The 576,716-nt window shown below is 44.8% G+C and overlaps 6 protein-coding genes and 1 long non-coding RNA gene across 17 annotated transcripts; 5 read left to right on the forward strand and 2 right to left on the reverse strand.

Moving 5' to 3' along the window:
* Positions 1–40,304: 40,304 nt before the first annotated feature.
* LOC310749813 lies at positions 40,305–42,019 on the forward strand. The gene is made up of 2 exons (XR_014541813.1): positions 40,305–40,484; positions 41,721–42,019. It is a non-coding gene; the product is annotated as an uncharacterized lncRNA (long non-coding RNA).
* A 49,433-nt stretch (positions 42,020–91,452) lies between these two features.
* On the forward strand, positions 91,453–136,408 carry SH3GL3 (SH3 domain containing GRB2 like 3, endophilin A3). Of its 2 annotated transcripts, XM_083586845.1 has the most exons (10): positions 91,453–91,670; positions 117,294–117,362; positions 117,462–117,527; positions 118,539–118,611; positions 124,882–125,025; positions 126,430–126,563; positions 127,817–127,975; positions 131,043–131,146; positions 132,089–132,216; positions 135,640–136,408. In XM_083586845.1, exons 5-10 carry the CDS (start codon positions 124,902–124,904, stop codon positions 135,846–135,848), a joined length of 858 nt encoding a protein of 285 aa, XP_083442971.1. In that variant the 5' UTR covers positions 91,453–91,670; positions 117,294–117,362; positions 117,462–117,527; positions 118,539–118,611; positions 124,882–124,901; the 3' UTR covers positions 135,849–136,408. The 2 variants fall into 2 exon arrangements, with proteins under 2 accessions (XP_083442971.1, XP_083442970.1); XM_083586844.1 differs by lacking the exon at positions 117,462–117,527.
* A 3,326-nt stretch (positions 136,409–139,734) lies between these two features.
* Positions 139,735–154,213, reverse strand: LOC310749510 (lamin-A-like). Its single transcript, XM_083586583.1, has 10 exons — positions 153,584–154,213; positions 151,883–152,039; positions 149,650–149,775; positions 148,346–148,516; positions 146,688–146,792; positions 146,301–146,542; positions 144,409–144,637; positions 143,091–143,198; positions 140,958–141,074; positions 139,735–140,240 (listed from the first exon to the last, which is right to left on the reverse strand). Exons 1-10 carry the CDS (start codon positions 154,075–154,077, stop codon positions 140,112–140,114), a joined length of 1,878 nt encoding a protein of 625 aa, XP_083442709.1. The 5' UTR covers positions 154,078–154,213; the 3' UTR covers positions 139,735–140,111.
* Positions 154,214–158,376: 4,163 nt separating this feature from the next.
* On the forward strand, positions 158,377–425,752 carry ADAMTSL3 (ADAMTS like 3). Of its 3 annotated transcripts, XM_083586149.1 has the most exons (31): positions 158,377–158,817; positions 164,051–164,163; positions 211,264–211,383; positions 253,247–253,374; positions 254,998–255,043; positions 267,523–267,759; positions 303,674–303,800; positions 322,793–322,867; positions 332,159–332,316; positions 335,448–335,559; positions 337,781–337,919; positions 344,227–344,277; positions 353,954–354,158; positions 355,636–355,783; positions 358,391–358,475; positions 364,819–365,108; positions 372,260–372,389; positions 373,842–374,034; positions 375,677–375,856; positions 377,201–377,354; positions 387,301–388,384; positions 389,811–389,938; positions 391,184–391,312; positions 406,734–406,916; positions 407,738–407,857; positions 408,134–408,346; positions 412,942–413,125; positions 417,079–417,283; positions 421,298–421,407; positions 424,843–425,057; positions 425,489–425,752. In XM_083586149.1, the coding sequence occupies exons 2-31, from the start codon at positions 164,086–164,088 to the stop codon at positions 425,617–425,619; spliced, it is 5,358 nt and encodes a 1,785-aa protein (XP_083442275.1). In that variant the 5' UTR covers positions 158,377–158,817; positions 164,051–164,085; the 3' UTR covers positions 425,620–425,752. The 3 variants fall into 3 exon arrangements, with proteins under 3 accessions (XP_083442275.1, XP_083442277.1, XP_083442276.1); XM_083586151.1 differs by lacking the exons at positions 158,377–158,817; positions 164,051–164,163 and adding an exon at positions 167,986–168,096; XM_083586150.1 differs by lacking the exons at positions 158,377–158,817; positions 164,051–164,163 and adding an exon at positions 168,106–168,202.
* Positions 425,753–428,881: 3,129 nt separating this feature from the next.
* On the reverse strand, positions 428,882–449,316 carry SAXO2 (stabilizer of axonemal microtubules 2). 5 transcript variants are annotated; one of them, XM_083586775.1, is made up of 5 exons: positions 449,213–449,311; positions 441,806–442,002; positions 436,674–436,853; positions 436,035–436,237; positions 428,882–435,150 (listed from the first exon to the last, which is right to left on the reverse strand). In XM_083586775.1, exons 3-5 carry the CDS (start codon positions 436,694–436,696, stop codon positions 434,159–434,161), a joined length of 1,218 nt encoding a protein of 405 aa, XP_083442901.1. In that variant the 5' UTR covers positions 436,697–436,853; positions 441,806–442,002; positions 449,213–449,311; the 3' UTR covers positions 428,882–434,158. The 5 variants fall into 5 exon arrangements, with proteins under 5 accessions (XP_083442901.1, XP_083442902.1, XP_083442899.1 ...); XM_083586776.1 differs by having other exon boundaries at positions 441,806–441,999; positions 449,213–449,254; XM_083586774.1 differs by lacking the exon at positions 441,806–442,002 and having other exon boundaries at positions 432,129–432,269; positions 434,197–435,150; positions 449,213–449,316.
* On the forward strand, positions 447,067–514,024 carry EFL1 (elongation factor like GTPase 1). Of its 2 annotated transcripts, none has more exons than XM_083586283.1 (20): positions 447,067–447,170; positions 451,563–451,667; positions 451,961–452,028; positions 452,157–452,241; positions 452,856–452,989; positions 453,782–453,919; positions 455,133–455,347; positions 459,039–459,162; positions 460,498–460,574; positions 460,852–460,988; positions 461,624–461,746; positions 462,061–462,160; positions 470,085–470,224; positions 470,671–470,849; positions 471,585–471,720; positions 503,297–503,428; positions 504,357–504,504; positions 506,524–507,530; positions 509,646–509,830; positions 513,674–514,024. In XM_083586283.1, the coding sequence occupies exons 1-20, from the start codon at positions 447,131–447,133 to the stop codon at positions 513,860–513,862; spliced, it is 3,462 nt and encodes a 1,153-aa protein (XP_083442409.1). In that variant the 5' UTR covers positions 447,067–447,130; the 3' UTR covers positions 513,863–514,024. The 2 variants fall into 2 exon arrangements, with proteins under 2 accessions (XP_083442409.1, XP_083442410.1); XM_083586284.1 differs by lacking the exon at positions 447,067–447,170 and adding an exon at positions 449,369–449,558.
* A 44,291-nt stretch (positions 514,025–558,315) lies between these two features.
* MEX3B (mex-3 RNA binding family member B) lies at positions 558,316–563,540 on the forward strand. 3 transcript variants are annotated; one of them, XM_083586625.1, is made up of 2 exons: positions 558,316–558,847; positions 560,028–563,540. In XM_083586625.1, the coding sequence occupies exons 1-2, from the start codon at positions 558,592–558,594 to the stop codon at positions 561,614–561,616; spliced, it is 1,845 nt and encodes a 614-aa protein (XP_083442751.1). In that variant the 5' UTR covers positions 558,316–558,591; the 3' UTR covers positions 561,617–563,540. The 3 variants fall into 3 exon arrangements, with proteins under 3 accessions (XP_083442751.1, XP_083442750.1, XP_083442749.1); XM_083586624.1 differs by lacking the exon at positions 558,316–558,847 and adding an exon at positions 558,868–559,265; XM_083586623.1 differs by lacking the exon at positions 558,316–558,847 and adding an exon at positions 559,273–559,898.
* The last annotated feature ends 13,176 nt before the right edge of the window (positions 563,541–576,716 follow it).

Genomic DNA, 576,716 nt, shown 5'->3' on the forward strand with positions numbered 1-576,716 from the left:
TCAAGGAGCTAAGAACTGTTATAATGCCCCAGATCAGAACAGGAGCCAAAAACAGCAGCTCATGTAGCAAGGCTGCAGGCTATTTTGATTTTGAAACATAATCTTTCCTTCCAACAAGGAGTGGAGCCTTTTTAAATTAGTTTGCAAGTTATCACACACTTCCTTTGATACTACGTATATCAAAGTTTCGACCACATGCAGATTTACTGAAACATAACTGATCAATCAAAAGAGATTCACTGGTTAAAAAGACGATCAACCAACTAAATGTTCTGGAATCTGTGGCTGGGTTTAATCATTTTTTTCAGATTCACAGAATTGTAGAGTTGGAAGGGAAACAGAAGATTATCTAACCCAACCCTCTACAATGAAGGAATATGCAGCTGTCCCATATGGGGATCAGCACCATTAATATTATACCCTAACTGAGAGCCAGTGTGGTGTAGTGGTTAAGAGCGGTGGACTCGTAATCTGGTGAACTGGGTTCGATTCCCCGCTCCTCCACATGCAGCTGCTGGGTGACTTTGGGCCAGTCACACTTCTCTGAAGTCTCTCAGCCCCACTCACCTCACAGAGTGTTTGTTGTGGAGGAGGAAGGGAAAGGAGAATGTGAGCCACTTTGAGACTCCTTAGGGTAGTGATAAAGCGGGATATCAAATCCAAGCTCTTCTTCTACTCTTCTTCTAACATTATACAATACCCTTTTCACATATCTAATGGGCAGGACACTGGCTGATTAAATTTCTATCCCATCCTCCCAAAGGAGCCTAGGACAGGAAACATCAAAATGTCAAAATAGCTCAATTTAAACAGTCCACTCCAGTGGGACCTTGGGAAGTGGGTGTGGCCTGGAGGAGTCCTGGGGGCCAGATGAAGAGGTATGGAGGGCCACATTCAGACCCCAGGCATGAGGTCCCCTGCTCCTCATTTACACAAAGTAAGGCAAGCACACCCTGTTGAATTATTTTGATGTCTTAAACCAGGGGTGAGAAGACTGCCGATCAGGAATGTTCTGGTAGATCATTGCGCAAACTCTGAGGAAACACTAGTTGAATAGAGTGGTACCTTGGTTCCCGAAGAGCTTAGTTGCTGAACAAATCAGCTCCCGAATGCCGCAAACCCAGAAATAAGTGTTCTGGTTTGTGAATGTTTTTGGGAAGCCGAATGAGAGCCAGTGTGGTGTAGTGGTTAAGAGCGGTAGACTCATAATCTGGTGAACCGGGTTTGCATCTCTGCTCCTCCACATGCAGCTGCTGGGTGACCTTGGGCCAGTCACACTTCTCTGAAGTCTCTCAGCCCCACTCACCTCACAGAGTGTTTGTTGTGGGGGAGGAAGGGAAAGGAGAATATTAGCCACTTTGAGACTCCTTCGGGTAGTGATAAAGCAGGATATCAAATCCAAACTCTTCAATGCGGCTCCTGCTTGCAGGAAGCTCCTGCAGCCAATCGGAAGCCGTGCCTTGGTTTTCGAATGGTTTTGGGAGTCAAACAGACTCCCGGAATGGATTAAGTTCGAAAACCAAGGTACATTTAAAGCACATGCTGTTCCCAAAGAAATCTGGGAGCTGTCGTATAAACCCCACATAGCTACAATTCCCGGCACCCTTAACAAACTGCAGTTCGTGGGGTTCTTTTCATATGCTTTAAATGTATGGTGAACATACACCCAGAGAGAAATACAGTGTTGATCTCTGTTTGTGCTTAAGGCTTTAAATGTGCTTTAGTTCATGTGACATTCAAAGTGTGTGTGAGTTCTTTAAAACAATTTTTTAAAAAACAAAACCCTTGGTTATATCAATCTGGGTGGGACAGTGGGGCACGTTTGGGCAAGGAGTGTATGTCACACAGTCTTCTCTTCCAGCTCATCACAATGTACCATTAGTCTGCCTGACTGCGCTGTTTAGTCTTGACAAAATGCTAATTGTTGTATGGGACAGCTGGCTGCAACTCTCCCTTCACCTCCTCTATACAAGTCACTGGACCCAATCTTTCCAGGTGGCGGAGCTCTGAGCTGTGGGCTTCACAGCTGTTGGAATGAAAACTCCTATCAGCAACTCTGTAATGAAAGAGGGTTACCGTGAACCAAACTGCTTCAATTTGCATTCCCCACCCTCCTTTCTCTCACACACATGCACACCCTACGTGTTCTTCCAAAAAAGGCTCCAGATATCACCAGGAGAAAGGTAAAAGAAAAGAAAAGAAAAGAAAAGAAAAGAAAAGAAAAGAAAAGAAAAGGTAAAGGACCCCTGGACAGTTAAATCCAGTCAAAGGCAACTATGGGGTTGCGGCGCTCATCTCGCTTTCAGGCCAAGGGAGCCAGCGTTTGTCCACAGACAGCTTTCTGGGTCATGTGGCCAGCAGGACTAAACCACTTCTGGCACAACGGGACACCGTGACGGGAGCCAGAGTGCATGGAAACGCCATTTACCTTTCTGCCACAGTGGTACCTCTTTATCTACTTGCACTGGTGTGCTTTTGAACTACTAGGTTGGCAGGAGCTGGGACAGAGCTACAGGGACTCACTCCGTTACGGGAATTCGAACCACCGACCTTTCGATCAACAAGCCCAAGAGGCTCAGTGGTTTAGACCACAGCGCCACCCGCATCCCACCAAACCAGGAGATAGGAGCATAAGCATTGCCTTCATTGCTCAGACCAAGGGTCCATCAGGATTCCGTCTCTGACAGCAGCCAATCGGATGCTTTTGGTCACTCAGTAGCGAGGCGTAAGCCCCTTGGGAAAGGTGGGTGTAGCTCAGTGGTAGAGTATCTGCTTTGCAAGCGGAAGGTCTAAGGTTCAATCCCTGCCATCTCCAAGTACAGCTAGGAAAGTTCCCTGGACGGTTGCTGCCAGTCAGTGTAGACAATACTGAGTTAGGTGGACCGGTGGTCTGATTCAGTATAGGCAACCTTCTCATCTTTCCCACTATGTAAATAGAGGCACAATTGAGTATTGATAACACCAACGTTCTTAAAAATTAAAATTTGCACACTGAGGAACCACTGTCAACACGTTGATCACTGAAACCTTTTCTGCGATTTCTGTGCATTGTGCTCCTTTATCATACATCACTGCACTGGCTCCTGGAGCAGCTGCAATTGAGAAATGTAAATTATTATTATTATTATTATTTATTTATTTATTTATTTATTTATACCCTGCCCATCTGGCTAGGTTTCTCCAGCCACTCTGGGCAGCTCCAGCCACTCAATCACTCAATCACTCAATCAGTAACAGCAATAATTTCCTTTAATAAAATATAGTGTTATTTAAATCTAATAGATACTTCATCTCATAATGGATCTGATTGTACTTATTACAGAGCAGCTCCAAGTAGGAATGGGAAGATCTGTCAATTTCAATTTCTCACAAGTTTCTGATTTTTCCAATTTCAACTTCAGGCCTCCACATTATTATGCTTTTTTTAAAAAGTCTTCCAGAAAATTCACCAGTATGTTAGAGCAAATTTCTCCTGATACACATATTTTCATATGTCATTTTGTCTAATATGTAAAGCTCCCCCCCGCAATAAAATATAATGTATTTTGAACAAGTCTTCCTCCCAGGTATGCCAGAGAGGAGGGGGGAATGCAGTCCTTTTAAAACACAAATTGCATTATTCATTTAAAAATCACAATACTTTGGGAATTCTTTGAATTTCTAGTCAGCGCTGGGCAATCCCCACTTGTCTATGCAAACATAATTGCTACACATTTGGAAAAAGTGGCTTGCTTTTCTGTTCTCTGTTCATTTGGACACCTCTCAAGATATCACAATGAATTTTTGCATGAGATCAAGAAACAGATTTTTGACTGTGTTTGGATACAACTGGAGGCCATTTTGAATGAAAATGTCAGACCGAGCCTTTCAAAACAGCATCAGTTTCAACCATAGGCTGAGAGGAAGTGGTGTATTGGAAACTCAGAGAATCACAGCTCCTGAGTGTTTGTTTGTTTGTTTGTTTTAAGAGCAGGAGCAATGAAGCCATCTGTCCAGGGCACTAGTGTGACGGACAGACCTTCCCTGCTCTAGCAAGCAGATGAGGTGATAATGAGGCTTTCAAGTGTTTGTAACAGATAAACATAGAGGAAGTTGGATAAAGAAGAACATAATGAAAGCAGAGATGAGAAGCATCTTCCCTTTCCTTTCGGTGGGATTCCTACTGCATGCTGGCAATTGAGATGGTAATGCATCTTAAGGGAATCATTTACATTTCTAACTGAAAGCTTAATGTTGCATCTCGGATGGCTGAAGACTTCTGATTAGGGTTCAGCGCATTTTACAAATTGAATGTAGGCAATCAGAAATCAGCACTGCTGAATTCAGTGGCGCTTACTGCAAAGAAAGCTATGGATCGCACTCATGCTTATCCGAAGACATTGGGAATTATGCTGTATACTGCTGCCGTCTGGTTTGTGTGCAAATTAATGCATCAAATACAGCTGCCCGTGTTTTTGGACTTTCCTGGGGTATGGCTCTGGGGGCAGTTATGATGAGCTCCTGAACTTCAAAATTTGCCACTGCAATACTGATCAAGAGGAGATGAGCATATATTATATTAGGGACTCCCAATTTGTGGTCTGTAGACCAACAGTGGTCCTACAAGCTGCTTTAGGGTGGTCCATAGTCCATCTGTGAAAAGCAGTGACTGTGAACAGCAGTTGCATTGCATTTAAAAATCAGATTGGTTTTTAATTATATTTTTAATGCTTATTTTCTTGCTTCTATTATGTTCTATTATTGTATTTTATATTGTATTCTATGGGATTCAAATTGCAATACAATAAAAGACAGCAGAAGAAATAAAATAAGCAATAAAAACTTTTTTGTGTGTATTTAGGGCTCGTCTACACTTTGCTTTTCTCATGCCTAGAAAGCACAGATCTGGACTGTTTTCTGTTTGCTCCGATTCAGCAGTAAAGAGCAGGTTTTCCCAGGGAAGGGGGCGGGGCAAGTGAAAGTGTGGATGAGCTTTTAGTTTTATTGATTTTAATGTCATAAGTGAACATGTTACAGGTAACACAGGAGCAGCATGTCATAAACAGACACGACACCCCTGTGTTATATGCCCATGCTGAATATAACCAGTCTCTTCTCATGATTGCGAGGAAATTAAAGTATTCTCTCCAGTGCGTAGTCTGGGTCTGAATTATATTTGCTCATGAAGCTTATAAATCTTGTTAAATTCATCACGTTTTGACATGCCTTTAATTACCTGGCAATGGCAAGCAGAGAGGCAATGTGATGTAGTGGTTACTTCAATGGTTCTCAAAGTGTGTGACAAACCACACTCGTGTGGCAGGTGAGAATGGCAAGTGTATCAGGACAATTCAAGGACTATCAAAGAAACATTTGAACATTTCAAGGTAAAGGTAAAAGACCCCTGGACGGTTAAGTCCAGTCAAGGGCGACTATGGAGTAGTGTCGCTCATCTCCCTTTCAGGCCAAGGGAACAGGCATTTGTCCACAGACAGCTTTCTGGGTCATGTGGCCAGCATGACTACATCGCTTCTGGCGCAACGGAACACTGTGACGGAAACCAGAGCACACGGAAACGCCATTTATCTTCCTGCCGCAGTGGTACCTATTTATATACTTGCGCTGGTGTGCTTTCGAACTTCTAGGTTGGCAGGAGCTGAGACAGAACAATGGGAGCTCACCCTGTCACGGGGATTCGAACTGCCTATCTCCTGATCGGCAAGCCCAAGAGGCTGAGTGGTTTAGATCACAGTGCCACCTGCGTCCCATGTACATTTCAGGATAGTATAGCATGGTACAGCATCAATTTTTTAAAAAATAAAATTGTGGAATATGGATAGATATCTTTTCAAAATGAGAGCAAGAGCATCAAGTGATACTGAGGGCAATCCTGGTTGTGTTTTCCAGTGTGTTTTCTTATCAATAATAATAATAAAATGGTAACACATGAGCAAATTTGTATTCTGAAAGCATGGCCCAGGGAAAAATGGTTTGAGACCCACTGGGTTAGAGTGTCAGACTATTACCTAAGAGACCAGAGTTAAAATACCTACTCAGCCAGGAAACTCATTGGGAGACCTTGAACCAGTCACTGCCTGTTAGCTTAGCCTAACACTCTCATTGGGTTATTATGGGCATTAAATGAGGGGGGGGCGGAGAACTATCTATGTCACCTTGCGCTCCTTGGAGAAAAAGGATGGGATATGAATGCAACAAACAAACAAACAAACAAACAAACAAACAAACACAATAATGCCTAATGTTCCGAAAGCACTATATCCCACATTTGAGACTACCATGTGCAATGAAAACAGAATGACAGTATCTAGCACTGTACAGTTGCTACAATGGGGGTATCATGAAGTGGTCTGCCAAGACTCTCAACGGTTTTCAAGAGGACTAATCGGGGCAGTGACAGCAGTCACAAAATTAAAAGACGCCTGCTTCTTGGGAGAAAAGCAATGGCAAACCTAGACAGCATCTTAAAAAGCAGAGACATCACCTTGCCAACAAAGGTTCGTATAGTTAAAGCTATGGTTTTCCCAGTAGTGATGTATGGAAGTGAGAGCTGGACCATAAAGAAGGCTGATCGCCAAAGAATTGATGCTTTTGAATTCTGGTGCTGGAGGAGACTCTTGAGAGTCCCATGGACTGCAAGAAGATCAAACCTAGCCATTCTGAAGGAAATCAGTCCTGAGTGCTCACTGGAAGGACAGATCGTGAAGCTGAGGCTCAAATACTTTGGCCACCTCATGAGAAGAGAAGACTCCCTGGAAAAGACCCTGATGTTGGGAAAGATGGAGGGCACAAGGAGAAGGGGACGACAGAGGACAAGATGGTTGGACAGTGTTCTTGAAGCTACCAGCATGAGTTTGACCAAATTGCAGGAGGCAGTGGAAGACAGGAGGGCCTGGCGTGCTCTGGTCCATAGGGTCACAAAGAGTCCGACACGACTAAACAACTAAACAACAACAATCGGGACGGGGGGGGCAGTTTGGGGACCGTTGAATATTGCATGATATTCTCTTATATAGCATATTAATCACTGCAGAATCTCCCTTTTCCCCTCTGGCAGGTTCCATCCTGTCACTCGGAATGCAGCACGAGGAAATTGGGAAAGCATGCGGAGATAAAAATCGCTCTCTGATGAATCCAGACACTTCCTGCCACTCGGCAGATGCCACAAGGCTGCGAGCCACCCTCCAAGAAGGAGAAGGGGGGGGAGAGAGAGATGATTCACCTGGAAGGAGGGCGGGCAGCTTGTGCCAGATGTGTAGGAGGCTGCCCGAGACCCGCATGCTAACACTGTCTCAATTGTGCCGAGCATATGCTGGCAGTCACGGGTGAAAAATGCAGGCACCAGCACATGCCAGAAGTCTTTCAAGCATGGCCCACCAGTCAGCCTGGAGCTTAATGCGTCGATCCATCCAGTCAGCAGATGTGTGTCACCACCGTGCAAGTTGGGGCTAGTTGGAAAACCATTAAGAGAGAGAGAGAGAGAGAGAGAGAGAGAGAGAGAGAGAGAGAGAGACGGACGAGTGACCTAACCCAGACATCCAGGATCTGCACAGAATGGCACATTATTACCTGTCACTCTGGGGGCTTAAAAATGGTGTGGCTGGAGGTGGAGGCTGGCAGGAGCACATCTGGAGGGATTAGGGAAGGAGTCGGCTTAAAGGGAGCCTTACTGGAAGAGGAGAAGGACTGGAAACCATCACAAAGGGAATGTGGGTGTGCTTGAGGAACGTAAGGAGCTGCCCGAGTCAAGCCCTCTAGTTGTCATGGACAGGCTGGATGTAGAGGAATGGGGGGGGGCACCAGCTGGGGAACACCCAAGGGAAGAAGACTCAGAGCCTGGGGACTGGTGTTTGGATGACGATGAGTGAGAAGAGGGAGAAAGATTGAGAGGAGGTAGTGTTGGAAGCTGAAGAGGCAACAGGGCTTAGTGAGCTGGGAGAGTCTGTGGCAGAGAGCAGTTCAGACTCAGAGGCAGAAGAGAGGCTGGAGAGTAGGGGGGCCAGGGATAAGGCAGCCAAGAGGTCTCTCACTCCTGCAGCAACCAGCTCCCCTCCCACCCTGGTCTCACAACATGCGCTGAGAAATGAAGAGGGCAGTGCAACAAGAGGCAAGTCACCAGAGTCTTAGGTCCAGAATCAGCAGCAGAAGTAGAGGACAATGACCAAGAGGCAGAGAAGAGTTGCCAGGCTGTCTCACCCTCCTGCAGAGACCAGCTTCCCTCCTCTCTGGTCTCCCAGAACCCAAAGAGATATGAAGAGGCCAGAGCAAAGATAGGCTGATGCCAAACATATTTGGCTGATGCCAAACATACACAGCTGTCCATGGAGGCGCAGGTTAATTCTGTGTCCAGGGCGGCTATCTATCAGCTCCACCTGGTACACAGGCTGAGACCCTACCTGCCCGCAGACTGTCTTGCTAGAGTGGTGGATGCTCTAGTTATCTCCCGCTTGGACTACTGCAATGCGCTCTACGTAGGGCTACCTTTGAAGGTGACCCGGAAACTGCAATTAATCCAGAATGCAGCAGCTAGACTGGTGACTGGGAGTGGCTGCCGGGACCACATAACACTGGTCCTGAGAGATCTGCATTGGTTCTCAAGTACGTTTCCGAGCACAATTCAAAGTGTTGGTGCTGACCTTGAAAGCCCTAAACGGCCTCGGTCCTGTATACCTGAAGGAGCGTCTCCACCCCCATTGTTCAGCCCGGACACTGAGATCCAGCACCGAGGGCCTTCTGGCGGTTCCCTCATTACGAGAAGTGAGGTTACAGGGAACCAGACAGAGGGCCTTCTTGGTAGTGGCGCCCGCCCTGTGGAACGCCCTCCCTTCAGATGTGAAGGAAATAAGTAGCTATCTTATCTTTAAAAGACATCTGAAGGCAGCCCTGTTTAGGGAAGTTTTTAATACATTTAATGCTGTATTGTTTTTAACACTCGATTGGGAGCCGCCCAGAGTGGCTGGGGAAACTCAACCAGATGGGCAGGGTATAAATAATAAATTATTATTAATTATTATTATTATTATTATTATTATTATTATTATTATTATTGCTTTGCTTTCCTTTGGACCACATCAGTGAGGCTGAGAGGTGGGTCTTGTCATCTGGGAAGCCCAGGACTTCCATGCTCACTGCCCAGGCTTGCGCCCCGGAGACGTCACTTTGGTGCTGCTAATGCAGCGGTTTGACTTCACCCCCGGAGGCACACTCCATTGTCTCTTCAGACAGACAGACGCAACATTTGTCTTTGACAAGGTAGGTAGAACATAGCCTTATCCTTCATGGATTCATCTAATCCTCCTTTAGCCATCCAAGTTGGATGCCCTCGCTGCCTCTTGTGGAAGCAAATCCCATAGTTCCCCCCTCTTTCATCCCCTCAGCCACCTTGTGAGGTAGGCTTGGCGGAGGGCTTGGAGCTGGCCCAAGGATCAACTCAGCTTCTACAGACCAGGTCCAGCAATCTGGCCACTAATTAGTTCTCCCAAGCTGAGGTCTGTGTGATCTGTCTGATCAAAGCAATTCCAAGCTTTTTGGGTGGGTGGAGAGAGAGAGAGAGAGAGAGAGAGAGAGAGAGAGAGAGAGAGAGAGAGAGAGAGACAGAGAGAGAGAGAGAGCAGGGAATATTTACAGTTTCATAGTGCCAACTCCACAAATGTTCCTTATCCACTTGATTAGGGGCAAAACTCCCCCCCCACAAAAATACTTGCAATGAACATTTATTTTCATTGTACCACTTGGTACTTGGTGGAAGCATGTGCAACAGAAGATATCCTTTCCTCCCATACGGGAGCTGTCAGTGTCAGCTAAAACACCAGAGGTATGAGCCAGCTAGGGATTGCTTGGGAGTTTCACTTAGGTTTTCAGCTTTGTTTAATAATCATTTCATAGACAAAGTGTCTCCCAGCTGCATGGGCCTATGCATATGCGCACATATACAGCCCCCCTTCTGAACCCCTTTTGCAGCTTGAATATATAGTTCCAGTAGCACAAGGAAACTGATATACAGTGGTACCTCTGGTTACGAACTTAATTCATTCCAGAGATCCGTTCTTAACCTGAAACGGTTCTTAACCTGAGGTAGCACTTTAGCTAATGGGGCCTCCCGCTGCCACTGCACGATCTCTGTTCTCATCCTGAGGTAAAGTTCTTAACCCGAGGTACTATTTCTGGGTTAGCGGAGTCTGTAACCTGAAGCATCTGTAACCTGAAGCGTCTGTAACCTGAGGTACAACTGTATTTTAAAATCAAAGCTCCTTAGCCCTCATAAATCAACCCTGTACGATCACGTCATATCTCCTGTTCTTCATTTTAATGACAGTTGTATTATTTATTTATTTTTGAAATTCTATCGAACCTTTCTCTCGCATTTTGAAAATCCAATAAAAGCGGACATCTTTTATGCCCTGCACTATGTTCCTATTGAGATGAAATTTATTCACTGTTCGCCAGTTACTCCCATTTGAAATGGGTTGTTGAGACACAAGTCATAAGACACACAGAAATGCTCTCCGTGGGCAAGTACATATAGGCAGATGTAAAGTGCGCCCCCCCCACGTGTTTGATGTCTGTCTGTGTGTCTTGAATAAACTCCTCCCCTTCTGCCGCCTGGAATCCACTTCAGTGAGAGAGCAGAGTTTTTGTTAAGCATCCTCATCTGTTAAAAAAACACCCAGGTTTTGGGAGGAATATTGAAGGCAGACAATGATATCCATTGTAGAGAGATGGCTTCGTCTGTGGCAAAGGCACACCTGTTCCATTTAGGCCCTAGAGGCTACAAAGGCAAGTTTGCCTCACTCAATGTCTGTGATAAAAGTCCTAACCATTGTCCTAATTAAGGGATTCTTCTGCCTTAAGAAAGGTTTGTCTCAGTCTCAGATCTTAAGTGAGACCTTCCAGTTGTTTTTTTATAAAAAAATCTCTTTCTCCCATAAAATCAAAAGACAATTTGTTTATTCTTCTTTTCTCATTTTTTTTTAAAAAACAAGGTGTATTATTGTTTAGTACCACTTAGTTGTAAGGTCTAAAAGGACTATCATATGCAGCACCATATTCACAGATAAAGTATGCACTATGCATTTTCAGAGGTCAAAATATCCGCAGAATACCGGATACCAAACTCCTGAGTAAACATACATTGGATTGCACTGCAAAGAGCCAGCTATCAAATACTGATGAATGTAAAAATAATAAAAAGGCTTGTGGCATCTTAAAGACTAAGAGAGTTATTTTGACATAAGCTTTCGCAGTTTAGAGCCCACTTGTTTAGATGCATGAACTGTCATCATGGCTATCTCTCTGGAAATTGTTAAATGCAAAATACTATTGCGTGCCTATGGTTAAATACAGTGTCATATTAATTATTTTATTTATTGAATAATAAGGTTTCTGGGTTTCTGGGCTGTTCACAAACAATATTAAATACAATGACAGTCTTATACAAGCAATGACTGATTGATGCAAGACCACACACACATGCATCACAGTGACCAGGAGGTGGCCGGAATAGGGGGCAGAACTGGACATAATAGGGCAGAGTGGGCTTATGCATGCTCCACCAACATGCATGGGGCTCAGGAACGTAACCCCACACAAATGGGTCGTTGCCTGTACCAAATGCCATTGCAGGTCAAGTATCAAATGCGATCAGTTAAAAACTCCTGCATAACAGCTATTAAATATCACCAAATACAAAAAAAGGATGTTGGGGAGAAAAAAACATTCATAAGGATATTGGGGGGGGGGAATCTCAAACTGAGGTGGAAATTGGAGAATTGAACTTAACATTGGAAAAACGAGAAACCAGAATGGAGATATTTGGCCATCCCCAGTTCTGAAATTTAGTAATCCCTGCATCTTTTGTCTCAGACAGCCACTGTTAAGGGGTTAACATACTTTGTGTGTGTACAAGACATTTTCCCTAATTGCTGTCTGCATCTGAACTGAAGTGAAATGCTGACCTTCCAAAATGAAGGGTATACACAAGGTAAAAAACAACAACACAGAACTCACTTGCAATTTTTTAATTTGTGTTTGTGTGTGTTTGTGTGTGTGTGTGTGTGTGTGTGTGATAGATCTCCTATGTGCAAATCTCTAGAGTCCAGAAAGAAAATTAAAGACCTCTCCTTTACATAAGTACAGTCATTTGCGTTTATGAAAAGTGCATGGTTACCTGCAAAATGTCAACGCTAAACATGATACAAGTTCTGTGTATATCATGCGGTACATGCATATTAGTGCTCAGCATAGCTATTCCTCAGGGCTTCTCTACACCTCCTCCTCCAAAAGGAAATCAGAAGAGTAGCGTTCTGAATCAGGGTGCGTACTCTTACATAGGGATGAGCAAACATGGTCCTAGTTGCACTATACGGTGGTACCTCGGGTTAAGAACTTAATTCGTTCTGGAGGTCTGTTCTTAACCTGAGGTACCACTTTAGCTAATGGGGCCTCCCGCTGCTACTGCGCAATTTCTGTTCTCATCCTGAAGCAAAGTTCTTAACCCGAGGTACTATTTCTGGGTTAGCGGAGTCTGTAACCTGAAGCGTATGTAACCCGAGGTACCACTGTATTTTAAATTGGCTTTCCCCCCCATTATGTTTTTATTATGTTTTTATTGTAATTTTACTGGTGTTAGCCACCCTGAGCTTGGCTCTGGCCGAGGAGAATAGGGTATAAATAAATATTTATTATTATTATTATTATTATTATTATTATTATTATTGAATGGGGATTTGAACCCTGGCCTCCCAGATTCTCGTCTGACACCCTACTGTTTATTGTCACAATGGGTATGACGATGGCCATGTAGAGACGCGGCTATGAAGACAGAAGGTTTGTTTCCCTCAAGCAGGAGCTACCGAAGGCAGGCTAGGGGTATCAGAAGAGCATTTAAGATTTCATGTCCTGCTTTTGAACTGCTGGTCCAAAGTGAGCTGCATCTGGCACTCCAGATCAAACACTGCATGCAATCCAGATGGGCGTGCTGTCACTTGGGGAGTAAACATTTGGTGATGGACAATGTGTTAACCACAGCTCTGCACTGCTGAAGGTTACCATGAGCGAGAGGCAAGATAATGCCAAGGATCTGCAACAACTAGAAACAAGCAGAGCAAAATCGGAGGGAACTTGTTGACTTCTGAAGGGGTCTGTATTTCAAAAGGACTTGGCAGAGCCTGTGGTCCTCCAGATGTGTCTAGGCTGCATTCTTCACAATTGCCCATGCTGGCTGAGGCAGATGGGAGTTCAAAAACTTCAGGCAGGCCATTGGTTCCCTTCCACAGCTCCACTTGCTATGTGACTTCCTCACTGCACTTGATTCAGCAGCAAAGGAATAATATTAATTTGGATATTCTGCTGCTCCCCTTCATGGATCACTGCCTTGCCGTGGCGAAGGGGCTTGAATAACTCAGAGAAGCTATGAACTATGCCGTGCAGGGCCACCCAAGATGGACAGGTCATAGTGGAGAGTTTTGACCAAATGTGATCCACCTGGAGCAGGAACCGGCAAGCCACTCCAGTATCCCTGCCAAGAAAACTCCATGGACAAAGACAACAGGGATATAAAAGCTATGACGCTGGAAGATGAGCCCTCAGGTCGGAAGCAGAGACATCACCTTGCCAACAAAGGTCCATATAGTTAAAGCTATGGTTTTCCCAGTAGCGATGTATGGAAGTGAGAGCTGGACCATAAAGAAGGCTGATAGCCGAATAATCAATGCTTTTGAATTATGGTGCTGGAGGAGACTCTTGAGAGTCCCCTGGATTGCAAGAAGATCAAACCTATCCATTCTGAAGGAAATCAGCCCTGAGTGCTCACTGGAAGGACAGATCGTGAAGCTGAGACTCCAATACTTTGGCCCCCTCATGAGAAGAGAAGACTCCCTGGAAAAGACCCTGATGTTGGGAAAGATGGAGGGCACAAGGAGAAGAGGACGACAGAGGACGAGATGGTTGGACAGTGTTCTCGAAGCTATCAGCTGGTCCCTATAGAGGTGCATAGTTACGGTCCAGGAGGTTTCTGCACACAGCACAATTCCGCAGGGACAATGAAAAATGAGCACCAAATGCAGAATGTGGAAGTGGATTCAGGTTCCTGAGAACTGCAGATTTTATCCAAAAACAAGTTTCTAGTCCTTATGCAAAGTCACTTTGGAAAGCATGTCGCCAGCTCCTGCTGAAATATCAAGAAGCTAAGGAATTTGCTGAATGAGCTTTCCAGTGACCAATGCCCTAATGTCTTTGTCCCCACCATGAAAAGCAGCAGGGGAAAAAAATGGGCAAATCAAGGAAATCATCAAATTGTGCTAATTTGCAAAAAAATTGATAAGGTGACAGAGTTAATCTTTGCACAGAATTGGGATGACGGCATAATTTTACACACACACACACACACACACACACACACACACACTTTCTCTACCTGTCTATTTTAAAGAAAACGTCTCTAGTGAAAATTCCAAACCACCCCCACCCCCCACTTTGCTGTATTTTATCATTGCATCACAAAAAGTGCAGTTGCTTTACATGTGCACGATTGCACAAGTTAACGGTGCAGCCTGGGAAGAGCCGAATCTGTTCTGGCAATCAGACCGTTCCGACAACAACACACCTCCCTGCCCATCGCTCAGCAGCTCACCTGAGGCCATCCACAGGCTGTTCCTGGCTCTCCCCTCTCTCTGCCCTTGGACAGTGAAAATATCTACATTCTTGGGAAGAAGGGAGGAAAGAGCACACGGCTGGGCAACAGACCACCCAGCTGGGAGGAAAGCGGATGAGAACGGCCACCATGACCTAATAATAATAATAATAATAATAATTTATTATTTGTACCCCGCCCATCTGGGCGGCTTCCAACAAAGATGTGGGGGTGTTTGTGTGCTACCTCAAAGAAATGCCAAGTGTTACAGGGGAGTAGATGCAACCGCAATGCAATTGTTAATTGCAAGGTGCCTTAAAAGCCCATCTAGTCCATCAGCCAAAAAGCCTATCTAGTCTGGCAGCCTGTCCACACACTGGCCGGATGTGTATGGAAAATCTACATCCGAGGCAAGAACACAACAGCCCTCTCCTCATTGGTGCCTCCCATCAACTAGGATTCAAAGGCTAATGATAATAATAATAATAATAATAATAATAATAATAATAATAATAATTTGATTATTTATACCCCACCCATGGTTCTCACGCACATGGTTCTCACGCACACACACCCCATCTTAAATTCCCAATAACAACCCTGTGAGGTAGGGGTGGTAATAATAATAATAATTAATAATTAATAATTTTTTATTATTTATAACCTGCCCATCTGGCTGGGTTTCCCCAGCCACTCTGGGCAGCTCCCAACAGAATATTAAAAACACGATAAAACATCAAACATTAAAAACTTCCCTAAACAGGGCAACCTTCAGATGTCTTTTAAAAGTAAGATAGTTGTTTATTTCCTTGACATCTGGTGGGAGGACGTTCCACAGGGCAGGCGCCACCACCGAGAAGGCCCTCTGCCTGGTTCCCTGTAACCTCACTTCTCGCAGGGAGGGAACCGCCAGAAGGCCCTCGGAGCTGGACCTCAGTGTCCAGGCTGAACGATGGGGGTGGAGATGTTCCCTCAGGTATACTGGGCTGAGGCCATTTATGGCTTTTCAAGGTCAGCACTAACACTTTGAATTGTGCCGCCCTGGGCAGCAATCGGGAATGCAACACCCCCGTACTCCCTCCAACAAGGGAGGCAGAACATAGTGATTGTGAAGGGAAGAAATCAGGGAAATCAATGGCTGTTCCAAAAAAAAAATGGGGATGGGGAACCACAGAAGGGGGGAAATTTCAGCTTTGTCCTTCCAACTGATTTCTGAAAAGCAAACAAAGGTACACTCCACCATTGCCAATTTCTGCACGGTCTCAATATTGCGTATCCCGTGCAGTTTTGGCCTTAAACACCCGCCAGGGGTCTCCGATGAAATGCTGTCAGGGTTTGCTTGGAAAGCGAGGTCCTGCTCAAATTAAGACGCTGGAGCTGAAGCACAGATCAGAAGGACTTCCGGGTTAGCGCCATCAGCGAAATGGTGGAGTTCCTCCGACCGGAGGAACTGTCTCCGTGGAAACTGGGTCTACCCGCCGCGGCGAAGGTGGGGACCTGCTAGAAATCCCAGGCGGAAGAAGCCTGGTAACATGGGGTTCGGCAGAGCACCAGGAGCGCCTCCCCTATTCGCGGGGAACCCCATTTTGGGGCTCCGGAGCAAAGGAGGGTGCTTGGCGCGGTGCTGCGAACTGACTGCTATTTTCACGGAGGGAAGCCGCATTGCCATTGCTGGAGAGCGCTGACTTTTTCCTGTTGACAATTGGATTCTAAACAAGTACCCGTGAGTAGAAATGGAAAATTGGATTAAGAAATATTTTAATTTGGCACCGAAGCGGGAAGGTTCAAAACAGGAAGTCCGCCTTCCGCTTTCTGTAAATAGACTGAAGCAAAAATCTTGTAAGCTAATAGCCTGGAAAGTCGCTTTACAAAGGTCGAAATTTCCTTCATTTATAACCATTAAAACCCCCTTGGAAGCAGGAGAAAAGGGGGGGGAATTAAACTGTTCAAGCCTGCTGGAGAGGGAGTAAAGGAAAATAAGTTTCCACCGTCTCAAACCTGGGAACAGGGTGCCAGAGACAGAAATTATCGGAGACGTTCATTGACTGTGAATGGAACATTTTGACAGATAGCAAGAAAAAAGAGAAACAAATTGATTCCACTGCTGCCTGTTGCATTCTAAAGAAACAAAATATTTGAAAACAGAAAGTAACTTTCTTTTGTTGGACATGATTTAAAAAGATGGATACAAATAGAAATTGTATCCTCTAGAGGGAGCTTGTCAAATTGTTGCTGCAGTTTACTTGGGGATTTCAGAGCTGCGAGATTAACATCGTGGGACCAGACTGAGACCTTGAATAAAAATGTGTTTGGAAGAAGTCCTGGTGCTTGCTTTTTGCAAGACAAGTGCTTTGCTGGAGCAGTTGCATGAGAAGGTGGATTTGATGAATGAGAAGTTGGATTTGATGACTGTTGCAACTAGTGAATGTGGACAAATAGGGAATATTGACATAGAAATTATACAGGGACCAATCCAGGAAACTGGTTCGACTGGGCAAATGCAAGGGCAGGTAATAATGGAGGAAGCTACGGTGCTACCTCAAGCAACACAAATGGTGAGACCCGAGGCCCTGCAGGAGTATAAGCCGCTGTTTTGGAAGAATGAACTTGAATTAGGCCTGAAGGAATCTGGAGCTGAGGAGGATCTCAACTTTGGAGAGATTTTGAAATATGCTGTTAAAGATCTTTTGGATTATATTGATGACTGTGGGGAGTGGGACTGTGGGGAATGGGCTGGTTTGACGTGGGGAGATGGACATGAGTATGGATGGAAATTCCCCGGAGACCTACTCCCTAAGGAGAAAGGAAAGAAACTAAGAAAAAGACCAACAAAAGATAAGGAAAAGTGCAAGCATAAACAAGAAGAAAAAGATCTGCAGAAGGGGCATGGAAGAGACTTAAGAGCCTCGGATATCAGATTATCAGGTTGATGGACTAGATGGGATTGGATAATAAGGACTGACACAACCCGAGACCAGGAAGAAGGGACGCTGGATGAAAACTGGAAGAGTCTATAAAGAAAATTTTTTATTTTGGGAATTAGTGTAAAATTAATGAATATTAGGGAGAATGTTGGAATGAAATTGTCTGGCTTTAGTTGAAATGATATAAGGATAAATAAGTATTAAGTTTTTTAAGTGTTAAGGTATTTTACGGTATTTTATGCTAAGATAAGGTTAAGGTATTTTATGGTAAGATAAGGTTAAATAAAGTAAGGTAAATTGAACATTAGAATATGGTGAAAGATGGATAGGATGCATAGAGTTAATTAACTGGTTATAAGATAAAATATAGAAAGGATTTGCTGAAACAATGATTGAATCAGGATACAAAAAAAGGGAGGTGTGAGGAAGTCAGGGAAATAGGCAGATGAAAGATAGGATATGGAATGACTGATTTGTTTTTAACTATTTTTATTTTTATTTTTCTGTATTTTGTATCTTTTTGTCTTCTTTTTCTTCTTCCTTTTCCCCCCTCTTTTTTATATATATATTTTTTTGTATTTCCTCTGAAATTTTAATAAATATTATTTTTAAAAAAATAAATAATAAATGAAGCACAGATCAGAAGTACAAAGGGACGCAAAACATCAGAGCATTAAAATTACCAATTATGCAGTAGAACCATTCCAAACTTGCCTCAAGTCCTAAGTGTGTAATTATTGCAGAATCTCGCTTCTTTTTTCCCCTTCAATTTTTTTAATGCTTATGAAGCGAGCAGGCAGCGAGTTTGTCCCTAGAGAAGGCAGAATGCAATACACAATACAATACAAAACTATGCTGGGACAAGGTGTATGTAATGCGATTCAGGCCTGGCGTGTTATATATGTGTGTGTGTGTGTGTGTGTGTATATATATATATATATATATATATATATATATATATATATATATGGGGGGGACGGACGTGGGTGGCGCTGTGGGTTCAACCTAGGGCTTGCCGATCGGAAGGTCGGCGGTTCGAATCCCCGCGACGGGGTGAGCTCCCGTTGCTCGGTCCCTGCTCCTGCCAGCCTAGCAGTTCGAAAGCACGTCAAAGTGCAAGTAGATAAATAGGTACTGCTCCGGCAGGAAGGTAAGCAGCGTTTCCGTGTGCTGCTCTGGTTCGCCAGAAGCGGCTTAGTCATGCTGGCCACATGACCCGGAAAAACTGTCTGCGGACAAATGTCGGCTCCCTCGGCCAGTAAAGCGAGATGAGCGCCACAACCCCAGTCATTTGCAACTGGACTTAACTGTCAGGGGTCCTTTACCTTTACCTTTATAGAAAGCTTGAGAGTCCCGTGGACTGCAAGATCAAACCTATCCATTCTGAAGGAAATCAGCCCTGAAGGACAGATCCTGAAGCTGAGGCTCCAATACTTTAGCCACCTCATGAGAAGAGAAGACTCCCTGGAAAAGATCCTGATGCTGGGAAAGATTGATGTATGGACCTATTGGTATCTAAAGCCTTTGCACATGTTGGCCTGCAACCAGTCCATGCGGAATGTAGGCACCCTATATATAGAAATGAGCAAACCAGTGATATTTTAGGGAGCAGGCTAACAGGCAGAACTATTATTTCCATCACAGGAGCCTACACAACACAAAGCACTGTTGCTGTATGTAGGTTTTATTTTATTTGTTTTTTATCTTATATTTTGGAAATGTACATCCAGGTTTTTTTCCTTTAAATTTTTTTGGGGCCCCGAAGAGAGTGGAGCCCTAAGCTATAGCTTGTTTAGCTCGTACGTAAATCCAGCACTGGCTGGAACGCATTCTCAAACTCTGATAATGTCACTTGCTTGTTTGGATGGAGGATAGAAAGGGAGTGTGTGTAGAAACTAGCCTACTGCACAGAGGTAATATTTGCATTCCTTGCTCTGCCTACTTTCACCTCTGGCCCCTCCCATCACTGTCATGTGACCTTCCTAGTCTTTAGAATAAGTGAGGCAATAACATTCCAAATCACACACTTCCTTACCAAATGCTCCCTTGTGATTTGTTTATTTTCCTTTTTTGAGTCGTGCTAAAGCCGACTTGTGGTTTCCAAGCTGATCTTCTCTGTGGGAAAATTACACAGGGAAAGGTGGTGTATAACCTACCTCGAGTCTTGACATGCTGGGCCAGCATGCATGCAATTAAATGCAGGAAGATCCTAGAGATCAAAATCTGTCCTGTCACTTGATTGCTACAATGTGGGGTTTTTTGGTTTTTGTTTTTTTTAAAAAAATATATGTCTATAAAGTAACTTATGCCCCTTTCCCCTCTCTTTACTCAAGCAATCTATAGCTTTCTATTTATTGTTGTTGTTGTTTAGTCGTTTAGTTGTGTCCAACTCTTCGTGACCCCATGGACCAGAGCATGCCAGGCACTTCTGTCTTCCACTGCCTCCCGCAGTTTGGTCAAACTCATGCTGATAGCTTCAAGAATACTGTCCAACCATCTCACCATCTGTCGTCCCCTTCTCTTTGTGCCCTCCATCTTTCCCAACATCAGGGTCTTTTCCAGGGAGTCTTCTCTTCTCATGAGGTGGCCAAAGTATTGGAGCCTCAGCTTCAGGATCTGTCCTTCCCGTGAGCACTCAGGGCTGATTTCCTTAAGAATGGATAGGTTTGATCTTCTTGCAGCCCATGGGACTCTCAAGAGTCTCCTCCAGCACCATAATTCAAAAGCTTCAATTCTTCGGCGATCAGCCTTCTTTCTGGTCCAGCTCTCACTTCCATACATCACTACTGGGAAAACCATACATTACCATATAGCATATATTCAACACAAAAACCAGCGACAATTTGTTGTTGACAAAGGGCAGCTGGACATATAAAGGGCCCCATTGCCTTCAGTAGCTTAGGGCCTCATCAAACCTAAATCCGGCCCTGGTTCCAGCCAGAAACATTTGGCGGTGGCAGCGCTGCATCAGGGGCATTGAAGGACTTCAGAATGATGGCACTGACTAGAAAGCTATCTTTTAATTTTTAAAAATGTTTAAAGGGGAGCTCAGAGTAGGTATAAGCAGCAGGACCTTCTATGACACTAGGGCTACAGCAGCTGCTACGAGCGCAGATGCCAAGCTAAAGTTTGCGAACCGTTAACTCTAGCTGTTACCCTCCTGCTGTTCTCCTTGCACTTATTAACACATACAAAAGGCAATACTTTAAAAATCCAATGTAGCTTGCTCCTAAATGAATAGTCTCTTGGAAAAACTCCGGTTACAACGCACAGAACCTTCACTCCACAAATATATATTAAATCTATTGTTGATTTTTCTGCAGCCAGTAGCATGGGACTTTAACCACTTTGAGATCCTGATGAAAATGTAAGCATTGTAGTGTTTACCTACTGCAGGCACAATTTTTTATATATATATATATATATATATATATATATATATATATATAATCGATTGTTATTAGAAATTAATGAAGAGGATCAGTGGATGGCTAGACACATCTTACTGAGTCAAACTTATTCTCTAGTGGTTTAAACAATGTAGCTATGTATATGCATCTCTACATTTTGGTCGCTTTATAAAGAAGAGGGCAAGATTATTTCAACCAGTTTTGTAAGCATGTGCCATAGAGAGACTGGCAGTGCACCTGCTTGACATGTAGAAGGTCCTAGTTTCGATCTCCCATATTGCCAGGTAGGGTTGGGAGAGATACCTGCCTGAAATCTAGAAGAGCTGTTGCCTGTCAGTGTAGACAGTACTGAACTAGATGGCCCAACTGTCTGACTCGATACAGTGGTGGACCATATGCACGGACATTCGGCGGTCCACCTGCCCACGACTCCCAAGCCTCCCCCAGCTGTCAAAACGACAGGGGAAGGGGGGAATGCCATCAGCAAAGCAGCACAGCTTCCCCTCCTTCCCCCGACGGCTCAGGGTAGGCTTGGTAGCTGTGGGTGGGCGGTGCGCCAAATGTCACTCCCCAGCAAAGACACCCGGGGCGGTCCACCCCCACCACACACCCCTTCCTCCGCCCCTGACTCAATATAAGGAATGCCTTCTCCTGCACTTCCACATGTAACTGACTTTTCCCACACCACAACTGTTGACAAGCGTCGCTGGCACTTAACTCCGAGTAAAATAGCAAAAATGTATAGGACAATTTCAAATATTTGCTGGAAATGTAAAGAAAAAGAAGGCACCTTTTACCATATGTGGTGGAAGTGTAAGATTGTAAAAAAATTCTGGGAAATGATACATAATGAATTGAAAAAAATGTTTAAAATAACTTTTGTTAAAAAACCAGAAGCTTTTTTATTAGGTGCATAAATGCCAAAGGAGTACATAAGACTGTTTATGTACACAATGACAGCTGCATGGATGCTCTTAGCCCAGTGATGGAAGGAAGACAAAGTTCCCACCAGAGAGGAATGGCAGACCAAACTGATGGACTATGCAGAAATGGCAAAAATGACTGGGAAGAAACCAGGAAAACCAGAATTTTAACAAAGAATGGGGGGAAATTATAATTTACATTGGAGACCACTGTAAACAGTTTAACTCTCTAGCAGGATTTGAATAACACTTGTAGTGTAACAAGAACTAGGGATATATGGGATACTTAAAAATTGGAGTGACTAAAAATATGCAGCAGAAAAGGACTAGAGAAGGAATCCATGGAAGGGGGGGAGCCTAGAGATTCAGGTAAATCTTTGTTTATTTACTTTTTTATTGCTTATGATTTTGAATGTAAATTTTAATTTGTAAAACCAAATAAAAAAATATTATTAATATATATATATATAATAATTGTTGACAAGAAAAAAGCACAAGGAATTGTGTACACCAAAGCTGTCTACAATGAAAAGCACATCAGACATATACACTATTACCAAACCAATTTTAATAATATTTGGTATGATGACAAATTCCTTTCCCAGCTGCAGTCACTGTTGAACCTGTAGTTTGTGTTAGTGGTGAAAAATGTATTGGACTCTGCCTTTGATTCATTACTCAAGCCCATCTTGTGCAGAATGATGTGCCCACCTCACAGGCATATTGTGAAGGCAACAACTATTATAAAGCAATTTGCATATAATCTAGCCCGAGAGAAGGCTGATGACAACCAGACATTTTTAGCATGCAGTCAAATATCTCCCACGGAAAGCAACGTGATTTAAATACACTCCTACCTACATGATTTGTAACCTTCCTAACAACGCGCAAACCGAAACACAGCCATTCTTTGAAATTTGCACTTATCTGAATTCTGCACTGCAGTTGTCTAGCGCCAAGTAATGTGTACAAAAATGCATGTACTGTACTGGACTAATAATGCACTTGTGAGCCAAAAAATAACATTAAAAAATGTCTTCTGTTAGGGGAAATTGCTTTGTAAGCATTTGCATATGATGAGAAATTGCACACAAAAGTATCTCTTTATTAGCAGAAATTTGCACTAAAATGCTGGTGAATTTTCATGAGGATTTTTCTAAAAATAATGATAACCGCAAACTATTGTGGAGAATTGAACTTAAGGTTGGATAAAGAAACTGAGAAGAACCGAAACTGACAGATTCAACCACCCCTAGTCCCAGCTTTCTTATTTCTCCAACTTCTACAGATCTTCTTGGCGAAATGGTTCAAGAGGAGTCAATTGGAAGGCAGACATGCTCATTCACAAACATCTGGAACATGATTACAGAAATGGAAAACCATCTATCTGCAGATCAGGAAATTCCAGAGATGGGAAAAGGGGGATCTAAAAAAGAAAATAAAAAATACTAATGACGCCAGTCTATGCTTTCTGAATGTAGCCGGATATTGTTGGAGGTAGTTACCTAGGAATCTAATATGAGAAAAGGGATGGTGGCTTGCTTTTGGAAAAAAACACAGTATGCCAAGCCAGCAAGGGTACGTGAACATTATTTTCTGGCACACTGCTCTGCAAGCTTCTGCACTTTATCGCTTTATTAATTTCCTGTTTCATGTGTCTATACTAAAACCATGTAACTTTTTTCCTCCTTTTTAACACGCAGAGAGCCAAACCTGTGCCTTGGCCCCAGGCGACTTCCAAGTGTCCCAACTTGTCTGAACTCACACTGGCTTTCATAAGAAAATGCCCACAAGTATCGTTTGGGTGTTGCTATAATGCAAATGCCGTTGGATCCTGCCATTGTTGCTACAAAACACGATGACTGTTCTGCAAATGTCGAGAGATTTAGGGCTGGCAAGGGGAAAGACTTCTTCGCACCGGGCAAAGTTGGGTGGTGGAATTCCCTCCCAGAAGAGGCCGTGATGGTTGCCAACAGAAATGGATTTAAAAGACGACTAGACAAATTCACGGGAGAATAAGGGCATCAGTGGCTAGCAGCAATAGCAGCTAAGTTCTGTGTCTGCTGTCAGAGGCAATATGTCTCTGAATCCCACTTGTTGGGAGCAGAGGCACCAACTTCTCAAAAACACTGTAGGGGGGGGGGCCTGATGTGACGTCCTAATGTCATGTACGCAACATTCCGACCTTATGAAGACCTAGGGGCTGGAGCTGAATGAGTCCGCAGCATGGATTGATGTCTTGCCAGAGTGGTGAATGCTCTAGTTATCTCCCACTTGGACTACTGCAACACGCTCTACGTGGGACTACCTTTGAAGGTGACCCAGAAACTACGACGAATCCAAAATGAGGCAGCTAGACTGGTGACTGGGAGCGGCTGCCGAGACCACATAACACCGGTCCTGAAAGACCTACATTGGCTCCCAGTACGTTTCCGAGCACAATTCAAAGTGTTAGCGCTGACCTTTAAAGTCCTAAACAGCCTCGGCCCAGTATACCTGAAGGAGTGTCTCCACCCCCATCGTTCAGCCCGGACACTGAGGTCCAGCTCCAAGGGCCTTCTGGCGGTTCCCTCCCTTCGAGAAGTGAGGTTACAGGGAATCAGGCAGAGGGCCTTCTTGGTAGTGGCGCCCACCCTGTGGAACGCCCTCCCATCAGGTGCCAAGGAAATAAACAACTATCTGACTTTTAAAAGACATCTGAAGACAGCCCTGTTTAGGGAAGTTTTTAACGTTTGATCTTATATTGGTGTTTTTAATGTTCTGTTGGCAGCCGCCCAGAGTGGCTGGGGAAACCCAGCCAGATGGGCGGGGTATAAATAATAATAATTATTAATCTGACTTTGCAAGGAGTCAGGGGGTGGAGCCGAATGAGGCAGCAGCATAGATTGATGGTTAAACCATTGTGGGACTTGTAGTTCTGTGGGGGGAACAGGGGTCTTGTAACAATTCTCAACCCTCTTAACAAACCACAGTTTCCAGGAATTGGGGGGGGGGGGAGTTATGACAGCTAAAGTGGTACACGAGTGCTTTACATGTATAGTGCAGATGTGACCCAAGGCAGGAGGCAAACCTGCCATTACTTAAGCAGCAGAAGGGGGTGTATTCAGAAATCAGTAATACTGCAGCTCAGTATTATGCAGCAGGAGCAGATAAACATTACGGTTGCTTTTTTTTTTTGCATTAAATTTTCAGCAGTCTTGAGAATTTTCACTCTCCTTTGTTCTAAAGGCAGAGGAGTACTCTGAGAAAGGAATTTATTGGTATACCAAACTATTTTTTCTCCTCCGTTGTTCAACAAACAAACAAACCAAAGCCCCATCATTCTAAGGGCACTTCACAAATTACTTTAAAAAGAAGTGGTATGCACTTAAAAATGCAGTATAAAAGGTAAAGGTAAAGGTAAAGGGACCCCTGACCATTAGGTCCACTCGTGACCAACTCTGGGGTTGTGGTGCTCATCTTGCTTTATTGGCCGATTTCAGGTCATGTGGCCAGCATGACTAAGCCGCTTCTGGTGAACCAGAGCAGCGCACAGAAATGCTGTTTACCTTCCCGCTGAAGCAGTACCTATTTATCTACTTGCACTTTGACATGCTTTCAAACTGCTAGGTTGGCAGGAGCTGGGACTGAGCAATGGGAACTCACCCCATCACGGGGATTTGAACCGCCGACCTTCTGATCGGCAAGTCCTAGGCTCTGTGGTTTAACCCACAGCGCCACCCGCGTCCCTAAAATATCAATGTGATAAACACACACTCTAATATCATGCTGGTATACTCATACGATTTGCTCAGAGAGTTGGAGGAGTCTGACCCAGTAGAAGGTCCCTGTAGGTTGAGAGAGGAAAACTTTGTGTTGGTTCATTTGGTTAAAAGAAGAAAATATATATAGAGAAAATAAAAAGAGAATTCCCTGGATGCTTGGATTCAGGTTTGGGGCAAGTACTCTTTGGTGAGAGAACCTCCGGAAGAGATTTGAAATCACAAAACATGCAGCAAAGTGTGGAAATATAGGCTGTTAAATCTTTAAAATATCTCCTTTCAAGTTGCTTCCAAAGTTCTCCCCTTAGCACAGAAAGAGACCACACGTTTGGTAAGTTAAAAATGGTTTACTTACAAACTCTTCAAATGTCAGATTCATGCGCTTTTCCATACAGCAGCTTGTGCACAATATAATTTAGTCACCATCAAGCCACAGACAAGGAGAATAGTTATGCTTTGGCAAAGACACTCAATACTGAATAAGGCGCACAAACAACACAATTCATAACACTTTTTACTTCCCGAAGCAATATACAAACTGAAACACACACATCCCTTGCAAGTTCATAATCTCCCCATTTTGAAGTGCAGTTCTCCAGTCGTGTACAAAAACCATATATTGGTGAAATTATCATACCAAAAAAAGAGCATTATTTTAGGGTAAGGTGTTTTGCAAAGGGTGTATATTCGGCAAAATTGCATATAAAAATGTATACCTTAGGAGAAATTCACACAAAGTGCTAATTTTTAAAAAATAATAATAATCACAGACTGATTTGGAAATGTGGAGAACTGAACTTACAGGAGTGGAAGTATGGGAAACTGGGAGAAACCAAAATTGACAGATTCTCCCTTCCTTGTTCTTCACTCCCAGATTATCTACAGTCTGCCTGAGCTTCAGCACATGCCTTGATTTAATTATCTGCCACCACACACACACACCCCGTCATGCACAAACATATGCAAAATTCTCAGTGCTGCCAACCCCCCTTCCTTTCCTGTTCTGAATGCCCAAATTATGTTTAAAGTGTTTTTAAAACAGAAAACACGGAGTCACTTCCAGTACATTCGCCAGCTATGAACAGAGGCCAGCAACATGCCTTCCAAGATACTAAATCATAATTGTTGTGTTTTGTTCGTATTTTTCGTTAGAGCCGCAGCCGTTTCAACATCCCATACCCCACGACATTGGGGCGGGCGGGGGGGGGAGAGGGGAGGGAGGATAAATCAAGAGTCATGACAGCTCCCTTGTAGCGACTGGTACAGACCTGGGATCTGCCACAGCCAACACCCACAGCTCTTGCCAGATGTCTCTGGAGAAGGTCTGGAAGATTAACCCTTTCTTGAACAGGGGTGTTCTCCTGAATCTAAGGGTTGTTGTCAGTGCTGGATTTATGTGCAGTGGTACCTCAGGTTAAGTACTAAATTCGTTCTGGAGGTCCGTTCTTAACCTGAAACTGTTCTTAACCTGAAGCACCACTTTAGCTAATGGGGCCTCCTGCTGCTGCCTCGCCTCCGGAGCACGATTTCTGTTCTCATCCTGAAGCAAAGTTCTTAACCTGAAGCACTATTTCTGGTTCAGCGGAGTCTGTAACTTGAAGCGTATGTAACCTGAAGCGTGTGTAACCTGAGGTACCACTGTATAAGCTAAACAAGCTATAGCTTAGGGCCCCACTCTCTTGGGGGCCCCCAAAAAATTTAAAGGGGGGAAAAACTGGATGTACATTTCCAAAACATAAGATAAAAAACAAATAAAATAAAACCTACACACAGCAACAGTGTTTTGTGTTGTGTAGGCTCCTATGATGTAAATTATGCCCCCCCCAATCATTTTAAGTTAGAGCTTAATAGTTATTTCACTATTAATATACCGTACTTTTCCATGTATTTTATTACTTTAAAAATATGTGAAAAACTGTGGGTAGTCTTATACATGGGGTAATCTCCTCCCTATTTTCTTAAATTGGTGTCCCTAAAAACAGGGGGCATCTTATACATGGGGGCGTGTTATACATAGAAAAATACAGTACTACTTCTTAATTGTATTCACTATTAATCTACTTCTTAATTGTATTTCAGTTCAATAATTACTTTGATAAAATACATATTTGGTTCTGAGGAAATGGCTTTAGATAACTATTAGGTCCATAAATTACCATATAGCATATATTCAACACAAAAAACAGCGACAATTTGTTGTTGACAAAGGACAGCTAGAAATATAAAGGGCTGCATTACCTTCAGTAGCTTAGGGCCTCATCAAACCTAAATCCGGCCCCGGTTGTTGTACTTGTATTTGTACTAAAGGAATACTATTGAAGCAGAGGCTAGATTTTTTGGGGGGGGAACTTACACAACTCAAATGCATTTCCTCTAATGCATTTTCATGGATATATTTTACCCTAATACAGTGGTACCTCGGGTTACATACACTTCAGGTTACATACGCTTCAGGTTACAGACTCCACTAACCCAGAAATAGTACCTCGGGTTAAGAACTTTGCTTCAGGATGAGAACAGAAATCGCGCAGCAGCAGCACAGGAGCAGCGGGAGGCCCCATTAGTTAAAGTGGAACTGTTTCAGGTTAAGAACGGACCTCCGGAACGAATTAAGTACTTAACCTGAGGTACCACTGTATGTGCATCTTGGTACGCAATACTTGGCTGGAGAACTGCGCTGCAAAATTTGTAGATGTGTGAATGTCAAAGGATGGTTCTGTTTAATGCTTTTTTTCTAGAAAAATAGGTGCCAGCACTCACCGTGAAATTGTTACATTAAGTGCCACACTTTTAAACAACAACTAAAAGCATGCCCTTGAGTACCCCCTGAAAAAAACACTGGTTGTGTTTCATATTAATGAAAATAAAATAAAATAAAATAAAATAAAATAAAATAAAATAAAATAAAATAAAATAAAATAAAATAAAATAATAAAATAAAATAAAATAAAATAAAATAAAATAAAATAAAATAAAATAATAATAGAACTGCTTGCCTCCTTAGTGGGGGAAGCAGTCGGATGACTACTTTACGAAGCATTCAATTGCACGGCAAAATTCAGAGAACTGGCAGGGATCCGAAGATTATCTAATGCAACTGTCTCTTATGACAAGGCAGAACGTTACATCCACTAACCATCTAAGTGATTAAACCCCACAAAACTGACCACAATAGGCTGCAAGCAGAGAGCTTTTTTGGCACTGTATAGCCCGCATTTCAGAATGATTGATAACCTGGCCTTACATACACTTTTAAGGCCAAAACCCTAGCACCTCTAAGGTTTCAATCTTGTACGCACTTCCCTTTAAGTCCCATCAAAGTCAATAGGGCTAACGTCCGAGTGGACATGTATAAAGCTGCCCTGAGTTGTATTTCTGTGTGAACTGCATACTCTTGTTATTAGAATATTGGACAAATTGTTCTTTGAAGGGTGGGGGGGGGGAAGTTTCTAGTCATCTTGAGGAGGAAAAATGTTTGAAAAACACCGATTGTGCAGAAGCCAACAGAGGAGAATAAAGAAGGAAAGCCAAGGACAAGTTTATTTTTCAAATCTCAGAACAAATGTGGCATGTTTACCCATTGTGGTTTCTTACACCATCACCTGTACCACACACACACAAACACACACACTCCACACCTATGTTTGTTTACCCAAATCTCAACAATGAAATATAATACAACGATGCTTCCTAGTTTATGTCCTTAAGGCATATCATGTAGTTATAGCATTGCATTTAGTAGCACTGAACGTTTTGCCCATTTCCTGTCCTAACATTATTCTTATTGCACTTTGCATGATCCCAGAAGGAAAACATTGTGTCGGTATGCACCATAGCAGCGTAAAATGCATATGAAGCAACACGGGTAAATAAATTACCATTGCCATTTTAAACATGCATACTTTTAAGTAAGAGGGGCGGACTTAGGAACAGACTGTTCATTTTATCCAGAGTACTTAGTCCAATAAATTTTGCCAGGATCAGAATACATAGGACTGTTTCCAATGCTAATCCTACTCAGGGAAGACCTAATTAATAATCCTAAAATAGTCATGCCAATTAATTTAAATGGGTCTACTCTGAGTAGGAGTAGCATTGGCTACAACCCAATATATTTTAGATACTTCTCCCGGGCATATGCAAATTTCCCTTCCTGCTGCATAACCCCTATTCACTTCGCAAGTTTGGCCTTGGGATCAATTTCTGAAATGACATGCAATACAGTTTCTCCTGGGTTTTTTACCAAACAGGTGTTTTCTGAAGTTCCTATGCATCAGGAGCAGGAAACCTGTGCTCATCCAGATGTTTTTGGACTACAACTCCCATCATCCCTGACCCTTGGCTATATTGGCTAGGGCTACTGGGACCTGGAGTCATCCTGTAGTGGTTGGGCCACAGGCTAGTCACCATTGCTATGCATAGAAACCTAGTCCATCAGGGAGAAGGAGCCTAGCTCAGCTTTCGCCCCTGTTTCCTTTGTCATCCAGAAGCATTCAGATGAACAATTCCCCACCTGCATTCTGAAGCAGCACAATCCCAGGCATACCCTCCAACATTTCTCCGATGAAAATAGAGACATCCTATTCCATCATCATTTTCTATTTATACTCCACCCATCTGGGTTGCCCCAGCCACTCCGGGCAGCTTCCAACAAATATGAAAACATAAGAAAACATTAAACATAAAAAACTTCCCTATAAAGTGGTACCTCTGGTTACGAACTTAATTCGTTCCGGAGGTCCACATTTTTAAAAAAATATTTTTTATTAAACAATTTCCACATAATAAATTATCAGACCGTATAATCACATACATTATTTCCCCCTTCCCCCCCACCAGGGACTTCCCTCAGTTCCTGTCTCTGATTTCTCTGTACATATTATTCTCTGCGTGTTATGAAATTATACATATCCTTGCATTATCTATCTATCATGTTATCAACCAATAAATTTGTGTATGTTTATTCAAAACCTGCCAAGGAGTCCAATTCATTTTGTTGTCTTTTTAAGTAATTTCTAAAAAGTTCCCATTCTTCCTTCAAGTCACAGTTGTCCTTGTCCTGCAGTTGGTATGTCAATTTAGCCAGTTCTGCATAACTCATCAGTTTCTCTTGCCACTGTTCTGGAGGTCCATTCTTAACCTGAGGTACCACTTTAGCTAACGGGGCCTCCCGTGCAATTTCTGTTCTCGTCCTGAGGTAAAGTTCTTAACCTGAGGTACTACTTCTGGGTTAGCAGAGTCTGTAACCTGAAGTGTTTGTAACCCGAGGTACCATTGTACAGGGCTGCCTTCAGAAGGCCTGGGGGTCCAACATTTCTCCAATGAAAATGGGGATGTCCTAAGGAAAAGTATGCCAACCTAGCAGTTCGAAAGCACGTCAAAGTCCAAGTAGATACATAGGTACCACTCTGGCGGGAAGGTAAACGACGTTTCTGTGCGCTGCTCTGGTTCGCCAGAAGCGGCTTAGTCATGCTGGCCACATGACCCGGAAGCTGTACGCCGGCTCCCTCGGCCAATAAAGTGAGATGAGCGCCGCAACCCCAGAGTCGGCCACAACTGGAAATAATGGTCAGGGGTCCCTTTACCTTTAAGGAAAAGAGGGACATTCTGGGATCAAATCAGAAACCAGGACAGCTTCTGTAAATGCAGGACTGTCCCTGGAAAGCACGGACATTTGGAGGGTCCGAGAGTGCTATACACAGCATTTCCTAAGCAGAGCCTACATTGTCCATACCGACCACAGACAGGCAACTCCACCAACAAGAGAAGCAACTGGAGTTTCCCTTTTCAAGAATCAGCCACTTTTAATGCTCTACTTCAGAGCTTTCCAAACTTTTCAATGATGGTGACACACTTTTTCAGACATGCATCATTTCGTGACACGGTAAATCAGTTTTCCTAGCAAACCAGAGGTTAAACGAACCCCTTTCCGGCCCTGGAAGGAGCATGGGGAGCATTCACACAACACAGCTGCACGCTGCAGCCGACACACTAATATGTCATGGCATACAGTTTGGAAAGCCGTGCTTTACTTCACTGCAGGATCAGCAAGAACCTGCCTTTGTGAAATGCTGCTAAAGGGTTGATAAGTGAACAGCTGGGCTTAATTTGTTTAGGAAAAGAAAAAAGGACTTTTGGAGAGCAAAGTGGGAATCCCTGTGTTCAGAATGTGGGCTGGGAAATGAGCCCTGACCCCACAGGATGTATAAATAGAACCAGGAGAGGCAGTCCCCCCCCCCCAATGCTATAGCTTTTTGGAACAGACTGACTTGAAGGTGGGAGGAAGTTTTCCTGGCATGGGAAAAGTGCCAGCCTCTTGGTTTCTGCATGTCAGACACCTGTTAAAGTGTATGTTGGGGTGGGGGGAAGGGACAATTTCTGGCCTGCAGGTGTAATCAAGCCCAGCACATGGATTTATGTGGGGGGGGGGCTTCATGTTAGGAGGGGCAGAACCTCAGTTAGTTAAGTATGTTTTTTTGCCACATTTTTCACCCCATAAGATGCACCTGACCATAAGACACACCTAGTTTTTAGAGGGGGGATGCAAGAAAAAAATATTCTTTAAAGGGCGCGTATGTGCGGCGCTTGCAGGCTTTTCCCAGAGGAGGGAGAAGAGCAGCCCGTCACTGATGGGATGCCCTTCTCCCTCCTCGGGGAAAAGCCCCCACCTCCCCACCTTGGGGAAAAGCTGTGTGTTCTGTCCCTTCCCCCACGTCCCACAAAAGCCAGCAAGAGTCGCACGCTCTTTAAAGGGAGTGCGGCTCTTGGGGGCTTTTCTGGGAGGTGGGGGAAGGGACAGAGGGGCTAAGCCAGAAGCTAGAACAGCAAGAGGGAGTGCTGCGCAGCGATCCCTCTTGCTGTTCTGGCTTCTGGGATAGCTCCGCAGCCTGCATTCGCTCCATAAGACACACACACATTTCCCCTTACTTTTTAGGAGGGAAAAAGTGTGTCTTATAGAGCGAAAAATACGGTACTTGATGGGGGGGCTGCCCCCTGCCTGCCCCTGGCTACACCCATGGCCCAGCATAGGACCCAACTGGGCATCTGAGGCCTTCATAGGTAACATCAAGACTCCCAATTGCTTCTTTGCAGATGAGGTTCTCTGACCCTTCTAATCAGCTGAATAAATCGTTTGGAAATACTCAAGCCTATTCACCTATTCGTCCAGCATGACTGCAACACCAGCAGAGTTTCAGAAATATAACGTTTTCCCACTTGCTCCAGGAAGATCTAGCCTGCAAAACTGCAAAGGCCCATGTACACCCACACTTATAAAATATGTATATATATTGCACACACACATAGAGATACACTAAATGTGTCTCTTTAGAAGCTGGGAGTGGAGCAGCTATCTAAAGAAATAGCCAGCCTAAGAAAAATAGCCTCTGCTCTGGCCTTTTGCTGTGATGATCCTATCACTCACCCAGAACAATAAGTTGTGTTGTTTTTAAAGTGCTCCACTTTTAAATCTCCCATTTTGTGCCAAAGGTGGAAGCAGCGAAGTAGGCATTAGATTCTGAAGAGGAAACACTTTGCCTCGAGGCCGTCTCCTCTCACCTTCTGATAAAACTACGTGATGCCTCTGTGCATTGCCTTTGGATCAAGGTCTGGTTCTCTCACCATGGAATTCAGCCCGACTCTGCTGTCAGGGCAGAACGCAGCAGGGAGCCGCGTTATGCCAACTGTGTTGTCTGGCTGTGGATCTAAAAGATTTCAGATTGGAATCTTTTCCAGCCCTACCTGGAACTGAACCATCTTGAACCCGGGACCTTCTGCATACAAAGAATCCCACAGAACTCTAGCGCATTCCCAACATCTTTGTAAAAGGAACCAAAGAAACAATCATTTCCTGTGCATGAGAAAGGAGGACAGTAAGGTAAAGGTAAAGGGACCCCTGACCATTTGGTCCAGTCGTGGCCGACTCTGGGGTTGCAGCGCTCATCTCGCTTTATTGGCTGAGGGAGCCGGCGTACAGCTTCCGGGTCATGTGGCCAGCAGGACTAAGCCACTTCTGGCGAACCAGAGCAGCGCACAGAAACGCCGTTTACCTTCCCACCAGAGCGATACCTATTTATCTACTTGTACTTCGTGCTTTCGAACTGCTAGGTTGACAGGAGCAGGGACCGAGCAACAGAAGCTCACCCCGTGGTGGGGATTCGAACCGCTGACCTTCCAATCGACAAGTCCTAGGCTCTGTGGTTTAACCCACAGCGCCACCCGCGTCCCATAGGTGGGTCTGATAAAGCAGAGGTTTCTTGGGAAGAGGCAATTTGTTTACTCTCCAGCAGCACAATCCTATATGTGTCACAAAAAAGTCTCATTGAGTTTCAGTCCACAGTATCCCCTTTCCCCACAATATGCAAGATTTTCTAAACCTTTGTCACATCCCCGCTTTGCTTATTTGCCTTTCTACTAAACTTAAATGTCCCAAAGATTGTAACCTTTCTTCACAGGGAAGCTGTTCCTTTTGGATCAGGGCCGGCCCACCCATGAGGCAAGTTGAGGTGACGGCCTCAGACAGCTGGATCCACAGGGGCAGCAGAGCCTGATGTAACTCTTTATTCTGCCCTTGTTCCGGATATACATCTTCATTCACCCCTTCTTCCCTGGTGGGGAGGAAGGCGCCATTTTGTGGTTGGCCTCAGGTGCCAAAATGTCTTGGGCCGGCCCCAATTTTGATTGTCCTTTTCTGGTAGTGGCTTTCTAGGGCAGGGGTCAGCAAACTTTTTCAGCAGGGGGCTGGTCCACTGTCCCTCAGACCTTGTGGGGGGCCGGACTATATTTTGAAGGGGGGGGGGGAATGAATGAATTCCTATGCCCCAGAAGAGATGCATTTTAAATAAAAGGACACATTCTACTCATGTAAAAACACCAGGCAGGTTCCACAAATAAGCCAGAGATGCATTTTAAATAAAAGGACACATTCTACTCATGTAAAAACACCAGGCAAGCCCCACAAATAAGCCAGAGATGCATTTTAAATAAAAGGACACATTCTACTCATGTAAAACATGCTGATTCCTGGACCGTCTGTGGGCCAAATTTAGAAGGCGATTGGGCTGGATCCGGCCCCCGGGCCTTAGTTTGCCTACCTATGTTCTAGGGTCTTGGGCTGAGATCCTTCCCATCACCTGCTATTTTAGTTTCCTAGCCCACCCTCCAACCAAGACATCACTAGCTTCTTTTTTGAAAAGAGGGCTGTAAAAGACTGAAGTGGAGGAGGGACCCAGCAAAACAGCAGCTATCTGCCGCGGTGGTTAAGAAAAGAGACCCTCATATTCCCAGGCAATAAATTGTTGCTTTTTAAGAAAAGAAAAGAAAAGAAAGAAAGCCATAGAAAAGAGTATGGGGTTGGGAAAGCCATCTCCCTAAGGTTAACAAAAAAACAACTCTTCTGTTCTAATTGAAGGAAGAACCTTCAAAGAGACCAGGAAAGTTACCAACTGAAGTACATAGCAAATGGAAGGCAGCCATTAGAGGAACCTCTCTTGCTGATAAGTAGTTCCGTCTTTTGAAGTCATGTGCTCAATTGTTTGGCTTTGCGTTTCTACGAAAGGGGTTCAAGTAGAGAAGCAGAGGAAAAGAAAAACAGGATCAAACATTTTGTGCAAGCCAGTGACCACTTGACTTAAATATCACTTTGGCTTTTTATGCGAGTGTACAACCTTTGTACACGGAGCCCTCCATTCCTGGCATCGGCAGATAGATCAATAAAGGCCTCTACACAGAAATACACACAATGGCTGCATTTTGTAGAGCAGGGGCAGCCAATGGGGTGCTTTCAAGATGCTGCTGGGCTATACAGCTGCCATCATCCCTGACCATGTTGGCTGGGAAGGGTGGTTGTAGACCGGCAACAACTGGAGGGCATGAGATTGGCTACCCCTGTTGTAGAGAGATTTCCCTCTTCCCAAGCACAAAGATTGGCCCACTAGAGGCGGCAGCTAACCCAGGGGATACTCAGCCCTCCAGATGCCTTGGGGCTACAACTCCCATCATCCCTGACCACTGGTCCTGTTAGCTAGGGATGGTGGGAGTTGTAGTCCCAAAGCATCTGGAGGGTCAAGTTTGCCTATGCCTGTTGTAATGGGATCTTCTCCTCTACATCTGTGGATGTTTGTTGACTAACATTATAAAGGCTGATTTGTGCCCAGAGACAGCGTTAACATGGCATCTATATAAATCAAGTGCAGAGACCAGTGTACATTCACTGCTAGCCACAGTTTACAGGGTTTGGCCCTACAGTAGCCACATAGACCAAGCAAGCAACATCACTGTTCCAAAGAGAAGGCGCCATTGCTGACCCACAATTTCAGGAGGGCAATTGCCCTCCATGTTCAGGGCCACCTGCAAGTATTCCTCAAAAAAACCTCTCTGTGTTCAACTCATTAACTCCACACGCTAAAGTCCATTTAAATATAACCACGATGTCTCTATCTGCTAGGCCAGCATGTCAATACACAAATTCTTTTGTATCAACATCATATAACTGTTTGATCTGCCTTGGCAACATTGATTTATTTAGTTTTATCCTGTTTTACAAAAGCAGCGCTCAAGGAAGCTAACAACGTTCAAAAATACAATGTAACAACCAAAAATTAAACAATTACAAATATAAGAAGCCAAAAACCAGAAGCATCATAGCAAATAATTAAAACGAGTAAGCCCACCTGGGCAAAAGTTGTATACATTGTAAATCCTAATCAGAGTAGGCCCATTGAAGTTAAGGCACATGAGTAACATGGGTTCACTTATTTCAGTGGGTCTACTCTGAGTAGGAGTTAGTTGGCTACAATATAAAACTGTGTTCACCTGGTGGAGGAAGTTAAAGAGTGAGAAAGCCAATGAACTTTCTGTGAAAGAGAGTTACACTTGGAAAGGCCCTTTCACTCATTCCTAGTAACCTAACCAGAGAGGACACAGACAAGGGTCAGCGTAGCCTTTGTAACATACCATGAAATTGTTATAGTTACTGTAAGGTATCATGGAAGTGCTCATTTTCAGCCAAGTCTCGAACAGAACAGAGGCAACAGCTTTGAACTTTGGTCTCCATTTCCCCCCCAAATCTCCTTGCTCATCTCCCTCCCCCCAAAAACCAAACTTTTAAAAAGAATAATATGTCACCCAGAGTTCTCCAGAATTTAAATCTGAAGCAAAAAGACTCCCGCTTATAACAATATGTCTGAAGGAGGGAGAAGTAAAAAGTTAAGACAAGGTGATAAGATAAGAGAAAAGAGTTTTCACAGCCATTAGTAGCTCTTCTCTCTCCCGTTTGGTGGAAAAGCGAAAGGCTTTAACATTTTTGCTGAGGCGTGCAGACGTACACCCTCCTGAATGCTGCAAACATAGGCATATAGGCAATCTTTTAGTCCTGCAGCTTGAATAAGCTGAGTCAAAAAGTACTCACAATGTCTTTCCCTGGGCAGGCCATTGGGAATGTATGGTGGACGATGGCTCCCTTCAAATTCTGTAAAGATACACTTGGCTCCTTGCATACTCGTGGGAGGGCAGCCATGTAGTTCCCTGAGTTTATAATACTTCTGTTTGGTGCCTCCTCAATGGGGAGTGACACACTGATAGTCACCTGCTCACTTGTCACTGCCCCAGGGCAGGTGTGGGAATAGGTCAGTCAACCTCAGACTAGTTTCACCTGTGACCTCTTGGCATCGTAGTCCCTTCTGGAGAGGGAAAGGAGGGGGTGGAAAGCAACTAACTCAAGCCCCACACTTGGGACTTTTAAACAGGTGTCTATTGGTAAAAGCCAATCTGTTAAATTTGTATCTCACTTTCTTTTTTTTAATCCTCCAGAGAGGATTTTATGAACCCACAGGGCCATATCTCAATAAAAATCGTCACTGAAGCAATGTTTGATGGAGAATTCTGAACTTTGTTTTGAAGAATTGGGGCTTTGTGCAAATGAGTGGTGCTTTGCTCCATGTCGGGTTTCATTTCACTTTTAGTTTGTCTACTTTCTAAATTGCTCTACGCAAGGCAGTTTACAAGCTGAAGAAACAGCAAAATAAGACAGCAAAGATCACACGCAAGGGGACGCATACCCCTAAACATTTTGTGAATCCAATGGGAGAAGAAACTAATTTTTTTAAAAAAAATTAGCATGTGAATCGTCAGTTCCGTTGCTACCCCCAATAGCGACCTCATTTCCTGTCACAGTGTTTCCTGAGTCTCAGACAAAAGCGAGCGTTTAATGTGTGAAGTAGGAGTTGGAATCTAGCACAGTGATTGGTCAATTTTGTTGTTACCACCTCCGATGGCAGCTTCATTTCCTTTCCCGGTGATTTTCTTGAGTCAAAATGAATACAGTGGTACCTCAGGTTGCATATGCTTCAGGTTACATACGCTTCAGGTTACAGACTCTGCTAACCCAGAAATATTACCTCGGGTTAAGAACTTTGCTTCAGGATGAGAACAGAAATCGTGCTCCGGTGGCGCAGCAGCAGCAGGAGGCCCCGTTAGCTAAAGTGGTGCTTCAGGTTAAGAACAGTTACAGGTTAAGAACGGACCTCTGGAATGAATTAAGTACTTAAACTGAGGTACCACTGTACCCCTAAACATTTTTTTAGAAAAAAAGCACTGGTTCTGACATGTCCCTTTCTGAATATTTGGGCAGATGAGAAGAAGATGAAGATGAAGATGAAGATGAAGATGAAGATGAAGATGAAGATGAAGATGAAGATGAAGATGAAGATGAAGATGAAGATGAAGATGAACAACAACAACAACAACAACAACATGACTACCCGCAAGGGTCGGGGACCTGTGGTCCTCTAGATCAGGCATAGGCAAACTCGGCCCTCCAGCTGTTTTGGGACTACAATTCCCATCATCCCTGACCACTGGTCCTGTTGGCTAGGGATGATGGGAGTTGTAGTCCCAAAACAGCTGGAGGGCTGCATTTACCTATGCCTGCTCTAGATGTTGTGGGTGTGGCCCCTACATAGTGAGGAAAAGTGACTTACAGTAGTCACTGACATGGTGATGTCCAATCCTGGCATCCAATGAAACATGGGAGTGTTCAGTGTAGAAGAGGCTGAGACAACAGGAACGGGAACTGAGCAGAAAGATCAGTCTCTCAAGCATCTCATATTTTTGAGGGAATATTTGCTGAGAGCTTGTCATAGGTGCCACAAGAGGCAATGATAGGCACACTGGTGCCCGTGGGCACAGGGTAGACAACCCTAATAATAAAATACAAATAATGAGCCACAATGATGGCTGTGCTTTGCCTGAAATAATAGCCTCGGCCTTTTTTAAAACATCTGACATAGCAGCGTGTTTTCAGAACTTCTCAAATTATACACCCCCCCCCTCCCAATTCTAATGTTCGTTCCTTTTGGGTCTTGCTTTAATAAAGAGCTTAAGCATTGAAAATTGCATGTTGCTGTTAGCTGTAGGGAAGGTATTAGGACGTATTTTAACAGATTAAGGAGTGCAAGTGGAACCCGGCGAAGGCATCACTCAGCCCGATTAGGGAGAGGCTCTGCCATCCAGGACAGGAAAGTCATGCTCCGCTAGCCTTTTGGAACTCTTTGAGGAGAGCGCTTTGAGGAGAGTCAGACGGGTTCAGCAAGCTCTTGACAACGCTTTGCTCAGGAGATTAACTGTGTAAGGTGAAGAGGTGGCAGAGCCAGGGAGAATTTGGCTCATTAAGCCGAAAGGTGGCTATCAGGCCAGGACACTTAATAACCATAAAGTTTTTACAGGCCATCTTTAGGTGGTGGGAAGTAACATGCATGTACTGTCTTCCACTGCCTCCCTCAGTTTGGTCAAACTCATGTTGGTAGCTTCGAGAACACTGTCCAACCATCTCGTCCTCTGTCGTCCCTTTCTCCTTGTGCCCTCCATCTTTCCCAACATCAGGGTCTTTTCCAGGGAGTCTTCTCTTCTCATGAGGTGGCCAAAGTAGTGGAGCCTCAGCTTCAGGATCTGTCCTTCCAGTGAGCACTCAGGGCTGATTTCCTGAAGAATGGATAGGTTTGATCTTCTTGCAGTCCACGGGACTCTCAAGAGTCTCCTCCAGCACCACAATTCAAAAGCATCAATTCTTTGGCGATCAGCCTTCTTTATGGTCCTTCTTTATGACTGTATTATATCCTACTAAACCTCATCTGAATGAATGACTTACAACCTTATTCCATGTTTACTCAGAAGTAAGCCCAATTGATATCAATGGGCTTTACTTCCAAGTAAACAGGGTTGGGATTGCAGCCTTACTCCCTGGCATTTGTTTGTGCTATTTTATGCCATGCTTTTGCCAGCTTTGTGTAATCTCCCTGCAAGCAAATCAGGATGAATACACAACAAAACAAGGTCACATGGAAGCTCCCATATTACTAACCACAGCCTGGGTTGCCATATGTCCTCTTTTTCCAGGACACGTCCTCTTTTTCATGGAGAGCGTTGTCATAGCGACTCATAGTTTAACGTAGAAGTTGGCAAATGTGTCCTGTTTTTTGCTCTTCAAAATATGGCAACCCCACGTCCTGAAATGCAAAAGCATAGGGTGTTCTGAAAGGTTGCAAGATTGCAGATTTTGGCTGAGTGATATGAGAAACATTTTGATGGTAAGAGCAATTCGACTATGGAGGCTGGAGAGCTGTTTGTTGCGAGCTATTCTATCTCTGCACCAATGAAAGGTTTGACTAAGATGACCCTCAAGGGATTCTGGGATGTGTGATTTTTCTTGTGCCCAGTGCTTTTTCTTTGGTAAAAATAATAAAACAATGAGGTTCCAGAACTTGTACCTTGATACAAGTGCTGTGAGTGCCAGCACAAAATGGCTGCCATGGACAAGAAACAAGAGGCGACTGTTTTCTGTACTGGTGAATACTGTCACAAAAAAGCATTGTTTGTGTTATTATGACACAACATCACTCATCTACAAACTAGAATTACACCTGGTCATCTTAAAACAGGGGTCAGCAAACTTTTTCAGCAGGGGGAAGGTTCGTCCACTGTCCCTCAGACTTTGTGGGGGGCCAGACTATTTTTTTTGGGGGGGGGGAAGAATTCCTATGCCCCACAAATAACCAGAGATGTATTTTAAATAAAAGCAGACATTCTACTCATGTAAAAACACCAGACAGGCCCCACAAATAACCCAGAGATGCATTTTAAATAAAAGCACACATTCTATTCATGTAAAAACACACTGATTCCCGGACAATCCACGGGCCAGATTTAGAAGGTGATTGGACCGGATCCGGCCCCCGGGCCTTAGTTTGCCTATCCATGTCTTAGAATAATTGGGGATTGACCTGATAGGAATGTATTTTATAAATTCTCTCATAATATTACACTCCCCTGAATGGCAAACCCATTTACTGGAATGAATCGCTATCAAATTTTGCCTAAACTAAAATTTCAAGTCTTTTTTTTGGGGGGGGTGGAAGCAGAAGCAAAAATAACAATTAATAAATTATCTGCTGTCTGTTTTAACAGCTATTAGTTATGTATAAAATCTTATTTATACTAGGTGATATTAAATAAACAATGGGTGATATGCAGTTTTAGTCATACTCCGAGTAGGTCCATTGAAACCAATGGGCTTCAGTCAATTTCAAGGGCTGTGAGGATGACTCATGTTGCCTATCACCCACTGTTTATTTAATATTGCACTGTTAGGTGATGGTAACATTTATATACTGTATGTTGCCTTTCTATGTGTATGAGAGTATGATCTATCTATCTATCTATCTATCTATAAATAAATAAAATTGGCTGAGGCAAAAATTGGAGTGTCCTGCCGAGGTAAGCTGCCATTGCAATTTTAAAGGAAGCAAGAAGTGTTCCAGATTTTTCCGGAGGGACGGGACATCCTGACCTCCTCTATGTCAAATTGGCAACTTGCCTTAAGCACCACCCTTTAGATTTCTTTCTGTTTGGAGAATCTGCCACACCTTTGGATGACACAGGACATTCTGTTCAGAAGCCTTTGTGGTGTGCTGTTAATGCTTGCATTATATCCTAGAGGAGCATGAGTCAATCAATAATTAAAGCACAGAGTATTAAGTTGTTGACATGGCAACATGCTCATCACACTGTCTTTCTCTTCTCAGGCTTACCTGATGCTTCGTCTATGTCAGGGATGGGGAACTTGTGGCCCACCAGATAATGCTGTCCGGACTACATATCCTATCATCCATGGGCATTGGCCATGCATTGGAGATACAGTCCACAGAGTCTGGTAGAGTCTGGAAGGCCACAGTAGCTTCCTCACCTCCTGATTCCCACTGGAAGAATGCCACAAGCGGAAGCAGGATATCAGATGAGCAGGACTACTGCGAATAGGCCAAGAAATGGTCATGGAGAACCTCAGCAGTTGAGGGTCATGGTCTACATTACAGATTTAAACTGGTTTAACGGCCATTTATTCTCCCCCAGGGAGCTGTGGAGAAAAGGCAGCTTTTAAGTAAGAGCTAAACAAAATAAAGACCTGCCTAAAATTGCCAATCAGGTCTCGGGTGGCAAATTTAATAGAATCATAGAACTGTAGAGTTAGAAGGGACCCCAAGAGGTATCTAGTCCAACCCCCTGCAATGCAGGAATCTCAACTAGATAATACATGACAGATGGCCACCCAACCAGGTCTTAAAAACCTGAATATTGCAAGGCAGTTCTCCAGCCAAATATTGTGTACAAAACGCATATACTGGGGTAAAGTTATTCATAAAATGCATGTATTTGTCAAAATAAGATACAAAAATGCATTACGTTTGGGAAAATCGCTCTGCATATGCATATACAGTGGTACCTCGGGTTACATACGCTTCAGGTTACATACGCTTCAGGTTACACTCTCCGCTAACCCAGAAATAGTGCTTCAGGTTAAGAACTTTGCTTCAGGATACAAACAGAAATCGGGCTCCGGCGGCGTGGCGGCAGCCGGAGGCCCCATTAGCTAAAGTGGTGCTTCAGGTTAAGAACAGTTTCAGGTTAAGAACGGACCTCCGGAACGAATTAAGTACTTAACCCGAGGTACCACTGTATGAAGTAAAATTGCCTACGAACATCTGTATGGTGGGAGAAAAATTGGCAGTAAAGTGCTGTTGAATTTCATGAGTACTTGTTTTTGTATGAAAATTGCAAATGGTTATGGAAATGTGGAGAAGTGATCAATGAGGGAAACCAGAATTGAGATTCACCCTCCCCTGCTTACGTTAAGTAAGCCCAGTGGGTGTTTCTCCCAGGTACTGGATATAGGAATGCAGTCTACAGCCCTGAAAGTTCAGGTCATCCCCAGAGACACCTGGCGATCCTGCACATAAGGCCTCTCTTTGGATTCCAGCTTCCTTCTCCAAATAATAGCAGCCTTGCGATTTTGTGCATCTTGCTCTATGTGCAACAGTGGGAAAGATTCCCCTTGCATGCTGGCGTTCTTGCCACGGTGTTCCAAGTGCTGCAAGCTCCTTCTTAAGATAATTCTGTGGGAGCTTTGGTGGCCTCCAAGCAAGGGACAAGCCCAGTCCAGCAGATGCATTTTTATAAGGTTGCTTCAACTCGCTGTTTGTGCAACCTCTGTGTGCAGCATCTTATTATTCCTGATGGTTATCTCTCTGCCTGATAGGCACAATAGCTTGGAGGTGCCATTGATGATATTTTTTTCCAGGCCTTTGATGTGCCAGCACTCCCTTGGCCACGTTTCTTAGCTAAGGAGGAAGGTAAAAACTCTCCAGACTGGGAAAGTGGAATTGGCGGGTGGTTGGTGCGTTGGTATTATCTAAGAGCTAGTTCCTGCAGATGACAAGGTGAGATTGTTTTGTACTCTTCCAACTATTGCAGGTGGGAGATCACAGGTTTGGCAACATCGTCAAAAACAAACCATCTGCATAGAAAAGTAGCAAATCAAGGAGACAGGCTGGAACCTAACCATTTCCCTGAAGTACTATCTTTCTATATGCAGGGGATATTTTTCTGTGAACCCAAGGTGCTTTTCTGTAGCTTTCATCTAGTCATATTTATTTGTTCTGTTGGGATGTTCTCCCTGGAATGTATTTGTTGTTGTTTAGTCATTTAGTTGTGTCTGACTCTTCGTGACCCCATGGACCAGAGCACGCCAGGCACTCCTGCCTTCCACTGCCTCCCACAGTTTGGTCAAACTCATGCTGGTAGCTTCGAGAACACTGTCCAACCATCTCGTCCTCTGCCGTCCCCTTCTCCTCGTCCCCTCAATCTTTCCCAACATCAGGATCTTTTCCAGGGAGTCTTCTCTTCTCATGAGGTGGCCAAAGTATTGGAGCCTCAGCTTCAGGATCTGTCCTTCCAGTGAGCACTCAAGGCTGATTTCCTTAAGAATGGATAGGTTTGCTCTTCTTGCAGTCCGTGGAATGTATAGCCTGCCTTTCAATGACCAGATTTCTCTGCGAAGAGCTTGTGGTTATGGATGCTACACTCTCATCCCAGTTACATATGTTCCAAAGATGGAGCAGGCTTTGTTGCTCTGGAAGGCAGGGCTAGAACTAATAGGTGGAAATTTTAGGGAAACAGATTTTGGCTGAATATTAGGAGGACCTTCATAATGGTAAGGCAGAGCTGGGCCCAGGAGCCAAATGTAACCCCTTGGATCCAGCCCTTGGGACTCTGTATCTGTGTCAGGAGTGGGTCAGCAATAAATCACATGGAGTAAGGGAAGTTAACTCTTTATTAGAAGAAACAGGGCTGCTCAGTATTGCCAGGTCTAGTGAGCCCAGCAACTCTTCTCATTAGGTCTTGCTCCTATGATAGGGTTGCCATATTCCAAGAAGTAAAATTCCGGACACAAGAGTTGTTAAGCTTTTTGAGGGGAATTACACACACTCCGCCCAAAAAAAGCACTTCCTGCTTCCGGACATAGGGCAACCCTACGAAGTTGCAGAAGATCCCTGCCATCCCGCAGCTCCCTTAGTTTTCTTCTCCACCCTAGAAGAGTTTTGAGTGGCAAAAATGAAGCTTTTCATGACATGGAGTGCAGCGTCACCACCTGGTAACTCCTGAAGCTCAAGCTGCTGATAAAAGGACAGCTCCAGGTTTTAAAAAAAGTAAAGGTCATTGGAAGTGATTTCATAGAATTGTAGAGTTGGAAAGGTCCCAAGGGTCATCTAGTCCAACCCCATGCAACATCGGAATCTTGGCGACAGCAGTCTCTGGGTGGGCTCGAACCACCAACCTTCTGGTTAACAGCCAAACACCCTGACCTATCACACCACTATTTGTCCATCTAGCCCAGCCTTCCTCAACCTGTTTCCCTCCAGATGTAGTTGGACCACCACTCTCATCACCCCAATCACTGGCCATGCTACTTGGGGCTGACAGGACTTTGGAGTCCAACAACATCTAGAGAGCGCAAGGTTGGAGAAGGCTGATCTAGCCCAATCCTGACTCCCCCATCTGGCAGCAGCTCTCTAGAGCCTCACAAAAAGGTCTCCCCACCATCTGCTACCTGAGCCTCTTAGGATCTGGGAACTTCCACGTGGAAAACATGTAAACCCCCCACCCTCCAATTGCTATCAGGTATTGTAATGATCACTGCAGATGGTGACAGCAGCCACGAAATTAAAAGACGCCTGCTTCTTGGGAGAAAAGCAATGACAAACCTAGACAGCATCTTAAAAAGCAGAGACATCACCAACAAAGGTCCGTATAGTTAAAGCTATGGTTTTCCCAGTAGTGATGTATGGAAGTGAGAGCTGGGCCATAAAGAAGGCTGATTGCCGAAGAATTGATGCTTTTGAATTATGGTGCTGGAGGAGACTCTTGAGAGTCCCATGGACTGCAAGAAGATCAAACCTACCCATTCTGAAGGAAATCAGCCCTGAGTGCTCACTGGAAGGACAGATCCTGAAGCTGAGTCTCCAATACTTTGGCCACCTCATGAGAAGAGAAGACTCCCTGGAAAAGACCCTGATGTTGGGAAAGATGGAGGGCACAAGGAGAAGGGGATGACAGAGGACGAGGTGGTTGGGCAGTGTTCTCGAAGCTACCAGCATGAGTTTGACCAAACTGCGGGAGGCAGTGGAAGACAGGCGTGCCTGGCATGCTCTGGTCCATGGGGTCACGAAGAGTCGGACACGACTAAACGACTAAACAGCAACAACAAATTGTAATGATGATTCGAAATGCATGTCATTGCATTTTAACCATTTTTTTTTACTAGTTTGTTTTTATTACTTCGTATTTGACAATGGTGCTTTTAAAAAGCTGCCTTGAATCCCAGCTCGGGAGAGAGGCAGGAAATAAATACATCAAATAAATAAATACACAAATAAATGGCAACCTCTGTTCACTTCCTTCCAGGTAACAGCGGCTCCCCTCTGCTTTCATTCCCTCGCTAGCCTCCTGGGGGGACACCCTCCTACCCCCAACCCAAGACTTGTCCCAAATCCATGCCCTCCTTTCATCATAAAGGCCTCCTCCAAGCCCCGGAACCCCCAACCGCTCCACCGCCAGTTATCCATAAAGTCACAGAGATGGAGAAGGAATTTTGTACATTGTTTGCGCTTCCCAAAACAAAATGCAGGTAGCTTTTGAAAAAGGCACTTCCTCCTCAGTTTTTTGTGCCCTGAAATGCTAGCCATTTTTTCCCTTGAGGTCTGAAAAACAAATAAATCACCAACCGACATGCAAATGCGGCAAACTTACCAGCAATTTAAAAATGGGGGGAAAGAGAAATCGAGAAACCGCCATGTATAGATTTTATTGTCTTATTCGATTTAACAATTTGCGCAACTGCTTAACTACAATAGTCTCTCAGCAGTTTACAAAGATGCAGTAAAAATAAAAATCAGTTGAAACTACAAAATCAAGCTTCTGGAATGCCTTCTGGAATTTTTTTTAAAAAGGTCTTCGGTAGGTGCCGGAAGTTCAGAAGGGAGGGGGGCTGTTTGGCCTCAAGTGGAGGAGAGTTCCACAGACTCAGACCCACAATCCTGAATGCGCACAGGTGATGGTGCATCTAAGCTATGCACCTGTGCCATGGGGGACCACTAACAGTGATCCTCCCCCTCAAGACCTCTGTGACTGGGCAGGGATATAAGGGATCAGGTGATCTTTGAGGTATCCTGAACCCAAACCGTTAAGCGCCATATAGATTAATACACAAACCTTCAACCTGGCTTGGGACCGTATGGGCAGCCAGTGCAAACTTTTAAGCACTGGAATTATGTGCCGGCGATAGTCTGTTCCCATCCACAGTTTAGCTGCTTCATTTTGCACTGGCCTCTGGAGCAGGGCCAAAAGTAAAGTAAAGGGACCCCTGACCATTAGGTCCAGTCGTGGCTGACTCTGGGGTTGCAGCGCTCATCTCGCTTTATTGGCCGAGGGAGCCAGCGTACAGCTTCCGGGTCATGTGGCCAGCATGACTAAGCTGCTTCTGGCGAACCAGAGCAGCGCACGAAACGCCATTTACCTTCCCGCCGGAGCGGTACCTATTTATCTACTTGCACTTTGACATGCTTTCGAACTGCTAGGTTGGCAGGAGCAGGGACCGAGCAATGGGAGCTCACCCCGTCGCAGGGATTTGAACCATCGACCTTCTGATCGGCAAGTCCTAGGCTCTGTGGTTTAACCCACAGCGCCACCCGTGTCCCTCATAAGGCCAAAAGTAGTGCATTGCAATAATCAAGTCTTGAGGCTACCAAAGCAGGTGTCACTGCATATCAGATGCATCTATCGCTAGTCACAGGCTCTTGCCCTCCTCTACCCCACAACAAGAAACAAACCTGAATCCATCATGCTCCTTCCCTTCGCCACTGCTGCCTCTCAAAGATAGATAATTTATTACGGTCAAAGACCAGCTCACCTGCCTCTCATATAAGTGAGCCCATTGCCTCCTCGAACAGCAGGCTTCCGAAATGTATGCCTCCCAGTTTCACTTGGAAGCAGATAATTAACTTATCCTACTTTTGACCTCCCCACTGAAACTTTCCCACCCGGTAATTAAAGCCTTCCCTCCCTCTCCCACATTCAATTTATTAATCGCCAGAAATCAAAGTATTAATCCTTTGAATGGCACTAATCAAATGATGAATGACTTGGAACACAGATTAAATATGCTACACTGATTAATCCAAACCCTGCCTCTGGCTTTTCCATTGCTGCTGCAGGTACTTGAACTGCATTTGCAGGAAAAAGAAACATTAGCAGGAAAGAAGATAGCTGCTTTGTGCAAAGCAAATTCACATTGTGGCACTTAAGATAGCAAGATGCTCCCATAGAGGTCTAGTGGTATGCCTGGCCAAAGAACTTTGAAAAGATTATTATCTTCAAAGCACGCATTTCTTTAACAACCCAAAAAGCACATTTCAAATTCATTACCCCAGTTCATTTGTTTTATCCATCTCATGAAGCTGGCTGTGGAATCTGTCACCCTCTGTATGCTGTTGGATTTCAGCTCTTATCATTCCTAACCACTGAGCATGCTTGCTGTGGTTGGTGGGAAGTGGAGTCCAACAATATCTGGAAGGCCACGACTTCCCTATTATCTATAGCCTGTGAAAGGAGAGGCCATGATCAATATGTCAGAACGTAACCACATCACGGCACCCTTTCCATCTGGCTAGTCTACCCATCCTATTCCATCAGGCTCCTTCCTCACCATCATTCAGCTTTGCTGAAAGACCAGAAACATTTGACTCCTGCTCTCACTGAAATCTTCCAATTCCAGAGAATAATTACAATGACTTGTAACTAAGAAATAGTGCCTGGATTTTCCTTCCTTCTCCTCTCTCATAACCTTTTCCCTTTTGAGGCATGTATTTTAGACTGTACAGTGGTACCTCAGGTTAAGCACTTAATTCGTTCCGGAGGTCCATTCTTAACCTGAAACTGTTCTTAACCTGAGGTACCACTTTAGCTAATGGGGCCGCCTGCTGCCGCTGTGCTGCTGGAGCACAATTTCTGTTCTCATCCTGAAGCAAAGTTCTTAACTTGAGGTAATATTTCTGGGTTAGCGGAGTCTGTAACCTGAAGCGTATGTAACCTGAGGTACCACTGTATACCTTGAAGGAGGAATAACTATTGAAACCATTTGAGTTTGTGTTGTAAGCAAACTTTTGGCTAATTTCAAAAAGTGAAAATCTGGACACAAAAGTTGTTGAGCTTTTAAAAAATAAATTATTATTTTGAGCTATTTTTAATGAAATTCGCCAAATTCTACACTTCCAATTTTGCCAAAATCCACATATGGGCTGCCATATGGATATATGCATAATCCTACATATATGCATTTTAAAGTGCTTTCCTGTATAATCCTATGTCTACTCTGAAGTATGCCCTAATGATGAACATTATAATTTACTCTCTGTTAAGTGTGTATAGTATGACAGCCTTAATTATCATTTTGGAATCATAGGGACATAGGAAGTGGAGGTCAGATTCCCAGCCATACATTTAAAGCACTATGATAGCTCTTGAAAAGTCATGGCTTCCCCAAAAAGGATTCTGGGAGCTGTGGTTTCTGAAGGGTGCTGAGAGTTGTCTGGAGGCCCCTATTCCTCTCCTAGAGCTACAGTTCTAAAATTTGACAATTATTCCCTCTTCATGGGGAACTCAGGGAATCGTTACTGGAATTGCCTGTAAGATGTTTTTGTTTAGTTTTATTTCTACCTTGTTTGCTGCCCTTGGCTCCTTCGGGAGGAAAGGCAGACCATGCATTTAATCAAATGATGAGAGCCAACGTGGTGTGAGAGCCAGGGTGGTGTAGTGGTTAAGAGTGGTGGACTCGTAATCTGGGGAACCGGGTTCGCTTCCTTGCTCCTCCACATGCAGCTGCTGGGTGACCTTGGACCAGTCACACTTCTCTGAAGTCTCTCAGCCCCACTCACCTCACAGAGTGTTTGTTGTGGGGGAGGAAGGGAAAGGAGAATGTGAGCCGCTTTGAGACTCCTTAGGGTAGTAATAAAGCGGGATATCAAATCCAAACTCTTCAAACTCTTCTTAATAAATAAAGTAAATAAATAATACAATAAATGAATGATCAATACAAACTAGATAAAATCTGAGCTCTGTGTAAGCTTTGTGCAAGCAAAACAGGAGGAATGCTCAGTAAACAAGTTGTTTAAAGGAACCTGAAATATACTTAGAGTCGAGTGTGAATTTCATGCTCTTTATTCAGCTCGTAGTAGCAATGAATGGAACTTGCCCCAAAACGTCTAGCTATATATACATTATTTACACAATGGGCCCCGCTTGATTGGCTAATTCTGGGCTGCTCCTGCATTCCAATCAGGTTGCTGATTCACTCCATCCAGGAGCCTGATTGGCTGCTCCTGCAGGCCAATCAGGTCGCTGATTCACTTCCACCTGGAGCTGGATTGGGTGGCTCCTGCGGACCAATCAGACTCGTGCATTCTGGATCCTATTGATCTAGGATTCAGCTCAGTACGTAACAGAACCCTTAGGTATTCCTCATACAAGGAACACAAGTATTTTTCTCATTTTATTATTTTACTCATAATGTAGACTTAAGCTGATACTCATGGCTGGGAAATGGGTGCTAGTGGTACTGAGCATTTTGGTTGAACCCAGCCGGGTACACATGCAGTGATGAGATAAACCACACTCCCAATGAAGAACCCCAAAATGTTACCAAATAACTCTCGTGTTTCCCAGAGCACATTTTCTAAAACTCACTGCTCTGAAGAAGTGGGAAACTTATCTAGAACTTTGGTTTCTCAAGTCTTCTTTGGTATTCCATCTGTTCAGCATTTAAAAACTTGCCTGAAGTTGAAAATGTAATTAAGGACTCTTGATATCGTATTTCTAGTGACATCCTTAGCCATTGATCATTCCAGCCAAGACAAGGGCTGAGAGAGTAAGCATAAAAGCACATCATTCTCTGACTCCAATAATGTGTCACCCAGGGAGATGTTTTACCCAATCATGCAGATGGATAATAATTTCCACAAATTTCTTTAGGCAATTAACCTTTCCCTTTCCTTTTTTAAGGTGGTGGAAAGGTAGAGCTTATGAAATAATGTAGCACTTATTCACAAACTAATGTTTAACTTTCTGGTGTTCTGTTATCAATACCCCACTAATACCCTGCTGTTTGCCCTATAGTCCTCAACTTCGATAATGAAAATTAAAAACAAACACGTTGCGATGTTATGAAAAGTGATACACTTCTCAGCATTTCTGAGAATGCCTCACCGAGGCATATGAGGTGGGCTTCTCCAGTGATAAATTATTTTGGGTCCAAAATTGTCAGCATCAACTTTGCATTAGCAAAACCCTTGATATTTGGAGATGTCCGTGTATTTTTAAATTATATTCCCATAGCATGGGGATTAACAGCAAGACAACAAAATCGGACTTCTATTTTGGTCTTCCTACGGGGATCAGGTTAGCCATGGTGAGATCAGGATGTTGGACAAGAAGGGCCATTTGCCTGATCCAGCTGAACACTTCTTATTTTCCAAATACCAGCTAATGCCCACATGGCACAGTGCCCAGCAGAGATCAAACGTGCAAGATAAAGCTTACAGCTCCAAAATGGGAGCAGAGCACCAGTCCAAGCAGGAAGGAAAACCGCATCAATGTTAACATCTCACTTAGCTGCAGCAGAGACCTAAGTTGTCCCTCAATGAGCCTCTGCAGGACTCATCTTGCGAGTGATTTTCCATGAAGAAGTCTTTAAATTGCTACATCCTCTTCTGCACTGACTCGTTGCCACAGCAGAAAGGACTCTCTCCCTCTCTCCCCCTCTCTCTCAGCTGCCCTCAAATGGAAACAAACACACATGATGCTGAAAGGAAACCTGGGAAATGTATCAGCCAAGCATCACTTTCCTTTCCACTAATCCGGAAAGCTTGTGTTCAGAAGCTCCTTCTCGATGAGTTTAGCACAGCAGCCAGAAGAAGTCCACTCTGAACCTTGGCATGGTCTTGAATTTGCCCAGCTGGGTTAACTATTCCTTCTTCAGGTGTGATCTAACTAAAGCCTTAATAAATAAATAAATGTTAAGGCTCTTTCCTACATCCTTTCTTCATTTTTAGCCCAGGGGGTGAAATTCTCTACGGTGTTATTAACACAAAAGCAGATCCCCACCATAAATTTGGAGCACAGAATTTTCCCCAGAGGACCATGGGAACTGTGGTTTGTTAGAGATCCAGGGATTTGTAGGTCTGAAAACTCAACTTTTCTGGGTTCCTGCCAATGGAGGCATGGCAGTGATTAACATGGCGCATCCCCTCATTCAAATTAGAAATAAACTCTAAAAATATAATGAGTTAAGAAGGGGGGGCAAGCAGGTTGGGTAGAGTTTAGTAATGTCTTGTTTTTACTTCAATATGGTGGATCTTTTACAAAACGAGAGGGAAATTAACATTTTGGATAATTGTGCAAGTCAGAAAGGAATGTTCTTTAGTATACATTGATTAAAGGAAATAAAACACAATTTCCTAATCGGGACCTATTAGGGAACAGCTGGCTAAATCTCAATGCATCGTGGATAAATTATTGCCAAATGTTCCGAAACAAATTCACATCTTACCATTCCAAAGCTTTTCCAGCCTGAAAGTTATATTGGTCGATTACCTGTGATCACCAATTTGTACTTTGATTAGGACACTGCCTAAGACGATCTGTCCTCTTGTAATCAGTAACCGGTTCACCGGACAGTAATTGAGTCTAAACCTTAAGATGTCGTCTGCATGGTTCAAGAGCTGAGCCTCGCTCACAGATACTTTTCCAAATTATATCTCATTACATTAGGCCTGTCTCTTTGTGGAAGTCTGCTTAACTGTGCATGCTCTGATTGTTTTCTTTGTCATCTGACTTTCTGACTGGTTACTGATCTCCTTTGATATACTGTACATGACATCCTAACAAAACCGAGGCTTTAATCAAAATGATGAGGATTTGAAGTGTGTGCCACTGTCAAAAGGCAGGGGAAGGCTAACGCTCAGCAGATGTGTGTTCTTGCAGGTCAGATGGAAGGAATGGATTTAAGACACCCGAGCGGGGCAATCGTGGACGTTGTTAACCCTTATTTTAAAAGTCAGTCTGGATGTTTGCATAATGTAGTTGCATTACCACGAATGTGCTTGTGCATATAAATCTCCCCCCAAGACTTCTAATTGGGACTGCCACATAGCAGAGCGGAAAACATGGTGCCTGGGGACCTGGTCCATATGAAGAACGGTTGAAGGCCTTGAGACAAGAGTAGAGACAGTTAAGAGGTGATATGGTAAGCATCTTACATCCTTTCAAGGGCTAGCACCAGGGATGTTGGAGAATTCTGACGGAAACAGGAGAAGAAATTGCCAGTATTTGCTTCTTCATCTGCATTTCCAGAACGGAAATGAGTTAAACAGCCCATAAATGATGCATAATTAAAGTCATTTCTCTCCCCACCCCCATTTGCATTGTGTTTCCTTTGCATTGAAATGAGTGGTGTGGAATAATAATAATAATCAGTGCACAATGAATTTTAGGACAAAGGCATACAGTTTTTGCCAGAAACTGAACTGCAGCAGAATAAAAACAGTGTTGCATGCAGCAAATACAGTTGGATTGGACAGCACTTCCTTCCTACAACCCTATGTGTGACCAGCTTTGAAGTACAGGTCTCCCTGTTCTCCATTTGCACTGGGTTTCCCTTGCGTTTAAATTAATGGTGTGCAATAACGTAATAACACAATGAATTATGCAAAATTCTTCCTCAGTGGATAGCAAAGCAAATAATCTGATTTTTGTCGGAAGCTGAACTGCAGTGGAATAGAAACAGTGCTGCGTGCAACAAAGATGGAGCAGAACAAGAATCCCTAGCTGTGACAAGTTCATTTTCTGTTTCTCTAGGGTAGGACTGAAATCAATGGGTTGAAATTGCATAGCAGGAGATCCCAATGAAACCTTAAGAAAAATGTCCTGATAGTACGAGTTGCTCAGCAGTGAACAACATGCATTGGACAGTAGCAGACTTTCCTTCATTAGAGGATTTGAGTTGATCAGGGATGCTGACGTGGTAGATTTATTGTATCAGCAAAGGATTGGTCTATCTAATTCAGTATTGTCTACAACATTCTTCTACCTTGGGTTCCCAGATATTGGCAGACTACAAGGTGGAAGAACACTGGTATGCTGAGTGGCAGCAGTTATTCAGGGTGTCAGGCCATAGCCCTTCCCAACCTGCTTGGGAGATGTCGAGGGTAGAATATGGGATCTTCTGTATGCAAACCAGATACTCTACCACTGAGCTACAGCCTTTATTATTGAAGACCTTGATGAGGTCTTGGATGGGAGACCTTTGGGAACAGCTATTAATTTCCCAAAGAAGAGCAAGATACAAATCTAACAAATAATGTGAACCTGTTCCAGAGGTCGCCTGCTACATTGCCGTGTGCCAGAGACAGCATTGTCCCCATGTGACTCAGGAGCACCTGCCTCTCAGACATATCAAATTGCTACGGTTACGAACATAGGCTGATGCATTTCGTACCATCCTGTCAGCCAATGAAATGGGGGCTTGTCTGTGGGAGGGTGGATGGTGGATGAAAGGCTCTCATCCACCCTCTGTTTCTTACCACCAGGTTGGCTGGCATTCCTAACATCCGTTGAGTGCAATGGATTTTGTATGTTGTGATTTTGCTAATTTATATTGTTTAATTTGTTGCACTTATTGTACTTTCGTTGTATATCTCTTTTGGATTAGGACGTGCTGTTTTTATTTGTTAAATTGTTTGTCGTTGCTTTAAACTGCATAGAAGCTCAGCTGGGATGTTGAAAAAGTGGCACACAAATATTTCATTAAATAAAACCAAAGAGCATCCTAGGAAATAATCTAGGGTGCCCACTCAGTGTATGCGGGACACTGGCTAGGTCTATTATTGGGCCTCACAGTTGATCTATGTGTGCTAAGTGCTTGGCCTAAACTATCCTCAGTCGATTGCAGCTAAACATTTTAGCAAAGATAGTTGAAGATGCAGGCTGCTTGCCTAAACACCCCTGAAAATTATCCAGGTACCCCAGAGTTCTCTGGAACACAGTGCGAAAGTGATTACCTTATGGCAATCTTCGGAAGCCAGAGCAAATCTGTATTATGAAAAGACCAGCAGGAGGCACCTATCCTGTGGCCTGGAAAACGGATGAAAAATTAGCAAAATGAGCAGCTTTTCCTTTTTGCATCAAATGCTGGCAAAGGTCCTTCTTCTCGGGGTCTAGTATTGCTACTGTCTAGTATTCCGTTTCCAGATTACAGCTGAGCAGGTTATTCATCAGGTCCACATTCATTCCCTACGTTTTGCTTCCAGGCCTAATCAACACGCCAGCCTTTGCCCTGTAGTTGCTACTACTAGGTATATGGAATAGAACTGGCAGGTGGAATCTGCAGCAAAAAAATTGTTGCAGTGTAGTTTCCGTTCATCCTAGCAGAAGTGCTCCCTTCCAGCCCTTCCCTTCTCTAGATCAATTTTTTTGGGGGGGGAACCCTTTGCCCCGCTGGATGTTGCTGAACGACATCTCCCTTCAGCCCCAGGAAGCATGGCCAATGACCAGGGATGATGGGAGTTGTAGTTCAGCAATAGCTGGAGGGCCACATGTTCCATATGGTTTTGTGTGTCTCTGCCAGTTTTCTCTTCAGCATTCTTTGACTACTGAGTGTGCCCAGCCCTCATTGTGCTTTTGGGTGGGGGGTATATCTGCAAAGCTCTCACTACAGATATCTGTGGTGTTGCAAGGGCAGAGGGAGCAGTGTTGCCTAGGGCTGCCATACGTCTGAATTTTCCCGGACATTTCGAGGATTTCAAAGGTGGAAATGATGTTTGGGGGGAATTTCTGAAAGGTGGTGTTTTGTCCTGGATCTTAGGCAAGTCAATCAAAAAAATCACGGGGGGGTTTTAGGCTCTGGGGTTTTCCTTAAAAAAGGTGTCATGGTTTTTAGTTTTTGAAATATGGCAACCCTAATGTTGCTGCCTTTGCAGTTCCCAGGGCAAAAACAACAACAACAAACAAACAACTTGTTCTACCTTCAGGTAGAAAAGTAGCAACTCATGAACACTGATTAAGAGAGCTAAGGGACCACCTCGCCCCATATATCCCTGCATGCCAACTTTGCTTCTCCGATGCACCAGTGCTAAGAGATGCACTAATCCTGCATTAAATACCAGGACTTTAGCGCTGCAGTCCAAGCCGCCTGGAATCAGTCACCAATGGAAACTATGCAAATGCCTAGCATTTGGACACTGACACAGCTACTGAAGGCATTTTTCTCTTTAATAATGCCTTCCCTGAAACATGACCCCATCATTGTATGGAATAATAATTCTAAAATTGTAGAAATAGATTTGTTTAATTGCTTTGACTTTACTGAGTTTCTAACCTTTTGTATTTTATCTTATTTCATTTATTGCTGCCGAACAGCCCCTTGGGCTGGGGAATTGCTTAGGGTTTTGGTTTTTTTTTGAGGGGGGGAGTTATTGCTGTTATTGATTTTAATTGTTTTTTTATCTTGTTATAATTTATGTGGAAATTGTTCTGTTTCGTTGCATACGTTTTGATTTGTTTATTGATTTGCGCTACTTTTGTTATGTTTGAAATTACGTAAATCTTTTCATGTCGTAAGCTGCCTTGAACACGGTTCTAACTATGGAAAGGCAGCATGCAGATAAGATTATGGTGATGATGATGGCAGCTGCACCGTGAGTGTGGGGGAAGGCCGCTCCCTCCTCAGGCTATTTCCATCTGGCCTAGGGGGCGGGACCCAGGCTCACCTTCGCCACGGCTTTAAGAGGCCTCATTGAGGCACTGGGACATCGCTGCTGCTGCACCGTGAGTGTGGGGGAAGGCCGCTCCCTCCTCAGGCTATTTCCATCTGGCCTAGGGGGCGGGACTCAGGCTCACCTTCGCCACGGCTTTAAGAGGCCTCATTGAGGCACTGGGACATCGCTGCTGCTGCACCGTGAGTGTGGGGGAAGGCCGCTCCCTCCTCAGGCTATTTCCATCTGGCCTAGGGGGCGGGACTCAGGCTCACCTTCGCCACGGCTTTAAGAGGCCTCATTGAGGCACTGGGACATCGCTGCTGCTGCACCGTGAGTGTGGGGGAAGGCCGCTCCCTCCTCAGGCTATTTCCATCTGGCCTAGGGGGCGGGGCCCAGGCTCACCTTCGCCACGGCTTTAAGAGGCCTCATTGAGGCATTGGGACACTGCTGCTGCTGCACCGTGAGTGTGGGGGAAGGCCGCTCCCTCCTCAGGCTAATTCCATCTGGCCTAGGGGGCGGGACTCAGGCTCACCTTCGCCACGGCTTTAAGAGGCCTCATTGAGGCATTGGGACACTGCTGCTGCTGCACCGTGAGTGTGGGGGAAGGCCGCTCCCTCCTCAGGCTAATTCCATCTGGCCTAGGGGTGGGGCCCAGGCTCACCTCTGTGACAGCTTTGAGGACACCGGTGCTGCTGCAGCAAATGTTAAAGATGTTTTTATATATTTTAAGGTGTTTTAAAGGTGTTTTTATTGTTTATTCTGTTGTACCACCGTGAATGGTGGTTTTTATCTATGTATTTTTGTTTTGTTCCGTTTTGTTTTGGTTTGGGGTTCGATGTTGAGTGGGGTGGGGATTGGTTTTGTTTGGGTGTAATTGTTTTGGTTGTTTTGTTTTTCTGTTTTGTAAATGGAGGCAAGTATGAGGCCTGGGATTGCTACCGTGGAGGGGCGAGGGAGGTATGGCGGTGGGGGCAGATGTTATAGGCGAAGGGGATCGAGATACGGATATGCTCGTACCCCTTCCAATCTGCGCCCCATCCCGAGGGACGAGGGTAGGGTGAGCAAGGATTACTCACCTCCGTCACTGGTGTTGTGCAATGCCAGGTCTATAGGCAACAAACCGCCACCCTGCGAGATTTCTTTACCTCGCAGGGGGTCGATCTGGCTTGTGTGACGGAGACCTGGGTGCGCGAAGGGGAAACTGTTACCTTACGAGAGATGGCGCCCCCGGGTTTCTCCGTCCTCCACCAGTCACGGACTGTGGGCCGGGGGGGAGGGGTGGCATTATTAATCCGGGAAGATTGTTCTTTCAGGGCTCTACCATCGCCACTGATCCCCGGCATTGAATGTGTTGGCCTAGTGTGGGGCTCTGAGGTGAGCTTGGCTGTCTGGCTGGTGTACCGGCCACCTAGCGCACCAGCAGCCACCCTGTCAGGCCTGCTGGAGGCGGTGGCTGGCTGGGCCTTGGAGTTCCCTAACCTATTGGTATTGGGGGACTTCAACATCCATGCTGATGCCACTCCCTCCTCACAGGCTCTGGACCTGGTGTCTTCCATGGCAACACTAGGGCTCTCCCAGTTTGTTTCGGGCCCCACACATCAAGCAGGCCACACGCTGGATTTGATCTTTGGCGCCGGTATAGATGTGATCATGTCTCCTTTGATGAAAGTGCCATGGTCTGATCACTACGCTCTGAAAGCCAGGATTGACTTTCCACCCCCACCCTGCTTAGGTGGCGAGCCGATTTGGGCTCGCCCGCAGAGGCTGATGGACCCTGATAGATTCCGTCAAGCCTTGCGGGACCTTGCTCCCCCTGGCGACTCATTGACTGAGCTTGTTGAGGGCTGGAATACCCAGCTCCTGGCAGCCATCGATGAGATCGCACCTAAGCGCCCTCTGCGACCCCACAGAAACCGGGCTCCCTGGTTTACCGAGGAGCTTCGGAAAATGAAGCGGGATCTCAGACGGCTAGAGCGAGTATGGCGGGGTGCTCGTGACGGAGCCTCAAGAACATCTTATAGGGTTTTTATGAAAACCTATGAGATGGCAGTGAAGGCCGCTAAGAAGTCTTACTTCTCGGCCTCCATTGCATCCGCTAGCTCTCGCCCGGCGCAATTATTTAGTATAATTAGGTCTTTAACGTCCCTTGAAGGACAGCCAAATTTAAATAACAATCTGACACATAGCTGTGAGGCATTTGCGAGCTTTTTTGCGGAGAAGGTCCTGTTGCTCCGCCATGACCTTCCTGCCAATTTGGATACAATAAATGAACTGGAGGCCCCTCGACTGTCCTCGGGTCCAGTATTGGACCACTTTGACCGGATATCTCCAGCCGATGTGGACAGACTCCTCCAAGCTGGAAAGCCCACCACCTGTCCTCTTGACCCGTGCCCGTCATGGCTGATTAGAGCGTGTCCAGATGAGGTACGGGCCCCCCTGGGGGATATCATCAATTTGTCCCTTGGCACCGGGATATTCCCAGGGGAACTGAAGGAGGCAGTGGTGTGTCCGCTCTTAAAGAAAACATCATTAGATCCCTTAGATCTGTCCAATTACCGCCCGGTTTCGAATCTTCCATTCCTGGGTAAGGTGATTGAGAGAGCGGTTGCTGAACAGCTTGGTAGGTTTCTGGATGAAACATCGGCTCTCGATCCATTCCAGTCCGGCTTCCGCGCTGGTCATGGGACCGAGACGGCTCTGGTCGCCCTAACAGATGACCTCCGCAGGCAGCTGGATCGAGGCGGGTCAGGGCTGCTGATTCTTCTAGACCTGTCAGCAGCCTTCGACATGGTCGATCACGAACTCCTAGACCACCGCCTTGCCGACGTGGGGATCCAGGGCACAGTCCTCCAATGGCTGCGCTCGTTTCTCTCTGGTCGGGGACAGAGGGTGGCGCTTGGGGGGGAATTGTCATCGCGCCACTCCCTGGTGTGTGGAGTGCCTCAGGGTGCGATTCTCTCCCCGATGCTTTTTAACATCTTTATGCGCCCCCTCGCCCAGCTTGTTCGGAGTTTTGGGCTGGGTTGCCATCAGTATGCCGATGACACCCAACTCTATCTGTTGATGGATGGCCATCCTGACTCGGCCCCAGACACACTGACCAGATGCCTGGAAGCTGTGGCTGGATGGTTACGTGGGAGCCGGTTGAAGTTAAATCCTTCGAAGACAGAGGTCCTCTGGCTGGGACGGGACGATATGGGACTGAGGGGGCAACTCCCATCTCTTGCGGGGGTGCAGTTAGTGCCAGCACCGTCCGTTAAGAGTTTGGGTGTAATCTTCGATACCTCCCTCTCTATGGAGGCGCAGATTACAGCTATAACAAAGGCGGCATTTTTTCATCTCCGCCAAGCTAAGCAGTTGGCCCCTTATCTCTCTCGCCCTGACCTAGCCACTGTGATCCATGCGACGGTCACCTCCAGACTGGATTATTGTAACTCGCTCTACGTGGGGCTGCCCTTGAGACTGACCCAGAAACTCCAGCGGGTGCAGAATGCCGCGGCGAGACTCCTTATGGGGTCTTCGCTGCGAGACCACATTCATCCGGTGCTATATCAGCTGCACTGGCTCCCGGTGGAGTACAGGATCAGGTTTAAGGTACTGGTTTTAACCTTTAAAGCCCTATACGGCCTAGGACCCTCGTACCTACGGGACCGCCTCTCCTGGTATGCCCCACAAAGAAACCTACGGTCTGCAAATAAAAACATCCTGAAGGTCCCAGGCCTCAGAGAGGTTAGGCTGGCCTCAACTAGAGCCAGGGCCTTCTCGGCTGCGGCTCCAATCTGGTGGAACGCTCTGTCACAAGAGACTAGGGCCCTGCGGGACCTGACATCTTTCCGCAGGGCCTGCAAGACAGAGTTGTTCCACCAGGCCTTTGGTCAGGGCACAGCCTGACTCCCTCCTCTGGTAACCTGCACAGAGTTTTGCTTAATGGTTGCCATCAACTTGATTTTAATTAATTTTTATAGTGAAATATTTTTAGAATGTTGTTTTATTTGATTGTTTGATTATTTGAATGTTGTTAGCCGCCCTGAGCCTGGCTTCGGCTGGGGAGGGCGGGATATAAATAAAATTTATTATTATTATTATTATTATTATCACCCATGAAAAGCCTCATACCACTTAAATCTGCTGCACGTGCGAACAGACCTCATGTCAGGTGCTATTGTAGAAAAAGATCAAAAGAATGATCTCCTTCAGCTGATGCGGGAGCGGGCAGCTGAGTACGGTTATTCTTTCACTCTTATGTCTTTCTCCTTTTTGGTATTTTGCAGGTTCTTTGTTGCCTAAATATGCCTTGGTTCCGCTCAGCTTGTCCTGAAAAACAATTCAAGGCCTTGATGAAGTCCTAGGATACTTTTGTTCATCAGTCATTGATTCTGAGAAAGAGAGAGAGAGAGAAGGAGGGAGAATCTGTAGGCAGATAGGAGCGGCAATGCATTCAAGGGATTCGCAAAGCGCCACTAGGATAAAAGCCATCTCTTTTCCCCCTGCTTAGATTATATAAAAGCAAATATGCTTCTAACCAACACTGCTTTTGCTGCTTTCTACAATGGTAAGCATGTCAGGGACTCCTAACTCTGCTTTGTATGCAATGTTAGTCCTGCTCAGAGTAGATCCATTGCAGACCCTCCAAGTGCTCCTATTTTCCAGGGATGTCCCTGATTTGGAGAAGCCGTCCCGGTTTCTGATTTGATCCAGGAATGTCCCACTTTTTCTTAGGACGTCTCTATTTTCATTGGAAAACTGTTGGCAGGTATGGAGTAATGCGACCCCTGAGCCATATGAAGGTAGCCTTGTATAGCCTTCAGGGTTTTCACCAGGCCACACACTCTTAACCAGGCAAATCCCCTACAGCTGTGCTTTGCGCTCACCTTGAGTGTTTTTGCCTGGCTGGACTGTGTCCTTGAACTCTGATCATGCCTCTGACTTCCCAGGATGGAAGTTAGAGAAGGGTATGTGTACAAACTACACTGCAGTAAAATAAAATAACATAAAATAAAATAACATAAAATAAAATACCTTTTCTGCTCCACACACTTTTGCATCTGGTCCCTGGAACGTTGTTAAGAAAAGGACCTGAGGCTGAAAAAGTTTCCCCTACCTGTGACAGCAGAGAATGACAGCAGGCATGGAAAGAAGATAAAGAGGAGAATGGAAGATCAAGCTGATGGATTGTGCTGAAATGGCTAAAATGACCAGAAGAATCAGAAATCAGGAAGACCAAAATTTTAATAAGGAATGGGGAAAATTTAAAACCTCTCTTAAAGACCATTGTAAACGATTAAAATCTGTTAGTAGGATTGGAATATCACTTGTAGTATAATGGTGAATTTTGGATACAATGGAGAGATAAAAGGTTTGGATTATTATAAAAGATGAAGGAGGAAATGATTAACAGTAGGACCCACAAAGGGGAGCCCAAGAGAGCCCGTGGAATCTTGATTTTATGTTATATGTTGGATATGTGACTGTAAAATTTCAATCTGAAAAACCAAATGAATAAATTTCGGGGGGGGGGGGGAAGAGTCAAGGACAGCAGAAACCCCCTATTGCCTAATGCCCTGCTTCTGGGCTACCTGTAAGTATGTGGCTGGCCGTTTAGGGTACAGAACACTCAACTGAATAGGCCTCTGGCCTGACCAGAAGGACAATTCTTGTGTTCTTATGATTTGCTGCCACGGGACCACCATGGGACCGTCTCTCCTGCTATGTCCCAGAGAGGAACTTACGGTCTTCAAACAAAAACATCCTGAAGGTCCCAGGCCACAGAGAGGTTAGGCTGGCCTCAACTAGAGCCAGGGCTTTTTCGGCTGTGGCTCCAATCTGGTGGAATGCTCTGTCACAAGAAACTAGGGCCCTGCGGGACTTCACATCTTTCCGCAGGGCCTGCAAGACGGAGCTGTTCTGCCAGGCCTTTGGTCGGGGTTCAGTCTGACTCCCTCTCCCCTTTCATAAGAACTTGCATGAAAGTGGCCTCCCAATTTTTCTCACAGGCCCATATAAGTTCAGCACAAACAGTTGGGCCTGGTGAGCATTTAAGGTCCCCAACCCTAATCTGCGGGTTGCCATCTGATTGGATTTTATTCTGATCCTGATCTGATTTGAGGATGTATTTTAATTGATTGTCTGATTTTATGTTAATGTATTATACATTTGATGTTAGCCGCTCTGAGCCCAGCTTCGCCTGGGGAGGGTGGGATATAAATTATTATTATTGTTGTTGTTGTTGTTGTTGTTGTTGTTGTTGTTATGTCCCCAAAGATGTGCAGCTGTCATTATGCCTGTCACTGAGATGAGCATGGAGAGATGCTCCCAAATCATTGATTTCTATCCATGGCCCTGATCTGGCAGGGACCCTCTGCTGCAGCAACACCAGTGCAGTGTTAAACGTTGCCATTCAATGTCTGTGGCCTTGCCCGGTTAAATCCCCCGGGGAAGGGCTTAAGGATCAGGACTGGTTTGTCAGGGTTTGATTTATTCGCCCTCCTCCTCCCCTCTCAATGCGGGGCTCGATATCACAGGAATATGTGAAGTGTAAAGTGTTATGGAACTGGCTAGTTTCACATGTCATCCTGATGCCGGCTGCCTCTGCGAGAGAGCTGATGCACTTTGACGCTCGAGGCCTGGAGCAAACGCAAAGCCCAGGACTTCTGTGAGCATGTGAAGAGAGCGTGAAAGAGCCGCAGAAGCCAGCAAGCAGGTAAGGCATTCACTGGCGGCTTTCCATTCCACTGTCACCCTGAGTCTTCCTAATGCGGTGTTTTCACAACAGTGATAGGATCTGACTGCCACCTGCATGCCGTGTGATGTGTGTATCTGGTGGGGTAAGCACATTTAACATCTGCAAGACTGAACTGGTTATACACCTAGAATACCTTAAGTGAGTGCACCTCTTTACTAGATGTTAAAGGGGCTTAATCTGTGTGTCGTCTTACGTTAAATCAGAGTCGCGGGTTATGAATGGGTTTTTATAGCCATTCGATGCGGGGCTTCCTAGATCAGTTCTGGAACCTATTTTTTTTTTAGTTCAATGACCCTATCTTGGAGCACAGGGGCAGAGACACTGAAAAGTGCCTCTGAGCATGTTCAGAGTACAGTGGACGCTTCAGTTGTGAACGTGATCTGTGTGGGATGAATGTTCACAACCTGCAGCGGCGCGTCTGCACACTCGCGGGTTGCAATTCGGCGCTTATGCACAAAGCATGATTTAGCACTTCTTCGCATGCGTGACCACTGAAACCCAGAAGTAACCCATTCCGGTACTTCTGGGTTTTGGCGGTCCATAACCCAAAAAAACGCAACCTGAAGCATCTGTAACCCAAGGTATGACTGTATATCTGAACATGTTTCTGCTTTGCGTGAATTGCCCTGATTAGTGCCAATAAGAGACTAGCACCAGAGCAGCAAGTTTGGATCATTGCCTGGTACAAATGCAAATACCTATGGGCATTTATATCTCCCAATGGAGACTAACCAGTTTCTTTGCTCCAGTATGCTTTGGTTCAACCAGAGATCTTCTGTCAGTGGCATTTACAGTCAAACCTTGGAAGTCGAACGGAATCTATTCCGGAAGTCTGCTCGACTTCCAAAATGTTTGGAAACCAAAGCGCGGCTTCTGATTGGCTGCAGGAAGCTCCTGCAGCCAATCGGAAGCCACGGAAGCCCCGTTGGACATTCAAGTTCCAAAGAACTTTCACAAACCGGAACTCTCACTTCCGGGTTTGTGGCGTTCGGGAGCCAAAACATCCGAGTACCAACGAGTTTGGGGTCCAAGGTATGACTGTATTCATTTAGCCTGCTCTTCGGGGGACGGGGGGGGGGGTTAAAACCACAGAGCCTAGGACTTGCCAATCAGAAGGTCGGCAGTTCGAATCCCCGTGACGGGGTGAGCTTCCGTTGTTCGGTCCCTGCTCCTGCCAACCTAGCAGTTCGGAAGCACGTCAAAGTGCAAATAGATAAATAGGTACTGCTCCGGCGGGAAGGTAAACAGCGTTTCCGTGCACTGCTATTGTTCGCCAGAAGCGGCTTAGTCATGCTGGCCACATAACCCGGAAGCTGTACGCCGGCTCCCTTGGCCAATAAAGCGAGATGAGCGCCGCAACCCCAGAGTCGGTCACGACTGGACCTAATGGTCAGGGGTCCCTTTACCTTTACCTTGGGGGGCGGGGGGAAAGGCTCTCAGAGAAATGTGCTACAGATGAACACAAACAAAGTCCCTGCTCTCAGGTTGACCATCTAAAAACACACAACACAAAAGAAATGTGGATCGAGAGGAAGGAGGCAATAAGCAAACTCGAGTTCTTAGTTACAAGATCTTCTAATGACCAGTTGGGATGGAAACAGTTTAAGGGCAAGGAGGTACTAAAGTGCCAAAGGATTGGTCCTCCAGCTATTGATGACAGTTGATGGTGGGAGGAGCTTGGAATCCTAGTTGGGCATCTGGTGTCCCCACATCCCTTCTTTCCTCTCAACTATTACTGCCTGATGTAATGGCTGCTGCTGGGCTGGAAGTTCTGAATGCTATCTGTTGTTGTTGTTGTTTAGTCGTTTAGTCGTGTCTGACTCTCCGTGACCCCATGGACCAGAGCATGCCAGGCACTCCTGTCTTCCACTGCCTCCCACAGTTTGGTCAAACTCATGCTGGTAGCTTCAAAAACACTATCCAACCATCTCACCCTCTGTCGTTCCCTTCTCCTTGTGCCCTCCATCTTTCCCAACATCAGGGTCTTTTCCAGGGAGTCTTCTCTTCTCATGAGGTGGCCAAAGTATTGGAGTCTCAGCTTCAGGATCTGTCCTTCCAGTGAGCACTCAGGGCTGATTTCCTCCAGAATGGATAGCTTTGATCTTCTTGCAGTCCATGGGACTCTCAAGAGTCTCCTCCAGCCTCCTCCTCCTCCAAATGCTATCTAGGTGCATACAATTGCCGTATTTTTCGCTCTATAACACGCACCAGACCATAACACGCACGTAGTTTTTAGAGGAGGAGAACAAGAAAAAAAATATTCTAAACGAAATAGTGGATATATGATTTTTGTGGTTCATGCTGTGCCCACAGACATGTGATCTGACAGTGAGTTTGGAGTAGCCCAATGCAAAAATCCTGAGGATCCATGTGGATCAATGCTTTGTAACCACGGAGGAGGGAAGGAAGGGGAACCATGGATCCTCTGCTCACGACTGCAGCAGATCCCCCCCCCCGCCACCCGGAGGTATTTGCTCCATAACACGCACAGACATTTCCCCTTACTTTCTAGGAGGAAAAAAGTGAGTGTTATGGTGCAAAAAATACGGTAAATCAGGAAATCATATTCTTTCCCAGCTCTACAATATCCCTTTTGAGGTGAGACAACTAGAATAACGACTTAGAACAGAACCTCACCTACCCACCCCATGTGAGATAGTTGTAGCCACAAGAACAACAAAGCTGTTTGGTTGGCTTCTTCAGCCTTTCATTCCATGCTTGTCACTTCCTCCAAGGCTACCAGGCATTACAACTGCTTATAGGCCCCATCTGCCCTGCACATTTAAAGCAGTATCATACCACTTTAAACCGTCATGGCTTCCCCAACAGACCCTGGGAACCAGTGGCGTAGCGTGGGTTGTCAGCACCGGGGGCAAGGCAAGTAATTTGCGCCCCCTAACCCGTGGATTTGCGCCCCCTAACCCTAACCCCCAGATGTTGCACCCGGTGCGGCCAGCCCCCCCTGCACCCCCCACACTACGCCACTGCTGGAAACAGGAGGCCTTATTCTTCTGATGGACTCTTGTACTTCAACATCTCAGAAATCCAAGGGCCTTTTCATGAGTACGGGAACCGTCTCTATACTTCTGCAATGGATAACCACGGATGTTTCATACGTAGCCATTGATTTTCTATCCAGGGACACACAGGAAACCGTACAAAGAGCATGAGTAGCGAAGCATCTGATAACATGTCAGTCTCTTCCCGCTGCCACAAGGAGAGGCTCAGTCCAGCATACTGATCCAGGCACCAGAGAACCACCACAGTTTACAAAGTCAATCTATACTGTAAGAAGTAGCTGTATAGTTATGATAGCCACCACAGGGAATGAAACCTAGAATTTTAAGATGCAAGCAGAGGGCAGAGACTTTCCTCTGAAGTACGCCCAGCTAGAGGAAAGATATTGATTTTCACCGCAGCCATCTCTCTTTCAAAAGTTATTTCATGTTTGAAAGAAATGCATGAGCTTAGGGCAGGGAGGGAAAGGGAGGGCATTGTATCTTATTTTATTTTTTTTGGACAGAGGACATAACTATTTTATGAACAAAGCCCCATTTGGTAAATCTTGTATGTTTGCAATCCCAGTTAATTGGCTTGGGCACGAATCCGCCCTCAGAGCTTTTCCTCCACAAGCTCTGCAGAAACAAGTGGGAACTAAGCAGGAAAGCTTCCTATCCACTTGTGCCCAATAAATAATTATTGTTTCGCGTGGACAGCTCTTTAAAATGTATTCATAAATTACGTTTCTCCCTACAGGTGGACAAATCTGCCAGTTTCAGCTTCTTCCAGTTTCTCATTTTTCAGTTCTGAAGTTTAGTTCTCCATATTTCCACATCAGCTCGCAGATTAATTCTTGTTTACATCTTCATGAAAGTTCACCAGAATTTTAGTGCAATTTTCTCCTAAAATATATACGTCCAGTTCAATTCTCTCAGTTTCTATCCCCCCCCCCAGTCTTCAGCTTTTCACATATTGGTTTGTGATTTATTTATATTTTATGGGTGAGAATTCATCAGCGTTTTTGTGAAAATCTCTCCCATATACACATTTCCCTTAATATATGAGTCTTTGCAAACATCCTTGTATAATGTTTCCACTATTTCCACATCAATTTGTGGGCATTTTGGTTTTAAGTCCTCACGAAAGTTCACCAGCATTGTAAATTTCGCCTTACATACATATGTTTGTATTAAGGATGGAATGATCTGCCAATTTTGGTTCTCTTAGTTTCTCATGTTCCCTGTCTTTGGTTCTCCACATCCATATATATGCATCAGCATATATATATATATATATATATATATATATATATATATATATATATATTCCTCTTGAAATTTCACTAGCATTTTAGTTTGAATTTCTCCTCGTAAACATGTTTGTATGTACCTTCAGGGAGAGAAATTGTTCTGTGGTGTTCTGCCCCAAGGGCCCAAATAACCTTGAGTAATCCTGACTGGGTGGATCAGGGACCATTAGCTGCCCCACCTCAGGCAGCAAAATAACTTAGCTCTGTGAAGGGAACAGAGGTCTCCTAAGTGCTCTCGGCACTCTTAACAAACTATAGTTCCCAGGATTCTTAGCAGGTAGCCATGGTTGTATGAGTGTACAGTCGTACATACAGGGCATTAAATGTACAGTCATGCTTTGGAAGTCGAACAGCTTAGTTCTCGAACGTTTTGGCCCCTGAACACTGCAAACCCGGAAGTGACTGTTCCGGTTTGCAAACTATTTTTGGAAGCCGAATGTCCGTCGGGGCTTCCGCAGCTTCCTGCAGCCAATCAGAAGCCTTGGTTTTTGAACATTTTGGAAGTCGAACAGACTTCTGGAATGGATTCCATTCGACTTCCAAGGTACAACTGTATTGTGCAAATGGGGTCAATATCTACTCAGAAATAAACCCTGCTGAGGTCAATGGAATTTGCTCTCAGGTATTCTGCATCTCTCTCAAACATATACCCCAGGCCACGCTATTACATCCATTCCATTCACTTTTGCCAAAATACAGGATTAGATATGCTGGGAGGTGGTAATAGATTCAGCAGCCAGAGGGAAGGAAAGCAAGCAGCCAGATAAACTTTGGGGCAAGATAATTAGCATTTTCCATTTATACTTTCCAAGTGGAAATGACCGGAGAGCATCAGGTGCCTATTTGGAGCAGCAGAGACAGGCACAGCTTGAAGGCGAGAGGGTGAAATATGGTGGATTCTGGACAAAAGGCAGAAAGGTTTCAGTTGCCCACCATGATTAAAGAGGTCACTTGCTACGGGAAGAGGGAGGCTTACATTTCCTAGGCATCACAAGCGGAACTTCCTTCCCCTCTCCATAAGTGCTTCGGAAGCCACGGAGGTAGAAGAAATGCCCCACGAAGCATTGGAAGTAATCCACATTTGGGGAATTACAATACAAATGAAATGTGAAATGGAAGCTTTGGGGTGTTTGGTTTAATAAGGCAGATGCTACCCTGGCACCGTGTCTTTCCCTCAAACAGGGAGGCAGGGGTTATGCAGCCATCCTCAGGTTGGAGACAGGCCCAAACTTCATAGGAGAGCTGGTGGTGGCTTGTAAAAAGCATCACTGTCCGTGGTATTTTTATATTGCGGTTTTATGTTGCCCTGAGATCTACAGGTATATGACATTATACAATCTTCACCAGTGGTGGGGAACTTGTAGTGTTCCTGGTGTGGCTAAACTACAACTCCCACCGTCTCTAGCCATTGGCTGCACTGTCTTGGGATGATGGAGTCCTGCAAATTCTGGAGTTCCACAGGTTCCCCACCCCTGGCATTTGCAATCCTTTCTGTTTTCCTGCTGCTATTTCCCTTTACGCAGGGGGCCGAATCCTTACAAAATCCCTGTAAAACGTGTTTGACCAGTCACCCAAATATGTGTGTGTGTGTGTGTGTGCGTGCACCACGGGCAAGGATAATAATAATAATAATAATAATAATAATAATAATAATAATAATAATTTTTATTTATACCCCGCCCTCCCCAGCCAAGGCCGGGCTCAGGGCGGCTAACAAGCAATAATAAAAACAAGTTGAATGAATACAACTTAAAAACAAGATTAAAATACAACATTAAAATATTGAAACATTAAAATATTAAAATGCAGCCTCATCACAGGAGGAGAAAGGAAAAAGGAAAAAGAAATAGGGGGAGGGAATCAAATTGGCTCCAAGCCAAAGGCTAGGTGGAACAACTCTGTCTTACAGGCACTGCGGAAAGAAATCAGATCCTGCAGGGCCCTGGTCTCATGAGGCAGAGCGTTCCACCAGGCCGGAGCCAGAGTTGAAAAGGCCCTGGCTCTGGTTGAAGCTAATCTAACTTCCTTAGGGCCCGGGACCACTAGGGTGTTGCTATTTATGGACCTTGAGGCTCTCCGTGGGGCATATCGGGAGAGGCGGTCCCATAGGTTCGAGGGTCCTAGGCTGTGAAGGGCGTTAAAGGTCAAAACCAACACCTTAAATCTGACCCTATACTCCACTGGGAGCCAGTGCAGCTGAAAAAGCACTGGGTGAATATGCTCCCATGGCAGAGACCCCATGAGGAGCCTTGCTGCAGCATTCTGCACCCGCTGGAGTTTCTGGGACAGCTTCAAGGGCAGCCCCGCGTAGAGCGAATTACAGTAGTCAAGCCTGGAGATGACCGTCGCATGGATCACTGTGGCCAGGTCGGGGCGGGAAAGGTAAGGGAGGATGGGGGAGAAAATGAGTTCTGTTCCCCTCTGAAGGTGGATCAACCCAAATTGCACTTTCCAAAACACTGTGCAACTGAAACAGAGCCATCCTTCGAAATGTTCACTTCCTTGAATTTTGCGATGTGGTTCTCTCTCCAAGTAATGTGTATTAAAAGGAGGAAGAAGAAGATGACAGGCAGCACCATTGCACCCCCTAGAATGGATTTTAAGTAAGGAGACAGCCAGGTGGGGAGCAGGCAACTGTTGGAGGGCGGTGCCCCATTTGCCCTATTGGACTATTCCACCAGAGTGCATGATGCACAGCTCTTCCTCCTTCAATGGGCAAGGGTAGTGAAGGTACTCATCTTATTTTACCAAGGCATATTTCGGTTTCTCTCATGGCACACTACAGTACATCTGTCAGCTTTCGGGAAATTGGATCCCTCCCCCGGTGGCAGTAAATAAGCAGATCAAACAAAAGGAGCATTCTTACCAGTTAGTTTCTTTAATAATCACAGCGAGAGGCAAAGGAATGCATCTCTCTCTAGAAATGGCGTTGCTCCCAGTTAAGGTTTACCCCCTCCGTCCCCATTAGCCACCCCTATGTCGGGTAATCTGAGCTTGTTGCTGCTGAGCTCTGTGGTCTATCACTCTCAAAGCCCATCTCGTCTTAGGCAAAGGGGGGGGGGTCAGGAATGCTGAATCTGCCAACTGTCTCTTCTCCTGGTGTTTCCTCTTCTAGCTGTTCCTCACCCAGTATTTCCCAGCTTTCCCCCTCTGGACGATGCCCCTCTGCAAACCACTGTTCTAAATCAATACTGTCCTCCTGCCCTTGGGAAGGTTCAGAAGAAAGCGGGGCAGCCCCCACCATTCCTCCTCAGTCCAGCCCCTGAAATCACCTGTCACACAGATTAGGAACCACTGGTGTAGATCAAATGGCAGTGTGCACGCATGTATGTGATTCAGCCCTGCCTCGAGTGCTGGCTGGAACCCACAAGTCCCTTGCAAGGCAGAAGAACCAAAGCAAAAGAAAACCCATTTGTAGAAGCAAAGCTGGAGATCCATTTAAAATGAGCATACCACGAGCAGAGCAAACAGGACCAAAATGGGTGGCGCGAAAGTTATCAATTGCACTCTTAACAATGTGCATTAGCCGCCATTCATTTGACTGGTCAATCTTTTCTTCTTCTTCTTCTTTCTTTTTGCCACAAAGTTTCCCTGGAACTCAATGTATCGATTCTGGTCATGCTTCAGTAAATGTTCAACTTGACTTCAATGGATGAGTGAGTTTGCATTTCTGGCTGCTCAGTTTACTAGCAGGCAATGCCTTTAATCCCTACAGAGATGCTATTAGACATTGGTTGACCTGAAATTCACATGAGCTGGCTCAGATTCTAGCCCCGCTCTGCCCGACATGGATTGCCTTCATTTATATTATGCTTTTTAAGTAGTGTCTTGAGTTCACGTAACTTGCACTCCAGAGCAAGTTGTTAAGTCAACTGATCCTTTGGGGGGGGCAGCTTGGCAGAATAGCAAATTGTAAAGGAAGCATCATTAAAATAAACACTGATGGCTGCAGTCTCCCACCCTATTGACAGGAATTGGGGTTTTTAAATGTCTCCCAACACCCAGTCTGAACTGCATCAAGAATCAGTCCCATTTGCTGTTTAGCTGGATGAACAAATCTAACAATTTCAGCTCATCTCAGTTTCTCATTTTTCCTATCTTAGAATTCGGTTCTTCACAATTTTGCAGCAATCTGCCGTTACTCTACCTGAAATGTAAACTGAAGGAGATGAGTTGGAGGTGGAATAATCTTATTCTGGTTTTCTTCCCAACCTTGTCCATTGCAAAGATACAGTGGACACATAAGCAGTTCCCATATATATGCATCGGATATCCAAGGCCCAGCTACTGGGGAGAAAAGTTGGACATCTAGAAATGTGACAACTCTAGGTAAAGGTAAAGGGACCCCTGACCATTAGGTCCAGTCGTGGCTGACTCTGGGGTTGCGGTGCTCATCTCGCTTTACTGGCCGAGGGAGCCAGCGTACAGCTTCCGGGTCATGTGGCCAGCATGACTAAGCCGCTTCTGGGGAACCAGAGCAGCGCACGGAAACGCCATTTACCTTCCCGCTGGAGCGGTACCTATTTATCTGCTTGCATTTTGACGTGCTTTCGAACTGCTAGGTTGGCAGGAGCAGGGACCGAGCAATGGGAGCTCACCCCGTCGCGGGGATTCGAACCGCCGACCTTCTGATCGGCAAGTCCTAGGCTCTGTGGTTTAAACCCTACAACTCTAGGAGTCGGCATCAAATACATAGACCTAACTGTGGTTTTTCAGTTCTGCTTATACCAAGAGAAATTGTTTGATTGTTTATTTGCTTGTTTATTTATTTCTGGGATAGCTCAGTCAGAAGACCATGAGACTCTTAATATCAGGGTCCTGGGTTTGAGCCCCATGTTAGGCAAAGGATTCCTGCATTGCAGAAGGTTGGACTAGATGACTCATGGTCCCAACTCTACAGTTCTATGATTTGATGAAGTGTCATGGCCAAGTGGGGATTTAAATGCAGGTCTCCCAGCTCCTAGTCCAACACTCTATGACACTGGATGGAAAAGACTCCAGGCAGTCTCTGGATGATAGGAAATTAATGGATATGGTTCTGTGGTACGCAAGAATGCTATTTTAGAGTTCAGAAAAATAATAATGGCAGGGCTCTGCCTCATCTTATTATTTTATTTTATTTATTTATTGAATTTATATACAATGGTACCTCAGTTTACGAACTTAATCCGTTCCTGAAGTCCATTCTTAAACCAAATCCATTCTTAAACTGAGGCATGCTTTACCTCATGAGGCCTCCCGCCGCTGGTGCCCTTCCACCGTTCGGCTTCCATTTGTAGGCCAAGGTAAAGTTCACAAACCAGAATGCCATTTCCGGTTTTGCAGAGTTCGTAAACCGAATAGTTCGTAAACAGGACTGTTCGTAAACCGAGGTACCACTGTACCGCCCTATACCCGGAGGTCTCAGGGTGATTCACAGAAAAGATCACAATATATAAAATAAAAATAAAAACAATAACCCAACAACACACACACACACACCCGCAAAAAAGAGACATTTTTTAAAAATGTATGGGATGTGAATCAGGTCAACCAAAGGCCTGGTTAAAAAGGAACTTTTTTGCTTGGCGCCTAAAGGTGTGTAATGAAGGCACCCGGCGAACTTCCCTGGGGAGAGCAGTCCACAGATGGGGAGCCACTGCAGAGAAGGCCCCGTTCTCATGTTGTAACCCTCTGGACCTCTCAAGGAGGAGGCACATGAAGGAGGGCCTTAGAAGGTGATCTCAGGGTCCGTGTAGGTTCATATGGGAAGAGGCGGTCCTTGAGGTCATAGCTGTCAACTTTTCCCTTTTTAAAAGGGAAATTCCCTTATTCTGAATAGAATTCCTCACAAGAAAAGGGAAAGGCTGACAGCTATGCCTGAGGTATTACAGTCCTGAGCCATTTAAGGCTTTATAAGTCAAAACCAGTACTTTGAATTGGGCCTGGAAACAAATTGGTAGCCAGTGCAGTCAGACCAGGATTGGTGTACAGTGGTACCTTGGGTTACAGACGCTTCAGGTTACAGACGCTTCAGGTTATAGACTCTGCTAACCCAGAAATAGTACCTCGGGTTAAGAACTTTGCTTCAGGATGAGAACAGAAATCGCGCGGCGGTGGCAGTGGGAGGTCCCATTAGCTAAAGTGGTACTTCAGGTTAAGAACAGTTTCAGGTTAAGAATGGACCTCCAGAATGAATTAAGTTCTTAACCCAAGGTACCACTGTAATATGCTCAAATCGTCTTGCTCCGGTGAGCAACCTGGCCGCTGAATTCTGCACTAGCTGAAGTTTGTGTACCGTCTTCAGAGGCAGCCCTACGTATAACGCATTGCACTAATTTAACCTTGAAGTTACCAGAGCATAGACAACAGTAGTTAGGCTATCCCTGTCCAGATAGGGGCGTAGCTGCGTCACCGGCCGAAGCTGATAGAAGGCACTCCAGGCCATCTTGCCATAGTGACCAGATTCCCCTGGCACCCATAAGCAAGGTCTCCTCAGTAGGCTTGGGAGGGGCTTGCTGCATGGAACAACTCATGGGTGCACCAGCAGCAGCTTTCCCAACTATAAGGCCAAGTTTGGTACCCAACGGAAGTCCTACTGCCCCAGCAAATGGGAGTATTTGCCATCACACTATGCACCACCCGGCTTTGCCCCGCTGAAGCACACGCACCCTGATAGCAATTCCTGAGGCAGTCACTTCTGACATTTCCGTCTGTGTGTGTGTGCCTTTAAGATCAGCATTCATCTTTAAGAGGCACTCGTCTTTCTAGACAACTGACTGGTGTCTATGGAGTATTGCACTCAGCGATTAAATTGGATGGCTCTCTCTCTCAAAGCCTACCCATCTTTCGCCAAAGGAAACAAACTTAAGAGCACAGAAGCAGGTTTTATTGTTTGCCGCTGTGTCCTCCACCTGGCTGGTTTTTACAGCACTTCTAAAACAGCTCCTTTCGATGCTAAGGCTCCCCCCTCCGTAAAATCTGTCTAGCGCAATAATCATAGGAGGTCACTGCCACCTGTGGCCCAGAGTCAGTATCACAGTCTGCTGCAAATATTCCCTACATGTACAGTGGTGCCCCGCAAGACGAATGCCTCGCTAAACGAAAAACCCGCAAGACGAAAGGGTTTTCCGATTTTTTAGCGGCTTCGCAAGACGAATTTCCCTATGGGCTTGCTTCGCAAGACGAAAGCCCATAGGGAAATCTCCGGGGACAGCGGGGAAGCGCAGCGCGCCTTCTCCTCTGTTCCCGGACCTGTCTTGAAGGCTTGCGGTGGGAGGTCCGGGAACAGAGGAGAAGGAGCGCATCGCTTCTCCTCCGTTCCCGGGGCTTGCGGTGGGAGGAGGGTTTTTCCTCCCCACCGCCAATGTTCAGAACAGCCTTCTGAATGTTGCCGGTGGGGAGGAAAGCCCTCCTCCCACCGCAAGCCTTCAGGACAGGTCCGGGAACAGAGGAGAAGGCGCGCTGCGCTTCTCCTCTGTTCCCGGACCTGTCCTGAAGACTTGCGGTGGGAGGAAGGTTTTCCTCCCCACCGCCAACATTCAGAAGGCTGTTCTGAAGGCTGGCGGTGGGAAGAAAAGCCCTTCTCCCGCCGCCAGCCTTCAGAAGAGTTCACCCAGGGCTGCCTAGGCTGCGGGTAGCAGCCTGCTGCCCCGCGCAAGGAGCGCTCTGCTTCAGAGCGCTCCTCGCGCAGGGCAGACATTCTCAGCTTGGGGAGCCCTGCAGGACTTCCCCGCAGGGCTCTCCAACCTGCGGATAGCAGCCTGCTGCCCCTCGCGAGGGGGCAGCAGGCTGCTTTCCACAGCTTGGAGAGCCCTGCGGGGAACTCCTGCAGGGCTCCCCAAGCTGCGAATGTCTGCCCCGCGCGAGGGGCGCTCTGCTTAAGAGCGCCCCTTGCGCGGGGCAGCAGGCTGCTATCCGCAGCTTGGAGAGCCCTGCGGGGAACTCCTGCAGGGCTCCCCAAGCTGCGAATGTCTGCCCCGCGCGAGGGGCGCTCTGAAGCAGAGCGCCCCTCGCGCGGGGCAGCAGGATGCTATCCGCAGCCTAGGCAGCCCTGGGGGAACTCTTCTGAAGGCTGGCGGCGGGAGAAGGGCTTTTCTTCCCACCGCCAGCCTTCAGAAGGCTGTTCTGAAGGCTGGCGGTGGGGAGAAAAGTCCTTCTCCCCCCGCCAGCCTTCAGAAGAGGTCCGGGGACAGACTGTTCCCGGACCTGGTCTGAGGGCGGTCTCCATAGGAACGCATTAATTGATTTTCAATGCATTCCTATGGGAAACCGTGCTTCACAAAACGAAAAACTCGCAAGAAGAAAAAACTTGCGGAACGAATTAATTTCGTCTTGCGAGGCACCACTGTAATCTATTGGGGCGCTCTGGGATCTGGAGAGTGAGGAGGGAGAGATTCGCTCCAGTTTGCATTTAAAGGGGAACCAACCAAACCTGCGCTTTCCACAACAATTTGTGAATTGAAACACAGACATCCTGCCCGGAAACCTGCAGAGTCGCTGCCAGTCAGTGTAGGCAGATCAAGGGTCTGACTCAGTATAAGACTGGTGTATACTGGATCAGACCACCAGACCACTTAAGCTCATTGGAGTTGCATGGCAAGTTCCCGTCTCCCCCCAATGGAAATAAAGACATGTGACAACATTGTATGAGGTTAATGGGCTAAAATTGGCCACAACTTTATTGGTTACAGGTAAGAGCGGTATTGGCTTAGGCATTGGTCCTATCAGACTATCCGGCTTCAGCCTGTTTGCATGAAGACCGGGAAGGGTTAACACCAGCAGGGGGACCCCTGCTGATGCACATCAACTAGGTACTCCCCCGGGGTCACCGCTCGGGGGCGCGCCTTAGGCCCTGGCCTCCATAGGCTTCGGACGAGGCAACACCCCCCGGAATCCTTTACCGGACTACCCTTCAGTAAATGGGGGAGGTGATGCCGCTCCTCCCCCCCCATATCTGCATAACAATACCCCTACCAATGACTAACCGCCAAAACCAAAGGAGTTGTGACAATTTGCTACAAGGTAGGCGAAAAACCAAATGGCTGGTGCCAATTTGCCAAGTGGAAAAAATTCCTACCAGGCCCCTTAATGGCGACCGACCGAGGTCCATAGCAAGGTCAAAGAGAAACCTTAAAGGGCAGGCAGGTGGGAAACAACAGCAGCTGCGCAAGCAAAAGAGGGAGATCCTGGGGCCGTGCTTGCCTTAAGTGAGGCAAGCCACACACCCCGAGCCAGCCAGTTGGCTGGCTCGGGAGATGACGCAGCCCGAGGATTCCCCTGATCGCGCGGGGGTTGGAAACAGCCTCCGCGCGCGAGATTGGGGGCGTGAAGCCCGCATCCCCACCCCCTCCTTATGTTGGAAGTGGCTTTGTAATCCAACAGCATCTGCAGGGCACTAGATTGGCTACCACTGATTTACAATAGGGAGACAAACGAAAGACTTCATCCATTCCCATTTATCTCTCCCCCCCGCTCCCCCCCCCAAGGCATCTTACGGCAGAATGTGTGGCTGCCTTTCCTTGTCTCCCCACAACAACCCAGCGAGGCAAGTTAGGTTCGAAAGATAGAAACTGATCCAAAGTAAGCTTTGTGGCTGAGCAGACATTTGAACCCGGATCTCCCTGATAAAAGTCGAGCTCTCCGGTCACTATTCCACACTAGATATGGTTACTGCCTTCTCCACTGCAAAGCAGTAAGCCAGGTGTAGCCGCTTGAGCACTACAGTGTGGCACAGTGGTTAGAGCACTGGACTAGGGCCTGAGGGTTCAGGATTCAAATCCCCACTTGGCCCCGACACTTACCAGGTGGTCTTGGGGCACTCACAATCTCTTGGCTTAGACTACATTGCAGGGTTGCTGCTAGGATAACAGAGAGGAGGCAGAAGAAGAGCACCATGTACATCACCTTGAGCTCCTTGGAGGAAAGGGGAGAGATAAATGCAATAAATAAATATAAATAAGGCTGGAGGCAAGGGCAATGTTGCTTGCAACATTCCTGTTATATGTGTGTGTGCTTCTTTCATTTCGTTTCATTTATAAATCACTTCCTATGAAACATCAGGATGAAATGAACAATAAAAACATCAACATTTTTTTTAAAAAAATCACACACAAACACAAATTCAAATCCAATTGCTTCCTAACCATTCATATTATACCATAATATCTTCGTCTAAGATTCTCTGTTCTTTCTATTTATTTTATTTATTTTTCACTTCTTTTTTTTTTGCTAGCGCAGCTTACCCCTTCTGGAAGCACTTTTTAAAGCAGATTGACTTTTTTCAGCAGGTTTGTATGTTTTGCCCTTGTTTTCCTCTAAGATTCAGTAAAAGTGTAATTCAATTGAGTTTGCTTGCATGCTTCCATATATTATGGGGACGCCGACCCCCAGAATACATCTCAATGTTCGTTTTATGGGTGAGATGGGTCCCCTTCCCAATAAATAAATAAATAAATAAGATTTGGCAAAGGACAATTATCGAAACCTGTTTTTGTGAACCTTTGTGAACCAGAGGTTCTGTGGACCATTTCCATATTTAACATCTGTGAGCCATCACACTTTTCCTGTTGTCTCACCAACCAGCGGACCTAACATGTGATGATTCCCAGATGTACAAGCCAGGCAGTTCCCAAAAGGCCTATTGAGTTTCACTGAAAGCAAAACAGCATCCTTGCCATGAAACATTTGTTAAGGCAAGAGACACAGATATTCACTAGTGCTGGGAATGATGCACAAATATTTTTAAAGTATGAGGTGGTGACGCGATCCAATTTATCTTTGGAAGCAAGACGAGCTTTGTGTGGACATGCGCCGGACTGAGATTGCAATTTAGCGTCCCAACCAATAAACGGTCTCTTGCCGCCTGCAGATAAGGAGGCCAAATCCAGGAAACGGAGGGAAATTACTAGAGGAAGAACTGTGAGGGGAAGAGAGGCTTTGTGCTGCAATGGCTTTTTCCACCTGCTTGTCCCACCTTCTAGCCCTAGAAGTCTCTTCTAGACCATGGGTAGGCAACCTAAGGCCCGGGGGCTGGATCCGGCCCACTCACCTTCTAAATCCGATCCACAGACGGTCCGGGAATCAGCGTGTTTTTATATGAGTAGAATGTATCCTTTTATTTAAAATGCATCTCTGTGTTATTTGTGGGGCCTGCCTGGTGTTTTTACATGAGTAGAATGTGTGCTTTTATTTAAAATGCATCTCTAGGTTATTTGTGGGGCACAGGAATTTGTTCATTCCCCCCCCCAAAAAAAAATGGTCTGGCCCCACACAAGGTCTGAGGAACAGTGGACCGACCCCCTTGCTGAAAAAGTTTGCTGACCCCTGTTCTAGACCATTTAAGAAGTGACCTACCTCATCAACCTGCGGGTGAGTAGCCCTTTCAATTTACCACAATGGCCCCCACAGTCATGCTCCAAAGGACTGTGGGAAATAAAAATGGAAGAGGGCAAAATAGAAACCGACAGAGCCCAACTGAGGTTAGCGTGCCAAGGGCCTCCTCAAAGATGGAACCTATCTTGGCATGCAGTTGTCTTTGAAGAAAAAAGAAGAAGAAAGGTAGGATTCCCTCTGGACTCCAGCACTGGATTTAGGGCAGTGTGCAGTAGCACAGGTAGCCCGGTGTGGGGTGAGGGACTGTCCGTACCTGGCAAGGGGGGCAGCAGGGGGGTCTGTACTGCTGCCCAGTGGCTGTGTGTCGGGGTTGGGATTATGGGCAGCAAGGGAGCTTTAGGGTGGCATGGCGGTTGCTGGGTTTTTGGAGTGCTACAGGGGGGGTGGAGCCACTTCCTGTCCCTGCAATCGGTGGCTGCCCTAAAAACAACTCTGATTTTCCCCAAAAGCTTAACAAGTTTAGTCCCCCTCAGATACCAGTGTGGGCAGTTTCCCCATACAGGACACTGAGCTGAGGGGGCACCAAATTTTGGGCTCACACAAGGCACCTGTTAGAATTCCTGCTCCGTGATTGCAGTCATGGGATTGTTGTCTTTCACATGACGGTGTATGTTTTGACTCCACAAAGTGGGAAGTGATGGAGACAGGATGTTTGTGTTACCGTGTTGCGTGAATTGGGACTATTGTCCTTTGTTCATTCTCTTTGCTGTCTGATGCTAGAGAGAGAAGGAGCCATGTTGCAGCGCTCCGTGTGTGTTTATATGTAAATAAAGTGGATTAGCCAAAATGCTGAGTTGCTGAGTTCTGTTGCACAAGCTGCAAAGACTCTGCGGATCCCTAAGTGTGCCGGTGTCTGTTGCCATCGGTCGCTGTGATGTTTGGGCTGAAGAAAGCTAACGAAGCTCCCGAACGATTGACCAGGAGGGAGAGAACATGCCAGTTAGGCATGTGTCTCTGCCAGGGTCCTACTCGAGTGTAGGATGAGATCCTGACAGCACCATATTACTACTACTACTACTAATAATAATAATTTATTATTTATACCCTGCTCATCTGGCTGGGTTTACGCAGCCACTCTGGGCAGCTCCCAACAGAATATTAAAACCATGATAAAACATCAAACATTAAAAACTTCCCTAAACTGGGCTGCCTTCAGATGTCCTCTAAAAGTCAGGTACAGTGGTACCTCGGGTTACATATGCTTCAGGTTACATACGCTTCAGGTTACAGACTCCGCTAACCCAGAAATAGTGCTTCAGGTTAAGAACTTTGCTTCAGGTTGAGAACAGAAATCGTGCTCCAGTGGCACAGCGGCAGCGGGAGGCCCCATTAGCTAAAGTGGTGCTTCAGGTTAAGAACAGTTTCAGGATAAGAACAGACCTCCAGAACGAATTAAGTACTTAACCCAAGGTACCACTGTAGTTGTTTATTTCCTTGACATCTGGTGGGAGGGCGTTCCACAGAGCGGGCGCCACTACCGAGAAGGCCCTCTGCCTTGTTTCCTGTAACCTCACTTCTCACAGTGATGGAACCGCCAGAAGGCCCTCGGAGCTGGACCTCAGTGTCCAGGCTGAACGATGGGGGTGGAGACGCTCCTTCGGGTATACTGAAGATTGCCAAAGTCCTGCTAGACTCTGTCTGTCATCTTGTTTAACTTAGCAAGTAAAACCTTTCTGGTCACCATTCTCTTTTAAAAAGAAAAGCTGGATTATTCTTAGGAACACAGGAAACTGCCTTATTCTGGTCCCCACCCCCTCACTCAGTACCAGCTACAGTGGTTGGCACTGCTACTTGCACTTCTTGCACTTCTCAGCAAGGTTGGGGAATCTCGGGCACACAGCCCAAATGTGGCCCCTCAATCATCTTTATCTGGCCCTCAGAACTATCTCTAGGCCACGCCCCCTCTTCCCAATCTACATGCTTCACTGCTACCCTGAGTGTTTTTGCCTGGCTGGAATGTGTCCTTGACATCAGGCCTCTTCCATCTCCAGAATGAGGACAGAGAGGGCAATGGGAATTTGCCTAAAGCTAAAATTTACATTTGACAACTCTACCCTATTTTGCTTCAAGCCACCATTGGCGTCTGGTAGGTTCGGCAGAAGGGAATTGAAATATACTCAGAGTCGTGAAGTGATTTCATGCTCTTTATTCAGCTCATAGTGGTGAGGAGGAATGAATGAAAGTCCCCTCAAGGTATCTGCTTTATATACATTATTTACACAATGGGCTGCACATGATTGGCTAATTCCGGAATTCTACTGTAAGCCAATCAGGTTGTGGATTCACTTCTATCTGGAGCATGATTGGGTGGTTCCTGCCAACCAATCATATTGCTGCATTGTTCTAGGACCAATCTGACTGCTGCATTCTGAATCCTATTGTTCTAGGACCAATCAGACTGCTGCAGTTTGGATCCTATTCAACTCAGTACATAACACCCCTCCCCTCTAAGTTCCAGTCCTGCCCGGGAGGTCGCATTCATAGTCCTCGAGGTACGCCGGTGGCCTACGTGTGCGTTGCGGCCTGGGGTGTTCCCTGGTCCGGGGTTCAGGTTCTGGCTCATGTTCCAAGGATGCTGGCTGTGATGGGCCTGTCTGGTCTGGTGCAACCGGCTCGCTCAGTCGTGGTTCTGGTTCCGGTGTCCTTTTGGCTTCGCGGGTCCTCTCTGTATTTACTGATTCTGCCTCTCCTGCTGGCCCCTCCTGCTCTATGGGCCTCACTGCCCCTCTGTTCCCTTGGGACTCCTCTGACCTTTCCTCCTCCTGGTTTTCTCCCGGGAATCGTCGCCGTATCTGGTCGCAGTGGCGGCGCCAGCATTGCCCCCCATCCGTTAGTACCTCGTACGACACGGGACCAGTGACCCTGGTGACTGTGGCGGGTACCCATGCTGGGCCTGCCCCAAAATTCTTTGCGTACACTGGGTCCTGGGCCTCGAAGGTCCGGGGGTTCCTGCCTTCCCCCACCACTACCTCATCCTGAGCTCTATCGGGGTGAAGGCGGTCCAATCTGATTGCAAGGCGCCGACCCATTAGTAGTTCAGCGGGGCTCCGGCCAGTCGTTGAGCTGGGGGTGCTGTGTTGTGCTAGGAGGAATGTGGCAAGGCGGTACTCCCAATCCCCTTGCGTCATGCGGCGAAGGGTGTCCTTGGTGGTCCGCACCATGCGTTCTGCTTGGCCATTGGTGGCAGGGTGGAATGGCGCCGAACGGATGTGGCGGATGGCGTTCTGCGCTGTGAAGGTTTGGAATTCTCCTGACGTAAATGCAGTCCCGTTGTCTGAGACGAGAGTGTCAGGGAGCCCGTGGGTTGCAAACAGCCTGCGTAGTACCCGGATGGCTGCGGACGTAGAAGTGGACGGTACCAGTGCGACTTCCAGCCATTTGGTGTAGGAGTCCACCACTATGAAGAATGTTTTCCCCTGAAAGGGGCCAGCGAAGTCCACATGCAGGCGTGACCATGGTGCTCGGGCGGACTCCCAGGACTGGACTGGGGCCCTTGGGGGATCTGGGCGGGATTCTTGGCAGGCCTGGCAGTGTTTGACCCAGGCCTCTATCTCTCCGTCGATCCCCGGCCACCACACATAACTCCTGGCAAGGGCCTTCATTCTTACTACCCCTGGGTGTGTCTCGTGTAGGGCTGTGAGGACCCTTTTGCGGAGGGGCTGGGGAACAACGACCCTGCTTCCCCATAACAGGCACCCCTTGTGGGCCGACAGTTCATGTTTGCGGGTTGTGTAGCCGGCGAATTCTGGCCCGGGGCTGCTGCTGGGCCATCCCCTCCACACCCAGTCCAGGACGCGGGAGATGACCCTATCTTTCTTGGAATGGTGTGCAACTTCTTGTGCCTGAATGGGGCGGTCGGGAAGCAGCTCCAGGCTCATAACCTCTTGTGCAGGTGCTGGGTCGGGGCCTGTTTCCGGTAGTGGTAGCCTGCTGAGGGCGTCCGCATGGCCCATCGCCTTCCCAGGGCGGTGAATCAGTGCATACTGGTAGCTGGCAAGGAAAATTGACCACCTGAGGACACGAGGAGACAGCACTTGGGGGGTCTGCTTTTCGGAGGCAAACAAGCCAAGCAAGGGCTTGTGGTCAGTCACCACGGTGAAGGGCCGCCCGTACAAGAAATCATGGAATTTTTTTACTCCCTTCACGATTGCCAGACCCTCCTTGTCGATTTGCGAGTAGTTCCGCTCGGTTGCGTTGAGTGTCTGGGAAAAGTATGCCACCGGTACCTCTCTTCCATCCGGGAGTTGGTGTCCCAGGACAGCGCCAATGCCATAGGGTGAGGCGTCGCATGCTAGCACCACCGGCAGCCTCTCGTCGAAGTGTGCCAAGACCGAGTTTGAGACAAGCAAGCCCTTGACTGCCTGGAATGCGGCCTCCTGGCGCTGGCCCCACACCCAAGGGGCCCGCTTGTCCAGGAGTCTGTGTAGGGGCTCCGCTACCGCCGCCTTGTGGGGAAGGAAGGAATGGTAAAAGTTCAATAGTCCCAAGAAGGCCTGAAGTTCAGTCTTGTTCTTGGGCGCTGGGGCATCACAAATGGCCCGTACCTTGTCCCCAGTCGGGTGGACCCCTTCTGCGTCCACCATAAATCCCAGAAAGTCCACCTGAGGCACTCCTAGTAGACATTTTTCCCGCTTCACCTTGAGACCCGCCGTCTGGAAACGGTGCAGAACGGTGCGGAGGCGGTCCTCAAACTCCTCTGGTGTGGGCCCGGCAATCAACACATCATCGAAGAAGGGGGTGACGCCAGGAATCCCTTTAAGGAGAGAGTCCATTAGATTCTGGAATATGCCTGGTGCCACGCTGACACTGAATTGCAGCCGCTTTACCCTGAAAGCTCCTCTGTGCGTCACAATCGTCTGTGCCTCTGCTGTGGCCTCATCTACTGGCAGTTGTTGATATGCTTGGGCCAAGTCCAGCTTGCCAAAAATTTTCGACCCAGCCAGGGTGGCAAGGACATGGCTGACCACTGGCACTGGGTATGCATGGGCCGTGAGGGCCTTGTTTATGGTACATTTGTAGTCTGCGCAGATGCGGACCGAACCATTCGGCTTGACGGGTGTGACGATTGGGGTTTCCCAGGGGGCATTAGGCACCGGCTCCAGCACGCCTTGCTCCACGAGTCGGTCCAATTCCTCGTCTATACGGGGTTTCAGGGCGAACGGGACCCGGCGGGCCTTGAGCCTGACTGGTCGTACTGCGGGGTCAAGCTGTAGAGCAATGGGGGGGCCCGTATACTGTCCCAATTTCCCATCAAAAACCCCCGGAAATTCCTTGCATATGGCGTCCACGTCCACTTGTAAGCTCGTGTGGTTCACCCCGGTGACGGCTAGCCCCAGTGGTCCAAACCATGCCAATCCCAGTAAGCTAATGTAGGGGCCCTTGACCACAAGCAAGTCCAGTTGCCGCGTCCGCCCTCGGTATTGCACCCTGAAGGTCCCCACCCCCATTGTGGGGACCTTACGTTTCTGGAAGTCCCGGAGGGTGAATGGGGCCGGCCTGAGTTTGGGACCCCCAGTAGGACACAGTTTCCTTAAGGTCCTTGCCGAGATTATGGATAGAGTTGAACCCGTGTCAAGCTCCATGCGGCATGGGGCCCCCTCTATCTGTACCTCTACATAAATTTTCTCTACGTTGGGGTGGGGCAACTGGTATACCTGGAAGTCCGTGAGCTCCGTCGAGTTGCCTTGGTGTGTTGGGCCCCGGGACCTGGGGCTCTTGGATTGGTCATCTGATGCCTGGCGTCGGGTGGGCCGAGCTCGACACACCCGGGCGATGTGTCCCAATTTTCTGCACTGCCTGCACTCTGCGTTGCGGAAACGGCAGGTCCTCCTCTCGTGACTGTCTCCACAGCTTGCGCAGTTCCCTGCTTCTCGTCGAGGCAGCTGTGGTATGTGGGCTGCTTGAGTGCGCTGCTGTACTTGGTGCACCTCCTCCCTGTTGGATCCTGAGTCGTCGGTGAGGTCTTCGTGGTGGACCCTCGGTTGGGACGGCTGGCTCGGCCGTGCCTCTTGCGTCGACCTCTCGGCAGCTTCCGTTGCCAGGGCCTCCTCCAGAGCGACCTGGAACGTTAGGTCCTTCTTAGCGTAGAGGCGTCGTTGCAGCTTCTCATCCTTCAGGCCACCGACGAGGCGGTCACGAAGCATGTTCTCCAGCTCTGAGAAGTTGCAGAACCGGGCAGCTTGGCGGAGAGAGGTCACAAACCCAGTTATGGTTTCCCCAGGGGCTTGCCGCTTTGCATAGAAGGCATTTCGACGAGCCACCACAGAGGGCTGTGGCGAAAAGTGCCCCTTCAGCTGTTCCATTATTGTTTTGTATGGAACAGTAGCGACGTCTTCGGGTGCAAGGAGAGCCCGGGCGATTTCAAACGTCTCCTCTCCGCAGACGCTGAAGAATATCGCCCTCTTCTTGGCGTCTTCTTCATCGGTGACCCCTTTGGCTTCTAGGAGGAAGGTGAAACGGGAGGCATACGCTTCCCAGTCTCCAGATGCTGGGTTGAACGGCGAGAAGCTGCTGTCGGTTGCCATTCTGAGTTCCTTGTGTCCCGGAGCTGAAGCCTGGATACACGGTGCGAGGCAGCGGTGCGGCAGGTGGCGGTGCTGCGGTGCTGTGTGTGGCAGTCAGCTCAGCGGGATCCCACCTTCGTCGCCAGTGAAATATACTCAGAGTCGTGAAGTGATTTCATGCTCTTTATTCAGCTCATAGTGGTGAGGAGGAATGAATGAAAGTCCCCTCAAGGTATCTGCTTTATATACATTATTTACACAATGGGCTGCACATGATTGGCTAATTCCGGAATTCTACTGTAAGCCAATCAGGTTGTGGATTCACTTCTATCTGGAGCATGATTGGGTGGTTCCTGCCAACCAATCATATTGCTGCATTGTTCTAGGACCAATCTGACTGCTGCATTCTGAATCCTATTGTTCTAGGACCAATCAGACTGCTGCAGTTTGGATCCTATTCAACTCAGTACATAACAGGAATTTTGTCCCTCAGGCTGTAAAACAGTGTTTCTCAAACTTGGGTCTCCTGCTGTTTTTGGACTACAACTCCCATCATCAATGGTCAGGGATGATGGGGGTTGTAGTCCAAAAACAACTGCAGACCCAAATTTGGGAAACAGTACTGTAAAATGTGCCCCAGCCTTGGGCTTCAGGATGAAATGCAACAGGGTTGCTGTTTGCATGCTTGGAGAATAAGCTGTCCTCATAGATTGACTCCCCCCCCAAAAAAAAAAAACCCTGTGCTTTTTGATTCTAAGGCTTTAGCTGACCTGTTTCTATTGGGTTGTTGTAATACTGATTCTTAAGGGACGTGGGTGGTGCTGTGGGTTAAACCACAGAGCCTAGGACTTGCCGATCAGAAGGTCGGCGCTTCGAATCCCCATGACGGGTGAGCTCCCATTGCTTGGTCCCTGCTCCTGCCAACCTAGCAGTTCGAAAGCATGTCAAAGTGCAAGTAGATAAATAGGTACCGCTCCGGCGGGAAGGTAAACGGTGTTTCCGTGCGCTGCTCTGGTTCGCCAGAAGCGGCTTAGTCATGCTGGCCACATGACCCTGAAGCTGTACGCCAGCTCCCTCGGCCAATAAAGCGAGATGAGCACCGCAACCCGAGTCGGCCATGACTGGACCTAATGGTCAGGGGTCCCTTTACCTTTACCACTGATTCTTAGCCACCTCATGTATTTAAAGAGGCTGGCTGTACTTTTAAAAAGAAAAGAAATCCAAGAGGGAAATAAGTGAAGGTTTCTGCGCCATTATAAGCATGACCCTTGCAGTTTTACTAAGCAGTAAGCCCCACTGTGCAATAGGATTACTCCTGGGAAACATGTGTAGCATTGCAGCTTTAATGTTCCTGGAGGAGAGGGAATTTAGACAGGGGCAGCTTGTTCTGCAGGGAAAAATAAAAGTTGCACCTGCTAAAGTTCCCTCCACCCAGCTCTTAAAAGGTCCGTGAAATCTGCCTTCTGTTACATTGTCCCCTTGCTAAAATCTGCTGGGAAAATAAAGGAAGAGGGTGCAAAATAATGGAGCACTGTAATGGCTACAAACCAAAGCTGCTCCAGGGATGCTCAGGGCTTCTCAGAAGCTTCTCAGACACTCTGCAGGGAGCTGGAGGGATGTGGGTGTGTGGAACTCCTACTCTGCATGCAGGAGGACCTCAATTCTTTATTTTATTAACATATAAAACACATACATATACATTTACACAATACACATACACAACACACTACCTTATTTTCATAACATAAAACATACCTACCTATACTATACATACCTACACACCTACCCCCACATGGACACCCACCAAGTGATTTGACTTCCAGCCTTTCTTGTTACGCTACTTTATTTTTCCAAATAGCTTAAACACAATTTATTATTTCTTTAATCTCTTCTTCTATCTTAACTTTACTCTCCTTTCACTCTAAATCATTTTCTGGATTCACTCAGTATCTGTCAGAAATTCTACTTTTTCCACACAAATTTTGATGTATTCCTTAAAGATAGCCCACTCCTTATTCACTTTTTGTACCACATCTCCTCTTATCCTCCCTGTTAGTTCGGCAATATGGAAGTATTCCATCATTTTAGATAATCAGTCTGTTTTAGTTGGGACGCTGCTGCTTTTCCAATTTTTAGCAATCAATAACCTTGCCGCTGTAGTTGCATACATAAATATTGGTCTGACCGTTCTTTTTATTTCCTCTGACATGATACCTAGGACAAAGAATTCTGGTTTTTTTCCCAAATGAAAATCTAAACATCTTTTTCAGTTCGTTATAGATATTTCCCCAGAATCCCACTATCTCTTTGCACTCCCACCACATATGTAGAAAGGTTCCTGCCCCATTGTTGCATCTCCAACAGACATCACTAGAGTTTTTGTACATTTTTGCCAATCTGGCCAGGGTCAGGTACCATCTGTATTGCATTTTCATTACATTCTCTCTTAAATTATAGCATGCCGTAAATTTGATATCTCTTTTCCACAGCCATTCCCATTGGCTCATCATAATATTTTTCCCTAAATCCTGGGCCCACTTTACCACCACTGTCTTCACTTGCTCCTCCTTTACCTCCCATTCTAGGAGCAAATCGGAACTCAGTTCAGTCTCTGGCATCTTCAGGCTGAGCTGGGAAACATCCCTGTCTGAAACCCTGGAGAGATGTTCCTAGTCAGTACATGCAAACAATACCAGTGTGGCCAGATTCTGTATAAGGCCGTTTCCTATGTCTCCTGATGATCAGTAACAATGGTGGACAACCTCATTTGGAAGACAACTTTCCCACAATCACTTGCCCTGCAGTGCTGAGCTTCAGGAGTTTGAATGTGTTTGTTGTGCCCCTTTGTGAAGGGACTAGGGGTCTCCTAACGACTCCCAGCACCCATAACAAACTACAGTTCCCAGGATTTGCAAGGTGGGGGGAAGCGTTGACTGTTTAAAGTGGTATGATAGTGCTTTAAAGGGATAGAGCAGATGTTGTCTGGCTGCGCCTCCACTAGAGCTCCATGGGAAGGATAACTCAGGCAGTAGAGCAGGAGACTCTTAATCTCAGGGTTGGGGGTTTGAGCCCCACATTGCGCAAAAGATTCCTGCATTGCAGGAGGTTGGACTAGATGATACTCGAAGTCCCTTCCAACTCTACAAGTCTGTGATTCTTTGATACATGAGGGTTCCTGGGTGAACATCTAACGCTTCGGGTTTTCAGGGGTGCTTTATTATTATTATTTATTGGACTTACTAGTCATGAGGTTTTCAAAAGCTGAACAAATGGAGGAGGTGCAAAGGTTCTCATGGCTTGGGCAGATGGGTTGCTGTGGAAAGTATTCCCTGAAGGTAGAGAGTGGTTTGGGAGGTGGAGCTGTAATAAATCATAGGGGCAATATTTGAGCTACTCAGCAGATTTGCAAGCTTTGCAGTTCAGTCACTAGATGGGGCCAGAGCGCCACGGTCCTCACTTATCAAAACAGCTTGACATTTGCAGCCTTGCTGATTACTGGCCAGCTATACTGCATGGCCTGTTGTTTTTGTCCATGGCGTTTTCTTGGCAGGGATACTGGAGTGGCTTGCCGGTTCCCTGATCTTGGGAAAGACTGAGGGCACAAGGAGAAGGACGAGATGGTTGGACAGTGTTCTCGAAGAAGAAGAGAAGAAGAAGAAGAGTTTGGATTTGATATCCCGCTTTATCACTACCCGAAGGAGTCTCAAAGCGGCTAACATTCTCCTTTCCCTTCCTCCCCCACAACAAACACTCTGTGAGGTGAGTGGGGCTGAGAGACTTCAGAGGAGCGTGACTAGCCCAAGGTCACCCAGCAGCTGCATGTGGAGGAGCACGGAAGCAAACCCGGTTCCCCAGATTACGAGTCCACCGCTCTTAACCACTACACCACACTGGCTCTCTCTCGAAGCTACCAACGTGAGTTTGACCAAAATGCGGGAGGCAGTGGAAGGCAGGAGTGCCTGGCGTGCTCTGGTCCATGGGGCCACAAAGAGTCGGACGCGGCTAAGCAACAACACCAGTACTGCATGGCAGGTTACTAGGGTGGACAGATGAAAAGAGGACCGGGCTCCTGTACCTATAGCAGATGGAGAGAAGAGGGAATCAGAACTCAATTCTCTTTTGCATCATCAAAAGGTCACTAGGAGTCTTAATCCTGCTGCTTAGTCATCATTTAAGATTGGATTGTAAAAGAATGCACTTATTTGGAAGTATGCGCAATTAAATTACATAAGTGGGACTTTCTTCTGGGTACACATGCATAGAACATTAATGCTGCTGTCCCGTCCCGTCCCCCCCAGGATATGTTGGCAACTAAAGGTGTCTTTGCATTATCTTGATAATAATATCACATTATCGTGGTATTGTAATTGTTATTAATTAAATGTGTGTACCGCTCTATACCCATAGATCTCAGGGCCATAGAAGCCAACTGCTAGGAGTGGAGGGATCTTCTGCTTCCCCCAATAAAATATTTGAGGGGGACCAAGCTCCCCCAAAGCTGATGGGCATTGCGATTCAAATGGTGTGCCTGAACCATGTCATGTGATCAATTATGTGAAGAGGAGCTTACCTGCCCCCCCTATTTTGTTCTAGTTGGCACCCCTGCTCACTGCAGTTCACAACATAAAATGGCTAGTAAAGGGCCCCCTTAATAAAGGACCCCATAATGGTTAAGTCCAGTCAAAGTCAACTATGGGGTTGAGGCGCTCATCTCGCTTTTAAGGCCGAACGACCGACCTTCTGATTCTAAACCACTGAGCCTCTTGGGCTTGCCGATCGGAAGGTCGGCGGATCGAATCCGCACAACAGAGTGAGCTCCTGTTGCTCTGTCCCAGTTCCTGCCATCCTAGCAGTTTGAAAGCACATACACATTGTCATGTGAACATGGATTAAAAACCCACCACTGGAAATGCAGTGAGTGTACAAGAGTGTGACTGCAGTTTGCATTAACACTATCTGTTGTTGTTGTTTAGTCATGTCAAACTCTTTGTGACCCCATGGACCAGAGCATGCCAGGCACTCCTGTCTTCCATTGCAGTTTGGTCAAACTCATGCTGGTAGCTTCGAGAACACTGTCCAACTATCTTGTCCTCTGTCACCCCCTTCTCCTTGTGCCCTCCATCTTTCCCAACATCAGGGTCTTTTCCAGGGAGTCTTCTCTTCTCATGAAGTGGCCAAAGTATTGGAGCCTCAGCTTCACGATCTGTCCTTCCAGTGAGCACTCAGGGCTGATCTCCTTAAGAATGGATAGGTTTGATCTTCTTGCAGTCCATGGGACTCTCAAGAGTCTCCTCCAGCACCATATGCCAACACTATATGCCAGACATTATATAATTTCTTACATATCATAATTGATTTTCATTGCTTCGCATTTTGTCCCTATTTGTTGTTGCTCATGGCTTCTCCTGTGTCATAGTCTCTTAATATTGCTGTGTGCTTTTTAAAAATACATATATGGCTGCTTTAGACAATGAATTAGAACGGTGAAATAGAAATCTATTCGCAAAACTAAGTAAGCAAAGTGAGTAACTGCACGGAACCACCCACGACCGCTCCCAGCAGAAGGTCACATGTGGTCTTTGCAGGATAAAGGCCAGAGTTAAGCGGCTGCAGAAGCCCAGTTCTTGCGCCGCCCTGAACACGCGATAAACGGCGGCTGAGAAACCCTCGCACCGCCCTAGTGCGGTCTCCAAACAGGCAGGCGCAGCTGCTGGGAACACGTGCCAGCAAACCCGGGCTTGCTGCTGCTGCGTTACGTGTGAAACGGCCCTGTGCTTACTTTGCAGTTGCTGCTGATTTGCAAATTTTAGAAATTAGAAATAAAAATCCAGTTGCCTCCTTGACCTCGAATAGCCTTCTTTCTTAAGCCCCTAGAAAGCATCGGGAGGCCCCCTCCGCCGCCCGAGCAGCAAAGGCGCTCTCCGCCTCGCCTTCCTCGCTCGGCCCTCTCGCGCACCCGCGTCTCTGGCTTCCGACGTGGCGCCTCCTGCACGCGGAGCTCCATCTTCCCTCGCCGTCTCTAAGCGATAACGGAGCGTGGGCGTCCCCGCCAAGTTCTCTCGGGGTTTTTTTGCTTAGGTTCCAGAGAACCGACCAATAGCCGGGCGAGCTGCCTTCCGTCTCATTTGCATAGTCGTCGCCGTTGGCCAATGGGCGGGCGTGCAGCGTGTTTGGAATGCTCTGGTCCTCCCCTGCGCGCTCTCCCGGGTGGCGACGGAGCGGGCGGCTGCCTTGGCGGAGCAGCCCGAGGAGGAAAGCTCTTGCCAGCTGCTCGGCCGGGGCATCGGCCCTGGAAACGCCTCTGCTTTCCCTTGGCTGGAGACTCCTCCGCGTGCAGCTCTTGCTGCGCCCGGAGCGGAGGGATCATGTCGGTGGCGGGCCTGAAGAAGCAGTTCCACAAAGCCAGCCAGGTAAGAGAAGCTTTAGGCGCTGAGGAAGATGGTTTGTTTGGTAGAAACCTTGCAACCCTCCGTGCCAAGCTGGGAGGAATTGCATAGCACTTTTTATCACCTGCTCTTTTATGTCGGGTCTTATCTATAGCTCCGTATTGCCTACACGGACTGGCAGCGGCCAATCCGACCTGGAGATGCTGGCTGTGGTTGAACCCGGGACCTTTGATCCGCAGAGTAGGTGCTCTGCGTTTCCCCAGTGAATTGCTCCACCTGAGGATCCACCGTTGGACTTCCCTATCAGATTTTCCTGGGTGCACTAGACCTGGGCTCTTTTCCTGGGCCATTTTGCACATTATGTGGGAGAGAATTTGTGTTTTCTCAGAAAAGAGTTGTAGCCAGTCACCGGTCCCCCATGGACCCCTGTGGCCAGATGTGTATTTTGCAAATGCCAAACTTGTGATGTTTGTATGTATTTAGGGAACACATCATTGTATGCAGAGAGAGAGAGAAAATGTGGGGAGAGTTGAAGAAATGAAGTCCAGATATCGCTTTGGGCAATCCTTTTCTTGCTCTCTCAGGCATAGCAACTCCTTTGCGATATCCAGTTTACCTCTTGGGTAACCCATCTCAGGGAATTCAACTTTCCCCCTTCTCTGGAGGTGATCATGCTTACTCTGGATTAAGCTCTGTTATTGTATGATGGAACTCGCTCTTGAGTAAGCAACCTATATCTGTTTAATTCTTCCCTTCCTTCTTCCGTGCCATAATAGCATTGGAGGGGTGGTTATTATTTCTGATTCTGTATTTCCAGGCCTCACTTGGTCTTGTGCTAGGTGCTGTATTTGTATGCCATTAAGCCCATGTTTCTGTGTTGTCCACCCCTCGCTCCATAGTCCTGCTTAGTCTAACACATGGGAATTAAACAGACCATCTTGGATGGTTGGGCTGGGAGCCCATTATATGCTAATGATGTTGGTCGATAGATCTCCAGATCAACATGCTGGTTAGTTTGTAGAAGGTTCTGTGACGTGTGTTTTCCAGTGCTTCATGCTTTGGAGGGGATATTGTGTTTTTGGTTTAGATTTGCTGTGGATTTGTATTTTTCTGAAAGAGAAGTCCTGTTTGCCTCTCTCAGGCTCCCTCAATCCTGGACGTCAGAGATGGGCAGCCTTGAGCTGTCCTGGCCTCTCTCTGTGGCCCTCACATGACTCACCAGCCCTGCCTCACATGCTCCTTGAGCATTTATGGTTGACTGGAACAAATGTGGGCTTTCAATCCTGGTGTCTTTGGCTTGCTTAAGGGTGCAAGAGGTGGACTAAAAAAGGTTCCCTACCCTTGTCGTACGTTAGTGAATGGACTTCATAATCCTCTACAGACTTTTATATGCCCGTTACCTTTTTTTCCATCTGCTAGGATGCTGTTCTCTTCTTCTTTACAGACATTTGGTTGTATCTCTTCCTCTCTTCTATTTACCCCCTAATCCTTCATGAATAAGTTTTCCCTTCTTTCATCCAAGGCTGGTTTCCTTGTCTTCCATTGCCAAAGAGAAAGGTATCTTCGTATTACCATATTTTTCGCTCTATAGGACGCACCGGACCATAGGACGCACCTTGTTTTAGAGGGGGAGAACAAGGAAAAAAATTATCTCCCTCTCTGCTCAGCTCCCCTTCAGCGAAGTGGCAGGAGAAACGGAGCCCCTTCGGTCGGAGCCAAACAGTACAAATTGAGAGCATTTGCAGATGATTTAGTATTGACATTACAGGAGCCAGAATCTAGTACTAAAAGGGTTTTAGAACTAATTCAAGAATTTGGTCAAGTGGCAGGATTCAAACTGAACAAGTCAAAAACTAAGAGAAAAAGGTTTAGAGAAAAAGGTTTTAGAGAAAAAGGTTTTAGAGAAAAAAAACACCGATTGAGAGAGAGAGGTTTCAGAATGAGACAGGTCTGAATGTGGTCAAGAAAGTGAAATACTTGGGGATTAACATGACAGCAAAAAATGGGAACTTATTTAAAGATAATTATGAAAAATGTTGGACGGAAGTGAAAAAAGACTTAGAAATTTGGTCAAATTTGAAGCTTTCCTTGTTGGGTCGAATTGCAGCTATAATGTATTGCCTAGAATGCTGTTTTTGTTTCAAACACTGCAAATTGTGGACAAGATGGATTGTTTCAAGAAGTGGCAGAAAGATATATCTAGATTTGTCTGGCAGGGCAAGAAGCCCAGAATAAAATTAAAGATATTAACTGATGCAAAGGAAAGGGGTGGATTTGCCCTGCCAGACTTTAAACTTTACTATGAATCAGCAGCATTCTGCTGGTTGAAAGACTGGCTGCTTCTTGAGAACACAGACATTTTGGATTTAGAAGGTTTTAATAATGTCTTCGGGTGGCATGCATATTTGTGGTACGACAAGGTTAAAGCACATAAAGCATATGTGCTTTAAGAACCATATTGTCAGGAAAGCTTTGTTCAATGTTTGGATAAGATATAAGGATTTATTGGAAAATAAAACCCCAAGGTGGCTGTCACCAATGGAAGCAAAAGCCCAGAAAAAGCTCAATATGGAGGCCAAATGGCCGAAATATTGGGAAATTTTGGAACAAGAGGGAGATAGACTAAAACTGCAGAGTTTTGAGAAACTAAAAAACAAAGTGCGAGATTGGCTTCATTATTATCAGATAATGGAGGCATATAATTTGGACAAGAAAATTGGCTTCCAGGTGGAAAAATCAAAATTAGAAACAGAACTGTTGGAACCCAAAACTAAGATTTTGTCAAGGATGTACAACTTACTGTTGAAATGGAATACACAGGAGGAAACGGTGAAATCTGCTATGATTAAATGGGCACAAGATGTTGGACACAACATCATGATGGCTGACTGGGAACAGTTATGGACCACAGGTATGAAGTTCACGGCATGCAATGCCTTAAGAGAGAATATAATGAAAATGATATACAGGTGGTACATGACACCAGTCAAGCTTGCGAAAATTTATCATTTGCCCGATAATAAATGTTGGAAATGTAAAGAGACTGAAGGTACATTCTTTCACCTTTGGTGGACGTGCCCAAGAATCAAGGCTTTCTGGGAGATGATATATAATGAAATGAAAAAGGTATTTAAATATACCTTCCTGAAGAAACCAGAGGCCTTCCTTCTGGGCATTGTCGGCCAATTGGTGCCAAAGAAGGACAGAACTTTTTTATGTACGCTACAACAGCAGCAAGAATACTTATTGCAAAGTATTGGAAGACACAAGATTTACCCACTTTGGAAGAATGGCAGATGAAGGTGATGGACTATATGGGATTGGCAGAAATGACTGGCAGAATCCGAGACCAGGGAGAAGAGTCGGTGGAAGAAGATTGGAAGAAATTTAAAGACTATCTACAGAAATATTGTAAAATTAATGAATGTTAGAATGATGTTGGATAGAAATGAAGTGGTTTCCAGCTGTAATGCTTTAAGAGAATATGAAAAAAGGGTTATAAATAGGTAAAAACATAATGGTAAGGATTTGCTGAACCAACAATTTGAGGTGGAATACAAAAAAGGGAGGTATGAGGAGGTCTGGGAAACAAGCTAAAAGAAAATAAGCAATGGAAAATTTGTGTGTTTTTAATTATTTTTATTTTGAATTTTTGTTATTTTTTTATTTTATTTTATTGTAATACTTTAAAAAATCTTAATAAATATCTTATAAAAAAAAGAGAGAGAAACGGAGCCCCTTCCATTTCTCCTCCCGCTTGGCTGAAGGGGCACTGTGCAGCTCTCCCTCTCTGCTGAAGCCAGGAGAGTCTTGCTCTCCTGGCTTCAGCGAAAGGAACCTGAAGCCTCCGGAGTGCAGCGGGAACTCGTGCTGCTCTCCGAAGGCTTCATGTTGCTTTGCTGAAGCCTGGAGAGTGAGAGGGGTCGGTGTGCACCGACCCCTCTCACTCTCCAGGCTTCAGCAAAAGCAACATGAAGCCTCCGGAGCACGGAGGGAGCTCTCCCTCTGCGCTTCGGAGGCTTTGCGTTGCTATCGCTGAAGCCAAGGAGCCTGCCTTCGCTCCATAGGACGCACACACATTTCCCCTTAAATTCTGGAGGGGAAAAAGTGCGTCCTATAGAGTGAAAAATACGGTAATTCTTTGCAGCATGCTTAGGTGGTGGTTTGTTGTGCTGTGAAGCTTTAAAGTGATTTGAAATGATCCAGTCCATCTTGGTGTTGGAAACTGCCTTATACCGAGTCAGAGCATTGGTCTATATCTCAGTGATGTCTGCACTGATTGGCAGGAGCTCTTCAGGGTCTCATGCAGGTACTCTTTCCTAGTCCTACCTGGAGATGCCAGGAATTGAACCTTCTGCGTGTCAATGTGACCATTTGGCCACAAATGCTCAAAGTGTGATAGTGCCTTTCAAACTTGGGCTTCTAAAACAGACCTCTAACTTGCCAACGGTTTGTTAATTAGATATATATTCCACCTTTCTCCCAAGGATCTCAAGGGCACATACCTGATTCTTCTCCCCCACCCCATGCCAGTTTTTCCCAATTCTGTGATAGTTTAGGCCAAGAAATAGTTGACTGGCCCAAAGTCAACTATTTCCAATCCAATCATTTATTGTGTTTGACTAAAAGCCATTACAAATTCAATTACATATCCAACAAGTCAATTAAAGCCTGCTAAAAGAAATCCAGAGATATACATCCACTTACAATAAGTCAAATTAATGAATTGCCTGCAGAGTCGATGGCATTGTCTTTTATATAGCTAGCGCAAATACTTTTAGCGGCTTTAGCAAATAGGGCTGTTTTGTTTGTGACAAGCGGATCGCAATCAGATAATATATTTTCACGTCAGAGTTCTGTCCCTGTAGCGGTGCCAACATCTGCTCCAAAAATCTCTTTCTGGGGTTTTGATAGAGCTGCCAATGGAGTATATAATAGGGGAGATCTTCTACCTCACCTACCCCACAAATACAAAGTCTTAAATGTCTTGGAACTTTTCCGTATCTTCCACTTAAGACTGATGTAGGCATTGTTTGAAAACGGGGAGCTGTAAATGCAGTTCTCAGGGAGGCAAAAGTAAGTGACTGCAAGAATTGAGCTTTGGTGTGGTTGTTGTTGTTGTTTAGTCGTTTAGTCATGTCCAACTCTTCGTGACCCCCTGGACCAGAGCACGCCAGGCACTCCTGTCTTCCACTGCCTCCCGCAGTTTGGTCAAACTCATGCTGGTAGCTTCGAGAACACCGTCCAGCCATTTCGTCCTCTGTCGTCCCCTTCTCCTTGTGCACTGCATCTTTCCCAACATCAGGGTCTTTTCCAGGGAGTCTTCTCTTCTCATGAGGTGGCCAAAGTATTGGAGCCTCAACTTCAGGATCTGTCCTTCCAGTGAGCACTCAGGGCTGATTTCCTTCAGAATGGATACATTTGATATTCTTGCAGTCCATGGGACTCTCAAGAGTCTCCTCCAGCACCAGAATTCAAAAGCATCAATTCTTCGGCAATCAGCCTTCTTTATGGTCCAGCTCTCACTTCCATACATCACTACTGGGAAAACCATGGCTTTAACTATACGGACCTTTGTTGGCAAGGTTAGATTTCAGCAAATAGTACCAATGAGAGAATTTTGAGATATGGATTAGAGATAAATATTGCTCGTTATCCTGTTTATAAATCCAAATCCAATCCTGAGGAGGCTTTTAATTAAAGTCAACTAGTTTCATGGCTGAGTGGCAATTTGAACCTTAGCCTTCCCCATCTTAGTCCACCCATCTGGACTATAGTGTGTGAAAACAAGATGAACTGGCTTGCAACTCTTTGTATGTTGGTAAAGTGGCATTCCTTCCCCTTCTGGCTGAGAATGTACTGCAAATAAATGACTAACATAGGCATGTGTGGGCAGAGATGCCTGTAAAATGGTTTCAAATGACTTTGGTGATAAGTTTTTTTTCCTGGGCTCTGTTAGCAGGCTGCTCAGACTTGTCTGAGCTCCTTTTGTTCTCTTAAACCTTTGTGCTGCACTGTTTTCTGGCGGGATTCGATCACATATAATTGAAGGGGAAGGCATCCGTCCGGTTGTGGCGATGCAAGTGTACCATGGCCATTTTTTTTTTCTCTCAGCGGTCCTCCCTCCTTTGGTCACTGCTGTGGATACACAACCTGACTGATCCAGGCGTGGCGGTCATCTGCAAGGGATTTCCACATGGGGGGCGGGATTGATGTTGCCACCCTTCTTGCCATGTTTGCAGACATCTTCGTAATGCTGAGTTTGTCTGCCAATGGACCTGGTGCCGGAAACCAGATCCCCATACCGCATGTCCTTGGGGATCCTGTCATCTTCCATTCTGTGGGCATGATCAAGCCAACGTAGACGTCATTGAGGCAGAAGTGTAAATATGCTGGGAATCTGCGCTTGGAGAGCACATATTGGACTCACACTGTCCATGGAGGCGAGATCAATTCTGTGTCCAGGGCAGCTGTTTATCAGCTCCATCTGGTACGCAGGCTGAGACCCTACCTGCCCGCGGACTGTCTTGCCAGAGTGGTGCATGCTCTGGTTGGACTACTGCAATGCGCTCTACGTGGGGCTACCTTTGAACTTGACCGGGAAACTACAACTAATCCAGAATGCGGCAGCTAGACTGGTGACTGGGGGCGTCCGCTGAGACCACATAGCACCGGTATTGAAAGACCTGCATTGGCTCCCAGTACGTTTCCGAGCACAATTCAAGATGTTGGTGCTGACCTTTAAAGCCCTAAACGGCCTCGGCCCAGTATACCTGAAAGAGCGTCTCCACCCCCATCGTTCTGCCCAGACGCTGAGGTCCAGCGCCGAGGGCCTTCTGGCGGTTCCCTCATTGCGAGAAGCAAAGCTACAGGGAACCAGGCAGAGGGCCTTCTCGGTAGTGGCGCCCGCCCTGTGGAATACCCTCCCATCAGATGTCAAAGAGATAAACAACTACCTGACATTCAGAAGACATCTTAAGGCAGCTCTGTTCAGGGAAGTTTTTAATGTGTGCCATATTAGTGTATTTTTGGTATTTGTGGAAGCTGCCCAAAGTGGCTGGGGAAACCCAGCCAGATGGGCGGGATACAAATAATAATAAATAATAATAATAATAATAATAATAATATTATTATTATTATTATTATTATTATTATTATTATTATTATTATTATTATTATTATATTGGTTTGAGACTCTGTCTTGCCAAGTGATGCCCAAAATCTTCCTGATGCAGTGCATATGGAAGGTGTTGAAGTATAACTCCTGGCTGGTATAAGTTGCCCACAACTCACTTCCATAAACCAGCATGCTCAGCGCTCAAGCCTGGTAGATCTTCATCTTGGTATTCAATGTTATTTTCGCATACCCTTCTGGAGGGGCGAGCCATTGCCATAGCTGCCTTGCCAATATGCTTGACCTGCTCAGCTTTGATTGAGCTGGTTATGGTGGAGCCCAGGTCAACGGAATCGTCTACCACCTCAAGCGTGTGGTCACCAGTGCTGATGCGTGCAGACTGGGATAGAGGACTCAGCTACACTGAGTCAATTACAGACGTACCTTGGAAGTTGAATGTTCGACTTCCAAAACGTTCGGGAACTGAGGCATGGCTTCTGATTGGCTGCAGGAAGTTCCTACAGCCAATCGGAAGCTGTGGAAGTCACGTCGGACGTTCGGGTTCCAAAGAGCGTTTGAAAACTGGAACAATCACTTCTGGTTTTCGATCGTTCAGGAGCCACTAGAGAGAATTGTTTGCTGCAGTGCTTTTTATTACACGGCAACCAAGTGTTTTGCTTATGTGAAGGATACCTTTGTCCACTTACTCCCCACTCAGAAGCTTAAAACTAATGAGGAGCTACTTTTTTGGGTGCTGGGCAGGGGGGAATTTGACATTTAATTTAATTACATTCAGGGCTTGTCCACACTTCTGCTTGTCTTGCGCCTAGAAAGCTCGGGTCCAAGAGGTTATCCCATGCTTTCTAGTAGACAGGTCTGAGTGGTTTTTCATTTGTCCTACCACTTTCCCAGGGCAAAACTGATTGATGATTGTTTCCATTCAGAAGTAAACATCAGGTTTTCCCAGGAGAAAGGTGGCAGGAGAAGCCCTAAGGAATTGTGCTTATGATTGAGCCCTAAGAAAAGTTTTAAGCTTGATGGTTACTCACGCAAGGCACAATACTTAGTTTCAGGCAACTGCTCCTAACAGAAAACTTGAAAACTTTAAAACTTTAAAACCTCAGCACTCTTACTAAAACCTAGACTTGGGATAGATGCTCCCTACCTAGAATGGCTAGTACTGTTACTATACCAGAAACACTTCTCCAGCCTCTTCTAGGATTTTTATTTTCCCCTCAGGAAATCGAACCAGGATGCCCTCCCTAGCTAACCCCTATAATCCCTATCAGCACAGGTCTCTTTCTCCCCAGGTCCCTATCTGACTGGCTGACAATCCCCATCTAACAGTGAGGCTACCTTTGAAGGTGACTCGGAAACTGCAATTCATCCAGAATGCGGCAGCTAGACTGGTGGCTGGGAGTGGCCACCGAGACCATATAACACCGGTCCTCAGAGACCTGCATTGGCTCCCAGTACGTTTCCGAGCACAATTCAAAGTGTTGGTGCTGACCTTTAAAGCCCTGAACGACCTTGGCCCAGTATACCTGAAAGAGCATCTCCACCCCCATCGTTCAGCCCAGACACTGAGGTCCAGCGCCGAGGGCCTTCTGGCGGTTGCCTCCCTGCGAGAAGTGAGGTTACAGGGAACCAGGCAGAGGGCCTTCTTGGTAGTGGCGCCTGCCCTGTGGAACGTCCTCCCAGCAGATGTCAAGGAAATAAACAACTATCTGACTTTTAGAAGACATCTGAAGGCAGTCCTGTTTAGGGGAGTTTTTAATGTTTGATCTTTTATCGTGTTTTGAATGTACTGTTGGGAGCTGCCCAGAGTGGCTGGGGAAACCCAGCCAGATGGGTGGGGTATAAATAATAATAATAATAATTATTATTATTATTATTATTTATTATTATTATTATTATTTCAGGGCAGTTCACAAGATAAAAATGCAACATACTTTTAGAATGCTACATGAAGTTTCCCTTTTGATCAATCTTGCATCGTTATAACACCTTTAACACTGCAAGGGTATTACTTGTTTCCTTTCACAGGCTGGCTTTCAGGTTTTGTTTGTTTGTTTGTTAAGGCTTTCGTAATAGAAAAAAAGAAAACATTTCAGAGGTAAGATCAGGTCCTTCCTGATCAACTGCGAGTTCTGTTTGCTTAAAGCAGCCTTTCCCAATCTGGTGCTCTCTGGATGTTGTTAGATTCCAACTCGCAAGGGGCATTTCTGATTCCCTCAGAATCACAGAACTGTAGAGTTGGAAGGGACCCTGAGGATCATCTAGTCCAACCCCCTGCAGTGTAGGAATATGCAGCTTCCCGTGCAGGGATTGAACCTGCAACCTTGGCATTATTAGCACCACACTCTAACCAACTGAGCTATCCACCTATTCTGCAACTCAGGGTCCCCACACCCTCCATAAACTGGCTTGTCTTGGAAAGGAGGATGCAGAAAGTCTAATACAGCTGCAGAAACTTCCCTGCAGTTCTCTGGGCCCCTGGAGAATGGTTGGTGGGCTGGGGTTGGGGCTCTGCAAAGTGATCTGGGTGAGACAGGTACAGGAGCCCTGAGAGAATAAAGCGTTGGCAACGCAAGAAGGGAGTCAACCCGTATTCAACTTCTGCATCTCCAGCTAGCCCTGCCTACCCCAACTTCCCCTGAACCTTCTACTGGGGCTTCTTCCTTCTTCCACCCTCCTCATACTGGTAACTGCCTCTTTCCCCTCAGCCACCACGTGCGTTTGTGACATCACAGGAAGTTTGTAGCCAGCGGCAACTGCTAGGGTTGCATCTGCACAGCCTCCCATCCCGGTACTGGAAAGGGGAGTGTCATGAACGTTACTTAGATGTATTTAGAAATTCATTGATTTAGAAGTAGAAGATGGTTTACTTAAGCTCTGTTGTCGCCTTCATTGCTTTCATGGGTGCTTTCGGGGAAAGCCTCATCAACTTCTGACATCCATGAAAGGCAAACACAGATATGGTGAGAGGAATGGCCCTCATTCAACAGCATCATCCAGGCATCTCCACTGACCAGCCTGCCAACTTCCACCCATGAATATCCAGTGGTTCATTCACTCAGAGGGCAGCCAACACCACTCTCTGAACATGTACCGTATTTTTGTCTCCATAACACTCACATTTTTTCTCCTAAAAAGTAAGGGGAAATGTCTGTGCGTGTTATTGAGCGAACGTGTGGTCCGTGGAGCAGACTGGCCCGAGTGCAGGGGCAAAAATCAGATCCCGCGTCACGGAGGAGGGAAAGCTGTAGAGGAGGCTGCTGCTTTCCTGCATTCTGCCTCAGAGTCACCCCAAATTCACCATCAGATCACATAGCATGTCCATGGCTACAGCCTGCACCAAATAAATCACACACCCACTGTTGCCTGGGGCCACAATGGTGCAAAAACATGGTTACAAAGCACAGATCCACATGGATTCTCAGGATTTTTGCATTGGGCTACCCCAAACTCACCGTCAAATCACATGTCTGTGGCCACAGCATGAAGCACAAAAATGATACATCCACCTCACCTACCCCACAAATAAAGGACCCCTGACCATTAGGTCCAGTCATGACTGACTCTGGGGTTGCGGCGCTCATCTTGCTTTATTGGCTGAGGGAGCCGGCGTACAGCTTCTGGGTCATGTGGCCAGCATGACTAAGCCGCTTCTGGCGAACCAGAGCAGCACACAGAAACGCCGTTTACCTTCCCGCCGGAGCGGTACCTATTTATCTACTTGCACTTTGACGTGCTTTCGAACTGCTAGGTTGGCAGGAGCAAGGACCCACTGCAAAAATCCTGAGAATCCATGTGGATCTGTGCTTTGTAACCACGGTTTTGTGCCATTACAGCCCCACGCAACAGTGGGTGCGTGATTTTTTTGGTGCAGGCTGTAGCCATGGACATGCTATGTGATCTGATGGTGAATTTGGGGTGACCCAGTGCAAAAATCCTGAGGATACATGTGGATCCGTGCTTTGCAACCACGTTACAAGGAAGAAAAAAGTGTGTCTTATGGAGCGAAAAATATGGTATTATTATTATTATTAATAATAATAATAATAAAAATGCACAATGAATACCCATGGGTACGGTGATGGATTGTTCTCCCTTCAGTGCTGTCCCTCCTTAGACATTCAAAAGAATGTGTAAACCCTCAACTGTATCCAGGAATTGCGGGGTGTGGGGGGGCACTTTCCACTGTCAAAGTCTCCATGTGTGCTGGCAACACGCCCTCCACTCCTGACCTTTCAAGTGGTGAGCATAGAGATCTGCAAAGAGAGTCTTAACAGCATTCAGGCAAGCATGGATAGAATCTCCCTGCTGACCCAAGAACTTGATTCATGCAAAGTGGGGTCACCTGGATCATTGATGACAGGCCCAGCACGTGCAGCCCACTTTGTTTGGAGCTCCCCATGTTCTTCTTCTGGGCAGGGGGCTGCAGTTAGATGCCTTATCTGTAAACACGTATCCCAGTACAGAGATGTGTTTCGGGACCTAGTTCCACCAAGACACACTCCTTGCAGCAAAAATTCCTCCCATGTGCGTATCTCCTTTACTGAATTGGGACGAATGAATGCAATTCTTCCCCCAAAAAACAACAGCAGTGAAAACGGCTGCAAAACATTTCTGCTGCGGCATGTCTAGAGAGTTGTCAACAGTGCTTGTGAACGTGTCGCCTGTGGAAATATCTGTTTTCCAAAATAGGAATGGCTCAGCCTCTCTTACATGATAGATTTAATTAGTCCTGGTCTGTATGAACTTTGTGAAACAGGGTGTATCTACATTAAAAAAAACAACCAAAACCATTGCCTTTGCGGTGATTAAATCTGACCTCTTTCCAACAGGGTGTCTATAAAATTAGGGATGTGAAACAATGGGGGTTTGAGCCTCCTGCTGCGCAGGCCCACGCACTGGGGCAGCATCTTCTGCTAAAACAATTTAAAGATTTTGACCCCCTGCTGGTTTGCAAGCTAGCAGAGCATTGATGCTGCGTAAACATTTGCCATCTGGGAGCTCTAGAGGAGCAGCTGTTGGGGCTGGTGGTAGGTGGATTGCAGAAGGATTCATCTATGTAAAGGTCCTCCGTTGCAAAAATGGGCCCACGGTTGCTCCTAACTGTGGTGAACAACTGTTTAACAGAAGAAGATGTTATTTCAGCAGTAGCGAGTTTTCAAGTTCCCCCAGAACTCTGCATCAGGCGAAAGGTTACACAAACTAGGAAGTGGATGGGGGATGAGGACAAAATTGAAATAAAAAAGTACAAAAACATAGACTAGATGTTTCACCGTTCGGTCAGGTTTTAGTCTCAGCTACAGGATGGATATTGCTACATTCACACTATACAGTGGTACCTCGGGTTAAGTACTTCGTTCCGGAGGTCTGTACTTAACCTGAAACTGTTCTTAACCTGAAGCACCACTTTAGCTAATGGAGCCTCCCGCTGCTGCCGCACCGCCGGAGCACAATTTCTGTTCTCATCCTGAAGCAAAGTTCTTAACCTGAAGCACTATTTCTGGGTTAGCGGAGTCTGTAACCTGAAGCGTATGTAACCCGAGGTACCACTGTATATTTAAAGCACTACAAAGGAACCTTAAACAGTTGTGATTTCCCCCAGAGAATTCTGGGTCACTATATTTACTGGTGTCTGAAGTTTATACCCTGCTTTTTGATGGTTGATCATTCCAATTCTTGAGTTTCTCCACATTCATACTATGATACCACATAGCACTTTAAACAGTCATGGCTTCCCCCAAAGAATTCTGCGAACTGTGATTAGTTAAAGGAGGCACCTACAGTGGTACCTCGGGTTAAGTACTTAATTCGTTCCGGAGGTCCATTCTTAACCTGAAACTGTTCTTAACCTGAAGCACCACTTTAGCTAATGGGGTCTCCCGCTGCCGCCGCGCCGCCGGAGCCCGATTTCTGTTCTTATCCTGAAGCAAAGTTCTTAACCTGAGGTACTATTAGCGGAGTCTATAACCTGAAGCGTATGTAACCTGAAGTGTATGTAACCCGAGGTACCACTGTATACACCTCCAGAGCTACATTTCCAAGAGTGTTTAACAATGAACTACTCTTCCCATGGAACTCTGGGAATTGTAGTTCTGTTAGGGGAATTGGGTTCTTCTAACAGCTCTCAGCATCCTTAACAAACTACAGCTTCCAGGATTCTTTAAACGTTATTCTTTTGAGGAAGCAATGTGCATTGCTTGTGCTTCAAATATATCGTGTTCACGGTGGTGCTTGTTGATAGCAAACACCAATTTTTGTGCCAATGAATTCTGTAAATTAATGATGTGCTGTGTGGCGGAGTTTATTTCTTGTCCTATATCTCCTGCCAGCTCCATTAGATGACCCCCAGCTTCTGGTTACTCTTGAGGGGAGCAAAAGTACTCTTTCCTTCTCTGCACCAGCATCATTTATAAACCTCTGTCATACTGCAAATTAAAGAGATTCGAAGACTTTCTACAAATCAGATTTCTCTGTGGCTGCTTGGAAGCTATTCAGAACATGCCCAGTTATCCCAAGCAAATGTATGGTGTCGGTTTAAGTTAGGTTGGCAAAATAGAAGTGACTTCCGAAAGGGGAGATGAGAATGCACAAAAGGAACATTCGGAAGAATGAAAGGTGAGCTTGCCTCGGGAAGCATATGATTCCTGCTGAGCTTTCTTTTAAAACCCTCAGAACAAAGACTCTGGATTGATCAAAGGCTTCACAAAAGAAGAAGCTAAGAAAAAGTGTCACACTTGGAATGCTATGCACAATTCTGGTTGAAAGGACATTGAAGAGCTGGAAAGCGACAAATCCGCTCCACTTCCCCAGTGGGGAGGAGCTGCGGTGGACCGCGTGGCCACCCACTCCCCACCAGGGGGCAGGGGATTTTGTCCCCCGTTGCCTGGGGGATCCCGGCCACGTCAGAGCCCGGCCAGCCAATCCGCTGGCCGGGGGGGGCATGGCTGGGGCCGTTTAAACGGAGGAGCCAGCCAGAGGACTTCCTCTTTGGCTTGCTTCCTCAATCACCCGCCCTCCCTCCTTATTTTGCAGGTTAGGCAATGGCCTTGCTATGGACTTCGGTTGGTCGCCTTGGTTGTCCGAGGGGCCTGGTAGGAATTTTTCCATTGGCAAATTGGCACTCGCCACTTGGTTTTCGCCTACCTCGTAGCAATCGTCACAACTTTGTTAGGGTTGCGGTTAGGCATTGTTTGACTTTGTGTGGGGGAGGTGAGGTGTGGCCATCACCTGCCCCTCCATGCTTGAGGGTATTCCGTTAAAGGAATCCGGGGGTGTTGATCTAGTCTGAAGCCCGGCTGGGGGGCTAAGGCCTTGACACGACCCCAACGGGAACACCAGGAGGAGCTTGAGTTGGTTCGCATCGACAGGGCTCCCCCTACCGGTGGCTTACCCTTACTGGACTTCCTGCACAATGGGCAGGAGTCAGATATAGTCAGGTCCAATCAATGCCTAAGCCAATACCGCTCACATTCTGCAATTTCAATAAAGTTGTGGCCAAAATTTGCCCAATAACATAAACCTAATATCCGTGTCCTTGTGTGAGTTATTTCCAACGAGGGGGTTGGCTGACACGCAACTGAGATGGCCAAGGGTTCAGAGCCTTTTAAGTTTTGGTCTTCTTAGCACAATGTTTAGATCCATCAGTTGGCTTTAGGTTATAATTTAAAATACACAATTTTTTGCTTCTTACTGTTCCTCACAACAACCTTGTAAGGTGGGCCAGTTTGGGTATTTACATACTACGGATGGAATCTGAATCAGAGTTGTATTGGCTTGCCTAAGGCAATCATCCTGAGCTAGCAGCTAGGGTGAACTGGGGGATTTCCTGGGTCATGGCTTGAACTCCAGTCATTAAGCCAACAGCTGATCTTTACATAGGTCTCTTCTAGATGACCTGTTAACACTGATTTGTTTGCAGGGAGGTAAGCCGATGCTGACTATTTATTGAACACCTATTGTTTACAAGGAGGTGAGATTATGTTGTGCTGTCTTAGTGTTCCCAGTGCATTTTCCTGGCCCTTTCTGTGTTGCTAAAAGTGTGGGTTTGGGGCTGGTGGACGTGGGTGTGCTGTGGAAGAGCACCAAACCAACTAACTGTGCAGCCTGAATTTGGCAGTTCATTGTTGAGTCTCAGTAAGTAAATAGCAACAGCCTGGAAGTGCCCAAACTCGAAATCCTGGTGTAGGTGTGTGTTTGTTTGTTTCCTTGTTTTTTGAAAATGGAAATCTGCTGATAGCTATTCACTTGTTATTGGAGCTTCTATCAGGGATCATGACTTCAAATAGCACATTTTAGAGTCATAGAATTGCAGAGCTGGAAGGGACCCCGAGAATCATCTCGTCCAACTTCTGGAATATGCAGTTGTCCTATATGGGGATCGAACCTGCAACCTTAGCGTTATCAGCACCAGGCTCCAACCAACTGAGCTATCCAGCAGGATCATTCGACACTTAAATTTCACCCGTGGCTTAAATGGCTTCTCCCTTTCATCTTGCTGCAACTGATTTTCCTTTCTGGCTAGTCAGATTTTTAGATCGACAACTACTGTATTTTTTGCTCTATAAAACGCACCAGACCACAAGACGCACCTAGTTTTGGAGGAGGAAAACAAGGGAAAAAATATTCTGAATCTCAGAAAACAGAACAGCAAGAGGGATCGCTGCGCAGTTAAAGCAGCAATCCCTCTTGCTGTTCTGGCTTCTGTGATACCTGCACAGCCTGCATTCGCTCCATAAGATGCACACACAATTCCCCTTACTTTTTAGGAGGGAAAAGGTGAGTTTTATAGAGCAAAAAATACGGTATGTCTTGGTTTGGTTAAAATACTAATAGACATAGGCTGGGTTTACAGAGGTCTGTTTCTATACCCCTTTTATTTATGGATCTGTCAAGTTGCAAGTTAAGGGTAGAGCTTGTTTTTTAAACTCCGCTTCCAATTACCTGTCAAAGTTCCTTAATCAACATGAATCTTTGGGCCAGAGAATGCCCTGTGGACTAACTGGGCCTTTCATGAATAACGCAACACAGTTGCAGAGATGTTAGGGAGCCAATGATCTTTCAAGTTCCCAAGTATTTTAAGAATCGCCATATTGCTTGCACCTGGCTCTTTCCAATGCTGTCCAGCATTCTTTGATTCCATAAACTCGTGAAGAATTAGATGTACGATCTGCCATACATTACATTACTGGATCCAAAAATCTATGTCTTTCAGCAGTTCTGGGTCTCTTTAATAAGGTCCACATTGGAAAGAGTCACTCTTTCTGTAAATCATCAATGCGCAGAGAGCATAGCAGGAAAATTGCAGGGAGGGAATTGAATGTGTATACTATTTATTTAAAGTATTTCTTAGCCAACCTTGATCAAAAAGATTCCTAAGTGGTGTACAAAGCTGTGAACAAAACTATCTACCCAACACAGAAATACAACATATAAGCATAGGCAAAAATAAGAGGCAAAGTAAACATGTAAAATTAAAGAGCAGGGTAAGGCAAGGTACTGATTAAAATGTCATCTGAACTTCCTAGGTAAAGAAGAGGGTTTCAACTTGGCACTGAAAATATTGTAATATCAGCATGCCATATTAAGAGCACAAGTCCCCAAAATAGCATTTTTGGTTAAAGGTTTCTTCTGCAATACTGCCTCTAACTCTGTTTGCCTCCAGACGGTCAGTATTTTGCAAGATGGATTTAAGGGCATACAGGAAATTTAGGCTTCTGCACAATTAAAGGGGATTAAAGCACTTTAAGGGACGCGGGTGGTGCTGTGGGTTAAACCACAGAGCCTAGGACTTGCCGATCAGAAGGTCGGCGGTTCAAATCCCTGTGACGGGGTGAGCTCCCATTGCCCGGACCCAGCACCTGCCAACCTAGCAGTTCGAAAGCATGTCAAAGTGCAAGTAGATAAATAGGTACCACTCCGGGGGGAAGGTAAACGGCGTTTCCGTGCGCTGCTCTGGTTCGCCAGAAGCGGCTTAGTCATTCTGGCCACATGATCCGGAAGCTGTACGCCGGCTCCCTCAGCCAGTAAAGCAAGATGAGCGCCGCAACCCCAGAGTCGGTCACGACTGGACCTAATGGTCAGGGGTCCCTTTACCTTTAAAGCACTTTAGCGCAGCACATCCACATTCTGACTAAACATCAGGAAGAACTTTCTGATAGTAAAAGCTGATTGACAGTGGAACAGACTCCCTGGGAAGGTAGTAGACTGCCCTTCCTTGGAGGTTTTCAAGCAGAGGTTGGAAGGCCATCTGTCATGGATGCTTTAGCTGAGATTCCTGCATTGCAGGGGGTTCGACTAGAATGATCATTGGAATCATAATTCCATGATTCTAAGCAGGTTGGTCTGGAGGAGCCCTTAATCTGTACACAAAACCGTATTCCTAAAGAAATGAATTTGCTGGCTCCAGACACTAATTCTATAACACAGGCTTGAAAGACAGTCGCCTCCATCTTTGCCCCATCTTTTTGTGCCTGCCAAACAGACGTGTCATGCTTATGATAATATTTTATTCTCTTGTTAATTATGCTGTTTTAAATGTGCATTTTATATTTGACTTCACTTAGCAATGGTGTGGTTTTTTTTGAAATGTTTAAGATTTTTTTTTGTTAACTTTGTGTTAAATATGTATTCTGTAGTTGACCTTTGCAATGTTTTATTTTGAAACCTTTAAGATAATATTTTAGTTTTCTGTGAATTATGTTGCTTTGACTATATACTCTATATTTGACTTGCTTCAGAAATGTTTGATTCTGGATTGTTTTATTGATGCTTTAATATGCTGTATTTTTCTTAAAAATATAAAGCGGTATAGAAATGAACTAAATAATAAAATCATCATCATCATCATCATCATCATCATCATCATCATCTCCATTCAACCAAACTCCAAATGACTCTTCACCAAGCCAATGTCTTATTGTGTTGTATCAGGTTGCACCATCATATAGATTCATATGGTTCCTTTAGTTAAATTAACAGTGGCAACTCTCTGTTCCTCTCTTTAAGTTCCCCTGTTCTCATATGTGTTTATCTGCTGTCATTTGGAACTGAAAGTGACCTACATGAGGTTCCTGTCCGGGCACTGAGCAGACCTGGGCCTGCTTAGATTCAGAAAGGTAGTTCTTGTGTGTTTCTACAGACTATGCCAGAGTGTAAATTTCTGGTTTCCTCCATCAATTCTGTTTGCTAGAAATGACTAACCAATGACTTCCTGAAATGTTAGGCATCTCTTCTCCCCACCCCCGTTTTGCGATTTGCCATTTCACATATCACTGAATAGTAAATCATCCAGGCAAGACAGTAGGGATTTGTCAAGGAAGTCTTGAAGATTTCAGAGTACAAAGTACTTTTTTGTTGTGTGAGAAGAATAAGCATCAGCAGTCAAGTTATTCCAAAAGATCCATGTGGCACAGCCTGGTGGAAACTGACTCCTTCCCTGGAAAGTGCAAAATTGTGTTATCATCACAGAACCTTGCTTGATTCGCGTGTTGACAAAAATGCTCTTTGTCTGCCTGTGCTTTATCTGAAATATTGCTGCGTAACTGTCCCAGAAGCTAACTGCATTTAACACAAGAGAGAACCAGGCACCATACTGGTTTCAGGAGTGTAAGAAAGGCCCTTTTGACGCATGGTCCTAAATGCATGGAAACCCCTTTTCTGAATGTGGCTTGCTCTCGGTCACATGGAATTGACGCTCTTCTCCTGATGGGGTGTGCAGATTTTGTTGTTTCGAATCATGCCATTGAATTATGGGAGTTGTGATCTGGCAACATCTAGATCAGCCTTTCTCAACCTTTGGTCCCCAGATGCAGCTGGACTCTAACTCCTATCATCCCAACTAGCAGGACCAGTGGTCAGGGATGATGGGAGTTGTAGTCCAGTAACACCCGGGGGGTGTCCCAAGGTTTAGAAAGGTTCCTCTAGATACTACCAGATCACAGCTTTCACTCCTTTATAATAATATTAATAATAATAATAATAATAATAATAATAATAATAATAATAATAATAATTTATTTATACCCCGCCCATCTGGCTGAGTTTCCCCAGCCACTCTGGGCAGTTCCCAGTCAAATGTTAAAAACAGTACAGCACTAAATATTAAAAACTTCCCTAAACAGGGCTGCCTTCAGATGTCTTTTAAAGATAGGACAGCTGCTTATTTCCTTCACATCTGAAGGGAGGGTGTTCCACAGGGTGGGGGCCACTACCGAGAAAACCCTTTGTCTGGTTACCTTTAACGATCCTGGCTAGTGGTGATAGGAATTGGAGCCCCACAACATTTGGGGGGGCCCCATAAGCTCTGATTTTTATCTAGGCCTGTAGTAAACTTGCTTACTGCTGGCAAGCAAAAGATGGGGTTAGTCTATTGAGGCCTCTGGACCATGTATCCGTGGTGCTGTGGGAAAATATATCAACAACCCAAAGGCAGCAAGGTCACAGAGACACAAAACAAATCACTTGCTACAACAGAAGGGAGAGCGCCTGGTGCATCAAATAAGATTTCTTGCCAGCTTTTTGCCTTGAAAGCAAGAGAGTAACAACACATCATTCTGCATCTGTCTCCTCCCCCCTTTATTATCTAATTCCCAGACAAATGCTGGGCATCTTTTTTCTCCCTTGTGATGTTCTGCTAGAGTTCCTTGTGTGGTGGCGTCATTTTCTATTTTCCATTTTCAAGGTAGAGGAATTTCTAAACAAATATAACCCAGGCTCCTTGTTTGGTAGAATGCCACAATGGCAGGTCAATAAACACCCTCTTGCAAGCAGACTTAACAGGAGCAAGGCTCTTTTTATAGCTTGGCAGTGAAGTAGGGAAGCGTTGTAAAAGAGACAAGGCAAAGCAAACCCAAAAAAAGGAGAAGTGTTGGAGGTTGCAAGCATTTGGTTATAATGAGCTGCAGGGCCAGGCCGAGATATTTTGGCACCTGAGGTGAACCACAAAATGGCTCTTTCCTCCTGTCAGGGAACAAGGGCTGAGCAAAGATTTGCATCAGGAACAAGGGTGGGAGGAGACCAGCAGTGGCTCCTATTTGCCAAGAGGCCACTGTGGAGGTGGCATGGGGGCTGCCAAGGAGGCAACAGATCCAGCCTCCAAGCAGCTGATGATGCCACATGCGGCAGCAGGAACAGGCGATGCATTCCTTGGAACATGGGTAGGCAAACTAAGGCCCGGGGGCTGGATCCGGCCCAATTGCCTTCTAAATCTGGCCCGCGGACGGTCTGGGAATTAGTGTGATTTTACATGAGTAGAATGTGTGCTTTTATTTAAAATGCATCTCTGGGTTATTTGTGGGGCATAGGAATTCGTTCACCCCCCCAAAAAAATAGTCTGGCCCCCCACAAGGTCTGAGGGACAGTGGACTGGCCCCCTTCTGAAAAAGTTTGCTGATTCCTGCTTGGAGGCTTGAACTGCTGCCCCATGGATCCTGCTGCCTGAGGCGCATAATAAATAATAATAATAATAATAATAATAATAATAATAATAATAATAATAATAATAATTTTATTGTTTATACCTTGCCTACGTGTCTGGGTTTCCCCAACTACTCTGGGCAGCTTCCAGCAAAATATATGTATATAAAAATGTCAGACATTAAAAACTTCCCTAAATAGGGCTGCCGTCAGGTGTTTTCTAGAAGTTGTGTAATTCTTTATCTCCCTGACATGTAATGGGAGGGCGGTCCACAAGGAGGGTGCCACTGCAGAGAAGGCCCTCTGCCTGGTTTCCTGTAACTTTATGTCTCTCAGTGAGGGTGAAGTGTAGGCGGGTTCCCATGAGGCAAGACGCGGTGATAGCAGCAAGAACCTTTATTGAACCACATAACTGGGAAATGGGGGCAAAGCAACTGCTTATATACATTCCTGAAAGCCGGGGCCACTCCCACTCCTAACGTGATTGGCTGTCTAAACTTCCAAGCTGCGAATCACAACTCAGAGTTCAAGGGCCAATGGCAGAGGCCTAAATCCTGAAATGTTCTGTAACTGGACATCTTGTATTGAATCATAACACAGGAGCTCAGAATCCTTAGTCTAGACTGAAGCTCAGGCAAACACAGACCACTGAATACATAACAGAGGGAACCGCCAGAAGATCTTGGAAGTGGACCTCAGTGTCCAGGCTGAATGATGGAGGTGGAGACACTCCTTCAGGTATACTGGGCCAAGGCTGTTTAGGGCTTTAAAGGTGAATTGTGCTCGGAAACATACTGGGAGCCAGTGAAAATCCTTTAGGACTGGTGCTATGTTGTCTCAGTGGCCACTTCCACTCACCAGTCTAGCTGCTGCATTTTGGATTAATTGTAGTTTCTGAGTCACCTTCAAAGGTTGTCCCACGGAGAGAGCATTGCAGTAATCAAAGCGGGAGATAACCAGAGCATGCACCACTCTGGCAAGACAGTCCATGGGCAGGTAGGGTCTCAGCCTGCGTACCAGGTGGAGCTGGTAGACAGCTGCTCTGGACACAGAATTGACCTGCGCCTTCATGGACAGCTGGGAGTCCAAAATGACTCCCAAAATAAATACAGAAATGATAAAGAAGATGTTAAAATCATAAGAGAATAACAACGTTGGATATAAAGAACCTAATATAAAGATATAATAAAACAAGCAGGGGAAATTATTATGTAAAAAACCAGAAGAGGAAGTTGAGGGAAGTCGGGGGAGGGGGAGGGGGGAAGTTGGGGAAATTGTAATATTTTTATGTTATATGAAATGTTAATACTATGTTAAAAATGTGAAACTTAATAAAAAGTATTTAAAACACACACACAAAATGACTCCCAGGCTCCGCATCTGGTCCTTCAGGGGCACAGTTACCCTGTTCAGGACCAGGGTGTCCTCCACACCTACCTGCCTCCTATCCCCCCAAAACAGTACTTCTGTCTTGTCAGGATTCTTATTTTATATAAATTTTTATTAGTTTTTTAACATACCATTTTCAACAATAATTAAACATACTTTTACATCTTACTCAATTTTTTTTTTACTTCCATCAGTCCTGTCTGAAAATTTTCCAATCTAATCTCTTAGTATGCATTTTTTATTTTCCCTATTACATTTCAAACTTATAACCAATATCTCTATCTTTTTCTACTTTGTAACACCGTATATTTCTCCTTACAAAACTTCTTGTAGTCCTACTAGCATAATTTGTTGATTACAGTTGCTCTTCAAATAATTCGTATACCTCTTCCAATCTTCTCTAAATCTCTGGTCCCACAGGTTTCGAATCCTTCCTGTCATTTTGTCCAATTCTGCATTGTCCATTAATTTCGCTGTCTTGTCAGGATTCAACCTCAAACTGTTAGGCACCATCCATCCTCCAACCGCCTCCAGACACTCCCACAGGACCTTCACCGCCTTCACTGGTTCTGATTTGAAAGAGAGGTAGAGCTGGGTATCATCCGCATACTGATGAACACCCAGCCCAAACCCCCTGATGATCTCTCCCAGTGGCTTCATGTAGGTGTTACAAAGCATGGGGGAGAGGATGGAGCCTGGAGGCATTTGCAGCCAAAGAAACACCAAGCAACTCCTGGCATGAGCTGAACAACTTCCGGTTGTGCATGTTAACGGAAAAATCTGAGGGCTCCCTTGGACAAAAACAAAGACACCAACCAGGATAACTTGGAGCAAAACAGCAGCCTGTAGGCTTGGCCTTTATTGAATACTGTCGCGACAGCACTCCCGCCCGCAACAAGATGAAGCAAAATGGAAGCCCAGAACAAAAGAAGACCCCAACTTTTATTAGTTACCAATTCCCCAAACTACACCCCTAAGACTACATCACAACTACATCACAAAAAGGAGGGGTTGAGGGAGGAGTTGTGGTGGTAACCTGAGTGTCCTGTCACCTGGCTGGTTCCTCCTTTCCCCCCTCCCCATGAGTACTTTCCAGGTGACAAAGGGGAGCTTGCAGTTTCCTGCCCCCAGAGGGAAGAGCTGATCATTGTCCTTTGTTCCAGTCCGTGCTGAATCCACTCCCATATGCAAGTTCTTTGTGATCTTGATGGTCTTCTGTCTAGGACCATCAGGGTTGGCATAGCAACTGGGCAGGGCTCGTGTGTATGTGCTGATATGCTCAAGGGATTATGGCTGGCCTGTATCAAACCTGCCCCATTTTGTAGTCCTTCCTTCATGGAGTAAAATAAAAGTGGAACAGTGCAGATCCGATGTATGGTTGAATCTATGAATTTATAACAGAAGCGTAGTGTATGTAGTGCGTGTGTGTGTGTGTGAAGTTTGTACAAACTGAATGATTGAGGGGGGGGTTTTCCTGCGACATGCAATAGGACTTTCTTGCCTTCTTTGCAGAAGTATAATTTAGCAGTAAAGTGCTCCTTGTCTGCTGTGGCCAGCAGTCTTGAGACATTGAGCAGGACCATAATATCACTTTCTGCCGGATCCTTTTCAGCTGGAGACTCCAGAATTTGAACATGGAATACCCTATGTGGAAAAGTAAATGCTCTACCAAGCGAGCAACAGATCTTCTTTTCTTTTGCACAGATTGCCTCTTGGAGCTTTAACCAACCTGCGGCCCGCTAGATGCTTTTGAACTACAATTCCCACCAGCCCTGGCCTGGCTGGGACTGATAGGAATTACATCCCCAAGCATGTGGACAGTACCAGGGTGGTGCAGGCTGTGCTCTTGGATGGACAAACCACAGAACACGTTCCTGCGGACGGCTAATGTCAATGGTTCTTTTGTTACCCATATCACATGCTTTATAACACACACACAAACAGTTCGAAACTGTATCTTTTGAAAAAGAAGCTTGCCTATTTTTTGAGAATCTCAACAGTGTAGCAGATGAAGTGCTCAGGAATGCCTTTGTTTTGCTTAGATTGTGAGCTGTTGGTCCCCTTATCGCTTGGCCTGCACAGTGGAAGTGATCAGCCAGAAACGGAGGTTTCTCGCCTTGAAGTATATCTTTAAGACGCCCTTTTGGCTTCTGGGTGGAGCACAGCTGCCACCCGGAGGCAGTAAAATGGGAGAAGAATGTCATGTTACTGCAGCTGTGAGCGCTTGTTCTAATTGATGCCTTTGGCTCTGTAATCAGACTGTGTTGTGAAGCTCCTTCCAGTAATTTCTGTATGGTGTGCCTGGATAGACTAGAATCACGAGTGTGGTGTGGGGGGGGGGGAAATAAATCAGATAATTAAGGGCATGTGTTAGCCCTAAGCACCTCCCTCCACTTGATCTAGTCTCCTATGCCAGGGGGTGAGGAATTCCACTTTAACTCCACATTGGGTGTAAATGGATCATCCAGTCACACCAATGCTGTGATACAGCCAAATTACTGTATTTTTCCATTTATAAGACGCCCCCGTGTATAAGGACCCCCCCTATTTTGGGGGACTCAGATTCAAGAAAATGGGGAGAGATGGCCCAGAGTATAAGACACCTAATTTTTGACATTATTTTTTAGGGGGAAAACCTAGTCTTGTACATGGAAAAATATGGTACATGAATCAAAGCACATCCTTTGAAATGTGCACTTATCTGTATTTCCCAATGCTGTTCTCCAGCCAAGTAATACGTATATAAATGCATATACTACTAAGGTATAGTGTGCATTAAAATGCATACATTAGTGAAAATAATTTACAGAAATGCAGTCAGCTCAGTTGGTTAGAGCATGGTGGGGATAGCGCCAAGGTCACGGGTTTGCTATACATGCTAGAGCATGAGATTCTTAATCCTGGGGACGTGGTTCGCACCCCACATTGGGCAAAAGATTCCTGCATTGCAGGGGGTTAGACTAGATGACCCATGGGGTCCCTTTTTTCTAAAAATTTTTATTCATTTTATAACACAAATACAAACAGAAATACAAACATTCCAAACGAATTCTTGTCTTATCCTTATTTTTTCTAAACGTTGTTAAGTGAGCTTCCCCAAGCCCCCCCTATCTGATTTTCATTTTACCTCATCTTTAGCAGTTTCATATATCATAATTTTAAACCATTTTTTATCACATTTACATGGGGTCCCTTCTAACACCGTGATTGCATCATTCTACCACTCTATCATTATATTAGGGGGAATTGCTCTGGAATGATGTGTATATTAAACAAGGTTGCGTGCAATCAAGAGAAGTAAGCACTAAAAAGGTAATTGATTTTCAAGACAGGTTTAAAATAACAACGTTGGAAACTGAAAATGTGGAGAATTGGAGAGAGGGGGAAATGGGAAAATGAAACTGATAGGTTTTCCCATTCCTAATGGTTACCAGCCATGATGGCTTTCTCCATTATGAGAGGTGGCATACCTGTGGGTACCAGTCATTTGGGAACAGCAGCAGACAGAGCAGTTGCCCTCCTGCCCTTCTTGTGGACTTTGCATAGGCAAAAATGACTGACAGATGGGCCTCTGCTCTGACCCACTGCACTCTCCAATATCTAAAGGGGACTCCTGATTTTGACAGGATTTGTGTGGCGTCTCCTACATTTTTTCTAGCCTTATGTGCAGCTTTTGTTTCATGCTATATAAGTGCTTTTCTTTTTTCCTGCAGCTATTCAGTGAAAAAATCAGCGGAGTGGAAGGAACAAAACTCGATGAAGATTTCCATGAGATGGAACGGGTAAGACAAGCCTAACCAAATGCTTAAAGATTGTTGCTAATCACATGCCCTTGGTTCCAGATGATAAAGTAAGGTTTCTCTACCTTCCTTCCCTTCCAGTCTAAAGTCTACACTCCCAACATGGCTGTACCGCATGAGTATTCAGATCACGTGAACCTGTTCTAGGTCCAATTTATATTTTTATGTATGAGTTAGATGTGTATGTTGTTGTTTTTTCCTTCAGGTTGCTCAGGGGGACAAAAGTGGATCTTTATAATTTTTCCCTCACAACAAGGTAGGATGAAATAGATAATTGACTCGAGTGCGGATCCTCGCTTGTGAATTAGTGCTATTCACTTCCATTGCACCATATCAGTATAGTAACATAAACTAGCCATGTTATAAGGAAAATAACTACGGAGTGTGGGGTGAGATTATAGAAAGAAGCAAATATTGTTTACCTGAAACGAAAGCCTACCATTCGAACAACTAGGCATTCTTACCAGTTCTACTATTGGATGCAGGGGGCGCTAAACCACTCAGCCTCTTGGGCTTGCTGATTGGAAGGTTGGTGGTTCGAATCCCCACAACAGAGTGAGTCCCTGTCGCTCTGTCCCAGCTCCTGCTAACCTAGCTGTTCAAAAACACGCCAGTGCAAGTAGATAAATAGGTACTGCTGTGGCAGGAAGGTAAACAGCATTTCTGTGCGCTATGGCTTCCGTCACGGTGCCCTGTTGCACCAGAAGTGGTTTAGTCCTGCAGGCCACATGAACCAGAAAGCTGTCTGTGGACAAACGCCAGCTCCCTCAGCCTGAAAGCGAGATGTGCGCCGCAACCCCATAGTTGCCTTTGACTGGACTTAAATGTCCAGGAGTCCTTTACTTTTTATCTTTACTACTGTCACCCACTTGTCCCAGTTTTACTTTGTTCTGAGATGTGGAACCTGTGACCCTCCTACATTGCTGAACTACAACTCCCATCTTCCTAAACGATTGGCCTTGATGGTTGGGACTGATGGGAGTTGTCTTCCAACAACATCTGGAAGGCCAGAGATTCTCCATCTCTGACTTAGTTGACCGGGTGCCTTCTCTGGTTATTTCCACAGAACGCGTAGGCTTTTATGGTGCATCTAAAAAGAGTGATAACAGGCATTTTGATGAAATTTTCCTTAAAAGCCTTGATATGTTTGTCTTGCAGAAGATTGACATCACCAACAAAGCTGTGGCAGAACTCCTGTCAAAGTCCACTGAATATCTGCAACCTAATCCAGGTAAATGGAGATGATTCCAATAGCCTCTTCCAGGTGTTTCACTGCAAACCCAGGTCATCAGATCTGCTCCAAGCAGGCCTAGCTTGGCTTCTGGGCACAACGACCAATTATGGCTGGATGCTTTTGCACCATGAAATTTCTGATCCACCTACCTGCCAGTAGCTCCTCTAAAAGGGAAATCCTGTTCAGTTCCGTTTTGTTCTGTCACTTCTGTGCAGACACACCGTGCAATTTTTCTTTCTCTGGTGCCGTCCATGGGATGGGGATGGTGCTAGTCCATCTTACCTCCATGGCTGCTCTTTCGTACTCCCAGCATCCAAACACTGGATGTCATGCTTCTATCAGGAGTTATACAGGTCATAATCAACACACTCTGGTCTGCTATGGCGAGAGCCTGTATGCAAGCGGATGGCAGAGTTTGAAGGTTCTACAACAAAAGAATCCAATGCAACAGCTGATTCTTGTAGTGCAGTCTATTGCATAACAATCTTTAGCGATGTACTGCCATAACTCAGAAGTTGAACAGAATCCGTTCCGGAAGTCCGTTCGACTTCCGAAACATTTGACTTTCAAAGCGTGGCTTCTGATTGGCTGCAGGAAGCTCCTGCAGCCAATTGGAAGCCCTGTCAGACGTTCGGCTTCCAAAAGAACGTTCGAGAAACGGATCACTCCCTTCCGGTTTTCACTCGTTCGGGAACTGAAACGTTTGACTCCCAAGGCATTCGGGAGCCTTGTACTTGTGTTTTCCCTTATGAAACAGTGTTCTACCAGTGCAGCAAATATATTACTAAATGACTTTTTAACTTAATAATTCAGGTAGGTAGCCGTGTCAGTCTGACGTAGTCGAAATAAAAATAATAAAAATAGAAATTTGTCCAGTAGCATCTTATACACCAACTAAGTTTGTTCTGGTATAAGCTATCTGAAGAAGTGTGCATGCATATGAAAGCTTATACCAGAACAAACGTAGTTGGTCTATAAGGTGCTACTGGACAATTATTTATTATTTTTATTTTAACTTAACATTATTATTATTATTATTATTATTATTATTATTATTATTATTAGAATTTATATACCGCCCTATACCTGGAGGTCTGAGGGTGGTTCACAGAACAAAATAAAAATAAAAAACTGCAAAATATATAATCAAAATAAAAACAGCAACCCAATAGCACCCCCCCCCCAAAAAAGAAAGAACCATATTTTATAAGGGCATAGGATGTCAATCAAATCAACCCAAGGCCTGGTTAAAAGGGAAAGTTTTTGCCTGGTGCCTAAAATTGTATAATGAAGGTGCCAGGTGAACTTCCCTGGGGAGAGCATTCCACAGATGGGGAGCCACTGCAGAGAAGGCCCCGTTCTTGTGTTGCCACCCTCCGGACCTCACATGGAGGAGGCACAATACAATGAATATAGTGCTTAGAGTCCAGTACATGTAGGTCTGGGTCAATATAATCAACTGAAATCCGGGGGGGGGGGCTGCCAGGGCCCCTGTCACCCCAGCAGAACCCATAGCGCTTAGTCTGCATTTGGCTAATGTTATGAATCCCCACATTTTAGCAAATGTGTAGCTGCTGCTGTAATGTTAGTGTTAACATTCAAATGCTGGTGTTCTGTGCTGGGGTGGGGGAGCTGTGGCCCTCCAAATGTCGATGGACTACAACTCCCATCGTCCATTCCCATTGGTCAAGCTGGTTGGGGTTGATGGGACTTGGAGTCCAGCAACACCCCCATCCCTATTCTATGCTGTTTTAATCATTTGGGATTTTGTGTTTGTAGATTGCCTTGTGACAGAAAACGCCCTGAAAGATAGGATAAACATCTATAAAATGCCAGGCAAAGTAATTGTCATGTAGAGAGTCTGAGAAATTACATGGTGTTGAAGTAGACTCAACAGCTTTATTTGTGAAGACTTTTTTCCATTGACACTTCTCTTTAAAATAGTTTGGGGGTGAATTTATTTATTTATTGTCTGCACAGTCGGAACTGGTGCAGTTTTGCACTCTGGCCTTTTTTGTGAATTAAAGATACAGTCATGTGAAAGTCAAGGTTATGTTCGCAAGAACCGTGCTTCCGTTTTGTCGTTTTCCACACGAAATTGCTGTTTTCAGAATGAACAGCCACGGAATCGTTATAAACATTGCCTGTTTGTGACATTACCCTGTAAAAACCGATCTAGAAACTCCCCTCTAGATCGGAAATCTGTACCATTCTTGACATATACCAATATATTTGTGAATATGTAATATCTCTGTGAAATGAGACATAGTATGCACTGAGAAATGAAGGATTTCTTTCTCATTGGTTCCAGCACACACTGCTTATCTGTCCACCCAGATACTTTTCTTTTCTTTTCTTTTCTTTTCTTTTCTTTTCTTTTCTTTTCTTTTCTTTTCTTTTCTTTTCCATAACTGACCAAGTGCATTTTCAGAGGAAGCTGGGGGTGGGGGGGGGCAGGATTACTCATCAGCTGAACTTTTACTATCGCAGTTTGAGAACAAATAACATTCATAGCAGGGTCTGTTAAAACCTCTTTTTGCTACAGATGGTTTGCTGGGAAAGGTCTGCTTTGGTGAACAGAGCTTTATCCTACATATTTGGCCCACACGAAAACACCCACTGACCTCAATGAAATTTGGAACAATAAGAATACTTAGCATTGGAGTGGGGCTGTAACTATCCCCGGGATGTATAGTCAGGGCCGTCTTAAGCATATCTGGCGCCGTGGTGCAAAGATCCTTCTGGCGGCGGCGCCACCCGTTTCCCAGAATTGTTGACCTTTTCCCAAGCCTCTGTGGGGATCGCTCTCCTCCCGCGGGAGCTTGGGACGCAAGCTGCATGTCTGCCAGCCATATGGTTGATGGGGCATAGCTGGTGGGCGTGCAGGGAAAGGGGAGGCCACTGGCAAAGCCGCGCAGCTCCCTCACTCGCTGGGGCGCCCCTGAGAGGCCAGCGCCCTGGCGCAACACGCCAGTAAGCCCAATAGGAAAGATGGCTCTGTGTATAGTTAAAAGGTTTGGGTAGCAGATGGTGGGAGCGAGATCTCCCGAGAACCACAGCCTGTTAACCAATACTAGAATGATACAAGCCAGCCACCTCTGCTCCTTGTGTTGCACTTCCCCTAGGTAATTCTTAGAGAAGAAAATTTCCACGTAATTCTCAGTCTTTAGAACCATGGTTTTGCACTCTCCTGCTCTTGATCCCCAGAACCTGGCATTAAGAGGCATCATGTTCCTATAAAAGAAGACAGCATTGTTGCCCTAGTAAAATATTCTTATAATGTAAGGCAGTATTATTTGAAGAGGTATAGTGGTCCAGGACTAAAGACTCAGTACTATTTCTGCAGCAGGGTCCCAGCTTTCAGCTGGGGGGTAGGGTGTTATTGGGTTATTGTTTATATTTTCATTACATACTTGGTTTTATTTTCTGATTTTATCCTGTGAACCGCCCTGAGACCTGCGCGTATAGGGCAGTATATAAGTTCAAATGTTAATAATGAAATAATAATAATAATAATTTAATAATAATAAACCTAGAGCCACCCAATCAACATGAAAGGAGAGGGTTGTTGTTGTTGTTTCTTCTACCAAGAAGTCATTTCATCCTTTGATTGAATCCAATCAGAGTGAAAAGAGGGTGAGTCAGCCAATATCAGGGACTGGTCAGAGCAGGAATGGTGGAGGGTGTCTCCCCAGCCTGACCCTTCCAGTTCAGTATTACAACAGGGGTTTGAGGGAGGTCACAGCTCAGAGGAAGATGAGGGGGACAGTTGGGAAATAATGGGAGAGGAGGAGGAGGCAGGGCCAGAGCAGCAGCTGGCTGACACGTTATCGCTGGAAAGCATTCCAGACCCACCATCTCCCAGAACCTGGCGAGCCTTAAAAGTAGGAGAGCAAAGAGCTCAGAAGCAAAGGGCCCTCAGTGCCACCCGTAGAAGAGATGACGAATGAGGAAGTGGGAGAGAAAGGGAGTGGAGATTGACTCGGGACAACGCCATTATTCCAAGAGCCTGCATTCCCAAGCCTCTCTCTGTAAATATTGAATAAAAAGCAGATGGTAAGGACTTTTCCTTCTCTTATCCGTTCCTGGCAACTTGCCGTGGGGGTTGGTTCCTCTGCCGCCTGACAGCCACTGAGGATTGGCTCCTAGGGTCAGCTTGGAGGAGGGCAAATGTTGTCCCTATTTTCAAAAAGGGGAAAAGAGAGGACCCAAATAATTACCGCCCAGTCAGTCTGACATCAATACCAGGGAAGATTCTGGAGCAGATCATTAAGCAAACAGTCTGTGAGCACCTAGAAAGGAATGCTGTGATCACCAATAGTCAGCATGGATTTCTGAAAAATAAGTCATGTCAGACTAACCTGATCTCGTTTTTTGACAGAATTACAAGCCTGGTAGATGAAGGGAAGGCAGTGGATGTAGCCTACCTTGATTTCAGCAAGGCATTTGACAAGGTGCCCCATGATATTCTTGTAAAGAAGCTGGTAAAATGCGGTCTTGACTATGCTACCACTCAGTGGATTTGTAACTGGCTGACTGACCGAACCCAAAGGGTGCTCATCAATGGTTCCTCTTCATCCTGGAGAAGAGTGACTAGTGGGGTGCCACAGGGTTCTGTCTTGGGCCCGGTCTTATTCAACATCTTTATCAACGACTTGGATGATGGACTCAAGGGCATCCTGATCAAATTTGCAGATGACACCAAACTGGGAGGGGTGGCTAACACCCCAGAGGACAGGATCACACTTCAAAATGACCTTGACAGATTAGAGAACTGGGCCAAAACAAACAAGATGAATTTTAACAGGGAGAAATGTAAAGTATTGCACTTGGGCAAAAAAAATGAGAGGCACAAATACAAGATGGGTGACACCTGGCTTGAGAGCAGTACATGTGAAAAGGATCTAGGAGTCTTGGTGGACCACAAACTTGACATGAGCCAACAGTGTGACGCGGCAGCTAAAAAAGCCAATGCAATTCTGGGCTGCATCAATAGGAGTATAGCATCTAGATCAAGGGAAGTAACAGTGCCACTGTATTCTGCTCTGGTCAGACCTCACCTGGAGTACTGTGTCCAGTTCTGGGCACCACAGTTCAAGAAGGACACTGACAAACTGGAACGTGTCCAGAGGAGGGCAACCAAAATGGTCAAAGGCCTGGAAACGATGCCTTATGAGGAACGGCTAAGGGAGCTGGGCATGTTTAGCCTGGAGAAGAGGAGGTTAAGGGGTGATATGATAGCCATGTTCAAATATATAAAAGGATGTCACATAGAGGAGGGAGAAAGGTTGTTTTCTGCTGCTCCAGAGAAGCGGACACGGAGCAGTGGATCCAAACTACAAGAAAGAAGATTCCACCTAAACATTAGGAAGAACTTCCTGACAGTAAGAGCTGTTCGACAGTGGAATTTGCTGCCAAGGAGTGTGGTGGAGTCTCCTTCTTTGGAGGTATTTAAGCAGAGGCTTGACAACCATATGTCAGGAGTGCTCTGATGGTGTTTCCTGCTTGGCAGGGGGTTGGACTCGATGGCCCTTGTGGTCTCTTCCAACTCTATGATTCTATGATTCTATGGATAAGGTGCATGGGAAGAGCACTGAAGAGTTGTTCTGCATGTTCCAAAGCTAAACGTTTTGGAACACTGGAAACACAAGGTGCTCCCGTTTCAAGAGAATGGTGTGCAAGTTCTGTTATGTCCAGTGGAATGTCAAGGAAAACACACCTTAATCACTCCAAATCATTTGCTTCTGTACATGCGCATAAAATAGTCGATCTAGCTGGAAAGCAACACGTGGCAATTGGCATTAGTCATTGCAATGCACATCTCATTACAGTCATACCTCATGTTACGTTTGCTTCATGTTATGTCTTTTCAAGTTGCGTCCTGCGGCGACCCGGAAGTACCGGAAAGGGTTACTTCCAGGTTTTGCCGCTTGTGCAAGCGCTAAATCGCACTGCGCACCTGTGCAGATACAGTGCTTCAGGTTGCGGGCTTTTCAGGTTGCGAACAGGCCTCCGGAACGGATCCCGTTCACAACCAGAGGTACCACTGTATTACGGTGATGGTATAAGATGGCTGTACAATCTTAGAAGGTGGTGTGGCTGTGGCTATCATGAAGGAACCCTGCACTTCTGAATTTGCCACGACACTTCCGATTGTTTACCCCAGTACGTGGGGATAATAAGCACATATGTCTTTCTTCAAACGGATATTTAGGTATTCCTTTTATGCCTCACCAATGTCTCTGAGGTGGTTATTGTTGTTTTAAGCCTACAGAGCTAAGCTGGGAATGCTGAATACCGTGTCCAAGATACGAGGGCAAGTGAAAGCCACAGGGTACCCTCAGACAGAAGGGCTGCTTGGAGAGTGTATGCTTCGATATGGGAGAGAACTCGGAGAGGACTCCGCATTTGGTGAGCTTCTGCAGCTATGTGGCTTCTGTGGCCTGTGCATGTGGCATGTGGTTGTGGTGGGGAAGACAGGCCCTGCCCCATGGAGCTTACAGTGGAGGAGGTAATAGAGGGAGGAGAGGCAAGGCTGAGACAGAATGAACGTGAGAGAGTACAGTTCACAGAGGTAGATACATTTCATGTATTTGCCATACTAAAGACGGTCCTCTAAAAGTGCAAAATCTCTGACTGGCAGAAGATGTAATTTGGCCTGTGAGGTGGTTTTCTCCAAACCACACCCACCTATTTTTCTAGAGAAAGAGGTGCCAGAACTCACCATGTTCAGTGGCGGAGGAACCCTCTCCGGCACCTGGGGCAGCGCAGCCCGTATGGACTGTGCATGTGCGGCTTCCCTCGTGTGCGCACTTTGTACGGAATGCCACACATGTGCAGTCTGTACGGGCTGCCGCTTGCACAGCGACACTTGTGCGCATGTGTGGCAACCCGTACAAGCAGCATTCCATACGGACTGCTCATGTGCAGCAGCCCATACGGACGCTGTGTGAGTGGGAGCCTGTACGGACAGTGCGTGAGAGCGGCAGCCATACAGACTGCGGGCACCCTCGGCCGCTCTACAGCTGGGGGGAGGCAGGGGCCATCTTGTCACCCCTCCCAGAGTGGCACCCGAGGCGTACTGCCCCCTCCACCCCCTTCCTCCGCCCCTGACCATGTTCTCTTATAATGGCAATGGTGCCCACCTGAGAGGTGCCAGAACTGAGCTCTGCTGAGGGCTGAAAAAAAGCCCTGCCTATGGCTTTCTATGGGATGCAGGTGGCGCTGTGGGTTAAACCACAGAGCCTAGGACTTGCCGATCAGAAGGTCGGTGGTTCGAATCCCTGCGACGGGGTGAGCTCCCGTTGCTCGGTCCCTGCTCCTGCCAACCTAGCAGTTCGAAAGCACATGAAGTTCAAGTAGATAAATAGGTACCGCTCTGGCGGGAAGGTAAACGCCGTTTCCGTGTGCTGCTCTGGTTCACCAGAAGCAGCTTAGTCATGCTGGCCACATGACCCGGAAGCTGTACACCGGCTCCCTCGGCCAGTAAAGCGAGATGAGCGCCGCAACCCCAGAGTCAGTCACGACTGGACCTAATGGTCAGGGGTCCCTTTACCTTTACCTATGGCTTTCTAAAAAACACAAGGTGGCCCCACCCCCAAAAAGGTAAGTGGGGGGCTTGGATTGTGAGCTGTTCCTGCCTACAACACGAGGACAGTGGAAAATACAGAGGATTGGAAAGCTGTTCATATTTCTGAGAACGGACGGCGACAATGGAGCATATGGTTTTAATACCTAGGTTGTTGGGTTTTTGCCCTCTTCTACAGCACATATGGCACTAATTTGATTTACTGAGTGTTGCTTCTTCCCTACAAGGCACTGCCCTAATCGATTCGGGGGAGAGCATGAAGCTGATGGGTGAAGTGAAAGACTCTCTGGACATCAACGTCAAGCAAAACTTCATCGATCCTCTTCAGCTGTTGCAAGACAAGGATTTAAAAGAGATTGGGGTGAGTTTATTTCTGGCTTGCACATTTTGCCTTTTCAAATGTGCCAGGAGGTGTGGCTCGTTAATCCCTTGAGAAATTTCACAAAGTGTCTCCGAATTTTATCGTGAGCATCTCAAATTCTGCTGTAGCACTTTTTGGTTTGGAGCAATGGGAACATCTTCCCTCTCTGAGCCTTATCAGGGCTTCTCTGTCCACAGCAGCTAATCATCCCTGTTCTCCCCCTCCCAACCATTGTAAAATATTAGCAATCCCTTCACCTCTCTCTTCGCACAAGCAAGTAAACAAACCAGGAAGTCTTCCGATAGCTATCGTTTCCTGGTTTGGGTGAAATGAGAAACCATGGTTAGCAGCTTTGGGGAAAGCTAGGTTATTAGCAGCTAATTTCCCTTACAGGCTTATTTACACTTCCGCTTTCCTTGCTGCTTTCCCCCAGGAAAACCCACTGTTTACTGCTGAATGGGAGCAAATGTCAATCGGGTTTTCTCCGGGTTCAAGTTTTCTCTGATTCAGCACTAAAGAGCAAGTTTTCCAGGGGAAAGGCAAAACTGATTGGATGCATGCTTTCTAGACACAGGATAAGGAAAAGTGTGAATGAGGCCTGTTTCTCCCCCTCCCACCCATTGAGAAAATTAGCTGCTGAAGGAGAGATAAAATAGCTGTAGAGAAACCTGATAGAACCAGGGTTTGCTTTTCTCCCTGCTAAGCCTCTCTAGTTTCCTCTGTTCCTCTTTGTAACTGATGGCGGTTGGCATCCAACACGGCCTGGAGGACCACGGTTCCCCCCCCACACCTTTTCATATTCAAATGCAACCATGGTTTAGCATTATGTCTCTCGTGTTAACCATGGTTTGTCATTATCTCTCTTGTGTTAACTACCACACTGCAGTCAGAATAATAATAAAAAATTCAGAACTTGACTGAAAGCCAGGATGCAAAGTGAAACCATATTTTGGCAGTCTCTTGCTTCTCATTCGGGGAGTCTAAAGGTCCCCCCCTCCACATTGAGTGAAGTGTCCTGCATGAAAGGATTTATTGCTGTGTAGTATTTGGAGTGTTCACAGATGCTGGGTTTCTTTGGTTGAGGGGTGTTTGTTTTTTTGGCTGACATCCCACGTGACTTTCCCTAAGTGCATAAATCAACATAATATCGTCTTTAACCGAAACATGCTTGCAAAACGTCATTTGGGGCTCCTTGCCATTTGGATTCTTAGCAATTGGATATCTTTTTGTTTGGATTTTTGTTTTGAACACAGCACCACCTGAAGAAACTAGAAGGCCGGCGTTTAGATTACGATTACAAAAAGAAGCGTCTAGGGAAGATACCAGATGAGGAGGTTAAGCAAGCTGTGGAAAAGTTCGAAGAATCCAAAGAACTGGCAGAGAGGAGCATGTTCAACTTTTTAGAAAATGATGTAAGACCCTCTTGCTGATTTTAAGGTCTTTGAGAGTGCAAGGACTAATTTGGTGTGTTTGTGTGCATTCCATGTGGTTGCAGTGTCCTAACTACTAATGTGTGTGTGTGTACAATCAAAGTAGGGTGCGGGTGGAACTGTGGTTTAACCACTGAGCCTCTTGGGCTTGCTGACAGGAAGGTTGATGGTTCGAATCCCCACAACGGGGTGAGCTCCCATTGCTCTGTCCCAGCTCCTGCCAACCTAGCAGTTCAAAAGCACACCAGTGCGAGTAGATAAATAGGTACCACTGCAACGGGAAGGTAAACAGTGTTTCCGTGTGCTCTGGCTTCCATCACTGTGTCCCATTGCGCCAGAAGCAGTTTAGTCCTGCTGGCCACATGACCCGGAAAGCTGTCTGTGGACAAATGCCAGCTCCCTTGGCCTGAAAGCAAGATGAGCGCCACAACCCCATTGTCACCTTTGACTGTACTTAACCATCCAGGGATCATTTAGCTTTACCTTTACCTTTTACAATCAAGGTTTTTTACCCATACAGTCACAAACTCTATACAAAAGAGATGTGTAAACAGTGGCGCAAAAGCGGGCGCATATTATCTTGATCTTGATGTTTACAATCCCAGAGCACATAATGAAGAACAACTATAGTACCAGACTCATTCAGTGCTCTGCTATAATACATTCTCCTGATGCTTAATTGTTATAGAGAAGGTTTCGTTTATAGTTTGTTTGTTTGTTTGTTTGTTTGTTTGTTGTTTGGTATATTTGTATCTTGCCTTTACTCCTAGAGGAGCCCAAGGGCTGCAAATGTCAAAATAGTAAACCAACAGCTAATAACATTTTATCAAACCATTTGGTTGCCATTAGATACAGTGGTACCTCAGGTTACATACGCTTCAGGTTACATACGCTTCAGGTTACACAATCCGCTATCCCAGAAATAGTGCTTCAGGTTAAGAACTTTGCTTCAGGATGTGAACAGAAATTGTGCTCTGGTGGCGCGGCAGCAGCAGGAGGCCCCATTAGCTAAAGTAGTGCTTCAGGTTAAGAACAGTTTCAGGTTAAGAACGGACCTCCGGGACGAATTAAGTACTTAACCCGAGGTACCACTGTATGAGGTTTAGTGTGATAATTTTCCTGGTTATAATGCTAGCTAGCACTTCTGTCCTGATTTCTGGCATTCCTTTTACACTGCATTACCTGTTGTGTTATGGCACCGCGGCACGGCACATTTAAATCGGCGCCATACCGCTTTAACACTCATGGCTTTGCGCAAAGAATTCTGGGAATTGTAGTCTGCTGAGAGTTGTTAGGAGACTCCTGTTTCTCCCTCACATAGCTATAATTTTCTGAGTGATTAAAGAGCCAGCGCCTCTTCCCAAGGGACTCTGGGAACTGTAGTTCTCTGAGGGGAATAGGAGGTCTCCTAACAACTCCCAGCCCCTGTTTACAGTGGTATGGTACCACTTTTAATATATTGTGCAGATGGGGCCTAAATGGTGTGGATGTGACCATTCTTTCAAAATTCCAAATGCACCCAAGAATCCAAAAAAGTCTGGCAATCCCTGTCCTATATTGTAGTAGAGAGGAAACGGTAGGCCTTTGCCTGGCCCTGTCTGTTTCTTTAAAATCATCTATGCTTTATGGCAGCTTTAAAACAGAGAGACAAACGGCTGTGTTTTTGTTCTTTGTATTGCTTTAGAAAGGCTGCCACCTGGTGAGAGAAGTGAGGATTATCACAGAGTTCCCCATGTGTTGTTTACTAAGAAACAATTTCTGGGTTTCTCTGGTAAGACACACCACATCCTGAGAGCTCCATCCTTTCCACTGACAGGAGCACTGATAAGATGCTTTATGCTGAATCTGACTATTGGTTCCCTGAGTTCAGGTTTCTCTACACCTGGGATGGTGAACCTCAGGCCTCGGGACCAAATGTGGCCCCCAGGTCCCTCATTCTGGCCCGTGGAACTCTCCCCAGGCCACACCCCCTTTCAGCTCTGCTTTGCATCCGCCTTGAGTGTTATGACCTGTCTGGAGTGGGTCCTTGGACTCTGATGATGCTTCTGGCTTGCCTTGATGGAATTGGTTTCATGTATGCGATGTTTTCAACTGCTTTTATTTATTTATAATGGTTTTTAATTATGCAACTGTTTAAACTTTTTACATGTGACTGCTTTGTGTATGTTGCTTCATTGCAAATCACTTCGGGATGTCTCGTGGGAAGAGGTTCATAAATGCAGTAAATATTATTAATATGCAGTAAATAATATTAATTAGTGATGTATGGAAGTGAGAGCTGGACCATAAAGAAGGCTGATCGCCGAAGAATGGATGCTTTTGAATTCTGGTGCTGGAGGAGACTCTTGAGAGTCCCATGGACTGCAAGAAGATCAAACCTAGCCATTCTGAAGGAAATCAGCCCTGAGTGCTCACTCAAAGGACAGATCCTGAAGCTGAGGCTCCAATACTTTGAGAAGAGAAGACTCCCTAGAAAAGACCCTGATGTTGGGAAAGATGGAGGCCACAAGGAGAAGGGAACGACAGAGGACAAGATGGTTGGACAGTGTTCTCAAAGCTACCAGCATGAGTTTGACCAAACTGCGGGAGGCAGTGGAAGACAGGAGTGCCTGGCGTGCTCTGGTCCATGGGATCACGAAGAGTCGGACACGACTAAACAACAACAACAAATAATATTAATATTAATGCTTCCAAAGAAAAGAACCAGTGTGGAGGCACATTGTGGCAACCTTTTTTTACCATCAATCTCACTCTCTTTCCTACTTTCAGCAGTTCTTACTCCTTGCGCCCTCCCTTTCTCTAGGCCAGCTTGGCACCCTCCAGATTTTTTTGTACAATAACTGTGCTGGCTAAGCCTGATGGGAGTTGTCCCAAGCATCTGGAGGGCACCGGGTTGGCAAAGGCTGCTCTAGGGTCTTCTACAACAATAATGGCTGCTGGATGCCCCTTTTTCCTGGTCATGCAATGCAAGCCCCTGTTTGTTATTCAGATTTGGGAACATCGTGCAAAGCCCCTTATATAAATTCCCTTTCCATTGCCTCCTTTTCAGATAGAGCAAGTGAGCCAGTTGCTAGTTTTTGTAGAAGCTGCAGTAGAGTATCATAAGCAGTCTACAGAGATTCTAGAGGATCTGCAGAGCAAGCTACAAAACAGGTAAGAATTACTCTAGGTTACCTCTGGTTCATCTTAAAACCAGGAATGGGGAGCCTTTCGTCCTCTGTAGGTTGTTGGACTACACGCCCATCAGTCTTGACAGGGATGGAAGGGACGGTCCATTTCAGTTCTCTTGATTCCTCCTTTTCCCCATCTTCAATCCAGTTCTTCACATTTCTGCGGCAATTTGAGATCTTTAATCCTTCAAGAAAATTCTTTCCTTGCCACTTCCTCCTAATCAACACATTTATGTATGCCGCATTGCCTAATGTACACATTTTCCCAAGCCATTTCTCCTAAATGCATTTTTGTATATTAGATTTACTAATATATTCATTTTTATGCACACTTTCCCTAATACAGTCATACCTTGGTTGTCAAACACCTTGGTACTCAGATGTTTTGGCTCCTGAACGCCGCAAATCGGGAAGTGAGTATTCTGGTTTGCGAATGTTTTTTGGAAGCCAAACGTCTGACACGACTTCCACGGCTTCCGATTGAGTACAGGAAGCTCCTGCAGCCAATCGGAAGCCGCGCCTTGGTTTTTGAACCATTCTAGGAGATGAACAGACTCCCAGAATGGATTAAGTTTGACAACCAAGGTACCACTGTATATGCATTCTTGTGAGCGTTTTGGTAGGTGAACTGCATCTTAAAATTCAAATAATTGAGATTTTCAAAGGGTGGCGGTGCTTCAGTTCCCATATTGTTTCAGAAAGTACAAATCTGATAAATTTGGCTTTGGATGCGAACTAAATTGAATCCACACCCCATCCCTAGTCTTGACTACTAGACCTGCTTACTATTGGGGCTGATGGGATGCATATTCATCAACATCTGGCAAGCCAAAGATCCCCCACCCCTACTTCAAACACTTCCAGCTGTGGCTCTCTGCATCTTCCAGGGTCATAGAGTTTTGACCCTTGACTTCTCTGTTTGCAGGATAAACATAGCGTCAAGTCGTCCAAGACGTGAATTCAAGCCAAAGCCGGTGATAAGGACACCTCTTGAAATAAGCAACGGTCAGCAGCACAATGGGATTTCATTCAGTCCATCGATAAAATCCACAGGTGAGCATGCATTTGTGAAACTGACAACCCTCAAAACTAAGTTTGGAGCTCCTCATGTGTAGCAGATGAAAACTTGCTAAATGACTTCATTCTGGGCTAAGGTATAAATTGCCTTCATTCCCGTTTCTAATGACCTACATAGACAGTCCGACTGCAGTAACATCTACCGTATTTTTCGCTCTATAGGACGCACTGGACCATAGGAGGGGGAGAACAGGGGGGAAAAAATCTCCCTCTCTCTGCTCAGTGCCCCTTCAGCGAAGCGGCAGGAGAAATGGATCCCCTTGCATTTCTCCTCCCGCTTCGCTGAAGGGGCGCTGCGCAGAGAGGGAAAACTGTGCAGCACCTCTCCAGTGAAGCAAAGCCTGGAGAGCAAGAGGGATCGGTGTGCACCGACCCCTCTCACTCTCCAGGCTTCAGGCGGCTATCCTCAAGCCTTTGGAGCGCAGCAGGAACTCCTGCTGTGCTCTGAAGGCTTGCGGACAGTTGCCTGAAGCCCCCGGAGTGCAGCAGGAGTTCCCGCTGCGCTCCGGGGACTTCAGGCTGCTTCAGCGAAAGCAACGCGAAGCCTCCGGAGCGCGGGGTGGGGAGCTCTTCCTCTGTGCTTTGGAGGCTTTGCGTTGCGATCGCTGAAGCCAAGGAGCCTGCATTCGCTCCATAAGACGCACACACATTTCCCCTTAATTTTTGAAAGGGGGAAAGTGCGTCTTATAGAGCGAAAAATACAGTATCTACTAAATTTGCTCCTTGTCCCCCTCCTGATAATGTACATATATGCCCCACATTATCACTTAGGAACCGACATGCTCTGGTTGTAGGGGCAGACCCACACAATACATTTAAAGCAAATCCAACACATATGACTCCCCCCCTCCCAGAGAACCCTGGGAGCTGTAGTTTCTCCATCAAGGGGCTACATTTCCCAGCAGCCTTCACAAACTACAGTTCCCTGGATTCTTTGGGCGAGTCAACTTCTTTAAATATGCGTTGGATATGTTTAAAATGTATGGTGTGGATATGCCCTAAAAGTTTCCTCCTTGTATTAAAGAGCACTTCTTTCTTCCCACCCACCGTGAGCTCCATTCGTCCAACCATTGTGCACCAATGGAGGAAGAGCTGTAACTCAGTGTTAAGGTACCTGTCTCAAATAGCAAAGGTCCTTGGTTCAATCCCTGTCATCTCCAGATACGTAAGAGCAGAAGAGGATCAGGCCAGTGGCCCATGTAGTCCAGAAGCCTGTTCATACAGTGGCCAACAACACGTCTCTGGCAGGATTCAAGTACAAGAGTTCTCTCCCTTCCTGTGTTTTCCAGCTACTGCTATTCAGAAGCATTGGTGCCTCTAACTGTGGAGGCAGATTGTAGCTTTCATGGCTAGTAGCCACCATCAGTCCTCTACAATTGTGTTGTTGTTGTTGTTGTTGTTGTTGTTGTTGTTGTTGTTGTTGTTGTCGTTGTCGTTGTTGTTGTTGTTGTCGTCGTCATCATCATCATTATCAGATCCCAGGGTGGTGTACAACGTTAAAAACACATTACAGTGGTACCTCAGGTTAAGTACTTAATTCGTTCCGGAGGTCTGTTCTTAACCTGAAACTGTTCTTAACCTGAAGCACCACTTTAGCTAATGGAGCCTTCTGCCGCCGCGCCGCCGGAACACGATTTCTGTTCTTATCCTGAAGCAAAGTTCCTAACCTGAAGCACTATTTCTGGGTTAGCGGAGTCTGTAACCTGAAGCGTATGTAACCTGAAGCGTATGTAACCTGAGGCACCACTGTACAGAATACCCAGTGCTATTTCTCTAGAAAAAGAGGTGCCAAAACTCACCATGAACACCTTGTTCTCTTATATAGTCGAACCTCGGTTCTCAACCGGCTCCATTTTCGAACGTTTCGGCTCCCGAACGCCAAAAACCTGGAAGTAAATGCGCCGGTTTTGGAACATTTTTCGGAACCCGAATGTCCGACGCGGCTTCTGCTTGAGTGCAAGAAGCTCTTGCAACCAGTCAGAAGCCGCGCCTCGGTTGTCAAACGTTTCAAAAGTCAAATGGTCTTCCGGAACCGATTCCGTTCAACAACGGAGGTTTGGCTGTAATGGCAACGGCGCCCACCTGAGAGGTGCCGGAACTGAGTTCCAGCTGGAAAGAAAGCCTTGAGAACATCGATAAAGACATAATAAAAAGCATACTGACAGACAGCCTAATAATAAAATAGTCACAACAGTCTCCCCACACTTTCACAGGCCATTAATAGCCATAGGCCTGGGTAATAAGGAATGTTTTTGCCTGGTGCCTAAAGACGTGTGTCAGGGAACTGCCATCGGCTCAGAGGCGAGAGATAGAAGGGCAGTTGTGTTACAGGGAGCCCCTGAAAATCTTGCGAAGCAGTTCCTCTTCCGCCGAGGAGGAAAGCCCCGCCTCCAGCGGAGAGGAGGTGCAAGGACCAGAGGATGCTAGTAGGAGCCTTAACACCGCGCCTGATCCAGCCAGAGAGGAGGGAAGCACGCCCTTGCCGTCGCCCATCATGCGCAGTAGTCTGGGAGGGGTGGGAAAGGCTGGGGGTGACGAAGCTTTCATGTTGGGGGAGGTACAAAAACAGACCACTCCCGGATTCTGCTAGCGATTGAGCCAGACATGAACTTATCACGCTCTTCACTGTAAATAGTTTGCACCAAAATAAAACCTTTAAATGACAGGTCGGAGTCCTGCCTGGTTACTCTCGAGCAACCGCAACAGCACCTGACAACGTGTAATGATGGTGGTAGGCAAGCCTCTCTGGGGAGAGCATGTCCCAGAAAATACACATTCTCTTTTTCTTTTTTCTTTTTTGGATTTGATATCCCGCTTTCTCACTACCCTAAGGAGTCTCAAAGCGGCTAACATTCTCCTTTCCCTTCCTCCCCCACAACAAACACTCTGTGAGGTGAGTGAGGCTGAGAGACTTCAGAGAAGTGTGACTGGCCCAAGGTCACCCAGCAGCTGCATGTGGAGGAGCGGGGAAGCGAACCCGGTTCACCAGATTACGAGTCTATCGCTCTTAACCACTATACCACACTGGCTCTCTTGTGGCCACCCTCCGAACCTCTCTGGGATGGAGGACATAGAGAAGGGCCTCAGATGACATGCAGAGGGTCTGGGTCGGTTCATATGGGGAGAGGTGATCCTTAAGGTATTGGGAGAGACTCCTGCCTGAAATCTAGCTGCCAGTTGGAGTAGACAGTACTGAGTTAATTGAACTGATGGGTCTGATTTGGTATAAATCAGCTTCCTGCATTGACTTGCTATGCACATAGGAAGTAGCCTTCTGCTGAGTTGGCATAATAATACTACAACAATGGGTTAATTTTGTTTTAACTGGTCATGAATAATCTTGGGTAAAACCAACAGAACGTCAGGTTAAAAATTGCTCTCTCGTGTGACTCTGGGCAGGTTCTTCCTCACAAGGCTTGGACCAGCCTTGCTGCCAAGCTTTATATGACTTTGAGCCAGAAAACGAAGGTGAGCTTGGATTTAAGGAAGGTGACGTCATCACGCTGACCAATCAGATCGATGAGAACTGGTTCGAAGGCATGTTGAATGGCGAATCGGGCTTCTTCCCCATCAATTACGTGGAGGTTGTGGTGCCGTTGCCTCAGTGAGCCTGCCATCCTCACGTCACAAATGCATTTCCGTGAGTGAAAAGAAGTCTTTCCCTCCAAAGTGGCTTTTCATTTGTGTGGCATTCTACGAAAGCCTTGTTCTTTTGACCAACTTACTGACTTTTTTGTATGTGTCTTTAAAAAAAAAAAAGTATTTATTTTGTATTCATGTAGTTTGTACATATATATATATATCGTATAAAAAAAATCCTCCCCTTTTGTTAAATAAACACACACAGATTTCCCTGACCTAATTCCTTGCTTTGTGCCTTGAAGATCTGTACGTTTACTGATAGATCAACTGTTGCTTCCCAAGTGCATTTACTTCCTCGCATGATGTCGGAAACTTCCCTCTACCTGCAGTGAATTTACTCGTGGGCACAATTTTTGAAGCTGCTGTGAGTAAGAGCTAGTTCTCAGTGAGTTACCTTTGTTACGTTCAACTTAACTGTGAAAAGCTAATACCTGTTGTGCGCTGTACCCGAACAAAAAAGCCAAGTCAATGTCACAGCTAAATTGATTCTCCATTGAGCAAATGTAATAAACACTGTTGTGGGAAATGCGCATTTACTGTGTCTTGGAACTTGTGGCGTTCTGGTTCTAGTTGCCAATAATTTCTGAGGTCTATAATCCACATGTAACTGTACTTCAGTTTCCTAGGAGGGTACTGATGCTGTTAGGAAAAAGTTAAAACATACCGTATTTTTCGCTCTATAGGATGCACCTGACCATAGGACGCACCTTGTTTTAGAGGGGGAGAACAAGAAAAAAAAGATCTCCCAACTCTCTGCTCAGCGCCCCTTCAGCGAAGCGGCAGGAGAAACGGAGTCCTTTCCATTTCTCCTCCCGCTTGGCTGAAGGGGCGCTGCGCAGCTCTCCCTCTCTGCTGAAGCCAGGAGAGTCTTGCTCTCCTGGCTTCAGCGAAAGGAACCTGAAGCCTGCGGAGTACAGTGGGAACTCGCGCTGCGCTCTGAAGGCTTCAGGCGGCTATCCCTGAAGCCTGGAGAGCGAGAGGGGTCGGTGCGCACCAACCCCTCTTGCTCTCCAGGCTTCAGCGAAAGCAACGCAAAGCCTCCGGAGAGCGGAGGGAGTGCTCCCTCTGCACTTCGGAGGCTTCACGTTGCTTTCGCTGAAGCCAAGGAGCCTGCATTCGCTCCATAGGACGCACACACATTTCCCCTTAATTTTTAGAGGGGAAAAAGTGTGTCTTATAGAGGGAAAAATACGGTATTTTATGTGGGTTTTTACTTCAACTCTATTTATGAAAAAGTGCTGGAAGAATAATATCCACTACTTCACTGTAGTTACTAAGGAAACTTCTTAGGGGAACTTACACTGAAATTAAATACATTGCAGGAACAGTGAGAACGGGTGGCTTTTGTGGTTACGTAAACTCAGCTCCTGTTTCATTGTATATTATATTCATAATTGTCATCTACTAGTTGAGTCTGATGCTATTTCCTACTTCAGCATATCAAGTTAAATTCATAGCTTTTATACCTACAACCCTCAGTCTTTTTGTGGTATAGCCCAATATTGAATATCTGCTAACGGATTGAGGTTGAATCCTGACAAGACAGAAGTACTGTTCTTGGGGAACAGGGGGTGGGCTGGTGTGGGGGATTCCCTGGTCCTGAATGGGGTAACTGTGCCCCTGAAGGACCAGGTGCGCAGCCTGGGAGTCATTCTGGACTCACAGCTGTCCATGGAGACGCAGGTTAATTCTGTGTCCAAGGCAGCTGTCAACCAGCTCCACCTGGTACGGAGGCTGAGACCCTACCTGCCTGCAGACTGTCTTGCCAGAGTGGTGCATGCTCTAGTTATCTCCCGCTTGGACTACTGCAATGTGCTCTCCGTGGGACTACCTTTGAAGGTGACTCGGAAACTGCAGTTAATCCAGAATGCAGCAGCTAGACTGGTGACTGGGAGTGGCCGCCGAGACCATATAACACCGGTCCTGAAAGATCTTTGTTGGCTCCCAGTACGTTTCCGAGCACAATTCAAAATGTTGGCGAAAACCTTTAAAGCCCTAGACGACCTCGGCCCAGTATACCTTAAGGAGTGTCTCCACCCTCATCTTTCAGCCTGGACACTGAGGCCCAGCTTTGAAGGCCTTCTAGTGGTGCCCTCACTACGAGAAGTGAGGTTACAAGGAACCAAGCAGAGGGCCTTCTCGGTAATAGCACCCACCCTGTGGAATGCCCTCCCATCAGATGTCAAGGAAGTAAACAACTATCTGACTTTTAGAAGACCTCTGAAGGCAGCCCTGTTTAGGGAAGTTTTTATGTTTGATGTTTTATTGTATTTTTGATATTTTGTTGGGAGCCGCCCAGAGTGGCTGGGGAAACCCAGCCAGATGGGCAGGGTGTAAATAATAAATTATTATTATTAATCTGCTCAGTCATTTTGCAGGGGCGGTTAGGTGTATATTATAGATTTACCTCTTAGAATATTGTACTGGTTTCCACCATGTTACTTGAGCTTTTGCTTCCCCTTCTCTTCATTCCAACTCCCACCCCAGGGTTAGGGATGGAGTCTAACAATCTGCTGGGCTATAGCTATTCCCCTTGATTTGGCATTATTGCTGAAAGGGAATCCCAATTGACCTCAATGGTGCCCCAGCTGTGACCTTTTCTGAACACCCGCAGCCTTGCATCAGTTGTTCATGCTCTACTAATCCCCCCCCCATTTGCTATATTTATAATAAAACAAGCAAAAGGCAGGTCAGAGAAGAGTTATTCTGTGTGTTTATATCTTGCATATAATAAAAAGGTAAGGCTGTCGTCATACAGCAGTTTGCAGCCAAGCAAACACAGTGTGGTAACAGCCAAATGATGGTGATGTTATGTTCTGAGAACTGTTGCTGCAGTGCTGGAGGGAAGAGAGATGAGAGACTGAGGCAGGTGGCCCAGATGAGCCATTGAGAAATAACTGTAAAGGGAAGACAGTGGATTTAGTTAATTGAGAGAAGCGGTTGGTGGAGGGGGAGAGGGGTACGCAGGGTAGATATGCTGGTGTGTGTGGGTGTAGGTAGCACCCCTGTTCGTTTACATAAGATGCCCTTACACAGCCTAAATCAAGTTTATTGCCCACAGTTTAAGGTATTACATATGTTAATATTTGATATCCCATACAAAGCAAATCTAAACATATTTGAGACATATTTTACAGCTGACTTCAAGTCTGCTAACTCCAGGAGTTGACACTACAGAGTTGGGAAGAAATCACTCTGATTACAATGCCGTTAATAATTTGGCTTTTAATAATTTGCAGTTAATAATTTGTAAAGAAATCAACTGAAACTGTGTCTTTTCACTCATTGTGATGAGCAAGATGGTATAGATAAATAATCCTTGGGTCCCTGGGAAGGAGCAGGAGGGCTACTCACAGAGGGTACCTCTTTGCAGCTGACCCTCTGTCAGAGCTCAGACAGTGGAGAAAGAAACCTGGAGGCACTACAAGGTATGTCAGTGAATTCCATCCCCCTCCCTATAACTCTGGAATTGGGGGGAAATAGTACACCAGCCCTGGCACTGCTATACTTAGAAGACTTCTCTTCTCACTGGCCTCAACTGGAACAAAACTAAATGGGGGGGGATGCCACTCCCAAAAACTTGCACACTGCCAGGACAAGGACTTTGGGTTTGGTGGTTCCTCCATCCTGGGTTCCTCTGCCATTGCCCACTTTGGATTGCCCTGTCCCATTTAGGGAGTCTTCAGTTCAAGTAAGGCTCTACGCTGAACAGAGTCTCTTTCTGCAGGTTGTCACTTTCATATACGTAGAGCACCATTTTGGTTGGAGGAAGCTTCCACAGACACTCACCATCTTCTCTCGGCTATATTATGAGGCAGGTCCGACTTTCATTTCGCTGGAGAGAGGGTGGGCAAGGAGGAGGGAAAGAGATGAACATGAAACTAGGTCCAATTTGCTTGATAAGATGTGCCAGGAGATTAGACCTAAAAACAGCAGTTCTGCTGCGCATTCAGGCCCAGAAAACTCTTTTGAGAATGCTAAGCGCTTCTCTCGCTAAGCTAGGTCAATGTTACAGCTAGGCTGGAGCCAAAGCAACAACCCTGGTTCTTCAGTTATCTGTAAAGGTTTACAAGATTGCCATTCCAAAAAACAGCATCTATGTGGCATGTCAGGAGAAACAAGTGCACTGTGCAGTTAACCATGACTGTGCTTTGCATCGATTGACTATTTTAAAAAGCAGCAACAACAGCTCAACTCAGCTGGATACGAATACAAGTATTTGGCATTTCTCAGTTTTGGAGTTCATGTAGGAAACCTGCCTGAATATGACGCTCCATTCCTTCTTCCCCAGCAGCCACCTCCATTTCTCCATCACTTTCTCCTCTATCTACATAAGTGAGCTTTCCTTCTGCCATTTGCTGCAAGGTAATTTGTTTACAGAATTCATTAGGCACACAATAACTATCATTCTCTGGACACAAGAATAAAATACCAGCAAGCATCTGTATGAAGACCACATTAAAGAATTGTAAAAAAAAGGAAACGGAAAACTTACCAAGCTATGGAAAATAACTATAAAATGTCAGAGAAACACATTAATATTCTGTTTCTGCCACTTTTCTAAAGAACAAAAAATACTAAACGCTGTGCACTGCTGTTTTGTGCTTCTACTGTATAAATTTTCAATGTAAATTTTAATTTTGTCAAGTGTACACTTCTTGCAATCTGCTCTGGGACCATTTGGTGAAGGGCTATGTATAAATAAACACAGAGATTGTAAAAAAGAGCGAACAGGCGTTTGCTTGATGCAGAAGGTAGAAGCCCTTGTCCATAAAACATGGCAAATCGTGCAAAGCCAGAGATATATTGAAGCAGTTAAACAGCCATAGGCAACAAGGAATTGCAGGCAGATGAGTACATGGGATTCTAGGCTGGTGTTTCATTCTTCATCTGCACCCAGGACAGAAATGCTGGACAGTGCCGCTGGAGGAACCGAGTTGTGTATTTCCTCTGCCAGTCAACAGTACATTGGAGGGGGAGGAAACCCAGGCTACTTGTGGGCTTATTTACAAGGCTGATATAAAACTCAAGAACAATATCAAATGGTAGCAAGGACATGTTAGTATGGTACTTACGTTTCCAGCAGAGTCAAAAAGTACAATCCTAAAGCTGTCTCCACCTCTCATTGACTTGGGGGATTTCCAGACAAGCATACCAGGAGCTGGGCTTGAACTTTCTGTCACACCCCAGATCTTCAAAGAAAAAAGAAGATGATCTTCATATTTGAATGGTTAAAGAGCACCTTTGCACAGGAAATTGTCCAATGCTTCCCCACCCACCAGTCAGATTCATTGCAACATCAACCCTGGGATGAGATTCCTGTAAGTTCTCTACAAACTTGGCTGTGCAAGTGATATCATTGGAAGCATCAAAAGGCAATTGTGGGGAGAAGTCTGTGGCATCGAATGCCAGGCAGATATAATGGCATTCTGACAATAGTGATTACAGCAACATGACTGGATCAGCAACTATGTTCAAACTTCTTTTTTGGCAAGTTTTATTAATTTTCAATTACATATATCCCAATATAAGTCACATTCTAACATTACCAAATTACAACTACAATTCAAAAATAAACCAATTGATAAGCCAATTATATTTTTTAGGTGGCCTCCTGCGTGCTAGATTTCAAGGTAAAATAAATTCATTTAATTTTGCTTCCAACATCTTGTTTAATCCAATTACATTTCAACCTTGATCATAATGTCTTATACAACAGCTACAATGTTTTTAACTTCCATTCGTATTAGCACATTGAATAATTTGTATTTCTGCAAGAAAAGTTCTATATCCTTTTTAGTTCCTGTGTGTGATACTTATTTTGTATTTATAGTTATTTCTTTTAGCAGCTATGTTCGAACTTAACCGTGCATTGATATGGAACCAAACCACAGATCCACGCTATTATAGTATAGATGTAGTCTTAATTTGTAGTTATTTAAGAAAATGTATATTTTACTTTTTTTTACTAAAACCTCAAGCTATGTTGATCAAGTGGAATGGGGAAGACTGTTACAACAGGAATTCAATTTTACCTTTGTGGAAGCAAGTGTAAACACCATCATTGTTCCCCCAAAGGGAAAGGATAGTACTTGAAATTTATATACATCTGGTCCCAATGAACTTGCTGTCGGAATTTTGATGAAGATATGGATAGGTGTCTCCAAAATGGAGCCACTATTTGCATGCACCAGAACTGGATCAGGACCACAGAAATTAAAACAACTGGGTTTTGTGGTTTTCAATATCCATCTCTAATGGATCAGCAGGCATTGAGTGAATATATAACCAAACTATCAACACAAACATTTAATGCCTATGGAGTTAGAAGTCCAGGTGGATTCCCTCCCCCCTCTAGAAATTTGGTTCTGGGAGGGGTATCAACCAATATTGGCTCCCAAAACTTAAGGCTGGCAGAATGAATTTAAAACAGTTTTTCCGAGCCTGCTTCCCACCATATTACTTAGAAAAGCTTCACCTGTTGTCCCTTGTCAGCCATCTTTCAACTGCCTCCAGTCCCAGAACTTCTCCATGAGACCACCTCCCTTGCTTCTTTCAAATCCCTCCCTCTTTATAAGCCCCATAGGCCAAAGATCTGCCAGACCTGTTCTTCAGAAAAATGCCATGTACATAATGCCAGTGGCACAGTACAATATTGTTTTAAGCAAGTCCAAAACACTGTAGAGTATAAAGGTAAAGGTACCCCTGACCATTAGGTCCAGTCATGACCGACTCTGGGGTTGCAGCGCTCATCTCGCTCTATGGGCTGAGGGAGCCGGCGTTTGTCCGCAGACAGCTTCCGGGTCATGTGGCCAGCATGACTTAGCCGCTTCTGGTGAACCAGAGCCGCGCACAGAAACACCGTTTACCTTCCCGCTGGAGCGGTACCTATTTATCTACTTGCATTTTAACGTGCTTTCGAACTGCTAGGTTGGCAGGAGCAGGGAACAAGCAACGGGAGCTCACCCCGTCGCGGGGATTCGAACCGCCGATCTTCTGATCAGCAAGTCCTAGGCTCTGTGGTTTAACCCACAGCGCCACCCGCATCCCACTGTAGAGTATACAAGCCGGTATTTTATCCCTCTAGGTTACTTAGCCAGTTTCAGGGTCTTTATTAGGTGGTGTGTTTGATATTCTTACAAGGGTAAGCAAAGTAAAACACTGACATTTTAAAGTTTAGAGGGGAAGAAGAGAAGATTTTCACTCACTGTAAGTACTTGACCAGCCCCAAGGGTACATCGAGCAGGAAACTCGTACATTATTTCAGACTGGTTTCCATGCTGCCTTCTTGTGGTCCACCCACTTAGTGACTGCTCCTACAAGGAAAACAGTGGTTAACAGTTTTAGACTGCTGGTTTTGAGTAACATTTTGCCTTTTAAGAGCCTCCAGTCTCATTATTTTCTGGGAGGAGTTCAAGCGTATACTGGGATATTGAGGTTTGTGCAATTAAAGCGGATTAAAGCGTCCTGAGGAAGCTTATCTATCGTCACCTCCCTTTTCTCCCAGGAACCTTGGAAACTGCAAAGAAATGTTAGGAAGAGGCTGTTTGTAGGAGGGGACCATCAAGTATGATGTTTAATCATAGGCCTTGGACCCTCATACTTACGGGACCGCCTCTCCCAGTATACCCCAAGGAGGACCTTAAGGTCCATATATAGCAACACCCTAGAGGTCCCGGGCCCTAAGGAAGTTAGAGCCAGGGCCAGGGCCTTCTCAACACTGGCTCCAGCCTGGTGGAATGCTCTGTCCCATGAGACCAGGGCCCTGCGAGATCTGATTTCTTTCTGCAGGGCCTGTAAGACAGAGTTGTTCCACCTGGCCTTTGGCTTAGAATCAGTTTGATATCCTAATGTTTTAATGTTGTACCTTAATCTTTTAAATTTTATTTTAATCAACTTGTTTTTATTATTGGTTGTTAGCCGCCCTGAGCCCAGTCTTGGCTGGGGAGGACAGGGTATAAATAATTTATTAATTATTAATTATTATTATTATTATTATTAAACTTTCCTGGGCAACTTCTATTGCACCCACCGCCAGGGGGATTCCAGATCCATGTTCACATCAAGCACAGTGGTACCTTGGGTTAAGTACTTAATTCGTTCCGGAGGTCTGTTCTTAACCTGAAACTGTTCTTAACCTGAAGCACCACTTTAGCTAATGGGGCCTCCTGCTGCTGCTGTAGCGCTGCCGGAGCACGATTTCTGTTCTCATCCTGAAGCAAAGTTCTGAATCCGAGGTGCTATTTCTGGGTTAGCAGAGTCTGTAACCTGAAATGTCTTGTAACCCAAGGTACCACTGTACTAGTCTAAAACCAGGTGAACGGTGGGGTAGGGGAGAGAAAATAAAAGTGGCTAGGAAGTTACTGGTGGGAAATGAAGAGGCAGATCGGTGGTGAGGAGGGTCAAGCCGAGGGTCAGCCCAGAACTGCTTTGTAAAGAAATGGCACCCAGTTTTGGGGGGACACAAATTTGCCAGCTACACTAACCATGCATTCGTCCCAAGGAGTTAAATCATGTAAAAAATACCTGATCAGAACTGTTTCTGATTTTGACAAATTGTCCTTCTTTGTCAATATGTTCTATGGAAATACTTCCTGAAGATGATGCATGCTGGACCGTTTTGAAGCAAACGCTGTGGACTTGGCGTTCTGAAAGTGCCCGCTTCCTCCTTCTCCTTCGCGGGAGGACGGGGCTGCCCAGACTGGTGCTTGCCAGTGTTCCAACACTTTCCGAGCCGGGCCTGGGCACTCTTAACCTGCAAAACAAAGTCACCTTTCAAATTAGGCAGCCGCTGATGGCAGAACACCCTCTCTCAGTCTCTTTGCTCTTGACATTGGGCCATTCCCGTGGTGTCTAGTGATGTATGGATGTGAGAGCTGGACCATAAAGAAGGCTAATCATCGAAGAATTGATGCTTTTGAATTATGGTGCTGGAGGAGACTCTTGAGAGTCCCATGGACTGCAAGGAGATCAGACCTATCCATTCTGAAGGAAATCAGCCCTGAGTGCTCACTGGAAGGACAGATCATGAAGCTGAGGCTTCAATACTTTGGCCACCTCATGAGAGGAGAAGACTCCCTGGAAAAGACCCTGATGTTGGGAAAGATTGAGGACACAAGGAGAAGGGGACGACAGAGGACGAGATGGTTGGACAGTGTTCTCGAAGCTACCAGCATGAGTTTGACCAAACTGCGGGAGGCAGTGGAAGACAGGAGTGCCTGGCGTGCTCTGGTCCATGGGGTCATGAAGAGTCGGACATGACTAAACGACTAAACAACAACAACACCACCATGCGTCATGAAGTCAAATCTGTGTTGTCCAAGAGATAGTGGGGAGGTTGCTACAGATGACTCTTACACATAACCTTTGGCACAAGGCTGCCCTGCCTGCAAAGTGGCATCTCCCCTGTAAGGTTAGCCACACTCCCCTGTGCTGTGAGATCATCACATTGTGCATTTTCTCTGGTCTCACATAACAGGCTGCTGCAGGATCGGAAGGGCAAATGAGGAGGACACCAATGCAGAGGACTTGGTGAGTTGCTTTTGTATCTTGCCCTTCTGCCAGGGAGCTCTGAGTGGCATTTTCACAGCCAAACGTTCCTGCAAGGCAGCTCAGCCAGAAAATCATTTACTTTGCTAGGAAGCAGAGGCAAAGCTCTGCAAGGTGGTTAACGATCAAATCCATTATTTGCATCTTCGCTGAACGTCTTGTTTTAAAGCCCCCGACAAAGCATGATAGTCAAGAAAGGTCTTTCTGGTCTAACTTGGCTCCTGAACCAAACTCCCCACGGTGGCAATCGAGGTGCCTGTGGGAAGCTCGCAAGCGGGAACTGATCGCAATAGCCCTTTCGCGCTGTTGTTCCCCAGCAACTGGTATTCAGAGGGACATTGGCTCCGATACTGGAGATAATGTATACCGTATTTTTTGCTCTATAAGACACACTTTCCCCCTCCAAACGCTCCCCCTGCCCTGAAGAGGCTTGGCATGGCTATCCCAGTAGCCAGAACAACAAGAGGGATAGTGAAAAGAGCATGAAATCCACTCTCGACTCCGAGACTGCACCACAGTTGCTTTCAACCATGTGAGTTGACATGGGCAAAGGGCTCTTTTAACCCCCTCCTCCCCAATGCGAAGACCAGCTCCCTTTTGAATAGCCCCATCACTTACTATGGACATCAGCTGCTCATTCCAGCTTGCTTGTGTTTTTGGGAACTGGCACATTAGAGGGTATTAAAGTGTGGCTGAAACGTACAGTAAAAGGTGCAGAAAAGCTCCTCTTGCTGTTCACACTGGGCAGGAGGGAGTTAAAGAGCCCTTTGCCCATGAAAGCCAATACTGGTAAGATGTTCAGCTCCTGTTCTATTAAAAAAAGAAAACAAAGCCTCCTTGCAAGAACAGAATTCTGTCACCAAGCTCACCGTGCTTCCTCTTCTTCTAGCATTGCCCGGTATGCACCGATCTCCAGATCCAGACCCATCTTCATATCCAACAGTTTCACATGCTCCCCCAGCTGCACCTGCATACGCTGATGCATTCTGTCCATCTCCCTGTCCTTCTCAGCTAGGCATCTCCTCGATGAGCCTTCTTTGTCAAGAATGGTGTTCTCCAACGTGTTTATTCTGGCCTCCAAATCTCCATTCCTGGCTTCCAACGTAGCAACCTTAGATTTCACAGAAAGGTTTTACTGTTAGGCACAGCGGAACAGAGCCATACTAGCAGAGACCTCTAGTTCCCAAAGACCTTTTAAGAGCCTCTTCCCTCTCCAGGTAGGCGTCATTTTACCTGGTTTCCAGCACCTGTTTTACCTGTGACATCAGAGAATCAACTCTCAGTTTTGCTTCTCTGAGCTCCTCCTCAGCAGCTTTGGTGATATCACTACTCCTTGCCGCAGAACGCTGGATGTTTTCCATCTGTGAAGATAGCATTGGGTTAAAAAAGAAAAGAAAAAGCTAACTAGGACTGCACATTTTAATTTGAACGTGTTTCTGTGCACACACATGAATAACAGTTCAATTTAACACAGGTTTACCACCCTGTGCTCCTTCGGGAGGAATAATGGGATCTACTATATTTATTGGGACGCGGGTGGCGCTGTGGGTTAAACCACAGAGCCTAGGACTTGCTGATCAGAAGGTTGGTGGTTTGAATCCCTGCGATGGGGTGAGCTCCCGTTGCTCGGTCCCTGCTCCTGCCCACCTAGCAGTTTGAAAGCACGTCAAAGTGCAAGTAGATAAATAGGTACCGCTCCAGTGGGAAGGTAAACGGTGTTTCTGTGCACTGCTCTGGTTTGCCAGAAGCGGCTTAGTCATGCTGGCCACATGACCCGGAAACTGTATGCCGGCTCCCTCGGCCAATAAAGCGAGATGAGCACCGCAACCCCAGAGTCGGCCATGATTGGACCTAATGGTCAGGGGTCCCTTTACCTTTACTATATTTATTATGTTATATCATATTGTATTATATTAATAATAATAATAATAATTAGACAATTCTAGGCCTTATTCCTTCCAATTCAGATGGCTTTTATTATTATTTATTAAATTTGCATTCTGCCCTATTCCTGCAGGTCTCAGGGCAGTTACAACATAAAAACACAAAATACGTAATAAAAACAAAAACAACTCAATAACGCCCCCCCTTCCCCAACACATTTTAGGCAGCATGTTCTACAATATTGTTCCAGGTGTTCACCTTAAGGTGAAGGTTAGGCAATACGTAAATTAGTATGAAAAATAAATGCATCGGCTGCGACTGGTGTGTGCAGGAGAATTATCCAAGGGGGTCAAGAGGAGGACACAATGGGAAGGTAACATGCTGAGCTGGGGAAACTGAGGCAAGCAGGGTTTCACCAAAATACAGCATCCCCTTAGAAACAGGTTGGGGGAATGTATCTTAACATATACACCGTATTTTTCGCTCTATAAGACGCACCAGAACACAAGACGCACCTAATTTTTGGAGGAGGAAAACAAGAAAAAATATATTCTGAATCTCAGAAGCCAGAACAGCAAGAGGGATCGCTGTGCAGTGAAAGCAGCAATCCCTCTTGCTGTTCTGGCTTCTGGGATAGCTGCACAGCCTGCATTCGCTCCATAAGATGCACATACATTTCCCCTTACTTTTTAGGAGGGAAAAAGTGAGTCTTATAGTGCAAAAAATACGGTAATTAATGAAGCAAGCTATGCACATCCAGTCAGAATTAAGTCCCACTGAATCCACTGAGAGGAGCCAACATGCCTTTGTCCCATCAGCTCTTAGAAGACAAAGGATTTTCCTTTGCTTTCCCCTTCCACTATTTGGAAGACATCCTGTCAGCATAAGGTAGCAAGTGAAAACCCAGCCTCTAATTGTGCCACTCCTATTCGGGACCTGCCCATAGGACACAAGTAGAGATCAGGTCTCTACTTAGAATGATGGGACAGCAAGACATCCCATTCCAATCAGCAGTATACAAACCACTCACTTTGGCACTGAAGTGTTGCTGCACCTGATCTTTATATGCGCAAATCTGTTGTTCGTGTTCCTGTCTGAGCTCTTTGAGAGCATTCAACAGCTTACTCTCCAATTCCTGGTGATGGTGAGACTCTATTTCTTGAATCCTGCTCTCGTAGATCTGCTTCTTGTTCTTTAGCTCCTAGGAAGAGAAGGGAAATACAGCCGGGAGGCAGGATTTAAGAGGCTCCGTATTAAAAACAACGGTATGTTTCAGCTGAGCAGACAAGCAAATTAGAGTACCAGTACTGTACTGCCCCGGAATAAAGAACATGCAACATTTCTTTACGGTTAAACTGTGGCCTGAAATTGATCATCCATGGCGCATTAAAGGTAAAGGGACCAGTGACCATTAGGTCCAGTCGTGACCGACTCTGGGGTTGCAGCGCTCATCTCGCTTTATTGGCTGAGGGAGCCGGCGTACAGCTCCCATGTGGCTACCATGACTAAGGTGCTTCTGATGAACCAGAGCAGCGCACGGAAACACCGTTTACCTTCCCGCCAGAGTGGTACCTATTTATCTACTTGCACTTTGACGTGCTTTCAAACTGCTAGGTTGGCAGGAGAAGGAACCGAGCAACAGGAGCTCACCCCGTCGCTGGGATTCAAACTGCCGACCTTCTGATCGGCAAGTCCTAGGCTCTGTGGTTTAACCCACAGCGCCACCCACGTCCCTCCATGGCGCATTAAGAGCAATTAAAAGAGGTGCACATAACTTTAGGTGCAATCAACATTGGAGCCCCCATTGTTTGCTCCTTGAATTTTTCTCTACTTCTGCAAATGCAGCTGTCTCCCATAGGGCACAACTGAATGGAATACAACACACTACTTCAGTTTGCATGTATTGCAAACCATGGCTTAGCAGAACCATGGGCTCCCAGAGACAAGATTGTGCCCACTTTCTCTCTCTTCTGGTCCTGCTAAATTGCTGCCAGCTAAGCCATGGTGTGGCTTAGCACGTCATCCAAACCCAGGTTTGTGGCTTATTTCTCCAGAGTTACTGATCATTGCTTATTAGAGAGCCACAAACCATGAACCCTGGTTCACATACAACAGGATGTCTATGCTCTTTGCTTTGTTTATCCCATTCATGCTAGGAGAGGGGCAAAATAGGAACAATAAAACACAGTAACCCAGGGTTATCATCATTTTTGGCCCTCCCCTAATGGAGTCGCAAAAATTAAACTATTTCACCAAGATATTGACCTTAATTTTAGTGTTTTAAATTAAACAGCAGCTGGAATTAAGGAAGTCCAAGACTGCAGAAGTACGTACGTCTTCATGGATGTTCTTTAGAAATGTCGCTTGTTTCTTCAGGGTTTCCATTTGGTTTTCTATATCTGTTCTCTTCAACATCTCATTTTGAAGATGGCTTTTGAAATGATTCACCATTACCTTGAGCTAGGAAAGTAGTTAACGGGAAAGTTAGCAAATGCTTTGTGCTTCCCTTAAATCCTTCCAAGACTCCTGTTCAGCTACAGTGTTTAATAAGCCCAAAAGGAGAACCTTGGGAAGCCAACATGTTTTAACAGAGCTCGAAATCAATCTTCTCATACTCCCTTCCCTTTTCCTCATGTTCATTTAGATTACAAGCCTGCAAGTGGGGTTACGTTACTCTTATTAACTGCAGGTTTATATTGTGCAATGTTATTGTTCTTAGGCATATAACATACTATCGTTCACCAAGCAAACATACCACTAGTTAAAAAGTAAAACAATGGAACACAAGATAGACTGGTGTAGACACAGAGAGCAACACAGATTAATGGATCAGTTGTGCATCTGTGTACATCTGCCTTTCTTTTTTGGATTTCTGCTAGTGCAGACTTTGTGTTAGGCCCAGTGCTATTTTTCTAGAAAAAGAGGTGCCGGAACTCGCCATGAACACCTCCCTTGTTGTCTTATAATGGCAATGGTGCCCACCTGAGAGGTGCCGGAACTTATTTTTGGCAAGTTCCGGCTGGAAAAAAAGCACTGGTTAGGCCATAGCTTTCAGACTATGTCCCAGCGAATGCGAGGCTTTTTTTAAAAAAATAAAAACCCTTATACATCATACAAACATGAATAAAACAAAGAAAATAATACAAAAACATAATAACATAAACTACAATCGAAAATATAAAACATATTCTCCTTTAAAAAAAAGAATGAAAAATAATACCTCCCCGAAAGAAAGAAAGAAAGAAAGAGAAAAAAGTGACTTCCAACTAACTCCATGTGGATCTTTATTCCTCATATCTCTGGTTGTCTGTACCTGTGATATTTTTATTCTAAGCTAAACCAAGTACAAATCTGGGAATCAGTTCTCTTCATATAATTTATAAAGGCTTACCACTCTCTCCTTATTTTCTCATGAGAATAATTTCTTATTAAACCTGTAAGTTTGCACAGTTCAAGATATTCTGACAATTTAAGAACCGAATGCGAGGCTTTATTGAAACCCTGCCTTTTGCTACAACAGCTGCAGAGGATCAATATTTATTCCAGGTTATGCTCTCAATTCACATGGGCGAAGAAAGCAGCCCAAAGCAATGTCGATTGTCCTGCATGAACTGAGCCTTAGGATGCATTCAGACCATACACTTGCCCCACCACTCAAAAAATCCTGGTTTACTCCTCACTGAGCTACCATTCCCAGCACCCTAAAACTATAGTTCCCAATGTTCTTTGGGAGCAGGGAGGAACTGTGCTTTAAATGCATGTTCTGTACCCAGCCAGAGTGTACATTTTTAGATGTGCCATTACAGGGCTGTAACTTTGCATGAAACCGTGGCGAGAGCCCCTTCCCATCCAAGTTTGGAAACTGCTATTGGACTCAGTAGCAACTTCATTTATGGGGGGGGGCAGCTTCCAGGGGGCAAATTTCATTGGGACCACAATATAAAGGTAAAGGTAAAGGGACCCCTGACCATTAGGTCCAGTCATGACCGACTCTGGGGTTGCAGCGCTCATCTCGCTTTACTGGCCGAGGGAGCCGGCGTACAGCTTCCGGGTCATGTGGCCAGCATAACTAAGCCGCTTCTGGCGAACCAGAGCCGTGCACGGAAACGCCATTTACCTTCCCGCCGGAGCGGTACCTATTTCTACTTGTACTTTTACGTGCTTTCGAACTGCTAGGTTGGCAGGAGCAGGGACCGAGCAACGGGAGCTCACCCTGTCGCGGGGATTCGAACCGCCGACCTTCTGATTGGCAAGTCCTAAGCTCTGGGGTTTAAGCCACAGCACCACCCGTGTCCCAGACCACAATATAGGAGGAGATAAAAACAAAGCTCCTATCAGTTGTGGAGGGGACATCAGGTGAGTGTGACTGCAGTGACCTTAAATATCACAAGGCTCCATCAGCCCCCAGTGACCTTCCAAATCCAGGTAAGCCCTGTTGCCCCTGGAACTTCTCACCTCTCAAAATACACCCAAAAATAACAGAACATTTTACTTGTGACCCGAATAACTCTTAACAACCTTCATCGTTCCAGCAGGACAGTTTAGATCTTACAGAACAAACCCTTACAGAGCTGATTTCACGCCCTGACCCTTGAAGATGGTTCTGCAGGCTCTGCTGTCTACTCAAGGATGTCATCAATTCGGCCTCTTTGCAGCGGAGCTGAGCATCGAGGTCTTTCACACGAGCGACTGCCAGGCTTAAATCATTCTCATTTTTAGAATTCCTGAGAACAAGCAGGTTGCAAGTGTAAACAGGAGGCTTTGCATCTCAACAGGTACGGCTTTTAGCATTTCTGAATCAAATTTGGACATCACAAGCTCTATCGATAGGAGGGAGAGTGAAGGATGGATAGCCACCTGTCATGTATGATCTAGTAGGGATTCCTGCATTGCAGGCGGTTGGACTAGATGACCCTGGGACCCCTTCCAACTCTACCATTCTATGGGTCTATATGCCCCAGCCTTCGTCCTATAGTAGTTCAGAGCAAGAAAATGAGACCACACAATAAAAGCACAAATCCATGGGCATAGCGGGGATTTATTTTAGGAGGTGGGCAGGTAGCCACCACCTGTCATTATCCTCTGTCTGGCTCTGTCTAGCAGATTCAGAATGAGATGTCTCAGCAACACTTCTTTTAAATTACTTTCCTTTGACTCCTAAGTGCTCAGAACAATCTGTCAACATCTTTTGGATTTTGGGAGTGGCCTCCGAGACCACATGACACCGGGCCTGAAAAACCTACATTGGCTCCCAGTACATTTCTGAGCACAATTCAAAGTGTTGGTGCTGACCTTTAAAGCCCTAAACAGCCTCGGCCCAGTATACCTGAAGGAGCGTCTCCACCCCATCACTCAGCCCAGACACTGAGGTCCAGCTTTGAGGGCCTTCTAGCAATTCCCTCCCTGCGAGAAGAGAAGTTACAGGGAACCAGGCAGAGGGCCTTCTTGGTAGTGGCGCCCGCCCTGTGGAACGCCCTCCCATCAGATGTCAAGGAAATAAACAACTAGCTGACTTTTAGAAGACATCTGAAGGCAGCCCTGTTTAGGGATGCTTTTAATGTTTTTTGTTTTTAATATTCTATCCGTGGGCTGTTAGGCTACTGAACGGAAAATACAGTGGTACTTCGGGTTACAGACGCTTCAGGTTACAGACTCTGCTAACCCAGAAATAGTACCTCGGGTTAAGAACTTTGCTTCAGGATGAGAACAGAAATCGTGCTCCGGCGGCGTGGCAGCAGTGGGAGGCCCCATTAGCTAACGTGGTGCTTCAGGTTAAGACCAGTTTCAGGTTAAGAACGGACCTCCAGAACGAATTAAGTTCTTAACCTGAGGTACCATTGTAATATAGTGCAACTGACTTTCGGGCTTGGTGTGTTGTGCGACAAGCACACACAGTGCAATGAGATTGAGTGTTTGTGGGGTGGGGAGGGAGGCTCAGTTAATTTCATTGTACACAGGTTGTACATTGACAATAAAGGTATTATTATTATTATTATCTGCCCAGTGTGGCTGGTGAAACCCAGCCAGATGGGCGGGGTATAAATAATAAATTATTTATTATCACTATTACAATTTCTGCTTTTAGTTAAGTATTTTTATTTAATTACTTGATTTAGGAGGGGGGCGACTTCCCCCTCACCGACTCCACCCATGAACCTCTTTAACTTCTGAAAACTGGAAATCTATGGACTAAGAAGAGCCATTGCTTTAAGAAGAAAAGCGAGCGAGATCCAGGAAGAAGGAAGGCGCGCCCTCTAGGGACACTCACCTGGCGAGCAGCCGCCTGTGCTCTTCCAGCAGGGTCTGCAGCTCGACCTGCAGACCGGCGCGCTGCAGGACTTGCCCGTGGAGCTCCTCGCGCACGGCGGCCAGCTCCCTCTCGTAGGCCCTCCGTAAGACGTCCAACTCGCGGCGACTGTCCTCGGATTCGGACAGGCGGAGCTGCAGCGCCGTCCTGGTGGCTTGCTGGCCGAGGGCGCGCTGGATGAGGGCGGCTAGGCGGTCATTCAGCTGGCGCAGCTCCTGCTGCAGGCTGCTCCGCGGGCCGGGCAGGGGTGGAGAAGAGAAGCTGTCGCCGCCCAGGCCGCTGTCCGGCGAAGCCATCGGAGCTGCAGGGACCACCCTGCCCCGCACTCTTGCAAGCGGCGGCCGAACCCCCCTCCCTCGCCTGGCGTTAAGCAGAGGAAAAAGAATTGGGCCAGGGCTATATATGCGCTGCCGCGCTTTGCAGGAAGGGCGTGGGGTAAAGATGTTGGGACTCATTCTGCAAAGAAACAGAAAAGCTGATTTTAACTTTAAGACGTGTTTCTGTGAGTTCTGGGTGTCCTTTTCTAGGCTGATTAGGTACAGCTGGTGATGACGACAAAAGGAGATGTTGCAGTTTGAATTTGCCTGCAGAGAGAGGGGACACCCAAAGCTTTGTGTTTGTTGTTTTTGTATAGCTGTAATAAAACCTTTGCTTGTTTTACACCGGTCTCGTGGTTCTGTCGTCTGCCACCAGAAGAAAAAACCATGGCTATCAACTTTCAGATTTGAAAATAACGGATCAGCAGCCTCGAAAATAAGGGATAGCTTAGCTGTGAACTGTTAGATATCCCGCAGACAGTCTACGGGATATCTAACAATCCGGGATAGCAGCGGGAAACGGCGCTGAAATAAGGGAATTTCCCGCAAAAAAAGGGGGGGGGGAAGGTTGACAGCTATGCAAAATAAAGCCCTCTAACAAAATAAAGGTGCAGGATCAACGCCTAAGGCGCTTGCGAAAACAATGTTTAATATTGATTATGAAGGCTGGTAGCGGCTGCAAGGAGAATTGTCTGGTGGTTTATGCGCTTTGGAGGGGACAGAAAGGCGGGGGCGGGGCTGCCCAGAGCCTGAAAGGGAGAAGAAGGGCAGTGAGTGGATCCTTTATCTAAGGGCATCCGGGCAACCCCTGCAGGGCTTATCCATTCAACTTCTGTGCCCGGCGTCCATCCCAAACCGCTCCCCCGCCTCTCTCTCCCTCGGCGTTCCAAGAACTCTCACTGCTTCCCGTTCTGTCCAATCAGCGCGCAGCAAAAGGAAGCCGAGCCCCGGGGAAAGGGGCGTGGCCTTCCTCGGTCTGCTCATTCATAACTTTGCTGGGTAGCGGGAGGGTCGTGTGTGTTCAGAGGTGGGCCTTCTTGGAGGCAGCGGGGGCTTATTCTCCTGTCAACAGGGTTAGGATGGCAATCGCCTATATTTTGGGAGATGAGGATTGGGCCGCCGTCCGTCTTTTATCCCTCCGGGTTCAACTGGAGCTGCTCCTTTAAGGACAGTTTTGATCCGCAGCTGCAGTTATCAGAAAACGTCGCTTGCTGAGTCATGCACATCTGTAAAAATAGAAGAGGCTGGGGGGGGCATGCAATGATCTTCTGAGGACAAGGACCCTTCAACCAGCGAAAGGGAAAGCAACGTCTGAACACAGGGAAAATAGTAAGCTGCCTTGCAGGAAGTGGGACCACGTAGCCACTAGTTCAGTATTGCCTGCACTGACTGGAAGCGTGAAATATAGAGTCGAGTGTGGATTTCATGCTCTTTATTCAGCTCAGTGGGGACGCGGGTGGCGCTGTGGGTTAAACCACAGAGCCTAGGACTTGCTGATCAGAAGGTCGGCAGTTCAAATCCCCGCGACGAGGTGAGCTCCCGTTGTTCGGTCCCTGCTCCTGCCAACCTAGCAGTTCGAAAGCACATCAAGTACAAGTAGATAAATAGGTACCACTCCGGCGGGAAGGTAAACGGTGTTTCCGTGCCCTGCTCTGGTTCACCAGAAATGAGTGCCGCAACCCCAGAGTCGGTCACAACTGGACCTAATGGTCAGGGGTCCCTTTACCTTTACCTTTTATTCAGCTCGGTAGTGAGGAATGCCGGTCCCGCCCCCCCATTATTTACACAAGGGCCCCCACATGATTGGCTAATTCCGGGATTATCCTGTAGGCCAATCAGGTTTCAGATTCACTTCCACCTGGAGTTGGATTGGGTGGCTCCTGCGGATCAACCAGACTGCTGCATTCTGAATCCTATTATTCTAGGACCAATCAGACTGCTGCGTTTTGGATCCTATTCAACTCAGTACACAACACAGTGGTTGTCCAGGACTTCAGGCGCGAGGCTCTGCCAGGGGAAGGGCCATAGTTCAGTGGTGGAACAAGGGCTATGCCTTGAAAAAGTCCCAGCTTCAGTCACCAGCATCTTCAGATATCCCTATCTGAAATCCTGGAAAATTGCTGCCAGTCAGTGTAGACTGAGCTAGATGGGCTTAACTCAGTACAAGGCAGCTTCCTATGTACGTGCAGACACAGGGAGTTGAACCTGGACCTTCTGCAAGCAAAGCAGATGTTCCATCACTGAGCTATGACCCTTCCACATACATTGTAATTGGTCCAAACTGCATAGCTGCCAACCATCCCTTATTTGGCGGGAAAGTCCCTTATCCCAGCACCGTGTCCCCCTGCTGTCCCTTATTGATGATGTCCCTTAAATTTCCCGGGTTTCAAAGGAAGCAGCTCCTCTCCCTCCCTCCCTGCCGGCCAGGGAGGAGGGAGGCTCCAACTGTGTTGCTTGGCTGCGTTGCTCACCCAATAAGGAGTCTAAGAACGACTGGGGGGTGGAGCTTGCATGCCTTGTGCCCATCAAATTGGCAGTGTTGCCTGGGGACTCGCCTTTGCTCAGTGCTTCCCAGCGGAGAGGTGACGGTGGTTTTCCTTGAGGCTTGAGGCTTCGTTTGGCTGCTGGCTGGGCTTTCTGCCTTTGGCTCGGAGGGACTCAGAAGTTGAACATACCTGTGCTGGGAAAATCCCTTATTTTGGCTGCTGATCCCTTATTTTCGAGGCTGCTGGTCCCTTATTTTCAAATCTGTAAGTTGACAGCTATGCCAAACTGCCCCCTGCCTGGCCCTTTTGTAGGGGAGGAACTGTTGTGTTCTCTGTGTGATGCTGTGGTTAGAGTGTTGGGCTAGGACCTGGGAGACCTGGGTTCAAAACCCCTACAGAGCCACGAACCCAGTCAGTCTCTTGGTCTGTCTGCCTGCCTACCTCACAGGGGTGTTGTCAGAATAAAAGGGAGTCGGAGAACCACGCATGCAGCGCTGCTTGCACAACTTGACTTGTTAATCAGTAGCTGCAGAAAATAGATGCAAAATTTGCTTCTAATGCAAGCGTTCTTTTAAAAAACAAACCCCCCCCCCCAAAACCAGGATTCTCACTGGAGAAACACAATGACACTTTCCCGGCCCTATTATTTCCAGCATATAAGTAGCATTTTTATTCCCCCCCCCTGCTTTGTACCTGCTCTGCTTTCAAAGGTTTGTGTGGGCTTCCCTCTTTTCCTATGCTTTGTATTCTGTATCACCAGGACTTAATAATTAGCTGGTTCCCAAAAGGCCAGATCTACATGAGTGGGTGGATTCAATAGGAGCAATACAACCAGCCTCCCACAGAGAGATGGGAGGTATACAATACGTAGTTGCAGTGGCGTAGCGTGGGGGGTGCAGGGGGGGCCGGCCGCACTGGGCGCAACATCTGGGGTTAGGGCAAATCCATGGGTTAGGGGGCGCAAATCCATGGGTTAGGGGGCGCAAATTACTTGCCTTGCCCCGGGTGCTGACAACCCACGCTACGCCACTGCGTAGTTGTAGAGCTTAGTACATCCTTTCCCTAATATAAAAGCCGTAGCTTGTACAACAATGTTTTGGGAGCCAATGGAACAATTCTAAGATACATTAAAGGGTCTTTTGACTTTGTTGTTTAGTCATTTAGTTGTGTCCGACTCTTCGTGACCCCATGGACCAGAGCACGCCAGGCACTCCTGTCTTCCACTGCCTCCCGCAGTTTGCTCAAACTCATGCTGGTAGCTTCGACAACACTGTCCAACCATCCCGTCCTCTGTTGTCCCCTTCTCCTTGGGCCCTCCATCTTTCCCAACATCAGGGTCTTTTCCAGAGAGTCTTCTCTTCTCATGAGGCGGCCAAAGTCTTGGAGTCTCAGTTTCAGGATCTGTCCTTCCAGTGAGCACTCAGGGCTGATCTCCTTAAGAATGGAGAGGTCTGATCTTCTTGCAGTCCATGGGACTCTCAAGAGTCTCCTCCAGCACCACAATTCAAAAGCTTCAATTCTTCGGCGATCAGCCTTCTTTATGGTCCTTCTTTATGACTGTATTATATCCTACTAAACCTCATCTGAATGAATTCAATTAGCTCAAAGACTGACAACGCAGCCAAAGGGACTTACTCCCAGATAAGTAACTCCACTTTCCTGGGAATAAGACTGAACTCAGTAGGTATTACTTCTGAGCAGATGTGCAATAGATTGTGCGACAATCTTCTTTTTACCAGGTTCTTTCATTAACGTGCAACCGGGCAAAGGCAAGATTATAATGCAGTACAGCTGAATCCTGTTTAGTTTTGTACAAATAAGTGCTGTACGTATATGCTCCTCTGTATCTTCTGCTAGATTTTCCACTAGAGGGCGCGCCGTTCCCAGCTATAGAAGAAATCTAAGTTGATTTTCAACAGGTTGGAAACCGCGCAATCACATTTCAGCAAACCCTTTCACGAGGTTATGTTTAGTTCCTCGGTGCGTATTTTTAACTTCAGTGGCACGGATGGAATAGCAAGACATTTTGGCTTTCTGTAGATTCTGTGACCATTCCAGGCTTTCCTTAGCCATCTATAGAGTTATCTGCCAGCAAAAAGGGGACACAGTTCCCCGAGGAGGTGGGTTCACTGCATAAGGAAAGCGGCGAGGTTTGATAGATGTAACCGCACCTCGAAGGAGAGGAGGACGCGTGGAGATCTATGGCTGCGCACGGGGTTTGCGTAAAGGCGCCGCTTGCCCTGCAAAGGAAGGCTAAGGTTTAAGCATCAATTTGCAAGCCTGTATTTCTCAACGGGCGACGCCGACTCTTCTGTTCTGCCTTTGATGCAGCAGAGAGGAGGAAAGTTTGCTCCTCCCTCTCCTAAACGACTCGCATCCCTGGCGGCGGCAGGTAAGGAGTAGTTACCCTTAATAAGTTTTCTTCGTGATAAGATGATCCTTTCGAATGCTAGACAGTTATGAGAATCCCGGTCAACCTACTTGCATTCACACGTGACAGTTTTATACTAGCTTCCTTAAAGCGATGCTTTAACGCAAATGTAAACCTTTCATCGGCCAGAATGTGCCTTCGATTTCTCGGTCGAGTTCCTTCGCGCATTCTCATGTGCTATAGGGGAGGCTGCACGTAATCCACGTGGCGCGCAAGCATCCTCAAAAGCCCGGGTCGTAAAATTAGCCATTTGGAAAAAGAGTAGCAGGCCCCCAGTTAATTATACGTTTGATATAATACCAGCCCGGGAAGGTATACAATTCCGCTTCCGCAATGCTTCCCTGTTTTTGAGGTGGAAATAATAGAATGCAAGTACATAGAATTTGATTTCTCTCTGTTTGATTGCGGTGTATTTGAGAGCGGGCAGCTGAACGTGTGAACTAACTGCGGCAAGCACTGGGTGTATGGTAAGCGGAACCAAAGCTCCATTTTCGATGTAAGAGCTGAGACAGTTTATTTACACATGCAAATAGTGATTTGATATTGCACCCATCCGGTTGACGTCTATGTAGGAACGAACCAGCCTCAGAAATTGGATATATATAGATACAAGACGTGGGGGGCATTTATAAAGGCTGCAATCCTGAGCACTTTAATCCGGAGTAAGTACCATTGTGTTCACTGGGTTTCAGGTATCCGTACGGAGAGGCCAGAAACGTGCAAAGCAGAATTTCACAGCCTCAGCCCGAAGGATGTTTACTCGGAAGCAAGTCCTACTGCGTTCACTGGGGCCTACGCCCAGGTAAATGTGGCGAGGGCGAGGCTGCAATCCTAGACACGTTTACTAGGAGCTAAGCTTCACTGAACACAGTGGGACTTCACTTCCGAGCAAAAGGCGTGCGTCGGATTGAGCTGTTTGGCTTCACTTGTGCGCAGGCATTTCAAAGGGCTACATTGCGGCCGCCTGATTTGAATAACTATTGCTGCCTCTCACTCAATGATGTTGCTTTTATTACATTTACGGTGCATACCGCCCATCGAAGGGCGATTTTGGGAATGCTTCGCCGTGGCTGCAATTTTAGGCATGCTTCCATGAAAAAGTGCTAACTAGGGAGAGTGCTAAGGGGCGGCACGTAAGGAACTGTCAAGGCTGCTTTTGTAATGGTGCAGTTGGCCTTTGCCTGCAACGGGTCCTCTTGCCTCCTCCTGCTCGCTGTCTGCAGCCTCGCCTTTCCAGCCACTTGCGTTGTAGAAGACCTTATGGGCTTAATACTGCAAGTCCGTAAGGTTTTGTATAAAAAAAGAAGTTCATGCCTTTTTGGAGAACGCCGAGCATCGCCCCAAACCCTCTCAACAACCTGGGCTTGGAAATAGGATTAGGTTGATTAATAATAATAATAATACCCAGGCTATCTGGGTGGTTTTTCCAAGGGGTGTGTGTGAATGAAAGGCACTCTGTACGAGGTCAGAGGCACTCTCCCCCCGCTCCTTGCATCCCATTGGGTCTCCCCTTTCCGCGTCGAGGCGCCTTTTGCCTGCAGGGCGCGCGCGGCGGAGCAGGTGGCGGCGCGGGAGCTCCAAGAGACGCGCGCCGTCGCCTGGCCTTGCGCGCTGCTTGGGCTGCCCTGCGGGAGGAGGCGGTGGCGGCGGCGGCGCCCTCGCTCTCTCCGCCACTTCCTCCGAGGCCCTCGGCTAAGTCGGTCTGGCGGGGCTTGTGGGCTGGAGGAGCCTGGAGGGAGAGAGCCAGCCAAGCTCGAAGGGCGGGCGCTTGTTCGCCTGCCAGCTCCGCTTTGCAAGCATGCGGCGTCGGCGTCCCTGGTGCTTTGACAGGAGGAGAGGCTTCGCCTTGCTGCCTCCGCCGCCGCCGAGTCCACGCCTGCTCCCTTCCCCCTGAGGAGGAGAGGGAGAGGGAAAACGCCGTCGCGTGAGGCGGTGGCCACGCCGCAGGGATTTGCGCCCCGAAGTTGAGCAAAGGTATCCCCAAAGCGCGCGTGTGCGGAGTTTGGCGCCCGCGCGCGCTGCGCCGAAGTTGCACCCAGGACAGGCGCGCGCGGGGTGCCGGTGAGAGGGCGCTCTCGCGAACAGAGGGGCGCTCGCGGGGCTCCACTTGTACCCTGAGAGGGTATTTAGCGCGGGGCTCTGAGTGGGACCCTGGATGGGCACTTGGTAAGCAGGGTGTCTCTGAGCATGCACAGAGACCCCTCCATCAACCCTGGGCAGCTGCAGCTTGTTTCCCCATTAATTTAAGGACTTAAGGCATAGCTGTCAACTTTTCCCTTTTCTTGCGAGGAATCCTATTAGGAATAAGGGAATGTCCCTTAAAAAAGGGAAACGTTGGCAGCTATGACTTAAGGAGAGCAAATTTTTGGAAAGGTGTATGTGTGTGTGTGTTTTTTTTTTTGTTTGTGGGCCTGACCTATGGGATGAGGCAGGGGTGCCCAAACTTTTTTCAAAGAGGTTCAGATTTGATGAAGTGAACATGCATGAGGGCTGACCAAAGTTGTTGAGTTTTTTTAGGATTTTACCCCAGAAGATAGACTGCTACAGGGCTGGATTAGGCCCCCGAATCAGACTTTGGACATTCCTGGGATGAAGGAAAGGTGGTGTTCTCTCTTGGCCAGCTTGCTCAGTGGTGCCAACAAGGGACTTGGCAGTTTTTTGAGAGGTGCCCTCTCAGCTTCACTCGCCACTCCAGCGCAAAGGTCTGCTTTGTCCTCAGGTTTCGTGCTGGGATTTGGACAGCCAACCTTTTCACCGAAGCAGGTGGTGGGATGTTTTCAGAGGGGAGTGCAGAGGATGGGCTCCAGAGCTCTGCTCTTCGGCCGATGGGTTGTGGCCTGATCCGAGGGGTGTTGCTGCAAGAGCGCTACTACCGCGCAAATATAGGGTAAAAGATTAAGGGGAAAAGGGTCCCCAAATGCATGTTTGTGTTAAAAGTGGGTCCTGGGTCTGAAAAGACACTTTCTCTGGAGGAACGAAAGATTGAAATCTCTACACAGTGTTTGCTGAGTGCAGGCAGGCTGCACAGACGCAGTGCCTGAGAGTTACTAGCATGGCGGTGAGGGCCGTGTATAACCGCCCTGCAGATCTAAACACTATTCCGGCATCGTTTTAGAAACCCTTATTAGGAAATAGGCTATAGCGCTATCAATATGCGTGGCAGAAAAGATCTGTTCCTGTGCTGAGATATCTTTGAGACTGGCATGTGTGTGTGTGTGTGTGTGTGTGTGTGCATGCATGCATGTGGGAGGGGCAGCTATTGGAGGAACAGGTGTTGCTTTAACTGGGTGGCGAAGAGAGAGCCTTGGTGAGATTGATCTGGCAGCCTCTTTAATGTAGTCACATTTATTGTATTTTATTTTCAAAAATAACTCCTTCTCACGTGACCTTGGGGTGGGTTGCAATATTAAAGCATCAATCACAAGCCAATAAAACAGCAGCAAATCACTAAAATCCAACCATCTGTTAACATATTATATAACACCGGCCAGTTATGCAGATCAGTCAAAATGTTTGACACAAAAGGCCTGTATCCAACTAAGTTTTACTCAGAGTAGATCCATTAAAATTGACAATCCTCAATCAGGTCCATTAATGTCAACAAGGCTACTCTTTGAGTATTGATGATGGATACAAACTGAAAGTATTCAGCTGGTGTCAAAAAATGAACAAGATTGATGCCAGCTGGATCTTTAGGGGATGCTTGTTCCATAACTTGGGTGCTGTTACAGAGGAAGTCCTCTTGCAGGTCACAGACCCCTGAATTTGGCTGAAAGGACTCCTGAGTGGATCTCAGACTACGTGCAGGACAGTAGTCGGAGAGAAATGAGTCCTTCATGTAGCCAAATGCCAGGCTTTTCAGGGCTTTGCATAACAGAACCAAACCTTGAATTGGGCTTGATGACAAATTGGCAGTGAGTACAGGTCTTTTAGAACTGTTATTATATGGTTTTGAGCCATTGGATCCACCCAAACAGTCTTCAAGAGCAGCCCCAAGTAGAGCACAATGCAGTAGTCTAAGCAAGAGGTTACTAGAGCACAAATGACTATAGCCTGGGTTCCCTTGTCCTGTTTAGGATAATTTGATCTTGTTGCGTCCATTATTTATTGCATTTATATCCTCCCCCCCTCACAAGGAGCTCAGAGTGACATACTCGGGAGCTGAGTTTTATCTTCAAAACAACCCTGCGAAGTAGGTTGGGCTGAGAGTCCTCAACTCAGTAAAGTTTAATGGCTGAATGGTGATTTGTACTTGGCTCTCGCTGGTCCAAGTCTGGGGGGTGGGGGACATTTTTCAGCCCGAGGGCCACATTCTGGCTGCAGGTGAGAGGAAGGATGAGATTTTTCTTGGGAGGAATGATTTGTCCCCAGTGAAGGCTGACAGAATTAGGTGCCCAAGATTTCCCATGGAGATGATGTTTCTTCTTCTCAGGGATATTGCAAACCCTGTGGTCTTGAGAACATGGGTGGTTGCCAGATAAGTTGGCCAACTTTTATCATATTGCAATAATAGCCTGGATGAAAGAAAGGGACAGTAAAAACCAGTAGCCCCTGTGTGCGGTTTCAAATCTGCAGAGATTTTACACACAAAGAGCTTTTCCGTGCCGCAGGGACGGCGGTTCAATGTTGTCCTTTACATGGAAACAGTTAACAGTCCTCGTATTCTAATCCACGAATCGGCAGGGCCCCTCCCCAAAGCGAGTGAGGATTGTCGCTTTTCTGCCACGGGGCTGAGTAGCCAACACGGCTGGAAGCATTACGGATCCCAAAGTCCCAGAGTTGGGTTCCTTGGCTTGGGAAGCAGGGCAGGGGAAAAAAAAAGGAAGAGTGTTGAAATAGCTTTGCAAGGTTCAATTTCTTCTTGGCTCCTGTGTGCGTATATGGTAATGGGGGGGGGGGGGAATAACAGGGAAGGAGGTTGCAGGCTTGATAAACTGACTCGTGAGCAAGAGAAAAACCTAGCTCGCTTTTGCTCCTCTGGCCAGCTCCCCCACCCTCCTGCCCTTATTGGAGTACCTCAGCCTCCACGCTGCGATCATGCTGTTCTCTGTGAGTCTGCTTTCCTGGCCAGCACAAACCTCGGCTGTTATGGTTGCACCGTTTCCAAAGTCCGGGTTGTATTCACTGCCCAGTTTGCTTTAGTCATTCAGATTCTGGCGGGGTGCATTGACTTCCCTTCTTCTTTTGCTTACAGCTTGTCCCTCCCCCCCTTAAAGGTGCAAGAGGAGAATGGCTTATGCCAAGTCCACAGGACTCTCGTGGGAGATCACCTGGTTCACAGTGACCGCCATCTGTGCCCATCTGCAGGTAGGCAAGAGGGTTGCAGTCTCAGCAGCTGCTTGTGGATAGGATGATGGATTAATCCTGTGGCGAAAGGGGGAAATCCCGGCAAGTCGCTGAGATGGGCTGTGTGCTCTAGCGTGTTGCTGGTGTTCGAATCAAAGGCAGCTGTAGTAGGAAAAGCAATTTTTGTTGTTGCTGTTCCCATCCTTCCTTTAGATGACTTACATTCCGCCTTTTTTTTTTTTACAAGCAACAAGGCAGTTTACAGCAAAACCGTATTAGATAAAAAGAATGCATAAAAATAACAGTCCTTAAAATAGCTAATAACAAATCGCTGAGTAGCAATGGCTAATAGCAGCATCTAGGGGTGAAGGAGGAGAAATCTGATTTAAATCGCGTCTAAAGGCGAACTTGCCCGCTTAGTGCTTTCTGAAACACACCAGCCACCCTTGGAAATTCTCACTTTTTTAGATTTTGCAGCGCAGTTCTCCAGCCCAAGTAAGGTCCTCAAAAATGCATAAGCTAGGTCAAAGTGTGCATTTAAGTACATATATTAGTGAAAATGGCACACAAAAAGGCATTGTGTTAGGAAATTGTGCTTGCAAAAATACAGAATGCATACCAAAAAAGCTTGTGATTTTTCATGTGTGTGTTTTAAAATTGCAATGTGGAAAACTGGATTTACGATGGGAAAGATGAGAAACCAAGAAAACCAAAATCGACAGATTCATCTACACCTAGCAGCAGTTATTCCCCAGCTTTCACGTGAGTAGGAACAAGAGGTGGGCCGAGGAAAGCTGCCCGATGTGGGATATCTTGAGGGGCCTGAGTGGCAGACATTTAAATGCTATGGAGATTGGATTTCTGAAGTTGGCCATAACTCAGAAGGTCCCACGTTCAATCCTTGGCGCCTCTAGTCAAAAGGACCTGGGAGCAGGGAAAAACCTTTCGCCTGAGACCCTGGAGAGCTGCTGCCAGTCAGAGCAGACAGTGTTGTGCTAGGCGGACAAATAGCCTGACGTGGCAGAAGTCAGCTTGCTATGTTGGATAAAACTCTGTCTAGAGTCCAAACGTGTACAATAGCCTTGCAAGGAGTTGTGCCTGCTTCCTCCCACTCAACCACCCTACAGCTGGGGGGAGAGGCAGCAAGTGGACTGTTTGGGCAGCGCGGGGCCTGCGCACGCCCAAGCCACCGCATCTCTCCCAGGACGCGCAGGTCTTGCCGGTTCAGCTTCTGGCGTCGACACGACACAGCTACTGCTGATCACCTCCGGCCAGTCCTCGCCAACTCCTATGCTAGGAATCTGGGAGACTGTTGACCCAGGCGTCCACTGCTTCAGAACTTGCTGCAACCAATCTGCGCCAATCTGCAGTCCATAACCTACTGGTAAAACCTATTTGGTGTTTCTAAACTTTCTGACTAGTTGCAGGACCTTAGCCAGACCTAGCAGAGTACACGCAGAATCCACGGAAGCAATTGGTGACTTGGCTGCAGACAGGATAGACGAAGCAGGAACCAGGAACTTGTAGTTAGGTGTTTATTATATACAGTGGACTATTTACAGGAACAGAACACGGATCTTTTGCTAGCTCTCTCTGACACGGCTCACAACTCCTACACTGACACACAGAACTCTGAACACTGAACTAACACATTTAGTTAGTAGGCCATTATCACTTCCTTGAGAGAGCTTGACCAATCAAGGAGCGGTCTCCATGTCTCTGTTATCACCAGGTAGACTTACTCCTTCAGATTGCCTTCTGGCTGTCTGAGAAACCTTAATTGACTCTGTGTGAGTAGCTGCACGTACACAGTTTCCCAACAGATGCGTGGCTCGGGCGTGCTGCAGGCCCCGCGGTGAGTACTGCCCAGCAATTTGTCACCCCCCTCAGTGGTGACACCTGGGGTGGTTCACACCCACTGCGCCCCCTTCCTCCTCCCCTGCCCACTAGTCCATATAACAGGGCTGGGATCAGCACCTGGCACCCTTACGCAGCTGACAGGACCCACCGCTGGTGCCCACTTCCATTGTTATTTTTTTTGCTAGCCCAGCGCTGTGAACAAGCACTGGGCGGCTAAGCTGGGCAGCCATTTTTAACGTCACACAATTTCACTTCCCCTGGCATGTTGTCGCTCTTAGGCATCGTGGGAAATTAAAATGGCGACTAGGCTCAGACTCCCAACACAGTGCTTCTGGTGCTACCAGCAGGTAAACCCTCCAGAGCCACTGAGGAATGAGGGAATACTTTGCCCATAGCCCCTTCAAAGCGGAAGTTAGCCTTGCCGCATGTATCTGTGGAAGGCCACAGACTAGACAGCTAAATCCAAGGTCAGATTAAGACTTTTCCGTGGCCTGTGTTGGCAGATCCAAATGTCACAGCACTCCCCCTGCCCTGGTTAAATATATCGTGGGTTGGACAGAAGGAACAGTGAGTTGAAGGAAAGCAGTTGCTAATTCTCTCCTGCAAACCCAGGGTTAGCAAGCGTTGTGTGTTGCTTCCCCACCAATGTCATAGACAATTCCCATTATCCCCTGCCAGCATGGCAAATAATGGGAGTTGCAGTCCACAACATGAGGAGGGCACGTTTGCTACCCCTGTTCAAGTGCTAGCAATTTGAACAACGGGTTCTGTAGCAGGTCTCACGTCTCATAAAGCAGAGCAACTTTCTCATGCAACTCTCTGGTATTAGGCCTAAAGCAGCTGTTGGGTGAGCGTAAGACACCTTCCACATGTAAGAAGGCTTTCCCTCATCTGGATTCAACCCAATGTTATAAGATAAATATTTGGCCATTTCCAGATCTCGTCTGGTTATTATAAGAACCTTGGCTGCAATCCTAACCCTTCTCACCTGGGAGTAAGCCCCATCGGATTCAAGGGGGCTTCCTTTTGTGAATAGACATGGTTAGGATTGCAATGCATTTTAATATGGAGAATTTGGGTGCCTGAGTTTTCTTGTTTTCTCTCCCCATCTCCTTTTGTATATTCAGGTTGTAAGCCTGAGGGGTAGGTAGGGACTGTGCTGATTTGTAAGCGATTCTGGGAACCTTCTCGGACAAGGAGCCGGGTGTAAATGGTTTAAACAAATTTCTGCCTTTAAATGGTACGTCGGACTGGGAATGGGAGAGTCCGTCAATATAGGTTTCTCATTTTTCTAGATCTGAAATTCAGTTCTCTATGTTTCTTCATCAGTTTATGACACCCCCCAAGCCATAATAAAAGTTTATCAGCTTTTTAGTGTGAATTTCTTCTAATAAACACACGTTTGGATGTTGTTTTCCTCACAGACACACTTTTCTAAAACACTTGTTTATTTAATGCATTTTTGTGCATTATTTTCACAGATATATGAATTTGCATGCACACCTTCCCCAAGTATACGCGTTTTAAAAAAAACACATTACTTGGCAGGGTTGCCTTAATCTACTTCAGGATACAGCTGGCCCCAGTCATCTTTCTTATGGTTTATAGCTAAACAATAAAATTATTACGATTCGTACTTCTCATCTCCCTATACAGTGGTACCTTGGGTTACATACGCTTCAGGTTACATACGCTTCAGGTTACACACCCCGCTAACCCAGAAATAGTGCTTCAGGTTAAGAACTTTGCTTCAGGATAAGAACAGAAATCGGGCTCCGGCGGTGCGGCAGCAGCAGGAGGCCCCATTAGCTAAAGTGGTGCTTCAGGTTAAGAACAGTTTCAGGTTAAGAACGGACCTCCGGGACAAATGAAGTACTTAACCTGAGGTACCACTGTATAAAAGATTTGCTGCTTGTTCTCCCCCGCCCCCTTCTGATTATAAGATCAGTTAGAACCAGTGGCGTAGCTGACCTGCAGGGCGGCTGAGGCGGAGGTGGGGGGTGACCGCGGACCCCACGCCACTGGAAAAGGTGCCTGAGCCACCACCCCACCCCTGGGAGAGACATGTGGCTCGGGCATGCTGCAGGCCCCACAGTAAGTGTTGCCTGCTGGGTGAGTGGCGCCCAGTGGGCCCCCTACCCCCCCAGCTATGCTGCTGCTTAGAACTGCCAACAACAATGAAGATTGTGATAATTCTGAGGTAGAATGGTGGTTTTGTGTTATAAGCTCTAAATTCTGAGGTAAAATGGTGGGTTCAAATTGAAAACTCTGAGGTAAAATGGTGGTTTTGCCTTCCCACCTATGCTTCTGCGTAGACTTTAAAAGCCAGATTAGAAACCTCCCCAAAGGAGAGATGCTTATGAATCTGCCAAGCGTACTGTTCAATGAAATATTTGGTTTTATCTCTGACATGGCTATTCAGTGACAGCATTACCGCAAAGCTTATGCAAGTTCCTGCAGTTGCTTTATGACTAATGGCAGCTTTAAAAATTAGTATTCTTGGGATCCAAACAGCTGCTTTCCCCAGTTTGCTGGGATAGAAAAAAACAAGGGATATTAGAAAGTCAAGTAGTACTGCTTTTAAAATTAGTTTTATGCTAACATGCTTGTTTATATATTCTACTTGCTTTGATCAAAATAACAACACCGAGAACCAGTGATAGCAAGAATAGGTTGTTTGCCTCAGCATTTTATTCCTCTTCCTTCAGTCACTATTTCATTGAGAATTGTAGCATTCTTAGAATAAATTGGAATAAATAAGAATTATCTTAAGATAAAACTTTTCCAACATGATTGGCTTGAATCTGCCACCAATATATCTGTTTCAGTCCTGAGCATGAGAGGAACGCAGGAACTGACTTTACATAGACCAGACAGGGCCAAACTTGGCTCTCCAGCTGTTTTGGGACTACAATTCCCATCATCCCTCACTAACAGGACCAGTGGTCAAGGATGACAGGAGTCATTGTCCAGCAGTGGACCACAAGTTCTCCACTCCTGGCATGTATTGTTCACTCTCTTACGAGAATGACATTTTCCAGATGTAAATCTGAAATCAGATCCTGGCATTGGAATTGCAAACCAGCCAACAATAATGGGTGCATATGACCCCACTCCTGGATAATTATTTCTTACTAATTTAATTGTGACAGTACTTATTTGCAGTGTGTTCTGGACCAAAGTGCAAGCCCCACATGCCAGTTTGCGATGGGTGGTGTGTCTGTGTTGGTCACATAGGGTGCACCCAGATTGTTGCAATCCCATCGCAGCAAATTCGCATTGCACAAATATAGGTGGTTGGGTAGTTTGCACATCAAACCCACTTCCCCCAAAGATCACTTTTTGCGAAAAGAAAAGTGATAGTGCAATGCACTGGAAAGTATGGAATTAACACCTGCTTTGACTCAACTGTCATTTAACCTGCGGCAAACAAATTAGAATTAATGCTCATTACATAGCTAACATCACATAATCTCCCTGCAAACAAATGCTTGGTGAAGTGATTGTTTATTGATAAATGCCCTTTAAAAAAAACAGTTGTTTAAATCACAATTGCAAAAGAACATTAATATAAACTGAGAAGAGGAATTGTATCTTTGTTTGATTTATATTTAATGTTGTAGCAAGGATAGTAAAACAACGTTTGAAAAGCTGACTAGAAGAATCTGGTTTCCAGAAATCCTTGGGTTTGTCATGCTTCCGGACAGCTTAGAAACTCGCTGAATGCAAGTTAGCCCAGCTGAACTGTAAAACAATGTTCAAAGCGCTCTTAAGATGGTAATTACCCCATAGCTGATGCATGCTAACCGTTGCCATTACTGTCAATGTGGGCGATCCTCATTGTTTAATAATGCTGCTTTCTAGGGCTAAGTAAGTGGAGAGTTTGTTTATGGGCGGAAATCAGGCTGTACTTCTCTTTCCTCTGCCAAAAATCTGGATGGTTAGTAGAAGTGATTTTAGGATGTTTTCTCCTGTTGTTAACATACATGCTTCTTGCAAGCAGCAGCCAAAGTTCTACACTCCAGAGGCACACCCAGAACTTTCACGTGCCTTGTAAACCTCAAGAAGTTCTTAAAAAACAAAAACCTAGCTTCCCATGTATGTAAGATACTAGTTCTCTTGGCACTTTGACTTGAATCCTTTGCGCCTATAAGCAGACACCTTAGTCCAGCTTCCAGATGGTGTGGACTACAGCTCCCATAATTCCTGAGGCTCATGGGAGTGGGAGTCCAAGAACATCTGGAGGGTGTTGTGCTGACTGTCCCTTTTTGGCTGGGAAATATTTATAATCCCTTCCATGTTAGACCCCCAAGGCTGAAGGGTAATCTGGTGGCCACAGGCAACAAGCCAATACCTCCAGCTTACCATATAATTGCAGAGTTGGAAGGGATCCAAAAGGTCATCTAGTCCAATCCCCTGCAAATATTCCCTGATGGATGGCCATTCCTGGGACCCAGCCAATAGATACATAGGAGGCTGCCTAATATGTCAACCTGTTTGTCCATCTTAACCCAAGGATGGAGAACCTCTGGCCCTCAGATATTGTTGAATCCCCATCAGCCCCAGCCAGCATGTTCAGGGATTATGGGAACTGTAGTCTACCAACATCTGGAGGGCTGCTGGTCCCTTATCCCTGATCTAGCCCATCAGTTCTGTCTGGTAGTAGCTCTCCAGTAGCGGTATTGCCCATCACCTACTTACACCTTCATTCTTTGACCTGGAGATGCCAGTGATTTATATTTCACCACCTTTTCCTTCAAGGAGCTCAAAGTGGTGTACGTGGTTCTCCCCCCCCCCCATTTTGTCCTTACAACTACCCTGTGTGGTAGGATAGGCTGAGAGACAAGGACTAGCCCAAGGCCCCCTGGTGAGCTCAACAGCCAAGTGGGGATTCAAACCCTGGTCTCCCAGGTCATAGTCAGACGCTCTAACCATTAGACTGCAGTGGGTTAACTTTGCAACCTTCTGCCATGTGTAAAGCTTATGCTCTACTACTGAGCTCTGGACTGTTGTGCCAACTCCTGTCTTGTCTTATCTGCACCCCCGCCCACATTCTTACAGATGCAGAACTTATGTGACCCACAGATGTTGCTTTAAGTCCATTTTGGGCTTTGTAAAGGATCTCTCTTCTGCCTCTAGACAACCAGTTCCCAGAGATGCCTGTTGTTGGCCCAGCTTGTTGGGTGTTGTGTGTGCACAACATTTGAGTGGTTAAGCTCACCACAGGAAACAACTGCGTAGTAGAGATAATATTTACCTGGCAAACACAAACGCTACACACACACACACACACACACAATTTGCAGTTGTTACAAGAAGTTTTCACTCTCTGAGCCCAGAGAGGGTCCCAGCTTACAAAGTCCTTGCTGAGACAAAGTCCACACAGGAAGTGCAAAGTCCAGTTGCTAACAAACTCCTGCAACTGTCAGACTTCCCTGAAGTCTTGCAAGTTGTCCAATATCCCTCTGGCGAGGTCTTCCTTCACAAAGTCTTCCACGTTTTCACAGGGTCGTTCCAATAATCTCCATGTCTCCAACAGACTCTCCTGTACTCCCAAGCAATGAATGCTGTAACTTGAGTCCTTTTCTACGCAGTGTTACGCAGCAATACAGATAAGACAGCCACAAGATGCCTGCAGCTGCACTGCGGTGGAAACTCATGGAGAATTAACCCCTTTTTCACTTTCCTTAACATGGCTTTAGTTAAATTATTTTAATATTTTCTTATTGTGTTTCTAGCCTACATGTCCTCCTCCCCATTTTATCCCAACAACAACCCTCATTTAGGCTTAGAAAGTGCTTAGCCACAGGTCACCCAGTGAGCTTCATGGAGAAGTAGGGATTTGAACCTACTTCCAGGTCCTGGTCCTGCATTCTAACCATTACGCCACACTGGCTTCTGCCTTTAAGGATACATATCCTTCAAAGGTGGCTGACAACTGGCATCAATGCACATTAAAACACAACCTAAGAAAGACCAACATAAAGCTATAAGGATCTAGGACAGCTGGCGGATCCTTTCTTGAGCTGCCTGGGAGTCATGTTTAAAGGAACGGGGCGAGATGGAATGTCTTGCAAGTGACTCATAAGCCATCGTTTGGCCACACCGTCTACTGCTATGTGTATGTGTCAGCTCAGAAGTAAAGGAAGTTGTCTTCCTGGACATCTTGCACATGTGGCGCCTTGCACTGCACTGGTTTTGAGTGCTTTAATGCAAAATAAAATCCGGCTGATAATAATGTTACAGGGAGATGCAGGTACGCAAAAATATAAGGCAGAGGGTTCTCTTGGGGCTCAGCTCTACAGTAAATGTTTCTTGGCTTGCACCTTGCGGATGCGTTCACAAGGTTGCAGAAATCTTGGCTTCTCTCCTGTTTGGCTGATGCGTTGTGAATTGAGCCGCCTTCCAAAAAGGCTTTTATTGTTCTGTTGTGTTTTTTTTAAAGTTGTGTTGTGAATTCTCCGGGTCATGCTCTTGCCACTAAGAGGTGAGAGGCTAATGTGAATAACACCCACTTCGGATGTATTGAGATGGATTTTTCCGGACTCAGTCTAGGCGGCTTGAGTTTGTTTCTCCCACCCTTTCATTCATTTTCCAGGTATGGTAGTCTGTTATTGGTGTAACACTCAACTGCAGCTGCAGAAGGTTTAAGTGCAATCTGAGGTCTTGGTACGTGCGTAACAAAGGCAGTTACGTTGAATTTTTGAGCAAGATTCTGCCTCCTAAAATATACGGGCACCTGGTTTTCAAAGGTGAAGAACTATTTGCATTTTAAAAAGTTGTTTTTAGCTTCTTTTTCCCACCCAGAATCGTCCAGAACCATATATTGCTTTTCTGACTGTGTTGGCTGGCTGACAGTAGTAGCACAACAACTGTGGGTTATTGCACAGATCGAACAGTGGAATTGCAAGATGAACATTTTTAGGGAACCGACATAGGTTAGGGAAATCCGTGTATTCCCTCATGTATATTGTGTTACTTTTTCTATTATGATTGCACAAAACAATTTATAAGATAAAGACAAACATCCAAATGAAAATAAAATCTAACATGGTCATAGCCATTTTTGTGTGTGTGGCATAGTTGCTTTAAGTAATAGAGGAGCAATATCACTTGCATAAGTGTTACATGAAGATGTGTTATCTCACACTTTCCAGAACATCACTGCAGCACAATTTCCCACAAGAAGTCTGTCGTCTGGGGGGTTTTTTTGGAAGCAGGTTGGCTGCACAAGAGAGCTGAACTCCACTTTAATCATGCAAACCGAATTTGTCCCTATGTAAATTATTTAATCAATTTATAAACTACAATCAGCTCTAAGCAGTTCAAAGAAACACAATACAGTACAAGAAAAGGGTAGGTATCAGTTATAAAACCAGATTTAAATTAAAGTGACTGCGGGAATAAAAAGAAAAGTATTTGGCAGGCACTGGAGACATACCCTCCAACATTTCTCTGATGAAAATAGGACTGTCCTATTCCATAACAACAATTTTATTATTTACACCCTGCCCATCTGACTGAGTTGCCCCAGCCACTCTGGGTGGCTTCTAACGCATATAAAAACATAATAAAACATTAAGCATTAAAAAGCTTCCCTATACAGGACTGCCTTCAGATGTCTTCTAGTTACAGTGGTACCTTGGGTTACATACGCTTCAGGTTACATACGCTTCAGGTTACAGATTCCGCTAATCCAGAAATAGTACCTCGGGTTAAGAACTTTGCTTCAGGATGAGAACAGAAATCGTGCTCTGGCGGTGCGGCGGCAGCAGGAGGCCCCATTAGCTAAAGTGGTGCTTCAGGTTAAGAACAGTTTCAGGTTAAGAACGGACCTCTGGAACGAATTAAGTACTTAACCCGAGGTACCACTGTACTTCTATCAGAGGTTTTCAACCTTTTTGAGTCCATGGCTCCCTTGACAAACTACATTCTTTCTGCGGCACCCCTGTGGGGCTCAGGAGCTCAGTTATGTCACCCTTGCCTGCAGAGCTGGCAGCCTCTCGCCCTATTTTGATCACCTTCCCTTGTGGAGTGTTCCCTCAGCCCCCTCTCCTTAAGAATCCTCTGGGCAGCCGCTGCTGCTGCCCATGGTCTCTGAACTCACCCTTCCCCCAAAGAGACATGAGTGGGCATCAGAAGGGGGAGGGAAGGAAAGAGGTACAGAGGCCACTGTTGCTCGTGGCGCCCCTGACCATCCTTCAAGGCACCCCAGGGTGCCACGGCACACTGGTTGAAAACCATTGACTTACCGGTATATCCTTGGCTTGGGGGGTCTCATAGCTCCATACGCTCCAACATTTCTCCAATGAAAATAAGGACATCCTGAGGAAAGGTGGGACATTCCGGGATCAAATCAGGAACCAGGATAATGCGAGATTGTCCCGGGAAAATAGGGACACTTGGAGGCTCTGTGGAGATTCAGCAGAGAGGGGGCCTGTTGGATCTCAACTGGGAGTTCCATAAAATTAGGTCCACAATACTCAATGGACAGCATCAGCTCCTGGTTGGATACCACCAGTGCAACGGAGTCATGGGGGACCACTAACAGTGACTCGCCGGAACACCTCAGCGATCTGAGAGGGGTATAAGGGATTATGCGGCCCTTGAAGCATCCTGGACCCAAGTCAACAACATTGTAAATCGATACAGGAACCATGAATATGGCCCAGTAGCCTATGGGCAGCCAGTGCAATCTTTTGAGCACTGGAGATGTTTGCTGGTGATAGTCTGTCCACATCAACGTTCTGGGCGCAGCATTTTGTACCAGATGAAGCCTCGGGAGCAGGCTTAAGAGTAGTCCTACACGGGAGTAGTGCAGTCTTGAGGTTACCAATGCATGGACCACTGTGGCCCGACGATCCCTGACCAAAAAGGGCTGCAATTGATATCAGCTTAATTCCACCCTCAAAGTAGTGGCAGTCTGGAAGTATCCTTGGACTCAGCTTTGCATTGTGCTGAGGGTTTTGAATGCAAGCTTTGAGGCGGGGAAAGGACTGCCATTCTGTAGTTATGCTGGAAGGCTGTGACAGGCATAAAGGGCAGCAAAGAAGAATGGGAAGGGTCCATTTAGGAAGGGTCCACAGGTCTTCCAAACATCCTGTAGATGACAAATGCATTATATTTCCTTGGTTTTCCAGCTTGTTGTCTTAGTTAGGCCCGGGTAAATATATGACTGAAACGCTTCAATATGCCGCTGAAATGCGTGGCTTTGTGTGTTTTTGCAGCAGATAGTATTTTACTGAAAGAAAGCTGTAAATGCAATTTCAATTCCACAAGTTTGTTTTAATGTGTATTTACATCTCCAGTGGGAATAGCCTTGAAAATGAGAGAGCAATTAAATTACCAGGAAAATGCATTTTGTTTAGTGTTGTGAGTCTCGTGGGCCTTTCAAACATCCTGTTAGCTTACCCTGTTTGTAAATCACAACCTTTAAAAGTCATTTATATCTATATCTATCATGCATGTATGTTAAAGTACCAGAACTGTTTCAATGGGGAAACTATCTGCAGTTCTGTGTCATGGACAGCTAATGGGAACTGGAAGAGTGCTACTCACTTAACACAGGTCTTTAAAATTTGTCTACTGTGTGACACACAAAGTGGTGTGCAATAAAACCAATGAAAACTACAATTTCCCCTCCCCGAAAACCCAACAAAGGATAAAAATAGGAAAACCTTAATTAAACAAAGATGTAGTCACAGATTACAAAGAAAAAGCTTCAAATTCCAAAAAGCGTTCAGAAATCAGTATTTGTAAGGTTGCCTTAAGAATCAACCTAAAATAATAGCATCGTATAACTTTTGGAGGACCTCACTGTTTTGCTGCTATAGCTGAGATGGTGGAATGTTTGCCAAGTGGATTTTGCATAGGTGAGGAACCCTCTTAGGTTGACATCAGCTTGTGTGGAAGGAGCTGTTGTCTAAGATACCAAGCTACATCTTTTTTATTTGCTGTGGTTTCCTGAGCCCTGAGTCGAGCAGTGACACTAGCTCAGGGTCTGAGGGACCAATAGTACAGATGGAGGAAGCACAGGGCTTGTGCACTGCTGCTGACCCAGGGGTCCTCATGGCCAGGATGGCAGAGGCCTTTAGGACTTAGATGGAGGAGACTGCACGGACCATGAATTCCTGAGACCACAGCCCCAGAGCCCAGGTCCAGTAAGGGGCCACCATACTAACCTCTAGTATGGATGGATAAACCTGTCAGTTTTTATTTCTCTCAGTTTCTCAGTTTTCCAAGTTTAGTTCCTCATCACTTTGCATATACAGGTGAAACTTGGAAAATTAGAACATCGTGGAAAAGTTCATTTATTTCAGTAATTCAACTAAAAGGTGAAACTAATATATGAGATAGACTCATGACATGCAAAGCGAGATATGTCAAGCCTTTATTTGTTATAATTGCGATGATCATGGCGTACAGCTGATGAAAACCCCAAATTAACAATCTCAGAAAATTAGAATATTAAATGAAATCAGCAAAACAAGGACTGCAAATAGAGCAATATTGGACCTCTGAGAAGTAGAAGCATGCATATGTACTCAGTACTTGGTTTGGGCCCCTTTTGCATCAATTACTGCCTCAATGCGGTGTGGCATGGATGCTATCAGCCTGTGGCACTGCTGAGGTGTTATGGAAGACCAGGAAGCAGCCTTCAGCTCTCCTGCATTGCTCGGCCTCATGTCTCTCATCTTTCTCTTGGCAATGCCCCATAGATTCTCTATGTGGTTCAGGTCAGGCGAGTTTGCTGGCCAATCAAGCACAGTAATCCCATGGGCATTGAACCAGGTTTTGGTACTTTTGGCAGTGTGGGCAGGTGCCAAAGTTCTGCTGGAAAATGAAGCCAGCATCCCCAAAAAGCTCATCTGCGGAAGGAAGCATGAAGTGCTCCAAAATCTCCTGGTAGACAGCTGTGTTGACCCTGGACTTAATGAAGCACAGTGGACCAACACCAGCTGATGACATGGCTCCCCAAATCTCTTTTCTGATGAGAGCAGCTTTTGCATCTCATTTGGAAACCAAGGACCCAGAGTCTGGAGGAAGAATGGGGAGGCACACAATGCCAGATGCTTGAAGTCCAGTGTGAAGTTTCCCCAGTCTGTACTGAGTACACGCATTTCGCTTCTGCACGCGGGGGCCTCATGTAAGTGGGGAGTCACCTGTATTCCAAGCAAGCAGCAGTAAATAGCACTGCATTCAAAGCCTTCTAGGCTGCGGCAATTTGGAATACCCGTTGTTGAATTTTGAAAAACTCAATAAAGTAGGGTTGTTGTCTCTGTTTTACAAACACCCTGTTCCGCCTTGTAAAGGAATCCACAGGGCTTTTGATTCCAAAGTGTCGTTAGGCATAGATCTGGATTGAATCAGTTGAGTCCACTTTGGAATCGGAGTTTTGGTGAATGCCTTCGCCATCCCTAACCACACATTATTGAAGCCATGCTGAGTTTTTCAAAGTTTTTAGTGAATATGGAAAAGCTTGGGACTGTACAGCAGCACAGCAGGGTAACTTAACATGGGGGCAACAGTATCCTGTGCATTTTGTGAATAGTCAGGGTAAGTTTAACTTCTGTTTTTGCTGCCTACCTGGGAGTGCAAATCTCAGGCCGGGGTTGTGGACCACTTGGCTGGTGATAGCACATCAGTCATAGGCTCACAAATGGCTTGGCTTGGTGTAGAGTAGACCAGGTGCTGTGATTCTCTGGGAACCATTGTGCTGCTGGCGGTATGATGTTTTGCTTCACCATTTTAGGCTGCTGCCCAAGTTTGGTAAATCGTGGCCATTCCATCTGTGCATCTCTGCAGAGATTTCCTTGAGTGAATTCAGTGGCAGTTCTGAGTGGAGTTTGCATAGTTCCCAAGCCCTACGGTTGGCTCTGTTCTAAAACTTTAGTGAGAACATGCGTGGGTGTAAAGGCTTTGGGGCCCAAACGTTGTAATATTTGAGATAGTTGTTCAAATATTAAATGTGTTTTTATTGTTCAGAGAAAAAAAGACTATTGGGGTCAAAAGGAGGACACGAGCGCATTGTTTGTTCGCTCTGGTTGTCAGAGATGAATTCAGGCTTCTTCTTATTTTTTATTTTTTTATTTTTTAGCCCTAACTGGCTAGTTGTATTTCCTCTTCATGTGGCATGAATCATTTTATCTCTTTTTCATTGTAAATGTGCAAGGAAAAGAGCAGAGCTGTTTCCACTTCTATTAACTTTTCTGAGAAATTGCTTTTGGTTCCCCTCCCTTTTTTTTTGGAGAAAAAAGAATAGAGTTATCCAAAAAGATAATTTTCCTGCTGAACACACACACACACACACACACACACACACACACACAATATGCCTTGCAAAATTGGAAACGATTTCCATTTGCTAATGTCGGTTTTTATTGTGTGTCACTGAAGAGCGTTTTATCAGGTGTTCCAAACTCTATCTTTTGGCAGAGATTTCCTTGAACTACTGCAGAGGGAAACATCAAAAAACCTATCCAAAAGCATGTACACTTACTCCTTTTTTCCTTCCTTTTTTTTTTTGGAAAAAAATAATGAAGCAGAAGATGGAAACTCACTTTTAAAAAACCTGTGGCTTTTTGCCACGAAAACTGTATTTAAAAATCACTTGGAATGCTTGAATGGATTTTTATCTTCTGTCAGTGAAAGTACTGAGGAAGACACAGGTGCATGGAGATCTCGAAAAGTTGCTGGCTGTACGCTGCATTTTGTCCGGGGGTATGAATACTGACATCACAACGATGGAATGTTGATTGACAGTGTGTTGTGGTTTCTGTTAGCGTCTTCTACTGGAAAGCATGTGCTTCAAAGGAAGTTGTCAATTTTTAAATATGTCTTTGCTTTCATAGTATTTGGCCAGGCACGCTCAACAGCAAATAAAATCAGGAAATACCAGGCTGTTCTGGTATAAAAACTGAGTGGAATATACAAATACTGACAAGTGCTTTGCGTTCATAAAAACGTTGGGATTAATTTTTTGGGGTGCCAGAAATATATGCATGATTGTTCACTTCCAGTGCAAAACCTGTATATTCAACCGTTGCAGAGAGTATTATTGTTGAAACAACAAAAAGAAAAAAGGAGTAATTGTATATTCAAGCCATTGCACTAAGCCCAAGCATCCTCACCTCGTACAGCAGTGGTTTTTACATCTTCACTGCACTAATGTCAAATAATTCATGTGTGTGCAAATGTGTGTGTGCTTTGCGTGGACAGGCAGAGTCCCCAGATCCCGAGCGGTCCCCCCTGTCATGTGGAATAATGACTCAAGACAACGTGCTATGGGATTAAATTGGCCACAACTTTATTAAATTTCAAATGTGGGTAGACCTTGGCTCAGGCATTGGGCGTTCTCCCTCCCCAGTCCCCAGCCGGGGACCTAGGGAGCTTCAGGGTTATCCAGTGTGTGTGTGGGGGGGATGGGCCAGCTCTGGAGAACATATGTTCAAGCAGAGATAGCCGCCCCCGTTACGCCGCTGCTGCAGGGGAGAGCAATGACGACCTTTCGGCGTACGGTCAAAGCCTCCCTTCAGAAACCCCTTTAACGGGGAACCCTGGTATCGCCGCCGCAAAGAGGAAGATGGACTAAAGGATTCTGCCCAAGGCCTGATACCGCCAAAGTTGTGACGTTTTGCTACGGGAAAGGCGAAACCTGCCAATGCAGGGAAATTCCTTTCCGGCCCTTTAACAGCGACCTTAACGTAGCAGTGCCCGCATACCTGTGAAGAAAAGTTACCTGTAAAACCAATGAAGAAAAGTTAACCTGCAAAAGAAGACATTAACTGAGGGTGGGTAGGGTGGGAAAAGCTCTGGAGCCAAGTGAGGATTCCCAGGTAAGATCCTCCCTCTATTGTGTGAGCAGGTAATCCCTCCCCTACCTGGCCTGGTCTCCTTGGCAACGCTTCCCCCAGGTGGGATTGGACAACTGACTGAGGTAGGCGGAGACCTCCAGTTATCCCACCTGAGGGAAGGCAAAGCCAAGCCTATGCTGAATGGAGCCGCTCCAGATCCAGGGGCTGCGCGCGTCCACACAAAGGTCGCCCCCCGTTTTAAGCGGGGAGCGGTCATTATTGCAAAAGTTGCATTTGCATTTGTTTGAACTAAGGACTTGTACCCAAGTTTGCTTCTTTTCTCTTCCTGCACAATCCATTTTCCTTTTGTTTGGGTTTTTTGGGCGTGTGTGGTGATCTGTAATATGCTCTGGGAATATTTTATTGACTGAAGAGTAGTTAAAGCACCTTGGGTAGGCGGGTTGTGTTATTTAAGCTGCAAAGCAACTTTGAATGGTGGTTAATATGCATTTACTAAAGTGGAAGTGGCTGGGGGGAGGGCGTGGGGGCGAAGCTTCCCAAGTAATAATTAGTGCTTTGAAATCCATGAGCGATTCTTGCTTTCGTCTCACTTTACATACAGCTTTTAACTCTATGATACTTAGGAATGACAGTATAGAAGAGTCTCTTTGCTTATATAAACCAAATAGTGCAACAGCTGCCTAAATTGTAAGTACTGTGAAATATCTTGGAGGTAGATTCTTATCTATAATAAGGTGAAAGAAGTCTTCAGCAAGTGTGGTATATTAATGGTTCAGAGTGGTTTTGCTCAAGACTAAACCCCCTAAAATTGCAGGCATAATAATTACATGTCTTGACCTGTTTGAACAGCTGCTGATAAAAGAGCACAAGGATCAGAATGATGTCTCATGCTCCGGGCCGATATATTTTGCTTGTCTTTGCATTTGTTCTGAATTGTGGCTTCCAACGGAGCAATAGCAGGTTTTGTAAGAAGGAACTTGGGTTACTGCAACACGTTATGCGTGGGGCTGCCTCTGAAGGCGGGTCAGAAACTACAGCTGGTACAGAATTCAGCGGCCAGATTGCTCACTGGGGCAAGATGGTTTGAGCATATAACACCAGTCCTGGCCCAACTGCGCTGACTGCCATTTAGTTTCTGGGCCCATTCAAAGTGCTGGTTTTGACCTGTTGTCGTTTAGTCGTTTAGTCGTGTCCGACTCTTCGTGACCCCATGGACCAGAGCACGCCAGGCACTCCTGTCTTCCACTGCCTCCCGCAGTTGGATCAAACTCATGCTGGTAGCTTCGAGAACACTGTCCAACCATCTCGTCCTCTGTCCTCCCCTTCTCCTTGTGCCCTCTATCTTTTCCAACATCAGGGTCTTTTCCAGGGAGTCTTCTCTTCTCATGAGGTGGCCAAAGTACTGGAGCCTCAGCTTCAGGATCTGTCCTTCCAGTGAGCACTCAGGGCTGATTTCCTTCAGAATGGATAGGTTTGATCTTCTTGCAGTCCATGGGACTCTCAAGAATCCTATAAAGCCATAAATGGCTCAGGACAGCAGTACATCAAGAACTATCTCTTCCCGTAGGAACCGACCCGGACCCTGCAACCATAACCTGAGGCTCTTCTTCATGCCACCCCCCTCCACAAGAAGCCAGGAGAGCAGAAACATGAGAACTGGCCTTTTCTGCAGTGACTCCCCATGTGGAGTGCTCTCCCTAGGGAAGCTTACCTGGTGCCCTCTTTAGACACCTTTAGGCACCAGGCGAAAATGTTGCTCTTCAACCGTGCCTGTGGCTGATTATCATTCTATGTCCTTTTAAATGTGTTTGTGTGGGGAGGTGGGGTGGGTTATGGGGTTTTTTTTTGTTACATATTTTGTGTTCTCATTTTGCGTTTTTATGTTGTGAACTGCCACAGGGTTGGCCCGTCACATTTTGCAGCCCCAGGCAAAGGATTAAAATGTGGATTAAAAGAAATTAAATGCAGCTTTCCGAAGAAGTAGCATCCTGACAGCTAGCTTTCAACCATAGTAGCAAAACCTAGCTACCTAATTTTGCATCCCAGGCGTCCAATTAATATATCCATTTTAGCTACTTAAAGATTTTATATATATTTTTTTATTATATAAGTTAGTTCCAGAGTCCTATTTCAACCATAGCAAGCTTTATGCAAGCTTTATTGTTAGGACTGAAATTTAAGCTTTATTAGGATTAAGCGTTTAATAGTATAATTTGCTGCATATGTTGCCTATACAAAGTGCTATGAATAGATCCTCTGTATATAAAACGTATTTGATATTTTATACCAACTTAAACCCAATATGTTATCTTTAACCAAAGGAAATTATAAAAGAGCTTTTTTGAGGGTTCTTTCTCTCCCCCTCCCCTTCTGTCAAGCTAATATCTCAAAACTCGCCCCCCGCCCCCCCTGCACTGGGTTCTGAGATTGGGCTATTGAATTTAGAACTACCACCACAGGTTGTTTTTTTTTAAAAAAAGAACTGTTCCTTCGAAATCAGTACAAATAATAGTATGTGGTTGCCTATGCTTTATAATTATGACAGCAAAATGTTGGCAAGGCAGGTACATGAATATTTATTTTAATGGGGCACATTATTTAATGTCTGTAGACCGTAACTGCATTGAAGATTTATGTATGTGCAGTGCTCTTTCAAGTGCTAATAGGATTTTTTGCATGTAAAGTTCAGGAATGGTAGCAAAGGGAAAATACTCTCTGTACCTTACTTAATTCAGGAAAAGGAGAATGATACTCTTTATTATTATTAAGCGGTGTTTTGCTCGAGGCCGAATTTGCAAAACAACCCCTCCATCTCCCACAACTATATAAAAGTAGTTTCACTAATCCATCTAATAAATGCTCTATCTGCACTGTACATTTAAAGCAATATCATACTTGGCGTCCCCCAAGGAATTCTGGGAGCTGTACTTCGTTAAGAGTTCTGAGAATTGTTAGGAGACCTCTAATCCTTTCGCAGAGCTACAGTTTGTGGAGTTCCCTGGGAAGTGATTGTTAATCAGTTTGGGAATTTTAATACAATGTACAATGTACTCAAGAGACTCGATATCACTGCTGCTTGATGGAGTTTTATTTATTAATTTAAGAGCATTTGTAAACTGCTTAATATTTAAAAAATTGTCTAAGGGGTTAAAAGGTAAAGGTAAAGGTACCCCTGACCATTAGGTCCAGTCGCAGATGACTCTGGTGTTGCGCACTCATCTCACTCTATAGGCCAAGGGAGCCGGCTTTTGTCTGCATACAGCATCCGGGTCATGTGGCCAGCATGACTAAGCTGCTTCTGGTGAACCAGAGCAGCGCACGGAAACGCCGTTTACCTTCCTGCCAGAGCGGTACCTATTTATCTACTTGCACTTTGATGTGCTTTTGAACTGCTAGGTTGGCAGGAGCAGGGACCGAGCAACGGGAGCTCACCCCGTCGCAGGGATTCGAACCGCCGACCTTCCAATCGGCAAGCCCTAGGCTCAGTGGTTTAGACCACAGCCCAAACCAACCAAACAATATCTATTATTAAAACACTGAAACGAAACAAAAGCAGCACCTAAAATCAATAAATAGCAATATAAAAACCCCCCACAGAAAAGTACATAAATGCAAACGAAATTGAAAATCCGAGGATTAAAGCATATAAAACCTTGTTGTTTTTAACCTGCTGTTTTCAGTTCACTATTTAACTGCTGTTTTTCCACCTGTTTTTTATTTTCATTCAGAAATAAATCCAATCAACAACTGGCTGGCCATTTGAAACAAAGGGACTGCTTCCTCTCTGAAGGAAGGCTTTGAGAGTTGTCAGTGTTTGGCACTGCTCAGATCTCAGGTCTCCTCAGAGGAGCAGCAAGGGGTGCTTGGATCCTTGGCAGATTTCCACACTGCCAGTGACCCTGAAAGACCAACTGATTCCACCAGATATCCTTGTTCATGGACTGCATTAGTGAAAATAACATATATGCATTCTAACAAATAACAAATGCATTATATTTGGGGGAGATTACTTGCAAATTGGTGTGTATTTGTCAAAGCTGCATGCCAAAATGTTTTTATTAGGAGGAATACACACTTAAATGCTGACAAATTTTCATGAAATTAAAAAAAAGCTAATTGCTTTGGAAATGTGGAGAACTATATTTAAGATTGAACAGATAGGAAGATGGGAGTACCGAAATGGACAGGTTCGTCCATCCCTACTTGGGAGGAGAGGGACGCATGCGCAAGCACTGCTCGGATCAGTGCCTGGCTGGGAGCTAGGAAGGGTTAGGGCTTCCAGCCCCTAGAAAAATTCCCAATCTGAGCTGCTCCATCACTGAAGCAGCAGCTCTCACATAAAATCCAGCCTTCTTGATTTGAGGAAACAGTGGCTCTCTGATAACATATAATCTGCTTTAGGCTTCTCCAAAGCTGTCACTGCCTCTCTACTTTAGAAAGCTTTATGAAGTGATGATAACTGTCTGAGCAAATGTTCACACCAGGCGGTGGCACCTTGGCCAAGAGCAAAAAAGCAGGGCTGTGTTGATGAGGACAACGTTTTGCTGACTTCTTAAAGACATTGAGTGGCCAACCCATTTCCAAGAGAGTGTTGGCTTTTTGTTGTTTAATAAGTCTCTCACTGGTTTGTGGTGGTGGTGTTCCTGCAGAAGCAAAAGGAGATGAAAAGGAACCTGCATGCAACCTGTGATAAACGAATGCTGCGGGGCAGAGCAAAATGGCAGCCTGCATTGAGTTACCCATTGTTTCCCTAGAGTATGCAGGGATGGAAATGTGTGACGTGACATCATCGCATTGTACATTTCCTATCCTCTGCTCTACATCATTGGCTGGTGAACGAGCACACTTGAGTGTAATGATATGGTAACATCAGACTTTCCATGCCCAATTGTGCCCAAAGGGTTTTATTTCGCTGTAACATCAAGTGTTTGTTACCCGATCTTCAAATGCCTAATGATGGTACAGTTTGTCGTCGCTTTTCAAGTGCAAAGTCACCTCCACCTTAAGTGCTGCTTATTCCCTTTGCATTGCGCTTTTATTATGGAATAGGAATCCTCTTAAAAAATCTGGATCCTCGTCTGGTTCTAGCAGGTGTTTGGCAGCCAAGGCTGCGGAGCCTGTGTGCGCAGCTTATGGATGAGAATTTCAGACCCTGAGGCCAATTTTAAACCCACGTATATGAAAAGCATGTTACGATGTCGGTTCAAATTAGATCACTGTTGAGGTAGGCTGGGGGGCAGGGGGAGAGTGGGGAAGAAAGGCTCTGAATGAAATTGAATACAAATAATCGCAGTAACACAACATTCAATAATTTAAATTAAAAGGAAATTCTGAGTCATCGTTCCCTTTCTACCAGACTTTCACTGTAAATAAAGGCTAGAGAGATAATAATCTCTTTTAGGAAATTTGAGATCTGCCAATGCATCGCACTATGTAAGAGTGATGTAGTCTTGTTAACCAAACTACAGGTTTGGAAAAACTGTTGAATTATCTCTCCTTGGGGGGAAGGTGTATGCATTTTTATTAAGTCAATGGTTCCTTTAAATGAACTGGCTGGGTCCTGTACAACAGTAACTGAGCATGGCTTTACTGAAGTATTTGTGTGAGTGTGTGAGAGCATGCAGATGTGGAGGGTAAAGGTAAAGGTAAAGGGACCCCTGCCCATTAGGTCCAGTCGTGGCTGACTCTGGGGTTGCGGCTCTCATCTCGCTTTATTGGCTGAGGGAGCCGGCGTACAGCTTCCGGGTCATGTGGCCAGCATGACTAAGCCGCTTCTGGCGAACCAGAGCAGTGCATGGAAACGCCGTTTACCTTCTCGCCGGAGTGGTACCTATTTATCTACTTGCACTTTGACATACTTTCGAACTGCTAGGTGGGCAGGAGCGGGCTGAGCAACGGGAGCTCATCCCGTCGCGGGGATTCGAACTGCCGACCTTCTGATCGGCAAGCCCTAAGCTCTGTGGTTTAACTCACAGCACCACCCATGTCCCTGATGTGGAAGGTAAATGCCCCCTATTGGTGTACCCCCTTTTTGTGTATAGGGTTTCCCTCAAAAAATGATTACGACAGGCAGTGCTACCAGTCGGGCTGAACCTCCTAACACACTCTAGGCTGCATGCAACATTTCTGAGCTCAATTGCCAGGGACACCTCTCTTTAGCTAAGCTCTAGTGCAAAATAAATAAGAGAGAACAGCTTTGGACTTACTCCCCTAAAGCCCACAGGACACAGAACTTAACAAAGCAGTGTGAACTGTCTTTGGAAAACACGGAGATAGCTTAACACCCAGCAGCGCAACACGAGGGAAAGGTTTTTGGGAGAAAATCATTTTTATACCAATGAAGCCAAATGTTCAAGTGTATAGAGAATTTTATTAGGCGAAAAGAAAGAAAAAGGGAAAGGCAACAAAACCTCCCTCTCACACTGCCTCCCCCCAAAAGCCTTGCAACTAAAATAAATAGTCAATCTAACTTCGCATGGTAATTGCTTGCTTAGTATTGGGTTTCAGAGCATGCACAAAGTTAATTTCAGAGAGGATTATCCGAGAAAAGGAGCTTCTTTGGACTCCTGATAAGATGTTTTTGGGGTATAGTTTTGGTAATCTGAGGCCAGTAAAAGCTAGTTCCTTTTTGGAGACTTGTGGTATTTTGCCACAATCAGGAGATAGCACTCCATGTCTGATGTAGTAGTTTCTGTGGTCAGTTGGAGATTTACTTGTACAGTGGTACCTCGGGTTACATACGCTTCAGGTTACATATGCATCAGGTTACAGACTCCGCTAACCCAGAAATATTACCTCGGGTTAAGAACTTTGCTTCAGGATGAGAACAGAAATCGTGCTCCAGCGGTGCGGCGGCAGCAGGAGGCCCCATTAGCTACAGCGGTGCTTCAGGTTAAGAACAGTTTCAGGTTAAGAACAGACCTCTGGAACGAATTAAGTACTTAACCCGAGGTACCACTGTAGGCTGTTTCTACCTTCTTAATGACTCTGAACTTACATGTTAAAAGGACTTACCAGTTTTGACTAGCTGAGGTATTGTAAAAAAGAAAAAAAAAAAGAGTAACCTCAGAATGGTCATGAGAGGGATGTAATTCAGCAAATACCTTTCAGAAGCATTCATTCAGTTTTAGGGTATAGATTCTTAAGGATATATTCTTTTGGATTACTCCACCTCCCCAACGAGACTCTGAGACTTTAAGAAACCATCTCAGAGCTGGACTGATAGAGTGACTTCTGCAATAGCGTGCTGATTCTGAGGGGTCCTGGTTTATAAGCAACAATTTGCTAATTATTAGGTTACTGTGTAAATAATATAAAGGTGGGTTTCTGTTTGTAGAAGGGCTGAACATATGGTGCTGGGAAGACTTCAGTTACCTATGTCTGTGTCTCACTGAGATTTGGGGGGAAAGCATGCACTAATGAAATGACACTTTCTCTCTCATTTCCAGATGTTGCAGGAACCATTTCCTTCTTTGTGCTGTAACGTTGACCAAAGCAATCCACTGACAGGCAAAAATATTTCTTAGAGGTGTAATCTACTTAGACAAAAAAAAAAATATTGCAGCTTACAGCAACTTGACAGTGCAAGTATGCCCAAAATAAACAGTGGTCACAAGTAAACAAAAGACAGTGAGAGTGGACTAGAGTAGTTTGGGTTAGCAAACTAGAAGTGATATACTTACTTTCCCCTCATATTATTTTTCAATGAAAAGCAACCTTGCAGGCTGTGATGGATAGTGGGGAGAGTTGCTGAAAGGCGGGTGGGGAATAGCTGGTTATGCCTTTGCCTTCCGGCCATTCCTCCCCTCCTTTAAAATCACCTCACCTAAAAAAAGGATATTGTAGAGTTGGAAAGGTTCAGAAAAGAACAACCAATCAAGGGGTTGGAGAAATTACCTGGAGAAAGGTTACAGCAGAATGGTCCAACCTGAACCAAAGGGCCACATGTGGCCCCTGAAGCCTTTTTGGGAGGCCTTCTGCTACATTTGACACTCCCGCAGCCCTCGCGCTGCCCTCCCAAAGCTGGCAAAGTGAGGCGGTGGGCTTTGGGAAGGAGACGCGAGGGCTCTGACGGGATCCTAGAGTCTTTCCATCTCCTTCCCAAAGCATAGTCAATGCTTTTCCAGCTGTGGGAAGGTGTTTGGAGGGCTTCAGGACCCTGCTAGAGCCTTGCGACTCCTTCCCAAAGCCCGGCACCTCGCTTAGCTGAATTTGGGAAGGCGGGGGGGGGGGGGCTGGGGAAGGCATCAAATGTTGGTCTCGCTTCCTTGCCCCCTGTGCAACAAGGCAGAGTGCAGCTTGGGTTCCATGTTGAAGTACTGTTGCCATAGCTTTCAACCTTCCCCTTTTTTGTGGGAAATTCCCTTATTCCAGCGCTGTTTCCCGCTGCTTCCCGCTGCTATCCCGGATTGTTAGATATCCCGTAGACTGTCCCCAGAACAGGTGAGGCTGCTGATCTCTTATTTTCAAATCTGAAAGTCAACAGGTATGACTCTTGCGGCCCACTTTGTATGAAAGGTTGGACGGCCTGGGTTACAGTACCATCCTTTTATTGCACATTCACAGTGATTTGTGCTCATGATGCTATTGGGACAGTCACACCTGATCCCACTTCAGTACTACCATACTTTCCCGTGTATAACACGCCCCCATGTATAAGACGCCCCCTATTTTGGGGAACTGAAAATTAAGAAAAGGGGGGGAGATTGCCTGCAGTTGTTGAGCTTTTTTGCTGAGGATTCACCAGAGTTGTTCAGCCTTTTTTTGGGGGGGGGGGATTGCCGAAAATCACTCACCCGCCTGGCGAACACTAATACTCGCACGCATCCCTACAGCCTCCTAACGTCTGTCCCCTCGCCGGTAGAAGTAACCTATCGCCCGCCCAGTTGCCACTGCAACACCCAATCAATACCACCCATGGCCCAAAACACCAATAACACGCTGTAGACCATCTCTGGCTCGCGGCATCAACCAATCCCACGTCACCCCTTGGTACTACCCATGTATAACACCACCCACGATTTTAAACATAATTTTCCAGTAAAAAACCCTAGTCTTATACACAGAAAATTATGGTATTTACACCTGCCAAAGGTTGGGGGTGGTCACACTGTTACTTTTCCAATCAGTGCATACCCTATGACTTCTTGCTGAGATCCTGTAACTTTTCATACCAAAAATATTCCGGTTTGGTTTTTGTCCCTGACTGTGCACGTACAGCCCCTCTGGACAGCACTAATGTAGAAGAAAAAGAAGAAGAGTTTGGATTTGATATCCCGCTTTATCACTACCCGAAGGAGTCTCAAAGCAGCTAACAATCTCCTTTCCCTTCCTCCCCCACAACAAAGACTCTGTGAGGTGAGTGGGGCTGAGAGACTTCAGAGAAGTGTGACTAGCCCAAGGTCATCCAGCAGCTGCATGTGGAGGAGCGGAGACGCGAACCCGGTTCCCCAGATTACGAGTCCACCGAACAAACTCAAGCAGCATTTGGGAAGTGGGGAGAGCAGGGGCCCCACTTCTATACTATAGCATGCACTAGAGTTGTATTGTCTCCTCCTGTCAACTAGGCGTGTGCCACACAGTTGCCCAAGGCGGAATACATAAGTCTTCTCCTTTGATCCCCTCAGCAACCCTGTGAGGTAGATTCTGCTGACTGGCCCAAGGTCTCCCATTGAGCTTCATAGCCGAGTGGGGATTTGAACGCTGGTCTCCCAGGTCCTAATCTGACACCACGCTAACAGCTGTACCACATTGGACATCCTACCCAAGGAAGGATAATTGGAACAAACCACCTGCCTACTTTGAGACCCTTTCTTCCTAGATCAAGGTGGAATTACAGTGTGTCAGGGGAGCAAATGTGTGTCTGAAGAAGCTGGGAGATGTTGTTATTGATTTTTCTCCCGGAAGAGGAATATCAGGCACCTGAGCTCAGATGACTGAGGGATAAGCGTTCAATTTGAATCACATTAATAAAGAGGATTTGACCCTGCCTAACACAGTGTTTAGAAACAGCACGTGTGGAGGTCAGGAAGGAATTGGAGGGAATACACAAGACATATTTCTTTTGGAAATGTGAATTGGAGATGGGGTTAAGGTAGATTTCGAAAACCAAACAGTATTTTGGCTAAGCACTGTTCCCTAACATTTAGCACAGATTTTTAAACCTTTTAGTCAGGCTGTATCTGGAGAGCACAATCAGTTGCTGATAAATATCCAAGAAGCTTAATCATTGGGATAATTTTCTTTTAAAGCAGGGGGGGGGGAGCCGTAAGAGTTCAGATTTATTTGATCTGCAGTCTGCAGTGTAGCATCTTGCCAAAGCAAATGTGTTTATATTTAATCAGGAGAATTTGTGGGGTGGTGGTGGGGAGAACTGGTTTTTATAAGAGCCTGGGACAATGACAGCTTCATATTTTTTTGGAAACCAAGGAATCTGGACTCTCTTCCTTTCTTTTATGTTGCTGGCTTAAGTCAATTCCTTAAAAAAAAAAACCAAAGAAAGAGAGCATTACCTCCTTAAGAGGCAATTAGTAAGTGAATGTATATGAATTAGGGACCTGTTTACTCAAGTTCTTGTGCCAGGGAGAGCTATATGGGACTTTAAAATAATAATAAGTATAATAAAACTTATTTCCTGCTCTTTAAATAAAAGTATACAGGGAGGTGTGCAGCATAATCACAGAGCTGTATAATACAATCAATTAAAAGTACATTTCCCCCTACAAACAATAGCAAATATCATGTAATGTGGCCAACAGTTAACGGGTTCGAGTTCATAAGTTTATTGTACTAGCCATAGGCCATGGCAAACTTTTATTAGGCAATGATGTTAATAAAATAAAGTACATTTCCTCCTAAAAGCACTAGCAAATATTATATAATACAACCAACAGTTAAAAACTTCATAAGTTTATTGTTCTAGCCAAAGGCCGTGACAAACTTGTATTAGACAACAATATTAATAAAATAGTATAGGAGATCCATCCATAATAAAAAACCCATAATATAAAAAATACTTTTCCAAATTCCTGAGTGTTTTTCTACTGTGCATCTCTGACAGCTCCAATTCTAATATTATTTTGTCTTTTTAAAATCCAGTTTGCCAGCATCAAACTCAAATTCAGCTTGATTTCAGATTAAACCTCTGAATCACCATAGCAATTTGTAGTGATTTTAGCTAACTCCCTTTTTCTGATTCTCTCCCCCCCCCCCCGCCTGTGCATAGAGTACCATTTGGTGTGTTACGAAGCTTTTATTGTCACTTAAAAGAAAGAGAACCATTTCTCCCAGGATGTTTTCCAAGCTATAAGTGGTGCTCATCTAAGCACCATTTATACCTAGGACTGTGTTCACTAAAAATCATAATATTGGATTTAGAGTGATTTATAGATAGGCTTCCCTGTTTACAGTTTATGCTGAACACTTCCAAGAGATTTTTGAGGCTCCATCAGGAAAGAGAGAGGAGCACTAAATCATCTGCATACATCAATTTTGAGATTTTTTCCTAATTACAGTGGTACCTAGGTACTCGTAAATGGCTTGGCTCCCGAACAAGTTGGCTCCCGAATGCCGCAAACCCGAAAGTAAGTGTTCCGGTTTACGAATGTTTTTTGGAAGCCGAACATCCGACATGGCTTCTGCGGCTTCCACGGCTTCCAATTGAGTGCAGGAAGCTCTTGCAGCCAATCGGAAGCCGCGCCTTGGTTTTCGAATGGCTTTGGGAGTTGAACGGACTCCCAGAACAGATTAAGTTTGAGAACCAAGGTACCACTGTACTTGAGAGGGGGAGTTTGCAGTGGCTAAATATAGCTCCAAAACATTACAGTGGTACCTCGGGTTACAAACTCTGCTAACCCGGAAGTAGTACCTCGGCTTGCGAACTTTGCCCCAGGATGAGAACAGAAATTGCGCCGTGATGGGGCAGCGGCGGGAGGTCCCATTAGCGAAAGCGTGTCTCAGGTTAAGAACGGTTTCGGGTTAAGAACGGATCTCCAGAACAAATTAAGTTTGTAACCCGAGGTACCACTGTACAGTGGACACTTGGGTTGTGAGCGTGATCCGTGCGGGAAGGACGTTCGCAACCCACAGCGCCGTGTGCGCGCATGCACGGGTTGTGGTTCAGCGTTTCTGTGCATGCGCAAATTGCAATTTAGCGCTTCTGCACATGCGCGACTGCTGAAACCTGGAAGTAACCCGTTCTGGTACTTCCCGGTTTCGGCGCATCCGTAACCCAAAAAAAGGCAACCTGCAGCATCTGTAACCCAAGGTATGACTGTAATATAAAAAATTTTAAAGAGTGGGAGCCAGAATGCAAACTTGCTTTACTCCTTGTGACGTTTTAAAAACATCAGTCATACCACCATTTAACTCCACTCTGAAGCTCATTTCTGTATTGTGATGATTTGCCGGAAGAGCTCAAGATTTGGAGATTTGCTCATAAAAAGTTGGTGTGAGCTTGTCAGATAATTACAATACAGTGTCTCTTGACTATCGCTTCTCAATCTGTGAGATCATTTCAGTCTTTTCATACCCTGTATATCTCTACACAGTCTATCATATTTGGTTTTTGGTGTGTGTTCTGTTAAAGGACATGGGGGTCACTGATGTTGAAAGTGGTCGTTTTCGGTTCGTTCTAACACTTCAAAGGTGTTCACAAAAGAAAGCAATGAAGGAGAGGGTATATAATGCGATGGATGGCATTTCCATGTTTGTTCAGTTGAGCATACGACCCTTAGATATGTCTCCAGGACTCCCATGAAGGATATAGAAATTATGTTAGAATACAAATTCCAACAATTTCAGGCCCTGTGCTTTATAATTCTTGTCCCGAGACCAATGTGCGGTTGGGAAAAAATCTTCCAAACCTAAAGGTAGCCAGAGACTTTGTGAGAGCTAAGAGTAAAAACATGTTACACATTAAACTGGCACAATAAAACCTAGGTGTGATACATAAAAAAGCCTGTTGAAATCAAAGTGTTTTCTGAATTTCTGACCAGAGAGGCACAAAAAGGGAGCCTGACAGATTTCAATTGGGAGAGGATCCCTTGAACTTGTCTCACCTCCCATTCATCTCCACAGTAACACTAATTCTAGCATCATTCATCACTCCCTCACTCCATAACTCTTTTCCCTCCCACCTGCTATTTAACATTTTTTCATTTGTCTCTGGATAACATTTCCAGAATTCATGTCAAGCCGGAACTAACACTTACTCGTTGGACTCAATCGTACTTGTGCTTTGTGTAGCAGCTGTGCTTCCTGGAGATGCACTGAGATTGCGCCAGCGTTTCTCATAGGAAGCATTCAACGTAAACAACACACTCGATTTCTTAAGCGCCCACGTACACACATCATCAGGGATCCAGAGCTACACCATGGCTCCTAAAGCTCTGTCTGGTTATCCACAGATACGTTAAGATAATCTTTACAGTGGTACCTCGGGTTAAGTACTTAATTCGTCCTGGAAGTCCGTTCTTAACCTGAAACTGTTCTTAACCTGAAGCATCACTTAGCTAATGGGGACTCCTGCTGCTGCCGCGCCGCTGGAGCCCGATTTCTGTTCTTATCCTGAAGCAAAGTTCTTAACCTGCAGCACTATTTCTGGGTTGGCAGAGTGTGTAACCTGAAGCGTATGTAACCTGAAGCGTATGTAACCCGAGGTACCACTGTATTGTCATTGTCCCATACAGAACAACGAAATTGAAAAATCTACATAAGACATTCAAAACCCAACAGGCCTGCTATCCTAGCTATCCCAACCTGGTTAGCCCCCTAAAAACTCTGATACCCCATTTTTAAATACAATATACTCCCATACAAACTGCTTACAATGTGTTTAAAACCTAAATCGCATTTGGGTAGAAATTTGGGTAGAAACTGTTTCCCAGGTGGCTAGTCCTAGTCTTTATAACCCTGTACCTTCTTCCAGAAGGCAGATGGTATGTTTTGCAGTCGCTTTCCACGGGTCTCAGGCGTCTCTCCATATCGATGCATGACATCAATATGCTCGAAAGAGCTCTGTTCTAGATGGATCCAAGTGAACAGGTCAGAGCTGTTGTAGAATTGTGAGGAAGATAACCATTTCTTGAATCTTGCCTGGGGTGACTTCAGTCAAGGCACAGCCTTATCACTATCCACAATATCCACTATCCCTTTGATAGCAAACTCAGGTGGTATCACCTGTCAATAAAAGACACTTGATGGAGACCAGCACTGTGTTTCTTTACGTCAGTGTCCCAGGCATTCCTCCTGATTGGCTAGAGGTGAATCCAGCCCAGTGAGATGGACAGTGGACAGCTTCCAGGGAAGGCAGGTGATTTTGCAGTGACTTTTATTTTGGGAATGACTGAATGTTCCCGCAGAGCCATTCATACCAGAATTACGTAACCCAGCAGAGGTGGACTGGAAGGCGGAAGAGCTACAGCCGGAAATCACAAAGATATGCAGCGGGTAGCCTACCCTGAGTTGGACTGTTTTGAGTTTGCATGAACAACTTTATTGGTTCATGACATACAGTTGGAATTATTGTTCTGGTAGCTGTTGACTCCTAAACCTGAAGGAGCGACTCCACTGCCATCGTTCTGCCCGGACACTGAGATCCAACACCTAGGGCAGGGGGCAGCAACCTATTTCAGCCGTGGGCTGGTCCAGCAGCCCTCAGACCATGTGATGGGCCAGACTATATTTTGAAAAAATATATATAAATGAATTCCTATGCCCCACAAATAACCCAGAGATGCATTTTAAATAAAAGGACACATTCTACTCATGTAAAAACACACTGATTCCTGGACTGTCCGTGGGCCGGATTTAGAAGGCGATTGGGCCGGATCCGGCCCCCGGGCCTTAGGTTAGCTACCCCTGACCTAGGGCCTTCTGGCAATTCCCACACTGTGAGAAGTGAGGTTACAGGGGATCAGGCAGAGGGCCTTCTTGGTAGTGGTGTCCTCCCTGTGGAATGCCCTTTCATCAAATGTTGAGGAGATGAGTAATTATATAGCATTTAGGAAACATCTGGAGGCAGCCCTGTATAGGGAAGCTTTTTAAGTTTTAATGTTTTACTATATTTTTATATATGCTGGAAGCCGCCCAAAGTAGCTGGGGCAACCCAGTCAGATGGGCAGGGTACAGATAATAAATTATTATTATTATTACCCAAGTGAGCCATAAGCAGAAGTTGTGTTTGCAGATATAAAATCTTAACTAGTGGATTCCTAACTGTGTTAACAATTGAATTTTTACTTTACTGGCTTAAAGATGCAGTTTGTGTCTGTGGCGAGTTTATTCATGGTCCTCTTTAGATTGAAAGACAAGTATAAACCAGTGGGGATCTTAAGTGAAGGGGCTCATTCTGAATATATTTGCCAAATGAAAAGCCCGGCTGAAGGGGGTCCCTAATGACCTCAACTGAAATTCGGAATCTGAAAGCTGCTTAACTTGACATATCTATTGGCCCATTAGCCATTGATTTTAGTGGGATTAAGACTTCAATTCTAAAGGCCACAGTCCTCAGTCCACTCAATCAGGAAAAGACCCACTGGCCAATGTCTGCAAAACTGTTTGTACAAGAGATTTCAGGAATGCGATTCAACCATCATCAGGGCCTCCGTTTTTTTAAGTGGCTTAATTGTTCATAATTTAATTATTAGATGATGTGAGAGTTGCATTCTTACTCCCGTAGGCCTAAATGGAATTATGCTGAAATAATTGTTGGAATGCCATTTTAAATGGCTTGGGGAACCATGTTTCAAACGAAGAAAGTCACAGCTTTTGAGAAGCTGAATTATTGCTTGGCTTGGTAGTCTTATTAAAGCTGTGGTGCTTTTAATTATTATGGTTACACAGGATGTGTAGCACTCTCAGCTGGAAGTGATTCAGATACATCACCAGTGGGCACAACTGGAATTCTGAGAAAGTTCTGTGGGCAGCAGTCACAAAATGGCTGCCATAATAGTGTGGCATAACATAAAAACCTCTGACAGGCATTATCTTAAGACTCTTAAAATGGGCCATTTTAAATATTTAGCGGTATGAATATTTAGCATTCTTGGTCTGAAGGCAAGAACCAGCAATGGGAGGGGATTGTTCAATTCACCACTCAACACATGTAGACCAGGCTTCCTCAAACCTGGCCCTCCAGATGTTTTGAGACTACAGTTCCCATCATCCCTGACCACTGGTCCTGCTAGCTAGGGATCACGGGAGTTGTAGGCCCAAAAACATCTGGAGGTCCGAGTTTGAGGAAGCCTGATGTAGACTCTCTTGTAGCCTGCTACTGGCTCTGACCGCAGCTGTGAAGGAGGATGCCAGCTTGCTGCCTTCCAGATGTTTTGGCTCACATCTCCCTTCAGCCCCCAGACAGCATGCCCATCTGGATCATACATGGCTGTTGAAGGCTGCTCTGTTGTCTTTGCTGGCATAGCTGCAAATTTCAACTTGGTTGTTGTAGCACTGTGGAGCAGCCACAAGGCAACGGAGATCTGCTTTTGTTTATGTCTCTGTACCACTTGCAAGGGTATGGAGGGATTCGTCACAAATCTTGGTTTGGGAAACAATAAGCATAATGCTAAAATATGTGTACTGCTTTTATGAAATGTATTGTATTCAGTCTTGTAGGCTCAAACTGGTGGAACTCCCAACTGAGATGAGACAAGCACCCTCCTTGCTGAACTCCAGCCTTTGTTAGGAGAGGCACTCCTTTAAGTATTTGGGTACTGAGCCATTTAGTCTCCATTATGGTGCTGGAGGAGACTCTTGAGAGTCCCCTGGACTGCAAGAAGATCAAACCTCTCCATTCTGAAGGAAATCAGCCCTGAGTGCTCACTGGAAGGACAGATCCTGAAGCTGAGACTCCAATACTTTGGCCACCTCATGAGAAGAGAAGACTCCCTGGAAAAGACCCTGATGTTGGGAAAGATGGAGGGGACGACAGAGGACGAGATGGTTGGACAGTGTTCTCGAAGCTACCAGCATGAGTTTGACCAAACTGCGGGAGGCAGTGGAAGACAGGAGGGCCTGGCGTGCTCTGGTCCATGGGGTCACAAAAAGTTGGCCAAGACTAAACGACTAAACAACAACAAAAAAGAGCCAGTGTGGTGTAGTGGTTAAGAGCGGTAGTCTTGTAATCTGGGGAACCGGGTTCGCGCCTCCGCTCCTCCACATGCAGCTGCTGGGTGACCTTGGGCTAGTCACACTTCTTTGAAGTCTCTCAGCCCCGCATTATATAAGCCCATTGAGTTGTCCAGCTCAACAGTGCAAATAGCCCACTCCTGCTGTTGTACCTAGGAACCATTGTAGCTGTCAGTTTCCGTTTCTCTCCGTTTCTCATGTTCCCCGTCTTGAGTTTTGGTTCCCATATTATTTTGGAAAGTGTGAATTAGGTAATTTTGCCCTTCATTGCAAATTGCATATTGAATTTCTGAATAAAGTTTCTCCTATTGGAGGTTGCCACCCACACACTTCAGCTGCGCTTCCTACTGGTGTGGTGGCTCCTCTGTAAAACCGCTTTAAACAGCTTGTAGCAGAGTTTCTTCCTGGCGGCAGATGACAAGAGGCTACGAGACCTGTACAAAATACTCAGTCAAGAGTTACTTTATTTCTTGGCTGGTTCACAAGCATTTTAGTTGTGACGATATACAAAATTGGGACGCGGGTGACACTGTGGTCTAAACCACTGAGCCAGGGCTTGCTGATCAGAAGGTCGGCAGTTTGAATCCTCGCAACGGGGTAAGTTCCAGTTGCTCGGTTCCAGGTCCTGCCAACCTGTTGTTGTTGTTGTTTAGTTGTTTAGTCGTGTCTACTGGGAAAACCATAGTTGTAACTATATGGACCTTTGTTGGCAAGGTGATGTCTCTGCTTTTTAAGGTGCTGTCTAGGTTTGTCATTGCTTTTTTCCCAAGAAGCAGGCATCTTTTAATTTCGTAACCTAGCAGTTCGAAAGCATGCCAAAAAGTGCAATTAGATAGATAGGTACCGCTCCAGCGGGAAGGTAAATGGCGTTTCCGTGCACTGCTCTGGTTTCGCCAGAAGTGGTTTAGTCATGCTGGACACATGACCCGGAAAAAATGTCTGCGCACAAACACCGGCTCCCTCAGCCTGTAAAGCGAGATGAGGCCACAACCCCAGAGTCATCTGCGACTGGACTTAACTGTCAGGGGTCCTTTACCTTTATATACAAAACTATTTACATACACCTTTCCACCACAGTATAAACTCACAGCGTGTGGATACTCTTTCCTCGTGCAGGAAAGTGCAACCTGCAACTTCGTCTTTTTATTTTTATCCCCAGCTGTAACCAATCAGCCTAGATTGTCACTCCTATCTATTAAAGAAAACATTTTTTAAAGCTACAGGCACCTTTTTTTGTTTCTTTGCAGAATGACTTCCTAACATCTCCTCCATCCCTAGTTGTACCCTAGCAACTGGTATTCAGAGACATACGCTGTGAATAAGAGCTGAAAAAGCAATGCATAAAAGTTTTGTAAAGGGGTGGGGTGGGGGGAACTGAGTGGCTAGTGGTTTGTTTTAAGACTACCTAAATGTCCAAGACAAGATTAGTCTTGGGAACCTTCTGGCTCACTTTCTTGACTGCTCCGTAGCACTAGCTCTCCCAAATCTTATTATTCTTTCTATTCTCATTATATCTGCTGGCCTGCCTGCTGCCTTTCATAATAACAGCTGGTGATAAGGCACGACAGCTTCCTGCAACAACCTTGTGGTAGAATTCTTGAAATGTAAAAACGGACTTCTGTGCAGCGGTTATATTTGTCCCCTGGGGCAGGAAGCGTGCTGTGGCAATCTATCAGACACCCCTCCCAAAGGCATTTCAAATGTAAAGAATCCATCAAGGCGTCCTCTCTTTTGGTGGTATCTGACTGGACTTGCAATTCATGTTAAATCTGACAAACTTGTGCTTGCAAGTGAATGAGAAAGTGGCTGTCTCTTTAAAGTATTGCTCATGCTTATGTAATTCTGAGATGCGTAGTTTTGTGTTTTTTCCCCTTGCAGAAAATTAATGCTTCCTCCACCAGGACCTACTGTCCACATTTCTCACCACCCCTCTTCTGATTTGTTCCTGATCAGGGTCGATAAAAATCAATGACTTAAAAAAAAATCAAATAAAAAAATTTGATTTTTAAAAATTTAAATTGGATTTTTTAAAAATTTAAATTGGATTTTTAAAATAAAATGCCTTTGGAGCAAAAATCTTTCTAAAGATTTTTTTTTTTTAAAGTTACATTATAGTTGAAATGCTATGCAAGAGGTCATGCAAAACCTATTCTCTGCCACTAAGCTACAGTCTCTCCCCGTAAGACAAACCAAAAACACTGGTTTGGTGGAAAGAGAGGCGTTGCCCTCCTAAGTCTTTTTTTTAAAAAAAAAACACTATAGTAAACTAGATCTGAACAATCAAGGCTGTTTGGTTTAGCCCTGACGGGAAGAGAGTGTTACGCTAGAGGGCTACTGGGGAAAAGTAGAAGCATCCGGGAAGGAGGGGAGGATTACTGGAAGGGTAAAGAAAGGGCTGGGTGGTAGGTTCTGTGGAATAATTCTCTTTCTAAGCAAAATGGTGCTTCATAGCAGAAGATCAAACACGAGACAAGTAATGTTGAGGGGTACATTATGCGCACAGAGGGCTCACTGAGCTCATTTATGAAAACAGCCAGGTAATAGCCTGGTTTAAGGTGAGGCCTTTGATGAAGGCTGTGTGTGCCTGTGTTTTTCTATGTGTGCTTTGCCCCCCTATGAGGAGAAATTCACACCTCTTTCCGAATTCTTAACTTTTTAAAAGAAGTCTCTCAATTTCAGCTTTTCTCAGTTTCCTTTCCAGTCTTTAAGGTTGGTTCACCCAGTTGTGAATCCTGCCCCTTGAAAATCCATATATGGGTATTTTCCTTGAAAATCCATATGCATTTTCCTGCACAATAGGTATCTTTGTGCACAATTTTCTTGATTATAAGCATTTTTACAAGCAATTTCCCTCTCATATATTGCATTTCTGTATGTTGTTTTCACTAATATGCACGTTGATTTTGCGTTGTATGTTTGGAGAGTTGCATCACTAGGTGGGGGGAAAGTGTGGGTTTGAAAGGAGAGCTGTGTTTAAGTTTGCATATTGATCTAGGAAGGGCAAATCTGCATAAAAATATGAGCAAAATCGACTTCTCCCCATCTTCTAACTGTGTCACCATCTTGCCCATTTAGTTGTTGGCTTGGCAAGTCTTAGCATTTCCTGTTTTTGGCACCCTCTTCTGTTCACCTTTTGTCTGTCTCTCCACCCCCACCCCCGAACGAATGCTCGAAGCACTACATACCAATGCTGCCTCTGTGGTTTTCTGGAGAGAACAAAGGCGGCGGGAGCCAAGTATGGCCTGGATCCATTTGTGTCTTGAACTGGTTGACTCTGGGCATGTTGTCAGGTGCTCTTGTACTTCCGCGAACCAAAGAAAGAATTGGGCAAAACAGAAGGAACTCTTGAGAACCTAAGGCTAGATATAAACAGCTTTCCTGGGAAAATTGCCATATCCTAATTAGTTTATGTGGCAACTTATTTTCCAAATGTTGTGTTGGATTAAGGCTGTGCCCAGACAGCAGTTTCACTCATTTATTTATTTGTCTCATTTTTTACTGACCTCACTCTTGGAGGAACCCTGGAGTACTCCACAGATAATTGTGGTCCACTAGGTCAAATGAAGGGACGCGGGTGATCTAGGACTTGCCGATCAGAAGGTTGGTGGTTCGAATCCCTGCGATGGAGTGAGCTCCCGTTGCTCGGTCCCTGCTCCTGCCAACCTAGCAGTTCGAAAGTATGTCAAAGTGCAACTAGATAAATAGGTACTGCTCTGGTGGGAAGGTAAACGGTGTTTCTGTGCGCTGTTCTGGTTTGCCAGAAGCGGCTTAGTCATGCTGGCCACATGACCCGGAAACTGTACACCGGCTCCCTCGGCCAATAAAGCGAGATGAGCGCTGCAACCCCAGAGTCGGCCACGACTGGACCTAATGGTCAGGGGTGCCTTTACCTTTACCTATTTTGGGGGGACTCCAAATTAAGAAAACACCCCTCAGCACTACCCATGTATAAGACGAGCCCCAAATTTAAACCTATTTTTTTGGTGAAAAAACCTAGTCTTATACACGGGAAAATACGGTACTTCTCCACAGCAATCCTCCACATTGCTGATCCCCTATTCATTACTACACAATGCAGACTTCCTAGCTATGCAGACCCAACCCTTAGCTCTCTCCTTCTCTGACTTAAGTAGGGAATGGGCTGAATGATGGAGAGGGGACGGGGACATTTCTGCAGGTGCTTTGCTTCACCAACACAGGCTGCAGCCTCTGTTGCTCTTCTCCTGGACCTGGGAGATGGAATGGGCATCTCCTGCTCTTGCAAAGAGAGTAACCTCACCCTATGTGGAGTACCAGAACCCCTGGCCAGCCTCCAGCTGCACCGGGGCATGTTTGCTCACGAGGGGTTTCTACGGAACAGGAGGATCCAGCAGGAACTGAGGAGGCAGAGGGGCTTGGCGTGGGGAAGAGATTGGAGAAACTACCCCTCCATGATTCACATCCTCACCTTGGATCTCTGATGGATGATTCCCTCATTTCTTGTGGGTCCCCTACAGGGTGGATTTGATTTAAATCAAATCGATTTAAATCACTAGTCAGTAAGACTTGATTTAATTTTTCTTTCTTTTTTTACAGAAAGACTCATTCTTGCTGGTATAGTCTTAATATTTACAACCAGAGGAAGGTTTCATTTTTGGAATAATAAATTTTCAGAATAGCTTTTACAGTTTTGTCAAAAACTACTGATTTGCTTATACTATTAGAAATACACAGACAGATAATTATGAAATTATTGTGAGGTTTAATAAGCTAACTGTTGATATTTGGACAACTTTTCTGCTGTACTTTATTGGAAGGAGAAAAATAATAATTTCCTTAATAACAATTTAAACAACTTATTTAACTAAAGCAGTAACATTATAACATATGTATCCATGTCTGTTAACTGATGTGGTTAAATGTGTTTTTTAAAAAAAACTTAGACTGAGTTTTAGCACTCATGAAAAACTTAAAACAAATCCTTATTGCCTGATGAATACTTTGGACTATAATGTAACTTAAACAGAAAACTATCTTTAGAAAGATTTTTCCTTCAAAAGCATTTTATTTTAAAAATCTGATTAAAAAAAAACCGATTTAAATTTTAAAAATCTGATTTTTTAAATTATTTTTTTAAAAAATCATTTGATTTTTATCCGCCCTAGTCCCCCACAACCTGCTAGAGCTCTCCCCAGGATCATTCTCATCGTAACTCAACCAGCCCCCAACACGCTGGCATCTGGCCCCCAGAGTGCTGCCTTAAAGGAAATGTGGCCCTTGGACTACAAATCTTTCCTCAGTTCTAATGTATATAGGCATTTTTTTCTTGATGTACTTCACATAAAATCACCTCAATCATTCTCTCACCATAGCACAGCAAGGTTGCCCAGGGGATAAGGGGCTTCTCTAGACTGAGCCACTTGACACCATTCATGGCGAAGGTAAAATTTGAAACCGGCATTTTATATCCTTACCCTCCAAACCACTCCCCTAAAAATATTATTTATTTCTGAAAATAAAATAAAAGCATACATCATTTGATCTCAATGCAAGGTTCATCTATAAAGCTGTTCAACTATTAAAAAAACACAAATTCACCATCTTAATTATCACCTCCATCAAAAAGTAAAAACGAATAGGTTATGTATTAGGCTATTATTTAATTTCAAGCTGCCTAATTACACTGACATCTACAGGTAAATTTCCAGCTGTTGCCATAATTCTGGCATTAAAGGTTATTTCACCCGTGTTACATAACATGCCTTCAACCAGCTTCTCTGGATGACTGGATCGTAATTGTTCTTATTTATATATAAATAACCAGAGGATGTATTCTAATCTGCGATATAAGAGCCAAAACAATGCTTTAGAATTCAACCCTTTTATTTATTTTTTTAAAAAAAGGTTAATGCACCAGGAAACCAACTTGAAGAAGTTACTGGAGCAGAACTCACGGAACACTTGATTTACTTTATTTTATTTTGAGTAATTGTCACTGAACTTGTAGGCTTCCACTCATGCAAAACATCCGAGCAAGGGATATTGTAAGAGAATCAAAGAGTGTGTCATTCGTAGCTGGTGCCCACTGGAACTGGCAAGACAGAAAGGCAGGATGACAAGTAGGTGGAACCAGAGCCAACTACAGTGGTACCTCGGGTTAAGAACCTAATTCATTCTGGAGGTCCATTCTTAACCTGAAACTGTTCTTAACCTGAAGCACCACTTTAGCTAATGGGGCCTCCCACTACCGCTGCACCGCTGGAGCACGATTTCTGTTCTCATCCTGAAGCAAAGTTCTTAACCTGAGGTAATATTTCTGGGTTAGCAGAGTCTCTAACCTGAAGCGTATGTAACCTGAGGTACCACTGTATTTCTAATTTTGGCCCTGCTCCCCCCAGCTGAATTCTTCAAGGGGTCAACACTGAGACTAAAGGGGAGGAAGCTGGAAGACAGTGCTACTTTCTGAACTGGCTGTAAGAAAGAAGGGAGGGAGGGAGGCGAAGGTTGGCTGCAGGGAGACTGAAGTGGGTGGGGCAATGCCTCATTTGCTCTAAAGGTAAAGGTAAAGGGACCCCTGACCATTAGGTCCAGTCGTGGCCGACTCTGGGGTTGTGGCGCTCATCTCGCTTTATTGGCCGAGGAAGCCAGCGTACAGCTTCCGGGTCATGTGGCCAGCATGACTAAGCCGCTTCTGGCCAACCAGAACAGCGCACAGAAACGCCGTTCACCTTCCCACCAGAGCGGTACCTATTTATCTACTTGCACTTTTATGTGCTTTCGAACTGCTAGGTTGGCAGGAGCAGGGACCGAGCAACGGGAGCTCACCCCATCGCGGGGATTCGAACCGCCGACCTTCTGATTGGCAAGTCCTAGGCTCTGTGGTTTAACCCACAGCTCCACCCACGTCTCTCCCCCCCCAAATAGTCTTATACATGGGGACGTCTTATACACGGGAAAGTACGGTACCTTAGGGGCTTATGCATCGCAGTAGCCTAACAAAAGACTTTGGAAAGGAACTTCTGCCTGCTGTTTTGGGGAGCTGGGAGTCTGGACACAGTAGTGGTGGGCAGGCTCTGAGACAAAAGTGAGTGTGAAGCAACGAATATTAATTTTCTTGGAGGACTCTTATCTTCCACCCAGGCCAGGAAGAGCCATTAGCAGAGTTCAAGCATACCTGGAAGACCTGCTCCCTGCCTTGCAGACCTTTTCCCACCCTGACTGACAAAAGCTTGAGGCTGCGGAACTGACTCTTGGGCTGGGGTTTTGTTTAGGGGTTTTTGTTGTGGGGGTTGTTGCTGTTGATTGGTACAATTCTCCCCCACCCCATCTTTATTTTTGCTGAAGCAAAAAGAAAAGAAAGATGCCCATTCGTGCCATCTGTAACACGGGTGGCATGCCATGAGAAAACATGGTGTGAATCAGCCTCTTCAAATTGTCCCCAAAAGTTGAACTGGGAAGAAGACTGAACAACATGGATAAGGGTTTGTGACCCTGTTATAGGAAAAAGCTTATTTTTCTGCCTCGCCCTGAATGTGAAAAGGCATTTTTCACGAAGGTCCAATCTGGTACATGATTGACATTTAATAACAGAAAGAAACCGGTGGAAAGATTTTGGGACACCTTGCAAGGAGTTAATTAACTCTCATGCCACAGGGGAAAAGTCTCTTCCCATTCAGTGCTGTTGCCTTTGCTAAAAAGGGTGATTTTACATTACACATACTTCTGTAAATCAAGAAAATCTTTAATAATAAAAAATGGAAAAAAAATAAATAAAACTCTACTAGACTGCACCATTAGCTAATCCATTGCAATTATCAATTTTTATTTTTAACTTTTTACAGCTTCTTTTGTACATTACTATGCATGCAAACTACCTAACATAAGTAGTAATAAAGCTGCTAATAGTAATGGAAAGGTTAAACTTAATATAATTAAGCCTGATGTTCAATTAAAACTGCCCACTATGCTAAGCACAATGCCAGAAAAGACGATAGTAGATTATCTATCTTTCCATCTAAACAGCAAACATACCTATTATACCACCTTCCTATCACTGCTGGACAATAGTGTTTCAGTGGTTTGCAACCATCTTTCAGTGGTTTGGAAAGCCTTGACCAGCAATGATATTCCATGGATATTTTTTAACCTGATGGTTGCTGAATTGCAATCTTTGTAAAATAAATACAATTTGGGGGGGAGGGTGATTTTGAAAGAAAATGCAAAAAGGAATTCTCTTTCAGCTAATTATAACAGTCTATTAGCAGTGTGCCCTTGCCCTGCTGGAAAGGGGTTGCACTTGGACTTCTCTGGAAATGCAGCCACTGAAGTTATTTTAATTAAAGCTTGTCTGTTGATACTCGTTTATTCCCAGCGGGGGGTTATTGGCTGAACCGACGGTGCTGCTTGCATTAGATATGATACAGGATTTGAGAATTAATTAGGACAGGGTTGCGGACTCCTGCTTGCAACTTGCACGTGCTGGAGTTATCACGGACTCTCACAATCAGGGCCTTTTCCACCAATCACATTGATATGAGGAAGTGCAAATATATATATATATATAAGAAAGTCAAGATAGCTGGACCAGTTTTATAAAAGCCTTTGCTTCTTTGGGGAGAGTCTTGGCCATCAAAATCCCTGTAGGCAGTGTACGCCCACACTATGCTTACACGAGAAGCCTAGGAGCCGGGCTCATAATTGTAGTCAAACCCTGAAGTAGGAGTGACTTGGATGGGAGTGAGACCTAAGGGGAAATAGCAAGAATGAGGTATGAGGAATAGAGCCAGGATCTCAAGGCAATAAACAAGGCAGATATCCAGCATTCAGCGTTTACTCAAGCGGAGAATTGCTGCTGCAATGAACAGGCAGCCTCATGCCTGCAGCTGAGGCCTTATATAAAGCTCCTGGGTCATTCGGGGTTGGTGAGCAGTGCAGCCAAGCAGAACTCTGTGGGTGGAGTGAGTGAAGCCACTTAAGGGTTCAGCCCTACTGGCTTCATCACTGCTGAGCAAGGCTTTGAGCCTTGGATCTTCCACAAGCCGCTGGGTTCAAAATGTCCTCCCCGGCCTGGGGATGGGCTTAGTAAGTGCTGAACACAGAACGGCCGAATAAATAATTCTGCTACTTTTGGATCCCACCTCCAGCTGCCTTTCCCAAAGTCTTGCTGTTTTTATACTGCTCTGCAGTGTACCCACAAATCCTTTGTGGGGAGCGGGCAGGGCTATGCAGGTACCAACTTGGTAGACTTATTTTTTATGATTAAAAACATGCAGTGGGTCTATGTTATAAGGAAGCAGCTGAGGTCAGACATTTTCCCAGTACAGTGGTACCTCAGGTTACAGATGCTTCAGGTTACAGACTCCGCTAACCCAGAAATAGTACCTTGGGTTAAGAACTTTGCTTCAGGATGAGAACATAAATTGCGTGGCAGTGGGAGGCCCCATAAGCTAAAGTGGTACCTCAGGTTAAGAACAGTTTCAGGTTAAGAACGGACCCCCGGAATGAATTAAGTTCTTAACCCGAGGTACCACTGTACAGGCACTCCCCCTCCCCCCAATGCACGAGCACATATACATGTGGCATAGGGAAATAAATATTGATTGGCTGCTATCTGTTCCTCAGATCCCCACTCCTGGCAATGTGGGGTGTGTACACCCACACACCCATTAACAAAATGAAGGACATTGTCCTCTTTCTATGCTTCTCCGGATGGAAACATGCAGATGGGGACAGGTATACCCCTGCTTTAAGTCGTTTACATACTGTCTTCTCTTGTATATTATTTACTGCAAAGCTCAATGACTACGCTGTTTGGTGACAAAACGTCTGATTGCCTGAATGACGTCCGAGCACTGAACCACTGGTATATCACAGGTGGACTCTATATTATTGCGTTTGCAATTGTTCAAGATAGCATCTAATTTGGAAAGGGAAGAAATGAGCACTGAGCCACTGATATATTTACAACTGCACTCTTTATTTACTGTATTTACAGTTGTTTAAGTAAGATAAAACCTATTTGGGAAAGAAACTACTTTTGCCATTTTTATGGGCACTTCTTGTTTGTTTTGCAGATAGTTGCCTAAGTGATATTGTCTTATGTCGATAGAGATAGGCAGGGGGAAGGGACCCGAACATATGGGATCGGCATCCGTCTGCTGTGCCACTGGGTCCTAAAGCAGCTCTTGGCATCCTAGAGAATAGGCGCCCCAGTGCGCCACTAGCTGCACGGCCCTGGGCCAGTGGGAGAGGCGCACATCCATCTCCTAACAAGGTGGGGTTGGGGCAGCAGTCCTAGCAGTGTACTTGAGTCTCTCCCTTCCTCTGCCTCTCCCTCTCCCTCCTCATCCTGCACCTTCATTGTTCAAGTGGCGTCCTCCCCACTTTACGAAATTTCACTTACATGCGCAGATGCCCAGAACGTGACCTCTGCCTAAGTGGGGGAATGCCTGTATATAGATCAGTGGTTCCTAAAGTGTGTGGTAGCACCCCTAGGGGGGATTACCTAGGGAGGATGCAAAGAAGCAAGGGGCGAACATTGGGGGGGGGCGCTGGAAGTGTAAACGACTTGAAAAGCTAGTATCAGTGGATCAAGTTCATCAATTTAGTTGAATTGATTAATTGTTTAAAATGTGTTCTGAATAAATGTGCACTCTCTTGAATTTTTATTGCGTTAGTTTCTTCCTTTGTGGTTTGTGCAAACCACCATTCTGACTAATGCTATTTATAGGGTAGGGGACACTGGGGAGGAGTTTATGTAACCACAGGGGCGGTGGTACAAAAATTTGGGAACCGCAGTCGATTAGTTGCGGGGGGGGGGGGGATGACGACGACCTGTGGGCCCAGTGCAATTGAGTCTGCAAGCCTCCCTAGCTCACTCATCCAAAAAACCTAAATTCTGTTCTGCCCCTAGAGTGTGACCTCCTTATTTCCATTTCAATTTGTTTCTCTTTATTGCAGCCCATCCTTCACAGTTGGATTTGGCAGTATATGACTCCATTGTGATTCCACATTAGTAAATTTTATGTGTAGATCCCTGTTTCCACTCCTTAGGTCGCTACCAAAGTATAAGAAGGGCCCCAGCATTGCTCCTCAAGGCACTCTACTGGTTGCTTCATTGCGGTTTTGTCTTTCAACACTGCTATTTGTCTTCTTTCCTTCTAACCTTCTCTATTCCCTAATTCCCAGTGTCTGTATCAATGCCCATCTTTTTTCTGTTTTCTCATACTATCAGGTGCTCTGTGGAAGTTTGTGCTAAGAACACAGTTCCAGTAGTTCTGTCATCTGTTTCAGCGTATATTGAAGCATGGTGCAGAAATGAGTAAACTTAAGCAATATGTTCCATCTGCCTTAGAAGCACCATTGACTGGCTGAAACATCTTCAGATACACGAGTTCTAAAGTAGCACCATTGGCATGTCATATAATTGTTTTGTTTTGTTTTATGGACCCAGAAGTATCTTAGATTGCCATCTCTGTGTTGAATTGACTGCTGTCTAATTGGTGCTGTGCCATCAGATGAAAAATATGGTAAATTGTTGTTGCCTACTGACAAGAATATGTCAAGGACAGCATCCATCACAATTTCAAACCCTTGTAAAGAATCCTGAAAATTCTGCAAAGAGAAAAATATACAGTGGTACCTTGGTTTACAAACTTAATCCGTTCTGGAAGTCTGTTCTGAAACCAAGGTGTGCTTTCCCATAGCAGCGGGGGACTCAATTTACAAATGGACTCAACAGGAAGCAAAACATGTTCTTATTCCAAGGCAAAGTTCACAAACCAAAACACCTACTTCCGGGTTTGCAGCCTTCTTAATCCAAGTTGTTCATAAACTAAACTGTTCTTAAACCAAGGTACCACTGTACTATGAATCAGAAAGAAAGAAAGGGATAAATTAAGTGTGCCTGGATAACCTTCCCTGGCTTGGTATCCTCTGGATATTGTTAGACTACAACTCCCATCACCCCTTGCTGGCAGAGGCTGATGGGAGCTTTAGTCAAACAACATCTGGAGGATACCAGGTTGGAAAGGCTGCTCTTTGTTTGTTGAATGCTATGCTATGCTTTTGCACTTGCTCCAAACGATATTTCACCCTCAGTAGTGTTTTGTAGGCTGCTGCTGTTATAAAATTTAATTTTTGCTCTCTCTTCCCATATTTTATTGGGTGCTTAATATCCAGGCCAGTAAAGATTGCAAAACTCTTTCCATTCTAACAGTTAACCTCTTGGGTTGAAATTTTCCATACTTCTGGACTGAATTCAGATTGCTGTAACTGAGTGCAATCCAGAGCTATTAAAACAAACGGGAGTTCTGCCACATTGGCTTCAATGGGATCAGGTTCGTTTGCATCCATAGGCTGCTGTTTTGCCCAGCAATTAATAACTTTTCTCAACTTGATGTCAGTGACATTATTTTATCATTTATAGTGTTCCGCTTCTCTGCTTTAAAGCACTAGCATAGTTTGTAATAAATCTGTAATGGTCTATAAGGTCTTGAATATTTTAAATATGGGTTAATGATAGAGAGGATGCAAGCAGTTATTGTCTCAATCTCATCTTGGGTTCCAATGTTATACAGTTATTTGCTGAGATTTATTGCAGCTGGTGGGGGTGGGGTGAAATCTGGAATAAGACCGCAGTGTGAGGGAGGGTTTAATCTGGATCAGAACCATGTTGAGGACAAATGTTTACATTTCTTCCTCCCCTCACCCATGCTGTCATCCTGATCAGGACTGTGCCTGTATAGCATAACAGCAGCATTATGCAAATCATTAAAAATTGCATCATTTGTTCCTAAATCATTTCCTTCATATATTTATAAGAAGAGTTTGGATTTGATATCCCGCTTTATCACTACCCGAAGGAGCCTCAAAGCGGCTAACATTCTCCTTTCCCTTCCTCCCCCACAACAAACACCCTGTGAGGTGAGTGGGGCTGAGAGACTTCAAAGAAGTGTGACTGGCCCAAGGTCAACCAGCAGCTGCATGTGGAGGAGCGGAGACGCGAACCCGGTTCCCCAGATTGCGAGACTACTGCTCTTAACCACTACACCACACTGGCTCTCTTTTACTGACAGTATTGTACAGTACTTACCTACCCTAGTGTTGCAAGCTTGGAAGCCAACGCTTCTCTCAGGAAGCATTCATGTAAGGGCTAATATGAAGATTTATTCAGAATGTTATGCAAGGATTCCCACAGGCTTTGTAATAGGAGAATACAACTCCTATTTTTCACCCTGGGACCACTGTGCCAAGTTGAAGACCTGGGATTTTCCAGAAGACCTATTTGTTGAGCATTTAATCTCATGGGAAGAAAAGGGTTCCTTTAAACGCAGTAGAGCACAGAAAATTCTTTACCTCCCTTGCTCTTCCCCTTTCCGCCCTTCACGCTCTCTGTTTTTGCTCTGTCCTAGCCCTTAGCATGGCTTTTTCCAATCCCAATAATAGAATTGTAGAGTTGGAAGGAACCCCGGGGGTCATCTGGTCCAACCCTCTGCAATGCAGGAATCCTGCTCACAGTCTTCCCTGGGTGGGCTTGAACCCCCAACCTTCGAACCACCACCAGGCGCACTGCCCCATTGCGCCACAGCTAAATCTTTGACCATTTCCTCCTCCCTCCTTGCTATTTCTCTCCCATCACCTCCCTCTTCCTCCTCCCAGCATCTAGCCTTGCTCTTTCTCTCTCCACCACCATTTATGCTCCATGTACGCCTTTCTCTGCGTGCCAAGTGTGTGTCTCTGAATTAAGTGTGCTCTAGTCTACCGCGAGGGACGCGGGTGGCGCTGTGGGTTAAACCACAGAGCCTAGGACTTGCCGATCAGAAGGTTGGCGGTTCGAATCCCAGCGACGGGGTGAGCTCCCGTTGCTCGGTCCCTGCTCCTGCCAACCTAGCACTTCAAAAGCACGCCAGTGCAAGTAGATAAATAGGTACCGCTCCGGCGGGAAGGTAAACGGTGTTTCCGTGCGCTGCTCTGGTTCGCCAGAAGCGGCTTAGTCATGCTGGCCACATGACCCGGAAGCTGTAAGCTGGCTCCCTTGGCCAATAAAGCAAGATGAGTGCCGCAACCCCAGAGTCGGCTACAACTGGACCTAATGGTCAGGGGTCCCTTTACCTTTAGTCTACCGCGACCTCTGGCCCCACCTTTTCCTAGCTCCCCCTGTTGTAAGCTGCCCTGCCTTGTCCTTCACCCCATCTGCCCCAGTGGGCTGCTGCCCCTGCTGCATAGCCTCCCCCCTGGTCACACGGCATAGCAGGTCTTGCAGATGGGTACTCATGCTTCTGAATGTGTTGGGATTTTCTTTTTCACCAGCCGTAATACAATCTCATCTAATCTTTTACAGACGAGAGCAGAACAGTCCCAAGGTGCATACTTCTTGCCTGAGTTTGCATTATCACCCCAAGGAAGCTTCTTGGAAGACACCGCAGGAGAACAGTTCCTCACCTACCGCTACGACGATCAGGTTTGTCTGCTGAATATGAAAATTATGGAGTTCTTTTTAATCTTTCCAAGGGAACAATGGGGCATGTGTGCTCTCAAAGCAGGCCTGTTATCTTAATGTCTGGTGCAGTATTTATAAAGGGACAAACAGCAGTTTTAATATTACCGTATTTTCCGTGTATAAGACGCCCCCATGTATAAGACGACCCCTGTTTTTTGAGCCCCAAAATAAGAAATAAATAATTGCAACATTGCGTGCATAAGATGACCCCCAATTTTAAACTTTAAAAAATTGGGGGGAAATATAGTCTTATACACAGAAAAAATGCAGTATTTAGTTTTACTTGTGGGCTTCATTCTTTGACGAAAAAATAAAAGATAAAAATGGCACCAAGAGCAACATTGCAAAAGCCAAAAGTTATAAAAACTAATGCAAAACAAAGATGTTATAATGCGAAATATATATAGAAAAGTATTTGTACAAATAGCTTTGCTAATAGAAAAGATACAGGGGAAAGCAGGAGACGCAAAAAGGTATGTAGAATTGGGTCAGGAATAGTGCCAAACCATGGTTTAGTGCTCCTAAATGTGCCATTTGTATGCATGTTCCTCCTTCCCTCATGTGCTATGATACTCTTCCTGCCTGTCAGCAAACAAATTGGATTTTGGAACCAAAGCTAGTTTGTGTAGTGTCTAAGGTTTCGCCATAATATTGCACAACAGTTTAATAGACGACTATAGAAGGGGAAATTGCATCATAGTCAGAGGTAGTCCTACCACCTAACGAGAGCGTCTCAGCTGACAGGTTTGGGACACAATTACATGTGCAAAAGCTATTATGACATTGACGAGTGCAAGTTCTCTTGCAATGAGTGCAAGAAGCACAGTGTCAGGGAACTGCCATCGGCTCAGGGACGAGAGGGGAAAAGCCGGATGGATTACAGAGAGCCCCCAAAGATCGTGGGAAGCAGCACTTCCTCAGCGGAGGAAGGTAGCCACGCCTCTAGTGGAGAGGAGATGCAGGGCTTGGAGGAGGTGAGGTGGTGCCAGGACACCTTGCCTGAGCAAAGCGGGGAGGAGAGAGGTCCCCCGTTACCCACGCCTTCCTTGCGCAGTAGGCTTCCGCGCAGAGAGGGGAGACACAGACTGGGCGCCAAGAAACTACTCTGCTGGGGAAGGTTGAAGGACCACCCACTCTCAGATTCTGCCAGTGAATGAGCAAGACACGGAACAGAGGCGCTCTGCATTCCAAAGGTTTTTATCACCAATAAGAAACCTTTAAAACAGACTATTGAAGCATATTGCCTGATTGCTCTCTAGCAACCAACCGATACCTCTAACACACAGCAATGTGGCTTGTGCCCTAGAGCATCTTCTGAATTGTACTTTGTGCAAAGGGGGTACTGTTTGGATTTCCCCACCCTTGGTACCAAGACGACCTTGTCATAGATCATTCAACTTTTCTGGCACTTGCCTGTTTAGCATCTTGGGAAGGCCAAATCTGATTGCGTTCATAATGCAATTTGAAGTATGTGTAGCTTGTAGGGAAAGACCTGCCAAAGAAGCTGAAAAACATATTCATGTATGCGACAACGGCGGCGAGAGTCTTAATAGCACAAGGATGGAAGACTGAGGAAACTCTGACGAAAGAAGTACAGCAAGAGAAACTGATGGACTATGCAGAATTTGCAAAACTGACACATAAACTACGGGACAAGGATAACTGTGACTTTAAAGATGAATGGGAACCTTTTACAAAGTACTTAAAGACGCAACAAAGTGAATTGGACTCCTTGGCAGGTTTTGAATAAACAATCACAAACTTTGTATTGATAACAAACAGCTAGACAAATTAAGGATCTATACAAATCTGTAACATGCAGAGAATAGCATTCATAGAGAAACCAGAGACTGGAACTGAGGGAAGTTGGGGAGGGTGGGTTGTTTTATGGGAGGGAGGGGAAGGGGGAAAATGGGGGGGGGAATTAAGGATGATATGTTTTAAGATAATATGTTTTGTTTAAATTTTTAATTAAAAATATATTTAAAAAAATGAAGTATGTGTAGCAAGGAGCTGTATTGATGCCTGGTTTAAAAAGCCAATTGCCTTTTCTGAAAAGGAATTTCTTGAAACACCTTTCACAAGGTGCAGCCCATAGCAGATGGTAAGCTAATTCTTGTGTTCTGTTTTTTTTATGTAGCATTTTGACTAAATGTGGTTTCCTTAATAGAGAATTGCTCGTTTTTACTGGATAAATTTATATATGAAATGAACAGATTTTCATTTTACACTTTCACAGTTTTTGTTTACGTTGAGCTTGTTGAAGTAGAACGTTAAAAAAGTTAAATTGTAAAGAGAGGGTAGTAATGGATGAAGCAGGGAGTCTGGCAAATAACAAACCATGTTTCTTATAATTAAACCAGCAGTGCGTACTCCAGAAGCCATAGATACATTACACTAAATGTGGAATAGATATAATGGCAAAGAAAGCAACATGAAAGGGACCCTGTTAATCTTGGCAGACGATCTAAAGTAAACCTAGGAAGTGTGTGGCCTGCTGTGGAAATTTACTCATAACACAATGTGTCCCAGAATCCCATTGAACTCCACATCAAAACAATCAGAACTGCATTCATGGGTACTTAAAGCACAGTGCTAGTGCAATCTGAATAATGCAGAGATTTATTGAACAATGTGAAAGAGGATGGTTTGTCTCTCACACCAGCACCATTTCTGATCACACAGCATCTTGGCTTCTGGAAATTCTGTTTTTGGGAGACCACTCTTCACACCTTACCGTATTTTTCCGTGTATAAGACGACATTTTTTCTGATTTTTTTGGTGATAAATTGTGGGCTGTCTTATGCACTGGTTAATATGCTAAGTAAGCGAGAGCTGGTGCTGCGGAAATGTTGGAGAGGAGGCTGCTTACCTGCTCTTCCTGTCTTAGGAAGAGTATTTGGTGAGTGCCAGTGTCCGGTGTATTACGGCACCAGTTCTGTCAGCCAGAGGGGGGGGGGGATTGTTGAAAAGCTGCTCAATAGCTTAGCGAACTTACAAAAAGAAGCTTGACAACTGTTGACGGCTCCCAAAAAATAGGGGTTGTCTTATACATGGAAAAATGTGGTATGTGGTGTTGAGAGGGTGGTTATATGGTATTGTATTGCTAGCTAGCTCCAAAATCCTCAAGGGCAGGAACAAGGCTGTCCTGTTTCTAATCAGGGCTAAGGTGAAAGCTCTCCATTTAGTTGTGTATGTGTGTGTGTGTAGCATTGCCTATTGATTTTATTGACCCCTCTTGTGTACACTGTTGGTATTTTTGTTGGTATTTTGTATTTTGTTGGTATTTAAAGAATAAAAGGAGAATTCCCTGGATGCCAAGATCCAGCTTTTGGGCAAGTACTCTTTGGTGAGAGAACCCCAGCAGAGATTTAAAATCATGAAATATGCTGCAAAGTAAAGCCATTAGACATGAGCCAGTGTGGTGTAGTGGTTAAGAGCGGTAGACTCGTAATCTGGTGAACCGGGTTCGCGTCTCCGCTCCTCCACATGCAGCTGCCTTCAGTGATGCCATAGCCAAATCTGCTTCTCCACATAATGTGGTGATGTCATCCACTTTACAATAGTGAGTGACTGGCTGGTATCTCTCATGTGAATACATTGCCCTTACACTCAATTAACTAGTGTGCCTGCAGTGATGTCGTTCTGTAGCCAAATCTGATTGGCAGCATGGCACCATGACATTGCCCTGTTCTTTCCATGACACCTGATCAGCAGGGATCATCCATGCCACAAATCCAGGAGGGAGACAGAAGCAGTAATCCATAAGGGTAAATGCAGCCTACTACTTCTTATTAATTATTATTAATAGCAGTTGTGGAGAAAGGGAGCACTTAGAATCTTTGAGCATGTTTGAACGTCTGCTCATGCTTTTGGAGATGCTGTTGAGTTATAAAAGCAAAGTACTTCTTGCTTGGGTTTACCCTAGGGCTTTCTGATTCAGATGACATGTACCCTGTTCTAGACACCTGGGAAAGTAATAATATATCAAGCAGTAAAACGCAGCTGCAATACGGGCCATGTTTATGACAGTCTTGTTAAAAGGAAAAGTGGTTGCTTTTTGATCAAGAGTTTAACTGAACGGAGAGATATTTGGATGAGGAGGCAATAAAGCCCAATTTAATCAAACATGCTTTGGAAACCGCAAAGCATATGTCAGTGCTGAAAGGAGATAAAGAGCACGATCCATTGGCCAATAATGCCTGTGAAGGTGTTGAAAAAAGATTTCTTTCATTTTCAGTCTGGGACGAAATCAGAGCCATAAAATACATTATTTGCAAAGCCAGCATTTGAGTGAGTCAGCAATTGCTCGTCCCACTCCCAGTTTCACAGAAAAGGGACTTTGCAAACTGTCCTTTTCTGCGCAGTTTCCCCCTCGCTCTCATTTCAGTATTGCCATTTCTGCAACTCAACATTCACTTCCTTTATTTTATAATTTTAAATAATTTTTTCAAGATGGCAATTTTGCTTAAGAAAAGGGGAAGGCTTCTACATAATGTAACCTGGACTTCCATTCCTGAGTTGGTATGTAACCTGTTTAGAATAATGCCACTACTTCCACACCTTTCAGAAAGCATTTGCTACCCTAAAAGACTTACTGTTAGTGTGAAATGGGAGACAAGTAAAATATTAATAGGAACAACTTGTGCTCTGTTCTGTTGTAGCAGTGTTGCATATGGATTCATGTTCTCCTCTCATAGTTCATTATGCACTCCTTTGGTCTGGCAAGAGTGTGCTTATGGTTTTAAGCAAGGCTGTATAAAAACCGTTTTACACTGTCTTGTAGGTATTAAGGAACTACATGCAGATGGAAAGGTTTGCAGTTCTACATGCTCATATATTATCAAATAACTGGGTGGGGGAAGTAATAGTGATTTGCCAAGGCAATATCTCTGTAGGGCCTGTTTCATAGTAGGAATACAGTGGTACCTCTGGTTACGAACTTAATTTGTTCCAGAGGTCTGTTCTTAACCTAAAACTGTTCTTAATCTGAGGTACCGCTTTAGCTAATGGGGCCTCCCTCTGCCACTGGCCACCACCGTGCGATTGATGTTCTCATCCTGAGGTAAAGTTCTTAACCTAATGTACTACTTCCGGGTTGGCAGAGTCTGTAACTTGAAGTGTTTGTAACCCAAGGTACCACTGTACAGTTAGACACCAGTCTAGTGTAGTCCTTGTGCAATACTATTAAACACAACAAGTTAAGGAGATCCGAGTTTAAATTCCCACTCAGCTGCAAAGCTTACTGGTTGAGCCTCGGCCATTTGCTATCTGGTGCAAAAACCCCATGCGCACAATGAGTTTTTGTGCACATTATTTACACATTTTTGTGGCTGCATCGTTTTTGGCATTTATGTACATTCTTTGTTGAACTTGCATTAACCATGAATCTCATATTCAGCTTGTGTGTGTCTACCTACACTCACGGCATTGTGTGTGTGTGCATGCACATTATACATATCAATAAAATTCGACTGAATTGCTAGAGATCATATCTCACTTGTTGCGTAAGTTATTCTTCTGTAGTGTTGAAGTACTTTGACTTTTAGACACTCGGTGCCAGAAACAAAATACCTTCCCTCTTACCCCAAATGATTTTGGGGAAGGGGGTTTATGTTTGGGCCCCCCCCTCAAACAACTGAATATACTAACTGAGCTTTACCATAAAAATAGCTAATCCTTTTATTTCTTTTCTACATCCTCTTTTAATTTTTGCTCTTGTCCCTCTGGTTGCCTGAAGAAAACAGTTATTTTTTCCAAATATTAGTAGAACAGGAAAACATATATCCTCTAGTTTTCTTGACACTCAAAAGTACCGCTTCAAAGTAATAAAATCATTCCAGATGACAGACCACCAACAAGGACATTAGTGCAGAGCATGTTTGGTAAGACCTGGACAGAGCATCTCTTTCATCCTGTTTCCTGGCTAAGATCTACTTGGTTGAGGATAAAGATAAAATCTTTGAAGGGAAACAGCATCTCAACTAGGTGAGGAGCCACAGAAAATTTCATGGTGTTTATCATTTTTAAGTATGCCTCAACCCACTTTACTGGAAATTTCTTTAAAGGCAAGCGATTTTTGGCAGCGAAACACTTCCATCTTCGTTCTTATTTGGTTTATTAGTCACAAAAAACCCTCCAGGTGACTCCTGTAAAAATATATGTCATTAAATGTGCTTACCTATGCAATGCCTACTAGAACTGTTGAATAAATCCACAGAAGTTGCTATCACACAGACTTACTTTTCTTTTCAAAACTACCTTTGCTTAAGTAATTTATGTTGCTTACTTACTTGTGGCAGCTTGATAGTGTGAAAATGATAGTGGCAGGGGAAGCTTTTTCCCTTTAGTTGCTTAGAACAGATTATTACCTGCCCCAGATGTCCAAGCAAGTGACTTATTTACAAACTGGAATTAGAGCCCCACTTAAAGGTAAAGGTACCCCTGACCATTAGGTCCAGTCGTGACCGACTCTGGGGTTGCGGCGCTCATCTAGCTCTATGGGCTGAGGGAGCCGGTGTTTGTCCTCAGACAGCTTCCGAGTCATGTGGCCAGCATGACTAAGCCGCTTCTGGCGAACCAGAGCAGCGCACGGAAACGCCGTTTACCGTCCCGCCGGAGCAGTACCTATTTATCTACTTGCACTTTGTCATGCTTTCAAACTGCTAGGTTGGCAGGAGCAGGGACTGAACAACAGGAGCTCACCCCGTCGCGGGGATTCGAACTGCCGACCTCCTGATCGGCAAGTCCTAGGCTCTGTGGTTTAACCCACAGCACCACCCGCGTCCCATTTACCGAGCCCCACTTACAAACATGCTATACACAGCTTGAGTTTTGCAAACCATTGGATTTTCGCTGTTAGCTTGATGCTTTTCAACACTGATCAGAATGGTTGCCTGGGAAAATGAAGCACAAGTTAGCTTTTGTATAAAGGATTGTGAATGTTGATTTGGAACAATTATCACCAAGGAACCCTTGTTGATGGCTTAGAGTGAGATTGTAAAAAGCACGTGGACCTGAACTCTATATCCTTCTATTTTTAATTAGAAAAGTTTGCTTTGCAGGGCACAAAATATTTGCTAGTTGGCTGAAGGCAACTGGGCTGTGGCTCATTGGTAGAGCAACCAGTCATTAGTCACACAAACCATTCATTAGTCATGCAAAGAAATACTTAATGGACCTGGCTAGAGCCATTAACTTAACAAAAAGACTGGTTTTACCCTTTTTTTTAACAGACCATTTTCCTGACCATTTCCCTTTTGCAGATCTAAAAACAAAGGGTTGGATGAGATCCTGAAGATGACATCTAGATTGCACCCCCAATCTATAACAGTATTGGCACACTGATATTATTTTATTTTTTGAAAATTTACTTGGCTCATTATGTTGCTTGATAAAAGATCAAATTGAATATGTTTAGCAATGTCACATATAGGTCCTATCGTAGTTAAGCCGATTTGGAAGCCCTGTTTCTTCAACTGGATTTATTTCCATGAAGAAATCTGGGACGCGTGTGGCGCTGTGGTCTAAACCACAGAGCCTAGGGCTTCCTGATCAGAAGGTTGGTGGTTCGAATCCCCGTGACGGGGTGAGCTCCTGTTGCTCTGTCCCAACTCCTGCCAACCTAGCAGTTCGAAAGCACGTCAAAGTGCAAGTAGATAAATATGTATTGCTCCGGTGGGAAGGTAAACAGTGTTTCCATGCGCTGCTCTGGTTCGCCAGAAGCTGCTTAGTCATGCTGGCCACATGACCTGGAATCTGTCTGTGGACAAATGCTGGCTCCCTCAGCCAGTAAAGCAGATTAGCGCCACAACCCCAGAGTTGTCCCCAACTGGACTTAATGGTCAGGGGTTCCTTTACCTTTACCTAAGCATCTGTAGGACTGCAACTTAAATGCAGTAAGCACTAAATACCATGATGGGAGTTACTTCAAAGTAAATACAGATAAGCCTGCTGTGTAAATGTTTCATTTTGTAGGCTGAAATGGTTCCTATGGCGATGATCCAGCCATATGTTGCGTCTTAATAATTTTAATACTTATTTAATGATGTATACCCCGCTTATTTAGGGATGCGGGTGGCACTGTGGGTTAAACCACAGAGCCTAGGACTTGCCATTCGGAAGGTCGGCGGTTCGAATCCCCGCAATGGGGTGAGCTCCCATTGCTCAGTCCCTGCTCCTGCCAACCTAGCAGTTCAAAAGCACATTAAACTGCAAGTAGATAAATAGGTACCGCTCCGGCGGGAAGGTAAACGGCGTTTCTGTGTGCTGCTCTGGTTCGCCAGAAGCGGCTTAGTCATGCTGGCCACATGACCCGGAAGCTGTACACTAGCTCCCTCGGCCAATAAAGTGAGATGAGCACCGCAACCCCAGAGACGGTTACGACTGGACCTAATGGTCAGGGGTCCCTTTACCTTTACCTTTTACCCCGCTTATTGATCAAGTGATCCTCAAGGCAGTTTACAGCAGTTTGTAGTGATACAAGACCCCACGTATATTCATGCTCAACTGAGCCGCCACTAGGCTGCTGGTCAGCTAGTCTGCTAGTTTTAACCTGGCTCATATCCTAAAATATAAACGCAAAGCAGTGTTTTGGGGTTTTGTTTTGTTTTTGTTTTTAAAAATTAATGTTCATTCTTCCTGTCTCTGAAAGCTGTTATAAAAGATTGAACAAATAAGCTGCTTTGCAGCATGAAAAAAAAGTTAAACAATATGAACAAACGGTCAGAAGAAATTAGTTCCTTAATCAGCTGCAATGTGTGTTTGATTTGTGGCTGTGCTGTTGGAGGAAGGAGGCCAGGAAATTCTTGCTTGTGCTTACAAGTCAATCTTATGTCATAGACAGATATGGCATAAATCAAGCACAATGAGTGGCCTCAGTTCGAAAGTGGAGGTGGGGTTGTTGTTATTTTACAACTTTTCTTTGGGCTTCCCAGTTGGCTGGGTTTCTGTTAACCACTTAGCTGCAGTGCAACTTAGGTACACTTTGGTAATCAGTACTGGGTAGTGAGTTTTTGCTGCTTGTATTGTCTTATATGGCTTATATTGGATTACAGTGATACCTCGGGTTAAGAACTTAATTCGTTCTGGAGGTCTGTTCTTAACCTGAAACTGTTCTTAACCTGAAGCACCACTTTAACTAATGGGGTCTCCTGTTGCCGCCGCGCCATCAGAGCACGATTTCTGTTCTCATCCTGAAGCAAAGTTCTTAACCTGAAGCACTATTTCTGGGTTAGCGGAGTCTGTAACCTGAAGCGTATGTAACCCGCGGTACCACTGTATATTGTTAAATTTTGTTGATCTGCAGACTGCCTTGGTATACAAATAATTTTGAAAAACAAACAAACAAAAACAAATAAATAAGCAGTATTGAATGCATTTAAGCTGTGATGAAAATTTTCACTGACTCAACAGAAGGCCCAAGCAAGTTGTGATGGCAGCAGACCAGTTTGATTTTAACCTGGGTTTGTCCCAATGCCATACAAATTGAGGAAATGTGAGGGCCTGATATTTTTCTGGTGTGTGGGCTACATATAAGAGAGATGACCTCTTTACATACTTTTTGATGCCAGTCGAAAACATTTCCTCTTCCAACAACCCTTTTAATGGATTATTATACACACATCCACACACCCACATCCACACCACTCTTCACCATAAGATCTCAGGGCGGTTCACAGAAGAAAATACAGGATAAAAACATGTAAATAATTAAAACAACAAAACAGTACCCCCTTCCTACAGACACACTTAAAAGGCTGTAGAATATTAATCAGCCAAAGGCCTGGTTGAAGAGGAACATTTTCTGCCTGTCACCTAAAAATATATATAATGAAGGTGTCAGGCAAACCTCCCTAAGGAGAGCATTCTACAAACGGGAGCCACTACAGCAAGCATGGCCAAACTTGGCCCTCCTTTGAGACTACAACTCCCATCATCCCTAGCTAACAGGACCAGTGGTCAGGGATGATGGGAATTGTAGTCCTCAAACAGCTGGAGGGCCAAGTTTGGCCGTGCCTGCACTACAGAGAAGGAGATCCCACAAGTGGTCCAAGCCATTATGTACTGACCTCATATACAAAGAGTAACACCTAGAACTGTTTTGGCTTAACCAGCCTCTCACCTGACAACAGCCAGGTTGGACACTAGACCAGCCATGAAGCAGCAGTCTGGGCTCAGATAAAGGCCATCTTATACATCTTCATTCAGGAATTTAGCATCAGTTTTGAAGGGACGCGGGTAGTGCTGTGGGTTAAACCACAGAGCCTAGGACTTGCTGATCACAAGGTCGGCGGTTCGAATTCCCGCAGCGGGGTGAGCTCCCGTTGCTCGGTCCCTGCTCCTGCCAACCTAGCAGTTCAAAAGCACGTCAAAGTGCAAGTAGATAAATAGGTACCGCTCTGGCAGGAAGGTAAACGGCGTTTCCGTGCGCTGCTCTGGTTTGCCAGAAGCGGCTTAGTCATGCTGGCCACATGACCCGGAAGCTGTACGCTGGCTCTGGGGTCCCTTTCCCTTTGAAGGGCTCCAGAATATAAAAATCCCCTTGTGCATTTTTGTTATATGATTTACTTTGCCTCTCAACTGAATAACATTTGCAACTTTTCCCTCCTGCATTGTGGCTTGCCTTGACACATCAAAATTTCTCCTCCTCCTCCTCCTCCTCCTCCTCCTCCTCCTCCTCCTCCTCCTCCTTCACTGATTTTGACAAATTCATGAAGGATAAAGTTCTTAATGGCTACTCTAGGATTTCCAGTCAAACATCACAGACCATCAGTGGGGTTCATGTGTTCATGTCCCATTGTGAACTTCTTATATGGGTCTTTGCTCTTCTCATGTTCTTCATTTCGTGGTACCAAGCGCTTACGTAACATTATTCAGTTTACTGTGGCCTGTCACTCTCAATATTTAACGTGCCTTTCCTAAGACCCTTCTAGTAGTTTAGTCCAACCAATACCAAGAAGTTGTGGAAAGGCAGAACAGTTTAGTAATGAATTAGTTCCATCAGTAACTCATTATGCATTAATCAACGACATCTTGTGTTTTCTTAACTAATTTAAGCAGAATTGTGAAAGAATGCAGCATAGAGAAGCATTTTCCCTTCAGCCCCAGCTTGTGGCAGATACAAATTGAATGAGACTCCGTTTAGCTTTCGTGTTTATCTCCATTAGAGGGTTCATTATGGCGTGTAACATGTGCCATAAATTTACTCTCCACTCTTAGGACAGGAAGGGTACTAGGGGGCTCAGAACAAGCGTTAGGAATTTCTTCCACATGGCCATTCACACAACTCTGGTAGCAGGGGAAGAGAAAAGATTGCCTTGTGCAGTGATGAGACTACATGAGAAGAATCATTCATAGCGTGATGGAGTCTATCTTTCTCCAGAGCCAAAACAAACTGAAACATCAGAAGATTTACTTCTACACAAAGGATTTGTATATTCCCTTTACCAACTAAATTTGCAGGACATTTATCTAAACTGACAGGCTTCTTACGTGTTCCTCGAGATGAAAACAGACCAAAAGCCACTTCACACTTCCCCTGGTAATTGCATTTTGCTGTGGTTTCCCCAGTGTTTCCTCTCTAGCAAATGCGTAAAATGCAGAGGGGCAGGCAGGCATTCTTAAACATGCACCAGTCACACGCTCCAGGACCTGGTCACCCACTAGAGCACCATGGTTTCCGGGATGTTTGTCTGTCTTTTACATATTGTGCATTTGTTGTGGGAAATTCCCAGAAAGACCCTTTTATTCCCCCAGTTTATTCAGGATTGGGGCAAATCTATGTTTTAAAACAATCAATTAATTTCATTTGATAACTGCTTCCTATAATGCACCCTGAAGCAATTTAACAATAAAAATATAAAAGCATGCACAAATGCAATTTCTAATCCAGTTGTAGAATTAAAAAATGGGATAAAATTCAGTGTGCTGGTTTTGACATATAAAGCCTTAAACGGCTCAGGACTGCAATTCTTCAAGGACCGCCTCTCCCCATATAAACTCTGCGTTCATCATCTGAGGCTCTTCTTCGTGTGCCTCTTCTATGAGAGATCCAGACCAGGGTGATGACACGAGAATGGGCCTTACCTCCATATGTGCTCACACGACTTCCTTGATTTGTGGAACTAGCGCTGCTACAGGCGCCACATAATACTCATTCCACACATGCAAGAAGTGGTTCTTTTAGTGTGGTTCTTTTAAGTTTAGTACTTAAACTTCGGAACTTCCTGCCTGTTGATATCTATGCACCATTTTGGGCACCCACTTAAAACAATTTTTATTTAGGCAAGCCTATCCAGATACATAAATGTTGACATGTTTCAACCTCTTTTAGTGTTAATTTCAAGTATCTTAAAAATGTTATTATTATTATTATTTTATTAAGGTTTATAGAGAAAAATGCAAAACTTAATATCTTTTCCCTTAAAAAACCCCCAAACCAAGACTTTTATCTAGATACAATAAAAAAACTCAAAAAGGGAGAGTGGAGAAATAAAGAAAGACAAAGAAATAAATGAAAAAAGGGTAGAAAAGAGGTTAAAAGAGAAAGAGGAAAAATAAGATTCAGAAAGTAAAGCACTTCCGCTTCTTCATCTGTCCACTATATAAAAAATAATATTGACTTTGTCCAATCCAATATAACACCCAACAAAGCCACTTTCTATAAGCAAACATTATCTTCGATCCTCAAATCCAGATATCATTATTTCTTTTTTTCATTTTCTTGCAAAAAATGAACCTTTGGGATGTTTCTGGTGTTTAACAAATGTTCACAATGACTTTTCCCTGGTTAAACATGTCTGTTTCACCATCTTGGATAATTCTGTCAGTTTGAACATCTGTTAAAATATTTTAAATTGTTTTTATTGATAACTTTAATATTCCTTGTATACCTCTTAGAGGTTTCCCTATGACGAAGCACTGCATGCACATCGTTAAATAAATAAAAACAACTGTGTGTAGCCAGCAGCAGGAGCAGATTCCTTTAGTCCAGAGTTGAGAAACCTCCATGTGTTTCTGGTCCCCCAGTTCCCCATCAGTGACAGCCAGCATGACCAATGACCAGGCATGACAGCAGTAGTAGCAACTGGTGTGTTAGGACAGAGCTACCGGAGGAGGCTCTTGAGAGTCCCATGGACTGCAAGAAGATCAAACCTATCCATTCTGAAGGAAATCAGCCCTGAGTGCTCACTGGAAGGACAGATCCTGAAGCTGGGGCTCCAATATTTTGGCCACCTCATGAGAAGAGAAGACTACCTGGAAAAGACCCTGATGTTGGGAAAGATGGAGGGCACAAGGAGAAGGGGACGACAGAGGACAAGATGGTTGGACAGTGTTCTCGAAGCTACGAACATGAGTTTGACCAAACTGCGGGAGGCAGTGGAAGACAGGAGGGCCTGGTGTTCTCTGGTCCATGGGGTCACGAAGAGTCGGACACGACTAAACGACTAAACAACAACAACACAACCCTCCTGACACAGATGTTGCTGTAGCTTACCTGGAACTGGGGAAAGTCAGGTCGGCGGTGAGATTGGGTGGGTACCAGATTGCCTCCACTAGGGCATCTATCTGTGTTGGGAGGATAGCTCTGCTTCATCTCACCAGCTGTTACTGGAGAGCAGTTGTGCAAAAACATCTGGCGGCCACTGGTTACCCATCCCTGGTGTAGTTGTTCAAAAGTAACCAATAACCAAATTTGACCTAGGAGCTTTGGTTGAAATCTGGAAGTACCCCTTGATGTACTCTGGTCTACTGTGGTAACCAAGCTTACAGGCTGGTATGGGTGGTCATCCTGTAGTTCCATTTCATTTCATTTCACTTTTAATTTGTCTTCCTCCATTCTGTATTACTATACACAAGGCAGTTTGCAAGCTGAATAAACAACAAAATAGGCAGCAAAGATCACACACCTAATAGCAATCTGATCCAATACAAAAAAGTCACGATAAAAACATAACTTTAAAATAAACAACTTGTATTAAATAAAGCAATATTCAATAATCCATTAAAATATAATAGTAAAATTAAATATCCGGAAATGATAATTAAACAGTTTTACCCTTAATTACAGTAGAGAATTGCTAAACTATAATCAATAAAATAATGGCAAATCACAATGCATAAAATACCACAAAACATACGAAACCACGTAAAAGGATCAAATTGAGAAACAAGGACACACAACTAATAATATATAGTTATATATATATATATATATAAATAAATAAAAAATGTCCCATCCTTTGGCCCAACCAGGTTGGTGTACCAGTAAGGGAATTCTTGGCTGACTTCGCTAAGGTCCCAGGTTTTATGAGTTGTTAAGGTGAAATTCTGGGGTGCAAGTGCTCAAAAGGCTGAATGACATGGAACTATTATTGAAGAAGTTGCAATGGTAGGGTTTAGCAGAGACCTCTTGAATGTAGAATAAATCTTAAGATTACGCATGTGATTCAATTACTTGAGGAACTGGTGCAACAGCCAGAAAATATCAAAGTCCTTGGAACTTTGGAATCTGATTAAGATTCTTTGGGTATTACTTAAAGGGCAGTTTGGATCCGATGGTAAATGGCCGCATTGCTAACTCTTGTGATACGGTATTGGATTTCTTACAACAAATTAGTAAGCTAAAACCACCTCTTCCTTTATAGCTAGCTAATTTGATTTTCCTTTGCTGCAGGCAAGCACACATTAAGGTCAATCTGTGTTTACAGGCGGCCATATGGACTTCAGAAAATTGAAAACATTTGAAACTTTTGTTTTATGAAGGACGAACTCTTCCCTATTTAGACTTGATCTTCTGCCTCTTGCGACTATAAGGTCTCTTTGTTAACTCAATCCCAATTAAGCAGACCTTCTCATATTTGTTACATGCTTATTTTTTTTAATAATAGTTATTAAACATTTGTTCCAGGCATGGAGAACCTTTAGTCCTCCAGGTGTTTCTGGACTCCATGGCCAGGGATGATGGGAAATGTAGTTTAGCAATGTCCAGAGGTCCAGAGGGTCATAGGTTTTCCCACTACTGGCTAGAGAGATGATAGGGATTCTTCTCCCCCACTCTTTTTGGACACCAAATGGAAAATTAGTCCTTGGAGGTAAATTAATTGAATGAAGATTGTTTTGTACAGAACTGAGTAGGGCTGGGCAATATCTGGTTTTCAACATCACGATATACCACCAGCTAAACGTGATATACTGATACATAACAATGTCTGAAATAAGGATAGAGCTATGTAGAGGCTTTAGCTGGCTTCATGGTTTTCCCCACATTGTGATTTTTGCATAGCACACACATCATGATTCGCAATATATTTCCAGGTCAAAATTCATGAAACGAATATCATGATATTCGTGAGACCTGTTTTTGGACAATATATCACTCAGCCCTAAAACACATCCTGATTCACGTTAAATTGCCAGGTCAAAAACGATATCACAATATGGACTTCAAGCCGGTTTGGGACGATATATCGCCCAGCCCTAGAACTGAGCAGGATTAAATCCTGGGTGGAATTTTATGGCTTTGAGGTAAATGAATGGAAGGGGAATTGAATGGGAATTGAATGGGAGGGTCATGTTTGGAGCTCAGAATTCACCTCTACGCTGCACTCAGTTTGTGACTTTCCTCCATCTAGTCCAGAGCTGGGGAGCCTTTTTCAGCCCAGGAGCTGCTTGCTCTTCGGGTGGCGGGGGACACATGCCAGTGGTGGGCAGGACCAGATGCAAGTGGGCAGGACAATGAATGCAAATGCTTACCTCCGTACAGCAGGACCATTGTTGGGTTTGGCTGGGGAGCAGTTGTGGCCTGGGATGAATCTCAAGGCCCAGATAAGAGAGGCCAGGAGAGTCAAATTCAGTACCTAGGCCTGAGGTTCAGGAGAGTCAAATTCAGTACCTAGACCTGAGGTTTAGGAGAGTGACATTCAGTACCTGGACCTGATATTCCGGAGAGTCACATTCATTCAGTACCTAGGCCTGAGGTTCCCCACCCCAGATTTAGTCCATCCAGCCTAATATTCTGTTACCAAGTGCAGCCAGTCAAATGCCGCAAGCAGGGCACTAGGACAGCGCACACACTCCTGCCGCTACCCCCAGCTCAAATAACCTAAACGAGCTCGTTGCATCTTTTAAAAGGGACTTGGATGTGATTACATTTTCTACTCTCTTTCCCCATGCCTATTCAAGAGAATATGCGCACCCTGCAGTATCACACTAAGAGGGGTTTTTTTCTTCCTAATCCAGGATTCTGTTTTCAGCTGTGGCTCGCCAGAATGAACCAACATTCCAATGGAATAAATCAGCGATGGGGAACCTTTGGCCACTTCCTATGTTCCCAATACGGGCAGCTTTCTGCGTCCCTAATTTGGAGCTAATCTTTAGTCAAACTTTGTTGCTTTAGCTCAGTTGATGCATTGCAGCCCCCAAAGTTTGCCCACATCAAAGCCCCGACTTCAGTTAAGCCCACTAAAATGCACCTTTTGAAGATGGCAAAACAAAGACTTGACGAAGGATGGGGATGTACCTTGTAAGAGGAACACTTTTTGTTAGCATTTCCCTTCCTGTTAGAATGAGGAACAGAAAGTCGTCAATGGCAGCACAGGGAGTGTAGCCAGTGATTGCATATTGTGGTTATGCGATTGCATATCTCATTAAAGCCCTTTGTCTTGCTTCTACTTTGCTTGGAATCAGCTGACATACAATATTATTCACCACCTTATGTGATTGGGAGCGTTGTATCTGTTTCCGCCTCATCAAGTACAGTAAAAGATACTTAGGCAAGTTTATTATTTCCAAGCAGATGTAATATTGAGTCCTTCTAGTTTAGAATGATACCGCAAAAAAATGGTAGTTAAGAGCCATGAAAAATATATATGTTTTGAAAATTTAGCGAATCAAAAGCACCCAGTAGTAGTTTTCAGAAAATATCAAAAGTGCCCAGTGTGGTTTTATTTAATTCAGAAATGTGTATCCAAGTTGATGGACACATAACCTGTTAGGAAAGCAACAGATGAATTAGGTTTACCATGCTATGATTTAATTTAAAGCCAACATTTTGTTGACAACATAGTTCATAGTTTAAAAAAGAAGTATTAAGTGTAGGGTGTAAGTTTTCTGTATTTCCTACCACTCAGAAAAAAGACACCATTAATTCTGACATCTGTTTTTAACACTTTCCCTCACATTTTTGGATGGCTGCCTGGCCAAAGCTGGAAAGTGACTAAGAGATCAGGCAAAGATGGCCTAAGGGTCTGTTCCCAGCTGGTACGACATCTGGAATGTTATATATTGTGGATGAATTCAGAGTTATAGTTTAATAAGTTTGGTATTCAAGCAGCCGGCCTACAGCAGAGGGAAAGACAGCAGTGACAGTATATATGCTATGAACACAGACCTGCTGAGGTGTCCAAAATATAATTTGCAGAAGCTTCCCTTCCCATTTGGCTAGTTCATCTTTTTTGCTTCCATACAGATTTCATCCCTTATTGATTTGAAACTTTAAAAGAAAGACAGTGAAGTCATATTTGTAGTAGATCCAACCTCTTATCTTATCCTGCGAAACTTTAAGATATGTCTGGGATTTCCCTCCCTCTATCATACTGCTCACTTTGATGGGAATAATCTTTTAAAAAGGACTTGCTTTGAAATTATTTACTGTGCTTGCTCCTCAGATGCCTGTTTTTTCCTTTGAAGGTATTATTGCTCTTGGTCTACCAGAAGACATACAGTTATGCATCGCATGCTGACATGTTCCATTTATATTCAGTATTAAAACAATCTCATTGGAAACAGTTAAAAGTCCTGTTTGAATAAAAAATAGTAAATGTCATTGCCTGGTACTGGAAAGATTGCAGAGAAGGTACCAGACAAGCGCCTCTGGGGAGTAAATCGCATGCCACAGTCACAAAAACAGTTTAATAATAATAATAACACCTTTATTGTCATTGTACAACCTGTGTACAATGAAATTAAATGAGCCTCCCTCCCCTCCCACCCAAACACTCAATATCATTCCACTCTGTGTGCTTATCAAACAACACACCACCTCACAAGTCAATTGTGCTATATTATTTTCCATTCAGCAGCCTAACAGCCCACGGATAGAAGCTATTTTTTAGCCTGTTGGTACGGCTGATTATACTTCTATATCTCCTGCCTGAGGGTTGAAGATTAAAGAGGTGATGGCCGGGGTGTGAGTCATCCCTGAGAATTTTTCTTGCTCTCCTAAGGCAATGATCCCTTGCGATGTCATCTAGCGGACTCAAGGGACAGCCCATGATATCATGTGCTGTATTCACCACCCTCTGTAGAGACTTTCTGTCTGTGGCTGTCAAGCCAGCATACCACACAGTGATACAATATGAAAGTACACTTTCTATTGTGGACCGGTAAAAGGAGTTCATCAGTTGTTGTTTAAAATTATTCTTTCGCAAGACCCTGAGGAAATGGAGTCTCTGTTGGGCCTTTCTGACCATCTGAGTTATGTTGATTTTCCAAGTGAGGTCCTCACTAAGGTAAACTCCCAGGAATTTAAAGGAGGAGACTCTCTCCACACAACCCCTCCGATATACAATGGGGCAGGTTCCCCTCTCTTCCTCCAGAAGTCCAACACCATCTCCTTTGCCTTACTAATATTTAGGTGCAAGTTATTCTCTAAGCACCATGTAGATACTTTTTGAACCTCCCCCCTGTACACTGTTTCATCTCCACCTGCAATTAGGCCCATTACGGTAGTATCATTTGCAAACTTAATTACTGTGGATGGATCAGATGATTTGCAGTCATATGTGTATAGTGAGTACAGGTAGGGATTTAGCCCACATCCCTGTGGGGTGCCAGTGCTAAGCTTCAGGGAGGTAGATGTAACAGTCCCAGTCCTCACTGTTTGTGTCCGATCCCTCAAGAAGTCTTTAATCCAGTCACAGATGGTAGAAGAAAGGTCCAGATCCGTCAGCTTTTTAATAAGAATGTTCGGGAGGATGGTATTAAAAGCTGAGCTATAATCAATAAACAACATTTTGACATAATTCCCTGGTCTCTCCAGATGACTCGCTACAAGGTGAAAGCCTGTAGCTGAAAGGGACTACCTGAAGATTACCTAAGTACACAGATAGATTGAAGTGGGGGTAGATGTGTAGTGGTTTAAAGGTGAGCCCCACACTTGTGTTTCGAAATGGATTGGGAGCCAGTGGAACTGTTCATGCAGTGGCAAGACTTGTTCTCAGCCAGCAGCTGCAGTTCATAACCTTGCGCTTGGGTTTTGAATAAACTGCAGTTTCCAGGCAGTTTTACAAATGCAGGCCCGCAGGTAGCACATTATTTGTGGCTCCAGAACCCAGTGGGCATTGGGAAACCAATCTGGGGCCAGGAGGAACATGGGCACCTTGCCCCCTAAGCCTGAGGAATGAAGTGCCTCCCACAGTAGCTTCCCACTCCAGCAGCACTGAACGGGCACCAGGGAGAAGGCCCTGGAGCCCGGGAGAAGTGCTAGTCTTCTCCAGGCAAGGGGGTTGGACCTATAAGAGACTCTTTCCAGAAGGGGGTGGAGCCTAGGAGAGATAGACTGGAGGCAAGAGCTCACAAGCCTTCCCTTCCCTTCCAACCCTAATTAGAACAGGTAGCTCTCTAGGAGCTGTCCTTGGTACTACCATTAACAGATCTGCCTTGCCTCCTTGCCCTTCTGTCTTCTCTACAGGATTGGAGCAGGATGCATTATGGTAAACAAGTCTGTTTATATTTATTTCTTTTATTTAGAAAGATTTATAGCGTGCTTGGTTATAAAACTGAGCAACGTACATTAAGTGGCGCTTAGTGGCATTGGGAGTAAGATCTATATGTACGTGTATGTACCAATATACACGTTTAAAGCTGAGGATGAACTAGGGTAAGTCATGATATTAGACATGGATTAAGCAACGAGAAGCATCTGTTAGAACAAATTGGTTGAAAATTGGCTGCTGTGCCCTTATTCAGAGGACCCTTTGGCCATAAAAACATCTGGCAAATAACTGTCTTGAGATCTGCATTCAGGTGATTAGGATGAGATGATAGTGGTACAGCAACACAGTAACATCACCAATCGTGGTGGGGTTATAGGAGCGTTAGCCTAGCTTTGTTTGCAAATATGCTTGCCCGAATGGACTGTAGGCTCAAGACATGGAAAGTTAATTCAAGGATGGGGAACATCATTTCAGCCTGAGGACTGAGTTCCCCTGTAGGCAAGCTTTTGGATCTACATGGCAGTGGTAGGTGGGACTAGCTGCAAAGGTTGGCACAGCAAATATTATTATTATTATTTCCTTTGTACAGTGTGCTACTCAGACCTGGGCGGGGTGGGGTGCAGCTGGGTACACTTGCCCTGGGCCCTGGAGGGCTAAGCCAGCCAGCAGACCTTGTTTTTTGTTTGAGTTTATAACTTTATTCTAACGAGACTCCTGCCCTGGGCCTCAGACAAGCTGTGCATGGGCCTTTGCTACATTCCAGCCATACAAAAGTCAGAGGGTTGTCTACATTCATCAACCTAGGGAAGCAAGAACGTTTTCCAGTCAAGCAAAAACACTGGAAGAGTGCAGAGCAGGGCTGGTGAAGGCTGTGGCTAGAGTAGAGTCTCAAGGGCCATATAAGACTGCATATGGCCTCTGAGCCTGCGGTTTCTACCCCTGCTTATGTTGGTCTTCATTTTCAATATGGCCAGGAGAGCTGCCATTTCCCTTCTTACTAAATTTTTCACGGATCTGACCCTGTGTTGTTCACGTCAGACGGAATTCCCATCCAGCCATGCATTTATCTGCGCTGTGTTTACTTTATGAGATTTAAATTAAAACATATGGGGGAGCCATTCATTTATTTATTTATTTTTCATTTTGGTTGCTAATAATGCTAAACACATAACCGGAGGAGTAGTTTCAGACTAAAAATGAAGGATGTACTTGGATCTCGGCTGGAATTTAATAATCGTGTTATAACAGCTGTAGAACCGACCAGAGAGGACCTGTGGTTAGTGTCAACACCTTATCTATTAAATACCATTTTGTATAAGAATGTATAACAAATTCTACCATAGATATGAAATACCGCTGTCAGGAGCACAGTGCTTTTTCAAGTGCAATACTGAACTCTTTTATTACAAGCTCAGTAGGAATGGAATATGACACGCAGGAGATGTGGGTCTTGATTCCCTCAGAAAATCAGAGGCATTGTTGGTTCCTTCCATTTGCCTGTGAAATTATGTTTATAAAGGTGCAGCTATTCTTGATTCAGTTACAGATGTTGGCCTTGCTTAACTTACCAACACTAATACATGTTCCACCCTATACTGCACGGGGCAGGCCTTGTTTGGGAGTAATGTGACCAGTTCTGGGCACCACATTTTCAGGAGAACACTGGTCAGTGGTTACTATTGTTGAATGGTCTCTTTAAATGTGAAGGTTCATTATTGTTCCACAAGATGTGTCTGTCTTTAAGGGCCAGAGCAAATAACGAGACCCAGTTTTAAAGCTGTGAAACAGTATAGCAGGTGCTGCTAAGTTGTGTTAATTAAGCTGTGTCAGCAATTGGGTATAGTATATACAGAGCAGCACCTAGCTCTCTCAGTACCCTGGAGGATGGGTTGGTGGTTGGGTCATGCTTGTTGATATATTTAGTGTAAAAGGAGTTTTTGTTTTTGTTATTAAAACCTTGTTAAAGTTATTTTTGAGTTCCTTGTAATGCATGGTCTCCCTAGCAAGCTTTCTGCAGCGCAACTAAACTGCAAATAGCCAGCATCTTTAACCCTGATGGCTACATTTTGCCTCCACTGCTGGAGGCACTATCTTTCTGAAGACCAGTTTCCGTAAACCACAAAAATGAAAAGAGCCACAGTTCTTATGCCCTGCTTGTGAGTGTCCCATAGACAACTGCTTGGCCCCTGTAAGTGCAGGATGGTGGGCTTTATGGGTTGCTGGACTAATACAGCAGGCTCTTATTACATTCCTTATGACTAGCTGGAGTGCTTTAAAAGAGGATGACCAGGACAGTAAGAGACCTGAAAACCAAGTCCTAGTAGCAAAGGTCAAAGAGAAGAAGAAGGTTAAGAGGAGACCTGGTGGTAGTTTCCTAATAAAACAAGGGCCGTCATGGAGAAGGTGAGGCAGACTTGTTCTCCGTCACTCCTGAGGGCATAACTAGAATCAATGGGTGGAAATTTCAGGGAACTTTTTGTTGTTGTTAAATAGTGGTAGAAACTTCGTTAACAGTAAGAGCTGTTGGGCAGTGGAGTGGAGTGGATTGGCTTGAGCAGGCTCTCTTGCCATGGAGATATTAAAGCAGAGGCTCATCAGACATCTCTCAGGTATGCAGGCTATGCAGTTACCTCCAAGGTTCCTTCCAGCTCAGTGATTCTAATACACATGATTTATAATAAATAACAAATTTACATGGTGCACTGAAATTTAATAGGAAAGGCATTCATTGTCTTGATTAAGCTGATCAGCTGCAAGTTGGCTTTACCACTTGGGCATGGGTGCCATATTGATGGAGCTAAGATGGCCATCTCTTTGTGCAGCATTGATGGTAGTACTAGTCATCTTGGCCTCGCTATTGATTCCTAAGGCTTTTCTAGTGTTGCAACTTTCATTAGTGGGTTAAGGAGAACCTAGTGCTGGCGGAGAACAGGAACCCAACTTTCACATTCCCAACTCTGCCCCTCCCTGCCTTATACCAAAGTACTTACAAAGGCACAGCAGTTAACAATGATTTGATTTGACTACTCCGCTGTAATTTGGAGTAACATGAGCAGAGACTAGCTGGCATAACTCTAGGAAAGGATTGCACTGTTACAGCACAGTGTTGTTGTTTTTTTTTTGTGTGTGTGTGTGTGCTGATTAGTGCTTCGTTATATCCACAGGATTTACTGAATTTAGCATGGCTTAGATTATATGGGGAGTATGCTTTTTGAGGAGACGTTAGCAAACACTAATAAATAATGCATATTTATTAAGGAGAGCCAGCATGATGTAGTTGCTAAAGCATCATCATCATCATCATTTATTTTGTTTATTCATTCATTGATTCATTCAATTTATATACCACCCTTTATCAGAAGTTCTCAGGACAGTGTGCAACATTAAAAGCACATTATAGAACATCAGTGATAAAACATGATAAAAACATGATAAAAAAACATACTGACAGACAGACTAATAATAAAATAGTCATCATAATAACAGTCCACTACCCCATTGTTTATTAGCCATAGGTCTGGGTAAAGAGGAATGTACTCCACAGGAAATTCACTCCCCGACCTTGAGGCAGTTGTACTCTTATCGTCTGGCCTACCTTTCTAAGTTGTTGTTAGTAAGGAGAAGAACCATGTATGTCAGCCTGGGTTCCTGGCAGGAAGAGTGACGTGAAAATGTAATGAATCGTATTTGGCCTCGAATAACAAATATCCATTATAAACAGAATGTGCTTGACACTGGTAGCAGGGTTCATTGCAGCCTTGAAGATGAAGTCATTCAAAGATTTGCTGTGTGCGCTGAGGCTGAAAAGTAAAAAACCTTTAAAGCAGGATTCAGATAAGAGTTTGCCAGTCCTAAAATAGATGGCTGAAACATTGGCTTGCTACTGCAGTTTTCTTTCTACCCCCCCCCCCGCCGTGATGTTAGCAGAAAAATATGCATCTAGCATACATGCTCGCATGCACACAGACACACATAGAAATGCACAGACAGTTCATCATTGCTTGCTCATTAAACTTAGGATCCATTAGATAGGAACTGAGTACAACTTTTCTGTCTTGTCATTGTCTAGCAATGGCTAGACAAGTGAACGTTTACATATTGGAATTCATGGTGAGCAACAGCTCGTTAGCTCAGGAACGCTGTCAGACAGACACCATTCCGTTTAAAAGTATACAGTGGTATCTCGGGCTACATACGCTTCAGGTTACAGACTCTGCTAACCCAGAAATAGTACCTTGGGTTAAGAACTTTGCTTCAGGATGAGAACAGAAATTGTGCTCCGGCAGCGCGGTGGCAGCGGGAGGCCCCATTGGCTAAAGTGGTGCTTCAGGTTAAGAAGAATTTCAGCTTAAGAACGGACCTCTGGAACGAATTAAGTACTTAATCCGAGGTACCACTGTAATCAAATGATGTTGCACCGTAACAAATTCTTAACATTGAACCAACGAAAGAGTGGCGAGTGTGGCCAGTGTGGTGTAGTGGTTAAGAGCGGTGGACTTGTAATCTGGTGAACCGGGTTCGCGTCTCTACTCCTCCAGATGCAGCTGCTGGGTGACCTTGGGCTAGTCACACTTCTCTGAAGTCTCTCAGCCTCACTCATCTCAGAGTGTATGTTGTGGAGGAGGAAGGGAAAGGAGATTGTTAGCCGCTTTGAGACGCCTTAGGGTAGTGATAAAGCGGGATATTAAGTACAAACTCCTCCTCCTCCTCTTCTTCTCATCTGCCCATCTGCCTCTCCACCTCATCTCAACAGGAAGTGGGGTCGAGAAAATGTTTACAAGAGAGAGGACTAGGTGGCAAAAATGGCCTCTGCCTTATGCCAAGAATTAGCAGAGGATTTAAAAGTACAGAATGTGGTTTGTGAATGTGGTGTTGGGTCTGGCCATTTTTTGGCCCTTGTGAGGACAAGTTGCTGGACTAGATGGGCTGTTGGCTATTTTTCTAGAAAATGATGAATTCCTCCCTTGTTCTCTTATAATGGCAATGGTGTCCACCTGAGAGGTGCCAGAACTGAGTTCTGATGAATTCCGGCTGAAAAAAAGCCTTGGCTGTTCCTAAATCTCCTACTATCAAGCTTCATTGGTTGACCTCACATTCTTGTATTATGAGATTAGGTGAAAAAAGTCTCTCCATTCAGTTTTTTCATACAGTGGATAATTTTACACACCTCTTGTCATTCCTCCCCTTACCTGCCTGCTTCTGAAGTTAACAAAAGCCCCAAAGTGTTGTAAAAAACCCCTAGGGAAAGGTTGGATATGTTACTTGGATATATATACCTGCCAGATATGCAGCTGTTGATGTATTAATAATAATTGATTGAGGCTCTTTTTTCGTCCTTGGAAAAAAATAGGTTACAACATGTAGATTTGTTTTATTCCAGGACTTGATGTGCATTAAAGTACAAGGGTGTGAATTTCAATAACCAATCAAAGCTAAACTTTGCAAGCAGGAAAGACTTCTCCAAGGTGCCATAGTAATTTTAGAAACAACTGTTCAGAATCAAAACCAGGAGGTGTTACTGCTCTGGCAAGGCAATGTTAATAAAATTAAACATGTATTGATTTTTCTTTTTCTGTGGGCAAGATTAATTAATTCACAGGCAGGCTAGTATTGCACGTCAGCTTGAGAACACACCTGTCAATTTTAAAGTGGGAAAAAACATTAAGCTAACATGAAACAATAACTTGAAACCTAAGAGCACATTGGAAAGTACTGGATTTGACATTTCCACTTTAAAAAAAACAGGCAAAAGGTTTTTCTGAAGGCCATATTACACATGACAGACAGTTCAATGATTCTTCCTCCTGACTTTCTTTTTTTTTATTGCTAATGAAAAGCAGCAGCAGGAGACTAAAAACAGGAGTGGAGGACTGGTGGGGAGAGGTTGCCGAAGCCTTTCTGTCTCTGCTGCTTGCTGGCTGAAAACCTCCAAACTCTCCTGCTTTTTTCTCCAGCAGGATAAAGGGAATGCTCCTGGAGGCAACCTGCTTACTGAGCATTTTTTTCTGATTTGCTTGTATAACACTTATGTAGAGGTAAAGGGTTAAACCACAGAGCCTAGGACTTGCCGTTCAGAAGGTCGGCAGTTTGAATCCCCGCGATGGGGTGAGCTCCCGTTACTCGGTCCCTGCTCCTGCCAACCTAGCAGTTCGAAAGCACGTCAAAGTGCAAGTAGATAAATAGGTACCGCTCCGGCAGGAAGGTAAACAGCTTTTCCGTGCGCTGCTCTGGTTCGCCAGAAGTGGCTTAGTCATGCTGGCCACATGACCCGGAGGCTGTATGCCGGCTCCCTTGGCCAATAAAACGAGATGAGCGCCGCAACCCCAGAGTCAGTCACGACTGGACCTAATGATCAGGGGTAAAGGTAAAGGAACCCCTGACCATTAGGTCCAGTCACGGATGACTCTGGGGTTGCGGCGCTTATCTCGCTCTATAGGCCAAGGTAGCCAGCGTTTGTCCGCTTCTGGCAAACCAGAGCAGCGCATGGAAACATCGTTTACCTTCCCGCCAGAGTGGTACCTATTTATCTGCTTGCACTTTGACATGCTTTTGAACTGCTAGGTTGGCAGGAGCAGGGACCAAGCAACAGGAGCTCACCCCATCAAGGGGATTCGAATCACAACCCTTCTGATTGCCAAGCCCAAGAGGCTCAGTGGTTTAGCTTGTATAACACTTATGCAGAGGTAGGGATATGCAAATACATTAACTTCAGTGTTTCTCATTTTTCCAAAGTTTAAGTTCAGTTCTCCGTATTTCTACAGCAGGTTACAATAACTTCTTTTAAAAAATCCTCATGAAGATTTATCAGCTTTTAAATTTTATTTTAACCTACTTGTACACATTTTTCTATGCAGTTTTGCCTAACACGCATTTTTGCAAAGGAATTTCCCCATATATGATGTATGAATCAAAGCAGGGTTATGAACAAGATTTGGAATTTTAGGTTCAGAATATTTAGATCAAGGCCTAGATTCAGAAATGCATATCCACACAGACATTTTTTTCCACTTTCCTTGATGACTTGTACCTGAATAGGTGAACTAACTTGACAAGCTTTGCGTTTAAGCCACAAATAGCCAATGTGCTGTCCTCTAGATGTGGTTGAACTACAACTTGCAGCATTCTTTGATCAAGAATGGCTGTGCTTGCTGGGGCTGATGGGAGTTGTAGTTCAGTAACATCATGAAGACACCATGTTGGCTTGCTTTGAAGAGATTATCGTCTTTGTTTGCTTGCTCACACACGCAAGTAATTGTGACCTCCCAAGGTTGGCAATAGCCAATTGTGTAGTGATTGCTTGTGTGCCTTTATTGCATTCTTTTCCATGGTGAATTCTGAAACAGTCACATTCCTTCTGCTTAATGGCACAAAACAACTGGAACAATGATTTGGCACTGTATTGCTGCATTGGCTAGTGCTTAAGTTGCTTGTTCTCAAGTTGGCTGAAAAACAGCCTGTTGAACTGCTATGGCACAACTCGTTGATTGTCATATGGTCCTGCACATTGATTTTTCTTTTGACTCTTTGATTTGAAGGCGGGGTTTTTTCCTGTAGGCTTATAAGTCTGTATATAAGTTCTTCAGATGACTTGCCACTCATTCACCTTCTCTTGTCCTTGCTTTGGGTTATCCAAACTGATTAGTTGAAGCCATTGTTTCCAGGGCTTTAATATAACACTGCAAAAAAACACAAAACACCAATCTTGGTGCAATGGTATGTATAATAGCATCAAAATACTTACCAATGCACAGGGTTGCATATGCAGATCTGTGAAATGTGCAGAAAGAAATCCTGATGCAGTTATATGTACAGTTTATTGGCAGTTTTATTAATGTATGCATTTTCATCAGTAATGTAGGGTGAGGAAGACAGAAATGAGCGTAACAAACTGAAAGCTGTAGCAGACTGTGCATGTTTCGATGCAGGAAATAATTTTAGACATTCTTCTGGTTCAAGTGGAATTTAGGAGGAGTGGAGTGAAAGGGCAGAATGAACCAGAGGAACAATAAATCTTCATTGGGGGAAATCTTCTGGTTCCTAATTGAAGCAAAATTATTACCAATTTAGAAGCAAAAAGTTGCCAAGAAATATTCTCTGTGTTTAGTCCTTTCAGATGTATTTGAAATAGCTTTTTCTGTGTCTGAGTCTGTTCCATTCAAGTATCTCATTTTCAAAACAATTTTGGCAGCATCTTCAGAGCAGTAGAAAACCAAGAATTGCTCATCAGTGCATTATTGGAGTAGCTGGCCCTCTCTCTCTCTCCCTCTGTCTCTTTGAGCTTTGATCAGTTTCGTTTCTGCTAAGTAAAACCCATTAAGCCTATGAAAATGTTCCCAGATGATTTCTGTAAATGAAAGATTCTGTGATTTTTCAGTTTGCCAACTTCCCCCATAAATAAACATGCTAATTCTTCTGCTCACCATGCAAAAACCTTGGCAAAAAAAAGGGCTTTGCACTGAGGGTTGATGTACCAGTCTTGTGATAGGGGGGCTATCTCCCTGCCAAAGCCAGCCCAAGACATTTTGCTCTCTGAGGCAAAGGACAAAATTGCCTCCTTTCCCACATTGCACAGTCAGAAGCCAGCTATATGGGCAGTTGAATCTTGCTTCAACGATGGCAACAGGATAATTTCCTACAGTGCTCATGAAGGCAGCATCTAGTTTAGGGAATTCCGTGGGATGTATCTCCTTTGTTCAAGGACAGAGAGGAGAAGAACCTGGTAGCTCAGGAGGAACAGCCAGGGAAGGGAGGTTGCTGCTGTCTTCTCCAGCATCGTCTGCCTGAGGCAGATGCCTCATTCTGCCTAATGGTAGAGCCAGCCCGGCTTCCTTCACTGTGTGTCCAAGCGTGGTAAGTACAAGAACTAAATCACACATCTGATAAATACAGCCAGCATTACCTATATTGAGTGGGCTAAGGGATTTGGTAGTGTAAAAGGTAAAGGGACCGCTGACCATTAGGTCTAGTCGTGGCTGACTCTGGGGTTGTGGCGCTCATCTCGCTTTACTGGCTGAGGGAGCCAGCGTACAGCTTCTGGGTCATGTGGCCAGCATGACTAAGCCACTTCTGGCAAACCAGAGCAGCACACGGAAACGCCATTTACCTTCCTGCCTGAGCGGTACCTGTTTATCTACCTCATGTACCTCATGCTTTCGATGTACCTCATGCTTTCGAACTGCTAGGTTGGCAGGAGCTGGGACCGAGCAACGGGAGCTCACCCCGTCACGGGGATTTGAACCACTGACCTTCTGATCGGCAAGCCCTAGGCTTGTGGTTGAACCCACAGCACCACCCGCGTCCCATTTGGTAGTGTAGCAAGTGCTTTTTCTAGTGATTGGCTGATTTGCTCTCATGTCAGTCTATGGGGTTCTTAATGTGATGCTGCAGCTAGGATGTTGGGCTTGGAAGGGAACCTTTCCAAACCATAGACTTGAGAATATAAGAGCCTGCCCGATCAGACTAATGGCCCTGGGATTCCCAGGAACTGGCATATTGCCTTTGACAGTGGAGGAAGCACTGGTGCAAGGCTGATGATAAAGGAACATTGCCATTGCATAGATTGGTGTCTGCTTAGTGTGTGGTTAAAAGGTGGTTTCTGCATGTGCTTTGGTGGAAAGTGAGGGGCAGATGGGCCTTGTCAGCCTGGGAAGGTAGCCCACCTAGGAGAAGGCAAACTGATCTTAAACCTCCACTGCCTTGCGGAATATCTTTGGGGGAAGAAAATGCTAAGCAGGAAACACTACACAAATCTGGAGAGAAGTCCCTAAGACTGTTGAATGGCACCTTGTATGCCTTCTTGAGAGGGACGTGGGTGGCACTGTGGGTTAAACCACAGAGCCTAGGACTTGCTGATCAGAAGGTCAGCAGTTCGAATCCCTGCAACGGGTGAGCTCCCGTTGCTCGGTCCCTGCTCCTGCCAACCTAGCAGTTCGAAAGCACATCAAAGTGCAAGTAGATAAATAGGTACCACTCCGGCAGGAAAGTAAACGGTGTTTCCGTGCTTCTCTGGTTTGCCAGAAGCGGCTTAGTCATGCTGGCCACATGACCCGGAAGCTGTACGCCGGTTCCCTCCAGAGTCGGTCACGACTGGACCTAATGGTCAGCGGTCCCTTTATCTTTACCTTTATGCCTTCTTGTGGCAACTCCTGCAGCTAAGCGGGTGCCACACATACTGCTCTGCTTTCTTTCGGACCACATCAGCGAGGCCAAGCAGGGGAGTCTTGTTGTCTGGGCAGCCCAGGACCATCATACACACTGTCCAGGCTTGTATTCCGGTAAGGTCACTTTGGTGCTGCTAACAACGGTTTGACTTCACCCCCAGAGGCACACTCCATTGCTTCTTGAGACAGAGAGATGCCAACAACAACAATAATTGATGTGGACTTTTGTGTGCCTGCAAGTCTTATTTCTGAGCATATTCCCATGTTTAGTTTGTGGGCACTGCATTAATTGTTTGCTTGAAAATGGAACACTAAACACAGCAGACACTGGCCAATTATCCTGTGCGAGCCCTACAGTAATGTAAGGAAGGCGGTAATGTTTTCATTGCTCCTATACATTTCAGTACTAGGGACGCGGGTGGCGCTGTGGGTTAAATAGGTACCGCTCTGGCGGGAAGGTAAACGGCATTTCCGTGCGCTGCTCTGGTTCACCAGAAGCAGCTTAGTCATGCTGGCCACATGACCCAGAAGCTGTACGCCGGCTCCCTCGGCCAATAAAGCGAGATGAGCGCCGCAACCCCAGAGTCGTCCGCGACTGGACCTAATGGTCAGGGGTCCCTTGACCTTTTTTATATATTTCAGTGGAATTAATGTAGGGTCTTCTTCAACACCTAAGCTTCTAATGCTGCTGCTTTGGAGTAAAGAGGGGATCTGATTTAATTTAAGGTACAACGAGGAGTGAAGTTGTAGTATGGAAGCTTTTCAAGAGACTTAAAATAGGACGGTCCACAAATAACCAGAGTACTATTTTACAGTATATGAGTTATGTTATTCTGTCACCAGCACTCATAACTTTGATATTAAAAATGCAAACCATGCTACATTTTGCCTGCTTTTCAGCACAAAGGGATATGTTTCAGTTAATTCTGCTCTATTCACAAAATGCACATGATCCTGCTTATCAGCATGAAATCCTTACGCTCGAACAGAAAGTACATGCAACACATAAATCTTTTTTTTAAAAAAAATGTTTTCAGCAAATCACTCTTGAGAGGATCATATACAAGAAAATATTTGCTCATAGGTTGGTGATTAATGTTGAGCAACTGATAAAAGTTACATTGTTTAAACGAGTTTATAAATCACCCAGTCTATATGGTCATTTCCTGTAATCTGTCACTCGAACTTCAAGTATATAATTGTGAGAGGCAGAAAACTGGCGTCCGCCGTGAAAGCTGGTGCGTGGAGTTGTGGTTCTATTCTGTAGTCCCTGAAACGGATCATGTAGCCGAATAATACCATGAGTGGTTTACAAGATATACTTTGTGGTTTCGAACACCTGATAAGTCATTTATGCTGCTTTCCCTCCATTCACACACCATTCTCCTGTCTCTTTAATGCGGCCATAAAACTAATGCACATGGGTTGTGATCATAAGGACTCAAGAGGGAGCCCTGCTGGATTAGGCCAATGGCCCATCTAGGCCAGAATCCTGTTCTCACAGCAGCCAGCCAGATTCCTATCGGAAGCCTCAAAGTATAACCTGAGCTCAATTAGCACTTTCCCACTTGGCCATCTGTCATGGATGTTTTAACTAAGATTCCAGCATTGCAGTGGGATGGACTAGATGACCCTTGGGTCCCTTCCAACTCTCACAATTCTATGATTCTTTGATTCCCAGCAACTGGCATTCAGTGTGAATTTTTCCTCACTGTGTGAGTACAGTAGTACCTTGGGTTACAGACGCTTCAGGTTACAGACTCCGCTAACCCAGAAATAGTACCTCGGGTTAAGAACTTTGCTTCAGGATAAGAACAGAAATTGTGTGGCAGTGGGAGGCCCCATTAGCTAAAGTGGTGCTTCAGGTTAAGAACAGTTTCAGGTTAAGAATGGACCTCCAGATCGAATTAAGTTCTTAATCCAAGGTACCACTGTATCTTGGTTTTGAGTTCAGTTGGGCAGAAGTAATTCTCTGGGCAAACTGGAAGATTTACACCAGGGCTGGTGTGAGGTGAAGTGGGTGTTTTCCCTGAACCTAGAGCTGAGGTGAGATAACTGGCTTGGTGTTTGCTAGCTGCAGCGTCTGCAGTGCTCTAGGGTAATATTATTATTATTCCTCATGAAAACTCATATGCATTTTAGTGAGAATTTCTCCTAATAAGCACATTTTCAGATGCGGTTTTGCGCGATGCATACAATTTTGCAAACCATTTCCCCATATATAATGCATTTTGCTTGTTATTTTTCCACAAATATTTAATCACACTTTTCTGTAAGGCAGAGTTTTCCAAACTGTGTGTCTCAACATGTTACTGTGTCGGCTGCAGTGTGTAGGTGTGTCGTGCAAACGCTCCCCATGTTCTTCCCGGAACTGGAAAGGGGTTAGTTTAACTTCCGGTTTGCTAGTAAAACTGAATTAGCATATTTTTTCATATATAACACGCCCCCGTGTATAACACGACTCCTATTTTTTGGGACTCAAAATTGAGGAAATAGGTTGTTAAGCTTTTTTTGGGAGGGGTTTGCCAACAATCGCTCGCCTGCCTGGCTGCCAATCTGTCAATCACACAAAGCCACCAATTGTCTGCCTGTTCATCACCAGCAGCCGAAAATCTCACACCCAATTGCAGAAGCAGCCAGTTGCCAGCAGACCTTGCCGCAGCTACCATTCACCCCCCCCCCCCCCACAAATGGACAATCTCCTGCTCGGGGCAGCCATCAATTGCACGTTCCATCTCAGCACTTTCTGTGTTGAAGACGACCCCCAATTTTTAGCATTTCAACAAAATAAACAAACCTTGTCTTATACACGGAAAAATACGGTACTGTGTCGCAAAATGCTGCTTGTCTAAAAAGTGTGTCATGAACAGGAACGTTTGGAAAGCTCTGCTGTAAGAGATTCGTTTTTTGTACATATTCTTTGGTTGGAGAACTGCATCACAAAATTCAGTTTGAATTTCAAAGGATAGCTGTGTTTTGGTAGCGCCATTGTTTCGGAAACTGTGAATTACGGCAGGTTTGTGTTAAAATCTGATCTTGCGAATTGCTCCCCTGTCCCTGAACAACATACAGTCCATTTCTGAAATGATAGAAGGATTCAAGTAGTCATGTGCTTCCCTGGCTTCAAAAGTTCCCACCAGAATGCATGCGACTAGGCAGGAGGCCAAGCTGCCTCGCTGTCTCATGCCACAGTTTTCTACTGGCTGGTTAAGCAAGTCATAACACTAGATCCAAAATTTTTGTTACAGAGACCGAGATGGTTCTCAGTCCCCCCTGAAAGCATTCACATGTATAACAAGGTGTCAGGAGAAATCTCCAACAGTTACTGTGGTTGAGGATTAAACGGAAAAAAGCCAGCACCCCTGAAACAAAAAGCTGTGTTCATAATAGTTTGTTCGATTCACTTACTTGCATTTCTATCCTGCCTCTCTATACAAAATATTTAGCGGGGAGGAAGTATAGCAAGAATGAAAACAATGCACCAGACCATATAACATTACAAATGGAACAATTAAAAATCCGCGTGTGTATACAACAGGTCTGGTCTCAAAGTTCAGCAGCACCCTTTGTGACACCAAAATTCAGCACCCTCCCGCTTCTTGAGCTCTGTTCTAAATCATAGTTGTGGCGTCCCCTGCAGCGCCCATGAGGTTGTGTGCCTAGTGCAGGCACCCCCAACCTGTGGCCCTCCAGATGTTTTGGCCTACAACTCCCATCATCCCTAGCTAACAGGACCAGTGTTCAGGGATGATGGGAATTGTAATCCAAAACATCTGGAGGGCCAAAGGTTGGGGATGCCTGGCCTAGTCCAACCAAACTGGTCACATTCCCCATAATCTCTCTCTCTGTATATAAATAGCAGTACTGGGGAAGGGGGCATTTTTAAAAGCAGTGCCTAAAACCGACCGGAAGCATGACATAGTTGCTCAAAGACTGAACAGTTGTAGGGCCAAGTGGACTTAACTTCGGCAGAGTGTTCCAGTGTCTTGGTGCCAGCACAGACAAGGCCCTGCTTCATGAGCTTATTTGCTATTAGAGTGCAGATTCATTTGGGCTCAAAAACAAGGCATGCATTTGGGTACAAGCAAGTTATACAATAAAAACTAGTTGATGGCAGCCTGGTGCTCTTCACATGTTTCCAAAATATCTGGAGAGCCCCAGGTTGAAGAAAGTTGGATTATGGTGTTGCATTTTAGTTTAGCAACCTGATGATTCCGCCCTGTTGGATTTAGTAATTTTTAACAACCAACAAAACCAGTACCTTTTTAATTGGAGCAGCCCTTGCCTGCTTTTTTTCCTTCCCTTAAATGAAATTAGCTAATCAAGAAATAAAATTAATCTGCAAAATCCAGCTTTATTGGGTGATTTATTGCCCTAGGTGTGCAATAATCTTAGTACTGCATTGTCATTTCTGGTAGATGGGGTCAGAGTGAATCTTTTACTTACAAGAAACCAGGGAATTATCAGAAAATTATAAAAAGAAACTATCATTTTGCTGCATATGGACATCCTATCTTGGAATAAGCTTTTCGCTAGTAGTATATTTTGCCAAGTGAAAAGGCTGCCAAGAGTATTTTTAGTACTTTTATATGTTGCCCATGGAAATTGTGGAAAATTTCTTTAGAAAATTGGATAAATTGGCCACTCATTTTTATAGCCTTTTATAGGACAGGGTCTTTTTTAAACACACACAAACACACACCTTTATTTTATTTAATATCTAAGAATAAAGCATTTTTATTCTGGACAACTAATTTAACAGGTATAGTGCATTGAAACGAAAATGCTTCTTGATAGCTGGCTTACAATGACACTGTTGCTGACTCGTGGCCTTTGAACAGTCTCTTAATTCCCCAATATCCAATACTTCAGTTAAGCCTATGTATATGCAGCCAGACTAATTGCATATTTCCCAGTAGACCCCTCCTTTCATCTTCTTCCACCTCATGTCAAATTTTAGACTGTCAGCTCCACAGGACATGACCTTGGTAAATCACCTTTTGGGTCTAAATCAGGGTTGGAGAATTAGTGACCCTCCAATATATTGTTGACTGTAGCTCTCATCACTCATGACTATTGTCCATGCTGGTTGGTCCCCTTCCTTGGTCTCATGGACCAGGTAGAATCTCTTGCATCATTAGGCCCAGCTTGACATGAAAGCTGCAATATCACCCTTGGGCGATATTGCAGCATGCAGTAGGCCACCAACTCCATCCCCTGGCAAACTATCACAGTGGCAAAGAGTTGGGGCAGGGAAGAAATTGGATTTTTGTCTGCATTTTAATGAGAAACTACCTGATTGACACTTCTCGAGCCAATAAATGAACTGAAACACAGCTACGGTCTTCAAACAAAAACATCCTGAAGGTCCCAGGCCACAGAGAGGTTAGGCTGGCCTCAACTAGAGCCAGGGCTTTCTCGGCTGTGGCTCCAATCTGGTGGAACGCTCTGTCACAAGAGACTAGGCAGGACTTGACATCTTTCCGCAGGGCCTGCAAGACAGAGCTGTTCCACCAGGCCTTTGGCCAGGGCACAACCTGACTCCCTCCTTTGGCAATCTTCACAGAACTCTAGCCCATCAATTTGAGTTGAATTAATTTTATAATGAAATGATTTTAGAATGTTGTACTATTTTATTGTTGTTAGCCGCCCTGTGCCCGGCTTTGGCTGGGGAGGGCAGGATATAAATAAAATTTATTATTATTATTACCCTTGGAAATTTGCAGTTCTCCCGATTTTGTGATGCAGCTCTCCTCCCAAAACTCTGTATACAAGAAATGCACATATTCATGCAAAGTGTGCACAAAAGTGCACGTACTAGTGAAAATAGCATACAGAAATACATACTAAGGAAAGTACAGTTGTACCTTGGAAGTCGAACAGAATCCGGAAGTCTGTTTGACCTCCAAAGCGTTTGGAAACCAAAGCCCAGCTTCTGATTGGCTGCAGAAAGCTCCTGCAGCTAATCTGAAGCCGCGGAAGCCCCGTCGGACATTCGGCTTCCGAAAGAACGTTCGAAAACCGGAACAGTTGCATCAGGGTTTTGATCGTTCGGGAGCCAAAACGTTCGAGAACCTAGGCTGTTCGAAAACCAATGTACAACTGTAATTGCAAAAGAAATACGTTTATTAGGAGAAGAGGCTTTTGACATTTCAGATGGCTGTTTTTAGAACCCACCTCATTTCTGTGGTTGTAAGTTGTTTTAAACTGTTTTTAATATTGTGTTTTTATTTTCCAGGGACCTTAGGGTGAAGGGTGGGTTAATAGTAGCAGTCATCGTTGTCATCATCGTAATAATAATAATTTCTTTAGAAGTAAGCTCCAGTGAATTTACTGTTTACTGAAGGTTGCATGTTATCTAGATCCCAAAATAATGTTCAGTCGCTCTTCAGCTATTTAAATTAGGAGTAGATAAGGACCTATTGTTCTGTATGACATCCCATTCCAAAACTCTAATTAGCCTTAGAGAACGATCAAAGCTCTCATTTGTGCTGGCAGGTCTTTCTTCGCAACCATTTGACTAAATCAGTGCCCACACTGTTGACTTAAACTCCAGCCAGCCCAAATCATTAGTCCCATGGGAAAGGAGTTAAAAGTAGTTTGAGCTGGCCCGGTAATTTACTAGCAAAATAATATTTGATTTACTAGCTGTCAGCTTTCATCATATCTTCATATTATATTTGCCTACGCTGTGAAACCAAATTTAAATAAGGGGAAGAAAAATCGGCAAAGTGGGCATGATTGGAACCGGGGAGAATCTTAAGGTTCGCAGCAAGGCACTACATCAATAGCGAGTCGCAAGCAAGCACGGAAGAGCAATATTTTGTTTAGGTCCTGTGCTTGAGGATTGCTTGCTAATTTGCTTTTCTAAGGATTTTGTTGGTTTAAGCCCATGTTTCCCAAACTTTTGATACCTGCAGCCCAGCCCCTTCCCCTTCCCCTGCCAGATTAAAACTCAAAGCACGCTTTACTTTTGCATCCATATCAATCTACATCTATATTGTTAAGCAGATAGATGATAGATATGTAATAGTGGTAGTTTATTAGTGCTTAAGCCATAGGCCATTCGCATATAAAATAAATGAGTATAGTGCAAGAACCAACAGTATAAAATACTGCATAAAATCTCATTTCTACCTAGAATCATTTAGAAACCTACATCTTGAAAATACTAGATAAATCACACGTAACATATATAAAACTAATATATTGATAGGGTGAAGTTTAATACAGATTAAAAAAACATTATGTATTAAAATATATTATGGTTAAATAAGAGCATATATATACTTCTCAGTCTGCTTCCAGCACAACCTTTGAGGTTGGTGAGAAAGACATAGACCCAGATCTTTGGGTTTAGATTTGGCCCTAACATTTTCAATTAATTATGTTCATTCAATGATGAACTGGAATTAGGACGGGCGAAGGGGAGTAGCAGGACGTGTGTGTGGGCCCTTTCATTAGTCAAGTTGAGTCATTGGGCTCAGGCAGCAAATCGGGAAGGACAGCAGGTTGCATGCCACCTGCCTCTCAAACTGCTGGCCAAGGGGCTGCTGTTTCTTCCCACTGGCACTTGCTCCCACCTCTATCTCCTCACTTGCCTACTGGCTGCCAACAAAGAGTCAGAAGTGAAGGCATTCCCTGTGCCTTGTCACTCTGGGAAAGGGGTCCTTTATAGCAAGGCTCAATGTGCAAGGTTGCCCAGTGAGTGCCTGCACCAACGCCACTTGGCTTCAGCTCTGGTGTGGAGACAACACCTCTCTTTCCCTATTCATCTTCTCCCCATAAACAGGTCTGGATGCCCTCTTGGTATCGGTGGGAACTTTTTGTCAGTTTGCATTTCTTAGTGCAGAAAGTATTGATCTGATATGTAGACATCTTTCCTATTCTAATTAATTTAAGAGGATTCCGGAAGCTTCTCTGTGTGAAAGAAACAGCCAGATGGTTCCTGATGTTTGGATTATTCCTTCAAAGAAGCTGAGTACAGCTAGCTTAAACTGGTTCTCTTATCTCTTTCAGTCAAGGACATGCTGACTATAAAAGTAGGATCAGAAGGAGCCTGGGTTTCACTTCCTATCTCTTTTCCTTCTGGTGTGGTGTTCTGTACGTAGTATGCTTAGCGTTAAGGTTCAGACTTCTTATAAGTTATTGTAAGTTTAAGTTAGGTCTGCTGCAACTGGATTTCTTAGGGACAGTGCAAATCCTGGATGTATTGGATTTGTGATCATTATGCTCATTTGCCTTCAGTAGCAGCGAAGCTCTGCTGGATGAAATACAATTGCCTCTGGTCCAATTTTTGGGAATCCTGAAACGTGTTTAAGTTTTTACTCTGCTAAACTATACATTGGAATCTGATCCGGATCAATATTGAGTAGAATTACATGACACTTTTCTCCCATTTCAGATAGCAGGCACCAGGCAGGTGGTGATGGTGGGCGCATTCTGCTCAGGACAAAGGTTCAGAGCCCCTCTTGCCACAGTCCTGATCTGGCCCTCTTGTGAATGTTCAGATCTGGCTTCCCAACAATAACTATCCAAAAGTTATGTATGTGACAAATGCTACATCAAGTTTGGACCTGAAAATCACTTCATGAATGCGCAAATGTATTTGCATGGTTCTCTGGGCCATGGTTGACAATCTTGTGCTTTCCATGCACACAATTTTATCACTGTGAAGAACTCCATTGAGCTCCATTTTTATTTTGCTTGCGTTCGACTGCGCTATGACTGTGCTACCTGTGAAAAACGCCTGGAAAGGTCAGAAACATAATCCTATGGAAAATACAGATGATTAGGTGTTCTTTATGTGCAGCTACATCTCGCGGCATCAGTACCACTTAATCCAAGCCATTTAAGGCCAAGATCAAATCTCTTTGTCAACATACTTTATTTTGTGAAAACAAAATTAAGGTATCCAATAAAGTTTGCCGTGGCTTTGCTTCAAACCTGAGTGACGTGCTATGGAAAAGTAGTTACTGCCTATAAAAAGAAGTTTACTGCTTGTTTTTGAATTATTAGGCTGGCCAGCAGCACTAATGCATTTTTAGGTTACCGGATTTGGGGCTAAAGATTAGGAAACGAGTACGTGTGGAGCCAGCGTTCCCAGCACTGTCTTCCTCCTCCTCATATTTATGGTTCATAGGCCAGACTTTGTGTGTACTGGCCCAGTCCATGGAAGGATGAGCACTTTGGAGTGGCAGTTCCCATGCACAGAGAGCAGGGACCATTTGTCAGCTGCCCTTGCTTGGTATTTAAAGAGGTAGGCTGGCAGGCTTTCTTCTGATTAGATTCACGGGAATGTTGGACTCCAGCCCATCACTTGGCACCTTCCAAGATCTTTTCTTGCAAGCCAGTCCTGTTTAGAAGCCGTCCTCTTTCCAGAAGACTAGTTAATTTCTACCCTGGGCGGGTGAGTGAATGGGAAGGAAGCTTGCTTTTCCTCCCTTGGAACTGCATAGATTAAGCAAAGTTCCAGGCCTTGGAGAAACAGGTTGGAGTGATCTACCATGGAAGGTGATGGGCTGTCCTTCGTCGGAGGTTTTTAAACAGAGATTAGATGGCCATCTGCAGGGGATTCTTTAGCTGTAATTCCTACATTGCAGGGAGTTTATTTATTTATTTATTTCACTGTTTGTTTGTTTGTTTGATTGATTGATTGAGTGAGTCTCTCTCTCTCTCTCTCTGTGTGTGTGGGTTTGTGGGTGTATGGGTGTGTGTGTGTACGTGTGTGTACACACACACACCCTTCAAAACAATTTACAAAAAAGAGAAAACATTGAAATATATCAATAAGAAAAGTCAACAAGAATAATAATTTTAAAAAGTTTAAATAATAATAGGCTACATACATATTCAAAGTCTCATCAACTTTCTAAACATATGGGAGTATATGGGTTGGTGGCTTGGATGAGGCCCAACAAGTTGAGTTTGAATCTTGGGAAGACTTTGTGGGCAAGCAGTTCTCAGTTCTGGGAATTGGGGAACTCACTGGTTCTGGACAAAGTTGCACTCCGTCTGAAGGGACAGGTGTTTAGTTTGAGGGGTGTTCCTAGATCCACCTCTGTCACTGGAGACTCATGTGACCTCCGTAGTGAGGAGTGCCTATTATCAACCAACGACTCCTTTCCTGCACAGTGATAGCTTAGCCGCTGTGATTCATGCATAGGTAAGATCATGATTGGAATACTGTGATGTGTATTATTATTATTATTATTATTATTATTATTATTATTATTATTATTACAGTGGTACCTTGGTTGTCAAATGGCTTAGTTTTCAAACAAATTGGCTCCTGAACGTCGCAAACCCGGAAGTGAGTGTTCTGTTTTTTTGGAATCCGAATGTCCAACATGGCTTCCATGGCTTCCAATTGAGTGCGGGAAGCTCCTGCAGCCAATCGGAAGCCATGCCTTGGTTTTTGAACCATTCCGGGAGTCGACCAGACTCCCAGAACGGATTAAGTTCGACAACCAAGGTACCACTGTATTATTAACTGGCCCTTCACCCCAAGATCCTGGGGTGTGTTACTATAATTAAAACACAATGTTAAAAACAGTTTAAAACATCCCACTATCATAGGAAGAAGGTGAGTCCTAAAAATATACTTCCTAGGTGTCAAAAGACAAGGTGTGTCTTCAGCATTTGCCTAATGTTGTACGGTGGTACCTCGGGTTAAGTACTTAATTCATTCTGGAGGTCTGTTCTTAACCTGAAACTGTTCTTAACCTGAAGCACCACTTTAGCTAATGGGGCCTCCTTCTGCTGCCGTGCCGCCGAAGCACAATTTCTGTTCTCATCCTGAAGCAAAGTTCTTAACCCGAGGTACTATTTCTGGGTTAGCGGAGTTTGTAATCTGAAGCGTATGTAACCCAAGGTACCACTGTATAATGAAGATGTCGAAACCCTCCTCTATGGGGAGGAAGTTCCACAAGCTCGAGAATGCCCTCTCCTGGGCAACCACCACTCCAAGCTGCTAAGGGTTGTAGAACTACCAAGAGGGCCTCATCTGCAGATCTTAATTCCTAAACGGGTCTGAATGGAAGCTTTCACAGGACCAACCCACCCATAAGACAGGATTAGGCAGCTGCCTTGGGTGTTCCACCACCAGCTTTCTTGCCAAAACCCATCATAGCGCTCCACAACCCGGGTAAGGGAGGCTGCGGGGGCACAGCGGCATAACACATTACCATTTGCCACAGGCCACGGGATGCGCCACCCCTAGCTTTCAGTTACGAATCACACAGATAATCAAGATCCAGCCTCAGTTGCATGTATGTCTGTGTGTCCACCCACTTTTGAGCTCACATGAGTCTTTATTTAAAGCAAGCGTGGAGAACATTTTCAGCTCCTTTCTGGGCAACCTTCTGAGGAGAGTCTCAAGGGCCAGATAGCGAGGCCTGGAGGGCCACATCTGGCTGCCACTCTTGAGGTTCCCCATCCCTGATTTATTGCTTTTCATTCTCATGGCATGCTGGCAGTTTGGGAATTGGTGCTTTTTATGACGCCACTTGCACGGCACGTGGGCAATCATTACTACTTTATACTGTAGTGTAAGCAAAATGACTCTGGAGGCTTGTCGTGTTGCCTTGAGGTCTTACTCGACCCAACTCCTTGAAGTGTGCTGTTTACATCACTTTTGCAGATTGGTGTGGAAATGGAGTTTTTCAAGGCCTGGTGCTCATAATTGAATTTAGAAGCCCCAGAAGAGACCGAAAACGAAGTTATGAAAGAAGAGAAAAACCGCTTTTATTTTGGACCGATTCTTTCCAGTTGCAAATATATCACTCCTTTGTTCTGTTGACATAATAATTTATTTTGGAATGGGAATCTCTGCTTATTACCACCAGACTAGGAATCTCCCCAGGGTAAACAACCAGTTAAAAGGATTTGCAAAATATGCAACTTTCCTGGGCTGCTGAGTTACTTTTCTTTCTGTCGTGTTTCCAGACCTCAAGAATTTCCCAGTCTGACGAAGACAGAGAAGGCGGTTGGGATGCCTGGGGTGCTTGGAGCGATTGTTCGCGTACTTGCGGAGGAGGAGCATCCTATTCTCTAAGGAGATGCTTAAATGGCAGGTTGGTCTTTCATATTGCACTTTGAAGTCACGAATGATACAAAACAGGAAGGGGGTGGGTGGGGGTTATTCAGAGGCCAAATCTCCCAACACAGGAGATCTGGGGTGGTTGCATTAAAATCTGCTCCAGTAAAGGAAAAACTAAATGGATGCAACTATGGTCTTTTTCAGTACTGGAAAATAACACAAGGGCTTACTGCAGGAGTGGAGGGACCTTTGACCCTTTAGATATTGCTGTTGTAGAGAGCCAGTGTCTAGTTAAACTACGGAACTTGTTCCCACAGTATGGCCACTAACTTAAATGACATTAATAGACCAATTCATGTAGGACAGGGCTATTGATGGCCAGCACAACGGCTAGAGGGGCGCGGGTGGCGCTGTGGGTTAAACCACAGAGCCTAGGACTTGCCGATCAGAAGGTCGGCGGTTCGAATCCCCGCGACGGGGTGAGCTCCCGTTGCTTGGTCCCTGCTCCTGCCAACCTAGCAGTTCGAAAGCATGTCAAAGTGCAAGTAGATAAATAGGTACCGCTCCAGTGGGAAGGTAAATGGCGTTTCCGTGTGCTGCTCTGGTTCGCCAGAAGCGGCTTAGTCATGCTGGCCACATGACCCAGAAGCTGTACGCCGGTTCCCTCGGCGAATAAAGCGAGATGAGCACCACAACCCCAGAGTCGGCCACGACTGGACCTTATAGTCAGGGGTCCCTTTACCTTTACCTTTTAGCCACAACGGCGATGTTCTTTCTCCATGGTTGGAGGCAGCAATGCTTCTGAAAACCAGTTGTTGGAAGCCGCAAGAGGGGAGAGTGCTCTTGTGCTTGGGTGCTTCTTATGGTGGGATGCAGGTGGGGATGTGGTCTAAACCACTGAGCCTCTTGGGCTTGCCAATCAGAAGGTTGGTGGTTCGTATCCCCGCAATGGGGTGAGCTCCCAATTCTTTGTCCCAGATCCTGCCAACCTAGCAGTTCGAAAGCACGCCAGTGCAAGTAGATAAATAGGTACTGCTGTGGCAGGAAGGTAAACAGTGTTTCCATGCGCTCTGGTTTCCATCATGGTGTTCCGTGCGCCAGTAGCAGTTTAGTCCTGCTGGCCACATGACCCGGAAAGCTGTCTTTGGACAAATGCCGATTCTCTCGGCGTGAAAGCAAGATGAGCGCTGCACCCCATAGTCACCTTTGACTAGACTTAACTGTCCAGGGGTCCTTTACCTTTTACTTTAGCCTTTTCTTTTGGCTTTCCACAGGCATCTAGCTGGCCTTGCCTTATGGCCCTGCCTCCCGTAAGATGAGCATTTGCTCATGAATAACTGGCTTGGTGCAATTTGGAGGGCTCTTGTTGTTAATCCTGTAAATCATTTGTCAAAGCAGACTGCTGGTAAACAGTATAATGCTTTATGAATAATATTTCAGAAACGTCTCAGTGAGTTGTGACTTTGCACAGCTGTAAGCCTAACAGGAAAAGCTGTAACTGCTTCATCAGACAGTCATCCTTACTTAATTATCTTTTCAGTTAAATCTGAGAAGCCGTAACATATATCCAGTATTCGAGAAAATTATTTATGGGAAAGGGTAACCTTTTAATGTTACTCTACTCGGTCATTCCTTTCAAACTTTTGTTTTTTTCCAGGAACTGTGAAGGCAGGAATATTCGATATAAAACCTGCAGCAATAATGTGAGTCTCATCTGTCTTTTTGTTTGACTGCTCTAATTGCCATAAAACAAAGCAGCTGTAAAGCTTCAGACATCCTACTTAGTGTTTTTTGGTTTGTTTGTTTTTAAAAAGAATGACAGAGCCTTAAATGTTTATTTTTGCCTAGCAGTGATGACAAAATTTGCAGGCGCAATTCCTAAACAGTTGTTCAACATGAATGCATTTTTCTTCCTATTTTGCTGCACAGGAAACAAAACTCATTGCATTTATATGACTCTATTCAAATAAAGTCAGCGTTTAAGTCCCATTGATTTTGATGAAAGAACGTTAAACACCTAAATGGATCAATTTGGGCTTTAAAAGTGTTTAACTTGGGCTAGATTTTGTCCCTATGCCAAAATATGTCAAGATCACCTTCTGTAAAGCCTTCCACTTAACCTGTTACTGCTCAGCAAAAACAAACACAGAAGCTAGCATGTGTTCACATATATTGATCCCATGAAATATGAGTTATATATGACTTGCTATGTTTAACATAATGACATCATTGGCATCATTTATTTAGTAGCATCGATGGCCCTTAACAGAGCAACTCAAGCAACAACAACAACAACAACAAAAAAGCCAGTTTCCTGCCCCAAGAATCATACAATCTGTGTTTCCGGAATGGGAGGTTACTCACAGGGCTCTAGACAAGTGTTTGCAGGGTCTGGAACATTGGCAGTGGTTAGGATATTTCAGGGGAAATGTGCCTTGCAGGTGTTATGAGTCATGAAATATACTCGGAGTCGAGAGTGGATTTCATGCTCTTTATGGGCCCCACGTGATTGGCTAATTCTGGGATTCTCTTGTAGGCCAATCAGGTTGCTGATTCACTTCCACCTGGAGCTGGATTGGGTGGCTCCTGTGGACCAATCAGACTGCTGCATTCTGGGTCCTATTGTTCTAGGACCAATCAGATTGCTGCATTCTGAATCCTATTGTTCTAGGACCAATCAGACTGCTGCCTTTTGGATCCTATTCAGCTCAGTACGTAACAAGTACTTGCAGGTGTCATGAGTCCCTAAACTCCTGAAGCTACTGAAAGCAGGGGCCAGGTCTGGAGAAATGATTCCTATGCCAAAGAGATGATACTGGTGGTAGGGGGTGCAGAGACCCCTTCACTCCTCTTTGGCAGCAGTTCCAGCATGAATGATCTATCTAGCAAAATCGGACGCAGAGTCTCCAGTGCCTCCCCAAGGAAACCAGTGCAACAGAAGCTGTGGAAAACACAACCCAAGTTCTAGCTCCTCCTGAGATGCCTAGACAGGGAGCTGTGATGTGCATTTCTCAGACACCACATAGCATATGGAAGCCCTCAGATTAGTTTAAAGATAGTAACTGTTTGTCAGCAGCGGCATGTAGCTGAAGGTCAGGGTAGTCTACCATTGGATTTTGCAATCCTCATTATATTCCTGTTTAATTTTGGCTTTTTGTTGCATGTAGTTTGTTGGATTGTTACCTCTCCTCCTTTACAAAGGGTGTGTGTGTGTGTGTGTGTGTGTGTGTGCGCGCGCGCGCACACACATGATATTAGATGTAGAAACACCAGGGTCGCTAGACAGTGTTGTGCAAGGAGAAGCGGTGAAAAACATAAAGCTCACTTTGCACTTCATTCCAACCTGGTGCCCGGGCTCTGTGTTAACTCCACAGTTGTGCACCCTTAGCTACTCGTTTTAGAGCAAAGCTGTCATTCTTATGATGCAACAATAGCGTTCTTTGGTCCAAGATCTGGAAACGATCTGTGCGCCTTTGTAAATGCAGTTTGTAAAATAAACTGCCGGCGGTATTCTTCTTGTCCAGGGCTAAACTGTCTGGTGGTGGCTCTGTGGATTGTCTCCCACATCTTCCCCCCAGAATTTCGTTGCTTTTGTATAAGGTTCTGCTTTGTTTTCTAGTTGGTAAAGTGCTCTACTGATGCACATTGTTGTGGACTCTCCTTCTGGAGCCAAAAATGCAAAGAGCCAGAGAGTCAGAATATAGGAGACTAGAGCCAAGAATTAATCCAAAGTCAGAATCAGGAATGTGTGCTGGATTGGAGCCTGGGGCTGGGGTGTGTGTGTGTGCGGAAGGATTGCGCCACAGCTAGGATAGGACTGCAAGCCAAGAGAACAAGTCTAAGCAAGATAGGAAACAAGACATAATACCAGGTACAGGAATTAAAGCATTAGGGTGGTGTCAGGAGTCATGGAAAGTTCCACAAGGTAAAGCCAGGAGGAGGAGGAGGAAATGCAGGTTCAACAATAAAAAGTAGCTGCTTGGGAGCAGCCTGTGGCACTTCCTTGAGGTGCTTCCCCCCTGAAGCAGTGCTTGTACATTACCTTTTCACACACCCCAAGGATCATCAGTGGATCACTGTTTCAAACTGGAGCTGCACCAGGGGACAAAACAGAGGGTGGGCATGTAGAACCCTCCCTTCCCATATGACATATACTCGGAGTCCTGTAGTGATTTCATGCTCTTTATTGCAGCTTGTAAAACAGTGATTGAATTGCCCCCCAACCCTCAGGCTTTTATATACATTATTTACACAATGAGTCCTGTCTGATTGGCTGATTCTGCTTCCCTCCTGGAGCCTGATTGGTCTTTTCCTGCAGGCCAATCAGTTGTTGCATTCTACGATCCTACCAGCCTAATAGGCTGATTAACTTCCTCTTGGAGCCTGATTGGTCTTTTCCTGCAGGCCAATCAGTTGTCACATTCTACGATCCTACCAGCCTAATAGGCTGATCAACTTCCTCCTGGAGCCTGATTGGTCTTTTCCTGCAAGCCAATCAGTTGTTGCATTCTAGGATCCTACTTGCCTATTGTTCTAGGATCCAAGTTTAGTACATAACACCATACCATTACTGCTTTAAGATATACTATCAATCAAGTGCCGGGTTGAGGCACCTGTGACCCTCCCAGGTCTCTTTGGATTACGGTTCCCATCATCCCCACGCATTGGCCATGCTGGCTGGGGCTGGCAGGGACAACCAGAGGTCTGCCACAGCTGATCTAATGCAAAAAATGCTAGGAGTCTTGAACGAGGGAGCTTGGTGACCATTTTCAGACCGCTAACACCGTGGGGTGCCAAACTGGTCCATGGCCATCTGAGCTTCATTCAGCTGGTCCATGACATACCCCTATTAAATATGCATAATTTAAAAAAAAATGTATAGAATGATAAGAGTTGTAGAGTTGGAAGGGACCCTGAAGATTATCTAGTCCAAACCCCTGCAATGCAGGATCATGCAGCTGTCTCATACGGGAATTGAACCTGCAACCTTGGCATTCTTAGCCCCATGCTCTAACCAACTGAACAGTTTATTTCTTCTTCTTCTTTTTTCTTACATTGTATTATGTGGAATGAAAATTGTAATGCATCAAAATACAAAACAAAATTAAAAAACAGGACTAAAAATAAAATTAGACATCGTGTAGCGTTTAGCAGAGCGCATGAGCCACAGCAGGTAGAAAAATCATGGAAGCAATCTGCCAAGACCGTCAATGGGTCCCTGGGGAAAAGGGTTTGGGAACCACTGTGCTAGGAAGCCCACCAGAAGAGGGAGCTGTTGCCGGTTAACCTAAAGGGCCAATGAGCTGCCTGACTTCTCGCTGCCTGCTTTTGCTTCACCTCTCTAGTCCAACAAGCCAGTCCTGTCAGACTGCAGGAGAAGGGCCTGTACAATGTAATACTTCTCCATACCGGCGCTGTGGGTTAAACCACAGAACCTAGGACTTGCCAGTCAGAAGGTCAGTGGTTCGAATCCCCGCTACGGGGTGAGCTCCCATTGCTCGGTCCCAGCTCCTGCCAACCTAGCAGTTTGAAAGCACATCAAAGTGCAAGTAGATAAATAGGTACCGCTCCAGCGGGAAGGCAAACGGCGTTTCCGTGCCCTGCTCTGGTTCTCCTGAAGTGGCTTAGTCATGCTGGCCACATGACCCAGAAGCTGTATGCCAGCTCCCTCGGCCAACAAAGCGAGATGAGCACCGCAACCCCAGAGTCGGCCACGACTGGTCCTAATGGTCAGGGGTCCCTTTACCCTTTACTTTATACCAAAAGAAATAAACCCTTGAACACAGAAATTCACATTCCCTTAAAATCCTTTCCCCCGGACATCTGGGTTTATCCACCCCCCCCATGGCATTCCTTTTTAAAAATAAATAAATAAATGGAAGATTTAATCATATAAGGCACAACTCTGTGGTAGAGCATCTGTTTTGCATGCAGAAGGACGTGTGTTCAATCTCCAGCATCTCCAATTGGGCTGGGGAAGAATCCTTGCCTGAAATCCCGGACAGTAGCTGCCAGTCAGTGCAGACAATACTGAACTAAATGGACTTAAAGGTCTGAGTTGCCGTAACGTCAAGCTTCATATGTTGCTATAAGCCCACCTGCAGTTTTGAAGTGGGACAATCCAGGCACAGGTTTCTCTCCCCAAAGAGCAGACCAAAATTATATGTTATATGGGAGATATTTCAAGGAAGTGCCAACTTCATGGCTCCCACTCAGAAAAGTGGGACCCAGGGAGGGTTGTATTAGCCCATTTCCCTTGTGGTATTGAAATTTATTACATTCGTTTGGTGCTTTATACAGAAAACATCTCCAAGCAACATAAGTTAAATGCAGATAACTATTTTTTTTTAAAAAAAACAATTTTTAAATAATAATTTAAAAATATACAATACAGTGGTGCCTTGGTTCTCAAACACCTTGGTACTCAAACAACTTGGAACCCAAACACCACAAACCTGGAAGTAAGTGAACTTTTTTCGGAAGCCGAACGTGCTCCGTTTTGAGTGCCACGCTTCTGTTTTGAGTGCTACACTGAGGTCTGTCTGTTTTTGCTATTTATTTTGCGTTTTTGTGGCTCTTTCTTTTTTGTTTTTGCGACTGTGTGGAACCCAGTTCAGCTACTGATCAATTGATTGTGTGACTGCAGTACATTGCTTATTGCTTTCATTTTATGGATCAGTGGTCTCGTTAGATAGTAAAATTCATGTTAAGTTGCTGTTTTAGGGGTTGCTTTTAAAAGCCTGGAACGGATTAATCCGTTTTGCATTACTTTCAATGGGAGCACATGCCTTGGTTTTGGAATGCTTTGGTTTTGGAACGGACTTCCGGAACAGATTAAGTTTGAGAACCAAGGTACCACTCTACCTAAAATGCTGATCCTATAACACGATGAGAAGGACAAGCCCTTCCTTACTCCACTAAAAGATCACCGCAGAGGCCTGATAATGATTGCCCCATGAGCATCTCCCAGGGAGAGCGCTGCACAGAAAGGAATGGGGAATATCACTGCCTGGCATGCCCTGCGGTGGACCTTAAGGTCCACAAATGACAAGATTTTGGATGTCCCAAGTCGCAAGGTGGTTAGATTGGTCTCAACTAGGGCCAGGGCCTTTTCCGTGCTGGCCCCGACTTGGTGGAACGCTCTGTCACAAGAGACTAGGGCCCTGCGGGACTTGACATCTTTCCGCAGGGCCTGTGAGACAGAGCTGTTCTGCCTGGCCTTTGGTTTGGACTCAATCTGACCCTTATGGTTCCCCCCCCCCCCTTATGGTTTTGGTCTATGGGCTACTTTTAAAATGAGGCTGCATTTTAAATGGCATTTTTACCTGTATTTTGAATTGGTTTTTTCCCCCTATTATGTTTTTACTGTAAGTTTTATTGGTGTTAGCCGCCCTGAGCATGGCTCTGGCCGGGGAAGGCGGAGTATAAATAAATAAATAAATAAATAAATAAATAAATAAATAAATAAATTATTATTATTATTATTATTATTATTATTATTATTATTATTAGCCTATGGTCTTTTGGCCACCCTCCTGTGGGTGAGGCACGCAGGGATTTCTCAGCCAAGTTGCTTTCCCTATCAAAGCTGCTTCTACCCCCCCCCCCAGCTGTGTGCTCCACAAGAGGGAAAATAACAGGGGATTATTTTTTGTCTGGAAAACAGCACCAGAGCAAAAGCGTTAAATGCCTCCTTCCCCGCTGTTGCTGCGCCCCAGTCAAATTAACTGCCCTCTGCAGTAGCATTCTTCAATTCCCCCATTCCATTGATTCCCCCCCCGCCTTAGTCAACATCTCCCCTAGATTCTGGAATTCACACCAGACAGTGAAGATACACTTTAAAAATATTTTGGCAGTCCAGTTTTATAATGCTGTTTTATTGCTTCTGTGCATTAGCTGCCTTGACGTTATTATTTCTTAAAAAAACAAAAAACAAAACAGGCTTTAAATAAATAACAATGAGAACTAGAAACTTGCTTTTAAAAAGGTTTGATGGTGCTTAGGACATTGAAATCTCCAGCCCGTGTTACATCCAGTGACTTTTCTGCAGCTCCATGGGAATCATGGCACAAACTCAGTGCTTGCTTATAAATATAGTGTGTGTTTCCTGGACTCGGTGGTGGAGTACTGTTCTGAAATATGACTGTTACACCCTCCAGTGGGAGGTTCTGCTTAGTGGATGTATTGAATCATTTTAATCTCTCATAAAACTAGCCAGCTCCTCGCCCACTTTTATAAAAGCTGGCTGGTGCCAAATGGCTTCTCCACCAAGACAGCGCACAAGTCTTGTAAAAAAAGACGTTGAGTCGCTACGGTCTCCCCTCCTCCTTTTTCCTTGGATGGGTTTTGGAAGGCTTGAGCCACATAATGGAGCAAACTGCTGGCATCTACCAGTGGAACAAACACTTGGGTGAGTCAAGTCCGGTAGATGAAAAAAAAAACTCTGATATCGGATACAATTCCTAATTGCTCCCTCTTTTTGCAAATAAGACCCACCTGTCTTGTTCCATTTCGTCCTGCTTTGCCATCTGTGCATTACATTTAATTCTGAGTTGTCTGATACACTCTCAGGCCAAGATCATGGGCAATACACAAAATTCACATATGTTCGGCATAAGAATATATATATATATATATATATATATATATATATATATATGGAATTCTTTCATGACAATGGAACTATGCTATGCCCCAAGGAACCCATATTTCCTACAAGACAGGGTGTATGTGCAGTTTGCTCCAGCTAATAATAATAATAATAATAATAATAATAATAATAATAATAATAAATACTTTTTATTTATAGCCTGCCCTCCCCAGCCAAGACAGGGCTCAGGGCTTCTAACACTAAATATAAATACAGTAAAAACATAAAAACAACAACAACAACATTTGATTAAAATATAAGTTAGAATACAGTTTAAAATGCAGCTTAAAATGCAGCCTCGTTTTAGTGGTAGCCTATAGATCAAAGCCATAAGGGAAGAAAATGTCAAATATTCACCAGGGCCAACTATCCATGCTGGTCCTACATGGGCCAGCAAAAAGAGCCAAGGAAAAATATATATACAAATCCCATATAAGGGGTTCCATCCAAAAAAAAATAAAAAATAAAAAATGAGAGGGGTGTGAGACTGAGTCCAGCCCAAAGGCCAGGTGGAACAGCGCCGTCTTGCAGGCCCTGAGTAAAGATGTCAAATCCCGCAGCGCCCTGATCTCCTGTGGTAGGGCGTTCCCCCAGGCCGGGGCCAGAGCTGAAAAGGCCCTGGCCCTGGTTGAGGCCAATCTAACCTCCTTGGGGCTCGGGACTTCCAAAGTGTTGTTATTTAAAACCAGCATAACCAGGTTCTGGGGAATTGCTGGGGAAGGACCTGAGTGGAGACCATCAGACACTAACCTCATCAATAAGGACCAGCTCATCACATGAACACACACACATACTTACACACTTTTTTTCTGAATAATGCCATTGGCCCATCTAACTCAGTATTGTCTAAATTAATTGGCAGCATCTCTTCAGGGTTTCAGATAGGACTTCCCTATTCCTACCTGGAGATGTCAGATATTGAATCCAGAACCTTCTGCATGAAAAGCAGGTGCACCAGGGATAGCATTGCAAATAGCCAGCCCAGTGGGTGCCCACTCAGTTTCCACCCCAGGGCCAGGGAGGGGTTCCAAAATTTCAAAAAGCATTTTTGCAGGAAAAAACCAAGTGCGCTTGGTATTGCATCTACAAAATCTGGCATGCTGCTTTTTCAAAAGTAGGTAAGCAGATCCACCCCACCCCCCAATAGTGGAGTATAGAAAAAACAGAATAAATTAATGAGACTGTTCTGCATACATATTTTTGTAAGAAACCAGACTACAGACTTAAGGCCTTAAATATTCAAGGACTGCTTTGTTATTTGCAATGCACACCCACGCCCACCCCAGCTCAGAAATGTATTATCTTCTTTGCAGTGGGTCAGGTTCTGATTTCTAGATTAGGGCCTAGTGGGGTAGGGGGTTATATGTTTTGTTCTTTATTTGGAATACGGCACACTGATCACTTTATGTGGCTGTTCTGTACACCTTTTGCTATACTAAAGCAGGGATGACGTTGAAAACTGGAGTATTTTCTGGTTGGTGCCACTTTTGCATGCATTCGCACGCAAGTCTGGACCATCTATTTTCCAGATTAAACTGTGATTATTTGACACTGTCACACTTTATTTTTTTAAGTGTATATTTTTTTAAATATACTTTGTGTGTGTGTGTTTATAGTATATGAAGTGCATACTGTTAAGTTGTGGGTAAACATATCAGACGACACAGCGATTCTTCAAACAGCTCTTGTTTATTCACAGGCCAGAACAGAACTGAACTGAAGGGTTCAGCCAGCCTGCTTATATAGAGCTCCACTAGAACGCAACAGTAACCATTTTCTGTAACTATCCAATCACTGAACGTCACTTTCAATCCCTTATTTGCATATGTGGACCTGAGTGAAAACTATCTACCGTATCCCCCTGCTGGCCCAGGGTGAGAACTTCAGTACATATAACACACACACACACATATATATATAGAGAGAGAGAGAATATGAAGAGCTCCCTAGACTCCATCAATGTTGGTGAAACTGGGAAGCTATTTCTCAAAGCCAGCACTGCATTTTTTGCAGCCCCTGATGCCTCCTGAACCAGCCTCATTCTTCCATCCTAAGAGAGAGTTGTAAACTGCTACATTCGACTCAGAACAGGCCATTAATTTTAGCTGGACTACCCATGGGTGGAATTAACAGTGGACACAACTCAGAATTCCTTCTGTCCTGTTTGTTTCATTCATATTTTTTTCCTTGCTTTTTAAATTGTTTCCCCATCTTCTTTTTAGGTATAACAATTCAAAGTGGCAGTATGTTACCACCTCTTCCCAGTCTTCTCCCTCTGACCACTCATCCTTGTCCCACCACCACGTCCCAGGCTCTGAACTTTCTTGCCTTTGTAGTCCCCCATCTGGTTCCTCGCGCCATTCCTCTGTGTCCAAACAGTCCACGACAACGCATTAGTAATTTGCCCCTTAGGAATCAGTGGAAATTGTCAACTCGTCAAGCAATCCCTGCTGGGGGATTGTGGTCCCTTGGCAAAAAAATGTTTGCCCACCCCCACTGCCAACTATTCCTAGTAACGTTTTGCAAATAAGGAATTCGGTATCGGCTTTGATCGGAATTTGCCGAAGTTACAGACTTGTGTGAGAAATGCGGTAGTATATAACATTGCAGAATTGATTTGTCTGCAAAGACTGCTTCACTCCTTGATCCATTACACCCCTAAAATCCACCTAGAGAATACAAATGTCGTTTTTATTAAAACAACAAGAATCATTTTACCATGAAATTGATTTCATCTGGATTTGTAAGTGTATAAATAGTAAAGATCAGAAGAGTCAAGTGGAATAAGTAGGTCTCAGAATAATATTAATGATATTTCAATCATAAAATGGATTTGCGGTTACCAACGAAGGCGTTTTCTGGGATTATTAACCACTGCTGTTCACCTGCTTGCTTTTAAAACAAAAATATATGTGTGCCTTAAGTTGTTTTTATGGGTATCTCAGCAAAATGAACTACATAAGCTATTCTTTTATATAGTGCCCAATGAGATTTTTCAATCTTTCTTAAGCCCTGTGTTTTATCTTTCCATTTCTATATATACAGCTACATTCTAATGCTATGATGTGCAGAATATGGAACTGTTTAAGATAATCCTTATGGGTCCTATTCATAGGGAAAAAAACACACTTATTTAGGCCATTTCCGCATAAATCTTACGTCTTTCTATGCCAAGAAGCCGGCTGTGCATTTGCCAACACGACTTGGCCGTCATTTAGCAAAAATAATAATAAATACGTTAAAACAAAACAAAACATTGTATTAATCCATATTTTCCACATAAACTCATACCTTGCCCTTGTGTCTTTTCAATCCCAAGCACTCATTGCATTAATTGAATACTAACAGTTGAATAAATCCGAGTTTTGCTATATGGTAATGCAGGGGCCTTTAAGTTTTTCAGGTGCTGGACCTGCCTTTATGCCTCTGAATACCAATTGATGGGAATTGCAGCTGGCCAGAGTGCTGTTGTGCTCATGTCCAGTTTGTAGGCATCTGGTCAGCCAATGGGAGAACAGGATGCTGCACTAGGTGGACCCTTGGCCTGATCCAGCAGGACTTTTGCATTCTTTAACCCCAATCTGCAACCTGGGACAGACCTTAAATTAGCAGCCCAATATGAGGAAATTTTATTTAATCAACGACTCATGTGCATTTTGTACGCGAGTGGTGCTATGGGTTAAATGACAGAGCCTAGGACTTGCCGATCAGAAGGTCGGCGGCTCGAATCCCCACGACGGGGTGAGCTCCCGTTGCTCGGTCCCTGCTCCTGCCAACCTAGCAGTTCGAAAGCACGTCAAGATGCAAGTAGATAAATAGGTACCACTCTGGCGGCAAGGTAAACGTGCACTGCTCTGGTTCGCCAGAAGCGGCTTAGTCATGCTGGCCACATGACCCGGAAGCTGTACGCCGGCTCCCTTGGCCAATAAAACGGATGAGCGCCGCAACCCCAGAGTCGGTCACGACTGGACCTAATGGTCAGGGGTCCCTTTACGTTTACCATGTGCATTTTAGTCAATCCAATAGATTTGGTTTGCAGAAAGTTTCAGTTGGGTAAACTGAGTATCTCCAAAGCAAGATCTGCATTGTTTTTACATGATGCCAAATGTGTCGCAGAAACAGATATAAGAAGACAGCGATTTCTATTCTGACGTGTACTTGTCACAATCTGGTCTGCTTAAATTCTTCTGCAGTTCAGTTTCTACGGAATGCTATGTTGCTCATTTAATGCTATTTAAATTACATAAGTCACATAATGTATGCAACTATTTATGTAACCTACACAACTTACATTCGTTTCAATTTAAAGGAAACGTCAAAACAGTGTAAAAACAATTATTGTGCATCGTTCGCAGACTTAAAAGCATAAACAGTGCAGGGGCAGAGCCTTTCTCTGACAACCCACTTGTAGTTCCCCCAGGATCCATATCCTGACCTTATTGTTCATTGCTCTGCACTCGCTGGTTCTGACATCTCTTGAGGCACCTAGGCCACCTCCCCTCATCCAACTTGGGCCCTAACCTGGGTCATCTAGCTTTTACTCCCTGATCTCTGCCCCTCTCCCCCCCCTCAATCTACTCATAGTGCCGTGCTAGACCTGACATAAAACGAAGACACATTTTTTAACGTCAAGGGAAATAATGGGATTTTGCTTACTTGGTCAAGCTTGCAAGCTTTTTAAACATAAAAGAAAGAAGGCATCAATGTGAATTATTTATACAGAAGTGGAGTTTATTTGTTCACTATTGTAATGACCTAGTAGAAGATGCAGCATGCAGTGTTAGGAGTAATTTGAGTAAAATAAGTCTATTAGCATGTCCCTCCCCCCCCCCTTGTCTTATTTCTCATGTCACTCCCTCTTGATTTATGGAGAATCTGAAAAGGCTAATTAAATGACTTAAGTCCCACAATATTATCTTGTTACAGATTATGCTTGGATAAACTATATATATTTATGTTAATTGCTTTATTGCATGCAACTGGTATAAAATACCAGATATGAGAATTATGGTATATTGTTAGCTAACCTGAGTGACAAGCAAATAAATAATGTCAAAAAAAGTTGAAGGGGTTGTTCATAAGCAATACATGATGGTGGTGTTTGAAGTCATTTCTATCCTTCCCTTGCTTTATGTCAGGCACCGCAAACTCAGCCCTCCAGATGTTTTGGGACTACAACTCCCATAATCCCTAGCTAACAGGACCAGTGGTCAGGGATGATGGGAGTTGTAGTCCCAAAACATCAAGAGGGCCGGTGTTTGCCTATGCCTGGGCTAAAGTCTTATATACATTTTCCTGAAAAGTCTCACTGAGCTCAGTAAAAGTTGCTTCTGAGTAGACCTGCCTGGCAGTGCTCTGTCAGTCAGGGAAGGAATAATATACACTCCAACCTTATAGATGCCTGATCAACTGTAAGTCCAGTTTGGTTAAATGAGGCTTACTTGCAGGTAAACAGGAGAGTAAAAATGCAGCTTTTGTTGTGGAATGAGACATTTGATTTGGAGGAAAATGTTGTTCTCCTTTTCTTTCCAGGACTGCCCTTCAGATGCTGGTGATTTTCGAGCTCAGCAGTGTTCAGCCTACAATGACGTCAAGTACCAAGGACAGTTTTATGAATGGATCCCGGTCTATGATGATTCCGGTTCTCCATGTGCCCTCAAGTGCCAAGCTTTGGGGAAACCCTTGGTGGTGGAGCTTGCCCCCAAAGTTCTGGATGGTACTCGTTGCAATGCCAAATCTCTGGATATGTGCATCAGTGGCATATGCCAGGTAGGACAGCATTTACCTACTTGATTACTTGTTTATTTAATACCTGCAGTACAACACCCATCTTCAGAAGATCCTGCCACAACAGATAATTAGCGGCCCAAGGCCTGTGGTAACAAATCTGCCTGCTGGCAAAAGGAAGGCATTTTAATACGGTGAATACACAGGTGAACAGGGACGCAGGTGGCACTGTGGGTTAAATCACAGAGCCTAGGGCTTGCCGATCAGAAGGTCGGTGGTTCGAATCCCCGTGACGGGGTGAGCTCCCATTGCTCGGTCCCTGCTCCTGCCAACCTAGCAGTTCGAAAGCACGTCCAAGTGCAAGTAGATAAATAGGTACCGCTCCGGCGGGAAGGTAAACAGCGTTTCCGTGCTCTGCTCTGTTTCGCCAGAAGTGGCTTAGTCATGCTGGCCACATGACCCGGAAGCTGTACGCCGGCTCCCTTGGCCAATAAAGCGAGATGAGTGCTGCAACCCCAGAGTCAGCCACGACTGGACCTAATGGTCAGGGGTTCCTTTACCTTTACCTTTACACAGGTGAACAGCCCATTGTGGTCAACTTTGGCTAGGGATAGGGGAGAAATTTGATTCAGTTCACAGATAAAGGCCAGATTAATTAACCCGCCCTTTGCGAAACATACAAACCAACACACAGCCATCCTTTAGAATCCGCACTTTTCTGAGTTTTGCAGTACAGTTCCTCCCGCCAAGTAATGTGTACAGAAACACATGTGCTCTTGTGACATGCTTGTGTAAATGCAGGTATTATTGAAAACAGCATACAAAGATACATTATATTTGGGGGAAATTGTACATTAGGTGAAATTGCATACACAAATGTGTATATTGTCACTAATATGCTGGTGTACCCAATTGCACTGGTAGAACCCTTGACTGCTGGACCAAACAGTATCTCACTTCATGTTGCTGCAATCCAGAGGCTTCAGCTATCGGCTGCTGGATCAATCCCCCAACTGCAGCATCAGCAAATGACTGCAGGGAGCTGGATATGGTGACTACCTGCCTCAGGTAGGCTTCAGGTATAGCTGCCTCCTGATGTCACCAGGCCCTTGCGCACTCAAACTGCAGTATTTTGTAGAATGCAGTTCTCTCCTTAAAGCAGGGCGTTTATTTCTGTTTGGATGGCTGTGCAGCTTGCAGTGTGGCCTGTTCGGTTTTTTGTGTGTGACATGTTTTCTCCCCATACGTCTGCACTAATTTGTGAACCTTTGGTAGTATTTGATAGCTTAAAAATTGTTTGTGGTGCTGGATGCTCCAGGGAACACCTCAAACCTGACAGGTAGTAATAGAGCAGTAGCGACTTGGCTGCAAGTATTTCTAAAAGCAGTTGTTGTGATTACCTTATGTTCCTATGGAGTAAGCTTCTTCTCTTGCATGTTAAAATTAGCAGTTCCAGGAAACAGGTGTTTTAAGCATCAAGGGAACGGGATCTAGAGATATTCTGGGATTCTATGAAAGTTTTGTTCTTTGGTGTATAGCGGGGATAAGTCCAGCTCTTCAGGGAAAAAAATGTGGGATTTGTGGTCCAGCTCAGTATGGCAATTCTCACATTCTTATGAGGAATCTATTTTTTGACTTGGGGGCCAGAGTGGCAATTTTAAAGTGAGCAGTCGCCACTCCAATATCTCATCCTGTCTCTTCCCCATGGCCATCCCTTGTCCCACTTACACAGATAGGCTGTTGCTCTTAAACACACATTATTGTTCTCTTGTTTTAATCAACATTTTATTTCTTTCTTCAAAATGCATAAAACTCAAGCTCTTAGGTCAGTAAACAGGACTCAGCTTTTTATTCCGTGTTTCAAGATTAGGACAGGGAAGAAAAATACTCCCCTGGGTTTGATCCAGGGCTAGTCCTACTCAGAGGAGACCCATTGAAGCTGTTGGAAGTGAATAACAGGTTCATTAACTTCTATGGCTCTACTCTGAGAATAACTTAGTTGGATATAATCCATTGAGCTTTTCAGTTTGGTTTACTTGCTTCTTGGGTACCATTTGCCTCCTTTGCCCTCACCATTCTTGTGGAATGCTCTCTCCAGGGAAGCTTGCCTGGTGCCTTCATTACACATCTTTAGGTGCGGGGCAAAAGCATTCCTCTTCTCTCAAGCTTTTCACTAGTTAGACAATCTGTGGCCTTCTGAACTGTGGGGAAGGGGGTATTATTTTTATTAGTTATTATTGTATGCATCTATGTATGTTGTAAACTGCCCTATGATCCTTGGATGAAAAGTGGTATAGAAAATAAATGGCTACTGTAGATTCCGGCGTATTAGGTGACTGGGCATATAAGACGACCCCCCCAAATTGGCAGCTTCGCTGGGCAGCGACAGTGGGTGGCGGGCTCCGCGCCGGGAGGAAGCTGCCTGGCGAAGCTGCCCAGCGATGCTAAGCCGGCTTCGCTGGGCGGCTGCCTCCCGCCGCCCACTGCCGCTGCTCAGCAAACCCATACCCGGCGTATAAGATGACCCCTGACTTTTTAGAGGATTTTCCGGGGTTAAAAAGTCATCTTATATGCCAGAATCTACGGTAGACATCCTGGAAGAAAAGAAATTGCTTAAGAACACAAAAAGAGCCCTGCTGGATGAAGGCAATTGCCAATCTAGACCAGCATCTTGTTCTTGCAGTGGCCAACCAGATGTTTATGAGTCTCTTGTAAGCAGGACCCAAGTACATGAGCATCCTCCTCTACTGTGGTTTACAGCAACTGGCGTTCGGAAAAATATTGTCCTCCATGTTGTCCTCTATGGATCATGTCTTTCTTCCACATCATTCTATTTGTCCATCCAGTCCAGCATTGGCTGCGGAGAATTACCAGGGGCTCAAGCACAGGCCTTTCTTACTACCTTCTTCTGCTATATGTTCCTTTCAATGGGAGATTCTAGAGACTGAACCTGGAGCCTTCTGTTTGCAATGCATATTGTCACTCTGAGCAGCAGCTTGGACAAGGAGGGGCCGACCAGTTCTGCCAGACAAGCAGCACTGGAGACACAGGAGATTGAGATCAATTTCAGGACACAGCATCATGCCCAGTCCTGAATTGGAGACCATTGGGTTGAGGGCCTTGAGCCAGAAACCCCTGAATCAGGACAACTGTCCCCTTGGAGTCTGCATGCCCTGAGGAACTAGCACCCTCCACAACACTGACTCCCATCCCAATGTCAGGCCGTCAGTGTAGGCCATGGGCCTAGAGCAGGCACCCCCAACCTTTGACCCTCCAGATGTTTTGGACTACAATTCCCATCATCCCTGACCACTGGTCCTGTTAGCTAGGCCTCATGGGAGTTGTAGGCCAAAACATCTGGAGGGCCGCAGGTTGGGGGTGCCTGGCCTAGAGGGAATTGTCCAAGAGGAGCAGGAGTACTAGGTTCCAAGCCAAAACCCTGCCCCTTTAAGGCTATCCACTCTTCAAAGAAAGGGTAGGTGTGCTGGTCCCGGGGGGAGGTTACCGTGAGGCATGGTCAGAGTCCGGTCCTGGGTCGAGGGTCTGGAGACTGTCCACCAAGGGCGAAGCGGGGTCCAAAGCGAGGAGCCGGGCAAGGTCGGGAACTCTGGAAGAACAGGTCTGGGTGCTGGCAGAAACAGGTTTCCAACGGCGTTGCTCCTGCAACCTGGGACCAGGCTGACATGGCCTTTATCTTCTCTGAGGCCAGGGGCAGCCCCGGCCCACAGGTGACCTGCCTCTCCTGGCCTTAAGGCGAGCACTCCTCCTGAGAGAACCCAGTTCCCTCCGCCTCTCTGCCCTGAGCCTCTGCAGCTCAGGAGAGGCTGGAGGGTTACTGGACCCAGGGGGAGGCTCACCTTCCCCTGACAGGGCTGGGAGAGGCGCACCTGTAGGCAATGGGTCCTCAATCACCTCCGGAGCCAGAGTGGATTTATCTGGTGTCTGCTCCTGAGGATCCGGCACAGGTGCAGGCACTTCAGATTCAAGGCCCTGCCCCAGCTCAGCCGGCCCTGGAGGCGGGGACTCCTGTGCAGGCTGGGATTCCTCCGGTTCAGCCTCTGAATCAGATTCCCAGGCCATCACAGTAGGGCTTGGAAGGGGTGATCTGGCCAGGAAGTATCAAAGGCTTCAGTCCAGCCTTACACTTCACTGGAGTAAGTTGCTCACTTGGAGCTTTCCATGGTGCTGAAATAATAGGCTTGCCTTGTTGATGCATGCCCTGTGGGCTTTTGTCAAGGTCAGTACAGGACACACAGGGTTGAAGCCAGCTACATCCTACTCACAGTAGACCAATTTAAATTAATGATCCCAAATTAGTCATGTCCATTAATTTCAGTGAGTCTACTCTTGAGTAGGACTAGCATTGGCCATAACCCACACGTTGTACCATTGAACTACAGTCCGAACCTTGTTTCCCCACATTGATTCTTACTTCAATCGGCAATGACAATCCATGTGATTTTATTTATGGGATCTGCATACGATTACCATGTAAAATTGCGACACCACCCAAAAACTCACTGCTAATGGTGGTAGGATAAAGAGCCTCACGATAGGTAGGGAATTATTATCACCAGAGCAAACCAGCAAAACTGAAAGATCTGAGTATGTTGGTTAAATAGGAAACACTATTTTATTCAGTTTTAGATACATGAAGAAAAGCAATAAATCCAGCTAAACAAGATCAGTGGGTTACTGGATATGCAGATTTGGCTATGTGGTGCCAGCAATGAATCAATCTTGAAATACAAAATGTTTTATTATCCATGCATATAGATGCAGAATTTGAGGCGTGAGGGAAGAAAGCCACATTCCAAGTCTGCCAACCTTGATGGTGCCCCATTAGCCAAAGGGACTTTCTCTCCCTCTTGGTTTTTATACGGGAATGAATTTACGTAGGATGTGCATGGTTTTGCAATTAGTCTCCTCTCCACAAAGTAGCTACTGCTTTATTAAATGCAGGAACGTGCACAACTCAAAAAACACTTGACATGCTTGATGTGTAGAGTAGGTGTGCACTCAGGGAAAAAGTGAGACATTTGGCAAAAGCCTAGCGTTGGGATTACGACAACCTTACTATGTATTGCACAGGGTTTTATGTGATTTTAATGTGTTCTTCACTCATACCTACCAATCATTCTGGCACGCAGTAGTTCAGCCACTTCTCTTAAAAGCCAGCATGTCGCACCTAAGGAGAAAGCACCCTCCCTTCTTGCCATTTCCCCTTCTGTCATTTTTAGAATAGGAAAAACAATGTCTCCACTGGCATTTGGCAAATGCAGATTCCTTTATGTTTGCTTCTATATTTATAGCATCTTTCCTAAGTGTAGGAGGGCGAAGCATTCTGTGTTGTGCGGAGAAGCACTTACATTTAGTCTCTTCTATTTTGACTTAAGAGTGGCAGCCAGCTGGGCAAAGGACATGCGGCGAACGGCAGAACAGAGTGTGCTGGGCACTGTCTCTGGAATTCTTAGAGAGCTCCATTACACCTTCAGTGACTAGTAGGAGGTTTCTCTCCTAAGGAGCCAAGAGTTCTATTTACTGAAAAGAATTTACTTGACCTGTTCATTAGTTTGGGGAATATTTGCTAGAAGTTGGGGAAGCATTCAAGACAGAACACATCCCATTAACACATGTTAAACACATCTCAAAAGCCTTACTGAAATCAAGATACAGTTGTACCTTGAAAGTCGAATGGAATCTGTTCCGGAAGTCCGTTTGACTTCCAAAACGTTTGGAAACCAAGGTGTGGCTTCTGATTGGCTGCAGGAAGCTCCTGCAGCCAATCGGAAGCCGCAGAAGCCCCATCAGACATTCACAAACCGGAACAATCACTTCTGGGTTTATGGCGTTCGGGAGTCAAAACGTTCGAGTCGCAAGGCGTTCATCAACCAAGGTACGACTGTATACTACATCCACAGCATTCCCCTGATCTGCCAAGTTTGTAACTATATCAAAAAATGGAATGAGATTTGTCTGTCATGAGGTTTTTTGTTTTTGTTTTACAGAAACCCATGCTGGGTCTTAATAATCACAAGTATTATTTTCTAAGTGCTCACACTTGATTGCCTGTTCTAGAACCTTTCCTGGTATCGACGTCAAGCTCATTGGTCAGTTTTCTTTTTGAAGATGGGGACAAAAATTGCCTGCCTCCAGTCTGTAGTAACCTCACCTGTTCTCCAATAATTCTCACATATTATAGACAGAGGCTCTGAGATTATGTATGCAAGTACCCTTGGGTGCAGCTCATCAGTCCCTAATTTGAATTCATTTAAAAGTAGCTAGGTGTTCACTTACCACCTCTCTTTTCCTATCTTGGGCTGCAGTTTCCCTTCTTGCATCATTTATTCTGTTCTGCTGGTTCTGCTGCAGCAAGACTGGATCTTCTATAAGCTTGTTTTTTTCTTTAGTCTTTAGCGATACTTTCTACCAGTTTTCCCAGGACATTGTTGTTGTTGTTGTTTAGTCGTTTAGTCGTGTCTGACTCTTCGTGACCCCATGGACCAGAGCACGCCAGGCACTCCTGTCTTCCACTGCCTCCCGCAGTTTGGTCAAACTCATGCTGGTAGCTTCGAGAACACTATCCAACCATCTCATCCTCTGTCATCCCCTTCTCCTTGTGCCCTCAATCTTTCCCAACATCAGGGTCTTTTCCAGGGAGTCTTCTCTTCTCATGAGGTAGCCAAAGTATTGGAGCCTCAGCTTCACGATCTGTCCTTCCAGTGAGCACTCAGGGCTGATTTTCTTCAGAATGGAGAGGTTTTATCTTCTTGCAGTCCATGGGACTCTCAGGATCTCCTCCAGCACCAGAATTCAAAAGCATCAATTCTTCGGCGATCAGCCTTCTTTATGGTCCAGCTCTCACTTCCATACATCACTACTGGGAAAACCATAGCTTTTACTATACGGACCTTTGTTGGAAAGGTGATGTCTCTGCTTTTCCCAGGACATACATTAAGCTGACTCTCCTGTTATTTCCAGGATCCCTCCTGGATCCCTTTTTAGGTTACTGAGACAGGAGTCATGCTGCTTCTGCTGTATGACTGCCATAACATACCACTTCCGGGTGATATTCAGCAGCTTAGCACTGTCATGGGAACGTACTACATGATCTCCCCATCTCTCATAGTTCCCTGCTGCATAGGGACTGGACTATATGTAGAGCATTCCTTGTGGCACCTATGAATTGAGGCCACAATAAAGCGTCTTTCGTGATTTTATGGGACCTAGCTAATGATTTTATTTTTTAAAAAATATATCCTCTGGGGATGGCAGCCCTCCTTCCAATAATAATTAAAAAGTGCCACTTGGAAGTTTTCCTAGAATCTGGCGTGTTTACCTTTCCTAGTTTAGAAAGAGGCATTCAACCATCAATATTATCGTCTTTCCTGTAAAAATAATTTTTAAAATGTGGCGGCCAGCAGCCGTCATAGAGTGCAAGTCAAGCAAAAACAGAGTGCCGTCAGAATCAAGGCTTGCAAACTCTATTCTGTTGAGCCCTGGCAGGCACTTGGCACTGGCTACTGAGAGCTTGGCGAAGATTTTTTTAAAAAGAAGTTAACTCGTCTAAATAAACACGTCGCCTTGCCTATGCACATATAGTTGCCTTTGTACCTGGGAGCAACAAAATATTTGCTAAAGAGGAAATAGGACTTCTACCCCTCTTTCCCAATGGCTGCTGCTTTCGCTCATTTCTTGTCTCCAAATCTTTGGCAAGTCACACAGCGACCTATCAAGCCTTTTAACACAAGCATGATTTCACTTCCATCTGTTTTCATAACATCGAAGGGTCTTCGGTAGGCTTGCTACGCATCGCTAGTTCTCCCTCCCACTCTCCACTCTGGTTCTAATAGAATGTCTTTTTTTGGGCACCGTGCGTAATTTTTTGGCACTCATCCCCATAACTCTTCTCTCCCCCCCCCCCCGGTCATTTGCATTCCACTTCACACATGGATTCAAAGCAAACAAGGTCCTTATCAGAGGAAATGAAGACCATGGATGCAAACTCTCCAAGGGGCTGAGTTTTTGCTACTGAGGGAGTAAAAATCTGAAAGGGGTTGCAGAGGAGGGGAAAGTTTCTGGGAAAGTTATTTTGGTGTCCCCTTGAGAGTGCGAGGCTCAGATCAGCCAGACCACTCAATCATGACTTTGTCTGCCATTGCCTGACTCTTGTTACCAAATAAAATATTTAGGAGTTCCTATGTTAAAATGGGTCAGAGTTTTGGGAAACCTCTCTCATCAGAAAGATAGCTGAAACGTCCTTGCTGCAAAAGAGCAGATTGATGCAGGTCTGAATAAGCTGGATGGAAGGTACAAAATGTAAAAAAAAAAAGCGAATAGAAGGGCTTGCATATAGTCAGCATTTACCACTGGTGGAAACTGCATCTCATTTATCTCTTGATATGTTGAATTGATTGCCTGCTTGTTTACTTATTTGGGCCTATTTTTCTTAGCTCCTTGTTTGGAAACCCCCCCCCCAAACACTCCATTTTGCTTTTACTTGGTATGCATGCATAAATAAAAACATATGTTTAAATAAATTAACAGGAAAGGGGCAATAGCTCAGTGGTAAAGCATGTGCTTTACATGCAAAAGACCCCAGTCTCAATCCCTAGTATCCCCAGGTAGGGCTGAGAATGTCCCCAGTTAGAAACTCTGGACAGCTGCTGCAAGTCAGCCAAGACGATACTGGAGCTGCTCTCACACAGTGCTTAAACGTGTGGACACTCAGTGATGCTAAATGTTGGAAGATTTAGGAAAGGGAAAAAGGGAGGATTCCTCCATACAGCACATAAAGTAGGGAATTCATTCCCAGCAGAAGCAGTGACAGCCATAAACTTGAAAAGAGGATTAGATCAATTCATAGAGGATGGCTGCTAATAATCCTGAAGCTGAGGCTCCAATACTTTGGCTACCTCATGAGAAGAGAAGACTCCCTGGAAAAGACCCTGATGTTGGGAAAGATTGAGGGCACAAGGAGAAGGGGACGACAGAGGGTGAGATGGTTGGACAGTGTTCTCGAAGCTACCACCATGAGTACTGTGGGAGGCAGTGGAAGACAGGAGGGCCTGGCGTGCTCTGGTCCATGGGGTCGCGAAGAGTCGGACACGACTAAACGACTAAACAGCAAAATCTCCACTGAATACCAGGTTCTGGAAACTGCAGGAGGGGAAATTGTTGTTATGCTCAGGTCCTGCCTACAGGCATCCCACAGACATTTGGTTGGTGTGGCATTTGCCCTCCTAGGTGTGTGACATCATACTGGGTTCATAAGGAAAGGGTTAACTAATTGTTAAATGACTAACCAATGGGAGCCCAAGGGGAGGAGTTAGAGTTAGAGTTGGTTGAGAAGAGTCTGGAGTTAGAGAAGAGAGAGAGAGGATAATCTGTGGGTTGGGCTAATCTGATGTGAGAGAGTGAGAGAATCTGTTAAGAGGAGTCAGTCAAACAGTTGATATAATCAGTCAGAAGGTATTAGGAAGGTATAGGCTGGTAAAGAAACTAAAGTCAAGAAACTGACAGGAATATTATCTGAGAAACCATAAACTTGTTAATGCTTATAAAATTAACTTGTTTATTTGGTTCAATTTTAACAACCGTCTGGACTCAGTGTTTTACCCGAGAGTAACGGGTTGGTGGCAGCAGGGAAGCAAGCACAGTGGTGGCACAGGGATCAATAGACCATTAAATGTCTGGGGACCCTGTGTGATCGCCACAGTGTGCTGGTCCCGGGGGGTTACTGTGCGGCATGGTCCGAGTCCAGTCCAAGGTCGAGGGTGTGGTATGGAGGCAAGGAGTCGGGTGAGGTCAGGAACTCTGGCAGAAGAGCAGGACAGGGTGCCGGCAGGAACAGGTTACCAACAATGTTGCTCCAGCAACCTGGGACTGGGCTGGCTGGCTTTTATCTGCCCCGAGGCATAGGGCGGCCCCGGTCCACAGGTGACTCGCCTCTCCTGGCCTGGAGGCGAGCACTCCTCCTGCAAGAACTTAGTTCCCTCCGCCTCTCTGCTCTGAGCCTCTGCAGCTCAGGAGAGGCTGGAGGGTTACCGGAACCAGAGGCAACCTCACCTTCCCCTGACAGGGCTGAGAGTGGAGCACCTGCAGGCAATGGGTCCTCCATCACCTCCGGAGCCAGAGCAGACTCAGCTGGTGTCTGCTCCTGAGGATCCAGCACAGGTGAGGACCCTTCAGGCTCATGCCCCAGCCCCGGCTCAGCTGGTCCTGGAGCCGGGGACTCCTGTGTAGGCTGGGATCCCTCAGGTTCAGCCTCTGAATCCGATTCCCAGGCCATCACACACAGCTGGCTACTAGCATCACCCATCAGGACCACTCTTATCTCCATTCCAATGACGGGGTGCGTCTGTCCTATATGTTGCATCGGCCCTGCCACCAAAGAAGATTGTCCGATCATGGGCCAGCACAGTTTCTCTGAGGAAGCCTTCCTTCCTCTCATGTGAAACAGCTGCTCACTTGGTATGCAAGTGCTGTTTGTGGAAGCAGACACAGAAACCCCTGAGTGAGTATTGTGGGGATCTCCACAGCGGCAGTGCCTCAGGTGTCACACTTCCCTAGACTTTTAATGCAGCTACAGAGTGTTTGACGGGTGTAATCTAAGGCGGCCTTGTAAATAATCCTACAAAAGTTACTAGCCTGATGAAAGGAAAGCAGCCTGTATTTCTGTGCTGACTGCGGAGGAAGGAAAGTTGCAACTTGCATAGAAATGCAGGCTACTAACCTCTTATCAGACTAATTTAAAAGTTGCCTTTTATCAGCCAGATTGGCAGAGGAGGGAAAGGGAGACTCATTCCTCCTCTAACCTGCTTAGTTACTGTGCTGGTGATTAGGGATAGGAGAATACATCATTTTCGCTTTTTCTCAGTTTATCCATTTTTGAATTATGCTCAATTTCCACATCAGATTGTGATTACACTGGTAGCTTGGGTTAAGAACTTAATTCGTTCTGGAGGTCTGTTCTTAACCTGAAGCACCACTTTAGCTAATGGGGCCTCCCGCTGCTGCCGCGCTGCCGCCACACAATTTTTGTTCTCATCCTGAAGCAAAGTTCTTAACCTGAGGTACTATTTCTGGGTTAGTGGAGTCTGTAACCTGAAGCGTCTGTAACCCGAGGTACCACTGTATTACTTTCAAAAGTCCTCATGAAAACTCATCGGTGCAAATTTGTCCTAATGTGCATTTTGTGTTTCAATTTTTCCTAATGTACACATTTTTGCAAATCACCGTCCCCAATATAATGCATTTATGCATATTATTTTCATTAATATGTACATTACAATGCACATTGCCTTACTGTGAGCATTTCTGAATGCATTACTTGGCTGGAGAACTGTATCACAATATTCAGAGAGGTGTGGATTTTGATGGATGGCTGTGTTTTTCTGCTCATAATGCTTTGGAAAGTGCGCATTAGTTCGCTTCACCTGTAAATATAAACTGAATTGAATTTTCCCCCATCCCTTCCTATGGATGTACCATGCAAGTTGTTAAATAGAAGGCTAATCTTATGACTCTGTCTGAGGGAGCAGCAAAGTGGAAAAGTGTGGTAAGTAGAGCTATAGACCCTAAAAGATGGCATAAGCTTTTTAAAAATCCTAGCAGCTCCTTTGAAGGGTGGCATATAAGTATTCTAAAAGTTAATAGCTCCCCACCTTGTCTTTTGGGAACAGTGCCAGTGCAGTGGCTAAAATGACTGCTTTTATTCAGAGTTTTGGAATATGGCTAATGGTTAGGCTTGGTTTTTTTTTAATTGTGAGAATGGGCCACTGTGTTTTGGCCTGGTTTTCATTGTAAGCAGAAGCAGTGTGCATCAGTGATATTGGTTTCGTTTGAAACTACTTGTGTGGCCAACATTTCAGTGAATGGACCCACTTTGGTTTGCAAAAGCTTCTGAAACTTCGGGTGTTGAGCATGCGGTTTAAATGGGCCACACAAAGGGTGTAAAAAGCAAATGTTACGTGCACAATCGGAAAAAGCAGGTGATAATTTAAGTTGCTCTCTTTTTCGTTACGCATTTGTGTAAGTTTCCTTTTTTTATTAAAAAAAAAAAAGGAAAATAAGCCATGCCACAGCACAGCCCAACCCAATTCCCTCTTGAGTCAATGGACATTTTGTGTTCTGTATGTGTTTTGGATCCATAACAGTAGTCGGTTAGGAGACCCACTTGCACCCTCCTCTCGTAGGTGGTCTGTAATCTCTTAAGCTGCCCCTCCATGCTTCAGTTCCTTCTTTAATGAGAATTTAATATTTCTGAAGCACTCTGTTTTATGTGATGGAAGTGGCTTTGCAGAATGTGGAAGCATTCTCTAACTGTTGGTCCCCCAAAATGGAAAAGAATACATGGGGAGGGTTGCAGGGAAGGGTTGTTTGTTTGTTTTCTAAGAAGCAGTTAATTTTATGTATTAAATGCCCCCCCCCCGTGTTTCTTCATAGCTTAAATTTCTTCTCAGTGTATAACAAGCATTGGTTTAGCTTTATGATAGAGCTTTATGATAGAGCTTTATGATAGAGCTTTTTCTTGGGTTCCTTTTTTTTGTCTCAATATCACAAAGAAACAGACCTTAGAGTGAGAGTTTACAAATTTACTGTATTTGTTTAGAAACCTAATAGCCTACCTTTCAATAAAATGATTCTTAAAGCGGAGAATAACTCAATACAATCTAAAATGTTTCAGAAGCCCATTCAAAGGAGCAATGAACCCAAAAGCTTTATATAAAAAGCAAAGCAAATCCAATACATAGCCACACAAGCTTGTCTAAACAAGCAAGTCTTTTAGCATCCATGTTTAAAAGATTGTGGTCCCAAATCTGGCACAGGACAAAGCAGTTGATTTTGATTTCACTCTTTCTGATTTCTCCGCTATTAAATTTAGTTTCCCCCCTATTTCCACAACAGTTTGCGGTTTTCTTTTTTTAAAAACCCCTGCACGAAAATGTGTTTATAATTTTGTGTACGTTCCTTACAAAGTGTGTATTTTTGCACTGTTTTCATAGACATACACATTTCTCTGCATACTTCCCCCTAACATGCAGATAATTTGTAAAAATGAAAATGGGGACACTCACGATATCCCTTGGTCACTTCTAAAGTAACATAAACAAAACGGATACCCTTCATTTGACCCATGGGGCTTTCACTAAAATGTTCTCTTCCGTTTAATAAATTTTGAATGCAATTCAGATATTATTATTTTCTCATTAATTTGCAGAGAGTGGTGGAAAAAACGCAGAGCAATTTTTTGGCACAGTAATACCCATTGCAGTGTGTACATTTGTTGCTCCCCCCCCCAAAAAAAACAGATGAAAATTGTCAAATTTATTGTAGCATGGGCAACATTGTCACAACTCTTTTGACTCTCTTGTCTGCCTGCTCCTTGATATTTTATATTGCTCGTGAAAATGAACATATTGCTCACACCTTCTCAAAGGCAAAAGGGGTTGAAGAAGTCTTAACAACTCTGCGTTGCAGGATCAGACTTCAGTAGATGATTTACAGCAAACCAAGCATGCCTGGGAAACTGTACATTATAGCATGAACTTCCCATGGTAAATTTCATTCTCATGCCTCTGTTGACATAAAGAGAAATCCCCAGAGCCTTGTTTAATATTCCCTGTTATCTGTTGCACACGTGCCAAGATGCTTAAGCCTCACAGATGAGGACAAAAAGAAAAAGAGGGAGTGATGTATAATAGACAAGGCTCAAGATGCAATGACCTTAAAGAGGGACGAAGGTGGCGTGATAGAGACATCACTTCCCATGATGCAAGACTAAGCAAAAATGCTCCCCTCCCCCTTGGGTGGCCCTATTTGAAGGTTCTGAAAACAGGGTGGGAATTTTGGCTCTTTCAGGGATGGGGTGAATTTCAGGGATTGAGGTGAGTGAAGAAATTCCTCTTCTTCCCACTCCTTGAGCTGGTGGGGTGGACCGTTTTTAATTTCCAAATCGTGCCCTAGAACAATAGTGTTGTGATATAGCATTATTAAGTGACGCGGGTGGTGCTGTGGTCTAAACCACAGAGCCTAGGGCTTGCTGATCAGAAGGTCGGCGGTTTGAATCCCCGCGACGGGGTGAGCTCCCGTTGCTCGTCCCTGCTCCTGCCCACCTAGCAGTTTGAAAGCACGTCAAAGTGCAAGTAGATAAATAGGTACCGCTCCGGTGGGAAGGTAAACGGCGTTTCTGTGTGCTGCTCTGGTTCGCCAGAAGCGGCTTAGTCATGCTGGCCATATGACCCGGAAGCTGTACGCCAGCTCCCTCGGCCAATAAAGCGAGATGAGCGTTATTAACGGTAAAGGTAAAGGGACCCCTGGCCATTAGGTCCAGTTGTGGCCGACTCTGGGGTTGCGGCGCTCATCTCGCTTTATTGGCCAAGGGAGCCGGTGTACAGCTTCCGGGTCATGTAGCCAGCATGACTAAGCCACTTCTGGTGAACCAGAGCACCGTACAGAAACGCCGTTTACCTTCCTGCCAGAGTGGTACCTATTTATCTACTTGCACTTTGACATGCTTTCGAACTGCTAGGTTGGCAGGAGCAGGGACCGAGCAACGGGAGCTCACCCCATCGCAGGGATTCGAACCGCCAACCTTCTGATCGGCAAGCCCTAGGCTCTGTGGTTTAACCCACAGTGCCACCTGCGTCCCATAACATTATTAGGGATGGTAAATAACTGCCTTTGAAGAGGGACTTGCCCATTCAATCCTCAAAAGGCGCAGTTTGCCTTCTTTCTGCATGAAATTGTGCACGTGAAGTGAGATACAAATTTAAATGAATAAGCACATGTGTTAGAATGCAGCACACTTCCTACCTTCCCCTGTCATGCACCTATTTATGGGAAGCTGTCCTCTGCCTAGGGCACTGGCTTCGGTAGTTGTTAATGAAGCAAGGCAGGAGTAGCAAATGGGGCAGTTCAATGAACTAGGGTATTCCTCAACATCAAAGCAAGTTCAGAGCCCACAGCCATGCTATTCTCCCGCCCCCTTTCCTTTAATATATTGCTTTCAGAGTTGAAGTATGTTTCATGGTAAGCGGTCTGTGTAATGATGATGTCAAAAGACACACCAAGCATAAATCAAACTCTCAATACTTTGAAAGCCAATGGCTCCAGGCCAAAGAAAGCTTAGTTCATGTCAGATGCTGGCTAGGCCTGCTGGGAATCGCTCTTGTCCCATGGGAACTGAGGACGTGCCCCAGAATGTTCAGGCTAGCCTTCTGCGGCTGCATGTTGCAAGGGAAGGTGGGTCATGATATGTAAGCTAAAATTGGTGCAAACCTTATCTTGCATTGTTGATCTTCTCCACGAGCCTGCAGCAAACAGTCTGAAGACCGTCACGCTCGGTTCTTAGGAACGGACAGATCAAACTGTTTCTGTCTCATGTTGGTTTGGTCCTCCCCCAGATTTCATCCCTGTGGGCTGAGGTTCTGTGGGATTGACTGGCTTCAGATTTTCTCTAGAGAAGACTTCCTCGTTGCACATGCACCCATTTGACCATGATCCAGAGACCAAAGGGAAGGGTTCTCAACATTCTGTGCTTCACAAGGTCTGTGCCTTGTATGTGTATGTATTTATTAAATTTATGTACCCACTTCATCCGTAGATATCAGGGTGGTTCACAACATAAACATACAATATAAAAACACAAAATAAATAATAAAAACAAAAAACAATAGCCCCCCTCTCCCTACCCCTCCCACAAACACATATAAAAGGAGTATAAGATGTTAATCAGCCAAAGGCCTGGTTGCGTTTGGTTTGCTGTCTGGTCCTTGTCCTTTTAGACTTCTCTCTCCCTCCCCCCGTTTTTCTCGTGTGATATTTAAATCCCGCCATCTGCTTAAGAAATGAACATACTTGAACATTCTTGAATGTGGCCAGTTCTGCATTAACCTTCACAGATCGAAATGAAACATCCTGTGTTCATGGTTTTCATTTAAATCTAATTCCTCAGCCGAGTCCAAATGAGAGGGGAAGGAGAACTATAGAAACAGCTGTGGAAACTTTTTGGGTGATTCCTGGATTTACATTTTGTAAAATATTTATGAAGTTCCATAACCCCTCTAATGCATCAGAAATAATTTAGCCTCCCCCTCCACATTGATAATACTGCATGCTACCCACTGACTCTAATGCTCAGTCTCTGTCATTGTGGAAGAACTAAAACTATTGATTTTCTGCATTCCTAAAGCAGCAGTGTGAGTGGATATCCAGCTTGCAATATATACAATGATCCCTGGTGACATAAGAAAGTATGTATGGACCTTTGTCTATGCATTCTAGAAGGAATCAGGACCACCTCTATCCAGGGTTATGTGGTTCTCAAAACTACAGGGCTTCTCAGAAGCTTATTGGAAGCTTTTTGATAAAAAGGCTATTACAGATGGACAAGCTTGCCAGAGTGACTGGTTGACTGCTATTATTTATTTTTATTCATCTAAAATATTGCTTAATTGCCCTTCAGAAGATTTCCCACTCCAATACATAGGGCTTCAGAGTTTGCTCCTCTATATTGCACCAGACAGGGTGAGTGTACCAAGTGAAAACACACGATGCACTGTAATTCTTATATTTTGTTCCCACCCTTCCTGCAGTGAGCTTAGGACAACATTTTTAGCCTTTCATTTCCTCCCCTCACATATCTGCTTAATAGGTTAGGCCCAATGTAAACAACTACACTTCATGGCTGACTAGAGATTTGAGCCTGGGTTAAATGTATGACACACTGTTAAGACTGAGGCAGGTAAGTGTACTGTTTAGAAGGCTAGGCCAGGACCAGGGAACCCATGTTCAAATCAGGACTCAGCTATGAATCTCACTGGGCAGCCTTGGGCCAGTCATCATCTCTCAGTCTGGCCTAGTTCACAGGGTTGTTACAAAGATAGTGGCATCAGTCCTGTAACATTAGGGAACTGGATATATTATGTGGCAGGGACCATGAGTGCGGTTACTCATCATGCCACAAAACTCCAACCTTGGAGATGGTTGGAGTGGGACTATGGTGGCATGAAAATTAATTGTGGCGCCAGCTCCATCTCTTCCATTCTAATGATACCATGTGGGAAGCAACTTTGGGAGAGACTGTTGACGCCCAAGAACCAGCCCCCATTCACTTTATTCTTATATTATTTGTTGATTGGAGCTTTTTCTTCCTAGAAATTACTACAGGTAAAGGTAAAGGAACCACTGACCATTAGGTCCAGTCGTGACCGACTCTGGGGTTGCGGCGCTCATCTCGCTTTACTGGCCGAGGGAGCCGGCGTACAGCTTCTGGGTCATGTGGCCAGCATGACTAAGCCGCTTCTGGCGAACCAGAGCAGCGCACAGAAATGCCGTTTACCTTCCCGCTGGAGCGGTACCTATTTATCTACAGTGGTGCCTCGCAAGACGAAATTAATTCGTTCCGCGAGTCTTTTCGTCTTGTGCGGTTTTTCGTCTTGAGAAGCACGGTCAGTCGCAACTGCACCTCTTCAAGCGGTTTTAAGAAAAAAGGAAACAAACTCGCAAGACGTTTTCGTCTTGCGAAGCAAGCCCATAGGGAAAATCGTCTTGCGAAGCAACTCAAAAAACGAAAAACCCTTTCGTCTTGTGCGTTTTTCGTCTTGCGAGGCATTCGTCTTGCGAGGTACCACTGTACTTGCACTTTGACGTGCTTTTGAACTGCTAGGTTGGCAGGAGCTGGGACCGAGCAACGGGAGCTCACCCCGTCGCGGGGATTCAAACCGCCGACCTTCTGATCGGCAAGTCCTAGGCTCTGTGGTTTAACCCACAGAGTCACCCGTGTACCTCAGAAATTACTATAGCTTCTTTTTAAAAACAACAACAACTGCTCAGCAACCTCACAGATCTTTGGGTGCTGTAAGACAGCCTTACTTCCCCGGCCGCATTTCTCTCTATGTGTAGGGGAGTTATTTACTATGTTTGTATCCCAACCATCTTCCAAAAAACCCTCAAGATTTCAAATGCCTTCACATCGACCCCCGTTTATTCTCAAAACCAGAGCTTTCCAAACTTTTCATGTTGTTGACACACTTTTTAGACACGCATCCTTTCGCGACACAGTAATTCAGTTTTGCTAGCAAATTGGAGGTTAAGCTAACCCATTTTCTTCCCCAGGAGGAGAGCACGGAGCGTTGGCACGACACACCTACACATTGCAGCCAACACACTAATGTGTCGCGACACACAGTTTGGAAAGCTCCGCTCCAGACAAACTCTGTTAGGTAGGTTAGGCTGGGATATATTGACTTCCTAAGATCACCCAGTGAGTTTCATGGCTGAGTAGGGATTTGAAACCCTGATCTCCCTGGTCCTAGTCCAGCCTTTTAACACCTGCACCACGCTGTATCTTCACTAGGTCTCACTCTTCATGTTCAAATGCTCAAATTGGTGTGCTTGAAGCATATGATACCTTTCTCCAGCTTTTATATTTCCCGAGTGTGCCTCTGACTCCAGTAGGACCCCTGTACATCATACAGTTCTTTTTCATATCTGTAATATGTGGGTGTTTAGAAAGGGGCATATTGGCTTAATCCATTGTACACAGTATTATGTCGTTCTTATGCATTGTTGGTGTATGCCATCAAAGCTCATGGCAGTTTGCATAGCAGTATAAGCAAGAAAGCTAGGTGCCCGCCTGTAGATTCTGACGGTAGAAGAAAAAGCAGAGAGTGGGGATATAAGGTAGGGAATAGTGTGCACAAGTGCAAGTACTTGACAGGTCTTTTGCCTTCTTTGTAAGGCCTTCCGGTTTTGTTCTTTCATTGATTTCAGTGGAAGCCCGAGCTCCTCTTCTTCGTGTAACTTTGGCGTTTTCCATCCCATTGACATGAAATTTAAAGGAATTCTGCTACTCTCCCAGAGCATCAGAGCAATCAGATTAGCTGCCAAAGTCCTTAGTCTTCCTTTCAGTTGTGGAGGCTGACAAAGGTGTTCAGCCATATTTTTTTTATTATTAAGACATCTGTATAGTGTTGATTTAAACAACTAGATAAGATAATACTAATTTCCACATCTCTCTCTCTCTCTCTCTCTCTCTCTCTCTCTCTCTCTCACACACACACACACACAAACCTTCCAGATGTTTAATCAGTGCATACATTTTGCACGCTTTATTAGAGACCATTCACCCATTTCACAAAAATCTGTAGTGTAATTTTTCATTTCCATTACACATAAAAGGTCAGAACTTCAGCGTACTTTCTAAAAGAATGTTTAGCGTTTTGTGGGAGTTTACAATAATCAGACCATTACAACATTTTTATCACATCTTACAGTTACACCGTTATGGTTCTTTTTATTAGCTTGATACAGTCCCAATTCTTCCATTACCCTTTTTTTTAATACTGTCACTTGTTTCATTTAGGCAACCTCCTTCTTTCCTCATCTCCCCCCGTCCCTTTTTCTGCAAAAAAAGAAAAAAAAAGAATCACCTACTTATAATTATTTCTGAATATGCCCTAAAAGCTTGCAGATGTTTTCCCAATCTGCCTGTAATATTTATAGTTGATCCCTTTGCTCAGTAAATAGCCAACAATATGGGGTAGATTAACTTGAACAAATGCCTTAATCATTAAAATCTTTAGTCCTTTATGGCCGGCTGACATGGAGTACGAAGCTAAGTGAGGCAGTTCGCACGGATAAGCTATTGGCCTACAACCCTTCAGCTCTCTTCTTGAAACTAGGCATTCTTAATAAATAATTACACACACTCCGTTTTAAAACTCATGACAATTTTGTTGTTTGTTAACAACTCCTCTGAAGAATGGCTCCTGGCCTAACTTGTCCAGAACCATTGCAGAAAATTAGGCCTCAGAATCTGGCGCTGGCCCCCCCCCCCAAGTATGGCAGCCACTTTTTCACTGGCCTCTGAATTTGTATAACTTGGATTTCCATGATGGGATACAACCAGTCTGGTTTGTTTCTCCCTGTAGCATAAGGAGGAATGGAAGCATGGGAGTACAACGGAATGGTTGGTGGAGGCAAGTGTGAGTGGCAGGCGGAGAGTGCCTGAAAGGGATTTGAAGTTAGCCCGGCGGTTCCCAAACTCCCTCCCGCCACAGACCACTTTAAAAATTATTACAGTCTTAGCAGGCCACTTAATTATTTTTCTCCTTGCTGTAGCAATTGTGATGCACTCTACTAGATGCTGTATTATAATTATCTAGTTGTGTTTTTTATTGCTTCTTTTATTTCTTATGTTGCATTTTGTTGCATTACAGTTTCCATTCCATAGAATTCAAACTGCAGTGCAATAAAACGTAATATTGGAAACGAAAGAAGAAATAAAAGTAAAAAAAATATAGACACAAATATTTAAGGTGGACGTGCCACAGACTACCCGAATGAAGCTTGCTATCTGTGGACCACAGTTGGGGAACTTCGAAGTTAAACAATTGGACAGAGTTGGAGTAATTGAAAAAATGTGGAGAGAGTGAGGGCAGGGGTAAATGGCAGGGGAGACAGTTCTTAAAAGGGGATTCTGGTATGCTAGGTTAGGATATAAAAACTATTAGTTGTTATAAAAGCTTCTTGTTTTTTTAGCAACTGCCTACTTGTTTCTAGATGTTAATTTATATACGTATTTGTACTGGTTTTTAAATTCATGAGGATGTTCTGGTCTGCAGTATTCTAAAAGATCTCACCCCTTCTATTGTGCTGGTTTTGAATTAGAAAGTCAGGTCAATAAGGGAATAGTCTTACAGCTCTCTGTAAATCTGTAGTTGGTGGCAGCAGGTGATTTTGGGAGATACTAAGGGAAGTGTAAAAGGGACGCGGGTGGCACTCTGGGTTAAACCACAGAGCCTAGGACTTGCTGATCAGAAGTTTGGTGGTTCGAATCCCTGCGATGGGGTGAGCTACCGTTGCTCGGTCCCTGCTCCTGCCAACCTAGCAGTTCGAAAGCACACCAGTGCAAGTAGATAAATAGGTACCGCTCTGGCGGGAAGGTAAACGGCATTTCCATGCACTGCTCTGGTTCGCCAGAAGCGGCTTAGTCATGCTGGCCACATGACCCGGAAGCTGTATGCCGGCTCCCTTGGCCAATAAAGCGAGATGAGCGCCGCAACCCCAGAGTCGGTCATGACTGGACCTAATGGTCAGGGATCCCTTTACCTTTACTTTAAGGGAAGTGTGGACTTACCCAGTGGCTATTGGTAGCCAAGGCCTTATAGTGGACCCTAGGAATATCACAAGCTCTCTTAATTTGTGCCTTGGTCTCAGTGATCCCCCCTCGCCAGTCATTCTCTACCAATCTCTTAGACTCAAATTCCACAAACACTCCTCTTCAAGAAACCTCCATGCTGTGGGGGGGGGGAGGAGAAACCCAGTTCCTACCTCAGTGCCCTCCACCTTTTGGGGTAGTAAATATTCTGTGACCGCAGTTGATTCATTTGTTTATTTGTATGCTGCATTTTCACAAGAATATGTGAGACCCGTGACTGGAATGTAGGAATTAAGGGATATAATCTGTCCGAAAGGAATAGACCAATCAGGAATGGAGAAGGGGTAGCATTATATGTAAAGGATGTTCACACTTGTGAAGAAATTCGTGGCCTGGAGCATGGAAAGCAGATTTGAGAGTATATGGGTAAAAATTGTAGGAGAGAGAAACAATAGTGATCTTACTGTAGGGGTCTGCTATAGACCGCTAAGCCAGACTGAAGACTTGGAAGATGCCTTCCTAGAGCAGATTACCAAACATTCAAAAAGCAGGGATATACATAGTAGTCACAGGAGACTTCAGTTTCAATGCTATCTGTTGGAACTCAAATTCTGCCAAGAATGTAAGGTCCAACAAATCCCTCCGTTGCCTCTTTTACGATTCCATTTCCCAGAAGGTAGAAGGGGATCATCTTATCTTGGATCTGATCCCCACCAAAAGGGAGGAACTGATCGACGACTGGTGCTTTATGTTGCATTTAATCATGTTTCGCAACGACCTTCGATCTTAAGCAAATAAAACTGGCCAACCAGTTCTTTATTTTACTGATCCAGCCATTAAAGCTGTGTTGCGTTACGTAAAAAGTGCCAACATAATTCACAATCTATGGGGGTTTGCAAAGGGACACTTTCTGAGGAGATGCCAGCTTTTAAGACATCCTCTCCCCCCATCCCGCCACAAGGCTTTCATGACTTTGGGGGCTGGCAGGGAGGAGATATTTATCCTGAGCTCCTTGGATGTGCCTTGGAAAATGAACCAATTTGCTTCTGATTATTTATTGATTTCACTTCTGGGGTGAGTCCAACAAGATTCCTTACATCTTGAAGATTGTACCCATCTCTAGTTGTATATAATAGATCTTCCCATAACCTGTCGCATCTCATCCTTGTTCTGTACCTGACCTGCCAGATTGTCTGATGGCCCTCCACTTTGAATTTGTGTGTATGTGTGTTGCAATATTATTTGAATCCAAAGTTGTCAGCGCTTCACCTCCCTGTTACAGAACCTTGGAGCCAGCTGAGAGATAGCAAGCATAGCTTCAAAGTAGACGACTGCCATTGCTGATCCCACGGGCTTTCGTGAGATTTGTGGCAACTTGAAAATAAACGAGGGCCCTTTGATATAAATCTGCATCAATCTCATGAACATAAGCAAATGTAAGCTACCTCTGTATGGGTTTTTCAGCTCCTATCCCCTGCTTCCACGCACCCTGCAAGTCATAACCTTGTGTTTATGATCACCTCTTGACCTCCTCCCTGGGGTAAAAACCCAGATGATATTCTTGCGTAAGGATCTACTAAATAATGAAAGAAGAAGCAGTATATGAAGGCTTTGAGTATTGCTCTTCATGATCCATACAATGCATTCACCAGCCTGCAGTTAAACTACTGCTCTCTTCCCATTTATTTGGAGATGTCTTAAGCTTGTTTGCTAAGGACTCAGCAGTGTCACCTTCACACTGATGCACCAGTCTCTGTTGATGAAGTTGAAGCGGTTGCTAATTCCACCAGTAGTGGATGATCATTGCAAGCCAAAGCAGGCTTATTCAGCATTTCAGTTGCTACGTTTACAGTCGTACTTTAGTTTGCGAACGCCTTGCGAGTTGAACGTTTTGGCTCCCAAACGCTGCAAACCTGGAAGTGAATGTTCTGGTTGCGAACATGCTTTGGAACCCAAACATCCGACATGGCTTCCGATTGGCTGCAGGAGCTTCCTTCAGCCAATCGGAAGCCGCACCTTGGTTTCTGAACGTATTGGAAGTTGAACGGACTTCCGGAATGGATTCCGTTCAACTTCCAAGGTACCACTGTATTCCGTCTCCCCGAATAAACGTAAGAAACAGACTTAAGTGTGTGAGAGTCTCCTTAGAACCTTTTTACCAGCTGCAAGACTCCACCTTAGGAGCTTAGTTCATCATGATTCCTGCCTCTGGAATCCCCAGCCCCATGAAAACTGCCTTTGACGTTTTTCGGCTGTCACGTTCCATTGTTATCAAGCACAAGACAGAACTTTCCATTTCAGAATCACAACATTATTAAATTGGTATTACAATCTCACAAGTACTCTCTCTCTCTCTCTCTCTCTCTCTCTCTCTCTCTCTCTCTGTGTGTGTGTGTGTGTGCGCCTTTTGCCTAGCCGGTTGCCACAGAATATTTTAACTCTTATCATTTTCCTCTTCTCCCTTTGGTTTCCTTCTGTCATTATTTTTTCACATGCCTTGCCTCATGAACCATTTCTCAAGTTTAGAACCTTATGCCTGCAGTGCCATATCTATTGGGACAAACCAGAGTATATTTCAACTTCTGGTCATTACTGAAGATTTTTTCTTAAATTGGAAAAATGCTGGATGTTGCTTTTAAAAGAAAAACTCTCTGTATGCGGTTTTGGTCACCTCCACACTGTACGTTTCAAACACCTTTATACCACTTTAAAATTCATGGCTTCTCCCAAAGAATCCTGGGAACTCTAGTTTACCCCAAACAAAGTTACTGTTCCCAGCACCTTAGCCAGCTACAGTTCCCATGATTCCGTGGGAGGAACCCATGACTGTTAAAAGTGGTGTAAGAATGCTTTAAATGTATGATGTGTGATCCAGCTAGAGTAAATCCTGGACCCACTCCTTAAAAAGTTACAGCTCCACGTCAGTATTAATGTGAATGACTCCCAAATTAGCAAGGAGGGGTGAAAGACTATCTGCTTGGATTTCTGGGTCTCCCTTTTTATTCACAAGTAAACAAAACTGTACTACAGTTGAAGAATAAACTAAATATACTTTTCATTTGGTCATCCAGGTATCGTGTTTATTAGCTGGGTGATGGTCTGGTAGAAGTATGAACTGTGGCTCAGTTCTCATCTTATAAAAAAACTGTGATGTTGCTGAGTAATCGTTTCAAAGTTTTATACAGGCATCCTCCCACGGGGCAGGGAGAGCAGCGGGGATCCTTTGTGTGGCTCTGCTGGGCTGGGGGATCCTTTAACTCAGGGATCAGCAAACTTTTTCAGCAGGGGGCCGGTCCACTGTCCCTCAGACCTTGTGGGGGGACGGACTATATTTTGAGGGGGGAGGGAAATGAACGAATTCCTATGCCCCACAAATATCCCAGAGATGCATTTTAAATAAAAGGACACATTCTACTCATGTAAAAACACGTTGATTCCCAGATCGTCTGCAGGCCAGATTTAGAAGGCAGCTGGGCCGGATCTGGCCCCCAGGCCTTAGTTTGCCTACCCATTCTTTAACAACTGCTCGGCCGAGGGGAGTGGCAACTGCACACTCCTCAGCCGAGCCAGTATGGTGTAGTGGTTAAGAGCAGTAGACTCGTAATCTGGGGAACCGAGTTCGTGTCTCTGCTCCTCCACATGCAGCTGCTGGCTGACCTTGGGCCAGTCACAACCTCTGAAGTCTCTCAGCCCCACTCACCTCACAGAGTGTTTGTTGTGGGGGAGGAAGGGAAAGGAGAATGTTAGCCGCTTTGAGACTCCTTCGGGTAGTGATAAAGCGGGATATCAAATCCAAACTTCTCTTCTTCTTCTTTAAAGATGCAGAGGGAGGAACAAATTGTATGGACGCTTTGCTAATGCAGCTATTTTCTCCCTCTGCGTTGTATGAGGGCAGAGTGAGATGTTGACTTCACTCGGCGATATATCACTGGTGAGACCGCCACCGCTCCCGAGTTCCTCTGCTCTCAACGTGCTCTGGAGGAAGTTGCAAGCAGAGGGACTCAGAAGTGGTGGCGGTTTCATCAGCGATACACCATTGGGTGAAGCCGACATCGTGGTCTGCTCCTCATACCGGTCCTGGGTGATATATTGATATATCGCCCTGGCCTAATCCAGGCTTCCACCATGAGGCTTCATCTGGCAGTTCCAGAAGTGCCATCTTCCCACAAGAAATGGAGGAATTTGAACACTGGCAATGAGTACCAGGGAAAACACCTGTATCCACTGCCTCACAAACTGCAGCGTTTCTAAACACATAAGTACGATGGAGTGTTGAACATCATGACGCCTATCTATAAAACAGCCAGCATGGTCCATTGTACTTTGCTGGAGCAATGAATAGTAGTGTTTTCAGTGCCACAGAGTCATTGCCGTCCTCCTAATAGGAGGCAATATGGTCAGGTGTGTCCTCATCACCTCCTACCCCCATGCAATGAGTGAATCCAAGCTTCCCAAATCTATGCATTATCTGAAAGAAAAATGAAATAAAATATAATGTGTATTTATATCTGTGGAAGTGTACAGCACACCAAATGCTAATAAACCATACCTTTCCAACATTGCCAAGACCGACAGTATAACTCAAATGCACTTGGTCCTGGCCAGACAGACCTCAGTACTGTGGATCTTCTAGCCACAAATGGATCAACTACAGTTTTGTAAAATTCCATGTTGGTCAGCCTCCAAATGGTAATAGCAGTGTGCTTTTCCAGTGGTATATGCTCTGTCATTATGGGGTTTTTTCCTTCTCAAAGGTTGACCGCAGTTCCTCCACTATTTCAAAGAGAAGAGTGGCCTTGTCAAGTAAAAGGGCCTGTGATATTAGTTGTCGTCCCGAAGTTGCAAGACTTATACAAGTTATTGTCACACTCCGTGGGCTGGCTGGGTGTGTCTCCGGGGCTGTCACAGCCCCAGAAATTTCTGCTTCTCGCCAAAATACGAGTAGAGACAGGGTTGGTGGTGCAGCGCAGTCCAAACAAACCAAGGTCAAACACAGGGGATGTGTGAAGGTTAAACCAGGATCCAGAAATAAGGTCAAGAAACAGTATCAAGGAACATTCGGTATCATGGGGTATTCCAGAAGGTATAACGCAGCAAGGAGGAAGAACTGGAGTCGGGAACAAGGAACAAGGTACCAAGAAGCCTAAGATCTGTGATGTTTCCAGCAACTAGAAAGCTCAAGAAGGAGACTTTATGTACCCTGGATTCCTAAACCACATCCTAACCACTGCTGCTGTCCATGAAGGATTGTTTACTTGTGAATAGAATTGCTACTCACAAGTAGCCCCCCCCCCGACCCTGAGCCAATAGATCAAGGGTTCCCAAACTTGGGTCTCCAGCTGATTTTGAACAACAACTTCCATCATCCCTAGCTAGCAGCACCGGTGGTCAAGGATGATGGGAATTGTAGTCCAAAAACTGCTGGAGACCCAAGTTTGGGAAACCCTGCGATAGATGCATACAGTGCCATCACTCTCTGACCTTTTTGCCCTGGTGCTCTTGAAGTCTGGAAGAGAGGCTCCACCTCCTCTGACATTTCCAGAGGTTCTTCCTTGGGTATTCCAGAGCTCCCTCAGCATTCTTCAATAGGATCCTGAGCAGTGGACTCAGGGGGCTCTGGCTGTTCCTCAAGGCTGTTGACCTTTGGGGTGCCCAGTTTGTCCTCCAAGGCTTCCAAGCCTGGCATGTGATTGGGGCTGGGCATGACATAATGATCTGGAAAAAACAAGTAATGGCGATGTATCTTGGGGGGCATCTTATCCATGAAACTCTTGTTACAGAACTGGAGGGGGGTGTTCCTCTAAACACTAACATTAAAAAATGCTAGGGTTTTGTGTTATTTGTGATATGAAGGGCTGCAACGCTGCAAAGAAATTCCTGGGTAGCCTGGCCAAACTAGGGCTGTTAAGAGAGCCATTGTGGGTCATTAACAAGATAATGGAATTTCTTGCACCAGGTGTGACCGCAGACTGGAGATTTGGAAGGTTGCCAGGGTAACTGCTCTGGGAGAGGGCTTCTGGGAAGATGAAAGAGGAAGAAAGGCTGAGATCCATCTTGACTAGGGAGAAGGAAGGACTGCCTGCAGTGCTTTGGGCCATGTTGTAAGATTTGGACCTCCTCCATGCAGGCGGAAGGTGTAAATATGTGAACAGACTGCATGACAGTCTCCGCCGTGTCTTCCATTCTCCAAAGGACACAGACCCTGTGTGCGTGTCTGAGATCCCATGTGCTCTTGCCACAGCTTGGCAGAGAGAGGGACAGGCCTCTGGCTCCCTTGTAACACTATTAGCAGCTATGCCCTGCCCATCACTTAATGTCTGAGTGTTCATTAACTCCATCTGTGGAGTTAAAGGGTTCTGTTCTTCTGTGTCTTCTCCAACCACATATGCACACAGTGATCTTAGCAGTGAATCTAGAAGAAGAAGTTGCAAATACAAGTTCACTGTTTCTGGATCCATCTGTGAGTGATTAGATATGATTGCATTTACCTGTATGTGTATACACCCCTTAAGGTGAAGAAGAAGAGGGGACCACAAGAAGATCTATTTGCATACAGTTGTATGCTCAGGTTCACATGCGTTCATCCAGGCTCACCCAGTACCAAAAGGGGAACTTTGAAACACTGCTCACTTCCAGTGCATTTATTATTGGTTCAACTCATTTCTGTACATATCTCAGAGGGGTTTACAACCTGACTTCAAAGCATTGGTAGAGGATTACAAAATACAAAAATAAGACATTTCAAATTTAAGTCCAATTACAAAACACCTGTTCAAGGAAGCATGATTAACAGGGAAACGGCAACTTATTGCATTGATGTGTGGAGCGGACCTGCATGATAAAGAAAAATGCTGCACACTGACAGCACACATGACTTAAAAGCTGTCCACATTTTAATTGGGCTTCCCGTAACAAAAAAATGGCATGTAGCACAGAAAAGCCTTATAAAGAAGGCAGACAGGAACATAGGAAGCTGGCCTTATTTAGTGTCAGAGCAGCTGCCCATCTAGATTAGCATCGTTAACACTGACTGGCAGCAGCTCTCCCAGGTTTCAGACAGGGCATTCCCAGCTCGACCTGCAGATGCTGGGACATCATCATCATCATCATCATCATCATAATAATAATACCATAGATTCCGGCATATAAGACGACTTTTTAACCCCGGAAAATCCTCTAAAATGTCAGGAGTCGTCTTAGACGCCGGGTATGGGTTCGCTGGGCAGCGGCAGTGCACAGCGGGCTCTGCACTGGGAGGAAGCCGCCCGGCAAATGCCCAGTGATGCTAAGCCAGCTTTGCTGCGTGGCTTCCTCCCGGCGTGAAGCCCGCCACCCACTGCCGCTCCCCAGAGAAGCTGCCGCTTATTAGGCGACTGGGCGTATAAGTCGATCCCCCAATTTTGCCTAATACGCCGGAATCTATGGTGGTAATAATAATAATAATAATAATAATAATAATAATAATAATAATAATTTATTTATACCCTGCCCATCTGGCTGGGTTTCCCCAGCCACTCTGGGCAGCTTCCAACAAAATATTAAAATACAATAGCCCTTCAGATATTAAAAGCTTCCCTGACAGAGGATGAGATGGTTGGATGGTATTCTCGAAGCTACCAGCATGAGTTTGACCAAACTGCGGGAGGCAGTGGAAGACAGGAGTGCCTGGCGTGCTCTGGTCCATGGGGTCACGAAGAGTCGGACACGACTAAACGACTAAACAACAACAACAACAAACAGGGCACCTTTCAGATGTCTTCTAAAAGTCTGGTAGTTGTTTCTTCCTTTGACATCTGATGGGAGGGTGTTCCACAGGGTGGGCACCACTTCTGCCTGGTTCCCTGTAATCTCGCTTCTCGCAGTGAGGAAACCGCCAGAAGGCCCTCGGTGCTGGACCTCAGTGTCTGGGCTGAATGATGGGGGTGGAGACGCCCCTTCAGGTATACTGGGCTGAGGCCGTTTAGGGCTTTAAAGGTCAGCACCAACACTTTGAATTGTGCTCCCCCTGCCTATTTTTCTCCTGTGTTTTCCTTCTTTACCTTTCCCCTCTTGCTTTCCCCCCTCCATTCATTCAGGCTTACCTGCTTATGTAATGGTTATCTTTTCATTGCATGCGTGAAGGGATGAACGGTGGCTGAATGTGTAAAGTTCCTTTATTGTTAAAAAATAAATCCGCCATAATTTTTTTATTGGGTGGTTTAGGGAAGATTTAAAGTGCTGCACTGAAGGAGAGAGAGAAACAGGTTGGAAAATTAAGTGTGTGTGTGTGTGTGTGCAAACACATGTATACATTAAGATACTTAGGATCAACCATTTAAAATTTATTTTCACTTACTGCTAAAATTAATAAAATGTAAATAAAGATGATAATGCATATAAATGTGAAGAATTTGCTGCCCTTTGCAGTACCCCAGATTTGTTGCCTGAGCTTGGCTTCCTCGCCATAACTTATAATACCAACCCTGTCCCTGAGTTTGGCCCGTAATTAGCAGCTTCCCAGGATCTTTGGCACAGCCGCTTACATTAATCAGTACAATGAATAAGTTACTCAGATACGGCACACGAAGGGAGCATTGTGCAGAGCTTAAGCCAGTATTTTGGAATTCTGTGTAGATAAACAAAGCTTAACATTTTCTTCGCACTCAAAAGGGTAGGATTACATCGCTCTGTATAATGCACTCTGTTAGTGGTATTTGTGGGAAGTGTTCAATCTCCAGTTGTTTCTTTCACATGCTAATATTATCTTTAGGAGGTCAAAAATAAAATAAAAATGGGAGTCAAGACAGATCCTGGACCACAGCCTTGTCCTAATGGCTTGTCCTGGAGAGATAAGCAGTCCACTATGGTTGCTTCCTTGAAGATCAGGGATGTGGAGGCTTTGTCCTCCAGATGTTGCTGGACTACATCTCCCATCAGCCCCATTTTTTAATGGAAAAGGGATGTGTCTGAACACTTTAGAAAAGGTTCACCAGCACTTTGTCTTAATACTCAAAGTTCTAAGACTTTTTTCTGGTTATCTTTATAGTAAGAAGGAAGGAAAGAAGTGGACCTGTGAATAACGTTAGCATTGGGGAATTCGTTAGTATCTCAGTTAGTGTGTGGTCACTTGTGGATTGGAAAGTGGCTAATTTCCTAAATTAGGATACTTGATTAACTGCTGATTAACTGTAGTCCTTCTTGAGCGTTCGCTGGAATAAGATGGAATGTGAATAAGCCTTTTGCCCTGCACACAGAGCTCCTTCGTGCAAACCAGCAAACAAACCAAAGTCTTCAATTAAATTCAATAATATTTCACTTGAGCTGGGAAACTGTGCTTAACAGTTTCAGAATAAGCTGGGATATTGGTGGGGGACTTGGTGGCAAGCATACTCACTCCCAGCTCAGGTTGATTTGCTAGCTCCCGCCATTTCTGCACTGAGAGGCTTTGGCCTCAGTGATCTACGCCAGACTTCCTCAAACTCGGGCCTCCAGATGTTTTTGGCCTACAACTCCCATGATCCCTAGTGTGCTGGGCCTGGGGGTAACCCGAGAACTGTGGTCCAGGTCCGGTACAGAATCCGAAGGTTCCGCTAGGAGTCAGGCTGACAGGGCCAAGGCAGGACACGAGGCAGGAAACCAGGCAGACAGGTACAGGATCCCAGGCAGGATCTAGCACACAGCAATGTTGCTCCTGCAACCTGGGGCAGGGTCCGACAGCCTTTTATCTTTGTCGGGGTAACGGCCTGTCGTGATCCCCCAGTAACTCACCTCCCCGTTTCGCCCAAAGGCGAGCACTCCTCCTGTGAGTACTCAGGTCTCTCCTTCTCTCAGACCTTAGTCTCTGCAGCTCGGGAGATGTCGGTGGGCTACTAGACCCAGGGACCGCCTCAGCCTCCCCTGACCCAACTGGTAGTGGAGCAGCTGTAAGTGATGGCCCAGCTGAAGGCGATGAGGTAATCCCCACATCTGGAGCCAGGGCAGGCTCAGCCCCCTGACTCGGCCCAGCTGGTGTTTGTTGCAGGGGAACCTGTGCAGACTGGGACTCTTCAGGACCAGGCCCCAGACTTGGTTCAGATGATGCCTGAGGCAAAGGATCCGGTGCAGACTGAGACTCCTCTAATTCCGAGCCCGAGCCCCAGGCCATCACACCTAGCTAGCAGGACCAGTGGTCAGGGATGATGGGAATTGTAGTCTCAAAACATCTGGAGGGTCGAGTTTGAGGAAGCCTGATCTATGCTGTAATAATCTCCTGGATAGATTACTGCAATGCATTCAACCTGGGGCAATCCTTGACGACTGGCCAGAAGCTGCCCAATGGGAAGAGGACATCATATCCCCTCTATCCCCAGGGCACTGTCTGTGGTCGACTAGGCCTAAATCAGGTAAGCTCACGAGGGCCCAGTGAGAGGCAAGGGGACACCAGAGGTCACTTTGTCAAGGATCTCCATCACACCTTGTATGTAGCTCTTCCACTGTAAACACAGTCCCCAAGAAATGCACGTCCTCCTCCTTTTCCTTTGGATTTTCGTAGCTAGTTTGAAGAAGAAAGTAATTTTGATACCCTGGGAAAGCTGTTTTTCCGAGTGGGAAAGTGCTGTGCTTTTTCTCCTAGCAGAAAAGTAGGAAAGTGATTTTTTGAATCCCTCTTTGCAGATGTTTATCTCTTTGGCAGCAGGCTTTCCAGACTCCTTGAAAAACACTCTCAGAATGCGTGAGAAGGCCCCCAGAAGAAAGGTTTTATATAGGCGTCCTCCAAAGAATCTTGGGACTAAACATAATCCAGCCACTATGCATCATGTAGAAAGCGATCGGTTTGAAAGGAGCATTTTTATTTTCAAAAACGAGAATCTGGAGGTTCATTTGGTGATCACGCAACTAATTGCACAACTCGTTTCATAGAAATATTTCAAAGCCCATTCGCAAGTTCAAAGGAAAGAAAGCGAGTGATGAAGGAAACTGGCCGAGCGACAATTAATTGTGGAATATCTAGAACTTTGCAGACTTTGGAGTTATTCAGAATTCCTCATCTAGCAGAATCCTATAGTTTGTCACTAAAGTGTGCTTGCTTACCTTTCTGTTAACCTGAAATTCAGTGGCCTCTCCTTGATAACGTAACAGGCAAAAGCTGCGATAAAACTCCTACGGAGCAAGTCCAACCTTGGCCTAAGCAATGGGAGGTTTCGCTTTTCAAGGAAGTGTGGAAATTCCATATTGGAATGTTGGTGGCCTCTCCCTTTGCTGTGAATATTCATTCGCTCGTCCTCCAGTAATGAATGTCATGTGTGCACAGAAAACCCTTTCCAAGATACTGTGGAACGGGGAAGGGAAATGCTGTGTTCCCATAATTGTTGTGCTCTGTGCCACACACTGCAAAGGCTGCATTGTTGCGGTAACACACAGTCTGTCACTGCAGGCTGTTTAGGCTTAGGGTCTGTTTTCTTCTTGCCAATCTTGCTGTCGCTAAATTGATGGCAAGGCTCCCATTGACTTAAGTGGGAACAGAATGAACCTAGGCTTCGCTGAAATATAGTAGGGTTGTTTTTGTGCAGTATTGGTGTTTCGATGGACAGCTCCAAGCTCGCAATGCTGTCGCTTTAATGTCATGTATACTGGCGTAGCGTGGAGGGTAAAGTATGTGTGCTATGAGCCAACAGTTCTGCAGTTCAAATCTCACTAGGTGGCCATAGACCAGTCATTGTTTCCCTGACATCAGCCTGCCACCTGAGGAAACCTAACAGTGACCTACTTTATAAAGGTAAAGGGACCCCTGACCATTAGATCCAGTCGTGGCCAACTCTGCTGCGCTCATCTCGCTTTATTGGCCAAGGGAGCCGGCGTACAGCTTCCGGGTCATGTGGCCAGCATGACAAAGCCACTTCTGGCGAACCAGAGCAGCGCATGGAAACACCGTTTACCTTTCCGCCGAAGCGGTACCTATTTATCTACTTGCACTTTGACGTGCTTTCGAACTGCTAGGTTGGCAGGATCAGGGACTGAGCAACGGTAGCTCATCCCGTTGCGGGGATTCGAACCGCCAACCTTCTGATCGGCAAGTCCTAGGCTCTGTGGTTTAACCCACAGCGCCACCCACGTCCCGCATCCTACTTTATAGGATGGCTGTAATGACTGAGATTATGTATGTGAAGCACTCTGCACCCTCAACTTGGTTAAGTAGTATTGTTAAGAAAGCGCTGAAGCAGTGAGCTATGCTTCGGGCGACCCAGTGGATCTCTGGCTGAACTCTGCCCCTTTCCACATGGCTCTTATACTTCACAGTCCCATTCAATCTTTCCTCAATACATTGACGTGCTCCTCATTACTCGTGAGTCATGAGACGTGTCAAGGGCAGTGTATATCTGAGATTTGGTACCTTTTTGTAGGAAAGAACATTGCAGATCTAAAATGTTAGCCTAATATTTGGGTTTATGTTTTAATTGGTTAGTATGTGTGCACCTGTCTTGTACATGGATTGTACAGGGCTATTTTTCCAGCTGGAACTCACCGGAACTCAGTTCCGGCACCTTTCAGGTGGGGTGCCATTGCCATTATAAGAGAACAATGGGGGGGGGGAGCGACCATGGTGTGTCCCAGCACATCTTTTTCTAGAAAAATAGTACTGGGTTTGAATTGTATTGTGAAATCGCTTCGAGGTGCTTCATAGGAGATGCTTCATAAACGAAATTATGTGCACCATTAAAACTCACCGGTTCAACAGAGAATGCTGGATGCAGCTCGGCAGTTCTGCATTTCATGTAGAATGCTATTCATCATAAGCTTAATTGTTTATAATTTCCCCCATTGAAAATCAAAGGCGTTTACTCCCTAAGCAGTCTAGGATAAGTCAGAAGAATGTCTTGTGTATGGTTAGCTTAGCTGCCCAAGCAGAGCTGCAAAATGCGGCAGCCAGCAAGCTGAGGAAAGATATTTGCAAAACAAAAAAGCCATGATTTGTAAAAGGGATTCATGCTTATTGATAAAGCCATTAAAAGTTTTCCCGATGGAAATTTCAATTTATGGTGATTGTATCATCTGTACTTTTAATTTGTGTTTGACACTGTTAATGGCCTTGTAGGCTGAGCAAATGCATTTCTGGATGGTTAGCAAGGGAGATTGGGATTCACTAGTAAGATCATACAAAAATGAGATACTAACAACTGCTCAGAAAAGCATTTTAATGGCCCACACATCTAGCAAATGGTCTCCCCCCCCCATATGCTGTGCTTTGTTTATATAATTAGTTTGTGGTGTCTGAAAAAGTTCAGTAAAATTCAGTTTAAAATAATTGGTACACTTATGTTTTCCAAAAAGGTAAAATTACTGAATAAACTGGTACCACGGAAGGGAGTATGTGATGGGACTGTGATTTGCAGCCAGCCAAGGGTTCTTAATTCTTGATCTGAAGCCAGGATTCTGCTTGGATGGGGAACTAAGGTTATTCTAATGCTTTTCTTGCCTCTGAAGTTAGTAAGTGATGAAAGGCAACTCTAAACAACAGAGTTACAGATATCTTCAGAGTTACATTGGAGGGAATAGCATTCAGCTTACAAGGAATCCCCATATTTCTGAGACAGGAATACCAAAATAGGTTTGACTGCTATCGTGAGAATAGTTGTTTTAAAGTCGTCCCCCCCGCCCCCCGCTCAGATGTGAGAATCAAGACGCACTTTTGAACGAATGAGGACGAAACCTATAGAGTAGCCACGTTACATAGGATACACTATTATTTTTATTTTTATTTATATAATCATTTATATGCTAAATGGCTTGAAGGCTGTCAGAGGGCAGTTCTGTTTTCGAAGGCCTGCTCTGTCTAAAGTCCAGCAGAAAGATAAAAAGGTAAAGGGACCCCTGACCATTAGGTCCTGTCGTGACTGACTCTGGGGTTGAGGCGCTCATCTCGCTTTATTGGCCGAGGGAGCCGGCGTGCAGCTTCCGGGTCATGTGGCCAGCATGACTAAGCCGCTTCTGGTGAACCAGAGCAGCGCACGGAAATGCCGTTTACCTTTCCACCGGAGCGGTACCTATTTATCTACTTGCACTTTGACGTGTTTTCGAACTGCTAGGTTGACAGGAGCAGGGACCAAGCAACGGGAGCTCACCCCGTCGCGGGAATTCGAACCACCAACCTTCTGATCAGCAAGTCCTAGGCTCTGTGGTTTAACCCTCAGCGCCACCCGCTTCCCTAGCAGAAAGATACAGAGGGCTAATAAGAGAGGGGCAAGACTTCTGAAGTTTCCCATCTGCAGTTAGCACATGAGAATTAAACTGAGTAGGCACACTCAGGGTCACCCACTCACTGGCTTGCCTGTTATGGCGAGTAGTCTGGGACTTCTGTTTAAATTAAAACACTTATTTCACACAAACACACATGTTTGTTTGTGTGTGTGTGCATGAGAAGAAGACGACGACCCTGGTTCGACCAGAGAAAAAGTGAAGCAGGAGACAACGTCAAGGCCTTCTCCTGCTAGACTGTCCCCTCCTCCCTCTGCCCAGCCGACTTACATTTTATATCACTTGTTTTAGTAGTTTAAAATTGTAAACCGCCTTGGGTGCCTTGGCAGAAAGGCAGTGTGTGTGTGTGTGTGTGTGTGTGTGTGTGTGTGTGTAAGCTTGTGTGAAGTGCTGTTATTTGCTTTTGTGGTTAGATATAGTACGTGCTCACACACACAAAAATCTGAATCCTCTTTTTTTTTTAATCCTGCAGTTTCAATTTTTCAGCGAGATAACATTATTATTATTTTATTAAAGAAACCAAGAGAAGGCCTGTAACAACCTCGCCCTTTTTTCTGACTGTCCTGTTGACATTGGCAGGCGGTTGGCTGTGATCGGCAACTCGGGAGTAACGCCAAAGAGGACAACTGTGGGGTCTGTGCAGGAGATGGCTCGACGTGCAGGCTGGTGAGGGGGCAAACTAAGACACACCTTTCGTCAGAGAAAAGTAAGTTAATTATTGTTCATTCTAATCCTCTAACCCCCAGTGGTTCACTCGGAGCTCTCTGGTTCTGCAGCTCCTGCTCAGCCTTACTGTGCGGGATCTGGTGCTGGAGCGGCACACGACAACTCAGTGTGCTCAGTGGCTGCAGGATTCTGATGCGGGAAGGGGTAGGTGATGGGAAACGGTATTTGTGTATGGGATGGACTATCCTGGAAGAGCTCGTGGCTGGCTAGATGGAACCTGGTGCAACATTTTTCCGCAGGGTCCCTCTTAAAAGGTAAAGGTAAAGGGACCCCTGACCATTAGGTCCAATCATGACCGACTCTGGGGTTGCGGCGCTCATCTCGCTTTATTAGCTGAGGGAGCCGGTGTACAGCTTCCGGGTCATGTGGCCAGCATGACTAAGCCATTTCTGGCGAACCAGAGCAGCGCACGGAAACACCGTTGACCTTCCTGCTGGAGCGGTACCTATTTATCTACTTGGACTTTGACGTGCTTTTGAACTGCTAGGTTGGCAGGAGCAGGGACCGAGCAATGGGAGCTCACCCTGTCATGGGGATTCGAACCGCCAACCTTCTGATCGGCACAGCGCCACCCGCGTCCCCTTACCCAACACTTTTTCCCCAGCAAAATTTAAAATGAGATAGAAGTGGACATAAGATGGGTCTGGGATACAAGCAGAGGTACCGTTGAACAGGATGAAAGCCGTTATATTATCATGACATCCATGTGTGCAGCACCAGATTTTGAGAGGCTTCTGCCGTTGTTTGTTTTCCTTTTTGTCTCCGCAAAATGTGAGAAGTCTGGATGCTGAAGAAAGGTGTGAGTGTTGAGCAGAGGCAGGAGTGGCTTAGAGCCTGGATGACTTGCAACATTCCCAAGTCTGGGCCTGACCAGCTGCCACCATGTCTGGTTCAACATTTAGCTCATCCATGAATCCATAGGGTAACCAAAGCCAGCTACTACCTTCTTTTTTGTGTGCAGTTTCATCTTTTATTCAGTCATCCCCATCTGCAGTGTGTGTGTGTGTGTGTGTGTGTGTGTGTGTGTGTGAGAGAGAGAGAGAGAGAGAGAGAGAGAGAGAGAGCACTAAATGATACTCTCTTATTAAATCTGCCAGGACAATCAGATGCAGTTTGTCTCTTCTCAGACCAGTATGCATCTGTCACTCTCAGTGTGGCCAAATATATTAGAGGTTGTCAGGTGTGTGTGCAGGAGCCAGGCCCTGTGACAATAGGACTTTGCAGGACTGGGGCCTTCCTAAGTTTGTTCTGAAGAGGCAAGGCGCGGTCGCACAGGTGAGGCTGATTCGTAACTCACAGCACCTGGTGGCAAGAGCCGGGAAGGGATATAAGGTCAGCATTTCCCTTCGGCTCTTTGCCACAGCAACACGTTCCCTGCCTTGCTTCTTGATCCTCGGACCCCTGACTTCGTGACTCCTTGCTTCTTGATCCCTGGACCCCTGACTTTGTGACTCCTTGCTTCCTGACCCTCGGACCCTTGGCTTCTTGACTCCTGGCTTCCTGACCCTCGGACCCTTGGCTTCTTGACTCCTGGCTTCTGGACCCCCGTTCCTTCTCCCACCCCGTTATCTTGGCCCCGGTCCTGACATCCCCTGCCAGGACTTTGATCGCCTGTGAACTGGACCGTGTCAGAGAAGAAGAGGAGATTGGATTTGATATCCCGCTTTATCACTACCCGAAGGAGTCTCAAAGCGGCTAACATTCTCCTTTCCCTTCCTCCCTCACAACACACACTCTGTGAGGTGAGTGGGGCTGAGAGACTTCAGAGAAGTGTGACTGGCCCAAGGTCACCCAGCAGCTGCATGTGGAGGAGCGGAGACGCGAACCCGGTTCCCCAGAATACGAGTCTACCGCTCTTAACCACTATACCACACTGACAGAGGTTACTGCCCACACACTTCTGCTGAGCTTTCTTGCATGTGTGGTGGCACCTCGTAAAACCACTTTTTACTGTTTGTAGCAAGAGTTTTCCCCGGAGGCAGAGGACAAGAACAGGAGTCATACTGAAATTCACAGTCAAGAGCTGCTTTATTGATTGACTGGTTGCACAAGCATTTCTGTTACTATTATATACAAGCTGTTTACATTCCTTCTTTATCTCTCCAGCACGGTGTAATCTCTGTCCAGTAATTAACAATCCTGACACGGCTAAACAGACAGTATCAGCAGCACACATTGTCTTACTTCCAACCTTGTTGTCAGCATGCGTGCTGACGGTGTGTCCGTGTGCTTTCCTCGTGCAGAAATTGCAGCCTGCAACTTCCTCCCTTTATTTGCACCTCCAGCTGACACCAATCAAGCCTAGAGTGCCACTCCTACACACTAAAGAAAATTCTGGAACCCTCTTAAAGCTTCCAGGAACTTTTATCTGTTCCTTAAAGAATGTTTTCCTAACAAAATATTGCACTGCAGCAAGCAGAACCCAACAGGAACTGACCCAAGACACTTTGCAATTTTCCTCTTTGCGACTTCAAGTTTTAAAATGTTTGTGTCCATTTTTAAAAAAAATAATGCAGCATTTTTATTTTGTTTTATTTAAATTTATTTTATTTTATCCTACTGTATACAATTAGGATAATGTGTTTTGTGTGCTCCTTATTTTGCTTCTTTATTGCTGGTCATAATCCCTAGCAATAAAGATTTGATTAGATTATGCTATGCTAACCTTAGAAGGTTGTTATAATGTTTATCGGAAGCAGCAGGTGCAAGGGGGTGATAATAAGGCTGCTTACCTGGGCAGTGGAGCCTGAGGGCTGTGTGGCTGCACCAGTGGAGCCAACCTGGTGCTCCCATCCATGCACCCACAGAGCCCTGACCTCATGACCACCCTTCCCTGCCACCAGACATACAGGTCAGCAGCAGCCATGAAAACGTTTGGAGGGCAGCTCTGTGGTGTTGCCCTCCTGTGATGGCTGCTCCTGATGTTTACTGAGATAATGTATGTGAAACACTTAGAGGGAAATGGAAGAATAATACACCCCAGCCTTGTAGATAGTGTCCATGAAAGTTACAAACTTATATATAAAAAAAACATTACTACCTTACACACTTTTTTGTTGCCACAAAGTGGAAGAAGAATGGTTTTTGTGGTCAGTTGGAGACAATGTTTACTAGCCTCTGGACAACTGCTCACCGAAGTAGTTGCAATAACTTCATTTTCAACCTTGATCTGTTTCCAGTCTCTGATATGTATATTTCCTAATTATTTGCAAAGACAGTCAGAAAGAATTTTTTGCAAACTTGACCCTTAGAAGCAGATTGAGTACAGATAATAAATCAATTTATTGACTGGATTTGCACAATTTATTCTGACTGCACTTCTTCAGCTTAGCCATTGGATTGCCTAGAGCAGGGGTCAGCAAACTTTTTCAGCAGGGGGCTGGTCCACTGTCTCTCAGACCTTGTGGGGGGCCGGACTATATTTTTTTGGTGGGGGGAAATGAACGAATTCCTATGCCCCACAAATAACCCAGAGATGCATTTTAAATAAAAGGACACATTCTACTCATGTAAAAACACGCAGATTCCCGGACCGTCCACAGGCCGGATTTAGAAGGCGATTGGGCTGGATCCGGCCCCGGGGCCTTAGTTTCCCTACCCATGGCCTAGAGGGCAGACAGAATGCACATGGCCCTGTATGGTTGCAAGGGAGGAGGAACTTGTACAGATCAGAGAGGAGGCAGCCAATCTGATGCAAGGCCGGAGAGTACTGAGGCTCCTGTTGTGAGGTGGAAGCAGCTGGAGTTTGGCTTGAGACAGCATCTCACCAAGAAACTCAGCTTCTTGCTCGTTTCTAAGTGTGCTGCGATTTTATTGAGACGTTGAACTGTTGCCAGGAATGGGGGCTTCAAACAAAGCTTTGAGAAATGGTTGGCTTTATTGAGGGCCTGATCCCCCTCTGAATCTCGGCGCAAAACGGCGCATTGCAGACTCCCACTGGTCTTGATGTTCTTTGGATCAAAGCCACGGTTACACGGTTTCCTCATCATTCCACTTCAGTGGGGTTTCGAGATGGAATCCTGCCTAAATCTTTCATTTCATTCTTTGGGCGGAAAGGTGTGACTCTACAATGCATGTAAGCATCACAGTGCCTAAAATCGTATTTTACATAAGTCGTTCTTTGTCACTGTTGCGGTGCATAGTTTTTTTTAAAAGCAAAACATTGCGCCCCCCCCCCACTGTTGCTCATGTAGCATATGGAAGTTGTTTAGTGAAATGGTCCCTAGAGTGAAAGGAATGGGAAAACATAGTTTCTCTTAGTGATACCACATCAGCTGAGGTGTGTATAACATTTGCAGCTCTTACGGATGTCTTGCCAAGTAACTACGGCAAAGGAGCATGACCACAAGGCATTGTGCCAGGGCTAAGCTTGAGGTGTGCCAGGAGCCAGGAGGAGGAAGTTGCAGAGCAAGCCAGAAGCCAGGTCCAAAGGACAAGGTGAGAGGCAGGGTTGAGAAGTAAGCTAGGACCCAAAGTTCTTCACCTAGCTCAGGGTTATCATCTGAACTAGCCGGATGTTTAACTGATAATCACCACAGTCTGTCCGTCATTTGAAAAAGTAAGACTTCAGAGCTGTCCTTCCCCAAAATGGTGACTTGACATTCTGTTTTGGTGACTGTAACCTTGGTTTAAGGAGCCATTTGGCGCCTAGTTTATATATCTGATGGGACATTGGTGGCGCTGTGGGTTAAACCACAGAGCCTAGGACTTGTCGATCAGAAGGTTGGTGGTTCGAATCCCCGCGATGGGGTGAGCTCCCGTTGCTCGGTCCTTGCTCCTGCCAATCTAGCAGTTCAAAAGCACGTCAAAGTGAAAGTAGATAAATAGGTACCGCTCCGGCAGGAAGGTAAACGGCGTTTCCGTGTGCTGCTCTGGTTCGCCAGAAGCAGCTTAGTCATGCTGGCTACATAACCCGGAAGCTGTTCTCTAGCTCCCTCGGCCAATAAAGCGAGATGAGCACCGCAACCCCAGAGTCGGCCACGACTGGACCTAACGGTCAGGGGTCCTTATATATCTGAGTTTCTAACACTGTACTTCTGTAGTCCTGGCAGTTGACTGTAACAGGAGCTGCAAAAGAAAATACAAAATATTGCCTTTCCTTTTAACAAGTGGTTACAGTGGTACCTCTGGTTACAAACTTAATTTGTTCCAGAGGTCCGTTCTCAACTTGAAACCTTTCTTAACCTGAGGCGCGGTTTCGCTAATGGGGTTTCCCGCTGCGCGCACGCCTCTAATACACGACATCCGCTCGCATCCCAGGCCCAGGGCAGCGTTCGCAACCAGGAGCATCTACTTCTGGGTTAGCGGAGCTCGTAACCCGAAGCGTGTGTAAGTGTTCATAACCAGAGGTATTACTGTAATTATAACCCCCTTGCACCACTTCAGCGTCTTAAAAGCACATTGCAAATCAAAACAGATTCAGATTGCTTTGACTTAATTAATTGTTTAGGCAAATACAGATCACAAGAGGTAATTAATCAAATCAAAACCAGTGGGGCCTGAAACAAAACTTTGGGATATGGAGTACTCCGCTTCAGGCTTCCAGCCAGCCATGCCTTTCACCAGGGTACTTCATCCCAGTGCCACTCTCATTCCCATCTACGTCCCTTCCATCCCCACACTTGCCATTGGACTGGGTTCTGCCGCCTCTCCCTTATTATTATTTTAACTTCTGCAAACCTTGGCATTTTCCTGAGCATGCTGATCATTTGCTCTGTTTTCTCGTTGGTCCCGTTTGGCTACATGTAGCCAGTGTAACTCAGCACCTGAGTTTATGGTTAACGTGCATGGTTCCTGAATTGGTTCGCAGCCATAATAGGTGAAGTACCAAATAGTGGGCGTTTTGCTGAAATTGTGAGGTCAAACGGCACAAAAGTAGCTGCTTTGAACATAGGAAGCAAGCTGTCAGCCTAATAGTCTGATTGCCTTTTTAGAAAGGCAACACTGCCAGTAAGTTGTCAAGCCCCAACCCTCCCCCCCCAACTTTCTGGGGAAATGATCAAGCATTTGACTGATGATATTCAAAGAGAAAGTGTAATAAGTTGTAAAACCTGCCTGACCTCTGGGAAAGTGGAATATCTTAGGCCTTATGTGCATGGAACTCCCATCAGCATCAATATCAATTCTGTCTACTGGAAAGCTTTTAGGGTTGAACTCCTCCCTCCCCTCCATCTCTCCTTCTCTCTCTCTCTCTCTCTGACTTTTCTCCTGTTTAAGTGACTGGCAAAACATAATCCGAAAATATTCCATTCTTGATGCTGACAAGAACTGAACAAGGCCTTGTAGATTGTTGTCCAGAGTTCTTGACATGATTTCTCTGAATGTCCTAATGCAAACACACTGGAGAAATCTGACAATAGCTATGTCCGTCCGCCCTGAGGGAAAACAAGGTCTTCGTTCACATCCCTTCATGCCCCGTTAACGTTCCCCATATACAAGTGTTCATATGCAAAATAGTTCTGGATTCGTTCCGGATTCTTCAAGGAAGCGATAAGAGAGGTAGTGCATGTGATTTGCACTAGATACGTTGTTGAAGTTTGATGCAGAGGAATTTGTAAAAGTTAACATCCCTATTTAATTGCTCATGAGCAATTTTCGACATGAGCAATGCTAGGGGTGGAGGACAAATTTCATTCAGTCTGCATTGAAAGGCATCTTACCAAATTGAAACTTTGTGAAACTTAGGCAAACTGAAACACAGTCATCCTTTGAAATCTCCACTTCTCCATTCTTTGCAATGCAGTTCTGCAGTCAGGTAAAATGTATGAAATGTATTTACTGGGGTAAAGTGTGCATAAAGATGCTTATGTTAGTGCAAGGAGCATACAAAAATGCATTATACTGGGTGAAATTGCTTGCAGGAACACATATATTAGGCAAACTTGTATACAAAATATGTATAGCAGGAGAAATTTGCACTAAAATTATGAGGTGGACAAAAAATGCTAACTAATGTGGAATTGTAGAGATCTGAATTTAATATTGGGGGGGGGGATGAGAAATGGAGAGAAACCAAAATGGACAGATTTTTCCATCTTCAGGAAGGCCCTCATGTCAAAAATGTGAGTAGCCGCTGCTGCCCCCTACCTGCTCTTCCCCCACCCTGACCCAAGTCTCAAAAGTTTACCTGGAGCAGGATAGAGAAAGATAGTGGCAGTGACCACTCTGCAGACCCCAGTTGACATCCCTTCCCATATGGGTTGGGTGATATGTCGTGCAAAACCGGTTTGAAGCCCAAATAGTGATAAAAGTTTCATCATTTTTGACCTGGCAATATATCTTGGATCATGATTGTGTGTGTGTGTGTGTGTGTGTGTGTGTGTGTGTGTGTGTGTTATGCAAAAGTCTTAATGTGGGAAAAGCCATGAAGCCAGCCAATGGCTCTCTCCGTTCCTGCAGCCCCTATTAACTGCCAGCTCTTCTCTCCCCTGCCACTGGCCAAGTGCATCAAATCACAAGAGCAGGCGCCAGCAGAAATCTGCAGGAGAAATTGTGAAGCCAGCCAAAGCCTCTACTTAGCTCCACCCTTATTTCAGACATCATGATATAACGGTATATTGCAATGTTTTGTGGTTGTTTAGTCGTTTAGTTGCGTCCGACTCTTCATGAGAGCTAGTGTGGTGTAGTGGTTAAGAGCGGTAGTCACATAATCTGGTGAACCAGGTTCGTTTCCCCGCTCCTCCACATGCAGCTGCTGGGTGACTTTGGGCTAGTCACACTTCACACCTCTCAGCCTCAGCTCAGAGTGTTTGTTGTGGGGGAGGAAGGGAAAGGAGAATGTTAGCTGCTTTGAGACTCCTTAGGGTAGTGATAAAGTGGGATATCAAATCCAAACTCCTCTTCTTCTTCGTGACCTCATGGACCAGAGCACGCCAGGCACTCCTGTCTTCCACTGCCTCCCACAGTTTGGTCAAACTCATGTTAGTAGCTTCGAGAACACTGTCCAACCATCTCGTCCTCTGTCGTCCCCTTCTCCTTGTGCACTCCATCTTTCCCAACATCAGGGTCTTTTCCAGGGAGTCTTCTCTTCTCATGAGATGGCCAAAGTATTGGAGCCTCAGCTTCACGATCTGTCCTTCCAGTGAGCACTCAGGGCTGATTTCCTTCAGAATGGATAGGTTTGATCTTCTTGCAGTCCTTGGGACTCTCAAGAGTCTCCTCCAGCACCATAATTCAAAAAAATCACTGCCTTGTCATCGCAAACGGGCTTGAATAACTCAGAGAAGCTATGAGCTATGCCGTGCGGGGCCACCCATGGCAAGTCGTGGAGAGTTTTGACTAAACATGATCCACCTGGAGCAGGAACCAGCAAGCCACTCCAGTATCCCTGCCAAGAAAACTCCATGGACAAAAACAGCAGGCATATAAAAGTTATGACACTGAAGATGAGCCCCTCAGGTTGGAAGGTGTCCTACATGCTACTGAGGAAGAGCGGAGGACAAGTACAAGTAGATTCAGAGCTGATGAAGTGGCTGGGCCAAAGCCAAAAGGTCACTCAGTTGTGGATGTGCCTGGAAGTGAAAGGAAATTCCAATGCTGTACAGAAAAAAAATATTGCAATGTTTAGCTGGTAATACATCAGGATGTTGAAAACCAGATATCGCCCAGCATTCTGGTTGAAGTGGCCTGGGAAAGGGTTTCCGCTGGCAGACATTCCATGGCTAGAAATGTGATGTTACTAAACAAAATTAGCCACTGAATCAAAGCAATGCTACAGGCACTATCCTGGCCCACCTTCATGCTGAGTGCCTTGCTCTGAGGAAGGACCCTCCGGAGAGAAAAATGATTTTTTTTCCTCAGAGAAGAGGGGGGAAAGATTGCCAGTGCTGCATTAGCAGCAGAAAAACGAAGGCAGGAGAAAAGGAGAGTTGGGATGTGGTGGGAGAGAATGTGTGGAAGTGGTAGGAGAAGTGGAGATGGTGGAACATGGGTAGACAAACTAAGGCCCGGGGGCCAGATCCGGCCCAATCACCTTCTAAATCTGGACCGCGGATGGTCCAGGAATCAGCGTGTTTTTACATGAGTAGAATGTGCCCTTTTATTTAAAATGCATCTCTGGGTTATTTGTGGGGCATAGGAATTCATTCATTTTTTAAAAAAAGAATATAGTGCGGCCCCTCACAAGTTCTGAGGGACAGTGGACCAGCCCCCTGCTGAAAAAGTTTGCTGACCCCTGTGGTGGAACCTCAACACAGTTGTGTGTGAGTTTTAAGCACAAAAATGGATTTGTGCTTCTTTTTTGTAAACTGCAAATAAGTTTTAAAGCTATTGTCTTTATGCTAGCAGTGATGCAGCCAGATGAGAGAGAGAGAGAGAGGGAGAATGAAAGATCCAGGTAAATAGATAAAAATGTGATTACTATTTTTCTGGTAAATTAAAAGTGTTTTGAGTTTAGAATTCCCTTTTCTAAGCAATTTCCTAAAGCAGTTACAGGTCAATAAGCAGCAGCGTTTTCTTTCCAGATGTCTTATAGAGAGGGAGTCTCCCTCTCTATCAGATCTCTTCTGTATGGAAAAGAAACATTTGAAATTATTTTAGCAGCTATCTCACAAATCAACTCGTTGTTTAAAGGTTCCAAGAGGATCCTCTGGACGTTTGCCTCAAACCAGTCAAGTGTTTATGGCTGAAAGCCGATGCCCTAATGAGTATCATAAGGGAACGGAACAATATTGCATTCTGTCGTGGGCAGAAAAGGCTTACTGTGTTAGGGCTGTTTCTTCTACCTCTGTGGTCTCACCTGAGCCCCTTCTCCAGAATTTTGGAGATTTTGCTTGGCGATACCACATTCAATGAGAATAAGCTGCAAGCTCTGGTATTTCTTTCTGTTGAATGATGTGGCACCAGGCTAAGATGGATTTTATCTGTCTAATGACCCATAAGTCCTTTTTTATTTCCTGAGATCTGTCTTGCTGGTTTTAGAATTTAATGACTTCATTCCCCCCCCCCCCCAACTTTGGAATGTGCTGGCTTTTTAACTCTTTGGAAGTATTAGCAGGTTTCCAAAACGTACATCGCTTCTTGTGAATTGGCGGCGTGCTTGCGATCCCACGAGACCTTCCGTAGGGGAGAGGAGAGAGTGTCTGAGGCAGGGAACTCCTGGCATTAAACACCTCTCTTCCCCCTTTCTCAGCCCATGTGCTGGGGTATGCATTGCAAGTCGGGGAGAGGCGACAACAAAGGAAAGAGAGACAAGCCCCCACTCTTCTCCAGACCACTGCAGTCATTTACAGTGCCTGCATTGCACATAACTCTCTGGCGGGCTGGAGCCATAAACAGAAGCACTCCATACGGCAACCTTTTTTGTGGGGAGGGGAGAGGGGTGACCCCACTTGCCACGCAGAGCTGGTGGGCTGCCTCCAGTTTCCAGGTTCCCAGATAGTATAGCTCTGGCATATATATATTTGTGCCACAGTTGTTTCTAATCAAATAGGATGTGTAGGTTTTTTGAGTTGCTGCAAATGGCTGGACTGCAGCTGGACTACTGCAATGCGCTCTACGTGGGGCTACCTTTGAAGGTGACCCGGAAACAATTACCGTATTTCTCTGTGTATAAGACTAGTCCCCCCCAAATAATGTCAAAATTAGGGGGCGACTTATACACGGATAGTGCCAAGGGTGGTCTGGCAATTGGTCGTTTCCGCAAAAATAGGGGGCGTCTTATACATCGGGCGTCTTATAAATGGAAAAATACAATAATCCAGAATGCGGCAGCTAGACCGCTGAGACCTTATAACACCGGTCCTGAAAGACCTACATTGGCTCCCAGTATGTTTCCGAGCACAGTTCAAAGTGTTGGTTCTGATCTTTAAAGCCCTAAATGGCCTCGGCCCAGTATACTTGAAGGAGCGTCTCTACCCCCATCATTCAGCCCGGACACTTAGGTCCAGTGCCAAGGCCTTCTGTTGGTTCCCTCCCTGCAAGAAGTGAGGTTATACGGAACCAGGTAGAAGGCCTTCCCTGTATTGGCGCCCGCCCTGTGGAACGCCCTCCCACAAGGAAATAAACAGCTATCTGACTTCTAGAAGACATCTGAAGTCAGCCCTGGTTAGGGGTTGAGTATCGGGGGAAACCTAGACATAGGGGCAGGGTATAAGTAATAAATTATTATTATTATATAGCAGCGCATCTGCACTGCATGCAGAAGGCCTCAGGTCCAGTCTCTGGCATTTCCTTGGAAAGTTGCCCAAAAACTGTGGAAAGTTGCTGCCAGTCAGTGTAGAAAATACTGAGCTGGATAGCTCAATGGTCTGAATAAGACAGCTTCTGGTGTTGGAGCACTGACTACATGTGACAGTACTTTCTTTGTTTAACTCAATTTTATACTGAGATTATATCTATCATCTATCTATCTATTTATCTATCATGACAATGGCACCCATCTGAGTTCCAGAGAGTTCTGGCTGAAAAATGCCTTGGGTTTATGTGTGAGAATGGGAGATGGATGGTGTCAGGGGCTGGGTAGAGGAGGAATGGTGGAGACTGCCTCCTCAGCTTGGCCCTTCCAGGGAGGAGGAAGACAGTTTAGAATTACAACAGGGGGTTGAGGGAGATCACAGCTCAGAGGTGGATGAAGGGGAAAGTTGAGAAATAATGGGAGAGGAGGAGGAGGAAGAGGAAGCAACAGGGGTTGACAGCTGATGGACACAGTGTCTTTAGAAAGCATTCCAGACCCAGCCTTGAAAGTAGGAGAGCAAAGAGCTCAAAGACAGAGGGCACCTACCAGCACCCATAGAGGAGACGATGAGATTGGAAAATGGGGAAGGGGGTGGAGATTCACTCGGGACAACTCCATTATCCAAGAGGCTGGGTTCTATAGCCTCTCTCTGTAAATACTGAATAAAAAGTGGACGGTAAGAATCATCTCCTTGTCTTTGTACTTTCCTGGGCAACTGGCCGTGGGAGTCGCTGACAGCAGCCTGACAGATGGATGAAGGAGAAGGATGGGACGAGAGAGAAAGGGTGTCTCTCGTACCCTCTTCTCGCTTTGGCTCCACTTGCTACCTGTTTCCCCACAAAGGAACTTGGCCCTTGAGTCCAAAAGATTGCCCACTGCACTCTTAACCTATTTTAATTGCGTTACTAATAGCCTTTTGGTGGGTTTATCTTTCATGATTCAGTGGCCTTGTAAAGATTTCCAGATGAACATAAATAATCATGAGTAAATTATAACTCCACCTGATATGCAGTAATGAGATTACCACACCTAGCATGGCTGTTCCAGCAGCTGTAACCCAATGTGTTGATTGTGGATGCACACTCTCATAGGAATGAATTCCTGAAACAACAGTACTTCTAAACGGTTAGGCATATGGTGGTTTTGCTTTATTTTTAATAACAACAACAACAACAACAACAACAACAACAACAACAACAACAGTAATTTTTATTTATACCCCAACCTCCCTGGCCAGAGCCGGGCTCGGGGCGGCTAACACCAGTAAAATTACAATAAAAACATAATGGGGGGGGAGAAACAAACCAATTTAAAAAACAGGTTAAAATACAATTTAAAATGCAGCCTCATTTTAAAAGTAGCCCATAGATCAAAACCATAAGGGGAGGGAAACATAAGGGTCAGACTGAGTCCAAACCAAAGGCCAGGCGGAACAGCTCTGTCTTGCAGGCCCTGCAGAAAGATGTCAAGTCCCACAGGGCCCTGGTCTCTTGTGACACAGCGTTTCACCAAGTCAGGGCCAGTACTGAAAAGGCCCTGGCCCTAGTTGAGACCAATCTAACCACTTTGCGGTTATTTGGTTGTTATTTGTGGACCTTAAGGTCCTCCGCGGGGCATACCAGGAGAGGCGGTCCCGTAGGTACGTGGATCCTAGGCCGCATAGTCCTTTACTTTCAATGATGTCTACATGAAGATTGTATCACATTATTTCACCTCCCATTCAGACAGTAGATGTAACTTGCTGCTCACCTGGTAACAGGGTCAATCCCCACGAGGCAGATGGGGCATATGAAATGTGACCCATGGCTTATTTAATGTATCGTTCTGAGTTTATGAGGGGTTATATGATCGTATGCATTTCGGTTTGTACCCTTCACTGAATCCATTGGGATGAAGGGTAGGCTAAAAGTCGCCTTAAGCAACCAATCAATAAATGGTGGGTGTTTTATAACCCAAATCCTCCTTTGCAGCAGATGAAGGATGGAAAAAATGGGCAATGTTTCCCCCTTTTGTGTCACGCAAACCCCACTGCTCTCTCAATGTGCAGGAGCAGCCATGCCCATATATCGGGACATTATTAAATGTAGGACTTGGTTGCATCTGCTTCCCTTGAAAAAATATTGCAGGAATTTAGAATGTACTTTCTTTGCTATGCATATATAGCAGCATAGTCTTATTGATTTAATAGAACTGTGTGGCTTAACGGCCCCCTGTGCACCACTTTGCAAGAATATAAGGGGTTTTGTTTCAGTAAGTGTATGGATTGTACACTTGATGACTAGAGACCTTTTTAAAGCTGCAGGCTTGGTGGCAGATTGTGGTTCATGCTGAGCTCCCATTGTGCTTATTAATGTCCCCCCCCCCTCACTCCCAAAAGGTGTAAGAGGAGCATAAGAAGCCCAGAAGAGCTGTTTGAGTCTAACCAAATCTCTGTGTAGCCCAGCAAACATTGTTCAACAGTGGTCGGTTAGATGCACTTCAAACGTGTCAAGCAGGGGTACAAAAATGGATGATAAGTATAGGAAAAAACATGTCAGTTTTGGGGGTGCCTGTACTTCTATACATCCCCTCTGCATCAAGCATAATTTCATTTTTTTAATTATTATTTCAGTAGCTTCGGTTGTCTGAAAACTCCACCCCAACATCACTCTTGCGATCAGTGTGCATTACCCGTTTCTTGAATGCAACTGGTGTTTATTTTGTGGTAACGTAAAAAGAGAGAGGCTATGTCTATATTTAGAAGAGCTGTAACTACTGGCAGAAAGAATTGGTTGATTTGTGGATGGTGGTATTTTGGGTCACAGATCAGCAGCAGTGGTTTGCAGCTCAGCCTAGGGCTTAAATACTTAACCAGTTGAATGGAGGTAAAGATAGGCACAAGGATATTGAATAATTGCCAAGCATTTAAAGCATTACTTTGCTGAAACTATGCAAGATAGATTTACCAAAGGACCTACCTGATCATAAAGGGGCTTCTATTGAAACAGCTGCAAAAAGGAAGGGGGGAAGTCCATTCTAGCAGGGTGGTTCAAGGCAAACTCCTTCCTGATCCTGGAGCAAGGCATGCTTCTATTGCCTATCAGTTGATGGATGGAGGGAATGCACCTTGTTCCAGAAAAGAAATGATTCATTGGGAGTTCCTTTTAAGCTCCCAGCTGTCCCCCCATTTTTTTAATTGATTTTCACAAACTTATAAACACACAAACAAATAAACAAACAAACATAGATCATAACCTTATTAAAACTTAATTATTAATTAATTGAAACTTAATTATTAACATTGTTAAGTGACTTCCTTGTATCCCCCTAGTTGAATTTCAATGCATATCATTTTAACGGTTTTCCAAATCAAAATTCTTAAATACTTAACTTAATCACTTAACATCTTTCTTACCAATTCAGCATTAAACATATTAATTCATCACATTACATATTTAAGTCCTACGCCTATCTGGTAATTGCAAGCTTTTTCCAATTAATTTAACTTAACGTATTTAACTATATAATCATTAAATTTTGTCCATTCTACCTGGTACTCCTCCTCCTTCTGGTCACGGACTCTTCCGGTCAGGTTAGCTCTGAAAAGTCCATCATCTTCATCTGCCATTCTTCCACCGTTGGTACTTCTTGCGTTTTTCACTTCTTAGCTAGTAAAATTCGAGCAGCTCCCGGCTGTTTTCTTGAAGCCACATTGGGACCTGCCTCACATCAACAGCACATAGGATGCCAGGTGTGGGGCAAGAGGGGAAGGTTTGCCAGGAACAGTGTTGGCAGGCTAAAGTTGGCTCATGGGCTCCGCATTAGCAGGTTGGTCAATATGATATTAGCATTCTACTGACCGCATTGTCACCTCCTGCTATAAGGTGGTGAGAATAGCCAGCCAGGGACTATCCACTAGCCTCTCAGGAGCAGATCTGCAGATTCCAAATGTAATAAAGGTAAAGGGACCCCTGACCATTAGGTCCAGTCGTGGCCGACTCTGGGGTTGCAGCGCTCATCTCGCTTTCCTGGCCGGGGGAGCCGGCGTACAGCTTCCAAGGCATGTGGCCAGCATGACTAAGCCGCTTCTGGCAAACCAGAGCAGCGCACGGAAACGCCGTTTACCTTCCCGCTGGAGTGGTACCTATTTATCTACTTGCACTTTGACGTGCTTTCGAACTGCTAGGTTGGCAGGAGCAGGGACTGAGCAACGGGAGCTCACCCCGTCGCAGGGATTCGAACCGCCGACCTTCTGATTGGCAAGTCCTAGGCTCTGTGGTTTAACCCACAGCGCCACCCTTGTCCCTCCCAAATGTAATAGTAAAATGGCTAATCTGTAAATATTTCCCCACCTAAAACTGTGCATAATGGCCTGATCCTCCGAGCCTTTGCACCAGGGTTTCCCAAACTTGGGTCTCCAGCTGTTCTTGGACTGCAACTCCCATTATGCCTAGCTAACTGGACCAGTGATCAGGGATTGTGGGATTTGTAGTCCAAAAACAGTTGGAGACCCAAGTTTGGGAAACCCTGTTTTTACACTGTGTCCCAGATATGCTTTCCATATAAGAAAAAAAAATTGGCATTATTGATCTGACCCATCCATATATGTTGTTTCTTAATGATGCATACTTAGAAGAGGGAAAAATCAGTAGAAAAATATCATAGTGGATAGTTTTCCATTAGAGAATAGTTTCCCCTCCCACGTCTCTAGGTCTGATTGACCCCATTTCCCACTGAAATTAAATAAAAAGAAAAGAAAAGAGGGAGTGGTTTTTGCAACACAATGGAAGAATTGATCCCTTTATTGGAGGAGTTTATGAACTGGCGCAGGTTAGGGGAAATACTTTTATACACCTTTGAGATTTGTTTATGATCCCCCTCAAGGATAAAATGGGTTTAAAAGATCAGATCCTTACAGTGCCAAATTATGCATGATCCTCTAGGCTTCTATGGCAAATCTTAAGGACTTGCAGCCTTTAATCAGACCTGGCTTGAGGCTATACGGTCTGGAGAGTTAAGGTGTGATGGGGTCTGGAATCTAGAAACATGGACCACAGGTCAAGAATTTAAGCTTGTTTAAATCCCAGTGAATCACATAAACTGCACATGAGCACTTAATTTCTCACTTATGTGGTTTATTGGATTAAATCTAATGGATCTCATTTTAAAATGGAATAATGACAAAGTCTACAATTTAAAGGGTTCCTTTAGGCCCTTTTTAGCTAGGGCATGTGTTTTCACAATGAGCCTTCTGAAGCCCCAACTCTTCCTCCCAACACCCCTGCCTGCATTGCAAATGTTTTTCAAACTCAAAATATGGCATGTCCTACAATAAGATAATTATTTATTTGAAGGATAAGTTAAAATGTCTCATTGCGCACACAAAGCTGACTCTAGGGTGTTTTGAGTTACACCCATAAATCCTGTTTCTCTTTCGTAAGAACTGAACTCCTGAGAGCTCATTGGCTGGGTTCAAATTTAATGCTTAACCATGGTTTATTGCTACAGAGATAAGCTACAGTGATTGTATGTTTCTTCACTCCTTGTGATTGCATGTTTCTTCACTCTGCCTGGTCCTTGGTGTGGCCTTAAGGAAGAGTTCACTTCCATGTTGGATTAACCAAAGCTTGTTCAGATGTCTTAATCCAAACAAATTAATTTCTGATTAATTTTAACTATGATTTTGTCCTGGCTCCTGCCCCAGTCACCACAGCAGAGGCTCTTACTTGAGTTTATGAGAAATACCTTTATTACAAAGCAAGTACAGCAATAGGTAACTCAGTCCCAGAGCTTCTTCAAGTAGGATGGAGAGGTTAACTGAGCTAGGAGCAAGACCAGAATTCCAAAGTCCAAGATCAAAACTGCACAAGAGTGGCAAAGTTATCCTGGCAGGTTGAACATCCACCCAGCAATATAACCTCGATTGCGAAAATTAGCCTTAGAAGAATGTCTAGCCTGATGCACTACAATTGTGTGTGTTTGCATCTGTTCCCAATGGCAGAGGTGTTGCCTGGCCCTGGGACACAACGCCAGACCCCATCTCCTCTGAATCCTGTTCAGCCACCCCAGGCTTAGGCTCTGAGCTCCTCCCAGTCTCCATCAACATTCTTTCATCCACAAGGAGAAAAGAAGCATCTGGGACACTTGTTCCAGCATTACCGCCTGCCCAGGAAGAACTTCCTCAGACAGGCTTTGCTCAGCCTCCCCTCCTTCTTCCTCTTTCAATGCCTCCAGAGTCTGCCATCTCAAGTCTACGCCCGAAGGCAATGACAGACTTGTGAAAGGTTTGTTGAAAGAAGCCAAAATTCAAACCATAGTGTCAGGGAACTGCCATCGGAACTAGAGGAGGAGGCGAGGCTCCACAGCGATGCTGGAGAGGGGCCAAGCAGGGAGAGAGGCAGGTCTCCGGTTGGGGAAGAAAATCAGCGCAACACCAGGGATAGAGGGGGGCCGATGGGGGAAGCAGAGAGCAGGCTCCAGGACTCTTCGCAGGAGACCAGCGAGGAGAGCACAGGTCCTCCGCTGCCCACACCCACCCTGCGCAGAAGACTTCCGCGCAGGGAAAGTAGGCGGCGACTTGGCGTCAAAGAACTTCTTTGCTGGAAGAGGTTCAAGAAACGCCCACTGACGGATTCTGCTAGCGACTGAACAGCCACGGAGTGGATGGCTGTCCAGAGAGAAACGGTTTAACCAGGCAACCTAGCCCAGAGCGGCGGTAACTTACGCACAAGCAACCCCTAAAGCCATTACACATAGGTTGTGAAGCTGGCTTGTTTCTGCAAGCTGCAGTTAAAATTCACCACAGTTTAAGGTTCAGACACAACACTAAACCGCAGTTCATCCCTAATGAAGCTCCTTGCAGCTGCACCAGAAAGGAGGCGTGAAGCACACGATCCTTCCTTGTAACGTGAAAAAAAGGCTTTGGGAGTAGAGACAGCAATCATAGCCCCAATTATCCTTCCACTTCCATGCATTTGCGGGACATGGGGAAAGCGGTATGGAGTCACTTGGGACAAGCTGAGTTTGGTTGGCGTTGTCCATCTGCAACATAGAGATCATAAATGCTGGCCCACTGTAAGCATTTAACCAAATGCTGGAGCATTGTAAGCAGTACTAAGATCATTTATATAAACTTAAGCATGCTTGAACAAGCAGTACTGTATAAAAATCCTAAGTAATGTTGCTGCATTAACTTTTAGAAAAGAGGGTTAGCTTGCTAAGTGTCAGTTTTGTTTAAAACCCATTTTTAAATGGAAGTAATGATCTTCTGTAACAAATTGCAGGTATTTAGAGGGAGTTTCTCATTTGCAGTTCTCTAGTCTGTCAAGGCTTTGGATTTAGTGCCGGGTAGTTGAGTTGTTTCCTGCAAATCTTACTGTTTATTAAAGCCACAATCTGCTGCAGGAAATGAGGGGTGCGCAAAATCCAGCTAAACAGCCGTGAAGTTCTTTTGCAAAGGAAATATTGCATGGCACCACTGTTTTTAAAGCCTTTCCAGCTATGAGGGAATAAAACAGTAAGATGCAAATTGAATGGCTGATGTACTTCATTAATTAACAGAAAATAATTGTCCAGTAGCTGGGCAGATTTACAAGTCCACATGTGGCTTAATAACAGTGTGTTTCAGAGAGCAGAACCTGGAACAATGTGCTTAATAATGTGTGTATGTTCATGTTGTTTTAAGTAACTTATTTTTGAGGCATGCTTTGTGAACTGCTTCTCCTTCCTCGTCCTCCTCTTTTGAATATCAGGTTTGTTATGAAAAGTTATGTTTCCCTTGCAAGATTTAATTTCTGAAACTGTTCCTTTAATTTTCCTAGGGGAGGAAACCGTGATTGCTGTGCCACATGGGAGCCACAGTGCAAGAATTACTGTGAAAGGACCAGCACACCTTGGTATGAACCCTTTTACACATTACTAACAGAGAGGAGCTTGGACAAAAGTATTCCATTTGGGCGTTTTCGGGGTTATTGGAGCTATAGTTGAAATACCTTACTTCTCCTGCCTAGGCCTGATCCTGAAGTCCTATGGGTGTGCTCAGTTCCTCATTCAATTACCATCACATGATGGAGAGAGTGGGGATGTGCTTGGTGGCTGTGTCCCCTCCATTGCATCCACATCACTTAGGACCACCACCCTGTATTTTAGGGGTGAGGAACCTCTGTCCTCCCAGATGTTGCTGAAGTCCCATCACATTAAGCAAGCATAGCTAACGGCCATGGATGATGGGACCTGTAGTTCAGCAACTTCTGGTGGACTGAAGGTGTTCCATACCTGCTCCATACATTATGGGGTAGTGGGGGAAGGTCTGAGCCTGTTCTACCTGTATAGGCTCCCTCCCCAGTTACGAACTGTGAGCTATCATAGTCAAAAACTCTGGTGCAAGTAGGAACGGGGGAGAAAGCTGGTAGAACGTGAATGTGAATCTACTTAATTTGCACTTTCTGAAATAGCGTGAGAGTCAAAACATAGCTGTCCTTTAAAAAGTCACACTTGTCTGAATTTTGTGGTGGTGTGTTTCACCACTGAAAGAATTTGTACAAAGCTGCAGAGATATTAGTGAAAGTTAACTTATAAAAAGTGTCGTAGTAGGCAAAATTGCTTGCCAAAATTTGAATCGGGCAAAAAGTGCATACACAAATGAGTATATTAAAAAAAGGAAGAAACTACACTAAATTACTGATAAATTCCACAAGGCGTGGTGGGGGGTTTAAAAACAACACCTTGCCAACTGACGCAGAAATGTGAAGAACTGAATTTAAGGTTGGAAAAATTAGAGAGTGAAAGAGATCAAAATTGAAAGAGGAGGCTAAAACCTGCTGAAGAGACTCTCTACTTCAGCTCTTTCCCCCTCCAACAAGCTACTAGGCCAAGTTTAAGATGTTGCTGTTGGCGTGTAATTCCCTGAACAATTTGGAACCAGGTTACCTCTGAAAAGTCCTTATCTTGTATTCCCCTACCCAGACTCTTGGATTCTTGACTCTTGGGTTCTTGAGGGAGACACCCTTAGTAGTGTTGTATGCTCCCAGGGTTCATCGAACATCCAGTAGGACTCCAGTGGCATTTGCCATCTGAAACGCATTCCCAATGAACATCTGATAAGCATCTACAATACAGTGGTACCTCGGGTTAAGTACTTAATTCGTTCCGGAGGTCCGTTGTTAACCCGAAACTGTTCTTAACCTGAAGCACCACTTTAGCTAATGGGGCTTCCCGCTGCCGCCGCGCCGCCGGAGCACGATTTCTGTTCTCATCCTGAAGCAAAGTTCTTAACCCGAGGTACTATTTCTGGGTTAGCGGAGTCTGTAACCTGAAGCGTATGTAACCCAAGTTACCTCTGTATTGGCATTTATGTGCCCACTTAAAACGTCAGTTCACCCAGGCTTTCCCTGAACAGTGATCCAGCTATTTTGATGTGTTAATCTGGCCTACTGATTTGCGATATATTTCCTATGTGTTTTATGAACATAGCTGTCAACTTTTCCCTTTCCTTGCGAGGAATCCTATTCGGAATAAGGGAAATTCCCTTAAAAAACGGGAAACATTGACAGCTATGCTTATGAATGTAAATTTATTCTTGACTAGCGGCGTCATACCTTGCACTGCTCAGGAATTCTAAAAAAAATAAAATCAAAAATTGTTTTATTCAAACGTAAACTAAAACATGCTCTTTGATCTAAGGAACCATCGTGCAAAGTTTGGTTGCGATATTTTAAGAGGCGTCCAAGTGCATAATAAACAGACAACTATGCTTCATGTAAACAAGTGCTTTGTTTATCTGTCCTGAATCTTCCAACATTCCACTTTGTTGGATGTTCACAAGTTCTAGTTGTTTTGAGATGCTCAGCTGTTAGAACGGGTCTTTTGTTTACAAATGCGGAGAAGGAAGCTGTCTGGGTTGCAGAGAGCTTTGTTGTTTTCATCTTGTTGTCCTTTAAAAGCTTGGCCTTCCCCAAATAAATCAGATAAGGCCACTCTTATTATTGTCACTTTCCCTTCATTTGGCATTTGAAATGGTTTATTTTGGGAGGAAGGGAGTTGAAGTGAAGGGGGAAGGGTGTTGGAATATATTATAGGCTTTCCAGAAGCTGTTTTGCTAAGAGCTTCAGAATCCAAAATAAGCCAGAGTCCTCTGAAAATAATCCCCCTGCTGTAGAAACAACAAAACCAGAAGCTAATATTTTTACAAGTGGCTAATGCTAGATAACCAAGTTCATGAACTTACAACCGAGTCTAGCTGGAAGGGAAGCGAAAGATGCTAAATTCCTGACTTTTTAAATGACAGAACCTTGCATTTTAAACATTTAGCCATACATGTGAATTCTGTTTTTATTCTTTATGGATATTAACAGGAAAACATGTGGCTTACAGTTTGAGGGGATTAAAATAGGTGTGCGTTTAACGGAGACTCATGTTCCCTATCTGGGAATTATGCGCACAATGGTGGTGGTGGAAAAAGTTCATGAATTCCAGCAGGTAGGTTTTCTGGCAGGAGAAGCTACTCTCAAATCCACTGACGTCCAAACACGACATGACAGGTCTGCACCATTTTATACTTAAATCAGAGACACATATGCTCTACCTATTCTTTTTGTGTCCAAATGGAAATAATCACTTTGCCGGAGAAGCCCCCTTAGATTTTATATAGCTGAGCTGCTCACACTCACATTTATTCCTTCTTATAAATAATGTTTATTGGTTTGTCATGAACACATGCACAAACTAACATATCCATGCAGACGTTGGCCAACTCACACACATTGCGTTTTTGGTATAAAAGTTACAGAGATGCAGTTACATAGAGCCAGGATTTCAAGATGAATCTATATAGCCCAACCACAATGAATTATGGTGGGGAGGGGGCTTATATGAGACTCCCTATTTTTATAATCAAAAATTCTAATTTCCTTAAATCCGATTTCTTTTAAACTGCAAAAGTTGGCTTTTAAAGATGCCTACTAAGGGTGTGAGATAGGATCTTGATAACCCCTCACTCCTTGACCTTAGGTTCTGTACATCACAATTTGGAATTTTGATGGATCGTGTTTCAACTTGTGGGTTAAATATATTTTAGCTTCCAACCAGGAGCAGGCAATCTTCTTGCTGTATAGGCAAATGGCAAAGAACTTTATTAATTTTGAGTGTCAGTACATCTCCAAACCCTTTACAGAACAGAGTGAATCCATTGGAGCATAGTCACTGTGTGTAAAGTCTCTCTCTCTCTCTCTCTCTCTCTCTCTCTCTCTCTCTCTCTCACACACACACACACACACACACACACAAACAAACACACGGGGGGGGGGGAGAGACCAGCTAGTTAAGCAGCTAGTCTCTTACAACTTATAGCATCACTACTCAGGTCTCACAGCTGTGGCTGGCGCTGTGGTCTAAACCGCTGAGCCTCTTGGGCTTGCTGATCGGAAGGCCGGCAGTTTGAATCCCTGCAACGGGGTGACCATGCGCTCTGGCTTCTGTCGCTGTGTCACATTGCGCCAGAAGCAATTTAGTCATGCTGGCCACATGACCCGGAAAGCTGTCTGTGGACAAATGCCGGCTCCCTCGGCCTGAAGCGAGATGAGTGCCGCACCCCATAGTCGCCTTTGACAGGACTTAACCGTCCAGGGGTCCTTTACCTTTTTACCTTTTAGTGGACTCAGTACGAACTTTCAAGACTGTAGTAGTGGCAGGGACTGGAAGGACATTGATGAGTGTGCTTTGGGGAAAGGGAGCTGGAGTTTGACTCAGGAGAGGGGGGCAGTGATTTGTGGGGACCGGTACCAGCCAGGAGGCAAGAGCCAGAGACAGGGGAAGCTTCAGAGCTGGAGGGTGGAGCACAGGAGGAAGAGGAAGAGGGAGGTCTGGCCAATGAAGGGCTGGGTGCTTCCCCATCCTCTCCTGTGCCAGTGTCTCCCAGAAGCAGGAGAGGATTGAAGTGGGAAGAACAGAGGCAGCTACCACTCAGGTATAGTCTTGTCCTGCTTACGGGCTGGTGGTGGAGGGGCATGGCCCCCTGTTCCTGCAACTGCTCCATAGAGCGTGAATATTCAGAGTCGTAGAAGCCTTTGTGTTTGCTTTTGATAATAAAGAGCTAATTACAGTCTGTCAGGGAACTGCCATCGGCTCAGGGACGAGAGGGGAAAAGCCGGATGGATTACAGAGAGCCCCCAAAGATCGTGGGAAGCAGCACTTCCTCAGCGGAGGAAGGAAGCCATGCCTCTAGTGGAGAGGAGATGCAGGGCTCGGAGGAGGTGAGGTGGTGCCAGGACACCTTGCCTGGGCAAAGCGGGGAGGAGAGAGGTCCCCCGTTACCCACGCCTTCCTTGCGCAGTAGGCTTCCGCGCAGAGAGGGGAGACACAGACTGGGCGCCAAGAAACTACTCTGCTGGGGAAGGTTGAAGGACCACCCACTCTCAGATTCTGCCAGTGAATGAGCAAGACACGGAATAGAGGCGCTCTGCATTCCAAAGGTTTTTATCATCGATAAGAAAGCTTTAAAACAGACTATTGAAGCATATTGCCTGATTGCTCTCGAGCAACCAACCTATACCTCTTACACAGTCATACCTCGTGTTGCGTTTGCTTCGGGTTGAGCGTTTTCAGGTTGCGTCCCGCAGTGACCCAGAAGTACCGGAAAGGGTTACTTCCAGGTTTCGCTGCTCGCGCATGCGCAGACACTCAAACTGACGTCATGCGCAGAAGCGGTGATCCACGCACACGCAGATGCGGGTTGCATTCTGCTCATGTTGCGAACAGGGCTCCGGAACGGATCCCGTTCGCAAACAGAGGTACCACTGTATACTATGTGTTGTGTGCATTCCTTGGCTGGGAAGTGGCTGTGACAAGTACTGATCTGCACTCCATCAGCTGGCCTGGCAGCCTACAGGTGGTCAGCTGGTTTTCCCAGCCAGTGAAGATAGTAAAGTAAAGGGACCCCTGACCATTAGGTCCAGTCGTGACCGACTCTGGGGTTGCGGCGCTCATCTCGCTTTATTGGCTGAAGGAGCCGGCATACAGCTTCCGGGTCATGTGGCCAGCATGACTAAGCTGCTTCTCGCAAACCAGAGCAGCGCACGGAAACGCCGTTTACCTTCCCGCCGGAGCAGTATCTATTTATCTACTTGCACTTTGATGTGCTTTCGAACTGCTAGGTTGGCAGGAGCAGGGACCGAGCAACGGGAGCTCACCCCGTCATGGGGATTCGAACTGCCGACCTTCTGATCAGCACGTCCTAGGCTCTGTGGTTTAACCCACAGCACCACCCACGTCTGCCAGTGAAGATACACCTGGCCTAATAAAATCTCTCCACCCACGGCCCAATTCCTAAGTCTGACCAGCTCACTGCCCCTGAATGACAACAGACTCTCCCTTTCTCTCTGGTCTAGTCCTTCTCTTGCCTTAGCTTCCCTGCTTGATCTGCTACCCCCAGTTTTTCTGTGATGACCTCTGACCTTGGTGCTGCCTAATTGGTGTCCGATCTCCAGCCCAACTATGATAATGTCTCCTGCTTCTTGTTCAGCTGATCACCACCTACGTTTGATAGACTCGGACCCCACTGCAGTTTGCCAGAAACCAAGCCCAGAGCTGACACCAACTATACAAACAGCTACTGTTGTTAAGGGTTCCTGCACTGAAATTTGCTCAGCTGGCTATCGGTTTAGGCTTATATCTGATAAAGACACATGGCTGGTGGACCCAAAGCTTCCACTGCATAGGCCAAAAGCACTTGTATTTAATATTGCTCCTTTGGCCATCCCATAGGGACCAAATTATGAGTGCCGTAAGGCTGCTGAAGACCTTATTCTCCCATGAAGCTGATAATATTCGCCCTTCGGTTAAAGTTAGTTGGGGTGATACTAAGAAAAATGCTCACCCACAGCAACAAAGCCTTGTTCCACTTAGGTTGTAACTTCATCCATATGCTGACTTTTCTGCTTTTTTGGGGGTAAACCTGCGCTCAGAATTAAATAGACTTTTCAGGCCATCACTTGCTGAATATGCCTGGAAAGCCGCTTGCTGTTATATTTCCAGATGGCTGCCAGTTAAGTTTGCAAAATATTACCTTGCCCTTTGAAGAAATAGCTATAAAAAAATATATTACGCATGCAGAGTGTTTTGTGTTCATTCCATAGGGAAGCTGCTATTGACAGGCTATGGCATAAAGCAGGTGAGAATATACAGGAGCCGAGCTTACAGGTAGCCTGTGGAGCAAATCTTCATCTCTCTGTGTGATGGAATTACTTCGAAAAAATGAGCAGCTGGGTTTAAGCTTCCCTGCTGAAATCCAGGCTGCCTTTGCATAACTGTTAGTAGAGAACTGCTTAAGGCATTGGTCTAATCCAGGGGTGTCAAACTGAAATTCATCGGGGGCTGCGGCGCCGCTAGAGGGCAGACATTCTCTGGCTTGTAGGCTGCCGCGCATGCGCTGAAGAGGCGGCTTTCTTGTGTCAAAAAAAAAAAAAAGCGAGAATAAAAGGTGAAGGTTGGTGGCTGGCGGCGGCTACACGGGCCACATGACGAGGTCTGGTGGGCCGGATTCGGCCCGCGGGCCTTGTGTTTGACACCCGTGGTCTAATCCATCACTGGCGTTGAGTGATGTTGTTCCAGCAAATGGGTTGTGATTCTCTACATACCTGCTTGTCCATTGAACCATAAGGCCTGTTCAGTGTTTAGATGCTCTAAAAGTCTTCGTATATTCATATATATGGTTTTTTTTGGGGGGGATAGGCTATATGCCTGAGTCCCTTTTAATTCGTAGATCCAACAAGAATCCAGTGGCTGGAATAACCAGACAACTTTCTTGGCAATGGCCTAAGTGTGGGTTTTTAAGGTAGAAGGATGTGGCGTTGGGCCAATGGTTTCTGACCCAGATTTATTAATTAACTTTGGTTACAGCAGTCCACAGTTCACACACTTCAAGGGGAGAGAGGCTATGGTTTAAGTAATAATCTGGACTGAGCCATAGTGTTAAGAGCATGAGTTGGTGAGTTTTAAACTCACCTCAGCATGTAGTAGAATGTACTAGGTGGTCTTATATGAACTTCCATCACTTGGCCTCAGCCCCTACCTGCAATGTGGATGCCACCATACCAGCCTACCTTACAGGGTTGTTGTAACGATTACTATGACATATAAATGTGGCTATTGCTAGCGTTATTTATAGAACATCAAGTGTTTTTATCTCCTAAGGATTATGAGTGCTCCAGAGCCTACTTAAATGAGTCAAGTTGTTTTTAAGGAAATCTGACAGATTATTTCCTCTCTTTTTTAACAAATGGGTTTGGGTACACTTCTGTCTAGACACAGTGGACCAATTATATGCCTCTTCCAGCCCTATTGCTTTCATTGGAATTAGACCAAGGATAAATTTGGACCAAAATTCCTTTATCCAGTGAAAGATATTGTTGTTTCTCGCTCAGCTGTTGCATTATATCCTTGCTTTTAAAAGAGTTGAGGAATGTTTCTCCTCAAGATTGTTCATGCCTTAGGCCATTCATGAATATTTTGGGGGGCATATCGATGGACCTGCATGATTTAACAAATTATAAAGGACACTCGCTGGCCACAGTGAGTTGCTGTGGATCAGTTAAGGAACAGGAAGCTTCTTCTTCTTCTTTCTTTGGCGATCACTGGTAACCGAATAAGATTGTCTTCCATAAACACGGTTTTAACAACGTAAGTGACTGTGGAGGCCAATTCTGGACCCACATGCCCTTCCACAGTGGGGACATTGGTTTCCGGGCGGGAGTTGATCACTGTGTGGATTTGCCAAGCGTGCCTTCCTCTTAGCACGTTTCTCCCTTGCGTTCTGAGTTTGAGTGTCTCTAGGACAGGAAGCAGACAGTAGGAGTAAATGGGCAATACTTGAATAGAGAGGGATGTAGAAAGTGTGGCCTAACTAACATCAGATGCAACCCACTATATTGTAGCAGCAGTAGCAAGCTTCTTCAGAAACCTTTTTACAGGGCCAAAAGGAGCATATTATGGGTGCCAATTGGGATAACAGTTCCACAAGTCTTTAAAACATGCTGAAGTGGAATCAGGTGATCCTACCAAAAAACCCAAAAAAAACCAACACTTTGAATTGTACATCATCTTTCATGGGCAAATGTAAGGAATTTGTACAGTGCATGTGCAAAAAGGGACGCGGGTGGCGCTGTGGGTAAAACCTCAGTGCCTAGGACTTGCCGATCGTATGGTCGGCGGTTCGAATCCCCGCGGCGGGTTGAGCTCCCGTCTTTCGGTCCCAGCTCCTGCCCACCTAGCAGTTCGAAAGCACTCCTAAGTGCAAGTAGATAAATAGGTACCGCTTTATAGCGGGAAGGTAAGCGGCGTTTCCATGTGCTGCGCTGGTGCCGGCTCGCCAGAGCAGCTTCGTCACGCTGGCCACGTGACCTGGAAGTGTCTCCGGACAGCGCTGGCCCCCGGCCTCTTAAGTGAGATGGGCGCACAACCCTAGAGTCGGACATGACTGGCCCGCACGGGCAGGGGTACCTTTACCTTTACCTGTGTGCAAAATATTAAACACTGTGATAGCTGTGCACATACATCAATTTTAAGAACTTAAAAAATGAAAGTAAAAGCAAACAAACTTCGGTCATATTTCGTGCACTATGTGAGTTACAGTGATCTGAAATAATACCTCAAAACCACTTAGCTCTGAGATCTAAAGCCCTCCCCCTGTCTAAGCAGTTTGTTGCTCAAGCTCAGTGGCAATAATATATTTGACCAGGAAAAGGGAGAGAGGTCTGCAAGCGAAGCGAAGCTCATTATTCTGTGAGTGTGGATGACAGGCTTGACTCGACTTAATGTCTTTTTTAGTTGTAAGGCCGTTCAAGGCAATCAATTTTCTCCTTATCTGCTGGCCGTGAACCAGTGCTAAACCTGTTTTATTTCTAATGTATGAAAATACATTTTAGCTCCTGCAGAATATATGTAGTGTGGCAATTTGTTCCCTTTCCAGAGAATTAGATTAAACAGCAATCCTGGTTAATCCCCTGTCACCCGACAGCTGTAGTTATCGCCTAAATATATTGCACCCAGCTACCTGCCTTTTTACAACTGTATCCCATGTCACTACTTCTCCCAACCTACTTTTTGTTAGAACGTCAGTGTTTTGGGCTTTAGTTTTGCCTTTCAAGTGTTCTCCACAGCCCACTGAATTGTGGCATGTCCTTTTCCTGTTTCAGTGATTGAATCAAAGACGCTGCAGGGAGAAAGCGGCGAACACAGCTTTGGTGCCCCGGGAACGTTCGTCATTGAAAACACGACCGTGGAATTTCAGAAGGGTGCAGAAAGAGAAACGATAAAAATCCCAGGGCCCCTCGGAGCTGATTTCATTATCAAGGTAAGATGTTGCCTCCCTCGGCTGTGCAGTCTGAAGATCTGGCTGCCAGCACAGTTGAAACAGCTATGTATAAAAAGGACAGCAACAGCCAAAGGGAGAGAGGGAGGGAGAGAAGAAGAAGCTGAACAACTGAATTAGGATTTATAAGGTGTCAGATGCTCAGGCCCAAGGTAGGCAGGTGGGCTGCTGGCACATAAGCAGGCAGCCTAAAGCCAGACTGTTATGCCAATTTAATAGTCAAGGCACCCCCTCAAAGAATCCTGGAAACTGTAGTTTGTTAAGGGTGCTGAGAGTTCGAAGGTTCCTGTTTCCTTCACAGAGCTACAATTCTCAGAGTTCTCCGGGAAGAAGGATTGCAGCTCTGGGAGGGAATAGCGGGTCTCCTAACAACTCTCAGGACTCATAACAAAGTATACTTCCCAGAATGCTTTGGGGGTAGCCATGGCTGTTTAAAGTGGTGCCATAGAGCCTGAATGTAAATGTGGCCCGATTCTTTGAAAGACTTTTGAGTTACTCCAGTTCTTACATGTATTTATGTGGCCAGGTGGGTTGGTGCCCTTTGATTCTGATGTTCTAATCCCAGGATGTGGATTTAATAGCTAATAGAAATGCCTGCTGCTTGCCAGCCATTGAATATTCTCATATTTATAGACCACCTGTTACCCCAAAGATGCTAAGCCACATTGCAAATGTACATACAGCAGTCCCTTCACTTCTCAAACGGAAAAGTGGAAGCTATTGTTTAGCCCATTTTACTATCCAAGTTCAGACATTTAAGGGGAAGAATATGGTAGCCTATTTAAATTGCAGAAGGAGTTTGGTCTGGCAGGATGGGGCTATTTTGTATGAGCCCAGCCCAATTCTAAAGCAAGTTATTCAGGATTTATACCTAGTTAATTCAAGCAGCACTTGAATAAAAGTGAGTGCAGGTTAGAGACCACAGCTTCAATCCCATTTGTTAAAGTTGCTTTAGAAATAAGACCCATGGACTTTGAGTGAGATCAAACCCCACCAGTTGACTCCCACAGTGGTTTACATAAACTAAGGGCTCAAGCAGACTTCATTTTTCCACATTTCCAGGCACAGTTTCTCACTTTAAAGCGCTGTGTCCAAATGCTTTTTTTTGTCCCAGCACTTTCCCTGTGAAAAACCTGCTCTTTACTGACAATCTTTTTGGCAATCCACAGAAATCCACATTGCCGTTTCTTCCAGTTCAGCAGTAAAGAGCAGGCTTTTGCAGGGAAAGCTCTGTGGCAAAAGGAAAAAACGTGCTTGGACACAACGCTTCAAAGAGTCTTTTTTCCCACCTGCTTTAAATCCAGTAAGCAGGTAGCATGGCAAGTTTCCTTGGGCAAGAAGGAGGACAACCACTGAAAAGGTTTTGCCCTTTCTGACTACCTCCTAAGCTTCAGAAAATGAGGCAATATCAAAGGAGGGCAAAGAAGGTGTTGATATGGGAGCAGCTGTTCTCTTGACTGATAAAAGGTAAAGGGACCCCTGACCATTAGGTCCAGTCATGACCGACTCTGGGGTTGCGGCGCTCATCTCGCTTTATTGGCCGAGGGAGCCGGCGTACAGCTTCCGGGTCATGTGGCCAGCATGACTAAGCTGCTTCTGGCGAACCAGAGCAGTGCACGGAAACGCCGTTTACCTTCCCGCCGGAGCGGTACCTATTTATCTACTTGCACTTTGACGTGCTTTCGAACTGCTGGGTTGGCAGGAGCAGAGACTGAGCAACGGGAGCTCACCCCGTCGTGGGGATTTGAACCGCCAACCTTCTGATCGGCAAGTCCTAGGTTCTGTGGTTTAACCCACAGCGCCACCCGCGTCCCTTCTCCTCTTGACTGATAGGTTGCTTTAATTGTACTCCAGCCCTGCCTTAAAGGAACTCAGAGGAGCCAGTGGTGGAGCAAGCCGATCAGGCACCTGGGGTGGTGTGTGTGTCCTACGCCCAGGGGTGGGGCCAGCCACCCGTGGGGGCGGGGCAAGCCAGGGCAGGACGCTCCGTGGGGCCTCCAAGGAGTCTGCCTGCTTCCTCCCACTCAGCCACCCTACAGCTGAGGGGGAGGCAGCGGGCAGACCGTTTGGGGCAGCGCGAAGCCTGTGGGTGCCCAAGCCACTGTTTCACTCCCAGGAGAGACACGTGGCTCAGGCGCTCTGCAGGCCGCACAATGAGTGCTGCCCGGCATTTTGTCACCCCCTCAGTGGTGACACCCAGGGCGAACTGCCCCCACCGTCCCCCCTTCCTTCGTCCCTGAGAGGAGCATACAAGGTTCAACTGTCCCCATTTTGTCCTCACAACAATCTTAAAAGGTAGGGTTGGTAAAGAGAGAAGGACCGCGCCAAGGTCACACAGTGAGATTCAGCCCTAGGTGTTTGCAACCTTAGTCCAACATTCTAATACTGAAACCATTGGCTGAGAGGATGTGGTTGGTTTTAAGCTGCTTTTGGTTTGAAAATGTTTTTGATTGTGTTGTTTTAATGACGTGCTTGCCGCATTGCACTCCTTTGGGAGGAAGGATGGGATATAAATTGAAAATAATAATAATAATAATAATAATAATAATAATAATAATAATAATAATAATTAGAAATAATCACTACACCCCACTGGATCCAATGTGTTCTAAGCCTTTAATGGTAAGCAATGCTTCTCTTCACATGTCGCCCACTTCTTCAACATTTAGGTGCTCCAACATATGAAATGGGTGATCCACAACACCTCCTAATCATGGGGATATCCAGTTCATATGAACCCCTTCTCCAAGGGTGCAAAACCATGGGTGCCTGTGCAGTTGGGTAGTGCCAGCAAAGGAGCATTCCGTGGCCATCTGTGCCACAGAATGGAGGCAGACATGGCAAAGAGAAATGGCGCCACTGATAACCTGTGAACTGGGGCCGTGATGCTGACATAAACGTCAGAAGATAACAGTGCCTGATAAACAAAACCCTTTCTGCTTTAAATTATAGCACTCCAGATTTCCTGCTTGCAATGTTTCTAAATTCCCCCTTGCCTTTTTTTTTTTGCCACGGCGCTTTTCGCGCTACTCTTTGCGCATGAATTATTCTGTGACAGGCCATAGAGCACTGGCCCTCGGTATACAAATGTGTTGTAATGGGACTCTCTCTAGGCCAGGTATGCTGCCCCCAAAGACAGCGTGGTTCAATTCTTCTTCTACCAACCCATAAGTCATCAGTGGAGACAGACAGAGTTCTTCCCCTGCACTGTGACATGTGGAGGAGGTGAGTAACGGATGTGGCTTGGGAGTGTGTACAGCTGTGGATTTTAAGTGGTGGATTTACAGCTTTCTAGATGTATTTTTTCTTCTTTTTTTAATGCTATAAATTCATGCTGGGTTGTAACACTGAGCTCCTCCCTGTTTGCAGTGCAGAAGGCCAACATTTGCAGCCAGTTTAGTATATGGTGATGTTTTCGGTGTAGCTACCAGGGCTTTTTTTCAGCCAGAACTCAGTTCCGTCCCCTCTCAGGTGGGCGCCAGTGCCATTATAAAAGAACAAGGGTTCATGGTGAGTTCTAGCACCTCTTTTTCTCGAAAAATAGCACTGGTAGCTACTATTTTTAAAAAATCAAGTTGCATGTTTCAAAGGCAAACTGGAAATGTAGCTAGTGTTTTGGGGAAGGCATAGTGAGCGTTTAATTTTACACAATGTGCTTCAGAATGCTTCTCAGTAGTCTTTATGATAGCTTTAAAAGACCGGCAGGTATTTGTATTTCTGTATCATAGATGGGGGTAAGGTGAAGCAGAGGTAGCAGTAGTTTGTCTACGGCAGAACTCTGCGTTCACCACAAGGTACAGTGCTACCTTGGTTCTCAAACTTAATCCGTTCCACTCCTGAAACCGTTTGAAAACCAAGGCATGGCTTCCGATTAGCTGCAGGAGCTTCCTACACTCAATTGGAAGCCACAGAAGCCGCGTCGGATGTTCAGCTTCCAAAAAACGTCCGCAAACCGGAACACTTACTTTCGGATTTACGGTGTTCAGGAGTCAATTTGTTCTACAACTGAGCCATTTGGGGACCAAGGTACCACTGTAATGTTTGATTTATTTAATGGGAAATTGTGTGTCGCTTAACTGTACATAAAACCTCTAAGCGGTTTACGAAGAGTATAAAAATACACATCAGCATTGTCAATAAAAATCAGCGTTAAAGACAAATTCATTTGGAAAACAAGTTGATTTAAAACAAAAGTTTAAAACAGGCACCCCTAAACTCGACCCTCCAGACAGTTCCCATCATCCCTGACCACTGGTCCTGTTAGCTAGGGATGATGGGAGTTGTAGTCCCAAAACATCTGGAGGGCCGAGTTTGGGGATGTCTGGTTTAAAATGTAAGCTGAAATTGCAAATTAAAATACACAACAGCTTTACATGTCTGGCTAGGATTAGAGTTGTGGGGCACAGAGGGCTATAGAGGGAAATGGAAGGCAGGGCATTTCCATTCCACGAACTTCATTACAGTTATAGAAGGAAATTTAGGATGCTAGCCAATACGTTTTTTAAAAAAAGCAGTGGTGACTGATTAAGGCACTGTTGCAGGCAAGGGAACGGGATAATTGTGCAAAATTCTGAGTTGCTGCTGCAGCTGCTGCTGCTCTTCAATGGATCTGCAGGGACCGTAAAGGGTCAGAAGTGTGCCACAGACTTTGCAAATCTGCTCATCTGTCCAAAGGTTTGCGACCTTTCCAGCGTCGAGTGTTTGGCCTGCGTGCCGTAGTTGGCGCAAGTGGGGTCGATAACAGGCAGCCGGGGTTTTTTTTGAAACTCGCATCGCTGTTGGCTGAGAGAGCGCTGGCCTCAGCCGATTGAAATGAGTCCTCTTGAGTCATTGGGCTCAGCTGCTGAGGAGTTATGAAATGTTTATGAACATTCCCAGCCCTCGGAAGGCTTGAAAGTTGTCATCGTACAAAGCCTTACAGGCACACGGGGATGTGTGCTGTTGGAGGGGAGAGGTGCAGCAAGAAAAGATGGAGTTACCAAAGTGTTAGCTGACCGATGGAGAGTATGCGAGAATATTTGCATGTGCATGGAAGAGGGATGCAAATGTACTTCGCAAATAGTGTGTATGTTCACAGGGGGCATTACGAGTGAAGGTGAGAAGTGTGGAGTTGGGGGCACATGTGAGAGTGGAGGAGGAAGGGTCACAGAACACACAAATCTATCCATATATCCTTGGCTGCTGAACGCCTTGGAACTGGTACGTTTCGGCTCCCGAACGATCAAAATGAGTGTTCGGGTTTTTGAATGATTTTGGAAGCCGAATGTCCAGCGCGGTTTCCGATTGGCTGCAGGACGCTCCTGCAGCCAATCGGAAGCCGCGCCTTGGTTTACGAACAGTTCCGGGAGCCAAACGGACTCCCGGAACGCATTCTGTTCGAGAACCAAGGTACGACTGTATGTTGGTTTCCACTTAAATGCAATGCATATTCCTCTCCCCAATGTAGGTTACCAGCTGAACTCTGCAGAGTGTGTGGATATCCGTTCAAAGCGTGTGGTGCCTGACCAGTACTGCCACTACTATCCTGAAAATAAGAAACCAAAGCCTAAGCTGAAGGAATGCAATATGGATCCCTGCCCTTCAAGGTTTGTATTGCCAATTTATAAATGGATGGGTGGATCCCAGTCGGTGCACTGGGGAGCCTGTGTCAGTGGTGGAGGGAAGGTTTTGCTTTTCAGTGAAGAAAGGAATAGTGACCACCAGTATTATTTTTGCACACACCCACCCCGTGAATTGGTTCATTTGACTGAGTGGGTGCTGTGATTCTGTCTGTATAACCTGGAAATTGAACTTACTATTCTTGGGCAGAGGTAGCCCTCCAGATACTGCAGGGCTACAAGTCCCATCCTCCCTGATCACTGGCTGTGCTTGCTGGGGCTGATGGGAGTTGTAGTTCAGCAGCATTCGGAAGGCACCATATTCGCCGCTGCTGTTCTTGAACAAGAAGGGCTGAGCCAAAAGTTCTTGTCATTATTGGTAGGGAAAGAATGGATAATTTAAGCAGATCGCTTTCAGACGAGGAATATATATGCACAAATTTATTTGTATTTGGAACGTATTTGTCCAAACCATAGCGACCCATGAATCAATGTAAATTTAAGGGAAACAATAAGTTCTTCCATTTACATATACGTTATATAGTTCTGTAATCTTAATTATAATTTTTGTAATAATTGTTTAGGGTTGCCATATTTCGAAGAGGATGCCATGATGGTCATTCAAAGCAGATGAATGCAATCTGTCCCAATTTTTACCCCTGAAAAAGAGGACGTGTCCCGGAAAAAGAGGACACATGGCAACCCTATTTATTGTTGTCTTCTTCTGCCTTTTTAAAGTGTTTTATGTATTCTTTTTCTTTCTTTTTTTCTTTTAACTCATAATATTCTTAATTTTTTCAAAAGATGGAAATTAGACTCTGAAATTAACAAGGCTAAATAGTTTATCTGATTTGGAGTTGGATAGATAGAGCTAACTCTCTTATACGGAATAGTCATGCAAGTGTGGAGGAGGAAGGGGTATCCATATTTTTCACAAACAGAGCAATTGTTGTGCATTGTATGTCTGTTTCTCTGACACTGGCTGCCTGAGTGGAAGTATTTCAGCTTTTACCACATTCTGGAACTCGCCTTCCTTAGACTTGGGAAAATTTGCTTGATTCGGAGGCAAATTAGTAACCTTTGCTGCCTATGAAAGCTGAAGAAATGGCGACATACTTTGAATTTTGTTTTAATTATTGGGATTAAAGTTGGTGATTATATCAGGATTTTGGGGAACATGAAAACAGACTGACTCATGGTTTGATGATAGATATTTCTGGAATGCTACGTGTGAAACGAAGGGAGCATTGGCTAACATGCAAGAAGCCAGAGTAACTCATTATTTGGAAGCTTTCATTGAATTAAGCAAAGGGTGTAAAGAATTGCAGCAACGCTTTCACTAGCTCCGGATGTTTCCAAGAGAATGCAGAGCCAGCTGGAGAAAATGTTAGCCAAACAATTAAGAAAGTGGTCAGTTCATTCTGCCTTCGCTTTAACATTTTTCAGCTGTGAAGCACAGCTTTCAGGTAATACGGATCTCAAAGGTCTACTGATTCCATTCAGAATCAATACGTGAGGAGGGTATTCTTTGTACAAAACAGAACACCACCTTTCTTGTTATGATCCAAAGCTAGTCTGTCAAAGTTGTCATCTTCACTGAATACCAGGATGGTAACATTATTAAAGGATAAAATTATTCTATGGAAATAGCCAGAAGCTTTCAAAGTTAGCACTGATTTATATCCCAGACAGTGACTGAGTTAAATCAGTCACTAAGTGAACCTCTGTGATAGGATCCTCATGTGATTTTTTTTTTTTTTTTTTGTTAATGCAGGCAGAATAGTAAGCTTTGGAAGTGGTTAGGCAGCATATTTTGGATTTAGATGTTCATGACTTGTTGGCAGAGATTAATCCTCAAAGAACATCACCCTCCTCCCCAAGCCACTATATATAACAAAACTTACATACTTGACCTAGCTAGTTTTCTAGTTGTGGTTTTTGTCTATTAAAAATGAATGAGTCAAATCCCATATGGCTGACTGGCAACACAACTTAGAATAAACGGTGAATGGAAAATGTCAGATTGTAGGGGGCTGTCAATTTTGTTGTTAAAGAGTCGAGTTAAATTATAAATGGGTGGGAGCTTGTCTTTCCTGTATTGAATGCTATAGTGTTTTTTTTATATAGTATTATTGTTGCAAAAGGCATTGGATATTGTACTGGATTATGTTTGCTTACATCATAATTTGTATGATGGACTATTATATGACTATATAATTATATTATATCTGAAGAAGTGTGCATGCACACGAAAGCTCAAACCAATAACAAACTTAGTTGGTCTCTAAGGTGCTACTGGAAGGAATTATTTTATTTTGTTTTGACTATGGCAGACCAACACGGCTACCTACCTGTAACTATTATATGACTGATAGCCTTTGGCTAAGCAAAGAGTAACCAACCTGGTATCTTCCAGACATTTGGGACAACAATTCCCATCAGCCCCAGACAACATGCCCTAGGGTCAAGGATGAGAGAGTTGTAGCCTATAATAATAATAATAATAATCATTATTATTTATATGCCACCCATGACAGGGTTTTCCCAGCCACAAAATATTAAAAACACAATAAAACCCCAACCATTAAGATAAACTAACAGGAAGGATTCGAAACTGGCGGGACCAGAAATTCACGGAAGACTGGAGTAAATTTACGGACTATTTGAAAAGTATTTGTGAAGATCAGACAACGTTTGCAAGAAGTTTTGTGAGGAGTATTATTGGAAGTATTGCAAAAATGGCGAAGGGGAAGGATGATTTGTTAAGAGATGTAAAGGCAATATAAAGTTAAATGCATAAGAAGTGGTTAAAACGGTGGATCATCAGAGGTTCTGATGGAAGTCTAAAAAGATTGTATAAGTGATAAGTTTTGTGGTACATTTTGTAATTTATATGTTAAAACCAATTTAATTTTTTTTAAAAAACAAAACAAAACACCCCAACCATTAAAAGCTTTCCTGAACAGTGCTGCCTTCAGATGTCTTCTAAAACTCAGATAGTTTATTTCCTTGACATCTGATGGAAGGGCGTTCCACACGGCGGGTGCCACTACCAAGAAGGCCCTCTGCTTGGTTCCCTGTATCACCATTTTTGGAGGTCACCATATTGACTGTCCCTGGACTAAGCAATGAAGATCTGTAGGGCTGGGCTGTGGGCAGCTGCCTGAGGTGAGCCATGAGTTGGGAGTCAGAAGCTGCATGTCGATCCAAGAATCAGGGTCAAAAAACAAGCCAGATTTCAGGACCAAATGATAACCAGGATTACAGGGGCACTCGGAGCTCAGGAAGACCTTGGTACTCACGCAAGGCTCAACTGAAAAAAAAAGAAGCCCTCCTCCTTTTCCAAAACGACCCACTGACCAGTCTGGGTGGGCAGAGTCAGTCTGCAGGCATAGGCAAACTCGGCCCTCCAGATGTTTTGGGACTACAACTCCCATGGTCCCTAGCTAACAGGACCAGTGGTCAGGGATGATGGGAATTGTAGTCCCAAAACATATGGAGAGCCAAGTTTGCCTGTGCCTGGTCCAGGGTCTGAAGGTACTTTACTGTTGTAGTTCAGCAGTTTACCACACAGGGCAGCTGCACACAGATGTAGTAGCTCTTGACAATGGCAATGTTTCTGGAATTTCTCTGAGCATGTCACATACATGCACAAACTGCATCTAGTGCATCCTCAACTCCCACCGTCTGCTCAGGATAATATGAATGTCCAGCTCCAAGAGGCATAGAGTGATCCAATATCGTTGCTTGGGATTCCTTAAATTTTTTTAAAAGGCACACATCAATCCCTCTGAAGTCACACCAGTGGCCCCCAGTTTGGGAATCATTGATCTACCTGAAGCCAGCATCTCACATGCATTCCTTTCCTTTTAGACACTCATCAGTCAACGCTTTCATTTTTTTTCCTTAAGGGTTACAGGCTCCAGTGAAACAAAATGAATGCAATGCAAAAGGAAAGGAAAGATGCTTGTGGTGCAAAGACCACACGGTGCCGTTGCCAAGTTCCTAAAGGCTGCTGCTGCAGCGTACATAGACCATATTGAGTTGCACAATGACATTTAAGGCACGCTGGCTGTTGGATCGTCTGGTGCTGTTTCCTGGCTCTGCTAAAGTATCTTAAAATAACACTACAGTATCTAGCCCAGAACCTCACATTAAAATGCCAGCTGGCAGACCTGGAGATATATCCAAAGGAGAAAAAGGAAACGCTCTCGGTGGATTTCATTTCCTATAACTAAACTGTCCTGTTTCCTCTAATCCCAGCCGAACGTAATCATCGATAGCGACCCCCTCGGAAGCATAGATGCTCAAAGCTCACCAGGCCTGTTTCTGCAGACCCACTCTGGCAAAACTTAGATCATAAAAGGTTACAGAACCTTCTGGAAGTAGGATGGGAGCTTTATAAGTAGGGGGGAACATGTAATATGAGTACTTTCCATTAATATCAGCACTATAAAAGCAAAGGCGCTAAGATGCTATGGGGTGAATGTTCTGCTTTGTTTCTCGTTCCTCCTCCTTGTGGGTGTCAGGGCTCAGCCAGGGTTGTGGGCACGTTGGCGCAAATCCATAGCTGTAGTCTCCTGTTGAGCATACTCTCCCGTTGAGGCCCCAGAGGTCAGTTGCTGGAGGTGGAGATGAGGTCTTGAGCTGGAGCTTGTGGAGTAGCTGACAGAGGCTACTTCTTTCTTGACCAGTAGGGTAGACATGTGACCTACTTAATTGTTATGTACTGAGTTGAATAGGATCCAAAATGCAGCAGTCTGATTGGTCCTAGAACAATAGGATTCAGAATGCAGCAGTCTGATTGGTCCTAGAACAATGCAGCAGTATGATTGGTCTGCAGGAGCCACCCAGTCCAGCTCCAGATGGAAGTGAATCTACAACCTGATTGGCCTACAGGAGAATTCCAGAATTAGCCAATCACGTGCAGCCCATTGTGTAAATAATGTATATAAAGCAGATACTTTGGGGGAACTTTCATTTTCCTCCTCCCACTATGAGCTGAATAAAGAGCATGAAATCCACTCTCAACTCCGAGTATATTTCATTAATAGAGGACAGTCTTCTATTTGAAGAGCTGGCAGATGGCAGCACTCACTTGGAAGGTGTCCTGTGTTTGAAGAGCTGTCTTGGTCCAATCTTGATTTAAGGATCAAGAAACCCTAAGAAGGGAGAGCAAGAGGAACACCGAAATAGTTGTCTATTAACAGTTAACAGCAATGGACAGCAGACTGAGCAGAGCACTTGGTTGCAGTCTTCTGCCCTGAGGGTTGAGATGAATTGCATTTCTGTTTAAGTTGTGCTACTCATTTCTACATTTGCATATAATAAGTTTATGCCATTTGTATGCAGATATGTGTTCACTTTTGTCCTCTTTGGGCACTGCATTTTCTCTTTTCTGACATAGAGTAGATTGCCACCATTTTGACCTGAAAATGGCAGGAGGCTGCATTCCTACATCTTATCCCAGGCCTGTGCAGTCTTGTGGTTTTGCACATCCCTGTTGTCTTCTGTCCTCAAAGAAGGCTTTGAGGCTTGATCGTTTGCAGCCTAGGATTAATACATGGTAGATTACAGAGACTGGGGGTGGATCTATGCACACACAAAAAAACTCTATAAAAAAGTCATAAATTAAATCGTTATAACAAAAGGGAAAAAATCCTATGTAAAATCTCATAGGAAAGTTTTGTGCTCTACAGCGCCATCTGGTGTTGCATGTTTATAATGCATTTAAAACACTGTTTTTTTATACTAATGTAGCTTAGTCCTGGGAGAACAGCTCCCTGCCCCAAAGGGCATACAGTCTAAAAATAGTAGCAAGGGAGACAACAGAGTAAGAGAAGAATTATGTGATTATTTCAGATAGCACATACTTAGTCTTAGTTACAGTAGGATGTTGAGGGTGGCAAGTTATCTTGTTTGTGGGTTTGCAGTGCATATGGCACACACAGCTCTATCCTTCATTATCTTGTTGCTGCTCCCAGCTTTCACTGCCTGAGGTTGCTACTTCGCTCTGCCTAACGGTAGGGCTGGTCTTGCCTTAGACTGCTAGAAACTTTGCAGCAGAGCTTTGTTTTTAGGACCTTTCACAGGAATTGCATAGAAGCTTGAGAACAAACCGGTTCAGTTGCTAAGATCTGAATGGGTTCAATGGGGTGTGCGAGGGATACCCACCTCACAAACTAGTTGTTTCCAGAAATTCTGGTGGGTGTTCAAATGAATATATTCATGACACAAAGAAAAGCCTATCCTGGTGTTCCGCAAATAACTTTGCAAATGCTTGTCTTGTTCACAGTGACGGATTCAAGGAAATCATGCCTTACGACCACTTCCAGCCACTTCCTCGGTATGTATGGCCTCTGTTGAGATTAGCCTTCCATTAATAAAATAATACAGTGTACCGTACTTTTCTGTGTATAAGACGAGGGATTTTTACTCAAAAATGATGTTAAAAAATGGGGGTTGTCTTATACACAGATAGTGCGTGGGGGGGGGACACGGGCGATTGGTCGCAGGCGTGAGTGGGAGCTTGTCAGTGGCGATTTTGTGGGTGATTGGTGGCTGCGTCAAGTGCTGCTTTGGATTGGTTGCTGCTTCGGAAAAATTGGGTGGGTGATTGGTTGCTGCGGCAAGGGTTGCTCTGGATTGGCTGCCACTTCGGCTATTGGGCGTGTGATTACCGTCTGCTGTTTTTGAGCGGGCAGACGCATGTTGTCATTGGCGACATGAGTGACTGTCAGCATTTCTCAGTTGGGTTAGTGATTTTCGGCATCCCCTCCCCCAAAGAAAGCTCAACAACTCTGGGCAATCCCCCCCCCCATTTTCTTAAATTTGAGTCCCCCAAAATAGGGGGCGTCTTATACACAGGGGCGTGTTACACACGGAAAAATACGGTAATTAGTTTGTATCATTTGTTCAGATGTCTGCTTACCCAAGATGAAGACTAGCAGTAACTGTTTGCCATAGATGGCATGACTGAGCTTGACAGCCCATGACGTTGAGTTCTTGAGATAAGTTCGCACCAAAGCACATGGCACTTAAAGAGCGCGACCTGCCACTAATGCACTTTCCCGCTTCAAGTGCATGGGCTCCATTAGTAAGTTATGTGCAAGATAGCAATTGTTGAGGATAGTGTATCAATCAGCTAAATAAAGCCAAGTCCTAGCAAAGGGATTTAAAAAACCAACACTCCAGACTCAACACTGCAGATGTGTTCAGTGAGACCAAGTCTGGAGAGGGTTGATTGACAAAGGGCGTTCCATACCACCATCACTCTCAGAGAATTTAAGGTAGTATGATTCTTCATTGCCAAATATTTTGTGGACTCCTCTCACTGTTCTCTCTGTTTATGGGTTTTGTGGGGTTTTCCAACACTTGTGACAAGGGACGCAGGTGGTGCTGTGTGTTAAACCAAAGAGCCTAGTGCTTGCTGATCGGAAGGTCGGCGGTTCAAATCCCCGTGACGGGGGGAGCTCCTGTTGCTCGGTCCCTGCTCCTGCCAACCTAGCAGTTTGAAAGCACGTCAAAGTGCAAGTAGATAAATAGGTACTGCTCCAGCGGGAAGGTAAACGGCGTTTCCGTGAGCTGCTCTGGTTCGCCAGAAGTGGCTTAGTTATGCTGGCCACATGACCCGGAAGCTGTACGCCGGCTCCCTCGGCCAATAAAGCGAGATGAGCGCCGCAACCCCAGAGTCATCCGCGACTGGACCTAATGGTCAGGGGTCCCTTTACCTTTACCAACACTTGTGATAACAGCCATAAAGACTAAATGAACAAATAAATACCTCGTCCCCAAATGTTCCAGCGCTGGAAATATTAGGTTTGGTTAAGTGTGGGGAATTTTTGGCTTTCCAGATGTTGCTGAACTTCAACTCCCATCAGCCCTAGCAAGCATCGCCAATGGCTAGGAATGATGGGAGTCATAGTTAGTAACATCTGGAGGCTCCCAACACTTGACCTAAGATGTGCCCATTTGTTTATTTGGGCCCCACCTATATTTTGGGTTAAAGTGGGTTTTGCAGGGGGTGGGGGTTGAGCATCGCGAAAACCTGCATAACCTTTGAACAAGCAGTAGTTGGAGGAGTGTGCATGCCTCTGTTGACCCAACCATGTAGGCAGAGACTGACTTGTATGGCTTTTTCCACCTATCAGCAAATAAGCAGCTCTCATGTGACTGAGAGAATATCAGAATGCCTTTTTTCCACTTTCCAGCCTAAGGCACACTTAATTTTTCTCTTCATTGGGGATGGAGATGTGGCTCTCCAGATGTTGCTGGACTTCCAACTCCAATCAGCAATATGACAACATGACCAGTAGTTGAGGATAATGGGAGTTGTTATTGGTAACCTCTCGGTTGGACTACTACAGTATGCTGTATGTGGGGCTTCCTTTGGGGTTGGTCTGGAGGCTGCAGCTGGTGCAGAATGTGGCAGCTGGATTGCTTGTAGGGGCAAACTATCACCAGCATTTAACATCTTGCTTGTGGGATTTGCACTGATTGCCAGTCTGCTATTGGGCCAAATTCAAGATGTTGGTACGAATATACAACTCCTCATACAGCTCAGGTTAATTGAGCAACCACCTTAAACCTTCTATTCCCAATAGATCCCTGAAGTCTGCAGGAAAATTTATTCTGCAAGTTCCAAAGATCTCAGAAGCCCACTGTACAGTACCTCTGAGCAGGGCTTTTAGCATGGTGGCCTCTTTCTTGTGGAATAGTATACCTGTTGTGATACAATAGGCACCCAGTTCCTGCCATTTCCAGCAACAACTGAAGACAGTTCCTCCCAGCTGAATAAATGGTTCTTTGCCCTGAGTGTCTACTTTGCATTGTTTTAGTTTTGTTTTAAATGTACCACCTGGTTTTTCCTGTTTTTATTGTACATTATCTTGAGATGACTGTGTAGGTGATAGATAATGATAGCACAAATAATATCATAGAATCATAGAATCATAGAGTTGGAAGAGACCACAAGGGCCATCGAGTCCAACCCCCTGCCAAGCAGGAAACACCATCAGAGCACTCCTGACATATGGTTGTCAAGCCTCTGCTTAAAGACCTCCAAAGAAGGAGACTCCACCACACTCCTTGGCAGCAAATTCCACTGTCGAACAGCTCTTACTGTCAGGAAGTTCTTCCTAATGTTTAGGTGGAATCTTCTTTCTTGTAGTTTGGATCCATTGCTCCGTGTCCGCTTCTCTGGAGCAGCAGAAAACAACCTTTCTCCCTCCTCTATGTGACATCCTTTTATATATTTGAACATGGCTATCATATCACCCCTTAACCTCCTCTTCTCCAGGCTAAACATGCCCAGCTCCCTTAGCTGTTCCTCATAAGGCATCGTTTCCAGGCCTTTGACCATTTTGGTTGCCCTCCTCTGGACACGTTCCAGTTTGTCAGTGTCCTTGAACTGTGGTGCCCAGAACTGGATACAGTACTCCAGGTGAGGTCTGACCAGAGCAGAATACAGTGGCACTTATACTTCCCTTGATCTAGATGCTATACTCCTATTGATGCAGCCCAGAATTGCATTGGCTTTTTTAGCTGCCGCGTCACACTGTTGGCTCATGTCAAGTTTGTGGTCAACCAAGACTCCTAGATCCTTTTCACATGTACTGCTCTCAAGCCAGGTGTCACCCATCTTGTATTTGTGCCTCTCATTTTTTTTGCCCAAGTGCAATACTTGACATTTCTCCCTGTTAAAATTCATCTTGTTTGTTTTGGCCCAGTTTTCTAATCTGTCAAGGTCGTTTTGAAGTGTGATCCTGTCCTCTGGGGTGTTAGCCACCCCTCCCAGTTTGGTGTCATCTGCAAATTTGATCAGGATGCCCTTGAGTCCATCATCCAAGTCGTTGATAAAGATGTTGAATAAGACCGGGCCCAAGACAGAACCCTGTGGCACCCCACTAGTCACTCTTCTCCAGGATGAAGAGGAACCATTGATGAGCACCCTTTGGGTTCGGTCAGTCAGCCAGTTACAAATCCACTGAGTGGTAGCATAGTCAAGACCGCATTTTACCAGCTTCTTTACAAGAATATCATGGGGCACCTTGTCAAATGCCTTGCTGAAATCAAGGTAGGCTACATCCACTGCGTTCCCTTCATCTACCAGGCTTGTAATTCTGTCAAAAAACGAGATCAGGTTCGTCTGACATGACTTGTTTTTCAGAAATCCATGCTGACTATTGGTGATCACAGCATTCCTTTCTAGGTGCTCATCAAAGAGCATCTGTAGGTTGCCCATCTCTGTCCTACATGGTGACCCATTAAGTTTTATCCTGTATCAAGAGTTCACTACAGCTCCAAGCCAGCTCCAAGGATCAGGTTTCTAGAGTTGAGTGTAGGTTATACTACTGTGGCTTCTTCCTTCCTCTACTGACACATATTACTCTTCTGATTCAATTATTGATTCTCCACTATCACCTTCTGTGCTTCGAGCAAACTTGGTGGAGGGTTACATTCCCCCCCACAAAGTGCCCACTAAGTTTATCAATTTCAGCATGGACTCAGCACCTTCTCTTAAACAAATAATAATGTTTGTTTCTTCAGGCTTTGGCTGAACAGAAACAGTGGCTTTGTGGTTGCTGTAGGGGCCAACCAGTCTGCACTCTGCACAGCCAGCTGGGGTGGTGGACAGGAAGTAGCTTTTGGGCTGTTGCAACGGGTAGCCAATCAGTACCCTGCACAGTCAGAATCAAAGGAACCAGTCGCTCCTGGACTCAGTTTCACTTTGAAAGTTCTGCCCCTGAAGGAGTGGCTTGAGATTTACAGGAGATTCACTCCTCTGCCCTTAACATTCCGACTTGAGCTCTTTCCTCCAACCCTTGCGATGCAGAGAATAGGAAGTCCCCCCCCCCCCCCGATGCATGGGTTTCCTTGTATGGACTCTGTGGCACCTGCTGTGTTCACACACAGCAGAAGTTAAGACAAGGCGCTTAACCTGAGCTTGGCAGGGAAGTAGTAGAGCACATGCTTCATGCAGACAGCCTCAGGTTATTCCCCAACATCTTGGCTGGGAGGCGTGCTCACAAACACCCCAAAACCCTGGAGAGGCTCTGCCAATCATCGTAGACATCTGTGAGCTAAATGGACCACTGCCCTGACTTGGTTAAAGGTAGCTTCCTGTGACTTCGCTCGCTGTTTCTTGAGCACCAGTCATCTATAAATCTTAGGGCCATATGCAAGCTTCCTTTATGACCGTCTAGTGCACCGTGTTGCCTTCGTTAGTCAAATGAGAAGCCTGGGGCAGAGAGCGGTGGGAGTCCAATGAGCTGAGCTGTGGCTCAAGTTGTAAATGCACTCCCGGACTGTTTTAACAGATGGAGCAATCTTTTGAAAGAAGGAGGTGGGAAATCACCAGGATAAATGTTCCCCCACCTCTGTACACACACACACACACACACACACACACACACACACACACACACACCCTACCTTTGAAGGCTTTTGGAATGGCTCCCGCATAGTTCAGGCTTACAGGAGTGTTGAGGGATCCCTTGACAGACGCAGACTCTGGAAAGTATCTATCAAACTGCCTGGCCCACTAGGCCCCTTGTCCCACCTGGAACTGACTCCTAGGAATATGGGACGAGGGAGTGTATTTTAAATTGCTGAGATAAAGAAAAACAGCTGTAAAAATGTACGCCATAAACACTTCCTGCAGCTAGCATCACATAAGGCGCTTTTGCATTGTGGCATATACAAATCCGTGGACCGCTAATCTCACTCGACAGTTAAATGTACTTTACATCCCGATGATTATTATTTTAAAAACAAGTAACTTTTTAGCACTTAATGCAGTGCTTTAAAGCGTTCAGCGTGCTCCTTGTGCACCACCCCAGACAACAGCAATGTGTGCAAACGGCTGTCAAAAAGCATTTTCCATCAGTTCTCCAAATGAGTAAGCTAGAAAGTGAAACTCTGCAAAATAGGTCTGTATTATTGTTCCCACATGGCAGGTGGAGCAGGAAGGGGAGGCGCTGGAGCTGAAAGAAGGGGGTCTGGCTAAGGGGGACTTTTCCAAGTCTGAGATCCACATTCCCTTGTGGGCAACCTTTTTTGGGGGGGGGTCTCATGCCAGTGGTTAGAGGGACCATAGCAAGAGAGAGTGGGGCAACTGCATGGAAGCCACAGATTTCTCAACACATTAGGACAGGGAAGGGCAACCTGTGGCCTACTAGACATTGTTGAATGCCAACTCCTGTCAGGCCCTGCCAGCATGGCCAATGGCCAGGAATGATGGGAGTTTGATCCAAACAACACCTGGAGGGAGTCATGTTCCCCATCCCTGCATTAAGACAAGGTGATTGCTCATGTTGTCACAACATTGTGGTGGTTGTTTAGATTTATACAGTAATGTGTTTTCAGTGTATGCTTTGAAATGTAATTATTAGCAACATGACGGGACATACTCAGGGCTGCTGTCAGCACTCAGTACCCTTTGGGCAGCTCCTGGGGCCAGACTGCCAAGCAGGGCCCACAGATGCTGGTGTTTGCCTTAGCTTCACTGTGCCACCTACTTAGGCCTTGCCATTCGTGAGTTTGTGTGGTGGCTGGGCCTGCAAATCCACCCACCATTTTGTCTCAGTGTCAGGCCTATGCCCCTATAAAGCCCTGCCACATTGCTCTCAGACACAGCTGGGGTTGCTTGTATTCTTGGCCTGGGCTTCTAAAGGCAGTCCTGAACCAGCACCTTGGTCCTTGTCCAAGGTCCTGAGCTCTCCTTGCTTTGCCTCCTGCCCTGTTCTAGAGCCTGGGCCTGCTGACCTCCCTCAGGTTTGATGACCACCTTCTTCTGGTGGACGACACCGCTGTGGATCAGGACTGAGCCAGCCCTTTACATGCTTACATTTGTGAAAATGTGCACACAGGAACGTTCTGTTTGCAACCAGGAATTGCTGCAGTGCAGAACTGTGCATTACGGATTGAATCCAGCTAACATAGTAGACCTGTTGAAATTAATGGACCCAAGCTAGTTGGGTCCATTAATTTTAATGAGTAGACTCTGCTTAGGACTAACTTTGGCCGCAACCTGATGTATTTATTTTATTTTACTTATTAAAATCATTTGTAAGCTTCACTTCATTGAAACAGATACCAGGGCAGGGTACAAAGCATTAAAACAGCCATGACCACAAACAACAATAAACCATAAAACAGCTCATCAAACTAAAAGGGCAGCTTAAAAATCAACAGAGCAGGTTAGCCAGTCAGTCAGATAAAACCTTTGCCAAATATGGCTTAACCTGGCACCAAATGGATAATGCCCATGCCAGTGACTTAGAAATGTGTGTTTGAAGAACGATGGGGTTGCTGCCCCAAATCACAGCCCTGTGTTAACATCTCCACTTCTCCCTCCATGATGTGCAAGGTAAAGGTACCCCTGACCATTAGGTCCAGTCACGGACAACTCGGGGGTTGCAGTGCTCATCTCGTTTTACTGGCCAATGGAGCTAGCGTTTGTCCACAGAAAGCTTCCAGGTCAATGTGGCCAGCATGACTACGCGGCTTCTAGCGAACCAGAGCAGCACACAGAAACGCCGTTTACCTTCCCGCCGGAGCGGTACCTATTTATCTACTTGCACTTGACATGCTTTCGAACTGCTAGGTTGGCAGGAACCGGGACCGAGCAACGGGAGCTCACCCCGTCATGGGGATTCGAACCACTGACCTTCTGATCGGCAAGCCCTAGGCTTTGTGGTTTAGATCACAGCGCCACCCGCATCCCTGATGCGCAAGGTAGCTTACCCTATTTCCTGATTTCATTACTCTGTGCCTTTGCTTGCTTGAACAATCTAAAGGCCACCTTTCTGCCAAAGCTCCCTCCGCAGTCAGTGGAAGAGTCCAACAGAACAATTTATAATTAACAAACCAGCATCCTGTACCAATTAAAGGTGTACACCAGCAATAAGAAACCAGAGCAAAGCAAGGAAAAATGCAGAATAAAATCCCAGGAGAATAAAAACATCCCAGGGTGACAGCCAGTGTTAGTCCTACTCTGAGCAGACCCAGTGAAATTAATGGGTATGACTAACTTATGTCCATTGACTTCAGTGGGTCTACTCTGCGTATTGGATACAACCCCCAGTGTCCTTGTGGACCACACTGCACAGCTCAGACACTGTTGCTGAACAGAGGTAGACTTCCCTACTTCTTCCCCATTTTGCTGGCTTCCTGCCGCTGATGGAGCCAGGGCAAGTCACAGCGTAATGGTGTTAGGTCCAAGGTAACTCGTAGGTCACACTGCAGTGGGGGGGGGCACTCACAATGGGGCTGGGTTTTTTCCAGCAGCAACCCCCTGGGATTTTTCAAATCATGCGCTTCTGTTCCACAGCTCCCTGTTGAACAGGGAGAATTTTGCTCCCTACAGAATTTTGCTCCTGTGCAACACGTTGAGTGGCCTTTTTGCTACTACGCTGTGCTAGCTCTCGCAGTAGATTAGCTCTGGAACTAGACATCCTTTAGTGTGTTATATATTACATCAATCGTTCCTTTGGGTTAAGCAGCATGAAAGGAGAGCAGCAGATGAGCACATTTATCAGGGGCGATGGTGAAATCATTAGCTATCTGCTTCATGCTGCCTGGTTTTGATCATGTAAGTTTGGTTTAAATGTCAACGCTCGGCGTACAATAAGTTTCACGTTCGGTTTGTGTATAAGGTGATTAATTTGCTCTGAGCGGGGAGTTGCGTGAATTATTTCAGGCAGGGAGCATTCTTGAGTCACCTCCTGCATCTTGGGGAGCAGTTATATAAATTTACCTTTTGGATTTATAGGTTTCTGCTCCATCTGCTCTGTGTTTGACTTCTTTACAGTGCCTCCGCTGCTTCCAACAAACGACTTTGAGTGGGATACTCTTGCTGCTTCCAACCCATGCAGCGGGTGCAACAGGCTTGCATTTATTTTCCTGAGCCATTACTGACCGTTATATCCAAATACGTTTTTTTGGAAAAAAAATATACATATAAAACAGTGATTTCAAACATTAAAATATTCTTTTAAACTCTTAGACCTCCTTCCTTCCCTCCATGGGTTCCATCTTTAAGATTAAATTTACTGCATCTTTTACCCTTATCTAGCTATTATATAACCGTAATTACCATTAAAACAATTCCACATTACGAGTGTCTTTACATCCCTGCCAAAGATTTTAACTGTTTACAGTGGTCTTTTAAGTAAATCACAAATTTACTCCAGTCTTTAGAAAATACTTGATCTTCCTGGTTTCGGATTTTCCCCGTCAGTTTCGCCATTTCCGCATATTCCATCAATTTCATCTGTCATTCTTCTTTTGTTGGTATTTCTCCTTCCTTCCACTGGGCTAGCAGCATTCTCACTGCCTATCCAAACGTGTTTTAGAACAGAACGTTAAGCATGGACTTCTTTGAGTTGCTAGCAGGAAAATATAATGTTGATCCAAAAGGGACTGTACTATACATTGCCACCCCCCACACCGGTGAATCTCCATGGGGGGGGGGGCATTTATTTTGTGATGTTAGCAAAGTGGTGCAGATTTTGAAGCCACCCCTAAAGTTCTTCATTGGAAGCAAAGATAGGCACAGTTTTGCAAGTCATCCAGACTTGGGTTGATTTAGATTCCTGGCCAAAATGTTCTGGACTCCTAGTCCTAGATTCCAAGTCTTAGTGGACCTTCTCCAGAATCTTCCCCAGTATGTTCAACGATTACGATACACCAGGCAGATCTTGTCTGAGAACATTAAGCAGAGTTATCACAACTGAAGGGCTCTGGAGATGGTGTTGTGTTGTCCATGCAAAAAGTAGTCTAGGAAGCATCCATTAAGATTTGACACCCTTTTGAAAATTTGAGAATTGGTACATAAGCTTTAGATAAAACAACATTACAGAATTGAGATTCAGCAGTGGGTCTGATTACTGACAGTATTAAGTGTCGGTTTTCAAAGAAGAAAGATGGATCTACTGCTTTCATTAAGAGCTTGCGTCTAGAAACCATATAGAAGGCGGACTCATGCAAATTTTTGTGTTCCCTCCCCACACCAAACCCAGCTGGGAGCACAACCCCTGGACGGCATGTTCGGTTTCCTGTGGAGGTGGAATCCAGAGGAGGAGTTTCGTGTGTGTGGAGGAGACCATGCATGGAGAGATATTACAAGTAGAGGAGTGGAAATGCATGTATGCTCCCAAACCCAGGGTCATGCAAGCTTGCAACCTGTACGATTGCCCTAAATGGATTGCTTTGGAATGGTCACAGGTAAGCTCACAAAGAATTTAACCCTTCATTTTTTAAAAACAAAAAACTGATCCCCTCCCCCCAGATATACGAAAACACTGTGTTGTTGTTGTTTAGTCGTTTAGTCGTGTCCGACTTCGTGACCCCATGGATGAGAGCACGCCAGGCACTCCTGTCTTCCACTGCCTCCTGCAGTTTGGTCAAACTCATGCTGGTAGCTTCGAGAACACTATCCAACCATCTTGTCCTCTGTCGTCCCCTTCTCCTTGTGCCCTCCATCTTTCCCAACATCAGGGTCCTTTCCAGGGAGTCTTCTCTTCTCATGAGGTGGCCAAAAGTATTGGAGCCTCAGCTTCAGGATCTGTCCTTCTAGTGAGCACTCCGGACTGGTTTTCTTAAGAATGGATAGGTTTGATCTTCTTGCAGTCCATGGGACTCTCAAGAAAACACTGTAGGGGGAAATAACTGGTGTCCTTGCACTAATGGAACATGATTGCTTAGAACTGCGTTGCACACAAGCCACAGTTTCTTGGGGTGGCAACATTACTTTTCCCCTAGGGCTCTTGCTGTTGCAGCAGCAGTGCCAACTGCGTCTCTGCCCTGGATGAATCGCATCATCCACAGTACCCCAGACCTAGTGTCATTCGTCATTGGGTGGGTGGATAGGTGTGGAATCCCAGCTGCCATCAAATCTGGCTAAGAATATTCAGCAAAATGGCTTTTCCCCTTCCAGAAGGGACAGAAGAAATATATAAGGGGAAGGGGAGCATCTTTTCCATCTAAATTGGCCTCTGTGAGGCAAGGAGGAGCCCAGACCAGTCCCAGATGGTAAAGCAGAGCAGATGGGAGCTGGTGATGATGATAGTTCACTTGGGCTATGAGCTAAGGGAACACTTGTTTATTTTTTGAGGCTGTTTTGGACCTGGTCCATGGCCATATTAGGGAATGAAAAGGAAAATATTGAAGATGGACCAACAATGGTAGCTTTTTTTCTTTATTAAACTGTAAGTTATCTCACACTTACGTATGTATCCCGAAATGGCATTAGCAAGGCCAAGTTATATGATTTATTGGATCCTCCTCGCTGCTGCTGTTTCAGAGAATAATAAGGACTGATTTGGGTTAATTTGTTTCATATGCCTGTTTTCGTCCATACTCTGCCTTTGTTATACGCTGCAGTGATTTGCAAGCCGCTCGGAGAATGGAGTTTTAGACTTCAAGGCAGTATATAGATTTTAAAGTAAATAATAATAAAATATAAACTATGTCTGCACATGTACTTCCGTTTAATGTGTTAATCAGCTAAAGGCAGATGGTAATAATTGGAGGGTGTTAGTTTTGTTTGTTACTGTGTTGTGCATTGTGTTTTTGTATTGTGATCCTCGGATGAAGGGCGGTGGAGAAAGTTAATATATAATAAATAATACAATAATAATTTGACTGAACATCCTTGAATCGGTTGACAGCTCTGGGGTTTTGCTTTTGTGTTGCTCTGTAGTGCACCGTGACGTGTGGGCGAGGATTACGATACCGAGTGGTGCTGTGCATTGATCACCGCGGGCAGCACACGGGCGGCTGCAATTCTCAGCTCAAGCTGCACATAAAAGAAGAATGTATCGTGCCGGTCCCCTGTTACAAGCCCAAAGGTAACTCTCATATACCTGCCTAAAGACACAGAGGGTTGTATCCAGTGTAGCGATAGAATCACTTTGTGGTATGCTTGCTTCTCTGGCGAAATGTTGTGCGTCAGCAGAACACCATTGCGCAAGAGAATGCGCCAGCCGGTTGGTGGTGATTTTTCTTGCACAAAGGATTGTGCAACCTGGTATGCAATGTGTTTTGGCTAGCACAACTGTCGCTTTGGATTCCTCTGTTTTGCTACTCTGAAACTCATTCAACACAATCCCTTTCGTAAGCAGACAGATAACGTTGAATACAGGCGATAGGGTTAGATCCAAAGGAGCCAATAGAAGGAGAGCAGTTCTGGTAGAATAACTTCTTTTGCTGGTGAAAGGGCACCTTCCATCAGAGGAAGTGAACCTTTGGATCCAACCCATGGACAAGTGAAGAGTCACATAAGTACTTGGATATGTAATTTTGCGTATAATATATTTCCTGCTTCTTTTTCATTTCCTTCCTTCCTTCCTTCCTTCCTTCCTTCCTTCCTTCCTTCCTTCCTCTCTCTCTCTCTCTCATTGTTTCATTTTAATGTGTTTTTATTGTGTATTTACACATCCATGTAAATCACCTTGCAACTTTCCTGTGTGTGGAGCGATTCTGAAATGGAGTAAATCTAACCTGATGACTCACACACTCCTCATTTCCTGCTCATCTACACACATTATTCGCACGTCACACTTATCATGCACTGCATTCAGAAACTCAGAGGCCTAATCTAGACAAGCCAAGGGATTCGTAGCTGTCACTAGGCTGCACCTCCTTGCTGCGTCTCCCAGTAACGCCTAGCGAAAAGAAGACATGTAGCTGTAACATGTACACCCTCGGCCTCCCTCCTGCTGGTGGTGTAGTTTGTTGCCAGCCTCTTCTGGAGGTGGGGAACTGCAGACCATATAAACTGCATGCCACACATCTTCATTCCTAGATGTTACACAAGGAAGCTGCAGGGAGGAGATGCAGGTCACTTCTGACCAACAGCACAGAGCCCTGGTATGCTTCTTTTTATTTCTGGCGTTGGGATGTTAATTAAAACCTCAGCATCTGAGCCAAGGATAAAGGGGCTCTCATTTCAATACACCTAAACCATAGCTCTCATTGCAAATAGCGTTCAATATTTCAAAGACTGCACCCTGGATTTTGCTCAGTTTTTGTTTGCTTCTGGTGCAGATTTTGTCTGATTTGGAGGTAACCTTGTGAAAGCACGTTTTTCTTCTGTAAATTGACTTGCTTTGTGCTTTTACTTGATACTATGCAGCCTAGGTTGTCTCTCTGTGACCAGAATATATTAATTTGGCTTTGACTGTGTAAGTGTGTGTGTGTGTGTGTGTGTGTGTGTGTGTGTAGATGGGGGGAGAATTATTAGCTGAAGTAAAATGTTCCTAGCAACCTCTTCCAGAAGCTGGAGGACAAACTTGAGAGTTGGCAAAGTTATGAGGCTGTAGTAATCAGCACTAAGTAGGGTGTGTGCCTGTTATTTTTTTTCCTTCACTTATGATGTAATTTAAAACAGTGGGGTGAACAAATCTATAGTGTAACAAAACAGGGAGAAATAATTTCAATGTTTTGCTTAGCAGTTAATGGATTTTTCAACAGTGGTCCATTTCACACATAAGATTAAGCCAAACTATTGCTTAGCACAAATGAGAAAACATGTGGGTTCCTAAAGCAAAAATTACGGCCCCTGCACTCCTCCCCTGGAATAAACATTGGTTATAGCTGCAGTGAGACAAACCGTGAGCCTGGGTTTGGATGTAAGGGTAAGCGAAACCATGGCTTAGCCCCTGGGCAGTGTGGCAGCAGTAGGAGTAGAGAAGGAACTTGGTGGCTGTGCTCTGGGAACTCACACAGTTGCCTGTTTGTGCTAACCCATGGTTTGGCTTAGTGTTGGGTTCAAACCGAATCAATATTTAAATAAGATCAAAGAAGTCAAGGCGCTTCTCCTCAGAGTGTAGAATTTAGAAAACACTGTAGAAATTAGGTATAATTAGAAATTCCTGTAGGTATAAACCACTGAGCCTCTTAAGCTTGCTGATCGGAAGGTCGGCGGTTCGAATCCCCACGACAGGGTGAGCTCTCATTGCTCTGTCCCAGCTCCTGCCAATCTAGCAGTTTGAAAGCATGCCAGTGCAAGTAGATAAATAGGTACCACTATGGCAGGAAGGTAACTGGCATTTCCATGCGCTCTGGCTTCCATCACGGCGTTCCGTTGTGCTAGAAGCGGTTTAGTCATGCTGGCCACATGACCCAGAAAGCTGTCTGTTACTCCTTTTTGTTTCTTAGTATTTTACTGATTTGTTCAGAAGTGCAAACATAAGAAAAAGAAAGAAAATGAAGAATCAACGATATAAACCATAGAATGATGTTTTTCTCTGCTGTTTTTCTCCCCCTTGCTGAACCCTACCTACTCTCTCTTGTATCACAACTAATAGTGTTTTCCTTTTTTGTCCTGAAGAGGGCTCTGATTCCTGAGTGCACAGTCCCAGGTTGTTCAAAACAACGAGGTTCCTGGTTCAAACCCAGGAGTTGCTGAAAGAGATAAATAAATAGCCCATGCTTTGTGCATTTTCCTCTTCCAGAGAAACACCCCGTTGAAGCAAGACTCCCCTGGTTCAAGCAAGCACACGAAATGGAGGAGACCAGAGCAGTCTCTGAAGAACCTACGTAAGTTTGCCATTCCTCTCTCTTTCCTTCTGTCTCACTCGCTCTCTTTCTCTTTAAGGCAGAGAAGAGGCCGCTGATGCATTTTCCCGACTGTTTGTAAAGACTGGCCTCCTTTGCCAAGTCATCTGGCGTTTGGATTTTCCTGGGCTGGGTCTGTCTTTGCAAGTCAGTTCTCAGATTCTTCCAAACAGTTCTCCTTGAGTGACGCAAAAGCAGCTGGAGCCAAGAAAGTATTTAAATTATATGTTTCGGAAGTGCTATCAAGGTTTCCCAGCTATACAAATTCCTGTCCTCCAGAAGGCACTTGCTTGGGAGAGTTGAGTTCCAAAACAGCTCTCCTGATGGCAACCAGAAATTTTTGCAAGCAGTGGGGTTGCAGCCAAGAAGAAGGGCATTCGTACCCAACATCTGTGTTCATAGGGCAATCCCCGGTGGTCCAAGTTTTCTCTCTTTGGTTCTTCCCTGAATAGATCGAGGGCATCTCAGTTAGAATTGTAGGAACAAGAAACAGTGTTCAGGTCTTGAGTGAGTTTGCCCAGATCAGAGGTGTTTTGACCCATTTGGCCGCTCGTGGGGAGGTTGAATGTAACCATGGTTATAACCGCCTTAGGGCTTTTCCAGACTGTTGCTATTTTTGAGTGGGATTCAATCACTTACTCGCAAATTCAGGTTGTCTGATTGGGAGGTCTTGCACAACAAACTCACTTCCCAAAACATCACAAGTAGTGAAAGTGATGGGAAAATGTATTAGAAAGCATGGGGCAACAATTGCTTAGATGCAACGTCATCTACCCTTGCCTACAAACAAATCAGAATGAATGTTTGCTGAACAGGTCATCTGGAAGCACTGTTAGTTACTTCTAGACTGGTTTACTCCAGTATGCTTGACCTAGAGCTGCCTGACCTAGAGCTGCTCCAGTATGCTTGACCTAGAGCTGAGAGCCAGTGTGGTGTAGTGGTTAAGAGCGGTAGTCTCGTAATCTGGGGAACCAGGTTCGTGTCTCCACTTCTCCACATGCAGCTGCTGGGTGACCTTGGGCTAGTCACACTTCTCTGAAGTCTCTCAGCCCCACTCACCTCACAGAGTGTTTGTTGTGGGGGAGGAAAGGAAAGGAGAATGTTAGCCGCTTTGCAACTCCTTCGGGTAGCGATAAAGTGGGATATCAAATCCAAACTCTCTCTCTCTTTTCAAGAGTCTGTGGAAGTCCCATTGGTCTAGAATGCTTTTTCCTTTATTTAGATGGAGGATAGTGAGTGTATGTAGAATACCGTACAAATGTCCTTCCAAGGACCACACTTCTGTATTCTCGAACTCTTTCTCTTGTTCTCGTTGATGTGAGCCACTAGGGACGACAGTAATTGCTTGGAAAGAAAGGAAATACATTAAATAAACAAACAAACAACTCCTGAGCAAAGAGGCATCTCCATTGCCTTCAATTCAAGGGACTGCACTGGGTACATATCCCATTCACACCACCAGATTGGGACCCTTTTACATCTATGGGATTGTACTTCACCATGATGAATGGAAAAGAAGCCCTTGCAAACATGCACATCAGAGATTTCTGTCTGCAAGAAATCACTGGCTTGGAAAAACTGACCGTATGAGATCTGCAATTGACATGCAGCTCACAGTCCACTTGCAGATCCAAACACAGTGAGGCCATGTTGGGGTGCATGGAAGGCAAACAAAAACAGGAGATAGGTGTTGGGTTCAAATTAGGCCACAATTTTATTGATTAAAGACAAAACAAGTTTGGTGTGGGCATTGGGCATGTATTGGCTGATGAGTAGATGGTGTTTGCCAAGTTTAGTTGTCCCCTGCAGCGTGGACAGCATCCGGGGAACCCCCAGTTGATCACCGGCAGGGGGCACTGTGGTCCCTGATCTGGGTATCTGGACAGGAAGTTCTGCCCTCTGAGATCCCTTAAGGGGATCCACCTATGGAATGGGATGGGAGAGGCCCCTTCCTCTACCCATTCCCACTGACGGTCCAGCCCAATGCCTCTTGCATCACAAAGTTGTGACGATTGCTATGAGGTAGGCAAAGAAAACAAAACCACAGACCCAGCCAATCCGTTTGCAATAAAAATTCCTTGCTGGACGTGAAAACAGTGACCAATAAATAGGGAGAGTGGGAGGGAATGCCAGCATGAACTTGTGGCTTAAGACCAGGTTTGCAGTTTCCCCTGGTAAATTTCAACCCCTTCTTGAACAATGGCTATATCCTTCAACAAAAGCCACAACGTGAAAATCTTAGTCCCTGGTTCATTGCTTTTTATTTTATTTTAACTGCCCATTGTGCCTTCACACCTTAGCTTGAGTTCGGAACAAGTAAGGGAAATGTGAGCACAGCTGTGTGTCAAAAACCTGCAAATAGAGATGTACCAAGACAACATCTGGAAGAGAAATACTTCTGCCCCTGTGGTCAAGTGTGTGTGTGTGTGTGTGTGTGTGTGTGTGTAGAAAAGAGTGTTGAATTATGCATAATGGTGGTTCTAAAGTTTTTGGTGTGTTTTTTTAATGTATATTACAAAAATGGTTGTGTGTGTGTGTGTGTGTTTTTAAAAAAAGACTGTTTGGGACACTAAGCCAAGAAAAATGGAGGTATAACCTTTCTAGTTCTTTCTGGTGGAATGTGATGATAGTTGATACCCATCATTATTGTAAATGTGTTTCCCTGGAGCCTTCTTTATTTACAGGGGGATTTTCAATAAGCCTTCCAAAAAAAGATTCCACATCCTTTTTCTTTTAATAATCTTAAAAGAAATAAGAGAGCTTTACAACTTTTTTTCCCTTCTTAATCATAACTTTGAGAAACAGGCCAAGCTTAGAAGCTGATAGCTTTGTGAGGAGGTAGGGCTGGGTTGGAGTTATTACATTGGGGCTATTCGGACGCATTCTATGTACACATACACCCCATACAGATTTACTGAAATCATTCTTGGTGGTCTCCTTCATCCTCCAACAGGAGAATTTCACTACACATCAGTTGCCCGTATGTGGTAAAATGGCACTTGTCACGGTCCTCCCTAGGTTTTTCTGAGAAAATATTTGAGAATTTGTTTATTTCCAGTATATATAGACTGCATTTACATAACAATCAGTAAAATAATCTGTGAATCGAAATATTACTTTGCTTCTTCACTCCCTCCCTCCTTGAAAAAGAGGGCCATTTTGCAGAATGTTCTCTAGATATTCTCTACCTTTTTTGCCTGACAGTGCCCTTGGGTGATGCTAGGTCTGGGGCATTGTGGGGGAAACAAAATGGCCGCCACGCTGTCAATTCTGCCTCTGCTATTGCAGCAGCAAAACAACAAACAAGCAAAAACCTCAGGAAAAAAGAAAGAAGCAGTGCCATTGCCACAGCTGACAGGAAACCCTACCTCCAAGAAACTGTTCTAGAATTTACTCTCCCACCTGGGAATAGTTGGCAGAACTTTATTCCCAGCTTTTCTGCGGGGGAAAAAAATTGAAGTAGTGTTTTGAGGGGGCCATTTTCACCCAACTTTACATTTCATCCTACAAAATGCAGATACCAACTTCAAAAAATCACATGATTTGATTTAGCCAATGGCAACCCTAGGTTGCTTGTTCCACAGGTTTGCTTGTTGTTGTGTTACAATAAATAAATAGAACTTGCAGTTGGGGCTCTATGAAATCCCAGACACTAAATATGCAACAGGAAAACCTCAATTACAATATAGACCTGCTGTGTCGAGGAAAAAATGCTTAGAATTCTCTGACTGTAAATGAATTTGTTCTGTGGTTCAGACTTTCAAACAAAAATGCAAAGCTTCAAAGGAATTCATCATACATTATTTTTGGACCCTCTTATGCGTTCCGCCAGCCTTGTATACGGAGTGAATTCTGAACTGCTGGTGTACTGCTGTCAACACATTTTTTCCTCTCCTCAAGCTTTGTCAAATATTTGCATTGGTTAAGGCATTGCGGTACACTGCTTAATGACAAAAAGCTAAGAGAATATTATTCTTGGTTTAGATAAGCAATGGTTCAGAAATTCTCTTTGTCGTGTACATTTGTCTCCTTTCTCTTCCCTTGGTCTTACCTCCTTTCTGCATCCCAAGTGGTTGATATTGGGCCCTGGTTGCCAGGATTCCCAAGCTCTTTCTTTAACCTGCGTCCTTTCTGTGTAGGGAAAGGATGCAGGGCTCTGAACAAGCATGGGCATACTTGCGTTGCCTGGAAATCTCTAAGTACCACGTCCCTGAATCAGTATAATATCTAGCAAGGGTGGTTGTGTACAACAGCACCTACGTATATGTAAACATATGCTGCAATTTGGGAAGAATCCTTACATTTAGCACAGGGTTTGGGAACCTTGTCTAGCTGTTGTGATCCTTATCTCCCCAGCCCTGGAGAACTAAATTTGACAGTTGACTGCCCATCTGCCAGTCATCTGGTGTCATAGTGATGTCAGGTTACACTGCACTTCGAAGCCCCAGTTATGGGGACTTCAAAGTGCAGCTCAGGGCTGTTTGAAAGCCCTTTTGCAAACAGCCCTCTATGCTCTTAGATCCTCTGAAAACCTGAAGCTTAAAGAGCAGTGCACAGCTGTTTGCAAAAGGACTTTCAAATAGCCCCACACTGGCCTTGGGCTGCAAGTGCCTATTTATAGCAGGAGAACAGGAACACATAGCCAAACTGAGGATTGATCCCTTCATGCACCGGTTGGTGAACAGAGGGTTCAGTTGTGCTGACTTCTTGGGGTCTGCTTCACCTGCACATTTCCCACAGGAAATGCATTGGCTAAGCAGCCGCCAGCAGGATTGGCCTTTGCTCTTCTGGCCATCAGCTGATGTCACCTAGTGATGTCAGCTGATGGACAGGGGTTACGCTTTGGAGGAAATGGCCTTGTAGGCCCACATTGAACCGCTGGCAAAGATCAGCCCATAGGCCCAAAGTTCCTCACCCCTGTTCTAGCACCTGCAGCTGTTTGTGGAATTAGCCTTGCAGGATAGGGTTTGTCTGTGCAAACAGGTGCTCAGTACAGGCAGTTTTGTCAGGCATAGCCTTCTGTTTGTGAGCCTAGGAACTGAATATAGGACCCTTTGTATTCTCTCCCCCCCCCCCCCATGACTTACTTATTACATATCTATACCTCCTTTCTGCCATGAAGCTCAAGGATGAATACAGGATAGTGTCCCATCCAGGCTGTAGACAGAATCTGGGCTGCTTAGCTTCAGCAAGGTTGCAGCATCATGTACCATGTCCTACAAACCTTGTGAAAACCTGATGCAAGGGCCGGCTGTTTGGTGGGTGCCTGTTCTGAGAACCTCACCAGCAACGTGCCTCCACCTCTCTATGGCAGAAAACAAATTGTGCATCAGTGCCTGTGGGTGGAATCCATCAAACCCTGTCACTGCACAACTTCCATCCATTCACAGAACACTCATGCAATGTGAATGTCATTGAAAGGAATGATGGATGGAGTCCTCTTGTAAATAACGTTCACATTTATCTAAACCTGTGGCAATCTACATATTTGGGATGTCTTCCCAGCCATTGCGAGATAACCGCAATGTGTGTTTGTGTGCATTAACTGCATTTAGCTGGGATAATTCTCTCCTCTTTCGATATATAATCAGAATTTTGTCAAAGACTTTTGAGACCTTCACATTGATGGAAGAAACAGTAGGTACTTGATTACTTTTAAAATTTCAACAAGCAAGGTACATAGGTTCCCTTCTCAGCTTTGCAAATGTGCCTGCAACAATTACTTTTGATCTTACATATATGTTTACATGCAAGGAATTCAAGGGATGGCTTAATGAACTTTCAGATCAGGAATCTTAATGGCAAATCTAAACATTAAAGGGAGGCACAAAATGCCCAACTCCATGTTTGCCTTGTAACACCAATGTGTGTGACCTTTTATAAAACCTTAGAATTTTAATATTCATTTATGTTTATTTGTTTACAACATTTATACCCTACCCTTTAGCCAAAAAAGGATATCCAAGTGGTACACACACCCACCCAGTTCTGAGGTTGCTTCTGTCCTCAGGCTCACAATCTAAAAAGACATGGCACATAAGGAAAAATGGATGAGAGGGAGGAGGGAAAAGCAAGCTCAAACCCAAGTTCTTTAATGCCCCATCCACACTATGAAATTAAAGCAGTATCATGCCGCTTTAAATAGTTGTGGCTTCCCCCAGGGTGTAGAGTGATGAGATTCGTTTGGAGAGTCTGTGGCAGTTTCCCATGTCCATGGGCAGGAGAAAACTGAATCTCTTTTGTCATTGATTCAGATAAATAAAGGGAAATGTTTCATAGTTCCGTTATTATTGTCCTGATTTCTTACACTGTGGTTTAATTGCAGGTTTATCCCCGAGCCATGGTCCCCTTGCAGCGCTTCTTGCGGCCGTGGTGTTCAGACGCGTGATGTGAAGTGCCGTATTTATCTCGCATTTACTCAGACGGAGGTGGAGCTGCTGGACGAAGAGTGCGAAGACACCAAACCGGTGACTGAGCGCAGCTGCCACTTGGAGTCATGCGATGGTGACCCTGTCCCATTTGTCCCAGAACCTCCACCTTCGGAAGATGCTGCAGACGTTGTCTATGGCTGGGAATACATTGGCTTCACTCCCTGCTCTGCTACGTGTACTGGAGGTATTTTTGTCTGTGAATGTCAAAAAGATCTTTTTCAAACGTTACAAACAATTGTGCAGGTGGCAAGAAGGGCAAAGCGTGATGAACCAGTTCTCCGTGAATGTAACACTTTCTGTGGAACAACCCCCTGTCCCTTGCTGCATGGAAATCTGGAGCATTGCTCAGTGGTAGAGCACATGCTTTTGCATGAAGGAGGTTCCAGGTTCAGTCCCAGCACCTGCAGGTAGGACTGGGGGAAAGACCCTTGTCTGGAATTCTGGAGAGCCAGTGTCAACAACATTGAGCTAGATACATCAATGGTCTTATTCATACTGGGGCAGAGTCTTATGTGTTCCAGAAAAGCACCGTAGCTTGGAGGTAGAGCACCTATTTGATGCGGAAGATGCCAGGTTCAGTCCATGGGAGGTTCAGTGGGTGGCAACATGAGACTAGGCCTTTTCAGCAGTGTCCCTTGTGTGTGGAGTGCTCTCCCCAGGGAAGCATAGCTGGCACTGTTTTCAACTCAAGGCAAATCGTTTTATTATGGTCAGTGACCAGGATCGAAACAAAAAACACCAATTACAAAATTTAAAAGCTCAAGGCAAAGTAAAACAATATAAATTCACATATGGCGCTGTGGGTTAAATCACAGAGCCTAGGACTTGCCGATCAGAAGGTCGGCGGTTCAAATCCCCGCGACGGGGTGAGCTCCCATTGCTCGTTCCCTGCTCCTGCCCACTTAGCAGTTCGAGAGCACGTAAAAGTGCAAGTAGATAAATAGGTACCACTCCGGCGGGAAGGTAAACGGCGTTTCCATGCAATGCTCTGGTTCACCAGAAGTGGCTTAGTCAGGCTGGCCACATGACCCGGAAGCTGTATGCCAGCTCCCTCGGCCAATAAAGCGAGATGAGTGCCGCAACCCCAGAGTCGGCCACAACTGGACCTAATGGTCAGGGGTCGCTTTACCTTTTAAGGTAAAAAAGGTAAAAGACCCCTGGACGGTTAAGTCCAGCCAAAGGCAACTATGGAGTTGTGGTTCTTATCTCGCTTTCAGGCCAAGGGAGCTGGTGTTTGTCCACAGACAGCTTTCCGGGTCATGTGGCTAGCATGACTAAACCGCTTCTGGCACAACAGAACACCGTGACAGAAGCCAGAGTGCACGGAAATGCTGTTTACTGTCCCGCCGCAGCGTTACCTATTTATCTACTTGCACTGGTGTGCTTTCGAACTGCTAGGTTGGCAGGAGCTGGGACAGAGGAACAGGAGCTCACCCCATTGCAGGGATTCGAACCGCCAACCTTCTGATTGGCAAGCCCAAGAGGCTCAGTGGTTTAGACCACAGCGCCAACCGCGTCCCTCTGTGTGGTCATTTATCTGTCAGAAAGGAAACCCTTCTGACGTAGGAGTGTCCATCGATCGATATGTTGTACTAACCCTGGGTACTAGTCATTGTACGTCGTATTGTAATAGCTGCTGCACAAAATTTGTCCATCTTGTGTGTTATATCAGGATTGTTATCTAGGAGCAACTGTTTTGGTGCATCAGGCAAAGACTGTTATTTTCCCCTTGGGCTTTCTTTGGCCCTTAATTCAAAGAGTGACAATGTGGCTTCTTTTTTGTCCTGCCTTAAAACAATAATAATTATTGGATTTTCTTAAGTCACTGTGTAAATAATAATACCAATAATATTCCTGACATCCCCATGTAGAGGTGGGAAGGATTCCTTTCGGAGACCCTGAAGAGCCACTGACTCATAGGCAGAGTGAGCCAATGAACTGACTCTGTATAAGGCAACCCCCCCCCCCAAGTGAATTTCAAAAGTAGTTTACTATATTGACCTGAAGATGTGCTGTTTCCAAAATAAAAAGCAAGAAAACAATCCACGGGTGCAAAGCCCATAAGCAACTATGACTTCCAGCCTCATTTCATGGATGTTTTAAATAACCAGGAATTTAAATTAACAGACAGTTAAGTAAGTGAAAGGAAAAGACAGGTGTGCTTGAAAAAATTCAATTTGAATTTTGTATATATGTTATTGTTTGGTGGGAGCATGGTGCTGATAATGCCAAGGTTGAAGGTTTGATCCCTGTATGGGACAGCTGTGTATTCCTACACTGCAGGGAGTTGATCCTCAGGGTCTCTTCCAACTCTACAATTCTATGATTCTGGTTAATGTTGACATTTACTGGTAATTATTTTTTTTATAAGATATTTATTAAGATTTTTTAAAGTATTACAATAAAATAAAAAAATAACAAAAATACAAAATAAAAATAATTAAAAACACACAAATTTTCCATTGCTTATTTTCCTTTAGCTTGTTTCCCAGACCTCCTCATACCTCCCTTTTTTGTATTCCACCTCAAATTCAGCAAATCCTTACCATTATGTTTTTACCTATTTATAACCCTTTTTTCATATTCTCTTAAAGCATTACAGCTGGAAACCACTTAATTTCTATCCAACATCATTCTAACATTCATTAATTTTACAATATTTCTGTAGATAGTCTTTAAATTTCTTCCAATCTTCTTCCACCGACTCTTCTCCCTGGTCTCGGATTCTGCCAGTCATTTCTGCCGATCCCATATAGTCCATCACCTTCATCTGCCATTCTTCCAAAGTGGGTAAATCTTGTGTCTTCCAATACTTTGCAATAAGTATTCTTGCTGCTGTTGTAGCGTACATAAAAAAAGTTCTGTCCTTCTTTGGCACCAATTGGCTGACAATGCCCAGAAGGAAGGCCTCTGGTTTCTTCAGGAAGGTATATTTAAATACCTTTTTCATTTCATTATATATCACCTCCCAGAAAGCCTTGATTCTCGGGCACGTCCACCAAAGGTGAAAGAATGTACCTTCAGTCTCTTTACATTTCCAACATTTATTATCGGGCAAATGATATATTTTTGCAAGCTTGACTGGGGCTATGTACCACCTGTATATCATTTTCATAATATTCTCTCTTAAAGCATTACATGCCGTAAATTTCATACCTGTGGTCCACAACTGTTCCCAGTCAGCAAACATAATGTTATGTCCAACATCTTGTGCCCATTTAATCATAGCAGATTTCACCGTTTCATCCTGTGTATTCCATTTCAACAGCAAGTTATACATCCTTGACAAAATCTTAGTTTTGGGTTCTAACAGTTCTGTTTCTAATTTTGATTTTTCCACCTGGAAGCCAATTTTCTTGTCCAAATTATATGCCTCCATTATCTGATAATAATGAAGCCAATCTCGCACTTTGTTTTTTAGTTTCTCAAAACTCTGCAGTTTTAGTCTATCTCCCTCTTGTTCCAAAATCTCCCAATATTTCGGCCATTTGGCCTCCATATTGAGCTTTTTCTGGGCTTTTGCTTCCATTGGTGACAGCCACCTTGGGGTTTTATTTTCCAATAAATCCTTATATCTTATCCAAACATTGAACAAAGCTTTCCTGACCATTTACTGGTAATTATTGTGGTTGTGCAAGGACCAGCTGAAAATGAAATATAGCGTATGTGATACAAGGCTTGGTTTTGGGCCTTACAGTCATTGTGTGACAAGTGTAAATAATGGAAGTGAGGATGACATTATATGCTGGATGGTAAGCCCAAATTTGTATTAATTGGGAAACTGGAGTATTATGTTAATAATGTTCATATTTTTAAGAAGATCTATGGCAGGCTTCCTCAACCTCGGCCCTCCAGATGTTTTGAGACTACAGTTCCCATCATCCCTGACCACTGGTCCTGCTAGCTAGGGATCATGGGAGTTGTAGGCCAAAAACATCTGGAGGGCCGAGGTTGAGGAAGCCTGATCTATGGCCATGCGCAAAAGAAAGCTCTCTAAACAGATGCCACTGAAGAAAACGCTCTGGAATCAAAAATAGTTTGGCAGGCCACTTGGAGTGCAGCTTTTGCAATCGGTGTGTTTCGACAATAGCATTTTTGTTTATGTGAGATAATACGCTAGGTTTCTAGGTGAGCATTGTAAAGCCATACAAGATTACCCAGCTGTTATGGCATATCCTATTGGCTATCAACCATAGATCGTATTTTGATATAGTTTTAAATCCTTGCATGCATACGTTAAAAACGCATATTAAGCTCACCAAGACCTTGATTTCATTTATCCTCATTTAGCGTTCGGTCAGGGATTATGTTATCCAATATTGGTTTTCTGTGGATGTATGTGTGTGCCATGTGTGTGTTGAAACACACTTGAAGAATACTCAAAACAAGCAGAAAAGCAACCCTCGATCCTCTGGGAAAATGTGTAATGGAGTGAAATGCGCAGGCCAAAAAGGAGTCAGGCCAGCAGTTTATCTAATCCAGCACTGACCTTCTAGAGGCTCTCTAGGGACTCGGCATTCTTTACTCAACCTCACTACCTGAAGTTCCATTAACCAGAGATACCTGGGGATTGACCCCTATAGATGCAAAACATGCACAGTGCCCCTGAGCTACAGCTCTTTGAAATATATAATCAGCTTGCTCCGATGATCATGGTAAGTGCGTTTTGCTGTTTTCGAGAAACATTGCTGCAGTATTGATGGCACAACATCAAGTGTGGTTGATTTGTTAATGAGGGACAAGGCATCCCTGCCAAAATCTCTTTCCCAAATTGCGGCTTGGGTTGTTCTCTTCGTATGCCATGGGTAATGTCCAGTTCTGACATAATACAATTTTGAATGATTGGGGACAGATGGAAGTGGTTGAGATCCCATTATAAAAATCACTTGTCACTCATATCTAGGAACAAAAACCCTCGCCCATGCTCTAACCAATTACTGAAAGTCATAAAACACACACTACTAACCTGCCCAGGGTGGGGGATGGACATATTCCAGTCCTGAGTTTTTCCACAGAGTCAGCTAAAAATAAAAACAGGCCTTTTTAGTAACCAACAGAGTGTTGAGAAAAGCCTTCATGATGAATTAGGAGAAGAGGTATTTATGGCAGTAATTGTCTAGCTGTTGTACAGGTTTTTGTTGTTGTTTTTTAAAAAAGGAATAAAACGGGGTTTTAATATATCCTACCTACACAAATAACAAGGCTCTGGATTTTTATTAGGAAATGCAGTGAAAGTACAACGGTGCTTGAAACCTTGCAAATCTTTTAACAAAAGAGAAATATTAAGCTGTCTTGAAATCAGATTTGTAGCCCCTCTGAAGCCTCTAGGGGAACATGCATTGAGAAGGAAGGAAACAGGTTCCCTGAACTATGACCATTTTCGGTCTTGCGTATCACATTAGAAACCCCCCACTCCCCACCATTCCTCATAGTACCAGTGAAACCTCAGTACCAAAATGAACTTCAGCGCATTTCATTCCGTATGACAGTGGTAATGACTTCTTGTTTTATTGGGCTGTACATAGATGAGATTTCCAAGGCAACTTTACAGCCTGTGCCCTTGGTTCTCTGGCAGGGCTTTGTATATAATAAGATGAGGTTCACAACTCCAGATACTGTTCTAAACGTTCAGGCCAAGAGACTCGCAACTCAAGGCCATATCAGATATTCTGGTGGCATGGCTGTGCTCTAATCACAGAAAAAGCCAAAAACGAGGGACTCTGTTTTAGGACGTGGCCTTATTGATTTGTCTAGCTTGGCGTTGCCTCAGTGCTCCAGGGTTTCAGATTAAAGGTGGGCAGTTGTGGTTTAATTATAATATTATATTGAATGGATGCCCTCAGCGGAAGGATGGAAGAATTCTGGATTGGAGTTATTGTATACTGGCAGAGGTACCAGCATGTTGAGACATGGAGCGAGATTACAGAGGGGAATTCCGGATATCTGCCCGGGGCTAATGGCGTCTCTTTGTTTGGGATGTGGCAAATTATGGCTCCTGTGAGCAGAAACTGAAAATGGAATTGCTGGACTGTGGAAAACATCAAGGAAAAACATTTCATACAGAAATAAGAAGGCAAAAGTTGAACAGACCAGTGGTTCTGAAAGTAAATGAAAATTATCTGATTAGCATTGGAATGGTTTATTGATTAATTAAGAAATGCAATGTAATATTAGATGACCAGCACTTCCTGAAATTCAGAGCATGGGAAGTCACCCAAAGATATAAAATTCGGCATTTATATTTGGCTTTTTAAAAAATTGTAATTTGGAATGTTTTAATGTGGTTTGTATTGGATTATTAAATTGGGAAACTTAATAAATATTATATTTTTTAAAAGTTGGGCAGTTGTTTCCATCCATATGTGGAGATGCCAGGGATCTAAGGTGGACGGGGCCCCCACAGTAGTGTGGACATGGGACTCTAGATCCCGTTTGTGGCATATGCAGAAGACAGCTCTGGTTCGTTTGACCCTTTAATTGACCCTCGGTCCTGTATACCTGAAGGAGTGTCTCCACCCCCATCGTTCAGCCTGGACACTGAGATCTAGCACTGAGGGCCTTCTGGCAGTTCCCTCATTGCAAGAAGTGAGGTTACAGGGAACCAGACAGAGGGCCTTCTTGGTAGTGGCACCCGCCCTGTGGAACGCCCTCCCTTCAGATGTGAAGGAAATAAGCAGCTATCTTCTTTTTAAAAGACATCTGAAGGCAGCCCTGTTTAAGGAAATTTTTAATATTTAATGCTGTATTGTTTTAACACTTGATTGGAAGCCGCTCAGAGTGGCTGGAGAAACTCAGCCAGATGGGCGGGGTATAAATAATAAATAATTATTATTATTATTATTATTATTATTATTATTATTATTATTATTATTTCTCTTTTTTTACCTCCTATAAAAACTACGCAAGACATTCTCTGTTTAAAGAACAAATAACTTTCTAGTTAGTGTACTTGCAGTTGCAGATTAAATATACAATGCAGATAGATATTTCTGAAGTTTCTAAAACATCTTACGTAGATTAAACTGCTGCAGACTAACTTGTAACTAGCCTTTATTGGTGTAAGTTAAAACAGTAAAATCATACAAAGTCATCCAAATACATTGATAATCCAAACACATTCAATATATAAAAGACTAGATAACCACCATTGAATAAATCACACAACTTTAAATTTAGCTTTAAAGATCTTGGCTAAGTCCTTGAACTGGAGATTAGCTACCTCTGATTTAGTTTGTGGCTTGAGAGAATGTGCTTTATATCTGTAACTTTTTCTTACTGTTCAAGATACGTTGCTCATGTGTAATATATCTCATTTATATATATATAACAATCTAGGGACTCAGGAAGCCATTGCAGTGTGCCTACATGAGCAGACAAAGCAAACTGTCAATGACAGCCTGTGCGACAGCTCAGCGAGACCCCCAGCAATGAGCCGTGTTTGCAATACAAGGCTTTGCCCCCCAAGGTAAGACTCTGCATTGCGGAAACCTGTATTTTTTATTACTGATATTTTATTAGAAGAAATTCATTTATTAAAAAGTGGTTAAAAGAAAGAAAAGGAAAAACGTGAATTAAAAGAAAAATGCTACTTTACATTTCCATACATATACAAATGTGTATAGTCTTATTATCCTAATACAGTTGTACTTTGGTTGTCGAACAGAATCTGTTCCAGAAGTCCATTCGACCTCCGAAAACATTTGACAACCAAGGCGCGGCTTCCGATTGGCTGCAGGAACTTCCTGCAGCCAATCGGAAGCCACGGCAGACGTTTAGCTTCCAAAGAACGTTCACAAACCAGAACACTCCCAGGTTTGTGGCGTCTGGGAGCCAAAGCGTTCGAGTCGCAAGGCATTCGGGAGCTGTACTGTACAAATTTCTTTATCAATAGCCTCATATATTCTGTATAAAGTTGCTCCAAATATCATTATATTTAACTGAGGAAAGTCTGTGTCCATAAGTGATCCGTTCGTATGTTGGCAATATTGTAATGGAAACCTGCCTTAATGCCTGCTTTCAGATAGATCTGTCTGGGTTAGCAAAATGAGCCCCCATTGTGATGGGAGCATGGGCTTGCTTTCTGAAGAAAATGTCAACAGGCTCTTTCCCTCTACAGTAGTACCTCGGGTTAAGTACTTAATTCGTTCCGGAGGTCCGTACTTAACCTGAAACTGTTCTTAACCTGAAGCACCACTTTAGCTAATGGGGCCTCCTGCTGCCGCTGCGCCACCGCTGCACAATTTCTGTTCTCATCCTGAAGCAAAGTTCTTAACCTGAATCACTATTTCTGGGTTAGCGGATTCTGTAACCTGAAGCGTATGTAACCTGAAGTGTATGTAACCTGAGGTACCACTGTACAGTGAAAATGGCAAAGACCGCTTCTTGAGACAGAGATCAGGCAGGCCCCTCCCCTTATGCCCAAGTGGAGTCCTCAGCCTGGTCCACTCCCTGGTCCACGCCAGTGCTTCTGTTGAGAGACCAGCACACATACAGTCATCTAGTGCCCACCATGCTATCAGGGCTATCTGACCTGCTTCCAGCCCAGACGGCTGTTAAAAGGACAGTAGCTTTAAGAGGCAGTGTCTGAGCTTGCTTGCTTTCCTCCTCCCTCCCCATCCCTTTTCCCTTGTGTGTTGTGTCTTCTACGTGGTGAGCCTGCGGGTGTGGACTGTCTTACAGCAATCTTTCTCAGCCGAAGCCTTTTCCAATTAAGAAGTGAGATAAAAGAGAACATAAAGTGTTAAGTCATTGAATAAAAGTGTTGTGTGTAATGGAGGGTCAGAGAGAGAGCGAGAGCGAGAGAGAGCACAACCATTTATGAAACTTCACTGGAATCCAGTATCAAAGCAACCGCTTCTGCCTCATCATTCCTAGCATTGCTTACTCAGTCTGCCCTTTGGATAATCTCTCGGAACAGGTGGCAGGTGCGTCCCTGGAGGCAGTGTTCTGCCACTTGTGGTGTTGGCATCCAGACAAGAGAGGTGCGTTGCCAGCAACCCGGAGGATCAGTTGTTGGGCCTGAAAACTGCAAAGACAAAAAGCCCCACTCTTTGCAAGCCTGCAACCAGATTGACTGCCCCCCAGTTTGGCACGTTGAAGAATGGCAACAGGTATGACGGGGTTGCTAAATAAACAGAGGCTTGAGGCAGGGATGGAGAGCTCAGGGTCCTCCAGATGTTGCTGAACTCCAGCTCTCATCGGCCTCAGCCAGTATGGCCAATGGCCAGGGATGGTGGGAGTTGTCCAAATACATCCGGAGGGAGACATGTTCCACTTTCCCTGACTTAGAGTAACCTCTCAGCGGAGCTCATGCTCAATTTTTAATTCACGGGCTGCTGACAGTGCACTGTTTCTGGAACAGAAGTGTATTCATTCCTCGCTTTTTCAGCAAATGATATTTTGAGATGAAATGAATTATGTGGATTTCAGAGGCCTTCCTGGGTGAAAGCCACAGTCATTAGGCCAGTTTCGCATAAACAACGGATGAAACAGTCAACCTGTTGCTGGGCTGTACTGATTCAGTCCAAGATACAGGATCACATAATTTGAGTGCTTCAAAAAAAAAAATAATGCCTTCATCTTTGTACTCTGAAAGAACTGGCCTGTAGCTTGCAGGACTTGGATCCAACTTCTTCTTCAAAGGCCCAAGTGTCCACAGCAGTCAAGAGTTTAGATCACTGTAAAGCGCTGTTTGTAGGGCTGCCCTTGAAGGCATTCCAGACACTGAAGCTCAGACAGTATGTAATTGCTGAAATGCTGAATGGCGCATCAAAACAGAGTTATAAAAGTGCTGGGCTCAGGGGTAACCCGTGAAACGCAGTCCAGGACCGGTCCAGAATCCAAAGGTTCCCCTGGGAGTCAGTCCGACAGGGCTGAGGCAGGACACGAGGCAGGAAACCAGGCAAGGACAGGTGCAGGATCTAGCAAACAGCAATGTTGCTCCTGCAACCTGGGGCAGGGTCCGACAGCCTTTTATCTTTGTTGGGGTAGCAGCCAGTCCTGATCTCCCAGCGACTCACCTCCCTGTTTCGCCCGAAGGCGAGCACTCCTCCTGCAAGTACTCAGGTCTCTCCTTCTCTCAAACCTTAGTCTCTGCAGCTCGTGAGACGTCGGTGGGTTACTAGACCCAGGGGCCGCCTCAGCCTCCCCTGACCAAACCGGTAGTGGGGCAGCTGTAAGTGATGGCCCAGCTGAAGACAACGAGGTAATCCCCACATCTGGAGCCAGGGCAGGCTCAGGCTCCTGACTTGGCCCAGCTGGTGTTTGTTGCAGGGGAAGCTGTGCAGACTGGGACTCTTCAGGATCAGGCCCCGGGCTTGGTTCAGATGATGCCTGAGGCAAAGGATCCAGTGCAGACTGAGACTCCTCTGGTTCAAAGTCTGAGCCCGAGTCCCAGGCCATCACAAAAACATCCATTCATCCATTTCATTTATCTCCCACTTTTCTGCAAAGGCACCAAAAGCAGTTTTCCCATTGCCAGAAACTGTTCTGGGTGTCTATACACTATCAAGCCCAATTCAAGGTCTTAATGCTGACTTACACAGTTTCTTTGGAACACCTGAAAGACACTTTGTTTGACAAATTGTATTTTGTAATGTATTATTGGAGTGATCCATATCCCAATCTCCTTTGCTGCTGTTGCATTTGTTGTCATTGTTACCTGTAAGGAAAAGACAATCAGTAAGAAGTTCTTAAAATGAAGAGGAAGGTTCTGTGCACAGGCCTAATTTCTATTAGTCTCCTTCCGCTTAGTGTTCCCACACGTGTGGAGGAGGAACCCAGAATCGCAAAGTGACTTGCCAGCAGTTGTTGATGGATGGGAGCTTTCTGAAACTCGCTGACGAGAGGTGCCACGAATCCAGATTGTCCACTCAGAAACCCTGTGCAAAAATGGACTGCCCTCCACAGCTGATTGTGGGAGAATGGTCTAGGGTGAGTATCTTTAAATAAGAGTGTGCCTGTATCTGCCTCTCTTCCCTGGCCCTCTCCATTCAAGGTTGGATCTCTACTAGATGCCTTTTGATGCAGTTCAATTAACATGAACAGCCTTCCTACAGGCTGCAAGTGCACACAAGTTACCTGTTTGTAACACAGAAGTCACAGAAGTATGGTTTTTCTCAATACGGAATCATTCATGCTTGTTCTCAGGATGCTACTTTCAATCTGGATTGATTGCTCATCCTTGAGCAATCCTTGGTTACTTGAGAATGTGTTTGAAACCCTCTTGATTACCGTATTTTTCGCTCCATAAGATGTGAACCTAGTTTTTAGAGGGGGAATGCAAGGGAAAAAAATATTCTTTAAAGGGAGCGCTGAGCAGAGCCTGTATGCATCCCAGGCTCTGCTCAGCGCTCCCTTTAAAGAGCCGCATGGAGCATGTGTGCAGCGCTTGCAGGCTTTTCCCTGAGGAGGGAGAAGGGCAGCCCGTCAGGGAAAAGCCCCCAAGAGCTGCACACACGCTCCACGCGGCTCTTTAAAGGGAGCGCAGCTCTTGCGGGCTTTTGCGGGAGGTGAGGGAAGGGACAGAGGGGCTATCCCATAAGCCAGGACAGCAAGTGGGAGTGCTGCGCTGTGCAGCGATCCCTCTTGTTGTCCTAGCTTATGGGATAGCTGTGCGCAGCCTCTCCCAGGCAGTGGGATGAAGGTTCCCCCAAGAGCCGCGCCCCCTTTAAAGAGCGTATGGAGCGTGTGTGCGGCTCTTGGGGGCTTTTCCCCGAGGAGGGAGAAGGGCAGTCCTTCTCCTTCCTCGGGGAAAAGCCCCCAAGAGCCGCACACACGCTCCACGTGGCTCTTTAAAGGGAGCGCTGAGCAGAGCCTCCCGCCTGCTTTCGCTCCATAAGACACACACACATTTCCCCTTACTTTTTAGGAGAGGAAAAGTGTGTCTTACAGAGCGAAAAATACAGTAGGTTACGCGTTTGAAAACCCTCCTCTTTCTATCTTGGTATATGCCCCCTCACAATGTAATGGTACAGACACTCATACACATGCCCTTCATTGCTGGGACCGCCTCCCACCTGTTTTTGAATGAACACACTGTGGAGTAAGGCAGAATCAATCCGCAGTGCGCTTTACTTTCCGAATGAAAACCATTTGTCAACCGTTTCTTGTGCTTTCCAGGAGCAAGAAATATGCACTAGGTCTGGATTGTGTTGTGGACTAGGCCGAAGAAAAGAACTCGGTCTCCATTGATTCTAGAATAAAATCTTGAGTGTGCACAGCCTTATGTCAGGTTGGCACATGTGGGACAGGACAATTGCTTCATTTCTTTTGCAGTGCTCTGTAAGCTGTGGTGTCGGGACGCAAAGGAGGAAGGCTACCTGCCAGAAACTCACAGCCAAAGGCCAGCATGTTGCATTAAACAGATCTATGTGTGGCGACCTCCCGGTGCCCCCACTGTCAAGGCCATGTCACATGAATGCCTGCAACAGTAAGTGACACATTTTTCCAGGTTGCTTGGGAGAAAAGAGCCCTGATTTATTCTTGTTACCATACTGTGTGTAGGCTATGCTTTACAAACCGAAACACATCTATATATTTTATTTTTAATTTTATTTTTTGCATACAGTATTAATTGCATTCATCCATAACAATTTCACTATCTTTATAGGGGTTCTTCCAACTCCCGGATTTCCCACCACCCCTTCCCCAGTTTCCAATATTTATTTCTTCTCTTTTCTGCTGCTAAATACTTTTATCCAATCTATAAAATCTCCTTTTTCAATACCTTTTATCAAATTATATTACAGGTGCTAATCCAATCCTGCTAATGTTTTTAAATGTTTGCAATGCTCCTTCATATATTCTATAAAATTAACCCATTCATTTCTAATTTTTTTGTCTTCTTGATGTCTAATCTTCGTAGTCAATTTTGCCACTTTTGCATAGTCCATCAGCTTCAATATCCATTCTTCTTTCGTTGGGGTTCTTTCTTCCTTCCAACCCTGGGCATATATAACATTCTTGCTGCTGTTGTCGCATACATAAATAGGACCTTTTTTCCTTTCGGGGTCCCTTCCCCTATTATACCTAATGAAAAAGCCTCTAGTTTTTTAACAAAAGTTATTTTAAACATTTTTTTTATCTCATTATAAATTATTTCCTGGAAGGCTTTTGCTGACTTACAGGTCCACAGACAGCAACACATCTATACCTAGGTGGAGTCCAAATTGTCTGCACACATAAATATCTTTTCTATATTTGATCTTCCGTTTGCAGTGAGTCAGCATTTGAGGATATCTGGCTGCAGTCATGCAGTAGCAGCAGATTTCGGTCAATTTGATAACAGTGTTAACTTTTTTTTTTACTTTGCCCTCTGAAAGACAGCCTGAATTTGCATTTATGCACATAAATTAGCACATGCAAATTTTGTGCAAATTTGTGTGATGTCTCTCAAGGGCTTAGTAACGCTCCTGTTTCGGATGGCAGGCGGTGGGGACTCAGAAAGGTTTTTGGAGATGGGCAAGCTAGTAATTGTTCTCCAGTTCAGATCTGCACTTGAGCTGAATTTGGAGACTTTTACGAGCCCCTGAAGTTAATTTCCAAGCCTGGCTCAGCAGAACGTGGCTGCTGTTCTACTGAGTAGCCCAATCTTATATATATTTGCCCAGACCTGAGTCCTGCATTCCCAATTAAGTGTGCATAGGATTGCAGCCTTAGCATTGTAATTAGAGTGTTCCAGTGTGCATAGGAGACAGAAGATGCCTTTCTTTCTTTCTTTCTTTCTTTCTTTCTTTCTTTCTTTCTTTCTTTCTTTCTTCCCCTTGTTGCCAGAAGTCTTGAAAAGGGTGTCTGCACTTTGCTTTGTACGGTTGCTTTTGAAAGCGCCTGCAAGGGTGGTAAGTGTACATGTAAAATAATAACAAATTAGGCATCTGACTGGTCTTTTGTGCAAACAGATCCCGGCTACAGTCTTGAATGTGCTTGCTCTGGCAGCCGCAGAGCCCTGCTGAGGTCAGTGGGGCTCTGCCAGCATAAGCACATTTAGAATTGCAGCCACTGTGTCTGCTTGCGAAAAAAATCCTTAAGTGTCATTACCTTGCATATGTATATGTATAATTCCCCAAACTAAATCCATGTATTCCTTTCGTGCTTTAAAAGGAGGTGAGAGGGCTTTAATGTCAATGACTTAATATTAGAGAGAACTTGGCAAAAACTGTATTGTACACAAGCTTCGGGATCCAGGCCAAATCAGGAGGGGTTTTTGTTTTTTACTCCCCCATCTCCTCCATGCCATATCATCATCTCCTTTTGAGAGCTCCCGTAGTTTCAAAAGCACTTTGGCACCAAGTATGAACTCAGCAGGGAGCTGTAGCCAATCCAGGTGAAAGGAAGTGCTTTTTCACACAATGCCATCGTTCAGTGATGGAACTCAGTGCTGCAGGATGTGGTGGCGGCCACCTGCTTGAAGAAAGAAAGCGTAGAGAAAGTCATAGCAGCTGCTAGCTATGATGGCTCAATAAAGGTAAAGGGGACCCCTGACCATTAGGTCCAGTCGTGGCTGACTCTGGGGTTGCAGCGCTCATCTCGCTTTATTGGCCGAGGGAGCCGGCATACAGCTTCCGGGTCATGTGGCCAGCATGACTAAGCCGCTTCTGGTAAACCAGAGCTGTGCACGGAAACGCTGTTTACCTTCCCACTGGAGCGGTACCTATTTATCTACTTGCACTTTGACATGCTTTCAAACTGCTAGGCTGGCAGGAGCAGGGACCGAGCAACGGGAGCTCACCCCGTTGCGGGTATTCGAACCGCCGACCTACTGATCGGCAAGTCCTAGGCTCTGTGGTTTAACCCACAGCGCCACCCGCATCCCTTGATGATTGCTCAATAGAACCTCCTTATTCAGAATAATTTCGGTTACTGGGAATAAAACAGCCATGAGGGAGGGCTCTTGCCTACACGCCCTGCTTGTAGGCTTCTCAGCAGCATCCTAACTGACCACTGTTGAAAATAGATTGCCACCCCAGGTGTGGTGCAATAGGACTCTTGTATTAATATGAAGAGTGTACCTGCACAATGCATACACACTTTACATTTTAGATGTGTTCTTTAAAAAAAATTATGCATACATACATAAAGACACGAAGCATTTTACAGCAATCTGCTCTCTGCTTGTGGCGTAGTTTGCGTGGCGTGGGCTGACCTGTTTGATTGGTGAAAATTGCAATTTGGTGGGTGAGCAGGAATAAAGTTACAGGGCTCTGTCCAGCATTCTCTGTCTGCAAATGCAAGGGCTCTTGCACCATCGGACAGGTGAATTTTAATGTTGTGCAACAGAGGAACCTAATGCACTAGCTGTGCCAGCAGAAACTCGTTGCACATGGTAATATTGTGCAACGAAGTCGCCAGCAACCTGCTCTTGTGCAACAATACTCCTCCGGCACAAAATATCTTGCCAGCAAAACAAGCAGGCTGCTAAGTCACTTTAACTTAGCGCTACATTGGCTTCAACCCACAGAATTTAAGCAGAGGGTTTAACTATATGGCCTCTCAGAGCCCCTTACAGTATATGGGGAGGAGGGAGGGTTTTCTTTGAACCAATCACGGTTCAGAGGCCTTGTGCAGCTGCTTCGGTACTCACTGCCTGGAGACCTGAATTAAGAGACAGGTTGAAGACAGTTTCCTTGGATCAGGTGTGGGGCCCCAGTGCAGGCATCTCCTTGAGTTTAATTGCCTTCTGTGGCTGCTTGGCTACATGCCGTAACTCCGCATTAAAAACAAGGCACCAAACAAAATAGGAGCTAGCGTAATTATTGGTTCATACATAATATGAAACTTCTTTTCTTGGACTTCGTTGCCAGTTAACATGCCAAGATCCTGAGGTACAAAACACCACTTTAAATAAAGCTCCACGGACTTGAAGGAATGTCCTTGGCGCGGCATTTAATAAAATATTTTCGAGCTGCATATCTCTCTGAATTTAATTAATTGTGGATATTTGCGTGGCAGTGTGTCCAGCCTGCACATTGCTTGGTGGAGAATAACGCTAAAGAAACATGGTTAGCTCCTGCTATTGAAGGAAGGGAAGTAATATGGAGAAACAGAAATGAGGGTGGTTCGAAACATGTCATGTTAAAAGAAGGAAGCTTTGGGAAAACATTATCTTAATTCAGTTTCTTGAGCTGCTTATGGCAAGGGTTTATGTTCATCTCTATCTCAGAACCATGCTGCACAACCAGCAGAATCATGTGGGCAAGCTCTTGTTGGAATGTGACATCTCACCAGTAAGAGGTAGACTGCATGACTCTGCTGGTTGTGTGGCTCAGCTCTGGAATTAGGCTGTGAATGGAGAGACAGTGTGGTGTAGTGGTTAGAGTGTCAGACTAGGGCCTAGAAGGCCAGAGTTCAAATCCCCACTTGGCCATGAAACTCAAAGGCTGGCCTTTGGCCCAGAGAGCCAGTGTGGTGTAGTGGTTAAGAGCGGTGGACTCGTAATCTGGGGAACTGGGTTTGCTTCCCCGCTCCTCCACATGCAGCTGCTGGGTGACCTTGGGCTAGTCGCACTTCTCTGAAGTCTCTCAGCCTCACTCACCTCACAGAGTGTGTGTTGTGGGGGAGGAAGGGAAAGGAGAATGTTAGCCGCTTTGAGACTCCTTCGGGTAGTGATAAAGCGGGATATCAAATCCAAACTCTTCTTCTTCTTCTTCCCTGCTTCTCAGCTTAATCTACCTCACAGCATTGTTGTGGGGATACCACCTTGAGATCCTTAGATAAAAGGTGGAATATAAATGTAATATCTGTCTGTCTATCATTCATCCATTCATTCATCCATTCATTCTTGATGCTTGTATCCCAAGTTTCCTCCTACTGGAGCCCAAAGTGTCTAACAAACATGATAAAACAGTGAATTAAAGCAATTTAAAATTTTCAACAAAACGAAAAACAATACAGCAGACATTGAATGAGGTTGTATCCAATGGAGCGCTAAGTTAAAACTACTAAACTGTATGCTTGCATCCCTGAAAAGATGTTTCACCAACAAAACGTTGTGCAAAACAATGCATAAGCACGCTGCTGGTGACTTTGTTGCACAATAGATTGCTCAGTCTGCACTACGATATCCTGCTAGATCTTGCTGTGCTGTGTTGGATTCCCCTGTGGCGGAATATTAAAGCTAACTCGTCCTTGTGCTAGTGGGCAGTGAACCAACGGATGCAGCCTGGTGCTACAATTTCCAGAGTTCCCTGGGAAGAGGGATTGGTTGTTAAACCACTCTGAGAATTGTAACTCTGCGCTGGGGAAGAGGGGTCGCCTAACAACTTTCAGCACCCTTAACAAACTACAGTTCTCAGAATTCTTTGGGGTGCAGCCACAGCTGTTTTAAGTGGTACGATACTGCTTTAAATGTCGTAGTGCAGATGGCACAGAGAAAATCTTTTTTTACGATGCTCGCTCAGCCAGAAAACATATTGGATGACTTTGGACAAGTTGCTGTTCCTTAGCCTAACCTACCTGTTTGTAAGGATGAAGGACAAATCGCACCTTGAGCTCTTTGGCCAAGGGCTGGGGTATTTAAATAAAATAACAATGTCTTTTAAAACCAGTCTTTAAAACCACTTGAGTTGCTTACCTAGTCAGACCAGTCCTGAGTTATAGCTCTGTAAAATTCAGCAGAGTTACTGATCTGGTGTGCCAAGGATCTGTCCCATGACATCATTGCTACATGCCATTGTACTGTATTAATTCATTCCTCTGCAAAACCCCAGTGATTTGCCTATTGATTTGCATATATTTTTCCTGACTGTCAGCTTTCAGAGCGTTTCGCAAAGTTAAAAACAGGTAAAAGGACAGCACTGAAACAATAAAATAGAATAAGAACGAGCAAAACCAGATGGAAATCACTCAGTCATGTGTTGTTGTTTTTTTAAAAAAAACCCTGAAGAGCGGACAACCAACCAATCGAGGCCAAAGGCCTGGTGGAGTAAAACAGTCTTAACAGCCTGTCAAAATGCCTGTAGCTTAGTGGACACAAAGACCTCTAGGGGAAAGGAAGGCCATAGCTCAGTGGTAGAGCATCTGCCTGGCATGCAGGAAGTCCCAGGTTCGATCCCTGGCGTCTCCAGGTAGGGCTTGGAGAGAACCTTGTCTGAAACCCTGGAGAGGTGCTGCAAGTAGATAATGATGAGCCAGAGGGAACAATAAGTCTCACATCACAGTTATATTAAAGGGTAAAGGGACCCCTGACCATTAGGTGCAGTCGTGGCCGACTCTGGGGTTGCGGCGCTCATCTCGCTTTATTGGTCGAGGGAGCCGGCGTACATGTGGCCAGCATGACTAAGCCGCTTCTGGTGAACCAGAGCAGCGCACGGAAACACTGTTTACCTTCCTGCAGGAGTGGTACCTATTTATCTATTTGCACTTTGACGTGCTTTTGAACTGCTAGGTTGGCAGGAGCAGGGACCGAGCAACGGGAGCTCACCCCGTCATGGGGATTTGAACTGCCGACCTTCTGATCGGCAAGTCCTAGGCTCTGTGGTTTAATCCACAGTGCCACCCATGTCCCACTGTTATAGCTTAGTGGACACAAGGACCTCTAGGAGAAAGGAAGGGCCATAGCTTAGTGGAAGAGCATTAAAAACAAAACAAAAAAGCTCCCAAGTGCCTGGTCTTGATCCAGAGTTAGGGAAAGGGGGAGAAATGGATTCAGTTCAAATTTAAAGTCCAGCACACCCAATTCACAAACCATACACGAAAACTGAAACACAGCTATTCCTCAGAATTTGCACTTCTCCAAATCTTGGCAATGCACTTATCCAAGCAAGTAATATATACATTGAGGCATACACTAGGGTAGAGGAGATATTATGCATTAACAAAAGTAAAATACAAAAATGTGTTATATTAGGGGGGAAACTGCTTTACAAAGATACGTAAAAAAAAAAAATAATCACAAGCTGATGTGCAAATGTGGAGAAGTAAATTTAAGTTTAGAAAATGGGGAACCGGAATCTATCTGTTCGCCCGTCCCTATACAGAGCGCAGTTGCTGCGCTTCTTCCACTTTAAAGGGGAAAAAATGCACTTTGTGGAATTGGCAAAGTTAACAGCAAAAATAAGAGAACTTAATGTGAGTGTTTTGTGGAAGAATGGAAGCCTTTTTCGGACTATTTACAGAAGTATTATAGTATGTTGAGTTTGTGAGCAGAATTTAAACTATGAGCCACAGAAGAAATTAGAGGTATTGTGTATTGTGGTTTTAAGACAGAGAAGACAGGGTGTAGCAAGGGGGAGCAATTAAAAAACACCCGGGAAAACAGGGTGGGAAGTTGACAAAACAAAAGAAAAAATGTTGTGTATTGGAATGTATAGGTGAATTTTTTTAAAATTTAATGAAATATAACTGGAAAAAAGAGAGAAAATATACTCTGATGGAGAAAAGGCCTTTTTGCCCGAGCCCATGGAAGTTCTGCAGGGAAAGCTGGACAAAACTACCGTATTTTTTGTCCTATAAGACTCACTTTTTCCCTCCTTAAAAGTAAAGGGAAATGTGTGTGCGTCTTATGGAGCAAATGCAGGCTGCGCAGCTATCCCAGAAGCCAGAAGAGCAAGAGGGATCGCTGCTTTCACTGCGCAGCGATCCCTCTTGTTGTTCTGGCTTCTGAGATTCAGAATATTTTTTTTCTTGTTTTCCTCCTCCAAAAACTAGGTGCATCTTATGGTCTGGCACGTCTTATAGAGTGAAAAATACAGTACTTATCTGGTGTCAAGCTACCTGGTTCTACAACTCTGGAGTTACAACTGAGATTTTCTGTGTTCCCCATCACTGCCAACCACACCTCTGATGGCAGCGAGGAGCAAAGCACAGCCTCTTCCAAAGATGTTGAGAAGTGGTTGTTTTATGGGGCGTTACAACGCACCTGCCAACACAGAATATAGACCTAATACCTGTCCTTCTGCTTCCCAAATGGAATGTGTTTTTCTTTCTCTCATACAAGCCACCTGTGCAAATGCAGTAGGCCTACCGACTGACATGCCCTGCTTTGCCAAAGAGAAGAAATCCAGCCCATAAAATAAAGGGATGAAGGGTGGGAGGAGAATGACCGAGCAGCTTTGCCGTTTAGATGCTTTCATGCATATTCATAGCTATGTATCGCATTGATACTTGGTTTGGAATAGTTTGGAGTAAGCCCAAGACAGCTAAAACATGTTTTAATTTTTAAGTCACACTTGCTCTCCATGCATTCTGGACTTTTGGAAATGGGGACAACTTAAATGCTGGAGCATTTCCATTGAGACAAATATTTTGAACTGCATCGTTATTATGATAAAGTGCACTTTTTTCAATAAAGTCAGAACCCGAGGCAATTTATTTCTTGTGCAGAAATGAAACAGCTGACTGCGGCTTGATAAATACACAAGTCTTAAATCAGCTGTTGTCCTCATTGGCCATAACTGACCAGCCAAAACATTAATTCACTAGAGAGATTCCCAGTCAGTAGTGGGAATGCATGTGGAAATGTGGCAATAAATATAGCAGATGAGTGGATGAGGAAAAGTGAGTCCCAGTTTACTTTCCCAAATTGCTTTGCCTACCTTTGCATGCTTTGGCTCCTTGCTTCCCTCTTTGTCTCTCTGTCAGAGTGCTCATCTCTATCTTCCCACATTCTGAACTGTCCCCCACTTTCATTTCTGGCAGGTAACTGTGCTGGTTATTACTCATCACTGCATGCCCATGTTCATATTAGGTCCTTTATTTCCAAATCTGTTAAGCATGGAAAACTTGGTCTGAGTTGTGTTGGTTGCTGAGCATGCAAATAGGTCTGAGATGAAGGCAAGTATTTAATAGCTACTGATGTCACAGAACACACCAACGGCTTTATGAAATAGAGGGGAAAGGGGAAATTCTCAATTCAGAAGGCATGTGGGGGCACAGTGTTTCCTAATGTGCTTCCATGCTGTGGCTGCTGTTTTAAAACTCCCTGTATGGAGAAAGCTAGCTTTCTACAGATGTTACTGTTTTTTACCCAAATCACAGATGAATATACTAAGATCTTCATATAGTCCAGATGTGAACTGATATTTGAGTCTTATGCTGCAGTTCTTACTTAGAAGTAAGTCCCATGGAAATTAGTGAGACTTAATTCTAAGTACCGTATTTTTCCATCTATAGGGCGCCCCCATCTATAAGGCGACCCCTATTTTTTGAGCCCAAAATTAAGAAATAAATATTTTAAACGTCAAACAGTGAGGCAAGCTGTGTAATGGCGGCTGCTCCTGTCAGCCTGCCCTGGGTGCCATCTCTGGGTGCCATTGCAGGGGAGGGGTGGGTCATACCGCGGGGCCTCCATAGTCTGGCTGCCCCGTCCCACTCAGCCGCCCTACAGTTAGAAGAACTATCTTCCCACCCCTCATGTTTTTCTAGGGACGGGTGGCAACCCTAGACCCAAGGCACTCTACTGAAACATAGGATTCGCTGCCTCCCCTGATCTGTCGAAACGAAGGGGGAAGGGGGCAGGAGTTCGGGGGAGGCTCGGGAGTCGCGGGCGGGTGGCGCGCCGTTGCCCAGGAGGGGCGCAAGGCGTGCAGTTTCTCTGCTGGGCAAGGCATGGAGGGGGGAGATGACTTCGATCCCCTCGGCTAACTGGAGCGGTGGCGGAGCCGGGCAGCTGAGCATGAGGGAGAGTGTGTCCCCGACGGCCGGGAACTGTAGAAGTCAAATAAATGTTTTTCTGCTCCACTCTCAAACATCCAGGGGAGCGAACTGCACTCTGCCCCTTGGGCGTGTGCAGAATCTTCACTGCCTCTCTCCCCCAGCTGTAGGGCGGCTGAGTGGGAGGGGGCAGGCAGAGTCTGGAGGCCCCTCAGTGCACCCCTCCCCTGTGAGGAGCTGCAAATGCCAGAGCATGTATGGCAGCATGTACGGTATTTATTTGTATACAGTGGTACCTTGGGTTAAGTACTTAATTCGTTCTGGAGGTCCGTACTTAATCTGACACTGTTCTTAACCTGAAGACCACTTTAGCTAATGGGGCCTCCTGCTGCTGCCGCGCCGCCGGAGCACGATTTCTGTTCTCATCCTGAAGCAAAGTTCTTAACCCGAGGTACTATTTCTGGGTTAGCGGAGTCTGTAACCTGAAACGTCTGTAACCCGAGGTACCACTGTATTTAATTGCAACGTTCCGTGTATAAGACTACCCCCAATTTTAAACTTTAAGAATTTGGGGGGAAACCTCGTCTTATACACAGGAAAATGCGGTAAGTTTGCTGGGGATTAGGATATCGATCTACCAAGTTCAATATTCTGTTCAGACAAACAATGACTGGAAGCACTTCTGGGTAAATGAGGTTTGCAGAAATGAAACAAACATTGATGGGAAAGAAAGTGGTCAAATGTGTCGCCCCACCTCCACCCACCCCACTATGACTTTATCATTTCAGAGATGAAACCTAAACTTTTTGGGAAATATGCTTCCCTTGGACCACAGATCCTCAGCATCCACCGAGTCTACATACAAACGAGGCAAGAGAAGCGCATAAATTTTACCATTGGAAGCCGAGCTTACCTGCTTCCGAAAACATCTGTTGTCATTAAGTGCCCCGTCCGGAGGTTCCAAAAGTCGCTTATCCAATGGGAGAAAGACGGGCAGCACCTCCAGATCTCTAAGCGACTTGGCGTCACTAAATCGGGATCCCTCAAGGTCAACAGTCTTGAGGCTTCGGATATCGGGGTGTACAAGTGTATTGCAGGCTCAGCGCAGGAGACGTTTGTCCTTAAGCTCATCGGCACAGACAACAAGCTGATAGAACCGCCCGCTTTTGGTAAGCACACAGGTGAGAGCGGCAGCACAGAGCGCAACGAGGCCAACAGCTTTGGAGCGAAGTGGCACAAAATGAGTCAGATGTGGCAACTGTGGAGCCAGAAGAGTGAGCAGTATCTGGGCGACGGGCAGGTGAACGACCAGCCTTTTCTGCGACACCTGGAAACTCACACGAGAAATTCAGCGGAAGAACGTGGCTCTCGTGAATTCAAAAATAAGCGGCTGGAGGCAGTGGTTCTCCCCGGTGCTTACAGTATGGATACCGTACATTTCGAGGAGCTGATAAAGAATTTGAGTCACCTTGTCGAGGCTGGAGAGGTCAATGACGAATTGGCTTCCCAGCTCGTCTACCAGTTGATTGCCGAGTTGTCCAAACCACCACATTCTGCTTCTGATATTCAGAAGGAGCCTCAAGGCAAAAGGCCGCCTTTCAGGAAACCTGGCAAATCTGCAGATGTGCCTGATAATCTCAGCACAAAACCCCAAGGCAATGCATCGACGATGAGCCAAAAAGCTCCAGTTATTGTGAGGCGCAAAGAAGGGGCCAAGATTCTTTGGAACAGAACGGAAACCGTACATATTGGGAGTACGGTCTTTTTGACAAAGGACACCCGCGTTATACATTTGCTTTGTGAAACTGTCGGTGTTAGCAACCCTAAGTATACATGGACGAAAGATGGAATGGAGTTAAAGTCCTTTGAGAAGTAAGTAAAAGGGAATCCATGCTTTTGGTGGTTTTTCTCAGTGAGTCATGTGATATCACTGTCAAATAATTACAGTATAAAAAAGGAATCAGCTCTGAAAATCCCTCCTCCTTACTCATTTTACTGCATTAGCATTCATTTTGGGCATCAGAGTCTGTTGAGAAGGTAGCCATCGACATTTTCAAAATTAGAGTCCACTGCAAACCCAGCTGTGTTAATGGCACACGGCTAAATACAGTAGGAATGGGAGATTAATTTGACCTATTGTTTACTCAACAGAGTATGATATTCATGAACCTCAGAATTGTGAAGAAATGGAAACCTAGTTGGTGCTTTTTGGCCGATGTAGAGTTAGAAAAGAGAAGCTCAGGAAGATTTACCTGTAGGGGAACAGGATACACACAGAAAGCAACGCATGTGTTCTCCTTGAGCTTGATGCTATAGAATTGGCTTGATACTAGTAAAGGTAAAGGGACCCCTGACCATTAGGTCCAGTCATGACTGACTCTGGGGTTGCAGCGCTCATCTTGCTTTATTGGCCAAGGGAGCTGGTATACAGCTTCCGGGTCATGTGGCCAGCATGACTAAGCCGCTTCTGGCAAACCAGAGCAGCGCACGGAAACGCCGTTTACCTTCCCCCTGGAGCAGTACCTATTTATCTACTTGCACTTTGACGTGCTTTCGAACTGCTAGGTTGGCAGGAGCTGGGACCGAGCAACGGGAACTCACCCCGTTGCGGGGATTCGAACCGCCAACCTTCTGATTGGCAAGTCCTAGGCTCTGTGGTTTAACCCACAACGCCACCCGCGTCCCATGGCTTGATACTAGTCTGCCTCATACTTTCTGCATCATGCCAAAGGCCTATCTAGCTCAGCATCCTGTTTCCCACAGTAGGCAACTAGATGCCTATGGGAAGCCCACAATGCAGACTTGCCCTACTGTTGTTCTCCAATGACTTAAGGATGTAAAGAGGCATCGTTTTCCATTCTGCCGTGCCTTTATTTCATGCAGCACTGTTTCTATTCTGCTGCAGTTCATCTTCCATCGAAAACTATGTCGCTCATCTCACTCCCCGCTGCAGCAAAATTACATAACTTACGTGTAACTAGCAACGTAAGTTATGTTGTCATTACCTTATCCCACCCCGTGATCAATTTCATATTGGTTGAAGACAGAAAACAACCACAACCGGATTGATTTCCGTTTTGATGCTTGGAGAAATAAGTGAACCTCAGCAATATGATTGTTTGTTGGAATTCTCTGATGCGCCCCTACTAATGACCTGGGCAAACCATGAGCTAGGTATAAACTCCCAGAATGACCTGGGAGTTCGGCTTAGTGTGAAATGCAAAGCAGGCCAGTGTTGAACGAAATGAATTTTGCTTGTCTCTAGTTAAATCTTGTCTACTCCTTAAACCTTCTGCAGAGTTGTTTTGGAAGACAGTGGGAAAATCCAAATTTTGAACCCCACCAGGAAAGAAATGGGTGTGTATCGCTGCATGGTGGAGAATGACTTTGGTTCTGACACAGAATCCTCTGCTCTGTTTTATTCAGGTAGCATTTAATTTAATTGCTTTCCCACTTTCTTTACCATGAACAATTGTCCCATTTCTTTTTCTGTTTCCCCTCCCAAACAACATGTATTTATTTGTTTATTTGTTTTTATTTCATGCAAAAGGCCGGGTGGAGATGTTTTTATTCTCTTGGACATTTGAACAGAACTAATGGTCTGACGTTTTTGGTCATTGATTTTTGGTGATTTATATGGGCATTTTTAATGTTGTTGGTGATATATATATATCCTGCCATATATATCCTGCCCTTCCTTCCAACAGAGCCCCGGACAACAAACACCAGAAGGTTAAAAACAATTCAATTTAAAACAAAACAAAACAAAACATGCTTAAAGTGTTTCAAAACATTTTAAAATCCAACTCCAAACATTTCAAAGCATTTAAAATATATAAAAACATTTTTAAACTTTCCATATATTTCTTTTATTTTAATGTGTTTCCACAGTATATTTGCATGTTATTGTCCCTGTTAATTGTTTTGGAACTCCTCTAGCCATGTGAAATGATACAAAAATTGAATGATGTAAAAAACTAGCTCACAGGGGCCAGAACAGGTACCGGTAAGTGGAGTTTACTTGGATAGGTAAACACGACTGCTGAGAGAGGTAACTGATGGGGACTAACAAGTAAGAGGTAATGAAGAAATGGTAGTAATGAGGAAGAGCAAAGTAAGACATGGGCAACTCCCACCAGTGTAGAGCTCCCATCTGCATAAAGGTAAAGGTACCCCTGGCTGTTAGGTCCAGTCGTGGATGACTCTGGGGTTGCACGCTCATCTCACTCTATAGGCCAAGGGAGCTGGTGTTTGTCCACAGACAGCTTCCGGGTCATGTGGCCCCATGACTAAGCTGCTTCTGGTGAAAGCAGAGCAGCGCATGGAAACACCGTTTACCTTCCCGTCGGAGCGGTACCTATTTATCTACTTTCACTTGACGTGCTTTCGAACTGCTAGGTGGGCAGGAGCAGGGACCGAGCAACGGGAGCTCACCCCATCGCGGGGATTCAAACCGCCGACCTTCTGATCAGCAAGCCCTAGGCTCTGTGGTTTAGACCACAGTGCCACCCGCGTCCCCAACACCCACCAGTGTAGAGCTCCCATCTGCATAGCCCCTCCCTTATTACATTGTTTCTTGGTCACACCTGAGTGTGACTTAAGAGTCCGAATTCTCAGACTAGTTAATGATTGTTTCTTCTCGCTCCCCTCACTCAATCCTGTCTTTTGCAGAGGCTCCCACCATATTGTTTTCTGTAACAAACATCACAAATTTTGAGCTTCGGAACTTTTCTGCAACTGTTGGAGGTACAATTCTGGCAAGAACAGGAGCGAGCGTTACACTGCAATGTCCAGTAAAAGGTAAGGAGAAAAATAAGCACCAAAACTATTACCACCACCTTCTTTTCCTCCCCATAATGCTGTGCTGAAAAGTTCATCTGAAGTCTTGGAGAGTATTTTAAAGAAAAGGGGAAATATGTTACTAGTAAAAAGCAACAGAACATTAATCGTGGAGCATGTATTTTTATTAGGCATGTCGCCCTTATGCACCCTGTTCCTTTCCAATCCCATCCACTAAAATCTCTCTCTGTCTCTCTCTCAGACTCACACATACACACACACATACAAACTTGTTTCCATAAGACAATCTGTGGCTAACCACGTTGTTTAACAGCCCCTAGAGCTGCAGAAGATCTTAAAAGTATTGGCTTCACAGCCAGCTGTTTTGTTTCTCAGGAACTCAGCTTCCCAGCTCTCCTCCTCTGTCTGCACAGTGTCCCCCCCCAACCCATTCATGCTTTTTGAGGCTCTGGTTTGTCCAGATGGCAACGAACTGCCATAATGGATACTGCCCATTCTTTTACCCATCTTGAGAGTTCTGCAAGGACTCCCAGTTGAAGAATATGCCTGTGGTTTGTAGCCAACAAGATGCAAGTAAGGAGACAAAAAGTATTAGGCTTATTACCGAATTGGTCCGCATATAAGCCGCACCCACAAATAAGCGTGATTTCTGTTCTCATCCTGAAGCAAAGTTCTTAACCCGAGGTACTATTTCTGGGTTAGTGGAGTCTGTAACCTGAAGCGTCTGTAACCTGAAGCGTCTGTAACCCGAGGTAGGTAAAGGTAAAGGGACCCCTGACCATTAGGTCCAGTCGTGGCTGACTCTGGGGTTGCGGCGTTCATCTTGCTTTATTGGCCGAGGGAGCCAGCGTACAGCTTCCGGGTCATGTGGCCAGCATGACTAAGCTGCTTCTGGCGAACCAGAGCAGCGCACAGAAATGCCGTTTACCTTCCCGCCGGAGCAGTACCTATTTATCTACTTGCACTTTGATGTGCTTTCGAACTGCTAGGTGGGCAGGAGCTGGGACCGAGCAACGGGAGCTCACCCCGTCAAGGGGATTCGAACCGCCAACCTTCTGATCAGCAAGCCCTAGGCTCTGTGGTTTAACCCACAGCGTCACCTGCGTCCCTTGTACCCGAGGTACCATTGTACAATGAAGGGGGGGACAAAAAAACTTTAAAAGAACATTCAACCCAATGGAACATATGATACACCATGACCCAATGATGGACCACTAGCCAACCAACTCCTGGGCAAACAGGTGGGTTTAAAGGAGGTGCCAGATATTGGTCCACAGTCATGGCCTTATTTCCTTCGATTCTCCAGAGGGGTCCAAAGTTGGAAGGACTGGGGGAACTCGGAGCCTAGATCCAGCTGCCTGAGCCTTCTGCTTGGGGGTCAATGCAGGGGTGGGCTAGACACTTGGCAGCTGCCTGAAGTTGCCCAGGTGCCCTGGGCCTGGCAGAGAGAGTGTTCCTGGAGCCCAGAGCCCATTGGCTCCAGTCCTTGGCCAGGCTCTGACCTCACAACCAGCTGTGGAATCCTGGGGAATGTTTTGTTTCCTAGGAGGCCAGGTGAGTTTCTTGAAAGCTGAAAGCCCAGTCAGTTGGAGCAGTTAGCAGCCAGAAAGCAGCCATTCTTCTGTTCTTGTGTTGAAAGCGATTCAGATGGATTGACCAACTTTCTGGAGCTTTCCAGTTTTCCAGACTTGTTGCATAAAGTGCCGCTGGTTGCGCAGAAGGTAAAGTCATGGGAAAGAGGGGAGACATCCTGAAGATTCATGCCCAGTTTTTAAAGATGCTCGTTGGACCAAGGACCTTGGTTATTTCACCTTTCTAAATCCCATGCTGGGTGTTACATGAGCCAGCAACTTTCCCAGCGAGTTTTCTGATGAATTTTATGAGGTTCCTTTTTTTTGTCACCATCCAAACTGAAACAAGATTACCATTCCCCCCCATCCCAAATATCCAGGAGAATACTCCCCCACCCCCAATTTCACCACCCACAAATAGGATGAGGAATTCTGGGAGGTCATTTTTCACTCAACCCTACAATACACACACCAGGGCTCCCACTTTGCACCCTTGGGTGCTTTCTTCCTCAGCTACATTTCCAGGGTCTTGAATTAGTTTCCCAAGTCCCATCAGCCCCAGACAGCAGGTCCGTGGGGCAGGGAGAGGGAGAGGAGGGGAGTTGGAGTCCCGTAACAACATCTGGAGCACACCTGGTTTGGGCAGACTTGATGTAGAAAACATCAGGGTAATTCAGCATTGTAACACTGGGTGACTGGCCAGGGGGTTTTCCTGGCCCTGATCAGGAGTAGCCGGAATGAGCCACTTGCTGTCCTATGTGGAAAGTGGAGCAAAGAACCTTGAGCCCATTGAATTATCATCATCCTTGCTATGATTAATTACATTTATTAACTGCTTTTCCCAAAGAGCCTGAAAAGAGCCTCCAGAGATTTTAAACGCAAAAATGCCATAGAAGCAGACAGCAAAATACACATGGTCCTCAAAGTGTTCATCCATCGGTGATGTGACAGGAGAAATACATGCCTTCTTCCTTCCCCTGTTCAAACATTGAACCCCAGGAGAGACCCCAGATCAAATCATGGAGCTGGAGACTTGAGACCCCTGCTTGTCTCCTCTTCCGCAGAAGAGTCAGGGTCTCCGACCTGACACCCAAGGCGGACCCCTCCCTCCCCTCCCAGCTGGAAGAAGACTTCCACTATGATGAGGGCCTGTGGAGAGCCAAGGAAATAAGTAACTATACAGCCTTTAGAAGGCATCTATATAGGGTGTTTTTTATGTTTAGTGTTTTATTGTGTATTTATATATGGTGGATGCCGGCAAGACTGGCTGGGGCAAACCAGACAGATGGGCAGGGGAAGAAGAAGAAGAAGAAGACGAAGAAGAAGATGAAGACGAAGAAGAAGAAGAAGAAGAAGAAGAAGAAGAAGAAGAAGAAGAAGAAGAAGAAGAAGAAGAAGCTGCTGCTGCTGCTAATGGAATAGGATGCCCCTATTTTCATGGAGGAAATATTGGAGGGTATATGAGGAAGCCAATCTGGTCTGTATCCTGTTCTCACAGTGACCAGCCAGACCCCCAGTGATCAACCAGATACTGCAAGCAGGGCCTAAGCACAATAACACTCTCCCCTCCTGTCATTATTCAGAAACTTACTGCCTCTGACAGTCGAGGTAGAACATATGCATCAGGTTTAGCAGCCATTGATACATGGGGCCTAAGTGAGCCGGCCGTTAACCAGGCAGAACTTCATTGATTTCCACCCCCACCCCATCCTCCAAACAGGAGATTGCCAAAGGCTGCCTCTGTTACCAGGGCAACCAGGAAGTGATGGAGGCATAGTAGGGGTAGGCCTTGGAACCTAGATAGAGCCCTGGGGACCTGAGCAAAGGACTTGGCCTGTCTCCCCTCATCCTCAAACATCACACAAGCACACAAAAAATGTCTAGTTGCCAACTGTTGGGATAGGCCAGCTCTCTGCGTCGTGCTTAATCAAAGTCAGCAAGTGTGCGTACAAACCCATTTCTTACTCATATACTTGGAAAGGACCAGAGCTCCGAACGATTGAAAACAAATTGTTAAAACGAGTCGGCAGTGCCATTTCCATTTCCATTACTTTGGCGGGACACACACACACACACACACACTTTTCCTTGCACTGCTACCAGAAAAAAGGGGGAGAGGGGAGGGAGAGAAAGTCTACATCTAGAAGACCAAAAATAACGATAGAAATATATGGATGCAAATAGTTCTACAAATAGCTTTTAAAAATAGTGGCGCCAGACCGACGGATATTGGGACATGCAGCTCGGTTGTTCCCCGTCCGTACCAAGGGTATTGCTGTGGTGAAGTCATGTTTTCCAGCTCTAGTTTGGCAACCATTTGTACAGGAGCAACCTGCACCTCACATTCAACTGCCTTAAGTCACACAGTCAGTGTTAAAATATTGTTAGTGTTCTCGGCCTTAGTCTTCTTAGTATCATTTTGCCTTTGGCACAAAGGGCTTTCTGCTTGAGAATGTTTTTAATAGCTGAGTATGCTATTTGAGGGCTTCATTATATAAAAACTGGCTGGCGCTGCCCCTCATTCTGCTTCCCTTTCTTTTTTTATTTAAAAAGTTTTTGTTTAATTTCAGTTCTGATATCTGGGGAAGTAAAATCCAGATTAATCTGTTAAGATAAAAGCAGCCTTCTCTTTTGACCAGAAATGACTGTAATTTCATGCATCACCCAGATTATTCCTATAAACCCAGATTATTCCAATATGGGATATTTTTGGAAACATGGAGCAGGGGGAAATGGTAGCAGAAAACGGCTTTTGTCCTCTTACCATGGGCCATGTTGCTAAAAGGTTGTTGGGAGTTGTAGTCCAGCTGCACAGCTTACATACCCAAATTTAACAACGCTCCCAGTTCACAAGCTTCCTAAATGTTTTGTGCCTTTAAAATAATTGTTAAGTCAGCTCTAATCATGCCTCTTTTGGCCACTTTGAAGGGAGATTCCTCAGTGTATGAAATAAATTGTGACAACTGAAGAATTACTGCTGAAAGCAAACAAGGGGCGGGGAAATTGCTGGAAAGACTGTTTTCCCAACAGATTTGGGCGCTGTTCATTTTTAATACACAAGCTGTGATTCTTGCACTGGCAAAGGTTCCCCACTCCCATCAGCAATTAAGCATTTGCTTGGCATGTGCACAGTGTTTACTGTAGAGACCACTTGTGTCATTTATTTATTACAATTGTGCTCTGCCCTTTCTCCGAGGAGCTCAGAGTGGTTTACATAGGATTATCATTACAACAGCCTAGTTGTTAAGGCTTGCTTATACTGGTAACTTCCAAGAGCTATGGACAACACTGAGTATGTTCTGATCAATGAACAAGATAAAAATTAATTAATGAGCAAGGTAGAATCAAACCTTATGCCAGCCCATTCAACAGCTTGCCTTCCCAGCATTCGGCGACTAATTCCTGAAATATTCAGTTAACCACGATTACCATTCAGTCCCAACTGCAGTTACAGTGGTACCTCTGGTTACGTACTTAATTCATTCCGGAGGTCTGTTCTTAACCTGAAACTGTTCTTAACCTGAAGCAGCACTTTAGCTAATGGGAAAGGGCTAGTAGCACAGCACCGAGGTGGACAGATACACTGCCCATAGCTGTCAACCTTCCCTTTTTTTGCAGGAAATTCCCTTATTCCAGCGCCGTTTCCCACTGCTATCCCGGATTGTTAGATATCCCATAGACTGTCCCCGGGACAGGTGAGGCTGCTGATCCCTTACAGTGGTACCTCAGGTTAAGTACTTAATTCGTTCTGGAGGTCCGTTCTTAACCTGAAACTGTTCTTAACCTGAAGCACCACTTTAGCTAATGGGGCCTCCTGCTGCCGCCATGCCGCCGGAGCACGATTTCAGTTCTCATCCTGAAGCAAAGTTCTTAACCTGAAGCACTATTTCTGGGTTAGTGGAGTCTGTAACCTGAAGCGTATGTAACCTGAAGTGTATGTAACCGGAGGTACCACTGTATTTTCAAATCTGAAAGTTGACAGCTATGACACTGCCCCAAGTGAGTTTTCTCATCTTGGTGCTCTGTAGGCATGTTCAGATGCTCACACTTAATGTGTGGGAGAGGGGGGTCATGCCTGCCCCCCCAATGTCCCCCTGGTGCTTGCCATGCCTCCTTCAGTTCCTGTCGAGGGGGGCAGCACTGGTTAAGAGCAGTGGGCTCGTAATCTGGTGAACTGGGTTCGATTCCCTGCTTCTTCACATGCAGCTGCTGGGTGACCTTGGACCAGTCACACTTCTTTGAAGTCTCTCAGCCCCACTCACCTCACAGAGTGTTTGTTGTGGGGGAGGAAGGGAAAGGAGATTGTTAGCCGCTTTGAGACTCCTTCGGGTAGTGATAAAGCGGGATATCAAATCCAAACTCCTCTTCTTCCTTCTCCCCCACCCCACTCTCTGAGCATCCATATAGTCAGGCGGACCTTTGATCACAGCTCCTATCATTCTGCCAAGTGGTGATGAGGAGAACTTGCCACACATCAGCTACAGATGTTTGGTTTAATTATCTCTCCCCCACATCGTTTATTGAACTGGACATGGGAGGAACGGCGGACTTTCACAACAGCACCCCCTGCTGTTCATTTGCTAAGATTACTGATTTCAAATGAATGCTTTGTTTTGAAGAAATAGGTGTACCTTTACTGTCTGGGAAACAGCTGCAACCTTCCATCTCATAAACTCACCCATGATCAACTAAATAATTTCTTACAAAGCCATTCATGCCCCAAAATGTTCCACCTAATGTGGGGCTTTTTCCTCAAGATTTTTTTTTAAATTATTATTAATGCATTGAAATGAAAAAAATCCCTTATAGTTTACAATAAAGGCTTGCTACTAATTATAGTAAGCACTCTTTAAGTGACCTGTGGCCATAACAGATAAAATAAACAGTAAACATGCTTCAATGACACTCAAAATAAATCTTAAGAGATCTCTCGTTCTATCACTGAATCCAAATGCTTTGTAGTCTCTCTCACTCTGTGTGTGTGTGTGTGTGTGTGTGATTAAAAAAATCCATGAGTGTTCTTTTCTTTTTTTACAATTGCTGTTCGAATTGGAGGTGTGGGAAAATCTAAACTCTGAAGTAGAGAGTGAAACTAGAAAGCTAGAGTGAGAAGCTTTAAACTGAAATAATTGTTTTGGTTTCTTCACCTCAAAAAGGATATTGTAGAATTGGAAAAGGTTCGGAAAAGGGGCGTCTAAATGATAAAGGGGGAGGAGTAACTCCACTATGAAGAAAGGTTACAGCATTTGGAACTTTTTAGTTTAGAGAAAATGCAAGTAGGAGGTAAAATGATAGATAGTTGTTGTTGGTTATTGGTTGTGCTTTTATTAGTTTTGCCCTGTTGAGCGAGCTTTCTTTCTTTCTTTCTTTCTTTCTTTCTTTCTTTCTTTCTTTCTTTCTTTTTGAAATCTCAATGCAAAAAAATTTATTTTTGAGCTTTTTTTTAATTCCAGACATATGGCAACCCTACATTGGCCTGATCCAACAGCCATTTCTTACGTTCTTAACGTGGAAAATTGGAATTATATTATAATGCATTATAATATATTATATGATAATGTATGGTATGCCACCTACTGGTCAAAAAAGGGGGAAATACATTAATATTCAATTGTGCACATAACTCCTCTAAACATCTTTTGAGTTCTCAGACACTGACATTTCATGAACGTTTCCCAGATTTCACTTCTGCTTCTCCTGATTTTAGACCATAATCCACAAAGATTCCTTCCCACAGAAACCAACTTGTTTACTTTCAGGACCTTCTGTATATACTACCTTCTTCTATTTAGTATGAGCAATATATTTCCATGAGAAGAATATCAGGTCAGGCTTCCAAAAAATAAGTGCAGTTAAAGACCAAATATAGGCTTTTACAAAATAATATTCTCTCTGTTGATACCACTGGTTCTGACTTGGCTTGAAGTTGCTCCTGGATAGGGAAAGTATAAAACATTATATAAAACCCTACAAACATCTACAGTTGTTTTTTTTTCAGGGGGTAGTGAAGTCAAAGCTTTAAGAATAATTAGTAAGCCTAAAAATGTTCAGTGTGTAATATTTTACTGTGCTTTTACTCTTGGAGGAAATTTGTTTTCAAACACCATTCCTTTTATAGGCTCCCTGCAATACACGTTTCTGGAGGAAATAAAAGCAGGTTTCTGTCTGCATGCAGCCTCTGTGCTTTTTCTTTTCTTTTTTCTGTTTGCATTTTTAAGGTAGAAAATCTTTTTTCAAGGTAGAGCTGTGAGACTCCAGTTCTGCACACACTTACGGGTTAGCAAGTCCTGATGAAATCAATGGGACTTACGTCTGAGTAGACCTGTGCAGGACTGCAGTCTATCAGTCGACATGTAATGAAAACAAAGGAAAACTTCAAGTAGGAATGTATAGAACCAAGAAATGTCGTTACGCACTTTGATATTTATTAGCAAATAATATCTGCATTAACAATACAAATTAAATTTGCTTCAAAGTAGGGCACTTGGCTGGTTGCCCCCACTCTTTTCTGTCCAGGGTCAGGGTTTTATCTATTATGAACCCTGCTGTCAAGATTGTGGGGGTAAGGAAAACCATTAAATCTCAGTACTGAGTGTGCAGTTGCCAACCGCACAAGGAAAAACTATCCTGGCTGGCTTTTTTTGTTTTACTCTGGGCTAGTTGTCAGAATGTCTTTGTGGCATTTGCCCGTTCATTTAGAAAATGTTTGAACAGGGGGGAGAGATAGGGTTAAAAATATAGACCAATAGGAAAGCCGGAGGCGGAGCCTACCTGTGTATAAAAGGGCTTAGCCCGAGGTTTGAGTTAGTTGTTGTTGGGAGTTGTTGGTGGGTAGTTGGTTGGTTTTAGTGGGTTGGCTGGTTGGGAAAGGCAGTTGGAGAAGCAGTTGGTAGGCAGTTGGTAATAGAGAGACAGGGCAGTGGGTTCTTGAGTGAGGGGAGGTAGATGAGATAGAGAGAGGAAAATAAGACTAAGAAAGTAAAGAGCAACAATGTTTGGAATGCCGTAAAAGTTTGTTTGTGTCTGAAATAAAATACACTCTCCTTTACTAATTGAGAACCTGACTGAGGCTGAAGTGATTTTACCGGGGAGGACCTGGTTGGTGGCAGCGGATAAGTGGTGTATGGGTCAATAGTCCGTGAGACGACCGGGGGCTCCGTACGAACGCCACAGTCTTGTTCAGAAGTCTCTCCTCTGGCATGCGGATTGGCCCAAAAGGAAGGAAAGAAAGGTCAAGAGAACAAGCAGCCACAACAATGGAATGGGAAGTGGCTCTGAGGGCATCTTATTCAGCTCTGCACAGCTATTTCTATCCCAGTTTTCCTCAAATGAGTTCAAGGGGACGTGCAGAGTTCTCCCCCCTCCCCTTCTAATTTGATCCTCACAGCTATGTGAGGTAAGTTAGACTAAGAGACAGTGACTGGCTCAAGATTCACCAGATTTGAGCTCCATGACCAGGAGTGAGTGAATCTGCCAGTTTTTTTATTCTCCCGATTTCTTAGTTTATACAGTCTTAAGTTTGGCTCTCCAGATTTCCACATTGGGGTGGTTTTTTTGGGGGGTGGGGGGAGATTTCCACTTCACTGAATTTTGCAATGCAAGCCTAGTAATGTATCTAAAAATGCATATACTGGGGTAAAGCATGCATAGAAATGCATATGATGGTGTAATGTAACATACAAAAATGCATTAGATGGGGGGGTTCTTTTGCAAAAAGATGTATCTATTAAACAAATTGGTATACAAACGTGTAAGGAGAAATTTGGTCTAAAATTCTGGTGAATTATTTTTTTTCCAAAAATTTTTTTTATTACATTTTCACAATTATAACAAATATACAACATAACAAAAGAGAAAAACAAAAACAGAAAAGCATACCAAAAAACCCCCAATGCAATACAATACTAAAAAAGAAAAAAACAAGACCAAGACCACAACAGTAAAAGACATAATCTTAATCCCTTATCCCTTGAGAACCAAATTTTATTTACATTGTTATTGACTTCCTCAAATCCCTCCCTTCTGAATTTCCTTGTATCTGCATGTAACAGCTTTCCAGTATCATTCTTAAACAAAAATATTTCCAACTATTATCTACTTTATTGACTTTTCTTACTGTTCTAAATCCCATTTATATAATTAAATCCTAATTTAATCCTAGGCCTATTTGGTACTTTCAAGTGATTTCTAATTTTTAAAATTCTGGTGAATTTTTAATGAGCTATTATTATTATTATCATCATCGTCGTTGTCATTGCAAACTGGTGTGAAAATTTAGAGAACTGACAATAAGACTGGAAAGATTAAGATCGAAGAGAAACCAAAACTCACAGGGTTTCCCACCCCTACTTGTACTTCCAGCATCTTGCAGACTTCTGGTCTGCTCTCACCCCAGTTATTATTTCATGGAAAAAAGAGCCTTTCTTGGTTTCTCCCCCACTTGGCAACTCTCTGCTGTGTGGCAGATTCATTTGCTTTCATCATTACTGTAGGAAACCTCACAGGAGAAATGAACAAAACCCAGTCGGCTGATGGTCTAGTTCAGTAGGCAGCAGTAAATGCAAACAATATCTCACATAGTTAGCAGTAAACGGGCGTTGTGGTTTCAAAGCTAAATTGCACTTCTGTGGAACAGGCACTCTGAAAAGCAAATCATCAGATGGGAGAGTGGAGGGGTTAAGGTAGAGACATGTCTAGCAAATTTGATCTGGGGCAGTATGGAAGAAAAGATGGCTTAATACTGGCTGCATTTACAATGGGAAATTTTGATTCGAAATTTAATTTCAAGTTTTTCAGAGGTAATCCTAGAATCAAGGTGGAAACAGACATTGGAGAGGAAGCAGAACTATTCAGATATACCATGGCGGTTTTATCCAATGTAGTGCTAAGCTTCTTAATGGTATACTTCCACTGGCAAAATGTTTTGTGCCAGTGGAACGTTGTTGTGCGTGAGAATGCATAAGTAGGTTGCAGGCAACTTTGTTGCATGATAGACTGTGCAATCTGTTGTGCAACCCATTCACACTAGTGCAGCTGCTTCATTCCTCTGCTGCACAGCAATAAAATTCACCTATCTGCTAGCATAAGAGCCTTCGCTCCAGGGCACAGAGAATATTGGGTACAGCCCTAAGAGTTGTACGTGCTTGAAAATGTGCACCCTAATTATCATATAATGTTAACAAATAGGGTGGCAACAACTTGTCACAAAAAAAGGAGGACCCTGCAAGAGGACCAAAAAAAGGACACAAATTTGCATTAAAATTGCATGTTGATTTATAAGTGCAGATTTAGAAATAATTACTATACTTTAATCTCACCTTAGTCCAAAAAGCTTTGGATTATGGTGCTGGAGGAGACTCTTGAGAGTCCCATGGACTGCAAGAAGATCAAACCTCTCCATTCTGAAGGAAATCTGCCCTGAGTGCTCACTGGAAGGACAGATCCTGAAGCTGAGGCTCCAATACTTTGGCCACCTCATGAGGAGAGAAGACTCCCTGGAAAAGACCCTGATGTTGGGAAAGATGGAGGGCACAAGGAGAAGGGGACGACAGAGGATGAGATGGCTGGACAGTGTTCTCGAAGCTACCAGCATGAGTTTGACCCAACTGCGGGAGGCAGTGGAAGACAGGAGTGCCTGGCGTGCTCTGGTCCATGGGGTCACGAAGAGTCGGACACGACTAAACGACTAAACAACAAAAAAGTGCAAAAAGCAGCGTGCAGGCAATCTGTGTCCACTCTGCTTTCTAGGTGCCTTCTGTGGACTGGCGACTTCAAGGCTCTTGTTGCTGCTCCCATCTTCCTTGTGGTAACTGGACTTGGACTAGCCAGCTAAGAATTATGTCAAAACATTTGGGAAGTGTGAAAGCTGGTGGATAACTAACTTCTAGTCCAGGAAGTGCACAGCAGGTCAGCTGTTGCTAGAACCCCCAAATTTCAGATCCTTCAAGCATCCCTTCTCCTCACCCCAAACCCAAAGGACACCCTCTGAAGATGTTCTTATGGCACTAGTAGGCTCATACAGAGAAAGTTGAAGAGCCTTAATGCCAGTCCTTTGAACTGCACCCGGGAAGGGATCAAGTAAATGTATTTTCAGGATTGGGGTCCAAGACTGTTATGCTGACCAGCTGCTGAGTACATACTGCTCCCCCCCAAAGCATCTTGGGAGCTGTAGTTTACCCACCACAGAGCTGTAATTCCCATCACCCTTAAACTACAGGTTTCTTTGAGGGAGGTCACGTGCTTTAAATGTGTGGTGTGTATGTACCCAAAGTCGCTGGACATAAAGGTATAAAATCTGTAACAGGCTTGCAGCGTTTATTGTGCTGTTGATTCTTGTCTTTTTGTCTAAGGCACTTAGCTGTGGCTTTATGTGTCTTGCTTCCTTGGCCTGTGTGTAGTGTGAGCAGCACTTCCTGAGCCACTTTGGAAAATGCAGCATGTATAAGGCATTTTAACTCTTGACTGAGAAAGTTATGAGCGGGTGCCAGAACACTGGCCGAAAGTATTTGGGCTGCAACCACAAAAGAGGTTCAGGCCTGAAACAAAATCTCTTCTTAATTTCAAGAGGTCTTCTCCGAATAGGGCTAAGCTTCTTTCTCAGCAACATTTATACTACCTGCCATTTAAATCACTTGTCCATTTAAATAATTCGTTGACTTATTTTTCTTTAAAAGAAAAAAAACCCACAGAAACATAGAAAACAGATTTTAGAGTTGAAGACAGTAATTGCTTAAGTTAACTTGTTTGGCAACCCTGTTAGAGTTGATCGCTTCTCTGATGGCTTTTTTTGATAGACACTTTTATTTTCCATAAAAATAGCAAGCTCCAAAAGAAGAAGAAGTCTGGTTTACATTATACTGAGAAGCAAACCTGAGGTGTGGACAGAAAAGTGCTAAGCTTCTGACTTAGATGCTAAACTTCCTCTCTCAAGGATCATGGAGAAATTGCCCCAAAAGCAATTTTGCAAAATGACCTGTAAAAAAAAGAGTGTTCAAGCCTGGCTTAATAATTAGGTTTCATGGAGCGGGAACAGAGCTCAGGGTTGCTAGAGCGCATGTTTGCAGCTAGGGGGTCCCAGGGTCAGCCACAGTTAAAAGGGACCATGGCAGCAGGGAATGCAAAAGTCCTCGGCCTAAGAGCTTCTATAGCTCAGAGCAGCTAATCTAGATGAACAAGCAGTTTCCTATGTACCTCTACAAAATATCCCTGTTCCTTAGCCAGTGGATATATGCAGGGGTGGCTGGTTTTGCTCTCCCATCTTCTGAATGCCACAAGACGCTGTCGCTTACCAAGAAGGGAAGGGGCAGTACAGACACAGCGGCGGGAGCATCAGATTAGTCCCTGCTCCAAGTTGCCACATGTCTTCCCCTCTTGCTAAGCAGCACTGGAGAAGCAGGAGAGCAAGAAGAAGAAGAGTTTGGATTTGATATCCCGCCTTTCACTCCCCTTCAGGAGTCTCAAAGCGGCTAACATTCTCCTTTCCCTTCCTCCCCCACAACAAACACTCTGTGAGGTGAGTGGGGCTGAGAGACTTCAGAGGTTATGACTGGCCCAAGGTCACCCAGCAGCTGCATGTGGAGGAGCGGAGACGCGAACCCGGTTCCCCAGATTACGAGACTACCGCTCTTAACCACTACACCATACTGGCTCCCCACCTATGCAACCCCTCCAACTGCCGCTGGATACATGGTATGCTGGACAATAGAATCAGAATGCTGCTGTTCTATGTTGTCTGATGATGACATTGCTAGGTTTTCGTTTAGATAACTATCTAATAGACGTTTCTTTTCTTTTTTAAAATCATTTTTATCAAGTTTTCCATTTTAACAATCCAATCAAATCACATTAAATATTCCAAATTATACATATACATATACATATCAAATAATCCAAATAATCTGCCGAATTATAATTTTTTTGTTGGGACTTCCCATGCTTCAAGTTCGGGGGGGCTCTGATCATCTCATATCTCTACTGCTTTTGATGGTCATTTCTAATAGTTCCTTTAAATCTTCCTGTTGTTTTCCTTCTTTCACAGCCTTTGAGTTGTTTCCACAAGTGAGTTGAAGTAAAATGATGTGTTTCTGTGTGGATTTTATGTGTATGATACCCCTCTGTCCGTGCAGCATCTCCTCACACGCTGGTATTTCTGCCGAATCAATCCAAAAGTCTTTTCGCTGCTGGCAGCCGCCATCTTCTCTCAGTTCTGATGAAACAATTCTAGGTGTCTACTAATAGACGTTTCTTTAAAGGCGCAGGTTGTTAGATGGTGCTTGAAGGAGCATTATCTGCTAGTGGTGACCAGGCTTTGATCTTACTGGATATCAGGACTAGTCCAAGACATTTTGCAGCCCGAGGCAAAGGAGGAGAGGACACCTCTTGGTTCCATGTATGGAAGCCAACTGGGCTGGTGGTTGAATCTGGCTGTCAAGGCATCCTTCACCACCATACCCAAGGGCAGTTTTGGGGGTTCTGGACAGGGCACCCATAGCTCTGTCCTCCCAACAGTGGGGGGCTACCTAGGGGCTCAGGAATAATGGCCAGAAATGTGCTATTGTTGCCCCCTACAAACTCCACAGGCCTGAGGCAGCTGCATCACTCTCCCAAATGGCAGGAAAGAAACCAACATCTTGAATACAACCAGTGAAGAAATCACAATTCTCTGTTTTATGGCTGGCCCTGCAAACATGCTGCTGAGGGGAAACTGATGCCGCTATAAAGGGGAAAGTACTTTCTGTGGCAGGGTTTGCCTGCTCCCCTGTGCTCAAGCAGTTTATGTAAGAACAATCAATATTAAAATGTTACATGTTCTTTCTCACAAACAAATTGAGCTGCAAAAAGTTGTGCCGAGCTTCCTGTCACTTGGGGGTTATGGGAAGTTGTAAAACATTTATTTGTGAGTGCGTATGCTGCATACAGTGTCCTTGCATGCCACTTGCAAAATGGGCATGGGGGCAGATCTGAATCCCTGGGCCTCTTTGTGGAAGACGCTTAACAGAATTGTTTAGAACAGTTTGGTTCTGATCTGTAATGGAAAGGTAATTGTGTGTGTGTGTGTGTGTGTTAAAGATGCTCTTTCCTCATAACAGCAGGACAACTTCACATGTACAGTGGTACCTCAGGTTAAGAACTTAATTCGTTCTGGAGGTCTGTTCTTAACCTGAAACTGTTCTTAACCTGAGGTACCACTTTAGCTAATGGAGCCTGCCGCGCTGCCGCCACGTGATTTCTGTTCTCATCCTGAAGCCAAGCTCTTAACCCGAGGTACTATTTCTGGGTTAGCGGCGTCTGTAACCTGAAGCGTCTGTAACCTGAAGCATCTTGTAACCTGAGGTACCACTGTAACGGAAAGCCATGGCCTTACCTGGTCCCCTTCCTGTGTCATATTGGGGGGCAAGAGACCAGTGTGCTAGCTTAACATTAAGGAAGAACCAGCGCTCATGATTTCCTCCCAACAGATCATGTGAGGGGTAAACCAGAGCTCCCAGGATTCTTTGGGGCAAAGTCACATGCTTTAAATATGTGGTGCGTATACAGCCATGGTGTATGGCTTACTGTTAAATGCGAACCGGACCAGTGAGTGCCAGCTTGTGTTTGAAATTATAATCTATGTCCCACTTCATTCCTTAAATTTAGAAAGGCTTTGGTAGTAGTCAAATTGCAATTACTAGTGAAACAGCATAGTAAATAAATAATCAAAAATTATTCATCAGGCTTCACAGTCTTTAATTGTTAAGGGCTGACTATGTTTTCCCCAATTTCATAGTATTTTTTGCACTTTTAAACAAAACTAGAGCAATAAAAGGTTAATAAGTTTTGGTATGCTATTATTTCCGCCCCCCCCCCCCCAGGTCTTCCCCAACCTGAGGTTACTTGGTTTAAGAACGAAAGCTTCCCAAGAACTCAAGTGTTCTCTGTTGCAAATGGGTCCTTAATCCTTAGGAATGTTTCACATGAAGATGCTGGAATGTACACTTGCACAGCCTCCAATGTTCTTGGACAAGCCATGGCCACAACTGTTCTTCGATTGGCTGGTAAGTACAAAATCAGGCCCAGTGGTACCAAGAAATGCCATCAGCTGCCAGTGACTCTCTGCCTGAACCACACTTCTGCTTTCTCCTCTGTGCTTGTGCTGTCCGTGTTAGCAAAGTCACTTAAATAATGCAGATGAAACCCGGAGAGAAAAAGAAATCCGCATTACCTTTTACTGAGGAAAATGAAGAAGACAGGGCTGGGCTGGGCTAGATGAGCCATTGGCCTGATCATAGCTGTCAACCATCCCTTATTTGGCGGGAAACTCCCTTATCCCAGTGCCGTGTCCTGCTGCTGTCCCTTATTGACGATGTCCCTTAAATTTCCCGGGTTTCAAAGGAAGCAGCTCCTCTCCCTCCCTCCCTGCTGCGTTGCCTGGGGACTCGCCTTTGCTCAGTGCTTCGCAGTGGAGAGGTGACGGTGGTTTTCCTTGCTGCATCCCCTTTGCCGGGTTGCTGCGCTGTGGGAACCACCGCTTGAGGCTTTGTTTGGCTGCTGGCTGGGCTTTCTGCCTTTGGCTCGGAGGGGCTCAGAAGTTGAACATACCTGTGCCCAGAAAATCCCTTATTTTGGCTGCTGGTCACTTATTTTCGAGGCTGCTGGTCCCTTATTTTCAAATCTGTAAGTTGACAGCTATGGGCCTGATCCAGCAGAGCGCCTCTTATGTTCTTACGCACTCTACCCTGAAATCGCAACAGGCAGATCCAGTTCACTGCACCATTCCTAAGAAAACACTTCGTGTTCTTTACCAAACCATCTGCAACACTTATTCCTGAGATGCACTAGGAAGTAATACTTTCTCCCCACCCCTCTTTCCTCTCAGAACGAAGATCTCAGAAGCCTAACAATGGATTATACGGCAACAGTAGGAGAAAGCGTGTCCTCATGGCATCTGGGATTGGTACCAACATTAGCGTGGTACCTGGGGAGCTGTTACGGATAGGTATGACTCCCAAATATATTTGTCGGTGTTGGAAGCCGGGTGTCAATTTGGGGCAACAGGGCCAGTTTGTCATGAGTCGATGCTTTGGAGCAGAGGGTTGGATGACGAGGAAGAATATTAGCATGTGGTCTAAAACAAAGTGCTTGGTTGAGTGGGAAACTTAGCCTCCCAAAATGGTGCACGTGAGAATAACTGGGAAATGTAACTTCACAGACTGTTTTTTAAAGAAATCCAAATCTCGTAGGAAAATAGGCTAACAATGCCCTTGCTTTCTAGGTTGTCCCGTGCATCCCAGTAGAAAGAACACAATTCGCTGGTTCTTCAAAAATCAACCAATTGAAGAAATGAAAGGCTTTGATCATAGGAGCCTGGTTGGGGGACGTATCCTAGAGGTGAACGTTATATCTGAGCAGCTTGGTGGACAATACAGATGTTGGACGTCATCGAGTTCCAAGCCATTGTCTGTCTGGGTAAATGTCAAGAAGGAAGGTTTGTTGAAGATTCCATGGCCCAATTATTAAGTTTCATTATATTTCCTTCTTTAAGCATTGTTGATTGTTTGTACCAGATTACAGTGGTACCTCGGGTTAAGAACTTAATTCGTTCTGGAGGTCTGTTCTTAACCTGAAACTGGTCTTAACCTGAGGTACCACTTTGGCTAATGGGGCCTCCCGCTGCGCCGCTGGAGTACGATTTCTGTTCTCATCCTGAAGCAAAGTTCTTAACCCGAGGTCCTATTTCTGGGTTAGTGGAATCTGTAACCTGAAGCGTCTGTAACCCAAGGTACCACTGTACAACATGAGGCAACATAAGAATCTGCTGTAAGCATTTTGAGACTTCCCATGTTTTATAGCTTAGGGTAGAGGTAGCTAACTTGATGCACTCCAGATGTTGGACTCCAAATCCCTCTAGCCCCAGCCGCCATGACCAATGGTCAGGAATGATGGGAACTGTGGTCCAGCAACATCTGGAGGGCACCACAATGGCTGTCCCCAGTTAGGGCAAAACAGAAGACGGGGCTGACATTGAGACTGGCTTCGCTCTGTCTCATTCTCTCCTAATTGCTTCGTTATGACCAGCCTCTATGGCATGATCTTGTTAGGCTAGGAGTGTCTCCTTCCCCGTCATTAAACTGGATTGTATATAAAGGCAAACCAGCCTTCTTCAACTTTGTGCTCTCCAGATGTTCCTGGACTACAACTCCAATCATGCCTGACCAGTGGCCATTCTGGCTAAGACTGATGGGATTTGTAGTCCAAAATGTCTGCATAAACAATAGTAATGTGTAGTACGGTCCTTGAATTCTTTTATGAGGCGACTGCGGCTGATACTATCTGAAAAGCCCATTCTTTCCCAATCTTGGGCATTGGCTGTCTTGAGAGCATGCATTGTGTCATGGAGATTCATTATTTGAGCACCTTACATGTCTGAAATATTGCTACGGGGTGGTTTTTGCAGCACGGTGGGTGTTTGGAGAGAACCCCTATGCTGTATCTTCATGGCAAAATAAATATAATACAATATTTCAGTCACACTTGCACTCAGTAAATTTTAACCATTTCTGCTTTGAAAAGGGTTCTTTTGTATTATTTTAAGAAAGCCAGAAGTAATAAGGAATCACTGAAAACCCAATAAGTTAAAGAATTCATTATGTGCTGCGGGAATGAGACTGTGGACACAGCTGGGAGCGATCAATTATTCTTGGATGTTATGGGACCAGCTCCCCACCCCCCTCACCAAAAAAGGAAAAAGAAAAGGCAACCTTGCGACTTCTGTGCTTGCATAGAAATCTGTCAACATTGCATCGTACTTCATCTTCTAAATTATGTCTGAAAGGGGGCAGGGTGGGATCATTTTGAAATGTAACCCAGTTTTTTTAAAGGGGCTTTTTGCTGGAGACTGTCACTCCCTAATGCACAGAATTAATAGGGGAGCAATGTTTTTGTTTTAGTAGACAGTTATTAAACTAATCCAGATTCTTTTTTTTCTTTTTTTTAAAAGTAATGTAATGATGCTAGCTGGTTATGGTGATATGACGATGTGCTCCAGTAGAAGAGATGTATGTGGTACATAGGGGTGTCAGAGAATTTCGACGAAATAAGAAATGGGAACAGAAATTGCCCATGTTTGCTTTTTCGCCCCCCTTCTGGAATGGGAATCGCTTTTCTTCATTGCTTGCAGCCTGCAAATGATATATAATTGATTGTGCTCCCTCCATTTGCTTTGTGTTTCCTTTGCACTGAAATGAATGAAATAGAATAACATAATGGCAGTGGCAATTAATTATGTAAATTGCATAAGTTTAAGAAATCTTGCCACAGCAGACAGAGAGACAAATAACGAGTGCTTTTTTTCTTTAAAAAATGTTTAGGGGTACTCTCATTTTCCTACTCATATTGAAATACTGCCCCTCATTGAGGCCAAACTTAGATTCACAAAATGTTAAGGGGTCTGAGTCCCCCCAGAAAAAAAATGCACTGCAAATCACGTAGCTTTCGGCAGATGGCAAACTGCAGCAAGCGATGGATACAGAATGGACAAGAACAGCTGTTTACATCCTTAGCTGTCCAGAATAGCAAAATGGTGGCAGGGCAACACCCCATGCATCCCCCTCCAACATGCTACAGAGTCCCATTGCCACAAATGTTGCTCGTCTAGACCCACGTTTTGGCTGTGTGGAACGATCCAGGGGCCCCACATTGTCAGACTTGCTTTGACCGAGTGATTCCTCCGGTCGAGTGATTAACGACCTGAGCCTTTGATGAGATTCCAGGCACGTTCCCTCATCACGCAGAGTATCCAGCACGCAGGGGAAGACGAGAAGTTTATGAGCTACATTACTAAAGAGTTTTATTTCTAACTACGCAGACAGAAAAGAAACACGTGCTCTCTCTGTGAAAGCAGAGAGCAACTGAACAGCAAAGGAACAGGAAACCAGTAACATCACATCCGTCTCCTGACTTCCGTGAGACTTCCAATAGCCTGGAATCTTTGGAATGCAAAACAGAGTCTTGTGACTCTGCTCAGTGCACTGCACTACACAGTGGCACAAACAGAAACTAACACACATGGCACCATTCAGAGGACTAGATTTGGCCCATAAACACTGAACAAAACAATCCAGAAGAAAACATTACTGAAGAAAGTCAGGTACACAGAGAATACGTTCAAAACACCATATTTAATGGGAAACTAAAGAATTGAAGATTTCTAAATAAAACACGACAAAGGAGGTCAGCTACAGAATGCACATTTAGCGCAGCAAAGTTAACAAGATACTTTTTTATCTTAAACGTTTCAAAAGAAAGCTTTGCCAAATGAAGTCAGATACAAAATGCACATTTCAAATAGCATAATTAGCAAGAGAATAAAGTTACGAGCATATCTGCTGCCGTTGCTGCCAATCCTGCCAGTGGTGGCTCATAACGGGCTGCGGCTGTGGAAGATCGAGTTCAGTGACCTGAGTCTGCACTAAGAAACAGCCAAGATTGTCTCTGGCTTCTGCTTTTGTAGCTGGAGTCAATCAGAGCCCTGACCTCCCAGGCCTGCAAGGCAGGGAGCAGGTCTTCCAGGATCCACATCCAACATGGTCTCCTTACCTAGGCAAGGCAGGGCAGCCGTGAGTCAAACTGTTGCTCTTGCCTCGACTTTGCTGTTGCCCTGACTCATCCCTGTTCCGTCTACTGCAGTGGTTCCAGTATCAGGAAGACAGCTCTGACACTGGCTGCCACACTGGATGGTACTGGGCAGGGCCAAACACATACACATTCTTATGGTTCCTGTGTGTTTCTCCCTACAGAATAACTAAACACTTCAGACAGTGGGGTGAGATTTTAACCATAAAAATAGCAGTTGTGAAGGACTAACCTGCCCTGCGTTAGAACCAAAGTCCTGATCCAGTCTCTGCTTTCTGCATGGCTGCAGATCAGTCTTTTTCAAAATGCAAGACGTCCTATTTATGGATCTAGTTTGGCCATTAGATCACACTAATGTTCTCTGAAGCTTCCTGTTCAGTGAAAGCTCCTGCCCACTTTGTAGGCATCTTCAGGGGCACTGCTTTAGTAGTAGGTTAAATGCCATATTTGAATGGAAAGATTATGAGTTCAGTTCTTGGCATGTCTACCAAGGAGGACCTCATCTGGCAAGGGTAGAAAAGACCTTGGAGGACTTGCATCTGAAAACAGCTGTTCATAGAGAAGATGGATTTGGCCTTGGGAGACTTGTCCTGTGAAATATACTCGGAGTCGAGTGTGAATTTCATGCTCTTTATTCAGCTCATAGTAGCAATGAATGAAACTTTCCCCAAAACGTTTAGCTATGTATACATTATTTACACAATGGGCCCCGCGTGATTGGCTAATTCCAGGCTGAGCCTGTAGGCCAATTAGATTGCGGATTCACCTCCTCCAGAAGCCTGATTGGCTGTTCCTGCAGGCCAATCAGGTTGCTGAGTCACTTCATCCAGGCGCCTGATTTGCTGCTCCTGCAGGCCAATCAGGTCACTGATCCACTTCCACCTGGAGCTGGATTGGGTGGCTCCTGCAGACCAATCAGACTGCTGCATTCTAGATCCTATTGTTCTAGGATTCAGCTCAGGACATAACACCCTGACTCAGGATATGGCAGATCCTCATATCCCAAAGCGTTCTAGGTTTTTAAAAAAATGATTGATAGTTTATAGCAGAGTTAAAAGCTTGGAAGCTGAACCTATCCAGTCCCACCACCACCACCCATCCCGTTCTCACATCAGCAGCATCACTTAAAAGGCTAAATAAAACACACAGAGGTTCCATTAGTAAAGTCTTTGCTTACAGTTTCTTCATATTTACAAGGATGGTTTCGCATTCTAAGCCTACATGGTGGAAGCTAATTTCATGGCTATTTCATAAGAGGGGGTGCAAGGAGAGAGAATTGGGCAGGAAACCACAAAGTGTATTTTCCCTATCTATTAATTTCAACCCTGTCCTCTGCTGACTGGAGGCATGCAAGGTTGCTCATACCCAACAAAGCTGACATTATATTTGAGGTGCAACCCGTAACTTATACTCTTGCTTACCTGTTGCTTTCTCTCCTGCTTTTAATAGAGTATAGATGGCAGCTTGGCGACTGGAATACTTGCTCTGCTACTTGTGGGAACTCAGGAACCCAGTTCCGAAAGCTGCTGTGTGTGGGTGCGAAGGAGCAAGAAGTGAACCTGACATTGTGTGACGAGAGTCAGAAGCCGACTGTAAATTATCAGTCCTGCAACACCCATGATTGTCCTGCCAGGTATACACGTCCTTTCATTTTTTAAAAAATGATTTTATTAAAGCTTTTTCATAATACAATGAATGACAGAAATTAATCTAAATAAAAACAAAAACAGGGAGAGAAAGAGAAAACACCGAAGGAAAACCCAAAAAAGAACAGAACAGAAAAAATAAAAAAGAGGAAAAATAAAAAGGACTTCCAATTTTCTGTCTGTCTAAAGGAATTTATTCAAAATATTCTTTCTAGAATGACATCCAATTGATCTGCTTTCTGTTAGGCAATATTTTCCCAATCTTCCAAGCCAAATGTCTCAGATTAATTCATTTCCCTTTTTACACGAAAGGGTATGCACTTCCCATTTCTTGTTTCTTCCAGTATTTTATCTACTTTTGTTTAAAAAGGTCAAGACAGGAGTGCCTGGCGTGCTCTGGTCCATGGGGTCACGAAGAGTCGGACACGACTAAACAACTAAACAACAACCATCAAATTACAATGTTGGTGTCTGAATGTCATTTATTAGATAGATAGATGATAGATAGATAGATAGATAGATAGATAGATAGATAGATAGATAGATAGATGATAGACTGATACTGCTTAATCAACATTTCCTTAAAATGTCTATTGGAATAGAGTGGTCTCTGTCAAGCACTTGAAGATCAACAGGGAGTTGCAACCTTCAGAAAAATGATAGATGAACCTTAATATTAATTCCAAATGGGTTTTTTTTGGGGGGGTGGCAAAATATTAGAGATGCCACCAGGAGAATATGGGATGCATGTGTACTGCGTTAAGGGTAGGAAAGGGAACTTCACTGCATTGTTGACAAGGTCCAATTTGGGCTCTTAAAAAGATGGTTTTAATTACAGTGGACCATTAATGGAGAAGATCTGCTTTTGGAAAGTATGCACTGGCTAGTGCCAGTGTAGTCGGAAACCCACCCCTGCCTGCCAATGCCCAAAGCAATTTTTCAGGCGGTTTAAAAACATCTGTAGTGCTGTTTTTAAACAGAGTAGAGGACAAATGGATAAACAAATGTGCTGCTTACAACAATTTTAGAAGGAAAGGGTAGCCAGATAAACTGAAGCATGGGACGAAAGGGGAAGACTGACAGCAGGACCCAGCATTCAGTCTGCAGATATATACATATGTCATGCAAATTGTGCAGCCAGGAGGAAATTGGACTAACACCGCAGGTGAAGTGGGACAAATCCCTGTCGGGTCGCCCCTCCCCTTGCTGAATGTTTCCAGCAGAGCCTCAGCCAAGTTGAATTTTAATATGCCAATCATATTTTGTGTCTCAAAGCTGTGAGAAACTGTAAACCAGGCTCAGTTCAGATCAGTTCTGGGTGTTTTCTCACTACACAAAGGGAGGGCCAAGCTACATGTGATATTAAGCATGTCTTTTGCAACCACATCAGGGTTTTATACAAAACAATCACAGCAGGCCGGACTGCGGCACACAGAGAAGAGACGTTTTACCCTTTCCTCCCCTGCTGTGGTCTCAGTAACAGCCCCCTTACCTACAGCTAATATTAGCTCTGGCAAGAGAACGTTTGCCCTTGGTACCTCGCTAGGAGGGATGCAGGAGAAATTATGCTTGGTCCACATTTTCATGCAAACATACCCACTTAACAATTCCCAAAACAATATGTGAACCACAGCACACAGCCACCGTTCAAAATTTGTGTTCTCTGCGTTTTGCAAAACAGTTCAACAACAACAAATGTGTACAAAAAAATGGATATGTTAGGGTAAAGCATGCATGAAAATGAATATTCAAATGAAAATAATATGCAAAAAAAATCATAATGGGGGGAAAGTATTTATTTCGCAAAATTGCATACAAAAACGTGTGTTGGAAGAAATGCACAATGAAATGCTGGCAATTTTTCATGAGAAGCAGAATGTAACATTGGTAAAATGAGAAATGAAAATTGACAGATATCCCCACCCCTGTTTGCTACATTGGCAATCATTCCCAGCTGGATGAAAAGGTCTCTGCCACTGGTCGCCTTACTTGGTATTGTGTTAAATTCACCTTCTGTTATTTTCTGTGTTGCTTCTAACTGTGTTTAGCTGTTTTTATTGCACTTTTGTACATTAACTTGAGATGTGTAGGGAAGGCAATTGATTGATGATGATGATGATGATATCCAATCAAGAGTCCATCTAATAGCGGCAGTATTTATGAGCATGGATATGCCATTTTCTTAACCACTGTGGCTAATAGCCGTTGAGAGAGCAGAATGCACTGCAGTGAGAAACCAGGAACAAATTCAACCAGGTTTAAATGCAGCAACAGTGCACTGGGGCAATCAGAGTGATGCTGGCGGCGGCAGCATCCTGGTAGCAGCACTTCTGATTGCTGGGATGGGACTGGGCAAGGCAACACAGCGAGGTCCAGGGAAATCTGGGTTGGTCGCGGTGGCCCTGCAGGTGTGTGCAAACCTGCCAGATGCTGCTACAATCTCATTGCTTAGCCTCCCCACTCCACCCCAGTGAATGCAGTGCAGCTGCCTTCAGAAAACTGCAGCCGCTGCCTCTGCCTGCAACACACCAGTGCTGTTTGAATGTGCTGGTCATTCAACAAATAGACATAAACACACACAAAGCCTTACTTGTACAGCATTGAATGTACAGCCATTTAAACCAGATTTCTGGCACTGTGGCGTACATTGGGCCACAGGTTTTTGGTGTGCTAATGATCTGGCAGAAGAGCTCCGCTGGATCAGATGGAAACCCAATCGAGTCCAGCATCTGGTTTGCATCACTTCCAGCCAGATGCCTCTGAGAAGCCCATAGGCGGGGAAAGGGAGTGCAGTACAGTGGTACCTCAGGTTAAGAAGCTAATTCGTTCTGGAGGTCCATTCTTAACCTGAAACTGTTCTTAACCTGAAGTACCACTTCAGCTAATGGGGCCTCCTGCTGCCGCTGCACTGCCGGAGCACGATTTCTGTTCTCATCCTGAAGCAAAGTTCTTAACCCGAGGTCCTATTTCTGGATTAGCGGAATCTGTAACCTGAAGCGTAACCTGAAGCGTCTGTAACCCGAGGTACCACTGTAGTCCTCTCCCCAGCAACTGGTATTCAGAGTCATAGGCCACACTCTCGGCATACATTTAAAGCACTGTGGTGCCACTTTAAATGGCTTCCCCACCCCCCAAAAGAATCCTGGGAACTGTAGTTTATTAGGGTCCTGGGAGTTGTTAGGAGACACCCATTCCTCTCACAGCTACAGTTCCCAGAGCTCCCTGTTAAGAAGAATTGATTGTAAAATTTGCCTGGGAATTATAGCTCTGTGGGGGGGGGGAGAGGGGCTTTCTAGCAACACTCATCACCACTGACAAATGACAGCTCCAAGACTGGTTAAAATGGTAGGATAGTGCTTTAAATATGTACTGTTGATATGGCCTGTGAATCTGAGCTTCCATATAGCCAATAGGTATAATGGATTTGGGACGCGGGTGGTGCTGTGGGTTAAACCACAGAGCCTAGGGCTTGCCGATCAAAAGGTCGGCGGTTTGAATCCCCGCGATGGGGTGAGCTCCCGTTCCTCAGTCCCTGCTCCTGCCAACCTAGCAGTTTGAAAGCACGTCAAAGTGCAAGTAGATAAATAGGTACTGCTCCAGCAGGAAGGTAAACGACATTTCCGTGCACTGCTCTGGTTCGCCAGAAGCGGCTTAGTCATGCTAGCCACATGACCCGGAAGCTGTACACCAGCTCCCTCGGCCAATAAAGTGAGATGAGTGCCGCAACCCTAGAGTCGGCCACGACTGGACCTAATGGTCAGGGGTCCCTTTACCTTTACCTATCATGGATTTACCATATAGCTGCCATGGACATTAGCCATCCTAACATCTGAAGTCACAACCGATAGCTCATAGTGCTCTCTCGCTCTCGCTCTCTGTTATGATGTGACTGTTGTTACTTCTGCATTTTTGTCTCTGCTTTAACATTTTCTCTCTGCAGGTGGACAACGAGTGCCTGGTCCGAGTGCTCGGCTTCATGTGGCAACGGGTTCCGCCACCGGCAGAGAATCTGCAAGCAAGTCAGAGCCAACGGTACTGCTGTAACGTTGCCTCTGTCTGCTTGCACACACAAAGAGCATCCTTTGGAAAGGAAACCTTGTGTGGGACATTCGTGTACGGAATGGCTTATTCATCCATGGGGCCAGGTAATTAATTACCTGTTGATTGACTCATTAATAGATGTACTTTGGTCTACATCTATCTCTACATATATAAATAAAATGTATTATGTATTATTATTATTTATAAATTTATTATTATTATTATTATTATTATTATTATTATTATTATTATTATTACTACTACTACTACTACTACACCCACAACACAGCCTCCAGTGAGGTTTCCTACACAAGCCTCATTGAATACAGCCCAGCAGAAATGCTTCATACGCACTCATTTTATTGTATTTTAGCAGTTGTGTTTTGTTTTGGTTTTTTGAGGATTTCTTTAAAGGAAATTAAACAGGATGGACCTGGGGGGGGGGAATATAATACACCAACAGGCACAATCCCAGTGCATTTCAGCAGAAATATAAAAAAAGGGATCAAGGATTTGGGGGGGGGGGCAGAGATAAGGAGTCATCACAGGGAAAAGACCGGCAATGATACATTCTGTGTTTAGGTAACAGCTTAGAACCCAGGCATTTGATCAACTCACGCTAAGGTGAAAAAGTGTTTGGGGATATTTTATTTTATTTATTACATGGTTCTCTTCCTTCCCATTTCACCTCACAACAACCCTGTGAGGTAGGTTAGGCTAAGAGACGGTGAGTGGCTCAAGGACACCCAGTGAGTTTCATGGCTGAGTGGGGATTCAAACCATGGCCTCCCAGGTCCTAGTCCAACACTCAAAGCCAGATTCAAAGCATGGTGAAATTCAGGAGGAAGGGAGGCAGATACCTTAAACGCCATTACATCTCAAGAGTCCTTCAAGAAACCTGCGGCTGAGTACAATCTTCACATCAGCCCTATGAGGTACATTAGGCTAGAAGATAGCAACTAACGCAGGTATTTTCCCCAACTTCTATGAATTTTGAAGCCTGATTTTTAATAATAATAATAATAATAATAATAATAATAATAATAATAATAATGTGTTATTATTTATTTCCTATACACTGCTTGATTGTAAAAGAAAAACATCAGAAGAGGTTTATAAGAAGCATAAAATGATGTTGGTAATTAAAGGCATCTTACAGTATATAAGCAAACAAAGAAACAAACACATTAGTATTGGTATTATATAAATTTGTATACTGCTCTATACCCCTAGATCTCAGAGCAGTTCACAGCATAAAATCTCAATATAAAAAACAGAAAAGACAACCCCTTCCACAACACATTTTAAAAGGGCATAGGGTGTCAATATACTTTAACCAGCATTTAAAAACCTAAAGAATCTAAAAGACAATTCTGTTTTTTAAAAGCTGGATTAAAATGTCCAACCCAACATTGATAATCAATAGCCAAAGGCCTGACAAAAGAGAAATGTTTTAGCCTTGTGCCTAAAGATGAGTAATGATTGCACCAAGCGAGCCTTTCTAGGGAAAGCACTCTACAGTGGATGCTCGGGTTGCGAACGTGATCCGTGCGGGAGGCATGTTCTCAACAGGCAGCACCGCATCTGCGCACACGCGGGTTGCGATTCGGCGCTTCTGCGCATGCGCAAAGCATGATTTAGCGCGTCTGCGCATGTGCTGAAACCCGGAAGTAACCCGTTCCGGTACTTCCGGGTTCGGCGCGGTGCACAACCCGAAAACGCACAACCTGAAGCATCTGTAGCCCGAGGTACGACTGTACAAGCAGGGAGCCACCACTGGAAAAGGCCCGTCCTCATGCTGCATTTGCAAAAGGCACGCGGAAAAGTTGAGCCAGGACCTTTATTCTGGGTGTTCAGCAGCTGGCAGCCCTTGACGCAAACCTGGGCCTTCTGAGCTGTGCTGTGTTGCTCCCTGATTCTCAGCCAGAGAGCCGAAAGACAGGTGGGGGTTTTGCACAGTATCTGTTGGCCACGGTGCTTTGCAGCTGGCCGTTTGGAGCGCGGGGAAGCGACGAGACGTGCTGCTGCAGAAAATGAGTGGCTGTCCGGGGGCCTTACTCAGCGACTCGGAGCGTTTGGCTCCATCCCGTGAGAACTCCCCTCTGAGCAGCAAAGTGCTTAGATGGCAGGCCGTGCCAAGATTATTATTATCTTTTGTTTTAGCTGCTTTGATGAGATATTTTGCTGAAATATTTTTTCAGCGCTAATCATAACATAACACCACACCATGGAAACCACAGCCAAATATTTGACTTCTAATTTTGCTGTTGAATTAATTGTGACAGCAAGAGCCCAGCAAGGGGGGGGCGGGGAAGGGGGGGGGAGAAAAAGAACAACCTTTCCCTGGGCTTCTCCTGGAACAGTAGCAGAGGCTGTGCTGTGGGAGGGATAGAACTGTCAATCAATGGCAGAATGGGTGATGCTCTGCATACAGAAGATCTCTGATGCAATTCCCTGGCTGTATCTCAGGTGTTTGGAAAGACCTTTCTCCAACTGAGATCCTGGAGGGTCACTTCCAGCCAGAGTGGACGATACTAGGCTAGGTAGGAAGGGTGAGGCATCTGCTTCGCATGCAGAAGGGAATAGGTTTGTACCCAGTGTCACAATACACCAACCTAAGGTGTCACCATTAGCGATGGAAGGGCAAGCCTCACTGCTGTTGTGACATTTCTCCCAGGTTCAGGTTAGGTCCCTCCCACCATGAGTGAATTGCAGCCATTCACTTCAGTTATTGGAAGTAAAGAGACCATCAAGGACACTCATACGGAATGGCCATAGCTCATTAGTACCAGGATGCGGGTGGCACTGTGGTCTAAACCACCGAGCCTCTTGGGCCCGCCGATCAGAAGGTCATTGGTTTGAATACCCGCAACGGAGTGAGCTCCCGTTGCTCAGTCCCAGCTCCTGTCAACCTAACAGTTTGAAAGCATGCCGGTGCAAGTAGATAAATAGGTACCGCTGCGGCGGGAAGGTAAACGGCATTTCTATGCGCTCTGGCTTCTGTCACAGTGTTCCGTTATGCCAGAAGCAGTTTAGTCATGTTGGCCACATGACCCAGAAAGCTTTCTGTGGACAAACGCTGGCTCCCTTGGCCTGAAAGCGAGACGAGCGCCACACCCCATATGTCACCTTTGACTGGACTTAACCATCCAGGCGTCCTTTACTTTTACCTTTAACTCATTAGGCTTCACATGCAAAAGGTCCCAAGGAAAGACTCCTGACTGGCACCCAGGAGCGCGGCTGTCAGCCAGAGTAGGCCAGACAACACTAAGCTACATGGCCCAATGGCCTGATGTGCTTTCTTATCTATGTCCTACATCAGGCATAGGCAAACTCGGCCCTCCAGATGTTTTGGGACTACAGCTCCCACCATCCCTAGCTAACCAGTGGTCAGGGATGATGGGAATTGTAGTCTCAAAACATATGGAGGGCCGAGTTTGCCTATGCCTGTCCTACGTCAAGTCCAGGGGGGGAGGGGGATGGCCTTGGCTGTCTGCTTTTCTCCTCCTTAGTGTTGCCCTTGTAGAATTCAGCTGGGGAAAGAGGATAATAATAAGAAGAAGAATATATTATTTATACCCTGCCCATCTGGCTGGGTTTCCCCAGCCACTCTGGGCGGCTTCCAACAAAATATTAAAATACAGTTGTCCATCAAACATTAAAAGCTTCCCTAAACAGGGCTGCCTTCAGATGTCTTCTAAAAGTCAGGTAGTTGTTTATTTCCTTGACATCTGATGGGAGGGAGTTCCACAGGGCGGGTGCCACTACCGAGAAGGCCCTCTGCCTGGTTCCCTGTAACTTGGCTTCTTGAAGCGAGGGAACTGCCAGAAGGCCCTCTGCGTTGGACCTCAGTGTCCGGGCAGAACGATGGGGGTGGAGATGCTCCTTCAGGTATACTGGACTGAGGCTGTTTGGGGATGGGGATAAAACAACAACTAGTCAGCTTCACCTGTCATTGACTCTTAGCCTCTGACTGCCCCTGCTGCTGGGCTCCCTGTCTTCCACCTTACCAGCCCCAATGGGTACCTGCCACACAAGGTTTAACTATTTGCATCTCGTACTGGGAAGTGCAGATCTCCACGTCTCTGACTGGTGTTGTTTATCCCCTTCCTTTTCAGTGCACAGGCCAATGCACAGGTCGCGGTGTAGGCTTGCAGCATCGCCTTGTTCAGTGTCAGCATTGGAACGGATCCGTGGTATCGAACTCACTGTGTGATGAAACGAGCAGGTACGGTTGCCATCCGATAGGAATGGCCCTTTACCACTTTTAACACTTCCAGCAGATGTTGCGTCACACATTATTTTTAACAGATGCTGCTGGGAAGTTCTGGGTCAGTGGCTGCCTCATCTTGCCACCCTTGCGCAGCCCCTTTGATGTTTAGTTAAGTTATGGCCGCTTGCCATAACTACCACTCCTAAATCAGAATTGGAGCCTTTTCTTCTTCTTCTGTTAGCAGCAGGCTGTCCTCCAAGAGCTGAAGTAATGACAGAAGCTGGAAATTTCATTTCATTTCACTTTTAATTTGTATACCACCTTCCTATATTACTATGCAGCAACAAAATATACAACAAAGAACACACACCTTACAATAATCTGATGCAATACAAAAAGCCGCAATAAAGCCATAATAAAACATAACTTTATAATGGAACACCTTATATCAATAAAGTAATATTCAATAATCTATTAGGATATAGTAGTACAGTCAGGGATGCGGGTGGCGCTGTGGGTTAAACCACAAAGCCTAGGACTTGCCGATCAGAAGGTCGGCGGTTCAAATCCCTGCGACGGGGTGAGCTCCCGTTGCTCGGTCCCTGCTCCTGCCAACCTAGCAGTTCGAAAGCACGTCAGAGTGCAAGTAGATAAATAGGTACCACTCAGGTGGGAAGGTAAATGGCATTTCCGTGCGCTGCTCTGGTTTGCCAGAAGTGGCTTAGTCATGCTGGCCACATGACCCGGAAGCTGTACGCCGGCTCCCTCGGCCAATAAAGCGAGATGAGCACCACAACCCCAGAGTTGTCGGTCACGACTGGACCTAATGGTCAGGTGTCCCTTTACCGTTACCTTGGTTCTCAAACTTAATCCATTCTGGGAGTCCGTTCGACTCCCGAAACCATTCGAAAACGAAGGTGCTGCTTCCAGTTGGCTGCAGGAGCTTCCTGCACTCAGTCGGAATCCACGTCGGACGTTCAGCTTCCGAAAAAACGTTCACAAACTGGAACACTTACTTCTGGGTTTGCGGTGTTCAGGAGCCAGTTTGTCCAACAACTAAGCCCTTCATGACCCAAGGTACCACTGTACACAATAAAATTAACTCTCAAAACATCAGTAATTAAACAGAAATCTGAGGCTGGAAGGCCAAATGCAGCCCCCAGGCCTCTCTCTCTGACCCTGGGATTCCCCCCAGGCCACATCCCTCACTGTCCTTGCTTCACACCTTCCTTGAGTGTTTTTGCCAGGCTGGAATATGTCATTGAACTCTGCTTACAGCTATCTCTTGCCTGGATGTGGAATAGAGGGAGTGTAGAAATGAACCAGCTGTACCAGTTCTTTGTTTTGCCTACTTTCACCTCTGGTTCTGCCAACCACTGGAATGTGGTCCTCAGAAGGCGCACCAGAAGTGAATGTGACCAACAGACTGCATTCTGACATGTGTGAAGGGAAGTATAGCTGCTCTCTTGGGTCTCCATCCTCCTGGCATCTGCCGGGATGACGTAGGGCTCTTGCCCAACATCTCTCAGAGTGTGGCTATCTTCAGAACCGCAGGGTACAGTCAAGATTTTTCCAGCCTGGCAGAGCTGATTCTAGCCAGGCTCTTTGTAGTTCTTCACTGGCCATCCAAAGTAGACCTGGTCAACATCAGGACTGTGGATGTTCTCTGGTGATTTGGCTGCCAGTGTTACTGCAGAGGTAAGCAAACTTCCAGGGAAATTGTAAAAGTGGAGCCAGAACATCTGACACACTTAAATGTAAATTTAGAAATTTAAGAGCATTCCTGTTTACCGAGGCATTTGATGACAGGAGGCACTGTTCCCTGGCAGCTCTGTGATCACTTGTTTTCGTTTTTAAAAGAAAGTAAGTTTTATTGTTGTTGTGTTTGCTGCTCTGAGCTCGTTTGGGGGGAAGCTGAATAAACCATCACCACCAGGCCAGTTTATTTTTGGATCTAGTGAGGAGCAGTGCTTGAGAAACCTCATGATACATTTGGGGGTAAGAAGGAGGACAAAGGATTGCCTGCTTGGCCACCAGTGGCTGAACCATTGCAGTTTTCCATCTTAGTAATCACAGGGAGATAACAAGGTGCCCTGCCAAGCTGTGATTGTGGGCTTGCATGTTCTCTGCCCCCAGGGCAAATCATGGCAAGCCAGGTAAAGGTAAAGGTACCCCTGACCGTTAGGTCCAGTTGCGGACGACTCTAGGGTTGCAGCGCTCATCTCGCTCTATAGGCCAAGGGAGCCGGCGTTTGTCCGCAGACAGCTTCCAGGTCATGTGGCCAGCATGACTAAGCCGCTTCTGGCGTATCAGAGCAGCGCACGGAAACGCCATGTACCTTCCTGCCGGAGCGATACCTATTTATCTACTTGCACTTTGAGGTGCTTTCAAACTGCTAGGTTGGCAGGAGCAGGGACCGAGCAACGGGAGCTCACACTGTTGCAGAAATTCGAACCGCCAACCTTCGGATCGGCAAGTCCTAAACCACAGAGCCACCCACGTCCCTATGGCAAGCCAGGTAGGGCAAGTCAAAAGCCAGGAATCGTGCCCCTCTTGCCACACCAACTGAGTAGATGCTACTACTCTCCTATGAAAATCCACTTGACCCCAATACCCTCTGTATTTAACATGAAGAAAGATGGGGATTGGGGTAAATGTCAAAGTTTGCCCAACGACACAGTAGAATTTATTGTTTGTAGTGGGGTTGTGGCAGAAATAAAACAAAACTCCAGGCTATGGATTATCTATTTGCACATTTTTACCCTACCCATCAACCAAAAAGGCTCTTGAGAGAAGTTCCTGCCTGGAGTTTTTAGGAGACCCTGTTTGCCTCAAAGAGCTGCAACTCCCAGACCGGTTTAACAAGTAATCCCTCTTCCCAGGGAACTATGGGATTTGTAGTTCCGTGAGGGGAACAGGCCGCTGCCGCCACAATCTGCCACCTGAGTCACTTTTGCTCAGCATGGCTCATGATAGGACTGCCCAAACTGAAAGGGGAATTCTACCAATGACAGCTCAGAACCAGAGTGGTTGTTGTGAGACTGAATTTCACATACTGACCTGAAACTATGCAGAGGATTATTTTGCCTGTACAGTGGTACCTCAGGTTAAGTACTTAATTTGTTCTGGAGGTCCGTACTTAACCTGAAACTGTTCTTAACCTGAGGTACCGCTTTAGCTAATGGGGCCTCCTGCTGCTGCCATGCCGCCGGAGCCCAATTTCTGTTCTCATCCTGAAGCAAAGTTCTTAACCTGAAGCACTATTTCTGGGTTAGCGGAGTCTGTAACCTGAAGCGTATGTAATCTGAAGCATATGTAACCTGAGGTACCACTGTAGTCTTCTAGTACGTTTGTAGTGACGTTACGTCCTAAATAACATCAACCATCGGATTCAGTCTCAAACCACATTTTATTGGGGGCTTTTCTCCCACCTACCCCACCTTTCTGCAGGCCATTGATGAGAAGAAACTGCTCTACAGACAAATGTGACGTGTATTGGAGGGCGGGCCCTTGGCGACCGTGCACTGTAGATTGTGGAAGTGGATTCCAGTCACGGCAAGTCAGCTGCATACACAGGAGAAATAAGAGGCCCGTAGGAGATCCGTCGTGCGCCTGGAGGAAGAGACCAGTGACCTGGAAACACTGCAATGTCACTTCTTGTGACAGTATGTAAACATTTATTTCCATTTTTGAACTCTCCGGTCGCTTGTGGCAATTGCATGTAGACAGTGGCGCTGAACTCTTAGTTCCGTAATGAACATGATAAGCCGTCAACCAAACCCCACCCTCCCATACAATACAATGGTGCGACATTGGTGTGCCCCAGTTCGGCAAAGGGCTTGATTCTGAAGAACTAAAATGCAAAACAACTCCCAAGATAGGCTCAAGTTAGTGCAACGGACTGGACCCCTGGCCGTTGAATGCAACTCGTTCAGAGCAGCCTGCAGATTATTCTGCCCATAGTGTTGTTGTGCAAGACCTGAGAGGGAAGGAGAAAGGATGTGAACATTATCTAGGTCTCCTGTTCGCATTTGCCTGAGATGAGATGCTGTAACTGCCCTTTTTCATTCTTGTTGCATTTCAATGTATTTTTCAGAAGGCGAATGCAAGGATACAACTCACTACTGTACATTTGTAAAGCAGCTAAAATTATGCATGATAGACATCTACAAACAAAGGTGTTGTCAGTCATGTGAAGAGCATTACCCTTCTGTGGGAAGTTCATGATGTCGCAGCGAAGATATCGCGTGAAGAGAATGTTGTTTCAATCCAGCCTGCTCTGGACAATATAGACAATCAACCAAGAACATGTGGTGGGGAAGGGGAAATGGATGAATAGAACATGCTATGGATAGTCCAAGCTGGGTTTTCCATTTTCTCTCCTCGACTCCTACCCACACCGGGCAATAGCTCTGTTGCAACTTAAGCATGGTGTTGGAAACATCAGTTTTAATGGGGTTGCAAGTGATTCATTGGCTATCAAGTAATGCTCCCTGCCTCATGAAGACAATTCGGGTTTAGCAATTGTTGACAACTATTCCAAAAATACTGAAATGCAGCAACAACTCATAGCTGCTTGTTGCCTTTCTGGTTTGATCCACATCAGTACAATTCTCAAAGTATATGGATTCAGCCATCTGTAGCTGTAATATTTTCCCCCAGAGGCTGCATTTCCTTAGCATTTGAGAAAAGGACATTGTCACAGGTCTTGTTTTATTGAGATTAGCTGTCGAACGTACCCCCATTTTGCTTTCCTTCCTTCATTTAAGCGCCTGCAGTAAAAGGCAATGTACCTGACATGATGGTTTTCAGACCTGCTATGGGATTGTTTTCTAATCGACGAGGCGTCATTTGGGGCAGGGGGGCGGGTTCCCCAAACGTCTGCTTCAGCCTTGCGGGAATGTGATCAAAGCCAGGGCATGATTCATTGAATGTGAAAACTGGATGCAAGAGGGTTTCTACATGGGAGCTTGGAATTTGCGTTCGGGGTCTGAGAAGTTTCCCCTTCTGCTTGGTCAGATGAGAAATGAGAGTGGTTCTCTGGGCCAAGGGTGCCTGTCAGGCTGGATTGCCCTTGAAGAAACCTTCTATATACTTTTCCAGTCATTGGAAAGAAAGAAAGAAAGAGGGGGGGGACCAAACAAAACAGAAAGAGCTGTTCTTCATTGAGACAGACATATGTTAAGTATCAGTTTCAATTTGTTTCCATTCATCCTGACTATCATACATTTAGTGATTGCATGCTAGTAAATTCGCAAAACTACAACCTCAAGTAGCTCTTTTCTGCCGTGCAAATTATGTGTGCAAAGCCTGCCAAGAAGCCAGTTTTTAATTCTCGAAAAAATACAAACAATATGGAAATATAAATAAATGCAGCCACATTTGAAATAATGTATACCATTCTGGCCTGCCCGTCTCAAAAAGGAAAATCTGGAGCTGGGAAAAGTACCATGGGGTGGGGAAGCACAAATGATCAAGAGGTCAAAATATTTTTCTTATGAAGGCTTAAAGGCCCTTAATTTAGAAAAGGGAGGGGGGGACGACAACTAAGGCTGCAGTCCTAACCCCACTGAACTGTGAGTAAGCCCCATTCAATCCCATAGGAATGACTTCTGAGTAGACAATATATTTATTGAGCTGCACTGTAAGAGGGACATGGCAGAAGAGAGCTAGGTAACTTGGTGGCATCCTGATGTTGCATTGCAACTCCCATCATTGGACACACTGGTTGTTGGTGGTGGGCACTGGAGTCCAACAACTGGGGAGGGGGGGCGGTACCACATTGCCTACCCACCACCCAAATGTTTATAAAATTAAGCGAAGTGGATAGACAGAAGGTTCACATGTCTTTCTCCCATAATATTAGAATTCAGAGTCTCCCAGTGAAATCGATTGACATTATTTTAGGACAGGAAAGAAGCACCGCATCACACAATGCAGAATTCACCCATGGAATTTGCGGCCCACTGGCTTATGTGAGGTGATAAAGCAAATTCACAGCACAAAGTGATTCGACAAAGTCATGGCAGAGGAGATGCATAATGGACCAGGAAAGGGGATGAGGGGAGTGCTTCCCCAGGACTGACATCACAGCTGATGGAGCTTCCTTGCTCTGGCAAATGAATAATGTGGCTTTCAGGATTGTGACAGATTGGCAGAGAGGGGGGTGAAAATCAAAGGCTGGGTACTTCTTTCCTTTCCTTTGTCAAGGTTCCTTCTTCACCCTAGCAGTTTAAATGGTGAAACTTTTTTTGCTTTTTTTTGTATTTCTGATGTAAGTTAAAGGTTGCATTTTGGCTGACTATAGATCTCTTTGTAAGCGCCAGCATCTTTTGCAAGTGAAACCTGTGCACTCAATATTAAGTGTCAATGAATTCAGTGTAGCTTACTTCTTTACAGTCCTGCCACGTGGCTGATTGGGGATGTAAACCTGGGTCTCCCCCATCAAATTACAACACGCTAACCTCTACCCCCCACCCCACCCCCTTTTTCTTGCTCACTGTTCTATGATTGTCATCTGACCCAAATCAATTTGGTATTATACTGCTCTTTGGGAGTTCCATATAATGAAGACAGCTGTCTGCATTTTGAGACTCTCCTTTGAGAGGTTAGGTGAGGAGGCTGTTGTGATGAGCTCCCTGTGGCGATCACACAGGGTCCCTGGACGTTTGACAGTCTATCGATCCCTGTGCCACCACTGTGCTCGCTTCCCCGCTGCCACCAACCCATTTCACTCGGGTACACACGGAGTCCAGACAGTTGTTAACATTAAACCAAATAAACAAGTTTATTTTATAAGCCTTAACAAGTTTATGGTTTCAGATAATTTTTCTTGTCAGTTTCTTTACCGGCCTATACCTTCTTAATAACTTCTAACTGATTATCCCAACTGTCTATCTGACTCCTTTTAACAGATTCACTCTCTCACATCAAACCACAGACTTATCCTCCCTCTCTCTTCTCTAACAGCCGACTGACTCCTTAACAACACTAACTCTAACTCTAACTCCTCCCCTTGGGTTCCCACTTGCCAATCACTTCACACTCATTTAACCCTTTCCTTATGACCCAGCATGATGTCACCTAGGAGGGCAAACGCCACACTCCCCTCACTTCAAAAATTTGCCATTGCACCACTGGTGCATGGAAAGCACTGTAGAACCTCCAGGCTCAGAGGCAGTGCACCATTGAATACGTGACACAGAGAAATGAACAACACGGATAGCCTGGTGCCTTTGTGCCCTGCTTGAATGTTTGCCAGGAGGTATCTGACTGGTCACTAAGCAGAATGCAAGATAAGAGGATAGCCTCCACCAGGGCTCTTTTGATACTGTTAAGCCTCTAGTAGAAAAAGAAAATGTTATTGCTGTTTTCAGTTTTAACTGGCTTGCTTTTTATTTGCAAGTCCTGTGCTCTTGCATAAATGCCCAAAGGCAAATTTGGTTGAACTGGGCCCTCTGCTGATGGGCCAGAAAAGAAACAGCAGAGATTTTGTCCAGAGGGTGTTAGAGGAAAAATTAATGCACCATGATTTTGGTTTTGCCTCACTGCTAATTAAACTCATGCTGCTGTACAGAAAACCCTTCACGTGGGTAACTGTGGCCTTTGCTGACAGCAAGAAAAGCGATATAGACCCACTCAGTGTAATGATATGGACGCTAAACACCTTGGGCCAATTAGCAGTCAGTAGAATCAAGAGGTAAAGTTTTTCCAGGTGGGAGAATTGCATATTTGAATGTTCAAAATGCTGGGGGGGGGGGGAGGACGGGGAAAACCCCTGCAGATAGTAGCCTGGTTTCCGCAACATGGTAGGCCAAACTTTTTTTAGCAGAACTTTTTTTACCAGAACTGCACAAACATGGTGGCTCTGAGAGAGGAGCTTGTAAGAAAAGGGTGAGCCTCTCTGTTTCGGTTTCTCTTATTTTTCCAAGTTCAGTTTTCCACATTTCTGCATTTGTTTAAAAAACCACCCTCATGAAAATTCATCAGTGTTTTAGTGCAGATTTCTTCCAACTGACACTTTTTCTGTTAATTTCAGTAATGTGTGCATTTTCATGGATTCTTTACCCCAGTGTGCTGTGTATTTTTTGTACACATTATTAAGCTGGAGACCTGCACTACAAAATTCAGAGAAGTGCAAGTTTTTAAGGATGGCTGTGTTAGTTTTACCACTTGATTCTACCCGCATAAACTGTCCGTTTTGACACATTGGTGTCAGCAGGAGTGCAGAGAGCCTGCACTTAACTTTAAAATGATTAACTTTGGCTGCCCAAGCTTTTTAAATCAGCCATGGGTCTTGTTTGTTTATACCATTTTTAAATTAAAACATGTAATATACTTTTGTATATATTTATTACCTGATCTAAAAGTGCAATATTTTTTGTACAGTGTGTAATAAAGATCTTGGAACTTTTTTTTACTGAAAAAGTTTACTGAAACTTACCAAATGTTTTTATTTTGTATTTAATATTTGTAAAGAATGAACTGCTAGCATCCCTGTTTTGCTAGTACTTTGGTTATAAATGCATGTCCTAGGGAAGCATAGCTGTGGGTGATGGTTGCAGCAGATGGATACGGTCCTCTGTAGCTGATTCCACTGTTGCTACATTAACCAAAGATGTCTAATATTATTTGTTCACTGGCTTAACTTTGGTATTCACAAAAATAAACACTCCTTTTGGCTATCCCAGTTGCTTTTACTATATGGAAACGGTTTGTCAGTAGCATTTTTCAGGTTCTTTATGCAGTGCATAGTTAAAACTATGGAATGTGCTCCCAACTTGGATGCATAGCTGTCAACTAACAGATTTGAAAATAAGGGACCAGCAGCCTTGAAAATAAGGGATCAGCAGCCAAAATAAGGGATTTTAGTCAGCCAGCTGAAATACGAAGTTAAAAGGGACCAGATAATTTGGGAGAGCAGCGCCGGTTTTTAGCCCTTTGTTTCCAGAGGTTGCTGCCCAAGACACCAGCCGATGAAACACTGCAATTAAATAACTACAAGCAGCAACTACTTTTCACGCAAAACGAAGTCCAAGCTACAAAGCTGCTGCTGCACTTCTGTATCTTTTCTCTCGTGCTCCATCTGCAGCTCTCAGTTCCATCAGGCGGGGTGGAGGGGGGGGGGAATAACGCCCGAAGTAAACCCGCAGATCAGACCATCTATGCTAGTCTACCACTACAAATCTATGAGAGAAGTGCTTGCGGTCCTTCCTCCGCTTTCCCCCTCTGTGGTTAGCCCTTGGAACACCTGCCTCCTCCTCCTCCTCTCTCTGAACTGCTTTCTCTATGGTTGCCCTCACTCTCCTCTCAAGGCTCCTCAGTCCCGGCAGGGAGGGGCTCCCCTGGCCAGCAGGGAGGAGAGGAGCTGCTTCCTTTGAAACCCGGGAAATTTAAGGGACATCATCAATAAGGGACAGTGGCGCTGGGATAAGGGAGTTTCCCGCCAAATAAGGGACGGTTGACAGCTATGCTTGGATGGCTTCAGAAGATTAGACAAATCAATGGAGGACAATGGTTAATGGTCATGATTGCTATACTCAGCTTCCACAGGCAGAAGCAGTAAAAGCTCCGAATATCAATTGCTAGAAATCACACGGGGAAGAGAGCTCTGGCGCTTAGGTCCTGCTTGCTGGCTTCCTCTGGGCACCTGGTTGGCCACTGTGAAAACAGGATGGTGGGATGAAATGGGCCATTGGCCTGATCTGGCAGGCTCTTCTTATGTCCTTGACAGGGTGGGCAGAGCAGGCAAGTACCCAAACCAGACATGAAATCCCATCCAGGGCAACATCATAGGAAGCCCCCTCAAAAGACTCCTTGTCAGCCAGTTCAGCTGCACAAATCCACATTTCTGGTCTGTTTCCTGCCTCTATTCTAACCGCTGAACTGGTTCTCTCATGCTCAGGCCCAGGGAGCTGAATGTGTTGAGCTGGCACCCTTGGCAAGTGTTTGAAGGAAAGTGAGGAAAAATAGAAGGAATATTAGAGTCTCTAGATCTGCAACACTCACTGATGTCGGGTGGAAAACTTAGCAAAATGGAATCTTCTCCAGATATTTTTGTAGCGCTTAATTTTTCTGCGGGAATTTTTGTGTTTTGTATGTTAGTAATAATTCATGAATAGCAACAGCAAATAAACATTGAGCAAGCTTGTCAGGTTCAAAGTTTTGTCATGCTAAATTAAATCACTCTGAAGGTAATCAGATTATTTTTTTCCTGATGCCAATTATCCCAGTTTTCAAATTCAAAATTTTCTGGAAAAGCCACACCGCTGGATTCAGCCCACTTACATGTGTAAATATCCACTTGATGTTATGGTTATCAAGTAAATAACATACTTGTGTGAACTAGCCATATGAAAAGAGGACCTGGAAAGAACAGGACTGAAGAGAGAAAAATGTTCTGGCTCTTTCACCTCCATCAGAGAATGAGATGACAATAGTTAAGAGCGTGTCTCCAGACTAGAGGCTCATGTGTCCATTTCAGATGGCAAAAGGAAAAAATATATATACAGTATCATAAGATCTGAAAAGCTCCACTCCTAGCCTACCGACAGTCTTAAACATACTTCGAGAAACGCAGTAGAAAGCTTTTGTTTTTAATTTGATCCCCCCCCCCCCAATTCTAGAGCATTAAATTTACATAGGATGAAGAAGTATCAGGCTCTAGCTCTCAGTTTGATCTGTGAGAATACCAAGAATACCATATGGGAGTGATACAAAACAAACATTCCCAGCAGTTCGGAGTTTTTCCTCTCCTTTTTTGGATGATTTATTGTGTTCTTTTGACACCATTCAGTTCTTGATCTCGATCTCTGAATTGGTGGTTTGGGGATACAGTTCGTGGGATTACATGACACTTCAATCATAAAATGGTTTTCCTAAAATAATGAGCACAAGGCAACACACAGGTAAGAAACAATCAGTGAGAATGAAAATGATGCGAAGCATTCACTGGAGCAATAGCTCAAAGTATTGGCACCAACCTTCCAACTTGAATTACAGGCCTATCAAAACTGAAATCATACTCTGAAATGCAATCTTATCATAAATTTAGTAATATACTTATGCCCAGGCATACGTGTGTATTAAGGTGAAATAGATTCAAATAATCTGGAAAAAGCTTCCCAACCCAGTCCCAAATCCAATTGAAGTTACTCATTGTTACGACTATTATCTTATGCACTTTTACTTGGAAATAAGCCCCACTGAGCATAATGGGACTTGTTACTGAATACAAACATCCCTAGAATTCTACTGCACCTCCCACTGATACCACAAAACAAGTTAACAACAAGGGCTGGTAGCCATTAACACCATCTGCTCAATGCAGCAGTAAGAGTACCTGATGTAATAAAGAGGACTTAGATGAATATCACCACCCCAATGTCTACCCCAACCCCACTTTGCCACCCTCTGCATTCCAGGAGCACAGAGCCAGGAACCACATGGTGCCATTGTTTCATAAAAATTGGTGGCACCTAACATTCCAGATCTGTTCTTGTGAGGGCAGTGCCATCTGCCTGTAAATTTGATTCTTTTATTGTGAGCCACTTTGAGGACCATTACAGCTGAAAAGCAGTATACAGGCAACTCCCCATTTGCGTGCGTTTGGGATGCGCACGGCCACTGATGCACATGCCGTTTTCGACACCGGAAGGCTGGCAGGGCGGGCTTTCCTGTGTCCCGCCGGTGTGCGCAGTACCTCGGAACGCAAAATCCCGCACAAATGGGGAGCTGCCTATACAAATATGGTAAAATAAATATATTGAAGCCCTATGTTTTCCAATGGGACATAGTTTGAGCTGGATTGGTTTTATATATTGGCGTACAATACATGATGCCAACAGTCCCAGACTATCCTTTGTTGAGGTGTGCAGCAAAAAATATGTCCACATGTGGCTAAACATCTTAATACTAAATTCTACCAATGTGGTTTTGCAGGGCCAGGTAATACATGCTGAAATGTCTTGAAAATCCAAAGTGGAAGTTCTTATTGTCCTAGCAAGCCTCCATAATTTAAACACACACACACATATGGAGGTAGCCCAAACAGCATCCAACTAATCTGTCCTGGTATGGGACGACTGCATATTCCTGCATTGTTGGGGATTGGACGAAATGATTCTCAGGGTCATTTCCAATTCTATGATTCTATTACAATAAACATGTTGAACTAGTGCAAAATGTGTTTTGTGATGCTACTTGGTGCAGCAGCAAACTGTAATCTTTAGCATCTGCCTTATACAGAACGAGACTGTTGACCTGGCTAGCCAAACCATTTTGTCTGAAGCTGGTAGGGGTTCTCCAAGGTCTGGGGAAGAGCTATATCTCAGTCCTGCACTGTAAGATCCTTCAAAAAGAAACACCAAGAATTCAACTTGGAACCTTCACATTCTGCTTGTTAGCTGCAACCCCTTTGAACATATTTTAAGGAAGCGAGCCGGGACAATTTTGTTTGCTGTATGTAAGAACAGTGCACAGTCCTATTCAGGTAATCGTATTAAAATGCATCATCAAAATATTGCCAGAAAATCACCCATCTTGTTAACATGAACAGTTGTCTTGTAATACAGTTGAAGAAAAGAGATTCCACAGAAATATTGACACAAATTTTACTTATATAAACTTGTAAAAATTAGTTCTCAGATCACTCCAAAAAAATCTTATAATCAGTAGGCTTATTTAGAATGGTTAGAGCTAATGTAATACTCTGACCACTGCATGATAATTTTCGGAACACTTTTGTGCAAACTATTAGAATTAGGAGTTAGGATACAACTGCTATTTCTTTTGGAAGATGATTACCATTTGCATGAGCTATCTTACTGACGTCTGGTGAAACTCTGCGGAAGAATTTGTGACCATGAGAATCAGTGTTGACAAAGACATATCCTGGAGGGGATGGATAGGTTGCTGGGCAGACCTCTTGTTTCTTTGGCGTATATTCTGTACGGTACAAGGTTTCATCTGTAAAAGGTGCTGAACTAGATAGGGCCATCTTTGAAGGTTTGCAGCTCTGAGTCAGGACTATGTTGTGTGGTCTATAGTGAGCTCTGAAGGTTGTCATGCCATCAAACTTCCCAGAGGCCTTTGGAATATCCTGGGACTTCTTGACAATTTCTGGCCGATGGGTATCCCAAGCTTGAAAGGCATCTCTCATTGTTGTATTCCCTTGAAAGGGGGCATTATTTCTTCTGCTCCTTTCTACTGGTCTCATGAGGACAGCTGGATTGATGTCGTGTGGAATATAAGCAAGGTGGCTCGTGGTGGTCAACTCCATGTTGCCTGTGGGTGGAACATACTCTTTTGCTTTGTGAACTTCAGGCAAGGAAATGGCCCACGGTTGAAAACGATCGCGGAATTCTGTGGTTCCATCAAAAAGAGCCTTCACCTCCACTTTAGAGGGTTCAGGCTTGAAGCTTTTTGGAAGTTCGCCAACAAGCCCTCTAAAATCACAGCGGTGTGTTGTGGTGTCTACAAAGGGTTGGCTATTGGGCTTGTATTCTTCTTTTGACACCTTCAGTTGTGGCTCCAGCTGATGAGGAACGTAATCGCTGCGATGACTTGTAACACTGGTAAAAGGCTGATCTGAAAGCTTGGTCACAACAGTGGGCTTAAAGCTTTTTCGGAGGGAGATTTCCCTCGGGAAAAAGGAATCTTGAAATGTGGTGCTGTTCCCAAACTTTTCAGTGGGAAGTTGGTAGGCGTTCTCCACTTTGTTGGTCTCCCTTCTTTGAACTTCCCAGGCCCTATAGTCAGCTTTAAGACAAAAACAGCATTAAGCTAACAAATTTTACTATGGTGGTTAATTTTTGATAGCCTTGGCCTCAGCATAGATTGGTTGCAGTCTGTTTGAGTGGTGTGTCACCCTGCCAACATACTTAGGGCACCTATAGGCATGTATTTGATTGCCTTCAACCACTCTGGGCCAGAAATTGCTAAGTAAAGGAATACCCATGCTACCTGTTTCAGTTTTAAATAATGGTATGGCTTCCCTCAATAAATTATAAGGATTATTAGCTGGTGAAGGTGCTGAGAATTCTGTATTAGATATCTCTACTGCAGGTGTGAGGGACTGAATCTGGTTAGGGAGCCAGTGCCTTAATTCTCCATCCTTTGTGGGCCAACTTTGAAAAGGTGAACAGGGTCCTTTGAAGTCAGTTTGTAGGTGTGGTTTGGATTGGACAAAGTGGGGCTCGCTGGCTGTAATAGCAGCAATCAGCTTGGCTGCAGTTCTCAATGGGGAACTTCTTAGTGCAGCTAATCCCAGTGGGGCTGGATTAGAGTCTAGTGTCACCAAGATACATGGACAGGCACAACAGCATCTCCCAAAGCAAAGGGAATGGTTTAAGGCTAGCCAATCCTAAGCAATGGATAGTTAGCGCCACTGAACTCAATGAGTAAACTCGTTTAGGACTCTCTTTTTGCCTTAGCCAAAGCAGGATATTAAGCTTTTGCCTCCAAAGCCCATGGATGATGCCGACAGTGTGCATTTTATTAGACTTAACAAGAAACAGACTCCCTCATTTCACCTGAACAGCATCACAGCAGCCAAGTCCACCATCACCTCTCCAGCATGGCCATATGGCATGCCGCCACTCTGCCCATCGCTTCACTTTGTGAAAAGTGCTGTGTATTATTACCTCGGTAAGTAGGTATGGTATTCACTTTGCCTTCTCTCTTGTATTTCCTCTCTACAGGCTTTACTATTATCACGGGGTTTATTTTGTGAGCATTATAATCTCTTCTGTAAGTGGTTCCCATGTCCATCTCTCCAGTTACTGGTTTGCACTCCGCTGGAACACGAACAGGCCGATTTGCAACATCGTATGGAAGGTAGTCAGACCTGGAAGTGGGGGGAAGCATAAAGCACTGGATTTAAATAGCCAACATCTATGAATATAACTAAAAATACTGAGCTTACAGTATTAAAAAAAAAAAAACCCCAAACTATTTGAAAGCTATTGTGGCTGTTGGTGCCCATTTAGGGCTACAACATTTGGAGCAATTAAAATGGCGGTCATGATTAATGCTGCTGAATTATTTTAAATAAAAAAAATGTATATTATTTCCATTTCAGGGACCTAGGAAAACTAGATATTGTCAGCTGTGATTTCTTAAATCAAGCAACAGCCCTAATAATGGTATTGGTCAAATTTTTCACCACTCAGTTTTTCATCAAAATGCTTCCCCTAAGCAAAATCTGACTAATCCCTCCCTCTGTCTTCTCCCTGTGATGCCTTGGTAGCCCCAAAGTCTATCCAGCACTGAAAAATATTTACTTGAACGTTGTGATGCCTTCCATTTTCCCTCCGTGCGTGTGATACTCATGCTTGGGCTTGAGGCTCTGGGCAGGAGGGATATTGCCATAGAGAGGATATTTGTCCACGTATTCCGTTATGAGGGTCGACTCCCCTACACGGTCATAAATCCTGGTGGGATTATGAGGGCAACGATGGCGCCTGGGATTTAATAACAACAGCAAAGATAAATGAAGGAAATAATGGTCAACCAATTCAAGCGGTCGGAGTTGAGACTACTCCCTGAAGCTCTTTTAAGCAAGAAGTGCCCTGCTGTTCTGCACACATTGCCTGTCTCACATTTAGTGCAGAATAGCCATGCGACTTTTTACAGGGCATCCTCACAATACTGTCATCCAGTCACTGTCACAATGAATTTTTCCTTGCAGTTCTTCCTCTTCTTAACTCTCAGACCTCACAAAGCCCAACTTTTCCCCCCTGAAGAATGGAAGAGTGTTTTTAAAAGGGCAGCATTTTAATGTGGGCAATGGGCTGTGACGTATCAGAAAAGTGCACGCTAATGATAACCTTTGCAACTGTTGCCATTTCATGACCCTGTTTATTTTAATCCTTTAATGCCAAAATGCTTTCCCAACTCGATATTCATGAAAAAGAGGGATGGTGCTGTAAAACCAGTCTGTTAGGGTGTTCTGCTCCCACCCCCATTAAATCATTAAAGGATACCTTTCTGGTCACTGCCATTAACCACATTACTAAGACAAGCCTTCGCCTCGTCATTACAAAAATGCATTATTAGGGTGTTATAGCGCTATAAAAATACTGCAGAGAAAGCATTCAAACACTGCTTAAAAGATCAATTAAAAATAATAAACAAGTTCATAAAAAGGTGCCCAGCACCAGAATCAGAGCGCATGTGTGCCAAGCCTCAAAAGGCCCCGCCCACAGGGATTATGCCCCGCCCACAAGTGTTGATGAGACGTAGTGGGATGTGCATGTAAAGAAGTGCAATCATATAGTGCAAAAAGTCACACTTGTGGCTTACAACAGAAGCATAATGAGGGAATAGGACTCAAGAGCCCCTTGTCTGGAAGCAACCAATGTAAAGATAGAGAGTATTTGGTTGGTCTAACTTTGAGCAGCTCTCCAAGATATCGGGCAGAGGCCCTTTCCAGCCCTGAGATTTTTATTTCTTTTTAATGGATTTGAACCTAGAATATTTGGTGTGCTGCATATGCCCTGCCCTGAGCTATGGCCCCACTAAAGTGGGATGTTGTCTAAGCGACGTCACTCTTAGCTCCACTTTGAGACTACGCTCCTGCTGCAAACCCACCTCTCTCTCCATCCCACCAACCTTCTTTCTCTCCTTCTTCACTTTTTCTACTGGTATTCCTGGGGGTTTACGACTGTGGGTGCTAATGGGGGACAGCACTTGTGGATCTCCTGGAAGTATATTTAATGTGTCCCACTCTACCAACGTCTCTTTTAGCATCATATTCTTGGATGCGATCCTCATAGGTGTGTGTAGGGGGAAGCAAATAAAGTACAGGGGTTTCTTTGTCATCGGTGCCAAACAGCATCTCATGTATAAGAAAATAGAAATGTTAACTGAAAGCGAATTGTAACTAAACTGAAGTTTGTAAAAAAGAAAAGTTTTTACAAGAATAACAAGCACAACCAAAGGCCCAGAAGAGCAAGGCATGTGCCAATTACCGGATAAAAATAGCTTCCAGTCTCTCAGTGGAGCAAACCTGGTTTAGCTGACTGTGGACTTTATTGAGGTTTATTTGACATTCCTGTGTTCCTCAATGAAGGTTTGGCTGCTTCCACCAAAGCGGGTTGCATCGTTGATATTTGCTGCTGGTGACATCTCTTCATGCGGGACCAGAATGTAACACTTTGTGTTACCAACATGATCCTGCCCTCCCAAGAATTATCTTCCCATGCCCTAATGTTTGTCCCTGAGGGTCACTCGAGAGCAACTGAACTGCAGCCATTCCCATCTTTACTACTGCTACTTATTTCTGTTAGGTGATTTGTGGACAGGCTTTGTGTTCTGTTGTTGAGCTCAGAGCTGAGCTACGGACCACGGGCAGTTCTGTGGTCATCTTCCCCAACACACCTATACTGAACACATTGGAAGATGGCTGCTGCTCACCGGCCTTGCTCCTTGCATGTTTGGAGGAAGATGAGAATGGAGCCTCTACACATGGACAGCTGTTTTCCCAGGGCAGCCAGGTTTCCTGATCCACGTATATGGCACCTACACAGTAGGGCACTTTCAAGCATCCTCCCCTTTGCTCAGTCCTGCCCTAAATCCTAATGACTGGGCTTGCTTTTTCCTCTTCTTCCTCCCTGTCCCCTTTCCTTTTGTGTCATGTCTCTAAGAGTGTGGACCTGACAGCAGGGACTGTCTTATCATTTATATTTATAGACTGCACTGGGAGCCATTTTCAGCTGAAAGTAGGATGGCCAACAGCAACAATATAGATGTACACATGTAGAGTCCCGTTCTCACATCTTCCTCTAAAATTTGGAGGTCTGGAATTTGGAGGTCCAGAATTTGACCTTATTGACTCTAAAAAACGCCAATGACCTACCTTGCCTTCAGGTGGTATAATTTAAGGTAGCCTTATAGACTGCAGTGAAAACATACTAACAGATACAAAAAAAGAGAGAGAGGCTGCTGGTGGGTTTTTCTCAGGCCCCAAGATTCCTCCAAAACATTTCCCACCAGCCAAATAAAGATTTATTATAAAAAGCCACAATGCCCACAAGGACTTGAGTTCCATGACAGTTTCTCTGATAACAAAATATATTCCTCACTAAAGCTTTTATTTGCCACCTTAAATGCTGCTATGTTTATGAAAATAATGCATCTATTAGGATGGTAGTATTTTGGACAGGTTTCTGCTTCTCCAATGACCTCAGTTCCCTAATACTGACAAGCAGAAAAACTCCTAGGAGGATTTAGCACAATTTATGGCTACCCAAACCTCTCCCATGGAAATTCAACAGAGCTTCTAAAAAGAGAAATGACAGGAATAAGATTAACCTGTCAGCAACTATTTACTCTTCTGTAGGGGGGAATATAAATGACTCATCAGAGCAGGTCGAGTCCTTGGTATTTCTTCTCTTGAAAAACTGCTGGATAGATTACAAACGGTATTCCTTTCCATTAAACCTTGAAATATTAGCACTATTATCAGGAGTACTGTACAGTTTGACAGTTTGACGTTAAAGCTGACATCCCTTTCAATCAGTTCCTTGGCCAGCAGCTAGAACCAACTAGAGCAGGGGGGTAAGGGGGGGACAAGGATCAATGAAGTCTTCCCCTGAGCTATTTCCTGGTCTCTTGGCGGGAGGTTGGAGCTACTTTACTTGTTAATCACCTTTTTTTACCCCACATATCCCACCAAGGAACTCAGGGCAGGGTACAAGGTCCCCCCCCCTTTATCCTAGCAGAGAGTGAGCTTGAGGCCAAGTGGGGATTTAAATGTGGGTCTCAATACTACTTTGTACCATTAGGGTAGCCACCTGTGTTGTATCGCTTCTGGTCCTGCCTGCCATAATGAAGGCAGCCCCCCTTTTCCTAGGCTGAAGGGGAAATGGTGAGGATCTGCGACATGTTTTACTAGTGAGACAGAATGGTTTCTAGCACACTGTTGCATGTTCTGAGACATCGAAGCAAGGGATGGAGAGATAAGATCTCAGAGAATCTTCGAGATTCAGTTCCGCCCCAAGCCACGATGGGAGAAAACAACAGCTGGTAAGTGAAAGAGACATCATCATACATGGACAGAAGGAATCTCCATGACATAACAGTTTTCACATGCAGGGCAGAATAAAGTTAATAGTTTGAGTTCCTCACTCAAAGCTTTATAAATTTATATATCATAACATCACGAATGGAATTCATTATGTAGCAGTTGACTAAGGGATTATTATTATAACTGAAATGTAACCGACATGAATTAAGTTCATGGAACACAGTGATATAATATTGGAAATGAACCCAAACCACCATGCGGGGAGCCACTTCAACTAAAGTGTATTAATTGGAAGTTGATTGGCATACTGATAATTGTATAATTTGGGAATTAATTGTTATTCATATAATTTGGCTAATATTGGGGGTATATTGGAAAACTATTTTTTTTAAAAAATGCATGTGCTAATTTATATGCATAGAAACTATTTGCAACTTCAAGCCCCCTCCTGCTCTCCCTTCTGAGGGCTCTTTATCTTTGGGCCAGGCAGCTCTTTGAATGGATGAGAGCTAGAGGACTGTCCCCTGTAAAGCAGGCCACCCTGGTTTGTTTGTTTATTTATTTATTGGTAATATTTCTTACTCTTCCCCCTAAGGGACCCAGGGCAGGTTATGACATTAGAGTAAAGGTAAAGGTAAAAGTACCCCTGACCATTAGGCCCAGTTGCAGATGACTGGGGTTGCACGCTCATCTCACTCTATAGGCCAAGGGAGCCAGCGTTTGTCCACAGACAGCTTCCAGGTCATGTTGCCAGCATGACTAAGCCACTTCTGGCGAACCAGAAAGTGCACAGAAACGCTGTTTACCTTCCTGCCAGAGCGGTACCTATTTATCTACTTGCACTCTGATGTGCTTTCAAACTGCTAGGTTGGCAGGAGCTGGGACTGAGCAATGGGAGCTCACCCCGTCAGGGGATTCAAACTGCTGACCTTCTGATCAGCAAGTCCTAGGCTCTGTGGTTTAGACCACAGCGCTACCCGCGTCCCGACATTAGAGTATGCAACGGCAAAACCAGATAAAAACCAGGTTCTGGGCTTTATTTATAAGGCTGTCTCTCTGCCGCTAGGCAGTGGGAAAGAAGGCGGCTTCCGAAGCCTGTGATTAATAGCTTTGAGAAGGCAGGACAAAGCCAGTTCTTTAGGCCATTTCTCTTTGCCTTCATGGAGCAGTCACTTCGCAACCCTGACGCAAACATCGGATGAAGCCCAGAGGCTCCTGGCCCAATAGGCCAAGTGGCCTTTCAGATACAGGAATGCATTTTGTGGCCTTTGGATCTTGACAGCTCACCTGTCCCCATGTTTGCCTACAATCACGTTCAAGGAGACATTTTCAAAAGTTTACTATGTACCTATGAGTTGAAATATTCTGCAGTCAAAATGGTCTCACCTCCTTTTCTCCTCGCTTGTCCTTCTGCAGTTGTCATGGTTTGCTTTATTGTTAGAGAGCCGATGGATTGTGACATCAGAAGGAAGGCATCATCTCTCTACTTCCACTCCTGTTCTCTTTCTTTCTCTCTCTCTCTAATCTCCTCTTCCTCCTCCTCTTGCTGTCTTTCACTTTTACACTCTCTGGCAAACCTTCTTCTGAAAGCAGTTTGTTTTTTAAGTCTAAATCTCATTTTAAGATTGAACTTCTAAAATCCCATTTCCCACCAACTGTCTTAACGTTTTGGAGCCATTTGAAAGTGATAACGTAACTCGCCATGCTTCATCTTATTGCAATAATCATCTGTAAATTAGGACACCAGTATAAAAGGATAAGACTTCCCACGAAAAAACACATCTTACTGCCATGTGTGAATAGTATTTAAGGTGTGTAAAATAAAATTACTCTTTTTTTGCACTAATGAAACAAGGCTGAAACCATTCATTTGGTTGCTTGTGATGCATGAAAATCTCACTGAAGTGACAAGGTAAACAGCATTTGTACTGTGAAACAAAACTGATTTTTCAAACTGTTGTCTGGGGTGCAAGTGAACTAGTAACAATTTCCTGCAGATTAGCATTAGATTAACTTTTGGGAGCTAATTTGCAAGGTTGTGTTAATGAATTATATTAAGTAAGGATAGACCAGGTGTGGGGAATTTCTGGCCCTTCAGATGTTGCTGAGCTACATGAACCCCAGGAAGCATAGGATGATTAATTCCAGTGGCGTAGCGTGGGTTGTCAGCACCCGGGGCAAGGCAAGTAATTTGTGCCCCCTAACCCGTGGATTTGCGCCCCCTAACCCGTGGATTTGCGCCCCCTAACCCTAACCCCCAGATGTTGCGCCCGGTGCGGCTGGCCCCCCTGCACCCCCCATGCTACGCCACTGATTAATTCAGCAATGTTTGGAGGGACAGAGGTTCCCATATAGCTGTGATAGATCCTCCATTCTTTACACAGGGGAATTATTTATATAGACTCTTGACACTGTGTTTTATTTTCCTCTTAAAGTGTGACTTGGGTAGTTCACTTGAGCCATTCTCGCTGCTGCCACCTTCCTGCTAATGTTCCCTAACTGAGGTATATGTTTGGGTTGCAACGTAGTACTATTAAAAGGCTGGTGGGTAGTTGGTCCTGAGAGCAAAGCCTTGGACTAGCTGGTCTTTCGTTCCATCGCACTCTCTGAATATCTGTGCTGAATTTATTATCATCTCTTTTTTAAACCATACGTGTGAGGCACTGTGACCTTTCTGCCACAATGCCAATGGTTACTACTGCTACTACTAGTAGCAATTCTTACATACGCCATCAGCATAGGTCAAAGGATTTAATTTGCCTTGCTCCTCTAGTCCCAAAGGTCCTCCTCAGACATTTATCCAATATTCAGCGCCTACACACACCAGCAAGCCCTCATTGTGAATGGCCCAAACTCCTTCCCCGAAGTCTGGGCCAATTTAGAAAATCATCAAGCTTTCCTAAAACGCTGCTCAGATCATCTAGCTGCAAAAGTGTATGTGGAATGGGGGTTTTTTCTCCTTGAAAAAGAAATCAACAAGTCTTCTTGACATGCTAGCTTCCTATGCGTAAGTTATTTTGTTTGTTTGTTTGTTTTTGCATGTCCTGACTCCTGTCTAGTACAGTGGTACCTCGGGTTACATACGCTTCAGGTTACAGACTCTGCTCACCCAGAAATAGAACCTCGGGTTAAGAACTTTGTTTCAGGATGAGAACAGAAATCGTGCTCTGGCGGCGTGGCAGCAGCGGGAGGCCCCATTAGCTAAAGTGGTGCTTCAGGTTAAGAACAGTTTCAGGTTAAGAACGGACCTCCAGAACGAATTAAGTACTTAACCCAAGGTACCACTGTACATGCAAAGGCTCTTACTTATAAGAAAGATAGCTTTAGTCAGGCAAGTAATGGTACAGGCTTGACATGCTCAGGAATCACGATTCAGGATTTAGGAGCAGGACAAGATTGTGACACAGATGTCCCTACAATTCCCCCCACCCCTTCCACCAGCTTTTTAAAATGATGCATGCTCACTCATGCTGTATGGGAATGTCAAGATTGCAAGCATGCCCTCCATCGGGTGCACGGATCTGCTCCCATCTGCGAAGGTGGTGACTGATTCTAGGTGACAAGGCTGAAACCTCCTGTTCAGCCTCCATGGAGGCTGTCCGCAAGAAGGACAGAGGCGAGGGCCGGCATCCCTGCTCCGGCCTCCAAAATGACTGAGGCCAAGGCGTAAAGGGAAAATCCATGATAGTTAATGGGATTGCCAAATACCAAAAGAAAACAGCAAATGCTGGGGCTGAGAGCTGGGACAGGGGAAACCCCTAGGAGCATCTATCTAGAATCTGTTGGGTATCGGACACCTTTGCTGGTCCAGCAAGCAATTCTTATGTTCCTAAGGAGACCCCACTTATAGACATCTCTCTGCAGGGGCATTATATTTTTTCCTGAACAGTGGGAAAGGGGCAAAATGTAGAGCAATGTGACTGTGATAGGCGTATGACTAATAGAAGCTAGCAAATACTAAAAGGAGACAAATGAAGGAGTTATATATTCTGTGTTCCCATTTATGAACAAACATGGCTCGTGGATATTGACTGTGAGTCTAGCTATTGCTTGGATAGTTCAGTGTTTCTGAAGGCAAAAAAAGCATGTCTAATTGACATTTGTATTGTAAAGGCACTCTAGTTCTTGGCTGTGCATATAAGGAAGAGTTATTCTTTTAAGCACTAGTTCTGCAACTCATAAGGGATTAAAAAAAAACACGCACAAAATAAATTAAGTGTTTACATCTTATTATGGAAACATCCTATGCTCAGCTGTAATTGATACCTGGTTCAGGTTCAGAATGTATCATTTCAAACCAGGCAGCACATATTTATATTCCTAAGAGAGCTGTAAGGGATCCAACACTTATTTTGCACAAATGCAGTTACAGGAACATTTTTGTGGTTTTAAAAAACAACCTGCCTCTGAAATTTCCTTCTGCAAACTTTGGCCATGCCTTGCACCCTGCAAACAAACTGGCTGCCTTTACTGCTCACAAAAAGCTTTTTTAAAAAAAGTTGTGTAATTATATCCTAGATTACATTTTAATATCTGGTCATGTACTGTACTAGAATAACAGACTGTCATGATTGTCTGCATGATTAACAGAGTACCGTGTCCCTTAATTTGTGAAAACTGAAAAGGCATACATCACAAACTTGTATACTATGTTTTATTTGATGCTCCATGCCATATCTTTCCTACAAAAAATTATGGGAATTAAAGTTGGGAAAGTGTATTGAGTCTTTATTACAGATTCATAGACTCAACACAAAACTTTAATTCCAAATGTTCTCAGGGAAGAAGGAAGGGTGTTAAGCTAGTTCAACAGTACAATTCTATACAAGTTTACTTAGAAATAAGTCCCACTGAGTTCAATGGGGTTTGCTTCCAAGCCAATGTGCATGGGTTTGTAGCCTAAGTCTATAATGTGGATATGCTTAGGCAATAAAATGATAGGAGCACAGGGTATATATGTGCCACACACATGTATGCTTTTGGTTTGTGGTGAACTGCTGAACTAAATCACCATTATGCAAAGAAAGCATCAACAAACGGTGAAGGAGTAATTTGCCACGGAGAAAAGAAAATCTAGATGCCTTACACCTTCATCAGTTTCCAAGTAAATGCTAGTGTTTATCATATGAAAGAATACAGTCCTCTTAGCGCTGACACATTATCCTGTGAATGTCAATGTCCCCAACTGTGCTAAATAATTATAATGTTTGGGGATTAGGGCAGAAGTAGAGTCTCTGTGTAGAAGCAAAAGAACAAGCCACCTATATATTTTCCTGTTGTTTCTTTTCCTCTTGGTAACCCTAATGTGTGTATGGCTTAACTCCCCAGGTAACAAGATCCAAGCGACAAGTCCTCCCATTGAAACCTGCAGTGCTGTTGCAAAAGCAAAGCAAATTCAGTTCGCTGCCTACATCAATATCTGCTTGAGAGTTTATTGACCACAAAATTGTTGGCAATGTACATTTTGTAAACCATTTGTTTGTAGGCATGTTTCATAGGGCCTTTGTTCTGTGGTGTTTCATTGCAGAACTTGGAAACAGCTTTGTTTGGCTTGAAGCTCCTTTGCCTCCTCCAGTGTCATGTCATCCAAAGTTTAGATTGGCCAGGATCCAAAGGGCTGCTTAGGCTCGCACTTCGAAACTGTAAAAGCTTCCCTCCCTCTCTTTGAGCAGCTGATGCCCAAACTGCTTTCAAAAGTGTTCATCTGTTTCAAAAACAGCTAGCCATGTGGCTTGAAGGCTAGTGTCAAGAGAAACACAAGCCCTTTGGGCTCAAGAAGAAAGTTTCAAGAGACTTGTCTCCTGCTGGCTCCTAGCTAAGTCCTAAGCCACTATCCACTGGAAGGATCAACTTACCTCAAAATGAAAACACAAATATTGTTCATAAAACTGTGTAGATTGTACCTGAGGTGGCTCAAGAGGGGGCTTACAAATATTTCTTTTTCTTGGAGCCAGTTGAAGTGGTATAGATGCCAGTACAACAGAGAAGTTTGTAACCACTTGAGGAATTCATAGCATATGTTCCATTTAAGCGCAGGATTCAATCACTTCCCCAGTAACAGCCACATTTCTGAGGTTGTTCGCAATATACTACACATCTTTGTTATTCCAGAAATGGCCCTAATCCAGATATGCCTCTTGGCTGAGAAATGTATAAATGGAGTTTTGAGTTCCATGGAACACTAGTGGGCTAAGATATACGTACTTTGTGTGTGTAAAATGCAAGGCATGCTTCATTCATACACACCAGAAGGCTCACATTTGGAACATGTAAGAGTGCAACTGAATAGCTAGATGTGATGTTAAATTGCAAATTTGCATTTAAAATTTAAGAATAAGAATAATAATTTTATTATTTGTACCCCGCCCATCTGATTGGGTTGCACCAGCCACTCTGGGTGGCTTCCAGCATATTTACTTTTAAAAAATGCAAATAGAATTGGCGTCCATGAGGGATTTTCTTGCAATGCAAAGAGCACTTTCAGAGAAAGGAATTTTATCAGAAACACAGAAGGGGAGGAAAGGGCAAATTTCCCCCACCCACATGCCTATAATAACCAGTCCCCAACACAGCATGTGCTATTTGTATTTGTATGCACCTGTTAAAGGCAGAAATACATTTAATGTCATGTCTAGGTTAGCTCATCAAAGCTGGCTGCTGTTATTTCTAGACCTACCTCCTGAGCAAAAGGAAGCAAGCTTAGAGTGAGTGATGACTCAGAAAGAGATGCAACAGGCAGCCTCCTCTAAGGGTGAGTAATTTTGCTCCATCTGCTCAGAAGTGTCTATGTCAACCAATTACACTAGATGCAAGAGATATACCATTCCAGCAGTGGGAGGAGCCCTGGCCAAAATGGTAGAAAAAACGCAGATGCCTTTTCCAGGGATTATTACTGTTGTATACTCATCAAAGCCACATGGCACACATGCTGTTTTCTCATAGCATTCAAGCATGTCCTGACACATCATTTGGAATTTGCTGAACCATATGGAACAGGTACTGCCAGATCCTTGAGAGGGACAGTAAATCACCCCATCTGCTATTATTCTGCGTTGCCAGTACCAGTTGTACCCTGGCCGAGGACATGGTTCCCTGATGTATTTTGAGACCTCTCATCAGGTGCTCACACTTCATGTGCTTGTGGTGGGAAACACTTATGTGCCAGTGAAAAATATGGTTGCTACCTAAGGCCATACATACGTTATGAGTGCCAGTTTCCTCAGATACATACACAAGAGCATTGATGCTTAAAGATGTGCAAGCTTATGTGGGTTGTGCCCACACGCTGAGTAAAGTTTGACGTGAAGAAACAGAAGTGTTTCCAATAGCTATTGTAATGCATGGAGCTGTCCTGTGGAGTCCCTCTTAGTGGATCTTCAATGTTGCTGTTTCTTTTAACTTGCTCTTTCTCTAAGGAGCTGAGAGTGGCAGACATGGTCACCTCCTCACTCTTTTATCCCCACAACAACCCTGTAGGACAGATTAAGCTGCAAAATTAAAGCAACTAGCTCCAGGCATGCTTCATGTCTGAGTTGGGCTTTGAACTCCTTAGTGCACCACCCTCTGAAAACAACACTGTTTTCAGATATTAGTTAGGACTATTGGCAAGGAAGCCAATGTGGTACCCTGCAGAAGTTGAGGATTACAACTCCCATCATCCATGAACATTATCTATGCTGGCTGGGTTCATGGGTGTTGCAGCCCACTATCATCTGGAGGACACATACACCGACTACCCCAGACTATCAATTCTTCAGGCTACAATTTCCCACTGAAGCTTCCTGGGAAGACTGCCACATACCCTGCTTATTGAGCATTCACCCTGATTTGTTTGTGGGGAGACTGAACAACATTGTATCAAGTGTTCTCTCACACTTTACACTGCATCTCCCCCCCCAAAAAATCACTTTCTTTATTGCAAAAATCCAACCTTTCAACGATGTTTGTTTATTTGTTTTGCAAGAGCTCCAAATCAGCATTAATAGCGCACCCTCAAATTGCTCTTGTGTGATTGAAACCCACCTGAAAACCGTGATAATCTGGACACAGCCTGGGTGACTTTGGGCTACTTACGCTCTCTCAACCTTACGCCCATTTTCTCCTCATGTGAGTTTTGCAAGGTAGGGTAACTCCCCTCCCACCCACATCAAAACCACTCAGAGCAACGGGAGGAAGGAAAGGACATATAAGAAGTTCATTGTTAGGATCATTATTGGGAACACAGAAGGCTGGCTTGTACTGACTCTGATTAACAGCCCAACTAATTCAGTGTTGTATATACATTCACTGACAGCAGACTTGGATTTTAGACAGGTGCCTTTCCCAGCCCAGCCTAGAGAGGCAGGGGCTGGATCTGGGACTCTGCCTACCTGCAAAGCTTGACAAAAAGTTATTCCATCTTTATCGCCCCAGGAGCTCATTATTCTCTGTGTCCCCAGTCGCGGTCCACTTTTTACACTCACAACAACCCTGTGAGGTAGGTCCCACGGAGATATAGTGACAGGCCCACGTTCAGGGCTGTGGTTGGGGATGTGTCAGTGTGTGTGTGTGCATTAATTTGAACCCCATTTCTCCCCTTAGCCCAGGGGCACGCTAAGTGCAAATAGACGCGCCTCGCTCGGTTTCCCGCGCACACCCGTGTAGGGCACGCGTCACGTGTGAAGGGACCGCGAGGGAGCCCAGTCGCAAGAGTGGAGGGTCTGTGACCCTTTTATGGGGGGGGTTAACTCCGTGGGTATGACGTCATGCTGCCCCGCCACCCCTCGGGCCCCCCCCATCTGGAAACTGCCTTACCCGCAGGTGCAAATCTGGCACAGGCACTGAGGAGCCTTCATCCTCCCGTTCTCGGCGGCTCCTTCGCTCTTCTACCTCTTCCTCCTCCTCTGCCGGGTAACTAGGGAAGCGCCCCGTCGCCTAGCAACCCCGCTCGGCGTCCGTGCGCATGCGCCCGCCCGCCCGCGCGCGCCTTGGGCGGAGCCTAGGCTCGGTTCTCCCTCCTTCCTTCTCCGCGCCTCTTCCCGCCTTTGCTCCGCCCCCTCGGTCCGCCGCGCCTGCGCACGCGCAGAAAGGAAGAGGTGGACTTCCGGTTGTAACCGGCTCACGCTCCCTTCTTGTCAGTGGCCGGCGGGAGTTCCGTGAGGTGAGTCCCCCAGTTCTTAAAAGAGAGTTAGGGAAGGCAGCGTGAGTCATACCCCGGCGGCAATGCGGGGGGGTGGGGGGGGATAGGTGGGCTTTCGAGATTTCCATCTTTAGGAAGTATCCTTGATACCTTCCAAGAGTAAATGGGGGGGGGGGGGAGAGAAGGCGGAGAAGCAGAATTGCCACTGGGAAAGGGAAGCCAGGGACTGGGAAAGGTCCAGTGGCCAAACTCACAGGACCAGCCCACTGGCCCTCCAGCTAACCTTCCTCCAGTGCCGGATTTACGTATAAACTAAACAAGCTATAGCTTAGGGCCCCACTCTGTTGGGGGCCCCTAAAAAATTTAAAGGGGAAAAAACAACCCGGATGTACATTTCCAAAATATAAGATTAAAAAAAAACAAATAAAAGCTACATACAGCAACAGTGTTTTGTGTTGTGTAGGCTCCTGTGATAATAATAATAATAATAAATTATTTATATCCCGCCCTCCCCAGCCGAAGCCGGGCTCAGAGCGGCTAACAACAGTAAAATATACAACATTCTAAAATCATTTCATTATAAAATCAGCTTAAATCAGATTAATGATGTAAGTAATGGGCCCTGCCTACTAGCCTGCTCCCTAAAATATCACATATAAAGGGACCCATTACCTTCAGTAGCTTAAGGCCTCATCAGACCTAAATCTGGCCCTGCCTACCTCGCAGGGTTGTTGTGGTGAGAAGCAAAGGAGGGTCATCGGGTGGGTGAAAGGGCAACGTGCGCCTCCCTGGAGCTCCTGGGAGAGCTGGGTGGTTGGAATCGGGGGAAAGTTGTTGCCATATTCATGTTGATTCACACTTATAAATGCCAGGCTGCTCTGCTTTCAACAACAGCTTTTATACTGGGAGTGGTTGTTTCTGTAATTATTACCTTCACTGTACTTCATTTGCATCTGACTTTGCTGTTTAAGACTTAAGTTGCTGTTATAATCTCATAGAGCCACTAAGGTGTGAGGTCCAAAGAGCAGCTCCCGAGCATTGCCAGTGCTTTTTAACTGTTAATTACACAGCAAGTAAAATATGAAAATTAGCAGCCGTGACCTGGCTCAGGATGAAGCTTTTTGTTTGATGTGGCTGGGTGGGAGAGGTGGAGGAATGATGTGCATTATCATTACTCCTGGGCACTGTTAAAAACTGTAGCTTGGTGAGTTTTCAGTACTGTGTTTTCTTCAGGGCTTTGAATGAGGCAGTAACATAAGTTTTTGACAACAATGCAGGGCACTAGTTCCCCATGTACTTGACAGACTGGGGTGTGTTTGGCTCATTAGGGAATACTTAATCCTGGATACACTGTAGCTATTAACTTTTGAGTGCTGGTACAGACGCATTCATGCTGATCTCCTATTAGAACCATAGTTTCTGCATGTGCATCTTCCTTTGATGGTGGTTTATTGGGGACAGGGGGAGGGTAGAGAAGAGAAGAGCCAAAATTCCACCCAGTACAAATCTCTTTCTTCATATTGTCTGGCCGTCTGAATTTAGTCCAGTTTAAAGCTTTCAATACGATACGATACGATATCTTTATTGTCATTGTCCCTTGCGGAACAATGAAATTGAAAAACTACATAAAACTACCACGAAACTACATAAAAACTACATAAAACTACATAAAAACTACATAAAACATTCAAAAACCCCTAAAAACTCTAAAACCCCATTTTAAAATACACTATACTACAGAGACCCCTTATGCTGCGTTTAGAACCAGAATTGCATTAGCATAGAAACTGTTTTTCAGGCGGCTAGTCCTGGCCTTTATAACCCTATACCTTCTTCCAGAAGGCAGAAGCTGAAAGAGATCATTTCCAGGGTACGTACTATCATGTGCTATCTCTGCCGCTTTCTTATGGCACCTGGCAGCATAGATTTGATCTAAGGTGGGAAGAGTGCACCCAATAATTCTCTCTGCAGTCTTAGCTTTCTGACAACTTTGATCTTTCCAATATGAATTTCTTTTCCTTGCAGCGAAACATCCAACCATGGTTCTTGCAAGTTTGAATAAGACGATTGGACTTCAGAAAAAGACTGACTTCATTAGGAATATTTGTATACTAGCCCATGTGGACCATGGTAAGAGACACCTATGTTATGAACTGCATATCACACAAATCCCTTGACAAATGCACCAGCAGTCTGAAATAATTATGGAAGAACTGCTTGTTGCTCTGTAACGCAGTTGTGTATTAAATAACTCATCTCTGACAACTTGCTACATGCGTGTGTAAGAAAAGCCCTAATAGATTGGTTAAAGGGAGGAGACATGTGGTCATGGGAGGATGGATTTAATGTTTAATCTTAAATATAAGGGCTTGTTTTTCATTTTTGTTTGGTGTACTACTTTTCATTATCCTTTCCTCCCCCAGGCAAAACAACTTTAGCTGACTGCCTTATTTCTAGCAACGGAATAATCTCTAGCAGATTGGCAGGCAAGGTACAACTTAAACATTTCCAGTATATTATCCAGAATTTTTCCTCTATCCACATTTTCTCACATTTAAGAAAGGTCTCTGAAAAATGTGAATACAGAGTATTCTGTTTATTTTTTTACAATTCATATAGCTGAGATACTTGGATAGCCGAGAAGATGAGCAGATTCGAGGAATTACAATGAAATCAAGCGCAATTTCATTACATTTTGGAAAAGGTAATATAATTAGCACGTTATGCATATGCATTTAAACTGTTAAGTATTGTGTTGTTGAAATATAGTGCTTAAATAAAGTGTGAAGATTTGGATGGAATCTAAAATACTGATTATTTCTTATTAAGCTACCTGCTGTAAGGCTCAGTTCAGGTGCAATGTTAAACCGTGGTTTAGTGTTATGAGCTTGAGGAGACCTGAGCCTCAGGTTTGTGTGTTTTCCCCCTTGGATGTGGAAGAGAAGAAAACGTAATGTTTCTATTTTTGCAGTTTGGAGCAAACTGTACTTTCCTATTACATCCTAATGCAGGACACTAAGCTTTATTCAAACCATGATGATGATGGTTACTGAACATACTCCAGTTGGAACAGAGCATTGTTCCTATATTCAGATGTGATTGGGAGCTGAGGTTTGTTCCAATTCACAAATGGAAGCTTTAATCTTCCTCCCCAGTTCATGAAGAAGGAGAGAGAGAATAGTGCTTTAGGTTCACACCCGCTCATCTTAGTACTAAACCATGGTTTCATGCTACGTCATAACTGATCCTAAATGTTTTAAGTGGGCAAACACGCTTTTAAAATGCTTGCTTTTAAAGCATTTCTTCCTTTGGTTCTAGATGGCCAGGAGTATCTGATCAACCTAATCGACTCCCCTGGCCATGTGGACTTCTCTTCAGAAGTGTCCACAGCTGTCAGACTCTGTGATGGCTGCATCATTGTGGTAGATGCTGTGGAAGGAGTCTGTCCGCAGGTAAGGAGGAAAACCTACTTCAGATAGAGGGGGAAATAAATTAATTTGGACATACAGTCATACCTTGGGTTGAATGCGCTTTGGGATGAGCACATTTGAGTTGTGCTCTGCAGCAACCCGGAAGTAACGGAGCACGTTACTTCCGGGTTTTGCCGCTTGCGCATGCACAGATGCTCTAAATGACGTCGCGCGCATGCGCAGAAGCGGTGAAAAGCAACGCGCGCGTGCACAGACGTGCCATCACTAGTTACATTTGCTTCTAGATGCGAACAGGGCTCCGGAACGGATCCTGTTCGCATCTAGAGGTACCACCATTCGACTAGTACATGGAATCATCAGCTAATATTTAGAATGCATTGGTAATTTAAAATGCAGTGTTGTGTGCAAGATGTAGTTCAGAATATGTGGCAAAGGAGAGGGAGGTGAACCCAAGATTATATTTTTGTTGGCCATGTAATGTTAGTGTACTCGTTGAAATTGACATACGGATGTCTGTATCAGAGTATCTTCCAAGAGGAAAATGGTCAGACTCTTTACTTCAGCCAGGATTTGCAAAATGAACCAAACTTGGTTTAATTTTAACCACTGTTGGCGATCCTTGTGCATAATGCTGAAGCAGTATGGGGGAGGAAGCCAGGAGTTTACATGAAGAATGCAGGCTTGGAAGAAAGGTTCATACAACCCAGATTCCTAACCAAGGGTCAGTTACCAGGTCAGAGTTATACAGTAGCTCATATTTTCCTCAGCTGTTTTATGGCACGGTGTCAATATACTTGTTTTCCTTTGCTCTAGACTCATGCAGTTTTGCGGCAGGCTTGGCTAGAAAATATTCGTCCAGTTCTGGTGATTAATAAAATAGACCGTCTCATAATGGAGCTCAAGTTTACCCCTCAGGAAGCATATTCTCACCTTAAAAATATCTTGGAACAGGTATGAGAGTTCTAAATAGCTTGGTTATTTGTCATCAGCAATAGTTGTAGAAGGAAAAGGACAGCAAGTAAACTATAGGCATTGTGTGCACCTATTTGGACTAATTCAGGCTTCCCCAAACTTCAGATGGACTACAGCTGTCAGCAGCACCAGCCAAAGCATCTAGAGGGCACCAGGATGGGGGAAGGCTGGATTACTGCAATATGCTCTGAAGGACAGTATTTTCAAAAACTTCAGAAGTTCAAGAATGCAGCTGCATAGTTATTAAATGGTGTCCGTCACAGACAACATATTCCACCAAGTTTGAAGCAGCTCCACTGGCTTATTGTTAGCATTCTGGTCAAATTAATCAACCGAAATAGTATGGAACGAGAATACCTTAGGCGTTATGTAAGTAGTTTTTAACTAGTGTCCTTAGAGCTAGCTACATCTGGTTCCTTAAGGGCCATATCTCAGTTAGCTTTCTCTCTCTAGATTGGACCCATGGTGTGAGGATTAGAATTTTACTCCTTGTACCACTTTCCACTGAAATTCACTCCGTTGCTAAAGAAAGAGACAACGCTCTTCCTTGTTGGTTAAAAATACCTTAACTGTAATGTGCAGCTTGGCTGTTATGGATTATCTTTTCCTATCTGCTATTTCCCATGTGCTCTGGGCCATCAGATGAGGTTCTGCTCTTGAGTACCCTGCTAAAACACCCAAGTATGAGGAATATGATCTTCTGAAGGAATATATAGCCCTGAGCCCTACTTCGGCTGGGGAGGGCGGGATATAATAAATTTTATATTTTATATTTTATATTTATAGAGAGAGAAATTATTATTATTATTATTATTATTATTATTATTATTATTATTATTGAGACTGCTCAGAGGACCAGCTTATTCATGATTTTAGCAAAATGGCAAAAGCAGCTCAGGTTCCAGAGAACCTCTGGGATGATTGCCTGAAATAATAATAATAGTAGTAGTAATAATAATAATAATAATAATTATTATTTATTTATTTATACCCCACCCATGATTTTTTTTGTTTTGTTTTAATTTTGATAGTGTAACTGCTGTCTGAAATGGTTTTTAATAATTATTGTATTTCTGGTGTTTTGGTGGCCATAAACATTTGTTTTAGGAATTCTGTTTGTAAGCTGCCTTTAAATCCTCTTTAGGGGCAGGAAGGTAGGATATTATGAAAATAAACTGGAATGTCTCTCTAGGTGAATGCAATCACTGCAACACTCTTCACTTCGAAAGTTCTTGAAGAAAGGGCGGAGAAAGAAATGGAAACTCAGCTGACTTCTGATTCTTCACATGGTGACCAAGTTTATGACTGGAGTGCAGGCTTGGAATTTTCTGATGATTCCAATCTTTACTTTTCGCCCGATCAGGGGAACGTGGTATTTGCTAGTGCAATTGACGGCTGGGGATTTGGGTGAGTTTATAGATGCTTATTAGTAATTTGATCATATATTTTCATTAGGGTGGATGAAGTTTTCAGTTTTGTCTTTGTATACATCTTACTGCAGTGCAGACTAAATTTGGAAAAAAAAAGTTTTCAGAGCTTAATCATTTAATACACAGTAGTAAAAATAAATAAATCCACAGGTGAGTGGATGGTTCCCTCTAGAGAGTGTTGCTGCACTGAAGATTCCCAGTCTGCTTCCGTTGCAAGAACTACTTCAGTGTGGTCTTTCTAACAGATCAGAATTCATAAGAGGAAGCATTTCTTCAGATGCCTTCTGTCTAGACTGCTTCAAGAGTTCTTAAAAGTTAAAACCTGCATTCCGAGTTGTGGCCAGAAGCATACTGGTGAACACTTATATGTATTTCAGTGGAGCTGCTTGTTTCTACCTTGGGTGCTTTAAATTGCAAATAGCTGTAAACCTTAGACCAAAAAAAGAATAAAACCACACAAAAAAAATCATCTGCTATTCACCTTTGAAATGCTTGTTCAGCCTCCTAATAGTCAATTCCTTGCTGGTGCGGGAACACATAAATGGGCTTAGGACCCATCTGTCCAAGGCATTTTAATGTTGTTAAATCTGATTATTATTTTATTATTATTTCATTTCTATAGCACTTTTTATTTTTAAGAAAAATCTCAGAGCAGTTTACAGCATATTAAACCTCAATAAAACAATGCAGAATCAAACATTTCTGAAGAAAGTCAAATATAAAGTACATAGTCAAAGCAACACAATTAACAGGAAACTAAAATGCCATCTCAAAGATTTCAAAATAAAACACTGATCAGTGTTAACATTTTTTTTGCTGATCGTGTTTTTGTCAAAAAGCACTGAGTGGGGGGCCTCTCTGAGGTATGTTTTGAAGCATTCCCAAATATGTCACATTTGAGAAAATATTGGGACTCGAGAAACCTAGGAACGAAAATTTGGGCCTTCCGTCCAGCTCAAACCAGTGCAAAACTGATTATTTCCATGACAAAATGCAAACTTCCTACTTGGCTATATTTTTCAGGGAAGTAAGCACAGGCAATTTGACAGATTTTATTGTCATTCCCACCATGATACATCTCTGGTTGACAGGGGTCTAATTTTGCACTCTGTACAGGCTCTGTGAGGCCAGCAACCCCGGCTTTACTGCCTCCCATTTGTCTGCATCTTTGAGCTGCTTCCTAGTTTACCCGGCAATTGTGTTTGTTGCAGCTCGGGCTGCAGAAGCATTTCCCACAGCAGACATGTAAAGCGGGAAGGGCAGGCACATCTCGACTTGAAAACACAATTTGAGCTGTAGCCTTTCAGGCTCCCTGTGTGGAACCGTGAGCATTTAATAGCATTCATCTTCACTTCACACGTTTCTGCTTCAGGAAATGACTTTGTAGCACCAGGATAGCTACAGCCAAGGTAGCTGTAACATTAAATGTTAATCAGCTCCTCCTCATATGCACAGAAGTGGGATATAGATGACCAGAAATTTAAATCTTGTCGCAAGTTCTCTTGCTTTTTCACCCTGAGAAAGAGAGGATGAAAGAAGCTTTTGTCTTGCAGGTGTACAGTCATACCTTGGGTTAAATGTGCTTCAGGTTGAGCATTTCCAGGTTACGCTTTGCGGCGACCCAGAAGTAAAGGAGCGTGTTACTTCCGGGTTTCACCGCATGCGCAGACGCTCAAAATAACGTCATGCTCGGAAGCGGTGAATCGCAACCCACGCAGACGCGGGTTACGTTCGCTTCAGGATGCGAACGGGGCTCCCGAACGGATCCTGTTCGCATCTAGAGGTACCACTGTATAGGAAACAGCAGGGTTAATTGAATGGATGAGACTGATAGTGGATCCAAGGGTCAAGAAGGTGGTTTCTGCATGTGCTGTAGAAGGAAGTGAGGGGCAGGTGGGGCTCATGAACCTGGGAAGGTAGCCCATCTAGGAGAAGAAAACTCTTGTCCTAAACCTCTGCTGCCAGTGTGGTGTAGTGGTTAAGAGCGGTGGACTCGCAATCTGGGGAACTGGGTTCGCGTCTCCGCTCCTCCACATGCAGCTGCTGGGTGACCTTGGGCTAGTCAAGCTTCACTGAAGTCTCCCAGCCCCACTCATCTCACAGAGTATTTGTTGTAGAGGAGGAAGGGAAAGGAGAATGTTAGCCGCTTTGAGACTCCTTTGGGTAGTGATAAAGCGGGATATCAAATCCAAACTCCTCCTCCTCTTCTTCTTCTTGTGGGCTATCTTTGGGAGAAGAAAAAGCTACGGAGTAAACCCTATACAAATCTGGAAAAATAAAAGAAAAACTTAGTGATCAACTTAATAGTCCGAACAGAAATGGCATCAAAATTGAATGCTGATGCTTTGTTCAGAGATGATTTGGTTAAGAGGTTGGCATAAATGCTGATGGTAAAATTACTCATTTGATTTTGATTTGGAAATGGAAGGCAAATTAGGAACTCATTTACAAATAGCTTGAGTTTATTTGTAGCTTTCTAGAAAAAGAGTTTTGGACAAAACATAGCTGATGGCATACTATTGTGCTGATACTCTTTTTTAAAAACCTAATTGTTGCACTGCTTTTCAAGAAAACATTCTTCCCAAGATACATATCAAACATACAGTAGAATGCAATTTAAAATCTTATAAAACAACAGAAAATTTCTAAAACGGTACCCAACAACTGGAAGCTAAAAGGACCACACTATAAAATGACCAAAATATGACCAAAATACTACACACTTAAGTTAGTTGGTTAAAAGTGTAGTTAAGTGGTAGACCTTTAAAGCCTGTTTAAAACCTGCAAGGGGTGGGGCTTTTCTGATATCCCAGTGGAATCAAATTATGCAATAGTTTGATTTCACTGTTGAAAATGCCTTCATCTGTGTGTTTGCCTTATGTTAGGGTTCAACTGTATCAATACCTGTCCATGAGTTCAAGAGAGCTCAGTCCTTCTTTACTGGGTATAGAATTGCCGTTCTTGTTTTGATCTTATTTATATTTTGAGATAAAAGGTCGCAAAAAGTGTTCAGTCTGATTTGTTATCTGGTGCGGTATTATTTATGTTAGGGTTGCCATACGTCCAGAATTTTCTGGACATAGTTGGTATTCGGTCCTCGTAAACAGCGCCTGGGTGGAATTTGTTTGAACGTCTGGGGAAATCCGAACATATGGCAACCCATGTCGGAAGTGTTGATTTTGGTGAATTTCATTATAAATTGCTCCCCCCAAAAAATCACTTTTTCTTCCAAGATTTTGCAAAGCTCAACAACTTTGCTCAAAAAAACTCAACAACTATTGTGTCCGGAATTTCATTTTTTGAAATATGGCAACCCTAATTTATGTGGTGGCTCATTCATATAAGCAAGTCATGATGACTTCTGTCATCAAGTGATGACCATTCATGTATGAATTCCTCTACCTACAGTGGGGTCAGGAACTTGAGGCATGCGTGCTGGTGTTTGTTCTTTCACTAGAGTGTTCTGAGACATCTGACTTAAAACATGCCAATTGTTCTCACTGTCACTGCAAGGATGCTATGTGAGCATCTGGTCTGCAGACAGAATATAGCTACGCTTGTTAAATATGCAAAATGATTGCTATGTAGATTGAAGCAGATGCCTTCTTTTGAAAAGTGCTTTAGTTTTGATACGTTTGGGTAACAAATTATTTTTGCTTATTACCCAGCATCGAGCATTTTGCCAAGCTGTATAGCCAGAAGATTGGAATCAAAGCTTCAGTACTACTGAAAACCCTGTGGGGAGATTATTATCTAAATACAAAGGCTAAGAAGATCATGAAAACTGACCAGGTGAGTTCACTGGTGTATAACTTGCTCTTAATTTTCTTTTATCTCTACCAGAAAAGTTACTTGCCAGCAACTGAATATGCAGTATTGCCACTTTCCTGGGATTCTGAACAAATTTGTTTTTAATCTTGACCACCCTGGTCAAGTAAATATGTAGTATATTGCAGCTGCTATGATGATTCTCGATATACCTCACCAATGTACATTTACAACCTTGGATCTCTGCCACTTCATTCTACGGCATCTGTAGACTAGACCTTAGATTCTGTTACCAATGCTTATATCTTATTTATGCAAACCTATGATTCAATCCGTAGGGACATGGGTAGTGCTGTGGTCTAAACCACAGAGCCTAGGACTTGCCGATCAGAAGGTCGGTGGTTCGGATCCCCGCAACAGGGTGAGCTCTCATTGTTTGGTCCCTGCTCCTGCCCACCTAGTAGTTCAAAAGCACACCAGTGCAAGTAGATAAATAGGTACCGCTTGGGCAGGAAGGTAAACGACGTTTCCGTGCGCTGCTCTGGTTCGCCAGAAGTGGCTTAGTCATTCTGGCCACATGACCCAGAAGCTGTCTGCAGACAAACACCGATTCCCTTGGCCTATAGAGCGAGAAGAGCGCCACAGCCCCAGAGTCGTCCGCGACTGGACCTAATAGTCAGGGGTACCTTTACCTTTACCTTTTTAAGATTCAATCCAGTTCACTGTCATCACATAATCTGTGTGTGGAAGGTGCAAAATGCCATTCGCTGGAACGGTTTGATGCAATGCTTGCACATGCACTCAGGGCAGTGGCGGGTGTAGTTACCACTGCAGTAGGTGATTGGAATGATCACAGCTGACAAACGATTGGACAGAGACGTGGGTGCAAATCCTTGCATGCTGCTGTACTTGAAGATTTTTCAGTTCAGGGATGAAAGAACAGATTGGTAGATTGCTCTTGTTGCAACTGAACTGCGGTAGATGATAGGATGGAGAAGCAACATCCAAAAAACAATTATTGATAATCTGGAATATTGCAAGCATGATACTGTTATGGGGGGTGTCTTTTTTTGGCGGGGGGTAGGCTATATGGTTGAGTCCCTCTTCTAATTCCTTGATCCAACACGGATTCCATTGCTGGAATACCCAGGCCAGCCTGGTAACCCCTGCTAAATATGAGTTGTTAAAGTAACAAAGGGAGTGGCTCTGAGGCAGAGGACAAATGTCTTTTAGTTAGACCTTATAGTGAATCCTCAACCTATGGGTCCACATGTGGGTGTTACCCCTTTAATTGTCTGAATTGAACTCCCCTCTGTGTTATAAAGGGCATCCTAAGTTTGTCTTACCGCTTTCTTCCAGTTGAAAGGAAAGAAACCTTTGTTTGTGCATCTGGTGCTGGAAAACATATGGAGCCTCTATGAAGCAGTTACAAACAGGTAAACAAAAAGCATCCCCAAGTCTCATTTTCTTGATGGCAGAGGTGGGGAATGCCAATTCAGAATTTCACTTTTCACAACAGGCAGGGGATTTGTTGTTTATGCTAAATGCCCTTGTTGCTCAACTGCATTACCGGGTCATTTCTAAGTGAAGGAAGGTGGGCTTCTACGTGACAACAGAAATAGGCTGGTTTGCCCAAAGGCCTTCTTTGTGGTTTTTGTTTTTAAGATGATTAGATGTAGTGCTGTAATTGCAGGGTGTATGCTTTCTTTGTAGAGACAAGGAGAAAATTGATAAAATCGTCTCCTCCCTGGGATTGAAAATTGGTGCCCGTGAAATGCGCCACACAGATCCGAAGGTTCAGCTTAATGCCATTTGCAGCCAGTGGCTCCCAATATCGGAGGCCGTTCTCTGTATCCTTATGGAAATAGCTTTTTTACCATTTACTAAAAGCTTATACTGTCTCATGCACTTGAGATTAGTCCACCAGTTTGTGAGAGGGAGGTGGGGTTTGGAGAATTGAATACAGGCAACGTCCTATGTTCCTTATACCGAGTCAAATAATTGGTCCGTCTAGCTCAGTATTGCTTATATTGACAGTGTTTCAGACAGGGGACATAGCCAACCCTATCTGGAGATGTTGGGGGATGACTGGGAACCTTCTGTATGCAAAGCAGAGGCTATGAGTTACGGCCCTTCCCCTAGTATTCTCCATCAGCCCCAGTAGCTTCCTGCCTGCTTCAGTCATCTCATAGTCAACTTGCAGTGTGGAGGGAGTTGAGCTTACAGTCAAGAGCGTCCAACCACTGCCAGAGAGGCTTGAGTTGCTCTTCTGTTCCTACTCCCCATGCTTCTTAGTGCCTCCAAGGATCCATCCCCTCGAACGCTTTAGATGACGCTTGCGTCATCAGGCAAGTCTTGGCTTTAGGCAAACCCCTGTCCAAGGTCTGTATTTTGATTTTACTGGATACTAGCCTATAGTTTCTGCACTGCCTCCTGTCTGTATCCTCCCTTCTAAATGTGTTTATCCTTAGCACCGTGCTTTAAGCCATGGTCTGTAATAAACTCCCTAGTCCTCTTGATATCACAGCTGAGAGAGTGGAAAAACTGTTGTGCGTTGGAGCTAAAACATTTGATTCTCTACCGCAAGAAACTCAAGACCTGAAAGACGGTAGGTAAATTATGGCAAATTGCGGCTTAAGTCCTGTTCAGATGAGTCTCATTTTTAAAAAGTCCACAAACCCTGGTGTCTCCTAATTGAAAAACTAAATGTCCTAAAAGATGTTTTGGTTTTCAATCTGGGCAGAATTCAGCTTTCTGCATCCATGCTGCAAGTTGGCTCAGAAGCACAGGCTGAAATCTCATACAATTTTCCCTCCTTGACTCACTCACTAATTTGTTATTTAACAAATAAAATATAAAGCCAGAGACTTTCTCATCAGACCATGGGAAAACATGTAACTCTCTCGTTTTATGTTTGCTTAGCGTTTATGAAATGCAGCAGTGAAGAAACTGCCCCAGTCATTGTCTTTGTTTCCAAAATGTTTGCAGTGGATGCTAAGACATTGCCACAGAACAAGCCAAGGTGAGAAAATGATGCCATTTGAACTCCTCCTGCTCAATGGCATTAGACGCTAATTCACAGTATACAAGTCTAGATTGCTTCTGATCTGCACCTGGAAAAATTATTTGCCCTTATCTGAAACTAAGTCAGCTGTTTTCAAGAAAGCATTGGTAAATGCAGACTTGTTCAACATTTTATTTGTGGTTTGAAGAATAAATGCTTTGTCAAAGAGTTAACAGTTACGGTCAACATACAGACATTGTATCTAAGTGAATTACAAACTTAAAATGGTATCTCTGTATCTTGCTCAAATGATACAAGTTAATTTTAATTTGTTTTTGTTTTATGAGGAGAAGCTATGGATTCTTCCAGGTGCTTTTGTAAGCTTTTTGACCACTTTCTGTTTCCATGTAAACTTCAGAAGTTGTTCCTCTCTTTTACTCCTTCACCTTTATACCTCTCCTAGATAGAAAGCAACGATTGCAATAAAACATCCTGCATGCAAATAAATACAGAATCTCGTGCAATCATTAAATAGTATGTGAATGCAGGATTTCCCAGTGTAATTGTTGCTTTCTGCCCAGGAGGAGCCTCTTGAACTCAGTTGGGTAAAGAAGTGATGACAGTGGAAAAACTGCAAAGGAAGGAGGGGTGGGAGGGAGGCTTTGTACCTGCAGTAAAAAGGCCACAACTTGATGTCTCTGCATGCCTCATCTTCCAAACATGGCTTGCTGTAAACATTGGTTAGATAAGCTTGGACTTTTCCACCAGTGAGCACTCCAGATTGCTACTTGTGCCATTGGGGCTCTGAAAGTGACTGAACTGTATCCAGTTAGATGGAGTGCCGTGGTCAGTATTAGGAACTCCTATGGGCTTGAGTATTATTATTATTTTGCACCCTAATTTAAGAGGCACAATAATTTTTGGCTTGAAGCAGCACTGGGTATTTAGACCACTAGATGGTGGTATTCAGCTGTCTGTAAGTGGACTTCAATTTTTATAGTGACAGGCATAGATTTTGCTTCTACTTCTGAAAATTGGCAACAGAAGTTTATAAGAGTGAAATTAGGTTGAGTCTTCCTGGGTTCATGATCATGAGGTAGCAAGCAGTGGGGGTGGATTACAGCACTAAAAAGTATTTTAAATGCCTTGATCGTTCTATGTTTATGTAGTTTTAATTCTTTCTGTGGAAGATGAAGTGTTGTCAAGACACAGGATCATTTCATGTGTATGTTTGAATGTACTGTCTCTGTGTGTGTGTTCAAATATTTTCGACCCAACGCCTGCTGAAATAAAAGTTCTTTGCAGCAGATACAGGTAATTGACAGAGATGGACTCCTCATATTATTGAAGTGCTTTGTTCCAAAGGCTTGGGAGCCACTGGAGTAAAAAACCCTGTTTCTTGTTGTCACCCTTCTAAAATGCCACAGTGAAGGCATAGGGCACAAAACTTGATTGCAACTGGTATGTGAGCCTGGATAGCTCAGTTGATTAGAGCGTGATGCTGATAATGCCAAGCTTGCAGGTTTGATCCCCGTATAGGACAAATGCATATTCCTGCATTGCAGGGGGTTGGACTCGATGATCCTCAGGTCCCTTTCAATTCTACAATTCTGTGATATTTTTTTTTAAAAAAATGGGTTTTTTATGTAAAAAAGCAAATGGATAAATGCATCTATTGTCTCCACTTTTAGTTCATAGTCTTTTTCACAGTTCATTTACGTTTGGTGAGAGACATTTTTGCCATAGACATCTTGCAGTTGGGGCAAAGGGGAGAGGGGAGAGGGATGGGGATATTATTCTTTCATTTTATTGTCTATTCTTAGTGTGAGCGAGTTGTGTCAGCATTACATGGGCAGGTCTTTTATTTGTTTATTTAATTATTTTTATTGATATTGCGAGAGGTTAGGGGTCCCTGAGCTTGGTTGGTTGTGTTTAGTTGATTGTGGTGTGGCTTATTTGTGTGAGCGAGGTGGGCTGGGTTGTTGGGTCAGGTTAGCTATATTGATTTGTATGTTCTTACAGGGGACAGGTCATTGTCCTGTGCATGTAATAAAGGGGAACCACACTGAGGTGAAGGCATCCTCCGTAGCTTGTCCTTGTGCTGGTTTGAGTTTGTTGATTAACTTTTCTAGTATGGCGGTTTCCCATACATTTTGGTACCTGTGGTCTATGTTCGTTCCTGATAGGTCCTCCCAGTGACTATTATGATATTTCTAGCTGTTGAAAGTAAGTGACTTATGAGTACCTTGTAGTGTGTGTTGTTGTCCTGGAAGATATTTAATAGGGCGAGTTGTGGAGTTGCTTCTGTTACCTTTTTTGTTATTTTGGGAATTTCCTGCAGCACTAATATCCAGAAGGATTCGACTTTGGGGCATTCCCACCAAATGTGAAGGTATGTGCCTATTGCAGTGCGACCTCTCCAGCATTTTACAATTCTATGATTCTATGTGGACAGAGAAGATAGAGAGGTAGCTGGTATGCAAGTCTCAAGTTATGACTTGGTGAGCTTTTATTGGTGTTAAGCTAAGAATCCCATATGCAGTCACATAATACATTCTGGAAGGTTCCTTCCTTCACTTTCAGGCCCAAACTGATGTGCCTGGCACCTGGAAGATTCATTAGGTAGATCACTTTAGTAGATAGCCATGACGAGTGTCACTTGGCATCTTGAAACGGGCTGGGAGCCTGTGGACCTCCAGATATTGTTGGACTCCAGCTTCCATCAGCCCAAGCCAGCATGGCAGATGGTCAGAGTGATGGGAGTTGTAGTCCTATAGCATCCAGAGGGCCACAGATTAGCCACCCTTGACTTAAGTGGGATTTACATCCTTAAATGTGGAGGGCTTTTCACAGATGTCTCTTACAGAGAGTAGCTGGAGTGTTACATCATGTGAACTGTTAATAATCCAGGTAGTAAAAAGAAAGTTTTAAGAAGTATACTTCATATGGTATTTTTAGTATTACTTTATATGTATACTGTGATTCTTTTCCCTTTTTTGCACTGTGTATCAAGTCACATTTTTTAAAACCAGCTACCGCTGCCTAAATTGGTTTTATTTTAATAACAGCTTGATTTCCCCTCCATACACCTCAAAGTTTCTTTCCCCCCCTCCTCCATCTGCTTGATTTCATTGGGTGATTTAAGCACGTATCTAATTCTCTCATCAGTTGAAATTAGTGGGATTCCAAGTGCTTACCTTTGGCAGGATCATGCTCATAGTTGGCACTAAATGCTTTTTTTAATGATCAGGGGGTCATTGTTCTTGGCCGTCTTTAAAAGTTACCTGCTTGCTAAGACATGGATGCAGGAGGCAGAGGCGCTCTGAGTTGGCTTTGTCTGGCAGTACTCTATATTGTATAGATGACTTTTCCCTGCAACTCCAAAGAGCTTGGGCAATTCAAATGCTCTCTTTCCCCCGTTTTATGCCAGGAACTTCTCAGCATGGCATTTGACTGCCTCCTCAGTGAAGCTTTTGGCTTAACCCTTTAGCCTTCAACCTCTGAATTGTATTTCTGCATACCTGTCCTCTGGTGCCCTTTGTATTTCCTTTCCCTTCCACTCACCCCCCCCCCATCTTCCTTACTGTCTACAATAAGATCATAAGCTTTTAGTTGTTAGGACCTGCTTTTTTTAAGAGCAGGCAGCTGGATCAGACTAAAGGTCCATCTGGCCCAGACTCCATCTTCCCTGCAGCAGCCAACCATATGCCCTGTGGAAGCTCACAAGCGGGCCATGAAAGCAATAAGCCATCCCCTGTTACTGTTGCTCTATGGAGACAGTGGCGCACTACCTCTCAACAGTGAGAGTGCTTAAGAAGCATAGAATCATAGAGTTGGAAGGGACCCTGAGGGTCTCTAGTCCATGGCAGATGGGCTTCCAAACTGTGCTTTAAAATCTCTTACATCGTGGATGCTTTAGTTGAGATTCCAGCATCGCAGGGGGTAGTTCGTACTGTCCTGAGTATAATAGGTCTATAGTCTTCATGGATGGTGGTAGTGTTGTCTGTCTGCCTGACTGTCCCTCCCCCTCCTTCTCCCCCTACCCCTCTATTACACTTTTGGCATTCAATGCCCATCACTCCTGCCTGGTTTGAAGGAGGGAAAGTCAAGAGACGGCTCCTAAAACGGTCCTTTGCTCTAGCAGAGACAAATAGATGAGCTTCTTGACAGGCGCTGCTGGAAACGGTTTTTATAGTTCTCTGCTCTTTTCTTTGTGGTGTTTTATGGCTGGCTTTATTGTGACACAAAAAGCAATCTCATAAGCCACTCGAGGAGGTTTGGCTGGAGAGCTGGGTACAAATCCTAAAAACAAGTAAATAGAATTATTCTGAAGATTTCACAACAGGTTTTCCCCCTCCTCTCGTTCTCTCCTTCGTCTGCCTAAATCCTACTTCTTCAAGCAGAACTTGCCACGAAATTGTTGTTTCCCTATTCAGTTCTGCATGTTCTTGCTTCCTTTTGTTTTTCAGCTAGCAGCTTATTTACATGTCTTCAACTCAAAGGCTTGTGTGTGTGTGTTTCATCCCTTAACTCGCTTGCTTTTACAATCTCCTATTCCCCGAAGGATGTTTTTTAAAGTGATCTGTAAGCTACACAGCCTCTGTGTCAAGTAACAACTTTCCAAATTGTGTCATCAAATGAATGTAATTTTTTTTTATAGCTCCCGAAGATCTCTGTGCGATCTTCTGAATAAATACCGACATGAATTTGCATCAAAGGGCTCTGTGCATTGTAGTGCAGCCGAGTCCCTTGGCTGTGAATTGTACTTCATTGGTGGTTTAAGTTGACCCTGAGCAGCTCCATCTATTATGGGGCAAGGACAATGTTCAGCAGCACATCCTGTCAGAACTGCAGGGCAGTATTTGTGGATAGCACCTACTTATGAAATTAACAAAGTAAAGTGCGGTCTCTGAAGAGGAAGGGAACCATTTATTGCGGCTGCTTTGAAGTGCAGCCTTTGTTTGCAGGGAAGATAAATCTACACATGGATCCAACCAGCACACGTGGAATCAATTTTAAACTGGAGTCAGTCTTTGAATAGTCCAGTGGCTACTAAACAATTGAAAAGGGAGTGTCCCTGAGCCACTTTTAATTTTTACCCTTATATAAGTAAAAGTTATTTTCTTCACAGGCTAATTGTAGTTGAAACTGAAGCATGCCCTTTCTTTTTTTTTAATTCAGAATTCCAATAAGTTTTTATAAACCAATTAAACTAATGACTGATGCTGTATAATAATAACAGCTCGTCATTGGCATGATATCCAGGTAGTTGATTTTTATTTATTTTTTTTTTATAATATATTTATTAAAGTTTTCAAATAGAGCATATATTAGATAAGCACTTATCATTGTCCATTTAACATCTCTCAATTGTTACATGGGACTCCCCCACACCTCCCGCATACACTTACATCATTATTAAATTAGTTTCAAACAAATTATCATTTAATTCATCTTAATTAGTAATCTTAATTTGGTTTGACATATAATTCAACCTTAAATCTAATTTAATGGTAGACAATTGTCTGCACTGGCATCCAATTCAGCACTCAGCCAAATTACAATATTTTTGTAAATAAATCTTAAATTTCCTCCAGTCTTCTTCCATCCTTTCTTCTCCCTGGTCTCGAATTCTGCCGGTCATCTCGGCTAATTGCATATAGTCCATCAGTTGCATCTGCCATTCTTCCACAGTGGGTAGCTCCTGAGTTTTCCAATTCTTGGCAATTAATATTCTTGCTGCTGTTGTTGCGTACAAAAAGAATGTTCTGTCCTCTTTTAACACACTCTGGCCGACAATACCCAGGAGAAAGGCCTCTGATTTCTTAGTGAAGGTGTATTTAAACACCTTTTTTAATTCATTATATATCTTCTCCCAAAAGGCCTTCACTCTAGGGCAGGTCCACCAGAGGTGAAAAAATGTTCCTTCATTTTCCTTACATTTCCAACATTTGCTATCAGACGAATGGTATATTTTAGCCAGTTTAACAGGGGTCATGTACCATCTATACATCATTTTCATCACATTTTCCTTCAACGCATTACATGCAGTGAAGTTCAGCCCAGAGGTCCACAACCTTTCCCAATCTTCAAACATAATATTATACCCAATATCCTGCGCCCATTTTATCATTGTTGATTTTACCATTTCGTCATGTGTGTTCCATTTCAGCAGCAAGTTATACATTCTTGAAAGTACCTTAGTCTTAGGTTCTAACAGTTCAGTTTCTAACTTTGACTTTTCCACTTGGAATCCTAGCTTTTTGTCATTTTTAAACACTTCTTTAATCTGAGCATAGTGTAACCAGTCTCGCACTTTGTCTCTCATCTTTTCTAAACTCTGCAATTTCCAGTTGTCACCATCCTTTTCTATTATCTCCCAATATTTTGGCCAGTTGGCCTCCATATTGGCTCTTTTCCGAGCCTTAGCCTCCAGGGGTGACAGCCACCTCGGAGTTTTATTCTCCAGTAAGTCTTTATATTTTGTCCAGACATTAAAGACTGATTTTCTGACAATATGGTTCTTGAAGGCCTTATTTATCTTAGCTTTATCATACCATAAATATGCATGCCATCCAAACGCATTATTAAAACCTTCCAAATCCAAAACATCCGTATCTTCAAGAAGTAACCAATCTTTTAACCAGCAGAAAGCTGCAGCTTCATAATACAACTTTAAATCTGGCAGGGCAAAGCCCCCTCTTTCTTTCGCATCTGTTAATATTTTAAATTTGATTCTGGGCTTTTTGCCCTGCCAGACAAATTTAGAAATATCTTTCTGCCACTTCCGGAAGCACTCTGTCTTGTCTACAATCTGCAGTGTCTGAAACAAAAATAACATTTTTGGCAATACATTCATCTTGGGTAGTTGATTTTTAGCCTCCTACTGCATAAATTTCCTGCCAGCAGCTGGCCAGAATATCTGACTTGCCTTTTTTTAAATTACCGTATTTTTCGCCCTATAGGACGCACTTTTCCCCCTCCAAAAATGAAGGGGAAATCTGGGTGCGTCCTATGGGGCGAATGCAGGCTTTCGCTGAAGCGTGGAGAGCGAGAGTCGGTGCCCACCGACCCCTCTCGCTCTCCAGGCTTCAGGAAGACATCCTCAGCCTAGGCAGCCCTGCGGGAGGTCCCGCAGGGATGTCTAGGCTGCAGATAGCAGCCTGCTTCCCGGAGCGTCAGGCGCCCTGAAAGCAGAGCGCCTGGCGCTTCGGGAACACATCCGCAGCCTAGGCAACCCTGCGGGACATCCCACAGGGATGTCTAGGCTGCGGATAGCAGCCTGCTTCCTGGAGCGTCGGGCACCCTGAAAGAAGAGCGCCCGGCGCTTCGGGAACACATCCGTAGCCTAGGCAGCCCTGCGGGAGTTCCTCGCAGGGCTCCCCACGCTGCGGATGGCAGCCTGCCGCCCGGCGGGCGGGGCGCCCTGAAGCAGAGCGCCCCGCACGCCGGACGGACATTCCCCGACCTGCTTTTGGGGGGGAAATAAAGGAAAAAATTTTTTTCCTTTATTTCCCCCCCCCCCAAAAAAAAACTCGGTGCGTCCTATGGGATGAAAAATACGGTACTCATCCTTGAATGTGTGGCAAATGGAAAGGCTACTTCCTTTTTTCTGCTGCACTAGAGAAACCCCAACAGCAGCCAGGAAAACTTCCCTGATGATGTCACTATGCTGAGGATATAAGATATAATCCTAACTGGGTGGTGGTGAAACTCACTTTAATGAGATGCCATACTCCTCCAGTTGAGGATGTGATGAATTTGTTGAAATGCCACCAGCATAAGCCGAGGCAATTGTCTTCCTTGATTGCTCCGATTTATATTGTTTTACAAGACTGCCAGGATACTTTCTGAACTGTTCTTGAGAAACTGCAAAGGTGGCATCTGCTGTCCAGAAAAGCTTTTCCCGAAAAAAAATAATGTTCTTTCAAATGATACATAGGCCTCTGTCACAAGACGAAATAGCCCAAAGGCGTGATCTTGTAAGGCGACGGCATGCTGAGAAGTTAGCAGCAAATCAGGGGCAGGAGTTGGCACAAGAGACGAATGGAGGAAATACAGTGGACCAAGTTCTAAAGACAGGTGAGATGAAACGCATGCCAGGGAAGAAGATTCGGTGGATGTGTTTGATTCATGATCGGTGATGAAGTGCTGCTGCTTTTCTCATTCTAAGTAAAGCATGGCAGATCAGCCTATGGGCGAGATCAGTCCACCAAATCTTTGCCTCTAGCCTTCCCAGCCTGATTTGGGACAAAGAGTACAGAACACCCATGGATTTTCACCCCAGCAGTGGCACTGGGCTGGGTGGAGAAGATCCATATCACTCCTGACCCCTGCTCACTAGATGATTGAACAGAGGAAAGGCACTTGGATTCAAATATGCTGCCATTTTTATCCAGTTGATTGGATATTGGCATAAGTTTGGTTTGTTGCATTAATGGCTGCATGTTACTGTAAGCAGTCCTGAGTGCAAGATGAAGCAGAATAGAAATAGAGAAATGAATGTTTGCACCTCAACCCTTCCTTAGGCGATGATCAACCACCTACAAGTCAAATGGAGACGATGACCCTGGCTGCTGCAAAACGGGAAGCCGAAAATAAGGACGCCTTTGTGGCTTTTGCAAGGGTGTTCAGTGGAGTTGTGAGAAGGGGACAAAAGCTCTTCGTTCTTGGACCAAAATATGATCCTGCTGAGTCGTTGCACAAGGTAAGCCCCTTTTCCTTGTCTCACAAAGTGTGCTTTTGAAAAGTTCAGTCTCCTACCCCACCCAGAGATGGACAACTTTTGGCACTTGGGGTGGTGGGTTGGTGGATGGAAACAGATCTGGCCCTGTGCCTTCAGCTGCTGATCACTCTCAAGGTTTTTTGCACACGTGGCATCCCAACTTCTGTCTCATTTGGCTCTTATTTGGGTCTGTTTGGAGCAAACATAAACCCTACCATCCACACTCTCCTTTTGTCTTGGGCATTAGCAGGAAAGTTTCCTATAATTTAGCTTGGCATTGCCTGTTCGGGGGAAATAATAATAACTGGGGGATTTGTGGTATTCCATTTTCTTTACTTCTGAGAACCTTGTAATCAAGCTTTCTCTTGCAGCTTAGAATGTAAAGGAAGAAAGTGCTCTTGTTTATTCTTAATGTTGCCTTTTTGTTTTTTTCAGGAAAATGTGTCGAGAACTTTTTTTCTAGAACAGTATCCATTACTGAGTGGCTCTATTTTCTCTCCTTCCCCATGTTTATTTCCTTGTTTATGTGGGATTTGTATACACTTAATAGTAAAAACCTCCAAGTGGTATACATATAATAAAGTACACATAAGAGTTATTGCTGAAATTCAGAGTTGGAAGATGAGTCAGCCCTAGCTAATCAAGATATAAATCAAATCAGCAGTTAAAGAACGTGCATTATAAAATTAAATTACTTACATTTCAATTTGGCCACAGCTTCCTGTAGGTTGTTCTGCTGCTGATAACCTGCCTTCAGTGCCTCATTTGACTTGCTGCACTTTAGAAGATCTCTACCTATTGATGGGGAGAGGACTTGAGGAACTACACGAGGTGCCTTCAGGGAACGTGCTGGGTGAGCATACTTTTAATTGTTTTCATTTTGTCCTTCAGTGCTATCATATATAAAAGATGCATTTCTTGAAACATGCTAGCCATTGCGCCAGTGATGGGCAACATCCTTATTTCTGAAGGCTGCATTTGAAAATACTTTTATTTATTAAATTCCTGTAACCCCCCCTTTAGGGATGCGGGTGGCGCTGTGCTCTAAACCACAGAGCCTTGGGCTTGCTGATCAGAAGATTGGCAGTTCGAATCCCCGCAACCGGGTGAGCTCCCGTTGTTCAGTCCCAGCACCTGCCCACCTAGCAATTTGAAAGCATGTCAAGTGCAAGTAGATAAATAGGTACCACTCCGGCGGGAAGGTAAACGGGTGTTTCCGTGTGCTGCTCTGGTTTGCCAAAAGCGGCTTAGTCATGCTGGCCACATGACCCAGAAGCTGTACACCGGCTCCCTCAGCCTACAGAGCAAGATGAGCACTGCGACCCCAGAGTCGGCCATGACTGGACCCTGGTCAGGGGTCCCTTTACCTTTACCAGAACAGCTCCCCATAGTATAGTTTACAGGGACTCAAAAATAATAAAATCCATCTAGTTAAAAGACAACATAAAGGAAATGACAATATGAAGTAAGAACCAGCAGTTTGATGCCAATATTAGCAAAGGACACCAGTAATTGGAATAGAATGAGACGGGACTCCATGGGTCATCGGATCGTATGATGCTGCCTTTCTTGCCCCTGTCATGATCACACCATTGGATCATCCAGCCCAGCTTTCTCCAAGTTGCTGCCCTCCAGATACTTAAGCTCTCATCATCCTTGACGGTTGGTCATGTTGGTGTCCAACAACATATTCTTGGGTATGCTAATTCTGTTTCACCGACTGCCATCAGTTATTGGATGTGGGATCTTTGCCTTGCAAATCTTGTGCTTTACCACTGAGCAAGGCATGCAGAAAACCCCATGTTCAGCACCTGTCCGTTTAAAAGGATCTTTAGCAGCTGGGCTGGGACTCTTGAGGAGAACCAACGCTAGCCAGAAATGACAGTGCTGAACTAGATGGACCAGTTTTTTGGCTCCATATAAGGCAACTTTGTATGGCTGTTCTTCTTAGTCTGAGTCTTTCTTAAAGCAAGAATATACCCAGACCTATTCTTCTGAACCTTTGAACTCAGAAAAGTGGATATCATTCGTATGCATAAAGAGGGAATAATAGTTTTGTCTTGGTAACTTTGTCAATTGCTCAGCTATTTGACTCTTCAGTATCCTGTGATGTGTGTGTTTTCATTTTTGCACTGTGAACAACACCCAGTGCCTGAGAAGTTCTGTATAGTCATTAACCACAGAGGAATTGGAGAGTTTTCTAAATTTGGTTAGATTTTAGCACATGCACTGGTGGTGACATTCAAATAGATATCAGTTCTTAACATATTTAAAATATGCTGTGTTTTTTGTGACCAACATTAATATTACATATTTCCAGAAATAGATATTTATCTCCTAAAAGATGTGGGAAACTAAATTTCCCCTCCAAATCTTTGTTTACCATGGAAACTTAAAATCCCTTCCAGATGTCTTTCCCTAACTCATTTGATTTTAAAATGCTGCCTCAGAGGCCATGTGATATTCATTTCTTTTCATCAACGTTGGTAAAATGACGAATATCGGCAGAGCCCTGTTTTATCAAAACTGGTTTTGATTAAGCATTTTGGGATAACTTTTCTTGCCTTTTTAAATAAATTTCCTGTGTCCTGATTTCTTGTATGTTTAGTTTCCATGATGGCTTAGATCTGTAACTTAGTTTTGTAAAACCTGATAAATGACAGATTCTTCATACTTGATTCTCCAAAATGCCAAGTTTTTAAAGGCTGAGCCTTAATTTTACATTGCATGCCTGCACATGTTTACCTTGCCGTACTGAATGCAATTGGACTTGCTCCCAGTGAGTGTGTGTAGGACTGCAGGTTTAGTTGCTTTAAAAGAGGTTGCTAGCACCACACCATGGAAGCTCTCAAAAATATACATCATCCAAATATAAACATCACTTGCTTAGGTGAAATTAACGCCCAATTTATCTTACGGTTGGTATGATTTTTATTGAGAGCTTTGTGGTAAGATGAATTTGATTCACACACACACATGCTAGAAGGTTGCTTAGGGGCCTATGCTACTTGAAGCCTGTATCTGTTCTTAGTCCTGTTGTGATCAATGTCTGAAATTGTTCACAGTGAGGAAGAAACTACTGTACCACTTCATATTGCAGGTGGGAAATCACATTTTTTGAATGCTTCCCTATGTAAAAAGCATCAGGGAGAAGAGGGTGGGTTAAATTTTGTGTGTTTTGCATAGGAGAGAGGAGGTATTTTTAAAATGGGATCTCCTATCTGCAGTTGTCAGTGTTATAGTTCAAAATTCTAACATCTCCATCTTCCACATCTCTAGACTAGACTTGAAAGGTGCCCGTTTCAGCTACAAAGACGCAGTGTTTTTCATTGGATAGGAAGAGTTTTTAAAAATACACTCCTGCAAAATACCATACCTACAGCTAACACTTCATTCAGTAATGCCCCTGACAAATGTAATTTTTGTACAGCAACTAGCATTTTAAATGTCGGTAAATAATTTCCAGTAATTGTCAGGGGATTTTATTCTCCGTCTTTTGTTCTGATAAATTTGCCACGAGCTTCAAGTAAAGCGGAAGTTGCTAGGGGGGTAAGAGGCTGGGGACCTTATTTGTACTAAGCTGAGATTCTTTGAAAGCAAAACTAAACTCAGCAGACATCTTCTTGGGCAGGCAGCGGAGGGCAGCGTGCAAACCCAGTTCTTTGCATGGTCTTGCGAGCTAAGCCATGCTTTAGCACTGTGCACAAACATGCCCAGAGAGGTGAAGAAAACATTTAAATGTGGTTGTGTAGAAGCAATTCCTAGGGCTGGCTCTTTTGTGCAAAAATTGTTGCTAATTTGCAGCAGCCACAGTTGTGGATGGGCTAATTCACACATCACAATCCCCACCTAAGTGCAAAAGTAACTGTAGATGGCTTTGGGCGCCACACCTGATGCTTGTCTTTTTCAATTTTGTCAACCAGCTCCAAGGCTGTGTGGTTTGATAGGTTCAGCTTTTAACACAATTTAATGCCTTAAAAAAAGAAAGAAAGAAAGAAAGAAAGAAAGAAACTAGGCCATTGGAACAAACAAATGCCATGCAGTTGGCAATTTGGTTCAGGGAGAGATGCCAAACATCTTTGCCCGAGGTGCATGTGTATATTAAATAGTCTTCTAAATGTAAACCATCTGTAAGTGGTGAATTTTTTTTCCCCCAAGCGGAATTAAAAGCCAACCAATGAACTTTGGGAAGCTTACTGCTGATCTGGTATCAGATTTTGAATAGAAACATTTGTTTTTCATTGTGTTTTAATATTATTTGGGTTTTGTATTCTATGGGTTATAAGGGATCCAAAGCAGTTTCGAATTTTAATTTCTTTCTCATAAGGTATGTTGTAACCTTTGAGTGGTGTTTTTGTATAGAAAGCCTGCATCTCCTTCCTTCGTCTGCCAAACGATATTCTCTTTTTCTTATACACAGATTTCACAGTCAACCGTATACAGCATCTTTTGCCAACCTGGCGCTCTTCAGATTTGGTCAATTACAGCTCCCATTAGTCCCAGCCAGCAGTGCAGCGATGATGTCTAGGGCTGATGAGAATTCAGTGCACAGAATCTGTAGGGCCCCAGGTTGTTGGCAAGGGCTGCAGTAGGGTGTGACAACCTTGGGAACTGACTTTATCTATTTAAAACACAAAATGCTAGACTTTATACTCATGGAAAAAAAGCTTGAAAATGTGCAGATGCCCATTGAAGTGTTCCTTAGAGCTTCCATTAATGAGGGATGGCTCCATATATATTCATTTTTCACATACATATCTGCCTTGTACAGCTCTGCTACCCCTGCCCTGCCGCATCCCTGCTCCATTACTTGCCTCCTCCTTTGCCCTTTCCCACCAGCCATTGCCAAAACACTAATGTCCTCGAACTTTTTCCTCCCAATGTTGCAATTGGAATAAATCATACCGTTTTAGCATAATCCAGCAAAAATTGGCACGATGCTTTCATCAAGATATGGCATAGGGATGATGGAATGCTTTTGGAACATAAAACTATTGCGGTGATTTGGCCAAAAATGTCTGCCTCCTTTATCAGGGTCTATCTTGTCACATTCTCTGTAAACTGCAAAATTGTAAATTTTGCTCCATATCAGTGGGAAACTGTGTCGTCGTGATTTGCGGCATATTCTGGTTACACTCTTTTTAGAGATCTGCCACTCTTGGAGAAATTTTATATTTTAAAAACCGTTTTACGGGTCAGAACGTTGTTGATGTGCTTTGATGTGGGTTATTGCCAAAGAGAGTCTTATCCCTGAAACTAGTGTGGCTCTATCTGGTACATATTTTGGGGTTATTTATTTTAGAAAAGTCTATATTTCCAGGAGTAGAAACAACTCCCGGTCATTTACATAAAGAGAGGCATACATAACTTGAGTTTGGACATGCTTCTGGACTCAAGCCTGACCATAGATGCCCAGGTTTCTGCGGTGGCCAGAATTGCATTTGCACAGTTGAAGCTAGTGCACCAGCTACACCTGTTCCTTGAGATTTCTGATTTGACCACAGTGACACATGCCTTAGTTGCATCCCAGCTGAACTACTGCCACACGCTCTATGTGGGGATGGCTTTGAAAGGTGCTCAGAAACTTCAACTGGCTCAAGGAGCTGCAGCCAGATTGTTGGCTGGGGCTGGTTATGGGGAGCATACGACTCCCTTGTTGCAGCAACTCCAATGGCTACTACTCTTGTTTCCGCGCACAATTGAAAGTGCTGGTTATGACCTAGGAAGCCCTGCGTGGCTTAGGTCCAAGCTATCCGAGAGACCTTTTTAAAAATGTATTTGCAGTGGTACCTCGGGTTACAGATGCTTCAGGTTACAGACGCTTCAGGTTACAGACTCTGCTAACCCAGAAATAGTACCTCGAGTTAAGAACTTTGTTTCAGGATGAGAACAGAAATCATGCTCCGGCGGCGCAGCGGCAGCAGGAGGCCCCATTAGCTAAAGTGGTACCTCAGGTTAATAACAGTTTCAGGTTAAGAACGGACCTCCAGAACGAATTAAGTTCTTAACGCAAGGTACCACTGTACTTTGTATACCACCCTTCATCCTACAATCCCAGGGCAGTTCACAACAGATTCCTTCGTATGAACCTGCCCTGGTTGTGAGATCTTCAGGGGAAAGCCCTTCGCTCTGTCCCACCACCCTCACAGGAAAGGGCCTTCTCGGTGGCTGCTCCCAGGCTCTGGAACTCCCTCCCTAGAGAAGCTAGACTGGCTCCCTCCTTGCTGTCCCTCCTCCAGCAGGTGAATACCTTCTTGTTCCAGCTGGCTTTTGGGAACCAACTGCTTTTAATGAAAGGGCTTGTGCTGGGCTGTTTCGTATTGTAATTATTTGTATGTTTTAAACAGATTTTATATATGTATGTACAGTGGTACCTCGGTTACTGAACGAAATCCGTTCCGGAAGCCCGTTCAGCTTCTGAAACGTTAGAAAACCGAGGCTTCCTATTGGTTGCAAAAGCTTCTTGCACTCAGCAGAAGCTGCGTCACATTCGGGTTCCGAAAAAGGTTCAAAAATGGAAGCATTTACTTCTGGGTTTCAGCGTTCAAGAACCAAAACATACGACAACGGAGGCGTTCAGGAACTGAGGTTCCACTGTACAGTCATACCTCGGAAGTCAAACAGAATCCGTTCCGGAAGGCTGTTCGACTTCCGAAACGTTCAGAAACCAAGGTGCAGCTTGCGATTGGCTGCAGGAAGCTCCTGCAGCCAATCGGAAGCCGCTCCAGACGTTCGGGTTCCAAAGAATGTTTGCAAACTGGAACACTCACGTTTGACTCGCAAGGCATTCGTCAACCAAGGTACGACTGTATATAGTTTTAATTCTCTTGGTGTTTAATTGTTTTCAACTGCTGTTTTTCCAATGTTTTTCACAGTGATTGTTTTTATCTGTGAGCTGCCTTGAGTCATGGGAAAAGGTGGGGTATATATTAATATATAATAATAACTGAACCAATGAGTAAACCAGTTAATACTAGTATCTGGTATAGTACATGGCAGCTACTCTTGGGTTGCATGCTTCCCTTGCAAACATGAGTGTTTTCCCTCACACATCTCCATCTGGGGGCTGCCCTGTGTTATCTAATGCCCAGATATGTTCCCTGTCCTTCGACCTCCTGTGTGTATTGGGGGGGCACCTCCTTCAAGATATTCTCCTTTTAAAATCCCACCAGGTGGAGGGGAGGAGAATCTGATCTCAGAAACGTCTAACGGTTTAGTAGGAATTCTCACTACGACTACATTTTCATACTAAGCCTATTAAAATATCTAGACATTTCCATACAGCCTTTCTCAAAAACAAATTTAAGCTTGTGCAGACGTGTGGAATCTGAAACGCTGATAGGCAACCCAGATATCAGACCAGGAGAGTGTTCACTGACAATGTATAGCTTGCTTGTAGCTTAAAATGTCTAAACTTCTTTTGTGGAGTTAAACAAAGGGGTGTGCTGGTACCCAATAAAAGCACATTGCAGTAAATCATTTAGAACAGTTATCCACATTAATTGGAGCTGGATCCTACAAGCTACTGCAAAAAAAGTAGGGTAATAAATAGCCTGTGCTTTGATTTACATTTTTTAAATCCCTGTTTTTCCAAGGAGTTCAGGGTGGTGTGTGGGGTTTCTCCCTCCTAATTTTATCCTCACAACAACCTTGTGAAGTAAGTTATGTTGGCAGGGACAGTAGACCAGGGTATTCCAATGAGCTTCACCACTGGGTCAAAGTGAGTGGGGATACCCTCTCCTCTCTTACTGCCACCCTTCTTTCCATTCATTCTCTCTCTCTCTCTCTCATGCACACCACCTATCTATTCCTACAAATGCGAAAGGTGCTGAGTGGTTTGTATGTAAAACTGAGCCACACTGTATTTAACAAGCCAAAGATGACCCAGCCACTTAAGCATGGCTTATTAAGCACAAACAAACTATACTCGTAAACCATGGTTTGCTGTAGGTTTATAAACCTTGTTTTACATTACACCATGGCTTAGCGTTATGTGTGAACCTGACCCTGAACTCCATCTCTTCATTATTACAAATATGGTATATGTTATTCACAGGGACTTTGCTATAACTTTTGAGAATGAGGCATTAACCAGAGAGAATACTTCCTGCATCAAAAGGGAAAAGGGGGGGGGAGCCTGTAGGCCAGGCATAGGCAAACTCGGCCCTCCAGATGTTTTGGTACTACAACTCCCATGATCCCTAGCTACAAGACCAGTGGTCAGCAATGACGGGAATTGTAGTCCCAAAACATCTGGAGGGCCGAGTTTGCCTATGCCTGCTGTAGGCAGTCTTTATATCTTAACCACAGCTAAGCTTAAGAGCAACCCAGCCAGATGGGTAGGGTATAAATGCTTGTTTGTTTGTAGCTACCTTAGGTCTGCACCTACCTTATAAGGAATTAGGAACTGTCTTCACCTGCACAATGTTTTTCTTTCAGAATGTGAACATTGTATTTCAAGCAGAGCCCCTGTTGCAAAACTTTAGGAGCAGGGCTCCAAAATGCCAGATGTTCTCTATAGAAATGGGGAAAGTGGGGGGGGGGCAGGGGAAGTTATTTGATATGAGAAATGATTTCTCATCCTGCAAGGCAGAAAGCAGTATGAGAGAAGTAGAGAAAGGACATGTTTCGCAACAATTGTTTTGATACCTTCATGGTTGAGAATCAGAAGAACTCATAATTCGTCCTCTTTGTCAGAACAAAAATAAAATAAATTGGGCTTGTAAGCTGAGCGGTTGAGCAAGGCCATGCCTGCAAATTGGGAGAAAAACAGGAAGCTTCTGTGTGCATCTACTTGTTGAAAGCATTTTGGCCTGGTACATCTATTTTTCTTAAATCCAAATGTCAAAAATATCATCTTCTTCATTAAAACATTTTCTGCCTACAACATTAATTTTAACGTCAAAGGGAAGCTTGGAGCTCATTTAGTTCCCAGCATAGAACCACTGGCTTCTGTAGATAAAAGGCTAGAAACTTGCTTTTTAATTATTTTTAACATCTCGAAGTTTTGAGATTCTCAGGAAGCTGAATTCTGTGTCTGCTGCTGCATTTATTTTGCTTTTTCAGCATTCCTGCAGAATTGCACCCTATTTTGTTTATTAAATTTGTACCCCATTTTTCCTCCAAGGTGCTCAGAGTGATAAGCACCCTTCACAAGAACACTGTCAGGCAGTTAGATTGTGAGACAGTGCATGACCCATGGTTACCCAATGAGTTGCATGGCAGAACAGAAATTTGAACACAGGCTTCCCCAGTACTAGAACTGCACTCTAACCATTACGCAGCACTGCCTAAAGTCACACCGAATCAGACCACTTTGTCCACAGACGGACAGTTGTTTTCAAAGGACTCAAGCAGTGGCGTAGCGTGGGTTGTCAGCACCCGGGGCAAGGCAAGTAATTTGCGCCCCCAACCCGTGGATTTGCGCCCCCTAACCCGTGGATTTGCGCCCCTAACCCGTGGATTTGCCCTAACCCCCAGACGTTGCGCCCGGTGCGGCCGGCCCCCCCTGCACCCCCCACGCTACGCCACTGGACTCAAGACAGAAGTCTTGTGGTGGTTCTAACCTGGATTAAACCTGGGATCTTCCAGGTACCACCTATATGTTGTACCCTTGAGCTATGAACTCCTCCCAAGACATTTGCCTTTTTCACAAGAGAGAATGGACTGCTGAGACATCTGTGACTGGACAGACACATCACAGTGTGAAAATTTTAACTGCTTGAGCAGCAGTTCTAACCTTGTCATGAGATACTTCAGGGACGCCTTGCAGGTGCCCAGTTGATTTTTTGACACTCCTTCATTCCACATTGCTGATCCCCTTGATTTTCAAAACAGCTTGCGGCACTGGATCACACCGGATCATAAAGTCTAAAATCTTTTGGTTTCCAGAATCATGGCGTGGCCATTTAGAACTGAGCCGCCGTATCTGCGTCAGGAGTGTTTTGTCCTTTCTTAAACTGTTAACCTCAGCCATGGGTGTGTAGCCATAACCACGCCTAGTAATTGGGCAAGCATTGCCAGGACACTAAAAAAGTACCGGAGGCAGACATGCGTACTTGTTTGCTCGTGTAGCTACTTTGTCTAGGAATAAAAAGCTGCAAAAACCCAGAGTGTTAAGGCAGCCCTGAACTGCAATTAGATTCTGTATCACCTTTTCTTGTTAGGTGTGCTTGCGGTGTTTAGTACGTTCCCTTTTGCAGTTGGGCATGCCACAATACGTTCTACATTCATCACAGGCAGTCTTTCATCACAAATTGCTTTGGGTTTCCTTCTGACAGTCGGGGATCCTTTAGTAAGCAGCCTCCACTTAGTGCAGAAAGCAGCTGTAGGCATGAGTGCCGTTTTAAAATGGCTTTGCGGGATCGATGCCAACCTGTGAGCATGGCCATTTTTATATGAAAATCTAGGAACAGTGCTCTTTGCCACATAAAGCACACACGCCTTGCTTTTTACTTCTGTGTAAACCTTCAGACTAATTTTGCGCTCTCTGACTCGGTAGTTAATTTTTTTATTTTTTATTTTTAAGAAGCCAGCTTGAAGCCATTCCAGCTACAAAGAGCATCTTTGCTCAGCCTGCGCTAATGAACGCAGGAGGGCAGCCTTTCTCAATGATGTGCCACACAAAGAAGACAGAGCTGTGGAAACAAAGGAGGCTCAAATGTTGGTCTGCGATTCTGTAAAAGGAGAGGGGTGTGTGTGTGTGTGTGTGTGTGTTGGCAATTGGTTACAGAACGGAGAGAGATAAACATTGCTTTTGTTGTGCTGTCAGTATCACAGACTTTAAGCTTCATAATTGCCTTGCTGGTGGTGTGAACATCCTCCGTCAGTTCGCTGCCAGCGCTATCCATCCTTTGTCTCATTTTGCTTTGCTCTTCCAATTCATAATCTGTACCTGGCTGTAATCTGTTCATAAAAATATAAAAAATTATCACGTAGGTGTCAGTTTCACCTTTCATCTTTGGCAGCTGACACTTTGTGAGTGTGAATGTTTAGGCTGCTGACTCTTCACTTAGATTTAGATTGTCCTTCATTTCCTTGCATGGCCAACAAGTGGGCTGTTCTCCGCTGCATTGCTTGTTTGGTATTTACATGCCGAAACAGTTATATCTAGTGAATCTGGAAATGCATGGTGGCTCTGCCTTTTTATTGCATTTATATCCTGCCTTTCCTCAACAAAATGCAAGTGAGTGAGTGAGTGAGTATGCTTGTATATACAGTGGTACCTCGGGTTACAGGTGCTTCAGTTACATACGCTTCAGGTTACAGACTCCGCTAACCCAGAAATAGTGCTTCAGGTTAAGAACTTTGCTTCAGGATGAGAACAGAAATTGTGCTCCGGCGGCGCGGTGGCAGCAGGAGGACCCATTAGCTAAAATGGTGCTTCAGGTTAAGAACAGTTTCAGGTTAAGTACGGACCTCCGGAACCAATTAAGTACTTAACCCGAGGTACCACTGTATAGAGAGAGAAACAGACAGACAGACACACACACACACAGACAATAGAGTTCCCAGATGGTCTACCCAGACACTGACCAGACCCATACAGCTTCAACAATATTGTTTTCATAGAATCGTAGAGTTGGAAGGGACCACAAGGATCATCTAGTCAAACCTCCTGCAATGCAGGAATCTTTCTTCACACCATATCTGCATTTTGTAGTTTTATAAGAGCCTTGCTGGGTCAGATGAAAGGTGCGCCTAGTCCAGCATAATTTCCCCCTTCCTTTTTTTGCAGCAGCTGGGCCACATGTAGCTGGGAGCTCCGCAAGGCGACCAGGAAGACCCCAGCCCTACCCATTGTTTGTCCCCAGCAACTGGTATCCCGAGGTAGCCTTGAGACCACCTCTAGTGGGTGTCCAAGTTGGGCATTTGCCAGGGCAGAGCAAGAGCAGCAGAGGGTCCTGCCATTTCCACTTAGCATCCATAAAGCAGGGACAGCCTAAGGAAACTCTTTAGATTGCATGTCCCACCGCTTCCAGGTTAGAGGGGCCCACGGAAGGTGCCGTGCCCAAGGACCCCCAAATTCCCGGGAATAGTACTTTTGAACAAGATTGCATTCAGCATCATGGCTACTGTTAGGATTATTATTCTGAATTTGTCTAATCCTCATTTTGCAAGCATGGCTGTAGCCCTTTTGCCACGTGTTTGTGGCTGCGAATTCTATTAAGTTAACCATGTGTGTCGTGCTAAGCTGCATAAGATCGTACATTTTAAAAGCAATAATAAATTGCATACAAATGATATAAGAATGTGTTACGTGCTCCACATTTTCTGCAGTGGTATGTGGAGAGAAAACTTTTTCACACTGCGTTATGAAAAAAAGAATGGTTGTGCCTCTTAAACTACAGTGGTACCTCGGGTTAAGTACTTAATTCGTTCTGGGGGTCCGTTCTTAACCTGAAACTGTTCTTAACCTGAAGCACCACTTTAGCTAATGGGGCCTCCTGCTGCCGCTGCGCCGCCGGAGCACGATTTCTGTTCTTATCCTGAAGCAAAGTTCTTAACCTGAGGTAATATTTCTGGGTTAGCGGAGTCTGTAACCTGAAACGTATGTAACCCGAGGTACCGCTGTATAGTTTCAGGCAAATGTCCAAAGTGGTGCTGAGCACGTTTCACAGTAGTCCTATCCTAGCAATTTCATCGCATAAATGGAGCAGCAAGTATTTTATTATATTCGGGTAGTACCTAATTTCTGTGTATAACCTTACTGCTTAATATCAGTGGACATGAAATTTGAGAGCCCTTGAAAATCAGTAGAGCAGTACATTTCCCATCCCCAGCAGAAGCTGCTCGTTCTGTAACTCTGTCACAGCAGCCCATATTGTTGGAATAACTTAGCTGCATATTTGTGAATCAGTTCAGTTGGGGGAAAATGGAAGAGATGGAAATCAGTTATACTGAACGCTGTCTTAAAAGGAAGCAAGTACATTGTATTTTTTTTATATAAAACAAAAAACAAACAAGAAAGGTGATGGGATGTTTTCTGCCATCCTAGGTCTCATTTGCTAATTGAAATCCAACCTAGGAGTGTGTTTGTGTGTGTTCTCAAAATAGCAACAGCTGTCATTCCAAAACTACAGCAAAGCATATTTTGTTCTTTGGATGTGTAAGAGAAGTTCCCTGCCAAGGCAATTCAAATTCTGCACTTAAGCAAACCCTCAGTTCTGCCACCTGTATAAACTATGCAAATTCAATAAATGCATAATTTATTTGCATGGTTCTGCCTTTTTATTAGTTTTGCTTAATTCAGATTTTGTTAGTCATGGGAGAGGGGAAAGGAGCTATACAGGTCACTAAAAAACCCCTTTCTGCTCTCCATAAACCTTTATTCTCGTTTCAGAAATCTCGTTAGGCAGTTGCTCATATGCTTTCAACCATATTTTCATAACCATAATGGCTAGAAATTTTTGCTCCCTTTGCCCCAGATTTACATGGTGTTCGTATCACCACTGGGTGCCCATAGTTCAATTCTGTCCAACTTCAAAGTTGAGATTGGTGGATTGTCCTTGACCTTGTGCTGTGTTTCAAAGATAGTGTGATATCAGGAATATGCCCTTTGTGAATACCAGGACCCTGCCCTTCAACCAACATTTGGCTACTACAGCCAAATACAACTTTGCATTTATTGGTCATTCTTAGGGTGCCAGGGAGTAGCCAGCCCTGCAGAAGATAGGGGTGAGAGAGGAAGGTTCAGAATTGTTACCCTCAGCTGGTAAATAGTATGTGCTGGTGACCTTTGTATTTTCTTCCTGGATAAAACTGGGCCTGTTCACTTCTAATTTAAAAATTTCCAAAAATACTAAATGAGCTCTTAACACTTTTTAAGCACATATCCTACCTGCAGGAATACTAAATGAGAGTACCAACAGAAAAAGAAAAAAATGTCCCAATCAGGTACTGTAACAACAATGACCAATTTGGGATTTGATTGAAGAATTTACATTATTGTGCCTCTGAAGTTCTTTCGTCAGTGATGAATTCTTTCAAAACCTCCACTGATGGTTCCCAAATATGACTCTCCTCTTCTTTCTACGGGAGGATGAATATCCTGTGTGTTGCTGAGACATCCAAATGGCTTTCAGAACCAGAGTAAATTATGCAAAGTGTATTTGAGGTAGGGCAGCCTTTCTGTTTGAAGACGTCCTTTATTTTGAATGGACTGCCCAGTCAAGGTTTGTTTTAAAGATAAGAACCATAAGAAGGAAGAGCAGGTAGGCTTAGCTCTGAGGCAGCAGACTGAGCAGGAGCATAGCTCACTTGGTTACAGTTTTCCCCACTATGGTGAGATGTATGTTTATTTCAACAGACATGTTTCTCTATGTGCATCTAAACCTGTGTGTGCTATGCAAGAATCATGATACAGGAAAAACAGTGAAGCCAGCCAATGCCTTCACATAGCTCCATCCTTATTTCAGACATGGTTATATTTTGGTATATCATGGTGTTGTAAAGGTAAAGGGACCCCTGACCATTAAGTCCAGTTGCGGACGACTCTGGGGTTGTGGCGCTCATCTCGCTTTACAGGCCGAGGGAGCCGGCGTTTGTTCGCAGACAGCTTCCGGGTCATGTGGCCAGCAGGACTAAGCCACTTCTGGTGAAACCAGAGCAGCACACAGAAACGCCGTTTGCCTTCCCGCTGGAGCGGTACCTATTTATCTACTTGCACTTTGTCGTGCTTTCAAACTGCTAGGTTGGCAGGAGCAGGGACCGAGCAACGGGAGCTCACCCCGTCGTGGGGATTCGAATGGCCAACCTTCTGGTCGGCAAGCCCTAGGCTCTGTGGTTTAGACCACAGCACCACCTGCGTCCCCATCACAATGTTTAGCTGGTGATATATCACAGTGTTGAAAACCAGATGTCGTCCAGCCCTAATTGTCACCAGTTTAGTGCCAGCACTTACAATACTGGCATCCAGGCCCATGCAGAGCTCGTCTGAGACCCAAGCTAGGAGTTTGTTAGAAGAAAGTTATAAACTCAAACAAAAAACCAGCTGGTCCCTGGCAGGGACCCCTAGCCAGTTTAGCCCTCTGAGGACCAGAAAATTGTACCTGGCTCTCATCCCTACATACCCCACCTCCTGCTGACATCTGTAGTAGGTATGTGCAGGTTTCTCATTAGAAGACTGGGATTTGAAACTGCTGTGATAACTAGATTTGCCATGTAAAGTTCTCTGTTACATTCAGTTACTGTGATGGCAGTTCTATTTTAGTGCGTTTTGCACCTTTCTGTGATTTGGTAGAGAGAATTAGTTTTTTTTTAGTTTTTTTTAAAAATTATTGAATTGATATACCGCCCCACACATGGAGGTCTCAGGGCAGTTCACAAAAAATATCACAATATATAAAATCAAAGTAAAAACACTGGGTAAATCATCCTGAATAAATCATAGTTGTGTTCATTTCTCCGAGTGGTTTTGAGTGTGCTACCAATTGCAGTGGGCAGGGGACAGAAACCTGAGTCACTTCCACCATTCCTGTTGTCACCTGCTAGAATGAATGGTAACACTTTAGGCTGCAGGTGAGGAGAGCACATAGATGGGGGCGGGAAACCCCACAACACTCTCTATACATACAAGTAGTACAGCAGGAAGTGAATCAGTGTGGGACAGCTCTCCCAGATGTGCAGTTTTTTAACTTGTAAGGAGGCTTTTATGTAGAGGGGCCGCCAGAAATGGGTACCCTACTTGTTGTGGTACATCCCACTGTACATGTCGGTCACACATTGCTGCCAGTGAGAAGAGATTATCCCTTCCATAGCCAGGTGGGAGAGGGCTAAACCTCACCTTTCTACAGGCTGCAGTCCTGATAAAAGTTGGTGCGCTCCCATGCCTTAGTTTATGTATTTCAAAATATTTATATACCACTTTCACAACAATATATTAAAGCGGTTTACAAAGGTAATTATAAGACAAAACATACGAATAACGGCTTAAGAAAGCAGGTACAGGCCAGTGCTTGAGAACTAGAATTCCCTCTTTCAGATCTCAGACTTGTGGGTCTTGCCCCCATCCCTGTTTGTAACGTAGAGATGTTAAAACTAGCCTAGCTTTCAGGATTGCTGTAATTTTAGTCTTCCCGTGAACATATGTCTATGTGTCTTGAGCACTTGCTCCATATTTGTCAGGAAGGATAACTAATCCCAACAAATATTGAAAGGGGAATAAATTCTGGCTTTACAACATGTGCAAAAATCCTTTTGTGCAGAAAATGATCTACACAGGCTTTGGGCTGCTGACTTTCATAAGAAAATTCCATGTGAGCAGCTGTATAAAATCACTAAGGCCTAGCGCAGGTGTAACATTTTCCTGATAATTTAACCATTGTTAGGAGAGAAGGGATTCCTTGCATGCTCACACTGTCCATTCCCTGCCCCCTCAGCACAGACCCCCCTCCACTATTTCCTTTTCAGCATATTGCTCATGCCTGCACCAAGGTATTCAGAATTTGTAAACCAGCTGATTCAGGGTTTCTGGGTTAGATTCAAGCTCTGGTTTAAAATCAACCTTGATTAGCATTAAACTTGATGCAGATGTAACGTTCTACCTGGTTAACATTGACAAAAGGAAGATAGGATGGTCACATCCAGACCATACTTTTAAAGCACATTCAGCGCATATGGCTTGCCCCAGAGAATCCTAGTTTAAGGGAACTGGGAAGTGTGTAAACTGTGTGGGAGCCCATCAGCCTTGTGGGACATTCCCAGTGGTTTAAACCCTTAGTGAAATGCTCAGGAAATGTCCTGACTGCAACAGGAGGGTCCAAATGGCATCAAGGACTTTCTCTGCCCGTACAGCTCATCCCCTGGATCTGCAATTTGGAAACATCTGCACACATGCATTTGTGTCCACCATTCATGCACACGCTTCATTTTTAACCATGTCAGCTTTAAAATAAGCCTGCAGAAGCCTCATCTAGAAGCCCGCAGACTGTATGGCACTTGGTTTTCCTCGTTAACCTAAGTCCCAAAGGCTGGAGTGACCTCAGAGATTATGTGGTTTTGGCCTCATCACACCGTTTAGAGGAAGCTGCTGGCAGCAGGCAGTGTTTTGAAAAGCTGTCGTCCTCTTTGGCGTGAGTTCGCCTGCCACAAGCATTTCAGGGGCATGATGTAGCCTGGATACTGCCTCCCCAGGGCATGGTCTGACTTTGATCACACAGTTGGAGAGCAAGCCAGGCAGATACATCAAAAGTAGGAGGCAATAAGAGTGCAGAACATAGGCTTCAAGCACCACATTTTAGGTTTTTTCTTCTTCTCATCCACACTTCCTTTCTTTTTTTAAAAAAAAAGAAGGAAGAAAATGGGGCAAAAGTGTTAGAAAACAACCACCAATATAACTTTTTTTATATAAAAAAATGGATTGGTTCAAGCTAAGACACACCATCCTTCACAAAGTATCTGCCACAATAATGCACAGAAACAAACTACTGATGTAGTGATGCTGCAAGTGCTTTCTGCAGCCTTTCAATATATTAGGTAAATCAGTTTTGTATATTTTGGGACTCTGGTGAATTGTGGCTTTTAAGACTGAAAACGTAATGCTCCTTTTCTGAACTCTCAATCCTCATTTTGCTTCTTAACTGCACTTTCTGATTAAATTCAGCATTTACAAGAAAAGCAAGAACATTTGTTTGTTTCCTAGCTGGTACCATGGCTTCGTCATTGGCAGTGTCAGGTCTGTGCTGCGGCTCTGTTAGGAAAAAATTGGCACCCTCCTCAGGTCTGAACCTTGGCAGGTGCCCAACAGTTTTGACCTGCTCACAAGCCCTTCTCTCACCCATGCCCTTCTTTGGCCTGCCTCACTTTCCTGATTCACTCACTCACTGGTTCACTACAACCAAAGTTTACATCAGTGTATGAATCAGGTAAACTATGGTTACTTCCGCCCATCGTTTTCTTCCAAACCATCATTTCCAGCCAATTTGCATTTAGTATTTATTCTTTCTTAACTGATAAAATTTTGTGTGGTATCCTTTTTAATATAAACTGCAATAAAACTATTAAAACAAGGTATTTCCGTTTTGCTTGCTTCATGGTTGTGAAATGGCAAAAGTGTTTTTTATTATCACTTTAGACTGGGTGTGAGTCAGAAAGCTGGCTTTGTTTGATTCTGTGAACTTTTGATTGAGCAAATGAAAGAAGAGGTGTGTTTCTGTTGTTAGGAATGGTTGCTGTGCTTGGTGTCAACAGAGTCCAGGCAACTTGGATGCTTTGATGGGTTTCACAAGGTTGAAAGGGGCACAGCTAGGTTCAGAGATGTATAAAGCAAATTCTGTACACCAGGGGTGGCCAACCTGTAGCCCTCCAGATGTTGGATTACAGCTCCCATCGTCCCTGACCACTGGCTATACTGCCTGGGGATGATGGGAGTTGGAGTCTAACAACATCTGGAGGTCCATGGGTTAGCCACCCACCCATGGCATGCACTTATACTAGCAAGCAAATCCCATTGTGTTATAGAACTTAATTCTGTGCTGGTAGTGGGCCCTTGTCATTGAAACTCACTTCTGATGGATGGCTTGGTTTTCTCCTTCCTAACTTCTCATTGGTTGAGCTGCTCTGATGTCACCAATCAGGTTGTTTGGGTTTGGCTCATCTCAGACAGTTAAGCTCTTAAGAGGGACAGTTTGTTTGTATATAGTGTCTTATTTAGAGCTTTGGAATCAGAATTCTGGAACCCTGTGACATTTGTAAGTCCAATAATGGCTTGTGTGATCACTTCTCCCCCATATTCATTTAAATATATCGATCTGTTCTGGCATATTTATGTATTGGCAGATCTGGTGATAAGAGCTGGGCCAGCATTTTCATGTTTTAAACTGTAAGCCTCCCCTATGCGCTCCAAATATTGTGGAAGCCCAGCTGCTATAAAGCAAAGAAGTGTATTAGCTTATCTGTACATATTGATTACACCCCAGCACTTGCTGCAGCAGTGAGCAGTGGCGTAGCGTGGGGGGTGCCAGGGGTGCCGGCCGCACCGGGCGCAACATCTGGGGGGGGCGCGAGTCCAGAGGGCCCAGCCGCGTCGTGCCCTCGGCCCGCCCCTATTGTCAGAGCGGCCGGCCAGCCTCCGCCTGCTCCTACCTTGCCCACCCGAGGACTGCGGCAGCGCCCGCCCCCGTGGCCACCTACCCCCGCCTCGCCCATTGGCTTGCCTCCCTCGGCCCCGCCTCTCTCCGATGGCCGCGGGGGTGTCCTGCTCGGCGCCGGCGCCTTTTTTCAGGAGGTAGGGAGGCTGGACGGGGAGGTGGGGTCGGAAGCGGGCAGAGAAGGAGGGGAGCTCGTAGCCAAAAGGGCTGCGCCGGCCGGCAAAGGGCCGGGGAAAGTTTGGAGAGGAGAAACGCACCGTCATGATTTCCTGGTGGAAGCGGCAGAATTAGGGATGGCGAAGCGTAATTACGCACGAATTTCGCTGGGTGAGAGCTTCGGGGATCGATCGGCGGAAATGGGAATCAATTGGAATATGAGAAAGAGAGAGAGGGACCATCATTCATAGGCATAGATTTGTAGGGTTAGGGGGCGCAAATTACTTGCCTTGCCCCGGGTTAGGGGGCGCAAATTACTTGCCTTGCCCCGGGTGCTGACAACCCACGCTACGCCGCTGGCAGTGAGGTTTGTTTTTTAATATATTAAACTATATTAACCCATTGGTATTTTAAAAAAATATTTTTATTTTCAAATATATATGAACAAATAAAAAAGAACTGTATGTACAAAAAAACCCCTCAGTATCTTTCTTGGAGCTCATGGTTGATTCAGACGAAGGGATTTCAGTGCAGAAGTTACATGCTCATGGATCTAATGTTTGCACAGGGCCAACGTGATAAAGTTCAGTGCATGTTGGCCTAAGCTATGTAGTCATTCAGTTCCTTCCAGTGACCACACAATTTAGGCCTGCAAAATGCCCTGGGCAGAAGTCGATGGACTCTTGCCTTTACACTAGTGGTAGGGAACCTGTGATTCATCATTAGTTGTTGGATGCCCAGCTCCCATCAACCCTGGCCAGTGGTCAGGGGTGATAGGGTTTGCAGTCTAACAATATTGGCAGGGGACAGGAATTTGTTCAAAGTAAGCCTGAGAAAAAAGCTAATGCTGTTCTAGGCTGCATCAACAGAAATATAGTGTCCAGATCAAGGGAAGTAACAGTACCACTCTATTCTGCACCACACTTGGAATGCTGTGTCCGATTCTGAGCATGACAGTTTAAGAAGGATGTTGACAAGCTGGAACATGTGCAGAGGATGGCAACTAAGATGATCAAGGTTCTGGAAACCAAACCTTATGAGGAAAGGTTGAAGGAGCTGGTTATAAGATACGATAGGTAAAGGGACCCCTGACCATTAGGTCCAGTCGCGGACGACTCTGGGGTTGCGGTGCTCATCTCGCTTTATTGGCCGAGGGAGCCGGCATACAGCTTCTGGGTCATGTGGCCAGCATGACTAAGCCACTTCTGGCGAACCAGAGCAGCGCACGGAAACGCCGTTTACCTTCCCGCCGGAGTGGTACCTATTTATCTACTTGCACTTCATGCTTTCAAACTGCTAGGTTGGCAGGAGCAGGGACTGAGCAATGGGAGCTCACCCCGTCGCAGGGATTTGAACCGCCGACCTCCTGATTGGCAAGCCCTAGGCTCTGTGGTTTAACCCACAGCGCCACCCAGTTCCTCATAAGATAAGATAGCCATCTTCAGATATCTCAAGGGCTGTCACTTGGAAGAGGTAACAAGCTTGTTTTCTCCTGCTCTGGAGGGCAGGACTTGTACCTATGGCTTCAGGGTACAAGAAAGGAGATTCCGAATATGGTAAATATCAGGAAGAACTTTGACAGTAAGAGCTGTTTGACAGTGGAACCGACTCCCTCAGGAGGTTGTGGACTCTCCTTCCTTGGAGGTTTTTAAGCAGAGGTTGGATGGCCATGTGTCATGGATGCTTTAGCTAAGATTCCTGTATTGCAGGGGGTTGGACTAGATTACCCTTGGTGTCCCTTCCAACTCTACAATTCTGTGATCCTATGAAAATAACCCAGAGTGGGGTGCTACTGAATGCTGTCATCTCTTAGTGAGTGCAAACAGTTGCCGGCAGCTCTGGTTCTGGAGTAAAAATGAACCCACCGTAAGCGACTTTTACAGCTGGGCCTTCTGTAGATTGCATCTCATGGTTAATTTTTTATTAAACATGTTCTCCTCTAGAGCATTCCTGGAAGGGAACTGGGGAGATAAGTGGGTTGGTGCATTATCTTTACATACGCGTTCCACTGTTCTTTGTCTTTAGTTCTTTGTATTCATTTAAAAGGCTGTGGTGTCTGCTAGGTTAGCAGCGTTACAGCACGACCTGAAGTTGTGTTTTAAAATGGCTCTGTCGCGGTGATAACTTTTAAGGCGAGTGACAGATGGGCAGTCCAGGCTTTTTGCAGTCTTTAAAGATGGAGGAGCAAACGACAGAATTTTCTGTTGTTTGGGGGAAAGAAGCTGACATCTGGCTTCCAGTGTTTTTCTCCCTCTTGGAGGAGATGCTGCCTGGCTGCTGTTTCCTTGTGGCTGACACATGACACCCCTTTTGCAAAGCTCGCTGTTGAGTCAGCAGAAATACTAGCCAGACACGTCTGGCTTCAGAGGAGCCTTTGGTGACAGCGAGGCAGTGAAACAAATTAAGGTTGTGTGAGCACTAGGAGGTGTTTGGGCCACATGCTGCGTGGGCAAGAGGAAGGCGGGGGTGCCCCTCGCACAGCCTTTACCAGCCTGGCTCATCTCCAGATGTTTTGGAATACATCTCCCATCGCCCGCAGCAAATTTACCCTAGCAAATGAGGCCACGATTAAGAAGGGCAGAAGAGGGCAATGGGCCTCTCAGGATTCCCCACCTTAATTGCGTGCTGAGGAATTGGCAGAGAACATTATTCTTATTTTTAAAATTTGTATGCCACCCTTCATCCAAGGGACGCAGGTGGCGCTGTGGGTTAAACCACAGAGCCTAGGACTTGCCAATCGGAACGTCAGCAGTTCGAATCCATGCAACGGGGTGAGCTCCTGTTGCTCGGTCCCTGCTCCTGCCAACCTAGCAGTTCAAAAGCACATCAAAGTGCAAGTAGATAAATAGGTACCGCTCCGGCGGGAAGGTAAACGGCGTTTCCGTGCACTGCTCTGGTTCGCCAGAAGTGGCTTAGTCATGCTGTACGCCAGTTCCCTCGGCCAATAAAGCGAGATGAGCGCCGCAACCCCAGAGTCGGCCACAAGTAGACCTAATGGTCAGGGGTCCCTTTACCTTTACCTTCATCCAAAGATCACAGGGCAGTTCACATTTTCAGTCAATTTCTCCAGGTGGCAGAGAGATTCTGGAGTAAAAATGCATACCTGAAGGCGCTTCGCCACCCCCATTATTAAGCCCAGACATTGAGGTCCTGCTCCGAGCGCCTTCTGGCGGTTCTTCCTGTGAGAAGTGAAGCTACAGGGAACCAGGGAGAAGGGAGAAGGCCTTCTTGGTAGTGGTGCCCACCCTGTGGAACACGTCCCCCCCCCCCCGATGTCAAGGAGATAAGAAACTATACAACATTTAGAAGACATTTAAAGGCAGCCCTGTAAAGGGAATTTTTAAATGTTTAATGCTTTATTATGCTTTTGTGTATGTTGGAAGCCACCCAGAGTGGCTGGGGCAACCCAGTCAGATGGGCAGAGGACAAATAATAAAATGATAATGATAGTGATGGTGATTCTCCAGCAACTTTTTGGGGTGGGGTTATTTTCCTTTCTCCTAAGGTTTTTGTTTTTTTGTCATCTCTTTCCTTCCACTGCAAGTGGTGTCAGCAGCCAGCAGCTGTGCTGGCAACCACTTTGCTGCCAACGATGTAGAGTGACGTTCTGGGATGTGGCCAGGCCAGGGCTGGTAACTTTAACCGGGAGGTGAGGAGTACTTGGAGAACATTCATCCTGTTGACCCTTTTCTCAGGAGAGGTGAGAGGAAAACCTCCCCTTTTCTCAGAAATGGTCTTCTGAGAAAGTTCAGCTCACCTCTAGCAGAGGGTCCCATCCAGAAGCTTCCTCCTACTCTTTCCTGAATCAATATTGGCCTCCTTGGTGGGGCTTCCAAGGTGATAGGGAGGTTGATCTCATGCAGCGATTCCTGTATCTCCATTATAAACAGTAAATGGGCTGTGTATAACTAGATATACATGCCAAAGATAGTAATCTGTTTGCTTAAAGAGGGCTGCTGGGGGCGGCGGACACAGAATGCAGCGTACTATTCCCTAACTGACCTTTCTTTCCTTTTTCTCCTTAAGATGTCTTGGGTCTCATCTAAATTGTAAGCTTGTGGAAAGGATCCGTTTTAGTTTTAATTATGCATGGCTCGAACCGTTTTAGGTCCTTTATGAAAAATTAATAGCAATATTTGACTTGTGTTCATAACATTGCCGTAGCGATTTAAGGGCGATGTAAAAGAAAATCGCAACGATATTCTCAAAAACGCACAGTGCTTCTTGGCAGCTGCATCTTGAATTTATTTTAAGACCCAGTCTTCAATTATTTATTTCATTGGTATCCTGCCCTCCCCTCCCCCCCCCCAAATTCAGGATCGAGAATGTGGCTCTTCCCACTGTACCCCAGCAATTCTTCACAACAACCCTGTGAGGCTGTGAGGCCCAAAGTCACCGTGACAGGCCTCATGGCTGACTGGGGACCTCAACCCAGTCCTCCTCCATCATAATAATCTAATACTCAGTCTTAACAACCACAACATGCCCCTTCTCTTGATCTTTGCAGCGAGTTCCTCACCCAAGATAGCTCTCCGCTTCACCTTACTCTTTTCCCTTTCTTATTTTTATATGTGTTTGTAATGATCATAGAATGGTAGAGTTGGAAGGGACCAATGCAGAAATCTCAGTGAAAGCATCCATGACAGATGGCCATCCGGCCTCTGCTTAAAAACCTCCAGGGAAGGAGAGTCCACAACCTCCTGGGGGGATTCAGTTCCATGTTCACAAAGAAGTTGGTGAGAGCCTGTAGGGGTCACAGTTAGTGTCAGATGTTGCCTCAACCCTGGTTTCCTCGACGTGAAATGGGCTTCCTTTAAGAATGCCTCAAGCCGTTTCTAGAGGAAATCTGTCCTCTTTCACAGACACCGTTATTTTTTCTATGTAAATTTATTTATTTGGCTTTTCAAGTTAAAGTTTTACCATCACATATCCAACATACAAAATAAAAACAAGATTCCAAAAAATCTCCTGGACTTCCCTCCTCCCCTTTGTTAGTCATTTCCTCCTGCGTTTTTTATAATAATCCAAATCTTTTACATCTCCATTATGTCCAAAACTCACCATTAAACTGCAAGTGTTATTCCAATCCTACTAACAATTTTAGCTGTTTACAATGGTTTTTAAGATAAATTATAAATTCCCCCCCTTCCTTATTAAAATTTTGTTCTTCCTGATTTCTGATTCTTCCAGTCATTTTTGCCATTTCGGCATAATCCAACTTAATCTGCCATTCTTCTCTGGTAGGGACTTTGTCTTCTCTCCATCTCTGGACAGCATGGAGTGCACTTTGGGTCCTATCTTTTTACTGGTTGCACTAGCTGTGACTGTCAATGTGAATACTACTGGTTTGTTTGGGGGGCCTTTTTTTACTTTGTTTAGTTACATGGGAATGGTTCGCTCTATCCCAGTACCTGTACCTTACTCTGTCATGGAAGCCTCTAATAAAAAACATTTGGCAGCCTTGGAAATTCAGCTCCTCTTTTGAGAGGCCTTAGGCTACACCAAAGTGGCTCTCTCGTTTTGATCTTTCTACCCTTAAATGGACAAGAGGTTATGGTTTACCTTGGGGCTATTTCACGTAACGACATTGTGCGTGCGTGTGTCTGTGTGTGTTCTGTATCAGCAGGGACTCCTTGGTAGCCTGCTGATGACATGAGTTATCCTTTTGAAGACTCGAGCAGGTTTTCCTCTTGATTTAAGAAGACAAAGCTACCTAATCTCTGGATCAGCTCCTATCGCTGCACTTTGTCTAAGGGAATGTCAAAAACCGACACCTCTAAGAACGTCAGTAAATCTCGACTTGTGCAGAGTGCATTGGACTTTAACATTTTTTAGACTTAAGAAAAAAAAGAAAGGCCTATTCACTTGATACTTGCTGGTTTTGTTCTTGTACTTTTGCTCATCCAGAGGCTCTGCATGGAGAAGACTTTTTAAAAATATATTATCTCTTCCCCACTCGCATGCCTCTCAAAGTATTTTTACTGATCTCTTGTGGCTTGTTATCTTAATCTTATTTCACACTCAGCTTGTTCCTTATTTCCTTCACCCCAAAACAGCCAGTTTCTTTCATCTTCATTCCCTGGTCCTTTTACATTCACATTTCCCCCCCCCCCATACCATCTTTCCTCTCTTATCCCTTTCCTTTCTATTCAGAGTTGTTCATCATCAGTAATAATAATATATATAAATAAATGTTAACCTTTTCTCTCACTTTCTAACTTCCTTCAACATCTCCCCTGTCCCCTTACCCTCAAAGGAGGAAGGCCTTCCTTCCTTCCTTCCTCTCCCTCTGAACTTCTGTCTCCCAGCTACCTTTATTCATCCTGCAAGGACTTGCTGGTGCTGGCATTGGACCAATCAAAAGACTATGGCAAGATCAGGTGGCAGAGCAGGTGTAGACAACAGTGGTCTATTTATTTATATATTTATTTTGTTGTGTTTTTTTTTTTTATAGCCTACCCTTCACCTAATTGTCACATGGAAGGTTACAAAAACTTCTCAATGGAAAGAAGTACACAGTGTGTTAAAATCATAAAATAAAACAACAGAAAGAATTGTGATCTCATTACATCAGTTGCACCTATTCAAAATCCATCTCTGGGCCCGATTTAAAGTACTGTCTTTGAGCTTTAAAGTGCTTTATGGCCTTAGACCAGCATGCTTATAGGAACGCTACATGGGCCATTGGCCTTGATATAAGGCACCTTGCTGTCTTCCTAGAACTTGTAGGTCCCGTATAAATCTATTTTGGCAATGACAAGAGAGAGAGCCCTCAAAATCTCAGATAGCTGGTATTTAACACCTAGATGTCTAGCTTATATAAAACCCAACAGCTCTCCTATGTGTTGGAGAGGGTGTCTCACTATTGGGACATATAGACATATATGGTGGGAGTGTTCAAAAGTGGAAAAATTCTGGGAAAATGTCTTTGCAGAGATATATTTGGTTAAAAGGCGGACAGTACCTATGTCCCCAGGACTGGCACTGCTTAATTTGTACAGTCGGGACTCACCAAGAATTAGAAATAAAGATCTTGTAACCCATTTATTGGCCGTGGCAAGAACAACCATAGCAATGGAAAACATTGCAACTGTTGACCATGGATAAGTGGTATGAAACAGTCTGGCGGACAGCTTTGTTGGAAAAGCTAACATGGAAACTGCGGGTAGCAAGAGGCCAAAAGAAAAACGATAACTTCTATGCAGTAGGGGGTGACTTTATTGAACACACAGGCACATGGGGGTGTAGTGTTTGGGGTGAGTAACACAGTTTGGAATACAGTCATACCTTGGTTCTCGAACGGAATCCGTTCCAGAAGTCCGTTCAACTTCCGAAAACATTCAAAAACCAAGGCGCGGCTTCCAATTGGCTGCAGGAGCTTCCTGCACTCAATTGGAAGCTGCGTTGCACATTCGGCTTCCAAAAAAGTTCGCAAACCGGAACACTCACTTCCAGGTTTGCGACGTTCGGGAGCCAAAACGTTCGAGTCGCAAGGCGTTCAAGAACCAAGGAGCGACTGTACTTTGAAGTATACATTTTAACCCTTCAAATTGTTACAGATATAATGTATTCCTTCCTTTTAATGAGATTGGAGCACATGATGTGTTATTTTATGGTTTTTAAGATTATGAGAATGTTTGAAATATATGCTGTGGCAAATAAACTATTTTAAAAGAAGAAGGTGTGAGGCCTTCTTCTCTCACCATGAAAGGGCTTGTAGCCACGATGGCTTCGTTCTTCCTCCGCGGTTGGAGGCAGCAATGGTTCTGAATATCAGTAACCGAAAACCACAGGAGAGGAGAGGGCTCTTGTGTTCGAATCCTGCCTGCCGGTTTTGCCCAGGCATCCATTTGGCCAGTGTGAGACAGAATGCTGGACTGGATGAGGAGGCTCTTCTTACATTCTTACGTTTAAAATGTGAATAGGCCTCTGATTCAGCCTAAATAGGATACAATAAGTCATTGCTGAAAATAATTATGGATAGGATAATCATGTCAATAGACCTTGTTTTGGAAGTAACTCTTGCTGTTAAAATTAGAAAGCATGACACACAAGCCTTTATTAATAACATCTTGGAATGATAACGGCAAAGCATATTTGAGCCATTCCTATTGTTCTGTTTCATGCCATCTGTTCGCACACCCACGGTGGCAAAGATTTTTTAATCTAAACATTGGGAAAGGGCCTTTTAGTATCTGCTCATGCTATTGCTTGATGGCCTGGAAGTGTGTGTTCCTTTCCAATTTCCACTTTGGTTAATTTCCGCAGCGTTTTAAAACAGCTTAGTTCCAGGTAAAAATGTCATTTTTGTAGGTAATAACTTGGTACCTTCTAATTATTGCTGGTATTTTAGATTTGATAGAGATTTCGGCGTAAGACAATAACTGTTATAAACTCATTTGGAAGAAAATGTATACTGGCGGAAACTGTTTATAAAAAGAAGGCCCTAGGCTTTGGGAATAATAAAGTCAGGTCCTAGTAAATTCAGTTTTAATTGGTTAACTGCATAATTTTGCAAGTAAGAATAATGAATGGGTGAAGAACGCACGTAAGGCATTTTCACTGCGTGTTATCCTAAAACATTCCTGCAACGTGTTTCACTTAAATGGCAGACATTTGCCTATAGATCATTTGTGTTCCATTATATATTGAGAATTAAATCAATTGCTACAATAATGGAAACTGGAAGTACTGGATTTAGTTGCACCTTTGATGTGAGAGCTAGCAGAAGAGAGGTTTTTGCTATTAATTTTTTACTACCAAAATAAGGGTCAATATGATGTAGCCAGGAGAGTGAGTCTCTCTTTATTGCACGGACCACATGGGGTCTCTCTCAGCGGAGTCTGCCCCCAAATTTTGCCAGTATCATTATACTTTCCCCATTGGAGTGAATGGAAGCCATGTGGAAGAAAGTTGAGGGGTGTTTGCAGACATAGATGTTACTGGAGCCCAGGGCTCAACTTGCTCCTGACAGATTGTGGGGAGAAGATGATGTTCCCCTTTCTGCAACAAAGTTGTCAATTGCAGTCTTGTTTCCTATGTCCTGGAAGAGCTATTTCCGCCCGGACAATGCTGCTGACTTCAGTATTCCATATATGTCTGGGACGTATGCCAATCCTAGAGTATAGCTAACATAGTGTGATAGCCAATGAAATGTTATTTTTATTTATTTAGATTTTAGCATGATCCTGTTCATTTCTAAATCTGCAAACCAGATTGTTTTCCTAATTCAGAAGTATTAATGTTGGCTGGGGCTGATGAGCTTTAGTTCAAAACAGCTAGAGGACAGTAGGTTGGTAAAAGCTGGTATAGACCCTTTCTATTACAAAGTCTCCAAGACAACAATTTTTAAATACCTTTATGTGCAAATTTTCTGCCTTAAAGGCTGCCTTAATTTTTTGCACCAGTTAAATTGACAGCTGCCCGAGAGGTGGGATGTAGTGTCTTACCTACCATGGAAGGGAACAGGTGTGAATTAAAATCAGTTTGTCCACATTTGGGAACCCAGTGTAAGTTGAGCAAGCCCAATGAATTATTCCCTCCCTTGAAAGCTGCTGGAATCCTTTGTCTATCACTCTTAAACAGAAAAGTTGACTATATTACTAGTGGGCAGTGTAGATTTTGTGTGTGTGTATTGTTGTTGTTGTTGTTTAGTTGTTTAGTCGTGTCCGACTCTTCATGACCCCATGGACCAGAGCACACCAGGCACTCCTGTCTTCCACTGCCTCCTGCAGTTTGGTCAAACTCATGTTCGTAGCTTCGAGAACACACACACATAATATGTATATAACCTTAATAACTTGTCCTTGAGCTTGCTTTGCCTTCCTTCCTCTATCACTCCCATTCCTTTTTCCTTGTGTGTCATGTCTTTGTAAATTGTGAGTAGGGATCATCTTAATACTGGTTTTCATATACTGCTGTAAGAACCTTTTTGACTAAACAGTGGGCTATAAATAAATGATGCACATATATGAGCTATATATAGGGATTACACACACACGCATCCGACTATTAATCTTCAAAGCAATCAAAGAGCACTGCAAAACAGCATTTAAAAGAAGTAGGCTCTCGATCCCAGGATACTGTCAGACACGTAGCATATTACAAATAGGTGAATGACGGGACAGAGGAAGATCTGACAATGCTTAGCCTCTGTCTTTCTCGTTGACGCAGCTAGGATTTCAAATGTGCATAATACTTGTTTTTTTTCATTCTACATTCCTCTTGCAATAACCACAACCCATAAATTCCACAGTGGGGAACTCTTCTTGTATCCACAGCAGGCAGGCTGAACTCAAATGCCTAATTTATCTGTGCCATCTGTACTTGATTGGCACAACCGCTAAAGTGAATTAATGTTACCTGAGAAACCCTGTTCCGGATTCTGTATGTTTTGCTGTCAGATGACGCTCCTAATAACGTGTGTCTATTTGAACAAATTAAATATGATTATTAATCTGTAGTACAAGGAAATATTTAGAAAACTGCTTTTATTTCCAGCATATTTCTGAATCAGATGAAGAGTGTAGCAAGGATAGGTGAGCTCTCCGAGACGAGATTCATCTCAGATTCATTAACTGTCTGATTTTTCTCCCCAACTGCAGTTGCAGAAAATCAGATTATTCTTCCAAATTCACATGAAGGTCTTGGGGAAAATTTTTCCACTCCCTCTCTGCCTCCAGCAGCTCTTCTCCCCAACTCCGTAATGCACATAGCCCCTTTCCCCCAACTGGTACAGAATACAGAAGCCAGTCTGTTCACCGGAGTAGGTTACAGGAATCATGTTACTCCTTTGCCAAGAAAACTACATTGGACCTCCTGATTCCTTATGCTCCAGCTAGAACACAGAGGTCAGACAGGGCAATTTTGAGGGTCTCCCACACCCCTGAGATTTTGTTGGCATTTAACAGGAACCAGATCTTTACTGTGACAGGCTCTGCCCTGTGGAACTCCTTGCCAATAGACGTCCGGCAGAAGTCTCCCTTGTTTGCTTTTTTAAAAGTGAGAACTGGATCCTGCAACTGGGATCCTGCTGTTAATATCAGGCAGAGCCACTCCATAGCATCAAAGAATTGTAGACTTGGAAAGGGACCCCGAGAGGGTCCAGCTGCCTGCAATGCAGGAATAAAGGCACTTCCTCCTTTTGCCTTGCCAGTGTGGCATAATCATAATCCCTTCTGTATGTACAGAGGACTCTGAGTTCCACGTTCGAACAATCTGTAGCAACTCTTAAATGTAGATTACTAAGTTCCTGGCCACTGGGTGTTCAAATCGAGCTCCAGTATCCTTGGCGCTATGAGACCATAAAATTTCCTGTGCATGATCAGCTGTCCAAGGAAGGAGAGGAATGCAGAATTTTATGTAGCAGCCACACAGCTAACAATTGTTGGATGAACTGATTTTAGGGCCAGGGATGGGCGAGGCTTCAGGTTTCCCCAGAACCCAGTGGACCACTAGCCAACTAGAAATGCACAATACAGCCTGATAAAGGTGGAGTGAGATACATACTGGTGACTCGGGTCACAAAGCCAATTGCTTACTGCTGCACCACCGCCACGAGCCTCTATACAGTGGTACCTCTTGTTACGTACTTAATTCATTCCAGAGGTCTGTCCTTAACCTGAAACTGTTCTTAACCTTAAGCACCACTTTAGCTAATGGGGTCTCCTGCTGCCGCCGCGCCACCAGGGCACAATTTCTGTTCTCATCCTGAAGCAAAGTTCTTAACCTGAAGCACTATTTCTAGGTTAGCGGAGTGTGTAACCTGAAGCGTCTGTAACCTGAGGTTACCACCGTATACGCAAGTGCAAATCTACATCTACTATGGATTAGAGATTCAACACTAAAACCCTTAAAACTAGATTTGTAAAACTGTACAGAGACATGATCAAAGGCAAGCAACCATATTTTACAGGAAGTAAGCAACGAGTCTCGGAGAGAAGTGAAAAGTTCAAGGTCAGCCACGGCACAGAATGTCCCTTCCCTTAACTTGCAGTTTTGAAACTTACTGCAAATCAGCTAGAAATCTACCAGTGTGCGCCAATCTACCATCCTGCTGTCCCTGCCCTGGACATTTATTAGTGGGTTGCAGTTTGCAAGAAACTTGCACCCTTTGCTCCGCGTGGGGCCGGGACATATTGGCTGTGTCTCCAGTGTTAAAAACAGTAGAAAAAAGGAAGGAGAGGTTATTTTTAAGAAGGAAGATGACAGAAAACAGAATGCACAGTGCTGGGATACTGCTCATTCTGCACATTCATTATCTTCTTTTTTTCAATGCTGTCAAGAATTAAGAACAAAGCCTTCAATATGGTCAGCACCAAAATAACTTTTTAATAACGCAACAAAGCACCAAGTCTTTTTTAAATTTTGGCCTTGCAGCGCTAGTGGTAACCACAAGTAAAAACAAACGTGATGCAAGCTCAGAGACATTTTCTCAAAACCATGATTAAAACTGGCCTCCACACAAGTTATATATCTGTTTTTCCTTTGGAGATTTGGCAGCAATTCATCCCCTTCAGCTGCAAATCAAAACTGGAACAACAGTCTGGAAGTTTGTGGCTTAAAACATGTGCTTGTTATTTGAGGATATCAGGGGTTTAACTCATTCTACCTTAGTTATTACCAATGATGTGAATGAAGCGAAGACTTCATGGTTGTAAAAGAGTGGTCCTGGACAAAAACGTTATGCCTTTTGAGTAAAGAGATCACTATCCTAATCTGATAAATATGGTCAGTATAAGCTTCTGACTAGCCACTATCCTGATTGCCCATGGCAGGTAAGAATTGTTTCTGGATAATGAAACATAGCTCTCTTTTTTTCTTTTTACAAATCCCATAAACATCTAAAACATGGGCAGGTGGGCAAGTTACTTTGGGAAGTTTAGTTGTATTGGGAGAAGGAGCAGTATTCTGCAAGAGAGTATACCCTGAGAGTATATGCAGCAATAGTTTGCAACTACGGCTGTTGCCATCGGGAGACAATGTGTCTCCATGCTCAGTGATTCTTTGCAGTTCCTCACCTCTCCTCCCCTGTGCTCTCAACAATATGCAAACCCTCCTCCGTATCCGCTGTGCCCATCATAATGGTTGGCAGGTTTCTGTTACTTTTATATGAAGGCCATGTAGCTGAATATTTTTGTTGACTTCAGGGTGTGTGTCTTAACTTCATGCTTCAATGCCTTGTAGGGATAGGAGGGTTGCAAGAATTCGTACTGAAGTCGGCAACGCTCTCATCATCGCCAGCTTGCCCACCGTTTAATCCCCTCAGCTTCGAAGCAACACCGATTGTGCGAGTTGCTGTGGAGCCAAAACACCCAAGTAAGTGTCTTCCCTCCGTTCCTTGAGTATCCAATCAGAATCATTAAGTATTCTTTCGAAAAGCCACAAGGGTGGGAAGGAGTGGTCGTAAATGAGTTTGAGCAAATGATAGTATGGTGGTTGCCTCGCAGTAAGGCAGGGTTTCCCTAACTTGGGTCTCCAGCTATTGTTGGACTACAGCTGCCATTATCCCTATCAACCAGGGCCAGTAGTCAGGGATGATGGGAATTGTAGTCCAAAATCAGCTGGAGACCCAAGTTTGGGAAACTTAATAAGGAAATATTAAGCTAGAACCACTCATACTCATACTAGGATGGATGTCAGCATGTTACAAGAAACATGGGGCAATGACAGCCTCGTTCTGTCTTGTTCTTGGTCTGTAATGTGTACAACAGGAATGGGGAACATGTTGGACTACAACTCCCATCAGCCCTCACTGTGGGCCATACTGGTTGGTGCTGATGGGAGTTGGAGTCCAGTGACATCTGGAAGACCACAAATTCCCCTTCCCTGGTACATAAGTTATATTGCATGGTGGCTTTATTGAGCTCTGCATTTGCTTGCTCCCACTTTATGTCACTGTTAGGGCAAGGAAACAGTAATTTCATCAGGACATGAAACACATTCTGGAAGGAGAAGAGTGGATTTGATATGGGGCTGTGGTTTTGAGTGGCAGCCCTGTGTCTCTTAGAACATACAGATCCACCCACAGTCTCTTTTTTTCCCCTTTTAATCCCTCTTAAGATTTTTAGTGCTGTTATAATATGTAAAATCTAAAAGCTAAACAAAACGTTATTCTATCCTGTTCTTTGTACTCAGTATTTCACAGCAGCCTGTGCTCCGTTTCTTTCTGAGCTTTGCTCGTATGTTACTTTGAAACCCAAGCGCTTCGGAGGTACTTCATTTAAAAGTGCTTTTGTCTTCCCAGGTGAGATGCCGCAGTTGGTTAAAGGCATGAAGCTTTTAAACCAAGCTGATCCTTGTGTACAAGTTTTAATCCAGGAGACAGGGGAGCATGTGTTAATTACAGCAGGAGAAGTCCATCTTCAGCGCTGTTTGGATGACTTGAAAGAGAGGTTGGTGGCAGGGAGAGATGGTGCAAGAGGAAAAGGAAGAATTGCTCAGGGCTCAGTGATTAAATCCAGCATTTACAAGACAGTTAAACGTGTAATTGTGGTTTAACTTATGGAAAGGTCAAAGCATCCTTTCCCAATTCTTCCTCACTGTTGCGGGTGCACAATTGAAGATTTTTCATACTGGCATTCCTCGTGTGTAGATTTCTATCCATCAGTCAATCATTTTATTTGTATACCGCCTTTCCAAAGTTAACGCCATGCTCAAGAACAGCTGACAACATATATAAAATTACATAACTGCAAAACATAACAAAAGTTGTCATAAACAATGAACAAAACATCAAAAAGTACCCACATAAATTGAACAATTTCCACATAAATCATAAGATCCATAAGGAATTGGGAGTTAGGTTGTCCCTGCATATTAGCTGTAAACTGCTTTTGTATGTTTTCCCAGATCATTTGTTTGCAACCATTGCCCATCTAGAAATCCTCTTTGTAGAAAAGCCCATTTTTATCACTTAGAATGTCTGGTGGACACAGTTGTAATACTTTGACACTGTGTGCAACCGTAGATTGCTCTGCAACAGCTATGTTTGTTGCCATCTTTTTCGTATAAATAGGCACGACTTGACGGGTTCAGCTCAAGTGACAGAAATCAGGAGCCTGATCTTTGAGTGGGTCTCTAGTCTAACTCATTGAGTTGTGGACTGAGTTTTCATTCCATCCTGATACCACTCTTAATTCCTTGGAGGCAGGATGGGTTTCAAGCAGCAGAGTCTCCAAGATCTGCAGTGTTCTGGAATATGAACCTAAGTGCCTCACACATCTCCTGTCCAAGGAAAGTGCTGGGGCCCATTGCCCTTCTCAGATAATATTTCAGGACTCCACTCCACACTAGCTCACTGGGTTGCAGCTCAGAGGATGGGAGACCTGCTGCTGCTGCTGCTGCTGCAACAACAACAACTTTAAGAGGCAGTTGAGAGAATTTGGAGCCTGTTCTGTTCCTCAAGATAGGAATCTGCTGTATACTAAGTCAGACCATTGGTCCATCTAGCTCAGTATTGTCTACATCAGAGTTTCCCAAACTTGGATCTCCAGCTGTTTTTGGACTACCGTTCCCATCATCCCTGACCACTGATCCTAGCTTGGGATGATGGGAATTATAGTCCAGAAACAGCTGGGAACCCAAGTTTGAGAAACCCTGGTCTACACTGGCTGGCAAGCACCTCTTTAGGCTTTCAAGCAAGGTTCTCTCCCAGCCATATCTGGAGATGCCAGGGCTTGAACCTGGTACCCTATGCATGCAAAACAGCTGCCCTGCCACTGAAGTATAGGTAAGGTAAAGGGACTCCTGACCATTAGGTCCAGTCGTGACCGACTCTGGGGTTGCTGCGCTCATCTCGCTTTATTGGCCGAGGGAGCCGGCGTACAGCTTCCAGGTCATGTGGCCAGCATGACTAAGCCACTTCTGGCGAACCAGAGCAGCACACAGAAACGCCGTTTGCCTTCCCGCCGGAGTGGTACCTATTTATCTACTTGCACTTTGGCGTGCTTTCGAACTGCTAGGTTGGCAGGAGCAGGGACCGAGCAACGGGAGCTCACCCCGTCGCGGGGATTCGAACCGCCAACCTTCTGATCGGCATGTCCTAGGCTCTGTGGTTTAACCCACAGCGCCACCCGCGTCCCATGCCACTGAAGTATAGTCCTTCCTAATATCCTCATCAGGAATATACCAGGATCCAAAACAGGCTCATAACTGTACTCTGACATAACGGGTTGCAGTGGAAGGGGAAGAATGCCTGTTGCTTTAAGTATGCTAGAATGAATGCTGCCTCCCTCCTTGGCTCCCATTATTGAGTAATTGCTTAATGTCTTAGGGGGCAGCGGGCTGCAATGGTTAATCATAATGTGAAGTTGGCATCATGTGATTACTGGCATTAACCCGCCACTGGAACCCTTGAAGACTTAAGTTTCATTTGCTGTGAGGCCTAACTGTAGCCTTTTGGCTTTCTGTAGGTTTGCCAAGATAGAAATTAGCGTATCGAAACCAATTATTCCATTCCGGGAAACCATAACAAGACCCCCCAAAGTTGACATGGTGAACGAAGAAATAGGAAAGCAGCAGAAAGTTGCCATCATACACCAGAGTAAGGAAGAGCAGAACAAAATCCCTGAAGGTGTGCAGGTTGATTCAGATGGGCTGATAACGATATCGACGCCAAACAAATATGCCACACTCAGCATCAGAGCAACGCCTCTTCCTGAGGAGGTGACTCGACTACTGGAGAAGAACAGCGGCTTAATTCGGACCATAGAACAATTCTCCTCTTACCTGAATGAAGGTAAGAAAACAGAAGAGATGAATCCGAAGACCTTTGACCAGATACAGGAGTTCAAAAAAAGACTAGAGGAAAACCTACCAGGAAGGAAATGGAGAAATGCCGTTGATGGGATCTGGTCCTTTGGCCCCCGAAAATGTGGGCCTAACATTTTACTGAACAGATGTGAAGTCTACAAGAGGTCTGTGTGGCAGTGCCTGGAAGCAAGCAAGCCACCCAAGGAAGCCAGCGTGTATCGGGATTTTGACAACAGTCTTGTCAGTGGGTTCCAGTTGGCCACGCTCTCAGGACCAATGTGTGAAGAACCACTTATGGGTGTCTGTTTTTCGGTAGAGAAATGGGACATGGCCAGATTTGTCGAGCAAATGTCAGTTAACCGGCAGGATTCGGATGAAAGGAAGTCTACAGAGGAGACATCAGCAGGGGAGGAAACTGCCCTTGTGTCGAGGACTGGAGACACTGAATCGGCTTCTGAAACTGAGCTGCGAGATGGTGATCAGTGTAGCCTCAAATCATCCAGTAAACCCAAAGGAGAGACTTTGCCTGCAGACTGTTATGGCCCTTTCTCTGGACAACTGATTGCAACCATGAAGGAAGCATGCCGTTATGCTATGCAAGCAAAGCCACAGAGGCTTATGGCTGCCATGTACACCTGTGAGATTATGACCACGGCTGAGGTCCTAGGTAAGCATGAAACCAGCAACATGAATAATAATAATTAAAAAAATATTAATAAATTTTAATTTATATCCCGCCCTCCCCAGCCGAAGCTGGGCTCAGAGTGGTTAACAACAGTAAAATATACAACATTCTAAAATCGTTTCATTATAAAATCAGCTCAAATCAGATTAATGGCAACCATTGGGCTAGAGTTCTGTGAGGATTGCCAAAGGAGGGGGTCAGGCTGTGTCCTGGCCAAAGACCTGGTGGAACAACTCTGTCTTGCAGGCCCTGCAGAAAGATGTCAAGTCCCGCAGGGCCCTAGTCTCTTGTGACAGAGCTTTCCACCAGATTGGAGCCACAGCCAAAAAAGCCCTGGCTCTGGTTGAGGCCAGCCTAACCTCTCTGTGGCCTGGGACCTACAAGATGTTTTTGTTTGAAGACCATAAGGTCCTCCGTGGGACATACCAGGAGAGGTGGTCCCGTAGGTACGAGGGTCCTAGGCCAGATAGGGCTTTAAAGGTTAAAACCAGCACCTTAAATCTGATCCTGTACTCCACTGGGAGCCAGTGCAGCTGGTATAGCACTGGGTGAATGTGATCCCGCAGCAAAGACCCTGTAAGGAGTCTCACCGCGGCATTCTGCACCTGCTGGAGTTTCTGGGTCAGTCTCAAGGGCAGCCCCACGTAGAGCAAGTTACAAACAGACCACATGGTAGATGTTACATCCGTAGGGGGAAAGCATTGTCAGAAAGCTGACTGCAAATGACTTCCTTGGCCATGCCAGCTTTTGCCAACCTGGTGCCCTCCAGATGTTTTTGGCTGCAGTTCCCATCAGCCCCATCCAGCATGCAGGCTGGGGTTGATGGAAGTTGTGGTCCCAAACATTTGGAGGGCACCAGGTTGGCAAAGGCCGACAAAGAAAAATAATTATATTTCCTGTGACGCTCCAGGTATAGATGGAATTATCTGGTTGACTCAGCAGGTGGCTGTTGTTGATTAAATTTCTGAACTGCCCATCATCCGAGATCAGAGGGCGATTTACAATATAATGTAGTTGCAATATAGTTAAACTATGGAACTTGGATGGCTTTGAAAGAGAGCTGAACAAATTCACGGAGGATAATGCTGTCAATGGCAACTGGCCATGATGTCTATGCATTGCCTCCACAGTCAATACTTCTGTATGCTAGTTGCTGGAAACCACAGGAGAAACTGCTAAAATAAGAGGACAAAATGACGATATTTTTATAGACGAACGGAGACCTATTGAATTATCATTCCTGTATGAAATCATGTGCAGGATTTGAGATATGAGCAACGGAGGAATGTAGAGAATGGATTTGTGGGGCCTAGAAAATAAATGTAGATGTGTTTTAATGCAGCTGTTAAGGGGAAATAAAAGAAAATCAGGGAAGGAGAGATGAGAAGTCAAGAAAAAAAGTGTAACAAAAAAAATTATATGTATGATTGGAGTTACGTAATAATTTGAAAGATTCAATAAAGATAAACCACAGGAGAGGAGAGTTCTCTTGTGCTCTGCTCCTGTTTACAGATTTCCCACAAAAGAGGCTGCTGGACTAGATGGACCTCCTTTGGCCTGATCCAGGAGGCTCTTCTTATATTCTTAGGTTCTTTTCTATTTTTTTCATCTTGGTATATTGACTTCGTATTACATTTATTAAGTTACTTAAGCAACCCCTCTTCCTGGGGCTTAAATCAACATCCTGTTGACTAAGGCTTGCACTTAGATGTTCTATCTGTTTGCTCATTGCCCACTATTTTTAGGGGTAAAGAAAGTTAAATACCTCATATGATAATTAACTCCATACTTTCCTGTTGGAGTGGGATCCCTGTTACTGATCATGCACAACCCCAGTGCTCCTGCTGAGATTTTGCAGCAGTTGTGTGGTCAGTAAAACTCACTCCAACCCTTGAGTGAAGGGTTCTTAATATTCTTAATATTCTGAGATCTGAAGTTTTTCACACCATCATTTAATCGTAGCTGGTTACTCTATATGACTGTTTGTCGAGACCCTCTCTTGCCCCAGGCGTTAATTAGTCCTCCCCGTTCAGTAATTGTGCATCTGAATTGATGGAAAGGATGCAACAAGCTCAGTAGGTCTTTTCCCTTTTTCAGGTCGCGTTTATGCTGTCCTCGCCAAAAGAGTCGGCCGGGTGTTGCAGGAAGAAATGAAAGAAGGGACAGACGTGTTTATTATCAAAGCAGTGTTGCCAGTAGCAGAGAGCTTTGGTTTCGCTGATGAAATCAGGAAGAGAACAAGCGGCCTAGCCAGTCCACAGCTGGTCTTCAGTCACTGGGAGGTAAAAATTCTATTCACTCCCATCTGCCTTGGCGTACAATTTCTTGTAGATGCAGGAAAAGAAATCAAGATAAAGGAGGGGAGAGGTTAAATGGTGGTCAAGACTTAAATTTGCTCCCTTCTTTCCTAAGCCAAGCCATACAAGCAGCTTTTTATCTGCCTATACATTGGTACCTCCGGTTGTGAACAGGATCCATTCCGGATCTCCGGTCGGATCCCGAGGAATTCGCAACTGCAGGTGCCACTTCTGCGCATGCGTGTGCCGTGTAGAGCGCTTCTGCGCATGCGCACGCGGCGAAACCCGGAAAAATACTTCCAGGTTTGCCGCGTACGTATCCAGTGCACGCTTCCTAATATTCTGTTCTGTTTCAATAGGTTTTGGGCTAGGGTTAGGATGGTCTATCCTCTGCTGGATTGCATTTAAAGTCCATTAAGTCCAGCATTATGTGTCCAGCAGCAGCCAGATGTTTCTGGGAAACTGGTGAGCAGGGCATGAAGGCAGCAGCTGTCTTCATCTCCTACTCCTGGTTGCTCCTCTCCTGCCACAAAAAAGAGTAGAAATAAGACCCTAGGGAAGGACAATTTTAAAATAATTCTCTTCATTCTCTATAAAGTAGCCCATGTTTGAGACATATGTTTCTGCACACAAGAGAGACATATGTGGTGGAATACAATAGAGATATATTTGGTGCAAAGCACTCCTTCCCAAACTTTCCCCCCCATGGACCATTTGACAAATTGCTGAGGGTCTTGGAGGACCACTTAATGATTGTTTTGCCTGTTGCAGCGGTTGCAATGCGCAGTTCTAAGTAGATGCTGTATGGTTATTAATTGTGTTTCTCTTGCTCCTTGCATCATATTTTATTATGTTATAATTTGCATTTCATAGAATTCAAATTGTGCAATGGAATAAAATACAAGAAATAAAAGAAGCAATAAAACGACAGTTTAAAATCAACATGGATATTTAATGCAGACACAACCTCCGGAATGAAGCTTGCAGACCCCTGGTCCACAGTTTGGGAACATAGAGAGAGACAGTAAATGGAGAATCATCCATTTTTAGAACCGGTATCCCACTGAATGCCCCAGTTTCTGGGATGGGGAGCAACAGTGGGGGCAGACATTTATACCCTGCTTTGTGGGCTTCCCATAAGCTTCAGGCTGGCCATTGAAAGAAAGAGAGGATGCTAGATTAGATGGACTTTTGGTTTCACCCAACAGAGCAGTTTTTCTTTTATTTAGCCTGCTAACAAGGTAACCAGCACACAGGGAAAACAGTAGGGGGGTGTTTTTGTGCTTGTAGAAAAGAACCTTTCTTTAAAGTGTTCTTTCTGGAAGGTGAAATCTTTTGAAATGCTGAAATAGATACCATGGATCAAATATTATTTGGATCTTCAGAGGCTCTTTGCGGGTTGATAGCGGCAATAAAATAAGTGACCTGTACACTTAGTTTTCTGCCTCCTGTCCTTTCTGCTTCAACTGTGTTTTTCTCCAACCATGTAATTTACAATCAAGAGCTTTTGAGGAGAAGATTCTTTAAGGGAATAGAAAGAAGAGTAGAATTGCATCCCTTTTCTAAGAGCATTTTTAGTTTTAAAGTCTGAAATCTGCTCCCTGTTTTCAGACACCTGTGAGAGGAAAATACAGACTTGAGTTCAAAATCACTGTGTAATTCTTCTAAGCTCTGGATGTGTTAACAGATCTGCCGCCTACCAAACAAACAAAACTGTTGCTTTATCCCCTTCCAAGTTGCTTGTGCAAGGAAGTAGCTTGTTTCTCTTGAATCCAGTTCTAAAATTCAGGCTCTTGTCGCTCTTGACATCATCAGGAGTCTTGAGTGCCACCACATGACCCGCACCCAGCCACCCTCTTCCCTTTCCTCTTCCTTGTTGGGATATTGATATCTCAGTGTTAGACTTCACTACTTCCCACGTACCAGAGGAACCAGTGACTAGGAGTATTTACTATAGACATGATTGGCTTTGTAGACCTTATCCTAAACTGGCTGGGAAGCTTCTGAGATGTTGGGGAGCAACATTTGCTGATATGGATGGGAGTTGTAGTTGTGTATGTCTCCTAAAGAATTCATTGAAGTAATGCATTTTAGGGATGCAGGTGGTGCTGTGGGTTAAACCACAGAGCCTAGGACTTGCCGATCAGAAGGTCGGCGGTTCGAATCCCTGCGACGGGGTGAGCTCCCGTTGCTTGGTCCCTGCTCCTGCCAACCTAGCAGTTTGAAAGTACGTCAAAGTGCAAGTAGATAAATAGGTACCTCTCCGGCAGGAAGGTAAATGGCGTTTCCGTGCGCTGCTCTGGTTCTCCAGAAGCGGCTTAGTCATGCTGGCCACATGACCCGGAAGCTGTAAGCTGGCTCCCTCGGCCAATAAAGCGAGATGAGCGCCGCAACCCCAGAGTCGGTCACGACTGGACCTAATGGTCAGGGGTCCCTTTACCTTTACCTAATGCATTTTATGCAGCTCAGCTGGAAATGATGAGTCTTCAGCCCAGTTAAGGATGGCATCTACAGGTCCAGTTCAGCCAGCAAGGAGGTTTGGCCGGCAGTGGCAGCAAATGTGTTAGGAACCAGACCCTAATTTGGAGGGACCTGGGCTTGCAATGTTGACTTAAGATCCTCTTAATATCCTGCAGTAAATGAATGTATTTTAGCTATTTTAAATTCATGGTCTTCTCAGCCATCTCTTTTTAACAGCAGACATCTATCAAGGACATTTTTGATTCCAAAGTAAACGAATGAGAGGTACAATGCAGTTTGTTGTGGACGTACAGTACTTTTGACTAATCAGGTTTCACTGCAATAAACATTGGAAGCTAGTAAAAGGAATTTTAAGTGAAAAATGACACACAGTGCAAGGCTGCGAGATGACCATTTTTTCCTCCTGTGGTTCCAAGATCAACAGAAAAAAGCTCTCTGAGCATAAAAAAATTAAATCCACTTCAGCTCCATCTGCTCATTCTTGGAGCTTTCATTGCGTGGCTTCTACCAGTACAGTTAGACGTTCAGGAATCCAGTTCTGATTCTATGCTATACAGATTCCGTTAACATCTGATACCTTCATAGTATAGTATAGTTGGTGTGTTAATGATCCTGACTGTACCCTTGCTGATTTTATTTGTTATCGTTAGATGACTGCCATACTGCAGCACATCCTTGCCTGCAGCCCTTGCAGTAGGCCACAGTAATTATTTCACCATTAATGATCTCCAACTTAGCCTAACCCACCGCACAAGGCTATTGTAAGGCTTAAAAATGGGATGATTCTCACCTCCTTGTAAATGCGCGACTGATATGTGCGTGATCGTGCGCACATGCACAGCGCTGAACCCAAAATTGACCGGGAAACTTCATAAAACGTATCTCTTTGTCTCACCTTACCTCTCTGGGTTGTTGTGCAAATAAACTAGGATTCCCTGTGAAACTGAAAATGCAAATGCAAATATATATTATATAGCTACACTTTTTACAGGCTACTTTGTTGATTCCTCTGGGAATCAGTACACGCCCACAGGAAAAAAAGGAGAAAATCAACAAAAGAAAAGAAGGAACTGAAAACTTCCCAAAAAAAGGGGGTGGGGGTGGAATAGAGGAAGAGAGATATCAGCCAAATAACTGTACTTCAATAATTGTCAGTGACATACTGAGCAGAAATTATTTTTCATTCATTTTTAGGTGACTAGCGGTACCTTTTAAAAATCTGAGTGCATCTTTCCTAATTTCAAATATGTCTGCTTTTAGCCGACAGTCAAAAATCACTGTTCATTGCTGCCGCCCCTTCCATTAATTCAGCTCTTTGCACAATTCCTCTCTTTTTTTTCCCCCTAGGTAATTTCAGATGATCCATATTGGGTACCAACCACGGAGGAAGAATATCTGCACTTTGGGGAGAAGGCAGACTCCGAGAACCAGGCCCGCAAGTACATGAATGCTGTAAGGAAGCGGAAGGGACTTTATGTAGACGAGAAAATCGTGGAGCATGCTGAGAAGCAAAGGACTCTCAGCAGAAACAAATAGCTGCCTTCAATTCTCTTTCTCTGTTAAGTGCAGGTGGATTATGGATTATCTTCTGTACCGGAGATTCAAAAAAAGTCACCTTGGATGTACAATTCTGTGTGGGTTTTCTTACTGCGAGTTGTCTGTGGCTTGAGTTTTAATAAACCTAAGCCTTTCCAACTTTTTTTCTTGTGATTATACACTACAGCTTCCTTGTTATATTAGCGGCTTGCAAACGTCCTACCTCCTGGGAACCGTTTTCACATCTCCTCATCTGCCAAGGGACACCTGCAGGGCTGAGACCGAATCCCCGCATACCTTGAGTCAAATAGGCATCAGCATTTGGTCTAATTTTAACCAGCTATAGATGGATCAATGTAGGACATTTTAATTTATTAGACTACTACAGTGGTACCTCAGGTTAAGTACGTAATTCATTCCAGAGGTCTGTACTTAACCTGAAACTGTTCTTAACCTGAAGCACCACTTTATCTAATGGGGCCTCCTGCTGCTGCCGTAGCACGATTTCTGTTCTCATCCTGAAGCAAAGTTCTTAACCTGAGGTACTATTTCTGGGTTAGTGGAGTCTGTAACCTGAAGCGTATGTAACCTGAAGCGTATGTAACCCGAGGTACCACTGTACTCCTCATTAATTGGCCAGCATTTTTTTGAATGAATGAATGAATAATTCATTGTTTATTAATTAAAACAGTTTTGCACCTCCTCCAATGGCAAAACCTCCCTCAAGGCGGCTTGCAAAATAAAATGGAATAGAGCAAAACACACCTGACAAATAAAACCGGCAATAAACAAGAGAACAATTGTCCCCTAAAACGAGAAAAAGCAGTAAGAAGACAATGTCTAAAACCATCAATCCCAAGAATCATACCTCAGTGAAAACAGATATGGGTCTTGATTGCTCTGTGGGTTTTCACCGTGAGTACTTAACCATCTGCAGATTTTAATAAGTGCCACCTCAAAAGGTTTCCTGTCCTGTGTGGGAGTGGAAAAGGGAAGGCCTCTTCTAAGATGGTGTCTTCTGTGATCCATGCCTGCATCACCAAGAACTGGGCATGGTTTTGCTTCTGAACTCTGGTTTCATCTCCTGTTCAAATTTATGTAGATTTAATCAGCTGAAGCTTGCTTCATAATATCAACTAATTTTCCACTTCTTTTTTGTGTCTTCCTGGAAGTAAATCCCACTGATTTAAATAGGGTTTCCTTGTTAGTAAGTGCAGCTTAAGATTTCTTTTAACTAGGCAACTGCCCTCTTATTTCATGTGGGGTGCTATCTGCTTCAGTGTTACCCTCTCTGAAGTGAAATATGCATCCACTGTCTTCAGTTTTCAGTAATGAAAAAGCTTTTCAATAGCTTTTCAGGCATGTCAGGATTCCAAAAAACCCCAAAAAACCTTTCTTGAAAACAGTTGCTTTACATAAATGAGTCATTATTACTCTCTCAATTAACACCTTGTGCTGTCATTGAAAAATTTAGGTACTTGCAGCAACTTCTTTTCTGCTGATTTGATACACTTGTGATTTAGATCCTGATAAAACTGTTGAGGCTAAACTGAGCAAAATTATTAGTGCTCAGATAAAAGGGTCAGGACAATTAATACTCTGCTTTAGGAAGCTTCCATAGGACATCTTACATTGTGAACTCCCCTGAAATCTACAAGTATAGATACAAATTAAGTTGATGGACATTTCCCCCCCTCTCTTATAATATACTGGGAACTTGGGATCCCACAGTGAAATTGATGGACAGCAGTAGATTCAGGAGAGAGATGACTTAAATAAATTAATCTGCCCTCTCTAGTAAGCAACAGGGAAGAAAAGGAACGCTTAGGAAAACAAGGGTAAAGCTTGTTGGACACCCATGCCAGAGATCCTCTTTTAGTTCCAGATTATTTATAAATGTGTTGAGGGAAAGTGTTTTCTTCCCCCCACCCCACTGTCTGAATACATTTAAAAAGAAAGCATGAAGACTACTGTTAAATCATGCTCTTGTGTTGTTGTTGTTTTTTTAAAAAAATGGACTTCATTCAGTGCAATTATTCTCTCCCTCCTACCTCAGTTAATATTTATAATCCAAGTCCTGGGTGCATGTGCTCTGGTAATTAAAGGCATGTTCTTCCCGTGCTCAACAATCGTCCTGTTTGGAAACCCATCAAAATTCCATGGATGAAAATAAAAGACATTGCTGCAGGTAAAGCATCCCTGGGTGGTTAAGTCCAGTCAAAGGTGACTATGGGGTTGTGGCGCTCATCTCACTTTCAGGCCGAGGGAGCCGGTGTTTGTCCACAGACAGCTTTCCGGGTCATGTGGCCAGCAGGACTAAACCGCTTCTGGCGCAACGGAACACCATGGCGGAAACCAGAGAGCATGGAAATGCGTCGTTTACCTTCCGGCTGCAGCGGTACCTATTTTTCTACTTGCGCTGGTGTGCTTTTGAACTGGTAGGCTGGCAGGAGCTGAGACAGAGCAATGGGAGCTCACCCCATCGCGGCGATTCGAACCACCAACCTTCCGATTGGCAAGCCCAAGAGGCTCAGTGGTTTAGACCACAGCTTCAGCCGCGTCCTGCAGGTATGTAAGGGAATGCAGCTTGGCAGTGTCATGAGAGTGCGCATGCTTTGGTTCCAGTCTTGATTGGGGGCAGGGGTTGTGCAGCGCCTGGTGTTTTATAGCAGTGTGTGTGTGTGTGTGTGCGTGTGTGCGTGTGTGCGTGTGTGTGTAAAAAGAAAATACACATAATGTCAGACATGTTTAATACCACTTAAGAACAGTGACTTGTACTAAGACTCCAGTAGGACAGATGATTCTTTCTTTTTGTACTCTGTACACTTCTTGGTTGTAAGAGTAAATAAGACTTCTGTTTTAATTCAGGGCAGGTGGAGAAACTGATTCAGCTACCAGAAGCTTGGGAAATAGTTCGAGATCTCCAAAGGTTCTGAGAAACACCTGCGGACTGGAATTCCCCTTTGATTATTACCTCCTCCTGCCAATTATTCTCCTTTGCATTTTATTAAATGGCCTCACTTGCCCGTTTTCTTTCTCAATAGCATGCTTTTTCTTGCCTGGTTGGAATAGCCCAAAAAATGTATTTAAAAGACTGAAAGAGAGAGAGGGGATACCCCAGCCTCCCATGTCTCTGCCAAGAAATGATGTCATCTGTCTCACCATTCCTTGCTAAATTGCTCCGTCTGCAGCCTCTCCTGTTTATGGAAATAAAATGGATTTTTAATGAAGGGAAGGACTGAGTCCAATATTTTAATTGGCTAGCAAATCCTGTGGGGATAGCGTTTTGAATGCCTGATAACAGCAATATTGCATGTGCAGGTTTTTCACGTGAAAATGGTGTTATTGCGGGAAATAACCTTCACATGTGGATTTGCTCTAATCGGTCCCTTGCTAATTACTCGCTGGCATTTCCCAGTGTCGGAGAGCTTTGGCACGATTCTGGCTTAAGAAAAGATTCTTCTCCAGAGTGCAATGAGCCCAAATGTGTGCCTCTGCTCAAAATAACATTTCCAGAAATAATCTTTGCACAAGAAGAAAAGTGCAGTAGCAACTTGAAGCCAGAGAATCTTGATTACATGATGCAATCCATTCTCCCAGGACATCAGACCTTAAGAGCAATCTTTTTGCCTGATGTCTGCATTGTCGTCCTTACATGATTTTTTTAAATTTTGTTTTAAATTGTATGTCGCTTTGAGTTTACTGTCTGTAAAGAAGAAGACTACTCATAATTCCAATAAAGAAATAAATATTTTAAGGCAAGGAACTTGGTGGTAGAGCCCATCATTTGCATGAAAAAAAGTCCAGCATCTCCAGTTAGGACTGGGAAACAGTGAGACCCTGGAAAGCTTCTGTCCTCCAGCAGTCGGACTCCAATTCCCATCATCCCTGTTGTCAATGCTGATGGGAATTGTAGGGCAACAACCTCTGGATGGGTATCCCCAGTGTAGACAAATACTAAGCCAGGCCAACCGGTGGTTTTAAGTTTGGCTTTTTTGCAAGTTAACAGGAAAGGTGAAAAAAAGGAAATGCATAATATATATTGATACAAACAACAGCATCAAGTACAGTGGTGCCTCGCAAGATGAAAAGAATCCGTTCCGCGAGTCTCTTCGTCTAGCGGTTTTTTTCGTCTTGCGAAGCAAGCCCATTGATGGATTAGCAGATTAGCGGCTTTTAGCGGCTTAGCGGCTTAGCGGCTTAGAAAAAGGCGGGGGAAAGGGGGAAAAAACCGCAGGAACTCGCAAGACATTTTCGTCTTGCGAAGCAAGCCCATAGGAAATTCGTTTTGTGAAGCACCTCCAAAACGGAAAACTCTTTCGTCTAGCGAGTTTTCCGTCTTGCGAGGCATTCGTCTTGCGGGGCACCACTGTACATTAAGGATATAATCACCATCAGTATATCTATTCATCTTTCAGCTGTTCAAACATGTATTCCCACAAAATTGGCATTTATAGGAAATATGTTGAACTGCAGCCTGGACAGTGAGGTGCTCAGACGAACAGTGGGTGTTAATCCTTCCAAGTTTCTTGGAGACCATAAAGGCTCACAAAATCCACTTTTGCTGCCTGCAGTTCATCCTTATACTACAGGAATATGACTTACAAGTACATGAATATCTGCAAATATCAAGGATTTCACCAATACAAAACTGATAGACAACCATTTTAGACTGGAAGAATTTATCTCTGGACGCTGGTTTTGAATCTGGTCAAATTAGCTGCTTATGTTTCTAAAGCGAAGCATTTGGTGTTTCGATACCACGGCTCAGTGTCAGTTGTTCAGCATAAGGGATGGAGCACAACAGAGTTGTTATTTTCAACAATCATGATCACATTTAATAAGAACAAACATTTCTGATTTTTCAAGATAAGAAATTACAGAAGAGATTCCACTTCCCTCCAAAAAAATCTGCAATTTCTAACATTAACCAACAAGATTCTTTATGTGACTGCTAAACTAGTATCAAGCTGGTTTAGATTTGTTAGCATGAAGTGTATAGAAGCTGTTAAAGGGAAATGCTCTCGATTTTCCAGTTACTAATCCAAGTCAAGTTTAATTTATTGCAGCCTATTTTTGCATCAAAAGATTAAGCTCCGAATGAAATACCGTCCTATTCGTTCTGAACTTTCAAACTTAGCCGTGTTGCTTGCTTACAGAAGAGCAAAGAACCACAAGCAGGAATGCCATTGCTAAAAGAAATTTTTAAAAAGTAAATTAAATCAATCTGAAATGACTTCACTTTTCTGCACGAAGGATGTTTGTGAAAAGCGAGAGAATCTTTTTCTTCCAGCTGTAGGATAATGCTTAAATCTCCCTCTCAACGCTGGACTGACCTCAGCAGGAAAAAGGACGACAGTTGTAAGTCTTTAGGAAACATGCAACCATGCAGGTCTTCTGATTTCGCTTGCGAGGCTCCAAGAGCATTGAGCTTCTTTGCAGACACTGACAGAAGCAAAGTGCCAGAGTGGAGAATCTAATCGTAGAAATATGCTTTATGAAACTCCAGAGATAGGTGTCTTTGTATATTTTATCTCATTCTCTCTCTCATGTATAGAGAGATACAGTCATAGGAACAAGGAAGTGCACCCTCTTTGAATTATGTGGTTTTACATATGAAGACATAATAACAGTCATATGTTCCTTAGCAGGTCTTAAAATTACCGTATTTTTCCGTGTATAACACGCCCCCGTGTATAAGACGCTCCCTCTTTTTTGGAGATAAAAATTGAGAAAATGGGGGGAGATTGCCTCGAGTATAAGACTAGCCCAAATTTTTAGCATAAACTTTTAACAAAAAAACAACTAGTCTTATACACGGAAAAATATGGTAAGTACCATATTGGCCCGAATATAGGCTGTACCCGAATATAAGCCGCACCTTTAAAATTCAAGGGGAGGGGAGAAAAAAAGACAATACCCAAATATAAGCTGCTCCCTTAAATTCTGCAGGTACTCACACCTGTTCCGTTTTACTGTATGTCTGTTTCAGCAGCGATATCGTAAAAGCCAATTTTTGTAAGGTTGCGAATTTAAGCTGCACTTTAACTTTTCACGGTCAGATTTGGGGGGGGGGCTGGGAGTGCGGCTTATATTCGGACCAATACGGTAAATACAACCTCAGATGAACAACACATGACATACTACATCGTGTCATGATTTATTTAACAGAAATAAAGCCAAAATGGAGAAATTAGGGTGGAAAAACGAAGTACACCCCTACTGCTTCCATAGGAATAAAGAGGCTAAGTAGCAGACAGGGGTTGCTAATCAGATGCCCTTACTTAATTGCTTAAGTGTGCACACCAGTGTAATCTAAAAATGCTTTCCCCAAAAAACTTCTTTGAAGTCTATTTTTAAAAAATAAAAATGTTTTAGAATGCTCCTCCCCCAAAAAATAATAATTCTGGGACATGGTTCTATGAATGTCATCTCTCTCACTTCCAAAATAATATTTAATCATTCTTTAGGGGGGTGGGAACTCTCATCACATGCAGTCGTGTTTACGCTGCAGAACAATTTTAGAATATTTTTCAGAATACAGGTGGGAATGTTAGAACCTCATTTAGAATGCCCTGTTCCAAAAGGAATGTGCAGTTTGGGCCGCAATCCTACACCTTGAAGTTGGGAACCTTTGACTCTCCAGATGTTGCTGAACTACAAATCCCATCAACCCCAGCAAGCTTGGCCAATGGCTTAGGATTATGGGAGTTGTAGTTTAGGAGCATTTGCAGGGTCAAAGGTTCCTCATACCTGCTATACTCACCAAGGGGATAAGTTCCATTGGGTGGACTTCTGAGTACGGGATCCCACTGCAAGTTGCACATGCAAAGGGAGAGAAGTGAATAATTCTTACCACCCTCTAGATCTGTCAGCTCTGCTTATGGAACTCCCTTTTATCATTTAGTTGTACAAAATTCTTGCATGCCACAATTTAATATATATGTATGCAACTGGGATACGGGTGGCGCTGTGGGTTAAACCACAGAGCCTAGGGCTTGCCGATCAGAAGGTCGGCGGTTTGAATCCCCACGACGGGCTGAGCTCCTGTTGCTTAGTCCCTGCTCCTGCCAACCTAGCAGTTCAAAAGCACGTCAAAGTGCAAGTAGATCAATAGGTACCGCTCCAGCAGGAAGGTAAACGGCATTTGTGTGCCCAGAGTCGTCTGCGACTGGACCTAATCGTCAGGGGTCCCGGTCCCTTTACCTTTATGCAGCAAATATGCACACAATTAAAAACCATATAAAAGCCAAAATCACAGATCAGTGATAAAACTGTAACAGAAGTGTTTCATTTATTTCATTGTCTGCTTAAGCCAGGCATATCCAAAATCCATTTTGGGGGTTCTAATCTGGCCCGTCTGAAAAAAGTGCAACAACTTCAATCCCCCCCAAAAAGGTCAACAACTTTGGTCGGCCTGCATGTTCACTTCATCAAATCTGGCCCTCTTCGAAAAATGTTTGGGCACCTCTGAGTGAAGATGTACCTGTTCAGCTCAAAAGAGCTTTTTTAAAAACACAGGTACAGCCTTTCTTTTACTGAAAGCCTCTTTTGCAGTCTCAGGTAACCCCACAAAACAACAAAATGCCTAACCCCAAAACAGGATGACACTGATTTGCATGTCTGTGCAGATGCGATTTTGGACAGACTGGCTCCAATTTAAATACATCTCATCATAACGGGGAAGACTGTGCTCGGTCTTTTCGCCTGCTGGGTTTGCTGCCCAGATGCCGCTACCTGTAGATGGGCAACTTCAAGCAACCTCCTGCTCCCCCTTCTTATGGTTCTTTATTTTAAAACTAAGCTTGAACCAGACAGTGCTTCAAACAGAGGCTTGTCCTCCATAAAAGACACATGGGCTACTTTACTTACAGAAAGTACAGGATATTTTTTTAAAAAAACACAAACCACTTAGTCAGCAGTTCATTCTTTATTTGCATTTAAATTCCTTTTTGTGGCTTAGTTGGGTGTTTTTTTTTTTTTTTGTCGCAATCCAGTCTGGATCCCAAAACATCCTCCTCTATGAAGTTTTTGTCATTTATTTCCTCTCCTTTTTGGTTTTTACCCCTCTTTTTAGCCAAGTTGTTGTTGTTGGCTCAGTATTTGCTGATGATCTCAGAGACAGACAGAGAGAGAGGCAGGCAGGCAGAGAGAAAGTCCCTTGGAATCCCCATTAAAATGGAGATGACCAAATGCATCCCTAGCTCTTCCACACACATTGTGTTTAAATTAAGGGCAGCCTTTTGAAGCTTTCCTTTAGCGTTCCTTAGCCCTGGATTTCGGATTTTAGTCCTTCCTCTTCCCTCGCCCTGCCCTGCCCTTCCCCTGGACCAGAAATATATATGGCATGATCTCATCCTATTGTCACAGTAATGCGTCTTTGGGGATTTTAACCTTGTTCACATTAACATGACATCATCTTTCCTCCAATCTGCAAATTGCAGGCGGCGAGACTCTTGGCTTTGTCCATAAAACCTGCAGCTCCAGCTGCCTCCGCCAAACCAGCTGATACCAATTAACCTTGTTTTGTTTTGATTTAAGTTCAGTTTTTTGAATGCAAAGAGATGCATAGGGGCGACCGTGCAAGCCCTGATATTTTCAAACATCACTCCGAAATGCCTGAGAGTACTTTATAGTACTCCCTATTTCTTTCTAATGAAATTCTTGCTTTTGAAAATCAAGGCCTGGAAGCAGACAAATGATGGGTTCCTTTTCTCAGTGAGTTTGTCTGTGTTCCAAAAATTCTTATGTATCATACCACACAGCCAGGAGACTGAGAATGGGTTTCCAGAGTTAACTGTGGAGGCCACAACTCGCTGGACAGCCTCCAAGTGTCCCAATTTTCCAGGGACAGTTTTGGATTTACAGAAGCCGTCCTGGTTTCTGATCTGATCCTGGAATGTCCTGCTTTTCCTTAGGACGTCCCTATTTTCATCAGAGAAAAGTTGGAGGGTTTGGAGTTATGCAACCCCCGAGTCAAGGAGATAATATATATGGATGGCGGCTAACAGATTGAGGTTGAATCTTGACAAGACAGAAGTACTGTTTTGGGGGGACAAGAGGCGGGCAGGTGTGGAGGACTCCCTGGTCCTGAATGGGGTAACTGTGCCCCCTGAAGGACCAGGTGCACAGCCTGGGAGTCATTTTGGACTTGCAGCTGTCCATGAAGGCGCAGGTCAATTTTGTGTCCAGGGCAGCTGTTTACCAACTCCATAAGGTACGCAGCCTGAGACGCTACCTGCCCACAGACTGTCTTGCCAGAGTGGTGCATGCTCTAGTTATCTCTTGCTTGGACTACTGCAATGTGCTCTACGTAGGGCTACCTTTGAAGGTGACCCGGAAACTACAACTAATCCAGAATGTGGCAGCTAGACTGGTGACTGGGAGCGGCCGCCGAGACCATATAACACCGGTCTTGAAGGACCTACACTGGCTCCCAGTACGTTTGTGAGCACAATTCAAAGTGTTGGTACTGACCTTTAAAGCCCTAAACAGCCTCGGTCCAGGATACCTGAAGGAGCGTCTCCACCTCCATCATTCTGCCCGGACACTGAGGTCCAGTGCTGAGGGCCCCCTGGCAGTTCCCTCGCTGCGAGAAGCCAAGTTACAGGAAACCAGGCAGAGGGCCTTCTCGGTAGTGGCACCCGCCCTGTGGAACACCCTCCCACCAGATGTCAAAGAGAAAAACGACCAAACTTTTAGAAGACATCTGAAGGCAGCCCTGTTTAGGGAAGCTTTTAATGTTTAATAGGTTATTGTATTTTAGTGTTCTGTTGGAAGCCGCCCAGAGTGGCTGGGAAAACCCAGCCACATGGGCGGAGTAAATTATTATTATTATTATTAGTAACTATGCAACCTTTAGAAGACATCTGAAGGCAGCCTTGTATAGGGAAGGGGTTTTTTTTTAATGCTTAAAGATTTTTTATATGTTGAAAGCCAGTCAGAGTGGCTGGGGCAACCCAGCCAGATGGGCAAGGTATTTATTATGGAATAGAACATCCCTATTTTTATTGGATAAATGTTGGAGGGTATGGCCTTGAGTGCGCAAGATCCCAGGTCGAATCCCCAGCATTTCCAGGTAGGGCTGGGAGAGATCTGCTTGAAAGCCTGGCAAGTGGCTGCCTGTTGGTGTACTCGATACTGAGCTAGATGGGCCCAATGGCCTGGCTGTGTACAAGGCACCATCAAGGCATAGCTGTCAACCGTCCCTTATTTGGTGGGAAAGTCCCTTATCCCAGCGCTGTGTCCTGCTTGATGATGTCCCTTAAATTTCCCGGGTTTCAAAGGAAGCAGCTCCTCTCCCTCCCTCCCTGCCGGCCAGGGAGGAGGGAGGCTCCAACTGTGTTGCTTGCTCACCCAATAAGGAGTCTAAGAACGACTGGGGGGTGGGGCTTGCATGCCTTGTGCCGATCAAATTGGCCGCATTGCCTGGGGACGTGCCTTTGCTCAGAGCTTCCCAGGAGAGAGGTGACGGTGGTTTTCCTTGCTGCATCCCCTTTGCCGGGTTGCTGCGCCGTGGGAAACACCGCTTGAGGCTTTGTTTGGCTGCTGGCTGGGCTTTCTGCCTTTGGCTCGGAGGGGCTCAGAAGTTGAACATACCTGTGCTCGGAATCAGATGGATACGTCATCGACAGCCCACTCACCCTTGCCGGGGAAAAGGTCTGTCTGGAGCGGGGGCACATGGAGGGGGAAAAGGAAAGGAGCTGGTTGAGTACAATGGCAGGTGGCGATCTCGTGGGGGGGGGGCTTGTTGACTAAAATCCCTTATTTTGGCTGCTGATCCCTTATTTTCAAGGCTGCTGGTCCCTTATTTTCAAATCTGTAACTTGACAGCTATGCATCCAGGCATCATACACTAGTGGCTAAAATTGTGGAAACCTTTTGGGGAAAGTGTATTTCCTACGGTTGATGCCTCATAACACCACTTTTTTCTTTTTTTCTTTTTAGTAATACCGTAAAATTATATATCAATGGAAAGATAATTTAATAACGAATGCAACGCAACAAAGTTTGTTCAGTTATCTATATTCTATCAAATGTTATAGCCAAATAACCAGAAAAAGGAAGCACAACTTGCTTAGGTTGATATGTAGTAGCTTTCCTTCGTTTGAATGTAGACAATGAGCATGAGTGTTTAGAGAGCCAATCGGGTGTTATGAGCCATCAAACCTTGGAAACACACTTTTGGGATATGGGTGCTTTTAAGTATAACCAACTCTTTTATTTTAAGGAAATGAACTATTTACTGTCAGTCTGATATGCACAAGAAACAAATAACCAGGTGCACAAGCAAATGTACATAATTGGACAGGGTATAAAGGAGCATGACTCCCCAATAATTCATACGGCTCAGCATTACCTTGTACCATGTAACCCCAATCAGCAATGAAAGCAGAGCATTTCACCAAAGAAAGACTATCTACCTTACCGTGCAAACAATATCCCATATCTTAATAATCCATTCTTCCAAAATGGCTCTTGACCTCCACGGAGGTGTGTGTGTGGACATAGACAGTCCTTCACATCCTCTGGTCCCTGAGCTTTAAAAATCCTCTAAAGAGCACTTTCAGAAATCAATCATTTAGTGTGGCAGCACTTACACTTTGGAACTCCCTGCCAATTGACAGGCACCTTCACTGTAACATTTTTGCCACCTGCTAAATACATTTATGTCAAGGCAAGCATGTCCAGATATATAGACATCACCTGTGTTTTATTTCTTTCAGCCACTTGATTTTAATTAATCTTTTGAATATTTTTGATTCCTGAGTTTAACTCTTTTTAGGTTTTATTTTATATTGTTGTAAACCATTAGGGTTGCCAAGATCAGGTGCATCCCAGACCAGGAGATTTTGGGGGCCAAACCTGAGACCTAGAGGCAGCCCCTGGTGATTTTTCCTCTGTACTCCCTTCCATCAATGAGCCCTGGAGACGGAGGTTAATTGGGAGAGGAGAGCAGAAGAGGGCAGGCTGCGATAATCTGAAGCTTGTTCCTGCTAGACTGAAGCTTGCAAGCTGCACACATGGACTTATTTTCTTAAAAAAATATATTAAGGCACTCACCACCTGGAAATTCAAGCCCTGCTTCTGCCACTTGGAGGGCAGCAGGTAAACCTGGGACTTCAGGTCAGTCCTGGAGCTCTGACAAACCCATCTGGGCCTGAGGTTCCCCCCACTTACTGAAGGAAATAATGGGGCATGGTTTTATAAAGTGCACATGACCTTCCCCGTCTTGAATTATAGCCAGTCAGTTTGCACATGACTAGGGACGCGGGTGGTGCTGTGGTCTAAACCACTGAGCCTCTTGGGCTTGCCGATCGAAAGGTTGGCGGTTCGAATCCCTGTGATGGGGTGATCTCCCGTTGCTCTGTCCCAGCTCCTGCCAACCTAGCAGTTCGAAAGCACGCCAGTGTAAGTAGATAAATAGGTACTGCTCCGGCGGGAAAGTAAATGGCGTTTCCATGCACTGCTCTGGTTTTGCCAGAAGCGGCTTAATCATGCTGGCCACATGACCCGGAAAAACTGTCTGCAGAAGCGGACAAACACCGGCTCCCTCTGCCTGTAAAGTGAGATGAGCGCCGCAACCCCAGAGTCGTTCACAACTGGACTTAATTGTCAGGGGTCCCTTTACCGTTACCTTTGCACATAACTGCAGTGGTTTGCTTTGTTTCATATTGTAAAAAGGCTTCAAGGAAAGGAGGGATCAGAAAGATATATAAAAGGTGGGTTTCTTTCTCTCTGTTTAATATTGGCAAGTCTACCTCTGTGACTTCCAGTTTGCGTCCCTGCATGTGTTTACAACCGTAAGGAAGAAACAGCCAGGACTCGAAAGTTCATCTGCAAAGAAAGCATTATCTTTTTCCGGTTTAAGTGCATCAGATCTCCTTCCTGCTCTCCCACCTACGTTTTTCTTTTTTCTTTCTAGCAAAGCAGTTCCCATGTACAATGAGCTGCAGTTGCCCTGCTTTAAATCACAAACACGTTTATTTGAGCATGAGTCGACTAGTGAAAGGATGTCGGTTTGCTGCTTTCTTCCTGTGACCACATCACAGGTGCACCTGTGATGAGAAGCTGGGATGTTTCCTTGTAGGCCCCATAAACGTCTATTAACCAGACCAGAATGCAAGGCTTGGCTTCTTATCGCAGTTAGATTAGGATGATAAGAGCATCGCCTGCTGTGCATATGTTGGGGTTACCTGGCGAATGTGGATAGACGTAGACAATTTGTGAACAGGAGGCACCGTTTTGGAGAGGATCAAAGTTGAATCTAGTCCAGCTTCGTGTTTTTCCCATTTGCCAGCTAGAATCACAAAATTGTAGAATTGGAAGGGACCTCAAGAGTCATCTAGTCTAGAACTTTCTTTATGTATGCAACAACAGCAGCAAGAATACTGATTGCAAAGTATTGGAAGACACAAGAGTTACCCACCCTGGAAGAGTGGCAGATGAAGGTGATGGACTATATGGAATTGGCGGAAATGACTGGCAGAATCCGAGACCTGGGAGAAGAGTTGGTGGAAGAAGACTGGAAGAAATTTAAAGACTATCTGCAGAAACACTGTAAAATTAACGAATGTTAAAATGATGTTGGATTGAAAATAAGTGGCATTAGCAACAAAGTTAACAAGAGTATGCAAAATTGAACTGAAAATGGATGAAAATATAGAGTTATAATATGTTAAGATATAGAGTTAAGATAAACGAAAGAAGGTAAGGATTTGCTGATTTGATTATTTAAATGGGGATACAAAAAGGGGAGGTGTGAGGAGGCCAAGGAAATAAGATAATGAGTTAGGGTCACAAAAATGGATTTGTTTTTATTCTTCTTTTTTTATTTTATGTATTTTTCTATGCTTCTTTTATTGTATTTCTTTCCTTTTATATGATCTTTTAAATTTATGTTTTTGTAAAACTCCAATAAATATCTTTAAAAATAACAAAAAAACAAGAGTCATCTAGTCTAACCCTAGTCCTGAGTCAGCCCTGCAGCTCTCAGCCTCAGATACCTCTCAGCGTTAGTGTGAGGATAAAATGAGGAGCCACCTTGAATCCCTTGGACAAAAGATGGGATATAAATACAATCAAGGAATCAACCAGTTAAAATACAGTGGTACCTCGGGTTAAGTACTTAATTCGTTCCGGAGGTCCGTTCTTAACCTGAAACTGTTCTTAACCTGAAGCACCACTTTAGCTAATGGGGCCTCCTGCTGCTGCCGCGCCGCCGGAGCACGATTTCTGTTCTCATCCTGAGGTAAAGTTCTTAACCTGAGGTACTATTTCTGGGTTAGCGGAGTCTGTAACCTGAAGCGTATGTAACCCGAGGTACCACTGTAAAATATACAGAGCCATTATCCACACCAAAGTGTCAAGGGAGAAAGAGAAAAAGAGGACAAAAAAATCATGCCCAACTTGCACATATATAATTTCAGCAGCCGTTCCATCAGGCTGACTCAGAGGGAAAGATGAGAAACAGGGCTCATTCCACCATCTCTGCCGGAAAAACCAGCTCCTATCCCTGAACTGTTTCTATGTCTTCTGCTCATTATCAGAACTACTGTTTAAGATTCGGCGCCTCATTTTCCGTTTCTCGCCCTCCACCCCTCTTACCTCCCTGCCCCATTTCCCTTGAGCACCATGTTTTGTTTAGATTTTAAGCCTATTGGCAGGGACTGTCTTGTTTTAATTGATTGTACGTAATCCACTCTGGGAGATTTTTATTTTTATTTTTTGCTGAAAAGCGCAGAACAAATGCACTCAATATATTTTTAAAACCCAATAAGGAACACGAGTGATGTCTGGAAGCTGTGAACTGGGCAATCGATTAAGCATGGCAGCTGTTAGCGTAAGAGGCTAACCTTGTCTCTGTATGAAATGTGACAGCTAATTGGAGTTTGTGGCCTGCCAGCCGGCCAGCATCTGCCACAGCCGCAAGGCCGACCAGACTGTTTGGATCAGAGGAAAGCTGGTAAAATATCCTTCACTGTTAGTTGTACCAGCTACCAGGCTACAACCCTGAAGGCTATTTTCTGCCTCGACCATTGGAGGCAGTATGCATCTTGAGAAATATCTGCTGGGAGTCACAAGTGGGGAAAGGGCTGTGGCTTACATATGACTGTGGCTTACATATGAACTTCCCCGGACCCTGAGATCATCCTCTGAGGCCCTCCTCCTGAAGAGGTCCAGAGGGTGGCAACATGAGAACGGGGCCTTCTCTGCAATGGCTCCCCATCTACGGAATGCTCTACCCAGGGAAGTTCGCCTGGCACCTTCATTATACACCTTTAGGCATCAGGCAAAAATGTTCCTTTTAAACCAGGCCTTTGGTTGACCTGATTGACATCCCATACCCATTTAAAATGTAGGAAGTCGTACGAGGGCTCTTTAGCCCTTTGGAACTCCCTCCCACTATGATATTAGACTGCACAGTGATACCTCGGGTTAAGTACTTAATTCGTTCCAGAGGTCCGTACCTAACCTGAAACTGTTCTTAACCTGAAGCACCACTTTAGCTAATGGGGCCTCCTGCTGCTGCCACACCACCGGAGCACAATTTCTGTTCTCATCCTGAAGCAAAGTTCTTAACCTGAAGCACTATTTCTGGGTTAGCAGAGTCTGTAACCTGAAGCGTATGTAACCTGAAGCGTATGTAACCCGAGGTACCACTGTATTCTTTTCAGCGTCTTGAATATGTTTCTTTCCCAACAAGACTTTTTAAGTAGGGATTGGGGAATTGTATCCAATGCTGGTCCTACTCAGAATGGACCCATTACAAGGGACGGACCTAAGTTAGTCATGCTCATTAATTTCAGAGAGTCTGTGTAGCAACTGGGTGTGACCGTTTTATCCCAGTCTGTATTTGTCTTGTTATGAGTTCGTGGGTGCCAGACCTCCCTAATCCTTGGGCCCAGCAAGTGTTAGAATTTAATCAAGGTTTGGGGTGTTAAACTGGGTGCCGGGCTTCTAATCTCTGGATCCAGCATAGGCTCAGGTTGTATATATTTGTAAATAAACCATATGTAATAAAGACACCACAGTCTCTCCTGTGTCTCATTTCCCAAAGAAAACACGGACCCAGGAATCTCACACCACTGAGATCGGGGTGGCATGTGACAAGATAAATGAAACTGGCACAATCATTTTTTACTGTCCAATTGCTTTGAGATGTTTTTAGAAGCAATTCATTAATAGAATGGAATGATAAATAAATAGCCCTCTCTTAGACATGCTATGATCAGGGATGTCCAACAGGTTGATTGCGATCTACTGGTAGATCCTCGTGAAGTTCTGGTAGATCGCGGTCGATCTCTGGCTCCCTTTCCTTAGCATCCTGCCCCAGCCCCTCGCCCCACCCTCCATTGTTCTATGATCTCAGATGATCACAGAGCTTTCTCTGTGCTGCAGTTTTGACCCATAGCATTTTTTTTTGTGAGTGACTTTATCCCTTTCACCCTTGCCTTTACCCCCCCCCCAAAAGCGGGAACCCCCCAAGCTTTTCTCTTAACCCCTAAAAAAATGGGGCTTCTCTCCTCCCTAAAACAGCTCAACAACTTTGAGCTGAACCCCCCCCCAAAATGGGGGTAGATCGCTGCTAGTTTTTCATTCTGAAAGTAGATTGCAGTCTCTTGAGAGCTGGCCACCCCTTCTATGATGGTTAATTCCTAGCGTGTCACTGTTTATAATTATTAATTGGGTTTTACTGAGGCGGTGATACTGTTGCTTTTCTATTTTGAGCTTTGTTGACTAGGAAGCTATAATAAACAGCTGCATTTATTTATGAACGAACGAATGAATGCTAACGGACCTTAAACAGTTGGTGACCTCTGCCTAGCAAGGGACTTTATCCTGACACTGCATCACAAACATTTGAAGCCCTTCTCAGATGCCGGAGGAGAAAAGAGAAAGATGGTGGTGAGAGATTGTGGTCCTCTCTCATGCACTAGATTTTAAAATATATTTTTATCTATATAGCCTTTGAGCTAAATGGCCTAGGGAACTATTTTATTCTCCTGGGCTCTTTCATAAATTCTGCTAGCATTGCACTGCGAACCTCTGAAATTGTTTGAGCTGCAACACATGGGAAGGAGAAAAATGGTGTCGGGAGATAGTATTCCCATTCCATGCACTATATTATGTAAATATTTATCTATAGCAGCTACTTTTTTTAAAAAAAGTATCTAGTGCACGAGATAACCTTTTGAGCTTAAATGGCCCAGGGACACTCCTTTTGGAGCAAAACAATCAAAACATTATGAGGAGCAGAAGTTGGAAGAGCAAATGGATGTTTTGCAAACTCGTTGAAACTTGATTGTAAGGCATTTGGGGTCAGTAATCCCCACAGCTTTTGGAGTCTGCCTCTTGCTGCTAATAATCTCTGTCAAATACAAAGAATTATTCTGGATTTTGTCCCTGGTCTCCAAATACTCCTGATCTGAGCGGCAAGAAATTTGAGCAATGCTACATGTGTCACCCTATCTCAGTGGATCCTGTGAAAAGTCAGCTTTTAATCCTAAATTTGGCTTTTCTCTTGGCAAATGCCCTGAGCTGCCCTTTACAGCAAGCTGTAGTTTAAATCTTCAGTGGCAGCTGTATGCTGAGCTGCGGTTTCTTGGCTGTGTTCAGCTACTGACACCCACTGGAAAACGCAGCCAGGAATTCTATTTGGGCACCACTTTAGCATTTTCCCAGCCTATTCCCCCCCCCCCAATTAAGGGGATATTCACTGAACTCACGCTCTCCTCCTACCTTTAGCTACACTTACTACTTGAACTCGCCAGTAGCACTTATGAGCAGGGATAAATAGATCGGTCTTATTTGCAGCCTGTGCCAATTTTGCATTTCTTCATTCACAAGTCTGCTCCATCCTGCGTTTGCTGTGATTTAAAAGAAGCATGCATGGGAATTTGTATTTAGCCATGTATTTTATCATAGGGTAAGCACCTGAGTCTGTATTTCTAAATGTGAAATATTCATTTTAACACATTTTGGACCCCATCTGCACCATACATTTGAAGCAGTATGGTAGCCTTCATTGGCAGAGGCAAAAAGAAAGTTAACCCTGTCTTTCCATTTATGGCTACACCCACACAATACATTTAAAGCCATCTTGGGCTCCATCTGCACTGTACATTTAAAGCAGTATCATACCACTTTAAACAGCCATGGCTTCCCCAAGGAATCATGGGAACTGTAGTTTGTTAAGGGTGCTGAGAGTTGCTAGGAGACCCCTATTCCCAGAGTTGCCATTCCCAGAATTGCCAAGGAAGAGGGACTGACTGTTCAAACACTCTGAAAATTGTACCTCTGTGAAATAGGATGGAGCCCTGAGTTTTTCTTTTAAAGGCAGTTATGTGGGGGAATGGGGTTCATTATGTTCCTATATAATTATATTCTTATATATTGCTGATGCTAACAATTCACATACACTTGAAATACTCAAAGACACTTGTGCTTCGGTGGCAGAATTGTTGAGCGGCTGCAGAAGCCTGTGCCCTATAAGGGCTTATTGCCGCCCCCTGGAATCTCCTGCTTTTGTTGCTCATCCTCCTAGCTGCTCAGAGTGCATTGTTAGCAAAAATCTACCATTTGCCCGACAATAAATGTTGGAAGTGTAAAGAAAATGAAGGAACATTCTTTCACCTTTGGTGGACATGCCCAAAGATTAAGGCTTTCTGGGAGATGATATACAACGAAATGAAAAAAATATTAAATATACATTCCTTAAGAAGCCAGAGGCCTTTCTCCTGGGCATGGTGGGCCAATTGGTGCCAAAGAAGGACAGAATTTTCTTTATGTACGCAACAACAGCAGCAAGAATTCTTATTGCAAAGTATTGGAAGACACAAGAGCTACCCACCCTGGAAGAGTGGCAGATGAAGGTGATGGACTATATGGAATTGGCGGAAATGACTGGCAGAATCCGAGACCTGGGAGAAGAGTTGGTGGAAGAAGACTGGAAGAAATTCAAAGACTATCTCCAGAAATACTATAAAATTAATGAATGCTAAAACTGTGCTTGGATTGGTAATAAGTGGTAATTAGTGATAAAAGTTAATAAGATTATGCAAAAAAGGCATTGATAATTGGTTGAAAATATTGATATAGAATATGTTATGGTATAAAGCTTAAATATTTGAAAAAGGGTAAGAATTTGCTGAATTAAATATCTAAATGGGAATACAAAAGGGGGGAGGCGTGAGGAGGTCAAGAACATAAGCACATGAATCTGAGGTCATTGGGAAAAATGGATTTGTTTTATTTTTTTCTTTGTTTAAATTTAATCTTTCTTAATTAGTAGTGATTTTTTCTCTGTATTTTTTTGTGTTTCTTTTTTCTGTAACTTATGGTTTCTTATTTTGAGAATTTCTACTTTTCTTTTCTGTAAAACTCTAATAAAAATTTATTAAAAAAAAAAAAACAGAGTGCATTGTTAAACTATGGAACTCTCTTCCACAAGATGTAGTGTTGGTCAAGATGGGTGGGAAGAGAATTGGTTCAGTTCTCATTTAAAGGCGAGCCTACCTAATTTTCACTTTCCGAAACAATGCGCAGATCGAAACAAGCCGCACTTTGAAATTCACATACCAAATTTTGCAATGTAGTTCTCCAGCCTAGTAATGAGGAAAAGGTAAAGGGAACCCTGTCCATTAGGTCCAGTCACGGACGACTCTGGGGTTGCGGCGCTCATCTCGCTTTATTGGCTGAGATACAGCTTCCGGGTCATGTGGCTAGCATGACTAAGCTGCTTCTGGCGAATCAGAGCAGTGGACGGAAACGCCGTTTACTTTCCTGCCGGAGCGGTACCTATTTATCTACTTGCACTTTGACGTGCTTTCGAACTACTATGTTGGCAGGAGCAGGGACTGAGCAATGGGAGCTCACCCGTCACAGGGATTTGAACCGCCGACCTTCTGATTGGCAAGTCCTAGGCTCTGTGGTTTAACCCACAGCGCCACCTGCGTCCCAGTAATGAGTACACAAACTCATATACTATGGAAAAGGATGCATAACAATACAGGTATTCATGAAAATAGCATGCGGAAATGCATTACAGTGGTACCTCTGGTTACAAACTTTATTCGTTCCAGAGGTCCATTCTTAACCTGAGGTACCACTTTAGCTAATGGGGCCTCCTGCTGCCGCTGCACCGCCACCACACGGTTTCTGTTCTCATCCTGAGGTTCTTAACCTGAGGTACTACTTCCGGATTAGCAGAGTCTCTAACCCGAAGTGTTTGTAACCTGAGGTGTTTGTAACCCAAGGTACCACTGTATATTAGGGAAGTTGCCTTGCAAAAAAAAAAGTGTGTATTAGGCCACATGGCATGAAAAAGTGTATCTGTTGGGAGAAAAGAACATTAAAATGCTAAGAAGCAAACACTCCAGTGGAATGGTGGGGGTAGATATATTTAACATAATTTCATCAAATGGATAAGTAACTGTGTAAGTATTTTGCCATTTGTCATTTGGTCAAGGTTTTTTTAAAAAATAAAAATAAAAGTGCAGGGATAAGCCAGCAGAGGGCACACACTCCTTGTTAACTGAAGAAGCACTCAAATTAATGAACTGTCAAATTGATAGGGGTGAGTTGACACTTCAAGCCTCTCAAGGACTCACCCGCACACTTTGAACGGGTCAAAGGGCATGTAGAGCATTGCTGAGGTTAAGGAGAACAAAAACTGCCTGGCCTTTAAAATGCATGATTATTCCCCCCTGAAAAACACTGACCTGCTGGTTCTGCAGCCCACTCTTACATATTTCTACTCAGCATTGACTTCAATGTGATAGGAATGAATCTGTCCATTGTGGTTTGTCATTTTTCTGATCTCAATTTGCCCCAGTCGCACATCAGTTTTAGATAGTATACATACACACATGAAGGTGAAATCTGAAACATTTTGTGATAAGAATTAACAATGCAGTGGTACCTCGGGTTACATATGCTTCAGGTTACATGTACTTCAGGTTACAGACTCTGCTAACCCAGAAATAGTGCTTCAGGTTAAGAACTTTGCTTCAGGATGAGAACAGAAATCGGGCTCCAGCGGCGCGGCAGCAGCAGGAGGCCCCATTAGCTAAAGTGGTGCTTCAGGTTAAGAACAGTTTCAGGTTAAGAACGGACCTCCAGAACGAATTAAGTTCTTAACCCGAGGTAACACTGTATCTTATTTGTTAGTCATGGTTAGAAATATATGATTTCAGTGATTAACACAACCCTACCAGGATCCAGAACAATCTTTCTGTTTGATGTTTTCCTATGTATCAATCTATCGATCTAGTGTTGGACTAGGTAGGACCTCGGAGCCCAGGGTTCGAATCCCTGCCAACTCACCCCCCTGCTTTAAACCTCACTCAACCCCTCCCCCCCCCAATACAGGGCACAGCTGTCAACTTTTCCCTTTTCTTGCGAGGAATCCTATTTGGAAAAGGGGAATTTCCCTTAAAAAGGGGGAAATGTTGACAGCTATGATACAGGGCCATGCAGAGGTTGTCTGAGACCCAGAGCAGGATTCTTGTAAGAATAAAGTTATAAACTCAAAACAACCTGATTAGGACTTAATTGGGTTCAACTCTTATTGCCCAGCTGCCTAATCAGCTATCAGTGGAGACAAAGATCTGGTGATCTTCTTGCCGCGGTGAAGTAAAAGTCCTGCTTCTTGTTACCAGATGCTGGAGGGGAATGATGATCTCCCGCCTGCCTGGTTTGCGAGCTTCCCTGGGGGTATCTGTCTGTCTGTCTGTCTGTATCTCAGGAAGGCTGACGCTATCATTTCTCCCAGGAACAGGGAGCAGAAGGCTGGGCATGGCAATTACATAAGTCAGAATGAGAGCTGTGGTTTTTTTTTGTTCATACTCATGCTTACTCAGTTTGCGGCAGTGATTAAGGCTGATTTTATCTGCTGCTGGGTTCTCATTCCTCTCCCCGTTCTGCCCACCCAGCCCCTACCCTGCGATTGACCCTGCTGATGACTAGAAACTTGGCAAATGAATACTTACTAAGGAGGACACTCATGCTGAACTGCTGGGGGGGTGAGCTGAGGTTGGGGACAGGAGGGAGCCCGAAACTTATGAGCCACACTTGACTCTAGCTGAAAGGAAGCTGTTGAGTAATCTAGATATGAGATCAGCAGAACTCTGAGAAAGGAGATCTCAGAATTTAGCAGCTAGACTGGTGACTGGGAGCAGCTGCCAAGACCATATAACACCGGTCCTGAAAGACCTACATTGGCTCCCAGTACATTTCCGAGCACAATTCAAGGTGTTGGTGCTGACCTTTAAAGCCCTAAACGGCCTCGGCCCAGTATACCTGAAGGAGCATCTCCACCCCATCACTCAGTCCGGACATTGTGGTCCAGTTCTGAGAGCCTTCTGGCAGTTTCCTCCCTGCAAGAAGTGAGCATATGTCTCTCCTGAGAGAGTGAGATGAAAAAAGATTTGCAGATCTTTAAGCGAGGCAAGAAACGCAAGGCAGGGCACCACCCTTTTTCTCAGACCCCTGCTTTCCTTCTCGGTCTTTTCCTGCATTTGCAAAGGCAGGAGAATTCAGGCACTTGAATCCGGTACCAAATGCGATGGCTTCAGGAGCAGCTCCTTATTTATTTTTTTCACTCTGGTAGATTGAGGATGATTTCATGTTTTCTCCTGATGGGGACAGACTCCCAGCATCACATAACTCTGGTAAACAAAAGCTTGCATTCGTTCCTCATCTTTTTCATTAGCATGATTTCAAACTCTCGGAATAGTGGCACGAGAAAGGCTCTTGGAATGTAGCCTACGGTCCCAGTGCATTATGCATAAATAAATAGTTTAATTCTGTGAAATGTACTGCTAGGGGAAGAGTGGTGGAAACTTTTTTTGCCAGGCAGGAGCAATGCAAGTGAATTTTACCTTTGTACAGTAGGCATTGGCATTATTATTTTCTAATTTTGTATACCGCTCTTCATTTGAAGATCCCAGAGCAGATCACAACAGAAAAATACAAAATGAGAATACAAAATATATAATAAAACCAAAACAAACCAATAATCCCCCTCCCACAAACACAAAGTCAAGTTCAGTTAAGTTTTCCTTCCTTCACGGAAAGAAGAAGAAGAAATCCCAGCAAAGGAAAAATGGATACAAAAATGTATGGCACGTGCAGAAATGGCAAAACTTACCGGAAGAATAAGAAATCAATATAACAAAGGTGGTTTTATAAAGAATGGAAATGGTTAATTGAATATTTACAAATAAATTGTAATCAGATTAAAAACATTGGCAGGATTATTGTAATAACTTGCAGTTACATAAGAGTAATTTATCTTAAAAAAAAGATAAATAAATGAGTAAGTTAAGTTAATTTGGATATGCAGAAGATATTAAAAATAAATTTAAGGAACCGCAGAAAGCGGGGGAAGGAAGTCAAGTTTTAAAATGTCAAAATGATGGCAAAATCGGTGAAATGTATATATCATAAATAAATAAATAAATAAATAAATAAATGTTCGTTCGTTCGTTCCTTCGGTTTGTTGGATGAAAGAGAATAATGTGCTTTCTGTTTATGCATCCATTAAATGCTTGCTTTTAAAACAAACAAACAAATGAAATCTCCTCAGTGCACATCCTAATGAAAGATGCTGCAAACTCCTATGTACATCCACACAACGCTCCATCTATTCTCCACACAAGCCAGCAAGAGTCACGATCAGAGTTCAAGGCCACATTCCATTCAGGCGAAAACATTCAAGGAGGGTTAGAAGCAAAGCCAGCAGGAGATGTAGTCTGGCGAGAGTCTCAAGGGCCACTGAAGTTCTCCAGGCCAGGCCTGTGCCTGAACCCAGAGCAGAAGAAATAATAATAATAATAATAATAATAATAATAATAATAATAATAATATATTTATACCCTGCCCATCTGGCTGGGTTTCCCCAGCTGCTCTGGGTGGCTCCCAACAGAATATTAAAAACACGATAAAACATCAAACATCCCTAAACAGGGCTGCCTTCAAATGTCTTTTAAAAGTCAGATAGTTGTTTATCTCCTTGACATCTGATGGGAGGGGGTTCCACAGTGTGGGCGCCACTACCGAGAAGGCCCTCTGCCTGGTTCCCTGTAGTTTCACTTCTTACCGTGAGGGAACTACCAAAAGGCCCTCAGAGCTGGAACTCTGTGTCTGGGCTGAGTGATGGGGTGGAGACGCTCCTTCAGATACCCTGGGCCGAGGCCGTTTAGGGCTTTAAAGGTCAGCACCAACACTTTGAATTGTGCCCGGAAACATACTGGGAGCCAGTGTAGGTCCTTCAAGACTGGTGTTATGTGGTCTCGGTGGCCACTCCCAGTCACCAGTGTAGCTGCTGCATGCCGGATTAGTGGCAGTTTCAAAGGTAGCCCCACGTACAGCGCATTGCAGTAGTCCAAGCAGGAGATAACCAGAGCATGCACCACTCTGGCAAGACAGTCTGCGGGCAGGTAGGGTCTCAACCTGCGTACCAGGTGGAGTTGGTAGACAGCTGCCGTGGACACAGAACTGACCTGCACCTCCATGGATAGCTAAAGCATCCATGACAGATGGATTAACCTCTGCTTAAAAACCTCCAAGCAAGGAGAGTCCACTTAGATCACTCCACAGCTGAACAGCTCTTGCTGTCAGAAAGTTTCTTCTTGTGATGACCTGAGACGTGGGCTCGGGCTTGGAACCAGAGGAGTCTCAGTCTGCACCGGATCCTTTGCCTCAGGCATCATCTGAACCAAGTCTGGGGCCTGATCCTGAAGAGTCCCAGTCTGCACAGGTTCCCCTGCAACAAACACCAGCTGGGCTGAGTCAGGGGCCTGAGCCTGCCGTGACTCCAGATGTGGGGATTACCTCATCGCCTTCAGCTGGGCCATCACTTACAGCTGCTCCCCTACCGGTTGGGTCAGGGGAGGCTGAGGCGGTCCCTGGGTCTAGTAACCCACCAACGTCTCCCGAGCTGCAGAGACTAAGGTTTGAGAGACTAAGGTCTGAGAGAAGGAGAGACCTGAGTACTCGCAGGAGGAGTGCTCGCCTTCGGGTGAAACAGGGAGGTGAGTCGCCGGGGGATCAGGACCGGCCATTACCCCGACAAAGATAAAAGGCTGTCGGACCCTGCCCCAGGTTGCGGGAGCAACATTGCTGTATGCCAGATCCTGCCTGAGATCCTGTACCTGTCCTTGCCTGGTATCCTGCCTCGTGTCCTGCCTTGGCCCTGTCGGACTGACTCCTAGCAAAACCTTTGGATTCTGGACCAGTCCTGGACTGCATTTCACGGGTTGCCCCTGGGCCCAGCACACTCCTGATGTTTAGTCGGAATCTCCTTTCTTGTAACTTGAAGCCATGGGTTCCAGTCCAGCGCAAGATGCCTGTGGGACACCTGCCGGTGGAACCTGAGCACAAGAGCTCTCTCCCCTGCTGCGGTTTCCAGAAAAAGTGGTATTCAGAAGTATTACTGCCACCTGCCCTAGAGACAGAGCACAGACCTGTTGTTGTTGTTGTTTAGTCATTTAGTTGTGTCTGACTCTTCGTGACCCCATGGACCAGAGCACGCCAGGCACTCCTGTCTTCCACTGCCTCCCGCAGTTTGGTCAAACTCATGCTGGTAGCTTCGAGAACACTATCCAACCATCTCATCCTCTGTCATCCCCTTCTCCTTGTGCCCTCCATCTTTCCCAACATCAGGGTCTTTTCCAAGGCGTCTTCTCTTCTCATGACGTGGCCAAAGTATTGGAGCCTCAGCTTCAGGATCTGTCCTTCCAGTGAGCACTCAGGGCTGATTTCCTTCAGAATGGACAGGTTGGATCTTCTTGCAGTCCATGGGACTCTCAAGAGTCTCCTCCAGCACCATAATTCAAAAGCATCACTTCTTCGGCGATCAGCCTTCTTTATGGTCCAGCTCTCACTTCCATACATCACTACTGGGAAAACCATAGCTTTAACTATACGGACCTTTGTTGGCAAGGTGATGTTTCTGCTTTTTAAGATGCTGTCTAGGTTTGCCATTGCTTTTCTCCCAAGAAGCAGGCGTCTTTTAATTTCGTGACTGCTGTCACCATCTGCAGTGATCATGGAGCCCAAGAAAGTAAAATCTCTCACTGCCTCCATTTCTTCCCCTTCTATTTGCCAGGAGGTGATGGGACCAGTGGCCATGATCTTAGTTATTTTGATGTTGAGCTTCAGACCATATTTTGCGCTCTCTTCTTTCACCCTCAATAAAAGGTTCTTTAATTCCTCCTCACTTTCTGCCATCAAGGCAGACCTACCCAGTTAGAAAGACTTGTTGAAACAAAGCACATCTTTATCATAGGAAGATAGCAAGCTGCTTCACACTGGGTCTGACAATTGGTCCATCTCGCTCAGAATTGTCTACTCTGACTGATAGTTGCTCTCCAGGGTTTCAGACAGAGGACATCCCTGGCTATACCTGGAGATGCTGAGGATTGAACCTGAGACCTTCTGCACTCAAGGCAGATGCTCCACCACTAGGGATGAGAGAATATATTGATTTGGCAAAGATTATGGGACAATGCACACAGTGCCTTGCGATCTCGATCACATGCAGTCTGTAGTCCGCTGGCAGTAGGAGTTCAATATGGGTGTGTCTTTAAGTTAACATCTTACATCAAAAATCTGACAGTACCTAACTACCGAAGGCTTTTCACCAAAGCCAGACTAAATGTCTTTCCCTCTGCAGTGCTGGATGGTAGGTTGAGAGGAGTTCCCTACCAGGACAGACTTTGCTCGTGTGCTCAAGACATCGATTCCATAAATCAAATGTTGTTGCATTGTGCAAAATATGAGCAGGCCAGGGCTGAACTGATACTACCCTTGCTGGTACCTTTCCCAGGAAAATCAGAGGCTCACTATGTCAGGTTCCTACTGGAAGACCGGACAAATGCTAGAACGTTAGCAGTGGCAAAGTTTTTATCGGTGGTTGCAAGAACAAATGAGCCCTATATTCTAAACAAAATGCTTGATTAACCTGGAGGTAGGCTGTATAAATTGTGTATTGATTTGTAATGATTTGTTGGGTCTCTGGACCGTAATAAAGATTGATTGATTGATTGATTGATTAGGGTTTTTCTTGGGTTCTCGGTTTTTCCAATCTTAAATTCAGTTCTCCACATCAATTTGCAATTTATTTTTATTCTTTAAGGTCCCCATGAAAAAGTATCAGCATCTTCATGTAAATTCCTCCCGCTGTGCACACGCTTGGCATGCATTGACCAAGCAGTTGTCCCTAACATAATGCATTATTGACCATCAATTTCAGTGGGTCTGCCCTGGATAAGAGGTCTGGAGGGTGGCAACACGAGAACGGGTCCTTCTCTGCGGTGGCTCCCCATCTCTGGAATGCTCCCCCCAGGGAAATTCGCCGGGTGCCTTCATTATACACCTTTAGGCGCCAGGCAAAAACGTTCCTCTTTAACCAGGCCTTTAGTTCATTTGACTGACATCCTATGCCCTTTTAAAATGTGGCTGCTTTTTTGGGGGGGTGTTATTGGGTTGTCCTTTTTATTTTCACTATGTATTTTGTGGTTTTATATCTTTTCTGGTTTTATTCTGTGAGGCCCCCGGGAATAGGGCGGTATATAAATTCAATAAATTTAAAAAAATAAATAACACGGCAACATGTACCAGTTTCTTGAAACACGCTTTCGAGGTCTCTGCTGCTGGGAACGATTTCAGATTCTGTTTATTCTGCCGAGGCAAACACAACCAAATGCCAAAGCTCTTTTGTCATTGACTTTCCACTTCTTACAGTTTAGAATTATCATCTCCAGAGCCTATGCCCACAGAGTTTATACTAGAGAGGGTGGTGATTCATGCTATCTAACTGGAAATTACCCAGTCATGGGTTGTTTGTATGTAGAAGGATCTACTTAACTTAACCATCATCCCCCCCCCTCTCTCTCTCTCTCTCTCTCTCTCTCTCTCTCTCTCTCTCTCTCTCTCTCCCTCCCTCCCTCTCTCTCTCCCACCCCCCTCCCATGTGCACCTTTTGTCCCTTGGGTGTTTACACACAGTTTCAGAACTGCTCCACATGCTGGAAACAGGAGCAGGTAGGACAGGGCTTTCCAAAAGGTGTGTCACGACTCTTCCCCGTGGCTGGAAAGGGGTTCATTTAACCTCCGGTTTTCTAGTAAAGCTGAATGACTATATAAAGGTAAAGGTAAAAGGACCCCTGACCATTAGGTCCAGTTGTGACCGACTCTGGGGTTGTGGCGCTCATCTCGCTTTATTGGCTGAGGGAACCGGTGTACAGCTTCCGGGTCATGTGGCCAGCATGACTAAGCCGCTTCTGGTGAACCAGAGCAGCGCACGGAAATGCCGTTTACCTTCCCGCCAGAGCGGTACCTATTTATCTACTTGCACTTTGACGTGCTTTCGAACTGCTAGGTTGGCAGGAGCAGGGAACGAGCAATGGGAGCTCACCCCGTCGCGGGGATTCGAACTGCCGACCTTCTGACTGGCAAGTCCTAGGCTCTGTGGTTTAACCCACAGCGCCACCCGTGTCCCTGAATGACTGTATAGTGCACGTCTAAAAAGTGAGTCACCAACACTCTGGGCACATTCATTCACATCACACATTTAAAGTGCTATGATGACACTTTAAACAGTGATGTCTTCCAACACCCAAAGAATTCTGGGAGCTGTAGTTTGTTAAGGGTGCTGAGAGTTGTCAGCAGACCCCTAGTCCCCTCTGAGTTCTATGATTCTCAGAGCTTCCTTTGAAGAGGGATCGATTGTTCAACCACTCTGAGAACTGTACCTCTGGGAAGGGAATAGGGGACCTCCTAACATCTCTCAGCACCCTGAACAAACTACAGCTCCCAGAATTCTTTGGGGGATGGAAGACATCACTGTTTAAAGTGTCATCATAGCACTTTAAATGTATGATGTGAATGAATGTGCCCAAAGTAAACCCCCCCCCCCGGCTTCTTGGGAATATAGGAAGCAGAGTCAGACCATTGGTCCATCTAGTTCAGTATTGCCAGCTCTGGCTGGCAGCACCTCTCTAGGGTTGCAGGCAGGGTTCTCTCCCAGTCCTACCTGGAGAAGCCGGGGATTGAACCTGGGACCTTCTAGATGCAAGGCAGGTGCTCTGCCAGTGAGCTATAGTCCTTCACTTGTGACACCAGAGACTCCTCTCAGGGACGACATTCCCTGGACATCCGCCTCTCCTTTCAAGACAAGCCTTTAGCTCTTTTATATGTGGAAATATGAAGTTAAATATGCAGGTGCTATTGAGAAAGACATCACCTCCCAGTAGTTCTGGCCTGTTAGTGCAAAAGGTCCTAGCTATGCGCTAGGCCATTAAAAAATATATGCATGCAATTACATTTTGTTTCATTAATTTTTGATAGAATTAAAAACAAAAAAAGGCTGCTTCTAGGCTAGCACATTTATTACGGCCCGAGCTTTCATGCAATACAGTCCACTCGATCAGATGCATTAAGCATTAGCTTCACTTGAGAGGAATCTGTATAGCCATGGTTGCAGAGAGTGTGGGGAGTTACAAGCAGTGAGGAAAAAGGGGGATGAAATGCTGAAAGTACAGATACTGGTGGTTGCTGCTATGATTTCACACCTGTTTAAACTTAACTGAAGGGGTAGCCAATGGGGTTTCCTCCAGACACGGGTGGCGCTGTGGTCTAAACCACCAAGCCTCTTGGGCTTGCCAATCGGAAGGTCAGTGGTTTGAATCCCCATGACAGAGTGAGCTCCCGTTGCTCTGTCCCAGCTCCTGCCAACCTAGAAGTTCAAAAGCACACCAGCGGAAGTAGATAAATAGGTACCACTGCGGCGGGAAGGTAAACGGCATTTCTATGTGCCCTGGCTTATTTCATGGTGTTCCGTTGCAACAGAAGTGGTTTAGTCACACTGGCCACATGACCTGGAAAGCTGCCTGTGGACAAACACCAACTCCCTCGGCCTAAAAGCGAGTTGAGCACCGCAACCCCATAGTCACCTTTGACTGGACTTTGACTGGACTTGAAACACACCCCCAAACTTCAAAGCAGTTTACAAAAAGATAAAACAAGAAAATCAAGAAAAATTCAGAACCATATTTTAAAACATGGGGGGGGGGGCGGGTCTGAGTAATCATTCCCAAACTGTATGTCAGATTACACCTGCATGTCACATGAGAGAGCTGCATAGCTGCCAACTTTTCCCTTTTCTTGCGAGGAATCCTATGCAGAATAAGGGAATTTCCCTTTAAAAAAGGGAAACTTTGACAGCTATGGAGATCTGTCCATGGATGAAGATAATGGTGATGATTGTTGATGTGGTTCATAACAATCAATCCCCCTCTTAGCTCGGTGTATCCATTTGCAGAGGAGGCTGCCCGCTACTTCTCTGTGTGATCAAGGGCTCTGGTCTAACCTTCCCATTATTCCCTGGGTGCTGCTGGTGGTGGAGGGTCAGCAACTCAGTTAGCAATGACACTGCTGTTGTGCAAAGCCTTATTGCGAGGTCTGCTGACCTTTGCCCCAGGGCAGCGAAACGCCTGGCTGAGTAGATGAGGGCGGGCCAGATGACATGATATAAGGCGGCTTCCTGTGTTTCAATGCACAGGAACATTGGGAAACCTTTAATCCTGTCTTATTCTCCCCCCGCCCCCGCTACCTCTCAACAAGGTGAAGGAATTCCACACAGAAGTCAATACGTCTAGTGGGAGGCGATGGTCTAAACAGAGACAGTTTCAGTGGGAAGACTCGAGAAACAAGGGAGATAGAGGGAAAGGTTGCATAAACATTTACTTAAGCCTTGTGTAGTCCAGGGTTAAAGGCCAGCTAGTTTTTGCTCAGCAAGAAAACGAGGAAAGGTTTTTTGCTACTGCTGCTGCTGTTTCCTGCACTTACCAGGGCACAGGGTGCAGAATTATCTCGGAAGCTGTGTGCTGGAGATTCTAGAAGGAGGCTGTGATGCTACGTTCATTGCCAGTGGGTTAAGATTTATGGTAGCAACAAGTTCAGGAGAGAGCAACGCTTTTTGAACGCTAATGGAGATGTCACTTCTCAGCATGCCTTTGTCAGCTGCAAAGTCTGAATCATAAAAACCTGGATCTTAGATTGCAGCAGCAACGCCAAGGAGCCGGGGCTTACTCATTTTAGCTTCATCATCATCAGAATAAATTGCCGTTCGCAACCAGCATGCTATCCAGATTTGATTCCCCTCAAAGCAACGCAGAGATTCCTAACATTTGCAAAGGGAGCTGAGGTGAGTGACTAGGGTGACCAAGTGCCACCCTTTTAAAGAGGACAGTCCTTTATTTAAAAGGTTGTCAGAGAACAACACCCTGTTCAAAGGAGTCCTGTGCTTAAATGGTTGTCCAAGTCCTGTTTAAAGATAAACACCCCAAAGATGAGAGAACAGAAGCTCTGAAAATGACCAGCAGCATAGGAAACCAAGCAGGCACCCAGGTCTCTTGGTCACAGACTGCTTCCAGACAACATGTTTACTGAGCACTGTTTGCTGTTCATTTAACCATTGCCTTATACTGAGTCAGTTCATTGGTCCAGCCAGCTTGGTATTGTTGACCCTGATTGGCAGCTGCTCTCCAGGGTTTCGGAAAGGGGTTTTCCCTAGCCCTACCTGCAGACTTCGGGGATTAAACCTGGAACCTTTTGCATTCAAAGTGCATGCTCTGAGACCGAGCTACAGGCTTTCCCCCAAGATATTCTGCTAGCATCAGGCATGTTACTTAAGCTGAACTGGAACTTACCTGTCATGCCCTTTTTTGGCTTATGATTCCACCCTCCCACTCCCAAGATGATGTCCTGATATATAAACATACTGTTCCAAGCCACCCCAATCTCTGAGCAGTGTGCAGTGGCGTAGCGTGGGGGGTGCAGGGGGGGCCGGCCGCACCGGGCGCAACATCTGGGGTTAGGGCAAATCCACGGGTTAGGGGGCGCAAATCCACGGGTTAGGGGGCGCAAATTACTTGCCTTGCCCCGGGTGCTGACAACCCACGCTACGCCACTGGCAGTGTGAGATTCCAGGGGTCCAGGCACTTACACAGGGGCTGTGTTTCCTTTGGAAATGGGGCACAGTGGAGACTGTGGTGTCTTTATGATATATGGTTTATTTACATATATATATGCAACCTGAGTCTAGATCAGTGTATCCCAAACTTGGGTCTCCAGCTGTTTTTGAACTACAACTCCCATCATCCCTAGCTAGCAGGAACAGTGGTCAGGGATGATGGGAACTGTAGTACAGAAACAGTTGGGAGACCCAAGCTTGGGAAACGCTGGTCTTGGTGAATGAGAATCTCAGCACTGCACCCCATACAGAGGGTCTTTTGTTAGTTCCATAGGCACAGCCAGCTTGGGGCCAAAGACAGAGAAATCTGCCATGCTTTCTCTCTTTGTTACAGCCTGTCTCAGTCCGCCCACATGGTGTTCTGCCCTGCCCTTCCTCTTCATTCTCGCTGCTAACCCAGTGATACTATTTTCCTCCAGGCAACATCATCCAAACCTGAAATCTTAAACCCTTCTTGTCTCTGCCCACTAACACAGAGCTGGAGGAGGGACCCCACCTCTCCTTGTCTTGTACCTTATTGCCCTCTTAATGGCTTCCTAGACAGGTCAATGACTGGCCATCATCAGCCTTCAGTTCTTCAATGACCCACACTCAGCTAGCTCTGCTAAGCTGGCCTGGCTCCTTATCATAAGCTGAATCCAGGGGTTTCTGTGTTCTGCATGGTTTAGTCAAACCTTGATTAATTCCCACTTATATTAAACCCAAGAATTATGGGCGACTTGCACACACAAATTCTGGCACCCAAAACTTATAACCATACTTTCCCCTTTATAAATTAGCCACTTGGTTAATTTTGGCCATATGTTTTCCCATAACATATCTGGTGTTTCCTGGTATTCAGTAACTTTTAACCTCTCATGTTCTGGCTTCAGGATCACATAAAGACGATGTCTTCCAAAATACAGTAGGCTGAAAGCAAGCTACACCCAAGGATTTTGGAAACAGCAGATGCCCTATGTGCTCAATCATTCCCAAGATCAACAAGCAGCTAGCAGTAATTAAAATTTACAGCATGTTATGGTTTAAGAGAAAGTTATATGAAAATGATATATTGTTGGTATCTGACACTGAGTAAACTGGCAAAAAATGTATAAATCTAAATCAAACAAGTGTTGGAAATGTAAAGAGAAAGAAGGTTCTTTTTATCATATGTTGTGGTTTTGTAGTAAGGTTAAAGCTTACTGGGAAATGATATACAATGAATTGAAAAGGATGTTCGAAATAACTTTTATTTTTAAAAAACCCAGAAGCTTTTTGGGGGGGAATTATAGGGACAGAACTACCTAAATTGTATATAAATTTATTTATGTATGCTACTACAGCAGCAAGAAAGCTACTTGCCTAAAAGTGGAAAGAAGCAGAAGTCCCAGTAAAGGAAGAATGGATGCAAAAACTTATGGAATATGCAGAAATGGCAAAACTTACTGGAAGAATAAGAAATCAAGATAACAAACTTTTTATAAAACAATAGAAATGGTTTATTTAATATTTATAGATAAATTGTAAACAGATAAGAACATTGGCAGGATTATTGTAATAATCTGCAGTTTCATAACAGTATATATTTAAAGTAGATAATTAAATGAGCAAATTAAATGAATTTAGATATGCAGAAGTTAATAAAAATAAAAAAAATTAAGGAACCACAGAAAGCGAGGGAAGGAAGTCAAATTTTGAAATGTTAAATTGATTGTAAAATTAATGAAATGTATAAACTTGAAAAGTATAAATAAAAACTTTTTGAAAAAACAAAATTCTAGGTGTACATACACAACCAGTTAATTAATTTTATTATACATTTCTATCTCACCTTTCCTTCAAGGAGTTCAAGGTGGCATATGTCCTCCGCAATACCATTTCACCTTTACAACAATCTGGTGTGGTAGGCTAAGCTAATAGACACTGATGGACCCAAATCTACCCAGTGAGCTTCATGGCTGAATGGGGATTTGAACCCTTGTTTCCCAGGTCCTAGTCTGACCCAAAATCTACTACACCACACTGGTTCTTCTAGATTATCATGAATGAGCCTTAGGTCTTATGCAAGCCCCTTCCCCGCTCCTTCTCTCACATACAAGATAGACAAAAAGAGTGTGATAATGGTTTGCTCCTTGGCAGAGCACCAGGAATGGTTTGTTTTCACTAACTTTGGTTAGAACAAACCACAGTTTCCGGAGTCCCTACAGTTTGATCCTTGGCAGAGGGACCCAATAGATGCTGCTTTGTTTTCACTAACTTTGGTTAGAACAAACCACAGTTCCCAGAGTTTGTGTGTAATGAAGAACTGTAGTTTTTGGTAATGTGAAAATTGAAGCTTTCTTTGCCCCGCTCTCATGGCTTGCTGTGCCTTCTCCAAGATGATATAAACCTAGGGGTAGGGAACTGTCAGTCTGCAGACCACAACTGGCCCACAAAGCCTCTCTGAATGGCCCACAAGCTGCCTGCTCTGTTTCCTGGTGGCCTCAGCAGCAGCAGTAGCAACAACACTTACATGTAAGAAATTAGCACCGCAGTGTAGAGTCTTGGGAGAGGGGGGCAGTCAGCAGGGGGGCTTCTGGAAAAACAGAAACAAGCAAACCACACAGACGTTTGTCCAGCAGAGGCACAGCTTCAGGTTCTCTGGCCCTGATCTGCACCTGAAAAGCACTTCTTGGTTCTTTAGTAGCAGTCATCAGTGGTCCAAACTGCTTCTGTCCTTGCAGAAGTGCTCAGCTGTTGTTATGTACTGAGCTGAATCCTAGAACAATAGGATCCAGAATGCAGCAGTCTGATTGGTCCGCAGGAGCCACCCAATCCAGCTCCAGGTGGAAGTGAATCAGCGACCTGATTGGCCTGCAGGAGCAGCTAATCAGGCTCCTGGATGAAGTGAATCCGCAACCTGATTGGCCTACAGGAGCAGCCCGGAATGAGCCAATCACGCGGGGCCCATTGCGTAAATAATGTATATATAGCTAGACGTTTTGGGGAAAGTTTCATTCATTGCTATTACGAGCAGAATAAAGGACGTGAGATTCACACTCAACTCCGAGTATATTTCAGCTGTCCTTGCCAAGTTTTGCTCACTCTTCTCTTGACAGCAACGGGAGCTGGAGTGAAGGCACCACAGTTCAGCTGTGGCATGGCAAGTAGGTTTTAATGGATATGAAAATTTGGCTGTCCCCATTTTCCCCATCACCCAAGATCTAGGGAAGTGTTGTTATGGCAACATTTTAGCAGAGAAGAGCACCTGTCCACATTTACTAGCTGAGAAAGGGGCAGAAGAGGGTGGTGTTTCTCTCTGTGATTTTGAATTGAGGGTGTGTATGTTATGATGCACACCCTCCAACAGTTCTCCAGTGAAAATAGGGGCGTCCTATTCTATAATAGCAGGGCTTCTCCTCAGCAGCAACGCAACAGAACTCAGTTCTGGCACCTCTCTGGTGGGTACCACTGCCATTATAACAGGAGCGGGTGAAAAGGGAGTGGGTCTAAACCACTGTGGTCTAAACCACTGAGCCTCTTGGGCTTGCTGTTTAGAAGGTTGGCGGTTCGAATCCCCACAACAGGGTGAGCTCCTGTTGCTCTGTCCCAGCTCCTGCCAACCTAGCAGTTCAAAAGCACGCCAGTGTGAGTAGATAAATAGGTACCACTGCGGTGGGAAGGTAAGCGGTGTTTTTGTGCGCTCTGGTTTCTGTCGCAGTGTCCCTTGCACCAGAAGCGGTTTAGTCATACTGGCTACATGACCCGGAAAGCTGTGGACAAATGCCATCTCCCCCGGCCTGAAAAGCGAGATGAGCACCACAGCCCATAGTTGCCTTTGACTGGACTTAACCGTGACGAGTCCCAGAGTGCACGGAAAATGCCATTTACCTTCCCACCACATTTATCTACTTGGACTGGTGTGCTTTCTAACTGCTAGGTTGGCAGAAGCTGGGATAGAGCAATGGGAGCTCATTCCATTGTGGGGATTCGAACCACCGACCTTCCGATCAGCAAGTCCAAGAGGCTCACTGGTTTAGACCACAGCGCCACCCACGTCCCTTCAGCATTAATACTGGTGTAGGAATACAGTGTGCCATAGTTAACGCCATAAAGGAAGGGAGTGGGGATTTGTGCACAGGAGGGGGTGAAAGCATGCAAACCTGTGGTATTCTCCTGGTTCTGTGTAAGCGACTGGGACTGCTTATGCCTGCATCAGGCTGAATGCTCTTATGTTCAGCAGATTTTACTGCTCACTACTTCAGATTTCCCCCTGACCTTACAATGCACGATGCTGTGGAATCAAAGGTTTCTCATGTGATCTAACCATAATTGAGGCCTCCAGTTCCAGAAACATGTTCAGCATTATGATTTATTTCTGGGTTTGCAGTTGAAACTCAGATCATGTGAAATCTGCTCCTGTTTATATTGTGTCTTGAGCAGCCCAGAGCAACCCTCTGCCAAGGGACAGGACAATGGCAAGGCAAGGTCATCACACCTGGTACAGTGCTGCGATTCGTCACTTTGTAGTAGTACCTCAGCTAAGCATCTCTGTTCCACACATTTAATCTGGGTGGGTGGGGGACAGAAATGCACTCTGAACATGCTCAGGAGCCTTTCCCATCTGTTCTTATTTCATTTGTTCTAGGATTGAGCCCTGGCAGTCAAAACATGCCAGGGCTCAGTCCTGATGAGTCATTGCACAAATTGTGAACATTGGTGGTGGGGGGCAGCATTTAATTACACCTCAAATGACTGCAGGCACAACCAGGAATGGGCAATTTCAGTTTCTTATTTGCCCAGTCTGAAATTCAGTTTCTACATTGGTTTGCAATTAAAACAAAAAATCCACAGGGAAATTTTGGTCCTAATCCCAACTCTCCCAAAATTTTGTTCACGTTTTAGTATCATTTTTATAGAATTCACCTCACTGCACTTATAGAAAGCAAAGGACAAAATTGAGCACATTTATGGCCCATTAGCTTAAATGGAAGAGTTAAGTTAAATAAATACTTCAATGCCATGGAAGTCAACAGGATTAAAATTATTTAGCATAGGCTGAATTATGGCCTCAGCGTGAAGAGTGGAGGAGGAGATAATTAAATGTGGTGGGCTTAAAAAAAATTTTTTTTTAGCTTACCAAACTCTTTAAAGTCACCTGACTGGTTATTAATGCATACTAAGCACGCAATTAGCTTTTCAGAAGTCAATTTCAGGAAATTGTGTGAAGCAAACTGGAAAATTAACTGAGTAATTTACAAAAAACAACACACTTAGTTTTCTCTCCACACAAACACCCCACATTCATCTACTGGGGCAAAAGAGGAGGAACCTACATGTAAAGACAATGATAAATGAGCGTTTTGAAGACAAAGGCTACCTCTTAGGGGGGGAAACTTTGATCTCAGAGCCACTCAGTCATTTAAAAAAAATGTTTTGCATGTTCATCAACATATCTATCGCAGGAAGCAGCCAAGAGGCAAAGGTTTTGTTAAGGTGATTCCAAATTGAGCTCCTACTGAGGATCACTGTTTGTTAGCCACAAGTAAGGTTGCACTGGATGCTTTTGCTGTGCACCTTGAAAATCTGAATGGAACCCCCCCCCCCAAGAATATATATTATGAAAGGCTTTGTAAAGCCAATCCCGTCTACTCTCTTAAACTTCTGTCCGAAACTGCTGAAAATTATCTGGCAAGATAAAGAATCATCCATTCATTCATTCTGGCAAGAAGGCAGGGTTTGCAAAGGCTGTGGTTCAGTGATAGAGCACTCATGCTTTCCATGTTTAAAAGGGCCAAGGATTAATCCCCAGCGGCATAGCCTCAGCAAGCAGGTGAAAAGCTGGCAACCCTCTCGATCTCAGGGTGGAATGGAATATTCTAGAACATTTCTCCGATGAAAATAGGGAAATCCTATTCAATAATAATAATAATAATAATAATAATAATAATAATAATAATGGGACATGGGGAGCACTGTGGTCTAAACCACTGAGCCTCTTGGGCTTGCCAATCGTAAGGTCAGCCATTTGAATCCCTGTGACAGGGTGAGCTCCCATTGCTCTGCCCCAGCTCCTGCCAACCTAGCAGTTCGAAAGCACACCAGCGCAAGTAGATAAATAGGTACTGCGGTGGCGGGAAGGTAAGCAGCATTTTTCTGCACTCTGGTTTGTCATGGTATCCTGTTGCACCAGAAGCGGTTTAGTCATACTGGCCACATGACGCAGAAAGCTGTCTGTGGACAAATGCTGGCTCCTTACATCATCATCATCATCATCATCATCATCATCATCATACCCTGCCCATATGGCTGGGTTGGCCCAGCCACTCTGAGAATCTTCCAATACATATAAAAACATAATATATCATCAAACATTAAAAACGTCCCTATACAGGGCTGTCTTCAGATGTCTTCTAAAGGTTGTATAGTTACTTATCTCCTCGACTCTGGTGTCGCATAACTCCATCCCTTCTAATCAAAATACGGACATCCTATCATACCCACCTAAATTTCTCTGATGAGATTAGGGATGTTCTAAGGAAAAGTGGGATATTCCAGGATCAAATCAGAAACCGGGATGGCTTCTGTAAATCCGGGACTGTCCCTGGAAAATAGGGACACTTGGAGGGTCTGATACTTTTTCCCAGTGAGCACCATGATCACACACACAAAAAAGGAACAATCACACATACATACAGACATTTCCCTTCCAGTACAGTGGTACCTCAGGTTAAGAACTTAATTCATTCCAGAGGTCCGTTATTAACCTGAAACGGTTCTTAACCTGAAGCGTGCTTTCGCTAATGAGGCCTCCTGCTGCAGCTGCGCCGCTGGTGCGCATTTTCCATTCTTATCCTGCGACAAAGTTCTTAACCTGGAGCGGCCACTTCCTAGTTAGCGGAGTTTGTAACCTGAAGCGTCTGTAACCTGAGGTACCACTGTACACAATCTGCTGATAAGCAAAACTAACCATTTTGAGGATGTGTGTGTGTTTTTTAGAAAACCTGCTGATAAGCAAAGCATTTTTTTTATTTATTTTTAAAGTACTGTAATGATTATTTCAGAATTTGCCAGAACAACCAGCCAGAGGGGGGCAGGCAAGGGTAAACCTGGCTACCTTGGCTGATGAGATGTCTTCTTTGGAAAGCAGCCGGCTGGAACCTTGTAAAACATGGCAACATCCTGAGGAAAGAACAACAGGTTGCAACTATCATAAACAATTACTTGCAAGTGCATAATGCTTACATGTACAGGCAGTGGACCGACACTTGCCTGCTGTGAAACTTAAATGCTAGAAATCTCTTTGACTAAGTAATGCATTTTCGTTACAGTAAAGAAAAGTCAAGTGGGGACTATAAGAGCCAGCAACACCACCACTGCAATTGTCACTTTGCAAGCAAACAGAAACGTAACTCAAATTACTATAAAATGAATTAACGTAGTACTGAAAATATACATACATACACACATGCATGATCACTAAGGTTATTGTAAACAAACTATATGGGTGTATATTATGCCAGAAGTTGTGTTATGTACTGAGTTGAATAGAATCCAAAAGGCAGCAGTCTGATTGGTCCTAGAACAATAGGATTCAGAATGCAGCAGTCTGATTGGTCCTAGAACAATAGGATTCAGAATGCAGCAGTCTGATTGGTCCACAGGAGCCACCCAGGTGGAAGTGAATCCGCAACCTAATTGGCCTACAGGTGAATCCTGGAACTAGACAATCACGTGGGGCCCATTGTGCAAATAATGTAGATGAAGCAGACATTCTGGGGGAGCTTCCATTCCTCCTCACCACTACGAGCTGAATAAAGAGCATGAAATCCACTCTCGACTCCGAGTATATTTCAGTATGTTTAGCCGCACCTCTACTGGCATACAGACCACGTATGATTGGCCAAGGGTGAATATACCCTGCCAGGGCAAAAAGGGTTAGCTCACCAGTCTTAAAAGAACCATTTATTCCCAGTTGTTAGACAAAAATGGCACTGAGGAAGCAGACTGCGGCCTATGGAAGCTTACGCCAAGAATAAAGATGCCAGTTCTTTCAAGGTGCCACAAGAGCTTTAGTTTTCATGATAACAGCTGAAAATGCGTTTTCTTGGATTGCTTTTCTGTGCAACTGGTTCCACACATTTAGGTATTATTTGTTTATATAAATAATTCAACACAATTCAAAGTGTTGGTGCTGACCTATAAAGCTCTAAATGGCCTCAGTCCAGTATACCTGAAGGAGCGTCTCCACCCCCATCGTTCTGCCTGGACACTGAGGTCCAGTGCCGAGGGCCTTCTGGCAGTTCCCTCACTGCAAGAAGCCAAGTTACAGGGAACCAGGCAGAGGGCCTTCTTGGTAGTGGCACCTGCCCTGTGGAACGCCCTCCCTTCAAAGAGAAAAACAACTGCCAGACTTTTAGAAGACATCTGAAGGCAGCCCTGTTTAGGGAAGCTTTTACTGTTTGACGGCGGGGTATAAATAAATAAATTGTTGTTGTTGTTGTTGTTAATCCTGCCAAGGCTCCAAGGAGCTCCAGGTGGCAAATAGGTGCCCTTTCATCCTTGCAACCATACAAGGTAGATTAGGCTGAGAAACTGTGGCTGGCCCAAGGTCACCCCATTGTGCCACTGAGAACAAAGTCTAAGGGGGATACTTTATGTGCTGGGAAGATCCTTTGGGAGGGAGTCCACTCAGGCCACTTGCTATCTTGTAGGTATGCAGTACTGCAGCTGGTGGTCTTTATATCTTGCTTCATATTTTGCCCTGTGCTTAAGATTAAAATGCATGACACGGGCGTGTAGAATCAGCTGACTCCTTGACCTCTTCCATCCTCGAGGGCCAACACTGGCAGGTAGGTGAGGCAATGACATCAAGAAGCGAGTTTTTCTTTGCTCGTGCAGCTAGAAATCAAATTGTGCAGGCGAAAGTGCTATGTGCCCAGTGACCAGTGTGCTCAGAAAGCCATCTAAGGGCTGCTGTGACTGTCGACACTTGCCACTGTCGGTGCATGCAAATCCCGCTTTCAGCAAGGAGCCATGTCTTTACCTGCCCTACATTCTACAGCAGAGCTTTCCAAAATTTTAATGTTGGCGACACACTTTTTAGACATTTCATCATTTTGTGACACAGCGGGTGGCGCTGTGGGTTAAACCACAGAGCCTAGGACTTGCCGATCAGAAGGTCGGCGGTTTGAATCCCCGCGACAGGATGAGTTCCCGTTGCTCGGTCCCTGCTCCTGCCAACCTAGCAGTTCGAAAGCACGTCAAAGTGCAAGAAGATAAATAGGTACCGCTCTGGCGGGAAGGTAAACGGCGTTTCCGTGTGCTGCTCTGGTTCGCCAGAAGCGGCTAAGTCATGCTGGCCACATGACCCGGAAGCTGTACGCCGGCTCCCTCGGCCAATAAAGCGAGATGAGCACCGCAACCCGAGAGTCGGTCACGACTGGACCTAATGGTCAGGGGTCCCTTTACCTTTACCTACCGTAATTCAGTTTTACTAGCAAGCCGGAGGTTAAACAAACCTCTTTACAGCACACGATTTCCCCCACCAAGGAATGACTGGGAGCGGCCGCCGAGACCACATAACACTGGTCTTGAAAGACCTACATTGGCTCCCTGTACATTTCCGAGCACAATTCAAAGTGCTGGTGCTGACCTTTAAAGCCCTAAACAGCCTCGGTCCAGTATATCTGAAGGAGCGTCTCCACCCCCATCGTTCAGCCCGGACACTGAGGTCCAGCGCCGGGGGCCTTCTGGCAGTTCCCTCACTGTGAGAAGCCAAGTTACAGGGAACCAGGCAGAGGGCCTTCTTGGTAGTGGTGCCTGCCCTGTGGAACACCCTCCCACCAGATGTCAAAGAGAACAACAACTACCAAACTTTTAGAAGACATCTGAAGGCAGCCCTGTTTAGGGAAGCTTTTAATGTTTGATGTATTGCTGTATTTTAAAATTTGGTTGGAAGCTGCCCAGAGTGGCTGGGGAAGCCCAGCCAGATGAGCGGGGTATAAATAATAAATTATTATTATTATTATTATTATTATTATTATTATTATTATTAATCCTGGGAACTCTGACAGGCAGGGATCCTCCATAGCTCTTTTCTGGTGTTGGCCACGATTGAATCATGGACCTTCTGCCTGCGTGCAAAAACACCTGTCATTTTGAACCGTCAGGGAAGGCAGCAAAGGACTTCGTGAAATGCATCTGTTAAATAGATAATGCAGATACAAAAAGCTGCAGCTCAGCCCTGCCTAGGAGCAAATATTCTTCAGGGATGAGATGCTCAGGCGTGTCCCCAGCTTTAACCCAGAAGCGAGCGCGAGTCGTTCACCATCCGACGCTTGCGGAGAGAAGCTCTGCAACTGCGCGATGCTGGCATTCTTTGTCTGCTCCAGGCTACAAAGTGTCGCTGAGAAACCCGCCCCTTTCCCTGCCCGAAAGGCTCCTCCCTCCTCTTTGCCAGCCCAAAGTGCACGTGGCTCCCAAAGGCGGAGCCAGAACCTCCGGCAAAGGAAGCCACGCCCCCTCCTCCGCCAGCGACTTGAATGGAAAGCAGCGCGCATCCCTCCCACTCCGTCCGTACAAACCCTAAAACGGTGGGAGAGGAAGGCGACCTGTGCGCAGGCGCGGGGAAACAAAAAAATAAATAAAATAAATACAAAACACCCTTCGGGGCGCAAGCGCAGAACGGCACTCTTCCAATCAGGAGGAGAGTTAGGGATGCTTCCCGCCCCCCCCTTTGCAAATTGAGAATCTTTGCTGGTTAACAACAAAGAAGCGCTCGTCAGAAATGACTAGTAGGCGCAAAGGGTTTTGCTTGCATTTTTTTGTCGCTGCAAAAAATTAAGGATGGGCGTGTCCGCGATTTCAAGCGGCTGCGTTGGAGGTATTTGTTTTGCTCTGGACGCGCGCTCCTCAGGCCAGCCCGCGATCGCAGCTCGCCTTTCTTTTGTGCACGTGTGCACGTGCGAGCACGCGTTCCAAGTTGAGCGTCCTTTGCGCTGCGCCCGCCGCAGTTTATGTTTGAAGAAAGAAAGAAAGAAAGAAAGAAAGAAAGAAAGAAAGAAAGAAAGAAAGAAAGAGAAGGCGTCCCTCTGATCTGTCAAGTCCCCCCGGAGAGGCCACGCCCCTCTGACCTGGAAACCTCTCCCACCCAACGCCCCCGAATGCGAGGGGAGAGCGCACGCTGCTTTGCACTTGCTCAGAGGTTATCGCTTGACACACACCCACAAACCCCGTTGCAGGCATCCAAATTAAAAAGGAGGAAAGGTGTGCGTGTGTGTGTGTGTGGAGGGGGGCGGGACACAGGGGTTTCCCCGGTTGCAATTAAAACCCCGCTTTCTGCTGCAGTTTAGACTGTTCCTCTTTTTTTTCCATCGGAAAGTTAGGCACCCTCTTTTTTTTTCTTTTTAAAGAGACACTGTCAGCCCAAGCCACACCCCTCCCGCCTTCTCCTCTGCTGCCGGTGCTGCTCGCAGGAAGCGCCGCGCGTGGCTCCTTGGGCCGGCGCAAAGGTCCCTCCCTCCCTCCACCCATCACCCGGGACCAGCATTTTATCCTCCCTGCGTAAAAACCACCGCACCCCGAATGGATAGAGAGAGATCCCTTGGGGAACGAGGAGAAACGAACCCCCTTTTCCGAATGGGAAACGGGTTTGCAAGCGCTCGGTTTGCAATGCCGCAAGAGCCATGAAGTGTCATGTTGGGTCGGCGCTGACTTGATGAATGCGCGGAAGATTTTCTATGTAGACATAGACAGATCGACAGGGTGGCTTTTTCTTTCTTTCTTTCTGGGTCTTCTCTCTCTCTCTCTTCACGCCCCCCCCCCTTTATTGTTCTGCATTAGACAACAAAGAAAAGGAGCCTTGCCTTAGAGGGGCGGGGCCAAGCAGCCCAGCCGGCCCGCCCCCCTCCGCCGGGCCCGGCCAATCGGCTCCTCCAGCGGCGCTGTCGGCGGCTCCCCTCGGCTCGCTCGCTTTTCCCGGCCGCTTACGCTGCGGCGCTCTGATTTCTCCTCCCCTCCCCCGCTCCCCTTTCCCCAGCGCTGTCTGGCTGCAGCAGAGGCTCAGACAGAAAAGAGGAGGAGGAGAAAGCGAGCGAGCGAGAGAGAGAGAGAGAAAGAAAGGGGGAGAGGGAGAGAAATCGCTGAGTGAGTGGAAGCTGGGAGGGGCTCCTTAAAGAAACGCCTGCCATCGCGGCCAGCAAAGGAACTCAAGGGGGGGAGCCAAAAGCACCGGAGCGCTTCTCTCTATTCTCTGCACGCGCCCCCCCGCGCCCCCCCCCCAAGGAGGAGGAGGAAGAAGAAGAAGAAGAAAAAGGGAAAAGCTTGGGGGGAGTCGTGGTGGGGTATTTTTTCTCCTTTTCTTGGAAAGCATCTTATAAACCGGATTGCCCTGGAGGGGGGGGCTTCTTCTCTTTTTTTAAAGCGGCGCGCAAGGAAATTACAATCTGAGCATTTTTGCCCGTTTTGTTTTGTTCTGAGCCAGCATCCAGGATCTGCTTGCCGGGCTTCTCCAACCGCTTCCTCGTCCTGCCGTTTGCTGGCCATCTGCCTTGGCTGTTTCCTTTGTGTCTGCTTTCCACCTCCCCCCTTCTCCTGGTGTGTGTGTGTGTGTTGGTGCTGCTTCCCTTCCCTGCTTCCCTCCCTCCCCACCCCCGCCCCCCACTCCTGATCCGAGAGCGCAGGAGGGAAAGGAAGCGGAGGGCGCGATCCCCCCACATCCACCCGGGACTATGCCCAGCTCCTTGTTTGCCGACATGGAGAGGAATGGGAGCGGAGGAGGTGGCGGTGGTGGAGGAGGAGGCGGGGAGACCCTGGATGACCAAAGAGCCCTTCAGATCGCTTTGGATCAGCTCTCCCTGCTGGGCTTGGACAACGACGAGACGGGCTCCCTTTACGACAACGAGCCGCGCAAGAAGAGCGTGAACATGACCGAATGCGTCCCGGTGCCCAGCTCGGAGCATGTCGCCGAGATCGTGGGCAGGCAAGGTGGGGGCTTGGCTCGACCGTCTTTGTGTGTATGTGTGTGTGTGAGAGAGAGATGTGTGGTGGGAATCGAGGGGAGGTTTTTTTGCTTCTTCTCTCTAGCTGCTGTCTCCTCCCTGGGTTTCTGTGGATGCCTTTTGCCTCCCGAGATGCCAACACGGCTCGCCCCCTCGAGTCCAAATTGCAGGCTTGTGATGATGGCTAACCTGGCCGCCTCTTCTCAACACCCTTCTCTCCCTCCCTCCCTCCCCCGCCGCCACTTCCACTCTAGACAAAGAAAGTGAAGCAGAGCAGAGGTGGAGGACGCCTTTCGCATCCAGATGTTTTCGCCTCATCTCGCAGCACAACCCCTCCCCCTTTTATGCCCTAAAAAAACCCTTTTGATTTGATTCTGTGTGCGCAAAAATGCAAGCGGATGCTGGTCAGTGCGCGCGCCTTTTATTTGTCAATAGTTAGGAATCGATGGGTGTTTCCTTACAGGCAGCGGCAAGGAGGTGAACAATGGGGGGGGGGTTAGGTTCAAAGCATCTGCATTACGAAGCGGGTGTCTTCAAGAGGGCTGCTGCTGCTGCTGGTACCTTTTTGTATTTCTCGGTGTGTCTGTGTATGTCATCCCCGTCGGGCTTGTTTCCACTCCCCCCCCCCCGGGTTCCCTTCCCCTCCCCTGGAATGTGCGGAGCACGAGTGTGGATTTATTAATTTTATTTTATTTTTATATATATATAAAAGGGGGCGTTGCATATTTGGGTTGCCCGCTCGCGATGGATGAAATGTGGCCGCTCACTTGGCGTTTCATAGCGTGGTTGCGTTGGGTGTGGGGAGGTGTTTTGGTATTGTTGTCTCTCTGCCGCCCCACCCCCCTGCAACTTATTATCTCCGAGATCCTGGGCAAATAACGTTTTGGGGCTTTTTTTTATTTGTTTGTTTTGGCCAATGGGAATATTGGTTGGTTCGAGGTGCGGAGATGGGTGTGTTCCTGTGTCAAAAAGCTGGCATGGTTGTGATGACTTGCAAATGGAACTCGACGTGGATGAAATGTTGGACCAAGAGGCAGGTTGGCTTGGTGGCCCCCCTCGTTCAGCTGCTGCACTCCGAAAAGCTGGAGTAGATGTAACCGTGTTTCCTTCCTCTTTTTCCTCCCTCCCCTCCCCTCTCCCTCCCCCCTCCCCCTGCCTTATCTCAGGTTGTAAAATCAAAGCGTTGCGGGCCAAAACCAACACCTACATCAAGACCCCGGTCCGCGGGGAGGAGCCGCTCTTCGTTGTCACGGGCAGGAAGGAAGATGTGGCCATGGCCCGGAGGGAGATCATTTCGGCGGCGGAACACTTCTCCATGATCCGCGCCTCCCGGAACAAAAACACCGTGCTCAACGGCACGGTGCCCAGCCCGCCCAACCTGCCGGGCCAAACCACCATCCAAGTGCGGGTCCCTTACCGGGTGGTGGGCCTGGTGGTGGGACCCAAGGGGGCCACCATCAAGCGCATCCAGCAGCAAACGCACACCTACATCGTGACGCCCAGCCGCGACAAAGAGCCCGTCTTCGAGGTGACCGGCATGCCGGAGAACGTGGACCGCGCGCGGGAGGAGATCGAGGCGCACATCGCCATGCGCACGGGCGGCATCATCGAGCTCACCGACGACAACGACTTCCACGCCAACGGCACCGACGTGGGCTTCGAGCTGGCCGCCGGCGGCGCCGGGAGCCTCTGGAGCAAGCCCACGCCGCCCCCTCCGCCGCCGCCCCCTCCTCCTCCGCCTCCCCCGCCGCCGCCCTCCTCTTCCAGCATCACCCCGACGCCGGGCCGCAAGCCCTTCTGCAGCTACCGCAACGACAGCTCCAGCTCGCTGGGCAGCGCTTCCACCGACTCGTACTTCGGCAATGGCGTCGGAGGAAGCGGCGGCAGCAGCGCCCGCTTGGCCGACTACAGCCCGCCCAGCCCGTCGCTCAGCTTCCCGCACCACAACGGCAACAACAACAACAACGGCTACGGCGTCTATGGCGGCGGCGAGGTGCTCTCGTCGCCCGACTGCTGCGCCTCCGAGCTGCCGCCCTTCGATTCCCCGCCCGGCTTCGACTTGGCGCCGGCGCCTCCGCCCGGCGCGCCGCTGCTCTGGTCGCAGTTCGAGCGCGGGCCCTCGTCGCCCGGAGCCGTCGCGTTTCCCGCCGGCGGCGGCGGCGGCGCGCCTCCGTCGAACGCCAACCTGGCCTTGCTGGTGAGCAGCGGAGGGCAGAGGCGGGGCGCCGGGCCGCCTCCGCCCCCGCCGCCTCCTCCCCCCACGCGCCTTTCCCCGCCTCTGCACGTCGGGGCGGGAGGCGTGGCGCTGGAGCAGCACCCGCTGGCGCGGCGGGTGCGCAGCGACCCGGGCGGCCGCCTGATCGCCGCCGCCGTGGCCGCCGCTGCTGCCGCCGCCGCAGCCGCTGCAGCCGCTTCCTCGCCGTCCGCCCCGTCGTCGTCCTCGTCGCCCTGCTCCTACCCTCTGTACGCCAACGGGCTGGGCTGCCACTTGCCGGGCCTGCCGTCGGATTCGTCGGCGTCGTCGTCCTCGTCGTCCAGCTCCTCTTCCAGCTCGTCGTGCTCGTCGTCGGGGCTGCGGAGGAAAGGCAGCCGCGACTGCTCCGTGTGCTTCGAGAGCGAGGTGATCGCGGCGCTGGTGCCCTGCGGCCACAACCTCTTCTGCATGGAGTGTGCCAACCGCATCTGCGAGAAGACGGAGCCCCAGTGCCCCGTGTGCCACAGCGCCGTCACTCAGGCCATCCGGATCTTTTCCTAAGGGTCCCCAACCCGCGACCCCTCCCTCCCCCCTTCCCTCCCTCTCATGGGTGCCAACTTGAATTAAAAAATGGGTGTAGACGTGTGCCAGGCCAGCTGCACCCTGCATAATGGATCGCAAGGCATGGGGTGCCAACTTGAATGAAATATTGGGGGCCCCAGGCAAGCCCCACCCCATGTTATTGATCACATGATGCGGTGCATGCACCCCTTTTGAAGGGCAATGCCCACCAATTTTAGGGGGCCCGCCCCATCAATTATTTTATGGAGGGGCAAAGACCCCTCAGAGTTGGCTCCTGTGATGCACCCCATAAACTTTTGGGGGGCCCAGCTCCCTCAAATACTTTATTGGGGGGGCAAAGGGACCTCAACCTCTCGGAGTTGGCTCCTATGCTCCCTCTTTCTCTCCCCCACCCCGACACACAACAGACAAGCAACCTCCTCTTCTTCAAAAGGTCTTCTACTTGCCTATATACATGCATATAAATATATATAATATCTGTGTCGAGCTTTTAAAGCTGCAGTATCCGCACATCCCAAAAATAATATAAATAATAACAGACGGGGGACGGGGTGGGGTGGGGGAACCTGACGTTTTGCAGGATGGTGACCATCTTGGTTTTTGAAAAAATAACTTCTGTTTTTGTTTCCTTGCATTCTTGAGTGTGCCGTAGCTTAGGAATGGGTTTAAGGGGATGTTTGTGACACCTGGTGCATGCTATAAATATTAAGGAACGACATTCTAGTAATAGACTAGTTTTTACACTTTCTCTTAAGGCCAAGCTTCCAAATCAAATGATCTCTCTCTCTCTCTCTCTCTCTCTCTCTCTCTCTCTCTCCTCTTTTTCTCCCTCCCCCCCAAATTAAAATAGGAAATGCATATGGATTATGATGGCGTGTGAACAGTTAGTATAATGTGCTGGTAGTTGGTAGATTGCTTATTGAGAAATAAATCTATGGATGGATAACTTTTCTTGAATGTTCTCGAAAGGGCAAGATTTTTTCCTGTGAATTTTTAATAATAATAATAATGATAATAATAATAATAATGAACTTATGATACTGCAGCTTTATCAAAGAAAAAAAGAAGAAAAAAAGGAAACTGTAACATATCTCTTATATATATTAAAACGTTTAAAGGTTTTAAAGATAAATTGCATTAATACAGATTGAAGTATTTTATTCTTTTTTGACTTGAAAAATTATATTTCATATTGCAAAGATGTTTACAAGTATTTTAATTTAAGTTCAGTGAACTTTTTTGTAGCTGGGTTAAATCTTTTTTATTTTTTGGTATGGCCTTATGGCGAAGAACACTGTATTATTTTACTATCACACAATTGTGAATGGAATTGCAAAACCATAAAATGTGTAATACTTTGAACAGTATTCTGTTGGGATGGAGATTTTTTATAGGTTCAGAAAAAAAGAAATCTTTTAAATCTGCTTCACCCAGCATATTTTCTATTCAGTGATATAAAGCATATTTTATTCTATATTATTACAAAAAATGGAAGCGTTTAAGCATAAGTCAAAAGGAACTGTTGATGCTTTCTAACATTTGTATAAATAGAATTCAGTGGAAATTACAAAAAAATTCTGTTGCACCACTATAGTTTAGTATTTCTATTTTAATACATTTGTTTACCACTTGTTTATGTATATGTAGGTGATGTTACTTGATCTTAAATGTACTTTACTGAGCAAAGTTTAAAAACAAAGTATATTTTATTTTATGATAAAGGGCCTTTAACCTCATGGTCAGATACTAATATTATATTTGCTGAGACAAGATTTGAAATTGTATCAAGAGTTTTATTTTTCTGACATTTAAAGTTCTACATAATAAAGGTAAAACTTAAGTAATGGTGCTACTTCATGTTTTTTTAAGTATTTCTATATAAATAAAATATTACAGAAAAGCATCTGGTGTTGTGGTTAGATTTTGGTGGTTGTTTTATTGCGTTCTTTTATGATGGGGATAAGGCAATGTCTCTTTGATCTGATGTTACTGCTTCGGAAAGTCTTTATCAGGGATGTTCCGCACATTGCCTGGGGGAAAACCTGAGTTTGCCACCAAGTCTAAGTTTGGCAAGGAGCCCTAGTGAATCCTCACTCTCAGAAAAGTCCCCTTTGGTTTTCTTTTTTTAAAATGAAGTGTTTCAGAAGAAGCTTTGAGTGTGATCCTTAGAATGCAACAAACTTGCATTTGCAACCTTGCAAATAAGTGTATCCTAACCTTGCAAATAAGTGTATCCTGTTGTGTGGCGTGGCCCCAGTTGCTTCCCATATTAACTTCCATTCTTTCTGTGTGTGCAGACTGCAGGCCTGGCGCTGCTTGTGACATCATTTGACCCATCAGGCTGAAAACGGAGGGGTTGCCAAGCCCGTGAGAGAGCACAATGTATGACTGGTGGGCTGAGTTTTTGCCTGGAGGGTCACAACAGGGGATGGTAGGTCACATTCATTTTAAGAGTAGCTTTTGGGACCTAATGAAATGAGTTTTCGGCTTTGGGGGGAATGTCCCAGAGTAGCCAGGATTCCTGTTCCCCTTTCCTATGTTTTGATATTTTATTTTTTTTAAGTTTGCATCTTGAGTTTGCTGCAGTTAAGGCTGCTGTAATCTCAAAGACCTGTTGTGTGTACTATATGAAATGTAAAGGTAAAGGTAAAGGGACCCCTGACCATTAGGTCCAGTTGTGGCCGACTCTGGGGTTGTGGCGCTCATCTCGCTTTATTGGCCGAGGGAGCCGGTGTACAGCCTCCGGGTCATGTGGCCAGCATGACTAAGCAGCTTCTGGCGAACCAGAGCAGCGCACAGAAACGCCGTTTACCTTCCCACCGGAAGTTTACCTATTTATCTACTTGCACTGGTGTGCTTTCGAACTGCTAGGTTGGCAGGAGCAGGGACCAAGCAACGGGAGCTCACCCCGTCGTGGGTATTTGAACTGCCGACCTTCTGATCGGCAAGTCCTAGGTTCTGTGGCTTAACCCACAGTGCCACCCGCGTCCCATATGAAATGTACCTGTATCATAAAAAAACTCAATGTGCACTCTTTTGTTGCAATCCAGGTATCACACTTGCATGTGCTGGTGTGTTACTCATGGTCAGCACAGCTGGATCAGAAAACCACAAGTGCAGCCTGATCTTTTAAGGTCAGCTTTGTTATCCCTGATCCAGCCAATTGCCTATTTAGCAGTAGAAGAGGGAGCTGGCAGAAGTTCCATATCTCCTTCGAACAGGCGGTCAGCATTTTCAGCCCCAGTGATGCCAGCCTTTGGAGCAGGCATAGGCAAACTCCAGCCCTCCAGATGTTTGGGACTACAATTCCCATCATCCCTGACCAGTTTTCCTGTTAGCTAGGGATGATGGGAGTTGTAGTCCCAAACATCTGGAGGGCCGGAGTTTGCCTATGCCTGCTTTGGAGCTATAAGTGAAGTACTGTATGTATGGCAGCCTTCCTGACCGGGTGTTCTTCACATCTCTGGACTTACAACTGCCTGACTATTAGTTATGCTGGCCAAAGCTGATGGGAGCTGCAGTCCAGCATCCCCTGAAGTCTACCAGGTTGGGCCACATAGCTGGAGAAGAACCTTTATCTGAAACACAGATGGGCAAGACTTTGTGACTCTTCAGAAGTTGTTGAGCTACATCTTCTGTGGTCTGACCATGTCAGCTGGAGCTGATGGGACTTGGGGTCAATGCTTTGAGGGCCAAAACCTCCCCATTCATAGATTTACAACTGGATTTATCTGCAAGCTATCAGAGTAGATCAGGTCTGTGAGCAGGATTTGAACTATGAGTGGCGGAAGGAATCGGGAGATTACAGGATTGTTATGTTATAAGAGTGAGACGATAGGGTGCAGCAAGGAGGAGATAAATTAAAAAAACACCATGGGAAACGGGGTGGGGAGTCTGCAAAACAAAAGAAAAAATTATTATGTATTGGAGTGTACATGTGAATTTTTTGACAATTTAATAAAATGTAACCGGGCACCTTCTGTGCCAACTTTTAAATGCCTACTGAAAACTTTTCTATGTGGGCATTTCAGAGTACATCCCCCTACTGTGGGGTTCTGATGTTATTTTTTAATTCTTTTGCTTTTGGCTTGCTTTTAACTTTTTATGCTTTTCTATTGTAAACTGCTATGATGTATTTATGATACAGCAGTATTTTATAAATGAATAAGTAGACAAACAACCCTGTGAGGTAAGTCAGGCTGAGAGGCAGCGATTGGATCAAGGTCAGCCAGTGAACTTCATCGCTGAGTGGGGGGGTTTGAACTCTTGTCTCCCAGACTAACCTCTACATGACACTAGATAGGCCATTGTTATGTTCCAGCAGGCTGTTTCTATTTTATTACATGGCACAGCTCATTACAACTGCTACATCAGGCAGAAAGATAATTAAGTGTTCCACTCAGACCCTCAGCAATTTTCAAGTAGTCTATATCGGCGAACGTTTGGGGGTAGATCATTCAGATTCCTTTTGGCTTGTAGGCCTAGTGATAGCAAATGAGGTGGCAAAGCTATTCCTAGACTGTACCATAGTCTGTTCATAGGCTATACAGTGGACACTTGGGTTGCGAACGTGATCCGTGCGGGAGGCAAGTTCGCAACCCATAGTGCCGTGTCTGCGCATGCACGGGTCATGATTTCGCGCTTCTGTGCATGCGCAAAGTGCAATTTAGTACTTCTGCGCATGTGTGAGCGCCGAAACCTGGAAATAACCTGTTCCAATATTTCCGGGTTCGGCGTGGTGCACAACCCGAAAATGTACAACTGGAGTCGTGTGTAACCCGAGGTATGACTGTACTACAGTGGTACCTCTGGTTACGTACTTAATTCGTTCCGGAGGTCCGTTCTTAACCTGAAACTGTTCTTAACCTGAAGCACCACTTTAGCTAATGGGGCCTCCTGCTGCTGCCGCGCCGCCAGAGCATGATTTCTGTTCTCATCCTGAAGCTAAACTCTTAACCCAAGGTACTATTTCTGGGTTAGCAGAGTCTGTAACCTGAAGCGTATGTAACCCGAGATACCACTGTATACTATACTATTTTAGATTGTGGTGAGGAGGGGCAGTTTCACATAACTGAATGTCCCCTGCCCTTGCATTTTTAAACAACCCAACTCTGATTAAAAAGTGATGTTTGGGAGAGGAGGGCTTCTAGTCCATCCTCCTCCCTGAGGTACTAGATTTCTCTGTGCAGGGAAACTTAAGGGAAGGATTCAGTCATGCAATTTCCTTCCACCATTAGCTGTCCTCAATTTGCAAAGAAAGAAAAAAAAAGGCGTTGCTTGAAAATATCCCAGAAAACCAACATCGCAGCATTGCTTATGCTTTTATTTAACCTCACGATGGTGTGTTTTTCCTTCTTGCAGCAGAATGTCAACATTCTGGTGCCTGTGACTTTCTGCTTGTCAAGGCAAATAATTTTGTTACGCAGCATGTCGTGGGCGCAGGGGTCTCGCTCTTAAAGGGTGGCAGTTCTAGAGCACCCCTGGCTCCTCTGTAGCAGGAGTCCTCAGAGAAGACACGCTGCATTTTGCCTGGGATCGTCCCGCTCTGACACTGAGAAGCAGTCTTAAACCCAACTACTGCAACCACCACCCCCATAAACCATGTGGATGTCTACATGTGTGACCTCATTCAGCTGGATGCATAGACGTGTGTGCATGTATGCATTGCTGCCTGATACTGAATCAGAATTGGTGTAATTGAATGAAACAGTAATAATAATAATAATAAATGGAGGATGTATGCTGCAGGAGTGCACATCCAGGCCTTGAAACAACATGTGCCATTAACAACAACTTGTTCTTTGCCATGCACTGAAGCCACTTTTGGCTTGTGTGGTTTAATCTGAGTGGTAGGTTGCAATGTGCTTCTTATGTAGGTGAGTCTTTGGAGAATGGTTTAGGGCTGGCCACTTCAGCCTTGGGAAAGATGCTGGGCTTTTAATAGTTCTGATGGCTCTCTTGATGGTTCTGGTGGGTTTTGGAAGCCAGGCAAGTCTCTCTTTGGCCATGGCAGATTACTCAAGAGCTGTGCCCCTGCAGGACTGTCCCTCACAAGAGCAGCCCAATTGCTTGGGTTTGCTTTGGGTTCTCTGTTTTTCCATCTAGGCCACTGAGATTTCTTCCTGCTTGCTTCCCTCAGCTCTTGTTATTTTCATGTGAGAAACGCGTATTTGATCAAACGTCCGGTGAGATCATTGCCACTAGTGTATACAGTGGTACCTCGGGTTAAGTACTTAATTCGTTCCGGAGGTCCGTTCTTAACCTGAAACTGTTCTTAACCTGAAGCACCACTTTAGCTAATGGGGCCTCCTGCTGCTGCCGCGACGCCAGAGCACGATTTCTGTTCTCATCCTGAAGCAAAGTTCTTAACCCGAGGTAATATTTCTGGGTTAGCGGAGTCTGTAACCTGAAGTGTATGTAACCTGAAGCGTATGGTACCACTGTATTTGTAGTTCAGGAGGGAGTATACACTGGGCATTGTGCAAAAAGTAGAATAAAATAGCATTATAACCCCAATAAAGACCTTTGAATCAATTTCATTGCATGGGTTTTTGGTCAATTTAATCTATTGGGTTTGAATTTGCACATGCATAAAAACATTTTTCCTGAGGAAAAGAAGCATGTTTCCTTTTGTTTCAAAGAGGTAAGTATGTATATGTGCATCAGTTAGGCATCTCACTGCACATGCACCATTTAGAACACACAACCTGCCCCAAATAATCCAGGGAACTATAGTTTGCTAAGCGTGCTGGGGCTTTGTCAGGTTAAACTACAGTTCCCAGGATCCTCTAGGGCAGGCAGGGCCAAACTTGGCCCTCTAGCTGTTTTGGAACTACAACTCCCATCATCCCTAGCTAACAGGACCAGTGGTCAGGGATGAGGGGAACTGTAGTCCCAAAACAGCTGGAGGGACAAGTTTGGCCATGCCTGCTCTAGGGGAAGCCATTTGCTTTAAATATGCTTTAAATGTATGCTGCATATTAAGTCTTGGACCATTTCCAGACAATCTGTTGATTGATAATTTGTCCCAATTTGTTTTGCGCAAAATTTGTGGGCCGGTTAGACAATACCCGCTTTCTATTGAGCATCCATTCTGATTTGATTGCAGGGGGGTTAGATAATTTTGCATCATGCAAATGTTATCCCACACTTTCTGGTGCATTTTCCCATTGCTTTCTTTGTTGCAGAATGTCAGATTTTGAGCGGTGGAGTGGGGAAGTGGCTTTTTGTGCAAGAGCTCCAGGTCCACTTTAAATTACACAACTGAATTTGTTTGGATGCAATAACCAAATAAGTATATATCCACACATAGCATATATATGTATATAAATAATATTATACATGATCAATACACTTAGTAAGTTATTGAACATATATTATAAAAATATATGTTGACTTGAACTTGTAATAAATGTAATAAATATTGACCATCATTCTACAGATCTGCTATGCTGCTCATTTCTCTCTTTCCTTATGTATGTGACTTTCAAATATGCTGTTATAGTCAATCTAGACTGTTGCTGGTGGCGCTGTCTTCCCCTGCCCTCCAGACTATGTTGTTGTTTAGTCATTTAGTCATGTTCGACTCTTTGTGACCCCATGGACCAGAGCACGCCAGGCACTCCTGTCTTCCACTGCCTCCCCAGTTTGGTCAAATTCATGCTGGTAGCTTTGAGAACACTGTTGAGCCATCTCATTCTCTGTCGTCCCCTTCTCCTTGTGCCCTCCATCTTTCCCAACATCAGGGTCTTTTCCAGGGAGTCTTCTCTTCTCATGAGGTGGCCAAAGTATTGGAGCCTCAGCTTCAGGATCTGTCCTTCCAGTGAGCACTCAGGGCTGATTTCCTTCAGAATGGAAAGGTTTGATCTTCTTGCAGTCCATGGGACTCTCAAGAGTCCTCCAGCACCATAATTCAAAAGCATCAATTATTTGGCAATCAGCCTTCTTTATGGTCCAGCTCTCACTTCCATACATCACTACTGGGAAAACCATAGCTTTAACAATACAAGCAGCAACACACAATTTACCAGCAGCTAATAAATTTAAAACAATTTCTAAGTCAGCCTCTAACAGTCTTAGAGGCTGACTTAAAAATTGTTTTAAAGAACCTTTCAAATATTCAGAAATTGTATTTTAGACCAGTTTAACAATAAATAGCCAGTCTTTTATAACAACAGATTTCCTATAGCATTCCAAGAAATTTGGGCCACATACATTTAAAGCACTACAATACCACTTAATTCTTTAGCTTCCCCTAAGTAATTTTGGGGAGCTGGAGTTTGCTAAGGGTGCTGAGAGTTAGGAGACTGCTTTTCCCGTCACAGAGTTACAGTACCCATAATGGCAGGGGTGCCAACTTGAATAAAATATTGGGGGGGGGGGCAGGTAAGCCCTGTCCCACATAATCAGTCACGTGATGTAGGTTCACGCACACCATTTGAATGACAATGCCCATCTACTTTTGAGAGGCCTGGTCTCTTCAAATATTTTATTGGGAGTGTCTGTGTGAAGCCCCCTCTGCCCCTAGGAGTTGACTCCTATGCATAGTGGTTTAACATCAGTCCACAGAAAGAGGATAGGGGTCTCCTAACAATTCTCAGCACTCTTAACCAACTACAGCTCCCAGAATTCTTTGGGGGAAGGCATGACTGCTTGGCATCATAGTACTTTCAAAGTATGGTGTGAATGTGGTCTTGGATTCTGGGGCAACTCCCAAAAAAACATGCAAAAAACCAGTTTGCTTGGCGGGTCAATCTGAGGAACTTTTTGTGAATCGCCAACATATTTTACCTACTCCTTTAGAAGAGTTTGGATATGATATCCTGCTTTATCACTACCCGAAGGAGTTTCAAAGCAGCTAATAATCTCCTTTCCCTTCCTCCCCCACAACAAACACTCTGTGAGGTGAGTGGGCTGAGAGACTTCAGAGAAGTGTGACTGGCCCAAAGTCACCCAGCAGCTGCATGTGGAGGAGCGGAGACGCGAACCCGGTTCCCCAGAATACGAGTCTACTGCTCTTAACCACTACACCACACTGGCTCTTAGTTGGCAGCTGGACAGGCAGAAAGGAAGCAGCAGAAGCTTTCTCTGTCGGTTTATTTCTGAGTGAGAAAAAGGCCCCACTCGCTATATTTTTACATGTGAGGCTGATATTACAGGCAAAGAAACAGGACTGGCTCTGTGTGTGTGTGTGGGGGGGGACTGACAACTCTAGTGACCATGGATACATTTTAAAATGTATTTTTAAAGGTAATGGAGCAACTGGCCACAATCCAGCTCAGAATCACACTTAAGCCTGTTGGTTTCAATAGGCTTAAGTGTACCAAATGATGATGAATTGTGACCACGGACTCTGAATGATTTCTTTCTGTTCTCCTTTGCAAGGATGCTGTAAATAGCTCCACGCTGAGCAGCCTTAAATCAGGCACAGGGGTGCCAACATTTAAACCATGCCTTTTAAATGCATACCCTCCAGCACTTCTCTTATGAAAACAGGGGTGTCCCATTCCATAATGATCATTTTACTATCTATACCCCATACAACTTATTGGGTTGCCCCAAGCCGTTATGGGCAGCTTCCAACATATATAAAAACATAATAAAACTTTAAACGTTGGGGCGGGGGGGACTTCCCTGTACAGGATTGCCTTCAGATGGCTCGGGGGGGTTGGATAACTCCATACCCTCCAACATTTCTCCAATGGAAATAAGGACATCCTAAGGAAAAGCAGGACATTTCGGGATCAAATCAGAAACTGGGATGGCTTTTCTAAATCAGGGGTGTCCCTGGAAAATAGGGACACTTAGAGGGTCTGTAAATGTAGCAACAGCAGTATGACCCCCATGAAAGTTGTGGTACACTGTGCTTTTTGTGTCATAAAAAGGTAAAGGGACCTGTGATGGGATGTTGAGCTGCTTGTGCGTAAAGTTCCTAGTCCCTCAGTGTTTGGCTAAGTCCACAAACCACTGTCTGTAACGGAGCGCCATAAGCATGGCTCCGTCAGTCGCTGGCAGAATCCGACAGTGGGCGTTTATGGAATTTCTTCCAGCATAACAGCTCCTTAACGGAAACACGTCTTCTGGACTCTCTACGTGACAATTTCCGGCGAGGAGTGGGTGTCCCTATAGGAGGTCCTGAAACCTCCTCGCTGTTCTCGCTGGAATTGTCTCTGAGCCATTCTTCTGACTCGCTTTCCCTTGGAGCTCTTTCTCGCCCCCTGCTGGTTCCCTCCTCCGCTGATAAGTCTCTCTCAACCTCTGGGAGCCCTTGCACCACCTGTTCTTCCGATGACAGTTCCCTGACAGGACCCTTGACCATTAGGTCCAGTTGTGGCCGACTCTGGGGTTGCAGCGCTCATCTTGATTTACTGGCCGAGGGAGCCGGCGTACAGCTTCCGGGTCATGTGGCCAGCATGACTAAGCTGCTTCTGGTGAACCAGAGCAGCGCACGGAAACGCCGTTTACCTTCCCGCCGGAGTTGTACCTATTTATCTACTTACACTTTGACGTGCTTTCGAACTGCTAGGTTGGCAGGAGCAGGGGCTGAGCAACGGGCGCTCACCCCGTCACGAGGATTCGAACCACCGACCTTCTGATCAGCAAGCCCTAGGCTCTGTGGCTTAACCCACAGCGCCACCCGCATCCTGGAGGGTATGGTAGGACGTCCCAATTTCCATAGGAGGGTATGAAGTTATGCGACCACCGCGTCAAGGAGATAAGTAACTATACAACCTTTGGAAGACATATGAAGGCAACTCTGTATAGGGAAGTTTTAAAAAGTTTTAAATGTTTTATTATGTTTTTGTATATGCTGGAGGGCGCACAATGAGAGCCAGTGTGGTGTAGTGGTTAAGAGCGGTAGTCTCGTAATCTGGGGAACTGGGTTCGCGTCTCCGCTCCTCCACCTGCAGCTGCTGGGTGACCTTGGGCCAGTCACACTTCTCTGAAGTCTCTCAGCCCCACTCACCTCACAGAGTGTTTGTTGTGGGGAAGAAAGGGAAAGGAGAATGTTAGCCGCTTTGAGACTCCTTAAAGGGAGTGAAAGGCGGGATATCAAATCCGAACTCTTCTTCTTCTCTTCACAAAGTGGCTGGGGCAACCCAGTCAGGTGGGCAGGGTACATTTTTTATTATTATTATGGAATAAGATGTCCCTATTTCCATCGGAGAAATGTCGGAGGATCAGCACTCAGCTCCGAGGGCCTATTACTCTGGGATCACAGGAAACTCTGTTCCTATCCAGAGACCAAGGGAACAAGAGCCTGCAATTGGTGTTCAAATAAGAACATTCACAAGGAGAGATCAGCCTGGCCTGAACTGGATGTCAATGCTTAATAACTTCCCCACTGTGCTTGGGTCTAAAAGAAGCCTGCTTGTTCCACTGTGTCCTTCGATGCCCCTTTATTTGCATGTCTTGTCTGGGCAGGAGCTATAGCCCAGTGGTAGAGCATCTGCTTTGCATGCTCAAGGTCCCAGGTTCAATCCCAGCCATCTCCAGGTAGGTCTGTGAAAAGACTCCCCTCTGAAACACTGGGAAGTCACTGCCAGCCAGTGTAGACCAAAGTGAACTAGATGGCCCCAGTGGTCTGGCTCAGCCTAAGGCCACTTCTTAAACTTGGTTTGTAAACCAGATTCCTAGTCTCTCTGCCCCTCCCTCCAGATATGAGCCACTCTGGGAGACCATGATTGTCTGATAAGTGAGTTCAGGGGCGCCATGGGGGGGGGACGGGACTGAGGGGCCAAGGGCTTCTGAAATTTTCAAGGAGAGGGCCAGACACCCTCAAAATTCTGCAGCAACCATGCGCCGTGCTGATGTCAGTGGCTCAGACCGCATGGTGACATGCCAGCATTTCACACAGTGTGCGTGAGTGACACCAGCACATTGCGCATCATGTGTACATGTGTGCATGTTGCACGGCACCCTCAATTGCAAAGGGCGGCGGTGTGGGTTAAACCACAGAGTCTAGGACTTGCTGATCAGAAGGTCGGCGGTTCGAATCCCTGCAACGGGGTGAGCTTCCGTTGCTCGGTCCCAGCTCCTGCCAACCTAGCAGTTCGAAAGCACGTCAAAGTGCAAGTAGATAAGTAGGTACCGCTCCAGCGGGAAGGTAAACGGCGTTTCCGTGCACTGCTCTGGTTCGCCAGAAGCAGCTTAGTCATGCTGGCCACATGACCCGGAAGCTGTACACTGGCTCCCTCGGCCAATAAAGCGAGATGAGCGCCGCAACCCCAGAGTCGGTCACGACTGGACCTAATGGTCAGGGGTCCCTCTACCTTTACCTTTATGTATGTACGTATGTAAATAACATGCATACTTCTGGGTTGGTTGGTTGGTTGGTTAATTCATTCTTTCTTTCATGCTGCTGTCCCTGCCACTGTTTAAAAGAGAGAATCTGAATGGTTCAGCATTGTTTGAAGGCTTGTGGTGTAAATGACTTACTGAAGACACACACATTTATTATTACAGTGGTACCTCGGGTTAAGTACTTAATTCGTTCCGGAGGTCTGTTCTTAACCTGAAACTGTTCTTAACCTGAAGCACCACTTTAGCTAATGGGGCCTCCTGCTGCCGCCGTGCTGCTGGAGCCCGATTTCTGTTCTCATCCTGAAGCAAAGTTCTTAACCTGAACCAGTATTTCTGGGTTAGCGGAGTCTGTAACTTGAAGCGCATGTAACCTGAAGCGTATGTAACCCGAGGTACCACTGTATTTGATATCTGTGTGTTTGTGCAGACCTAGAAAAATACTTCTAGTTGTTCAATGCCAGAAGCTATTCTTTGGATGCCAGTTTGAAATGTATAGGTTATCAGCTCTGAACAGGGCAGAATTAAACATATATATTCTACAAAGAGCAGCATTTTTTAAAAAAAGGAGAAAAAAGATACTCAGGGTTTTCCTGTTCTGTACAGTTCTCTTGCCCAAAAAATTGGCACTGCCTCTTTAAGGATTTTTAAAACGATGATGATAACGCAAATAGCAATTAAAACCTGCATAGTATAAAGTGCACATAAAAAAATAAAAGCAGAGAAAGAGAAATTAGTATTGCGTTCCCAGGGCTTTAAATAATGGTACTCTTGAAAGCACTCCACAAATGTTAATTAGTATTATTATTATTATTACAGGTGGGACCTGCAAGAAAAGGTTGCAGCATGAGGTGGCAGCGTGGAGTGTTTCAGTTCCCTATTCTAGTCATCCAGTTCTGCCCTCCTGCATGATACACCATTTGTCCTCCCATTTGGTTTGCCTTTACCCTGTTTGTACATCTGAAAACTTTGAGGTTTTCCCTAAGCCAGCTGATATTTCCCGCTGGTATTGTGGGTGCTGCTGTTTTGGCTGCATAAGCACAGCACTCACCCTTGAGCATCAGATATAGAGTGAATGAATATCCCAGCCTCCCTTTCTCTGCTGTTTCTTCCCTGCATCTCTATAACATCCAAATTCTCCTAGTTTTATGATTCCACCCAGGTTACATGCAGTTAAAGCAATGATGCAGACATCTTGCACCATAGCACAACTGCAATTTCAAAAGACGTTCTTCTTGCCAAGGTACATGCTTTCTCCTTCCACTTCTTGGCTATAAGCTTTTGTTGTTGTCATTAACATTCACAACTCTTTTAGGCAAGACTCTGTTTCCCTGATTTTGCACAAATGTTGCATTATGTGGCAATTTGTCTCCTGAAACGTTCTACAGTGGTACCTCGGGTTACATATGCTTCAGGTTACATACGTTTCAGGTTACAGACTCCGCTAACCCAGTAATATTACCTTGGGTTAAGAACTTTGCTTCAGGATGAGAACAGAAATCATGCAGTGGTGGCGCAGCAGCAGCAGAAGGCCCCATTAGCTAAAGTGGTGCTTCAGGTTAAGAACAGTTTCAGGTTAAGAACAGACTTCCAGAACAAATTAAGTTCTTAACCCGAGGTACCACTGTAGTCTGGTTTTGAAAATGTTGACACCTTGCTTGAAATCCTTAAGAGCTGCTGTCAAAAAATGTGGAAAGAGATGAGGAATCTCAAGACTGGGGGACAAATACAGTATGGCCCACCAGGTTCTCTTTCTGGCCCTCAGGGCTCTCTCACCTATGTTCTGGATCCCGAAAACAGAAAAAAACTGGTAAACATTCAGGGTGGTATTCAGCCAACTTTCACTCAGCAAAGAACCACTGGAATTCATTAACATGACTAAACTAGGTTGATTAAGTTCAGTGAGTCAGACCACACCTGTAATACTGTGTCCATTTCTGTGTACCACAATTTAAGAAGCATGTTGACAAGCTGGGACATGTGCAGAGGAGGGCAACCAAGATGGAAACCAAACTTTATGAGGAACGGTTGAAGGAGCTGGGTATGTTTAGCCTGGAAAAGAGGAGACTGTGGTATGAAATTCACGGCATGTAATGCCCTAAGAGAAAACTTAATGAAAATGATTTATAGGTGGTACATGACACCAGTCAAGCTTGCAAAAATTTACCATTTGCCCGATAATAAATGTTGGAAATGTAATGAGACTAAAGGTACATTCTTTCACCTTTGGTGGACATGCCCAAGGATTAAGACATTCTGGGAGATGATTTATAATGAAATGAAAAAGGTATTTAAATATACCTTCCTGAAGAAACCAGAGGCCTTTCTCCTGGGCATGGTCGGCCAATTGGTGCCAAAGAAGGATAGAACTTTTTTTATGTATGCAACAACAGCAGCAAGAATACTTATCGCGAAGTATTGGAAGACACAAGATCTACCCACCCGGGAAGAATGGCAGATGAGGTTGATGGACTATATGGAACTGGCGGAAATGACTGGCAGAATCCGAGACCAGGGAGAAGAGTCAGTGGAAGAAGACTGGAAAAAGTTTAAAGACTACTTACAGAAATACTGTAAAATTAATGAATGTTAGAAAAATGTGGAAATGAAGTTATATGGCTTTAGTAGAAATGCTATAAGGAACTAAGTAAAAATAGATTATTAGAGTATTAAAGGAAAAAATAAGGTTAGAATATATTAAGATAATTATAGGATAGAAAACAGAGGAAGATGGAAAGGAATTGCTGAAACAATTAACAGAAGTGGAATACAAAAAGGG

The sequence above is a fragment of the Podarcis filfolensis genome, assembly GCF_964270895.1.
Source record: "Podarcis filfolensis genome assembly, chromosome: 14".
NCBI classification, from domain to species: Eukaryota; Metazoa; Chordata; class Lepidosauria; order Squamata; family Lacertidae; genus Podarcis; species Podarcis filfolensis.

Excerpts from the sequence above, each read along its gene's own strand:
- ADAMTSL3 (XM_083586149.1), top strand. The coding sequence starts at position 164,086 with ATGGCTTATGCCAAGTCCACAGGACTCTCGTGGGAGATCACCTGGTTC. Across the intron at positions 332,317-335,447 it reads GAGCTGATTTCATTATCAAG|GCCAGGTATGCTGCCCCCAA; the intron begins GTAAGATGTTGC and ends GACTCTCTCTAG. Across the intron at positions 421,408-424,842 it reads CTGTGTGATGAAACGAGCAG|GCCATTGATGAGAAGAAACT; the intron begins GTACGGTTGCCA and ends ACCTTTCTGCAG.
- SH3GL3 (XM_083586844.1), top strand. The coding sequence starts at position 91,626 with ATGTCGGTGGCGGGCCTGAAGAAGCAGTTCCACAAAGCCAGCCAG. Across the intron at positions 91,671-117,293 it reads AGTTCCACAAAGCCAGCCAG|CTATTCAGTGAAAAAATCAG; the intron begins GTAAGAGAAGCT and ends TTTTTCCTGCAG. Across the intron at positions 117,363-118,538 it reads ATTTCCATGAGATGGAACGG|AAGATTGACATCACCAACAA; the intron begins GTAAGACAAGCC and ends TTTGTCTTGCAG.
- EFL1 (XM_083586283.1), top strand. The coding sequence starts at position 447,131 with ATGACTCAGAAAGAGATGCAACAGGCAGCCTCCTCTAAGG. Across the intron at positions 453,920-455,132 it reads TTAAAAATATCTTGGAACAG|GTGAATGCAATCACTGCAAC; the intron begins GTATGAGAGTTC and ends ATGTCTCTCTAG. Across the intron at positions 504,505-506,523 it reads TTGGATGACTTGAAAGAGAG|GTTTGCCAAGATAGAAATTA; the intron begins GTTGGTGGCAGG and ends GGCTTTCTGTAG.
- SAXO2 (XM_083586773.1), bottom strand. The coding sequence starts at position 449,253 with ATGAAGGCTCCTCAGTGCCTGTGCCAGATTTGCACCTGCGG. Across the intron at positions 436,238-436,673 it reads GAAGGCATCACAACGTTCAA|GTCTGACTACCTTCCATACG; the intron begins GTAAATATTTTT and ends CCCCACTTCCAG. Across the intron at positions 435,151-436,034 it reads TACCATACCTACTTACCGAG|CTGACTATAGGGCCTGGGAA; the intron begins GTAATAATACAC and ends TTTGTCTTAAAG.
- LOC310749510 (XM_083586583.1), bottom strand. The coding sequence starts at position 154,077 with ATGAGTCCCAACATCTTTACCCCACGCCCTTCCTGCAAAGCGCGGCAG. Across the intron at positions 149,776-151,882 it reads CAGGGCGTGAAATCAGCTCT|CTCAAGGTAATGGTGAATCA; the intron begins GTAAGGGTTTGT and ends CTACTTTCCTAG. Across the intron at positions 140,241-140,957 it reads TTTTTGACTCTGCTGGAAAC|CAAATGGCAGAAGGAAAGCT; the intron begins GTAAGTACCATA and ends ATTACCTTGCAG.
- MEX3B (XM_083586625.1), top strand. The coding sequence starts at position 558,592 with ATGCCCAGCTCCTTGTTTGCCGACATGGAGAGGAATGGGAGCGGAGGA. Across the intron at positions 558,848-560,027 it reads CGAGATCGTGGGCAGGCAAG|GTTGTAAAATCAAAGCGTTG; the intron begins GTGGGGGCTTGG and ends GCCTTATCTCAG.